We start from the raw sequence: 556573 nt of genomic DNA, 5'->3' as shown, positions 1-556573 counted from the left end.
TGCAGAAGAAATATTGACACTAAGAATACTAAAATATAAGGACTGCAGATTCTGTACATTCTCTAGTTCAGGGGTTCTCAAACTGGGGTCGGGACCCCTCAGGGGGTCACAAGGTTATTACATGGGGCGTCATGAGCTGTCACCTTCCACCCCAAACCCTGCTTTGCCTCCAGCATTTATAATGGTGTTAAATATATAAAAAAGTGTTTTTAATGCATAAGGGGGGGTTGCAATCAGAGGCTTGCTGTGTGAAAGGGGTCACCAGTACAAAAGTCTGAGAACCCCTGCTCTAGTTCATCCCAAGCTCTCATGCATGCAGAAAAAATTAATGGAAATCACATGCCTACATGTTTTATATTTTTTCTACAGGAGAAAGTGAAAAATGGACGTTTCTCTCTTTCTCCATACCAGAATACATAGTTATCTCAAGCGGGGTACCCCAGAAATGGGTACTCCCAAAATTAGTGAGCATTTTTAAAAATATGATTCCTAACCCATTGGGCTCTGAGGGTATGTCTACATTGCGATAAAAAACCTCTGGCACCGAGTCTCAGAGCCCAGAACAGCTGAGTGGGGCTAAAAATTGCTATGTAGACACTCAGGCTCTGCCTGGAGCCTGGGTTCTGAGACCGTCTCGATCACAGGGTCCCAGAGCCCAAGCTCCAGCCTGAGCCTGAACCACTGCACTGCAGTGTTATAGCCTCACAGCTGGAGCCCCAGGAGCCCAAGTCAGCTGACCCAGACCAGCTGCGGCCATGCAGTAGCACTTCTATTGCAGTGTAGGCATATCCTGAGGGCACCGTCCTACACCCCTTGAATTTTGCTATTGATTTTAATAGAAGCAGGATTGAACCTTTCGTTCCCCCCCTCTGCAAATAAGTCTAGGTATATTAGTTTACCGCAGGGGGCTAGGGCAAGGATTAGTTCATAACATTTGCACCATACTTGGAAGAGGCAGCGTGCTAAGTATTATGGTTATGTGACAGTGATTATCAGCCTGATCCAACGCCTGGTGAAGTCACTGCAGATTCTCACTGACTTCAGTGGGAGTGGGATTAGGTGGCAAAAGCTCAACTCTTATTGATACTCAACCTTGGACATTAGAACCTGCCTTATTGACAGAGGACACATTGTCCAGGTACTTTATTCACTGCCCTTCCATCCTCTGCTCCAGTGCAGGACTCGCTCTGTTTTCCTCATTTTTACTTCAGGGGGTGATTTGAGTTATTCTGACTAATTTCAATGATCTGTAGAGGGCTTGTTGCGTTAACACCCAGGTGCTTATTTACAGTTAGTTACATTATCCACCTATAACTAGGAGAGGAAAAAAATGAAAGAAAAGCTAAACCAATTAATCAACCCTTGCATCATGCCCCAAAGTACGTCAGAGTTATGCTCTGGTGAACTGCTCACTGTTGTATCACAAATAAAATTACTGTTCTTTGCAGAAAGCACCACGTAATATTTAACTTCCAGCAGAATGGTCACCAGAGTGGAGCAAATGGTGCTTTAGTTAATACCGTATTTGAAGGGCTCTGTGTCCAGCAGTGAAGCTGCCCCTTCATATTACTCTCCTGTGTTAGAGCCTTGGTGGGAATTAAACCCAAATCCTACAGGCCCGGAAGTGAAAATGCTGCCAGCTGAGCCGTATAGATAATAACCTAGACTCAAAGTAATTCAGTTATTTAATATAGTAATGATCCACCAGGGGTCGTTAGAGGGCAATTTATGCTAGGCAGTTTCTGGTAAAGTGGAATTCAGGACATATGCAATTAAGGGGACGGCCTGGGGACAGGGAGCCCAGAGAAGCTATAAATTCCCTACACCTACTTACCACATGAAGCTCTTGGCTGGAACTTTGTGGAAGCTTCTAAGTGGAAGAAAGCTGTGGTGTCAGCCTTCTCTCTTGTATTTCTTTCCTTAACTGGCTTGGTCGGGGGTCCTTACATTTGCCTGTAGGTTGAGCCAAGGTTAAGTCAACTTTGAGTTATTTTTAATGTCCAGCTTGGAATTGGCTTTCAGATAATTTATGGCTGTGTGTAGTTCTTCCTAGAAGAAACTGTGTTAGCCATAGGGAAGCTGCTCCCAGAAACCTTAGAGGTAACTGATATGAAACCCTAGCAGCCCAGTGATAGTGTTCTCGCTGCCATGTGAGAGGTGCCAGCTTTAACCACTGGCACTGGACTAAGACTGGATTCCTGGCACAGAGCCTCTTGTGCTCTGGATGGGTAGGGGTGAGAATGCTGCAGAGCCGGTGTGTTCCTCTAGAAAGGGGAGGGGAGTTTCCTTCCCCCAAAGCGTGTGATCACAATACAAGGTGATAAATTGTAGAAACCTTGTTTGGAGCCACAGGACAGCCAGGGAGAAAATATAATACTGGCGTTACTGGCTATCTCTTTGTGGTGGTGTATAGCAACTGCTAATTTGGTGTAATGTTACAGCTTGCACACACTGCCGTTTTAGCTTGATCTACCTGTTGTGGCACTAATTCCCTTTGCAGCATTCCCTCTGTTGTTACAAGATGGTGGTCTTGCTTCGCTACACGTGCCTGATTCGAGGAGTACATTTTATTTTTTTATGAATCAGGAGATGTTAATCATTTAGACAGAACATTCAAAAGAGGATTGCTCAAACTGATCCTTTTAGCAAGAGTCCACTGTACTGTGACAATATGAAATAGCTATTGAAATTGGTGGAGCCAGATTTTTAAAACAGCTCACTCGTTTTGCCCCCAAAATAGGGTCTAGATACTCAAAAGAGCTCAGCACACCAGTTACTGAGCGCTTTGAAAATCTGCTCATAAATGCGTGCTGAGCACTTCTGAACAGCTGTCCCCAACTGTGGACAATGATCTCTTTTGAAATTCAGGCCTCATTATGTGTGGTATAAATATACCATTAAGATAGCTTGACAGTCATTGCTTTAGAGAATGTGTATTACCCAAATCTTAGCAGCAATTCTTGGTTGATTGTGTTAAAGAAAAAATCCTACCTAGGCAGGCCTAGCAGAATTTTTCTTATAAAGATATTTCCATTAGGTTTTGAACCTGTAACTTTATTATAGATACAGATCCAGAGTTAATCCAGGACTATACAAACAGGCACTAGAATACATACTGGTGTATTAACCCCAGTGGTAAAAAGTCCCACCATAGAGTCTGTGATAATGCAAGGCACCTGCAACTGTCTCGGGACCCCTCATGTGTCTGGAGAAGCCCCAAATGGAGTAGATTGGGGCAGCTGAAAGTACATGGATCAGGGCCATCCACATAGCAGAACATAAAGCTGCCCTCCTCCAGCAAAAGTCATCCATGTCACTTTTTCCATTGCTGTCAATGAAGGCAGATGACATCTGACACGTGTCCAGTGCAGTGTTATTTTTGAACTGAGACCAATGTTAGGGCCTAATTCTGAGCTTCTTTCTCAGGCAGAACTCCCACTGAAGTTAATGAGCGCTGTGGCTCAGCAAAGTGTTCTGGATCAGACCATGTGTGTAATTTGTTACCAGCCTACAAGCACAGCAGGCTTCTATTTTAGCTTAGGTAACTTTTGCAAGGAGCAGTAATATTAACCATAGTCACAGAGGCTGCCAGCAGATCATCAAATAATGGAACTGACTTATCAAAGTACAGTATTTTCTAAGAAAAAGAAAAGGGAGGGGGGAGAGGAAGCTTTAGTCTCACAGCCAGATTTACTGAGCTGTAGGAAACCCTATTGAGACGGCTTGTTATAATCCCAATTTAGTCACACAGGATGCATGTTCTGTGACAATTAATGGGAGTAACAGGCCTGTGCATCATCAGAGAATAGTGCTAAAGTACCATGGGCTCCCATTCAAGGTAAATTTCCCTATCCGATCAAAGGAAGGAATTATTCAGATGAGTGCGTGTTACAGGCTCTGTTCCTTCTCAGGGCCCTATGCTCCCACCCACCATGAAGTGCAGAGGGCAGCAGAGATGAATAGATGAGGCAACAAAGCTGCCAGGAGGGGGAAGAGTGGTGGTAGCTCTGCCTTCCTAGAAGCCTGCAGTGGTCCCTTCCAGCGTACTGTGTGTGCTCAGTACTCACAGGGTATGTCTACACTGCAGTGTAAATCCAGGGTTTGAACTCAGGCTCAAGCCTACCTCCCTCTTGTGTCTACACACAAATCATGCTGATCCAGGGCTTGGACCCAGGGTCCCAAATCTCCACGAGGGTGGAGGATCTGAGACTCAATGAAGCTGGGACCCAGGGTTCAAGCTCTATTATTTTGCAGGGTAGACACAACCCTACTGGACTCGCGTTCTGGGAATCTGCCAAAAGTATTCCACAATCTCACGGGCCTACTTTCTTTGTCCTCCAGACAGTCAAGTTTGGTGGACAGTTGAGTTTCCCCACACTGCATCAAGTAGAGAGGCCACATTTTGGGAGGGCGCTCGGATGTCTGGGATATGAGTGGTTGGACTTGGGCCCACGTAATACAGCATAGAGCCACAGGTTGGGACCCAGCATTCAACAATTCCTAACCTGGGATTACAAATGGAGAGGCTCAAGCCCTAGGTTAACAAACACAGGGTCTGGTAACACTGGGCTTACATTGCAATGTAGACATATCCTGAGGCTCAGTATAAGGGAGGCATATCGGGATGGGAGGAGGAAGGAAAAAAGCTGCTCTTTGTAGCAGGCTCCCCAGTGGAACTAGGGGAAATACTTCTGGTGTTTTGTGCTGTCCCCTCCCAGCAGTGGAGGAGTAGGTCTCAGGCTCACTGGGGAGCCAATGGCAGCATGGTTCCTCAAGAAGGGAACATGTATTGCTCCACTGCAGAGTAGTACAGAGGTTGTGTTGCCAGAGCTGCAAACTCCTGCAAAGACTCTTCCAATAGGAGGGATGGTGATTTGCTTCCAGCTCACTGGTTAAAGGAAGATAATACCATTTTCCTGGACTCCGGTTGCTCTTATTGGCACTGCTGTAATTCTGGACTAACTCCACTGACATCATTCTGTATTCACTTATGTGTGAGTGAGAACAGAATTTGGTCCACTAGCCATATTCTTTACCCAGCGGCTCCCCAGCGTTATTGGTTCACATCTGACCTTCTTAAAAGCTTGGTGTGCAGTAACTGGGTAGAACATCAAGCTCATTTACCTGCAGTGATACACATTGCAGAGTTTGGGAATCCTTGAGTCCACTTAATGGGAACATTGTGGAAATGCTAATAATTCTGGTGAATACTCAGCAGAAAACAAATCTGAGCACTTTGCAAATTTGAGACCCAAACATGCTGCGGAGTATGTCATAAAGAGGATATGTATGAGATTTTATGGGATTTCAAATGTCCCTGCACCCCCATGAAGTTCTCTTGGCAGCCCTGACAGAAAGTATTGTTGATAGTGTACTGGCCACTGGAAAGTGTAGGCAGTTCATATTACTGGGAGCATGGGAATGTTGGTATGAATGAAATATATCCCCCTGAGTAACTTGCCTTATGCTGTATGACCTGCCTGAACCTGTCAGCAATCAGTACTATAGAGTGGTAGAGTGTAAAATGTCACGTATTACGATCACAAACCCTCTTCGTGTTGGAATACACACTCCATCTCTGTCACCTTGCCCTGTGATAGAAGCTAAACAAATATGTACATGGTTTTTTAGAAATAATGTTTATATATATGCACGTATATTAATATTGAAATTGATACACAAGTTTGAAGTATACATATTGAAATGCGCTTTATATGCATGCTTTGGTTATATTTTATAATGAAATTGAAGAGGAACAATTATAAGGCAAAAAGGTCTGAAGAAGTTAAGCAATAATTGTATAAAATATAAAGTAATACAATTAGAGATAACTTTATCGTACTACTAAGATGAGTTAAGAAAATTTTAACTTACTGCTACACAAGTTGCATGTAAAATACCTGCAAAGGAGCCATCCCCTATAAGACAGGAGAAGATCTAACTAGCTTTTCTCCTTTTTACTTCTTAAAGATAAGAAATTATATTTTTTTCCTTTATGTAATTTAAACCTTCTAGAATGTAAGGGGAGGAATATTTTGCCTTCTCCAACTGGTTAACATGCTGGTTTGCCTTGAAAAAGTACAGTAACCTTTTTCAGCTGTATTTTTCACTTGTATTTTTAATGAATTACAATAAAAGAAGAGCTCTTTCTCTGATTTTCCTTTTTATGTGCAGGGTAGTTGTAACCATGTCTGTCCCAAGATATTAAACAGACAAGATGGGTGAGGTAATATCTTTTATTGGACCAACTTCTTCTTCAGAGCTTCTGTGTGGCTCGAAAGCTTGTCTCTCTCACCAAAAGATGTTGGTTCAATAAAAGATGTTACCTCACCCACTTTTCATTTTTATAAGTGATTAAGAACAGGGAAGTAAAGAAGTTTCTTTTAAGGTCCCTGTGAAGCCTACATAGTATTATTTCCTATATGGCTTTTAAGCAAGGGTTTATATTACATAATACTTGGATAAAATTGGAATCCCTTTCAATGGATTTTGAAACATTTAAATAAGAATGTTTTTTTAAAGATTGTGTTTTCATAAGAGTTACAAATAAAATATATTAAATTAATATATTTGGTTTTAAATATTACATAATAGAATACACTCATTGATTATTACTAAAATGTATGTTTACCTATTGAAATATGAGGCTAAAAGGGAAATTGCTTAAACTGCAGTCTTAAGATTCTGAGATACATTTTGTGTAAACTTGGGCATCCCAAAGAAACAACTAAGCATCTTCAGGAAATTTGAAACTAGATCTTAAATATACAAGTAATTAAAGCAAAAATATGTTTTGTTTTTTTTAACTGCCAACCCTCAAAATTCAACTTGGAATCTGAGAGCTGGGCAGGGTTATTTCCTCTTGCACCACATCTCCAATAGTTAAGGTTCTGCAGGGCAAATTCTGTCCCAAGTGACGTGTTCAAACCCTCCGGTATAATTGGTTGGAATTTAGTAAACAATAACACTGACTTTGCACTAAAAAAGACTTGAACCCCCTCACAGTGGTGCTAGCTCTGTAAGGCTAAGAGAGAAGAAAGCTGTACAATATGATGGAATGCAGGTGGAGAAAAGTTCTGTTGAGTAAGTATGACCCATTTTCATACTAAAGCATTTTTAAGTTGTTCGGCAAGAGAGAGTGTTCTCAATCCTCTGGAATACTAAAAGCCACTTCACTCAATTTAAACTTCTAAAATGTATATAAAAACATGACTAGTTGAGACAAGATGATTTGACACCAGGTTCTTTAAATTAGTCAGACAGCAAAAATACTGGTCAGACAGGCTCATCTGTTGCTTGGCCTTTAGTAGCACAGGCCACAGAGCACATCAGGTATTACAACTGTAAATGGTTATGGGTGTGCTCACCTGTTATGGTGCTGTGGAACATATGTGGGATAGATATTCTCATTAGCCAACAGTGTATTGCTGTAAGACTTCTGTTTCTCTGACAGGTATATCTTTAAGGGAAGAATCCACTGACTCCAGAGGGAAAGACCATCCAAGGTGATGGTGAAGGACAGCTTGAGCTTATACTTAGAGCTTCATTCACTGTGACTCTTGCAGTCAAGGCAAACACCAATATGATAAGTATCTGCAACCCTTTCATTACAAGGATATAATTCTGAAGCATCTTTTAACTGGAATTGCAGTATCACATCTGACTCACTATCTAAAGCCCTGGGGCCAGAATATGCATTCATTTACACAACTGGAACTTCAGTGCCATTGCTCAGTTACTGAGGACAGTTGGTTCTGTCCACAAACAAATGTTGAGTGTCATTCATAAATGGTGGATGGAATATTACAAAAAATCCAGAGAGCCCAGTCAAAGGAGAGCTACATGTATCTGGGTCTGTGTATGTTAGATATCAGTAACTCAGACAGGAGCTCTTCCCATTCTAGGTTGGAAAATTAAAGACCTTACTCAAAGTTATAGAGTCATACTGAAACAGCATGAGACCAGAGCTGGCTTAGATCAGAAAGTGTTACAAGGTAGGTCAGATTTTACCTGCTGCTTTATGGTCGTTATCACAAGCCCCTCTAGCTATTGCCCCATTGCCTCCTGTTTCTGCTTGCATCAGGTTCTCATTCATGTTATGCTTCAAGGCAACCTGGAAGCTGTAACACTGATAGGAAGTGTGTAACAAGCAACATTTCCAAACACCCTCCCCTCCTCATTTTGCCCAGCGCTAAATATGCATTGACCGTGATTGTGCCAAGATACACCGCTGCCACTTTTCATCCAAATCATGCACACAGAAATGCTTTTTAACACACACGCCATGATTAAATGATAGAGCCCCACCTTGGAGCCACCATTCAGCAAAGGTAAGCACTACTGAGCTTGCTATGATCCTGCAACCCCGACTCTTATATAAGTAGGGTCTGCAGGGTCAGGCCCTAATGGGCTGTGGATAGTAGCCTATTATTAAAATCCATCAAAGTCTTGTGAAATTTTTACTTCCAATTTTGGGAACTAATATTACTTCATTTTCATTCATTTGTAAAATGCTACTATGAAAACTATATTGTATTATTTTTAACAAGGATAATTGCAATTTGATACAAGATCCTTGTTTTTAAAAAATCATACAAACATTGATTTATATGTTAAAAATTGTTACTATAAAGTTAAGGTTGCAAACCAAGCACTCATAAGTCAGGAATGCCAGAATTAAGATTCCACCTTTTATGCACTATGAGGCACAAACCCTGTAGAAAAAATGTGATTATGTAATTAAAGACTGTACCATAAAGCAGTGGTTCTCAAAGCCGGTCCGCCGCTTGTTCAGAGAAAGCCCCTGGCGGACTGGGCCAGTTTGCTTACCTGCCACATCCACAAGTTCAGCCGATTGCAGTTCCCACTGGCCACAGTTCGCTGCTCCAGGCCCATGGGGGCTGCAGGAAGGGCGGCCAGCACATCCCTTGGCCTGCGCCGCTTCCTGCAGCCCCCATTGGCCTGAAGCGGTGAACTGCAGCCAGCAGGAACCGCGATCGACCGAACCTGTGGACACGGCAGGTAAACAAACTGGCCCGGCCCACTAAGGGCTTTCCCTGAACAAGCAGCAGACCAGCTTTGAGAACCACTGCCATAATGCATACTTACCAGGGGGCTGAATTAAGGTTACATGGACAACCTTAACTGAGGCATTTCCTAACTTTTGAGTACTTGAATTTGCAATCTTACTAACATTATTTTAACATTTTTTTGGTATGCAATTTCCTAGGTCTATTGAGAAAGAAAACAAAACCCCCATGCAACTCTAACAACCCCATCACATATCATCAACAGGTTTTGAAACCTGGACCTTCAGCATTGATCACGACTACTAGAGCTAAGAAACTAACAACAATGGAGGGCAGCAAGAGGAACCTGCCTTTAGAGGAGGATGAGGGGGACAATGAAACAGTGGGTCAATATGGAGGAGTGTACTACTACTTTAAGGGACAGACTGGAACCTGCAACCAGAACAGTCTGGCTGTGATCAAGGAGGCCTCCTGCCCAGCCCAGGGGCTACTTAAGCCAGGGCCGCTCGGGGTGGGGGGAGGCAAGAGGTGCAATTTGCCCCAGGCCCCGCAGGGGCCCCCACGAGAGTTTTTCGGAGGCCCTGGAGTGGGGTCCTTCACTCGCTCCGGGGGTTCCAGAAAACTCTCACGGGGCCCAGGCCCCCGGAGCTTCTTCCGCTCCAGGTCGTTGTCAGCAATTCGGCGGCGGGGGGTCCTTCCGCTCTGGGACCCGCCGCCAAAGTGCCCTGAAGACCCGCAGCGGGGGGTCCTTCCAGCACTTCAGCAGCGGGTCCCGGGGCGGGTCTTCGGCGGCAATTCGGAGGCAGGGGGTCCTTCTGCCCTGGGGCTCACCGCTGAAGTGCCAGGTCTTCGGCGGCCATTCGGCGGCGGGGGCTCCCTGCCGCCGCAGACCCCAGGCCCCCTGAATCCTCTGGGCGGCCCTGACTTAAGCAGGAAGAGGAAATTAAGCAGTAGAGAGAGGGTTAGCAGCTATATTGGTCTCTTTTTCAGGCTCTAGGGGACTAGCCTGACAAGCTTAGAGTGTTTGTTTGCTGACTCTAAGTTTAGGAGCTCTGAAGTGGGGGCCCTGAGGTAAGGGTCTAAAGAACCTTGTTAAGGTTGCTCTGTCCCTGAGATATTCTTAAAGGGGGATACATTGGTTTTGGCTTCCCCTTGTTTGGATCCTTTATAATCATATATTCCTGAATAGCTGCATTTTTACAGACAGCATAACCAAGGACTTAAATTTGGTAAATTAAAAACAGCCTGTCTGAGAGCTGGCTCTGCCACTGTAGAGATTTGGGTTCCAGTTGCTGCTTGTGTAACTGTTCAGTAATGCCTTTTTGAATGATGAGTGCTATGAAAAGTACAACACTTATTAACAGTAGTGAGACTTATGACCTTCTGATTCCCAGCAGGTGTGGCATGCTGAAGTGAGATGCTATGGGGCATGCTAAGTGATGATAGAACATTCAAGGATTTTAGTGGTCAGCCTCTAGCAAATTCTACTGAGCAAAACGTAGGGGTGTGACAAGTTTTGATAGCTTATAATTTGTCTAACTATCAACAGATTTTTCATGGGGAAAGTAAAAGTGACCTCCCTGACCCCAGGATTATCCTGCTGCCAAACTTCAAGTTCATGCAAACTATGAAGGCACTGAAAATATTTTAGGAAACCTAAATATAGGGGTGGCTACTAATTGCCCTTAGAAGCTTTTATTTTTGACAGAATTAGGGTGTGGGGAGGGGAAGTGATTAGAATACAATGAACTAAACAAAGCAAAATTTTGAGATAAAGCAGTACAGATTTAGGGCCTGAGCCTTAGGGTGACCAGATGTCCAGATTTTATAGGGACAGTCCTGATTTTTGGGGTCTTTTTCTTATATAGGCTCCTATTACCCCCCACCCCCATCCCGGTTTTTCACATTTGCTGTCTGGCCACCCTACTGAGCCTGCAAACATTTAAGCACATGCATATTTTTCTTGTTTGTATAATTATGTGTGAACATTGACTAAGTTTGAATGGACTACTCATGAATCAAGTCATGCATGCACTTAAGTGTTTAGATCAGTCTCTGAAGACCCTATCTTGCTCCCATGGAAGTCAATGGGAGTTTTGCCATTGACTTCAGTCAGAGCAGGATTGAGCTGTTCTCATTTATATTTTAACAGCAATTGATTTCCACTCTTATCTTTTTAAAATAAGCATTAGATTATCTGATTCCCAGAATCTGAAACTTGTTCCTGCAAACAGTTCAATACATCTTTGTGGATTAAATTGTAGAATTATAGGTAAGGAGCAACACCTGTAGCTCACAAGCATCTGACCCAGCATTTGGACATGGAAAACGGGATTAACCTGTCAAGTCCTAGTAATAGTTATAGAAGTTGTTATTATAAATTGATATTTTTCTAGCTTCCACAATATACACTTTCCAACCTGGAAAGAAGGAATGCTTCTTGTCCTAAAGATCACACAGTCTCTAAGGCACCTGAAGGGAACATAAAAGTAACTAGAATTGATTCACCCAAATTTTTGTAAAATTAAAAGTTCTAGAGCTTCCGTCTTAACCAGCTTCCAGTTACCGTTGTGATTATAAAACCAGTTTTATATATGGGGATAGTCCTGCTTTTTGCTGAGTTAGGGCTCTTTCTTACTCCCAATGGAGTAGATGGCAAAACTTCCATTGTCTTCAAGGGTGTAGGATCAAGGCTTTATTGTGCAAGAGGCAGGGGAGGCAAGGGAGGGTATAATCATACAAACAGGTAGAATCTCTCCTCTGTGCATAAGAGTATGCTGGGAGGAATGGTCTTCTAGAGTACTATGAGGTCAATAGAAGAATTACCATTGACTTTAAGGAACATGTTCTGATGAAGGTCTAGTCTGTTGGAAGAGGTATGAAGGAATGTAGGGAGTGATGAGCAAATACAAGAGTGACTGGTTCCTGTGATAGCATTAAGTTGAAGGGTGAGATTTTTGAAGTGTCCTCGCAGCCAGTGAAGTGAAGGAAAGATTGGGGAGATATGAATAGAGTACAGTGTAGATAGCATTACAAGTATCAAGGCACAAGTGAATGGCCCAAAGAGGGCCCGATTCTGCAATCTTTAATATTTCTTCACGAGTAGTGCCAGTTAGGATAGTGGGATTACTTCTGCAGGTAAATGCTACGCAGTGTGAATGTAAGGTTGCAAAGTTAGGACCTAAGAGAGACAATTAGGAGGGGAAATAAAAGATTTCTGTCTTGGCCACACTTACATTGAGATTAGCTTTCATCCAAGAGGAAGTGAAGGCAAGACAGAATTATGAGACATGGGCAAGAGAAAGCACCATTACTAAATTGTGAGTAGGAAAAATGTCACTCAGCAGGAAAGTATATAGGGGAAAGTGTACAGGATTCAAAAAAGCACCCGCTGCAAGAAGTTGGCCAGGATTGTCTTCCATTAAAGACAAACACAGTAAGTAGGAGAAGAAATACTGCAGTGCTGAGTCAGAAAAACGACCTATACCAAGTTGATAAAGAGTGATCCAAAGTTCCAAAAGTAGCTGATAAGTCAGGAAAGACATGAAAAGAAAAGAGACCTTTGGATTTAACCACAAGCCAATCATTAATTCCTTTAAAAGGGGCTATCTGAGTAAAATGACCTGAGCAAAGACTGAATTGGGAAGGATGAAAAATCTAAAAACTTGAGAACACACAAAATAAACTTAGATTCTAGAAATGAACTGGAGAAAGGAAATTGATTGGTAACTGGGACAGAAAGCAAGAACAAGAAAAGGATTTTTTGAAGCTAGTGGGAAGAATAGCCTTTTGGAAGCGGAAAAGATAGAGCCTGAGAAAAGATAATTATTGATTGAGTGTGATATAGAATTAGATGAGATGCCGAATGCAGTTTAGCAGTTGGTATAGGGCAGGACAAAAGATCAGCTCATGACAGCTAAAAATGACTAAACCTTGGTCCAAGCAATATTGGATCTTATTTAGCTGTTGCAAAGCTGAATGTCATTTGCTCTAGTCTATAGTGATCACTAAGGCCTCAGTTCAGCACAGTACTTAAAGTATGTGAAGGGAGCAATCCCATTGGCCCTTTCTTCACTAGGAAAAAGGTGTGATGTTGAAGTCCTAGTGCTGACAAGGCAAATTGTAGCTTTAACACAGTATCTGGTGGAGGTAAATCATGTTACCTAGATTAGCTAGCACATCTTACAATTACAACTGACTTGTCTATGCTAGGATTTTAACATATGAGATGTATTTTTAAAAAATGTTTGTTCACTTTTTTCCTAGTGTTGACATGGCCATTGACTTCAAGGGACTACTCATGTGGTTAAGTGCTCTGCTGAATTGGGGCCTAGGTCATGTTCAGTATCATAGAATCATAGGACTGGAAGGGACCTAGAGAGGTCATCTAGTCCAGTCCCCTGGATTCAAGGCAGGACTAAATATTATGAGTATCACATCAGCAAACTCATTTCTTCATAACCATGTCCCAACAAGGTAACATTTTATAGTGTGGATGAGGCTTAGGAGAGACATGAGGGCATAGAGTGGAGGGAACATGTATTAGGTTATGCCCAGGTAAATAAGAGGCACTGTCAAGGGATTAAGAGTGAGGGAAGGATGAAGATTCATACTAATTTTACAAAATAACATGGGGAAAAACCATTTTTACCATATCTGATCTTTTCTTCTGGAAGGCAAAAACAAATTAATTTAAAATTTAACTTGTCTTGTGTAAAGTTGAAGAGTGAGGAACTGCAAAAGAATGTCATCAGGTCAGGTGAGAATTATAGGTGACGAGGCTAAAAGGAGAGCTGGAGGGAAAAACTTTGAGGGAACGGTTCTATGTTAGAGAATGCAGTTCTGTTGAAATCAAAAAGCTTTGTGAAATTGTGTTGATTTTTCCAAAACTTTGTTTCCATCAGAGAAAGTTCTAATGGTGTCAAAACTTCCTGACACTCTTGGAATGAAACATTTCCATTTTTCCCTTTGAAACAACTTTTTGTTTTGAAATCATTTACTTTTGTATTGCTTATAGTCTGATGTAAAGTAGAAATCAAAACGACGTTTCAGTGTTGTCAAAATGAAAACTTTAGCTCAATCCAAAATAGTTTTTTCCCCCCCCAGAATTTTCTTTTGCAGAGCATTTCAGACTTTCGGGGGGTTGTTCCTAATTAGAACAAAAACAAATATATTTGAAATCTCAGAATCCTTTATTATCCGTGACAGCTCTAATTAAGAGCACTGGTATTAGTTGATCAGGTAGAGGCTAGAATGAGAGACTTATGGAAAGTGTATGAAATTGCAAAAAGGAGCAGCCTGACTACAGAGCAGAGGGTCCTCTTCTTCCCGGACTCCCCCGCCCCCCATCAAAATATTTGGCCAGGACATACTAGTTGAAGTGAAACAAAGCAATGTATTGTCAATCAAGCTGTGTGGAAGATACCATCCAGAGCAACAACAGGGATTGAATAACATTGATCACAGGGGCTGCCTTCCACCTTGGGACAGCACCAAGCCCCCGAAACCCTAGTGACTAAGGAGAGGGTGCTGTGACTGCTTGGGCTAAAGGGATGTGCCCTGGGACTGGCAGGGAAGGTTGGAACGAACTCGTCTGCACCCTCCTCTCCCCGGTTAATTTTGCTCCCCCTCCGCAGCCCGGCTGCACAAAGGGAAGGAGCCGGGGGCCGCTTTGCCCGCCGGCCCTGCGGCAGCCAATAGGGAGGGAGCGGGAGGCGGGGGGCTGGAGGAGCCGCTATAAAGGGCGGGGGGAGCGGCTCGGTCCCTCGCCGGGTGCTGCGCAAGGGCTGGGCTCGTTCCTGCTGCCCGCTCCGGAGCGATGCTGCGAGTGCGGTGCCTGCGCGGAGGGAGCAGGGGGGCCGAGGCGGCGCATTACATCGGGTCCTGGGTGGGTACCGAGCCCGCCCCTGCTGCCGTGCGGAGCCCGGGGACCGCGGTGCAGGGTGTGAGCGGGGGATGCAGAGGCGGCTCCCTGGGTGGGCTGTGTGTGCAGACGGGGTGCTATGGGGGCGCTGCCCTGGGGATAGGTGCAGTTTATTGGGGGTGCAGAAAGGGGACACTTTGGGGTTATTGGGGTGCAGAAGGGGGCACTAGGGGTTACTTGGGGGTGCTCTGGGGGTTATTGGGGTGCAGAAGCAGGGCCGCCCAGAGGGGGGGGCAAGAGGGAAAATTTGGCCCAGGCCCCGAGCCCCACAGGGGCCCCAACCAGAGTTTTTCAGAGCCCCTGGAGCGGGGTCCTTCACTCGCGCCGGGGGGCCCCAGAAAACTCTTGCGGGGCCGGGCCCAGGAGCTTCTTCGCTCGCGGTCTTCGCTGGCGGGGGGTCCTTCAGCTCCAGGGCGGAAGGACCCCCCGCTGGCGAATTACCGCCGAAGACGGAGTGGGACCCGCCGCCGAAGTTCAGCTCGGTCTTCGGCGGTAATTCGGCAGCGGGGGGCCCTTCCGTTCCGGGACCCGCCGCCGAAGTGCCCCGAAGACCCACGACGGGAGCCCCCCTCCGCCTAATTACCGCCGAAGACCGGGCTGCACTTCGGCGGCGGGTCCCGCTTTGGTGGTAATTGGGCGGCGGGGGGGGGCCCCGCCGCGGGTCTTCGGGGCACTTCGGCGGCGGGTCCCGGAACGGAAGGGCCCCCCGCTGCCGAAGACCCCGGGCCCCCGGAATCCTCTGGGCGGCCCTGTGCAGAAGAGGGCACTGGGGGTTACTGGGGGTGCTCAGGTCATTATTGGCATGCAGAAGGGGCACTTTGGGGGCTGTGGTGGGGTGCAAAAGGGGGCTCTAGAGGTTACTGGGGTGCTCTGGGGGTTATTGGGGTGCAGAAGGGGTACTGGGGGTGCTCGGGGGGTTATTGGTGTGCAGAAGGGGCACTGGGGGTTACTGGGGGTGCTCAGGTGGTTATTGGGGTGCAGAAGGGGGCACTTGGGGTTACTGGGGCACTCTGGGGGTTATTGGTGGTGCAGAAGGGGGAACTTTGTGGACTCTGGTGGCGGTGCAGAAGGATGCACTAGGGGGTATGGAGCCATCCTGGGGCTATTGGGGGTGCAGAAGGGGGCTCTGGGCACCGGGCGGGCTATTGGGGGTGTTAGTGTGGTACACACAGTAGGAGCAGTGAGCGCTCCCCTTGAACCCAGTCGGTTCATGGTTCTTAGACCAGCCACATCCCTCTGGCTGGGAGGAAGCCTCCTTCCTTCCCTTAGGAGCTGGGCGGAGCCCCCCTGGTTATCACTGGGTCTCCCGGTCCTTGAGCAGAGAGCCCTGTTTCCGTTCGCTGCCTGCGGGGGCCGAGCTACTCGGGTTAGGGAGAGAAGACCCCCTGGACCAGAGCCTTACGCTGAGCTAACCTGGTCTGGAGCAGCCTGGCTTAACCAGCAGCAAGGCAATGACCCTGTCGCCCGATGGACCTGGGAGCCCAGTTCCCACCCTGCAAGGTGCCTTGGGCTGGGGAGGGAGGAGGGGTTGTGCTGATCCAGACCCCCCACCCTGTAATGTGTGAACATTAGCAGCCCCCCGCAGGCTCTGCCACACTTGGTGTGTTTGCTATGGCAGGAATAGTCTGACTGCTGGCTAGTGTTTCCCAGCAGCTGGTAAGTGAACAGCTGGGGCTCTGGGAATCCATTCAGGGGGCTAGTTTAACTAGTGGGGTTTCGGTGGCTAGGGAATTGCTTAGAGCACTGTGAGTGTGTGTGTGTGGGGGGGAGGCAGTGGAATCTAGGAGAGCCAGGTATTAGTGCAGCTACATTTTAGTATGCAGGATCCAGGCTAATGTGACTGACGTGTCTACGTAAATCTTTGGAGGGTGGGGAGCTAGTTTTTCAGGTTATAAATTTTGCTTTCTGTTTTCTAGCTACAATAGTCCACGTTTTGATGTGGCACTAACACAATTAATGGAATAGACTTAATTTGCTACAATTTCACTTGCAGCTTTGAAAAGCCTTATTTGTATTGTGCCCAAATCCCAGTACTTTACATTCCCAGTCGTCCCCAGTTCTGCAGTGCACACACAGTCCGAATTAGTGAAATAGGCACTATAGCAGCTGTTGCAAAGGTAACTGCCCCATTTATCGGTCCTATTCCTGCCTTTATGAACTAAATTAGCTGTAAATTAGCTTGACCATTAAACAGTTAACCATTGTCTAACATGGGTGTATTTTTCTTTAAAGGTGAAATGTCCTTTAAGATTACAGTGGAGTAGCTGTAATAAAAAGCCTTTTGGGTAAAGCGCGGTACACTGAAAATATTCTGTAAAATACACTGGGTACTTAATTCTCCTCTTCTTTTTGTGATAGAGTTGTATGTTAGAGCTGATTTTTTCCCCTCCCCCTTCCCCTTTAAGCTTGGAAGATCCTTTACAGGATGGGTGCAGCGAACTTTCCAGAGCACCCAGGCAGCTGCTGCCTCCCAGAATTCCTGTGCTGTTGATGACAATAAGGCCACTGCCCCTGTTCCAGAGGACTGCCCTGTCTGCTCATACAATGAATGGGACCCCCTGGAGGAAGTGATTGTGGGGAGAGCTGAAAATGCCCGTGTCCCTCCTTTTTCTGTGGAGGTTAAGGTAAAATTCTTATATTGGGAAAAAAACCAAAATGCCTTTTTACGTATAAAATTTCTTTTAGTTTGCCGGTACATGAGTGCATACAGAGTTTACAAAAATAAGTTTAAAAGCAGAGTTCAAAATACCTTAATACCACTGTTTAACCTAAGTGCTGCTACTAGAACAACTACATTTTTTTAACTCAAATTCTAGAGTGGATAAAAATTGTGACAATTATTAGCTTGATTATTATGTGTATTATTCAAGTCTCTTGTGCACAGTCTGGAAATGAACTAAGGTTGTAGAAAGTTCAAAAGCTACCTTTTTCTTCTCTTCTACTGAAGACCCTCATTTGCTCTTTGGCCAAAGGCATGTTGCTAAGAATAAACACCTGTATTGCCACTTGCTTGTTACCATAACCCAGTGTAATTAGGTTCTCATTTACTTCCTGATTCTGGACTAGTCAGGGCATCATACTGGAGTTATATGTACTGTCTTCAAAACAACCGTGTGATAAGGATTCAGGCAGCATCCAGAACTGCGTACATAAAAGTTCAGTATTTTTCAGGATTCTGGCTGTATGGGTTTGGGTTTCGATCCGACTTCTGTTCTGACATACTCCCTAGTAGAATTAGTAAGGCAGTTTCTGCAGTATAAATTAGGCCAGATGAAAGCATAGAGGGGGAAGATTCTTCTGGGCAGGTGCATCTGTCTTCTGCTCCTTCTGGCTGAGTGCACGGCTTATAGTCATAGCCAATCTGGCCACTGACACTCTAGGCTTTGAGACAGAGTATATAAAGTTCTAGCTGCAAGTTAGGAGGATTGTTTTATTTGACTAGAAAGCTCATCACTGGAAATCCCAGACAGTAGATACAACAATGTATGGAAATGTCTGTTTTCCAAGTGTATTTTGAATTAAGGTTTCAGAACAAACCTAATCCAACCCCTGTCTCTCAAATTTAGTTCTGGTTTCAGGTGCTTTATTTCAGCTTATTTTTTGGTGTACATGTTTAAAATCTTCCATTAATTACAAATGAACTGAAATGTTTTTAAAAGAGGAATTAAACTACTGCAGATGCCAAATTTCTAACAGGATTTCTGCTCACTTACTTATTCTAAAAGTGGAATGAAAAGGTTTTTAATCTTCCAGAAATGGAGTTTAGCGATTAGATCATAAGGTTTCAGTAGAACTGTAAAGAATGCTCCTCCCCCACCTCCAAACATAAGATTCATTTGCTGCCCCTGTCTCCTATCATGTGGACGCTTGAGGTAAAACCCTAACGCCACTGATTGGTTAATGGAAATGTTGCCATTGGCTTAAATGGGGCCTGGATTTCATCCATGGAGAGCAGCAGCTTCCAGCTCTTCAGCTTTGATATCCCATTTCTGGCCCTCCAAAAGATTACCAGTCTTCCAGGAAAAGAAGGAAATCAGGAACATGCTGTTGATAATGTAAAAGAAAAAGGGCATGAAGAAAAGTTTTGTTGCTGACTTCTGATATTATGGGCAAAATTCTATCCTCTCATCACTTGCCAAATCCCCTTACCTTCATTAAAACGACTGTATTTCTAAGCTGGTAAATATTAAAATACGTGCTATTGTTACTACTCCTTTTTTTTAACCCAGTTCTAGTGCTTGCTTGAGCATTTAGTTTTAGTTAACAATTTGCTCCCTGTGTCAGCTGCAATATCTATAGCACAGTGAGGTATGTCAAGTATAGAATTTCACCCTTAACTCAAAAATTTCACATCTTTGGTTAAAGTACTAAATTCTCTGGAGGAAGTGCAGACATACATACTGCATGTTGTTGGAAGCATTCATTGGCCTGATAGTCTGAAAAGCCTCATAGTTCCGTGTATTTAAACAAGTCCTCGTAGAACATAGGCAACTTTCATAACACTGCCACCTTCAATAAATTTACAGTATAGTGTAATAAGACTACTCTGCAAAGGGAAGACAGTGGGGCTTATAACCCACTTGGTAAAACTGCGAGAGTATCTGGAACACGTCTAGTGAGCGAATAGAACTCCAAGTAAGACACACTTACGCACATGTATTTTGCTTCTATAGTTTCTCTTTCCTCACTGCAGTTCAGCTGATATATTGTGTCTCAAATATTCATGCAAACTACTTATTTGAAATAGTTGTGCAGTAAACCATGGCTGCAGTCACTGTATCCTATTGCAGTTTGTGAGGCTTGCTTTTGGCACTCACGCCAGTCTTTTGGCTGTAATCTGTAAATGATGTGCATGGCATAAGAAGGAGGAAAGGATGAATAGAAGCATGGTACCACTACATGTCTGAGATGAATATAATTAGCGTTAGCACTGAATGAACATCTGGGTGGTATAAAGCATGTGGAAGGATCTCCATAAGCATCGGTGCCACATTTGGGACAGGGTTAGAAGCGTAATACGACAGATTTGCTAATTCACACTAATGACAGGGAGATCCTTTGTGAACTTAAAAAAAAAAACCAACCACCCTCACATCCTGAATGTGGTGGTGTGTGTGGTAATTCAGTTTTAAACTAATATTTGAACTATACAAGTATTTTGTACTTCAGCATATGCTAGTAAATATTTTGTTGTATATTTTGTGAAAATAGTGAATTCTTAGTAAAGAGGCCTTGTTACAGCTCTCTGATATATCTTTATTAAGTAGAGAAGAAAGATTTCACTTTGTGCTAATTGTAAAATATTGTATTAACAAGCTTCTGCATTATTTTGACATGAATTTCTTTCCTCTTTTTGGAGTGTGTGTGTGTGTGTGTCTCTCTCTCTCAACAATCTTCATTGCTAGTTTGAACATATAACTGGAGAACATTACCTTTCATATCTAGTTACGTATTTGATGTATCATAGTAAATTATATTCCTTTTTTTACTCAATATGAATATTTAAAATAGACTTTCACCAGTAATGTACTTCCCCATTTATTGCTTCTCAGGTAAGTAAGTAAATATAAATTTCTCCAGCTGGAGTCATTAGTGAACTCACAATACCACATTTAGAAACCACAGTTCACTACATAGGAAGTGATGTGAAATGTTGGCTCTGACAGCACTAAATCTGGTAGGAGCAAGATGCTTAGAAAGGCTAGAGCTGCTCTTTAAACAGGTTCTGACTGTGTGAAGAAAATATAGGGCAGTTTAATAGAGTTTTGGTAAGCTACAATAAGAAACATTTTTAACGTTATAGCAATGACTCTTTCAGGCTCTACTGAAGTATCCTAGCGTATATGTAGGTAGCTAGAAGTAAGAAGGTATAGCTGCTTCATCTGCATGTCTGTCACCTGTCTTGCAATATGGTTAGCATAAGTATTACTCTCCCATTTCAAACTTGGTAGCAGGGAAGGGAAATTTAAACTGGCAAGGCTGCTGATGGAAGGCAGAATCCTGGGTCCTATGTGCTTAAGATGGCCCGTCTCCCAGAAAGGATAAGATTGAAAACTTCATGGATGCGTTGTGTCCAATAGTGAACTCTTTGTCAGTACCAGGGTGAGTGTGAAAGAGAGGAGATGCAGAGGAGCTCAGGAGGCGGAAGCTATTCAAGTTCCTCTGATATGGTTATTGAGATTGTCCTGCCTGTGAACCATGCTTCTTGGGCTGTATTGTGGGAAGCATAAAGATCAGTGTAGCTCACAGGAAACCATGTCTGACTGGACTTGAAGGCAGGAGTGGCTCTAGCTGTGTTTCTGACTAGAGCAGAAAACGTGTTTGGAATCATAGACTATCAGGGTTGGAAGGGACCTCAGGAGGTCATCTAGTCCAGCCCCCTGCTCAAAGCAGGACCAATCCCCAACTAAATCATCCCAGCCAGGGCTCTGTCAAGCCTGACCTTAAAAACCTCTAAGGAAGGAGATTCCACCACCTCCCTAGGTGACCCATTCCAGTGCTTCACCACCCTCCTAGTGAAAAAGTTTTTCCTAATATCCAACCTAAACCTCCCCCACTGCAACTTGAGACCATTCTCCTTGTTTGTGGGCCCCCGCCACATAGCGGGTGAGCCAACCCACCCTGCCTCCCAAAACCCACACTCAGCTGGCCAATCAGTGGAGGAGGAAGAAGGAAAGAGGCTGGGGAAGGAAGTGGAGAAGCTGGGAAAAAATGGCTGGCCAATCAGAGCAGAGGGAGAAAAAGCACAGTGGTGTGTGATGGCATCCTCTGGAAGTTGGCGCCCATGACAGCTGCCCTGATCACACATCCCTAGAACGGGCACTTCCTGATGGTATCAGAGGACTCAGTGTTGTGGCCAGCTTTGGGAGAAGGCAGAGGACTATGCAGAAGTGTGCAAAGTGCACCTAAACATTCTAAAAGCACTTGGTCAATTTCTCAGGTACAACAGAACACACAGAGCACAAGTCAGGGGGTGGTGGGCAAAGACCGTCTAAAGCTCTTTGCTCGTCTCTGATTCTGGTGCTGCCCTGCTGGCTGTTCTCCCTGTGCAATCAGAGCAGCCCTCAGACTGCTCTAAGTTTTCATAGGAGACTGAAATCTCAGCCCAGAGTCTCTGTGGTATAGGGACATCCCTGCCATGCACCCTTTCCCCCAGCTATGCTGAGAGCAGGGATGGTGTGTGGGGGATCATTTTTACACTAGGGTGATCTTTCCTAGGCTGGTTAAGCCAGTTTTGCAACCAGATTATGCTATCAGTGTGGTGATCCCCGATCATAGATCTGTTCTGTTATTTCTTGGGAAGGGAAAGGGAGGGAGGGAAACAGAGTGAGACCGAATGTATAGCAGGGGAAAAGGGGCAAAGGGCTCGTCTTCATTGTGCCCAGATATATTCTTGGTGGCTCTGGAAATAACTTGCCTGTATCCTGTATAACAAACTTGTCTTGTTAACTGAACTGGATTCCATTGGAATGCTGAGCACTTCACATGATCAACACGTGTCTTCTGAACAGCTGGTAAAGTCTGAGAAGTGATCAGATTACCCAGACCTTGCCTGGAAAAGAAAATAGCTTTGCTCACAAAAGGAAGCAAGAGGAGCTGCTTGAACCAGTGGGCAGGGTGAGGCCTCTGTCCCTTCCCTATCCGGGAACTGGGTGGTGTGTTTGGACACATACAATTTTAAAACTTCCTTGTGAGTGGCTGGATTTTTCCTTCACTGCCATAGGTCCATTGCAGGAGTAAGTAGTCAGGCAGAGCGTTCTTGGCTAAAGTCAGTCTGGCAAGCCTCCAATGGGCACCATGGCCTATTCCCCGCAGTGTGGTCACAGCCCCGTCTCAAGGCTGTACCCCGCCCGCTGTGGCCCTGCTGCTCCTTGGGGGAGGCAGTGGTAGGGACTGTTGAGGAGGGCTCACTGTCACTCCTGGTCAGGTAGACTGGGGATCCTCTATCCCATGAATATCGTTCCCTGTGTGCAGGGGAGCTGGAGCCTCTTGCTGAGGAGGGAGGTCCCAGCTCCCACCTACTCCTCTCCTGACACCACTCCAGAAGAGCCACAATGGGTTGGCAGCTGTGAGGGCCCCATACATACAGTCCCTTACTGCATAGTCAGAGTCCTCTCTAAATAGTGGGTTTCAGAGTTAACAGCCTTGTTAGATCAATAGAGCTGTTCACACCCCTCATAGCTGTTGTTTCAGGCTGTCTTCAGATTGAGGCAGACACCACTGCACCCGTGATCCTCTGGTCATGTTTTCTAGCTTTTCTTTACCATCATGAGGGCTAGAAACACAATCCTTCTAAAATGAAAGCTGAGACTTCAAAATCATCACAGGCTCAGGGGCTCCAGGCACATGGCTATAGTGTCTGTCTTAATCTGGGTCTGACAAGTGGAAGTGAATTAACCTTCTGCTTCTTCCCCAAAGTATGGGCATAAATCCCCTTCTGCCCCACTGGAGGAGCCGACTATCAGCCCTCAGGATCCTTTCGGAATCCCCGACATCAACAGAACTAGTCTATGACAGTATTGAAGTGAGAGACTATGAGATGGGGTGGCTGAATGGAATAAAAGAAAATTTAAAGTAAAAATTTCTTTGGGGTGAACAGAGTAGAGGGGAGCACAGTAAGTCAGTTGAACAACTAACAAAACCTGTACTACTGGCATTTCCCCTCCAGGTCATTCTATGACTGTTTGTCTGTTGGGCCTTCTTAAACTGTAAACTCTTCAGGGTGAAGTTACATGTCTTGTGTGTTTGCACAGTGTCGAGCATAATGAGGCCCCTGTCTTGGCATGGGCATTTGGGCAATGCTGGAGAATAAATGTTAAGTAATAATAAAAAAGCAATTTAGAAGGATGTCTGCTCTTAGTCACTTCATTTTGTACTCACGTAGGGTTCAGACACACAACTGCCACTGCAGCTTTTCAAATCAGCTCTTTGGTTTTTGCACATGTACAGAGTGCCCCTGTCTGTAGCAGACACAAGTGTTTGCATATGTGAAAGAAAAGTGAACCCCAGTACTATATTCTCTTTCTTTCAGTGGAGTGAATATTTTTTTCAAAACCCTCAGTCTTGGTGCTGTCTGAATGCTCCTCCTCTGAGAGAATCTTCAATTTCAGACGTGGTTGAGAGATGTGTTTGTAAAATGAAAAATGGTAACAGATGGTGTGGATGAAAGCGTCATGACGGAACTCAGATTGCCGTAACACACAGATGGAGTTATTTATTCTTTGGTATCGGGCTTTAGTCAGGACAACCACTGAGGTTGGCCAGTGCGGTGCTAGCCCACTGGGGGCTCTAAGCAGGACTATTTCCCCCCTAAAACAGGCAAGTTCTTATAATAAAAAGCAAGTAGTGAGTCCCTTGATCTGCTTGGGCCCGAAGCAATTGCTTAGTCTGCTTATGCCTAGCGCTGGCTCTGGAGGTCACTCTGAGGGGAACACTTTCTTAGTAGAGGGAAGTATTTCTCTACTTAGGTTACTGGTCTCCTTTTATGGTGACAAGTAATAAGGTCACATGGAGCAGACACATCTGTATAAAGAGCTGTAAGATGAATGGATGAAATAGCTCGAAAATTCTCTCTGAAAGATAAATGCTGAACTTGCAGGTTGTGAAGAAATTTGTGCTCTTGTCACATTCCAGGCCACTCTTATTCTCAGGTCTCTTTCTGCTATTTGTAGATCTCTCAATCTTGGCAGCAGACAGTACATGCAGACTGTAACTGGTGTTGGAGCAATTTATCTTCTGGATGTCTGAACCTTCTCAATATGTACTACTGAAATTGAACTCCAGCCACAGATGTAACTGTTGGCTGAGCCGCGCACCTCACGGACCATTCAGAGGCAGATTGCCAAAAAGTGGTCTTCACTGAAGCACATGTCTTTTCAAGAACTGACATGTGCAAATGGCAGGCCATAGAACATAGATGCACAAACCACATCAGTTGTACATGCAAATAGTATTTAAAATATTACACATGTGTTAAGCGCTGCCAACTCGTGCCCTAGTGGCATTATCTGCAGTCATGAGCCTTCTACTCCCCTGTCTCGAGTCCCTAGATGCTAGTGGGTCCCATAAACCACTGACAATTATTTCTGTGCCTCCTCTGAAGTATTGCAGAAATAGCTGCAAAGCATTTTGAGGCACAGATGAGGGATACAAGTTGGCAAATGTGGAGTCAATAGAGGAACAAGGTTGAGAAACCTTTCACAAGAACAGTAATGTGTAAATACCACCATCAGCTGCACTGTATAAAGCAGAGGTGGGCAAACTATGGCCCGCGGGCCACATCCAGCCCACGGGACCGTCCTGCCTGGCCCTTGAGCTCCTGGCCGGGGAGGCTAGTCCCTGGTGCCTCTCCCACTGCCCCCCTCCCCCGCAGCCATGCCACCGCGGTGGGGTTGCGCGCTCCTGCTGAGCAGCGTGGCAGCGTGTCTGGGTCCGGCCGGGCAGTGCGGCTGCCAGACATGATGCTCTGAGTGGCATGGTAAGGGAGCCGGGGGTTGGATAAGGGGTGGGGGGGTCCCAAGGGACAGTCAGGGGACTGGGAGCAGGAGGGGTTGGATAAGGGGTGGGGTCCCGGGGGAAGTTAGGGGTGGGAGGTCCCAGGAGGGGGGGTTAGGGGACAAGGAGCGGCGGGGCGTTGGATGGGTTGGGGTTCTGAGGGGGGCAGTCGGGGGGCAGGAAGTGGGAGGGGTCGGATAGGAGGCGGGGACCAGGTTGTTTGGGGAGGCACAGCCTTCCCTACCCAGCCCTCCATACAGTTTTGCAACGGGCCAGAAAAGTTTGTCCACCCCTGGTATAAAGTATAACCAAATATCGCAGCGTTATTATGGCCACTTCTCTGTCGTCTCTTATTTTCAGGCCAACACATATGAAAAGAACTGGGAATTCTATCAGAAGTTTGGAGGACACAGCTTCCCCAGAGATCACTTAAAAAAGGCTATTGCTGAAATTGAGGAAATGTGCAATATTCTGAAAATGGAAGGAGTAATTGTCAAGAGGCCTGAGCCAATTGACTGGTCAGTCAAATATAAAACACCTGACTTTGAGTCTACAGGTAAATAGCATTCCCCAGCTGAGGTACTTACAATGTATCTGTTGGGTACCTAGTCCAAGCAGGTAGATCCTTTCCATTTTACTGTGGGATGGGCTAGCAGGCTTTTGAGAGATCCCCGGGGAAAAATAATCAGGAGTTGCTCTTCCAATTTTTACAGTTTTTAAAAAAATTCTTTGTGGCTGTTTGAAAGCCCACACAGATGGGGCAACAGTAAAAAAAATGATGGCCCACAGTGTCATCCAATGGAGAAAGTGAACACACTGAAAGATTAGAGAAATGTTACTCTAATCTTTCAATTCTAGTAATTTTAGGTGCGGTAACAGTCAATTTTTTAAAAAGTGTTTTTTTTTATATTTTTAAACGATCTTGTCGTTTTTCAAATGATAGACATTCTTGCTTGTAGCATGCAGAGTGGTTGTGTCATTCCCAGAGCAGTAAGGTAATATCTTTTATCCAACTAACTTCTGTTGAGGAGAGACATGCTTTCAAGCCACACAGAGCTCTGCTTCAGGTCTGGGAAAGGATTGTTTAGCGTAAGTATTTAGCACGTATTCTAAGGGATCATTCAAGGTAGAGTGGCCCATTAACACCTTTGCAGTCATATGACAAAAAGAGGGGGTTGGTGGGTTGCAGATTGTTGTACTCCTGTTCTTTTTAATAGATTTATGGTTTATTACTTGTGGCACCTTAAAGACTAACAAATTTATTTTAGCATGAGCTTTCGTGAGCTACAGCTCACTTCTTCAGATGCATCGAATGGAACACACAGACAGGAGATATTTATACATACAGAGAACATGAAAAGGTGGAAGTATGCATAACAACAGGAAAAGTCTAATCAATTGAGATGAGCTATCATCAGCAGTAGGAAAAACAACTTTTTGAAGTGATAATTAAGATGGCCCATAGAAGGTGTGAGGAGAACTTAACATAGGGAAATAGATTCAATTAGTGTAATGACCCAACCATTCCCAGTCTCTGTTAAGGCTTTGGAGACTGTTTCAGGATGCATAGAGAAACTGCTGAACTCGAATTAATATGCAAATTATGCACAATTATGCACAATTAACAATAGATACAATTAACTCTGGCCTTAACAGAGACTGGGAATGGTTGGGTCATTACGAAGAAGTGGGTATTCACCCACGAAAGCTCATGCTGCAAAACGTCTGTTAGTCTATAAGGTGCCACAGGATTCTTTGCTGCTTCTACACTAATTGAATCTATTTCCCTATGGGCTTGGCTACACTTACAAATTTGCAGTGCTGCAGCAGGGTGTGAAAACACACCCTCTGCAGCGCTGCAAATTGCGGCGCTGCAAAGCGCCAGTGTAGTCAGAGCCCCAGCGCTGGGAGCCGCGCTCCCAGCGCTGTCCGTTATTCCCCACAGGGATGTGGAGTACGGACAGCGCTGGGAGAGTTTTCTCCCAGCGCTGGTGCTTTGACTACACTTAGCACTTCAAAGCGCTGCCGCGGCAGCGCTTTGAAGTGTAAGTGTAGCCAAAGCCTATGTTAAGTTCTCCTCACACCTTCTATGGGCCATCTTAATTATCACTTCAAAAAGTTGTTTTTCCTACTGCTGATAGCTCATCTCAATTGATTAGACTTTTCCTGTTGTTATGCATACTTCCACCTTTTCATGTTCTCTGTATGTATAAATATCTCCTGTCTGTGTGTTCCATTCGATGCATCCGAAGAAGTGAGCTGTAGCTCACGAAAGCTCATGCTAAAATAAATTTGTTAGTCTTTAAGGTGCCACAAGTACTCCTGTTCTTTTTACGGATACAGACTAACACGGCTGCTACTCTGAAACCTGTCATAAATCTATTGTCTTTGTTCAGTCCATGATTTTAGTGTCCAGCAAAGTTATGAATTTAAGCTCCAGGCTTGTCTTTTGAAAGTGTTATGCCAGTTTCCTTTGAGTATGAGGACTAATAGGTCAGACAGAGAGTGGTCGCTTTGTGAAAAGTGTTCATCCACAGTCTTTTATCATTTTCCTGTGTGAGTTCATTCAAGAGTGCAGTGATTGTGTTAATTGTAGTCATGCATCCCTAGGCTGGAATAACTGTCCAAATAGCCAAATCAGGTCTAATGTGTTTTTTTTTCTTTCTTGTAGGTATGTATGCTGCCATGCCAAGAGACATCTTGTTGGTAGTTGGAAATGAAATTATCGAAGCACCAATGGCTTGGCGTGCTCGTTTCTTTGAATACAGAGCATACAGGCCAGTCATCAAAGACTACTTCCACCGGGGTGCCAAGTGGACGACTGCACCCAAACCCACAATGGCTGATGAACTCTATGACCAGGTATCACTCTCACCTTGTCTCCATAACATCAGGGGATATTTTCACAGAATTTTCTGTGGGCTAGTTTCAGCCTCCAGTTTAGGTTTGGGAAACTTTACAAAACTATTAACATATTTCTTTTAATGTTGAAATAAAAAGAAATCAGTGTTGGTTTGGGTTGTGTATGAGCGGAGGTTTGGTAGGGCTGAAATGGGGCTTAAATGTTCTCATGCAGTGTTCCTAGCCCAAACTCCGTAGCAAGAGCTGCCCTAAGTGAGAACTAGAGGTGAAACTGACCGTGGTTATAGCTATATAAATGAACCAGTGTATTTTTATTATCCAAAGGGAGAGAAATGTAAAAAACAGCAAAAGTGGTGAAAAGTAATCTAGACTTCTAAAATCTGCAGACCTGATTGAAATCACAACAATATGGCATGATATAAGTAAAGAACCAGGCTAACACTTACCAGCTAGAATAATCCATTGTCTTCAATAAGAGAAAATACTCTTTGGCCCCTTCTCTGTTCATTAAGGTGAAAGATGTTCAAAATTAAAAAGCTTATCGAAATAGTCTTTGCTGAAGAAATTGGTTGGTACTTTTGAAATAATTTGCTTTTTGAGTTTTGTATAATGACTTAAATCTCACACTCAAGGGATTCTGTCTTAATTTAGGATGTAATTAAGCCCTCCTTTACTGCAGTTACAATACAGCAGAAGTCAGTGGAAAGTGTCCGTATTAGCAGATTTGGTTAAGGGCTATAACTCTCTAAATCATCAGTAAGAAAAGACCATTGAAGGCATGTTGCTACAGCTGTCTTTTTATTTTTTTAAATGAACTTGAGGTATTTTGAGTAGCCTCATCTTCCAATTCTGACTTTCTTCCTGTAGTTTTGAGGGATAGAGGCCAAATGGTTATATGATTTGCTCATCTGTAAAAAGAGGACAACATAACCCCTACCTTGCAGAGATGTTGTGAAGATTATTTATAAATTGCTTTAAAAATTAAAAAGCAGAGGCACCAGCTAATGTAGCGTGCAGCTGCTTTCCTTCAAAGTTCTGCAATGACTCTTTCTACCTTTAAACCCCACCAAGGCCAATTTCTAGTCAGTTTTACATACTGGCTCTCACAGTGTTGGTAGCTATTTAAAGCCCTGAATATTCTGGAGCTGACTACAGAAGAGAAATCTTTTACCTTATGCCTCATTGTAGTAGGTATGGTTGTGGGGTGGAGCTTTCTCAGTGCTGGTGGCCTGCCAGAGCAGGGTTAGACAGCCCTTACAGCATATTTCAAGGCATATTTATTCCACTTCTTTTGTTCCTTGCGGTATATTCTGTCTTTCAGCAAAGGCATTGGCCCTTTGATGCCCACTCTGGGTAATTTCACATCATTTGTTTTAAATTGTACCATATCTCTTTGATGCTTTAAGTGTTATAAAAATCTTGGAAGGTCTGACCTTCTAGGTTAAAGTACTGTGTGTTTGGGGCTGGGGAGTTGTGGCGTCTCCATTCTAAAATGTGACAAAAGCACAAAGTGCAGCTTCGTTAGACTTTTAAGCCTGCAAGATATTTACACGCACAGTGTGTGCAACAATTTGTTAGGCTGACAGTTACACAAGAGTTTTTTGTTAACTGAGCCACATCCTATGCCAAAGTTTGGTAATGTCAGTCCAGAGATAACCACCGTCAAGGGCAGTCCATTTTTTGTACACAACAACTGACTGTATTTCTTGATTTAAAGCACCACCTGTTCCTGAATGCACTTGATATGCTGCTGATTACCCCAGCTACTTGAACCTGTATGCCAATGAGCTTCACTCCTGCTTACTTGGTTTTCACTCCAAAAACAAGAAAACCACATTAACTTCAAGGAACATGCCAGATACCAATATAAACGCAGCTATTTCCTGAACTCCAACATACTTATGGCATCAAAGCTTTCCCACTAGTAATTCAACCAGGCTAAATTTGTTATGTATGCTTTGTTTTCTCTCTTACAACCAGGATTACCCCATCCACTCCGTACAAGACCGACATAAACTGGCTGCTCAGGGAAAATTTGTGACAACTGAATTTGAGCCGTGCTTTGATGCTGCTGACTTCATTAGAGCTGGAAGAGATATTTTTGTGCAGAGAAGCCAGGTAGACAGTCTACTTCCTATAATTTCTCGATATTTTAGTTACTGAATTTCTCTAAATGTAAATCAGTATAGTTGACAGTGAAAGTTATCATACATAAACCTGATGTCTGACATGCAAGATGAGAACGCAGCATAGCTGACACGCTAGGTTGTTAGTGAGTGCACAAACTGTTTTTATAACTATATTAAATAATTAGCATTTTTTAAGTAAGCAAGACCAAGTGTTCGGTATGTTGTAGCTTATAAAGCTAAATCTACAATCGGTCACATTTCCAGGTTACTAACTATTCAGGCATTGAGTGGATGCGGAGACATCTTGCACCAGAATATAGAGTTCATACTTTGTCCTTTAAAGATCCTAATCCTATGCATATTGATGCCACGCTTAACATCATTGGGCCTGGTCTTGTGCTGTCCAACCCAGATCGTCCGTGCCACCAGGTAAGACAGTAACAGAGTGTGGGGGAGGAAAAGAAGCAAAACTAGATTGCAGTCAGCTTGCCTGGAGTAAATGGCTGCTGTGCAATTGCTGATTCATAACTGTGTGGTTCTTTTTCAGTCATGTAAATTCTTGTGCTCCAGCTGCTCGAGGCCCTCAGTCAATCTGAGAGCAGGGATTTGCATAGTGATTGGGTGGCTGTGAAGTATGTCTTTAAATCTGAATTCTGATTGGCTCTGCCATTGGAACGCCACCTCTGAGCACAACAAAAATGATCCGGTTCAGCTCCTCACTCCCTGCACCGCTCCTTCTTCCCCCGTTAGAAAGGACATGTGGGATACACGTAACGTCACCCTTTTATTATGTGGGTAGACTGTAAATATATGAAAGTGGCCCCTTGCATATTAGCAGCATAGAATCTTAAGGCAAATATATAAAATAGCTATTCAACTTCTGTAGCATTTGCACGTTACTTGTGTCATCTTCTGGGTCCAGAGAGAGAGAGAGAGGCTAAGGACCACTTAGCTCTTCAGCTGAGTAGTTTTTCTTTGTATTTATTCTAAAAGCCGTCTTGTCTGTCAACTGTTACCGAAGCTGTACCAGTAAGAAGAGAGCTCAGAAACCTCTTCCCCATTCAGCTGTGAAATAACTCTGAGAAATACTTTGAAGGGAAAGAGCCAGGACAAATGTAGAAACCCAGCACATACTTTGTTATGGGATTGGAGGTTAATACTCTAACCAGTGCAAGGTGCAGAGGGAAGGAGGCCACACTTCAGTTTAATAACATGCGTATTCGTAATGTGCTAGTACCTGGGGACTGCAGTGGGAACTCCATTGTGCCAGGTACTGTATAGGCACATAACAAAGGGAAGACTGCCCCTGTCCCAAAGAGTTATAATCTAGAATGCTCTGTAAACTCAGTAACAACAAGGATGTGTTGCCAATATATGAAGGCCCTCACCTACCCACCCCACCCCACCCCCAAAGTCTCCTGCAGCTTAGACTGCCAAGCCTGTGTGCTAGAGATGAATGTGCACCCAAAGATTGGAAGGTGAAGGAGCAGGAGTTTTTTTACTCATGATGCTGACCACAAGAGGAGGCAGCGCTGCTTGGTCAGCTTATGTAAGTACACTTGCTGGGAATGTCTGTCCTTTGTTTCTGAAAACTCTGCTGAGTATATCGATGGTATAACACAGTCCCATGTAGTACAGAAGCAGAGCTCCTTTTTAGCATGGAGATCCTACCAAAGCACCCTCCAGGATGCACCGTTCTATGTCCTGGACTAATAAATATCCATCAATCTCAAGAGTTTTCTTTAGCCAAATTGTCCCATTTGTATTGGGAAGGCATTGTGTAGTTAGAGTAAATATTATGTAGTAAAAATAAACTATTCCCTAGGATGCCCATAGACTGGTGCTGTTTGTTAAATAAGCTGCACCAGGAACCAATTTATTCCTGCTCTGTTTTCTGTGGAGCATGGTTCATAGGAAGAATAGCAGTATATTCTTCTGCAAAATTCCATGTCCTTAAATATAAGTCTCATTGATATAACTAGTCCTTTGTGCAGTAACACACAAAAGAAACACTACTAAAATTATGCAATGAAATACCATTCACCGTTCATTAATCCATTTTAATCTGTGGGACCTAATTGTTTTTACATGAAATCTCTTCTCTCAAACTGTGTATCTGTAGTATGCAAAATCCACAAAAACGAATGCTGGTACTTTAGTGATGAAACTTTGAAAGAATTCGTAATTGTGATTACATGAAAAGTGGATGTGTAGAAGGAACTTGAATGAGGAGAGGGTCGTGACTTGGTAAACTGGGGTGAGGGAGGGTGTGCTATGACAAAGAGCCTGGACAAAATGCACAGAGTTGGGGGGAGGCAGTGATAAGATACTGAGTGTTTAAATTGAATATCTTTCAGATTGAATTCTTCAAGAAAGCAGGCTGGACAGTGATTTCTCCTCCACTGCCACTTATCCCAGATGGTATGTTGAGTTCACTCTGCTGCTGCTTCTTTTTAAAGACACATTGGTTTTCAGTGTGTGAGCCAAAAATGATGCAAAATGTATAACTGCAGTATTGAGAGAACCATTTTAATGCTTTTAGACCACCCATTATGGATGTCTTCAAAATGGCTCTCCATGAACGTCTTAATGCTAGATGAAAAACGAGTGATGGTGGATGCCAATGAGACTCCAATTCAGAAGATGTTTGAAAATCTAGGTATGTCCTGATTTTGTTTACACACTAAGGTTGAAATGGATTATCTTAAGATGTCAGTTATGTTTGTACCTATGAATGAAGGCTGCACTCTTAACAGGCACTGAACCTTTAAAAGAAAGAACTCTCTTAACTGCTGAATTAACGAGTGAGAACTGGTCATTTAATTACTTATGGTACACCACTTACTTACATGAATATGGTTAAAGAGATTTTTGTAAAAAACATGACCACACAACTGACATTAATGCATTTCGATAGCCTTATGTATCCTTTCTAGCCAAACTCCATTAAAAATTTTAGAGTTTTAGTTTGAAACGTTCTGTATACTTTGAATTCTTTTCAGACAAGCTGAGAATAATTGACAAAGGTATTTCAGCTCCGTTAGCTGTCACATCTGAAGAAGTGAGGTTTTTTACCCACGAAAGTTTATGCCCAAATAAATCTGCTAGTCACCGGACTCCTTGCTGTTTTACAGGAGTGACAGTTTCTGGGAATAACTCTTTGGCAGGGCAAAGTTCATTCCTTCAACTCCTGGCATGTGGAAGAGAGGAGAACTCAAACTGATTACCTACAAGAATTTTATTGCATACTTCATATTAGGAAGGAGATGGGGAACAGCCTGTGAAAATTTGCTACCAGAGAAGAGATGGATTCAATGAATCCAAGTACTTCAGTCACGTTAGAAAAAGGGTATGCAGAAACTTAAATCTTAGCAGTAGGCACTGTAGACACATTCTATGCTTATGAGAAGATGGCTGGCAAGTAATCCATGGAATCATAGGACTGGAAGAGACCTCGAGAGGTCATCTAGTCCAGTCCCCTGCACTCATGGCAGGACTAAGTATTGTCTAGACTAGTGTTTCCCAAACTTGGGACGCCGGTTGTGTAGGAAAAGCCCCTGGCAAGCCGGGCTGGTTTGTTTATCTGCCACGTCTGCAGGTCTGGCCAATCGCGGCTCCCAGTGGCCGCGGTTCGCCGCTCCAGGCCAATGGGAGCTGCTGGAAGCGGTGCGGGCCAAGGAATGTGCTGGCCACTTTGCTAGCATATGAAATTATGCTAGCAAAGATCATATGAGCAGGACTCAGTATGAGAATCAGGAAAGGTTTTTTACCCACCTTACCTTGTTGTTTTTGCGGATACAGACTAACATGGCTACCCCCTGATACTTAATAGGAAACAGCTGATTGCTGCAGGCGGGAGGTGCAGGGAGGTGGGGACTGCTGGTGGGCAGGAGGCACTGGGGGACGGTGAAGGGGAGCTGATAGGGGGACTGCTGGCCCACCCTGGTTCCGAGCCCCCACGGTCAAACAACATTTAAAGTTGCGCGATGTTTGCTTATAATGAGTATGTTCTCTAGTAGATCAGTGACATAACAACGAAACAACATTAACCGGGACGACGTTAAGCGAGGAGTTACTGTATAGTGCTTTGAAAATGTAAAGCTCTTTTGGTGCCAGTCAAGGATACATCCTTCAGACTTGAGCTTCACTAACTGAGTTGCTGGACTCAGAACAAATAATTTCCAGTTCACAAACTCGTTAATAGTCACTTTATAGTGGTGCAGTGAAAAAACTCAACCTAACCGGCTCTTCTGAGCAGCCAGTACTCCAGAGTGCTGCACACTCATGAGCTAATGGAGTCCCTGGTGCACACTGTAGAAGTTTTCTGTTCTCTGATCTCAGTCTGCCCTTTGGTGTTTTGTGTGAGCAGAACCATAGCTCAGACATGAGGGATGGAATGAAGCTTGACTTGTTCCCAGGAAATGAGTTTAACTGCCTCTTTCTCTTGAGGTGGACGAAGGAAATGTGTTGTAAGCTCTGAGCACATTTTGAATATCAGATTTTTAGGAAGTCACTATTTTAAAAGAGCATAGTCTGTATCTACTAAACTCCAATTGCTCGTGCCGAGACACCGGTAGAAAACAGCCCTAAACGTATACTGGCTTTTCTGATTCTTCACATTCCTACAACAAAGGCTGATTTTTTGTTTTTTGACTGGGACATTATAACACACATCACACGTCTCAGCTCCCAGCGCTGTATATGCCTGAGGGTGTGGCTGGAATAAACAGACTATGTTCCTTGCTTTCTGTACTTTGGCTAGGAGTTGAGTCAGTACTAAGCAGAGGAATTCTTAACAAATGGGTATGAAATATTTCGTACGAGCCACGTGCAGCCGTGTGCAACCTCTGAGCATTGTTTAAAATTCTAACCAGTGCCTAACGTGTCAATCTTTTTTTTTTCTTTTCTTCTTACATTCTCCAATGGATATTTTTCACTTACAGGCATTTCTACAATTAAAGTGAATATTCGCCATGCCAATTCCTTGGGAGGTGGTTTCCATTGCTGGACATGTGACATTCGCCGCCGTGGTACCTTACAGTCTTATTTAGACTAGTCTTCAGCAGATGAGCAACCATGGTTCAGCTTGTATGAAATAAGCCTAGGCAATGAACAAATTTACTTCCACTTTTCTGCTAAAACAAATGCATGAGCTGTAGTGCTTAAGCAGTGGTGTCCCTTACAGTGGTCTGAACAGATACTCCACTCTTCATTTTTTTTAATTAATAAGTAAAAAGTGATTTTATTAAATACATAGTAGGCAGATGCATTTGAAATTACTCCCATCAGCACCACAGGTCTTCTGGCTGGCTTTTTGAAAGATTTTCCTCTGTTTGTGAAGCCACTTCAGCATGGCTTCAAAAGTAAAAACTTGACAATACATCTAAGGCTCTTGCTAGAATAGCTTGACCACTAATATTAGACGTCTACCTCTATCTAATATTCTATCAAAAAGGCAGCTAGAAATGTTAGACCTGAGTTTAACATTCATTTTTCTTTCCATTCAGTGTTTGTGTGTGTGTGTGTGCGTGTGTGTATATATCATATTTTTTAATACTATTAAAACAGATTTAACCACCCAAAGCTTACATGGAGCCAGATAATTACATCATTATGTATAACACTCTTTAGATTAGTTGGATTATACAAGCATTAAAGGAAATTCTTCAGAATTATATTAATCCCCTCAGTTATACTTTGAAAAAATCTGGTTTTTTTTACTTATTTCCCTTGTTCCAAAAGTTTCTACTACGTTTTCCTCTTCTAGAGTATTTTATCCAAACGTATAATGCTTCACTGACCACTTTTATATTGCTGTAACTGGTTCTGTTACTTAACTCTTCACGTGTGCAATGTGATACCTGAGATGCTTTGTCTGCAAGTTTCATCTTGTGACTGTTTACATAAAATTTATGGTTTCTTAATAAACTAAAGCTGATAAGCAAATGCTGGATCTGTAATGAGAGCACACATGATGCTGAGAAACAGTTTTAATGTTGATTACTGGACATGTATTTTTTATGCTAATAAACTTTTTTGCATTCATGAGATGAGTAAATATGATGTGCTTATTCCCTAGCCAAGACAGGATAGGTTTCTGTATGTATGATAAACTCACAGCTGATCTGAGCTATGAAGCAAAGCCAATTTATTAAGAACTGTATTGCAACTTGTACCTTACACAGACAATGCGTTTTGTCCTCTCCTTCACAGCTGTAGTCATGTTTCTTTATCAGGGAGTTTACTAAATTAATAGTATCATCTAGCACAGGATAAGAGGAAAGTAGGCAAAGTTAAATGAGACTATTTTTCTTGGCAAGCTAGTGCTGCTTAGAAATGTGCTCCAGTGACAGGGATCTCTGGATTCTCCTGTGGCTTGACCCTACTCGTTTGGTAGCCCCCGAGAGTTTTGCTATTGACTTCAATAGAAGCAGGATTGGACTTTTAGTCTATTGAGGTAGGTGAGTGGAGGGAGAGGGTAATAACCACTCATCTTTAAAATCACTCTGCGTGGCCCAGTACTGAAATTACACAACTGCATTGTACATTCTCTACAGAGCTTCATATGATCATAAGATATGGCTGAGGACACCGTAAGCTCCAGGTGAATGAAGGTGGGGCAGCTGTACATGTGTATGTCTTACGCCTGCAACACTGCGTGAACAACTGTACGTGTTCACATTACAACGTACTATAGGCATGAGTATTGCCACCTACTTGATCAGAGACTATTCTCCAACACAGCCCACTGATGAGCCAGCAGTGCCTCTTTCTGAATACACCCAATACCTATTCATCTCCATCCCATCCCATACAATCTCACCTTCTTAATATGGATCTCCCATCAGTCCCTTGATCTACAGACAATTAAGGATGTGCTTGAAGCTGTGGCTTTGCTAAATGGATTGCAGGAACTCCGTGTGTCCCCAGTTTCCCCTCTTTTGGCTTTCTGATTGTCCCCTAAATCAGTAGAGTTTGGCTTATTGACACATAGAGCATTCCATGGAATTTTGGAATTGATCAGATGTGACATTTAGAAGTTACTGCACTGCAGACAGAGAAACCGAAATGGTGTTGAGTGTAAAGCCAATGAGGAAAGACCTAAAAAAATTAACCTTTGTGTTCATTTTGCAAATTTGTTTTACTTTCTAGCCATGGGAGGGAAAGCTCTGGACTAACTTTCACCTTCTGCGTTCGTCTGGACTGTAATAACTGTGTTTCACATAGTCCCTTGCTTGCAGGCTGTTTCTCTGTAGACATGATATATCGCCATGAAACCTCATGCTCCTCTTTGGCCCTAGCCAGATAAGCAACCTTAACTAAGCTTTGCTGAGTTTTAAAGAAATAGCAGGGCACATATTTCCCTGAAGACAAATACGTGAGCGCTAATGCTGATTCAATCCTGTCTCTAGGGTAGGCTTGTAAAAGCTCCTTATTGATTTTTCTGCTCAAATGAGGAAGCTGAAACGACTCACACTTCAGGAGTGAAAGTGCTGTCTGGGTTTTTCGGGCTTCCTTTCTTAATATTAAAAATGTTTTCACCATGCTTTCACTTTTTGACCTTGGCAAAAGCATATTTCAAGATTTCTGATGCAATGGGTTGGCCTTTGGCTTTGATTGCCTACATCTAGTTTGAAGGGCAACTTCAGGAATTAGACAGGTTTTCTTTTCCTTTTTTAAATCAGGAATGTCGTAGCCTTTGCGCCACGCCTTGTTTTTGGTCAAGAAAGAGAATGTACAGATTGGCTTTTCATGAAACACAGATTTCTGCTTTCCTGGGTCCTTTTAGACAAGTTGAACAGCATGTAAATATTTAGGAGTCACTATATGCTATAAAAGGGAACAGTTATCTGTCCCAATTTGTAGTTCCCATGATTATGTTTGCTAGGGTCTTTATGTAATAGGGTAAATGCCCACACCCAATTAACAGATATTATTTAAGCACTAATGTTAGATGCAAAATTTCTAACTTTGCCAGACATTGCAACTTTTTTCAGCTATGAATCCTGCATCCTCTGTATTCATATATTACCAGCTTCCCATATGACACCAGGCTTCCTACCTTCTGAGCCATCAGTATATTTCAGTGGAAGTGTGAGGCTGTTCCCTGGCAGGTGCACTATAGGGGTCCTAACCCTGGTGGTTCCCGCAGGTTTTAGGATCGCCTCACCTACGCTCCTCTCAGCCAGGAGATGGAAGAAAGTGGAGTTCTACCTACATATCGTCAGGAGCTTTCCCTTCAATCCTGGCAGTGATGTCAGGGTGAAGAGTGGAGATCCACGTGCAGAGGGGTCATTGCCATCTACTTCAAGAGGAATATGGTTTGGTGGCATAAACATGAAACAGAGCCCCCTGGCCACTTCTCAGTCCTAATCCCTTCTTTGACCCTGGCTTCCAGTGTTGCCTTGAACTAGTCACTTAATGTGTCTGTCCCCTCATGTGCAAAATGGCAATAACACTAACCTACCCCAGAGGCTGTGGTGAGGATTAAATAATGAATGCTGTGCAGTGCTCTCTAGTCTACAAGTGCCCCGTGTTGTTTGGAAGCACTGTGGAAACCTGTGAGAATTCAGGAACATATTATGGGTCAGAGGAAGACAAGATTGAGAACTCTTGCTCTACACAGTCTATTTTGTAACTTATACCATTATGTTTCCCCACCAAATGACCTTGTTTCTAAATCTCTTTAGAAATGTAAAGAGTGTAAACGGAGAGAGAGAGAGGAGGTAATGTCTTTTATTGCACCAGCTTCTGTTGGTGAGAGAGACACACTGTTGAGCTGCACAGAGCTGCTCTTCAGGTCAGAGTGCTGCATAGCTGGAAAGCCTGTGTCTCTTTCACAGACAGAAGCTGGTCCAATAAAAGATATTACCTCACCCACCTTGTCTCTCTAATAGCCTGAGACCAACACAGCTACAACAACACTGCAAACACTGGTATAAATACACATTTCTGTATCACACTGTTACCAGTGTAAAACCACATTTATTCTCTCAATAATTTTAAAGGTGCTGGAACTAAGGGTGGCTGCTGGGGGTGCTTCCACCCCCGCCCCCTCCTCAGGCTTGAAGTAGTAATAACAACCCAAATACACAGTTTCCATCTTCAGCACCTCCACTATAAAAATTGTTCCAACACCACGGAATCATTTCCTTCCTTCAATAAATGTCTATATCAGATACAGAACCTTGCTCTGTAGATCTCCCTAGCATAAATCTTTGTAGAAAGAGAGTTTTAATGGAGCGGGGTGGAGGGGAAACCACTGACGACACATTATAGAGCTCTGGCAACTATTCTAGACTAGTCAGTTCAGTTTTTCAAGTGTGCAGGATCTCTCCATGAAGGGCCGGTAAAAAATTTTTGAGCCAAAAATGAGAATTAGCACTTCAGGTTACTTAAAAAACAAAGAAAATCAACTGATTCCTTGGAGGCTGAAACAGTAATGCAGAAAATGAAAGAGAGAGAGTGAGAGAGCAAACTGACTGAAGAGGCATAATGTACCTTATTGTTATGGCAGATGTCACCAGGTGGCACCGTTACAAATAATCTTCCAAGTTCTTTTTCTTGATGTGCAAGCAAGTGTTTATTCTTGAGAAATCAAGCTGCGTTGCTTTACATTTTGATTGTTCAAGGGACTTTGCTCCCAGGTTTGGTGTCTGATTACAGTTATTTCTTGAGGCAGAGTTGTCCCTGAGACCTGGGCACTGGCATTGGGTTGAGGTTGCTAAAAGAAAAGAATGCCTGGATGCTGTTTGACCCACCTCTGTTCCAGGACTAATGGATATAGTATAATAAAACAAGTTTCACTTTGATTATCCCCAGATTCCATATAATTGATTTGTCCTCCATTGGGAAGCTGACGTGCAAGGCTACTGCTACTGCTCAACAGAGGGGCAACATAGGTGTCAAAACTGGACAGTGATGTCAGAAGGAAGAGCAACAGTATTAAGGAACATGGGATGGGAAGTTAATTAGATGGAAGAGTTTCAACACAGACTAGTTTTGTGCTTTTATCTTCTACTTTACTATTTGGCTTTTAATGCATTGCGTAACACACGTTCTCCACTTTTCTCCCCCAAATTAAACTGTATGAGGGGTGTTAAGGAAGAAACTAATCCACTTACTCTGGTTAAAGGAAGGATCATAGTTACCTGCCCCAAGTACAGGGATTTATAGCATAGCAGGGGTGGGCTGGGCTGAGCCAGCCAGCTCAGCTGCAGAGAATCAATTAATCCAGAGTCAGTGTTTTTCTCCTACTTTTACTCTGGAACTTGTCTGAAGCAAGCTTCACTTTAACCCTTTCCCTTAGACTTTGGCTGTAGGAAGCTTGTTGTATTTGTGCTGGTGCTTAAAGAAGTTGGATATTCTTCACACTTGGATAATACTGGTGGTATACACCCCAAAGGTGTAAAAACACCTTAATCTCCACCAAAGAGAGCACATGGAGCGAAGGTAATCTCTTCAGGGCAGAGATCCTCACTTACTACATGTTTGAGAGGGGATCTCTAGGCACTAATGTAATACAGTTATGACGAATGGGTAACAGTTGAAAAGGCTGGATTGTCTGGCGTATGCTCAGTGTGCTGGTGTATTAGCAGAAGGTAGATAATGCATTCTCTCTTACAGATAGTTTTAGGCTGAGCAGTAGTAGAGGAAGTTTGCCTTTTGATTTAGGTGCCCTTGTGGGTATGTTTTTCCTGTTTGGTTTAGATATTGTTCCTCAATTTTATGTCTTTGGGCATGGTTACTATTTAGTCCCCAAACTCCAAAATGCTGTCTAGGTGCTTACAATGGATACTTGAGTAGCTAAGTGCACACATGTGAACCCAGCCATCCTAACCTAGGTGCCCAAGTTGAAAACTGGGCCCGTTATGGAAATAAATTCCTCTCTTGTTTTACACTGTGCTGGTGAGGAGTGACCCAGTGGGGTGCACAAGACATTTCTCTACATTGAGAGAGAGCATCACTGTATTGCATTGTCTGTCCTAGTCTCTCCCAGGCCAGTAGAATCTTTTGGAGCAGATGAGAATCTTTCAGTGTGTTTATAGAAAGAACCTGGTATATTCTGCTAACCCATTTCTAGCAGAACCCCGGTTCTGTTGCACTCATTACTTCTCAAAAGTATCTTCATTTGGGACAATCTTTTCCTGCTTTGTCTGTGACAGAAAATGACTAGGACTCAATCTGATGGACAGGAAAAGCCTTTATGAAACTAATGATGTGTATTTACTGGACCCATTCATTATAAAGTGGTCTGTGGCTTATTGGTTAATAATGTTGGATATGTGGCTGGATGACATCATTTTCAAACTGACCTCTTAGTGAAAATACCAGTAACTCATCAGTGTGACAAATCCCGTTGCCACAGTAGAACCAGCTCAGTCTGGTGAAGTAAGTACCCACTGTATAACAGGTAAACTGTTTCCCTGCTGTCTCAATATCTAGCAGTGATAGCGAGATGGATGGAAGCTGTTTAGGATTAAGGTAATTCTTTCTGGTGAGGAGACGCAGTTGGAGGAACTTGCAGGAATCATGGCTGCTTTCTGTTGTGGGGACCTGCCTGTCTGTTAGCTAAGTGGTTCATAATCTCAAGATTTTATTAAACTCCCTTCTATTCCTTCAGATTCCTGGATAGCAGCAGTGGCTAAAAAGCCATCTCTAGTTGGCCAAGTGGTTGCTTTTCTTTTCAGATGTAGTCCTTACTTACAATTAGCCACCTGCAACCTCAGAGATAAAGAAGGAAGGGCAGAGGATTGCATGCCCTGGGGCTAACTTTGAAGGCCCCATGGTAGCTTCAGACAGTGCAGAAAGCACGGCTCCCTCCTTGAGCAAGCACCTTACACTTGTGCTCTGGACAGGTTGCCAGTCCACTTCCAATTGTCAAATGAAACTCAATGTACAGGTTAGTGTCTCTTTAAGAGGGATTTAGGTGCCTAGCGGGATTGTCAATGGGAGTTAGGCACAGAGGTGCCTTTGAAAATCCCACTAGTCACCTTCCTGCATCTTTAGATGCCTAGCTACCTTTTAAAGTCTAGTCCTAGTGTCCGAGTTATTTCAGAATTCACAGTGCCCCAGAATGTCCCTATAACCCACGGGGATTGCTTCGGGTGAATTGAGCATTTTCGGCATTTTTAGTGGCGGGCACTCACCTCTGGCATTTACTGTTGAGTAAAATATGCTATGAGGGGTATGAATCAGATAATCAGACCCTGGTTACAGTTTCAGCTGAATGACTCAATATTTCTGAGGAGAATCGGTAACAAAATAAGATTCTGATGGTATTGGGGTTAGTTGTATCAATTATGTCAGTTAAGTCAGAGATGAGTGACAGTTTGCTGTTAATTAAACTCAGAAAGTGAATAAACTCTGTATAACAATTTGGCAAAGGGCTTGAGATTGGGTTATGGCACTGCCTGAAGGAAGGAAGAAAATGTGTTCGTTTCCAGTTAAGGAGCTTTAGAGTTAAAGCTTTGGGAAGCTTTGGCTTGTGGCTTTGAATACAGTTAGGACATGTGAGTCAAACATGGTCTAGGGTTTTTCAAGGACTAAGGCAACAATGAGAAGCCTTCTAGGAATCCAGAAGGGAATTTGGAACAGTGCAAGTAGCTGCCATCCATCTTAGAAAAGAAATGCACTGAAAAAGCTAAACCATGGCATTGTACACTGTTCCAGGGAGCCCAGGATTTAGACTTAGGCTGTGAGTTCTTTGCTTTAAACAAAGCAAAAAGACTTAAGAGGATTTCTAGCTATGGGTTGTAATGGTTGTATGTGGTAATTGGTAAAGTGCTGGGATGCAATTTAGAAGTGTAACCTGCATTATTCTATATGGGCGAACCTAACGTTATTCTGTAAAATGACGATAAATAATAGAAAGTAAGGTTTGTTGTTTAAGAGAAATTCCCAAACAACTTCTCAATAAGTGATTGGGTAGTTCAGGCAAACTTTGGGGGAAACAAACAGGCACTGCAGCAAAAGTTTAAGGTCAAGTTATAGGCCATGATTTGCATGGTCCTCCACCTTGCTGGATGTTAAATGCTATCGAATCAGAAGGCACAAAGCAGTGGAGAATCAAGCCCATAATGTTTCTTCTTGAGCCCACCACTTTGAGAGCACAACTATAACCTACATCTCATTGTGTATATTCTTTCCTCCCATACCCATGCACAAAAAACATATTTTTCAGGCTATTTCAGATGGCAAGAAACCAAGTGGTTTCTGTGCATGAGAGTACAAATGACTTGCTCTGTAATGTTCTGCCTCTGAACTGAACCTCTGAACGATAGCTGGCCCGCAGCAGCAGGGAAATGCCTCGATATTTAAAGGTGCAGATGCAGAATGCCAACTCCCTTCACTTGCATAGCTGCCTACACCACACTTGGAGCTATCTGCTCATGGTAGGTTTGGAATCTCCTGGTACAGAGTTATTACCCATCCCTAGTGCCTTTGGGAACTAGTTCAGTTACTGCAGGGAAGAGAGGTGTATATACTCCCTTTTTTATTAATATTGGTGTTAGCTCTTCTTTGAAGCTTAGGTGCCGCAAGCCTGGGAGGCGGGAGAAGTGAAGCGGCCACGGCATGCTCGGGGAGGAGGCGGAGCAGGGGTGAGCTGGGGCGGGGTGTTCCTCTGCATGCCCATCCCCCCCCTTACTTGCTGCAGGCGGCCCTCCCCGTGCTCCCCTGCCCCAGCGCCCTCCGCCTAAATGCTGGCGGCGACCGGGGCGGCCGAAGATCTGGCCGCCACGGTCGCTGACGAAGAAAATAGCATCCCCCAAATGCCAGCATCCTCGGCGACCGCCTAGGTCGCCTAAATGGTTGCACTGGCCCTGGACCTAACCCAACTTTTGGCTTATGTCCAATGGGATCATGGCCTACCGAGGTCTGGATATTCGCACATCGGTCCGTACACAGCCTCAGAAACTAATGTAGAGACACAAGCTGGAGACAGGTGGGGCTCTTGACCTCTAAAGTGGATGAAGCTGGGGTAGGGCAGAGAAAGGTTTTATAATGGGAATGCTGACAAATGCACAGTGACAGCAACACTAGAGGGCGCTGTGGTGATACCATTAACTTTCTCCAAAAATATCTGCCCTGATTTTGTTTTTGTCTTGCTCCTTTGACATTTTAATCTGATTAAATGAAAATGTCCAAATGTCAGTTGGAACATCGGCCCCCCATGGTGGTCTCCCCTTGTCTGGGTCACTACACTTCAGGTGTGGTGAGTAAGAGACATCCTTGACTGCTGGAGAAGAGGTGGGAGCCTTTTTATGCCGGCTCTAAAAGGCATATTTCTTCAGATGGGCGCTGAAAATCACTGCTGTGGTGCACTACGCTGTAGTCAGGCAGAGGTGTCCTGTAATTTAAGCTTCATGTAGGATGCTATAGTGATCTACCCATATAGGGCCAAATTCAGCTTTGACATGTACCTCGTGAACACCACACTGGCTTGGGGTGTAAGTCAGCAAAGAATTTGTCCCCTAGGCCTTTAGCTTTATACACATGGCCAACAACCTGATTTATCAGGCCACTACCCTCTTCTCTTTCAAAACCCTCCACAGGATTCATTCCTACCTTCGTGTTTACAAGAAATTAATCTTGACATGCAATATAGCTATATTATGACTGAGACTACGAGTGAAGGATTTACGGAGCTGTTTCCACCCCACCCCATCACATCACATTTCAAGGGTCTATGTTTCAGTTAAGGAAAATGCAATTCTTACTCGCAGAACTACAAAAGCAATTGACAATGACCAAGAGTGTAGAGGAAATGTAGGATATAAGAGGGAGAGAGAAGAAATTCCAGTTAATTAGGGCAGAACGCAGTGTAAATCCCCTTGGAGTTGAAATTCCCCATGATTCACAACTTATTTGTTTTGCCAACTGAAAGCTCAGTTTGATGGAACATCAACTGGTGCAGTTTTCAAAAGCAAATGTAGACTAAACAAGATCCCTCCTTTTTGTGCCAGTCTGCATTATGGCCCTGATTCAGCAAGGTGCTTAAAAAATTAACCATCTCAGCTGATGGGCTTTTATAAATGTATCAGGAGCAGGGTTTGGTCCTGCCTATGGTGCAATACTGAGCTATTTTAGAAGGAGCTGGGGTCTTGTAATCAGGTCTCTGGACACAGCTGATTTCATAGTGAAGATGGGGGAGGGGAGGCTTTAGTTATTTTGTACTTTGTTCAACAAGCAGAAATCTCATTAACAAATGTCTGTCAATGCTGTGACAGACCTTCAATGCCTGATGTTCTTTTAAGCTAACAATCAATAACAAATCCTTAATATCACATTAAAAGCACCATCTATTGTCACTTAAAATGTCAATATTTGACTAGATACTACTTGGTGATAAGCATTAATCTATCACAGACTTTCCCCATCCCCTGGTCAGGAAATAACTGCAGGATCTCAGATCCCCCTCTAGTAACTGTTAGCAAATGTGGACTCCCTTCCCCCATCCTTTTTTTAAAAGTTCTAATGATTTGTAAAATAGAAACAAACTTGGAATAAAAGTAATTCATGCAGATACGGCTAGCTTATCACTTAGAGCTGAAAGGGGATGTTTGACTTTTCAATGGTGACTGTTGTACCATGCTATATGAGGGTGTATATGCCGGCCTCAAAGACCAAATACTACACTCCCTACCAGCACATGCTCAGTTGCATAACTCTAACTGAATTCTGCAAGATAGTTTGCAAAATATTCCGGGGAGGAAGCCTGTTCTCTTTATTTGTTCTCCAAAGCACACTTCTGGTCACGGCTCAATGTTCTTCTTTTAATCGGTAGAACTGAAAGAGTGAATGATGGAGAATTCTAAAACTCTGATTTAGATATGCCAGAATGTCATGTGATGCAGTTGTTCCTCTGTCTGAAATTTTTCTTAAGGTACTCTCCGATATACTCAAAAAATGGAGGGGGAGAGAGAGACCTCTCTTCGGACCAAACCATCAGGAAGAGGTAACCCATTGGCAGTTCCATCTCAAACCTACAGGAAGCGAGGGCGAGTTGGCCAGAGAGGGCGAGAGAGAGGCCATGTGACCTGCAACTCTTCTCCTCAGACCCAAAAAAGGTGAGTTCAAGAGGAGGCAGACACTTTGCAGAACAAACACCTTGTCATCTCCTGCCCTGCTCTTTCCCCAGACCCTTGCCACAAGAGTAGACCAGGGTGGAACATCAAGGTGACTAATCTGAAAAGTCCAGCTTAGACTCTGTGACAGTATATGGAGTTTGATACAGATACATATGGATGTTTTTTGTGAGCAACCATTTGCTTGTAACACGAACCTGTGCCTTCCCCTTTTTTACCCCCATCTGGGACTGAAATTCCAAGGGTTGTTAACACAGAACAACCAGTGTTGACCAATGAGCGGTTGTTACTATTGAAAGACTTTGCCTTGGCAGTACAATGGGTATGCTAAAGACAGGGCCGGCTCTAGGTTTTTTGCCGCCCTAAGCAAAAAAATTTTTGGCTGCCCCCTCCCCAGCCCTGGGCTCTCCCCCACCTGCACCCTGCTGCCACCCTAGCCCTGGGCTCTCCCCCCCACACACCCCATGCTGCCCCAGCTCTGGGGTCCCCCCTTCCCTCCCACCAGTGCCCCCTCACCCACACACCCCCTGCCGCCCCAGCCCTGGGATCTTCCCCCCGCCCCTGCACCCTCCTTCTACCCCAGCCCTGGGTCACTGGTAACTTGCTCCCAGGGCGGGTCATTCAGCAGGAATTTTGGATGTGCACAGAACACAGACAGGATTGGCTCCCATATGGTTACAGAACTGCAGTAAAGTGGAACAATTTTCAGCTTGTGTGATTGGAGGATATCTGGATGCATATTATAAGACTGTCCTCCATAAATGAGGAAAAGTTGAGGTGCCTTTATTATTCTTTTGTTCCACCCTTTCTTTCTATGGGGAATTTGCCAATGCAATATCACTGTCTTCCTTTCAAACAAATAAAACTTAAAAAAAAAGGCAATGGCTGTTGAAAATAGCAATTCTAGTCCTAAAAACCACTGGGAAGCATTTCTTGCTCAATTTTATCTACTTTTTCTACAGCAAGTTACAGTGGATCAGTATATTTGATTTGGGAGAAATAAAGTAACAGCTGCCCAAACTGATCTTGAGCACTCCTGAATTTTGAGGTGTTCAAATCTGGAAGGCAGGTGCTAGATTCCCTTTCTGAATATTAGCTAAATTTGGAAAGGAAAAGACAATTTCTACTTCCATGGCTCAGAAGTAGAAATCCTCCTACGTGCCTGGTACTGTATTTAAAGCTGCCCAGGTCCAGTAGAGCCTCCCCTCCCTTACTTTTCATTTTAAACTCTAGTGGGATCCACATACCTCCCTTGCTAGGCTTCAGATAGAGAGGGGCACTGTCCATTTAGTCCACCCAATTCCTTCTCTGGGGGCTGCAAGGTGAGGTCACACCAGTATCCCTAATCCAGTCTGGGGATGTCTTCTGAAGGGGATATCTGGGCCAAAGCCTTCTACTCCTTGGGCACACGTGTTCCCCATTCACAGTGCCACCCCACTCCAGCAGTGAGCTCTCCATTCACAGCAAGCTGCAGCATGAGGTTTCAGCTACCATACTCCCTCCCACTCCCTTTCCTGTTGATAGTGGCCAAGGGAATGCTGGTAAATGTAGTTCTTTCCCTGCTCCAGGGCTGGCTCTATAGGCAGGGAGCTAACCAAGGAACTACAGCTCCCAGGGCCCCCTGCTGGTTCTCAGCTCCCAGGCTGTATCCCTGCCAGCTGCTGCCCCTGCAAATGGGCTGCCCCAAGCACCTGCTTGCTTTGCTGGTGCCTAGAGCCTACCCTGGCTAAAGAGTGCAGCCAAAGCTGCAAGAAATCAGTTTTTCCAGCCTGGATTCCAGGTGGGTGGTAACCACACAATAGGTCACCTGATGTGCGGGGGTGGGAGGGAGACTTTGAGGCTACATAGGTGACTGGAAGATATAAAAGAATAAGACCTGCTCTTAGTAGCTAGCCCTCCTACCAAAGCAATGAGACCAGATGGGGTAGGAGGGAGGGAGGAAGGAAGAGAGGAGGCTCCTGGGACCCTGAAAAGACACTGATCAAATCCCAAATTGAAAGCTGAGGCAGGGTTTTTGCATGCAGTTATTTTTGCATGGATCTGTAACTCTCTTGTGGTTTGTCTGTGAGTAAAGTGTGTTTTGGTGTAGATATCCCTAAACCGGAGTATCTCTGCAGGGAGCTCTGTTCAACCACTGGGTTCAGAACTGGTCCTGAGCCCCAGAGCCCCATTCCCTAGAAATGGTACCAGACAGAGAGTCTGCATCTCGGGAGTGGGCCTGGGAGGCCAGAAACTGGGACAGTGCCTGGACACTACTCAGACTCAGTGGGCTTAGAAGATTGCAGGATCCAGGGTTTGGATCTAAACACAGCCGCTAGTGACTGCCCAGCAGGGGGAGTTTGACTAGGATCTGACTTTAAAACAAAACAAAAAAAGAAAAGAAAAGAAAAAAGGAGGTTGGAGAACACCCTGAGGTGCCTTTGAAAATCCCAGCTGTAGTTTGGAGGCTGGTGATCCTTTGGGGGAGGGGATTACTTCACTCCTAGTGCTGTTATAACCATTGCAAACTTTGTGGCTCAGGAGAGGGGCCTAGGCAGTCCTAAGGTTCAGGAGTTGTGCTGGGGGTTCATTTGCATGAGCTTGTCTCCTCCCTCCACTGATCTGCCGTTCACTGCTGCAGTGGACTCTTCTTTGTCCGTGTGGTAGGCTGGCCTTGCGCCAGATGACTTGCTTATCAGGCATTGGGTATCTAACTGCCCAGGGTTTGGTTTATATGGTTCCTGACCTACTGGGCATACCTTAAAAGGACAGTGAAAGATAGCTATTGTCCCTCCAATTTGAGCAAAGATGAGAGTGAGGGTCTCAGTTGCAAGACCTGGCATTTTTCTGCAGACTACAGCCTGTTAAAACGACACATCAGCACTACACACACGCCTGTTGCAGAGTGACTTTTCTGAAGGCCCAAAATGTCATCATGCTTCCAGTGCCTTCCTTCCAAACCTGTTTATAAAGCACGATTCATCAGAGGAGATCAAAGCGCTTCAGAATGATGGGAAAATATTATCATTTTACAAAAAGGGAAATTGAGGCACAAAAGGCTAAGGGGCAGATTTTTAAAGGCACTTAGTTAAGAGACTTGCCCAAGTTCACCCAGGAAGTCTGTGCCACCGCCAGGAAAAGAATCCAGATTGTCTGGGTCCCAGCCTTATGCCTTAAACCACAAAACCATCCTTTCTCCCCTGAAAATATGGTAAATTGACACTGGGCATGAAGGGCCAGGTAGCCTGGAATACAATGATTATCTGTCAATTTTCAAAATTATACACCATATTTTCATTGTAAAGCTAAATAGCTAATTGCACTGTGCTATTTACAAATATCAGCATATTCCAGTTGCTGCGCTGTGCCTTTTTACCCAAAGACAAGTATGGTACAGCACAAAATCAGATTTCTTTTCTAAACAAGAAGAAATTCATGAATGCCAAAGCCAACTAAATGCTTTAGAAATCAAGGCTGGTCGCACAGCAAATACTTAAACCCTACAGACATAGTGATTTCTGCTGGAGCTTAATATTTATCCCTTGAGTTCAGCTTGCAACACTTTTATAATCAACGAACAGGTTTACATTAGGTATCAGGAGACAGTGTGTTCCTGCTGCAGCTTATCTTGGGAGGGGGGAGAAAAAAATCAAATCTTGGTTAGTGTTGACTAATGGCATTAAAGTTATAGCTGGATGTAGACTAACCTGTTCTGATACATGTGTGTACTTACGGTAACAGCTTGCTCCCAAAAGGTGAGGGCCTCTTAGATAAATGGGGAATCTGATCAGGACCTGGAATTAAAGGCCAGGGGTCCAAATCTCATGCATGTGTCTATCTAGTGGGCTGATCTTGCTCTTCTTCTACTACCGTGTGTTGCAGGAGCTTTCTCCTTGGTCTGGAGTGCTGTTAATGTCGTTGACCAGCCAGCACTGCACGGCATTGGGGAAGCTTGAAGCAATTTCTTCCCTCTCAGCCTTGAAGCTCAATGTTCTTCCCCGAGCTAGCTCTGATCTAGTTAGCTTGAGTAGCAATAGGCGTGAAGCTGCAGCAGCGTATGCGACACACAGGCTAGCCACTCGACTATGTACCCTGGTGGGGTTGTACAGCCTGTGCTGCTGCAGATTCCTTGCTATTGTTATTCAAGCTAGTTAGATCAAAGGTAGCTTGGGTCTGTCTATGTATGCTGCAATCACACCGCTGATTGCAGTGCAGACATACTTTGAAACCCCTGTACAGAGTAAGGTCACCCTCGTGATAGTGCACAGTTCCCATCAGGGCACTGTACCAACCCCAAATCATTTTAATGGAAACCTAGTCTTGTGAAGTCTTGCTGATTATGGTGGCGGATTGTAAGATTGGGGTTAAATCCAGTGACGTGACTGCCTGTCTAAAAAGAAGCTGTTTAGAAATTCATCACTGGAAAGAATTTGAAAAGTCAAACGCAAAGCAAAATAAAAGAATCGTTTGCCCCCTTCTCTGCTCCTTTGGCATGGATAATGACAGCTTCAGCAAAATGCAGGAGGTTTTTCTGCTTGGTTTTTTTTTTAGATTAGAAATCAAATCCCTCTCTGCACTTCTAGAGCCCCTTCCAGCTGAGGCTCTGCAAGTGCTTTCCAATGCCCCGTGAGGTGAATATTACCATTCCCAATCTACAGAATGGGAACTGTACCCCCAAAGAGACGCTGATTTGCCCAAGGTAACACAGGAAGCTTGGGGCAGAGCTGGGAATGGAATCAGTCTCCTGATGGCCAGTCCTGTGCCTTGCCACAAGGGGGTGTCCTTCCATGCTGATTGGTTTTTGTTTTGTTTTTCTGGAGGATTTTGGCAATCTTGGAGGATCTGGAATGTGTCACTGCAGCAAGAGGTAGAAGCAGCTGGGACTAAGGTCTCAATCTGCAGATTTATAGCACATGGCAGGCCCTTCAAAGACTGCCTCAGTCCTCCAGAAAAAGAGAATTTGGATCTGATATTCAGTACTGGCATCCACAGTGAGGTGGGGAAGCATTGTCATCCCTGTTCTACAGATGGGGAAAAAATGACACCCAGAGAGTAATGTGACTTGCCCGTGGTCCCCCAGGAAGTCTGTGACAAAGCCAAAAATAAAGCCCCTGGCTCCTAAACTAGTCCTCTAATAAATTATAACAAGTCCTTCCTGCATTTCTGCACAATTGAAAATAGATTTCTAGTATTCAATTGAAATGTTGCCAAATTTTCAAAGTGGGAGCCTAGTGTCTTTGCCTGCCCATAGTGAAGTATGGAGTTCATGCTGAGGAAGTATGTTGCACAGTTTAATTATGTGGTGTTTGGCAAAAGTGTTTCCTTTTTTATTGGCTTTTAATTAAAAGGTGGCAAATCCAAAATCAGTACAAGGAAATAGATTTTTTTTAACGTAATCCATAATTAAACTGTGGAACTCATTGCCATAGGGTGTCTCTGAGGCAAAGATGTTCACAAGATTCAAAAGAGGGATTGGATATCGATATGGGTAGCAAGCATGCCCAGAGTTCTAATACTGTATGCCAGCACATTTCGGAACCTAGATTAAACCTCATGCTTCAGGGTTTACATTAATCTCTAAATAAAGTGATAAGGATAGGATCTAATGTGGGGAACAGATTCTCCCACATCTGCATAATGCAAGGTTTTCTGTGCCTTCCTCTGAAGCATCTGGTACTGCCTATTGCTGGAAACAGGACGCTGAACTAGCTGGGCCATGGGTCTGACCCTCTATGGCAATTCCTACGTTCCTACCAATGTTTATGGAAGAATTCTATGACTGCTAAACATCATACTGGAGGGAGAGGAGGGGATCACATGGCTGCTATACGAGGTCGGATCACTTCTGTTGGGCTAAGGTTGTTAATGGCAGATAGTTTTTGCAATCGTCTATTCATCCCTAGGGCAGGCTGGCAAACAAGAATTCTGTTTCACAGAAAAGAACATTTATTTCTGTTCCAAAGCAGAATGAACCCAAGGCCTTTCAAACTGGGGGGAGAGAGCACAAGATGCCCGGAATAGCCAATAGCCCAGTAGCTAGGGCACTCGTCTGAGATGTAGGAAATCCTGGTTCAAGTCCCTGATTTGGATCAGGGACTCGAAACTGGCCTTCCCACATGCCAGGAGAGTACTCTGACCCCTGGGCTACTGGCTGTCCTGGGGTGGATTTGTCTTTCAGATTTTGACCAGGAATTTCATCCTGAACCTGGGAATCCTCCCCAACGAAAGTTTTGTCAGAACGGATACATTTCTACCGGAAGCTGAGTTTTCTACCACTCGACATTTCCTGACACTTCAACCCCCACCCCGCAAAAAACCCCAAAATTAAAAAACAAACTTTAGTTGAAAAGTTCCCAACCAGCTCTAGTTCTCACCTTCTGTTTGTGGATTTCTTCCTCAGGAGACATTTCAGTAGTTTTAATACAGAGAGACCTACTCCTAGACTTTTCTGGGCCCTGTGCAAAGTCATAAGAACAGCCACACTGGGTCAGACCAAAGGTCCGTCTAGCCCAGTATCCTGTCTTCTGACAGTGGACAATGCCAGGTACCCCAAAGGGAATGAACAGAACAGGTAATCATCAAATGATCCATCCCGTCGCCCATTCCCAGCTTCTGGCAAACGGTGTCCCTAGCCTCTATCACCGTCCATCCTGGCTAATAGCCATTGATGGACCAAGTCAGATGTATGGCGCTTCAGACAGATTTCTGTAGCTTGTGCAGCACATCTGAGGGTATGGCTACACTTGCGAGTTGCAGCGCTGGTGGAGGCTTTCCAGCGCTGCAATTAGTAAGTGTCCACACCTGCAGGGCACATCCAGCGTTGCAACTCCCTGGCTGCAGCGCTGGCCGTACACCTGGCTCAGCATGGGGAATAAAGATTGCAGCGCTGGTGCTGCAGCGCTGGTCATCAAATGTGGCCACACACCAGCGCTGTTATTGGCCTCCAGGGTATTAGCAGATATCCCAGAATGCTTTTATAAATTACTCTTTGTTTTGTTATGCAGCCTCTCTTTGTTTTGTTGTGAACTTGGAGCTCCGTAGCTCCGTTGATCCCGGAGCTGCTTATCTACAAACACAGCTCCTGTTTGCTGTGATCAATCTGTGAACAATCAAATGAGATAATGAGGCAGGCAGGGAGTGAGTGTTTGCTTGACAGAAACGGGGCAGAGGGGAGAGAGGGAGTCCGTTGGCTGCAGGCTGTTTGCAGTTAAGAGTTAAGGGTAAGGGATCGGGAACATGTTCTGATTTTTCAAGGCAGGAAGGTAACACACAGTGTTGGCTCCAAAAATCCACTCTCTCTCGCCCGCTCCCTGTCACACTACGCCCCACCCCACCCCCCTCTTTTGAAAAGCACGTTGCTGCCACTTGAACGCTGGGATAGCTGCCCATAATGCACTGCTCCCAACAGTGCTGCAAATGTGGCCACACACCAGCGCTGGTAGCTGTGAGTGTGGCCACACACCAGCGCTGGCCCTGCACAGCTGGACGACCAGCGCTGCAACTACCAGCGCTGCAGATTTGTAAGTGTAGCCATACCCTGAGTGTGAGCAAGGTAGAAGGTGAGGGTTTGGCAACTGAGCAGACTGGTTTCATGCATCAGTTAGAAAGAATAAAATGCAATTCAACCCCATTATGTGGCTCATTGCATCAGTATCTTACACAGTAACAAGACGTGAAATGAATCAGCCCAACTTGGTTTTAATTCCACTTTCTTTAATAACAACAGGAGAGCTCTGTCCCCTTCCTTACCTGTCTCCTTGCATCACAGCAGTCTGGTGCTTAGTGCATGGGATTAGCAATTTGGGAACCTGGGGTCTATTCCCACTCCCAGTTCAAATTTGCTGCATGGCATTGGGCAAGTTACTTAACCTCTTGTCTCTGTTTATAAAATGTACTATTGATCCTTCCCTGTCTCTCGGGAGTGCTATGGGGCTTATTCCATGAACACTAAGCAGTTGTTTTGAGATCAGTGCTCCAGGGTAATGATGAAACTCTTCATAGGTAGATCTCAAAGCTCTTTGCAAAGTTGTCCATCTGTATTCCCAGGGAAGTGACTTTCCCTAGATCAAACAAAAAATCAATGTCGTAGCGAGTGATAGCTCTCAGATCTTTTAACCTATAGGGAGCACCCACTGGATTATGTAGCAAAATCAAAGAGCTCTTCCAAAGAGGTCAGAGAGGGAAAATCCAGTCCATTTACCTGCTAGTGCTGCCTGTTAGGTAGTACAGTACACTTTCCTAAGCAGGCAGTTATTCACTTTCCCCTACTATGTGATAAACCTGATGATATTCTCATGTGTGAAACAGGGAATTCACCTGCAGCTTATTTTTGGCCTCTGCCACCCAGTGTTACAAGCAATACATTTCACAATTGGACATTATTAAGGCAGACCGACCCAGTGCCACGAATGGATAGGCTTAGTTTTCTAAGAAACACTGAAATGGTCCAGGATGCTGTACATAATTATTCTGTTAAAAATAACCAGGCGTCTTTATGGCCAATACACCCATTAATTGTGTCATCCTTATAATTACCCTTTTGTTCCCTGCACTCAGTGTAAAGGTGCCGTTCAAATATCAAAACATTACCATGAACCAAATAACGAAGCCAAATCTAATTAATTTTCTTGCACAGCAGAAAAGCTGAAAAGTTTGCAGACTGATTCATCAAGTGAGAATCTTGCACTGCAAATGACCTTTAAAGAGAAACCAAATAAACACAACAACAGAAACAAAGCAATTTGGAATGTCAGGCTGGCTGGCTGCCTCCTTTGTTTTTAGAATGAATGAATGCGGTAGGGAATTTGTGATCAAGAGGGAAGACCTTCCTCCACCCCTCCCACCCCACAGCCACCTAGCGCTTTATAAGGAGTGGAAGAAAACAGAGAGAATATGCCAAAGGAGTGAATTGCAGTAAACAGCAAGTATGAATGTCTGGACAAGGACTAATTTATAAGGTATTATCATCATTTAAATATATTATTTATAATAATTTTGTGGAGATGTCCTCTTTTTTCACTCCCGACCCAACCCCTCTTTGCAGGCTCTGCATCAGGCTGATCTGTCTGGCCAAAACGGGCTGAATTAACACCATCCTCTCTCAAGCATCTGAGCTAGAGCTCGGGGGCTGGGGACTCATGCTAAAATGTTTTGATGAATATTCAGTTCAATTGGCTTCAGCATGCAAATTTCACAAGTGTAAATCCTCCCCAAAAGTGACTGGATGTGCAAATATTTGAGGAAGGTGAATTTAAAATACAATTTCTATGAGCATCTGCAGCAGCAATCTGACTGTAAGACTTATATCACCTAGTCTGGGAATGGAAAGTGGGGGTCATCCAATCATAACTTCATACAATAATTGAGAATAACTAATTTACGTGTGTTCTAAACTGTTGGCTGGCTGGCTGATCCCAGAGGTGAAACTTGTTCATTACCAATTATTTGCTCAACTCCTACTGTTAACACTACTGCTGGGTCAGCTGATGAGGGTGCTGATGATAGTATCAAGTATTTCGCTCTCGTAGAACACTTTTAATTGCTTAAATGCTTTATGTAGCATTGTGTGCTGTGACTATGAAGATGAGGTCCTCTGTGACAAGCTGCTGTGCTCCGTTGCAACTGCATGTTATTTTTCTTAAAATAGATACACTTGTATATATTGTGCTTGACTTTTATTTCGGGAGGTAAAACACTATTGTTAAGTGGGGAAGAAAGAAGTGGGTATGTTCCCGTAACCCACACTCGCGAATGTGTGTTACAAGTTCCTGTCTGAGCCTGATCCGTAGAGGATGTGAATCTTTTACAGCCCAGCTTCCGAGTCTTGGCTCTTCATTTCAAGCTGTGGCAGCTCATGCTTTTAGCTGTAGAAGTCACCGCTTCAATCTCTGGTGTGTTGGCCAAGATGGCGGCCATCACAGTCATTCACACTGGTTTTGTTGACGCTCCTGCATAGGTCAATAACCATGTGGCTGTAAAGTTGACCTTTTGATTTAGCTTCCACTGCCACATACTCTACCCAACCCTTAATATCAACTGAACTTGTGGCAGAGGTCATACTTTCCATGCTCCGTGCCTCTGCTTTTCTTTCCTGTATAACCTGTGTGACTGGGCCACTTACAAAAGAGAACAGTGCCTCCAAAATTGTAGCTCCATGTCCCTGCTTGTTGCCAACCTGAAATACAGCGATATGGTTGAATTAAACAAAGGGCCCTCTCTTTTCCTGAAAGGTCAAGAGTAGCTGTGGAGATAACAAGAACTAACTTGCAGTATTAGTGTCGGTAGTGAAACAAAAGGCTTCAGCACTTGAGCCAGTCTAATTCCAGACTTGCCAATCCCCACGTAGTCTGCAGGGAGACCTACAGAATCTGACAATGTCTCAGAAGGGGGATTGAGGGGCAGTGAGAGAAGTGGCTAAGGTACTACCTGTGGGTTAGGCTAGTGGATAGCTCTTTCTTGGGCCACTGGGGACTCGTCTTCAATGCAAAGTCAACTTGAGTTGTAACTCAAGTGTTGCTCCTAACTTGAGTCCTGTCCACCCTCACAAACCCTTAATTCCACTACAGTCATGCTATTAACTTCAGTTAGCTGGCCTGAGAGGGCACATAGGCTAAAACTCAAGTGAACGCAACTAGTCAGCTGCTAATATGACCACTCTGTAGTGTGGAGGCAGGCTAGGGTCACTTGAGTGCCAATAGTCCTCCAATGCCTTCCCACAATTCCCCTTATGTGCCCAGAAAGGACTGATGAAATTCTAACGCAATTCACAGGGAAAGAATTCACAGTGCTGCTTTGGTTACTGCAGGGTAAAGAACCATGGAAGGTACCCCGCAGAAATCTTCCACCAATACACAAGTGAGTGCAGAGCTCACATAAGCACAGCAGCTCAAGGGTGGTTTCACAGTGTGGCTGCTTTCCATGGAACTAGGCTAACGCGGGAGGAGTAACACAAATGCAAGTAATTCGCGTTAACTCTGCAGTGGAGAGAGAGCCTGTGACGATTTATTCCTCCAAAAGATTTGTCCGCTGGTGACTAACTGGAAAATGCAAAAATGAAGACCCATGCACATGGCTGATAGCTAAAACTATTTGAGTGCCAGTGCTGGTCTGTCTGCAGTTCACACTACACCCCGGTTGTTCTACATCAGGTTGGGATGGAAGGATGATCAAATAGAGGAGAATTTTCAGTAGAGTTAGCACATTTTTCCCATTCTTGCTTCCCTTTAATTCTCTCCTTTTTTCCTGAAAGCAAGAGACAAACTGAACTTAACTAGGTAATTAAGATTATGAAGAGGTGTGACTGGAGTCCCAGTGGGGGCGAGCTGAGGTCATTCAGTTAGGGTGAACTGCAAAGAATGGGGCAGATAATCCCCAAAGCTGGTGGATATTTTCAATACTTATATTTACCAAGCCAGCATAAAACAGTTTCTTTATTACCTCACTGGTTGCCAGCAACACAGTTCCCTTGAAGTAACCCAGCCTCAGGCCTCCATCCAGGTACCCAAGTCAAATATGATGAAGATTTTTGAAAATCTTATTTCATCATATAAAAGAATGTGTCCAAACCTTTGAGATTGGTAGAAACTTTTATCTCCCAGGTTAATCAATATTCCAGATCTTACCCAAATACACACTGCGGCCAATTCTTATTAACTAAACTAAAATTTATTAAAAAGGAAGAGAGAGAGTATGGTTAAAAGATCAATATACATACAGACATGAGTTCAATTCTTGAGGTTCAGATACACAGCAGAGATGGTGAGCTTTGTAGTTGCAAAGAGTTCTTTCAGAAATATTCCATAGGTTAGAGTCCAATGTTTATATTTCAGGGCTGTCCAGTCAGAACTGGGATCTCAGTCCTTGTGGCTTAGGCTTCCCCTCCATGAAAGCTCAAGCAGATCTGAGATAAAACAGGATCAGGACCCAAGGATTTTTTATACAATTTCAGGTCGTCTTTGACAAGTTGGAGTTCCTCAGGGAACAATAAGTAATGAGGGCGTCTTTGGAGTGGGCCGATCACTGATACTCAGCTATATGAATTAACATAAGACAATTGCCTGTTCCTCCACCATTCACTGACGATTTGCTATACATTTCAAAGAGAGATGAATACAGAAAGATCCCATGTTTACAATTAATTTAAATGCTAGGATGTTCTTTTCATCTCTGAATTTATCAGAATACAGCATAGACAGGGACTGTTGATTACATTTTTGACCACTACCCATATATATGTAAATACACAAAAACACAAACATTATCTCCCCACATGTCTTTAAGGGTTGAATTTCAGTCATTTATTTTGCAGGATGTTTAACTCTTTCTGGCCACGCATCACAAGAGGATATTGGAAATTGATCGGCACCTCCACTTACATTGTCCCATAGCTTGAACAAGTGCTCACTGGGTGAAGCTAATGAGAGCTGCTCAAATAGGCTGGTAGGAGCAATGTAAGAACCTAGAAAGAGGAACTCAGTCATTCAGAAGGTACCACCCTTCAGACTGTGTAGCTGGCCTACTGCAGGAGGTTGAGTCAGATACTGTAGCTGGATTGAAAGGCTGGCTATTGCTGTCCTCCCTCTCCCTCCCTTTTTCAGATATGGAAAACTCCCACATACTGACTCCGTTTTCCCTGTAACCCTGCTTTGTAGGCAAGGGCTGTGAATGCAGCTCTGATGACATCTGGGAGCAGAAATGATTAAAGGAGTGCCCAGGGGTAAAGCAGTCAGGGGAGTCCCAGCTGTTGCTAAGGTGGAACGCTGTTTGTGGGAAGTTACAAGGTCTCTGCTTCCTTCACCTCCAAAGCAGCCAGCGCGGTGCAGTGAGGGGACTTCTGCAGCCCAGCGGCTGCCGGAGCCCACTCCTCGTCTCATCTGCAAGTTTATCATGGTATTTTGGTTGGTTGGTTGCCTGCCTCTGAGGTACAGTGATACTCTGAAGCTTCAGGCATATAGCTGGCTCCAGGAGGCAGGACACCAGGTCAGATGGATCATTCATCTTAACTAAGTTGTCAAATCCTGTGTTCCTTATGAATGGTACAGAGCACAGAACCCAGGTTCCAACACATTGTGTGCACATGACTAGCTGAGATGGTGCACGCTCACCTTGAATTTGTGTAGGGCGATGGGCTGAGTAGCCTGCCTGCCCGGGGACAGAGGCAGCAGGTTTGATGAGAAGCAATTAACATCTTCAAAGTGTTGTGCAGTTAACTAAGCCTTGCTTCACCCTGGTGAGATAACTGAGCACCACTAGCCCCATTGTACGGATGGGGAAACCAAAGGTACAGAGAAGTTAAATTATCTACCCAAAGTCACACAGAGTCAGCGGCAAAGACAGTGCTAGAATTCAGGAGTTCCTTTCTCCCAAGATCACCTCATAATCCTTAGATTTGCTTCCTCTATGGATTTTTTTTTCTTCTTGTAACCTTACACTTCGTTTTTTTCTTCCTGGATTTCGTTAATTATTTGAAGAGTTTGACTGCATTTCTTTGAAACACATGCATAACTAATTTTAAAAATTACATCCTACTGTTAAGTAAACACCATTTGCAGTATTAAGACTGCTTCATTAAAGTGATTTACAAGTGTCTCTTTCATAATCCAGATTGACACTTTCAGCAACCAATCATCTTGTAAAGTTTAACCTTAAAACCCTAAAGAATGGTTTAAAATGAAACGAAACTGCCAGGAAATTGAAATTGCTCATGAAAACAAACTTGGTTAATGAAAGTAAGAACATCTAATCTATCGTGAGATCTTGGGCAAGGCACCTAAGCTCTCTTGGCTTCAGAGAGCCTGCATGGCACAGGCAGGAGGAATTAAACCTGGATCTCCTGACTCTTACTCCTGTGCTTTAAAGGGACACTCTCAATGTGACTATTTTGAAATTAACTGTTTTTTTTAATACTCCATGTTTTGAGCAAGCACTATATCAATAGTATGTTCTGGCAATTAAAAAGAACAACAACCCTATGTAAGGATTTTATTGCTTCCCTGTAAATGTTTATAAGGATCTGTTCAGTGAGAGACAAATTGATAAAAGCAACTAATTACACAGAGGAAACAATGGCCTTAATTTTCAAAAGTGACAAGTGATCTTGAATGCCTTCAGTTTTGGGTGCCCAACCTGAGACACTCAAAAAGAGACCTGATTTTCAGAAAGCGTGGTGCAGACAACCTCTGAAAATCACTCCCCTCTTTAGGTGTCTCTTGTTAGGCATCCAATATCACTAGTCACCTCTGAAATTTTAGGGCCCTGACTATTCACAATGTGCTGCCAAATGCACAAATAAACAGACTGTTTCTCCATTCAGTCTTTTGCGAACTGCTTTCAGTTAGTTGTGTTGGCTGTTACTTAACAGCAGGTACAACATTTTCACACCGAAATGTGACATTTCAAGTTGACAGTGTCCTTTGACAACAAGGCTGTCTTTCCTCCATATAAAGAAATAAATATCTTGCTTATGAAAGTTCACTTATTCCACCACCTTTTGACAGAGTCCAAATCTGTTGACTATCAGATTGTGCTGCAAAGCCCCTTCTATATATCCAGGCTTTTGTGGAGGGGAGTGGGTTAAAGAGGGATTGTCTTTCTTAGGTCTGATCCTGCAAACACTTTTGCATGTGCATAAACTTGCTCCAGTGCACAGTCCCATTACTCACTTGAGTAAAATTAAGCATGTGCATAACTCTTGCAGGATTGGGACCTTAGTGTTTCTGGAGTCTGGGCATCACCTTATTGCCAGAAGGTGAATATTGGATTTTTTTTTTTTTGCCTGAGATTGTGAGGTAGGGTGACTAGATGTCCTAATTTTATAGGGACAGTCCCAATATTTGGGGTTTTTTCTTATATAGGTGCCAATTGCCTCCCACCCTCATCCTGATTTTTCACACTTGCTTATCCGGTCACTCTATTGTGAGGGCTCAGTGCTGTTGGGCAGGCTAATTTTTTATAAATTGATCACAGATAAGAATAGAGGGTCGTTTCCCACTCTCTTCCCCCCCCCAAGTTACTTTAATCTAACAAAAATATTTACCAACCCAGGCAATAAGTTGAATGTAAGTTGACTTTATTATCTTCAGTGACGTGAAATGATCGGTTGCTGGGTGACCTTGCTTCTGATTTTATGATCTAGACTAGCTCTTAGAGGCTGAGCAGAGGGGTGTGGCTACAGTATTGAATTAGCACTGAGTTGTCAAGTTTTTCTTGAAGTGATCAGAGGTTCAGTGTCAGTGCTGTGATAGTACCAGAGGAGCAATAATCTGATAAAAGGCATTTTCCATTTGTTTTGAGAAACATCTTACTTGCAGATCAAGGTTGAGGGAGATAAATACCTGACAACAGGAGCTGTCAAGTCCTGAGAAAGAAAAGGTCGGGCTTCTGTGCCCCTTAGTGAACCTGTGAAAACCGGATCTGAAATCTTGGATTAGACCAAGTGAACATAAAAAGCTTGTGTGCTACTTACTGAAATGCTTTCCCAGACTGGAACACCATAGTCTGGATGGCATGGTTCGGTTTTGTGCAGAGGGTTATTTGAAGTGTTTTCAGTGGAAATCAAAGCTTTTCAACTAAGAAGACATGGAAGAAAAAAGAGGAGTGGGTACTTTTGAAAGCAGCCCTGTCTCTAACGGTCCTTGGTGCAAGGTGAGGAAAATAACTTATTTTGTTTAATTAAAGAAAATATTTTATCCTTGTGGTGTTTACAGGTGACTTCAGCAGACCAATATCTTTTAAATTAAACTGCACACACAACCTCTGTACCAGCCATTCTAAACAACTGGAAAAAAAATTCCTTGGAGCAAGGCTGTGCTAAACTTTAGAAATACAAATTAAATGGTGAAGTTTCTTAAACTGGAAGCTTCAAATATCTGAGTAACTATGTTTTTGTGCTACAGAAATGAATGAAACTGTTTTTCACAGGTATCCAAACTCCAGAAAGCGCTCATAATTTTAGCAAAGCTGCTGTTCGGCATTTGCAGGTCAACTATGTTAAGTGAAATCCCAGAGAGTATAAAGTAACATATGTATTAACTAATGCAAACAAGTTGACTACTTAACTTCATGTCTGAGGACAAACTTCTAATATTCTACCAAAGTTCCCTAGACACAACTAACTTTACTGATGAAAACAGCTATGCTTCTTGTCAAATCTTGTACAAAGACATTTTGAGATTGTGTTGTGTTTGGTTGTATTTGTAATTTGATAGCATGTAACAACATTGTCCTCAGTTCACATATAACCACAGTAGTAATGTTGACATCCTGCTTTGCTGCCCTGGTTTTTTTTTTTGTTAAGTATAAAGGCTTGTTTCCTGTGTTTGAAATTTGACAGATTTCCAATTTGGACAGGTGAATGTGTTTATATTAATCTCATCCTGCTACATGAGATTCAAAGATTAAGGCTTCAGGCGCTGGGCATTCAATCTTGATTTTTGGTTTCCTGTAAAATATTGATTTTGTTCTTGTTGTCATCATCCTTTAAGATTCTTCAGGGGGCTAAATATCCTTGGAGTGACTCGTCGTTGTGCAGGGGAAAATATTAGCATGTATATTGACTTGTTAGGAAGTCACAGCCCAATGCATGCACTGGGTATGAGATGGTGGGGATAGGTAGTATCGCTGCTATTTTTTGAGAAAATATTAAGTAGTGTTACACTCATTCTTGCATAGTCCTATATCTAGTTTTGACTCCAGTTCAAAATGGCATCAAGGTCCTTTTCCTAGTAGTAGTATCAGAGATTTTGAGAGAATGTATCTGGGAAGCTTGGACCCCAAAGAGTATTTGGGTATTTGATGCTGCCTTCAAAATGTTCGTATTGAAACCAGAAGCTGACATTTTAAAAGGAAAGGTTTCACTTCTACACTTGGTCAAATAGTTTAACAGTATTTACATACATTCATTCCCATTCTGAACAGCTGTTTGATTTGATCATCGTGTGTGTGTGTGTGTGTCTATGTCTATGTCTATGCACTCTTCAGGTTTTTGTTCTCATGAGTTTTTAAGGAATGACTGCTTTCCAGGAGAATCCCCATATTTACATGCGAACGAGTATCCCGTTGTTGCCATTTACTGCTCATTATTCTTTACTTTCCTGTTTAAACAGCTTGATATCCAAAAAGGGAGAAGAAACAAAACTCTGTGATTGAGGAGACCAGTCACAAACTACACATCGAGAATGGGGACTAATCAAAGCGAGCAACATTCAAACACACAGCTGAAAATTGTTCATCCAAACTATTTGGCAAGCAGTTACAGATAAAAATATGATCACAGAAAGCAGGATCAGTTTGCAAACAGAAAAAAGTCTGTATTCAGTGGATAACTTATTCACCAGCACTCCTGATATCGAAAGAAAAGCTTAGGGTTAGAAATGAATTAACTCTTTTGAAGACAACGTAATAAGTCATTCTGTACCTGTCCCCCTTTCTCAGTACTGCAAATTGTTACTAGTTAGAGATCTACTTGTTTGTAACCTAAAATCAAGTAGTTGGAGATGTCTACTAAATTTGCACCCACAATTCATTATGGTTGCAAAAATGAATACATGTATTTATAGGCACAAAATTGCACCCTGGAAACTGGAGGATGGGTTATAGCCCAGTTGAAAACATGCCCCTTTATCTGCCAATGTGCTCATCACTGTATAAGATGCTCCCAAAGATGCTCTCAGGAGCTTACAGTCTAAAACACTGATTGGACAAGATGCACTGGGAAACATTGCATATTCCCCCCTCCTCCCAGTTTGTATACCGTTAGTGCAGGGAGCCCATTTTTATTCCTGTTTGTGGCCCTTGAGGGGTAATTTGAATGACAAAGCCCTGGCACACTGGACTGGAAAGTTGTTTCATGGTATGGAGGAGCTATTGATTCTGGCATTACAAGGCAGATGAAAGAAGATGATCATCTGACATGAAGGTTGAGAAGTTTAAGATGGGCCTGGGAAAACCAGTGAAATGATTCTATGGAGGGGAGTTCTGTAGTCTGATCAGGCAAGGGTAGTAGATCACACACTTTAATATTGCCAGTGGATACATTTCATGGAGCTAGATATGATCAGAGAGGTAGAGATCATGATGTTTTCATGAACTGGCCTTTTGGCTTTGGAGATAGGCATTCAAATCCTGTTTCAACTCACAAGTGAAAATCAGTGTGTTTGGTCTCATACTGGTCCTTATTTGTGCTTATTGTAAGACCATCAGATAATCAGGTAAACTGTCAATCTCTGCTCCAGAGAGGTTTAGGGGAAGAGTTTTTTTTGCAAGCTTGAATTGGTGTGATTTGGAACGCATGCATGGAGAAGCGTACACAATATCTGGCTCAAGCCAGTGTTGTTAGTACCTCGATTTCATAAATACTAAATGCGCTTTCAGATTTTTAAATAAAAAGATACTGGCCATTTATTAACTCACTGAAATATCTGATTTTTAGGAACAGCAGATTACAAAACAAACTGGATTTTCAGTCTACTCAAGGGTGAACAGCAAACTTGTTTTCACGCATAGCTAACTTGCTTGTTACATCTCATTGCAGGGTGTTTGGGCCATAGTTCACTTAATTTTTTTTTCACCTTTAAATACTTCAAATGCACATTAATTCTTTGGGGCAAATGTATTAGCAAGTGTTAATTTGACACAAGTACACAATGGTCTTGGCAACATAGCTGCAGGCTGGAAAGATTAGCTTGCTAAACACCTTGCACATGCTCTTGAGGAAACTCTTCAAACATGAGCTCTGACGCTTAATTAAATACTTACATGTTGCTGTTCTGTCTCAGCTCAGATGGAAGCAATAGCACCTACTGTGTTAGCTGCTTCACAGAATATCTTCCATATGAAACCGGTATAGTAGAAAAAACTTTGTAGTGGAAATGGCTGTTCTCCCTCCCTGTTGTTGTTAATTGAGAATAAATGTGCATAGTAACGTTACAGAGTGGTAGTCGTGTTAGTCTGTATCAGCAAAAACAACGAGGAGTCCTTGTGGCACCTTAGAGACTAGCAAATTTATTTGGGCATAAGCTTTCGTGGGCTAAAACCCACTTCATCAGATGCATGGAGTGGAAAATATAGTAGGATATAAATACCCAGCATATGAAAAGACGGGAACTGCCTTACCAAGTGGGGGGTCAGTGCTAACGAGCCAATTCAATTAAGGTGAAAGTGGGCTATTCTCAAACTCATTAGCACTACAAAAGTGATTTTTCCTCCATTCTTGTCAACTGTTGAGAATTGCCAGCTCCACTGGAGAAGGTTGGTCATATAAAGGACTCTGGTCTTGCAACTAGGGCGTGCATTGAGCTGATACAGGTTGTGCCATCAAGAAGCCACCTGAGAGAGGAGCTGGCTTGTTCTCCAGAATCAAAAAGCTCACTCTTTTCAATGAAAGCCTCTAGCTGTTCAGGTTGTTGAGAGAGCCTTGAAAGCATACACTGAATATAATAATAATAATTAATAATAATAATGTAACTGGTTCAGCGACATCTGCCTATATTTGTAGAACCTGAGGTCTGAACTGCCCCATTCATCTAGTGGCTGTGAACTCAACTACCCAATGTTGAGACGAAATAGTTAATACATTACATGTCTCAGGAGAATCATATTGTGAAGATCTACATGCTATGCTGTGAGTGACAGCTCATTTCAGCCCCAGGGGTGAGGACGCTTAGGACAGTACTGCCACCTCTCTCTCTCACACTCACACACACACACACACACATCACCTGCCCAATCAAGAAGGAGCCAAACCCAACGAGCCTATCAGAGTCCATCAGGTCATCTAAGGTCCTGCTCCTCCCCTCCCAAAGAGGAGCCAAGTTCAAGTTCAAAAAGCCAAACTCCAAGAGCCCAGCAGGGCCCCTGGGTGCATTTAAAGCTGGAGGAGGAGCTGAGCCAGTGGCCCTGGAACACTTTTTATAGTTGGGGGGAGGGGGTTCTGAAAGCCAGCTAAGGAAGCTGTAAACCAGCTGTGTTCAAAAGCAATGTGAAAAGGCGCGATTCCCACTCAAACCACACGGGTGCAGCACAGCTCCCAGATTCTCAAGAATGGCAAAATAATGTTAGTTTTGTTCTGACAGCACCAGCAAACTTTTTTCACAGTAAAACCTGGGGGTGCTGCACCCCTGCACCCCTAGTTCCCAGGCCTATGAGCTGAGCCCAGACAGCAGGTGTGATTATATTTTGAAATCTCCACAATCTGCTGAGGATGGTCTCATGGGTGCGGCTTATTTTGTAGGTGGAGTTTGGAAAAGTACCATACTTCTCTCCTCCGCATCCCAGTTTTTGCCACTATATAAAACAAGTTTAAACTGGAAGTTACAGTATCATCTGCAGCATAGCCACTTGCCTTTCCTAACTCATCAGCGGCCACAGCACAGATGTTCCTTATGGTCCTTTCAGTCATTCATGTAATAGCTTTAATTTTAAAATGAGAGCAAGTGAAACCGCATCCCTTCTGAAGAGAGACAGCTCCTCCCTTCAAACAGTTGGGAGATAAGTGTGGCATGACACATTCAGGCAGAAACACTGAAGCCCTGCACCAGGAGTCTAACTTTACAGCTCAGGAGGGAAAACTCTCTTGTGCTTAGCTCTTGCCCTGAATCCTCTGTGGAAGGACAGACAACATCCAATGTACGCCTGTGCATTAGACATACATAGCCATATGCAGAGAAGATGGTGGAGTCTGGCCAAGTGTCTACTCCAGGGGTGGGCAACATCAGAGAATAGAAATTGTATGGTGGGCCATGAATGCTCACAAAATTGGGGTTAGGGTATGGGATGGGGTTAGGGCTCTGGGGATGAGGAGTTTGGGGTGTAGGAGGGTGCTCTGGGCTGGGACCGAGGGGTTTGGAGAACGGGAGGGGGATCAGGGCTAGGGCTGGGGCAGGGGGTTGGGGCATGGGGAGAGGCTCAGGGGTGCAGGCTCTGAGCAGCGCTTTCCTCAAGCGGCTCCCAGAAGCAGTGGTAGGTATGTCCCTTCTCCCGCTCCTATGTGTGGAGTGGCCCCCGACCCTGCTAGCGCCAGAGCGGGGCCTTGCAGCTGCTTCTGGGAGTCACATGATGTGGCCCCTGACCTGATGCCCTGGCTGGAGCGCCAGAGCGGCCCCCAACCCGGTGCCCCGGTTGGAGCACTGGAGCAGGGCCGAGCTGCATGGTGCGGCGCCGGAGCAGCCCCTGACGCCCTGGCTGGAGCGCGGGAGCAGGGCAAGCCCCAGATCCCGCTCCCCAGTGGGAGCTCGCGGGCCAGCTTAAAATGGCTCACGGGCCGTAGTTTGCCCACCCCAGTCTACTCTAAAGGTAGAATTCAGCTCCAGATATATGGAAGCTAGTTCTTTAGACTGCGAGAGAAGGGAGCAAAATATATATTGCCCAGAACATGCCTGCCTCTGTGCGGGGCCCTAGCAAAGCTCTTCCTTGTGTGCCTAGCTTGATGCAAGTGAGTGCTTCCGCTGAAGTCAATGGACCTACTCATGTGCTTACATTCTTTGCTAGACCGGGGTCTGGTTCTATCCACCCAGAAGCAATAGTGACAGCCCTGATGTAATCTCATCCGTGCTGAGGCCACTTTAAATTACCTTAGTAGGAGAGCTATAAAATTTGGATTTGAACTTTCCCGAAGCTTTGGTGAGTCTGGATCCTGAGCTCTGGGTCGGGCCCATCTCTCCAGGCTGTGCATCCCTCGGAGCGTTTACCTGCACTGTCGTGTATGCCATAAAATCTTCCCCACACACTAGTATTTGACAAACACATAAGCCCAGGCCCTATCCAGAGGTCTATATTCTGGTACAGTTCTCAGAGACAGCCAAGGGATTTTTGCCTGAGCAAGAAATGCAGGATTGGGCCCCCTATCAAGAAAGCACTACCACAGAATGAGATGTTTTTTACCTGGGTAATGCATCTTCTGAGCAGGTGGAGACAATGCTCTCTATCTTCTCCCCTGTATTTCATCTCTGAAGTCAAACAGGAGCAGCACTCTGAAAGCCAGGCACAAGTTGTCTCAGATCGAGCACCCAAAATGCGTGGCCACGTGCCTCAGTTTCCTTGTCTGTACAATAGGCATAATGAAGCCTGCCTGCTTTGTAAAGCTCTTTGAGATCTACAGGTGAAAAGTGCTATATTAGAGTTGAGGGTTCTTAATATTAGCTTTTAATGTGAACTTTAGCTGTATTAGCCCTTCTGTGTCATGAGATCTTCTTTCCGCACCCTTTGAAATCTCTCTCTCTCCAGCAGCCTTTGGGGAAAAGGGCTTAGCAGTAAAATAAGAGACTTAAAAAGAGCATTCTTATAAATTCAAAATATGCAACTACGTGACCTCATCCAATTAAAAACATTACAGCAGAAACCGTGCACTTAAAGTCGGACCACGTTACGCACAACCATGGAGAGCTATTAATCTCACAGGCAAGACAGGGCTGTCAAAATGAATGATAGAACCTAGTGTAAATAACTCTTCCTGCTTGTCAAGGTCTTTCTTACAGTATCTGCATTTGTCTTATCCCTTGTAATTCCACCACATTCACTACAGGAGGGGCTTCTGCACTGCTGACTGTCGACATCCGGCTGGGAGACTCACATGAAAGTCTTGCCTAATCAGCAACTAGGCTAGGAGGGTCCAAAAGTAGCTGGTTTCATTCCCTTTCTTGATAGCAGCCACTGTTTTTTCTCCTTGAAAATAAGCAAGGAACCCTTTTACAATTACTCTTGTTTCATAAAGCCAGGCAGGGAGTCACAGCTAAAACGTTCATCACTTTATGATGGGTGTTTATGCAAAGCATAGAAAGGAATAGAAGCTTCATTTATAACAAGGTGGTCTGTATCTGAGCAGTATGTCTTCCCCTGCTTCAATATCCCAGAGATGTGACTTGAGACAGAAATAGTCATTACTAAACCAAATGCTCCTAATAGCTTCAGATAAAACCCAGACTGCAATTAATCTCCTGCACAGTCATATTTCTGCCATTGGCTACTGTGTTCACTAATTTGTACCTGCCAAATTTTAGTAAAAATAGATGAGAAATAAGCCAAGAACATGTTAAACTGAACTTTTTAAAAGACTAAAGCTCCATGGAGTCACAATCTATCTCGCTGACTTCCAGTCTTGGCTGACTTGGTCAGTAATCTCTCCACAGACACCTGTTGAACAGGCCAGCAATGTAATTTAAGATCTGACCGTGCTGGCAGTCCATCATGCCAGTCTCTTTCTTTTCTTACTTTCTTACTTAAATAGTGCCTTCATCCTCTGCGGGTGCAGACTGGCACATTACCTGATATGGTTTTGGAGGATCAGGATATTTCTGTAGTGGCAATAGAGCCTAACAGAAGTGAGAAAAGACTAGAGCTAAGTAACAGATCAACCGAAGAGCGAGGGAACAAGTGAGGGGTATGGCAAGGGGAGGGGGAGGAAGAAATATGGTGAGAATCCAGCTGAAAAGATCTGTTCAGATTCTCTCTCTCTCTCTCTCTCTGCATTGAGTGTATGAAGTGGTTGAATTGCTGCCAAGCCTGTCATAATTTTTTTTAATTAAAAATCAAAGTCTTCAGGGAGTAAATCCTTCTTTCTGACCATAGGTAGGCCCAGAGCCTCAAAGATACATCAGTGTTGCAGCACCTAACGCAAACAGACTGATGCCTAGTGCAAGCCTCAGCCCGGAGGGAGGCAGCCAGGTTCCTACAATGCCTGAGGACAGTTCAGAACCTAAGGCAGGGATTTTTCAGAAGCCAGCAAGCTGAGCAGGGAGCCACCTAAACTAGCCAGGAACGAAAGGCTGAGGGGGAGGAGGGGGCGCTCAGGTGCCTAAGCAGCTGACCTAGTACATTTGGATGATGGGGCACTTATGGGCTTAGACAGCAGCTAAAATGTTGGAGGCAGCTAAATATTGTTTGTGGACCTGAGCCATAGTTCTGGGAAAGGGTTACCTGGCTTGTGGAGGTGGTGGGGATAGTACTAACACATGGGTGTTTGTCATTTGGGGTAGAGATGAAGGCTCGCAGCCATAACTGCTAGAAAAAGGAATTAGGATCATTCAGTCTAGGCTCTAGTTACATATACAGAGAATTACCCATCCACCTGCAAGTAGGAATGTTTATATCCATGTCTGGTTAGATCTGTGCCCGTGGTTTCCCAGCTGGCTCTGGATTACCTGTAATTGTTTGTGTATTCAGATCTTTCAGATGTTTGATCATAATTTAGGGGGGTTAATATAATTTTATTTTAAATTTATCCCCTGTAGTAAAACTGTGTCTTACTGAAATTCAGCTCAAATTGAGCACCTAACTCGTCCGAGCACCTCTGAAAACCCCACCCCAAAATCCCATCCAATAACCTTTTGAGGTTGGAAATTTGTGCTTCATGAAACTTGTTGCTTGGTGTAACTCTGCAATAATCCGGTTCTCATGTTTAAGATAAACTGATCACCCAGAGGGAGCTGGACTGCTGCCGTGTTTGAGCTGTGGGATGTTGCTGTCATCACTTAAGGGAAAAACATTTCAAAAATGCAAGATTCCTGTTGACCCAAACCAATAAACTGACGTATTCTGAACTGGCCTTGCAAGATATGGGGAACTTCTAAACATCCAGCTATCAGCCTGCCCATTCCATTCCACTCTACAGTAGCACACAAGTCTTGCCGCAAGGATATGGGCACCAGGGTATCACAGCTCTTCTGTTTTGGGGGGAATCCTGACTGTGCAGCATCTGTGAATGGTATGGCTGTGTATTGCCGAAGATGTGTAAAGTAGCACAAGCAGCACATTTAGCAGAAAATAGAGCATAAAACAGTCTGATGACTTCAGCACTCAGTGGTGGTTTCACAGTCAAAGACGGCCACAGGATGTCCCGATTATCGCTTGCTATTGCACCAGTCTTGATTGCTGTAGTTAGACAAAGAGTTCTACTTGATTCTTTGTAACGTTCCAAGCAAAACCTAGGAATAGCCCTGAACTGGAACCCCAAATCTGAACATTCTCAAGTCTGCATCTGAATTTGGCAATTAAGGGATGGCTAGCAAAATTGAACTCCAAATCTGAAAATCCCTGGATTATTGGGTAGAGGCTTTTCAGAATCGAGACTGGAAGTCAGATCAAAATTTTGTGATTAGGTCCTAGATGCTAATGGGCCAAAATGGAACCTTGAATGGAACACCCTGAGCTCTGGGATGTGTGGGATTCAGAATCTGAATGTCAGCCTAGATCTCTGTCTTGTGACATAAACATAGTTTTGCCTAGACACTAGTTAATGGCTGGAATCTTAACTGCTGAAAAGTCAGTACATTCTGAGTTATGGTTTCCATAGTGGTCTTAACTTGGCACCATATATGTGTCCGTTTATGCACCTATATTCTATGTAGATGTAAAATATATGGTATAAAATAACTTCTGTGTTTGCAGATGGATTTAAGTTTAATGCTCACTTGCAGTATGGCTAAGTAATGGTTGCTGTGGAACTCATAACTCTGAATTTTCTAACTCTTGCATGATTAAAACGCCGACCTTAATTTTGCATTAACCTTTTTTCTTATTTCCTTGTTTTTATAGAATGAGTAAAGAGTAAAGCCATGTATTTCACTAGGTTGCATGTGTATTTCAATGCATCAGCATTTTGAATAGTCAATCCTCAAAAAGATTCACATTTTTTTAAAATGGTGTGCTGAACAGCACACGAGTCTGAGAGAGACATGTCCGAGAGCCATGTGAGACACTTGGGCTTACAATGGGATTCTTGGAACTGAGTCCCCACTGCATAGTTCCCATGGTCAATGCTCCTTTTTATTTTACTTGAGCTTTGTTCATGGGGCCAGAACTTAATCCTCAAGGAGCAGCCCCATCTCTGAAGGGTGAAGCTCAGGCTCCCCTTATTCAAAACAAAACTCCCAAACCCAATCCTACAGTAATCTACACTAATAGCCCCAACTTCCATTGTGACACTGCAGGAATCTGTGACTTTAGAAAGGGAAGAGAACAGACTCCTAGGGCTGTGGGAGAAGACTGTCCCTTGATAGGACAATCAATCCATTAGGCTACCATCATTGTCCGATTTTTGTAGCTGGGGATCTCAGGAGCCTTTTCCACCTCCAGGGTAATGGTGGTGTCCACTGGCAAAGGTTATAGATTTATACTATCTAGATTGTAAGTGCCTCAAAGTAGCGACTGCCTTTTTATTGAGTTCATAGAGTGCCCAGCACAATGGGACCCTGATCAGAGTCCCTGTGTACTACCACAGCATGAATAATAATGGTAAAGGCAGACAGTCAAACTGTCTACTAGAGACTCATTTTGAAAATCTCAAAAAGAATCTGGTGGGTTTTGGCACTACTAGCACTCAGCACTTCTGTAATAAGCAGGGGCGGCTCCAGACACCAGCGCTCCAAGCGCGTGCCTGGGGTGGCAAGCCGCAGTGGGCGCTCTGCCGGTCGCCATGAGGGTGGCAGGCAGGTTGCCTTCAGCGGCATGCCTGCGAAGGGTCTGCTGGTCCCGCGGCTTAAGCGGACCTCCCGCAGGCATGCCGCCAAATCTGCGGGACAGGGGACCTCCCGCAGGCAAGCTGCCAAAGGCAGCCTGCCTGCCATGCTTGGGGCGGCAAAATACCTAGAGCCGCCCCTGGTAATAAGACCCATAGAAAAGGTTTTATGGGCGTTTCAAGGTCTGTACTACGCTGATAGCCATTTTCCCCAGGTCTTAACTAACCCAGGTGTTTGAGTTTATTCCGAAACCCCAGTCTTCAAGAAAATAACATAAAATAATATTGAAATGGGAACCACAAGCTACAAAAACATACCCCTGGCTGGGAAGTAAAATGAATAAGTAGCTGTTAAATGCAAAGTGAAAGGGTATAAAAGGACAGTGGCAGACTTTGCTTTTTAGTCTAAAGTGTTCTATAAATAAAATTTAGGTTGCTAGGTATTGACAAAACTGGTCACCCGTAATTTAAGCCATGTCCTAGGCAAAGGAATAAGCGGCCCATAGATCTGACTGATGTGGATGGAAACAGAGAGTAATTTGGGGACGTAATGATATAATGTCATGCTTGTAACTGCAGAGCCTGCTAGCTGCATGTCAGTTCATGCTGTCAGTTCAATAGCACTTTCCTCCAATAACCATGTGTGGTGATTAAAGTTGATTATCTGACACTGTTTACTTTACGGTCATGATAATTAAAGCTAGAGTGTCCTCAATGTTGTAATTAATGCGCCTCTGCACCTAATTCATTGTGAGAGCATAGATTAATGATGGTAAATGGTCAACAAGATTTTATCATGAGATGACTTTCTGCATGACAAGCTGCCTCAGACAATTACAGGAAGCGATTGTTAAGTTTAGGCTATTGTCATGGTGTAATGTGCATGTTCACTCATAGCCTTGTGTGTTGGAGTAAAACTAATCTAAAAGGCTCAATAAAGACTTGGTTATGGCCCCTAAGGGCACTACACAGATCTGGGAGCCAGCCTTCCAGCCCAGGAGGAAGGACTTGTGTAGCAGAGCTCCCACGTGTGCTAGAAATAGCTGTGTAGACATTGCCTGAGCCACACCAGTAAGAGGGAAGCAAATACAATGCCCAGGCACCAGTGGCTGCAGGCGTTATTGCCCTGATAGTAACTTTGGGGAAAAATCAAGTGCTCACACAACACCCGTCAAAGTCAATAGAAGCTGGGCTCGTTCAGCTTTTCTGGAAATCAGAGCGATGGTGCCTTTGTAAGGCAAAAGGCTGTCAGAAGCTCAGCTGTGCAGTGAGGCTTGCTGTACCATAGAAATGGTGTAACCCAGGGGTAGGCAACTTATGGCACGCGTGCCGAAGGCGGCACACGAGCTGATTTTCAGTGGCACTCACACTGCCCGGGTCCTGGCCACCAGTCCAGGGGGCTCTGCATTTTAATTTAATTTTAAGTGAAGCTTCTTAAACATTTTAAAAACCTTATTTACTTTACATATAACGATAGTTTAGTTATATATTACAGATTTATAGAAAGAGACCTTCTAAAAACGTTAAAATGTATTACTGGCACGCGAAACCTTAAATTAGAGTGAATAAACGAAGACTCGGCACAGCACTTCTGAAAGGTTGCAGACCCCTGGTGTAACCGATACTTTCCCCACACTCTTTGGGGCCAGATAACAATGTTGGCAGCTAACCACCTTGCTCCTGTGCTCCTGAGTGCAGTCGCCAGTGTTATAGTGGCCTCCTGGCTCTGTGTTCTGGGAAGGAAAGTTCTCGCTGCACTCTCCTTTCTCTTGAGCGCCTCGAGGAGCCACCATATTGTAACCCTAAGGGTACGCCTGCACTGCAATAAAAGACCCATGGCATGGCTATGGCTGGCCCAGGTCAGCTGACTCAGGCTTGCGGGGCTCAGGCTTGCGGGGTATAAAATTGCCACATAGATGTTTGGTCTCAGGCTGGAGTCTAAGCTCTGAGACCCTACGAGGGGGGTGGGTCTCAGAGTCCAGGCTCCAGCCCAAGCCTGAACGACGACATACAAAGACTGGTCTTTAAACTTGATCCAGCACGAAAACCCGACGAATAACCAATAAAACCAGTTCAAAATGCTTCCACGAAACTGTAGCTCTGACAACAGTCTGAGCTTAGAAGCAAGAAGGTATTTTTTCCAGAGTCTTTGATTCTTCAGGACCGCATGGGTAATCTTGACTTTCAAGCTAAACAGGTCCATGCTAGCTAGAAAATAACATGTCCTACTGCACAAACAGCAATGATCAATGTTACAAATGCAGTTACATTTTCCAAAACACACCTGACACTCAAATCTTTTATTAGTTCTTGCAAAATATAATTTCATCATCCTCTTACTTACAATAGCTTCCTTGTGTACATAAGTACTTGACCGGGCTTACTGAAACTGCGTCACATATTGCTGCAAGACTACTTGATTAACTGAGATGATGAAAATGTACAGTGCCTTGTGTCAGGCAATAGGAATTAATATACAGTAGTACAGTCCAAAAAAGTCTGATTTAGAGTGGAAGTTTAGTCTCTTTTCCTTGAATTTTGATGTGTGAGTAAACAAGGATTAATAGCGGAATCCCAGTTCTATTCTCTGTTCTGCCACAGAGTTGCTGTGTATGAGCTAAGATGTGAAAAAATTATCTAAGTTATTTTGGGCAGGCCACTTTCTCTCTATCCTGTTTTCCCCATTGGACAATGAGATTGCTGACCTACCTCACGGGGTTATTGTGAAGTTTAAATTTTTTGAGATCATTAGATAGAAGCTGTAGCAGTCAAGTGGTGGTGGTGGTGGTGGTAGTATCATGCAAGTATACATCAAACACGTTTTAATGCCAGCAGGTAATTGAACAAGCTGAAGGATTGGAGGACCCTTTTGCTGAAGAATTTACAGGTTATATCCTGAGAATCCTGATGGAAATCAGCCCTGGAAACTGGGACTGGACATCAGTCATATTCTGGTTAAGACCGTCAATAAGGATTGGGGCATCTCAATTTGGGTTGATCACACAGGCAAGAAGAAATGTTTTCCCATTGCCTCTACTGGCAGCAGAGAGCCATGTACTAGCTTGGTTCTCTTTGTGGCATACACGGGCCATAAGTCCTCTAGTATTCTTATTTCCAGAAGCTTTAGGCATTGAACTGGTTTCATTGCTCTTGGGGCAATATGCAGACCAAATGTCATGCCGCCAATGTCGCAGCAATCTGTTCCAGAGCAAACTTAGGAAAGGTTTGTAGTTTGGATACCGAGGAAACAGTTTGCTAAACCCTGTTTCACCAGCAGGACCCCTCTGTTACCTGCTTGTCATTATGTCCATGTGGAACAGCTGGGCAGCTATTAACTAACTTAGCAGTTTTAGATTTCACCTGGGAGAATAACTCCTCTATGTTCCCCATTAAAGTCACTTTGCTTGTGTTACAGATAACACATGGCTAATTGATGTCCATCTATGGAGTGCCATGCAGTTGAACTAAAAAGGCGCCCATATCTTCGAGAGGCACGGGCAGTATATTTTGCCAAAAAATGTGACATTATTTTTTAAATCTTTTTTTTCAGAATTCCCAAATAAAATAATTTTGGTGAGGGAGATAAAACACTCACTTTTTAACCTCTCTCCCTCCATTTATTTCCCCCCTGGGAAAGGAAGGGACTGGTGGAGTTTTGTTTTGTTTTTTAAGTGAGTGGGATTTTTCTCACCGAAACAAAATGAGAATTTTTAAGTTTGAAATTTTCTTTGAAAATGATTTTTTTGACAAAATGGAAAATTTCTTGCAAAAATTTTGATTTTGGTTGGGGAAAAAAACCTCATTTTTTTTTAATCGACCAAATGGCTGGATGAAAATATTTTGACCAGTTCTAGTTGCAAGAGATTGAAATGGCAAGCATAGGTGCTTGAACTAAGGGTACTGGGGGTGCTGCCACCCCCCCTGGCTTGAAGTGGTTTCCATTATATACATGGTTTACAGCTTGGTTCAATGGCTCTTAGCACTGCCCCTCCCCCCCACCCCTCTGGCCCTATAAAAATTGTTCCAGCACCCCTATTGGCAAGGGCAGGCTGAGGACCCAAGCTAGCAACTCCAGAGGCACTGTATCCTAGGGCTTTAAATACCTGAACTTGCAAACCTGCATTCCACATCTGCTTACCTTTGAGAGAGATCTAGCATGGAGGCGGAGCTTTACCTTGAGAGAAGTTTGTGTTGATTGATAAGTGAGAGACCATTTCAGAGTCTCTCAGGGCTCCTGGAATCATCCTTATTTAAGAAGTACGTTTTAAAGAAGTGAGTCTTTGGGCAGCACTGGAACTTTCATTTCCATGATCCCAAATGTTCTGTGTGTGTGTGTGTGTAATATGACAGATTTATCTGCCTGTCCTCACACTCGTTATTGCAGTGGATACATCATACTATTTCCAGGTACTACAGGTGTTAACCTGGAGAGGACCTCAGAACACAATGGCCTGGATGGACCCACGTTGTCGAAGTGCATAGAAGTATGGCAACATAAGTCTAGTTGCGCAGAACCTGTGTGTGTTCACGTTCTTCTCATAACCACTACTCCAGGCAGAAGAGCATTATTTCTCTCTGAACTTCCAGCCTTTGATCCTACCACTGGCAATGCCACAAAAGAACAGAGGGAAGGGTTTGACTGACAGGCTTCATGTAGCAAACTAGCAATAGGCCAGTGTTATAAAGACCAGGCACTGATGATTAACTACTCAGCTAACTTCACTTCCGTTCATGCAGGTAGTGAGTAAATTAGATCTGTTATTTGCCTATGACAGTTGCAGGTGAAAGTTTTTGGGAACAGTTTGAAAAAGAATTGGAGTATCCCCGGTGTCTGCTTATACCTCTGGCAGGATTGATTAAGGAATGGTTTTTGCCAGTGGTGGTCGCAAGTGCATTTCAGACTGGAGTTTCTTACCTATTTTAAATATATTCTAGTTATTCCCTGGTGTGCTCTGCCAGTGACATGTACAATAGAACACTGGGCCAGTATCAACCCAGGGAATGGGCCGTTAATTCAAGGTCTCTTTACAAATGTATGAGAGAGCCTTCTTTGCTCAACAGCAGCACTGACCCATTAACTTTGTCCCGGGTCCTGGCTGCTGATGAATCGGGTATGATGTATGCCCTGTTACCTCTACTTTGTACTGGGATCCTAGCAACGATCATACAGGGTTATGAATAAGTAGCTGAGAACTGGCCACAAAGACACAGTGAAATGGAAGGAAAAGAAGGAGCAGAAAACCCACTTTTTTGGCACCAAATCTGTTCAAGAGAGGGCATATCTGAGCTATTGAGCACCTTTTCCCAACTTCTGAGAATCGACTCCATGTGTTTTGAGTCTTGCGCAGATTTGGATGGGGAGGAGGATGTGGCTGAGGGGGAGTTGCTCTCTGGGGTGTCATTCCCTAGTGAAAGGATTTTCTTGTCACACCAGTGTTGATCCTACAAGTTTTATTTGCATGGACTCAGCCTCTGGCCCTTCAGACCTCCCAAAGGAGCTGTGTTGGCATGGGGATGAGATGAGCCAGCATCATAGGCAATTCAAAGTCTGTGCAATGTTTCCCTTGTGGAGCAAAGAACATTCACAGGTTGGGAGTCCCTCATTCTCTCCCTGCTAGGCTGGCTTCATCACTACCGCCTCAGCTCCCCCATTGTAGATACCTCAAATTTCCAGTGTTTTTTCAAAGTACCTTGCCTTCCCCTTTTCATAGTCATGCCCCTCCCAAGAGGACAATTTCTGGCCCTATATCTGCATGTTACTGTAGATTTCTTGCCCATGACCTGAAAAATTTTAAACACTCATGGAGGTAATAACGCAATGTTTGTTATGGAAACTGGGAATATGCTGTCTGCTTGGCTTCCAACTTGCTTTCCTAAATAACAGCATAGTTGTCTTATGTCTGCCAATAATTTGCTAAAGGGATGAGATAGTGAATCTGTCATTTACATACTAACTTTTTTGGCTGAGTAAAAAATTCTGATGTGAGATGTAGAGCAGCTGGCGACCAACAAACATTAATTACTGGGATCTCTCTGGTTTCAGGCTTGGATGTGCCTAGAGGTTTATGCCATGGATGTTTTAATTAAAAAGGCTGCATTGGGAAAGTAGACTCAGTGGTGACCCAGACAAGCTCGTCATTGTGCAGTATGTGGTTTGTACTGCAATACACTCTCTCACTAGAAGGCGGTTTTAATGTCCGTGCTGCTAGTTACCAAACATACTTATTTTTTATGGTAACTGGCATTATTTGCACATCAACTCTTTGTATTACTAAATCTGACATGGGCAGTAAAATTGGTTTTGATACGTTTATGACCCTGAGGCTCTACAGACTAGCTTGAGCAGTGGTTTTACTTCTAGCCACTTTGAGTGCACTGACGTAAAACTCAAAATCTGCTCGTGCTCTACAGCGCGGCTGACTCCTCGTTTGCTTTGGCCTTGTTGGAAGAGCATAAAAACAATGTTTCTTAAAAAAACAAAAAACAAAACCATCCCACTTTATTTTGGAGATTCTCCATCGAAGTTTGGTTTTTTTCCTTATAATTGATACAAATAGGGCATAACTCGGGGCCAGATCTTCAAGAGCGCTCAGCCGCTAACTAGGCACCTGAAAATCTGACCCTCTCATTCATAAGTGCTCCAGCCACTTCACTGGGGTGCAGAAATGGAGTAGAGCTCTTTTGCAAACCTGATGCTAAGAATCTATCTGAGCACAGTGCGTTTGGGTACTGTTTGGGAGATCAAACATTCTCACATTATTGTGTCACCACTAGTTCTCAAGGTTTTCTAATTTCTCATCTCAAAAAATTAATCTCTCTTTAATTAAAACAGCAACTGTTTCCAACTGCTTTGTTCTGTTTTTTGTCACCTGTTCTCTCTTCTCCTTCTCGTGTGTGACTGTTTATCTTCTTTACCTCCGCTTGAAGCAATTTATTCTTCCATTCAGTCATTTTCTCCTACCCCTGATGTCTTTATTTCCCTGACAGATTGCTTTATGAATGTCATATATTGAAGGAACTCTGTCATCTGCAGTCTCCTGTGTTGCGAAGTGTGTTGTACCAAATCAGCACAAGGCAATTTAGTATAGGAAAACTGGATGGTAACTGCCAATCTCCACATCCTTTCAATATGTTTATTGTCTATAGTTGCTATTACTAAACACTAAGGCTTTTTTGTTTTGTTTAAATTAACGTAAGCTTAGGTTGCCAAATTAACTCATTTAAAGTGCATGGTGACTACGTAAAAATGGTACTTTCCTCACCAGATCTGCTCCTAATGTCTATTCGGAGTCCTAGCATTTTAGTGACAAAAGTAAGTTTTCATAGAATCATAAAAGATTAGGGTTGGAAGAGACCTCAGGAGGTCATCTAGTCCAATCCCCTGTTCAAAGCAGGACTAACACCAACTAAATCATCCCAGCCCGGGCTTTGTCAAGCCAGGCCTTAAAAACCTCTATGGATGGAGATTCCACCACCTCCCTAGGTAACCCATTCCAGTGCTTCATCATCCTTCTAGTGAAATTGTTTTTCCTAATATCCAACCTAGACCTCCCCCATTGCAACTTGAGACCATTACTCCTTGTTCTGTCATCTGCCACCGCTGAGAAAAGCCTAGCTCCATCCTCTTTGGAACCCCCCTTCAGATAGTTGAAGGCTTCTATCAAATCCCCGCCTCATTCTTCTCTTCTGCAGACTAAATAACCCCAGTTCCCTCAGCCTCTCCTCATAAGTCATGTGCCCCAGCCCCCCAATCATTTTCATTGCTCTCCGCTGGACTCTCTCCAATTTGTCCACATCCCTTCTTTAGTGTGGGGACCAAAACTGGACACAGTACTCCAGGTGTGGCCTCACCAGGGCCAAATAGAATTTTACTGCTTTTTATTCCTGTTAGCTATGCAGGATTGTATTTTGACATTACAGTTGCCTTGATTTGTATATCTTTATCGCATACACACTACTGCTACATAATCTTGTTTTGTACATCTTTAGTTGGAACCAAATTTATTCAGCCTTTGATCCCTTATACAAGATTCACACGCCGATCACATTTTTGATCAGTGTATACAGAAGATGCACATTATTATAATTTGACACATGCAAGAGCTCAAACAAGGCTGAATGGATATTGCTGAAACTTGTCCAGAAAAATTCACCTCTGGGCAGAGACCAAGCATGGAAAATTTCAGTCAAAAAAGAATATGCTTGAGACAAATACGAGTAATTGAATAAGTGAGGTTATAATGGAAACTGCCTTCCAACCCTTAGCTGGAGTAGTCACTATTGCTATAGTTCATACTGTGCTTTGTGAGAGGAGAGGGGTTTGCCAGTAGCCCCAAAGCTGTAAATATTTTTGTCCAGAAGTTGGAGTGTAAAACTTACATTTTCTCCAGGATCCATGCCAAACGACTACTCTTGGACTCTTTCAGGCATTCCAGCGCATCTGGTGAATGGTTACTCTAGTCTAGCCATCCTATCGGGTTTTGGGGAACCAAATAGTTTGCACATTAAAGCAAGGCTCATGTTATGCAGAGGGAGTGTCTAATGCATTTCAGTAGAGTTACTAACCAGGATACAGTGGTTTTATACCTAGGATAGCCTTATAAAGGAGCATTGCATGTATATTTAAAGGCAGAGTTGTAGATAAATTATATACCATTTGATCTCTTCTTTAGAGATTACTCAAGGGTTGGGGTGAAAGGAAGATATATTTTTTTCAGCACTGAGTGAATTAGGCCATAACTACACGTGCAGTGCTGCAGTGGAGCAGCTATACCTACACAGCTAAGCTGCTGGAGTGCGTGGTGAAGATGCTCTGCTGATGGGAGAGAGCTCTCCCACCTCCATGAGCAGCAGAAACTATGTTGGCAGGAGAAGCTCTCCTGCCAACATAGTGCTGTGCACATGAGCACTTATGCCTGTGAAACTTATTTTGCTCAGGAAGGTGGTTTCTTCACCCCACCCCTCGAGTGACATAAATTATGCTGGCATAAGATGTAGTATAGACATAGCCTTAGTTAATTCATTAATTTCAGGTTTTCTTTTCCATTTAAGGCCAGGGCTACATCTAAAACTTAGGTCTCTGGGAGTGGCAGTGAAGCTGACCTAACCCCCAGGGTAAACCCTGCTAGGTCAACAGAAGAACACCGCCTCTGGAGGGGGTGGATTTACTACAACAATTGGGGGAAAAAACCCTTCCATCACAGTAGCAAGTATCTAAGGCCTGGGCTACACTAGCGGGGTGGGGGTTCGAACTAAGATACGCAACTTCAGCTACTCTATTCGTGTAGCTATTCATGAAGTCGAAGTATCTTAGTTCGACTTACATGGTCATCCTTACGACAGCGAGTCGACCGCCGTGGCTCTCCCCGTCCACTGTGCTGCGAGGTGGAGTACGGTCGTTGATTCGGGGATAGATTTATCACATCTAGACGAGACACGATAAATCAATCCTCGATCCATTGAACACTACACGCCGATCCAGCGGGTAGTATATTCGTACCCTAAGCTACTGAGGTGTAGCTGCAGCTGTGCCACTGTAGCACTTGTGTTGTAAACATACCCTAAGTGATGACCCGTTATACTCCATAAACTAACCAGACTGTAAGATGTAGTAAGCCGCTTCTCAGATAAGCATTGAACTACTTCCAGTAGAAAAGAGCTTGCAGTGTTTTCTGGACAGGCAGCCCATGTTCATACAGGATTCCATTGCGTAACCTTTGTTGCTCCAATTGACTAGTGCAGCAATCCCTTCGGCCTCGTGTATACTGCCTACTTGTTCACGTGTCTACACGCAAATTTGTCTCCAGTTGATGTCATCAACATGTTACAGAAACACAGTAAAATCACCTCCCTGTAAGGTGTGGCGCCATGGTCGACCTCCTGAGGTTGACACAGTGCAAGTGTAGATACTGCATCACCAGTGTCGACCCTAACAGTGCTCCAGAAGCTGTCCCACAATCCCCCATTACCTACGTCAGTGACCGCTCTGGTCACAATTGTAAACTCCACTGCCCAGGGGTCACAGAGAATGGAAGCCTCCCCACCCCTTAAAACATCCATGTTTTTGAAATGTCTTTTCCTGAGTGCTCACCTTGATGAGCACAGCTAGCCGCTCTCCCTTGTTGCGTGCTATGGCCTAACTGACTGTGCCGGCTTCACGCACCAGGCATGCTCCTGCTTGGAGTAGCCAGGAGGTATTAGCTGTCCTGGGCCTGTGGGGAGAAGAGGCTGTGCAAGCACAGTTATGGACCAGCTGTAGAAACATGGACATCTGTGAACAGATTGCACAGGGATGCCAGCAAGGAGGGATCAGCAGCGGTGACACAGAAAAGCAAAGGAACTGCGGCAGGTGTACCCCAAGGCCAGGGAGGCCAACAATTGATCTGGTTCTGAGCCGCAGACCAGCTGCTTTTACAAGCATGCCATACTTGGCAGAGACCCCACCCTGGAGACCACCATGGATGCCTTGAAGGAAACAAAGATCCCTACCCTGAACAGTGAGGAGGAGGAGTCGGGAGACATAGCAAGGGCTTCAGCCATGCTGCTAGCTAGGATCTGTTCAAGACTCCTCCACAGTCTAGCTAGTCCTGATAGGCGAGCCTGGAGGAGCCTGATGACGGGGAAGGGAACTTGGGTAAGTGTGTTTAAATTTAAAGATGGCACCAGGCCCATCCCCAAGTGGCCATGACATGGGTATCCACTTTTCATTGTTTTACTCCTATGAGAAGAGGAAGCGGTAAAACAAACAGAGGTAGAGTTGGCATCTGCTTTTCATTCCCCTGTTGGGTTGGGGGGCATACAGAGCACTTTGTTTATGTATGTTGGGATGTCCCTTGCATCCTCCTGAGAGATCTCGAGGAAACTTTTATGGAGGTACTCTACAATCCTCTCCCAAATGTCTCTAGGGATGGCTGCTTTATTTCTTCCTCTCTGCAATGAGTTCGTCTGGCACCATTGAAATGAACCAGCTCGTGGCATACAGGTCTGGGAGAGCTCAGGATGCCCGTAGCAGCTGTGCTCTCTGTGCCTTTTTCCTCAGGAGTGGACACAACAAGGAGCTATAAATATTGGGATTTCTTTTCTCAATGACATCCAATCTAGTAAGTAAAAACCACCAGCATCCCTTCAATCTATCAAAAGCACATTCAACGGTCATCCTGCACATGCTGAGTGCTGAGCCAGAAGTGCTGTCAAGATGGCCAGCATATGGCTTCATCAGCAAGGGATGGGCTAGGTCCTCCAGAATCGCTATTGTCATTTCGTCACTGCCAATGGTATTCCCCAAGTCAGGAAAGACTGTCCCTGCTTGCCACTTTCTGGACAGCCCTGTGTTCTTAATTATGTGAGTGTCATGCATCTTCCCTGACCAGCCCATATTGATATTGGTGAAGTGACCCCAGTGAACCACCACACTTGCATAACCATAGAAAAATAGCCCTTTCTGTTAAGGTACTTGGTGGCAAGGTACCAAAATAGGGGTATGTGTGTCCTCTGTCACCCTGCTGCAATTCAGGAACTCCATTGCTGGAAGTCCATCCACTATGTCCTGCATGTTGCTCAAAGTCACAGTGTTGCATAGCTGGAGACAATTAATAGCCCTACACACTTGAATGACGACAGCCCCCACTGGGGATTTTCTGTTGGTTTCTGTAGTGTAGTGGTTATCACATTTGCCTAAAACATGAAAAGACCCTGGTTTGAAATCAGGCAGAAACACATACCATGGCTTTTGCCAAGATGGTCAAGGACACAACCCCATGCTCCTGTTGTCCCAAATCCTCCAACTGCCAGAAGCTGAGAATGGATGACAGGAAATGGATCACTCAAAATTTCCCTGTTCTGTTAATTTCTCTGAAGCATCTGGTACTGGCCATTGTCAGAAGACGGGATACCAGGCTAGATGGGCCATTGGTCTGACCCAGTGTGGCCATTGTTACGCTCATATGGATTTTCCAGCTACCAAATGATTTCCTGCTGACTGGTGGCAATCCAGTGTTTCAAACTTCCAGATTGCGATCACTACTTGCTTCTCCACTATCAATGCAGTTCTCATTCTGGTGTCCATGCACTGGAGGGCTGCGGTGAGCTTGACACACAGATCCAGGATTCTAGCCTTTCCAATACAAAAGTTATGCAGCCACTGCTCGTCGTCACAACCCTGCATTATGATACAATCCCACCAGTCAGTCCTCATTTCTCGCATCTGCAGCTACTATGTGAATGCCACCAACAGTCTTTAAATTGCTGAGGGACATAGTGAAAAACAAATTGTCCTCCAAGAAATCATCATCCATTTCAAATTTTATCAAAATTCATTGATAGATAAAGTAGATATGGGAAAAAGAAGATTCTCTCTGAACATAGACATTTTTGTTCAGATATGACAAAATATACACATCTGGCTACACAAATACCTTTACCCTTCACTAATTGTTCATTATTAACAGACGGGAGACCAGGGCTGAGAAAAAAACGATAATTGCACTTGTAAAATTAGTATTTCTATGAGTAAGTCTATCAGTCTCCTAAGGCAGTGTTTTGTTGGCCAGCTGCTACTGGTAAAATTCTGACTGTGCCTTCATAATTTATTTAAATAAATAAATAATCTCACTGCTGATAAAATCGGGGAAAAATGTGAGGTCGGAGACGGCAGTGTCATGAAGCAATCCTGCCAAACTCATACTCGTATGTTAGTGTGTTCTTTCTTCTTTTGATCTGTATATATGTACAATTGTGTATTTTAGTGTGCATGCCACTTTCTGCTTCACATGCTATCCATGCTTCACATGATTGAGTTTGCAGGTGATCAATCATTTTATGGACTTGGGTCGAGTGGATCTTGAGGAGGATAAATTTGTGTTGGCTTCCCTCCATCAGTTTTGGGAACCTTCACAGTAAATAGAGAGTGCTGACAAAAGGATAAACAGAGGGTTTTGAGAGAAGTGAAAGAAGATATACATCTATATCAAAATACTCTGAGTACTTGGTGAGCAAGTTAATTCAAACTATGAGCCTATAAATCATATATGCAATTAAAGCCTATAATATTTATTATATTTGCTTGAATATAGGCTAGTTTTTCTCACTTTCTCAATGCCTGTCTAGAGATTATCAGTTTTTTTTCTGGTAAATTATTTCTTTCTCTTTCGTGCATATAGCTTGTTTTCACTCTGTATGTCCGAGGTGTTTACTCGAGATTAATTAGTGGTCCTGGGGGAGACAGAGGATAGAGAAGCAAATGCAAAGAGAGATGGCTGCCTAGAAAAAAGACTGCTTGGCGGGTTTGGAGCACACAAGATAATATTTTATTATAGGTAGTATGCCATGTAAAAATTCTTATATAGACTTATAAATCACATATATGCATAATACATTGTGTTTTTATAGTACGGCAAAGGAAAAATCCCAACAATTCATTGTTTCATAGCAAAAATTAAATCACAATAAACATTTGTAAATATATTTTAATTATAGTCTGGATAAACTCTGTATTTCCCTAAGAAAATTAATCAAACATTTTTTCCTTTATTCTTATGAAAAGAAGGATAATTTTCCATTTTCATGGTGTAAAAAAAAACCAAGTATATATCCTCTCTTGTTTTCCTGTGAGAACATAGACAACATAGCACTAACTTTCACGGAAATATCCTGGTAAAATAACACAGATTTTTGGCATATATATATTAATACAAATATTATTTGTTGTATAGATATATAAATCTCAATATTTATAATATAAAATTATTTTTTTTACTGGTTTCAATAAAAATTTGTAAGGATTGGGAATCCTCTCTGAAAGGGATAAAACTGCATGTATTAAAACTAGCTTCTGCAGCCCTGCGGAGAGCCTTTCTGGCCCACTTTGAATTGGGCAACGTTATGTGTGTGTGTCACCACCACAAGCATTTCTGCTGCAGGAGGGGGGAGGGGAGCATTCTAATGTAATATCCGCCCCTTTTGTCTCCCCGTCCCCGCAGGAGGCCCTTGAAGTATAGAACAAAATAAATTCCCTCAACCCTAGCAATTTTCTCCACAGCAGATTAGCAGGCTGCAGACCTATGTTCTCTGGCTTTCTTCGGGCTTGTGCAAGCACACTGAGTTGCATAACATTTTGGATGACTATATTCTGAAGACATGACTCTGTCATTTTGCTGTGCCCACAAAGTGAAATCTGAAAGATGTAACAGAAGGCCAGATTCATCCCTGTTGGCTTCTGTGGAGTTGCGTTTGATTACAGGAGTGCTCAGCAAATCCCACTGCAGGGAGTTTTTTATTCTCGGTCCACTAGACCAGCCAGTTTCTCATGCTGTTGAGCTGACTTTCCAAGTGAAAAACAGACACGCTGGCTGTTCAGCAGAGGAGTCTTCTCTTCCCAGCAGCAGTAAGCAGGCTGGGAGGGAACTTGTGACGGCTCAAGGGCCATCAGGGGCACCCTGGGCAACACTCCTGATCCTTCACCCCTCCAGTACCATTGATCTAACCCAAAATCGAGGGGCATGTGTCTGTGTCTGTCTTTCACAGATGGTCAAAGGCCAGCTGTGGGTGAACATAAGGGAGACCATGAATACATCTTCCAAAGTCCGCTCCATAAGAAAAGAGCTAGAAAAGTCTGAGATTCTCCCTTAAATTTTGAGGTTCACCAAACAAAGAGGAACCTCTGGCCATAGGTTTCATGGGCTTCAAATGCCAGCTCCACATCCAGCAGATCTCTTATGGGGTCTCTGGATATATATACCCCTATTTTTGTGTCCACTCCTCCTCCCCCTCCCCCATAAATATAGCTGTTTCTTTCTTTAGAAAAAGATTCTAGCTTTTATCTTGATCGCAAAACCAAACAAACAAAAAAATAAAATCTTTAAAACCAGCACAGTTAAGAAAATAAACAGAGAGAGAAATTTTTTCCTGGTACAATGCTGGTCAGGTTCGCAGTAGGTTTGAAATTCCTCTGAACTGTTGGCTTATACAGGTATATCCTATATAAGAATCTGGCTACAGGTCTACATGGACTATAGCATAGCCACTCCTGTAACTCTAAAACAGTAGGACGTCCCTTTGTGGTCGTTGTACTATTACACTGGCACTTTGCTTTTTCCGCCCTTCATTAAATATTACTTTGACATTTCAAGGTTTTAGTGATGGGTTAACTTCAAAAGATGTGTAGTTTCAAATAACTACCAGATGGTTCTGCTCTTTAGAGCTTATTCAGTTATTATCAGACTGATTAAGCAATTGGAAATAGGTTGATTATATCTTTTTTGATAGCTATTTTGTGAAAGCAACTCAGGAATTCTTAGTATATAGCTGAGCTGTAGCTATACTTCTGTAATGGATGCATTATCCTATGCTAAAAATACAATCAAAAGTTCAAAATGGGGCAAGTACCTTTTAAAACATTTATTTGATTAGACACATGTCTATAAGTTACAAAGGATGAGCTTGTGTTTAAAGGACTAAGTAGAATTGGATTCAATTACTTCCTATGCCAAAGATGGGGGGAGGGATATCTCAGTGGTTTGAGCATTGGCCTGCTAAACCCAGGGTTGTGAGCTCAGTCCTTGAGGGGGCCACTGAGGGATCTGGGGCAAAAATCAGTACTTGGTCCTGCTAGTGAAGGCAGGGGGCTGGACTCAATGACCTTTCAAGGTCCTTTCCAGCTCTAGGAGATTGGTATATCTCCAATTATTTATTATTATTACCTCCTAGATGACCTAGGACAAGTCACTTCATTTATATGGGCTTCATTTCCCTATTATGAATTGTAAATTAATCAATGTTTCTGATGTGTTCTGCTCTGACTGGGGGGGGGGCGCATATAGGTACCTAGATGGGTAAATGGCTTTCTAGTTCATTTTTACTTGTATATGCTCTTCACAAGTAACCCTTTCCTATGACTTGTAGAAAAGGAATATAGCAACAGCTTGATCTACTTTTCTAGAAGAACCCCAGGATTTCTATAATATTCATTTTGAAACTTTTCTATCAAATTGGCTAATAAGGGCCTGGATGGCACAGGCATATTGTAACTGTAATGTGCATAATTTAGTAGAGCACTTAACATTCTTTTAATTATATGGCTGCTGCTCGTCTGTTTTTGTACAGGTTGTTTTTTTTTCCCCCACAGCTCAACTACATAGTTGTTCCTTTTAGCCACAGTCACCTAAGGTCAAGCTGTACCCTGCTAGGGAGATGAATTGCAAACAAGTCTGGCTAAACCATGTGACTTCAATTTGTCCCTGTTATTAATCCTCCCAAGTTCTGGGTCTGGAGTCTGGCAGTGCACAGAACAGTAAACTTTATGCCTCAGGAGTTCATGTTCTCCCCAACTGGAGGATGAGCGTCTGGTTAACCCCTGCTATCTCTTCGGAGAATACAATACAGAAGTTACATAAGATTTATTTGCACAATGCAGGGGCCCATGCAGCCTTCTGTAGAAGACAGACTGACTCTTTTCTGCAAACCATAATTTAAGCTGATTGAATTCCAGTACTTGCAATGAAAAGTTCTTCATTTTACTCTTACTAATTGTGACAGGAATAATATCTATTAATATTGGCATGGGCCTGATCTTGCTCTCTTTAAGTCTATGGGAATTTTGCCGATGTACTTGCAAATTTTTCTTTGGTAGGCAACTGGTCTGGTTCTTCCAGGAGCAGGGGGAGTCGGGTACTGTCTGAAATCTATCAACTATCTGAAGAATGTTTATTCTTAGCTCTGCTTCTAGTTAATTTGCTTCCTCTCCCTCTTATATTTTCACAACACTCAGCTTCTGTATTGGCCTGCTGTGTGTAAACGACACTGGATGGAAGCAGGGTATAGCAAATTCAGAAAACCCGGTTGGAACCAAAAGAAATGTAGATTAAAAACAAACTCTGGCCTCAGTTCTGCAATCTGATCCGTGCAGGCAGATCCCTACACCAATGTGAAACCCCCACTGACTACAGGTGGACTTCATGTGGACATAAAGGCCTGCCATGCAGCTTCCCACTGAAATCAATGAGGGCAGGACTCGGAGTCTGCCTGTGTAGATCAGATGTGACCAGGATCTAGGGTGACCAGATGTCCTGATTTTATAGGGACAGTCCTGATTTTTGGGTCTTTTTCTTATATAGGCTCCTATTCCCCACCCCCCAATCCTGATTTTTTACACTTCCTGTCTGGTCACCTTAGCAGGCTCAGATAAGGCCTCCCATGGGAAAATGCAATATGAGGATTAATGTATAGATGCTACGCACTAACATTGTCATTTAATACTTCATAATTGCATAGTATCAATATAAGGAAACTGGATAAAGAGAGTCATTTACACCGAGGGTGACAAAACCGACTCATCATCACAGATTCTATTCTTGGTACTGCAGGTCTTTCATTATGTTGTTTTACAAACACTTTTGAAGAGGGGAAGTTTTAAATAGATCTGCTTCCTGATAGGGCAGGGCTGTGTGCCTTTGCTATAGTAAAGTCACCATGAATGATTTCATACATAACAAAGCCACTTGGGTGGACAAAGTACAGCTGTGAAACAAACTTACTTAAAAAAACCTAGTAAGATTTCTTCTTTTATAGCAAATGTAAAACTGATTCCAAAAACGGTCTGGAAATGCTGGATTTACAGCAGCAAATAAATACGCTGAAAGATGCCTGTCAGTTATTTTTGAAGGAAGGGACTGGGACGAGGTCTAGAAATAGGATTTATTTTACTTTTTTCCCTGAAAACAGGAAGCTCCAGTGAATATTTCTGCTTAAATTTTTTCTTCGCAGTACTGGTAGTTGTCTCTCCGATTGTATGTAACTCAGTGTCTATGAGCATGCATCTCTTAGCAGATCAAGAGTGTTAACTTCACACATTTTGTTATTGAGAACTGCAAAAATAACTGGTTCTATTGCCTTAAAAGCCTGAATTGACTTTGAAACCCCCTAATGTTACATTATTTGACTATTCTATCTCTCTTGTTGCAATCTTTTTTCTCATTAGAACATTTATAAATAGATTACTTATGAAAAAGACGGCAAAATAACATGTTAATAAGATCAGCCCTAGTCCATAGCAGATAAATATTTTAAAATATCTATTCCCCCCCCTTTCATTACTGCAGATATGTAGTCTAGCTGCCATTTATTTGTGTATGTATCTGTAAGAGTACAAATCTCATCCTGGGAGGATGACACTCCTGTATCCATTTACATATGTGACTTTTCCTCTGCTCACTTTACAGAGAAGATGTGTTTCAAACCAGTCACTCATATTAAATGTGAACAAATGAAATGCTTAGTGAAACTGGCAGCAATAAAAAAAACCCAAAGTCAAGAAATTCAGAAGTTATTGTTTGCATGGAAACATTAGCTTGGCTGCATTGGACATCCTGCATAATTATGGTAGACATTTAATAACACAAACAGTAGCATATTAAGTTACACAGAGAGAAAACCAGGAATAAATACTACCACACCAGCGCAGTGTGGACAAGCTAAGGTTGCACTAGAAACCTTAACTCTTGCATTTTCTGTCCTTCAGTCAGTGCAACATGAATTTTACATTAACTCCTTCTGCATTTATCTTTCTTTAAAGATAAGAGGAAACCCACAGGTATGCACTTTAGGAGGCAGAACTACGTTTCCTGTAAGTTTCACACTGATACCTCTCTGAAGCACATGCTTCTTTAACTGCATTAATACAGATGCACATCAACATGTGTGTACTTAATAGACACTGGTGCAGTATTTACAAAAACCACTGCAGCAGAGGCAGATTTAGGTTTCCCAGGGCCCTGGGCCAGAGACAGTGGGGGGGGGGAGCCCTTCCACCTGTGGCCCGCCCCCATTCTTGCCCCTTTTCTCTGGCAATGCCCACTGCCCCACCTCTTTCTGCCCCTTCCCTGGGACCCCGCCCCTGTTCCACCCGGGGTCCCCTCCCATTCTGCTGCCCCACAATCCATTTGCTCCTTTCTGCACCCCTCCACAGCAGCCCCAAGACCGGAGATGATCTGTCCCCACGCGACGGCCCCGGGGCCCTAGTGAGAAATGAGAGCTTCTCCAGTCCGAGGGCTGGAGCTGGGGTCTGGGTGTTGCAATTCTGCAGAGGACCAGGGTCGGAGCACTGGGGCTTCTCCCACCACTCCTGGCACTTCTGCCGGAGAGCAAGGTGAGGCACGGGCTTCCCCTGCTGTCCCGCGGCTTCTGGTGGGGACAGAGTCAGGGGCACGGGGGGGGGGGCTTCCGCTGTCCCACTGCTTCTGCCAAGGATGGGATCAGGGGGTGGTGCCACCACTTGGGGGGGCTTCCCCCATCCTGTGGCTTTTGCTGGGAATGGGGTGTGTGGGGGCTTCCCCTGTCCCACCCTCTGGGTGGAAACTGTGGGGCCCCCAGTTGGCCGGGGCTCCATGGGCCCCCCCCCCAGTGGCTAATCCACCACTGCACCCCAGGACTTCTAAGAAATCAGCCAGAAGGCAATTTGCCAACCTAGGCCCCAATCCAGCAAAGTGTTAAGTATGTGCCTAATCTTAAGCATGTGAATAGGTTCATTGATTTCAATAGGACTGTTTAAGTGTTTTAAATAAAGCACATACTTAAGTGCTTTGCTGTAGGAATTTAGTCTCCATTAGGGCAACTGAGGCAGGGATTACCCCTAAGGTTGCCACCTTTCTAACCAGACCCTGCTCTGCCTCTTCCCACCAAGGCCCCACCCCACCCCTTGCTCCTCCTTCCTCCTCACCCTGTTGCTCACTGGATCATCTCCACCTCCCCTCCCCCCAGCTGGGCTCCCTATGATCCGGTGCTGAGACGGGAGCTGCTGCAGCCTGACAAGGAGCCTGCCAGCAGGTAGGAGGTAGCCCTGGCTGAGCAGGGGCTGGCATGGATTAATGACCTGGCACCTCCCCTTGCCCCCTGGTCACTGGACTTTTGGTGTCCAGTCAGTACATTTGACCAGATACTGCCAGGTCCCCTTTTCGACCAGATTTTCCAGTCGAAAACCAGGCACCTGGCAACTCTAAATGGCACCCAGATACAGAAGCCAAAAACCGGACTGTCTGTGTAAAACCCGGATGGGTGGCAATCCTAATTGCCTCTGGAACTCCACCTGCCACCCTGTAAATGTCCGAGGCAACTGGATTTAATGTGTGAGAGAATAAAGGGACTGGGTGGAGGCAAGAGGATCTGTCTGCTTGGGTTCAGAACTGTGCTCATTGTTTCATTCATAAAGAGAGAAAACGAATGCAGTTTAAGCTGAACAAGTGGAACTCATTCAATGTTGTGTGCAGTTCATGTAGCTGAGTTGCTTTCACCCAAATGCCCCAGCGTTCCATTTCACTGGTGTCCTGTTAATAACTGTCGCTCCAGGGAACACTGGCCTCCTGACTCCAGTTCCACTGTTCATGATAGGTCAGTAAGTAGGAAATAACTATCTGAAAGTGATGTCTGGCTTACAATATAAGGCCCTGGTTCTCCAAGGAGTTCTGTATGAGTGGACCTTGCACCCTCATGGAGACCTGCTGAAGTCAGTGGAGCTCTGCAGGGTCCACCTGAGCAGAGCTCTTTGCACAACTGGATCTAAGTTTTCTACTGCATGTTTGGTCCTGCATTTTTTTCAGTCATTCATAACTTCAGGCCAGATCATCTTCTCCCATGGAATAAACTGGGGGGAGAGGAGGGGCAGGAGAATTCTGTAGGGCTTCTTGTGGAGTTTCCTGCTAAGCACTCCCTGAAGGAGGAGAGGTCTGAGGAGGGCATCTGAGTTTCCAGGAGTCAAAGCTTCTCAGCCATGGGGAATCCTGACAATCCATGCAGAAGAAACCCACCCCCAGATCCCCCTGGCAGATCCTGATGGCAGAGACAGCTCTCATCTTTGTGCAGCTCTGCTGTTCAGCTCCAGCACAGCCATTAGCTGAGCCCCGGTAGGTGCAGACACAGCTTTTATAAATGTAAAACAGATTCCAAAGGAGGCTTTTAAAGCACTATTACCTCCCTCCTTGATTTCCTTGCAGAAATGTAGGAACTGAGCAGGGAATGGTATTGTGAATACAGCCAGTCCCTTGCTCCACAACTTGCTGCCCTAACTCTGCCCCCCAATCAACTCTCCTGCCCCCCCTGGAGCTCCTTCCCTATGGAGGCACAGCAGAGGCCCTTCCATGGAGTCCTCAGAAGGGGAGGGGCAGTAAGGGAGAACAGTCCCTTAGAAACAGCACAATCCCCTTCCAGACAAGGAGAGATTGACTACAAAAGGTCCCCTACTTGTGTCTACCTTGTCACCTGTGGGTGATCGCTATAACACAGTACAAGTTGTTGCCCCAGGGGATCTCTCATGCTGCCTTTTCCCTAGGAGTGCCTAATAATTTTACAAATAATCACTTTGTATTTATGTGAGTGTCAATAGGCCCCAGCTGAGTCTGTAGGCACTGTACATACGCATAATAAGAGACAAGCTCTGGCCCAAAGAGATTACAATCTAGACAAGAGGTGAAACACAGGCAGACAGATGTGAAGTGACTTGTCTGTGTGACAGCAAGTCAGCGTCGAGATGGGAAGAGAACACGCTTCCTGATTCTCAGGAGCCTTGATCATTAGATCATGCTGCTTCCTAGGAGAAAAAAAAAAAAGAGGCTAATGTGTGCCTAATTACACGAGATGACTCAGCTTTTCAAATTGGCTTTTATAGTTTAACACCACAAAAGCCATAATGTAAACACATCTCAAGTCAGAACAGATCCCCTAGGCCTCAACTGAGAGTTACAGGCAAACCATATTTTCCAAACAACTTTCTAAAAAGGGATATTATAATAATCAAGTATTTGAATGTGAATTAATGTCCAAAACCAAATAGAAAAGACAAGTGTTTGTCCACCAGTGAGAGAGGAGGGTGAAGAAAGCACCTACTGTAGGCTAGAGATATTATAGTTATACACAGTGGTGCAGAGCCCACCACATCTCAGTTGCTTAGAAATTCACACACCACAGTTCATCTGCAACAAAGAGACATTTAAATATAATTTCCAAAGCTGTCTTCATACCTAACTTGTTTTCCATCGGCACTTACATTGCTCTCTTCCACTTTAATAAACAGGAATCACAAGATTCATAGAAATGTCTCTCAGAAATTTTAAAAAAGGGTCAAAGAATCCCAAACACGCCACTCTTTTATGTAAATAGAATATTGCATCCTTGTGCTAAGGCATGAGAACCCCAAAGTGAAACTGATTAGAAACTAATAAGTAAACGAAAGTGACTAGTCCAAATTCATTGTCCACACTGAAGAAAATGCAAAAACTAAATAAGCAGTTACAGAATAAAAAGTAAATTAGATTTTTAAAATAATTTCAGTTTTAATAATTATTGTTTGTAACATGCATAAGGAAATATTTTAAAAGCTACTGGGTGATAACCTGATTCCATTGAAGTCAATGGCACAGCGTATTGACTTAAATGGGAGCAAGAATTTTACCCATTATTTTTATCTTGGTCCATGGTGCTGTAAGTGTTCCAGAATCCCACATTGATGCCTATCCAGCCCTGCTTTGGATCCATCATCCCTGTTGCCTACTTTGATTTTCTCCAGTAAACACAGCTGAGTTTTTAACCCCAAAAATATTCAGATGTTTACATTTCTCAACTTTGTTTCCTGATGCATTTATAAACATGGGTACAACATCCCCTAGAAAACTGGGAACTAATACAAAATGGGTGGGATTATTTGGTGTTTAAGGCTTTAAAAAGAGTAAAAAAAATAGAGCTGATTAGGAAAAAATAGCTTTTTTTTAAAATGGAAAACACTTTTATGAAGCAATGTCCTTCTGTTTAACCAACTCTAAAAATGTGTAAATTAGGGAGGACTTGATCCTGCAAATTGCTGGGAACCCCCGTGAGATGATGAGCACCCTCCACTCTGTTAATGTTCATGAGAGTAAGGGTATGTCTAGACTACCCACCATATTGGCGGGTAGCGTCTCATCTAGACGCGATATATCGATCCCCGAACGCGCTCCCGTCGACTCCGGAACTCCACCAGTGCGAACGGCGGTAGCGGAGTCGACGGGGAGCCGCAGACGTCAATCCCGTGCCGTGAGGACGAGAGGTAAATCGATCTAAGATACTTCGACTTCAGCTACGCTATTCACGGATCTGAAGTTGTGTATCTTAGATCGATTCCCCCCGCAGTGTAGACCAGCCCTACACTTGCAGAAGCAAGTCCTGAGGTCTCAATCCTGCACTGGGATCTGCCAGTGCAGACCTTTGCACCTGTTTGGAGTCATGTCTGGCCTCATAGATCCCTGTGCACAAGTGGAGTTTCACTGACTACTGAAGAAAATCCTGATGCAAGATGGGAGCTAATCATGGTGCAAGGTCATTTACATCTCACGAAGTCAGTTTTCAGCGACAATTTCTTCCTCCCACAACACTAGAAGATTTAAGTGGCAATCAGTGCAGTGTGCCAGCATGGGAATGATGTGCTATCAAAAGTTGATAGAAATGAGGATTCTAGCCATGTGTGTGAGAGAGAGGTCTTTATCAGGGTATGTAATGTTGCATGTAACTCTCTTAGAGATGCTTATCTTTGAACTACTATACTAACTTATGCTTATCTTAGAGATGCTTATCTTTGAACTACTGCTATAGGTTAGTATCTTTTTTTTAATTTATATGTGCACAGCACATTTTGTACCTGTTGAAGAAAATGTACATTTCTTCCCCTCTCTCTTTCCATCCCTCTCTCCAATTTTTTTTAATAGTCCTTTATGGACAAAGTTGGTATATTTCAACTACACTGTAAGCCTGTTGTCTGTATATACATAGCTATAATAGGTATTTCCTAGTACAGTGTTTCTAAACAGTCCTTACATGCCTATTTATATATATATATATATATAAAGCCTAATACTGATAAAAAACCTGCATACAGATGCAGTGAGGAGTGGGGTTTGGTTTTCTTGCTTTTTGTTTGGTTGAGGGTTTTTTTTGGGGGGGGGATGTTTGTGGGGGGGGCGGGGGTTGGGTTTTTTTTATTTGTTTTGTTTTGGGTTTTTTTGGTAAAGAGAAATCTTTACCACACAATTAGGGTTATAGTTTCTATTGGAAGATGACTCCAGCTATTTGAAGTCTCTTACCAGCTTATGGGTAACGTCCTCTTGGGTTGTGGCAAAAGGCTGAGGAAAAAAATCATTTTTAAAAAGAGAAGTGGAAATCTTGTGCAGGAATGAGGCCTGATGCTATATCCTTCCATTGAAGACTATGAAAACTTAGGGTATGCAGGAAAATCAAGTTTGGGTTCCTTGTTACTGAGTTATATATTGCCTAAAAGTCCTGCTAAATCTAGAGAGCTGGATTGTCTCTCTTGTGCTAGGGGTTGGTGGAGCCGGTGGAAATGTTATGCGTTATATGCAAATATGGCAGGTTCACGTCCTCCTGTCACAGAAGTGGTGAAAATCCTCTCAAAGGAAAACCCTCAGGCAAAGCCAGGAATTCCCCAGTGTTTGTCTCATACAGCTTCCTGGAAAGCCTTACCTTGATGGACAGGGGAGTGCCGGTATCGGGGGGCTCCCCCTTTGGGGAGATCCAGAGCAACATGTGAGCTGGTTGTTGTGGTTTACTGTGGAATTGTTTCACTTTTTGGGTGTCTCGTTTGGGCAATTATTTTAAGTACATTTATCATATTAACATGTGGGGCCCTCTCCAGCATTCCTGATGTACTCAGCCCTTCTCGTGAAGTCAGCCCAGCATGGCTGCACATGGCAACACACCGCTGAGAGTTACTCCTGTAGTGGGTGGGGGTGCTGGTCCTCCCAACATTAACTTCAATGGCTCTTTGGTATGGAATTGTCTTGTGAGCCCCAATGGTGCAGGTAGATGCTAACATATCTGCTCTTAATTTCTGAGCCCTAGCCCTGAAGAGGGCTTAAGGAGGCTCAGGGCAGGAAGAAGCATGCGACAGACCTATGCTTTGTAACTCATGCAACCCCCATCCAATTTGCATCTGCTTTTGCCCTGTCTGCCAGTGCAAGTGGATGTGAGCATCAGGCCCGGGAAGAGTTCTGCCCCCCAAACTCCTGATGAACAGTATCTTCCTCCCTTGGGACTGCTTATGAAATAAACGAGTCAGGGTTGGCAAGATCTGGCCCTATAGGAGATGGGTTATATATTTAAGCATAGAACACAATCTAATATTCAGTAGCTCAATAGCTATTTTGTTATTGCGGGGGAACGAAAATCAGAGATTGGCTCCAGGCTACTGAAAGGCAGTGGTGCAGATCATTGCAGCGGGTCATAGTATTGTGTCCCGCTGCCTGCAAATCTGGCTTTATTGGCAAAAAATTAGAGGTTAGTGTATAGCCTGTCAGCACCACACCAGGAGATTATTCTTTGTGACTGTGTGGCGTAACAAGCCCTGCAAGAGCTTCTTGCGTAACTGTTTTATGTACGAGTTCAACCTGCTCTGGGTAGGATTCATTTAGGCAGTTGACTCTTGCCAGCTGTTTTCTCCCCCACCTGTACTTTGTCCCCAGTGAAAGCTGACTAACTCTACAGGGATTTCCTATCCCTCTGGAAAGCAAGCACTGCTGTGCTGGGAGAAGGCCTTGTTAAGGACATTATTCTGAGCATTTTAATAAGGATGTTATGTACTAGCACTTCTTAAAAATGCCCAGCAGGCTTCTTCCAAGTAAACCAATAGAAATATATAGCCATCTCTTTTTTTAAACTGGCTAGTCCCTTAGGGCCAGATTCCAAGTGCTCAGTGCCCAGCAACGCCCATTGTGACCTTTTTTATGGCCAGATTCTTAGGTGCTCAGCACCCAATGCATTGAGCTCTTGGAAAATCTGGCCACTTGGTGTCCAAATGGAAGCTGAGCTCTTTTAAAAATCTGCCCCTTCCTGGACAGCTGGAGGTCCTGTACCACCACGATGCAAATACTTAATGTGGAATTTCAAAATGCAGAGGGCACCACTGCCATGAGTATAGTCTTTATGTGTGATGATTAACCAAACCTTAACAAGTATATTCCATTCCCCATTTATTCTGTTTACGTTCTAGTTTCATAGTGAAACTAGATCGGTCAGTTTCACTGGTATTATTTATAAAGAGCTTTATTTTTTCAGCTTCTACTGACTTAGCACAGTGCCAAATGCTGTTCTTTGAACTTCCAGTACATCAGAGGAATATTTAACTCTCCATCTCTTGGCCTCCCTCCCCACATGCCACCAGAACCACCATCATGGTGTTTCTTTATACTGGGAAGAGGTGAGACCTAGAAATTGTGTTGGACCAGATCCGCTATTGGGTGCAGGGATACTGTTTTTCACTGTGCCACCTGCAGGTGCTGGCTATAGAACATTCATGTTTCTCTGAAGATGTAGTGCCAGGTTCCTATGCCACCCTCCTCCCTTCTGCCAGCACAGGGGGCATGGCCAGGAAGCACCTATGCAGTACTAGTTCCTAGCTCTGACTCTCCTTAAAGGGGGCTAGTAGGGTTGCCAATGGTCCTGTATTATAAGGGACATCCCTTATTTAAGTAAAATAGTATCTGTCCCATACTAAATCAGTAGAAGACACCTTTCCTCCCATATTTCAACCAGGGTAGTACCTCTGGTTGGCAACTTGACCTGGTGCACAGGGTTGCACTGCCACTCAGTTTTGGCCCAGCCACCCCTCCATCATACCTAAGTGGCCCCTGAACCTCTGGGTTTCTCCCATATTTTTGAATTACAGTGCTGGCAACCCTAGGGGCTAACAGATGTAGCCTCCTGATTCAAAAGGATCAGAGGATGGGGGGGATGTCAGAGCACCCGGCCTGTGAGGTCACTGCCATCCCCTTGCAGCAAAGCTTGTTAAATAAGAACTGTCGTCACTTAAAAGTTGCGTTCACTTAATTTTGCTTCCTCCTGGCAGCATACTCCTCTCTGCCAATAATCTCTTAAAATGAGAGAGAGAGAGAACGTGTGCATGTGTGTGTGAATTAAGCAGGTAACTGCGCTGTGAGGATGTTAAGTGTAAAAATACTTTGTAATGGAATAATTGTTTGAAACTTTACATTCTCAGAAGTCAGGAAGCTCACATTTGTTTCCCATGGCCACCATAAATTTCCCCTTTGTGTGTATGTATCACTTTCTATTACTGTTCCCAGCAATCATTTTTCTGTTTTAAAGGTATCCTTTAAAGAGCTGGCAACGGTATTTAGTTTAGTTGTGTAACCTATCATTACAGGTTGACCCATCAGATATATTATTCTGAATTTACTTTTTAAAAACCATGTCATGAAATCAGGGCCGGCGCAACCCATTAGGCGACCTAGGCAGTCTCCTAGGGCGCTAACATTTGGGGGGCAGTGACTGCGGCGACCGGACCTTCCGCAGCCTCTGTCAGGGGTGGCATTTCGGGGGCGGGACCTTCTGCCGCCTCTGTCGGGGGCGGCATTTCGGGGGCGGGACCTTCCGCTACCTAGGGTGGCAAAAAAGCTGGCGGTGCTCCTGCATGCAATTAAAAAGCAAATTGTCACTTATGTGAGCTTCTGTGGGAAGGTGAGATAAGTGCTCTGACATCAGAAAGGAATATGATATACCTTAATGTGCATGCACGGTATGTTAATTCCACTGGCTAAATTCCATAGCAACTTTCATATGTGCCCCACCAGCAGTAAATAAATGATTCAGGGGTCCCAGTAACTGTATTCCCTTCATCTGCTTACAAGGCCGTTAAAAGTTGTGTCTGGTCTAAAACCTTGAACAGCCCAGGGTTTTAACCTTGTTGTCAGCATATGGGTAATGTCCTGTTTCTACTGTGACTTTCCCTGTGTTTATAACAGGAACTACCGAGACAGATGCAGCACAAGGAACTCCTCACTGAGAACTAGAACTGCCAAGTCTGAACTATAAATAGGCTTGGAAGAATCAGACTTTTATCAGTAAATATCTATTTTTCTATTTACATCCACAAACCTATGAAAGACTATTTCCATTGATAACTGAAACTTAGATAGGCAACGTAGGAAAAATGCTGCTTGAGAACTTTAGAGTTTGATTAAGGATATTTACTTCGTATATTCTGACAATTTGTGTTTTAACAGTTAGGTCTTGAATCTGAACATCATTAAATAATTATTGGGTGACATCCCCCCCCAATCTCTGACCACTGTGAAAACCTAGTGATTAAAAATTGGAAAAAAATGCTTAAAATAAACATTTGATGTTATATGTTGAGATGATAAAGAAATAAAACTCCGATTCTGCCAAGCCTCACTATAAAGCAATATCAGAGCACCAAGAGCCCAGCTTTTGGAGGTGCTAGGTACTCCACTCTCATTGGCACCCTTGGGAGCCCAGCACCTCACTATATCGGGTCCTCTCTTTGGACCCCACCATGGGAGGAAGCAGTAGCTGCTTCTTTTCAGTGCCTCACACAGCTCAGCCCCTCACTTCTTGGTCACGCTGCAGCCAGTTTCTGCAGGCGCCTGTTTCTGCCTAAGCCTGGATTGAGGCATAATTTGCTGCTTTCTGTACCCAGCCCAGGGAGGCACTGCTGTGATTGGAGTTGCCCTAGCCTCAGTGGTTAAAGTATGCTGAAGCAGGAGAGGGAGCTCTCACCATGCCAACCAAACAGGAGAGGGATGTGTGCAGAAGCACTGCTTACCTCAGCCAGGGAGAGAGAAGGAAGCTGCCCTCTGCTCTGAGCAAAGGAGCAGGATCTATGCTCCCCCCTGAACCTCTGCATAACCTCCTGGGGATGAAGGAGTGAATGTGCTTGCTCCATGACCCTGGAAGATGGGAATTGCAAGCATGTGTAAATATTGGGGTGGGGCTGGGATGAGCCTTCCTAGCCAACACCGCCTGGGTTTTTTAAGAAACACCCAAACTTATTTTTAAGTCTGTCCACACTAAGGATGAAAACCACTTTTGAATTCTGTTCTTCCCAAACCACAGTGATGGGGAATTCTTGACGATAATTTTGGCTAACATTGCTGTATCTGAAAACCCTGAAAACCACTGGAGCATCAAACTGTGCTAACTACAACTATATTTAAAAAGACTTGCCACACACTATTCTGCTTAATGTGACAGACCCTTACTTGAGAACCAGTTTAGCTAGCCTGGTTTGGAGGAGTGGTGCCAATGTGGACAGAGATGTGGTTACCTCCTGCATCTCATCTATAATCAGAAGACTGACTTCACACACACCCTGAGAGAGCTATAAAAATGGAGATTCTCCCCATCACACTTTTTATATGATCTTGCACCTCCACCTAATCTGAACGTGTACTCTCCTTATCCCTCGCCCAACCTGTCCTCTTCTCTTGCAGTTCTTGTGTTGCTCTTCCAGTTGCTCGGCTCCATGTGCTGACAGCTGTGAGAGGAAATTAACAAGAATCATGATCTGTGAGTGCTCTGCCATGGTACTTGAGAGGTCAGGATTCTTGTAAATTTCTCTTTACAGCTGTCAGCACATGGAGAAAAGTGCAGTCCAGTGGCAGAGAGAGTAACTTCCCTGGCGGCAGCTATAGTATCTGGAATAAAATGTGAATAATCATATGAATCACAAATGGAGTTTACTAGCAAAGCGTGACTCCACTGAAAGAAATACCTGGAACTGAAACATTATTTGTTTGGTTTTTTTTTAATATGAACAATGCAAGCTCAATTGTCTCTGACTTATCTGTTTGATGGTAGGATACACCTCTCCTGGAACAATACCCATTTAATTAAATGGCACAGCTTCTGATAGTCAACGTGAGTAAGGATTGTGCCTTATTCCACAAGAAGTCCTAAAATCAATGGGACTATTTGAGTAAGAAGCTGTGAACTGTGAGTAAGCATATAAGAATCTGGCCCAAAGTTAGGCAATTCACCTCAGAATCCGGTCATTGGTTAATAAGTATTCACTTACGGCCTAATCCTGCCATTTTTACTCTCACATATGCACGTAGGGTGGGATTTTCAAATTGTCTAAGTGACATTGGTGCACAAGTCCCATTGAAAGTAAATGGGATTAGTGCTCCTATGTTCATAGTAAGTTACTACTCAGCATAAATAAGGTTGGAAGGATCTGGCCCTTAATCAGTAACTTCAGCAACTGACGAGGGACCACTGTCCCACAAGCACCAATCCCATCCTTAAAAGTAGTTTTGGAGAGCTTTGGAGTTTCTTAATGCTGACATGTTACCTACATCCATTTCTGTTGCCACCGAGTGTGTGTCTGATTCCTTTCTGTCCTGCTTTAATTTTGCATCTCTCCAAGCTGGGCCAATTTGCCTCAGGGCCCTGTTTGTAAAAATTGATTTACAATAATCAGGGTAACCCAACATAATGGTGTATATATAAAATTCCCTTTTATAAACATTAAAGGAACAGAACTAATGTGGCCAAAAATGGATAAATCAAAAGCAGCTGAATAACATATAAAATGTAACCCTAGCTTCCTAGGACAGAGGGTCTTAAATTGCGGTGCATGTAGCCCGCCTGGTGCCTGGGCCGCAGTCAGAGTAGTGAGGCTGGTTTACTGGGAGCGGGAGGGGAAAATCTTTGATATTTGGCTCCATAAATCAAAACATGCCCAGTCATGCAGAAAGGACAGGCCCGTGAGGGGCTCCGCATACTGAATTAAAGACAGGTTGGTATGGAGTCAATAGGAGGAGAGCTGGGGAAACTCACCAACAGGAACAGAAAATGAATCCTCCTTGATCATAAGTGGCTGCATGGAATCATGGAGCAATATAAACAAAGCTGCCTTTGAAACACTGTTGTAATTGTAGAAGTTGGTGGTGGGCAGGGGGGAGACAACATTGACTTTGGTCTTTCCCCTCCCCACAAAAGTTTGGCTGGCTGAAGGAGAGGGCTAGGGCTAGGCTAGGCCAGTGGCTCTCAACCCATGGCTCTCTTGCAGCCCAATCAGCACTCAGCTGCAGACCATGTGACCAGGGGCGGCTCTACGAATTCCGCCGCCCCAAGCAGGGTGGCGCGCTGCGCCGCTCGCGCTGCCAGGCGCCGGTCCCGCACCTTCGCAGGACCTCCCACAGATGTGCCGCTGGTCCCGCGCCTACAGTGGAGCTTCCACAGGCACATGTGGGAGGTCCACACGAGCCGCGGGACCAGCGCACCCGCCGCAGTCATGCCTGCGGGAGGTCCGGTCGTCCCGCGGCTCCGTTGGACCTCCCGCAGGCATGACTGCGGAAGGTCTGCTGGACCCACCTGCCGCCCTCCCGTTAAAATGCCGCTCCATGCGCGCGCTTGGTGCGCTGGGGTCTGGAGCCGGCCCTGCATGTGACATCCTCGGGGCCATACAGGTAGTATATATATTGTGTGGATGCAGTCCACAGAACACATACCATTGTGCCCACAAGGGTAAATAGGTTGAGAATCACTGGGCTAAGCAAAGAGAGCAGTCGGAGGCTGCTTTGGGCAGCAGCAGCCTCAAAACTCACCTCCTTGGTGCTGCTGATCAGCAATTGAGCTGAGTAGTTAGGTAGAAAGGAGGCATCTGCAGTGCAGCTTCCTATCTCTAGGGAATGCTCTGGCCAGCAGCTGGGCAGGCAGGAGGCTGTACCTGGGTCGTCTTTGTGGAACTGGCAGGGACAGGTATGTGGAGGTCTAGTTGCTGGCCTCCAGTAGCTGATCCTCCTGGGAGGGGAGGCAATCCGGAAGACAGAGGAAAGACAGCAGGACCTTGAATGTGGTGGGGGCTCCTCTTTGCTAGGCTGTTCCAGACCCTGGGGAGGCAGGAATTCACACCAGAATCAGGTCAGTGCACAGAGCTATTCTATCCACTCACTGGAAAGAGAGTTAATGAGAGTAAAACACAGTCTCAGGATGGTGAAAAGGAACCGTAGCTCCACTGGTGACATGGTCTCAACTGCCCCTTCAGCCTCTATCCCTCAACTCTAGCTTCAGCCACCTCCTTCCCTTTGGGTGGTGGCAAGTTCTTATATGTGGTGAAAGCTCATAGTGAGCACACCTTCACACTGCTCCCTGGGCCTATCTCCCTCCCCTGAATACTAGTTCCACTGAGGCCTGCTGTGTCTCAGCAAGTGCAGCCTGCACCTACGGTTGCCAACTCTGACTGAAGCTATTCCAGGAGATTTCCTGCCCCCCAACATGATGTAATGTCATTTTCTTAAAATAGCCTATTAAAATTTCCCAGATTGCTTTCAATAGTCACTGGGAAATTGATGCCGATTCTGTGAGACTTCAGGCCAATCCTGGAGGGTTGGCAAACCTAACTGCACCCCGGGCCAAGTGGTTTCCGGAGCCAACAAAGGCTGCAGAGTGGAGAGACCTGCTGCTCCTCCTCCTTCCCACCCCCTAACCGATCAGGGCTCCAAGTCAGGGTTGGTTTTCACAGCACTGGTGCTGGCCTGTGGCATGAGGGGTTCCACAAAAGGCAGAGAGGAGGAATGGGGACTTGGTCAGAGATGGACAAGGGGGACGTGGATGTAAGCTTTAGAGAGGCCCTGGGGCAGAGGAATAGTGGAGGATGCAGAACGGGATGGATGGGGGTGGGGCTTTGGAAGAGCACAGAGAAGAGGGATGACTGGGGGATTCCCAGGGGACAAAGGAGCAGAGAATGGGGTTGGCACAGCAGGAGGAGTGAGTCAGGAGCTTGGGGGAGTAAAGGGGGAGGGAAAACAAGTGCTGGAGGAGGGGTTTGGAGGAGTGAGAGGGGGAGAGAGGAATTCTGAGGAAAGGGTTCGGGGAGAAGCAGGAGAGACTGAAATCTGGAAAGAGGGCGAAATGTCTGAGGAAAGGGAGGGTTTGGGAGAAGAAGGACTCAGAAAATCTGGAGGCAAGAGAGAAAAGAAGGCAGAGAACTATGGAGAGTGAAGGGGTTTTGAAGGAGGGAAAAGAGGAGAAGAGATGGCACTGAGCAGAGACTGGGGTGAGTGAGGATGCTAGAGAAGAGAGGTAGGCGAGACTGATAAATTTGGTGGGGAGTAGAGGAGGTGGTGAGGGGAAAGAAGGGGTGACCTTGTCTAGCTGTGCTCACAGAATCAGGTGTCTCCATCCCAATGATCATTTTGTGGTTTGATGAGTGTACTGTGTAAACTATATTGCATCAAGAATCCATTCTAACTGCACCAATTAAACTGATGAAGGTAGTGCATACACCAACTATTTTTATGTTTTAGATATAGGACTCTAGGTACTAAAGTTTGAAAATTGCTGATCATCTCTCTCTTCTGTAGCCGCCTTGGATTCTCTAGCAGTAGAGAGAATTGTGTGAATCTTGCAGCAGCAACTAGTGAGCCTGCAGGCCAGACTTTCAAATCAGGGTGCTTTCAATGTTTAAGGCCCTAGAGGAGTTATGAGATGCAAAGATCTACAGTTTCTTTTATTGGGGGGTGGGGAGGGGGTGTTTTTAGGAGATCATTCTCTGAGCAGAGGGCAAAACCCAGTCTTCTCTGGCAGTTTCCACCACTGTTTCAGGTCACCTCCCACTCCCCTATTGTAGAATACTTCTACCCTGAGGTATGCAGGAATGCAACCTGAGGAACAGAGGTAGATCAGAGTAGGGTGGTATAGGGTAGTGTAATCTTTTGCAAATATCATGGGGGGGTGTCAATCTAAAGTAAATTTAGAGATGGCTAGGAAGCTGACAGAGAACAGGCAAGAAAAATCAAGACTTGATACATAGGTATCAAAACCCCCTGATTTTAATGTTTTGAAATGTAATTGTACTTTTAAATTTTAAGCCTACATGTATATTCTGTAAATGATTTGGAATGTGTTACAGCTCCCACTCATCCAGGGGTCAAACTGTTCACTTAATCATTTCAAGTTCCTCCATTGCCCTCTCTTGTACTCTGCAATCCATGATCACTCCCTCCCTCGTTAAATTCAACTTTGTTCTCTGTAAACAACCTGCCTCCTTCGCCTCTCATCCTTTAAAACTAGTGAACCTCTGAGTTCTCTCAACAGAACAATCTCTCCTGACTCCTCATTTACCGAGTCTATACAGACCTTATACTTTCCCCCAGTCCATTTGTCAGTGCCTACAATATATTTTCCTCTGCTCTTTTGCACTCTTCCATTCTCTCTTAAATAGCAAGGTCTATAGTTTCCTCAACTGCACTGCAGCAAGTAAACAAAAACAAGCCCCTCCCCTTCCAAAACAAAACCACTATGGCACAAGGTGAAATAGCTGTGCTATAACACGCTAGTTCATACAATTTTGAATTTTTTACCGAGATTGTTGCAGATTCTAAATCTTGAATAGCTTTGTATTTTAAAAAGCTTTGCAATTCAAAACAGAAATTCTTAATTTACACAAGAACAGCTTTAACAACTGTCATTGCTGGGTCTAGTACAATATCATAATACTCTGGGAACAGCAGGGAATGCTATTTCTAATATATCAGCGGCCGTTTTAAAAATAAAAACGGGAAACATGACATGGTCACAAGTAACAAGTGCCTGAAAACCAATGCCCAGGCCAATGTCTTCTGTTTAAAAAAAAATTTCCCCTCTTAATTGGATTTTCATTAGTGCAGCGCTGCCTCAGTAGTGTTTTTCCACTCACTTTTAAAAGATTAAGGGCTTAATCTACCTATATTTATCTGATTTGGACAGGCCGAGCTATCAATTCAGAAGCATTTTTCTGCTGGCAACTAAAAAAAGGGAAAGCAAAGATCTATTTTTCATGTGAAAAAAATCTAAGATTTTTAACTTTAAAGTGAATATAGTTAGAAAAATGACACCATGGATTTCTGCACTTATTCTCTCTGTTACTTCCAGAGCAGGAGCATGGAGACAGATCATCTGGCCCTAAGAGGTCATAGATCAATTGTGTGGAAGAAGCTTATGCTACCATTGCCAATGCTTGAACCTGATCTGTAAGGAAAAAAGAGAGAACTTCATTCTCCATAGATGTATGTCCAGCACCAATAAATAAATAACAGCTATTTAACAATGCAAGTAATGTGGTTATACTGGAAAGCCACACTTCTTCAAAGTGTTGGCCATCAGCTTTGTGCCTCGTAACCCATCTGTTTCTGTTATAAGCACATACACACAATCGTATGTTGTTACTTACATAAATATATGTTTTGATTGAATGAATATTTTTGCTGTTATGGTCACCACTTGGACACACATTTTGTTTTTCATTATAGCAGAGCTACCGCTCCACTATACTCACTAAATCTCCTACTATTTAAAGATGGCTGTCCTAAGTACTCTGAAATACACATGCTGATTTGGATTGTCTTGAAGTTTGCTGTGCCTCTTGGGGATACAGGATAGGGTTAGTGGTCCAAATTTGAGGTCATCTGAGCAAAGGATTCCTGAGCTACTACCTCCCTATAAACCCCCACTCATTGAAGAATTGGGTGATTTTGTCTAACTTTTTTTGTGCAGGTCTGGGGCTTGAACTATGGTGTTGGTCCTCCCCAAACGAATATCAACCTTCAGGATTTATCTCAGCTACTGCACAGCACTTTGGGGAATCAATGCTGAAAAAATTGAGGATTGGCAAGAGCTAACCTGACATGCCTGAGAGGGTGAAATGTTCATGTGCTAGGGCTCTGTTAACAGCTTGCAATCTGTTGTCACTATAAGTGCAGGGCTGAAGGGGACATGCTATGGTCATCGGACCTGAGCTGCACCCGTGCACTGTGAGTTGAAGCCCTGCCCGTGACAGTTTTCAGAGAATGTGTGTTGTGCACATTATTTGTTCTCTGCTTGCATTTGACAGGGATTTATTTTAAAATGAGACCAACCTTTCAGGTTTCAGAGAAATATTTTAAAGTGCTCTCAAATCAGGGCTGGCCTTACCATGAGGCGAACTGAGGCAGCCGCATCAGGTGCCAGACTGTGGAGGGGTGCCACTAGGACCCAGAGTGTAGAAAATTGTGTCTGCTGCTGGTGCATATGTATTCTCTCTGCTCTAGATGCACAGAGATGGTGAAGTGCTGTGCTGGAGGAAGGAGGGCACAAGAGACATAACAGGCAGCCAGGAGAAAAGGTGAGAGGGAATAACAGAAAGCAGCAGGAGCTGCAGGGAGAGAGAGGAGGAGGAGCCTCTTATGTACCTCTCTGGCACCCCCAGGAGCCTGGACTGATTAATACCAGCTTCTCAGGGAGCTTCCTGTTTCCTGCTGCTTTCCTGAACCCACTTGAGGACATCAGCCATACTGAACAAATGACTTTAATGGTGCGTTTTTTAACAACAACAGAACCTAGTCAACTGAAGTAGTAGGAGCCAGTTAGGCCCTTAAGATGCTGGTATCTTCCCTCGCTCAAGCCCTGCTACCAGCCTGCTTATTTGTCCCCTTCCGTTGAGTGTTGAGAGCCACTACAGCTGGTACAGAACAGCAGTCATGAGTGAAAGAAGAAAACGCCCCTCTGGGGCAGCATTCAGAAAAAGAAAGAAAGCAAAGGAACCTTTTCTATCTAAGTAGGAAGGAGCTCTACTGAGATACATAGACACAAATGTTCACAGTGAGCCTTCCGGCCCCAGGGAGGATGTGAGTGGTGAGGTGATGCCTCATCTTCCAGTTAGTCAGAGTGCAGGTGACCTGGCAGCTACTGCAGCATCCATATCTCCATCTCAAATGGATGTAAGCATGCACATTCCTGAAGAAAAGTGTAGATCAGAGAAGAGTGTGGTGGAGGCGCAAGAAACAGCTGCTGCTGCTGAGTTTAGTTTCTTAAGTCTAGATGATCCAGGACTGTGGACCCCAGGGGCGGCTCTGTTTTTTGCCGCTCCAAGCATGGCAGTCAGGCAGCCTTCGGCGGCGTTTCTGCGAGAGGTCCGCTGGTCCCGCGCCTTCAACATACCCACCGCTGAATTACCGCCAAAACTGTAGGACCGGTGAACCTCCCGCAGAAACGCCGCCCTCACAGTGACTGGGGTTGAGCAGTGAGAGGGATGAGCGGGAGGAGGGTTGGAGCAGAGCAGGAAAGAGTGATGTGGAAAAGAGGGGATTAGCATTGTGCAGTGGGGAATGTTGGGTGTGTGTGTTAAGCTCTGTCCTCCCAAACTGCCCCACACCAATACCCTGCCCCCCTCACATTTGTCCTCACTTCAGAACATGCCCCCACTGTCTCCATTTTGGTCCCAGCACTGTTCCTGCATCTTCTTCCCAGCTTCTCAGCCTGTGGGCCTACATCAGTGCCCACCCTTCTGTTGGAAGAAGGGATGGGTTGTGCTGGACAGACAGAGATGGGGGACAAGAAGATGATGCAGGAGCAGTACAGGGACTAACATGCAGCCACTGCCTTCTGTAGCCGGTTTCATCACTGCCAAGGAGTCAAAGGCACTGGAGGGGGAGAGCTGGGCTGTGGTACGGGGGGATGCTAAGAATTTATTATTAAAAAGAACAAGAAAATTAACTGCGCCTAAACTTGATTAACGCAGACTTAAGGATGCACCAAGGTGCCTTGTTCCTTTTAGAACATTGAATTCAGCTACACTCAAGCCTCTGAACACCAGGAAACAAAGAGTTAATGTAACACAAACTTAAACTTCTGGAAACCAGCAATACAGAATTAAGGGACATGCCCCTCCTGCAATGCAACCTTAACTCTGCCCCTGTTGGAGCTGGCAATAGACACTGGGAATGGTCGTGTAAGGGTGGTGCCATGACAAGCAGACCCGAAGAATGACAAAGAGAATATGCCATTGTTTGTGTTGTCTTCTAGAGATTTGAATTCCAGTATTTATCTGCATGCACTAGCTGCATTCATTGTATTAGGGTAGATGTACTGAATGGTGGAGGGATAAGATAAAGCAGCTTGGCAAAGCTGTCACTGATGTAAGGAGAGGTGCACATACACCTTGAAGGATCCAGCATGCTTCATTTCAGTGCTGAGTTCTGTCATTGTGTCAGTAATGATGCGCAATGGGTCTTCTTGCCATGGGGATTGTCAGCAGTCTGGTGGCAACACATGACTGATTTCTAGGGCTTGGTGCTGGGGAAGTAAAAGCAATGTCTCTGAAGGACTCCTCAAGGCCTAGGTGAAGAGGTGGTAACATATTACAAGTCTGGGATGACTTGTGTGGAGTAGGTTCGTTTGCTCCCGTTTGCTATACCTGACCTAAACCGACATTTTGCCTTAGAATATAAAGGTATGTCTTTGTCTGACAGTGCTAATCTGCTTGGTTCACAGTGTTCTGTAGTATCTGTAAGGGCAGAGTGCTCGTCTGTATATTATCGGTGTGTTGGGGTATCACTTGAAGAGGTCAGAGTTAAGGGTGTGTTGTGGGGGGTGATGCGTCTTTCAACTCCATATTTCCTGGTTTTCAGAAGTTTGTTTGTATTACCCTACTTCTCAGTTTCTTGTTTACAGAGGTTTGAGCGTAGCTGAGCTCAGTGCCCTTAACGCCGCATTGACAAAGTTTTGGGGGTAGCTGTAGGTTCTTTTTTCTGTGTCTGAAGTGTTCGTTGTTGGTTAAATAACTTTTAGGTAGTGGGTATTGGCTGTGCTGACACTTAATACTCTGCATTAGAGACAGTTGCTTTCAAGCGTTTGTAGTGTGTTCTAAAACTGTCTAGCATTTGTACTGTCACAATTCACACATTGGTACCAGATTAGTTGAACATCTGTGATCTTAAGAGAATTCTTAGAAGTTTGCATTACACTCAGATAACACTTCTTTTTTGTATTTAGTTACATCTATTATTTGATAAAGAGCATTTAAGCAGTTGACGTTGTCTATAACATAGAATAGTACAAACATCTAAAGTTACTGCAACATTTTAAAATATGCTTAAATGCATGACGTTGGTGCTCTTGCATTCATTGCCTACTTCATAGAGCCCTCCCACCACTAACAGATGTTCGCAGACAGAAGCTAACATTAAGATAAAGTTAAGGCTGAAAGTATATATTGTAAATATAGTCTAGTTAAAGGTATAAAACATTACAGGGATGTTGTAATTATCCCCAAACCAAGCATTACAAATCCAAGAAATTCAGAATTAAGGTTAAAAGAAATCCAAACATTTCAGGGGTATGGAAATTCATAGTTAAGGCATCCAAACAAGCTCAACTCTGCTCTATAGTGATGCCATGTGATGATTATACAATTATGATTAGTGCATACTAGTATCTAGGTTCTAGATTAGATTATTGTTCTTTAAAGATGCTATTCCTCTTCTCCCCCCGCCAATTCATTACCACTACAAGGCAGGGAAGGAGTGGAAGGGGCAGAGGGAAGCAAGTTGTGGTGGTCCTCAGAGGAAGTCTTGGGGGAAGAGAGCTCTTAGGAAGACAAATGCTATAGAAATGGAAGAACTGGGATAGAGAGTTTAGTCCCTGAGTTAACACCTATGCTTTAAGGGCTCCTTGTGTGCTCCTGACTCAGCTCCCGTGGCAGTGCTGTATTTGGTGTGCAGTGGAGCCTTTCAAATACTGATGCCCAAGAGAGCTTGTGGCCATAAAACCTTTGAGGAGCAGTGACAGTCAATTGAGCTAAGCAATGTAACAATGAGAACTCTTGACATGAGTCCATCTTCAGGCACTGACTCATTATAACCAATAGAACTGAAACATGCAAATTAGCTGTAGAGTTAAAGTGTAGATTGAGTTATTTCTACTGTCACCAGGGCTTCAGTTCGGTCAAGTCAATGACCTAAGCTACTGGCCCTCTCCTTGATCATAGTTACTAGTTACAATAGTCATTAACATGAGCTTTATTTTAAGGTAATTTTTTCAAATGTACCCTGTGCATGAGACTTCAGTGAGTTAATTATCTGGAAAGTTTGAAGAGTCTTAGTTCCTTACTGAGATTATTCAAGACATAAAAAGATATGACACGGTGCTACATTTCAAAAGGACCCATTTTTAAACTAACAACTAGCTTTAAATTCTCAGAAAATTCTGTATGCAGCATAAGTGCTGCAATTTGGGGAAGGATATGTCGTATTCTTCATACACAATATGGAGGCGGAATCCCTTCAAGTACAAAACCTCAACTTACCCACACTCCATAATGAAGGGAGCAGACCTGGGCCAGGTCTCGCTTATTTGGCAGATTAGTTTAAAGAATCCCCCCCGTTGCTACTTAAGGATTTTAGTGTGTTTTAATGAGACCTCTGAAATCTCAATTAACAAACAAAACTGTTTTTAAATCAAGGACTCTCAGCTTGACAAAATAAAACTGCACATTAGAGCAGGTGCAGAGAATAATGTATATAACAGAGCAGCTTCTGTAGGGGTGGTGGTGTGTTCACCACAATGCTCCTTGTGATTTACCTAGCACAGGGGTCGGCAACCTCTACCCTGGCGGTCTGGACCAGTTTGTTTACCTACCACCTCCGCAGGTTCGGCCGATCGCTGTTCCCACTGGCTGTGTTTCGCTGATCCAGGCCAATGGGAGCTGCTGGAAGCAGCATGGGCCGAGGGATGTACTGGGCGTGGCTTCCCGCTGCCCCCATTGGCCCGGAGCAGCGAACCGCCAGTGGGAGCTGCGATGGACAGTGGTTTTCAATCTGTGAGCCACGGACCCCAGAGGGGACACGGACTATGTCTAAGATTTCCAAAGCGGTCCATGCCATCATTTGAAAATGTTTAAGGGTCTGCAAATGAAAAAAGGTTGAAAAGCCCTGCCTTAGGTTAGGATCGTGAACCAAACAACCCCCCATTTGGGGTAGGTGAGTATCATCACCACCCCCACTTTACAGATGAGGAGATTGAGGCTCAGCTCGGTGACGCCTGGGGATGGGCAGACAGATGCAAATCTGGAAATGGAGCCAGTCCCAGGGCCGCCCAGAGGATTCCGGGGGCCCGGGATCTTCGGCAGTGGGGGGCCCTTCCGTTCCGGGACCCGCCGCCGAAGTGCCCCGAAGACCCGCGGCGGGGGCCCCCCCGCTGCCCAATTACCGCCGAAGCGGGACCCACTGCCGAAGTGCAGCCCGGTCTTCGGCGGTAATTCGGCGGAGGGGGGCTCCCGCCGCGGGTCTTTGGGGCACTTCGGTGGCGGGTCCCGGAACGGAAGGGCCCCCCGCTGCCGAATTACCGCCGAAGACCGAGCTGAACTTCGGCGGCGGGTCCCGCTCCGTCTTCGGCGGTAATTCGCCAGCGGGGGGTCCTTCCGCCCCGGAGAGGAAGGACCCTCCGCCGGCGAAGACCGGGAGCGAAGAAGCTCCTGGGCCCGGCCCCGCAAGAGTTTTCTGGGGCCCCCCGGAGCGAGTGAAGGACCCCGCTCCAGGGGCTCCGAAAAACTCTGGTTGGGGCCCCTGTGGGGCTCGGGGCCTGGGGCAAATTGCCCCTCTTGCCCCCACCCTCTGGGCGGCCCTGGCCAATCCTAGCTCCCAGCCACCACAGGTGCTGCAACCAATGGGCCAATGCCAGGGCCAGTATGGTGGGCTCCCCTTACTTTAGCCCTCAAAGGGGCTCGCGCCAGGTGGCGCCCCAGCTTCCCCGTGGAGACACCCCTGCTCGGTGCACTGGCGCTGGCGTGCAGAGCCGGGGGCCAGCCCCGAGCGCGCTGCGTGCGCTAGTGGGACCAGCCCGCGGTGGGTGCGCAGGGGCCCGGCGGCGACGGGAGCAGTTTGAAATTCGCTCCCTCGCGCGGGGCCGCCTGGCTCCGGCCGGGCCGCCGCAGATTGGCCCTCGCCGGCTCATTTGCATTGACGCCAATAAAGGCTGGAGGTCACCGCTGGCGGGTGCTTGTATTGGCTCCGTCGCGCCGCCGCCGCTGTCAAACACCGGGGCAGAATTGCAAGGGGAAGCCTCGCAAGCGGGCAGCTTTGGAGCGCAGGGGGGCAGGCAAGGCGGGTTGGGGGGAGTTTGCTGCTGAGAAGCATCAATAAGACCAGCATCCACAGGCACGGAGCAAGGAAAGGAGACGCCGCGGAGAGGCATCCCTCCTGCCCAGCCTCAGCTGCAGGGAGAGCGAATGCCTGGGAATTAAACCGCTCGCCATTTTAATGCATGCCGCGGAGATGGGACGCTAGGATAATTTTTTTTCTAATGTGTGTGCAACGTTTTGCATCTTTTCTGTGACCACAAAACATGGAGGAGGCCCTTTGATGCCTCCGCCAGCTGAGCCGGCTCCTCCTCTGGATCTCAGCAGCCCCCCTCCGAGTTATGCAGTATTTTTGTTAGGGTTGCTCTTATGGTTGCCCACCCCCCCCCCTTCCCCGAGTCAACCTCTGAGCTTGCTTCCCCCGTGCCTCCCACCCAGCCGCCCCTTGCCAGGCTGGTGCAGTGCAGCCGGGAGCGCTGGCTGGCTCGCCCCGCGGCATGGAGTGTTCTGCTGGCTAGAAGAACCCCCCTGTTCCCGAAGGGGGGACTCTGCCTTCCGAAGCCCTTGCCGAGAGGAGGCTAGCCCGTGAATGTCAATAGCCAGCCTGCGCGGCGGCGGCGGGGCCGGAGGAGGACGGAGAGGAACATGAATCGGACGGGAGCGTGATCGAGGAACACCCTCTAGCTCGGGAGAGGAGGGGGGGTTTGATTCCCCCCCCTCCAAAAAAAAAAAAGGCTCAAGGCAACGAACAGGATCGGGTCTTGATCTCGGTGAGCGGGATAAATCGACACGCAGCGCCCGGTGAGGGCTGTGGGAGACAAGGTGTGTGGGGGGAGACCTCCCCCCCCGGCCCCCAGGGTTAATTTGTAACACGTTGCAAACCCCAGTGGAAAATATTCGGTTCCGTGGGCTAGTGCGGAGAGGGAAATGGTCCAATGTTCAGGGCGCTGAGCGCTTAGTCCGAGGAGACGCTGGTGTGGCTGCCTCCCCCCCCGTCCCTTTGCCCGGGCTGACCGAAAATCCTACCGCGATTTGGAGATGGCTTCATTTGCAAGAGAGAACCGGTGAAAGCATGAACTCGGCCAGCTCCTGAACCCCCTCCCCGCCCCGCTGCTGATCTTGCGCGCCGCGGATCCCGGTTTCCTGGAGGAGGAAGAGAACACACGTTCCTGGGGGTGTAGAAAGGACCGATGACAATGCTCCCGAGCGTAGCGGAGAAGCAGGAAGGAGATTCAACCTGTTAAAAAACAAACAAAACAGTTATAATAATAATCAAAGGGACAAGACCCACTGGAAGGAGGGGAAATTTTTTTTAGAAATAGTCCCAAAGTGGTCACAAAGCATGGGCTGTGCTCCAAGCATCCACATCTCTGACAGCAGGGTGGTTTATCACAGTAGCAAAGAGTCTGAGGAGTCCAATTCCCCTCACCAGACCAACACAACCATGTCTCAGCAACAGCAAGGCAACTCTGTCCCGGGATTATTCATTAAATCCTCCAACACATCCACTTATAAGGTGAGGACTAATTCCTCTAAGAAAGACAAGAGGGAGAACAGCCAGAGCATGGAGCCAGACACCCAGACCAGCAGATCCAGCTTGAAGGTAAAAAAAGTGCTAGACATATAAGCACTATTTCTCTCAGAACAGGAGTTGGCTCCAGTGATTTGACCCAAGGAGGCTATCTGAGTGCGAAAGCTGATTGTGGGAAAGCTTTAATAGCAGTTAGTCAGTTTATAAACTAATCAGTCTCATGAAACTACTTTGTCGATGTTCCCAAACCTGTTTCTTCATTCCATGGGAAGAGTTTTTGGTGTAGTGGAAAAGGAGAGCTGTTTAAATGTCATTGTCAATCATTAGATCAAGGCAAGCAGATAGGCCCTCTGCATTCAGCAGCAGAGATTTCTATGGTGGGACAAGGCTTGTGTGAGCCTGCACTGCAACTAACATGTATTTACATCTGTTATTGACTTATCAAATATTGCTATTTGTGCTTGCCTTTTGGGGCGCAAAATACCAATGCCATATAGAACTATCTGGTAAATGGGCCGGTCACTTTAAACCCTTTCTTCCCATCAGAAAGCTGGAACAGGAATTTTTGGATAGGGTTCTGATTTACATTAACCACTTGTTGACTTTGCTTGCTTTTCTAGACAAGCTATTTTGTAGAGTATTAGTGTGTGTATATGTACATATAGCATAATCCCAGTGTGCCTCACAGAAAGGCACATACTGAAAGAATTTGTGATTTTTAAAATAAGTTAGGAGCACTGAAGAATTGCATTTATATTTACTTTCTGTGAGTGGCCTATATTTGTTAAGTTAATAATATAGTTTTTGTGGTTGAGTGTTTTCTCAGTTTTTTGAAGCATTCTGCATTTTGTAGAAATAAATAAGTACAAATGAAAAGACAAGTTATGGATGCACAGGAGCTATTATATAACATGGCTGATCCCTGGCTTACCGTGATATCTGTTAAGAGATACACATGCTGTAAATATAAGACATAGGTATGACCTACAGAAAGGAACTAACAAAGGGTCACAACATTTTGCAGCTTACAATACCTCTAATCATTTGTACAGTTTTCTGAACCTTTTGCAATCTGTATTAAGAACGTGTCTACGTTATTGATTGTGAACGACAACAAATTGTTTCTGTGGTGTGGGTGATTCTCTTAAATTACTTGCCCCCAAATATAACAATGTCACTTCATAGAGTTGAAAAAATGTGGGATGCAAGAAGAAACTATGTAGGTAATAGGATGAATAACTAGAGCAATTATTTGCCAGATTAATATTTGTATTTGTGTTCTAAATAAGACACAAGAAACTGAGCTATAAGACTGCATACACACCAAGGTATGCTGATGGAATCATGGAAACTACAATAAAGAAATACAGGTTATTTATGTTGTCATCAGATCTCTGAGATTTGTTTGGGTAGCTTTTATTTATTTTTTCTGATTTTCAAGTATATCCTTGAAGGATCTCACAGCATTTTAAACAAGAAAATCATATAACATTCGCGTGTAAAGATGCCTTAGTCTTCTATGTGTTTACTCTGTTAAATAATATATATTTTCAGAGAATCCAGGGAAGAAGAAAACAGTTTATTTATTTTTTTATTTTCAGGATGCTTGCTTGTTAGTGGGACAGGGACATCAGAGGTAACTCAGCTAGACATGCAGTTGATCTTAGTTCACGTTCATACTCTAATCTTGCCGGTAATTGTCTAGGTTTTTTTCACAAAAAGTCGTATTTCATAGCTGTGATGGTAGGTTCCCGCTGACAACACTGCTGCAAAATGATTGTTTTTCCTTAATGGGAGTGGGGTTTTTGCAAGATCAATGTAATACTAAATGTGATTTCACCTCTCCACCTCCTGGCTTTCTTGTTTAAAATCCTGTGCTATCCTTCAGATATGTAAAACAGCATAGAACTGTACTTTCTCTGCTGTTATTATTAGCCTGTATATTGTTATCACATTTACTATCCTTACTATGTTAGTTTACAACTATGTTGTCACTGAAATTGTGTTGTGTATAAAACTGAATTGTACTATTGGTGTGTCACCCACTCTCAGTGATACAGTAAAGTTCTTTTACAAAGAAATGGAGCACAGGAAAATTGAGACTAAGGGGCCCAGTCCTGCTTCCATTGAAGCCAGTGGGAGGTTGGGAGCAGGATTTGATGCAAGGTCATACAATGATACAACTTTGAAGTTAGTAGGACTCTGGTCCGAGGAGGAACTGTGGAAATGAGCTTGGTACCACAAATCATTAAACATTTGCAAAGGGCTGAGAACCTTCTCTGAAGTGCTTGGATACCTTCAGTGGCACTCAGCACTGTGCAGAACATGGTCAGCACCTCATGAGGTTGAGCCAATGATTATCATGTGATACAGTAGTTGGAACACCTCTGATTTGTGTGTATAGCACAGTTACCTGCCTGAGTGACATTTTTTCTCTGTCTCTCAGCAATATTCACACCTGGGCCAAACTCTCCTCTGTTACATATGGAAGTCAGGAAAGCCACAGTTACACATAAGAACAAAATTTGGCCCACTGTGTGTGCATCACCTGTTTTCACTAGCGTTTGTAGAAACGTTTCCTTGGACCAATATGTTAGTTATAATACGTAAGATTTTCAAGTAAAAAAGCACCATACAAAAAACCAACCAAATCCAAGATGTAAAAGAAGACTCTCTCGTTCTCTCTCTCCTGCTAGCTGATCCTGAGATTTATTCTGTATCTATTTTAGAGTGTTGTCCGATACCCATTATGATCGGATGGCAGGGAATCACTAAATGTAAAATATCTTCCCACTGTATTTTATGACTCCCATCATCCATGAAATATGTCTACAAAGATTAACATTTCTTTCTTAAGAAGGAAAAAAATCAAACCTTTTCCAAAGTAATCTTGCAGAAGAGTTTGTGTAGTGTATGTAGGCATACACGTATGTAGCAATATCTATATCTGGCATAAATGGCTGTGGTGATATCCATGTAACAAGCCAAGAAATCATATCATAAATAGCATTTGGTGTCCCCATTAATCAGTTCTCCCATGAGATGTTCTAACACTACTAATCTCTGAGCCGCTTCAAATGTGTCACATCTTCAAAAAATGAACCTGCCACAAAAATGTTTCCTTTTTGCCCCCCAAATATAGAATTTTCAATCCAAACTTACATTGGTCTTTGGGCAGGCTCTGCCATATTTAGCCCTGGAACAGTGACAAGTTTAAGGTCTGATTATCACACAACCCATCCAAACTAGCAAATGGAGCTTTATCGAATACTGATAAAGCACAGATTCCCAGGCTACCAATGGGACAGCACTTGCTTTTAGCCCCAAAAGGTCCCAAGATCTTGGACTTTAAGGCTCTGATACTTGTATGTATATTTTAAATGTACCAACTATATTTTTTTCTCTCCCTCAGAACTTTATATAATTGGACTCACGGTACTAAAATACCTGGCTTTACAGAAAGGAGGATTTTTAAAAAATCCATATGTTTTAAAAAAAAAAAACCCTGTCTAAAACATTAATATATTTGCTTAGTTAAAAATGTGGCATAAGCAGAGCAAATGTTGATATGGTGTAAATGTTTAATTGGCACTTGTGTAGAATGACTTGCATAGCTTGCTCATGGCATTGCTCTTTGTGAGCAATATGCTGTCCCAACATCATGTCAATGAACCCTTGTACTTCACCATGCTCTCATGCATTCACTCTGTATTTCATGCCACAGTTAATTTACTTGTGTAATATTTTCTTTTTCTTGTATGGCCCTTGACAAGGTGTATTTTCAACGATATACACACACCAAGGGGTGTGTTTGGGGAGTGGGCAGTAAACCAAAGGCTCTGATATTTTAAGGTAAAAGCAGGTCACGTTGTAAAAGGCTGTTTGATTTTATCTGCTGGTTGGGGACCAGCAGATGAAATCCAAGGCTTTAGAAACAGTAAGCATTCTTAGTTCAAAACCTGTTGAACTGTCCTTTCCTGGGTAGTTAACCAAAATGAAATAACATCTATAATAGTCTATAAATTAATGGCTCTGTAATACTACAATGTACACTGACTTTCTCATTTAATCAGATATAATCTGTACGTATTTAATCACACATGATGGAGACTACCATGCTCTCCTGCCCTGCTTGGGCTGGGCATTCCCTACCCTGGGAACACATGGTGGGCTCTCCCTCTCTTTGAAACTCCCACATGTAGTGTCCTCACTCCCACTGAGGCCATCCAACTCTCTTCTGATTCCTCTCTGCTCCTTCCAAAGCCAGTTCTCAATCATTCCCATGACAACCCTCCTCACCGTCATTTCCCTCCCACTTCCACTGACATCAGCCCTCCTGTATAGAGATCCTTGCTCCCACTGAGATGATCCTTCCCACGCTGAGACACTCTAACCTTTCTCGCTCCCTGCAGCTGCCAGACTCCCAGGCTGCCTTTTGATTCTGTTGTTGCAAAGGACAAACCCTTTCTTTGCCCGTGGACTGTAGATTCCCTTTGAGTTGATATGAAGCAAACTTAAATAACTAGGCCTTTGATGCGTTGAGAGGTATGTTCAATTTTACTTCAGCCTTGCATGCTGAAATCAAAGTGTTTCTTTAGATCGCTATGATTTGATTTGATTTTGGTTTGAATAGAAGGTAGAAGTGAATCAATTCAAAGAGCAGTCCTGAGGCCACTCACAATGTATAAATTGCTCTGCTGGGAGCATATCATGAGCTTTTTTTTTTTTTTTTTAAATCATTCAGACTAGCCAATGGAACTACTACTCCCAATCCTTGCATAGGTCTCAGTCCTGCTCTTGCTGAAGTCAGTAGGAGTTTGACATAGAATAGGAACATACAAGAATTGCATCTCTGAACTTCAGTGCAGCTTCTTGTGTGGCGGAGGCAAGCTGGATTTGGCCTCGAATGTTTGGAGTGGATAATGTTAACTCCATAATGATTCTTTTCAGCTTATACCTTACTGACAGAAGTGAAACACTCTTTTCTCTCTGCCTTCTGCAGCCATGTCCCTCATCCTCTCTGGCTGGAACTTTCTGTGTCAGTCTCCTGCCAGTTTCAGGCTTTGTGGAAAGCTTCTTAGCTCTTTCTCTCCTTACACCTGTGTGTGTTGATGTGGAAAGTCTTGAAAATAAATATTTATTTCCATTCTCTTTGCAGTATGTCATTTTGCTTAACACACTGTGCCTGTTGTTATCTTAAAATCTTAGTTAACAGAGGGATGTGTAAACATATTTGGATAAATCCACAGTAAGAAACATCCTCGTGATATAATACACTTGCTCACACTGTTTTTTAACCTTGCCCCAAACCCCAAATTCATCAGAAAGTTAATTATATAGTATCTTTCCCTCTCTCTCCCTCCCTCGCTCCCCAGTATTGGATGGTATGAAATTACAGTTCAAGGCACCGGTCTCCTTAGTATTTAAGGTGTCAACAGTTCAGTTTTTAAAATGTGAAGTGATAACACAAGTAGTAAATAATGATCATTGCTGTGAAACAGTCCTACCAGATGTAGATTCTTGCTCCTGGATCATGTTCAATGACAACACTATTGCACACTCTAAATAAGAAAAAGCTTATAAACAGTATGACTATGAAGGGCATATTGTTTCCAGCTTTTTATGTAACCAAATATTTTTTTTAAATGTCGCTCATAGCTCATTTGAAGCTATTCTATTTAGAAACCATTTTGCTTCCATATGTTGCTTATGTTTTTAATATCCATTCTTCTTGTTCAAGTAATTATCCATATTCAGAAACAAAGTCAGAACCTTACAGCATTACTGACTGCAATTTTTATGATATTCCGAACAGGAGTATAATAATAATACTTTACACTTCTAAAGTATTGTGCAGCTGGGGGCAGGGAGGAGAAGGGGCCGTTTCTTCAGTGCTAAGGACTATTTGCCTGAGTAAGGACTCTATAATTGGCCCCATTAACAACAATAAGTAAGTCCCTGGATCCTGCACTTTTCGGAAATAAACATGATGACTAGAGAAACATAAAGCCCTTATTTGCATCCAAAGAATAATGGAAGAAACCTAAAGCAAATATGATAGATGAGCAGATTGATTTCTAAACAGAATTATTTCATAGAAATTTTTCATAAGGCATCAGTCTGTATGTCCCTCTCACCCCATCCCACCTTTTTTGAAGGTGATCTAGTACTATGTACTTAATAGAGTCAAATTGCAAACATATTTGCTAAATATCGGTGGAGTTAAAAGGTTGATAGTAAAGTTTAGAAGAGTGTTCATTAAATGTGATTGCTTGTTATCTGTCCAACTTCGAATTTTCTGTATGAATTGCATTCAGTGCTTTATAGGCCAGATTCATCCATAACTTTAATGGAGTTTGACCGGGGATTAATTTGCCTCTATGACCTTCTGTATGTAACTCTCTCTGGTGTAAAATAATTAGATATCATGGTTTAACCATAACTGAAACTGGTGAGGGTGACAAGATGCATACTGAACTTGAAAGGCTGTGATTTTTTTTTTTCCATAAAGGCACCCAAAGAGGTTATACACCCAAATCCCCTTGACTTTCAGTGATATTTGGGCACCTAACTTCCTTAGGATCCTTTTGAAAATGCCCGCCTGAAAGCACAGTAAATTATGTTGATAGGGTCATTACAGTAGGGGATGAAATTAAACAGTGAAGTCTCTGATGTCTGCATTCTTCCAGCTCATCCCCTTCTGCTGTGGGCTGAACTGTTGACCCTGAATCAAACTCCCAGGCCCTTTTCTCCTCTTCCTTGTAAAATCTGTAAATATGTCACTTAACATTCCATAAAAGTTTAGTGTTTTATAAACCAGTAGTTGCAGCTTCCACATGTATGTATGCCTTTCTGGAGAAAGGAAGAGTGTTAGAAAGTGACTTTTTTAATTCATTGAAATTACATCATGCTCATTATTCTCCCATTTCAGTGTGGTTTACAAATTAATTTGAAATTCTTCTTTTTAAATAATGTTTTTAACATTGTCTGTCTGTGTATTGGTACCTTTTCAACATCTAAAAACTGACAATGTGATGAGCTGCCCTTAACAAAGCAAAATATTTTGGAACACATTTTTGTAGGATTATCAAGATTTAAAGGCAGCATTTGGGATAAAATGATGTTGCCAATTTAAAAAACAACAGAACCCCTGATCTTCCATGTGTGGACCCAAGGGATGCACTGGAAGATCTCAGTGTTGGACTGGGCCCAGAGGAAATATTAATTTGTTTTAGTTAATTACATTGTGGCCAATTTTTGTTTATTAGCTGCTACATCTTAAAGACCCTTTGTGGAGTTTTAGCTACTCAGCTCCTATTGGGCCTGATCCTGTTCCCACCAAAGCCAATGAGAGTTCTGTAACTGACGTCAATAGGGTCAGGCCCATTAATTTTAATGGCTGTCATTAGACCCTGAATTTGGATTTTGGTTTCTTGTGTACATGTGAGAAAGTTGAACTGCAAAAGATTCTTGTCCCCTAAATTGGATTTGTGCCCTTTTTTCATGTGTGAGAATTTGCTTGGTTTGTTCTTTAGAAATATCAGGAAGCTTTCTTTTCCCCTACTTTTATTGAAGGCGCTCCTGGGTGTCTTGGAGCATGGCTTGTTTAAGCTCATATTTTAGTGGAAGGGGGTAGAGGTACTGAATCTATAACACAGATTTTTTTTTCTTCAAAATGTCACTGATTGAAATTAAATGGGTGTTAACAAAAATAAATGAAGTTATTTTTTAAACACTCTGAGTAAAAATCTTTTCCCCATTCAGTTACTCAACTTTCACTTTCAGCTGTTGAGGGCCTATTTTTGCTTTTGCAGGTCACCTTTATTGCTGCAGGACCTGATAGTTGGAAGTGCTAAGCATTTCCTGTTAGCTGCAGAGCATTCTCCACTCCTGTTCACATAGTGGGAGCTGAGGACCAAAGCAGTGTTAATATTAGCTCTTGCATGATGAGCTTGGTTATAGGGTCCTCACACTGCCCCAGCACATGGGGCAAAAAATCTTAGGGTAGTGTGGCAGCATATAAGTTAATAAACCTCCTGGTCCTAGGACCTATCTGGGGGGTAGGATAGCTCAGTGGTTTGAGCCCTGGCCTGCTAAACCCAGGGTTGTGAGTTCAATCCTTGAGGGGGCCACTTAGGGATCTGGGGCAAAATCAGTATTTGGGCCTACTATTGAAGGCAGGGGGCTGGACTAGATGACCTTTCAGGGTCCCTTCCAGTTCTGTGAGATAGGTATGTCTCCATATATTATAAGTGTAAACTTCAAAGTTTATGGAGGTATGGGGAACAGTCCACAAGCCCACACCCTGCCTAGGTGCTCCTCTTCCCATGTGTACATGTGCATCAGAGGCAGCTTAATTTGACCCTTAAAAATTAGGGTGACACATTTTTGCTGACTTAATAGCAATCATCCAGTTGTTCAGATGTGTTTTCATTCCTGTATGAATTTATCAGTTTTACATTTCAAGTAAGTTTTTTGTTTTATTGGTATTTTGAGCTATATATAAATTGATAACTTTAAGCTGCTTTGATTTAAGTTGAGTTTTATTGTCTGTTCTTTGGTTAATAAGGAGGGGAATTTACTCTTTTAGTACAAACAAAATAATTATCACTTTCATTTTAAAGTTTCCTGGAAAACTTGCATTTTATGTACTTGGAAAGTTCAAATATTTTTCTTTATACATTAAACATTTTATAAAGTGGAATGAACCGATTTCTGATGGGTGTGGGAGGAACAAGGCAGCCTTGAAATCACTTCATTGTTTGTTAGATTTCCCAGTTTCCTAAATAAATTTGTACAAAGAAAACACAGAATCACTGGGCAAATATAAAAGAATGACATCCTCTACTTCCCATTGTTTTTAACTTCGAGTTAGCAGTGACCTTTAACTCCCTACTGGGATGCAGTGGAAACTTTATGAGGCCCTATTTTACTTGCCACTAGAAGACAATGTATTTTTAATGTTGCATATTTGCCATAACTTTCTATCTTTAACTTTGGGCTGTATCATGCTTAATAAAATTCCATCAGAGAAATAGACTTAAAAAGGACATTGCAACATAAACCTAGTTTATAAGAATTTTATTTGGGAAAAGCTATGCTTATGCTTTGTTTTTAAAAAGCAAAACAAAAGAACTCCAATTTGCCTTGGATATCCTCCTTCCTATATTAAGAAGCAGATATGGTAGTTGCCTCATCATTGAGAACACTTGTACCAAATACCAGATACTCTCCTTTTCTGACACTTCTCAGCAGTAGCACAGAGTTTACAAATGTATTGCTTTAGTTTCAAGTTTCTAAATCAGGGGTGGGCAAACTTTTGGGCCACATCTGGGTATGGAAATTGTATTGGGGTTGGGGTGCAGGAGGGGGTGCGGGCTCTGGGGTGGGGCCAGAAATGAGGAGTTCACGGTACGGGAGGGGGTACCAGGCTGGGGCAGGGAGTTGGGGTGCGGTCGGGGGGGGAGATGAGGTCTCTGGGGTGCAGGCTCTGCGGTGGGGCTGGGGATTAGGGATTTGGGGTATGGGAGGGTGCTCCAGGTTGGGACCAAGCGGTTCGGAGAGTGGGAGAGGGCTCAGGACTGTGGCAGGGGGTTGGGACATGGCGGGGGTGAGGGCTCTGGCTTGGGGTGCAGGCTCTGGGGTGGGACCAGAAATGAGGAGTTCAGGGTGTGTGTGGGGGGTCCAGGATGATGTATGGGGTTAGGGTGCGATGGGAGAGTTGGGGGCTCTGGGGTGGGGCGGGGGATGAGGGGTTTGGGGGTGCTAGAGGGTTCTCTGGGCTGGGATCGCAGGGTTCGGAGGGCAAGAGCAAGAGGGGAATCAGGGCTGGGGCAGGGGGTTGGGGCACAGGAGGGACTCAGGGGTGTAGGCTCCGGGCGGCTCTTACCTTAAGCAGCTCCCAGAAGCAGTAGCATGTTCCCTCCCCAGCTCCTATGCAGAGGTGTGGCCAGGCAGCTCTGCGCGCTTCCCCGTCCGCATGTGCTGTCCCTGCAGCTCCCATTGGCCACAGTTCCCAGCCAATGGGAGCTGTGGGGGCAGTGCGTGGAGCCCCCCGGCTTTCTGTAAACATAGGAGCTGGAGGTGGGACATGGCGCTGCTTCCAGGAGCTGCGCGGAGCTGTGCAGAGCAGCCCCGGTTCCTGGCTGGAGCACCGGAGCGGGACAAGCCCCAGACCCCCCTCCCCAGTGGGAGCTCGAGGGCCAGATTAAATCACTTGGCAAGCCAAATGTGGCCTGCGGGCCGTAGTTTGCCCACCCCTGTTCCAAATGCATAGTATAACATGCTTTATATATATATAATATGCATTCCCCTCAGGAACTTTGAGTTTGTATTCGTGTGTGTCTTTTTTTTTTTTTTCTAGACAACTGTCCATCTAAGCTTGTATGCAGTTTCCTTTCAGTATTTCTTTTGGACTTTTTTCCTCCCCAAAAAGTTGTGTTAGGCTGAGGACCATCACCCATGATACTTTGGTAACTTGAAGCAGAAATAACTTCCCTTTTACACTACCACAGTTTAACTGGCTGATAAAATTGCCCTTTTTCAAAAACAAGAAGTTCACCATAAATGAGCACAGTACTTAGAATAAACATGAGGGCCCAATTCTGCACTCACTGAAGTCCATCAAAGGTCTACCACTCACTTCTGTGATAGCAGCAGATTGGACCTGGGTTCTGAACAATGCCTGTTTATTTATTTGACTTTGCAAAACAAATAATACTTTTAAAATACTGAAGAGTTTTGTTACTGGACCACGTTCTCTCTGTAGCTACAATCCCACTGTCTACAGTAGAAGCCCATGGAAATCAGTGAGCTGTCTGGGTGGAGCCGAGGGCTGAACTTGGCCTGCTGTGTTTATATTTTGATGTTATATATGTTGTAGGAATTATATGTTAATAATAGTGCAAAATGCTACATTTGTGTACTTAAGATTGATAAAGATGAATTTGAAGACAAAATATTATATTATCAGTACAGGAGGAATAGAATTGTGGGGGAAGTGTAGTTTCTTACTATTATATTATGCTAGCAGAGGTATTCATCTGAGCAGTGGGTATATAAGAATGGATACATTGTTGTGACTTCAGGTCATAGGTTACATCCAAGAATTTATTGCAAATCCAGAGAAAATTGCCTTTCAAAGGCAAACTGTTAATTCCTAATAGACTAAAGGAATTTTACTTCTGGATGTTCAGATAGTCATAATCCTCAAGCTATACCTGTTTTTATTATTTGTCAAACAGTGTGTTACATTGCCCAGTGGTTTGTGATCATGTAAAAGACCATATTGTAACTCTCTCATTGTGGGGAGGCAGCATAATCTAGTTTACAGAATACAGGGTTAATATCAGGAGAGCTGGGTTTTGTTCCTGGTTCTGCCATTGACCTGCTGTGTCACCTTGGACAAGTCACTACATTGCTCTACTCATTGCTTAATATTAATTGTGGCTGTAAATACAGGATAAGGGCATTAATCTGTTTAGGAACTGAGGAAATGCCTGGCTGGATCAGACCCAGGGTCCACCTAGTCCAGTATTGTGTCCCCATGTTGGCCAGTACCACCTGCTTTATAGGAAAGTGCAAGAAATTGTATAGGTTAAAGGTTTGTTATTCCTTAATGTGGGCATATCAATTTAATTTTTCTTTATCACAGAGTTGAATGTAACATTGTCTAACAATTTTGGCATATAATATCATTTTATTAATAAAGCTCTATCCCTGTCAAGACACGGTGGGGTGCTGAATAGATATATGCAATACAAGAATAAAACAACACAGAATGGAATTTTTTTAGTGGAGGAATTATTTACAAATAGTTGTGTTATTTCTTGCAGTAATATCTACTGCTGGGGGAGGCGTGAGGATGAGTATATGACCCCAGTTCTGCAAACACTCTTGGCAGTGGCCAAGAATAACCTGTGATAGTTTTTAAAAGAAAATTAGTGGAACAAATTTGCTATCCTAGAAATCAGTTTACAGTTTAAAGAGGATCTTTAGGACCCAAAGGGCTAGACACTTACTTTATGTATAAGAAATATATACTATATATAAAGAAGCTGAGGGTAATGCTGACAGTCAGGGAGTCAAAAAAAAATAATAATTGGTGAACCTGTGAATGAAGACCAGAGGTCGGCAACCTTTGGCATGTGGCTCACCAGGGTAAGCACCCTGGCGGGCCGGGCCGGTTTGTTTACCTGCTGCGTCCATGGGTTCAGCCAATCGTGGTTCCCGCTGGCCGCGGTTCGCCATCCCAGGCCAATGGGGGCGGTGGGAAACGGTGCGGGCCGAGGGATGTGCTCGCTGCCACTTCCCGCTGCCCCCATTGGCCTGGAGCAGCAAACCACAGCCAGTGGGAGCCACGATCGGCCGAACCTGTGGACCTGACAGGTAAACAAACCGGCCCGGCCCGCCAGGGTGCTTACCCTGGTGAGCCGCGTGCCAAAGGTTGCCGACCCCTGATGTAGACTTTGCAAATGCAAATTGCTGCTTTTAAAATGCTGCTGTTGATTGCCCATATGTCTCTTTGGGTCCAAGACAAACTGGAAATGCGTAAAATAGAGTAAGTCGCTTTCATCTTACAGTGTCTGGGCCTAGTCTTGCTCCCACGTAAGTAATTTTCAAAACTCCCATTGGCTTCAGCGGTGCAGCATCAGGCCCCACTGAAGTCGATGAGAATTTTGTAAGTAACTATGTATGAACTTGGATCCTGCTATCTACTTCTTATGACTCTCTAACTTTTAATTTAATTAGCGCATTTCCCCCCTCCCTCAAGCCCCCGGTTTTCACACAATCTCATTTTCTCTGTGGAAATGATACTCTTTCTGCAGAGTTGCAGATAATAGGCGGCCCTGCTTATCTAGCCTCCTTAGTTTTGTTATCGTACTTCTTCACCCTCCAGCTGTACTATATAAATGATGAGACTATTCCTTGCCACTTTATGCTGTGAAACTGAAACCTGTCACTAAAACAGTCCGGTCAAATTCAGTGCTAATCAGTGGTGCAAGGAATGTGAATCACAGGACCCAACCCCGTAGGATCAGTCCTGCATTTCTCCCCCACTTCCTGATGAATCATTAGCATTTGGCCTTCGTCAAAGAATGGAACACTTTATTTTGGAGAGGCTATTTACTTTTTTATGAGCGATTTTCATTTTCATAAATATCACGGTTTGTTACAGCTTTTTGAAACCAGTGTATGTGTGCTAATGAATGCTAAAGGATTAGCTTGTTGGGAACTGAGCTTTCAGTTCATAAGCCGAAAAAGAGTGTGCTGCAGCCTTCTCACAGTATACTGCTGCTGGTCTTGGCATTGACCAGCAAGGACCAGCTTCTCCAGGGATAAGCAGAGATTTAGTTTTTATGGACCTTGTTAATAATAATAAAAAAGAAAGAACGAACTTTTAAAAACTGGCGGAGTGTCAAGAGAACATCACATTCTCCATGCAGAAGAAGTTTCAAATGACTTTTGGCATTAACTGAAGCTCTCTCTCTGTTTTGAAGTTGTCACATCCCTCTCACACCTGGCTTGGGTGGGAGAGGAAGGGCAGTGACTGCTCCTAAGGGCAGTCATGAGCTACAGCATATTCTGTAGCTAGCAAATATAAAATAGGCTTTTTCGTTTTAAAAGGGTTTGTGTTTTTTTGGTGTTGGTTCATAAGGCTAAATGTTTATGTATTGGCTCACGGTTTTTACTGAGCACCATAAATCTGCTATCACGGTTCATGTTTAGAATATTTGAAAGAAATGGGTTTTTTTTAAACCTTTGCTCTATAAAAGCACAAAATCTAGATGTTACAGGCTGAAAGCTGAAGGGAGGAAGCATTGTCTAGTGGTTAGAATAAGGTATGAGGAAGTATGGAAGGCTTGAGTCCTAATTCTGGATTTGCCACTCACTGGATTTGCAGTCACATGACGCCACTTTTTCAAAGGAGCTCAGGGCCAGACTTTCGAGTACTCATGATTGAGGCCAGACTAGCAGCACCCACTGTGACACCTACAGCTGGATGATCAAAAAAGCTCAACACCCCATGTGCTGATATCTGGCCATGTATTTCAGAGACTGGTATGGAACATACACTTTTCAGAATCTGGCCCTGATCTGTGAGCCGTTGGAAGAGCTAGCTTTGGCACAAGACTGAGAAGGTGTTGTGGGGAGTGGAATCTTTGTACGCTTCCCTATCCTAGGCCAGCCAAATGACCGTTTAACCCTGGCTGGAGGTTAGGGGAGCCTGAAGGCTTGTCTTAATTTGGTCTTAGCTGTTATGACTTCTAGGAGCTGTTGCAAGGTTCTGTCCCCACCCCTTTAGGGTCATGGTACACTTCCAGCTGGCTGCTATGCCTCACTGGAGTTCTGGGGCACAGTCCCTTGTGCTCAGGTGATGAAGTTCATTTCACCCGCATAAAGCCTGAGGCAATAGGTAAAATTGCCTTGACCATGGAAAGAAAATCAACTATTACCACAACATGGGGCCAAGGCCTGGGATTGCAGTGCAGCTCTCTCCCTCATTTACTACTATTACAGCCTTTCAGCTGCTACTCCAGCCCATCAGTGCTGGAAGATAGGTAGATTCAATTCTCTGCTCCCCTTTCATAGAATATTAGGACTAATGGGTCAGTGTATAGGTGGATCTCTCCTCTGATCTACTGAACTGCTCCATCATTGCTCTCTAAGCCAACCGGTGTGGATCAAACATTGGAGACCAGTGCAGGGCTTAAGTGATGCAGAAGGGTCACATGCAGTTTGGTCCTGTGTTGACATAGGGAATGATTTTGCAGAGTAGTCTCTATTGCCCCCAGGCAAGGGAGACAGCAGGAAGATCTGCATAGCAGTGTACCCTCAGGCTTAACCTTTTCCTGGGCCCACCCATGCCCAAGTCCACCAGTGGTGTTGCTCCATTGCAGTCAGTTCCCTTTACACAGCAGAGTCACACTAGCTTTGCTGCAGGGCTCCGTTCTAGCCAGGAGAGAGTGGCCTTAATTTGTGCTAAAATGTTAAGAAACCTCCTCAAATCTCCCTTGACTGATATGGAGATGATGTCAATCAGTTGTTTTTGGAAGTCTGTGTGTTTAATGGTTGGGCCATGTGGCCTCTTGCTACCTCTCCATGACTGACTTGCAGAATTTGCTCAGGAAAGCCTGATGCTTTCAGGTTGTGATCCCTTAAAAATTCTTCCCCAGCTGGCTTACATTACAGCTGACAGGGTCTAAGAAGTACCCTCGAAGTAGCCATGTTAGGACTCACTGTGCCGGTGACATCCCTATCCGTACAAATGCATTAAGAAGTTATGGTCTGTTAATCAAATCTGACCAAAAAGGGAATACACGCCCTTCCAAAAGCAGAACAGCCTCTTTGGCTGCAAAGGTTCAGCCTGACTGGCTCAAGACCCAGTCTCTTTTTCCATTGCAAACAAACCGTGCCATGTACACATGTGAAATATTATCTGAAGATCCCCAAGTGTTTAACTACATTCATTTAGCCTTGCACCTCTTTGTATGAGGGTACGTCTACACTACAAGACTATTTCGAATCTACTTAATTCGAATTTGTGGAATCGACCTTATGAAGTCGAATTTGTGTATCCACACTAAATACACTAATTCGACTGTCTGAGTCCACAGTAACGGGGCCAGCGTCGACTTTGGAAGCGGTGCACTGTGGGAAGCTATCCCACAGTTCCCGCAGTCCCCGCTGCCCATTGGAATGCTGGGTAGAGCCCCCAATGCCTGCTGGGGGGAGAAATGTGTCGAGGGTGGTTTTGGGTAACTGTCATCATTCAACTGTCACTCCCGCCCTCTCTCCTTGAAAGCGCCGGCGGGAAATCTGTTCGCGCCCTTCTCTGGTCGGTTACAGCTCGGACGCCACAGCACTGCGAGCATGGAGCCCGCTGCGATCATCGCTGCACTTATGGCCGTTGTCAACTCCTCGCACCTCATCGTCCACCTCTTCCACAGTCAGCTGCTGAGAAATCGGGCGAGGAGGCTCCGTCAGCGCGGTGAGGACAGGAAGTCACAGAGTGGCGCAGACCTCTCACAAAGCAGGGTACGCCGCGCAGTGGAGATCATGGTGGCAATGGGTCAAGTTCATGGTGTGGAACGGCGATTCTGGGCCCGGGAAACAAGCACGGACTGGTGGGACCGCATAGTGCTGCAGGTCTGGGATGAATCACAGTGGCTGCGAAACTTCAGGATGCGTAAGGGCACTTTCCTTGAACTCTGTGACTTGCTGTCCCCTGCCCTGAAGCGCCAGGACACCCGGATGCGAGCAGCCCTGAGTGTGCAGAAGCGAGTGGCCATAGCCCTCTGGAAACTTGCAACGCCAGACAGCTACCGGTCAGTAGCGAACCACTTTGGCGTGGGCAAATCTACCGTAGGGCTTGCTGTGATTCAAGTAGCCCACGCAATCGTTGAGCAACTGCTCTCAAAGGTAGTGACCCTGGGAAACGTCCAGGTCGTCGGAGATGGCTTCGGCGCGATGGGATTCCCAAACTGCAGTGGGGCTATAGATGGGACTCACATCCCTATCCTGGGACCGGCCCACCAGGCCAGCAAGTACATTAACCGAAAGGGCTACTTTTCTATGGTGCTGCAAGCACTGGTGGACCATAGGGGACGTTTTACCAACATCTACGTCGGGTGGCCGGGCAAGGTTCATGACGCGCGTGTGTTCAGGAACTCTGGTCTGTTTAAACGCCTCCAGGCAGGTAGTTTCTTCCCGGACCACAAAATAACGGTTGGGGATGTGCAGATGCCTACAGTGATCCTCGGGGACCCAGCCTACCCGCTAATGCCCTGGCTCATGAAGCCCTATACAGGCGCCTTGGACAGTGAGAAGGAACTCTTCAACTACCGGCTGAGCAAGTGCAGAATGGTGGTGGAGTGTGCTTTCGGACGTCTCAAGGGGAGATGGCGGAGCTTACTGACTCGCTCGGACCTCAGCGAAAAAAATATCCCCGTTGTTATTGCTGCTTGCTGTGTGCTCCACAATCTCTGTGAGAGCAAGGGGGAGACCTTTATGGCGGGATGGGAGGTTGAGGCAAATCGCCTGGCTGCTGATTACGCTCAGCCAGACAGCCGTGCCGATAGAAGATCCCAGCGGGAAGCGCTGTGCATCCGGGAGGCTTTGAAAGCTAGGTTCCTCGGAGAGCAGGGTAACCTATGACTCTCCAGTTGATTTACAGAGAAGCTGAACCTGAGCCTGTTTCAGTGACTGTTGACTTCGATCTGCGGTTACGTACCCCGTTCTCCAGGTTTCCCCCCTTCCAACACACGTTTTAAAATAAATTTAATGGAACACTGATTATTAACAAAGTTTTCTTTAATTATGAATTCCTGTTCAAGGGTTGAAACATGGACGCAGACTGTGGTGGGTACGGTGTGCACTGATGTACAGACCGCTTCTACACTAGAGGAATGACAGGCTCCTGCTCCTACAGCGGTCTCTGGGGGGAGGACGGTTGCAGGTGGGTGTGCAGGAAGGGGTGGGTTTGCAGGAAGGGGTGAGGGGTGCCGTCTTTGGGACGGCGTTTGGATGCAGGCTCTGGGCTGGGGGTTGGGGCGTAGGAAGGGGTGAGGGGTGTGTGGGAAGGGTGAGTATGTGTCTGTGGATGAGGGCTCTTGCTGGGGCTCAGGGCATCGGAGAGGCTCGTGGCTAGGGTGGAAGGGCATGGTAAGGGCAGCCTGCCTTGCCATTTGTGGATTGCAGGCGCTAGGACCCTGGGGCAGCATACACCTCACAGACTGACCCGGGGCAGCATACACCTCACAGACTGACCCTGGTGCCTAGTGACTGCAGTCTGTGTGTGTCCTGCTGTTGATCCTGCCCCCAAGTCTGTACCCTGGTAATGGAGGCTGTCCTATGCAATTAAAAAACCCCTTCCCCCCCGTCACACAAAGTCTTCTGACAAGGAAAACGTGACGGAAACAGTGAATAACAACAAACTACTCTTAATACTCAACTACACAGTGGGGGGATGAAACTTGGATTTGGGACTGGGTGATCCAGGAAGGGAAGCACTTCTCAAAATTTATGGCATGAGAGCTGTTTGGTACATGAGCGCTCTGCTGGGGTGGAGTGACAGTTTTCACGGCCCCTAGCGCCCCTCCTTCTTGTGATTTTGGGTGAGGGGGGGACAGGACTTTGTGGCGGGGGAGGGCGGTTGCAGATACAGTTCAGGGGGGCTCTCTGCTCCTGCCTGCGGTCCTGCAGAACATCTACAAGGCGCCGGAGCGTGTCCGTTTGCTCCCTCATTAGCCCAAGCAGCGTTTGAGTCACCTGCTGGTCTTCCTGCCGCCACCTGTCCTCCCGTTTGCTGTGTGAGCGCTGGTGCTGACATAGGGTCTCCCTCCACTGTCTCTGCTCGGCCGCCTCGGCTCTGGAGCAGGCCATCAGTTCCGAGAACATGTCGTCCCTAGTCTTTTTCTTTCGCCGCCTAATCTGCGCCAGCCTCTGTGAGGGGGAAGCCGGGGCAGTTTGTGAAAGAGCCGCAGCTGTGTGATGGGAAAAAGGAAGTGATTTCCTTGAAAAGATACATGTTTGCGAACACTGAACACAGTCTAGTCAGTTTCTGTGAACAAGACCATACAGGGCACCTAGTCTCACGAGCTCTCAGGACAAGTTCGAGATTTCGGAATACGCTTTCATTGGCTGCGGTCGTGCACAGGAGATCGGACAAGCGGGGCGGTACAGCTGAATCCGTGTAGCAGCCAGGCCTGGTAAGCACTACACTATAGGCTGCTTAACAGTTAATGGATAGCTGTGCCCTCCCGCTGAAGGCAATCTGGAAAGCCTAAAGTCTGACCCTGTTCCAGCCCCTCGCGGCTGTGCCCGGGAAAGATCACTGTATGCTTTTCCTCTGCGGCCTCCAACACGTGGCTGTTAAACGAAGGTCATTGCTATGCAAAGTAAAAGTCAAGCATTCACAATAGTAACAGTACACTAATTGCCCTAATTAGATGCAGCAGTCGCCGAACGAGATTACCCTGAGGCGGGTCACTCGGAGAGAGAGAGAGAGGATGCTGCTAGAATCCCTGCACAGACCAGGACCGTATGCTGCCATGCTGGTGGAGGCAATGATTCCGCTGTACATTAGGATGGCCTGGCGCGGAAGAGTGTGCTTCCACGGAGCACCAAATAAGGCACCTCTCCCCAGGAACCTCCTGCGAAGACTTTTCGAGCTGCTCTACGAGAGCTTCGTGGGAGTGTCCCAGGAGGATTTCTGTTCCATCCCTATATGTGTGGACCTTCTTTTTATATAGTTTTATATGGAAAAGTTTTTATATAGTTTTTATATATTTTTTATTCCTGTTTTTTAAAAAATAAATGTTTCCATGTTTATAGCACTTACCGACTGATCCTTCCCCTGATTCTGAGTCCGGGTTAACGGCCGGGGAGGGTTGGTAGGGGATCTCTGTGAGGGTGATGAAGAGATCCTGGCTGTTGGGGAAAGCGGTATTGTAAGCGCTGTCGCCTGCGTCGTCCTCCACAAACCCTTCCTCATCTTCCCCATCGGCGAACATCGCCGAGGAACTGCCCGTCGACACTATGCCATCCTCAGAGTCCACGGACACTGGTGGGGCAGTGGTGGCAGACCCACCTAGAATGGCATGCAGTGCCTCGTAGAAGCGGCATGTCTGGGGCTGGGCTCCGGAGCGTCCGTTTGCCGCTCTGACTTTTTGGTAGCCTTGTCTCAGGTCCTTGATTTTCACGCGGCACTGCGTTGTATCCCAGCTGTATCCTCTGAGTGCCATGGCTTTGGAGACCTTCTCGTAGGTCTTTGCATTCCGTTTGTTGGAGCGCAGCTCCGAAAGCACAGACTCATCGCCCCACACAGCGATCAGATCCAGGACTTCCCGGTCTGTCCATGCTGGGGACCTCTTTCTATTCTGGGATTGCATGGACTCCTCTGCTGGAGAGCTCTGCATCGTTGCAGGTGCTGCTGAGCTCGCCCCGATGTCCAACCAGGACATCAGATTCAAAGTGCCCAGACAGGAAAAGGAATTCAAATTTTCCCGGGTCGTTTCCTATGTGGCTGGTCAGAGAATCCAAGCTTGGACTGCTGTCCAGAGCGTCAACAGAGTGGTGCACTGTGGGATAGCTCCCGGAGCTACTAAGTTCGATTTGCATCCACACATAGCCTAATTCGAGATAGCCATGTCGAATTTAGCGCTACTCCCCTCGTCGGGGTGGAGTACCGAATTCGAACTAAAGAACCCTCTAGGTCGAATTAAACGGCTTCCTGGTGTGGACAGTTGAGCGGTTAATTCGAATTAACACTGCTAAATTCGATTTAAAGTCCTAGTGTAGACCAGGCCTGAGTTCCAGCACCCTGCAAGGTAGCTCTGTATTATTACTCACGTTTTACAGAGGTGAAAACAGGCACAGAAGGCCCAATTCACCCCATCCCTCTTGGTTTTTTGCATTGGCTCTGCCAGCATAAAGGGGCCATAAAGTCAGCAGATCCAGCCCTCAGAAAGTCCCCAAAGTACGAGCTGCCTCCAGCAAGTCCAGAGCTAGTATAAAGTCGCTAAGCTATCCCACATGGGGCGTCTAGGGGGTATTCCCAGCCTATAAGGCGTGGCCAGAGCACCATGTCTGCTATTGTGGGCTGCTTCAACAGCTGCTAGGGGCTGTGGCAGCCTGGGTCAAGTTAGGGAAGCATTTGCACTGAGATCAGCCCTAGTGTAGGGATGAATTGGTCCCAGTGTTAAGGGTGTGCTTATTTTGGAGTTCTTAAACTCAGGTTCATTGATTACCGCAACTCAATTTGACTGTTGCAAGTACTTGTGTCCTGGAACAAATGTTTGTGGAGTGTCCAGTATAGCAAGTACAAATGTTTGCCAGTTAGCTTGAATTAGCCAACAATTACTTTTAGTTTAAAAAACCCATCCATATACCCTCAGGCTTTATCCAGTCTAAACTCTTAGGTGTGATGTTAGCACATGCTAGCTAATATGTACTAACGAACGGACATGTTTTAAAGTCCAGGCAAGGCACACGGTCTTTAACGTGCTAAAAATGTGGGGGAAAAGGGAGGCTAAGTAATTTGCACTCTGTCGTACACGAGTGCTTGGCAGGGAGTGTAGGGCTGGGATGGTACGTTGCTGTTCTATCTGAAGCAGTTTTAAGGAGCATAGTTCCCCATCTTGCTCCATGAAGTCTTCTCTTTGCATCCGCTGTGTGTGATGCCTCAGAACACTTCTGCTTGGCTACTCTGTCTATGCCCCCGTTTGGCCCCAAGTTTATAGGTTTCTAAGAAAGTTCCCTAGGCAGGATCCCCAATCTCTCTCCAGATTAGTTGGATCATTCTGGAGGTCCATATATTTCATGAGGCCTTCACAATATTGATTATTTTCAAATGCACTTGCTACTTAACCATTGAATAACAGAGAAGAAGTATGAGGCCACCAGACATGTCGGAATATCCAGCAAGATTTCATAAGACACATTGTCAGCCAGTGCTATCTTTCATTGCACGGGCATTTAATTTCTGAGTTCATAGATACACAGTGCGCTCTGCTATGTGCCAGCTAGCAGATTTGTTCATGAAATAAAGCTGTGCATGTCCCGAGCCCACTTCTTTGCACAAAATTATCAAACAATGACTTAACTAACTTTGGCTTAATTAAGTTGACAAGTTTCACAGCTGATTTGAACAGTTCATTAATTGTGGGCTGCAGCTTCTTTGCTGCCAAGGCCTCACAATGCAATATAGCAAATCCACTAATGGGCAGGTGCAATTTCCACCTTTGGGCTTTGTGAGATCAGGATTATTGCTTTTCATTACTGAAGTCCTGTCGCTATTGAAACCTAAATATTTCCTCCAGCTTAGTTCTCCTTCTCTCCATCACAGATCTTGAAAATATCTTGGTCTTTAACTCAGTGAGAATTTCTTTGCCTTTGGAAAGTCAGTGGATTTTTCCAGCTGTGGAGAAATGTACACACCACTTCACAGATTAAGGATGTGGCCATATGTTGCTAAATCAAAGGGGGTGTTTGAAAGATCTGATGACAATGGCTGAGCTAACTGCAAGCACGATTTTATTGACTGTGGCTTCTGCCGTTGATATGGAGTCCACTGTGTGGGTGTATGCATGGCTTTTTTTCCAATTTTAATGATCCTACAAGTGCACTTTCTCGTTATTCAGGTTTTTTAAAGATACAACATAGTCTAGTTCCTTTTATTCCCCTTATAAATGAATTAATCCTTTTTTTAGTCTTCCTACCCTTCTCCAGTTTATCAACTTGTTTCTGAAACGTATCCGTCTTACCCTCGTCTCCTTTTATGCTCCTGTATGTTGGTCCGTTCGCCCTCCCCCCATTTTATTCTCTATGGTGCAAATTAAGCCTTGACAACTGTTGGTACCAGTCCCACAGAAGTCAGTAGGAGCTGCGCTCACTTACGCTAGGGCTGTATTTGGCTCTATGGTTCTAAAAGGCTTGATGAAATAGCCAATACTTCAAAAGAAGCACGAGACTTTTGCTGTGCTTCATAGGCTGTGCTGCCGAATGGCTCGGTCCTGAGAGGTCCCAGGTGCTCAGTATCTCTCAGAAAAGACTCAGCACCTCATAGGATCAGGCACCCAACTGTTGTCATATATGCCAATATCTGAATAATTAAGGCCTTAGTCTACTCGTTACAGTTTTGCAAGCGTAGCTGTATCAGTTAGGGGTTCGATTTCTTATGGATGTGGCTATGCTAGTAAAAACCCTCATGTAGGTGCAGTCTTACTGGTATAACTGTGTTTGTATTGGTATAGCTTATGCTAGCCTCAGGAACTGGCATAAGCACTTTCATATGGAGATAACTACACTAAAAGGCTATGCCAATTTAGGTAGAAGGGTGTAACTATCTCTGCAAAAGCCTCCTAGTGTAGACAAGGCCGTATTAAATCAAGTCCAACTCTGCACTAGACACCCACCGCTGCCACCATGTCATGGGTCTACCCTCATTTGAAACTGGGCGGTTTCAAAGTGAGGACCCGCATGTATTCTGCCACCATGTCCTATGGGATCTCACCCCCACTTTGAGCTTGTGGGTTCAAAGATGGGGACCTGCAGGTATTCTGCCACCACCCTAACCCTTAGGGTGGGGTTCCTTCTCGCTGCCACCACTCAATCAAGAAATGTGGATTGAGACACAGTCCTTCCCCAAAATCCTAGGGGATTCCAAGAGCCCCAAATCCATGGAGTTCTCACACCCAGGAGAAACAAACCATTCCCCCTGCTTCCTCCCCCCTCCCCTTTCCTAGGAGAGATACCGGGATCCAACTACAGAGGGATACCTCCCCCTCCCCTTTCCCTGAGAATCCACCCAAGGAAAGACCAACAAGTCCTTAATAGAAAAGAATTTATTAAGAGAACAAAAAGAAAGTACAGAATCTCTATGAGCCCAAGCTGGACACTCATAGGGTATAACCTTATCAATCTCTGGAGAGAATCCCCTCTCCCCCTTTTCTCAGTAAAAGCAATATCAGCAAACAGGAATAAAGCATTTCCTTTAGCAAACACACAATTGCAAATATAGAAATCAAATCATAAGACTAATTCGCCTTTCTAATTAATACTCACTATTAATTAGTAGAAACTACTCCAGGAGAACTTGGAGACATGACTGTCCTCTGTTAGATCCAAAAACAGTTCTCACAGACAAAGGCTTCCCTCCACAGAGATTTGAAAAAATCTCGTCTCTGATTGGTCCTCTGGTCAGGTGGTCACCAGGTACTACATGTTAACCCTTTACAGGTAAAACAGACCTTAACCCTTAACTATCTGTTTATGACACGCCCCCAAATCGCCAACAGTGGGAACTACTGGTGGTGATTTCCTCCTAGCACTGTAACATAAACAGATAAACAAAACACATGCACTATTACATATACTACTAAGTATGTAAACAACAAGATATTTGACTGGGAATGGTTGGGTCATTACACCAATTGAATCTATTTCCCTATGTTAAGTTCTCCTCACACCTTCTATGGGCCATCTTAATTATCACTTCAAAAAGTTTTTTTTCCTCCTGCTAACGATAGCTCATCTCAATTGATTAGACTCTGCCTGTTGGTATGCATACTTCCACCTTTTCATGTTCTCTGTATGTATAAATATCTCCTGTCTGTGTGTTCCATTCTATGCATCCGAAGAAGTGAGCTTTAGCTCACGAAAGCTCATGCTACAATAAATTTGTTAGTCTTTAAGGTGCCACAAGTACTCCTGTTTTTTTTTTTCTGCTCGGAAAGTAATGTCAGTTAGGGGTGTGGGTTTTTACAACTTTTTTAATACCAACCAAAGCCCTGGTGTAGATGCAGTTATATTGGCAAAAGAGCACTTTACTGGTATAGCTGATTTTGTTCAGGAAACTGATATAAAATACTGGCTCTTCTGCCAGTATAAGCTGTGTCTACACCACGAAGTTTTGCCGGTACAGTTATACCAGGATATCTTTTCTAGGGTAAGCTAGGCACAACTGTGTAGTTCTTGAATTAGGAAAAACAAAGGGTTTTGTTCTCGATCCCCCTTGAAGTGTTTTTGTGCCTTTCACTTTAGGAAATGTTGCTTTTCAAACTTTTCCATGCTAACATGACTCATCGTTCTGTGAAATAACATAAAAATATTAGAGCAAAGTTGACATCTCAATTGATGAGCTGCATCATTTTAAATATCCAATATAAAATTAATAATCAGATGAAACTTGTCTAAATCTTTATTTGAATATAGAGCAAATGATCAGTTATGAGAAAATCATCGTATAGGGCTCATAGGGGCTACGTTAATACAAATACTCAGTAGATATGGTTTTTTGACACTGTGTAGGTAACATGGAGTTGGAATACTTGGTTAACATTTTAAAATGGTACACTGGTTATGGTAGTGCTACTGCTCTCCTCTGTAACTATTGGCCTTTTGGCTGGTGCTGGTTCCTTCTCCTTGACCTTGGTACTTGGTTTGACTTCACTGGCAGCCATTCTGGTATGCGGTTCTGCTTTTGCAGTTCTTTTCTGGACCTGCTTCTCTGAGATGTAGCCTTTACAATTAAAATATCAGGCCACTGCTCTTTTTGTCTATGGTACCTCCCTTGTCCTGTTGTGCCAATATCTTTTACCCTGAACAACCATTTTTCTCCTCCTTTTCCTTTTTTTTTTTTTTTTCCAACATGGTAAATAGTTTCTTCCTGCTCTTTCACTCAGCCTGTCTCGATAACCTTCATCTCACCTTCCCTCAACTAAAATCTTTGTGTGTTTTGTTTTAAATGGAAGTGCTTCTCTTGGGCAAAGGGAACATCTTCAAACAGAACTCCATCAACTCTAGCTTCCTCCAGAGCAACTTGCTTAAAACAATATGCCCTTAATATGCCATGTTTTGTTTCTGAAGAATCATAGGCTTTAAACTAGGTTCGACAGGGACAGGTGAGCAAAGCCCACAGGTAAGTGGGGAACATGGAGACCTGGGAGATGCCTCGGAAATAGGAGGGAGCGTGGGCCATAATGGCAGAGAGAAAGGAGGGTCAGGGCAAAACTAGGAAGCAAGATCAAATCAGTATCTTAGATGCCTATATACAAATGTGAGAAGTACGGGTAATAAGCAGGAAGAACTGGAAGTGCTAATAAATAAATACAACTATGACATTGTTTGCATCACCAAAACTTGGTGGGATAATACACACGATTGGAATGTTGGTGCGGATGGGTATGGCTTGCTCAGGAAGGATAGACAGGGGAAAAAGGGAAGAGGTATTGCCTTATATATTAAAAATGTACACACTTGGACTGAGATGGAGATGGACATAGGAGATGGAAGTGTTGAGAGTCTCTGGGTTAGGCTAAAAGAGATAAAAACCAAGGGTAATGTCATGCTAGGAGTCTACTACAGGCCACCTAACCAGGTGGAAGAGGTGGATGAGGCTTTTTTTAAACTACTAACAAAATCATCCAAAGCCCAAGATTTAGTGGTGATGGGGGACTTCAGCTATCCAGATATATGTTGGGAAAATAATACAGCAGGGCACAGATCATCCAATAAGTCCTTGAACTGCATTGCAGACAACTTTTTATTTCAGAAGGTTGAAAAAGCTACTGGGCGGGAGCTGTTCTAGACTTGATTTTAACCAAATAGGGAGGAACTTGTTGAGAATTTGAAAGTAGAAGACAGCTTGGGTGAAAGTGATCATGAAATCATAGAGTTCACAATTCTAAGGAAGGGTAGAAGAGAGTACAGCAAAACAGAGACAATGGATTTCAGGAAGGCGGATTTTGGTAAGCTCAGAGAGCTGATAGGTAAGGTTCCATGGGAATCAAAACTGAGGGGAAAAACAACTGAGGAGAGTTGGCAGTATTTCAAAGAGACACTATTAAGGGCCCAAAAGCAAGCTATTCCGCTGGATAGGAAAGATAGAAAATGTGGCAAAAGACCAGCTAGGCTTAACCACGAGATCTTGCATGATCTTAAACATAAAAAGGAGTCATACAAAAAATGGACACTAGGACAGATTACAAAGGATGAATATAGGCAAACAACACAGGAATGCAGAGGTAAGATTAGAAAAGCAAAGGCACAAAATGAGCTCAAACTAGCTACAGGAATAAGGGAAACAAGAAGACTTTTTATCAATACATTAGAAGCAAGAGGAAGACCAAGGACAGGGTACGCCCACTGCTCAGTGAGGAGGGAGAAACAGTAACAGGAAACTTGGAAATGGCAGAGATGCTTAATGACTTCTTTGTTTCGGTCTTCACCGGTCTGAAGGAATGCCTAAAATAGTGAATGCTAATGGGAAGGAGATAGGTTTAGAAGATAAAATAAAAAAAGAACAAGTTAAAAATCACTTAGAAAAGTTAGATGCCTGCAAGTCACCAGGGCCTGATGAAATGCATCCTAGAATACTCAAGGAGCTAATAGAGGTGGTATTTGAGCTTCTAGCTATTATCTTTGGAAAATCATGGGAGACAGGAGAGATTCCAGAAGACTGGAAAAGGGCAAATATAGTGCCCGTCTATAAAAAGGGAAATAAAAACAACCCAGGAAACTACACACCAGTTAGTTTAATTTCTGTGCCAGGGAAGATAATGGAGCAAGTAATTAAGGAAATCATCTGTAAACACTTGGAAGGCAATAAGGTGATAGGGAATAGCCAGCATGGATTTGTAAAGAACAAATCATGTCAAACAAATCTGATAGCTTTCTTTGATAGGATAATGAGCCTTGTGGATAAGGGAGAAGCGGTGGATGTGGTATACCTAGATTTTAGTAAGACATTTGATACGGTCTCGCATGATATTCTTATCAATAAGCTAGGCAAATACAACTTAGATGGGGCTATTATAAGGTGGGTGCATAACTGGCTGGATAACTGTACTCAGAGAGTAGTTATTAATGGTTCCCAATCCTGCTGGAAAGGTATAACAAGTGGGGTTCCACAGGGGTCTGTTTTGGGACTGGCTCTGTTCAATATCTTCATCAACGACTTAGCTATTGGCATAGAAAGTACGCTTATTAAGTTTGTAGATAATACCAAACTGGGAGGGATTGCAACTGCTTTGGAGGATAGGGTCATAATTCAAATTGTCTGGACAAATTGGAGAAATGGTCTGAGGTAAACAGGATGAAGTTTAATAAAGACAAATGCAAAGTGTTCCACTTAGGAAGGAACAATCCAGTTTCACACATACAGAATGGGAAGAGACTGTCTAGGAAGGAGTACGGCAGAAAGGGATCTAGGGGTTATAGTGAACCACAAGCTAAATATGAGTCAACAGTATGATGCTGTTGCAAAAAAAGCAAACGTGATTCTGGGATGCATTAACAGGTGTGTTGTGAGCAAGACACGAGAAGTCATTCTTCCGCTCTACTCTGCGCTGGTTAGGCCTCAACTGGAGTATTGTGTCCAGTTCTGGGCACTGCATTTCAAGAAAGACGTGGAGAAATTGGAGAGGGTCCAGAGAAGAGCAACAAGAATGATTAAAGGTCTTGAGAACATGACCTACGAAGGAAGGCTGAAAGAATTGCGTTTGCTTAGTTTGGAAAAGAGAAGACTGAGCAGGGACACGATAGCAGTTTTCAGGTATCTAAAAGGGTGTCATAAGGAGGAGGGAGAAAACTTGTTCACCTTAGCCTCTAATGATAGAACAAGAAGCAAGGGGCTTAAACTGCAGCAAGGGAGGTTTAGGTTGGACATTAGGAAAAAGTTCCTAACTGTCAGGGTGGTTAAACACTGGAATAAATTGCCTAAGGAGGTTGTGGAATCTCCATCTCTGGAGATATTTAAGAGTAGGTTAGATAAATGTCTATCCGGGATGGTCTAGACAGTATTTGGTCCTGCCATGAGGGCAGGGGACTGGACTCGATGACCTCTTGAGGTCCCTTCCAGTCCTAGAATCTATGAATCTATAGCTGGTAAACATATCTTACATTTTAATTCTTTATTTAGTGCACACAGTGCATTTGATGCCAAGGTCAATAGCCTTCAAAACACTGTTGTTACAGATCAATCTAATACTAAAAAATATAAACAAAATCAAGTCTATTTCTATGTTTAGAGCTCTGCAAATCTGCAGATGTCTACTTTATATCTGCTGACCATTTTTGTGAATTGCGGATGGATGCGGATCCAAATTTTGTATCTAAAGCCCTGCAAATCTGTGGCTATCCATAGATCATTTTTGCGGATCGCGGATTGGATAAGAACACAAGAATGGCTGTAGTGGGTCAGACCAAAGGTCCATCTAGCCCAGTATCCTGACTACCGACAGTGGCCAATGCCAGGTGCCCCAGAGGGAGTGAACCCAACAGGCAATGATCAAGTGATCTCTCTCCTGCCATCCATCTCCACCCTCTGACAAACGGAGGCTAGGGACACCCTTCCTTACCCATTCTGGCTAATATCCATTAACTGACTTAATCTCCATGAATTTATCTAGTTCTCTTTTAAACACTGTTATAGTCCTAGCCTTCACAGCCTCCTCAGGCAAGGAGTTCCACAAGTTGACTCTGCACTGTGTGAAGAAGAACTTCCTTTTATTTGTTTTAAACCTGCTGCCCATTAATTTCATTTGGTGGCCCCTAGTTCTTATACTATGGGAACAAGTAAATATCTTTTCCTTATTTACTTTCTCTGCATCACTCATGATTTTATATACCTCTTTCGTCATCCCCCCGTAGTCTCCTCTTTTCCAAGCTGAAAAGTCCTTGCCTCTTTAATCTCTCCTCATATGGGACCCATTCCAAACCCCTAATCACTTTAGTTGTCCTTCTCTGAACCTTTTTTAATGCCAGTATATCTTTTTTGAGATGAGGAGACCACATCTGTACACAGTATTCAAGATGTGGGCGTACCATGGATTTATACAAGGGCAATAAGATACTCTGTCTTATTTTCTATCCCCTTTTTAATGATTCCTGTTTGCTTTTTTGACCACTGCTGCACACTGCGTGGACGTCTTCAGAGAACTATCCATGATGACTCCAAGATCTTTTTCCTGATTTGTTGTAGCTAAATTAGCCCACATCATATTGTATGTATAGTTGGAGTTATTTTTTCCAATGTGCATTACTTTGAAATTTAATATGGATAAATGTATTTGCCATTTTGTTGCCCAATCACTTAGTTTAGTGAGATCTTTTTGAAGTTCTTCAGTCTGCTTTGGTCTTAACTATCTTGAGCAATTTAGTATCATCTGCAAACTTTGCAACATCACTTTTTACCCTTTCTCCAGATCATTTATGAATAAGTTGAATAGGATTGGTCCTAGGACTGGCCCTTGGGGGACACCACTTGTTACCCCTCCATTCTGAGAATTTAACATTTATTCCTACCCTTTGTTCTCTGTCTTTTAACCAGTTCTCAATCCATGAAAGGACTTTCCCTGTTATCCCATGACAATTTAATTTACGTAAGAGCCTTTGGTGAGGAACCTTGTCAAAGGCTTTCTGGAAATCTAAGTACACTATGTCCACCGGATCCCCCTTGTCCACATGTTTGTTGACCCTTCAAAGAACTCTAATAGATTAGTAAGACACGATTTCCCTTTACAGGAACCATGTTGACTTTTGCCCAACAATTTATGTTCTTCTATGTGTCTCACAATTTTATTCTTTACTATTGTTTCAACTAATTTACCTGGTACTGATGTTAGACTTACTGGTCTGTAATTGCTGGGATCACCTTTTTAAATATTGGCATTACATTAGCTATCTTCCAGTCATTGAGTACAGAAGCCGATTTAAAGGACAGGTTTCAAACCATAGTTAATAGTTCCACAACTTCACATTTGAGTTCTTTCAGAACTCTTGGGTGAATGCCATCTGGTCCCGGTGACTTGTTACTGTTAAGTTTTATCAATTAATTCCAAAATCTCCTCTTGTGACACCTCAATCTGTGACAATTCCTCCGATTTGTCACCTACAAAAGCCGGCTCAGGTTTGGGAATCTCCCTAACATCCTCAGCCGTGAAGACTGAAGCAAAGAATCCATTTAGTTTCTCCGCAATGACTTTATCGTCTTTAAGTGCTCCTTCTGTATCTCGATCATCCAGGGGCCCCACTGGTTGTTTAGCAGGCTTCCTGCTTCTGATGTACTTAAAAAACATTTTGTTATTACCTTTTGAGTTTTTGGCTAGCTGTTCTTCAAACTCCTCTTTTGCTTTTCTTATTACATTTTTACACTTAATTAGGCAGTGTTTATGTTCTTTTCTATTTACCTCATTAGGATTTGACTTCCACTTTTTAAAAGATGGCTTTTTATCTCAGTGCTTCTTTTACGTGGTTGTTAAGCCACGGTGGCTCTTTTTAAGTTCTTTTACTGTGTTTTTTAATTTGGGGTATACATTTAAGTTGGGCCTCTATTATGGTGTCTTTGAAAAGCGTCCATGCAGCTTGCAGGGATTTCACTTTAGTCACTGTACCTTTTAATTTCTGTTTAACTAACTCCCTCATTTTTGCATAGTCCCCCTTTCTGAAATTAAATGCCACAGTGTTGGGCTGTTGAGGTATTCTTCCCACCACAGGGATGTTAAATGTTGTTATATTATGGCCACTATTTCCAAGCGGTCCTGTTATAGTTACCTCTTAAATAGGTGAAATCATGACATTTGCCATTTTTAAAATCCTATGACCGTGATATTGACCAAAATGGACGTGAATTTGGTAGGGCCCTATTTATGTATCCTCAATTGCAATTGTGTCAACCTTACTCACATTAAGTAATACACATTGATTTCATATGGGACTGCTCACAGAAAAAGTACTACTTAGGTTTGAGAATCAGGTCCTCAGAATATAATACTCTTCAGTACATTTGGGGTGTCTTGATAATCTAGACTCTCACTTTAAGGCACCAGAAATTAAAATTTCAATCAATCAATCCAAACAAATTCAAATAAGGAAACACACACACACACACGTGATCAGTGAGCCACACATACTTTTGCACCCGGGTGTCACCCTTCTCTTCTTTTCCCCCTCTTGTGTTGAGTCTGGTGATTTTTAATTTTAAATTCTCTTTTACCATCAGTAAATGGGGAAAGTACTAATTTAATTAATTAATCCAAAGGATGAGCAAGTCATCTTCACTGACCTAAATGACTTCTAATCGCACATACAACTGTTACATTCTCCTTATGGATAAATTAGAATGATTTTATAATATAGCTTAAAAGAAACAGAGGACATTAATTTCCTGGTAACATTATTGGGACAGGGTTTTGAGCTTTTTTACATTGTGTGTGTGTGTTCTGGTAGTTCCAACTTGTGCTAGACACAGTACAAACAGAGAGGAAAATATCCCTGGCCCAGTAAGGTGACAGTCTAAAATACGTGGGGTTTTCTTGTTAGCACTTTAGTGAAACAATATCTATTTACATCTTAGCACTGTTAACTGGTCACTTCTGATCAAAGCAGGAAAGAAAGAAGAGGGACAAGATCTGCACAAGCTGGATCTGCACAAGCTATTGCAAGTGGCTTTGTGGCCTCAAAAAAGATACCGTGACAGTTTTTTTTCTCAATCTGATCCCAGCTCTGGGATTCTCCACCCAGCAGTCACCACTGTCCTCCGTCCCCTCCAACAATGCTTTATACATGTATAAGAACAATATTTTGGAATAAATGTACAGTTAGTTCATTCTTGAACGTTTCTACAGACATCTGAAATCCTCAAGCTACTGGAATGTGAAATGGTTTCCAGACTTTTTCCTAGTATAGTCCTCCTTTCTTTTAAATACTACATTAATTATGCTTTGAGTAGTACTTGTTGGAGACAAGATTGAAAATCCCCTGTAGTCAGAATAAAAGGTAAAAAAAACCAACAACCCTGAGTAACTATCTAGTCAAAGAAAAAACTTCATTTAATTTAGACAAAGCTAGACATGAATTTGCAAACTAACAAATGGAAGCAGTCCTTGCACTATAACTTATCTTTCACTGAGCAGACAAGCTATAGGATGGCCTTGACTAACCATTATACATCACTCAACCGTTAACATTGTATTTTACATCTTATCTTTATGCCTGAGCAATGTGAACCCACAAAGCGCTAACAAAAAAATACCACTTTATAGCAGTAACGTTTCTATAGATGCAAAATGCAATCAATTTCAAGCTGTTTTAAGAGGAATTGGAAGGTTGTAAAGGAATGGCTAAGAGCACTAAAGACATTTTCTGTACTTCATATAATAGGCAGGTCTCCTGGTTTATCTGTGCAATGCTTGCTGTTGTAACAAATTTCCTTCTTCTGCTGTGCAATTTCTAATCCTAGTGTGGTAGTTTCCCCCAGCAGAGGAAGAGAAAAGTTTAGAAATAGCTAACCATGGCCCTAATCGACAAAGCTGTGATTTTAATCAGGGCAGCTAGAATCAAGCAATTGCTTTTTCTTAGAAGAGAAGTATTTTTTAAAAAACAAGGAAGTGCTGAGCCACTGACGTACCCTGAGTGTAAGGCAGCATCATGTGAGTGGCATGAAAACAGACAAGGGACTCTTGCTAGGATACTTGCATCATGTGAGTGGCATGAAAGCAGACTAGGGCATATGAGGACTGAATGCACCATGGAGACAGAGAGCAACCAGTTTCTAGTTGGAAGGTGTTTGCCCTGCAATTCATAGATCCCCCTGCCAGCTAATCTGTGGGAAAACATTGGTATGGGCGTCAGAGAGAACTGAACAATCTAATGCTCAAGGAAGATCCGGTGAGTAGATAAATGATGGAGAAAGGGGGGCTTGAAGGAAGGTGTACAAATGTCATGGGAAACAAAAAGTAAATGGCCAATAATTTAGATTCACTTTATTTGGGATGAACAGGAAGATCTCAAAATCACAGCAGAATGTAAGCAGAGAACAGAATATAGCAATAAAAATATTTAACAAAAAGAATGACAGGTGGATTAACAAAAGTCTCATCCACAAAACAAGTGACCAGATAAAAAGATTTCCAGTCTAAAGACACAAATATTTTATCGATATGTTGAAACATGTTCTTCTGTGCTAGTTTAGTATAGAGTTAGCAGCTTTTACCAATCCAGGCTCTAGTATGACTACAGGCTGAGCTGCAAAAAAACCAAGCGCTACTACAGCTGTAAACATTTTGTACTTCAACCCTTACACAGTATGGCACCAAAGCCCTGATTTACTCTAGTATTCCTGAAAGGAGAATCAGGCCCAGTAAAAAAGATCCCCACATACATTCTTCTCAGAAACCAAAAGGAGATGGTTAATGACACAACATACAATAAAAACAACAAGGAGTCCGGTGGCACCTTAAAGACTAGCAGGCATACAATACATACTGTTGAGCAGCGCCTAGAAGCTCCCTGTGAATAAGTGGAAGCTTGTAAACTGTGTTTTAATAATCAAATACATGACAATTCTGTATACGTGCATCAAAGAGGAGGAAGCCAGAGAGGTCATATAAAGAGGCAGAAAAGTGATTAAGTTGATGAAGAAGGGCCTTGATGAACATGGCCCTTTTTTATTTAAAAAAAAAAAAAGAGAGAGAGAGAGATTGAGAAGTGTGTGTTTGGGAAAAGGTGGTGGTGAGAGAGGTGTTTTAATCTCAGATTCTATTCTCTACCTGTATATATTTTATTCCATTTCTACCTGTTGGTCCCTGTAATAGACATAATTGCCAAAAAAATCTACCACATGTAAGAAATGAGGCTTTAGGTGTCATTAGCTCAGGTAATGTCTGCAAGATCCATAATATTCTGCAGAGAAAGGAAATTCTAAAATCTATAAAACAAAGATCAATATGGGAGGAGTGTATGAGCCATTATCATTTTGCCATGAAGAATTCAAAGCCATGTGCATATAATGGGAATTTGCCGTTTCCCATCAATGTTAAGAAGTTTGATCAAAAATATATACTCAATTATACTAGGTAGAGCAACAGGTATCCATACTGTAGCTGAAAGACAGATGAATGTTACAAATTAATACTCTAAGCTTTCTTTATGAAATCTGTCAGCATCAGTTGTCTAATACAACACCAAGAGTCATGTTTAATGTCACTGATGACAGTCTCGATTCATATTTAAATCAAGTAAATGTCACATACACAAATGGTAATTAAGGAACACAAGGTTTACACGCCATCTGATTATTTTTGTTTTACCCTATGCAAAAGATTTTCCTCAAAATACAGGTTCTTATTTTATTTCGGTAAAACAACACAAGAACAAATTACAGTCTGAAGGGTCAATAAGGAAAACTTAACATCCCTCCCCCCCAAGTTATGAAAAAACACTACAATTATGAAAACCAATGAAAAAAACTGTTCTAAAATGACAATACAGATAGAGCCTTGCACAGATATAAAATTTCTATCCATATTGGGGGAGGGGTAGCTTAGTGACTTGAGCATGGGCCTACTAAACCCAGGCTTGTGAGTTCAATCCTTGAGGGGGCCACTTAGGGATCTGGGACAAAATCAGTACTTGGTCCTGCTAGTGAAGGCAGGGGGGCTGGACTTGATGACCTTTCAGGGTCTCTTCCCAATCTATGAGAGAGGTATATTTCCATATAAATAAATCTGAAATTTCACAGCATTGTAATTGTAGGGGTCCTGACCCAAAAGAGGAGTTGGGGAGGGGGTCAGAAAGGTTATTGTAGGGGGATTGAGGTATTACTATCCTTACTTTTGCACTGCTGGTGGCTCTGCCTTCAGAGCTGGGCAGCTGGAGAGTGGTGGCTGCTGGCTGAGATCCCAGCTCTGAAGGCAGAGCCGCCCCCAGCAGCAGCGCAGAAGTAAGGATGGCCTGGTATACTCTTGCCACCCTTACTTCTGTGCTGCTGCCTGCAGAGTTGGGCCCTTAGTCAGCAACTGCTGCTCTCTGGCCACCCAGCTCTGAAGGCAGCAGCGCAGAAGTAATTGTGGCATGGGATGGTATTGACACCCTTACTTCTGTGCTGCTGCTGGTGGGGCGCCACCTTCAGAGCTGGGCACCTGACCAACAGCCACCACTCTCTGGCCACCCAGCTCTGAAGGCAGTGCAGAAATAAGGGTGGCCCCCCTAAAATAACCTTGCGACCCCCCCCCCTGCAACTTCTTTTTGGGTCAGAACCCGCAATTTGAGAAAAGCTGGCCTCTCCCGTGAAATCTGTATAGTATAGGGTAAAAGCACACAAAAGACCAGATTTCACAGTCCATGACACATTTTTCATGACCGTGAATTTGGTAGGGCCCTGTACATAAACCACTCTATTAACAGAGAACTGATAGCTCAAAGGTCTTCTAGGTAGATGAGTTTACCCCTTTATAGCTGGGAATTTGTGAAGTTGTGGCATTAAATCAGAGGGGAATGAAAAGCTCTACCAAAGCAAAACATTCTGACATCTGAAACTAAGGCCTTGTTTACACTACGTGGGTAAGTCTACCTAAGTTATGCAACTCCAGCTATGTGAATAATATAGCTGGCGTTGACGTATCTTAGGTCGACTTACTGCGGTATCTACACTGTGCTGGGTCAAAGGGAGACACTCTCCTGTCGACTTATCTTACTCTTCTCATTCCGGTGGAGTTGACAGGATAGCGGTCTGCGGTCAATTTAGTAGGTCTTCACTAGGCCCATTAAATTGACCCCCGCTGCATCAATTGCAGCAGCATTGATCCCCGGTAAGTGTAGACATGCCCTAAAGCTGGGGTGCTTTGGGGTTTTTTGTGTTCCTTTGGGAGACCCACACGTCTCCTGAGGCAGCATGAAAAGCTAAACAATGGCTGGGTTGAAGAAGTTGACCAATTTTCCTGAAAAACCAAAACCAGGGGAACAAAACTGTAAGACTGTGCTCTCTTGACACAGCTTTCCCATAATCCGCTACATCTCTTTGCGGGGCACAACATAATCCTCCTCATTCCTCAATGCAGTCAGACAGCTCTGTTAGTTAGTACATGTCGGGGGAGCCATTGCTTTGCTGATTCACTGTCCATTGGGGTGTATTGGGCATACAGCTCCTGCTTTCTTTGCCCCATTCCTGGAACCACAATCTGGGCAGGTCTAGTGCAACTGTAGAGGCATTGTTAGTCGCCATTATGGCTATGGTTCCTAGCCATAGTCTAGCCCTTAATATTGAAGTTTGTAACAAAATTGCAACCTCCCCTTATTTATGTTTTCTACTTTGATTTCTGCTCAAGTCATCATAGGATATTTCAGTATTATACTTCCTCCGTTAGGGTATGTAGTTCAGGAAATGCTCCCACAGTGGACGCCAGATTCACAGTAGGTAGCAAGGCAAGGCTGGTAAATCTAGGGAGAATGTTGTACCCCACAACATGGCAAAAATATATCTTGCTGTAGAGACACAAGTCTTATGAATCAATTGGTGCGTGTGTGTGTGTGTGTGTTTGGGATAGATGAAAGTCTTATTTCCATAACTAAAAATGTGATTTACTAATCCTAATCTTGTTTGACCATTCTTTGGCCAATTTTGAGCTAACTGCTACTGACTATATAACAAGCAAGATAGGCTGGTCTAAGAGGTACCTACTTCTCAAAAATCCTCTGAGCCAGAAGGAATACAAAGGAACATTTACAGATTTTCTGGGGAGCAGGTTGAAGTGAGGAGAACCTTAAAACTCAGGAGCAAGAGGAACTTGATAGCAATGAATGAAACAAAAAATTCTCTATGATGCTAAACTATTATTTTTGTTTAAAAAGGGAATCAATACAAATGAAGCACTGGTAAGGTTAAGAGAACCCCTATTCCAGTAATTCTGATGAGAGCAAGAGATGGAAGCATAGAGCTGAACTCATATATAATAGGAGTTCTTAAATTTTTGTAGAAATCTGAATGCTTCTGAGGCAGCTTTAGCAGCTAGGAAATAAACCACCTTTTAAATTCCTAGATTTTGGATCTAGAGTCTGATTCTAAAATCAGAAGTTCAAGAAGAAGATAAAGGAGAAGGTAGTTGATCCTGATGGTATAGTAGCCAATAATATGACTGCCACACTTACAAAGTAGATGTTTAACTACTCTTAAGAATCTTTCCCTTCCCAACTGAGTTTGCATCTGTTCTAAAGAATGTAGCCCCCAAAGATGTTGGGCAATTTCCTTAGTAAAAGTTGACCTTAAGATGCCCTAATGTCCTGGTACGATAAAAACTTTTGCAATGATTGATCCATGGGGATTAAGTTGGATTTGTAAGTGGCTGTTGTGAATTGAATGTTCTCTACTCAACCCAGTCAAATGCTGCACATGAAACAAATCGTTGAACCAAATGCCATTGCCACCAGGGAACCATTGGCGGTGGGAGAGATTTTTGCCTTCGATTTGGACACACTTTGGCTCCTCCATAATAGAAGTTGCATTTATAGTACCATCCATCTTCTCACGAACTTGTAGAAGTCTCCTCATGGATCTGAAGTCCATGTCTGCATTAGGAGGCAGAGACTGGTTAGCTGGGGAAGGAGTAGGCAAATCAGCACCAAAGCTGGTAAGGATGCACAACTTTCCCCTTCATGCTCCATGTATCTTGGCTAGAAAAGAAACCATGATTATGAGTGCAGTATAAGTACCTGAACAAAATGGAGTGTCCTGGAAGCAGCTGCAGTTTAGTGGGGAGTCTCTGGTAGTTCAGGTAGGTCACCAATGGCCAGAGTTAGTGTGGGAGCACAGCCCTCCCATATATTCCCCTAGATACATATAGAACCCTTGGAGTCATCTAGGTTTGGGGTGGGAATCCACTGAGGAGCTCAGCAACTTTTTGTGATGGAGTCTCTGTATATAGGCAAATATTTGGTCTTGCATGGTGGATACACAATGTATCATTAATGGTGTTGCAGCACATCCAGAGTATGTGGACATGCAGAGTTTGTGCACTCTAGAAAGCTTTATACCTTTTCTTCTAGACAGAGCCCTGTATCTTCTGATCTCTCTGATTGGTCCCATATGATTCTGTTGTATCTTAGTTAAGGCCTGGAGTTCTGTAGAGCTTTTTAACTTAGGCTGCCTGTCACTCACAGTTATGCATGCATCTGTTACACATGGGCTGCCTGCTTTTGTAATGAAAGCAGGTAGTCATTACCCCTAATGGTGGAGTAGTTTCCAAAAGTAACTTTGTAAAAATGACAGCATAGGGTTCCATATTTGTTCTCTCTCAATTACTTTCAGATCAAACTTGCTTAGTTTACAAGTCAAAAGTGATTTTTTTCCCTAACAGCCAATACTGCTCTCTCACATCAGGACCAAAATCAAGCTGCTTTCTGCCTGCATCTTACTTCATTTTCAGTAATAAAAATTCCAGCTCATGTACCATAGCTGTATTGGTTTTGCAGTGCTAACCATAGTAAAAGCTTTGTTTTTGTCACTAAATTTAGCAGACAGGTCTCAAAGACACACAACACAGCAGATGTATAGGAAAGTGCTCTTTTTATAGCGAGCCCCCCAGCTGATACCACACTGTTGAAACAAACAAGCATCTGCTGTACCTTCCGTCACTCTGCATTCTCTTCCCTGGCTAAAGGGTATAAGCCCATCCTTGCGAAGACTTGTGAGGCTTTATTCTAATCATTACCTTTGTGGTCTGTTGGTGACTTTTTCTGTTGGTGAGCCTACTATCATTACTAAAACAGCTTTCCTCTTCTTCCTTAGCTTCAGGAGCATAATTTGAACCTTTTTGCAGTTAACCAGTTTAGTATCAGCAGGATTTTTTGTCAGTAAGTTTTCAAGCAGAATTCACCATTGTAGCCAGCAAAGTTTTTGTTTAAAACTGGTGGCCTGATGTAGCCCATTCTTTATCATTATTTCCTTACTACGAGGACCTTGTACATTTTCTGTTGTAGCTTACTCATTAAAGTGAAGGCTTTCTTTAAAGAAAGAAAAATGCATCTGTGTAGTTCTATGTTTGTTACTTTGCAATCTGTCATCAGAATTAGCCTTCTGTCTTCCCAATCTCCTGTTGTTTATTTTCCTTCCTCTATGGACATTGTATCAAATGCCTCTTTGAACTGGGGAAATCATTTAAAAATCCAATCTGTAACACTCCTGTTAACATTAACATGTTTTCTTCTCTTTTCATCATTAACTTTCAAATGTGAATATTAACAAGACAAGTATTTTACTATAAAACACAGTCAGACATTGATTACTATTAAATACAATCATTTAGTATTTGAGACCCTGGTTATTTGAAGATTCAGTACAAAGTTAATCAGTAGTGTAAGGGGATGCGACTGCAATAAGTTGACAGAGTTGCATTTGCTTCAGTAGTGAGTTTTGCACTTTATATTACTAGTGCATTGATAGCAATGGTGTGTGGGAGTGCTAGTTCAGACAGGCCCTTTGCATTTTAACCAGTATGTTGCATAGCAGGTGTGCCCTGGAGATAGCATCCCCACTCCAGAACCAGATTGCCCAGCTGCAGTTAGAGAATGCCTCCCTCCAAATGCAGGTCCAGTCCACTCAGGGACCCTTGGACTCACCTATAGCAGCAGTATTGCAGCATGATCCAAAAATCCCCTTGCCAGAGTGGTTCGATGGCGACCACCCCAAGTTTTGAGAGTTTATTAACCAGCGCTGCTTGCTGTTCCTGATGCAGCCATCCTTGTACCCAGATGATCAGACGAAGGTCAGACTGGTTATCAGTCTGCTATCTGGAGGAGTCCCAGATGGAGCATCACCAATCCTGGAACAGGCTGACTCAATGCTTGGCTGCTTTGAGGACTTCATCCACTCCTTCTCATTAACATTTGATGACCTCAGCAGAATTAGCACTGCCAAAGCAACCCTACAGTTTCTCACCCAGGCTTCACAATCCGTCTCCACCTATGCAGTCCCATTCCAGTGTCTGGCTGCCCATATGGTGTCACCACTTGGAAGGCATGTGTTTCCATGTCTAGGTATTTACCGACCATAAAAACTTAGAACACCTGCTATCATCAAGGTCCCTCAACCAGCGCCAGATCTGATGGTCTGTGTTTTTCTTGAGTTAATGCTACATTATCGGCCTGGAAGCTGCAGTGGCAAGCCTGACATGCTCTCCCACCAGAGGGGGTGCTTTGATAGCCAGGAAGGACCACTGGAACCCTCCACTATCCTGAAGCCCCACCATTCCACCAGTGTGCTAATGACCAATTTGTGATTAAACAGATGTCACCTAATGCCGAGTGTGACCCAGGCTTCTCTGTCAGAAATTAGGTACTTCTGTTCAAAGACTGTGTTTATGCCCCCAAATCCTCACCCCGACTGTACCATGATTCACCTCTGGCTGGCCAGTTTGAATACTTGAAGGCCATAAAACGAATTGTGTGATATTTCTGGTGCCCCAGGTTGCACACCTCCATGAGATCATACATCGACTTATGCAAAGTATGTTGTCATATGATGGTCTCCCATATCAAGCCTTGATCCTCCTACCTACTCCTTCCTGATGACCACTCCAACCACCAGGTCTGACTGCCTAGAACCCAGAGTCTGACACATTGGTAGTAACAATGGTAGTAAATTTTGGAGAAGAAGGCTAGGCCATTGTTTCATTTCTCAGTGGCTCTGAATTGTGTATCTCTGAGCTTGCGATGTGGAAGTGTTGGGGTAGGATTACAGTAGATCTCCACATTTTTATTATGTCTTGTGTTCTCTAGTCAGTCTTTATTCAGTGTATTGCTAGTTCAAGATCAACTGGTTTTTGGACCATACAAAATCTCTAGACTGAAAACATGAAGATCTACCAATTATTCTTGGATCTCAGTAGAAGTCTAATCTAGTGTCTTTGATTTGTCTCAAGAGCATGAGAAAGTTCTGAGACCTTCTGACTTGCTGATTGTTGAGTCCCTGTATCTCACTTTTAGAGACAGGGTATTTGTATGTAATGGAAAGTCTGTGTGCAAAGTTGAAATCTGTTGTAGCCACACTAGCAAAAAAAAATGTACAATATATTCCATGAACAATTGTTTTATGATTCCTTTTTGTGCATGTCATGCTCCATGGTACCAGTGACTGGGCATGGTTTGGTGATGTGGCCTCTACATATGAAGGAAAGATCTATCAAGGAAAGAGTCAACAAGGCTCTTGATTAGGCCTATTGTGAGGGATCACTTATTGGTTACATTTCTTAACTTATTCCTCCTTTGATGGCCCTAGCTTAAGGGTTGTCTTCTAACATCTGCCTTTAGTGTGTCTCAATAACTTCTGTCTGTAATGGCGAGCATGGGGATCCACTAGGTAACTGAAATTAAGTGTGTGATGAAGGAGTTGATTGTTAATTTGGTGCAAGGGTAGAAGTTTCAGGAACAGGGGTATGTTCTCCATTTGAGACTACTGCTAGAGCCAGTAATACCTCCATGCTATTCTTTTGTAGTCTCCCTGAGTCTAAGAATCAGGGATTCTATATCTCTTCTTTTGTTGGGGGGATACAGTATCTTTTTCCCCCCAAAACTGGCCTTTAGTTTGGCCCCCAAGCACCCATCATCTGTCATATCTGAGCTCCCTCTACTCCATCTTTACTGGAGAGTAGGCACCAGTGTATTGTGTTGGAGGCAGCATATCAATTCATTAGTGAGATATGGTAACAGTCGCTTGAGGGATAAGCAACTCCTGAAGGATTATTTCAAACATTGTGTTTTTTTCCTACCCCATCTTCCCCTCCCCCCAGTCTATTTGTTCCATTAAGAACCCCATCACCTCTTTGCAAGGCTTATGTGTGACATCTACTAACACTGAACATTCTGCTTTATTATAACTACTATGTCCAACTACGTATGTGAGGAAAATAAATTGCAATAGACACTTATCTGTGTGAGGAACTTGCTCTGAGCTGACTTTGAAACCACTTCCCAACTGCTCTCTCTTGGATTCCGCTGTCTCTTTTAATTTGGAAGAAGAAGCATCACCCTTAGATTATTTTGCCCATGAAGTCTCTATTGGAGATGGTGTATCAATGTTTGCTGTTGATCCTGAACCCTGTCTGGCTCAATAGAGAATACAGAAGCATAAACAAAAATAAGTGAGATGCTGGCAGTTTGTGGTTTCCCCCCCTTGTGGTTTATAGGCTCAGGCGGTGAATCAAGGGGATTTTGTTGCCACAGCGATCTCCTAACCAATCAGAAGTGTGTAATTTCTTCGACTCAACTTGGCAATTTTTGCAAGTTCAGTGGAAGAAAATGATTTTCACTGATCTAACATTGCTAGTTTTCTCTTTTTAAGACCTCAGTTAAAAAGTCTCAATTTTTAGAGTTCTGAGGGAGATTTTTATTTCCCCTTGGACCAAATTGGTGCAGGTGCCAGGTATGATGTTTCTGGATGGATAGTGTGACTTTTTTCTTAAGAAGCCTGCACAAAGCAGATTCTGCCTTACAGTCTTCCTTTTAGAGACTCTGTTTCACACAGTCCCTTTCAGTTTACATTTGTTCCATGCTTTGCAGAAAAGACTGTTACTCTTAGTCTTATATGTTTTTGTTTATTCCCATATATTTCTGGCATCATTTAGTTAAAGCCTGGAGTTCAATGAAACTCTCTGGCTCAGGCTGTGTTGTACTGTTGTGTGCGCAATCATTCCATGACTCTCACTTGGATGATTGCCCCTCCCCTGAAAGGAAGTGGACATTGTCTGTAGGACTCTTCGGTGGTTAAAGAAACAGCCACCCGTTGCCCCCTCCCTAAATCTTTACAAAGTGCTTATGCTTGTAGAAGCTTCACAGGCTCCCACAGCTTATGAAGTAGAACAAAATCCTAATTTATAGGGTATACCATGATCTGGACCAGTTCACTCAAGGATTTGACTTTTACTGAATTAAACCTGCAGCCCTTAATGCTGATTCAGGAGATAAAATTGTCTATGTAAAGCTGCAGCAAACTGCCACTCTGGTGTTTCATACTGGTTTATGTATATGCTTGTGTGGATGCTTTAGAGCTGCCTTTCCAGGGGTACAGAGGTTGCCCTTAAAATGGTTTTAAGTGTCTTGGGGGAGTTAAGGCCATCTACAGCTGACTGACAGAAAGCTAACTGATGACTGCCATCTTCAGGATCTAACCTCATGGTGACTTCAAAGTTGCTTAAAACCTGACGTATAGAGTGAGTTGCGCTATAGAACAAGTTTTTCTTGATTGAACAGAGATGGATGCTAGGCATAAAAATAAACTGTTTTTTTTGTAAATGAAAGTTTCCTGCATGTCACGGGCATAAACATGATTTCTGATGCATTTAAAAAAAGTCAACATTCCGGACATGGAAAAACTAATTTCTGACCCTTTTAAAGTGGACAAACTTCTGTGGTTTGTGTATGGAGCTGATTAGCATGATCCCTCTACCCATGATTGCCGGTCTGTGTCAAGCACATGTGGAACTAAAGAAAAATGACATTCTGCAGCCAAGTCCAGCTTCTGATGAGTCACTTGGCTGGGTGTGGAGCCAAGATATGTACCCTTCAGCTATATGAAAACCACAGCCCTTTTGTGGCAAGTAGGGCCCTTTTCCTTTATGTACAGGGAGTGGAACAATTTAAGAGGGTTTGCGAGAGTGGTATGTTTTCTAGAAAAGTGAATTTGCTTTTCAAAAATGGGCCCTGAAGAAAAAGGATTCCTCTTTTAAAGAAACATCACTGAGAAAAAATAAGGAATCTTTAGGTAAATCCAGTCTGGTTAAGTATTGGTGTACACACAAAGGAGATGAGAAATGTCAGAACATATGGTTTAGCAAGGATTGATTGAAAACATTTAACTCGTATGAAAACAGGCAAAGTTGGAAAAGCCAAACTTAGTTGTTCCAAGATAAGAAACATGTTTCCTAGTCACTGACTTTTAAAACATATAAAACATCAATTTCAATATGGCCAAATTGATGAGGATTCATTCAGTTTGGGGATTCATTTTATTTGTTGCGGCTATATCTAAATAACACTATAGACGTTAAAATGATAAACTCCTGGACAAATCAGTAAGTCATCCTCAAAAATGACAATCTCCATCCATTTCAAAATTATATTTCTAATAATAAGCAAAGTAAGGAGTCATAATATGCCAACCCTTGGGTTTGAAACAAAGCCATTCTTAAATTTTCTGAGTTTGGAATAACACAAGCATCTTCTACTTAAAAAAAAATCTGCTTTTTCACAGTCCTTCAAGTTGTAAAATGGGTGAACCAATCTAATCTTGATGAAATATTTTTTTTCTGTCATAAAACAAGCATGGAAAGCTTCACTTGAGAGGAGTACCAGTACTTTTGCTAAAAATAACTGGTTCAAAATGGAGTTTTGAACAAAAATCCTTTCTTGGTCTTAATTATAGTCTAGCTCAGGGCTCGGCAACCTTTGGCATGTGGCATGTCAGGGAAATTCGCTGGTGGGCCGGGACAGTTTCTTTACCTGCAGCGTTCGCAGGTTCGGCTGATCGCAGCTCCCACTGGCTGTGGTTTGCCGTTCCAGGCCAATGGGGGCTGCAGGAAGTGGCGGCCAGCACATCCCTCAGGCCACGCCGCTTCCCGCAGCCGCCATTGGCCCGGAGTGGCAAACCGCAGCCAGCGGGAGCTGCGATTGACTGAACCTGCAGACGCTGCAGGTAAAGAAACTGTCCCGGCTCGCCAGCAGATTTCCCTGATGGGTCACATGCCAAAGGTTGCCGATCCCTGGTCTAGCTAGAGCAATATGATGCAGCAGTACTGAGATGTAATAATTGACTCTCGGCCCTTTCCTGTGCTCAGTCAAATCAGGGGGAGTTTTGACTTTGATCTCAGAGAACAGGAGTGGGACCATTGGAATAGAGCTTTTCAGGAGCGGCGCCAGGGTTTTTGGCGCCCTAGGCGGGGGTCCTTCCGCGCTCCTGGTCGTTAGCGGCAATTCTGCAGCGGGGGGGTCCTTCCGTGCTCCCGGTCTTCAGGGCACTTCGGCGGCGGGTCCCGGAGCGAGTGAAGGACCCGCCGCAGAATTGCCACCGAAGACCCAGAGCGCGGAAGGACCCCCCGCCACCGAATTGCCGCCAAGGGCAGCAAAATGCCGCCCCCCCAAATCCTGGCGCCCTAGGCGACCGCCTAGGTCGCCTAAATGGAAGCGCCAGCCCTGGAGCTTTTACTCTGCAGAGTAGGAGCTCAGTGCAGCAAGAGGTGCTTGTGAGGTGCCGATTGTCTTAACTAATTTGAAATCAGTGAAAGCAACAAAGAGTCCTGTGGCACCTATGACATGCATCCGACAAAGTGGGTATTCACCCACGAAAGCTCATGCTCCAAAACGTCTGTTAGTCTGTAAGGTGCCACAGGACTCTGCTGCTTTTACAGATCTAGATTAACACGGCTACCCCTCTGATACTTGAAATCAGTGGGAGCTGAAAGTGCTCAATGCCTCAAAGGCTTCAATGCCTGTTCTGTTCATTCCCTCTGAAGCACCTGGCATTGGCCACTGTTGGAAGACAGGATACTGAGCTAGATGGACCACTGGTCTGACCCAGTATGACTGTTCTTATGAGGTGATCAGCACCTATCAGGATCAGGCTGTCATTTATCAAATATGGTCCCTTAATTTTATAACTAATAACCAAGTCATGGGAATCAATATCTATCTACAGAGTGTAGTAGTATAGTCTTGGAGATCATTCCAAGTGTGCCCAGCACCAATTACCTTTAAAGTTTACGAAGATTAAATAATTAGGGAGAGCACAAATAATGTATTTTTATACAGGTTACTGAGGAGTTGTGACAATTTTATCCTTAGGATCTTTCATCTAGTTATCGTGTAGGTATATCCATAAACCAGACCTTTTTAAAATTGATTTTTTCCCCTTCTTATTGTGAAATAGCAATGCTAGTTTAAAGATTAATCCAGAAACAGAAGCTAATGCTACTTGGATGCAAATTACATTTTTAAATTGTAGTTCATTTTCCTGTTATTTCTATCAAAGATTTGTTTTTTCTTCTTGTTCCATATTTGTTTCTATTTTATACCCTTAAATATTTCTATACGAGCTTTTTAAACAAAAAGATCAGATAGGTTGAACTCTCTGCTTTCTTAAGGCACTGGAATGCGGCACAAATAGATTCTTACTCATCTTCTGAACTGTCACCAAAAAAGATTTAAGGGCTTTCAATGAGGGTTTAAGTGGCTGGATTTAACTCTGTCTTGTTCTCGCTTTTTTTATCCAGTTGATTCTGTAATATAGGGCTTTTTGGTGCTTCATAACAAACCCACAAACTCCCTCTTTCCTTTTAATAATAATTTTTTTTTGAAATTGCAAATATCAAAGTTTAGTCAACATAGTGTGCTGTTTGACCAGTAGACACTGGATGATATTCTAACTCTGACCTAAGAATTTCATGGAGGCAGCAGAACTATAGTTGTTATATGTGAACTAAAAATATCCAGTTTGCAATATCACTAATATGAAGAATCCTCTTTTTTTTTTTCCCTCCCAATATTTTGAACCAGTCTCCGTGATGAATGGGGGAGAGGAAGAGAGTCCAGGATTATAGGATGCCAGAGGAGAGGGTGGGAGACTGGGACTGGCTGAGCATGGGGCCTGGGAGCTGGGGTGGGGGGAGGGAAAGGGGGAATGAACTGAGATAGGATAAAGATATGAGGGTGGAGACCATAGGTGCCAACTTTTCCCGGCGCCAGTGGGTGCTCGCACCCCTGCCCCAGCTCCACCCTGCCCCACCCCTTCCCCATTGGACTCCTTCCCCAAATCCCCGCCCTGGCCTCTCCTCTTCCCCGACCGTGCTGCGTTCCCCCTGCTCCCCCCTCCCTCCCAGTGCTTCCCACTGCAAAACAGCTGTTTCGCAGCGGCAAGTGCTGGGAGCTAGGGGGCGAAGCAGGGACACGGCGCGCCCAAGGGAGGAGGTGGAGCGGAGGCAGAGGTGAGCTGGGGCAGGGTGGCGGAGTGGGGAGCTGCCGGTGGGTGCAGAGCGCCCACCAGTTTTTCCCAGTGGGTGCTCTAGCCCCAGAGCAATCATGGAGTCGGCGCCTGTGGTGGAGACTGGGGCTGGGAGGGCAAAAGGACTGGTACTGAGAGCCAGTAGGGCGAAGGGTAGGAGATGAGGGGCAGAAGTCTGTGCAGTGGATCTAAAAGTTCCAGCCCTTGCTGGTGAACCATATAGGTAACAAGATAATACCACAAGATGGAATTTCTGGGGTTTTTTTCAGTTTGCTTTTTAAAAAAAACCTATGAAATCTCACACAAATTAATTAAGAGAACATAAAAGGTTGCAAATTCGAGCTCTCAAAAGTTAGAAAGTGCCAGAATTAAGATTGCTGTGCAATGTTAATTTGGCCCCCTTGCGCATGTGCATTATCATAGTTTTTTGTTATATTACTTTTTTCCCATAGGACTGCTGTCTCATACAGTCCATAGGATGCACAGTGCTCACTTAATTAGCAGCTTTTCAATATTTTGCTTTTTTCTTGTTGTTCAGTGTATGCCCCCCACACCTTAATTTCTGCACTTTAGTCAAACCCTGCTCTGAATATAGAATTATTAATTTCCTCATAGGTTTTTCTGTGGTGTTCATCACTATAGTATCTGAGTGCTTCACAAGCATTAATTAATTTTCACAACACCCCTGTGAGGTGAAATTGTATTATTATGGGAAACTGAAGCACAGAGTGACTAAAGTAAAAAGTATCCACTAATTTTGGGTGTCCCACTTAAGCAGCTTAGGACCTGATTTTTCAGAGTACCTAGCAATGTATCACACGTTATATGCTCAAAGCAGAGCTCCCATTGACTTCAGCTGTGAATGCCCAGCACATCTGCAAATCAGAATGCCTGGTATCAAGTCAGGCACCCAAAAAATGAGGAACACACAGTTAGTGACTCTTGTGAAATTTTGGTTTAAGTGACTTGCCCACCATCATGTAAGAACTCTTGTTGCAGAGACAGGGATAAAATCTAGTTCTCCAGGGCAGCATTCCACAGCCTTGATATGAGACCATCTGTTCTTTTCCTTCAGTCCCCTGCCTCATTCACTACACACCTTCTAAGTTCTGCACAAATGAAGCTGGGGACCTAAACAACAGTCTCCTTCAGTATACAACCCTGATTCATCCCCAGAACACTGTCTGTTCTATGTGTTGAATGAGGCTGGGGGTCCTGTGGGGAAAAAATGTGATCATGTAATTAAAGACTGTATCAAAATGCATAGACACAAGGGGACCAAATTAAGGCTGCACAGGCAACTTAAATTCTGGCATTTCCTAACTTTTAAAAGGCATTTTGCGAACTTAATGTTCTTTTAACATAACATATTGTATATGTGTAACAGTATCTGCTTCTATAGGACATCTATTTACTATCATAAAATATCTATGGGAATGGTACAGAAGAGTTGGGTACAAGTCAAGAAGGATTTGACTAGTCTGCAAAATGCATACACATGTTCTACTTTGCTGTGTTGCCTCTGATTGATTGTGTTCTTTTAACACTCATATTAATGTAAGACCATGGTAAGTGTCCAATTCCATGTTATATTAAGGAATACTTTAATCTTAATGAGTAGTTCTCTTTATTAGTGTTTTAAAAAATGACTGTCCTGTAAATCTTTCCACATCTCTTCATGTTAACAAGTGTCTGGGAAAATGGGGGGCAGGGGAGGTGGGGAAGCAATGTTAAGTACTGTAGTAGGAGGAGAAATGCTAAATTAGATTATTTTGTTAAAGAGGAAGTTGCTACATACTGTACATTTCAGGAAATCCAAAACGGTACAAGGGTAGAGAAAAGAAAAGGAAAAAGTAATTTAAAGAAACCAAGTTCATGTCAGTTTTCACTAGGCTCTGCAGCCGGTATGCACCATATAATTACAAAAAGGTAATATTTTAAATCGGGGTCGGCAACCTTTCAGCAGTGGTGTGCCGAGTCTTCATGTATACACTCTAATTTAAGGCTTTGCATGCCGGTAATAAATTTTAACGTTTTTTAGAAGGTCTCTGTACAAGTCTATAATATATAACCAAACTACTGTTATATGTAAAGTAAACAAGGTTTTCAAAATGTTTCAGAAGCTTTATTTAAAATTAAATTAAAATGCAGATCTTATTAGTTTAGTGTGATCCTTGCCCTTGCTTTTCCTTGCTGAGTTTTCCAATGTCTGGTGCACGTATTTGGACACTTTAAGCTGCACACAGGCTTCTGAGTGATCAGTTGATAGCCGGCTGGCAGGTGGTCAGCGCCTGGAACCCCAGATCGGCAGCTGAGGTGAGTGGAGCTGGCGGCTGGTAGGACTGAGCAGGGCTGGAGGCCTGGACCCTGTCTGGCAGGGGGCCTGCGCTGGAACTCCAACCGGAAGCAAGGTGAGTGGGGCTGCGGCGGGGACCCTGGCTGAATGGGTCAGCCCGCCCAGCTCTGGGGTTTCGGGGGTGGGCTGAGTGTCTCCACCTGCCCCTGCTCTGGGGTTTCAGCCGCTGGCTCCTGCCAGCCGGGGTCTCAGCCCACTGCCAGCCTGAGGGAAGGAACCCCAGGGCAGCAGCGGACGCTGAGTGGGACCGGCTGGCAGGAGCCGGCGGTGAAAACCCCAGAGCGGTGGTGGGCTGAGCGGCTCAGCCTGTCGCCACTCTGGGGTTTCGGCTGCCGGCTCCTGCCAGCTGGGGTCACAGCCTGCTGCCAGTCTGGGGTTCCTTCCCCCAGGCCAGCAGCGGACGCTGAGTGGGATCGGCAGCGGGACCCAGGCTGGCAAGGGGCCAGCAGCGGGAACCCCAGAGTGGCAACGGGCTGAGCGGCTCACGTGTGCCGTAGGTTGCCGACCCCTGTTTTAAATAAGTGTCTAACCTAATTTCTATGATTTTGCTCATCTTTGCGTTGCACTTAATAAAGCCATCTGTACTACTACATGTTGCATTATATAAATGTGCATTTAGAGATATTTAGTGCTACTGTATTTTCAAAGTACATTAAAATTGCCTTTAAACAGAAAGTGATCTTTAAACATTACTAAGTCCCTTGTTTTCATTGCTTAAAATTACCAAAAGAAGTTGGCTTTGTACTCCACACTAATGGCCTGTACATTTTGCTGTCTGGTGCTAACTTTTTTTTTAATTGGAAGAATTAAAAATGCTGGTGTAGGATCTGACCCTTCAGTCCTTACTCAAGGTAAAAAAAAAAACTTCACGAGTTATACATTTCTAAAATCCTGAGTTTGTAATAGAAGGGCTGACAGACATTTTATATGTAGGCTGATAATTATAATACATGATACTATCATGGATCTGTGGACTGCTTTTATCAAAAGTATGTCCATCTGGTTAAGAAAATACCAACTGGATTTATTAAAAATATTATGACTCTATTCCAGATATCATCCAACTTAAATTGGCTAGCGATATTATGGAAAACTTAGCCATGACTCAGCCAGATAATCAGTTATTCTTCATATATACAGTATTTTCAGGAATGTGTCTCTCCCACCCCCTCTGCTGAAAGCTACAATATGTGAAGCACTGAACTATGGAACAGTAACAGAGAGCATTGCAGCACAGGATAAATGAAATGTCTTACATCATAGTTTATTTAGAGGGGATAAACTGACTAGCATGCTACAATGAGTAGTATCTTGTTTTTGGCTGGATCCACTGTTTGCCATGAACTTGTGAACTAACTACAGTGTCTTTCTTCTTAAAAAGTCAAATTCTGAAGTTTTCCGGGCTCATGCTCCAAGAGAAAAGAGCTGTTACACTTTCAAGACTTGTTAGGCTGAAAAGAATTTGAGGGCATTCCTGCTCTCATTGCAGTTTTGCCATATATTTAAATAGGAACAGCATTTGGCCCTTATCACTTGATGCCATATGTAGCAGGCCACGCTCCAGGATTCAGCTCATAGGCCCAGCCCTGTAAGGTCGTCCATTCGTGGTATTCAAATCAGCAGGGCTCTGAGCAAGCACAGGAGTTCATGCTAGTGGATCGCTTGTAGGATTGGGGCCATAGTGAACTCAAAGAACAGACTGAGTGGTGGAGTGGAGAAGGGTGGTTCTTTCACATTTCCCCCTCCTTGTTAATACCTCTCTTCAGATCACTTGAACGTTTTAGTGAAGACCTTACAGTCCGCCCAATGGGCAGGACAGCAACTCCATCGAAAAAATGGAGTAATAGTTGCTCTGTGGATTGGTCAGCATAGGAGCTGATGTCATTCTGCATGGTTGTCTTTTCAGCATAAATATGTGGAATTTCACCTCCTATCAGTTACTCCCTGCCATGGGGAGGAGAGTGATAGTTTCAGATAATACATTTTCATCTAGAAAATCTGAAGTGATGCAACTTAATGGGGCGGTGGGGAAGAGAGCAAGAGCATCATAATATGGCATTATAACAGTTCTTAACTTGACCCTTACTTTTTAACAAACTAATAATTTGCCTCTTACCTATGGATACAATACTTTTATTATCAGAGTTTTGGGAAAGAATTGAGAGCGAAGAAACTCAGAAAGAACTTTTAATTAAAAAAAAAAAGTGGTGTTAATGAAAGATGCGAGTTAGATGGTAAAGGAGACTGAAGTCCTCCTCTTATACACAGAATTGACATTACACTGGTAGCAATGCAAGCTTCCTTTCTACTGCCCATCAGTGTTCCTCAGCTCTGTTTTGGAGAGGCTAATCTCTAAGGGCCATAAAATAGTTCCACCTCCTTTCTCGTTCCATACCTGACCTCTCTGAGGAGATGGAGCGCAAGGGTGCCAGTTGTAATGGCACAGGATAGGACTGTTGTGTCTCTTTAAAACTTTGGCAGGCTGCGGGGGAAGGGGGTAATGTTGACAATGGTTGCTTCAGTATAATGGGAACGATGTCTGAGTACTCAGTCGAAAGACAAACACATTATCTGAAGACTAAAAATCCCTTTATTCTGACTGCCATAAAAATTCCGAATATTAAAATATAATTAATGAAAGATTTTAAACTTTATAAAAATCACTAGCATTATTGTGAGAGGGTTTTTCTGAGCTGGATCCAGGGGTGGAATTATCACATCTGTATTTTTCAGTCTTTCTTTTTAAAAATGGGTTGCTTTTTTCTGATAGTTGCCAGACTGTATAGTTAAGTAATTGACAGGATTGTGTCAGCGTTTCAGACTAAATTATTTTGATTTAGTGTAGTGGGGATGGGATATTTTCACACAGATTAGTCCCAAACACTTAAAAAAAAATAGCTTCAAAGGCCAGTCTTTTTTTACTGTTGACCTTTACCTTCTTAATCTCTAGGGAGAGGGAGGCTGGAAAAGCAGAGCTGACTTTTGCAGCTATGATAAACAGGCATTTATCAAGAGTAGTCTGCTCAGACGGTGGGTTGTGGAAGCACACAGCATCAGATTTCAGGTGACTAGAGCCCTTGCTGAGGGCTCTGTCCACCAGAAAATATTTGAGGTCTTTTAGGCTGTTGAAGCCCTAGAAGATTGCAGATCTTAGTGCCATAGGAGGCTAAATTATGTAGGGAAAACTGTCTAGTTGTAGAAGCCCAGAAGCCCTAATCCGTCAGACTGTCAACTCGCTCACATTCGGATGGTGACCCCCCTCAAATTCATTCGGTCAACAATTCGCTCTCCCAAAATTCCCTTATCACTTGCATTTGGAAAGTTGCTTGGGTTTACCAGATAAAGTGGGTGGGTAGAAATGGAGGGGGAAAAAAGCCTGGACAGACACAGGAAAGGAGGAGAGAGTGGGGAAATGTGGATATAAACAGGGCAGAAAATCAAAAAAGGCAAAATGCTGTGAAGGAAAGACAGAAAGTGTTCTAAAGAGAAGAAAAGTGAAAACATTAGTGTCAAAGTGGGTAAATCAGGGCACTGGGAAAGAATGATTTTTTTTTTTTAAAAATCAGGATACTGCAGGAAAAGTGAGGACTGGTAAGAGGAAAGGGAAGATAGGGGAAAATCTGTGTGTGTGTGTGTGTGTGAAAGAGAGAGAGTGAGAGAGAGAGAAAATATTCTATACACACTAATATTTTATAGACTGTGACCTCTAAAACATACACAACTAGATGAGGATTTGTCTGTTTCTAGAAATAAATCTGAATGTGCCTGGCTTTTGGTTAGGGAGGAGATCTCAGAACCTGTTTCCTTTGAATGCTACAGATCACACTCATTCTCTTTGGAGATTTGCCATGGTCAGCCCCTTTCCTCCATGTTGGCAGCTATGGAGACTCATTTTAAAATGGATTGAGACCTTAGGAAACATGCCTATAAACATGGGTGATATTTATTTTAATTCTTCTACATTTGCTTGAGTGGAATAATAGTAAAATAGACTCCTTGATTCAGAGATAAATTGTTCTGTTTCACCAAGGCTGAAAGTTATTCTAAGTTGAAGAACCGAATTATTTAATGAGAGCAGTTGGAAAAAAGTTCAAGAAATATTCCTGTGTAGGAATAAGGAATCTGTTTAAGAGGTGGATGGAATGAAACAGATTCAGTAATGTCAAATCAAGTACAGAATAAAAGTGCAATTGCATTGCAAGGTTCTAATCACATCATAAACTGCCCAAATGAAGTATCAGTGATTAATGTGAATAGTCTTGAGAAGAATTACAACCAAGTGATATATCAGCCTTCAAACATCTCATAAAAATGTATGGTCTGAGCAAAAATTCTACACTCCTGCCCTTTACCGTAGTGATTGATAATGGCGAAAAAAAACTAATGATGATTTACCTTCATGTCAAAAAAGTAACTAGCCCAAGGCAAGTGGAAAAGTAGGATTTTGCAAGGCTGCAGTATGTGCACAATTTTGGGTGAGGTTTTTTAGGAAGGTTTTTATTGTAGTTACAAGTGGCGGAGGCAGCATTTAATTTCTTTTGTTTTTGTTTGTCCTAAATCAGAATCCAGGAGCTCATGATTTCCATGGTAGCACTATGCTCTAGGAGGAGATACAAAAAAGTAATGTGTTGCCAGGAATGTTAAAGCAAGTGTCTTGGGCTGAATATTTTGACTAAATAAAGATTAGATTGTAAGTTTCTCAGGGGAAAGACTGTCTGTTCCATGTTTGTGCAGTGCTTAGCACAATAGTGTCTGGGCTATGGTTGGAGACCGTAGGCATTGCTACAGTACAAACGACTAATTAATAAAGTGGTGATGGAGTGGGTTGGTTGCCCTGTGAGATCTCAACTCCTCTTTTGTGGACCTCAGTGTTGGAATTTCCTTGACATAAGCTTCTAAATGAAATACCTTTGTTTTCCTTGAGAGATTCCACTTCACTGCTTATAATATCTAAGGCCTTGATCCTACAAAAGCTAAGCACGAGAGAGGGTGTTTACAGGCTCTGTGCCTGTAAGTTAATATTGACATGGTTGTCACTAACTTAAATAAAAATCTATACTGTATATCTGCATGTTTTTGACTATTTCGTTTTCTGGCACCTGTAAGGTTATACCTACCTTTTATTACAGTATTTTTGAACAACTATAATTAAAATATGTTAACCCAAGCACATGTTGGTTGGTAAAAATGAAAAATAAAGACCTATTTTGCTCAGCTGTGCAAAATACCCCCCAAACCAGACTTGTACAAGGAAGAACAATTTTGTAGTCCTGTTAGTACAGATTAATGCTCTGAGCTTGCAAACACTTAATAGGTGCTTAATTTGTGTAGCACATGTGTAGTCCTTTGTAGTTAATTGTGTGCTTAAAGTTAAGCATCTACTAAGTGTTTGCATGGTCGGTGCTAACTTATTTAACTGCAAAATTCTCTGATTTTATATTCCCTGCACTTTACTAAATCTCTCATTACATGTTATACAAAATGAAAGAGACTTAGGAGTTCTGTGGTAATGCAGCATTGATGGTCAGGTGAAAGTATCTTGACATAAACCCCATATTCTATGTGGGAATATAGGAGTTGCCATACTGGGTCAGACCCAAGGTCCATCTAGTCCAGTACCCTGACAGTGGCCAACACCAGAAGCTGCAGAGGGAGATTGTAAGAACCGTGCAATAGGAAGACATGGAATAATCTGCCTCCCACATTAGGTTTTATTCTGATATTTAATAGTTAGAGATTGCATTATGTCCTGAAGCATGAGGTTTAATATGCCTTCCATAAAATCCATCATTAATTATACCCCTGGATATTCCTGATAGTCATTTGAATCCCTTCTTGGAGCAGGTTGTTTTTGGCTTCAGCAGCTTCATGTGGCAATGAGTTCTACAGTCTAATCACACAGTGTCTTACAAGTATTTCCTTTTATTAGTTTTTAATTTAATTGCCCTTGCTCTTTTGTTATGAGGCAGAGAACAGAAATTCTCAGTCTTCTTTCTCTAGACCACACATGATTTTATATGCTTTTAACATGTCCCCTCATATTAATCACCTTTCTAAGGTGAACAATGCCAAACTTTTCAATATCTCTTCATACGAGAGTTTTTTTCAGGCCCTTGATCATTCTCATTGCCCTTCTTTGAAGCTCCCCCCCCCCAAGTGTGCAAAAAAATTTGAGATGAGGTGACAAGTATTGCATTCGCTATTCTAGGTGATGACCAAACCACTGACTTAAATAAATGCACAATAGTCTGCATATTACTTGTCATTCTATTTTTCTGCAATGTAACACTTTTTTACTTTTTTTGGAGGCAGCTGCACATCGAGCAGAGGTCTTCACTGAGTTATCTGCAGGGATCCCTTTTTTGAATCAATACAGTTATTTTAGATCCTTGTAAGGCATATGAATAATTGATTTTTTTCTCCCCAATGTGCTTTTGTGGTGATTTGGGGAATCTCTTGTTTGTTTTTACACTTTTAGCTATTTGAGATCCATTTTAGCCCATGTAATTTCCCTCTTATTTATTTCCTGATCTATAACCCGCTGAAGTAAATTGGAGTATTTCTATTCACTTTGGTGGTTTATGGATCAGGCCCTATATCCCTAGGTTAGTCGATACTACTTCAGTTACTGGATATTGCTCCAGTGGAGTCAAACCAGGGAGGAATTCTTTGGCCCACATACCTGAGACTATTTCAGAATAAGTTCTACTGCTACATGGATTTTTCTTTTTTACGAACAAAATCTTCTCCCTCCCTTCCCAAACTAGGATACTGGTGTAAAAACATAATGAGACTAATGCCCAGGTTGTGTGTGGGTAAACTTAACTGTATTTCTTAAGGATAGGCTTTTTCACTAGGTGCAGAGTTTGCCTCAAACTTTGGAAAAGGAAAAAGGGCAAGTCTAGGGTGTCTGTCTAAAAATTAAGAGACGTTTGGACACTTTAAAAGACAAAAGGCCTCCAAGTTGTTTGTTTTGGAATTATTGCAGGATTAGGTTAATGTGGGGAAAGCACTGCCAGAATGTAAAAAGCGACAAAGAGTCCTGTGGCACCAGACGTACTGTGGAATGCCAGGGAGTAGAGACTGAAAGCATGGCGGGGGCAACAACCTGTGACGCTTTGGAAGCAATGCTGCTGTGGTGTTCTGAGCTTCATACACACTGTTATGTTTCTTAGGGCTCCTTTTAACTGCATTAATACAAGCTAGTGGCGGTGTCTGAATGCTATTGCAACCTTTTCCCCCTTCCAGTGCAGCCTGTGATCATTGAAATAATTTAATTTCCAAGTTGGTATGTGTTATGCTATGCACTTCTGAATGTGGAATGCATTTTGATAGAAATAGGCACTAAATTCATGCTGAATGTGAACTCTAAAATCCATTATAATATGGACATCATAGCCCCTCGCTGAGAATTAAACCAGATAATTAGAGAGTGTATTGTGCCTAATCAAAATAGCCATTTGTTTTCTATCCCAAGAAAATTAGAGACTGTCACAAGTACAGCACTTCTCACTCGATGAGGAGTTGTAAAATATCACTTCCTGAAATGCTCCAGGAGTCTTCCTCTGATCTGTAATCAACATTTTAGGTTAAGGGAGATTAAGTGTTTGCTCTGGATAATTAGGCGGCCTAGCACCAGTGCAGAGTTCAAGAGACACATTCATGAGGCAGAAGAATTTATATATGATGACTTCATTTGTTCTGGACTTTCGGAAGAGAATCCTAAGGTCAAATCTATTTTGAGTCTGAGAAATCTCTTCTCTTTAAGTACCGGATCCTGCAGGGTGCTGAATGCCTCCTGCGGTGTGTCAAGTAACCTCAGCTCTAGCACCTCTTAGGGAGCCACTCAGCATCCTGATGGGTCGCTCCTGTGTCTGTTGCAGGAACTTTGTTTCTTCTTTCATTCTGTAGTCTGTGATTCTTGTTTTGTTTTCTCCTGCTGTACTTGTAGGACCATAACACCCTGATTGATGTATTGATAGGAGCAAAAGGGACGTGTTGCTTCCTACAAACTGATTTTCTCTGAGCTCCACTTCACACTTTTTCCTTTCTTGAACGAGAAGAAAACGTGTGGAGGGTGCCATTCAGTGTTTGAATCTTTTCTGCTTTTGAGATCTCCTTCAGAGGGACTAAATCCACAATGATGCTAGGACTGACTGCCTGGAGTAGTTCATTTATAAGTGAGAAAATGTCTTTTTGTTCATTTTGTGCCATAGCTTTGGAAGACAGGATGATGCACCAGATTACAAAAGGGAGACTATAGGTGCTGTTCCAAACACCAAGTTCTCACTAATTCTGGGGAAAGAAGGAAGTGGGGATAGGATGGGTATGGGCAAAGAGGAAGAAAACATTACTGTTCAAGCATACAATATGATCCCATTGGGGGAGGGTGGTGGGGTTTGTTGTCATTTTTTCCCACCCAAACACCAGCACTGGCATATCTTCTACATCCTGCAACAAGGTAATGTCAATACTGCTTATTTCGTATTATAATCCTGGCCCTATAAGTGACTGGGAGTTTTGCCATTGACTTCAATGGGAACAAGCTGGCCCTTAAGGGAGAATTTGGAAGAACCATATTTTGATTAACAGTCTAAAACACTTGAGTTGTGTATTTTTAGGCAATCAATCACAAGATCATAAATATGGACTCAAAAATAATATAGAGTCTAGGCTCATAACTTTTTTTTTTTAAGTTGTAGCTGGAGATTAGCATGTGGTGGTGGAAGCAGCTTTAAGTCAGAAAATTGTTTTAAGTTAGAAAATGTTGCCAGTTCTGTTGGAATTTTATTTATGCTTCTAGATGTTCTGATTGTCAAAAATGAGTATGCTGAACACAGACAAGGTAATAAAAGAAAATCTAAGAGCTGGAGATGAATAGAAAATACCAATAAAAATATTTGAAATGCTCTTTAAACAAACAAAAGCCAAATAAGCTGCATTGCCACATAGTACAGTGTCTTGCTGATCTCTTCAGTCCAAGGATATAATGATAAATTATGGACCGTCTGTGCCCAAAGGCCACTTCAAAGACACTCTATTCATGTTTAAAATGCTAGTGTATTTGCAGTCAACTCTGCTCCTCATCACTTTAGTTTTGGCGGAATTGCAAAGAATTGCCTGCAAACAGCCCTCATAAGATGTCACAGCAATCAGAATGTAGAGTGAAAACAGTAAGAAAAGAGAGTATTTTGGATGGAACATAAATGTGGGAAAATATATCTGATTACAGAGCACTCTTGGTTGCAGTACATTTTAAACGGCCACTACCACTGTGAGTTCTTTCCTACACTGTAAAAGCAGTTACTTAACTCATTCCATTAACTCCCTCTCTTCCCAGACAAACTAATGAACGTAAATGTCTTCCCAAAAATTATATGCCAACCAGGAACAGTCTCACTGGTTCTGGCTCAAACTACTGATGGCTTGGCCTTTGTGTTTTGAAAACCTGAAAGCTTTGACACGGTGCACACCATGAATTGATGCCAAGTTTTGACTAAACAATCTTATTAAAAAAACGCAAAGGTAACTGAAGCAAATCTTTTCTTTGAAGAAGCACTATCAGTTAAGTGCTCATTTCCTCTTTTAAGCCTAACATTAAAGGGGCAAAGACAGGTGGTCTGATAAGAGTGAGATAAGGCTTGTTGAGTCAGTTTACCAACTGATTTGGCAAAAAAGCCGTGCCTTGTTTCATGCAATTTTCACAGCTTGTATCGCTTGTATTTGTTGTACAAGATATCGGGTGTATAATTATCTAATGTAATCATGAAATGGTTTTGTATGCACATGGTAAATTGATATATTTACATATTTTCCATGAATTGTAATGTCACTAAGATAAGATCTCCTTACCTATATAAATTGCTCCTGCACTCTCATTCTAATGCTGTGTCTCAATCTAAGTGGATCTTTCTTTTAATGAAAGTGAACCTAAAAAAGCTGTAGCTGATTTTCCTGATGTGGCAGTCGTCTATATGTTGATATTATCATAAATTAGTTGTACTGCAGTAAAGCCTAGGAGTCCCAGTCATAGACCAGAACCCCAACGTGACAGAAGCTGTACAAACACATTACAAAAAGACTGTTGCTATGTAATGATATATGTATAATTTTTCAGTATTTTTGCTAACTTACAAATTTCTTACATTTTCTTAAGATAATAACATGGCCCTGCCCAAGCATTTGGCTTGAAGCTCCTGCACGTAGCATTAAAAACGAATTAAATTGTCTCAAGACTAGGTGGCACACACCTGTCTGCTGATGAGGTACAACAGTTACCTGTGTTCTCAATCCTGTGCTCCCATTTTCTGGGAGAATTTGTATTTTGAACTGGCCTTTGAAATCTGCTGCCAAACATTTCACATGTATCCCAGGGAGGACACACCTTCTCTGCATGTGGAGGTATAGTTTTGTGTGGACATTCCACGGACATCAGTGGAATGCTCATAGAGCAGAGGTGGGCAAACTATGGCCTGCGGGACAGTCCTGCCCGGCCCTTAAGCTCCTGGCTGGGAAAGCTAGCCCCTGGCCCCTCCCCTACTCCTCCCCCTCAGCCACGCCCCTGCTGCCTCCCCCTGTGCCCCATCACCCCTGACCCCTGCAGTCTTTGTATCTGCCTCTCCATCCAGGGCTTAATTTGTCCCTGGGCTTGCCGGGGCAGAGTAAGTCTGTTGTGAAAAGTGATATTTGTATGTTTGTTAATATCACTTTTCATGGCACACTTACTAGCTAGCAAGTCTTTAAAAAAAGCAACCAAAAAAAGCAAAAGAAACAATAAGAAAAATGACAGGAACGTTCAAAGCATCCTATTTGTGTTTCTGTTCTGTTTATGTCCAATAAAGAATAGAGACAACTGTACAATATTTTTATTTATTGAGTCTGCAAAAAAATCCCTAGATAGATAGATAGATTACAATGATTTGGACATGTGTCTGTGCATATTTGTTTTTCCTAAATTTAATTAAATATTTTAGGAAAAATTGTCAGAGCAGCCACCAGCAAGAGTTGGTGTTAGGGCAAATTTCATGGAAGGCGTTGGGTATCAGGACAGAGATCATGTACTGGATTCTATTAAATAGACAGGTTGTGTGGCAGTAGAGCACTGAGGTGATGTGTTCATGGAGACTGTGTTGCTAAGCAGGCTGGGCTGTTGCCTTTTGTGGTGGCTGGAGCCGTTTGGGGTATGTAGATTCATTCCTAGCTCTGTCTATGCATTGCAATAACCAGCTCTGGAAGTCATGAATGTGTGGATCAGCAGAGGGCTAGTTCTGGTTCTGATAGGTTGGGGGCTCAGTCCTTTGGCTAGCTGCGATGAAGTGGGTGTGTTCTGGTGCCTGTGAGTATCTGGCAGTCTAGTACCATTGAGGAATCCAAGGCTGTAGGCTCACTTAATCATAAGACAGAAGCCCATGGTAGTGAGGGATGTTATAGAAGAAGCACGTTCTCTGAAATGTTTACAATTTTCAACCAGAATCGCCATCGCCTTACCTGCGTTCAGCTTTAGCTGGGAGATGGTGCTGATTACATTTGATGTCAAGGAAATGTAGAGCTGGGTGTCACTTATGTCCTCATGGCTTGTTGGCCTGTTTTGACTCCACAGTTTCCCAATAGACTGAGTCAGGACTTCAGGTTTTGGCTAACAGTTAAAGATTTTCAGGAAGAATAGAGATCTACAGAATATTTGTGTGCGATTCTCTTCTTCGTCAGTAGCTCTGTGTTCCATAAAAGTGTCCTGACAGCGATGCTATCAGATTAGCAATATGTTCATCCCTGTATGTTTTAAATATGTACGTTTCTTGTTCATAACTACTGTAGGTCGTCTTTAGGGATATTTGCTATTTTGTACATTCTGGCATGGGTGAAAGCTGAGGTTTTGATTCCTGTAGCTTATCGTATATTTTGTCCTAAAATGAAATTTATTGAGGAGCACTGCCCTAGTCTTTTCCCTATAAAAGGGAGGCAGAGGACTCTGGCTAAAAATATTCTGAAGTGTGCAGGTATCTCAGCATATTCACACACTGGCATCTTTGTCAATGAACCAGATCTTTTGCTCAATGCTGTGAAAAGAGGTTGTGTCCTATGGAATGTTTGCTACATACTGTAAATCTATGCCGTCTGGTACTGGATACATTTAGGGTGGATGGGAGGGCTTTTGTACACACACCTACGTTTTCTTTGTGAAATAGGAGGAGACTTCACACCTTCTGAACTTTATAAACTGCTAGTTATTTTTAAGTTATAGCAAGTTTCTTTGATTTAAAAAAAAATCTTAATATCAGTAGATGACCCAAAACAAATACTTTAGTTTTAAAGACTCTGTACCTCCTGCATAGGAAACAAGTTATTCCTTTCCATAAAACTACTATCATCCCTGTTTTGTCTTAAAACAAAAACAAAGGGGGGGAAAAAAACCCTTACGAGTAGATTGAGTAAAAATATTAGCATAATTAGTGGTGTTTTGCATTTTAAAGTAGTTTTCACTGAGGCCATTTACAATACTATAAATATGGCAAATGAGGCGTACTCACTTTAAAGGGCTATTCTATCATGTTTATCAAATAAGTGTTCTGGTATTTACAATGCTGTATTCAGTAGGATAAAATCAGAAGCTGTTTTGTGTATTTTTCCCTCAAGGTTAAAGCTTTGAATCATGGGATAATGTGTGATAGCTCTAAGGCTTATTGAAACAGTTCAAGAATACCACGAAAGACTGTGATTTGTGCGATATTTACATGGAATTTAACATGGTGTTCTTTTGGCTTAGGAGCAAAGCTGAAGATATCAAGGAAACTTAAACTTCCCTGTGTTTTAGAACTGTAGCATAAATTATACTCCCCCCAAAAGAGCTATTTTTATAAGATGCTAGCTACTTTCACACCATTTTTCTCTGTACTGACTTTCCCTTAGACTTGCATATCACACAGGTGAAAGGAATTGAGGGAAATGCACTTCAAGTTAAAAACTTTCCATTCTTCAGCTAAAATTAATTCTTTAAGCAAAAAAAAAAAAGATGCAAGTGACTTATACTGTGGAAAGTTATAGTATTTAAATTGGAAAATCCTTTTCACATTTAAAATAATTGGCTATTTAAACAGAAATCATTATTTTAATGTTTTTAATGAAAGCTGTAGATGCTTACAGTCATTAATATATATTGATAAAATATAAGCTTCTTGGTTTTTTTAGTTCAAATGACCCATGATGAGCTATTAAGGTGAAGTTCTGCAATGAGAATTAAGCTTGTCCCCAAGCTAATTACTATTTCTTGTTTAATTGCTAGGTATATGGTCATACAAGTCTCTTCACACTTCCATTAGCAAGCAAGTTAGATTTGTACTATTTAGTTTCATAGCAATATTTGACAACTACATTTGTCGCCTATTCATTTGAACTGTGTTCTGCATAATGGTAATTTTCACAGTATTCCAGTGTGAATGTGATCTTATGTATCAGATGTGACTGATGGGGAGTATTTAAGGAGAGGGAGTTGTACTAGTAAGGTATAAGAATTTAATAAAAACAAAACTATCTCTCTCTTACATCCAAATTTATATCTGTTAATGTGACCAGTATTCACACAAGACCACTAAGGTATTCTGCAGCAGCATCCAGTTGTTACAGGTCTCGTATACAATGCCTTATACACTTAAGCACAGCTGTGCCATTGGCGTTATAACCAGCCAAATTTCCCATAAAGCAGTGGGATTTACATTTGTAAGAACATTCCATTTTAAATTCTAGGACTAGATTTGGCTCCACTACAGCTTCTTATGTTTCTTAATTTTTATCATTGCTTAAATGTTCATTGTCCTTTGCTCTTAAGATTAATACATTTATCTTGCCATTATTTCAGTTTTATTTGTTGCCTCTTTATTGTTTCTGCAGCTGATAAGTTTGCTAGTTCTAGATATTTTAGATACTTCTACATCTCCCATTACCATAGAACCTGAGCCCCTCATAATCTTAAAGGTATTTATCCTCACAACACCCCTGTGACGGGGAGTGCTATTATCCCCATTCTTCAGATGGGGAATAGAGATACTAAGTGACTGGCTAAGACTTACACTGAAAGTCTGGGGTAGAGCAGGACTTGATCCCTGGTTTTCCAACTCCTAGGCTAGTACCCTAATCACTGGGTGGGGCAACAGTCCTCTAATTACTGCTACATATTAGATCACACGTGTGTCACTAAATGCAAATTTCTTCCCAATAACACAACATGCTTTATAAAAATGAATATTTAGGATATATTCTGGCTGGATTTCCATAGCACTGGAGTCTACATATCTTGTATTTACCTCTTCACTATGTGGAGTGGGTACCTTAGGCAGACCCCATAATCCTCATCATTCCCATATCACTTTGGTTAATGGATGAAGAGCTAACTGGCAAATCCAGCCTTCTCCGTCACACAGTCAGGAAGTTTAATTTTGGAGCATTTTAATATTCCTTTCTGCCTTCCTCTTTGTTCTGTTAATTTTCTCTGTTAAAAATACACTCATAATAAAGTTGCTGTTCTCATTGGCATCCCTTCTTACCCATTCAAAGACTGTCCCAGGACATCTTTTGAGTGCTGGAGAGTTGTACTGGCTTACGGAGCACTGGAAACTGAAGTCCTTTATCCCTGTAAGAGGCACAACATGGCTGGCAGCATCGCAAACTTCCTCTCATTGTCAGGACAATGTGCCTCAACTCTGGCCAGAAGAAGGGACCACACCCAGGTGTGAGAGGGTCCTTTGGCCTCAGAGACTGTTCAGTCCTTGGCCTCTCAGCTGAAATTGCCAACAAGGTTCCAGTGATGTTGGGAGATTTCATAAGCCTGGTCTACACTAGGCGTTTAAACCGGTTTTAGGAGCGTAAAACCGATTTAACGCCACACCCATCCACACTAAGAGGCCCTTTATATCGGTATAAAGGGCTCTTTAAACCGGTTTCTGTACTCCTCCCTAACGAGAGGAGTAGTGCTAATATCGGTATTACCATATCGGATTGGGGTTAGTGTGGCCGCAGATCGACGGTATTGGCCTCCAGGCGGTATCCCACAGTGCACCACTGACCGCTCTGGACAGCAATCTGAACTCGGATGCAGTGGCCAGGTAGACAGGAAAAGCCCCGCGAACTTTTGAATATTTCCTGTTTGCCCAGCGTGGAGCTCCGATCAGCACGTGTGGTGATGCAGTTAAAAATCAAAATAAAGAAAGAGCTCTCGCATGGACGATGCGGACGTGATCGCTGTAAGGGCAGGCAAATCTGTTCTATCAGCGCTCCGTTACAGAAGACGAAATTCAAAATCATTTTTAAAAAATCTCCAGACAGATGCCATAGCAGGGACTCAGCGCACTGCTGCGTGACAAGCGTAACGGAAAGCCAAAGAATCAAATGGACGCTCATGGACTGGAGGACTCAAGCTATCCCACAGTTCCTGCAGTCTTTGAAAAGCATTTGCATTCTTGGCTGAGCTCCAAATGCTTCTAGGGTCAAAAACAGTGTCCGCGGTGGGTCAGGGCATAGCTAGGCAATTTACGCACCCCCCCACCCACCCCCAGAAGTGAAAGGGAAAACAATCCTCTCTTGACTCTTTTACATGTCACCCTATCTTTACTGAATGCTGCAGATAGACGCGATGGTGCAGCACTCAACACCAACATCCTTGCTCCCCCCACGCTATGGATGGCTGATGGTGCAATATGGCTGGTATCCGTCCTCATCATCAGCCTATTGGCACATGGGGCAGTGCAAAAGGACTGGTAACCAGGGCCGGCTTTAGGAAGTGCAGGGCCCAATTCGAACATTTTCGGTGGGGCCCCGGCAGAGATGACTAAAAAAAAAAACCATGTAAAAAAAAGCCTTTCATTTCTTAGCAACCGGTTCCCTGTAAAAAGTTCTGCTTTAAGGGATGTGCCACAGTATGTATTTTTTGTACCAATAGGGTTACCATACGTCCGTATTTTTAAAAATTCCTCCCGGATGGCGATTTAAGAACCAAAAAGCTGGACATGTCTGGCAAAATACGGATGTACGTTAACCCTACCTAAAGTTCTTTTTTTAAAAGATGGGCCTGAACTAGAAATGAGCTCCGTTTCACATGTGTGGGTCCCCGCCACTCCCTGGAGGTGTGCTAGGGTGACCAGATGTCCCGATTTTATAGGGACAGTCCCGATTTGGGGGTCTTTTTCTTATATAGGATCCTACTACCCCCCACCCCTGTTCCAATTTTTCACACTTGCTGTCTGGTCACCCTAGGGTGTGCACATGTGTGGGTCCCAGCTGTTCTCTGCCCCTCTCATTGAAGCAGGTGTGCAGGGTTACTGCCCTGGGAACTGCAGGGCACCAGTGGACATGGGGCTGGCTGGAGGCAGGGCAGGGGCTGGCTGGAGATAGGGTCTGGCTGCAAGCAGGGCAAGGGGTGTGGGGCTGGCTGGAGATAGGGGGATGTGGGGTGGGATGGCTGGCTTCAGGCAGGGCCGCAGGAGGGTGCGGCAAGGGTTGGCAGGCCTGGAGACAGAGGAGTGCGGGACTGGCTGGCTTCAGGCAGGGGCGTGTGGCAAGGGTTGTCTGGAGACAGGGCAGGGGGTGCGGGGCTGGTGCGGGCAGGGGCTGGCTGCAGGCAGGGGCTGGGTGCAGGCAGGGGGTGTGGGTACAGGGGGTACAGCCCACCCTGTACGGTAAGTGCCTCCTCCTCCTCCCTCCCCCACCGGGGTAGTAGCAGCAGCAGCCCGGGGCTCGGGGGCTATTTAAAGGGCCCAGGGTTCCCCTGCTTCCACCGCCCCGGCCCTTTAAATAGCCGAGGGAGCCCTGGGGAAGCGGCAGGGCTCGGGGGGCTATTTAAAGGACTGGGGCAGCAGAGGCAGCTGGAGCCCCCCACTACCCCAGGACTCTGGGGTTATTAAAGGGCCTGGGGCTCCCCTGCTTCTACCACCCCGGCCCTTTAAATAGCCACGGGAGCCCTGGGGAAGCGGCGGGGTTCCAGGGGCTATTTAAAGGGCCCGGGCAGTAGAAGCAAGGGGAGCCCCAGACTTTTTAAATAGCCCCCAGGGCTCCAGCAGTGGGGCTCTGGTGGCAATTTAAAGGGCCTGAGGCTCCAGTCCATGCTGGGAGCCCCAGGCCCTTTAAATTGCCCCCTGGGGAAGCTGGGCCACCCCGGTACAGCGCACTGGCAGGGCTTGGGTGCGGGGCCCTCTTAGGCGCGGGGCCCGATTCGGGGGAATTGGTTGAATTGGCCTAAAGCCGGCCCTGCTGGTAACCATGCTGACTAGCATCGGTAAGGTCAATCAAGGGCGCCTGGCCCTAATTTTTCCTGGTAGATGGTACAGTATGGCTGATAACCATCGTCATCATAGCAACAGGGGGCTGAGCTCCATCAGCCCCCACCCTTCATGTGTAAAGAAAAGATTCAATTGCCCCTGGACTAGCAGAGGGATGCTGGGCTCCTCTCCTACACACTCCTTACTGTCCTGTCTGGACTATCATAGCAGCTGGAGGCTGCCTTCCACTCATATCTCACGAACAAGTCACTGTGTCTTATTCCTGCATTCTTTATTACTTCATCACACAAGTGGGGGACAATGCTACGGTAGCCCAGGAAGGCTGAGGGAAGAACGGAATCAACAGGTGGGGTTGTTGCAGGAGCACCCCCTGTGAATAGCATACAGCTCATAATTTCTGCAGGATCTGACACAGAGCAGCTGTGCTCTCTGGTTCTATGATACAGTGGTTCTCTAGTACACTTGCCCATATTCTAGGCAGGACTGATTCTATTTTTAGATACCAAAAAGGAGGGATTGACTCAGGGAGTCATTCCCAATTTTGGCTTTTGCGCCCCTGGCTAAGAGCAGCCAGCGGCACTTATGACAGCAACAGATGGTGCAGTGCAAAAGGACTGGTAGCCACGATCATCTTATTACCAATTTATGGCATGGTAGATGGTACAATATGGCTGGTAACCATCTCTGCTATCATGCAAAAGCATGCTGCTGTGTAGCGCTGCTGAATCGCCTCTGTGAGCGGCATCTAGTACACATACGGTGACAGTCACAAAAGGCTAAACAGGCTCCATGATTGCCATGCTATGGCATCTGCCAGGGCAATCCAGGGGAAAAAAGGCACGAAATGCTTGTCTGCCGTTGCTTTCCCAGCGGAAAAATCTTTACTAAAGATAAAGCCTTCATGGAAAAAGGGAAGGTCCTTATAATGAAGAAACAGAATGTGTTTTTTTTCTTTTTCTTTTCTTGCTATTTATTTTTAACTATTAGCACAGAGCAGCTGTGATTCCGTTCTTCCCTCAGCCTTCCTGGGCTACCGTAGCATTGTCCCCCCACTTGTGTGATGAAGTAATAAAGAATGCAGGAATAAGACACAGTGACTTGTTAGTGAGATATGAGTGGAAGGCAGCCTCCAGCTGCTATGATAGTCCAGACAGGACAGTAAGGAGTGTGTAGGAAGGAGTGACTGACGACATTTACCCAGAACCACCCGCGACAATGATTTTGCCGCATCAGGCACTGGGATCTCAACCCGGAAATTCCAAGGGGCAGGGGAGGCTGCGGGAACTATGGGATAGCTACGGAATAGCTACCCACAGTGCAACGCTCCAGAAATCGATGCTAGCCTCGGACCGTGGACACACACCAACGATTTAATGTGTTTAGTGTGGCCGCGCACACTCGATTTTATACAATCTGTTTTGTTAAACCGGTTTATGTAAATTCGGAATAATCCCGTAGTGTAGACGTACCCATAATGGGAGCATGCATCTACTAAGAACTCAACTATGATCATTAACTTAACTAGAAAAGTTACTGTAACAGTCAGCTTCAGTCACTACCAGTTTGGGCTCAATATGAGCCAATGGTTGGCTTCATATCCATTGCCATTACCAGTCACCTTTTCTACCTCTTCTGTTTCAAGAGGCTGGGTGAGGTGCAATTTGGAGTAAATGATTTCTGAGATGTAAGATTCAGTACACTAGGCTGCAGAGAGAATTTAGCAATACTCTGAAGGGCAGTTCCTCGGCTGGTATAGATTTTCATAGTTCCTTTGACTTCAGTCAAAGATTATTGCTCCGGTTTTACTGCAGTTAGTTATATGGCATAATTTTATATTGAATTTTATAATGGATGATGTGAAGAAATTTGCATAATATACTGTGTTGTTGACAGGAAATGTTTTAATACAATAATATCAGGTTTATATATAAAATGCATTTGCTACCACTCTGCACCATGTCATGAAACCAAGGACTTCTGATACGTTGAGTGACTGATATATGGATGGAGGTTTCTCTTTCATCCTTTTTTACACCAAAATATTTCACTTGCCCTCTTAACACTTGTAATGTTGTTTCTCTCAGAGTTTGAATTCTTTCCTTTAAAAAACAATGTGATATTTCACAAATGTGGAAAACAAAGGTAATTTTGGAAATGTGTGTTTCTAACATGTAAAAATTGATGGCTGTTTATTCTTAGATTGAGTAAAAATCAAAGTACTGTTTCTGATCTCCTGGATCCCTTTTAAGAATGCTGTCTGAGCATGTTTTCAGTGGATTTAATATACATTTGCAACTGACAGCATGATAATCTTAGTGATTCAATAGTTTCGTTACAACCTTGTTGTTGTCCAAGTTATTTTTCAAATATTTTGAAAGGTTTTTAAAATCTTAAAATATTCCTCTAGTCTCTGTATATACATGGATGATCAAATGAGGCCTATTATGATTAAAAAACCCTAGAAGAATTAATGCTAGCTTATTACAACCTCCCTGCTTATGAGCTGCCAGTTGTTCAAAATGCTGCATCATTCTTTTTATCTTACAGTCATTTTACAACCTTGTTGTGGATAATCTTTATTGGCTGTCTTTGCCAGTGGATTGATTGTATGGTTTTACTGTTTGTTTTATATTGTTTTTTCTGGTTGCTTTTTCCCTTCAGTGATTTACTTTAGATTTAAAAGAGGGCAACTTAGCATCAAGCAACTCTGCTTTATTCACAGTGGGTTTTTTTTATGTCAGAGGAGGCTGCAGAAAACCCTAGAAATAGTCTTAGAAATTCTCAGCTGTGGTAAATTGTCACCGCTCCATTGACTTTAATAGGACTGTAACAATTTACACCAGCTGCAGATCTGCTCCTTGCGGAAGACAGAGCAGAATGCTCCTCTTCCACTAACCTTTGCAGCTTGAATTTTTGTTTAGCTCTTTAGAAGGAGATAAGATTTTCTAATGAAATAATAGTCTTGTTAACAACAGAAAAGCAAGCGATGAGAACAAGACATTTTATGAGGTAGACACAACGTGGCAAAAACCACTTACAGATAAACTGTTCTTCTCTGCTGTTCTACAATTGGGATATAGTGCTATAATAAAGTCTAAGGCCTAAAGTCCTGTGCTGTTCCTGTACTTAAAAAATATCCACCTCCCCCACTTTCTTGGGACCAAATAAGGGATGTAATGTAGTCTGTTGTGTTACCAGACTATTCTGATTTCTTCATATGACTGATGAAGCATTTTTGGAATCTTCTGCTTTGCTTTGGGCCCGTATGATAATTGTGATAACTTCAAACAATGGAGCATCAAATTTGGTATAATTTATCCAGTGAAAGGCCCTTGAGTATTGCAGTTTGATACTGAAGAGCTAATTTGAAACTAGGAATATCAGAACATGTACCGTCTCTCGTTCACAATGAGATTGTATACTGCAACAAATACTGTCACAGGAAGAAAATGCCGAGTACTAAAGGGCTCTTTAATCCACTGGAGAAAGGCATAACAGGAACCAATAGTTGGAAGCAGAAGCCAGCCAAATTCAAATTAGAAATTAAGCATATGTTTTTAACTGTGAGGGTGATTAACCATGGGAACAACTACCAAGGGAAGTGGTGGATTCTCTAACTATTGATGTCTTCATATCATGATATTTTTCTGAAAGATATGCTTTACCAAACCCAAGTTATGCTTTAGTCAAACACAAGTTATTGGGCTCAATACAGGCTAATTGGGTGAAATTTAATGGCCTGTGTTACACAGGAATTAGAGTAGGTGATCAAATGTTCACTTCTGGCCTTAAACTCTATGACTTCATGAAGGGTACAGCTTCTTTGTGCAGGAGGTGGAACTTTCTCAAGGGCCAGTCCAAAAGAACCGCACACCACTCATCGCCTTCCAATGTAAGAGCAAGGTGCTCTTCTCTGATCTGGCCTTTACTGATAAAAATTAGGGCTGTGATTAAGCGTGATTAATTGCGCAATTAATAATAGAATGCTATTTATTTAAATTTTTTGGATGTTTTCTACATTTTCAAATATATTGATTTTTAGTTACAACATAGAATACAAAGTCTACAGTGCTCACTTTGTATTTATTTTTGATTACAAGTATTTGCACTGTAAAAAAACGAGCATTTTTCAATTCATCTAATACAAATATTGTAGTGCAATCACTTTACAAATATATAATTATGTAAAAAAACTGTATTCAAAATAAAACAATGTAAAATTTTAGAGCCTGTAAGTCCACTCAGTCCTACTTCTTGTTCAGCCAATTGCTCAGACAAACAAGTTTGTTTACATTTGCAGGAGATAATGCTGCCAGCTTCTTGTTTACAATGTCACCTGAAAATGAGAACAGGTGTTCTCACGGCACTGTTGTAGCTGGTGTTGCAAGATATTTACATGCCCGATGTGCTAAAGATTCATGCTTCAACCACCATTCCAGGGGACATGTGTCCATGCTGATGATGGATTCTGCTCAATAACAATCCAAAGCAGTGTGGACCAACACATGTTGATTTTCATCATCTGAGTCAAATGCCACCAGCAGAAGATTGATTCATGTGCTAGATGAGGGTAGCAACAGTAGGTCATTAACAGTAAGCTCTAAATTTCGCTATTATTCTTTGCAATACAGAGATGGTAAACACCACAACGGTGGTACTTTCATCTTCTAATCATAATAAAAAGCTTGTTTGGTTTTAGTGTCAAAATTGTAAAATCTCACTTCTTCTGAAGAAGCCCTAAATTCCCAGCCTGACCAAGTTAAGCCTGGTTTAAGAGTTAAAATCACTATTTTTAAAAAGAAACTGCTCTTTTTCTATCATGGTCTAGGACATTGCTGAATGAAATCCAGCTAGATCATGCAAAAGACTTCAGTCTTGCACACAAGTCTTCAGGAAATTTGTGCAAGTATTCAGAATTATAAGAAACCACTTATCACATTGTAAGCTAATGTCACATATGGTTTTTATAGATTTCCCTCCAGTTATGTAATTGTATGCAAGTGACTGAAGAGAAGCAACACTATAGTACTAGATTCAGAGATTCAAATGGCCAGCCCAGCAACTAGGCAACAATGTAATGTTTGTTGACTCAGTAAAGCTGAGTACAGGAACCAACTCAAGTTTCTCATCCTGTAGAAACACTTGCATTCAAAAGGAGGAAAGGGTGCCACCTGCTAGAGAGAGGACATTATGAGATGGGAGTATAAAGAGGGTAAAAAATGGCAGCTTGCTGGAATGGAGGCTCTAGTCAGAACACATCTAGATTAGCCTTTCCTGGAATGGACATGGATGGAGGACACAGGCCGCTCCAAATGCCAGTGATTGTGCACACACCTCATCACCTCTAAATAAATAAATACAATTTTTAAAAAAATTAACCATGTCAAAATCAGTTATTTCAAAATATAGATTATGTTCAATAATCTACTCGATCCAACCAGGCCTTGTCTTCTGAGCTCTGCACTACTGAGGGACACGCCTTCTCCTTTAGAGCTCATAGAAAACCAAAGTAAGCAGAGCAGACAAAAAATTGCCATTATTTGCCAAACTAGGGAGGCTCAAATATTCAAAAGTGTCTGCCAATTTTGGAAGTCCAACTTGAGTCACCTAGGACATGTTTGTCAGAGGTGCTGAGCACCCACTTTGACTTCTTTTGGAAGCAGGGGCGCTTAGCCCTTCTGAAACTCAGGCCCCAGACCTTCCAAAAATAAAGGCACCCCAAACAGTGGACCCCTTTGAAAATTGGTATCCATGCTTTTCCCTGTATCAGCCATCAGGCCATTGATACACGTTAAACTAAAATTAATTGGATACAAGTGGCCCATTACAGACAGTTGGCAAGAAAAGAATAAATGGACACACATCTGACATCAGGAATCATAAAATTAAAAAAACAGTAGGAGAACACTTCAGTCTCTCTGGTCACTCAATAACAGATCTCAAAATGGCAATTCTTCAACAAAAAACTTCAAAAACAGACTCCAATGTGAAGCTGCAGAACTGGAATTAATTTGCAAGCTAGATACCATCAGATTAGGCCTTAATAAAGACTGGGAGTGGTTGGATCATTAAAATATTTAAACTGAATTTCCCCAATACTAATTTCTCCCTACTGTTACTCACAGCTTCTTGTCAACTGTCAGAAATGGGCCACTTTCTTACCACTTCAAAAGTTATTTTTCCTCCCTTGGTATTCTGCTGTTAATTGATTTATCTTGTTAGACTGACCTCGCACTTGGTAAAGCACCACCATCCTTTCATGTTATTTATACCTGCTCCTGTATTTTTTACTTCATACATCTGACGAAGTGGGTTCTAGCCCACGAAAGCTTATGCCCAAATACATTTGTTAGTCTCTAAGGTGCCACAAGCCTTGGTTTTTTGTTTTTTTTTAAACCTTTCTCAGTGTTTCTCTATGGTGCAGGACTGCAACTTCAAAGTCATGCTAATGCACACACTATCAGTGTAACAGACACTGGTATGCTGGCACCTGTTGCCAGCCTCAGACCTGTTTTGATTCAGGAGATTAGCAGGGTAATAATATGGGGTTCCTAACACATCTTTGCAAAGGATTGCTACTTGTAATATAACCTTGAAGTGTGAATCAATTTTTGGCTAAATAGTGTTTCAAAACTTCTTTCCAGGTTCCAACAATCCCTCAAACTAGATAATTAATTTTTGTCTAGATTGAATTTATACTCGTTTATTGGTTCGTGATATTTTTATTCCTCACAGATTTCAAAACAAAAAGGTTGTCGCTTAGTTATCTCTTCGGCGTGGTGGTCTCTCATCATTTTGCCATTCTGTAATCGATTATTGCATTTGTTATTTTTATTCACTAGTCTTTTATACAGACACTCAGGGCCACCCAGAGGATTCAGGGGGCCTGGGGTCTTCAGTGGCAGGGGGCCCCTGCCACGGAAGATGCTCCGGGGTCCCGGGCCCCGCGAGAGTTTTCCGGGGCCCCCAGAGCGAGTGAAGGACCCCGTTCCAGAGGCCCCGAAAAACTCTTGTGGGGGCCCCTGCGAGGCCCGGAGCCTGGGGCAAAATGCCCCACTTGCCCCCCTCCTCTCTGGGCGGCCCTGCAGACACTCTTGGAATATTTTACTCTCCAGGAGTGGAGAATATGAGTACTGTTTCTTTAAAAATATAGCAGGAAGGCAGGTCAGAGAGGGGTTGTGGAAAGTTCTAAATAGAAGCTGTACAGTGAAGCAGAGCAATGGGTTGCCGTAGGTTTAGGGATAATGGTATTATTCTGATAAAATCCCTTGCTCGGTGTGAAAGTTGTTTCCTGTGGTTCTTTGTCATTGTCCTGCGATATGGTGTCAGAAGCCAACTCCTTTTGAATCAGTATAAATAGGAGGAAAAGCAAATGCCAAATAGCGATCTTCTGCAAGACATTTTGTTTGGTAAGCCCAAGACTGGCATGAAAGGAAGGAGCTTTACCAGATTTTGCACAGCAATGATGCGTACTCCAGAGAGCAGCAAAATAACGGTCAGCTTATTAATTCATGTGTTGAGGAATGAGGCTGAAAAGATTTATAAATCATTTGTCTTAAGGGAAGAGAAGTCATCCTCCAGATCCGTGGCTCCCAGCTCTACCCCTTTTGCATTGCACCCACAGTGTAAAGGCAGAAGGAAAGCTGCTTTAACAGGGAATTTCCTTGCATAGGGAAATCCCTAGATGTATAAGGTCAGTATATACTATAGAAGTGGTGGGAGTCATCCACTCCCACCTCTGGCTTCCTGGGGAAGTGACGTGCCGGAGGTGGAGGTGGAGGGGAGAGATGGCCGGAGCATGCTACATTGTGGCAATCTTGGGCCAGTGGAACAATGCTCAGGGTGATACAAGTTAGAGCAGCCCTAGGGTTGCACTGGTCAAACTGGCTCCTCATTGCATCTTGATCAAGGGAGGGGGGGGAAGTTGGGGACTGTTCCCTCTTTCAGGCCTGCCAAGCAGATATGAGCCTATCTGAGGCTCTAACCCACAGTCTCTAATTTAACTGGTGCCAGCAATATTTTTGTCACTAGGTGCAGCTACTGGATGATGGCAAGTTCCACTCCACCCTGCAAGTACTATACCAACAACTTTTAGCCACAAGACCTTCTAGCATCGTTAGGGAAATCAGTATATATTTCCCAAAAGTGTGTTGCTTGAGAACACTTATTTTTTAGTAGTAAAATGATCATAGCCGCTCACATTATCCATCTGTTTCCTAGCTGTCTTTTTTCCCCTGCCACTCAGAATGTGGTCTTCTTGAGCCACACCCATTTTGTGTGGAAAAATTCTGCCTCTATCTCTTTTTTAAAAATTCCTAGTCAGAGGGATTGGGGAACGCAGGTAATTAATTGGATTAATGAAAGGTGCTGTCTTTAGATCATTGCTTTAGATTCAGCTCAGTTTAGGAGCATGTTACCGCCTGACTGGTGTAGCATATGTGCAATAAATCAGACCAGTTCCTATAAGGCAGGTCATCCACCCTCAGCATTAGCTTTGTTGAGTCTCCACATAGAGGTCCATGGCTGACTATATCTGGGAACTGAGCAACCCTCTCATCCATTGAGGTGGCCCCTATGGAACAGGGTTGCGGCACATTGCCACAGCAGTGCTGGGAAGCGCGCACTGCCAACACTGGGACTGTACTTGCTGTGTGGATAGATAGAAAATGTCAGTCTCTCTTCTGTCAAATCGGAAATGTAAATGAGTACTTAATTTCCTTTAAATGAACGGAATATATCCATGTCTCAACATTAGATTCTGATGGAACATCATCTGTGCACATCTATGAGGTCTATGTATTATTTGTAGTGTATGTAATCTATATATGGTCTAGTTTTTCCCCCTTGACTCTACTTTGGCACATCAAAAAAAAAAAACGCTCAAAAACTTGAAAGGCTACAGGAGCTGATAATTCTCCCTGGGAAGAAAGAAATCTGAATGGATCCCAGGAACAAAAGACCCTCCTCCCCAAAAAGTGGATGAGAGGGAAGAGGTGGGCATGACCACCCCCTCTTCTCCTCATCATCCCTCCAGCGGCAATGTCAACATTTCACCCCTCCCCCTGTTTCAAATTAGATTTCAATGAATCAAAGCTATAGAGAAGAATTGAGTCAGAGCCAAGGCCAGGCTCTGGCTTGAATCCACTAGCTAAAAATGAGCAAAGCTTTTGAGTCTGACTGGAATCTCTCTTAAAAAAACAAACAAACAAAAAACCTTCCCAAAAATTCTTTTTATTTTTTTAACCATCCCTTTCTTTATTTCCAGTTTTTCTAAGTTTCCTTTCTCTCCTTTTCATTCTGATACTTTTTTTCTTCTAGATGTTTTCAATCAGTTGTGGAAAGTGTTCCTTTTTGTGGTGTTTTCCTTGAGACAATCAGGGGCAATGTTCTTGTGGCAGTGCCAGGTCTAATACCACAGGAAGAACTGTGTCCGCTGGAAATACCACGTAAAGTTCAGAACCCGCAGTATTTTCTAAAAACAAAAAATGGTTTTGAAAGCAAGTCGAATACTGCAAGGTCAGCTCAAATTAATACTTTGCTTTGTCTTGTCTGTTTGTTTGTTTTTGATGGGTGCTGGGGAATCTCAGTTACATTTTAACCAGGTATTGCTGTTGTACCCTTCTATTTACAAACACTGCTGTATGTTAGTGGAAATGTAGTTTGTGCATCGTCTCATATTCCTTTAGTGATGTATAGTTCAACTAATAACTGATAGTCGAACTGAGTCAGTCGAACTTGAGCTTTTGTTGACACTGTGAGTTCTCATTTTTGCAACTTAGACATTCCAAAGGCATCTTATGTCTCTAGTCCTGCGTGTGAGGTAGTTGAACTGAAACAAACAGGGCTGCTCACATATGTAAGTGTTTGCAGGATCAGGGCCATTGAATATAATCAAGTATGCCAAGATTAAAATGGCTACAATAATCTTGAATGCTTTTCAGTGGGGTAATGAAGATGTACAGTAAATAAGAGAGTGCTTATTCCAAATCTGTGTATAGTGTGGCTGTTTTTTAACTTTCCTGGCTGCTGTGATCAGAATTCAGGAAAGACTGACTTTATACTTTTACCAATCCAGGGTATTTTGTTTTTGTTAAGACTATCAAAATGCCATAAACAAGCCTATTGAGAACTAGAAATGGATTTCACCCCATAAAAATCTTCTTTTTAAATCATAAATAGAATAGGTTGGAAGGCAAGTGGTAGAGTAATCAAGCTTTGGAAACAGTCTTATGTTTAAGGACCAGTTTTCTTTTTGCCCAATGATGGTAGCCAGCTAACGATATCAAGTAAATGATTTCCCAGTGACAATGAGTTAACAATGGCTGTTACACAAAGGATAACAGATGGCCCCTGGAGTGGATACACTCATGGGCCTCGGCTGACGTTGTAAACCATAAGAATGTGGCTCAAGTGGTTTGTGAACAGCATCAGAACTGCTGGCATGAGTTCTCTCCGTGGCCAGTGCTTGATATTGGGGAGACAGGGTACACAACTGAACTCTCAAACATGTAGCTTTGAATTCTCAACTTTAAAGTTAAGTTGAACCATTTAATTTTCACTGTAAATTTTACTACCTTTGCTGATGCCAACAACATGTTATTACTGGATTATATTTGATAGAGGTTTGAATTCTACTCTTGTTAAGTGGTCAAATACTGTCATATCCACGGATGTGGCATTATATTACAGCTTGGGAGAAATCTTTAAAGAAACAGTACCTCACTTTAGAATATGTATGACCCTCCCACCCCCTTCCACTGAAAAACACACTCATGAAGGGGACATTTTTACAATTTGCTGCATGCTGTTTTTAAGGCATCATTCTCTCAGGGGAGAGGTTTGTAGCCATGTTGAAAGAATAGAGGCCAGAATAACAATTGCATAGATGTCCCAAGACTCAGGGAAATCTGGATCCATCCCCGTAGTTGAGACATCTGTGCAGAGAACTAATCCCCTGCTCCTCTCCTTAAATTTGATAGGATGGCTCACTCAGGCTGGGCTGCCATTGGCTCTCTGGAATTTGCTGGTGGATCGCTAGCCCTCCCCAGGCACCTCAGTTATGGATTGGAAGCCATTGTTGCTCTTTCTGTCAATGGCCTCTGATGGGAGCTGCACCCAGAATAGTGCAGATTTCCCAGGGACCAGTGACTGTTCCCTGACTCTGACAGTCTAGCCCATCAGTCCCTCCCGAATCCCACAGGAGCCCACCGTGCTGTGTTCTCACAAAGGACCCTCTGCAGGCTTGGGGACTATGCTCACTAGCCATATCTGGCCAGTATTTGTGCTCATTTAGTCCTGTGCTCCTCGGCGGAAGGGACGATTAGTCTCTTTAATATTTTATTAAAACCCCATTTAGCTGTCATGTATTTTCTCCACATTTTCATTCCCATAATCACTGATTAGCAAGACGCGTGTACAAGCAGCTTCTTCCTTTCTAATTAGCTTATTCCTAATGGCTGTTGATTCACTGTCATAATCCAGTGTTATGTGACCTCACAGTCTGCTCTCGCTCTTTTGCCCAGCTGCTACATTGTGACCACTCCAGACAAAGCACACTAACAATGCTGTTCAAGTTGACCTTATGTCTGCAATAAGTAACCCCCTCCCCTCGTTCTTCCCAAGGCACAGAAAATAAGACATTCTCCTCTCCACCCTGCCCAGCCTGCAACCTGCCCTGAAGGTCAACAAAACAGGCTCTGCTGGACAAATTAAACAGAATGGCAGAGGTTTTCAAAATCCATATGCCATGGAGCAGAGACAGTCTGAATGTGTGAAAATAGGCCATTCATTTCTGATGCAGCTTTCTTCAGATACCCGGGGTTTATAGATAATTATTGCTGTATATGATTTTCTAAATAAATCCATAAACAGTGAAGCAAAGTTAGCTAAGTGAAATCAGGTTAGCACATGGCAATTTGTGAAAGTTCTAGGCAGCGAAAAAAGACCCAGTGTGCTAAGTCACGGCTTAGTCTGACTTCATAGTGGTTATTTACCACTGTTGCACCACAAGTACTTTGTGCCACCAGAGCAAAGCTCCCTTTGTCTCAGTGACTTGAATTGATGGCCTCCAGAACAAATGTGATACAGATTTGGAGAAAACTGGAAAGCTGTAGCATTCAGCCAGAATGGAATTTCATGTTTCACCTAAACAGAGTTCTCAATCTAGATCCATTTTCTATTATTAGCCTCAAATCTTTCAGGATTTCAGTGTAGTCCACAGCATTCAAGATACAAGCTGAAAAAGTTGTTGCTTGTGTTTAATTCTTCCATAACAAATCCAAGCATTCATATCTGTTAAGGAGGGGAAAAAAAACCCATTGCTTTGTTAGGTTGCAGAAAATATTTCGTATTGAAAATTTAGTTATAATGACAGTAGTAATTTTTCGTTCACATTATCCTGTGTTCATTCCTGTTAAAGAAAAAGACTGAAGAGTCAATTGAAGAGCTGTGAAACGTTTCTGTGAGTGTAGAGCCTGGGGACTGTACAAATATCAATAATAATGTATAGGCTGTTAAAAATGATTTATAACCTATTGAAAGTTTTGAGGTAGAGATGTAAGCACTACACCAGTTTGGGAGTATACACGAAATGGTATTGTGTGTTATTCCCAGAGGCAGAGATGTTTTGCTCTCAGGCAGAGGGATTATAAATAGAGGGACAAATCGCGTTGAAAGGAACAGAAAGGGAGGGCAGGTCTGTAGCTGTCCTGTCAGTGGCACTCTGTTGAAAATCAGGCAGGGGGAATCCCTGGTGATCTCTGTCTGGCTTTGCAAACCGTCAGGCCCCACCTGGGCACTTCTAGCCTTTGACCTGCCCTGTGACACTTCTCTTGTCGCATCTGACCTTCCCCAATTGCAGGCATCCCCTCTGCAATGTGGGGGGCGGGGGCATGGGGACAGGCATGGAGGGGAGTTAGGACTGCTCCTAGTGGTAATTTAATGCACCATGCTAAATAATCTCTGTGGGTGGATAACTAAAATGCATTGTAAGTCACAACAGGCTTCGAAGGGAGCGTGCCATGAAGGCCAGCTCCTCCTGATTCTTCAAGCTGACTACATCCTCCTCAGTATGTACTGGTGAGCTCCATAGCAGCAGCCATCGGGATTGGGGGCAAAGGTGACTGCCGATGTTATAGAATAACTTCAAGGACCATCTCGTGGCTAGTCAGAAACTCTTGGCAGTCCTGTGAGCGGAAAGCCTGCAGGCTACTCAGCTGGACTACCACCAGCTACCGGTCAAGCCTGGACCTTCATCCATCCTTCTGCTCAGCTCCCATCTGCCCCAGGTGGGTGCTGACTGCAGTAGGGCATAGGAGGAGTACAGGAACAATAGGGAGCAAAGAATGGAAATGAACTATGAGGAATGACTAAGTGAGGCAGAGAGCATGAGGGGGAGATAAGAAGGCGAGAGCAAGGGAGGGAAGATGAAAGGAGGAAGAAGATTGAAGCACGAGGCAGGAAAAGGGAGAAAAGGTCAGAGGCAGTGAGGAAAAGAGGAAACTAAAAAAGTATAGACCACAGTGAGAGGGAGGAGTCGTTCTGTTTTCCCTCCCTGGGCCTGCTGAAAAAGTCTTCTCTGACCCCCATCAAAACAGCTCCCAATGAACTGCCCTCCCTGAGGACAAGATACCTGCCTTGTCACTTTGACTATTCTACTCCGTCTCAGTAAGTGCCGGGGTGAAGGGTGCCGGGACAGTCAGCATTCCATGGTTGCATACTTCCTTTTTCGTTTTTAAAGAACCAACCCCTCACATCGTGACAGTGCTTTTGGATTTCTGACTCTGTCAGTTTCCTGTGTGCTACATTTAAAAAATGGTCCAATCCTTTGGATTAAAGTTTAGGTTGTTTGATTTTTCATAAAATGGAAATGATAAGTGTGGCGTAGGTTGTTGAAAAAAGATCCAGCGGGAAAGATCTACTGTGTCAAATATATAGTCTGTAGAGCATGACACTCAGTAAATAAGCACATACATACAAAAGGCCATGCTCATCCCTGCTATGACCCCCCTTGAGTGCACTGGAGCTAGGTGTGAACTGGATCCAAAGAACTTGCTTTTCAAATATTGAAACTGGTTTCCATGGCTTTAAAAGGTTTTGCAAGAGGTTTTAGAGTCCATAGGCATTAGAAAGTTCCCGATCTCTCTATATGCTTATGTCAAGCTCCTCCCATTTGTCTCTTGGCCTTGGGAAAAGTTCTGGAAGCATGGACTTTGCTGGGATTGCTTTTGGCTCATCTCCCTTACCCTGGCTAGCTCTGGAGAAAGTTCCCCGCCACCCTATATTTCAACACACTGGTTTCCCATTGTCAGTGGGGCTTGCAGGACCATGGCTCTGACTGACAACCTATCATCATTAACTTTTCAAAGCTGGGCCCCACAGCACATGCCTTTGTTTCCCATGGGCTTGTCTTGACCTCAGAATACACGGTTGTTCTTATTTCTGATACCCTATTAGCTCTGCTGCCTCCAGGGAAAGGACTCCACGTGCACGTCTTGAAAATGTGACCCTTCAAACACCAAACTTTCATGTTAGTTAGTTAGTTAAAGAGGTGTAACTACTGCTATGCTCAGTGCCTGGGCACTTGTGTGCCTTTTGCCAATTAAAACTACCACTGTGTTAACAAAAAAGTCTTTCAAAATAAAATTTAATAACAAACTGCCCCTTGCTTCCTGCTCATTAAAAATAATCTAATAGTCAATTAAAAGCTTGGCTAAACAATAACATAATCTATGTAAAACTGCGATGTGGTGCTCTGTCCATACTTTGCCAGAGACTATTAATTGGGTGTCTGTTTCTGACCAGTGAGGAAGTAGGAGAGTCCTGTATGGCATTATCTGGTGATACTAGGCCTGCTGTTTGTATCACACAATCAGACTTTCTGTAGATCCTAGAGACTTCAGTGTGTAACCTATGCTGCAGTAAAGGGAATTTCATCCTCTACTGTAAATTAGTTTCCGGCATTAAACTGGGAACACACCTTCTTTCTATAGGGACACAGTATTTGGACTGTATGCTGCTTATCTTGGGAACAGTTCCTTGTTTTAAATAGTAATAATAATAATTAATAATGCAAGAGGGTAAAGATAACCAGATTTGAGTCAACTTGATTAAAGTGAATAGAGATACGGAGTTATTGAGACCCAAGAAAGGGTGAAAAGGCAGCACAAACTGTACCTAAGCCTCTGAGTCATCTCTTCCTGCTGGCAAGGAATCTTTAACCCTTTAGCGGAATTAGCAGAAAATCAGTTTTCAAGTAGGGACAAAATCAAGAGGAAGGTAAGCCCTTAGGGTCTGTCTAGGTGGATTAGGTTGGGAGGGAAGCATTTAAAGGGATAAGAGGGAGGGTTCCCCTGTGGTAGATTGGATGCTGAGTGAAACTGCTCCAAAGGTAGAGGGGGAGAAAAGGAGCAATGGGTCTGGAGGACCTTGTTTTAATGGCTTGGGGTCAGAGTGCTGCTAGGACTAGAGGAGTTTAAAGCAACACAAACTACACCTCGACCCCGATATAACACTGTCCTCGGGAGCCAAAAAATCTTATCGCGTTATAGGTGAAACCGCGTTATATCGAACTTGCTTTGATCTGCCGGAGTGCACAGCCCCCCCCCCCCCGAGTGCTGCTTTACTGCGTTATATCCGAATTCATGTTATATCGGGTCGCGTTATATCAGGCTAGAGGTGTATACACACATAAGAGAGCAATGGCTTACATGAGAGTCATTAGTGGATTTGGAGAATCAAAAGAAATAATTTTATTTTTATTATTATTTGTGTTGCAGTAGCCTTTGGGGGCCCCTACCAACATCAGAGCCCCATTGTGCTAGGTGTTGCACATACCCATAGTAAGACACAGCTCCTTCCCTGAAGAGCTTACAACCTAGATATATACAAGACACATGAAGGGTATATGACATACAAGAAGAAGGTTGAGAAGTGAGTCTCAGAGATTTAGTACCTCTGTCAGAGTCACACTGGGAGTTTGTGATAGAGTCTGGAATTGAACCCACATGTAGTGCATCCCAGTTCAAGATTTTCTTGAAGTACAGTTTCTGAGGAACCAATAATTATGTCTGGAAAGGATTTCTCTCCCTTCCTTCCTAGCCTGAGGTGCTAAGAGCTGGCTGTGGTATTACGGGGTGTCTAAGATATCTTGTCTTCATGTAGCCATAATTTAAATATGCTATGCAAGGCATAACGTGCACAGAGGCTTTTTCACCCTTCTCTGAAATGTCAGGTATTGTCTACCAATGGAGACAGGATACCAGACTAGATGGAGCTCTGCTTGCTTGTGATATGATCGTGCGCACGTGTTCCAAATGTGAGGGTGCATGACAAAAAAAAATGTCCACAATCTTAATTGTCCATATTCTCCTCAGCAAATCACTGTTAAGTAGGTCCACTGCTTAAACTTATTGCACTAAAATGTTGATTATTAATTCATATGAATGTTTGTTTACATCTGTGCTTAGTAAAAACCAAATGTTTCAGTGCTTTTTTATGTTGTGAATAAATGAATGTCTTTGATGTGGTAACACTGTGATAAGGTTAATGTGATTATATTTATACAGTTGCAAAGAAAGAATTGCATGGATGGGTATCCTTGCCAAATGGATTGCTTCATTTTCTTAGTCATTTTATAGTCTGGGTAATAACGCTCAGAAAGACACAAGAAAATAACATTACAGGTAAACAGTGATTTTTTTCATAATTAAAGTAAATTAATAGAAAACACCTTTAAAATCCCAAATCACTAACTGAACTGGGAACTACGTGTAGGCTGAAGGTCAGAAATGTATTTGGATTTTAAAGTATTTGAAAATCAATTCCTTTTCCCCTTACCTGCCAAAAGTCCAAGTTCTCTTGCACAAGATCATAAATCCCTGAACCGGAGCAGAGAGCTGCACTGCCTTGTGTATCAGACACGTCCAAAGAGGGTTGCTAGATAAGCAACAGTGTTTAAAAAAAAAAACAAAAAAAAAAAGGACCACAATTTTTCAAAATTGGTGCCCATAGGAAAGCTACTAATTGCATATTTAGTTGCAAAGGGTACACATTTTAAAAGCATCTAAGTCAAGACTTTCCCTGGGACTTAGGCTGCTGGGTGAATTAGGTGCCTTTGAAAATGGAACTAAGGCACTTTTTTGAAAATTTTACCCATAAATAATTTGGTCTGATTTTTCAGAGGTGCTGACGTCTCACTGACGTCAATGAAAACCTGGGTACTTATCACCTTTGAAAATCAGCTCACTCTTAGGTGGGTACCTAAATATGGATTTTGGAGCCTAACTTTGGGCACTTGGGTTTGAAATATTATATAATACTTACTTGCTAGTAATAAAAAAGAAGCTTTCCTTGGTAAATGAAGGGCCCAAAGTCTTCAACTTCTGCAGAATCTAAATCCCATGCTGCAGCACAATGAAAAGTGACCAGATTCTTGTCCACTTTCACTGCAGCTGTTGAGTACCTGGAAGACAGTGAAATTTACAAGGATCACAACAATTTTAGTCTGTTATGTGGGTAAGCAGTAAATAGTAGGTGCACAACATGTTTGAAAATCAAGCTTTAACCGTGCACATTGGGTACCCAAAAACCAAGGGATCCAGAATTAAAGGTCATCTTCAAAAATGTGTCCCCTAATGCCTAACTGATAACTTCCCTAAGCGTCTAAGCTCACCTTTCAATATAGCCCTGAACTCTGCATTTGTTAGGGATAAAGAATTGGAAAAAGCAGAACTATAAAAATTCAGTGCTGTAAAAACTGTAGGTGATTTTTCCTTTCCCTACATTGTGCACATACAACTCTGAGACGATAGTGCCGGCTGACACTTGTCTCCGATTTTACTGAAAATCAAACTCCCCTCCGCCCCCTTCTGATTGCAAACTCTTTGCTTTTCTGTACAGAGTGCAAACATGTGAGAGAGGAGAGAAAATACAGTAACATGCTGTGCTTCAAGGTATGCACCTTTTCTAAGGAAAGCTGTCACTTTTTTTCAAGGCCCAAAACTTGCATGTAGACTTTTGAGACTGCCTTTCAGTCAGGGCATGGTTGTAATTATTTTTAACGTATTAAAGGCCTAAAGAGCCAAAGTCAATAACTTTTATGACCTGTTTAATGCCAAACATAAAACCAGAAGACTTGATTCTTCAATCACTCTTGCATTTGTTTTGCTTCTGAGTTAGGAATGGTAGAATAAGGAAGTTAAACTAAACATTAGTTTTGAAATTCTGACTTCTACATTTTTTTTATTTAATACTTTTTTAAATGTACAAATACTTTTTCATGAAGTCCATTAGGCTACCCCACTGGCTAATTATAGCAAAAGAACAAGCTGAAGACACACATTCATACAAAGGAAATCAAAATGTGCTTTTTTGCTTCTTTATGATATATAAAGAAGATCTGAAAGTTTTTCCCTTTTTTTAATATCGTCTCTCCCCAGACAAGAGGTATTTTTTCAAATTAGAAATTCATGTTTGGATTGCCATTGGGGACTCTATGCTAGAGTGGTTTTATCTATCCTAGAGATTTTTTTTTCTGAAACTTTTTTCCACTGATGCTATTATTGGTGCAGTTCCACTGGTGGTAAGAATGCTAGACAAACTTGACAGTGATTAGGCAGCTAGTGTGCTGAGACCACTGCCTATCATACTGACTGGTATCTTCCCATTGTTTTCTTATATCCCCATCTGTCTCTCTCCACCTCTTGTCTCTTGTCTTACACTTAGTTTAGAAGCTTTTGTGGGCAGGAATCATATTTTTATTTGTACGACGCCTACCTTAGTCGGGTCCTGGTGCATGACAGGTGCTGTTAGGTGCTACTGCAATACAAATCATAAATAATAATAATAATTAATAGCAGTGGTGTGTGAGTGGTGTGGATAAGGTGCTGGCGCTCAGAGGAAGTCTACAAGCTATGGTGATAAGAAAGCCAGTGGCTGCTGGCTCTAGGAGAGCTAGTGTTCCCAATGTTGATACCAATGATATGTTTGCACTATATTTTCAGAGTAAAGCCGACTCTGGAAAGGCATTAGATGATATGAGCACTAGTGGAATGATGACATCACAAGAGGAAGTGACAAAGCTGGACAACTAAGGGAGGGATTTTTAGATAGATTGTTTAAAACACTTTGGCTTTATTGTATTTTTGTTAACACCCATTTAACTTCAGTGACCAATTAACAGCTTGGAGAGCAAACTTCTTTGTTATCATTTTAATTACCCCGTCCTTTCAATGAAGGTTAAACATTCAATTAAACATGCTTTGAAACTTCCAGTAAAATGAGGGAAGGCCAGATTTGACATTCCTGATATTTGAAAAAAACCTACACTGGAAACAGGAATAAAGAGCACAATACCAATCTTGGAAAATCCTTTGCTGATTACCATTATGACAGAATCTTCTTCTGGATCTCCTCTGTTAACTGTCTCTTTAGGGCTTGATCTTGTGATCCTTACTTGTCGTTTCAGTGGGGCTACTTGGGTGAATAAGGATTGCAGGACTGTAGACTGCAGAATCATTGCAACAGGGACCAGGTTTTCTGTAGTTTGTATACTGCACCAGCACTTAACAAGAGTAATGAATGATAATAGTCACCTTGTACAGGTCATCTTTCCTGTATGTTTTTTACGTTGTACCAGGCCAGCCAATTTTCTCGTCAGTTCCTAGCTAGCTAGTAATGATTGGACAGTTTTTAATCATAATGCAATTACAAGTTTGCTTTCCACCCTTCTCCCCTCCACACAAACCATTGTTTAATTGAGTAAGTACTTTTTCAGGTCTACAGACTTAATTGATTTATTTCATGCAAGCTCCTTTTTAACTGTCTGCATTATTACTATGGCAACAAAAATATAAACAGTATAAATGAGTAATAATAATAAGGAATTGTTTCAGAGAGCATGTTTTGACTCTGTGTAAGTTTGTTGTTGAAACAAAAGAAAAGGATGGATTCCTTCTTTCACAGGACAGTGTCCAGGAAGAAAATATACTGCACTAGCAAGAGGATGGATCACCTCAGTGGCAGCCTTAGTCTCATGTATCCTGTGTAAAAGCATTGGGACCTTGCAAAGAACTATGCAAAATTTTGGAATAAAGACCCAGAAGTTATCAGAATTAGCCTGTTTTGAAGTCTGAGCTTCTTTGTCCAACAGGCAGCCTTTCACTGGGAATTGTTTGTCTTCTGTAAAATTTTTGCTGGAATTTAACTCCCTAATTCTGTTTACCTGATTCATTTCCCTCGCTGCTCTACTACCCTGAGAGATTCAGTGCGCCAGCAGCTTTTTCGAGCTCTCATCCTGAGGTTGTTACACTCCTCCAATCAAGACCAGAAACAATACAATGAGACTAATCACAGTCAAACCATACAGCTCAAACACTACAGGTGAACTCTCTAATACCCACACATTCACAATCAATCCACAGAGTAAGCACTTTGGGGCAGGGACTTTCATTTATATATTTTTACAGTGCCTCGCACAATGGGACCTCAACCTATTTGGCCTCTGCAATATAAATGTTAAATAATAAGAGTTTAAAAAAGAAAAGCTTATGGAGTGAAAATAACAATGTGCCCACGGACATATTCCATGAACAGAAAAGGATGCCAAATACATAAGGGCAGAACCTCTGCTGGTGTAAATCAGTACAGCTTGATTGACTTCAGTGCCTCTACACTAAGAACTGATCCCTAGAATAAGTTGTTTGCCTAGTTCCACCATACCTTGTCAGTAGTTTATGGGAAATGCTGGGGAAATCTATTGAGATGATATCCTGAACTGCAGAAGTAGTAGTACAATGGCTTGCAACTTATGGAACAATGGAACTTCGGTGGTAAATTGGTGTGGGATTTGGGCTTGACTTTTTGTCTTCTGTTGCTGTTTATGTTGTTTTAATCCCTTCTATGAGGGCCTTGAATTTTTGGATAGGCATTTCTTTGCTTCTCTAATACACCTACAGAGATGTGGGCAATGGAATTTATTCAAATAAGCACTGCTGGGAAAATTGTAACTCTTTAAGGAATAGAACATATAAGGGCCAGATTTTCAGCTGGTGTCAACTGGCTTAGTTCCATTCCAGAGGAGCAACGCTTTTTTTCCCCAGCTGAGGATCTGGCCCATAATGTAATACTGGCTCCGGATACTGGCCATTTGGATTAAGGTAATAACAGTAAATTGTAGATACACCAGAAGCTACTTTCTATCTGTAAAAGATGACATTGAGATTAAATTATCCAGAAATTCAAGATAACAAGACTCAAAAGCCACTTAAGATGGTGTTCTTGGGAGGCAAATATACAATTTTAAGAGCCTGGACATAACCCACTACCTTCCACCTTTAATAACTGGTTCCTTAGTACATGGTATAATGTTAAAATGGAAAAAAATAGCATATTCTTTCCAAATAAATGGTCTGTTTTTAACAGTATAGATTATAGTGCAAATTCATCATTGGTGGAAAGAGCGCATCTCTCATTGAAGTCTATGGGAGCGATGCCTGCTGATGCCAGGACTGAATGTAGCTCTTCAGTTTTGGATTATGCATTTGAACACCTGAAAAAGCTGCCAAGAGAAACAATCTATGTACCAAATCTCCTGAGTGAGGTTGAGGCTAATAAGCCCCTTCTCCATAGACTTTGATGTTCCATATATTCATGCACATGTATGTGCAGAAACTTGAGGTGATTTAAAAGATGCTTACCATGTTATCTTCCCCACACTCCTCCAACCAATACACTTTTGTTGAGTTAGGGCAGAATTCTGAGATGCCTTTATAAGAGAAGGAGCTGCTGGCAAAACATTGTCCAGGAAGGTCCCTCAACTTTAGATTTCACTTGGTAGGAAATAGCCAGCGTTTGCTGGCCTTTAGGATGTGCTAAAAGGCCCATGTATTTCAGCGGTTGAGAGGGATGGGGTTGTGGTATGTGAGATGGGAAGCTTTTATTTATTTATTTTAAAATTCAGTGTAGGGTCTCAATGGGATTTGGCACTTCTGTGGTATCTGAGATTGGGCAGTTTTGGTTATAAGACCGGACACTAGTTGTTTTGCTGGTGAGGTTTGGCCGCTGGTTTGCTATTGTTTTTATGGACTGTGATTTCAGTCCCATCTCCTATGGCATCTTGAGCCACTGGGTAGGAATTTTTGTTTGGTGGTTTTATTGTGTGTTCAAAGTGAAATAAGCAATGGTTTGTTTAAACAACAATTAAGAAAATACTTTTTTTCTGTATGGAATTTCACAGAGTGTGAATTTTAAAAACAACAAAGTGGGGATTATAGTAAACACAATCATGGCAATTTCCTTATTAATGCAACAGATTTGCTATTGCATGGAAAGCAAGAGAGAAAGGAGATGGCATATGAATTTGCTGTTATCAGAGTTGCTTTTGCTGTTAGCTTCCTAGTCCCATTAGGACACAAACTCTGATTCCCTTGACTTACTTGCAAGTAAACAAGATTTAATACACAGTTAATTACTTTTGTGCTACAATGTTAAGCCCACAGCTTTCCACCAAAAAAAGCATATTCTGTTTTCAGAATGGTTAAAGGCTTAGCTGATATTGTACAGTATGTGCACAAAGCTTTTAAAATGTTTAGTTGACTATGGGCCTAATTTGCTATTTAAGCTGTGTCATACTATGAGCCATTCCCCTATAACAAGCCAAGATAAAAGGAGAAGCAGTTTTCCATTCTAAGCAATCATTAGGCATTACACAACAATTTCCTTTTTGCTTTTTGGTCTGCCAGAGCCTCATTCAAGTTAAATAAGATAAGCGCAGCCAGTTTATTGTTTTCTTTTCAGATCTGAAGTAAGCTTTTTTTTTTCTTCTTTTGCAAATCTTTGCAAACTTCTTTAACAAGCTTATATTCTCTAGAGGTATCACTAAGGATTGGTTTTGACTTGTGTTTTATGCTCTCCTATCCATGTGGAATATAATTATACAGAAACCTTGTAGTCCTCAGATCTCTGCTGTCTCTAATACAGCACTTAGTTAATACGAGCCAAACTTACATTTCAATTCTCTTTTAAAGACTGTCTGTCAAAGCCAGTCCTACTGCCGTCTTAAAGGCAAGATGTATTCATATAAACCTGAGTTGATTTTACTAAATATGAATATGTAGTATGGTCCTTGTGGCACATAAGCATATACTTAACTTTAAATTCTGTTGACTTCAATGCGACTCAGGCATGCGCTTAAGTGCTGTCCTGAATAGGATGCAACCCTGGGTCAAGGCAGGATGTAATGCTGATTAAGGGTCTAATTTTTCAAAGTGGCAGCCCACAGCCGTGTGCAATTGAATGCCTAGTCTGTACGTACATTTATTACAGATATGCCTACAATTTGGGGATCTGCACACCCAAGTAGACTTTATATGCCTAACTGGCCATTTGTGCGTGCACGTGCTTACACATGCATTCACGATAAATGTCAACACAAATTAAGAAAACTATTGCATAGAGCCCAGGCTTCTTGAAAACCAGGCACTACATTGCTAACCCATAAAACCTGTAAAATGCATACATTCTTTAATTGTTTGTTTGTTAAACTATTGACTGAAACGGAAAATGAAGAGTCCTTTATACCCACCAAGAGTCCTTTATACCCAGTGAAAATATGAGCTCTCTTCATCTCTCCTTCCACCCCCAAATTAATCAGTCTCCTTCCTCTTATTGCATAGGATGATCCATATCCCTGTCTTGATTTTGTTCTTCCTTGGCTCCTCCTATGGTATCTTCCATACTGGGTCATGCAGGAGAACCTGGTCTCATTTAGATTCTTTGGTGATTGTTTCTTATGTATGTTAAGCCTTGGTGCTGTTGTTCTACTGCATGACAATCCAACATTCTGATCTTCCCATCTCAGGAAACCCTGGTGATTCAGTGTTTCCTTTGAAAACACTGGCTCAGATTTTCAAATTCAGGTGCTGAAAATTAAGTCCTTAAGTATGGATTCAGGGGCCTAACTCGAGTCACCAAAATGAGAATATTTTGATACCTACCTTTTTACCTTCTCTTAGTGCTTAATACAGCTCTGATTTAGATTCAGAGTCAATGTTTTTGACACAGTTCTACTAAATGGGCATAGTATTGCCAGCTTCAGATGTTTTAAAAATCATGAGTTAGGCCCCCAAAAAGTCACAGGATAGGCTTGAGGCTAATGAGTTTAAATAAAAACAACCCAATTATGGATTCTTTCTGTTTGCCTTCTGGGTTTTGAGCCTTTTATGATTCAAATTTTCAAGCTTTTTTCTGCAACCACGAGGGCTAGTAACTTATTTCCTTTTTTAAATGAAAACTGATAGTCTCATGTAACCCACGACTCCACAAGCTGGGGCTTTCAGAAGAAAAAGTCTAATGCCGTGGCAGTCGTTGGAAAATCTCTAAAATTGGTAATACTGATGAGGACTTGGGAAAGAAGATAGAACAACTGTGGGGAGAAAGTGGAATCAAGTTGTTAAAAAAAACAAAAACAAAAAAAAAACCACCCTGAATTTCCTCTAACCTTTATTTAGAAGGCCCTATCTGAGCATTTTACAGCATAGTACTTCCATGTTCTGAGTAGTGTAAAGAATTTCCTGGTGGTGGGGTCTAATATATTTCAGAGTTGAGAAGTCTATATAACAGTCCTGTTTTCAGAGACATCCTAAACCTAGAACGCTTAGAGATGTGTTGATTATTCAAAAATATTCTGCATTATTATTTTTAAATTATATCTCGCTCAGAATTTTTCATTGTTTACTCATATTGAGAACTCCCAGATACTGTCACGTTCTGGCATTGATTCCCTTGGGAGTTCCTCTCCAACCAGAGTTGAAGGCAGCAACTTAGGTTTCTTCATTCTACTGTGCCCTTACGTCTTGTCTCTCTCTTAGAATTAAATTTTAACGTACCATTTTACACAAGTTTTGGAATTTCCAGAGTCAAAATAACTGTGCTTAGTTGATGGTGACTTCAAGAAATACATCTCTTAGCTCGGGGTGGACAAACTTTTTGGCCCAAGGGCCACATCTGGGTATGGAAATTGTATGGCAGGCCATGAATGCTCACGAAATTGGGATTGTGGTACAGGAAGGGGTGAGGCCTCTGGCTGGCGGTGTAGGTTCTGGGGTGGGGTTGGGGATGAGGTGTTTGGTGTGCAGGAGGGTGCTCCAGGCTGGGACCAAGGAGTTTGGAGGGCGGGAGGGGGATCATGGCTGGGACAAGGGGTTAGGGCACGGGATGGAGTCAGGGTGGAGGCTCCAGGTGGCACTTACCTCAAGCAGCTCCCAGAAGCAGCAGCATGTGTTTCCTCTGGCTCCTGCACAGAAGCATGGCCAGGCGGTTCTGCATGCTGCCCCATCCGCAAGTGCTGCCCTTGCAGCTCCCATTGGCTGCAGTTCCTGGCCAACGGGAGCTTGGGGTGGGGAAAGTGTGTGGAGCCCCCTGGCTGCCCTAAACGTAGGAGTGGAGAAGGGACATGCTGCTGCTTCCGGGAGCTCGAGCAGCCCCTGACCCTGCTCCCAGCTGGAGCTCAAGGGCCAGATTAAATCGTCTGGAGGGCCAGATGTGGCCTGTGGGCCATAGTTTGCCCACCCCGTCTTAATGCTTCGTAAAAACGTTGTGCAATGTGCCATGATAGCCTTTACGGTGAATATAGTACATTTAACAAGCTAAGGACAGCATCGTATTCTTGACGATCCATTTGAAAAATAAACTTCATTTTTTCATTTGTAGTTATATTTACTTGCTATCTTTGCACTGTCATTCTATTAAGGCTTGACTAATGAGTATTGAATATTTGTGAAGAAAACACAGCTTTCCTTCTAAAGTGATTTTAGTGCTTGTTCTGTTCAAGGATACGAGACTGACAGCACTGGTAACAGAAGTCTTCTATTTATCAACAGAACAGGAACTACATAGGCCTCAGCCAGGCAAGCTTTTCAACACATTTCCCTGTCAACAAGCTTTGCACCCTTTCGGGAGAAGTAGCCTCTAAGGATGAGGGTAGTTTAGTCCACAAAACTATTGAATCTTAGGCATCTTGGTGTGGATTGCCAAGTGTGCCAGTTTTGATAAAGTATACAGGCCAGATTCTCATCTTGTGAAAATCGACGTAGCTCAGTGGCTGAGGATCTAGCCTTAAATGTATCCGTGAGGAAACTACTGAGACACACAGTCACCTAGATCTTTGAATGACCGGTAGCATGCCTGTCACAATAGACCTGAGTCAATCTCCCTGGGTATGCCCAAGCCCAAATGTGTCTACTTCAATTTTACAGACCCATAGCTCAGGCCCTGCAAGCCCGAGTCAGCTGACATGGGCCAGCTGCAGGTGGTTAATGCAGAATAGACATTCCCAAAGAGGTCAGTCTCTGTATCTCAGTGACAATCCTTTGCGCTATCAGCAGTTCCCAAACTGGGGGTCGGGACCCCAAAGTGGATCGGGACCCCATTTTAATGGGGTCACCAGGGCTGGTGTTAGACTTGCTGGAGCCTGGGACCAAAGCCTGAGCCCCACCGCCCGGGGCCAGAGCCCAGCGGCGTCAGCTCTGGGTGGCAGGGCTCAGGTTACAGGCTCCCCTCCTGGGGCTGAAGACTATGAGCTTTGGTTTTGCACCCCCTGCCCCTCCCACCTGGGGCGATGAGGCTCACGCTTTGGTCCTTCCCGCCAGGGCAGTGGGGCTCAGATTTTGGCCCCCCCGCCTGGAACAGTGGGACTCAGGTGGGCTCAGGCTTTGGTCTCCCCTCCAGAGGTCATGCAGTTATTTCTGTTGTCAAAAGAGGATCGCGGTGCAATGAAGTTTGAGAACCCCTGTTTCCTCCTTAAATAAACAGTTTTTTCATGATCTGCAATGGGTACCTACCTACCTATCATATAATTATTTGTTTTCAAAGTGCATCAATGATTTTCTTCTGAAACAAGTATGCCAAATGCATTTTACCTAGTTTAATAAATGATTTTGCATTTGATGCCATTGAGGTTAACTATTTTATGAATTTTACATTTTTACAGATCTTGGTATTTTCTCATTCATTTATCTGGGAGTTTATATCACACACACGTAGTATTCTCTAAGCACCTCACAAGTAGTTTATAACCATACCCTGCTGCATGGCAACTGGATTATGTGTGCACACAGGGCTATGTGTATGCAAAAATTCCAATGTGGACACACACATCAGGATATGTCTATGCCTAAGGGCTTGTCTACACTACCCGCCGGATCAGCGGGCAGCGATTGATCCAGTGGGGGGGGTCAATTTATCATGTCTAGTATAGATACAATAAATCGACCGCTGAGCACTCTCCCGTCGACTCTGGTACTCCACCAGAACAAGGAGCACAAGCGGAGTCAACGGGAGAGCATCAGCTGTCAATTTACCGCAAAGAAGACACCGTGGTAAGTAGATCTAAGTACATCGACTTCAGCTACACTATTCACGTAGCTGAAGTTGCGTATCTTAGATCGGCCCCACACTATAGTGTAGACAAGCCCTACATTTGGCACAGATTTGAAGATTTGGCCTATATGTTTTGAGGGATTAAAATTACTCTCCAGCCCTTAAGATTATTTGGATTCATTAACAATAATTTAATAAGCAAAAGCTTGTTAAATCCATGAATTGAATATAAAACATCTCAAGAAATGGGAATACATTTTTTCAAACACACGTGTGTGCAGTTGTCTTTCCTCATAGGAAATGGACACCTGCAGACCTGTCACTCATAGTACTCATCACAAGACAGACTTCCCAACCTTCCAGAACTTCTGCTTCTCTTTATAAGATGTCTTTGCCTTCTATATTTGGCTGTTTGAAATTTTGCTACCTAGGCAGCATTCTTGCACTGGAAGGAACAAAGTAGTCACTCTTAAAAATCAGTTTAGACCAAGAAGAATCTTATCAAGGATTGCATCAGGTCTCTCCTTAACACCCGTAAAAACGAGCGTGCATTATTTTGTGTGATCCTTTGATTATATTAACATTGTTACAGGGTTCATGATTGTTTGCTGATTATGAAATGTAAGCTTTGTTGTTTCATTTAATGGTTTTCCATTCACTCCTTTCCTTCTTCAGTTTTCTGAATTCCTCTCGTAATCTGGGGTAATTCTCCCCATTTAGCTAGATATTTCCATCCCCACCTTCAGATAACCTACAATTATCTCCAAATAGGCAGTTCTATCCACCCAGCCAGTAGAAATACACTGCATTGTTTTCAACATTTCCAAGCACTTCTGAAATGAAGTATTTCAAAGTATACATTCTTATTTTATGACCTCTTTGGCTATACGGTGATTATTAATCATTACAGAAGCAAGAAAGAGGAAATGACATCAGTAGATAAGATGAACTATGCAATAGCAGAAGCTTTATTCACATTGAATACACTATTCATTTACACAAAAAGATCATTTCTCAATTCAAAGAGGAATATTCTAATTTAAGGTCTAACTTCGGCCATATGTCAAAATCTCTATGGAAACAAAGCTTACTACTGTGTAGTGATCCCATAAGAAACACTTTCCCCTTTGTAGATGAGCTAGTAGTAGGTGCATCTAATCTTTGGAGCTTTAGATTTCTTTTTTCCAGACAAGCACTTTTTTTTTTAACATCAGAAAACATTCTTTTCTTTTTTAATTTGTTTTTACGATGATAAAGATGAGATTTTTGGTTTTGGCCAGTTTGCTAATCTAATGTAATTAAAAAAAAACAAAAAAAGACACACAATATTAATTTTCCTCCAGATTGCCGGCTGGCTTTATGAAATGTCATCTTAGATTCTCTTTGATTATTTAAATCCATTACGTGGACAAGCAATGAAACCTGTAAAGATTTCAGAATAATCAATTAAATACAATATTTGTATATAAAATTTTCAAAATGATAGAAGCGAGAATCACAAACATCTCTATATAATAAATTTGAAAAGAGGAATCCATAATAGCCTATTTGGAAATATGATGTGGGGAGATATAGCAATCTTGTTTGCAAAGTGTATCTCACTGCTTTGCTACTGTATAGAAAATTGGAAAATGCTTGACCATGTGCTTTTCATTTTGTATCGCATCTTCCAGCCAAGGATTTCAAAGTGCCTTAGAAACATTAAATCAGCCTCACAACACTGGTATATGTGGGTATGTGTGTGTTCCCACCATTTTACAGATATTAGTCAGGCGCAAAATGGTTGAGTGACATGCTCAAGGTCACAAAACAAGTAACTTTCAGATCCAGGAATAGAACATTGGCACTGTTCCCTCTGCTCCCACCACTGGATCGCAACGTCTGCAATACAAGTGCTCAAGAAAGGATGGTTGGGGTTTTTTTGTTTTAAAGTGGAAGGGAAAATTTGAAAGCCGTTTTCCAGGAACTTTCCTCCAATTATAGCTATCTCCACACCTTCAACTGAGATGCTTTTATAAGGGTTCAGTTTGCAGAAATGTAAAGAGGGGAGATGGGGGAAGAAAGGTTCCTCATAATAGTTCTGACAAGAAATATTAAAAATAAAAGAGAGTAAACCCTTATCAAGAGATTGGTCAACCCAGCCACCCACCCTTCCTTTGCTGTGCTGGCCTTTGTGCTGTCAAACAATAGGATTCAGCAGCTTCCCTCATATTTAAGGCGATACACTGCCTGCCTGTAGTCACCATGTGTAACTGCCATTGAAATAAATTAGAGTTTGGTGGTTGCTAAGTGACAATTGAAGGCCCTAAATAAATACACACATATAGATAAGAAATGTATGGTCATCTAAAATCCAGTAGTTTTAGAAAGCCATCAGATCAGAGCACAACTTCTTTCACTATCCATATACTAAAACACCAGGGCTTAAAGGCCTGAAAATAAAAGGACAATGCTAGCAAAGAATGGTGATAAGATGGCAGATACAAAAGTTTTTTGCAAAAAGCAAGACTTCTGATAAAACAGGTTAACTTATTAGACTGGTTGACACACCCACGTGAATATTGTTCTCTGGTAAATATTTTGGAGTTTCTCCAGGATAATCTGCTTATTATTGGAAAGTCAGCTAGCAATATGTTTTGGAAAGGAGGGTTTAGGGCACTCAGCGTGTCATGAGAGCATGCCCTTAATTTAGAGTGCTCTTTCTTTGTTATACTTAAAAAAAAAAAAATGAGGGCTAAATTCGTATTTGATGTAAACGGACAGAACTCAGTAGACTTTAGTGGAGCTATGTTAATTTATACCAGGGGTTCTCAAACGTCATTGCACTGCGACTCCCCTTCTGACAATAAAGTTATGACATGACCCCTGGGGTGTGTGTGTGTGGGGGAGGGGAGTTGGAGCCTGAGAGGGCGGGATAGGGACCGCAGGCCAAGCCCTGCCTCCCCAGGTGGCGGGAGAGGGTGCCCCAGCCCTCGGTCCCAGGAAGTCTAATGCTGGCCCTGGCGACCCCATTAAAATGGGGTCACGACGCACTTTAGGGTCCTGACCCACAGTTTGAGAACCACTGATTTACACCATCAGAGGAATTTGGCCTTGAGAACGTTATGTTTATACATACAGATGTCCATGTCTTACTTAAGATTTAGCTCCACCAGTGGAAATAATCTGGGCTTTTTGTTACATAGCCCACACAGACTTTATTACCCACCCTCAAATATGGGAGAATTCTTGCATTTTTAATAAAATTGGAAAAAGTTAAACACAACAACAACATGCCTGGCATTTCCAGCTTTATATATGAGGCCTGTGTTAAATTCAGGGATTTTTTAAAAGATCAGTGATGCTATTATTGCTGTTAAAAACTAACACGTGGGTATGACTGAGGGAAAATATGAAAACAGAGAGCCTGAATCTTCTCTCACTTACACTTCTAGGTCCGCTTCAGATCTGACCCAGCTCAGTAGTAGCCAAAACTTTTTTCTATTTGATGACTATTCAGTGCTCAATATAAAATGAGTTGGGGGTGCTTGTTCTGTTTCATAGTAAATTATTGTCCTGTACCATCAAACTTCTACCTTGGTTTGCATGAAATAGCACCCTTGTTAGCAGACTCAGCAGAGAAGCTAAGACCTTGTCTACACTACAGAGTATTGTCAACACAAGTTATGCCCAGACCAAAAAACCGGTATAATTACATCGCTTGTGCATGTTCACATAATGCTTCTGTCGGCAGGATGCATCCACAGTTGGTGCTGTAGCACAAGGGTCCCCACACACACAATTTTTGGTGGCCTCAGAATGTGGCCACCAACTCTGGCCGGTGGCCACTCTGACAATTTTTCCTAAAATACTTAATTAACTTTAGGAAAAACAAATAAATATACACAGATACATTGTAATCTATCTATATAGGAATTTTTTTCAGACTCAGTATTAAAAATAGCGTACAGTTGTCTCTGTTCTTTATTGGACCTAAACAGAATAGAAACACAAATAAGGTGCTTGTCATTTTTCTTATTGTTCCTTTTGCGTTTTTTGGTTGCTTTTTTAAAGACTTGCTAGCTAGTAAGTGTGCTGTGAAAAGTGATATTAACAAACATACAAATATCACTTTTCACCACAGACTTAGCCCCAGCATTAAGCCCTGGATGGGGAGGTAGATATAGAGACACCAGGGGCCAGGGGTGATGCGGGCACTGGGGGAGGCAGCACAGGGGCAGAGGTGATGGGGAGTGAAATTAGGGCCAGAACCTGTCACCATGCAGCCAGGGAATGGAGCCCAAAGCCCCACACCCAGGAGACAGAGCCCGAAGCCCCGTGGCTGAAGCCTGTCACCCAAGGGCTGATGCCCGATCCCACTGCCCCCGGGAAGGTGGGAAACTCACTGGCTGCCTGTTCCTCCAGCTTGTGTCTCTCCAGAGTGGGGCAGGGTCCAACCACTTCTGGTCACCCCTGAGGAGGGGCCGCTGCTTTGCACCTCCCACCCCCCATCACCACCCAGGAGGCTGTGGCTGCATGTGGGCACGGTGGTGGAATTTGAGAAATGCTGCTCTGGCATTGACAGTGAGAGCAGTGCACTGTGGGTAGTTATCCGAGAGGGACCGAGGGACCCACCACTGAAGAGCCCGACATGCCCCTTCACCTTGGCCGCCCCAAGCACCTGCTTGCTAAGCTGGTGCCTGGAGCTAGCCCTGATCGCAGTGCATCATGGGTGCAGGCTCAATGTCCCATGATGCATTTTTTTCAGTCCATCATTCCATGGGCTTCTGACTGTTTCGTGGCATTTTTCTGCAGCCCATGTTTACTGTGTGCCCGTCATCTCTGTCTGAAAGGATGGATCCCGCACTATTTTCTACTGTTGTGGCCATTGTTATGAACACATGGTAGCTGGTCGTGCAGTATATCATGAAATCCCAATCTGAACAGGAATCAGAGTTGCCTGATCTGCTGTGTGCCCTGGAAAGAAACAACACCAGATTACTTTTGGCATTCACGGAGCATCTGAACATGGTGGACTGTTGCTTTTGGGCTTGGGAAACAAGCACTGAGTGGTGGGATTGCATTGTTCTGCAGGTCTGAGATGACAAACGATGGACAACTGGTGCAGGAAAGTTTCCTACAATAGGGGAAGGAATAAAGCAGCTCTTACAAGGAACCTTCGGCATAGGATTTGCGAGTACCTGCAGAAAAGTTTCCTAGAAATCTCTCTGAAGGATTTGTGTGAAATCTCTGTGTGCATTAACACACTGATCCACTGCACCACTTAGCTGCACAGGGAAATGTGGAGCACACACAAACACAGCTAATCTTGTACATTTCTATCCCTTCACCCACTTCTGCAATATACAGAGCAAAGGACAACTCTGCCTCATAACTGAGCAGCATCAACTCAAAAAGATCACTTACCAGGGCTTTCCTCTCCTGCATCATGAGTGCCAGAGACTGGCTAGACCCCTTCGGAGTGGAAAAGAGGTCTTGACTTGCTGTGCCACCGGACAACCCTGCCATGTGCTCCACATCTTCCTCCAATTTGACCTCCTCATCCATAACTTTGTCCTCAGGGTTGAATCCACTGTCCGTCGTCTCCAGTCCTGCAGAAGTATCCATGCGGTTCTTGGCGGTGGAGGTGGGGTCGCTGCTGTGGATAGCGTCCAGCTCCTTATAGAAGCAGCAGGTCTTCGGTGCAGCACCAGAGCAACAGTTTGCCTCCCGTGTCTTCTGGTATGCCTACCTCAGGTCCTTTATCTTCGCACAGCACTCATGTGTCCTCCATTCATAGCCCTTCTCCAACATGCCATGAGAAATCTGATCATAGGTATCTAAGTTCCTACTGCTGGAGCAGAGCTGGGACTGCACAGCTGTCTCTCCCCACAGTGCCAGCAGATCCAACAACTCAGGTGTGCTCCAAGCAGAGTGTGTTTGCTGTGTGGAGCCGCCATGGTCAGCTGGGAAGATGCAATGTGAGCTGTCCACGCCGAGCAAACAGGAAATGAACTTAAAAAATTCCCAGGCCTTTAACGTGGGAGGGGTAGATTCCTGGGTGCAGGGCAGCAGAGTTCAAACTGTTGACCAGAGTGTTCAGGATGGGCATTGTGGGACACTTCCTGGAGCGACATAACCAAGCACGGTGTCTACACTGACACTTTGTTGATATAACTTTGCTGAAAAACTCTCCACCTCTTGTTGAGGTGGTTTTATTTTGTCAACAAAGCAGGACAGTTTTGTCGGCAGAAGGAGCATTTTAGGGTATGTCTACACTACAAGACTATTTCGAATCAACTTAATTCGAATTTGTGGAATCGACCGTATGAAGTCGAAGTTGTGTATCCACACTAAATACACTAATTTGACTGTGTGAGTCCACAGTAACGGGGCCAGCGTCGACTTTTGAAGCGGTGCACTGTGGGAAGCTATCCCACAGTTCCCGCACTCCCCGCTGCCCATTGGAATTCTGGGATTTCCCCCTAATGCATGCTGGGGGAAAAATGTGTCGAGGGTGGTTTTGGGTAACTGTCATCATTGAACTGTCAATCACGCCCTCTCTCCCTCCCCGAAAGCGCCTGCGGGCAATCTGTTCATGCACTTTTCTGCTCAGTGACAGCGCGGGCGCCACAGCACTGCGAGCACGGAGCCCGCTGCAGTTATGGCCGTTGTCAACTCCTCGCACCTTATCGTCCACCTCTTCCACAGTCAGCTGCTGAGAAATAGGGCTACTTTTCAATGGTGCTGTGAGCACTGGTGGACCATGGGGGACGTTTTACCAACATCAACGTCGGGTGGCCAGGCAAAGTTCATGACGCGTGTGTTTTCAGGAACTCTGCTCTGTTTAGATGCCTGCAGGAAGTTAGTTTCTTCCCAGACCACAAAATAACTCTTGGGGATGTGCAGATGCCTATAGTGATCGTCGGGGACCCAGCCTACCCGCTAATGCCCTGGCTCGTGAAGCCCTATGCAGGCGCCTTGCACAGCGACAAGGATCTCTTCAAGTACCAGCGAGCAGCGGGCAGCGTGACCTGTGACTGTTCAGTTTCTTTACAGAGAAGCTGAACCTGCCCCTGTTTCTTTACCAAGTTACTGTTGACTAGCATCTGCAGTTACATACCCCATCCACCCCACTTCCCCCACTTCCAACACACGTTTAAAAATAAAATACATGTTCCACTGTAACTTTACAAAGGTTTCTTTATTGATAACTTTGCGTTAAAGGGTTGAAACTGGGATGCGGACTGTGCTGGGTAGGGTGTGCGGTGATGTAAAGACTGCCTCTAAACTTGAGGAATGACAGGCTCCTGCTCCCAGAGCGGTCTGCAGTGCCGGACTGGTTGTTTCAACAGAGCCTGCCATCCCTCCTTTTTGGGACTCTGTGTGCGGGGGCTATGTGGCCTTTTGGCCGGGGAGGACGGATACAGATTCCTCTGCTGCGTGGCTCTGTGGTCCAGGACAGGGACCGTTGCATGAGATCTGTAACCCCCCTCCCCTGCTACAAAGTCACGTACCCCCCACCCACACAGAACCTGCAAACCACCTCCCATACCAACCAGGGTGCCTACTGACTGCACTGTGTGTGTGACCTGCTGCTGATCCTGCCCCCGTGTCTGTACCCTGGTAAAGGTGATTGTCCTGTCCAATTAACAACCCCCTTCCCCCCCTTCAAACACAGTCTCCTCTAAAAGAACATGACGGAAACAGTAATTAACAGAAAAGTATTTTTTATTATCAACTAGACAGTTAGGGGATGAAACTGGGACAGGGGCTTGGGTGAGGCGGGAAGGAAAGGACTTCTCAAAATTTAGGGTATGAGAGCTTTTGGGTACTTGAGCACTCTGCTGGGGTGCAGTGACAGTTTTCACGGCCCGTGGCGCCCCTCCTTCTGGTTATTTTGGGTGAGGGGGGTATGGGACTTTGTGGCGGGGGAGGGCGGTTGCAGATACACTGCAGGGGGGCTCTGTCCTCCTGCCTGCGGTCCTGCAGAACATGCACAAGGCGCCGGAGCATGTCCGTTTGCTCCCTCATTAGTCCAAGCAGCGTTTGAGTCGCCTGCTTGTCTTCCTCACGCCACCTCTCCTCCCGTTCGCTGTGTGAGCGCTGGTACAGAGAGAGGGTCTCCCTCCACTGGCTCTGCTGGTCCGCCTCGTCTCAGGAGCAGCCCATAAGTTCAGCGAACATCTCGTCCCGTGTCTTTTTCTTTCGCCGCCTAATCTTTGCCAGCCTCTGTGAGGGGGATGCTGTGGCGGGTCTGGAGACAGTCGAAGCTGTGTGATGGGAAAAAGGGAGTGAATTCCTTGCAAAGATACATTTTTGCGAACAATGAACACAGTCTAGTCTATGTCTGTGAACAAGAGCATGCACAGCACCTATCTCGTGCGCACTCCTGCTGCAGGCAATCCGGAAAGCATAAACTCTGCCCCTGTTCCACCCCATCGCAGTGTCCCCCGACCCTTGGAATTCCGGGTTGAGATCCCAGTGCCTGATGGTGCAAATTTCATTGTCGCGGGTGGTTCTGGGTACATGTAGTCACTCATTCCTTCCTCCGGGAAAGCAACGCCAGACAATCATTTCGAGCCCGTTTACCCTGGATTGCCCTGGCAGACGCCATAGCGTGGCAACCATGGAGCCTGTTTTGCCTCTTGTCACTGTCACCGTATGTGTACTAGATGCCGCGGACTGAGGCGATTCAGCAGCGCTACACAGCAGCATTCATTTGCTTTTGCATGACAGCACAGATGGTTATCAGCCATATTGTACCATCTACCATGCCATTGTAAATTGGCAAGGTGATGATGGTTACCAGCCGTATTGCATTATACCTTCTGCTGCTGTCATAGGTGCCCCTGGCCGAGATCAGCCGGGGGCGCAAAAGACAAAACTGGGAATGACTCCCCGAGTCAATCCCTCCTTTATGGTATCTAAAAATAGAATAATTCCTGCATAGAAGATGGGGCTAGTGTAGTAGAGATCCAGTGTTTCAGAGAACCAGAGAGCACAGCCGCTCCGTGTCAGATTATGCAGGAATGATGAGCTGCATGGCATTCACAGGGGGTGCTCCTGCAACAACCCCACCTGTTGCTTCCCTCCTCCCCCAGCCTTCCCGGGCTACCGTTGCAGTGTCCCCTGATTTGTGTGCTAAAGTAATAAAGAATGCAGGAATAAGAAACAGTGACTTGTTACTGAAATGAAATGAGGGGAAGGCAGCCTCCAGCTGCTATGATTGTCCAGACAGGACATTAAGCAGTGTGGGGAGAGGAAAACAGCATCCTGCTGCTATGACAGTCCAGGCAGTACAGAATCTTTTCTTTACACATGAAGGGCGGGGGCTGATGGAGCTCAGCCCCCTGTTGCTATGATGAAGACGGTTAGCAGGCTGTCTACTTATGGGCTGATGATGAGGACAGGTACCAGTCGTATTGCACTACACCATCTACAGCAAGGCTGATGATGATGACGACGGATATCAGTCTTATTGCACCATCAGCCACCCATGAGGCGGGGGGGGGGGGAAAGGATGCTACAGTACAGTGCCGCAGCATCGCGTCTACCAGCAGCATTCAGTACACATAGGGTGACATTTAAAAGAGTCAAGAGACGATTTTTTTTCCTTTTCCTTCTGGGGGTGTGGGAGCGGGGTACATTGACGAGCTATGCCCTGAACCGCCACGGACAATGTGTTTGACCGTACAGGTATTGGGAGATCAGCCAAGAATGCAAATGCTTTTCGGAGACTGCAGGAACTGTGGGATACCTTGCGTCCTCAGTCCCCCCTCCCTCCATGAGCGTCCATTTGATTCTTTGGCTTTCCGTTACGCTTGTCACGCAGCAGCGTGCTGAGTCTCTGCTACGCCGTCTGTCCGTAGATTTTTTAAAAATACTTTGGACCAGGCGTAACATTACAGTAATTCCCCTAATTAGATGCAGGAGTCGCCGAGTGAGATCACCCTGAGGAGGGTCACTGAAGGAGATAGAGAGCGCATGCTGCGTGAAAGCCAGCACAAACCAGGGCCCTATGCAGCCGTGCTCGGGGAGGCAATGCTCCCTGAGTACCTCATGAAAGCCTGGCGCGGAAAAGTGTGCTACCATGGAGCACCCAATAAGGCATCTCTCCCCAGGAACCTCCTGCGGAGGCTTTTCGATTACCTCCAGGAGAGCTTCATGGAGATCTCCCAGGAGGATTTCTGTTCTATCCCCATATATGTAGACCTCCTTTTCACATACTTCAGCTTCCTGTTATATTAAGAATAAAAGTTTACATGGTTAAAGCACTTACCGAGTGATCCTTCCCCTGATTCAGGGTCCGGGTTAATGGCCGGGGACGGTTGCTAGGGGATCTCCGTGACGGTGATGAAGAGATCCTGGCTGTCGGGGAAACCAGCGTTGTAAGCGCTGTCGCCTGCCTCGTCCTCCACAAACCCTTCCTCATCTTCCCCGTCCGTGAACATCGCCGAGGAACTGTCCGTCGACACTGTCCCATCGTCAGAGTCCATGGTCACTGGTGGGGCAGTGGTGGCAGGCTCCGTAGCGTCCGTTTGCCGCTTTGATTTTTTGGTAGCCTTGTCTGGGGTCCTTGATTTTCACGCGGCGCTGCGTTGCATCCCGCCTGTATCCTCTGTCTCTCATGGCTTTGGAGACCTTCTCGTAGGTCTTTGCATTCCGTTTTTTGGAGCGCAGCTCCGAAAGCACAGACTCCTCGCCCCACACACCGATCAGATCCAAGACTTCCCGGTCAGTCTATGCTGGGTCCCTCTTTCTATTCAGAGATTACATGAACTCCTCTGCTGGAGAGCTCTGCATTGCTGCCGGTGCTGCTGAGCTCGCCCCGATGTCCAACCACGAAATGAGATTCAAACTGTCCAGACAGGAAAAGGAATTCAAATTTTCCCGGGGCTTTTCCTGTGTGGCTGGTCAGAACATTGAAGCTCGGACTGCTGTCCAGAGCGTCAACAGAGTGGTGCACTGTGGGATAGCTCCCGGAGCTACTAAGTTCGATTTGCATCCACACCTAGCCTAATTCGACATAGCCATGTCGAATTTAGCGCTACTCCCCTCGTCGGGGAGGAGTACAGAATTCGAACTAAAGAGCCCTCTGTGTCGAATTAAATGGCTTCCTGGTGTGGACGGGTGCGCGGTTAATTCGATTTAACGCTGCTAAATTCGAATTAAAGTCCTAGTGTAGACCAGGCCTTAGTGTGTACACCTCTACTGTTTTGTTGACAAAACTGTGTAGTGTAGATGAGCCCTAAGACTTGAATGAGTATAGAAATTAAACTACCTCCAGAGCAGGTTGGCTGGTGTGAGGAAGCTTAAACATCTGCGATCTGCTTAGAACATACATTGTTGTCAGAGGTCTTCTAACTTGGCCCCCAAGCCAGCACATTTCCAAATACTTCTGTGAAGCTTCTCTGGTGCCCCCACTCTCCTTAATGTTGGTTGCTTCCCCTCATAGCTACATAGCACCTAGGGAGGAGAGCTAGCAAGACTGAATTGTGCTTGAACTATTATGTTTACTCCAGATCTGAATGCCAAACAGGTATCCAGATGCTCTGCAGGAGAGCAATCTTCCACAGCTTCCCCCACATCCTGCCCCAGCTTCCAAATTCAGATGGAGCCATGAACTCATAGTGTATCTTCCAATCCTGGTGTGTTGGATTGTAGAAGTGGGTGGGGGGCATAATCTTCCCTCCCTCTTAAACAGGCAAAACGTCTATTTTTGTCGGTGGTGTAACTCCATTGAAACTACAAATTAATGGAAATAGGATAATTCCAAGGGGGTGGGGGAGAGGGTAAGGGATGAGTGGCAATTTGTATTTATTTATTTATTTATGAGGGGGCAGGCATATGTTGGTCTTTGGGTGTTCTTATTGTCTAGCCATTTGTTGTCCTGTACCTGCTTGCCAGCATTAAGAAGAAGTAATTTTAGTGACTTCAATAGACTTTAATCAAAGATGCTTTGATCCCAAAATGTTTGCCTTGCCTTGCAGTGTTGACATGGCTATTGCACTGTCTTTCTCGCTAGATGTTATATTACAGGGGTCGGCAACCTTTCAGAAGTGGTGTGCCGAGTCTTCATTTATTCACTCTAATTTAAGGTTTTATGTGCCAGTAATACATTTTAACATTTTTAGAAGGTTTCTTTCTATAATATATAACTAAACTATTGTTTTATGTAAAGTAAATAAGGTTTTTAAAATGTTTAAGAAGCTTCATCTAAAATTAAATTAAAATGCAGAGCCCCCCGGACCGGTGGCCAGGACCCAGATAGTGAGTGTGCAACTGAAAATCAGCTTGCATGCCATCTTCGGCACACGTGCCATAGGTTGCCTACCCCTGTTATATTATATTTTCCCTCTCTCAGCGGAGGAAGAGTTTGGCCAGGAGATCTGAAGAGCATCTGGCTCTTTCCTGTTGTTCCCTTTTCTGTTATTAAAAGTAAGATGATTTTCTGGACTGTTCCAAATTTAGCTGCTGATTTTCATCTTAATTAAGTGTTTGTTCTCCTTAGACTGTGGCTATGAGCAGGCCCGTTGAAAGAAATTTAGGGCCCTGGTACATCGTGTTCACTGCCCCTACATTTCACCACAGTTACAGATGTTTGGGGGGGAGGTCCCTTTCCCCATTCTCGTCAGCACTGGCTAAAAGGAATACCTAGATGACAGGAGAGCCCTGAAGTTGTACTCATTGAATTCTTAGCCTTTTGGGAAAGGTCTCTAGGTGTTTGCTCTGAGATTCCCAAAGAGATCATAGCTTTCAGGTCTGTATCAGTTTGACAGATTAAATATTATAACAAATAATCAATCACTTCTTCTGCCTGTTTAAAAAGATCTAATTCTCTATATTTGTTGGGCAGATATAGCTCAATGGTAGCTCAGAAGGCAGAAGAAAGGACTAGATCCAGCAACCTCTTTACCGACCATTAGCATGTTTTGCAGGGTAAAGGAAGAGATAGGCGGATTCTGCCTTTGTTCAGAGGGGGGCACCTTTTATTGAAACATGACGCTTGGGAAGCAGGAATAAAGCTCTGTCTTTATGCTCAATTTTTACTCTGTACAGTTATGCGTTGTCTAAGCTGCTTTGACAAGTGCAGCTTGGCATTCCATTGGAACAAAAATTCTGTCCTACGCTCTGCCTGCCTAGCAGAACCTGGATTTGAGTCATCCCAACATCTAGTTAACAGGTTATTTTTTCAGGGCCTATCTGTCATTTGCCTACAGCTGAAAGATATTAAAGCAGATTTTACAAAACAAACATTGGAATCCAGAGATGAATGGTTCTGACCTGCTGCACTATCCCACAATCAAAGTGCTGGTCTTGTTTGATATTAAAATATTTTACTATCATATATTTTAAGATTGACACTATATGATGTGATCATATTGAAATGAAACCTACATTCCTGGCATTGCTATACCTGCACTGATTGGAATTTACAATTAAATCACTTTATATTCAAATGAAATGTATTTGTTTAAATTTAAATATTTGAGGGCTGGCCCCTCCAGCAGTATAAATCAGCATAGCTTCACTAATTTTAGTGGATCTGCTCCAGTTTACACCAGCTGAGAATCTAGCTTTATATCACTGAGACACAAATTTTCATGCAAAACACACCAGACATCACAGGATTCCAGTAGTTCCGGGCCATTTGTCTGCTGCTGCTAGGAAGTTGTTTACTCTTTGTATCACTCTCTGCTGACGTCTGCTCACTGAACAATGTCATCAAATTTCCTGTTTTTTGGCCTGTGGAAAGTAGCTCCCCCACCTTATGCGAAGGCTTTGCTGCATGGAGATCCATGGAGCCGGATGCACCCAGCAGACAGGATGTAAGGTTAAATGCAGCATAGCTAAGTAAATAAAGTAGGTGTTCAGATGTGAACTATAGTTGTCTGCTTACCATGAGGATAAAACTGACAGCTTTAAATAGGGTGACCAGATGTCCTGATTTTTATAGGGTCAGTCCTGATTTTTGGGTCTTTTTCTGATCTAGGCTCCTATTACCCCCTACCCCCGTCCCAATTTTTCCACACTTGCTGTCTGTTCACCCTAGCTTTAAACATTGAACTGGGTCATAAAAAACCCACATTTGTTTCATTGATTTTTTTTTTTAATCAGAAATATAAACTGCTTCTGTTTTTCTTTTATTAATGGAGTTTCTCTCTAAATCTTGTCAGCAGATTTCTTCCTAATATGATTTGGAATACATTACAGTTTGGTTTTATATAATGCCACCTATATCAAGGTATTACAAAAATATTGGTAGTACCATAGTTTTGTAGACAATGAGATTTTGTAGACAGTGGAACTGCCATACTGCAGTAATCAATATCTCATGCACTGACTTGAACAAGAGAGCCTGTCGTACTGAGAATGGGAACGCTGGAACATTTCTTGGGGTCTTATCCCCCTCTTCTTTTTTTTTGACCAATGCCATGAGATTATTAACTACTTCTTGGACAGCAACCAGGAATGAGCAAAACAGACTTTGTTTGGTTCAACGGGTTCTCCACAAGAGAATGTGGCGGCAACCCCACATCAGTAATATTAACAATATCATCGTATTAGCGTTCTGAAATTCATGGTGAAAGGAAGTACCTTTTGGAAAAATACCCCAATAGGCCCGACTGTACATCTGGTTCACGCTTCCCTGCCTCTGCTGCACATGTCTCTTGCTCAAACCAGCTCTTCCCCCACCCCCCTCACCGTTACTCTGCTCTCCCATATCCTGTTTTCTCCTTTCTCCAAAACAGCTTCTGTATTCTGCTCAGAGCAGCTCATCGCTTCATGAAAGCAGTTTTTGTGGAGAGTATTTTAAAGCCCTTTCTATAAAAAGAAAAAAAGACCAAAAAAATGTTTGAAATATGTGGAGTTGCCCTGAGTTGCAGTCAGAAAGTAATTGGAGTGCAGATGAGGATTAGGCCAATGCTCGTTTAAGTGGCATGTGGGAGTTGAACTGTCCTCAGCATTTTGAGACTGTTCCATTAGTCACGTTTGTTTTTTCTTGTTTTGCTTAATTCTTTGTTAAGGAATAGAAAGAGCAGCTCGTGTAAAACTAACATATTGGTTTTCTTCTCCTCTTCTCTGCCTACAGCTATGTTGCATTGACTCAATAGTGGTTTTAGTGAGTGGGATTTTCAGCATTAGCGAATTATGGACTGAGCCTGAAGCATGTTCTAAAATCCCATGAATACCTTTCCCAGATCTGAGGAGGAGCGCTGTGTAAGCTCAGAGGTCATCTCTTTCACCCACAGAAGATGGTACAATAAAAGATATTACCTCGCCCACACTGTCTCTCTAAAATCTTGTGGTGTTCACCTCACTGTAATGATGGACTAACCCTTTTATTTGGATGAGGCAGAGACAAAACACGTTGATTCCTTTGACTAGCCCCCTCCCAACAGAAGAAAATAAATTAACTGGCCCCTTCCGCTATAGGCTTCCTGGACTACTTGCACCCAATTTGGCAAGCATACAAGAATTTACTTGTCACAATATCGAAGTGATCACAGGGCATCCATAGGCCACAGAGAAACACATGGCCAAGTCAAATCAGAACAAAAATGGGAAAACTTTGTTGTTCCTTATTTTCCATTGCTTTTGACCTTCATCTGTGAATCTATGCACACGTAAATATGGTATTGTTTCATAACTATCATTCGGTAGGCTCTGTTCATTAAGGGCCTTATACAAAGCCCATTGATATCAAGGAGTATTCCATTGATTTCCATAAGCTGTGGATCAATCCCTACATGGAATGCTGTCTGATATAGGCTGCCTGGCTAAAGCTTGGTTCTTCAGAGAAATTCAACATACAGTGTAATTAATTAAAATTATAGTAGGATACCTTGCATAGGTCACAAGTGAAAATACACTGGATGATCTAACCCTTGTTCCTAGTGGATATTTGTACCACAGAACCTCACCTTTTGCCTCACATTTTGGAGAGATTGTGGTCTTTTTTCCTGCTACATATTTTTCGCTTCTTCCCTATGGCTCCTCCCATCAGATAATGGGATGGGGGTGATTCTTTTTTCCTGCGCTGGATAGCTCTCCCCTTTTCTCTGCTGTGATTCCCCATTTCTGTTCTTGTTCCACCTCTTCTGCTGTAGCTTGAGTATTTAAGTATTGCACTTTTGTATTTAAAAAAAAAAAGAACTTATGGCTAGATTTTGCCCCTGTATGTCAGCATGGAGGATAAAGCTCCTTCTTCACCCTACAAGGTCAAGAGTTGTGGGAAATTAGAGAGGCTATCAAAATTAAGAACCCAATAATAGTGGGGGATTTCAATTATCCCCATATTGACTGGGAACATTTCACTTCGGGACGAAATGCAGAGATAAATTTTCTCGATACTTTAAATGACTGCTTCATGGAGCAGCTGGTACGGGAACCCACAAGGGGAGAGGCGACTCTAGATTTAATCCTGAGTGGAGCGCAGGAGCTGGTCCAAGAGGTAACTATAGCAGGACCGCTTGGAAATAGTGACCATAATACAATAGCATTCAACATCCCTGTGGTGGGAAGAACATCTCAACTGCCCAACACTGTGGCCTTTAATTTCAAAAGGGGGAACTATACAAAAATGAGGGGGTTAGTTAGACAAAAGTTAAAAGGTACAGTGACTAAAGTGAAATCCCTGCAAGTTGCGTGGGCCCTTTTTAAAGACACCATAATAGAGGCCCAACTTCAATGTATACCCCAAATTAAGAAAAACAGTAAAAGAACTAAAAAAGAGCCACCGTGGCTTAACAACCATGTAAAAGAAGCAGTGAGAGATAAAAAGACTTCCTTTAAAAAGTGGAAGTCAAATCCTAGTGAGGCAAATAGAAAGGAGCACAAACACTGCCAACTTAAGTGCAAGAGTGTAATAAGAAAAGCCAAAGAGGAGTTTGAAGAACGGCTAGCCAAAAACTCCAAAGGTAATAACAAAATGTTTTTTAAGTACATCAGAAGCAGGAAGCCTGCTAAACAACCAGTGGGGCCCCTTGATGATCAAAATTCAAAAGGAGCGCTTAAAGATGATAAAGTCATTGCGGAGAAACTAAATGGATTCTTTGCTTCAGTCTTCACGGCTGAGGATGTTAGGGAGATTCCCAAACCTGAGCTGGCTTTTGTAGGTGACAAATCTGAGGAACTGTCACAGATTGAAGTATCACTAGAGGAGGTTTTGGAATTAATTGATAAACTCAACATTAACAAGTCACCGGGACCAGATGGCATTCACCCAAGAGTTCTGAAAGAACTCAAATGTGAAGTTGCGGAACTATTAACTAAGGTTTGTAACCTGTCCTTTAAATCGGCTTCGGTACCCAATGACTGGAAGTTAGCTAATGTAACGCCAATATTTTAAAAGGGCTCTAGGGGTGATCCTGGCAATTACAGACCGGTAAGTCTAACGTCGGTACCGGGCAAATTAGTTGAAACAATAGTAAAGAATAAAATTGTCAGACACATAGAAAAACATAAACTCTTGAGCAATAGTCAACATGGTTTCTGTAAAGGGAAATCGTGTCTTACTAATCTATTAGAGTTCTTTGAAGGGGTCAACAAACATGTGGACAAGGGGGATCCGGTGGACATAGTGTACTTAGATTTCCAGAAAGCCTTTGACAAGGTCCCTCACCAAAGGCTCTTGCGTAAATTAAGCTGTCATGGGATAAAAGGAAAGCTCCTTTCATGGATTGAGAACTGGTTGAAGGACAGGGAACAAAGGGTAGGAATTAATGGTAAATTCTCAGAATGAAGAGGGGTAACTAGTGGTGTTCCCCAAGGGTCAGTCCTAGGACCAATCCTATTCAATTTATTCATAAATGATCTGGAGAAAGGGGTAAACAGTGAGGTGGCAAAGTTTGCAGATGATACTAAACTACTCAAGATAGTTAAGACCAAAGCAGATTGTGAAGAACTTCAAAAAGATCTCACAAAACTAAGTGATTGGGCAACAAAATGGCAAATGAAATTTAATGTGGATAAATGTAAAGTAATGCACGTTGGAAAAAATAACCCCAACTATACATACAACATGATGGGGGCTAATTTAGCTACAACGAGTCAGGAAAAAGATCTTGGAGTTATCGTGGATAGTTCTCTGAAGATGTCCACGCAGTGTGCAGAGGCGGTCAAAAAAGCAAACAGGATGTTAGGAATCATTAAAAAGGGGATAGAGAATAAGACTGAGAATATATTATTGCCCTTATATAAATCCATGGTACGCCCACATCTCGAATACTGTGTACAGATGTGGTCTCCTCACCTCAAAAAAGATATTCTAGCACTAGAAAAGGTTCAGAAGAGAGCAACTAAAATGATTAGGGGTTTAGAGAGGGTCCCATATGAGGAAAGATTAAAGAGGCTAGGACTCTTCAGCTTGGAAAAGAGAAGACTAAGGGGGGACATGATAGAGGTATATAAAATCATGAGTGATGTTGAGAAAGTGGATAAGGAAAAGTTTTTTACTTATTCCCATAATACAAGAACTAGGGGTCACCAAATGAAATTAATAGGCAGCAGGTTTAAAACAAATAAAAGGAAGTTCTTCTTCACGCAGCGCACAGTCAACTTGTGGAACTCCTTACCTGAGGAGGTTGTGAAGGCTAGGACTATAACAATGTTTAAAAGGGGACTGGATAAATTCATGGTGGCTAAGTCCATAAATGTTAATATTCTTATGTTCTTATGTCTCCACTGCCTCCCCGTGAGTGAGGGGATGGGAAGTGGACTCAGCCAGAGCTATTTTACCTCACCTTCTACTGATCAGCAGAACCGGCTGTACAAAATGCTGAGCCCCACGAGGGCTGACACAGCATATTCCCCTCCTCCATTGGAAAAGAGGAGCTCTGGAAAAACTGTGCCTCAAGGATGTATTTGAGGTATAGTCCCTATGGGGACCCCATTGCCTAAATGCTCAATTTAGCTCTTACAATTAAATTTATTCAGAACCTGTCCTCATGGAAGAGATTTATATAGACACAAGTGCATACTAAAATTGTTAAAAAGAGGTGGTTTATTTTATTTCTGACATACATTCTAGATGTCCTCTATATACTGGAGCTGCCAAATAAAGCTTGAGGCTATAGTTGTTCAATCTTGTGCTAGACGACAGAGTAGAGAGTAAAATGAAGAATACCACCACCCCTGGTAATCAGCAGTCAAAGGAACGCAGTTGACAGAGTAGGCCTGTTTTTGCCCAACCTGGTAAAATATAGACTGGGGGAGTCATCTGTCAAGAAAATAGTCCATTCATATTGCAGTGTGAGAGGACAGGGAGAACTAAGTTAGAAAGAGTAAAAATATACTCACATCTCATGTATGTTAGAAATAATGGATCATGTCATAATGAAAAATGTAGAATAATGTACTTTTTAAAAATGGGTCTGTACTTTTTAGAGTTTGGTTTCCTATACACTCTGCCAAAAGCTTCTTCTGAGTTGGAGTACTTTACCTTGAATAGTGTTAATTATCTAAAAAGCTAGATGAGAATTTAGTTGTCAAATTCTGAGCAACAAAACACATTTTTTCATTAGTTTCAGACAGATTTATTTTTAGTTTTATAGTGCTTATTTTTTACAATGCTAATTCAACTTTAATTCTTAATTTAAAAAAATGTGAAACCATAAATCCTAAACTCACTAATCTAATATTCTACAAGAAGGATGGGCTGAAAATACAGAACAGAATCGGTGATCAAATTACTAATTGATCATAAAATGAGAAATTGTATTATACACTGTACATAGTGGACATATAAAAACATTGGTATGTTTTACTTTTTGTTTAAATGTAAAACTAACTTTTTGGTATATGAATAGAGACCCTATATGTCTATATTTATGGTATCAAAAATACTCTCAAACTTAGGATGTGATATTTTTTAATATAAAAAACAGTCTTAACTGGCATAAATTATATTAATTTAGGACCCATCTCTGCCCCCCTCACATTGCATAATACCTTATTCCATGGTAGTAGGATTGCATTCTTAATTAATTAGAAGGGTCTGTGAGATGGAAATACCTAACACACCAGGTATCCAAAATACATTTCATGTTTTAGTACTTCCAGTTACCTGAAAAAATTACCCATTTATGGCTTGTGATTCAGCATTCAAAACCAGTTTTATAGAATGGAGACGATAAACTCAGAGTGGTGGTGGGTCTTTTTCAACATTTTTTTATTTTGACTAAGCTAAGGAAAAGGAGGATGAACACACGGAGACAATGAGTGCACAAAGTGCTCTTGATAATCTCTCTGGTCCATGGCTGCTAAGCAGCTTTCCAAAAGAATGAAATTGTTGAACATGTGGCAAAACCACCGTAAAACATACTTGCTTCACCCAGAAAGTATTTCTGCACATACCCTTATTATATGGCCTGCTGATTTTGCTGATTTGTTTTGTTAAGAACATCCTGTAAGCAATTTATGTGTAATGTGGTGGTTGTTTGGTGCCACCCCTAATTTTTTCTACAATCTTACAGTAGGTAGTGTATTTAAACAAGCCATTCATTGCTTTTTAACAAATGTACATTACAGAGAATAACTGGATGAAATGATGCATTTCATAACATATTTTGAAGTCACCCAGAGTATGACATATTGGCTCTAATTAAACAGGAAAAATGAAAAAGTAATAAAAGTGCAGAGAACATCCAGATCCCAAACTCTCAGTCCATTTGTGCTCAGTGCAAATGTCTGTTGTTCCTAAAGTTTCAGGGCAGCTGTGTAGACTATACACATTATTAATTCTAATAGTTAGTCAAAATATCTGACTGATGCAATGTAGCACTACATGGAAAACAAAACCATTCAGCAGTCCACCATCTGTTTTGTCTTGGGTAAGAAGGACAAAGAGATCAAGAAAAAACTGCCAACATCAAAGGGGTCAGGACATTTCTCCTCTCTCAAAGAAACATAAAAGTGCATAAAACATATAAAATGAAATTTCCTGTGATTGGAAAAAAAACTTTCACAACCAAAACACAGTTTCTCTCCTCTGTCCGTGATAACTATTACAGGCTTATGTTTAAAACTCCTAGCAGCAGAAGAAAAAGAGATGAGCTGGTGAACCATCTAAGCAGAATAACTTTCCAAGAGTCTCATCTAGGTTATTCATCAACAGGTCTGTTGATACATTTTTCTTTTAATTCTTCAAAACAGCACAGGAGCTGGGCAGCCTCAACCCTTATTGGAACTGGTGATAGCCTCCTGAGTCTGTCTCAGTTTTTCTATTCCTTGACTTGTGACACTGCCCTTCTTCAAGAAAGAAAACTCTTTATTTATCCCTGATATCTGGCTAGTTCTTTCATGTTATAATTACCGTTTCCCGCAGGCTTCTTTTCCCATTAAACTGGCTTATAGGAATGCAGTAATATTTTTGCTAATGCACACTAATGGGCCTCCTTTTCTGCATCCAGCTGATGAAATGTCACATTAGGTTTTGCAGTATGTGAAATCAGGTCTAATTCTTCATTACCCAATAGAACTCCAATAGCTTGGATATTTTGTGAACAGAATTGCTCTAAGATACCATTGCTTTAAAACACAGAAACCAGTACAGCTGTTATCTTACTCAGCATTGCTAGAGATCTGAAAGTTTCTCCTTTTGTTGCAGGCAGATCTGAGCTGCTTTGATTCTCCTATGTTCAGTTGGGCAGATATAACTTCTGTCTTGCCCAAGGGAAGACACTGAGGCTTACAATGAAACATTTCCTGATAAAATTTCTGGTAAAAGCTCCCTGCCAAAGCTATCAGCAGTCTGGATCACTGTCTGGGAAGAAACACTTGGTGCAGGGGAGGAAGGAGGAAATGGTGCCTGTGAACTTGTTAATGGTGTCACCAGACGGGACTTTAAAGTCTATTTTCTCTTGTTTATTCTCATACTTTGGTGTCATTCTTTCCCACTTCCAGCAGTATTCTTAGATCCACTGCATCCTGACTTTGAAAAAATCAGCAAAGTGAGACAGTAATGATCAGTTTGGAAAAATATTTTCGATTGTCTCAAAACTGATTAAAAGTTCTTCCATCTTATCAGCATCTGTGCCTCAAAGGAGATGGTTGCTGGGCAGTTGCTCCCTGTCGCCGAAGCTAGACATGCATTATATGTGTTATATTAGCACCATTTTATGCTACTCTGTGTGCTGAAGCCTCTCTCTCACTAATGGCTTCTTCTCCTAATTTACCATTATTTGTGCTAATTTATTGTTAGGCTAAATGGTAATACGGAGTTCTGTGGGACATGATAGAATTGCATAGACTTTTCCTAGCACATTGTTAGACCTGCAGTGTGAACTCTGCAGAGTGTGAGTTCTTCACGATTTTTTAGCTATTGCATGGGCACAGAGCTTGCTTCCAATATCTCCTATTATGTAAAAACAGCATAAGACCCAACTTTACAAATTTAGTGAAAGTGGTCATGAATTTTTTTGTCAAAATGTTTGTCAGAAGATGCTGATTTGTCAAAACCGAAACTTTTCACAGGCACATTGGTTTTGACTAAACTTTTAGTTGGGAAGGTTTCTCAGATCCAGGAGGCAGTTCTGGTGAGAGAGAGAGAGAGAGCTTGAACTCAGAATGGCCAGTTGTTTAGGACACTCACTTGGGATGAGGGTTGTATTCCCTGCTCTGAATCAGGAAGAGTAAAGACATGAACGTGGTTCTACCTCCCAGGTAAGTGGCCTGACCACTGGGCCATTGGTTATTCTGGGGCAGATAGCTTTCTCTTTCTTGTTTTGCTGCCCCCCAAAATTCAAAAGGTCTCAGTTTCATCCTGATGTGGCATGAAAACAAATTCCAAAACCTTGAACTTTTTCACGGAACGGAATTCTTGTTTCTCAGCTAGCCCTGCAAATTAGTCATTTTCAGGCAAATGATTTTATGGACAAGATGTTGACAAAATTGTGCTGAAGGCAGTAGGTAGTAATAACTTTAAAAAGCTGCCTTGCTGCACAGTTTAGTCTAGGCAGTGACAAGTACAAATATTATGGCCCTCCCACAGGGACATAAAAGAAAAAGCCCATTTTATAAAAATGAACAGTGTGTAGGATTTAACCCAGCCAGTTTGCTTTGAAAAGAACTTCTGGATGGTTCAGGTGGACTCACAGCCTGGAAAAGCTGATAAAGTACCTGAAGGAACCATTTCAAAAGTATCTGTGTACATTACACAAACAGATCCTACATTTACCTGGCTATCCATATTAACCAATATTAACCCTGCACACAAACATGCTAGATATTTTGCACACCTATGTGCCTATGCAGTTTACGTGGTGTGACAGACCCAGGCCAGTGCGGTACAGGAGTCTGGTCGAGGGCAAATATACTGGTCACTGGGTGAGTAGTTTTCTGTTCCCTGAGTGACCAGAGCAGGGGCTGCACTAGAGTAATCAGGAACCTGATAGAACCAATTAAGGCAGCCAGGCTGATTAGAACACCTGCAGCCAATCAAGACAGGTTAATCAGGGCACCTGGGTTTAAAAAGGAGCTCACTCCAGTCAGGAAGGGGGGAGCCAGATGAGGGGAAGTGCGTGTGAGGAGCTGGGAGCAAGAGGCGCAAGGAGCTGAGAGTGTGAGTGTGCTGCTGGAGGACTGAGGAGTACAAGCGTTAGTTATCAGACACCAGGAGGAAGGTCCTGTGGTGAGGATAAAGAAGGTGTTTGGAGGAGGCCATGGGGAAGTAGCCCAGGGAATTGTAGCTGTCATGCAGCTGTTACAGGAGGCACTATAGACAGCTGTGATCCACAGGGCCATGGGCTGGAACCCGGAGTAGAGGGCGGGCCCGGGTTCCCCCCAAACCTCCCAACTCCTGATCAGACACAGGAGAAGTTGACCCAGACTGTGGGGAAGATCACTGAGGTGAGCAAATCTGCCAAATAAGCGCAGGACCCACCAAGGTAGAGGAGGAACTTTGTCACAGTGGATGCAAATGAAAATCTCTAAATTCAGTAATCCGTACAATCAGTTCATCCCACTAAAGATGCTCTACACTTTTTCCTGTGCAGGGCCTGTGGCAGGTTTCTGCACCCTCTTGTTTTATTTTATTTCCTCTAACATTTTTGAATGCAATCTTCCCACCTGCACCAAGAGTCTTTGTGAAGGTTCTGGTCCCACACTAGGGGCAGTCCAAAAGGTATAATGGGTGGTTATATAAGCATCTTATTGGTAGAGATACCTCCAGCTTATTTAGGCTGGAAAATTTACACCTCTCTTTCCTTCAAGTCTCAATGTGATGTTATATAATGGTGTAGCTGATAAGTTATATCAGTGGCATTCAGCATATCTATATTATTTATACATTTATTGCATGTATTTACCATGGAAAACGGAGCAGTAACACCTATAGGGGAAATCCTGGTCCTATTGCAGTCAATAGAAGTTTTGCTATTAATCAATGGTGCCAGGATTTCACCCATAATCTTTACTGATGTTTATTTGGTACTATTCAATCTTATTAGCTGAACTTGTCAGAGTCCCAGTATTTAGTGTTTTAAATTGCTGATGGCTTGTTTAGTAGAAGGAGAGGTCTAGAGGGAAACTAAGTCTGCTGAGAGCTGAGTTGCTATAGATACAAGTCCTTCTGTGAGGCTTCACAGGAGGATGGTAACATATTGGCCAGGTAGGCATTTCTGTTTATTAGAAAGAAACATGCTGCATAATGCATCAGCTTACATGAATAGCCACTACTTTTGCAGAGCCAGCAATTTTTTGGTACCAGAAGCATCTCTTGTATACAGAATGTACATAAAATAGTTACGAGTCAAAAGCTACATAGCTAAAGCATTTCTTCAACAAAGGGTTTTTTAGTTTAAAAGTGGAGTATGCCTACGACAAACTCAAATAGAGTAAAATTCTGTTTATAAGAGCAGTAGAAGAAAAATCCCAAGTTGCTTTAATGTATTGAACTATGCTGATTGCAATTCTAATTATAGTGAACCGTCACTTACAGTGCCGGAGGATTGACATAACTGACAAAGGGTATCATTATACTTTACTGAAGATTTAATCCCATTTATTCAGAGTGTAATATTTAACCAGCCCCATGGGCTGGCAGAAGCATTGTGTGCTACTGTATCAGACTTGCGTACAAGACCAGTGTCCAGTTTCAAACTCCCCTGTAGTCCACAGAAATGAACAAGCATCTGCATAAGGTGAAGTTAGTAACTCAGATCCAGATTTTTAAAGGTATTTGGGCATTGCTGCGCTCAACATTGTAATGCTGAACTGATGTAGGCCGCTAAATATCTTTAAAAATCTGACCTCATTCCCCTGGTTAGAGAATGAGCTTCTAGCCTTTAAAGGGAGAAGAGATCCCTGTCTATCTTCTTTCTAACAATGCCCCATCTGGATTTGCCTGTAGTAGACGATGGGGTGAAAAGAATAACACTGCTGCAAACGGGAAAGATCTGCCTATTTTTGAATGAAAAGACAACTCAGAAGTACACCTGTGGCTACTCCAGTACTAAGCCCAAATAATTCTCAACTCTTTATCATCATATGCTTCTTTAAGAAGTCGTAGTTCTAGAGGATAATAAATCTACTCTTTAAAATGTTCTTCATTTTCCAAAGTAAATAAGCAATTGTATGTTGTGCTTAGGACAGGAAAAGTAGGGTTTGATTAAACAAAAATACTGAATTTAAGTGTTTATTATCGCTATTTAACATTTGTATTGTGATAGTACCTAGAGGCCAATGAGATCTGGGCTCTGTTTGGTTAGGTGCTGTACGTGCACAATTGACAATTCCTGCCCTAAGGAGCTTACAGTTTAAAAGTCAAGACATAGGTGGATGAGACAAAGTGAGCCAGCGTGGGAGGTAACAATAATCATAGGTTTTGTGCTGTTCTCAGCCAGTCAGGACCAGTGATCTCAGCAAGCCACCTGCCTGGCTATTAGCAGATTACAGGTTTCAGCAGGCCTTTTCCAATTGGTCAGAAAATGAATTCTGTTCCAAAAGCTGTGGCGGTATGGTACCAGATAATATCATGTAGAAAACATTCAGGTATAGACATTGGCCCAGATGGTGCCCTCCCACGGTCAAAGCCTCAGGAGGTGACTTTTTATGAAGAAATTTTCAAAGATTTCCTCATGGAGATTTCCCATGAAGTATTGTCAGGGGTGTACAAATCCCCTGGCCACCAGTACCATCTGCTCAGAGGCCCATAAGCCCCACAAGAGCTCTGTTCCCAATAGTCCTCCAGCTGGGGCAGTTTGTGTTGCACCTGTTTTTTCTATATATGGACATACCTATGGTTTTTCTTTTACTATACTGTTTGCCTGCTTTTCAGATATGCCAAATACCCATTTACTTCAATGGGTACTCAGCAGCTTGGGAAATCAGGTTTGTCCCTTAAATAAGAAAAGCTTCTTAGTTTAGAACACACTAAAAAACAACAGCAAAAGAGCCTGGCTGACTCTCAGTCAGCTTTGACCACTGTGTGCTATTTCTGCATAGGAGCTACGTCTATCTCTCTTTCTTTTTCCTTGTCCATTTCTAATTATTGCACTATTGATGGATTAAGGCATGAAAAGTATACCTGGCATAGAAAAATTACTGTACATTTCCCTCATAGACTTGAAAATGTCTTTGTAGTCAGTGACGCCCATTAAAGTACAAGTGCTATGACAATGAATGCCATAGAAATGCATATAAAATCAATACATGAATACCTTAAAACTCACCAGGATAGTAGCAGAGGCCTTTTGTATCCTGGCATCTCTGTGATCACCCTCAAAACAGAGCTAGCAAGTGGACCCCAGTAGAAAGAAGAAATATAGTAGGTGAACATGAAACAAATTAGAGCTGCTTGTTGTACTCCAGGATCTTTAGGCGTCTGCAGAATTACAAGAGGGTAAGCAGTTTTAATAATAATAAACAATAGAACTACTGTGACATATTTAAATCTCCCAGAGTGCAGTGCAGTGCAACTTTTAAAATGCAAGCAGCAAGAATTTTCCTCTGAGCCAAAAGAATGTACTATTTGTACTGAGAGTCTACAGAAGCAGAAGGAAAGGGCAGTTCTCAATCTACCTGTAAAATTAATACACCTAAGGCAGTGGAAGGTGAATGAAAAGTGCTGTTTCAGTTAGACAAAAGTTGAGAAAACTATCATTGGATTTATTCTCCATTGTTCAGAATGCCATGGTCCCAAACATCTTTAATACGCTATATTTAAAGGTTTCTTGGTTGATCACCAGCCAAACTGAACACTAATCTCTCTTCAGTTTTCTATTCCTGTCCAGATAGTTGGGTATAGTTTCTCCTCGCCAGCAGATGGAGACAGGAGGACAGTATTTTGAAACTTTTTAGTGATGTCATCCTCCGTATATAAGGGGTTTTCTAGCTCCCAGAGCTCAGTTATACATGTCTTCACCTAGTGGGAGCTTTGAGCAGCTGTAGCCTTGTCAGATGCGGAGGAAAAAGAGAGAAGGAAGTAGGCCTCAGATGCCTATGGGAATTTCTACCCACACACCGTTATCCAGCTGCCTCTGAAGCATTATGTGACACAAGACAGCTGGAGAGCTCTTGGTCCAGCTTGCAAAGGAGAAAACAGAGAAGGGCTCTGAGTTCTAGGAGAATAAGAGAATAGAGTTCTCAGAGAGCTAGGAAGGTTTTCCAGCCACACACTGGTATGCAGCTCGTAAAATATGACCTCTTGATAAAGGTCAGCGACTATGATTTGCTCCTGCAAGCAGCTCCTATCCACCAAAGATGCCTAGACGCTATGGAGATCAGCACGATTATAAAATAGAACTAATCTAGCGCATTCCTAGCTGACATCCTTTCAACATGATCTAAATAAGGGGCTGACACTTCTTCCCATAAATGGCCTCTTTTCTCATTTAAAATAATTACATTTCTATGTAGTGTGCATTGTTTGTTCATGGTGCCATTACAGCTTTCTAGAGTCTTCAAAGATATTTCTTCAGAAGTTTTACCTGAAGTGTACTTGACTTTGCAGAACTCTGAAGAGCTAAAAGTGTCCTTAAGGCTGTTTTTGCATTGATAGTGACAGCTATTTTTGCAGCCTATGTATAGAAAACCATTATTATAGGGTTTTAAATTTTCTTCCAAAATACAAGCCAGGTCATTGAGCTGCTGTTTTCTCTTTAGCGCAGGATATAACTCCAAATGCATTTCAGCATGGCCTGACCACATAGAAATATGTGACCATAGTGTACTAAGAAGAGACGGGGAGAGAGAGAGAGAGAGCAACCTGTAAAGGCAAACACTTCTCAGTGGGATCCTGAATTGAGACCCCAAATGGGAGCAGTCTCAGACTTTTGGGTTGTTCAGATCCAGATCTGAATGTTGCGTGTCAGGCCTGTTTCTACTTTAAACACAACAATGTTAACTTGCTTAAGAAGTATCAGAGGGGTAGCCGTGTTAGTCTGGATCTGTAAAAGCAGCAAAGAGTCCTGTGGCACCTTATAGACTAACAGATGTATTGGAGCATGAGCTTTCGTGGGTGAATACCCACTTCGTCAGATGCTTGCCTAAAAAGGTGGCCCAAAAGAATGTCAGCTCTCTAGAAGTGTCATCTAGCTTTTGTTTTGTGTTTCTCTTGCCTTAAATTCGAAGTGTGAATGTTTAGTGGAGTGTAGTACACAGATCAGTAAAGGACTGCCAGGTTGGACAAATGTTGAAGCAAATCCAACATTTGATTTGAACGCTGCTTTTTGTGAGCATGCTATTTGCTGCTCACCATCCTTGCTGTTATATATAGAGAAAATCAATGTTATTCCTTAGGGCCAGCTTGTGGCTTTGGCTACACGCCCACATATAGTAGGGGAGAGTCAGAATTCCCACCACTGTTGTGTGGGCTACCTGAATCTTGAGTCCTGGAGCACAGGAGTAAGCAGCGCTGTGTGCCTGCTTAACCCTCCCTGGAACCGAAACGTGGGAAGGGGCAGGTCCATGGCTACACCCCCTCAATTTACCAGACTCCTGAGCTGAGTCAGTGCAGAGGGCGTCGAAATTTGTGCTATAGGTCAGCAGCATATTAACATCTCCATTCCAAGCAAGGGGGAAACAGGGAGGGAACTGTGCTTCCCCAGGACATTTTATGCACCACCCTCTTGGGCAAGGCTGAGGCTAAAAGCAGTCTAGCCCTTAGAGTTTGAAAGCACAGTGATACAACCATCTTCTTTCTCAGAGTTTCTATGGAGTTTAAGAATATGGCTAAGGTGAATTATAACTCAAAGGTGGGGTTTCCATTTGAATAACCTCTCAAATAAAGGCTTGTGGTGGAAAGGGAGGTGCAGTTGATCAGACAAGTGCCTGTCAGATTTTCACTTAGATTTATGAATGGATGATGATTTTTTTCTGGCTTGTTTTTGGTTTATACAATCCTATGTCTGTGTCCTGTACATTAGGAATGAGTATTCCCTGGGAGGGAGGGGGGCGATACATTAGCATGAAAGAGGCCTAGTGACCTTGCTACAGCACAAATACCTAGTTACAATAGAAACATTTTGGTGCTGCTGTGCATAGACTCATAAATATCATCTGTGAGATCTATGGATAAAGAGTGCTGCAGAGGTGCTGAGTGTTCTATTGTTCATTTTATTTTATGAACTATTCTGCTTCACAAGGAATTGGCTTTCTAGAAACCTTCTAGCCTGCTTTGTGAAACAGTTCTTACCTTTAAATAATCAACTTTGACTGTCTTTATGAAGCAGGTCTGGTCAGCACCTAGCATAATGGGCCATTGATCCATGACCAGGGCCCTAAGTGCTACCACATTACAAATAAGAAGTCAGTTTGGATAGCATAATTCACTTTTCCTGACAAAAATGGAATGATTCATTTCTATTAGCTCCAAGCTTGCAGTGCTATAAAGAGAGAGTTCCTGAATCCACACAGAGGAAATGTATAAGGAACAAATTGAGCATTCTCAGTTTCCCCAAAGTGCACAAGAAGCAGGGACCCTGATTTACCATTGCACGACTCCAGCTTTGGGCTAGTGTAACACTGCTGATCTCATTGGAGTGACACTTCTGTTAAACTGGAGTAGTGCAGCCAGGAATCAGTCACTGAATATTTAAAAACAAAAAAAAAACCTTAATAGTTAGAATGCATAAAATGCTTTACATTTGGAAGGTGATGTACAAGCACTGACTTACTAAAGACATTCAATTGGACTGTCCACAATTTATTAATAAATATCTGTTAAATAGGCTTCTCAAATCATGTATGGCCAAATTCTTGCCTCAGATCCATGCACATGACTCCCACTGAGTATTCCCTCTTGGGACAGTCAAAAAAGCTCTGTTTCTGACACATCTTCATGTTTGCCATATCACTTAGGCCTGGGCTACACTAGCGGGGGTGGGGGGAAGGATTTCAAACTAAGATACGCAACTTCAGCTATGCTATTCGCGTAGCTGAAGTTGAAGTATCTTAGTTCGACTTGCCTGGCCGTCCTCACGGCGGCGAGTCAACTGCCGCAGCTCCCTCGTAGACTCCGCTTAATCCTCCTGCCAAGATGGAGTACGGGCGTCGATTAGCGGATCGATTTATCGCTTCCAGACTAGATGCAATAAATCGATCCTTGATACATCAAACACTACCTGCCAATCCGGCAGATAGTATAGATGTACCCTTAGTGTTAATGATGTACTACCGTGTCCATCTGAGGCCAGAATTTGGCCCTCCAGATCTATACAAAACTAAAAGAGTCTCTGAATTGTACATAACATTTAAAAAACGGAGTAAGTGAACAGCACTTAAAATTAAATCAGTGCTTGTTTACACATGAAAATTAATCCGGAATAAGGTATGTATTATTTTAAAGTGGATTAACTAATCCTGATTAACTCCATGTGTGGATGCTCTTATTCCAAAATAAGAGTGCCTTATTCTAAATTAGCTTACTCCACGCTGAGCGTCCACACACACAATTAATCAGGAATAGTTAATTGGGAATAACTCCTCATCTAGGCCTGTATTCTTCAGTTGGCTCATGCATCACCCTGCCTACATTCTCTTTTATGTTGCGAAACAGTAGTGTCAGAATGTCCTTACACATTCAAGTTCAATGGGAATTTTGCAAGGAATGTGTAAATGTGCAGAGTTCAAGATATGACCAGTATACATAGGTTTCAAAAGATGAGAAGGAAATATTATACAGGAAGAAAAATGGATTAAAATCCAGTAGTCAGAAGCTACAGCTGGTCCTGATCATGGAGAACTGCTTGCCTGAAAGTGTTAGCCACAGGGAGTATAATGCCTTTTCCACTTCCAGGTAAAATCCATATGCTGGTGTGCCCTATGTAGTATGGATCTTAGCTGTCTCAGGAGCTCCCTAATATACTGTCTTGTCAGTTGAGATCCAGGAGGGTTACTCATGCAAACAGACCCATGATGTTGGCTGAGATTTTTCAGGGGACGGCTCTTGACTTTGGAATTCATTTCACCCTCTTGATTTGATAGATCCTGGATCAGTTGACTGTCAGGGTATGATCTGAAGTCTGTCTGTTCACTTGGGCTAGTGCTTGATGGGATGGGTATATCTAGGCTTACTAAAGCTAGTTTAAAAAAATGTGTAAAGAAGAGTTAATGTAAAATTAATCCAGTTTTTTTATTGAAAAATCAAAATTTGGAACATTTGAACCAACCCTAATGCTTACAGCTTAATTTTGGGATTGAGTCTGTTTAAATTTAGCTAAAATTAGTCAATTCTTATTTGTGATGATTAATAATGTACATATACACAGAGGCAATATTCAAGAGTATATTTCAAAATTAAATTAAAATGTATTTATACAATTTTAAAATATCAGTAAAATTATTAATATTGCTGGCAATAGACTATTATGACTATAAAGAAGAAATGTTAGACGTGATGAATTAGTTTTGATATTGCAAGCCCACTGACTTAATATACAGTCATTTTGGATACATTTTAAAACTCTCCACTAGTAACCCTGTACATGCAGTTAGGTAAATTTACTCACAGTATTGCTGTGTTTGTGTATGAGGTAGTATAGCCTATTGTGCCCCGTTAATAAACTGTATTTCAATTTTGCCGAAGCAAGTCTGGTAATAAAACAATACATGGATGATGCAGTACTTATATGCATAACACACTTGCTTTTAAGCATTGGAACAACGTCATCTAGGAAAGATTACTTGTTAGTTGGGCATATTATTCAATTAATATATTATGGTTTAGTGGTAAAATACCACTCGTATCACTATCAGACATTTTCATGGGAACAGACATTAGGCTTGAGACTTGTAGTAAAGCTTATATGAACAGACAGTTACTTAGTGCTAAACTGTTATTAGGAATATCCTTATTGTTGGCTGAATCCTAAATCCTAGGTTCCCTGTACATCTGTAATCTGCCCATCCGTAATCCATTTAATAAAAGTGGCTGCACAATTGATAATATAGAGCAAGTGTGTCTCACTTCTTTATTCAAATAAGTAGACTATAAAATTCTCAATAATGGTAATCATCTAGGACCAAACCCTAGGGCTGCCCATGTGTCCTCATGAAAGCTGTGACCTTTGAGGAGGAGGGAGATGAGCAGCAGTCTGGAGACTCCTGCGGAGATGCGTACAGCTCCCCCATGGGAGGAGAGATTACTGGTGAGCCTATGTACTACACAAGACTCTGTGGGGGCAAAAAGTAACTTCCATTGGCTGTGCAGCCCCAGCTGTTGGTGGAGCGTCTGAAAGGAAGTGGAGGAGTAGATCAGGGGTAGGCAACCTATGACATGCGCGCCAAAGGTGGCACACAAGCTGATTTTCAGTGGCACTCACACTGCCTGGCTCCTGGCCACCGGTCCGTGGGCTCTGCAATTTAATTTAATTTTAAATGAAGCTTCTTAAACAATTTTAAAAACGTATTTACTTTACATACAACAATAGTTTAATTATATATTATAGACTTATAGAAAGAGACCTTCTAAAAACATTAAAATGTATTACTGGCATGCGAAACCTTAAATTAGAGTGAATAAATGAAGACTTGGCACTCCACTTCTGAAAGGTTGCTGACCCCTGGAGTAGATGCAGATTGTGGAGGATTCATTTGTATGAGCACTCTTTCTCCCTACTACTCCGCTGCTCCATAACTCCCTCTGCAGCAGGCCAGCCTTTCTCCTGAACAGGTTGGTCTCGAGCAGAGGCAGCAGCCATGCCTCTAAGGGCCATGGGTATATTGGGCTAACCAGGGACCTGAATTAAAGCATCACACAAAAACTTCAGGAAATATTTAGAAAAAATCAGCCTACAGAAGTAATGTATTTGCTTCTCTTTAACATGAATACTGTTCGGTATTTAATAGCCAAAGGCTTTTTTTCCAGCTGACTCTGCCTCTTTTGAGGGTTAGCTCTGCCCTCCAATTAGTAATGGCAACAGAGGCATTTTAGACTAAGCCAAGATATGAGAAATCTGGTAAATAGGAAACCTACGGCATGTAGGCACTTTTGATGTGTCCTACATTCTAACCAAGTAGTATATCACCATAACTAGCACATAGAGTGAGCCTGCCATTTCTGCTCTTTGTTCTTTACTATAAGTATTCCATGAGCAAGTTCATATAAGGTTTTTCTCTCTGTAGGAATGAAAAAACATGAGTAGGTCTTTCCTGTAGATTCTGCTCTGGCTGAGTTGTGAAGGATGACTCATAGTAAGATGAAATCTGAAATGTTTTAATAGGTTACATCAGATCACCGTCTCGTTGGTTGAACTTTAATCAGAGCAGTCACAGTTGTTTGGGCCAGTCTGTTTTAAGCTTATTTCAGTTGTGTTTGTTCACGAAACATTCACTTATCTGGGTAGGCCACTTGGAGCTAGGGTTAGGCTTCCTATGGGTAGGGCTTCCCACCCTAGGGTTATGGTTCCTATGTGTAGGGCACTTGGAGCTAGGGTTAGGGTTCCTAAGGATAGGGCACTTGGAGCTAGGGGTAGGCTTCTTATAGGTAGGGCTTCCCGCCCTAGGGTTAGGATTCCTAAAGGTTGGTCACTTGGAACTAGGGTTAGGGTTCCTATAGGTAGGGCACTTGGAGCTAGGTTTAGGGTTCCTATGGATAGGGCTTCCTGCCCTAGGGTTAGGGTTCCTAAGTGTAGGGCACTTGGAGGTAGGGTTAGGGTTCCTATGGGTATGGCGCCCCTCCCTAGGATTATGGTTCCTATGGGTAGGGCACTTGGAGCTAGGGTTAGGGTTCCTAAGGGTAGGGCACTTGGAGCTAGGGGTAGGCTTCTTATAGGTAGGGCTTCCCGCCCTAGGGTTAGGATTCCTAAAGGTTGGTCACTTGGAACTAGGGTTAGGGTTCCTATAGGTAGGGCACTTGGAGCTAGGTTTAGGGTTCCTATGGGTATGGCACTTGGAGCTAGGGTTAGGGTTCCTATGGGTAGGGCACCCCGCCCTACATTTAGGCTTTCTAAGGGTAGGGCATTTGGAGCTAGAATTTGGGTTCCTATGGGTCGGGCTTTGTGCCCTATGGTTAGGGTTTCTAAGGGTAGGGCACTTGTAGCTAGGGTTAGGGTTCCTATTGGTAGGGAACTTGGAGCTAGGCTTAGGGTTTCTATGGGTAGAGCACCCCGCTCTAGGTATAGGGTTCCTAAGGGTAGGGCACTTGGAGCTAGGGTTAGGGTTCCTATAGGTAGTATACTTGGAGCTAGGTTTAGGGTTCCTATGGGTATGGCACTTGGAGCTAGGGTTAGGGTTCCTATTGGTAGGGCACTTGGAGCCAGGGTTAGGGTTTCTAAGGGTTGGGCACTTGGAGCTAGGTTAGGGCTCCTATGGGTAGGGCACTTGGAGCTAGTGTTAGGGTTCCTAGAGTTGGGGCACTTGGAGCTAGAGTTAGGGTTCCTGTATTTAGGGCACTTGGAGCTAGCCTATGGGCAGTGATAAGCTGCCAAAACATTAACAACCGGTTCCCTCCTCCTCACCCCATGAGGGGGTCTTGCCCCCACCCGGGACTCCTACCCCATCCAACCCCCCACGTTCCTTGACAGCACCCGCCCCGGACCCCTGTCCCCTCCACCCACCTTCCCTGTCCCCTGACTGCCCCCTGCTGCCCCATCCAACCCCTGCTCCTTCCTGACTGCCCCCCCGGGACCCTTGCCCCCATTCAATCCCCCTGTTCCGTGCTGTCTGACCGCCCCGACACTAATCCCCCCCCAACTCCCCTGCCCTCTATCCAACACCTCCTCCATGCTCTCTACCCCCTTACCACACTGCCTGGAAATGGGGGCCGGGCTGGGCCGCTCCTCCTGGGCTGGGACCGGAGCCGGGGCCGGAGTCCGGGCACCCAGCTGGCGGGGGCCGGGCCAGAGCCGCGCCGCCCGGGTATGGGGTCAGGGGCCAGGCCGGAGCCGTGCGGCGCCTGCAGCCCTCCTCACATTCCCGCACCCCTGCCCCAGCTCACCTGCGGGAAGCCACTGCTTCCTTCTCAGCTCTCCCAGGCTTTCCGCGCGAACAGCTGATTCGCGGGAAGCCGGGGATGGGGAGGAGAAGCCTCGGGAGCGTTCAGGGGAGGAGGCAGAGGCAGAATGAGGTGAGCTGGGGCCAGGGGAAGGGCAGAGCTGGGGCTTTTGTTAAATTTAAAAGCCCTTTTCGAACCACTTGTCCCTCACGGGACAACTGATTCTAAAAGGGCTTCTAAATTTAACAGCCGGTTCCCACGAACCGGTGGGAACCGGCTCCAGCTCACCACTGCTTATCTCTGAATTATTTTACCAGCAGTTTCAGTGACATAACAATTTAAAGTCCAAATCTTGCAAACCCTCTGTAGTAAGCATAGTGCTTAGTAAGGCACAGAGCCCTCAGTCTAGTTCCCACTAAAGTCAATTGAAAGACTCCCACCGGTTTTAATGGGAATCAGATCACGATTTATTCCCCTTGACTTCACTTTGACTCCTCTTGTGCCCAGCCAGTTTGCCTATGTAGTGGGGACAGTCTAATCCATCTAGGTGTTTACATAGCTCCTGTTACCATAGTATGTGAACACCCAGAACCACCAGCCTCTCAGATTGGGGTGAGTAAAATGTAGGGCTCTGGTGGAGAGGGCTGCACCTTTGGAAGGATGATGCACAGTCAGAACTCAGCAATATTGGCCCCTCCTCACTCTACATCCAGGTTGGGCCCTGGCTCAAAGCTACAGTCTGGTCTCTAGGAGTGTATTTTAAAATACTTAAATTCATAACCAGTTCACGTTGGGTATTCCGGACTCAGCTCTTGTCACATCCATAGACGCTTCGCTGCTCGTGAGACACTGCTCTACAGCCAAAATGCTTCTGAAATAAATGTAGTCAAACTTTACTAATTCTGGGTCACTGAGAACGAAAATGATGCTTAACATTGTTGATTGGCTCTAGTTTTCAAGTTATGCTATTGGGTCAGTATATACGACCCTTGACTTGGGAATAGCGGAGGATAAGTGAGTTATAAAGGGAAGGGATCTCAATTTAAACCAGAAATGACTAAAATACATCTTTGACTGGATCTATGAATAAATCTGACTGGGTTTGGACAGTACTTGCTTTTTAGGCAAAACAATGAATGATGCAATCTGAAGCTGGTATTGCGTCATACATGATATGAATTGCATCATGTTATTCCTAGAAGCCATGGATGATGCAATCATAACGAAGCTTACATCACTCTGCTGAACAAATTGCCCTATATCAGCTCTAGAAATCATACAGTGTCGTGCTCTCTTATTTGTCAGTGTTTGATTTTGCAAAAGGACACATTTCTGTTTAGCCAAAGTGAGCAGAGATGCCTCGTATTTGTGTGAACAGTGCAGATAACTTCTGCTATGTTTGTGGTGAAGTGACTTTTGCATCACGAAAGCGCAGTATAACCACTATGGTTAAGAAAGCCTATCACCTTTATTTTGGCTGCAAAATTGGAGAGCAGGACAAGAGGTGGGCCCCACACATATGCTGCAACACTTGTGCAACAAATCTTCGCCAGTGGTTGAACAGGAAAAGAAAATCTATGCCTTTTGCAGTGCCAATGATTTGGAGAGAGCCAACAGATCATACCAGCAATTGTTACTTCTGCATGGTGCCTCCAGTTGGGAAAGGTGTGTCAAAGAAGAAAAAGTGGACTGTGCATTATCCAAACATTCCATCAGCTATACGCCCAGTACCCCACGGAGAAGGACTGCCGGTTCCTGATGCACCAGAATCATTCTCACTTGAGTCAGACGAGGAAGAGGATGAAACTTCTGGTCCTGAACCATCAATGTCACAGGACCCACATTTTCTCCCATCCTCCTCCTCTGAACCACACCTCATAACACAAGGTGAACTGAATGACCTTGTCAGGGATTTGGAACTACCCAAGAGTAAGGCAGAGCTGTTGGGCTCCAGACTACAGCAGTGGAATCTCCTGGCAGGTGATGTTAGAGTTTCCATGTTCTGTGACCGTCAAAAGGATCTTGTCCCATTCTTCTTCATGGAAGGTGATCTTGTAGCCTGCAACAACATCGATGGTGTGATGGCAGCCCTCAACATCGTTCACGATCCAGATGAGTGGAGACTGTTCATTGATTCATCGAAGACGAGTCTTAAAGCTGTTTTACTGCATAATGGCAATGTTTTGCCATCAATTCCAGTTGGTCATGCAGTCCATACGAAGGAAACCTATGACAACATGAAACAACTTTTGAGGTGCATAAACTATGACCAACATCAGTGGCAGCTTTGTGGCAATTTGAAGGTTGTTGCTCTCTTGCTTGGTCTGCAGACTGGATACACAAAGTACTGCTGTTTTCTCTGCGAATGGGATAGTCGTGCAAGAGATTCCCACTACATCAAGAAAGATTGGCCACTCCGACAGTCATTGGAGCCTGGGAGGAAAAGTGTTCAGCATCCACCACTTGTTGAATCAAGGAAGATTTTGTTACCACCCTTACACATCAAGCTGGGTCTGATGAAGAACTTTGTCAAGGCCATTGACAAAACACAAGCAGCTTTCAAGTACCTCCGTGGAAAATTTCCAAGGTTAAGTGAAGCTAAGATAAAGGAAAGTGTCTTTGTTGGTCCTCAGATTCGTGAACTTCTTCGAGATGATGCATTTGACCATGCACTGCGTGGCAAGGAAAAGACGGCATGGAAAGCCTTCCAGTTAGTGGCAATACATTTTCTCGGAAACAACAAGGCAGACAACTACAGGTTGTTGGTGGAAAACCTCCTCAAGGCATACAAAAGCCTTGGTTGCAACATGTCACTAAAGATACATTTTTTGCACTCATCTAGATTTTTTTCCACCGAACTGCGGAGCAGTGAGCGACAAGCACGGCGAGCGATTTCACCAGGACATTGCAACAATGGAGAAACGCTATCAGGGCAAATGGAGCCCATCAATGCTTGCAGACTATTGCTGGACAGTGACAAGAGATGCTCCATTTAATGAATACAAGAGACAAGCCAAGAAGCGCCTATTCAAGTAGACACTGAATAGGACTAAACTATGTACATAATAGTTTTTTGCCTTTTGTTTCATAATAAATTTTAGTTATATAACCCTTTTGCTGATTTTTAAAGTGTTACATAAACAGGACAGGTGAAATATCATGTAAAGCAACCATAAACACATGAAAAGACCTAGGTTTACAATTTATGATTAAAACTCTACTATCTACACAATATACATAGACATAAAATGTAAAAACTTACATAACTTAGAAACAGTAGCCAATCAGTTGTTTTAATTGTCATATTTGAATTCAGCACATCAAAATACATAATAAATAGCACATTTTATCTCTGAAGCAGACAACTTCTCAAATTGTAGACCAGTGAGATTAACGTATGTGGGTCCTTAGCAATATGTGGACAATTCCAAGGACTGCAGGTAGCCTTATAATATCTTTGTTCTCCTTATATGATCTTGTAAAAAATGTTTGTCCCTTCCTTGACACAGCTATTAGGATCATTAATCATAATTGTTAGTATAAAAATGTTCTGATCGCTCTTTTTAAAGCAGGATGAATGTAAAGGAAGAAATGACAAAACATACAGCTGGATAAAGGTGCATTTGTGCAATTGTTATACATGTAGGCTTGAGGGAAAGGGGGTTAATTATAGTTTTAGTTGTATTTTTAAAGTTTATTTAATCCAACCAGACTTCAGAGTTTCTGCTTTAGTGCCGCATTAAATCCTTGTTGAGGCCTTTACAGTGTCATGGTTGACACAGTACTTAACCAAAACTTTGATTTCTTGAGATTGCCAGCTGCATAAGTAGTACTGAAATGATTAATCAGGTTATTTGAACAGATTTCAATCAGATTAAGAATTAACCAGACTGCACCAAAACTTTCCAGCTGAGATGCAGAAGAGGGTTTTTCTTCCACCTGGGACAGAAAGTTAACATCTAACAAGATAGTTTATCACATGCAGGCGGTGTCTGTAAGTGGAGCTTAAATGTCACGTTGGCAAAAAAGTGTTTTGTAGACTCAGCTAACTCCCTGTTGGACAACTCTTGCTTGGTTTATTGCAGTGACTAGTCCCATTGTTCTCATGAAACTATCTATGTGAGGAGAGTGAACAGGAATTCGTTCCATGCGTACCCATTTCAAAACTACGGTGAAATAGGACATAACTGATCATGGTTGATAGTGTCTACTAAAGGAAAGTTCTGGTCTGAAATAGTCAGGAGTTTCAAGTGAAATTGAGGTGATGGATTGAGAGATCTGTACGGGGAAAACTGTGCAGGGCCTTCCAACACAGTTCTGACAGTGCCTGGCTCCAGCCATCGCTATTAGGACCCAATCCTGCTAAGTGCAGAGCACCTCCTGAGAGATGCTGGGCTTCTGTAACTCCTACAGATGTCAACAGATGTTGAAGTTGCTTGATTCCATGCAGGATCAGACCGTTGATCTTTTAATGCTTCTATGAGCAAATGAAAGCAATAGCTGGCAGCAGTAATTGTATCTTACTGTTTAATATTAGACTTGGCACTGGTTCTAAATACCTGTAAACTTTGGGAAAGTTCAGCTCTGGGTCTGAACCTTACAGCTCAAAGCCATTGTTAGTTAAAATTGAAAACACTTTCTGCTGGCAGCCTGAATGCACAAAAATAAATCTTTCAAAATGTAATGTAAAGTATGGTTATGCTCAGAAAAGTGATTGTAAAAATGGCAACTCTTACTCTCTAGATATTCTCCCTGTATGTCCTCCAGGCATTTCTGCTGACTTTACTGATTAAAACCAAGTTGGTACTGCTGTTAGCACCACAAAGCCAATAAAACCATGGCAGAGAAAAATGGATTTGCACCTGCCTCATGCATCATCAACTAAATTACCAGCTAATTTCTTAGTGCAAAATCCTTACGTGGTGATGAGGTGAGAGGCAGAACAAAGCAGCTTGATTTTTTACATCCCATGAAGAATTTTCAGTGTTTGCAATGAGAAGAATCACCTTTGGGGAGTGTTTAAAATGAATAAATCTGATCTGGAAGCTATTGAGAAAGTAAATCTGGAACCCTCTCCATGTTGATTTTACAGTCACTGTTAGAGCCACACTTTAATAACGACGGCATAAAGTGTTCCTGGATTGTTTTCTCAGATGTTACACTGGCATTTTCCTCGCCTCATATTTCTTTCTCATTTAAATGTATATTGGTGATTTCCAAATTGATAAACAAATAAAAGCTCACATGAAGTGCCTTAAGGGCTATGCAACGGAGCAATAAGGTCATAGAGAGAAAAGAGCATGTAATTTTAAAAGGTTTTCATGTGGTATATGGGATGTAATGATGGTTCTTTAAAATTACTTATTGGAAAAATTCTAGACAGCAAAGGATTAAATCTGATCTTAAAGTGTGGTTTTACTCTGAAAAAACAACAATGTAAAAATGCCACCTCTGTACTCAACAGATCTGTTCCTTGTGTGTATATGATCCCGAGTCCTCTTTACTACATTGCCAAAAATAAGTTTCTTCTGCTTTTTTACCCCAGTTAGCCCTGCAGCGTCTGCACAGCTAAGTGAGAACCAGCTGGATTTTAGTTGCCCTTTTTACATCAAGAGAATTATTTACTAATTGTTTGTGTTCTGTCTCTCAGGGTACATCAACACCCCCCTCCACCCCACCCCCCCGCAAAAACAACAACAACAAACAAACAAAAAAACCAACCCTGTGGCAGTAAGTCTCAGAGCCTGGGTTAACTGACTCGGGCTTGCACTGCAGAGCTAAAAATAGCTGTGTAGACGCTTGAGCTCAGGCTGGAGACCAGGCTCTGAAACCAGGGGGGAGAGAAGAGGTCGCGTCTTGCAGACCAGGCTCCAGCCTGAGCTTGAACATCTACACTGCTGTTTTTAATCCCTCAGGGAGAGCCCGGGTCAGTTGGCCCAGGCTCTGAGACTTGCTGCTGCTACGTTTTGGTTTTGCTGTGTAGATGCACCCTCAGAGACCAAAAATACAAAAGGCCAGATTTTTAAAGGTATTTAGGCCCTTAAAGATGCAGATAGGTGCATAAGTGCGTCTGAAAATCCCGCTAGGCACCTATGTGCATCTTTAGGCACCTAAATACCTTTGAAAATCTAGCCCAAAGCCACTTAAGAGCCATTCCATTTACTCCTGTTCCCATCTTCAGGCAATATGCCTAATAGTCTGTGGTATTAAAGACAGTTAGTTGGTGGAGCTAGTAAGAGCAGCAGACGTACCTGGTCGTCGTTACTTGTAATGGTGTAAGAGAAGGAAAGATCCTAGCTTGACTCTCGGATCCCAAGCTAAGTTTGCACTTAGAAAAAGACTCTCTTCATGTGTAATTCGTGCACGCTCGATATGGACACACAATGAACATGGCACACCACAATGACATTTTACAATCACTTTTCAGAGTAGAAGTGCATTTTAAACAAAATGCCTTTAAATGCTTATCTCAGAGTTCTGCAGTCTTCAGGTTCTGAGGGTTCTCATGGTCTCCATCAGCATGGCCTTGGGAAATAATGCATCAGAGCATACTTTGGGAAATGAAGTGTGCATGTTTATTTGTACAGCTTTCAAGCACTCATCATTATGTAGCGAAATCCATTACTGATAAGGTTTCTAAAGCAGAGTGTGACAGGGCACACCGCTAGTCTGGCACCTCCTCCTGGCTACTCTGGGGATTAGCTCATCAGGTTGATGCCCCTTTGCCACAGTCGTACACCATCACACCAGCTCTCTCTCAAGTCTGCAGCTCCTCTTTCATCCCAGGAAGCACAGCGTCCTCTTCGTGACTCAGCCCTCTGGGACGGTCACTCAGCATTTTCCCCCCTTCTGGGATATATCAAAGTCTTTCCTTCAGCAGCCTTATGCAGTATTCCCATTCACTGCCTCAACCCAGCAGTTCTGGGCTTTACTCTCCCAGCCCTCATTGCTCCTTCCCTGGACTGCTTCCTACCACTCATTTCCCCCCACTTTCTCTGGCTGTACTAGCTCCAAACCCTGCTCCCTCTACCCAAGGAGTGATTGCTCTTTCCCAGCAGCCCTTGTCTGTTGCCAGCTTCCTGGCTTTATAGGCCCTGCCTATTCCTGCTCAGCTGAGCCTGCTTTCTATCAATTCTCTGCCTTCTGTGCAGTTAATTGGCCTGCCTGGTCGTCTTAACCCCTTCCAGTCCTGTGTGGGGTGGACACCCCTCACGTAGTTCCATACTTTTACCTTTCTTTTCTGAATTAAATGCTTATTTACATTTTTAAAAGAAAGCTATTTCTGAACATTTGCCTGTGTTGTGGAACCGCTTAAGTGATACTGCGAATACAGAAAAATAACGGGCTGTCTAGCATACTCACAGGACTAATACATAGCGTTATGTTTGAAATGACAATAAGAAAGTGACTGTAACCCGCTTGTTGATTTGTAACCTTGTTGTTGCATTGAATAGGAATTTTTAAAAGCAACACAAAACCCTCATAGATAGACAGGCTGATAATGATAGCAATATATTTGTGACCGAGTGGTAAATAGGAGAGCTCTTCTTTTAGAGAGCTGCTTTTCCTCCCTCCGTGAGCAGGTATGTATTTATAAAATTCTCTTCTGTTTTGTAGGCAGCAGTGACAGATGTGCAGTTTGGCCCTATGAGACTCCACCAAGATCAACTTCAGGTAACACTTTAGGAAATACTGAAATTAAGGTGAAGTTTCATGATCATCACACTGCATTTGTCCTGTAATTTACAGTATGCACATTGATGTTCAAATAAATATTTCACAGCTCAAACTAAAGACCAAATTTTCAGCAGGGCAATGTTTGTGATTGGATCCATTGTGTGTGCACAACCCTTCCCCAGGGCATTTTGGCATGCCAGACAACAAGCATGTTATCTAACAGATACAGCACTTTGTAAGTTTTCCCATCCGAAAATAAATCCCCACCCTATTTCCAGCCTCTCTCCCTTCTCCCCTGCGTCTCTCAACGTATTGAACATGATATCTACAACTATTTGTCCTAGTTTCTGTTCTCCACGTCTACCTGTATTCCAGTCCAATCTGGTTCTCACCCACTACACTTCACTCTACTGAAACTGCTCTGAACAAGGTTGCTCTTTAATGATCCAAATGGACAAATCTCAGATCCTCTGCTCCATCCTCATCCTCTTTGAGCTTTCGGCAGCTCTTGACACTGTTGAGCATAGCCTCTTTCCTGAAGCCTCATCCTCTCTCAGCTTGTGCAACTCCATCCTCCCTTGGTTCTGCTCCTACCGCTCTGGTTGTTCCATCAGTACCTCTCTTGGTGAATCCACCTCTTCATCCCCTCACTCTTTCCAGGAGTTATCCCATAGTGGTCCATCAATGCTCCACTCATCTTCTCCCTCTGCACCCCATCTCTAAGTAATATCCATTCACATGGTATCAGCTTATACTTAATAATATGGCAAAGGCTGAACTCGTCTTCCCAAATCCTTCCTACTCCCTAGTTTCTCTGTCAGCGTTGACAACACCACAGTTCTCCTTGTAACTCAGGCCTATAACCTGGTGTCATCCTGGAGTCCACTACCTCTCTTGCTGCACAGATTCATTCATAGATTCATTCGTAGCTCATAAGGCCAGAAAGGACCATTGTGATCATCTAATCTGACCTCTTGCATAACGCAGGCCTCTTATAGGACTTCCCTGTATTAATTCCTCTTTGAATGAGATCATTGCTTTTAGAAAAAGAATCCAATCTTGATTGAAAAATTTCCAGTGATGGGCAGTCCACCACAGCCTTGGTTAATTACCCTCATTTTAAAAATGTACACCTTATTTCAAGGTTGAATTTTTTTAGCTTCAATTTACAGCCATTGGATCCTGTTGTATTTTTATCTTCAAGACTGAAGAGCCCTCCATTATTAAATTTCTGTTTCCTGTGTAGGTGCATACAGACTTTGATCAAGTCCCCCATAACCGTATCTTGGATAAGTCAACATGTTCTTCCATCCTTTAATCGTTGCTATGGCTCTTCTCTAAAACTCTCCAGTATTCCTTGAACTATGATACCAGAACTGGACACATTATTCCAGTACTGGTCACACCAGTGCCAAATACAGAGGTAGAAGTAGAGAGGTTACATTACTCGATATTCCCCTGTTTTTATACATCCAGTGGATCACAATAGCTGTTTTGGCCACGTCATTGCAATGGGAGCTCATGTTCAATTGATTAGCCATATAGCCATCATGGAGTCTGAAAAAGACTTGTGGGTCACCACTTCCCAGGATAGAGTCCCCCATCCTGTAAGTATTACCTGCATTCTTAGTTCCTAGATGTATAGATGTACATTTAGCTGTAATAAAAGACATATTATTTGCTTGGGTCCCTCTTACTAAGTGATCCAGATCGCTCGGTATCAGTGACCTGTCCTCTTCATTATTCACCACTCCCTCAATCTTTGTATATCTGCAGTTTTTATGAGTAATGATGTTATAGTTTCTTCCAGAGTCATTGATAAATATGTTAGAGTGTGGGGCCAAAAAGTGCTTCCTTTGAGACCCCACTAGAAATACATGCTCTCGATAATTATTCTCCATTTCTGATAACATTTTGAGACCTATCGTTAGCTAGTTTTTAAGTCATTTAAGGTGTGTCATCGTAATTTCTTAATTAAAATGCTGTGTGGTCTGAAATCAAATGACTTACAGAAGATATTACATCAACACTATTACCTTTATCAATCCAATTAATAATCTCACCAAAAAAAGATATCCAGTTAGTTTGACATGATCTGTTTTCCATAAACTCATACTAATTGGCAATAATTATATTACCCTCCTTTAATTCTTTATTGATCAAGTCCTATATCAGCTGTTCTATTATTTTTCACAGGATCAGTGTCAGGCTGACAGAAATACTGGCCAGGTTGTCCCATTGACTTCTTTTAAATATTGGCACTACGTTAACTTTCTTCCAGTCCCCTGCAACTTCCTCACTGTTCCAAGCCTTATTGCAAATCTGCATTAATGGTCCAGAGAGCTCTTCAGCCATCTCTTTTAAAACACTTGGATGCAAGTTAGCTGGACCTGCAGATTTTAAAATGTCTAATGTTCAGTAGCTGCTGTTTAGCATTCTCCCTAGTTACAGTTGGACTGGAGAGTATTTCGTGGTCATATGACTGAATACATCATCCTGCTTTTGCCCCAAGCAAGAGCAGAAATATTTCTTGCACACATCCATCTTTTCTGCATTATTGTTGACAATTCTACCATTTCCATTTAGTGATGGTTCAGTAAATCAAGCCTCATAATGTCCATGGGAGGTAGCTAAGTAGTATTATCCCCATTTTACAGATAGAGATACTGAGGTACAGAGAGGTTAAATGACTTCAAATCTATGGCAGAGCCAGGAATACAACCCAGATCTGCTGATTGCTGTTTTGTGCTTTTGCTACAAAATGATCCTTCCTTTCTTAAGATTGTTATAAATTAACTTCACTAAAAATAGCCCAAACTATTACATGTTTTTACAGAGAGTTTAGCATAAACTACTATTCGTTGCTATAAAAGGAATCTGAGCTAAATGAACACAAAGTCCTTCACTCTTACAAAAATATGCACTACATGTAAATGTTAAGATTTATTGATAGACATTCCACCAACCAGGTCCAAAGTGTAGCTACCACTGGAATTCTTAAAATAGCCCAGAAGTATAAAGTTCAGCAGGATGTGGTGTGAGTTACAGAAGCTATACATTATTGTTTGACCACAGTATACATATCTTACTGTAGTTTGATTAAATTACTGAACGTTTTGGTGTTGTGTGACAGTGGCCAAATTCTGAAAGTGACTTTATTGCCCCTCTTCCAAAAATGGACACACACACTGTATTATCTGAAAAAGCAGCATTAATTAAAGGCCCATATTCTATCTGCAAACAGCCCAAATCAAGCCTCTTCCTCACTCCCTGCACAATGTCATCCTGATGCAAAGCCTATTGCGGTCAATCGCAATTTTTCTGTAGACTTTAATGACCTTTGGATCCGGCCCTCTTCAACGTCTATAGCACCTTCCATCGTGGTTCTCCGAACACCATACAAACATGAAGGAATTAAGCCTCCCCCCACCCCTATGAAGTGGGTAAGCATTATTATTCCCATTTCAAAGAAAAAAGAAACTGAAGCACACAGACACTAAGCTTGCCAAAAGTTACAGCGTGAGTTTGTGACCAAGCCAGCTCTAGGTCCCAGAATTCCTGACTCTAAGATTTTTATTTTAACCACAGCACACTCCCTCTGGAATAAATTGCAAGGCAGACTCTGCCTAGGAGTCATAGCTGGGGCAAGCTGCATGCACAGGAATACCGCCCTTGACCTCAGAACCCCATGAGCTCATCAGGACTCCCATAGTTCTTGCTAGTCACAATATTTCAGGGGAGTCAGGATGAGATGGAAGGCCCAGCACGTTTTCCATCATGCCACTGCAGCATCTGTGCAGATTTCCCCACAAATTCTTTAGTCTGTGATTCCAGCAGTGTTAGCAAGTGGACATCCTGTACAAAGGCCCAGTCCAGCAAAGCCCTTAAGCATGTGCCTGGGACTGCTCACATGCTTGCAGTGACACCCCTTTTAAGTGCTTTGCTGGAACGGGGTCAAAGCTGGCAAAATGAATGAAAGTTACTTGTATGTCTATACAAGGACATATCACAGACTATTTCTATGATAAACCATATGTTTATTGTTATTACACACACTGTATTCTAGTTTTAATAGTGTTCCCATTAAAATATTCCTTGGCTCTATCAAAAACAGTCTTATTAAATACTGTATGTAAATCTTGTAAGTGGACTTCACTAAAGTTTTCATAAAGTGGCTTACGACTTGTAGAAATAACAGCTGTACTGTATATTTAAAGATCTTTTAAACATGATTCACTCTGTTTCTTTGACTCAGGTACTTTTAGTGTTTGCCAAAGAAGATAACCAGAGTAATGGGTTCTGTTGGGCCTGTGAGAAAGCTGGGTTTCGGTGTAATATTGCCAGGACACCTGAATCTGCACTAGAATGTTTTCTGGATAAACAGCATGAAATTATCATTATCGACCATAGACATTCCAGATATTTTGATGCAGAAGCTCTGTGCAGGTAAGTTCCATAACAATGGAATTTAAAAACTAGTATTTTTATTATAAAGGAATAGATGGAAACTCAGAATGTGATTATAGGCAGGAAGAATGTATAAAGTTATAGTGAATCTGTTGCCACAAATTTGTCATTTAGCTTTTTGATAAAAATCTAGAAATGTGCAAAAAGCAATGAGACCTGAGGGGTGTACACAATTGCTTTGTCATTTGCAAAGTAATAAACAACTGCTGAGACTTTATTGCCAAAGTGAGGCTGAAGTGCTGGAGTTTCAACACTTAGACCCACAGTTGCATACCTAATTTGCAAACAGAAATCTGGGAATTCCATACATAAATTCATTTAATTAGCCATTTATATGCATAGGTGCTGAAACTAGGGGTGCTGCCACACCCCTTGGCTTGAAGTAGTTTCCATTATATACCAGGTTTAAAGTTTGATTCAATGGCTCTCAGCACCCCCTCTCTAAAAATTGTCCCAGCACCTCTGTTTGTATGCTCAATTTCTTGAAATTTCCCATGTAACTACATATGCAAAGGAGGCAACATTTTGTGTGCACAGTTGCACACCTACAGTGTTTGTTTGTAAATCTGGCCTGAAATACATAATCTTTCTTAAAAGCCTTGTACGTATTACAAATTTACTCCAAAACAACCCCCACAAACTACTATAGCACATGAATAAGGGGGAAAATAGTCTTTCATAGCTCTTCAAGGACTGAAAATGCAGCAGTGTCTTGTTTCACAGACTTTCTAGAGAAATACTCCCTATGTCTAGACTAAATAACTGATAGGGATGGGGGTGCTGGGGTCAGAGTTCTGACTGCGGGTGAGTGTGGTGGGGTCAGGGCACTGGGACAAAGGCTTTACTCCTTGTTAAAATAAAGGAATTAGTTTAAGATCTGTCAGGAGAAGGCAGGAGAGCATTGATGTTCTCCTGGTTAAATTTTTACCACTCAATTCTTGAGCAGAGTAAAATGCTTGTTAACTGATCGAGGACAAGTCTGGAACATGCATAACTTCCATGTTATGGCTTCTTTTGGAATGGAGTATTGTGAATGTAGTGTCAATATGGGCTTTGTCATTTGTGAGGGGATGATATTTGCTATTCCCTCACCGGGCTTGGCTAAAATCTAGACTAATCTACAATTTGCATGTTGTTCTTTCCACTGACACTCATAAACTGTTAAACATAGTCTTCTTTTGTAATTACCAAACAAGCTGGAGACTCAGTTTTTATTTGGTTTTGGTTTTTTAGAATTAAGCATTTAAGAAAGGGATTTTCTAAAGTCAGGGTAGGGTTTATTAAAGGTGAACTACAGAAATGTTAAGTGATCATGTTTCTTTATTTTAAGGTCTATCAGAACAACTAAAGCCTCAGAAAATACAGTCATAATTGGTGTAGTACGAAGGTAAATTGCAAATATCATTATTTTCCAATGTAAACAATCAAATGAATGTGAATCTAATCATTGCAAAGGCAAATACTAGAATAATAGCTCTAAATTAGAACACTTTATTGTGTTGGTGACACTATACTTTTACTGTGCTGTGTTCACCATCCTCTGCTGTAGGAGGGGTGTAGCCTTGCCTTTTGATTTCTGCATTGTACCAGATATTTTCCCCCCATCACTGAAGCTTTTAAGAACATGATTTGACCAAAAAACATAGCACTGTGTGCCAAGCTGGGGAGCCTTCTCAAGGCTGGATGTTTTAGCACTCATGGAAGACCCTCCTTGAAGCTGTCAGTATCCCTCGATACAGAACTGCACTGTAGGCCTGTCATCTGTCATCCCTTCTCCATGCCCTCTTTGAGTGGATGCTTTGTTCACGGCTGTCTAAGGAGACCGTTTGTCCCAGTTTGCTAGGATTGCCCCTGTATCGAAGTCCTGTCCTGCTAGTCTTGCTTGTTCTCCTGAAACTAGTTTTGTTGCTGTTTCAGTGAAAGCCTCTGGGAGACACCTTTACCCACCCCCTGTTCTAGTCTCTCCAACTCCTTCTCTCTCCACTACAGATCCAGCTCTGTTAATATTCCTTACCTTTCTGCTGAAGTCAGGCCCAATGGCTGCCTCTGTCCTGGCCTAATGAGTTACCCCCACTCAGTCAGTCTTGATCTTGGCTACCTCCTCCTCTTTTTCTCTTGTTTGATTCTGCTGCACTGTGTTTGGCATACAATCTTAGCAGAAAGAAGCATTGGCCAAAAGAAAAATAAGCTGGCAGGTGGCACTTTAGGCCAGGGCAAAGGAAGCTGCTGGCAGATCTTATGACTGTGACAACTAGGTCACATCCACAGCCATGGCAGCCCTTAAAGCTGGATTGGCTTTTATGAGAGTGATTTAAAGAAAGAAAATAAAACAAGAAAATAAGGGAGGGAGAGAGGAAACAGCAGTTCAAGAGCTTCTTGTCCTTCACCAAAAAGAAAGGGAGAAAAAATATGGCACACCCTTGGTACTGCAGGCCAGCTGCTCATTAGTAAGGTAGGACCAGTTTGAACCTGGCTTGCTAAATCATAGCCATGGTAGGAAGTTACTCAAGGGGTTTTTCTGCAGTTACTTTTTCTTTTTTTAAAAAAGCTCACGTTGTGAATGCTGTGATAAGGATAAATGCTCTTCAAGAGAAGATCTCATTAACTTGAGCTCTCCAGCCTTTCAGACCACTCAATGTCCCAGCCTGGTGTAAAAGGCTAAGAAATAAATTTGCATTGTCCTGGAGGTATGTCTACAATGCAGTAAGAGGTGTGGCTGCAGCTCGGGTGGGCATACCCGTGCTAGCTTTAATCTGGGAAGCCCAGCTAAAACTAGCAGGGACAATGCGGCAGCCTGGACTCTTGCATGAGCTATCAATGCAGGTACGTATCCAGGGTGTGGGACGGGCTTATACAGACCACGCTGAAGCCTGTGCTGCCATGTCTTCACTGCTATTTTTAGCCATGCTAGCTAGATGAAAGCAAGCGTGGGTATGCTTTCCCAAGCTACAGCACACCTCCCATTGCAGCGTAGACATGCCACAGGACCAATTTTCTGCTGAATAGTGCATTATACCACTGTGTCTTCACTGACCAAAAATAAAGTTATCCCACCAGAAGAACTTGGCAAGTCAAGGCACTTTTAGCTCAAGGTAAACAAAGTGAGCCAACCGCAGGCAGAGGGTATAGTGCTGACCTCACCTAGCAACCTGACAGTAAACGCAAATGTCTTGTGTCCATTTAGGATTTTACTGGTAGCTAACGATCATGTGTCAATTATCTTACTGTAGAAAAACCACTTTTGTGTCAATGAAGACAAAGCCCGTGTTAGCTAACACTTTGCAGAGGTTCTTCTGTTGTGCATAGGATCATTTCTCTCAAAGCAGGTTCCAACAGTTCATTTAGTTTTCTTGCCAGTACCTTTCTCTTATTTCTTTGTACTCCTGGGAGGCAGCATTATCAAGTCGTTAGAACAGGCAGGGCTGGTGCAAGGATATTTCGCGCCCTAGGCTAAACTTTCACCTTGCGCCCTCCGCCCTGCAGCCGCCCCCCTGCAGCAGTTCCCCACCCCACCTGCGGCAGCTCCCCACCCCAGCTCACCTCCACTCCGCCTTCTCCCCTGAGCATGATGGTGCCGCTCCACTTCTCCCGCCTCCCAGGCTTGCATGGCTCTTCTCTGAAACCTCTCCAATTTATCAACATCCTTCTTGAATTGTGGGCACCAGAACTAGGCACATTATTCCAGAAGCTCTCTCACTGGGAGCTAAGATACCTAGATCTGTTCTCTGGGCTGCCACTGACTCTCTGTCTGACCTTGGGCAAGTCCCTTAATTTAGCTATGCTGTTTCCCCATCTATAAAATAGAGATAATCATACCCACTTAGAGTTCCCTGAGGTTTTCAAATCAGAAGAACTATTTAAATGCAAGCTATTACGTCATCTGCTTCACCAGCCTCCATTACCTCTGATATACTTTTTAACCACACCTAAAACAATTGCCATTCCTCCAACTTCCTGTATCCCAAGATATACACATTTTTTAAATATTGAAAGATATGGCCAAGATTTTCAAAAATAATGAGTGATTTTGGTGCCTCTTTTTATGGGTGTCCACCTTGTCACACCTTAAAGAGTTCTGATATTCAGAAAGTGCTGAGCACCCGACGTTGGAAAACCAGGCCCCACTGAATGTCCCAAGTTAGATATCAAGATTTGAGGCACCCAAAATCACTAGTCACTTTTGAAACTAGTTGACTATGTCAACTTTCAAGTTCACCATATTTTCCATTAGCCAAGGATAGCAACAACAGTAAAGAGTCGAGCATAGAAAAACATGGACTAGTCAAGCAATTTCTGAAGTCTGTTGGCTTGAAGCATTGAGTTTTGTGTTGCAAAAAAGTTAGGGAGGCTACTTGGAAATGGTAATTTTGACGTAACATTTACTGAAAATTAAACTTAACATTCAAGATGATTATCAAAGCACAAGAAGTGTGTTTGATTTACAATAACAAAACTGTAATGCTTGGCTACATAGTGTGCGTTTTAGGCCTCAGGCCTGCTAAAGATTCTTTTGTGGCACCAAGACTGAATCAGCAAAAGAGGCATTTCTGACTTTGTCATTCTGTTTTGAAAGACATAGTGATCGGGAGGAGTCATCAATATTGCCACTGATTGCAGCAGGCTTCACAAGGGTACGTATGTATTGTCAACCCCTGGATTGTTCTGTAATGTGTGAACTATGATGTAATATGAGAAGCTGTGTTGTGGTTTGGATTTCAGTGGTCCGGTTTGTCAGTAGTCCAGTCTGCAAAGCCTCACCTTCTGTAGTCCATTGTTCTATATTGTCTCCTTCTGAGCTAGCATATCCCAATGGAAACAGAAACATGACTACTTCAGAGATCATCCTAACTATCAGAGACTCTTTGTATGCTTATTTTAAAAGAAATTTAAAAGCATTAAACTTCTTTTCATAAGTATATATGGGCCAGACTGACCCATTAGTAGCCATACTGTAGCAGAGCTGGGAAGTAGCTTGTAGTGAACAATAGAACATCCTATGGGGAATTTATGCTATCAAATACAAATTCTCACCTGTAAACGGGCTTCAGACATTATCAGGTGCTATTATCTATTGTCTAGAGTCATCTGGAATGCATTACACTGAATCTGTTCCCTGGCAACTATCCCAATTAAGCAGGCTTGGTGCTTATTACTGTGTGTCAGTTAGGTGGATTCTTTAGTACATTAAGCTGACAATGGAACAAAAAGTGCATGATTTATAGTGAGACGAATGGTGCATGTTCACTAGTTTGTTTACTACTCTGTCATAGCGCATTTGCATCCCTCTCCTTATTTGTAGTTAGACCTCAGTGCTGCAAATGCTAAAGGATGGGAGTAATTTTATTCATCTGAGTAGATCCAGTGACTTCAGAGGGACTACTCAGATGAGTAAAGTTATGCAGAATGCTTAAGTATTTTCAGAATTAGGGGCTTGACAGCCTTGGCATTATCTAGAGCCCATTCCTGCAATTCTTACTCCTAATCAACTCCCCTTGAAGTCCATGGCACTTTAGCATGTATGAAGATCCAAAGGGCTTGTCTACACTTGGAAGTTGTTTTTGATTAAAGTAGGGGATGTATTTCCGCTGTTCCTGAATAACTCCATGCATGGATAGCCTTATTCTGGAACAAGAGTTCCTTGTACCTGTTTAGTTTAACCCACTTTGGTTAAGTTAAATAGGAAGATGGCACTTTTACTACAGAATATGTGTCCACACATAGAGTTATCTGGGAACAGTTAATCAGGAACAGATTAATGAACAGGAAAATGAATATACAGTAGACAAGGGCTAATATTTTGTCATGTAATAGTCCAAAAAAAAGCATCGTTTGTTTCTGTCCATGAAATTTTGACCTAGAAAGCTATACACCATGTAAAATTAGTGTTGAAATTTGACTTTTTTGATTAACAATACGATTTAATTGTTGTTTAAACTAAACAGCACAAAGACAAATCATTTTAACATAAATTAGTTTGATCCTATTTATTGACGTTGTTGATAGTCACGTTGACACAGCATGCTCCTTTTATCTTGTTGTTACACTTTATTTTCTATTGCTTTTTTCAAAATGTAACACCTGAAGGAAATGCACCAGCCTGATGAAGTTTCTAGAGCTCTTTACTTGTGGAAGTGTTCATTGTATGCATTCCTGATGTCATTCATAATTTATTTTTTCTTTGAAACAGCATATCTTTATTGACAGAAAAGTCAACTGCTGAAATACTTCTAACTTTTCGTTTGCAGAGATATGTAGAAAATTCCAATATCACGGCCTGTTACAATGAGCTAATTCAGCTGGAATTTGGAGAAGTGCGGGCACAATTTAAACTAAGGTAATTTTACCAATTTCAAGAAAACATCAACAATAAAAAAGGCCAAATTTATTCTCATCCAAAAAAGAATATTTCTTCTTTCTGTATGGATGATCACTATAGAAAGTTAGTTTGCCAAATTAGTATGTCCCTATTAATCCTAAAGCACAAACTCCTGCCAGAATTTGTGTTTTGTCTGTTGTATGATAGTTTATATATACCTTAAGAGACAAGTAAATTAAATCTAATCTATTGGGGTTTTTTTCTGTCTACAAGGGCTTGTAATTCAATATTTACAGCACTCGAGAAAAGTCAAGAAGCCATTGAGATCACAAGTGAAGATCATGTAATACAGGTTTGTTCTCGTTATTTTTATTAGCATAAAATATTGTTCTGTGGATTCACTAAATTTTATTTCATCCACAATTATATGTACTCTTTCTTTAAAAGAAGTTCAAGCATCTGACCTAATAGTTCTGGACAGATGAGTCAAATTCAGCTCTCATGTACAATTTCCTCAGTTTAAAATATCCTGTATAAACCAAGTCCATTAAAAAAAATAAGTAATATTTGAGGTTATGTTGCAGATCTGGCCCTCAGTCTTTTTGTGATGCTTATTTCATATGTTGCTGATAACTGCTGGTGAACACAGCCATGGTTTTATAAACTTTCTTTTCCTAAAGTGTTGCAAATTAATTTAATTTTTCTTTAAAACCTAGCTGCAAGCGAAGCTAATTCCAAGTGTAGACAAGGCCCCTGCGTGTAAGTTTTAGTCAAGTTTTAGCAAATGTCCACAAATGACTAGAATAAAATCACAAAACTCATTTCCTTGAAGCTCATTGTCCTTGAAGACTTGAATCCATCCCTCTGTACACACTGGGGCTCAAACCAGTTTAAGGAACAGAATTTACACTAAATTTGAACACAACCCAGTTAACCTAGTTTCTGTAATGGTATGGCCAGCTAACGTGGATGAAGCCAAATCATATTGTAACTCTGTTTAAACAAGATTAGAATACTTTTTTTAAAATGTGGTATTGAAGTTGTTTGTTCTATCTACACTCACGTGCTAAACTGATTTAGAGAGTGACTTGGTTGGAACCATATTTTTGAATATGGTTCCCCAGTTCCCAAACTAAAGTCAGCACAGACAACACCTAGCTCTCCGCTCTTGAAAGGCTAACACACTAATCCAGTCTGTATGGGTGAACTTTATTGCAAGTCAGTCAGAGGTGGCTAAACTTACTGACCGTCTGAGCCACATATGACAGTCTTCAGAAGTTCGAGAGCCGGGGTGCATCTGCTGGAGCTCGGGGCTTCTACCACACTCCTGTTGAAGCTATGAGCCCCGGCAGGCGTGCCCCGCAGGCCTGAAGCCCCAAGACACTCTCCCCCCCCGCCCGCCCGCTGGTCAGAAAGCACCCTGTGGAGCTGCAGGGAGAGCTGCTGCTTTTTCCTTTCTCCATGGAGCTAAAGCAGCGGCCCCGCCCTGCAGCTCCCAGCTATTTTCCGCTGCCTCTCCACACAGAGCTAACTAACCTGGGAGCTGCAGGGAGGCAGCTGCTGAGGGTAAGAGGGGGTGGGTGCCTGGGGAGACATGACTCAAGCTGTTGGATGGGGCCAAACCTTTAAATTGTGCCACCACTACCACCCCATCATCAAGCACCAGTTGTCACTGGCAAAAGCCCCTAGCCCCAGCACCCTACTGCAGGGCAGAAGCCCCAAGCTCCCCTCCCCCCGCAGCCTGGTAGGCAGAGAATTGGAGCGGGGGGGCTCCACGAGCTGCACTTTAACTGTAAAAAGAGCCACATGTGGCTCGTGAGCTGCTGTTTGGCCACCCCTGTTATAAGTGAACAGTTTAAATTTAACCCCCCGTTCATTACAATATGGATATGAGTTGAGTCCTCTTGGCACAGAGCTTGATCCATGGAAGTCACACAAAACGATTGTGCATCATCTTCTGCTTCAGAGTTACAGAGGCCAGAATTTGGCCCCAGGCTGTCTGAAAACACCTTTTTTTGGCCAAACGCTGTCCTCCACAGAAGTCCCTAAACACACCAGTTCTGCAGCCTCTTTATTGCTCCACCGCAGTGCAAAGAGGAGAATTTTGGGGCCGAGGAAAGACCAGTAGATCTCTATGCCACAGAGGTGCTGTGGGGATAAATACATTAAAGACTGTGAGGCATTCAAGTACTATGGTCATGGGAGCCACATAAGTACCTAAGATTAGAGTGAGTGATTGATCACAGGTCTAAACCCCTGTGTAGGCAGCATGTAGGGACCCCATAGAATTGGAGTGGCAGTGCAACCCTTAGTTTACGGATAACGATTCCTGCCTCCCAGCACTCTTAGATTCCCCTTCACACAGCCCATTTTCTTGAGCTTTGTGGGGGGCCCAGAGACGACCCCCCCTCCCCAGTCCTTGACTGTTTCATACAGAAAAAACAGAATTTAGCAACATTACCGTTTAATACTCCTCGGCCCTACAAAATCCCTCCATCCTGTTTGTGACTTTCACAACACTGAGATTAGCTTCGGTTTGAAGACTGAAAGAATTCATTTTTCAAGAGTATTTGTTGTCTGTAATAACTCCTTAGAAATGCAAAAGTATGTTGTATTTCATAACAAAATATATTTCCCTCTATCTCTGCTCATGTGTGCGTACAGGCTTGTTTTGTAAGAGCACCAGGCTTCTGGAATGGATTTTTGTTTTGTTGTACTAAAAAAATATTGAAGTGTATATTTTTATGAATAATACATACAAAGACTTTTATCTCAGCTTAGTAAACATACCATTAGGTTTAACAAGGTAGATCAAAATGCAGGTCTGTCTTGACTTTCTTCCTTTAAGTATTGTGTTTAATGAGCTTTGGTTTTATTTCACAGTATGTAAATCCTGCATTTGAAACAGCGATGGGCTATCAAATAGGTGAATTAATAGGAAAGGAATTAACTGAAGTGCCTATAAATGAAAAAAAAGCTGATTTCCTAGATACTATTAATTCCTGCATAAAGATAGGAAAGGTAAGTAGCAGTATATCATTTATCATTCCATGATATTATGACACGCTACCTGTATGAGTGATAATTATCCATGCGTAAAATACAACATAGACTTTACAGGCATGTAACATGTGTTGTTTGCTTACTCATACAAGTAATCCCATTGAAGTCAATGAGACTAATTGTGACGAGCAGGATTTGGCACGTAACATACTAACCTGGGGTCCAATTCTCTTCCCACTGAAGTCAATCGCATTCATCTTATTGACTTCAGTGGGAGCAGATTTAGCCTAGTCCTCTCAACTGCGATAATTACGGGCTCAATCATGCAAGGTACAGAGGAGAGGCATGTACTCCTCAACTCCCATTGGTACTTTGCTGCTCCTCACTGTAGTTTCTATTTTATCCGCATTGAAAACCAATCTTGTGGGATCTCACTCTCATTGTTGTAACTCCAAACACTGTAAATTATGGGTCTGAGGATGTGGACAACCTTACTGATGCTAAAGAAATGAATCCCACATCATTCAAATCTTCTCATCCAATTTGTGTGTGTGTGTGCATGTACATATGTGCCCATGCGCCCCTTCATTGTATCCCATTTTTGGTATGCTTAATAATGGTGAAAAACAATTACAAGAAATCTCTGAGAACAATAAATATTCTATGTTGGTGGGAAAATTCTTATCAGTGGTAAAAAAATTTTTGACATTGTCAAAACATAAAGCTGTGTAATTTATAGTGTGAGAACGTGATAAGATGGAGTAATACATTTCTAGAATGGGAATTGAGCTGAGTTTAAAGAGGTTTGGGTCTCATCAAGAATTACATTTTCCTTTTTGTAAAGGTTACTTTCAGTTAAGTTGCATGGAAAAGTAAGAGAGTAAAACACACTCCTGTGTTGTTTCTATGTAGCATGTGTTACATGTATGTGTATTACTCACTTTACATATGTAGGACATATGCTGCATGCACCAAAAGGTACGGAAATCTAAAAGGGAGGTGGAGAATAAGGAAAATAAGGTAGCTTGATATGGAAGAACAAGTTGTCCAGTGGCAAGTAGATGAGAACAGAACCACACTCCAGTTTCAACATGATGCATTGTAGCTGATTAGCAAACTCAGAATTTAGAAGCCTCAGGAGAGAGGCATGTAGTTGCTATCACCCTAAAGAGAAATGTCAGTTTTCAACTGCCAGGCCCTTTTCTCCAACAAGAGGTAGTTCTCTAATGACTAAGGAACTCTCTAGTGGATTTCCATTAGAAATACTTATTGCATCAAGGAAGTGCAGGGGAGTCAGATGGTTTCAAAGTGCGGATATGGAGGTTGATAACGGAGGTTTTGCTGACTGCCGCATAGCACTGTGGTGTTCCTTTGACTCTATTATTGTTGTGGCATTATGTGAGTGTGCATCCTAGTATGTCTCAGAGCTGACATTTGCATCTTGACAGCAAAGCGTAAATGCCTTCTGAGGTCAGTGAAAAGATATGTCATGGTACCCTATCTAAGGAGACACTGATTGTGGTGGTAACATGAGGAATTTTCTGAATCAGCTGCATTTGCAAAGATGTGCCATGGCATATCCACAAGGCTGAGTCAGGGTAGCTAACTGGGTCACGCTGGCTGTCTGCTGGGAAACACCACGTTATTGACAGTGTGGTGAGATGTTAAAATTAATTACTAGTGTTATGTACATCTAGGTATTGATGCATCAAGGCACCAACGCAAAGATGTGATTAGTCACACTGTGTACATCAAGGTAGTAACATGAGTATTCGTCTAGAAAGGCAATGATGTGTCTCTGTGCAGATGGAATGTGCATCTGAACATGAACCTCGTGTCTGGATATTGACTGGAGTGCTGGAACAGATCCAAGAGACATCCAAGGGCTAAAATGATGGTGCTTCACAGTTCTGTTGCCTCTGTGAAGGTGCATCCAAATAAAGACACATGGTACAGGTCTGATACCATTATGTGGTGTTCATTAAGTTAAGAATACAGACCAGTTAGTTCTATTGGGCCTCATGACTATAGCATCTAGTATTCACTATATCCAATGATCACATTTTCAATTATTTTTAAGTAATAACAAAAATGTTTCTAACAGAAATGTATTTTTAGACTACTCATGGTGTGTGTAAAAAACAAAACAAAACAAAACCCTAATACTGAGTAATATTTTTCCTCTAAGTATGGAGCTGTCAAGATTTTCGTGTTTTAGTATTCTGATTTCAGGACACCCTCCTGTGAATTTTAGTGAGATATTAAACTTTAACCCTACATTTCTGGAAGGTCTTAAACTCTCCTCAATGTAGATCTGTGTTTGTTTCATATGTCTTCTTATTTTCCATTGGGACACTTAACATTTTGTAATCTACATAGATTGTAAAAATGTAGAATTTTACCTATTAACATAAAAGGAGTTCTTCCATGAAACATTTGCAGATGGAATTTTACTGTGTGGTTCAACGTTTGAAAGATCACAATACTTTGAAAGTGTTTTATACTGAATTGTTCCAGGAGAATTTGAAACTAACTTGCCTCTGGAAGGAATAACATTCTCCAAAAAGTTTTGGTTGTGTCAAGATAAATCTGATTTGACTTATCTGTCTCCCTCCATGTTTGTGATTTCTTTGTACATATGAAAAAAGACTGCTTCCAGTTAGCAACCAACTATATGGGCACTGTAACTTGATTACACCAGCTTATAACATACCAAGCAATTTCTCTAGCCCAGACAAAAACCTGTGCTGTGATGTTTTCTGATCATCCAGCACATAGCAGGAGTTCTTATCTCGTGATGAGACTAACCCTTCCCAGTTTGAGACTACGTAGTATCATAACAAACATAGTAACAAACCAGAATTTGTGATAGAGCTGCGCTAAGGATTTGGGGGAAATGTTTCTAGTTGTACAGTGGGATCCAAGATGGATCTATGCCTGTTCATCCACACCTGTAGTATTTTAACTCCTGTGTTGAGAAACATTAATCTGTGGCTAAGTTTAGCATCTTCAAAGAGCATTTAATTGACATTTTACACAGTAAAGCAAGGGACTGTTTTAGCGAATGGACTTGGACAATCCATGTAGTATACAGAGATCAGGAAGAATATTGTAGAGCCAAGCAAAAAGATGTCTTTGGTTAATGTCTGCTGGCTGTACTCACAAGAGACCAGCACTACCAAAAGGCATTTTCCTTCTGTTCTAATTTAAGAAATTAAGACACAACACTTGCATATTCTTAACTCATTGAATGAATCAAATTAGATCCACTGAGGTGAAATGTGAACTAGCTGATCACATCTGACTAGAAGTTTTGCTGAATCTGATCCCTATGATCTGGGACAAAAAATATCTTTATTTGAGATAGTTTTCACTTTTCATAAAGTGACGACAAATCTACACCACGGTTAGAGTGTCTCCCACCAATATAGTGTCGGTGCAGACAGCACTTAGGTTGATGTAACTTATGTTGCTCAGGGGGGATGTCTTTTTCACATCCCTGAGCGACGTAAGTTACATTGACTTAAGCGGTAGTGTAGACCAGCCCTCATGAAATACCTATTGATAATTCAGACAAGGCTCCCAATTTCTCTCACTGCTTGGGAGTTACTCTGCAGAGAAATATAAATCCTGCACACTATAGGGGAAGTTCTTTAGTTATCTAAGGCAAGTGAGTAGTTTGTAAGGGTGCACACTGTGTGCAATTTTATACGAAAAATGAACCAAACTCAGTGGCCCTTCCCTGGACTCAGATTACATTGTGGAAGATTTTGTGCTCAGCATTGGTGTTTACAGTGAGCTTTGGTGTCTTACTGTATATATGAATCCATGGGATGATGGGTAATAAAGCATTGCCTTCCAAAGGCATCATTAGAGCATTAGATTATTATATCAAGGATGTTATTGATTCTTTCTTTTCTACTTACATCAGACGTTCTTAGTCTTCATTTTAACACCAGAACATTAGGCCACGCTGAAGTGACTGTGGCACCATATTTCTAGGACAGTAATTCACTCATAAGGATGAGCTCAGTTGAAGGCATGTGTCGAGAGGTACATATTCTCTATTTAGCTGGCCGACAGAGGTTCTTGGAGAAGGTTCGATGGAGTTCTTAAAATATGTTTATGTAATATCCTTGTAAGAACTTTACATAATGGTTGGTGTTTGGCTTAGACCAGAACTGAATTGTTCTGACCCTTCTCCTCCACACGTTGCCTTTCAAGGTTTTCTTGTTGTTTTTTTTACAACTGTGAATTTTTGCCTATTGAATGTGAAGCAAAATCCATTAGTGACTGCTTCTATCCTGACATGATGGGAAGGCACTTGCAGCTCTAGAATTATTCAATCCGTACATTATGACTTCATCCCTTTATGCATATTCTGACCTTATTATCTGGGTTTAGAGATTGATTACTCATCTCTCCCTTATCCTGGTTGTCAGGGAACTATTGCTATGTATCATTTTAATTCCAAGAGCATAGAACTGTGTAATGTTTGCTTAGTCCTCATTTTTATTCCTCATGCAACATATGGGAGAAGATATTATGCTTGATTCCCAGTTTGTTGTGCACAGTTCTTTTCTCAGACCGATACATGGAAAAACCTTTCAGGGTTTTTATTTTTTTTATTATTCCTCTCCTTCCTCCCCCCCACTGCTTGGCATTATGCAGTCCTTATGAATGCTGGATTCTTTGCTTGTTGGTTCTCCTTCCCCAGTGCAAATTACATTAGAATGTAGGGCAAATTCTACCCTCAGTTATGCCTGTGCAGTCTTGGCCCATCTGTCTATTGGTTTCTCTACAATATAAGGATAAATGTAGGTGTGTATATACCTTATTCTGTACTATGTGCATGTGCACATGGCTACACATATGCATAGAAAACCTGATCAATTAAAAGACTCCCTGTGACTTCAATGGGCTTTGGATAACGCCCATATACAGTAAGCAGTCAATTTGTTGTTCATCATTGGACGCTCTTGGACCCAGATTTTCCAGACTCTTTTTTTTTTCTTTAAATTTATGTTACGATGGGCAAACTTGTGGGCATGACTTTGAATCCACTCAAATATCATGGGTCTACAGACTCCTTCATACTGAATGTTATTGGCTTTGCATTATGCTATGGAGAAAAGAACAAAAAGAGGAGTGTGGGAGAGAAGTCAGGTGAACAGTGGAACAGAAAGCAGACAGAATGGGGAGAGGGTTGTGGGAGAAGACTGAAGAAAGCTATGGAGAGAGAAAAAGAATTCTACTGGAAAAATATGGGATGTACATCATCTGTTTGTGCCAGCCTCACTTGTGGAGTTTTTTCTATTCCCCAATACATAGAACAGCCTCTGCTTTAAGTAGAAGTTGTTGAGTTAGATATATGAAAATAATAATAGGAATAACTGGATGAAATCTGCCAAATATTATACAGGAGATCAGATAATGGTCTCTTCTGGCTTTAGAATCAATGAATAAAAAAAGGTTTTTTTTAACAGGATGTCCTTTAAAAATACACCTCTACCCCGATATAATGCTGTCCTGGGGAGCCAAAAAATCTTACGGTGTTATAGGTGAAACTGCGTTATATCGAACTTGCTTTGATCCACCGGAGTACGCAGCCCTGCTGCCCCGGAGCGCTGCTTTACCGCATTATATCCGAATTTGTGTTATATCGGGTCATGTTATATCGCGGTAGAGGTGTATAGGTTTAAAACAGGAGTGGAAATAGTCAGTTTCTGAAAATTACATCCAGGGCTGACCAAAAATTTTACATCTAAGCTATTTTTTGACAGAAAATTTGGTTTTCAATTAACTGCAACCTTCACTAGAAGTTTCTGCCTTCCATAGAAAATTTTGACTATTTAAAAAAAAAATCCTGAAAACCAAAAGCTTTCCATTTTTTGGATTTTTGACAAAAAGTTAATGTTTGGCAGAAAAAAAAACCAGGTGTTTTCTGACAAACTCTACTCACCCGATAGCCTGAAACCCAAGAGTGTGGATCTATTATAACTACAGAGCTAACTTCAGAGACCAAGAAGTAGACATGTTTCAACCCCTCCAGAGTTGGACTCCGCTGGAGCCCATCAACCAATGCTCCCCAATTGGCTGGTCAGTGTGCTATTATATATACAAAACATTTCTCATGTTTTCTGTCTCTGAAATTCAGCTTCAAAATTGTGTGAAATTATTTTGGAGTTTAAATTCTTAAATTTCTTTCTATAAATAACATATTGGGGCAGAGGGAGCGGCTGTCTGCGTTTTCTGGAGAGGTGGATAATTTCTCCAATGAGCTAAAAGAAGGGGACGCTTGTAAGTGGAGTGAGAATCCACAGCCCTAGTTGCATCTTCAATTCTTCTTTCATATTTCTTCTTTCTGAGTCCACGTTTCTCTGACACATGCATTGCCTCTAAGACCCCTAAGAATGAATGTCTAGGTCTGGGATTGCAAAGCAGATTAAAATGAAAATATCAAATTTAGATTTTTTTTATTTTTTCCTGACTCTCTTGGCAGTAATAAATGAAGAGGAATTTGTAGAAAATAGCCTTAGATTTGTTGATTACTTAATTGAATGTAATTACCCTTGGACTACTCTTGCAGGAATGGCAAGGAATGTATTACACCAAAAAGAAAAATGGAGATAGCATACAACAAAATGTGAAGATAATACCTGTCATCGGACAGGGAGGGTAAGTGCAAAAGTTAATATGTATTTGAGGTCTGATACAATGCTCAATGAAGTCAGAGACTCCCACTGGCTTCAGTAGGCCTTGCATCAGTCTCTATTGCTTTCTAAGTGAAATCCATCCCTGCAGAGCTGGGAGCCTGCAGTGGGACCGATCCACACTTAAGTCCTTAGGGTAAAATCCGCTTGACTCACATAATGCTCAGCTAATTACACTGTATGCAAGGGAAGTGAAATCCAACCCCCAATGCAGAGCCAGGGTTTGGGCCAGGCTCCCCTGTGGCTGTTATTCCAGCCTGTAGGCTGGAGTGGTGAGTGCTCCATTATGCCTTGTGTTGAGGCCACTGGAGGGAGCCACGTGAATCTAGAGCCTATTTCCCTCCCATCATCTCCATCCATGCTGGCCTATGCAAGGCTGGAATACAGACTGGTTCTGTGGTGCAGCTACTTGATCTGTGTAGGTCCTTGACACTTACATCCCAGGTGATCTTCATCCAAAGGGAGCTAGTATTCCTTACTCAGGCAAAATTCCCGTTTTCCCAGCACTTCCAGTCAGCCATTGACTGGGATGTTTAGAGCAGAATGGTAAAGTCTGATTATTAGAACATTTATGGTAAGTCCCCCTATGCAATTTCAGTAAAGAAAGGGGGACTGGCATATATTGTAGCAGTCCCTAAACTCTCTGAGAATTTTCTAAACATGCACCTTACCTTACACCTTAGTTCCTCCTATCCCACTGAAGCATCAGGCAGTCCAGTTCCTCCATTGATTATCATCACGTGCTAGTTGTGATGCTTCTTCCCAGGTGATGCCAGTGGAAAACATGCAGAGTTATTAAAATAATATGGGCCTGATGATATAAGAGTACACTTTCCTCCAGGAACCCCCACTTTTGTATGTCCCTTCTTTCTCAGCAGGGGAGGCTCCAGGCACCAGTGCAGCAAGCGCGTGCCTGGGGCAGCAAGGCGTCGGGGGCTGCCTGCTGGTCGCTGTGAGGGTGGCAGGGCGTTTCTGCGGGAGTTCCACCAGTCCCGCGGTTTCGGCGGCAATTCGGCAGCGGGTATGAGGAACGCACGGGACTGGCGGACCTCCCGCAGAACCGCCGCCGAATCCGCGTGACCGGCGGACCTCCCGCAGAACCGCCGCCAAAGGCTGCCTGACTTCCGTGCTTGGGGCGGCAAAAAACATAGAGCCGCCCCTGCTTCTCAGGTTGATCTATCTTACCATGAAGGAAAGGTTGTATGCAACTTCTTTGCTAGCCAACAAACATTATAGGTTAATTAAATGAGCGGGGGAAACTCCACTCTTTATAGGCAGAAGAAGTGGGATGTTTTAAATTGCTGGCATCCCTTAGTAGTAATTCATGCTCTCTATTCTCCATCAGTGGAGCAAAAGCATCTGGCAGCTTGTAATACAAAGCAGAGGACATGGACCCCTACTCCTGTATACATTACCTGAGTACAAAGCAAACGCGGCTGGCACACTGAGTGTCATGGCAATCCGGAGGCATTTAGGATGGTACTAGCCTCGGTGACTGCTCTGCCCCTAAACCCTGTAGTCTGTGTCTCTGGACCTACATCATTGCAGATGCACCAGCCACACCATACACCTAAACTTCCCCCAGCAGCAGCAGAGAATGAGCCCACATAGTATGGCTATACAGCACATACATCCCTCCCTTCCTCCCTCCTGCCCTCCAGTGCAGCTGCACTGCATTGGTTCCAGGCCCCCACAGAGTAGAATTTGTCCTGGATGGATTTATTGCTAGTATGGATCTTGTAAATTTAAAATGCAGCTAGATGTGAATCAGAGCTGGGAATCAGAACGACAATAACACATTGTTTTTTGCCTACAGAAAGATTAGACACTATGTGTCAATTAGTAGACTGTGCAATGACAACAATAAGGTAAGAAAAAAGGTGATTTGTCCATTTTAGTTTAAGCAGAAAATATCACAGTGTGATCAGGAAATTGATTAACTGGATTTCTTATATTGATTTGTAGGCAGAAAGAATATGTGAACGTGTTCAGGCTGAATCTCAGACGGGTACGTTATTGCATTTTTGTAACAAGAAGCATGGGATGCGTGCAGGAAAAGATTAGATAGGTCGCTAAGATCAGACTCAAACGTGGGTTACACAGCGCAGTGAAAACAATATTTTGATAGCAATAAAACGGTATTCCTGGGGGAGACAAAATAAATGCAAGTTATCTATGCCAGGCAAATTTGTTTCAGAAGTGACATAAATCAAACAAACCTTGAAAATGTGATGTGTCTGTGTTAGAACCATGAGTGGGTACCACTTTTGGCTCTATTTCACATTCCAGTCGTAGGTAGTGTAGTTGATGCAATCTCTGTGACTAGATTAGAAATGTCAAGGACACCATCTAGATGGAATTTACGTCATGGCTCATATAATTCATGGCATGCACCTTTTGCTGCTTTATTAAAAATCTGTTGCTTTTGCTATTTTGGGATATTGCACGTGGATGGATACGATGATGAATGCACATAATTTAGGGCTTGGTCCTGCTCCCATTGAAGTACATGGCAAAACTCGCCTTGCCTTCTATGGGCCTTAGAGTTTCAGAGTTTACAAGGTGGTTTCAACCCCAAATCAATCTGTTTATATTCTGAACAATTATGATTAGGAAACTCCCAGTTGGTTTTTTATTTAATTTAAATTTAAACCCAGATAACTGCCTCCTCCCTTTAAAAAAAAAAATACTGACATATTCTAGCAGGATTTGCCCCAAACATTACAGCTTCCAGTAGAGCCACTTCAGGATCTGTGGCCAGTGCTGCAGTAGACAGCAGTACATTTTTACAAGGGGTCTCGTATAGCAAGCGTGCCTCTAGGCAGGGCCGGCTCCAGACCCCAGCGCGCCAAGCACGCGCTTGGGGCGGCGTGCCGCGGGAGGGCAGCAGGCGGCTCCGGTGGACCTCCCGCAGGCATGTCTGCGGAGGGTCCGCTGGTCCCGCGGCTCCGGTGGACCTCCCGTAGGCACCTTCCACCGGAGCCGCGGGACCAGCGGACCCTCCGCAGGCACGTCTGCAGGAGGTCCACCGGAGCCGTGGGACCGGCGACCGCCAGAGCGCCCCCCGCGGCGTGCCGGCGACCGCCAGAGCGCCCCTTGGGGCGGCGCAATTGCTAGAGCCACCCCTGCCTCTAGGCTCCTTCCCACCTGAAGCAGGCGATGTGTGCGCCCAAGTTATGTTATTCCGCCTTCTGTTACAAACAGAAAAGCAGAGGAATCAAATCCACATTCCTCATGTGCCTGTGGTGGAAGCCATCTTCCATTGGAGGGTGTGGGGGAACAATGAGGTAGCTTAGGGAGTGAATCAGAAGAAAGCAATACCCTAGCACGCCAGGGAGTTCTGTACAAGCAGCAACCATGGATTTTGCTGTCTAACTCTACCAGGGCCGCCCAGAGGATTCCGGGGGCCCAGGGTCTTCGGCAGCGGGGGGCCCTTCCGTTCTGGGACCCGCTGCCGAAGTGCCCCGAAGACCCGCGGCGGGGGCCCCCCCACCGCCGAATTACCGCCGAAGCGGGACCCGCCGCCGAAGTGCAGCCCGGTCTTTGGCAGTAATTCGCCAGCGGGGGGCCCCCACCGCGGGTCTTCGGGGCACTTCCGCGGTGGGTCCCGGAACGGAAGGGCCCCCCGCCGCCGAATTACTGCCGAAGACCGAGCTGAACTTCGGCGGCGGGTCCCGCTTCGGTGGTAATTCGCCAGTGGGGGGTCCTTCCGCTCCGGAGCAGAAGAAGCTCCTGGGCCCGGCCCCGCAAGAGTTTTCCGGCCCCCCCGGAGCAAGTGAGGGACCCCGCTCCAGGGGCCCCGTAAAACTCTCGTGGGGGCCCCTGTGGGGCCCAGGGCCTGGGGCAAATTGCCCCTCTTGCCCCCCCCCCCGGGCAGCCCTGAACTCTACTCTCTCCTGTCTGGCAGTCTTAAGACACACATACCCCATCAGTGCTGAGATTTGCCCCTCCAGTATTGGCACTTTAGAGGACTTAAAATAAAACCTTTGTTCCTCCTCTCCTCTCTGCTAAGCCCTTGGGCTCTGCTCATAATTCAGCTCCCCTTTTGATCTTCCCACCCTAAACTAGTTCCTTTGAAGGGATGAAGGAGTATGTACACCCACACTTAGGCCTTGGCTACACTTGCAAGTTACAGCACAATAAAGCCGCCACAGCACTGTACCTCACTCCCCGTCCACACTGGCAAGGCACGTACAGCGCTGTGTCTCCGCAGCTACAGCGCTGCTGGTACTCCACCTCCCCGAGAGAAATAAAGTTTATTGTGCCACTGCTGCTGTGCTGTGGCGCCTGTGTAAACGGGGAGTAACATTATTACACACTGATTGACCTCCAGAAACTCCCCATAATCCTTTTAACGGAAGCGTCCTCTCTTGTTTTGTTGTGAACTCCAGATGCGGAAATGCCGTTTCAAAGCTCCGTTTTGGGGGCTACTTATCAAAAAAACAAACACAGCTACTGTTTACTTTGAATGAGTGAGAGGCAGGCAGCGGGGCTCCGTTTGGAGTGCCGACAGCTAATGTTTGCTTGAAGGGAGAGGCGGCGTGAGGAGGGCCGGGGAGGTTCGGGTCCGTTTCGGCGAGCGGCTGCTGATCTGGTCTATGAGGAAAAAAAAGAAACAGCTGCTGTTTGCTTTCAGTGAGTGAGAGAGAGGTAGGGGTGGGAGGGGGGGTCTGAACTTACAAGACAGGGTGCTGACACACTCTCAGCACTCCAAAAACCCACTCTTTCTCCCCCCACACTCCCTGTCACATTCCACCCTGCCATTTGAAAAGCACGTTGCAGCCACTTAAATGCTGGGATAGCTGCCCATAATCCAGCGCTCCCAATGCAGCTGCAAATGCTGCAAACGTGGCCATGGCAGTGCGCTGGCAGCTGGCAGTGTGGACAGACTGCAGCGCTTTCCCTACTCAGCTGTACGAAGGCGGATTTAACTCACAGCGCTGTACATCTGCAAATGTAGCCATACCCTTAGCGTCCTAGGCTGCAACTCTCTGTCTGCTCCTTCTTGTTGTACTCAGTAGTAATGCCCCAGCCCCTGCCTTTGGCAATCTCAGCTCATTGACAAACACTTATCTGGTATGAGTCAATTAAAACTAAAAAACAAGCAATGGGCCAAACCCTGTCCTCTGTTATCCTTGTGTAACCACTTTCTGTGCTAATTGTGGGCCTAAGTGAGCTCAGAAATTGCCCTATTGACTTAAGTCACTGTATCTGCCTTTTAGTTCCCCCATCTGTAAAACAGGGAGAACAGACTCCCTCCCATAAGCTGTTCTGAGGATTAAGTAGATAATGTCTATACATATGTCAAGGTTGGCTTACTAAATATTATTATTAATTGTACAGTCCAACAACTCTTGCATGAAGCCATTTAATGGTGATTTTCTAAGATGTGAAATATTCAGACAACAGAGAACTCTTGTCTACTGAAGTTTCTATCTTGCCTTAGAGCCAAATGCTGTCTGCCTCTGGCCCTGAACACATCTAGTGCAGGGGTAGCCTCAAAGACAACGCAGACTCCGCCCAGAGTTTGAGGGGTTGGTAGGGGTGGGACAGGGAAGTGGTCAGCGGCTTCACCACTGTGTAGACCAGGGATGGGCAAACTATGGCCCGCGGGATTACCCCTGGTGGTGCTGCGGGCCCGGCGCTGCTCTCAGAAGCAGCCCCCGGGCCGGGAGGCAAAGGGCTCCATGTGCGCACGCAGAGCCCTCTGGCCCCCCCCCTCCCCCAGGGGCCGCAGCACTTCCTGGAGTGGCGTGGGGACAGGGCAGGCATGCAGGGAGCCTGCCCTGGCCCTGGTGTGCGCCACTGCCACCCCGGAGCCACTTTAGGTAAGCGGCACCGGGCTGGAGCTCAAACCCCTCCTGCCCCCCCGCCCCCCAACTTCCTGCCCTAAGCCCTCTGCCTGTACCTCGCACCCCTCCTGCACCCAACTCCCTGCCCTGAGCCCCTTTCTGCACTCCTGTGCATTCCAACCACCTGCCCTGAGCTCCCTGCTGCACCCTGCACCCCGTGCACCCCAACTCCCTGCCCTGAGCCCCTTTCTGCACTCCTGTGCATTCCAACCACCTGCCCTGAGCTCCCTGCTGCACCCTGCACCCCAACTCCCTGCCCTGAGCCCCATCCTGCACTCAGCACCCCTCCTCTTCCCCAACCCCCTTCCCTGAGCCCCCTCTTACACTCTGCACCCCTTCTCTGCCCCAGTCCCTTGTCCTGAGCCCCTTCCTCCACATCCCGCACTCCACCCGCCCTGCCCCGGCCCTGCATACAATTTCCTCACCCAGATGTGGCCCTCACCCCAAAAAGTTTGCCCACCCCTGGTGTAGACCCATAGGACCTGAGGAAGAGCTCTGTGTAGCTAGAAAGCTTGTCTCTCTCACCAACAGAAGTTAGTCCAGTAGAACATATTACCTCACCCACCTTGTCTCTGTAGATCCATAAGGGGTGTTCAGGGGCCCCTCTGACCTGTACATCTCTGTTACTGGCAGCGCTGTGACTGAACCGCCACTCTGCACCAATGCCGTGGGTTGAGAGATGACTCTAAATGCTCTTAGCCCTGGTCTACACTAGGGGGGAGATCAATCTAAGTTACGCAACCTCAGCTATGTGAATAACGTAGTTGAAGTCAATGTACTTAGATCGACTTACCATGGTGTCTTCACCGCGGTGAGTCGACTGCTGCTGCTTCCCCATCGACTCTGCTTGCACCTCTCACAGTGCTGGAGTACAGGAGTCGACGGGAGAGGGCTCAGGGGTTGATTTATCGTGTCTAGACTAGATGCGATAAATCAATCCCCGCTAGATCGATCACTACCCGCCAATCCGGCGGGTAGTGTAGACATACCCAAAGATCCTCTACACAAAGGCCATTTACTCTTGTGTCTTTGCTTGAGGCAAGAGCAGCATCTAAAGAGTATGACGTGGGAGCATCCATGGCAAGGCCAGTGTGAATACAGTTCTAAGAAGCTGTTTTCCAACCAACTGTAGCATTATCCACATTGCTCCGCTGCTATCAAGCTTTTACCTATGTTTAGTTTCCTTTAACATATAATCTGGGAAGAGCCTTTGTTGCAGTCATTGTATAACACTGATGTCTCTACAGATATTCAGACTTGCCGACACAAAGATAGGAGGAAAGGATCGCTTGATGTCAGATCCACAACCTCACGAGGAAGTGATGGTATGTTAGATAAGTGGATGTTTATATATTTTTCACATGGCTTTTAAAAACTCTCAAGACATGAATATTTCATATTTATGCAACTACCCCATGTGTTTTGCCTCTGAGCAATATTTTTATCCTATTTTTTTTTTGAAAACTTTAGAAATGAAAGGCCGTATTCTGCCACCCTTACTAACATTGGGTAGCACTTACTGTCATGAGTAATCCCATGGAATTCAATAGAGCTACTCACAAAGTAAGTTACTCTTCCTCATTAGTAAAGATAGCAGATTCTGGGCCCCCCACAAGCACTGGGGTTTGTTGTAGTTTCCCTAATCTACTCGTCCCATTAAAGTCAAAGTTAAGTTTCTTCTTAGTTTTTGTTTGTTTTATTTGCACTATGTTGTGTCATACATCAGGGAGTTACACTTCATCATGGCATATCAGTCTTCACCTTAGTAGGTAGTTCACATACTGCAGGGTTTTGCTGGTGTTTATAAAGCTTCTGTTAAAACATGTATCAGTACATTCCAGGTAATGGTCAAAGTCTGGTGAAAATTTGAAGTAACAGATTTACTTCTAATTTTCACCAGACTTTGACCATTGCTACAAAAATAGCCTGGATTCTGATGCTGAAGATGTGCTCAGCATCAGCACACAGAATAGCACAGAAGTAGCCACATCTTACTAGGTTACAGAACAGGAAGTAGCCTAGTTTGGTCTTTGCTGCCAAAAATTGCTAATTAACACACAAGATTTCCAGTCCCTGATTAATGACATCGGTTGTTATAGGCCAGAACCTCAGTTGGCATAGCTCATCATCACTGAATTAAGTTCAAAGAACCTACGCTGATTTACACCAGCTGATGATCTGACTCATTGTGTCTTGTCATGTCTTACACCCTTGTAGTATTACAGGCTCCTCTTCTCCCGACTAAAAACAACGTATATGTGACGCTAGTGGCTAAATATTTTATAAACCATTTAAAATATAAAAACAGCAACTATGTTGCCAGGCCATTATGGCTGCTTATCTCTGTTCTGTGTTGTTGGTGATTCAGCGTGCATCTATGTGGGCATCCTTATCAACATAGCAGGACAAGTGTGCATATGCCTGCTGTTATAGGTGGTCCTAAAGGTCATGGCAAATGAGGAATTCTTGGCTAACTCTGGATGTCATGCATTGTCATTTTAATCAGAGTGCTAATTTTGCTTTGTTTTTTTGCACAGGCAGTTCACAGAGGCGACACTCCTCCATGGCCAGGATACATTCCATGACTATTGAAGCACCCATCACCAAGGTAATGCACCGCACTGTTAGTGTTCATGAAGTCAGACAATCGGAATTTACCTGGATTTTTTTCTGAAATACTGTGGCAGAAACCCTCTGCACAGCACCTGACCTGAGTAGCTGGGCCACATGCAATGGCTGTAGAAGCTTATGTTGGCCCTTACACCACGTCTTCCCTTTCTCCCATCTCCCACAGTGAGCGACTGGAAGGATCCAGGAAGTGGCAAATGCTCTGTTCCCAACCCACCCTCGCCCCCAATACTGTCCCTGCCTGTCCCTTCCACCTGCCACATAGGAGTGTGCACCCTCTGCATCGCTCTCCACATTCAGCCCCCTCTTTAGCACAATCACACTGGTTCTGTTGCCTGGAGGCGCTCTGCCCATGCAAAGGAAGGGACTGGATTTCCCCTTCATACATATTCATTGTAATGCATAGGGGCTGACTTTTATTTTTCCCCAGAGGTGCTCTGCCCTGAGGTCCTGCCCCCACTCCACCCCTTCTCCCGAGACCCTGCCCTCAGTCTGCCTCGTCCTGCCTTGGCTCTGCTCCCTCTCCAGCGGCCCCACTCTCGCTCCGCCTCTTCCCAACCCTGCTCCAACCCCTCCCTGAGGTCCCCACCTGCCTGCCGCACGCTGCTCACTGCCCTCCCTCAGCTCCTTCCCCAGCCCCCAAACAGCTGATTGACGCCGAGCACCCACTATTTTTTTTCTGTGGGCGTTCAAGCCCTGGAGCACCCACAGAGTCAGTGCCTGTGTTGTAATGTATCTGAAGAAATCATTCAAGAGACCAACAAATATCAGTTGCTTAATAAAGTGACCTTTTGATACAGGTAGTAGGGGATTGTACTGAGTCTGTTTGGAGATACTTTGGGCGAGTGTCTTAAGACAAGAAGTTGCCAAATAAGAATGGCCTCTTTAAAGCCTCGATCCTGCTCCCACAGTTAGTAAAAGACTTCATTGTTTCACTATTGATCCCCTAGAGATTTCACAGTAGTTCTACACAATCTGAATTAAATACTGCTATGGTTAATAGCGATGACTTCTCATGTTAGTCACTGAGAATCTCTCTTTTCTTCAATCGCTTCTAAATTTCAAGAGTTTCTTATATTAACCTAGGTAATCAATATTATCAATGCTGCACAAGAAAGCAGTCCCATGCCTGTCGCAGAAGCTTTAGATCGAGTGTTGGAGATTCTAAGAACCACTGAGTTATACTCTCCGCAACTTGGGACAAAAGATGAAGATCCACATACAAGTGATCTCGTTGGAGGATTAATGACAGTGAGTACATATGATGGCAAACGATTGCTGACATAAATGCTGGGGCCTGGATTCTCCTTGCATTTACTCCAGTTTACATCAGTGTAGCTTCAGTGGAACTCCATTGATTTAAATGGATTCACTCCTGATTTTTACATTGTTACAAGTGAAAGGAGGATCAGGCACCTTGATTTTTTTTTTTTTTATGGAATACTCAAGTATACGTATTAAAGTTCTGTGCATAGGTTGGGAGCCCAAATTGCATCATATGATGCACGCATGTGAGGCAGGGGAGATTGTGCAGGAGGTGGAGGTGGGCAGGCTTCTGTGGGAGGCAGAGGGTGGGTGTGGGTGCCTACAGGATTCTCAGGGGTGGGGGGGTTGTGAGGGAGGTAGGGAAGGGGTGCTGGCTGCCTGCAGGAAGTTAGGAGGCAGGGGTGCCCCCCAGTTCGCTCTCACTCCCTGTTGGGGCCAGATGGCAAGCGCCCAGCCAACCCTGCATCTTCCCTGCCAAGCCCAATGAGATAGGAGGCTGCTCCCACTGTTGCTTCCCACCAGCAAGCCTGGCTCTCCTGCAGGGCACGCGCTCAGAGGCCTCTCCAAGCCCAGCTCCCCTGCGGCCTGCCTGACCTGAACAGACTACATCAGTGTAGCACGTGCCAGCAGAATCTATATGGGGCATTAAAGCACCACCCATTAGCGCACTCTGCACTTCATACCACTGTAGACCAGTCTGCAGCCCCATGGAAAATTGTTTCTCCCAGAAATCTGCCCCCCCCCAAGGCAGTTGTCTACTTTACCTACAGCTTGAGGGGCCTTTGCATCTTGGTCCTGCTTTGAGCAGGGGGTTGGACTAGATGACCTCCTGAGGTCTCTTCCAACCCTAATCTTCTATGATTCTATGATCTACTCTTTGAATTGGCACATATCAGTAATTCATTGCTCACTTCATTCCATCTGAACCAACCTCTGTAAACGTGTGTTCTGATCCCACACAACCCCCAACGTCAGTCCATGATCCATGGCATAAGGAGTCACAGAAAGTTAGGGTACCATAATATACAAAATCCTCACTGGATATAGAACAAAAACTTCTACAAAGCAAAGGGAGAGTCAGAGAAGGGATGTCTCAGAGGATTAATGTATCGTCTATATTTATTTTTAAAATGATCTACAAGAAACATTTATTCAGCAAAGGATCAGTTGAAGATTGAATTAAATTATTCCATCTCATGTACAAACGGCTGTAGCAGGGTGGACCCTGCTCCGGGGGTTTAAGGGGTTAAAAGTGGCCTGACAGAGCTGGGCTGATTGGGGAAGTGGTTGCAGCTGGGGGCCACGCCCCAAACTGAAGCCCTGGGGCTTATAAGAAGCAGGGAAGCCAGAGCCCAGACAGTCTCTCTCTGGCTTCAGAGAGGGATGGGCCTGGCTGCTTAGGGCCTGAGGCTAGGTACCTGAGTGAAGCAGGGCTAGGGGACAGGCTGAGGAGCTAGGGAAGCTCCAGCCTGGAAAGCCCCAGGCTGCGGCCTAGAAAAGGGCCAAAGGTACTGGGAGTTGCAGAGGGCAGCCCAGGGGTAGGACAAGGCAGCAGGTCCAAACCCCTATTGCCTGTGATGAGTGGGCTGATACTGCAGTCTGCCCCAGGGTGTGGGGCTAGACCATGACTGTCAGTGGCCACTACTGAGGCAAAGTGGGGATAGTAGGGTGGGGGTTCCCCTGGGAGGGGGAGACCCAATTATAGAAAGGGGCACCGGGTCCAGGGAGGGACACGGGGGCCTGCGAACAGGGGGATCACCAGCCTGCCGAGGGCGCTCCAGGGCTGGACTGCGGGAAATTCCGAGGCCAACCAGCAGGAGGCACGGCAGGGGTGAGTACCGCCCGTTTACAGTGGCACCTGACCAGGGACAAGAATCGCCCCTGATACAAAGGGCTAGGGCGAGAACTGTGGGACAGTCGCCCAGAGGACGACGGCCGTAGATAAGGAATGGAGACAGAGACTCTTATTAAACTCCTGGCCGAAAGCCAGCAGCAGCAGCAGCAGCAGCTCGTGGAGCAGCTGGGGGCCCACCAGCAGCAGCTACTTCAGGCCTTGGGGGTCCAGCATCTGGAGCAACAGACCCAATGTCTCCAGCAGCTCGCCACTCTGTGGCCGAGCCCCGGTGGCGGCACACCAGGGGGGGCCACTTCACCTGCACCCCCTGCGCCACCCGTGCGTCTGACCAAGATGGGGCCCGAGGATGACCCTGAGGCCTATCTGGTAACCTTTGAAAGGGTGGCGGCAGTTGCCGGGTGGGCACCAGACCAGTGGGTGATCCTTCTCGCCCCCTACCTGACGGGGGCCGCTCAGAGGGCCTATCGGGGCCTCCCCGACGATGAGGCCCGGATTTACGCCCGAGTGAAGGCGGCCATCCTGGATGCCTTTGAGGTCACCCCGGAGGCCTTTCGGCGACGGTTTCGGGGAAAGTTTTATCCTCCGAGCGTCCGGCCCCGGGCGGTGGCCCAGGAGTTAAGGGATGCAGCGACCCGATGGCTACAGCCGGAGCATAGAGCCTCCGCTGACATTATGGAGCAGATAGTCCTTGAACAGTTTGTCCACATCCTCCCGACTCCTGGGAGGGCGTGGGTATTGCGGCACCGCCCGAAAACGCTGAGCACGGCCGTTAGGCTCATGGAGGACTTTCTCGAGGCCGAGGCCCCTATAGGACCGGCCGCCCGGGCCCCGAATCCGGGACCGGGCACTCAGAGCCTAGCTGATCCCGAAATGGGGGAGAGACGGGACAGAGACTATTATTGGAGGGCCTGTCGAGCCCGGCTCGCCAAGCAGCAGGCGCGGCTGCTTCAGCGGCGGCAGAGGAGGCCGCTGCCAAGGCCAAGGAACTGTTGGGCCTGTGGGGAACCGGGGCACTTGAAGCGGGAGTGCCCCCACGGAACTCGCAGGGCCCAGCCAAGCCCAGAAAGAAGGGCTGAGGCCCACAAAACTGGGGCCGGGGCAGGGGGGAGGCCTCGAGCGTGCTTCCACGGCCACCCCGAGGGCCACACCATAAGACAATACCCCCTGCGGCAGAAAGGGGGCGTGCCTGTAACGGAGGCTCGGTCTGGGACCCCCCGCCAGGAAGGGGTAGTCCGGACCGAGGCCCCTAAACAGAAAGGGGCTGGGGCAAAACGGCCCTGCCGTAACCAGGGGACCCAAACTGAGGGGAGAACCCACCAGGGAGGTCTATGGTGGGGACCCGGAGCCAGGGGGAAGTCAGCAGGCTGCTCCACACCATGGAGGGCCTGCGGCGAGAAAGAGACTCCCTGCGGGCCCAGCTGAGACGAATGCTGGGCCGGTAGAACACCTCGCCTGCCCCCCCCCGGAGGGGTTCTTGAGGGGGAGGGTGTGTAGCAGGGTGGACCCTGCTCCGGGGGTTTAAGGGGTTAAAAGTGGCCTGACAGAGCTGGGCTGATTGGGGAAGTGGTTGCAGCTGGGGGCCACGCCCCAAACTGAAGCCCTGGGGCTTATAAGAAGCAGGGAAGCCAGAGCCCAGACAGTCTCTCTCTGGCTTCAGAGAGGGATGGGCCTGGCTGCTTAGGGCCTGAGGCTAGGTACCTGAGTGAAGCAGGGCTAGGGGACAGGCTGAGGAGCTAGGGAAGCTCCAGCCTGGAAAGCCCCAGGCTGCGGCCTAGAAAAGGGCCAAAGGTACTGGGAGTTGCAGAGGGCAGCCCAGGGGTAGGACAAGGCAGCAGGTCCAAACCCCTATTGCCTGTGATGAGTGGGCTGATACTGCAGTCTGCCCCAGGGTGTGGGGCTAGACCATGACTGTCAGTGGCCACTACTGAGGCAAAGTGGGGATAGTAGGGTGGGGGTTCCCCTGGGAGGGGGAGACCCAATTATAGAAAGGGGCACCGGGTCCAGGGAGGGACACGGGGGGCCTGCGAACAGGGGGATCACCAGCCTGCCGAGGGCGCTCCAGGGCTGGACTGCGGGAAATTCCGAGGCCAACCAGCAGGAGGCACGGCAGGGGTGAGTACCGCCCGTTTACAACGGCATTATATTGATAATCTGGCAGCACAAGCAGAGGATGCACTGCTCGTGGTGAACAAGGAACCGTCTACGAAATGACGTGGCTTATCAGTGGTAAATGGCAGACACCAACAAACACTCTCATGAGGAATAAACAAGGCCACCTACTAACAACTGAAAAAGAACAAGAAATGCGCTGGACAGAGCCTTTCAAAGAACTGCTGAACAAGGAGCCACCTAAAGAGGAAGCAAACATCCAGGAGGCAGAAGAAGATCTTGATATCAACACAGACACCCCAGCTAAGGAAGAGATCATTCAAGCCATCAAATCCTTAAAAAATGGGACAGCTCCTGGCAAGGATAGCTTGAATGCAGAATTGTTCAAGGTAAATCCTAAATTAGCAGCATCTATCCTGGCCCCTCTATTTACATCAGTCTGGGAAAGGAAAAAAGTGCCAGATGAGTGGACCAATGGGGTTATAGTGAAGATACCCAAGAAAGAAACTCTCGGTGATTGTAATAACTGGCGTGGTATCACACCTTTATCTGTGCCAAGCAAAGTATTGTGTAAGATCATAGTCCAGTGTATATTAGAGGCAGTTGATAGTGTTCTCAGAAAAGAGCAAGCTGGTTTTCGGAAAGGGCATGGATGCACAGACCAAATCTTCACTCTACTAAACATAATAGAACAGTGCTTAGAATGGCAACGGCAATGCTACATAAATTTCATAGACTTTGAGAAGGCTTTTGATAGCATTCACAGGACCAGCCTATGGCACATTCTGCGGGCATATGGAATTCCATTCCATATAATAAATGTCATCAAAAGCTTCTATTTCAACTTTACATGCAGTGTTGATCACAGTGAGCTCAGTTTTGAAGTCAAAACAGGAGTATGTGAGGGGTGTGTCATATCTGCAATCCTCTTCAGCATGGTCATCGACTGGGTAATGCGGCGTACAACAGAAGACATGCCAAGAGGCATTAAATGGACACTCTCTTCTCATCCCTTGAAGACCTGGACTTCGCTCTCCTATCACATACCCAACACGATATACAAGAAAAAACAACTCGACTCAACATATTCAGCCAGCAAATCGGACTGAAAATCAACCGCAATAAGACAGATATCATAACCTTTCATATTGCCTCACCATCACCAGTCCGGATAGAGGATTATGTTCTCACCCATGTAGAAACATTCACATACTTGGGCAGCACCATCAGCCAGGATGGTGGAACAAGCCAGGGCATCCAAAACAAAATCAATAAAGCCAGGAACACCTTCAGGAGTTTAAATACAGTCTGGAAATCAAAATACAATACCAAAACCAAACTCAAGATTTATCAGAGCTGCGTACTTCTAACACTACTTCATAGTGCAGAATGCTGGGGAATGAGAAAGTATGACATGGCCGAACTGTTTGCATTGCATACAACCTGCCTCAGAAAAATCCTCCGTATCTTTTGGCCCAGAACAATCTCAAACCAAGATCTATTGACACAGTGCAGCCAAGAGAATCTGAGCACCATCATTGCCAGGAGGCATTGGAGATGGATCGGCCATGTGCTTCGAATGGAAACTGATTCCATCACCAGAGTAGCAATAAGATGGACACCTGAAGGCAAGCAAAAATGAGGCCGCCCAAAAACAGCATGGCAAAGAGCTGTGGAAGCTGAGCTGAAAAACCCAGGGCACAGCTGGGGAACCACTGAAAAACTTGCCAGAAACAGATAGGAGTGGAGGAGCTTTGTCACTTCCCTAAATGCTAGAGGTGTAATAGGAACATCATGATGACGATCTCATGTACAGGAGTGTCTCTGTGTGTCATGTAGGCTATTATTATTTGAATTTTATTAAACTCAATATGGGAAGGGCATTCAGAATCAGAACATAGATTTGCCAGCTGTAATCGGATCTGGTATCTCAACTGTAACAAAATCTAGTCCTTTATTCTCGAGGACACACTGAGTCTGGTGTCTTGAATATTTGTGTCACAGCAGTGCTATTGAAGAAATGTTTAACTTGCTTTAACAGCAGGACAGCCTTCCCCATAAGTCACAAAACTCCAGACTAATTTACTTACAAATCTTAAAATAGAAACTAGATGTAATAATTCTTATAAGTGCAGACATTACACAGGTCAAATATGGCATCCAGATTTACTTCTGTTGTACACTAGGCATATAATGTTATTAGTAAGTTAGAAAGGTGTGTTTATAAAGGGATTTTTTTAACAACTAGTTTATACATACAGGGCCAACATTAATTCACTGCATCTAAAAGATGTTGGGCTAAATCCTGCTTGCATCTGTGAAGCAAGCAGGAATTGGTGCAATATTGTTAAACTGATGAGTTTAAGGGTAAGTATCAAATACATAATTCTGTTTATTTTAACCACTAAGGGCAAGATTGTGCCTTTAGGCACCAGCCCAGAATTAAACCAGGGAAGCACTGACTCTCAGGTATATATTTCTGAGGCACATTTCCTTCCCGCTTTCTCCTTGCCCACAGTAAAATGTTGCTGGCCTGAACTAGCTGCAAGTCACAAGAGCCATTGTACTGGGCTACCAGGAGAGGTGGGTCAAGCCAACACTCCACCTATTCCCTAATACTGCTCACCCACTTGCTCTACAGGGAGTGAATGGACACATCCAGACCCAAGGTCCAGATAGCATACAAAGATGGAAGCAGAATTCTTGCTGTGGGCATATTGTCTGAAACCACAATACTAGGCTTAAGAAATTACTGCTCAGATAGAACCTAGTTAATTTTGTGACCTGCATCTTGCTATCTCCCTTCCATTATGATCTACCGAGAAGGTGAAGTATTTCTATGGGCATATCTAAAACATTTGGATATAAGCAAAGACAGACAAAGTAAGATAAGAGAGCTTCTAAGGATGAAACAAGACTAGTCAAGCTTATGCAGAATCATTGCACTATTAGTTAGTGCCATGTTAGATAACTTATACAGTACTTTACATTTGAAATAGAGAGTACATGAGAACTTTTTTGATTATCAATTTTTATTTAACAGGATGGTTTACGAAGATTATCGGGAAATGAATACATATTGTCAGCAAAACGTAAGTTTTCTCTCTGCAGTTTTTGGAAAGCAAAAAATTATGATCTAACAGATTTAAGAAACATAGTAAATGTTTTGATCAAATGTTCCAAGGACTTTTTATTTTTTTATTTATACACAATTTTCTACTGCATTACAAACAGCAGCAGAGGAATTGCTAAGAAAGTTTAAGGTTTTACAGAGAAGAGAAGCCACAGTGTTTAGTAAAATTATTGCAGTAAATTAATTGTATTCCCCAAATATATTCCTTAACAGAAACTCATCAGGTTCCTGGCAGTTTGATCTCCCCTATCTCCCTTAATGACATCCCACCACGGATAGCACAAGCAATGGAAAATGAAGAATACTGGGACTTTGATATCTTTGAACTGGAGGCTGCAACCCATAAAAGGTTAGTAAGGCAAAAGAATTGTAAGTTAAAGCTACCAAGAATTAGCTGCTGCTTCATCATCATCAGTCAGTATTTTAATTTCTATCTCTCTACTTTTCAAACTGGGATCCCTTTTTTTTCAAAAGGAGAACATGTGTAACTTCCTCATTTGCGCATGTTCCTTGCCTTCTTGCTTGCTTCCCATACTTCTAAATACCTTCTGCACTATCACAAATTTATTTTCTGCTGATTTCTACAGAGAAATATTGGCTGCATCTGAAGCCCTCATAGATCTTTTGATGTGGCATTGAAAAAAGGCAACGTCATTTTGGAAGCCTTCCCTTTCTTTTCACATTACTAGAAAATCTTGATAGAGCTTGCTGTTGGATTCTGGGGATCCAAATTATATCCATTTTGAACTACAAACTACGTGCAGTGTGAATTTACTGTGTTTACAGAAAGTATTGATAGATCACACCTTATTTCTGCTCCTTGTAGCCAGAGTGTATTTATTTCTAAAAACAATGACTTCAACTGAGAGTAGGAGAAGGGCCCCAATTCTATAAACTCAACGGACTACACTTTTGTTCATACTACCAGATACAGACTCCTTATCTATCATTGCAAAGCTGTAGATCAGGAGTTGTAACAGACTCTAATATACTTCAGTAGCAGGAAATGCAATAATTAACCTTATAACTCCATTATAAATCCCTGTTTTTACTCGTTAATACCTGTTAAAATTTCCCTGTGAGGCTGAAATTTTCTATGCTTTATCTTGGCCTAAAGGTGAAATATACTTTTGGAAATCTATTACGTCTGTTCAGTGTTTGTTCTGATATCATTTGAGAGTCCACAAGATTCTAATTTAGGGGCTAGATCCTGCAAAGTACTGATTATCTTACTTTTGTGTCAAAGTCCTTGATCTTAACCCAGGTTTATTTGAGATCTTTTCTGCATAAGCACCAAAAAAAACCAAAAAAACCCCAAGAAACAACAAACACATGCATTTGGAAAAAATCTGATGTTTTATTATTCCTTAACATGACATTGTAACTTAAGATTTTATTGCAAATGGAGAAACTTATGTCCTGAATGTTATGCCTTTTCTTTGCCTCGTGTTCCCATAAGTAAAGAGGTTACAGATACAAATACTTTTAAACAAATGGTATTCAGTCCATGTGAATTATTGTGTTAAATGTGAATTTTGCAGTTAATGAAGCGTTAATTATATCACCGTCAATACATATAGGCTAACTAGGTAGTTTCTGTGTTTCTACTGGGAAGAGGCAAAAGGTGATAGATTGTTGCAGCTTTCTCTAATTAAAAGAATTATAATTTACATCGCTCACATGTTCTTTCTTGTCCTTTCTACGTTTAAATAAAAGCTAACCATTTGTTAAGAAAATTCAAGTGAGCGTTCTGTGAATCATTCACAGCTGTGAATAAGTTATTCATGCTCTTTTCAAGTCCAAGTAGTCATATGGAAGTGGTGCCAAGACAAAAAGCTCATTAAATCTAAACTCAGTGCTGTGAGAGTGACAGTTCCCTGATACAGAAGCACAGTGAGCTCTCTGCCTACTAATGCTACATAGTAATAACTCTCTCCTAGCTGCCACACATGTGAGGGTAGTTTGATTTGAAGGCCAGATGTTCTAGCATGTTATGGTGATACTATTTAAGTAGATGAACATTTTCAAACATACCTACCAAAAGGGTAAGATGGGCAAGGTACCGTATATATTTGTTCGAATTTTTTTAGTAAAAAAGGGAAGCACCAGAGAAGGGGGGCGGCTTGTGAATGGGTATAGAGAGGGAGAGGTGGGACACAGCCCCTCCCCCCAACGGAGGGAGCAAGGAGAGGCAGCACAGCCAGCAGAGCCAGAAGGGAAGAGGCGGGGCCAGAGTCTCTCCGCTTCTGGCAGCGCTGCTCTCCCCCCAGCCTCTGAAGCAGCTGCAGCTCCGGGGCTGGCAGGCTGCAGCCGTGCCTCTCGGCCCCGCCCCCCAGAGCAGGCTATGGTCACACCGCCCAGGCGCTGGAGCACAATGCGGCCACGCTGCCCGGCCCAGCCCACTGGAACATGCCGCGTCCGTGCCAGGGGTGGCTCTAGGGATTTTGCCGCCCCAAGCACGGCAGGCAGGCTGCCTCAGGCTGCCTCCACCAAAGCCGCGGGACCAGCGGACCCTCCGCAGGCAAGCCGCCGAGGGCAGCCTGCCTGCCGCCCTCGCGGCACCGGCACAGCGCCCCCCCACGGCTTGCCGCCCCAAGCACGCGCTTGGCGTGCTGGGGCCTGGAGCCACCCCTGGTCCGTGCCGCCCGGTCTGGCCCACCGGAGCAGGCTGCGGCTGTGCTGCCCAACCTGCCGGAGCAGCTCCAGCCGGGTCAGAGACATCCTCCCCTGGGCCTCCCCAGATAAGGTGGGATGGGGAGAGTGTGGGGGTCCTGGTCTAAAGGTAGGGTCATGTGGGGGGTGGTCCCAGGGGTTACTCCCCTGACTCCCAACTTTTCCCTCCCCAAAAAATTTCCCCACCAATTGCTGTCCCGGCCCGTCAGGGTAAGCAGCTGGCGCGCCAGGACACTTTGTTTACTTAGGTTTACCTCTGTGCCTGCAGACACTCGAGCTAAACAAAGTTTGCTGACTCCTGAATTATGGGGTCGGCTTATGAACGGGTTATACAAATTTTCCATTTTTACTTATGCATCTTGGGGAGGTCGGCTTATAAACGAACCAGCTTATGATCGAGTATATATGGTAATCTCTTTTATTGGCTCAACCAACTTCTGTTGGTGAGAGAGACAAGCTTTTGAGCCATACACAGCTCTTCTTCAGGTCTGGGAAAGATGCTCCCAGCATCACAGCAAAATGCAAGGGGTTTGGATGGGAGGCTAGAAACTGGGGCAAACTCCCTGGAGGGAGCATTGAGTGCTGGGGGGCAGTCTTTGGGGAGAGGGGGGTCCTGGGTGCATGGGGAGAAGTTTCTGGGTGGGGGACTGGATGCTGGAGGGGCAGTCCCTGGGAAGGGGGTGTTCTGCCCTGGTCAGGGCACCTGTCTCTGCAGGACTGTGCCGGCCCAATGTTGGGGGGGGTCTGGACGCTGAGGGGACAGTCCCAGTGGGGTTGCGTGATTGGGGGAATTCCCTGGCTGGGGGAAGGAGTCTGGGGAGGGGCTGGGGGACAGTCCCTGGGTTCATGGGGAGATGGATGCACAAGGGAGCTGGGTGCACAGGGGCAGTCCCTGGCGGGGGGGAGGGGCATCCCCGCTTGGCAGGCAGGCTCCGCAGCTGTGCTCTCCAGGCCACACCACCGCCCAGCCACATTACCAACAGCAGCGCAGAAGTGAGGGTGGCAATACGCCATGCCACCCTTATAATAGACTAATTCATTTTAACAGGTAATGTTTTGACTGACTTTGCTAATTTAAAATGCTTGTGAAAGACATTTGCCAGTGTTGAAATGAAAGGTGCTATATTGCTTTGAATCATATTACTGCCATATAATACAGTCAGACCCCGCCATAACGCGAAATCGCATATAACGCGATCGCAGGTTGGCTCCCCTTTAAGGTACAGTATAATACAGTATGGTACTGTACCAATGGTCCCCAACACCATGGCAGGGGAGAGAAGCGGCAGCCCCGCACCTGCTGGGGACAGAGAATTCCGATGCTGCTGCCGCCGGTGCTCTCTGTCCCCAGCAGACGGGGAGCTGTGGCGCCTCTTGTAGCCGGAGGGAAGCCGCGGCCCCACACCTGCCGGGGACAGAGAGCACCGGCGCCCGCAGCCCCGGAGTTCTCTGTCCCTGGCAGGCAGGGGGGCCGCAGCTCCTCTCCCCCGCTGGGCACTAGGCACCAGGGGCACTAGGCGGTGCACCTCAATGCACCGCTTTGGGGACCACTGAAAACCTCACTGATTTGATTCCTTTTTGATTTCAGGTCATTAAAGAGCTCCTGTTAGAGCCATATTGGCCTCTTACTGTTCTTCCTTTCAAGTTGTGCCTTTAATATTGTGTCCTTGGGATACTGCCAGTTCTCTTGAACTCCTTTATCCCTTAGATTTTCTTCCATAGGACCTTACCTGCCAGTTCTCGGAGTTTATTGAAGTCTGCTACTGTCTGTATTCTGCTTCTCTCATTCCTTCCTTTGCTTAGAATCATGAAATCTATCATTTCATAGTCACTGTTACCCAAAGTGCCTTCCACCTTGAAATTCGCAACCAATACCTCTCCGTTGGTCGGATTCAAGTCTCAAATGTCTCCCCCCCAGTTACTTCCTCCACTTTCTGAAATCAAAAATTTGTCCCTGATACATTCCAAGAACTTATCGGAAATTTCATGTTTTGCCATATTATTTTTCCAACAGATTTCTGGGTAGTTAACGGCCCTCATTACTATCAGGTCTTGTTTTCGCTCTTTCAAGGCCTCATCCACCTCCTCTTCTTGATTTGGTCGTCTATAATAGGCCCCTATCATGACATCACCCCTATGTTGTTTCCCCTTTTATCTTTACCTAGAGAAGTTCAGCTGGTTTGCCTCTCACCTTCTTCTGGACCTCAGAACATAATGCAACACCTCCTCCCTTCATTCCCTGTCAGGTCTTCCTGAATAGGCTATACCCCTCTATACCAATATTTCCTCTCTTGGATTGAAAATACTGCTTGCTCTCTGCTTTGGGATTAGACGTTATTCCAGGCTGCTTAATTGTCCTGTGATTTTTGTTCTCTAGTACAATGTCGGGCTTGATTCCTGCATTCCAGCTGTTGCTTCCTGAGCTGGCATGAGCAAGGAGTGCTGGAGAGAACGTGCTGACACTCTGACCTTGTCTACACTGTGGTGTTAGTTTTAATCTCTACATGTCCCCCCCTCACCCAGTGTCCCACCTTTGCACTACCACTGCTGCAACTCCCCCAACATTGGCAAGAGTGGGAGCGCTAATATAAGCAAGGTACCATTGACTGGTGTGCTCTAGCACTCCCTCTGGTGGAGCTGTAACACTGATACAGCAACAGTGGGATATTTGAAGAACAATGTGAATATAGAAGGGAGCGAGTAGTGCCTCTTCTCCCTGAGCAGCAAGCACTGCGTCACCTCCAATCTCTCTCTACTGCAGGAAGGTTGATGAGCCATGGAATCTTGAGGGTAGGCTGGCGGGGGACACAGAGCCCTGAGAGAGACAGAAGACTCCCTAGAACAAAAATTGTAAATGGATTTACTGGGAGGATAGAACCTGTTCAGTATTTTAATAATTCTCAGGAACTTCCAGAAGTATCAGTCCCAAACATTGTGGTTAGGTGGAAGCATTCTACAAATCTTGAGTATATTTTTATGAACAGTTGAACTGTTATACTTAATCTGACATATCAACAGTTTAGAAATGCTTTTTCTGCTAGTCTCATTTGCTCTGTCTAGTTTTCCTTCTAACTCATTTGTTTTAAAACTTTGTTTCTTTTTCTCTCCAGGCCTTTGGTTTATCTTGGTCTCAAAATGTTTGCTCGCTTTGGAATCTGTGAATTCCTAAACTGTTCAGAATCAACTCTGAGGTCGTGGTTACAAGTTATTGAAGCCAACTACCATTCCTCCAACTCCTATCATAATTCTACTCATTCTGCAGATGTCCTGCATGCCACTGCCTATTTCTTATCCAAAGAAAGGGTAAAGGTAAGTGTACAGTTATAAGAAATACAGTAGAGGTGGAAAATACGCGAGTAGTGGGAACATTAGCAGAAATCAACCCTAATAACTGATATATAAGGCCAGAACTTCAGCTGATGTAAATCAACATAGTACTTGTGAAGTCAAGGGAGCTTTGCTGATTTACACAAGCTGAGGAGCTGACCTGTAGTATATTAGATAAGAAATTGTGTCTGGTGGTAGTTTCCAGCACCACAGAGCTGGGCTGTACTTGGAAGGAGGTAGAGAGAGCCTCCTTTTAAAAAAAAACAATCCATTACAGTCACCCCAGCAGTGTGAAAGTCAAATGGGTGAGCAACATTTTCTCATTGGAAATACACTCTCCAATAGATCTTTAAAATAAAAGCCCATATAAGGCTGCTTTGCACCACACCATCAGAACAAAGCAGCCTTGTTCCCTGTCTGTCCTTTCCCAGGAGACTCACCCCCATGTAGAGGATACTCAGGTGTCATGGAGAAAGCATAGCAGCTCCAACGCCAAACCTGGCCCTTTGCTATTGCCAACATCAGTGGTGTGGTGGCAAAAAAGGAAGCATGTCTGGGGTTTCCTTATGCCCTGTGACCATATTGGTCCATTGGGGCCTGTGATGGGGTGGGTACCTCTCACAGGCCCTGACAGGGTTTATGTGGGCCTTAGAGGAGCCTGGCTGCACATGGAGGGAAAGCCAGGCTTAATTGAACATGAAGATCAGCTCGGCAGGAGCTGGTGACTATGAAGCCAAGACGTTTACAGCAGAAAGGGGCTGTGGGGAGAGAGTCTGCAGTCACTCTTGGGGGGAATAGAAGAGGTAGGCAGCAGTACAAGGAGGCAGCAAGAAGTGTGAGGGAGAAGACCTTGACTTCCAGCTATAGGATCCCTGGGCTAGAACCCAGAGTAGAGGGTGGGCCTGGATTCCCCTACTAGCCACTGAACAAGATGAGGTGAAACCCCCTGAAGTAATGTGTGTAAGGACTGTGGAGCCCAGAGACAGGCGGAAGACCTGCTGTAAGGTCACTGGACTGCATCTGGGTTGGACTCTTCGTTACACCAGAAGTGGTGGACTAAAGTGTAACCTGGCTGCAGGGCCAAGTTGCTGGAAGAGAGACCACCACAATGACAGAGCAACTATCAGCAGGGGTCACCTTACAGGGAGACAGCCGCTGTGCCATGTCCAGCCAATGGAAGTGAGCCTGCGGTGAGGGAATCCTTTATAGTTACAGGACCGTTGGCTGCTCTAAAATATACTGGGGGAACAGACTGACATACAGCTGGCCTGGGATCTGGGGAGTGCAAAGGTAAACTAAAGCCACACTTACACGCACGTGCCCTGTAGCATTGGGTGCTTCTCTGCCACAGCTTTGGACCAAACTTCCTATCCTGAATTGGCCTCCCTGAGGCTATTGCTAGTGGTGGAACCCTGCTCAAAGGGACATCATTTGTGATTGTAAACAAGTTTCTAACCTCTCATTAAAGCTGGGGTGTGTATTATAACCTGGAGCTGCAGCTCATTATCCTACTCTCCAGAGGCCGACTCTCAGGCAATATACACCAAGGAAGAGAGAGAATTTCACTGGAAGTTTTCAATCCTCAAGTTGCCAAGGGTTTGGTTGCCGTCCCGTGACTATCTGTGACAAACAGATGTGATCTGGAATCATTCCAATGCCAAAGAAGTGCGACCGCCCTTCCCTTTTTGAAAAAGTTTATTCATCTGCAGGATGCACAGGAAGAGAAAATTTGTAATAAAACAAAAGCAAAGGAGATACCGCAGGTATCTGAGCAGTTACCAGTTTTGTTAACTCCAATTCAAGCTTAACCGAGTAGAATGCCAGCTTCTGACACCCATACTCACACTGAGTAATAACTTACTCCTTGAATAGACCTATTGAGATCATTGGGACTATGTGGCAAGCCAGGTGCTACTCAGTGTGAATAAGGGTTGCCACTTTACTGCAGTATTTCTGAGCCAGATTCTTGATTGAGCATTAAGAAAAATCATATCTGGGCCACAAAATAATGAAACAGTGTTTGTAGAACTGTGTTTTCTTTGGTGTGCAGTAGGGTTTAGTATGACATCAATGTGATATCAATGTATGATGGACTGTAAATTCATCCAAAGCTGGACAGAGCATAGCGATCTCATCAAACCAAGGGAATAAGCCTGAGACACATTGCTGTTGCCCCAAAGAGTCTATAGGGGACAGTACATAGATAAGGAAAGCATCCTGGATTTCCACCTGGACTGCGTCAGCCATGGCTATACTGTTCTCGTTCTCTGTGTATGTCCAGGTATCATGAAAGGAGTATTGCAAGCAGGTACTGGTTTGTTGAGCTGAAATTTTGATGATCCAAATAAAGCTGGAGTTTACAAGTTGTTCCTGATGGCCCCAATGTGGTTGGTTTGTTGGTTTCCACAGACTGCTGATGCAAGTACCAATTAACTTCTACAATTGGTGTGTGTCGTCGAAGGGCCCGTTAACACTAGCAATGCAAGTGGACCTGCTACAATTGAGGGCTTGTCTATACGGACCTACGGTGCAGACTAAGGGGGTATCAGTTGCAGCGCACTAGAGTGTTGTGCTGTAACTACCCCACGTAGACCCTGCTAGCACCTAGTTCATGCTAACGTAGTCCTGTTTGAAACAGGACTATGCTAACACAACCTAGGTACCTTTTCATTTGCACTAGCCATGTCAACGCAGGGCAGTTTACAGCACAAAACTTTATTGCACACTGCAGCTCTCGCTCCTGTAGCCTGCACAGCAGGGCCATATACACAAGCCCCGAGTTAACACAATAGAAGCACATTTAATGGAGTGCGTATTTCTTCGGGAAGGTGTGGCTTTTTTATGGAGGGCTGTTGTATATTGGTGGATAATTCAATGCATTGCTTTGGTGGCTAATTTTTGGGACCAAATCCCGAAGACTGTATTCAGGCTGAACTTCCATTGAAGTAAGAGAACTACAGGATTTTCTCCATAAATTGAAAGCTCAAGCCATTGGTTGTGTGGGAAGATCCAATGGCGGGGAAGGGGATAGGAGGGAAGGACTCCATCTCCCCCATCAGCTGGCTGGAATAGCCCCACAGATCATTTATGCCCCTTATGCAGGGGCTTGGGGGTCATTGGATCTGCATACGTTTAGATCCCGTGATCCCTTCCCTGAACCATCCCCACGACCTCATTTCATGCCAATCTGTTTGCAACTGGCATGGAGAACCCCTGTTGTGGCTCTCCTGGGGTGAAGATGCACCCCGTCACAGCCGTTCCATCTGCCATTCCTTACTCCCCCTCCTCCCTAGTCCAGCTGCAGGGCTTACGTCGTTCTGAGACCCTTACGTGGGGCCCTTTGCACTTGGGTGAATTTCAGCCTGAGTGAATTGTAGATATTCACACTTCCCATAAATGCCCAAAATGAGATCAAGTGAGTGCTGTACCATATAAAAGAGGGCAGTGCTGAGAAGATGCAGATTTCCTGCTCTCTGCTAACTACTGCCTACGCTACTAAAGGCCTTCTAAGGCTGAAACAAAAGCTGCACAATTTTAGACATAAAGCACAGTGGATGGTGCATCCCAAGAAGCTTGCAGATGAAAAGAGGCCCATACCCCCCAACCTTACCGCAGGAAAAAGATCAGAACATATTAACTCCAGAAAATGCAGCCCCAGAGCCAGTGAGGAGCATTGAGGCTCCACCAGAAAATAAGGAATGCCTTGCACCTGGGCCATGGGTCGGGCTGAAAGCATCATTGAGAATGTAATTATCTCCAGTCGTCAAAATGTAACAGAGATAACTACTGCACTGGGTAGGGTGCTACTTAGGCTGCTGGCCAGCCATGGTGCCGAGATTGCTCTTAGACAGGAAAGTACATCTTCACTCATCCTGCAGAACCAATCTTCCACAGCTGATCGGAACTCAGCAAAAATTGGCCTATTGTACATGATTTTTTTTTTTTTGGCCAAAAATGGGCCTGTTTTCTGTCAAAACTGAGCCATTTTTTGAGCAGCAACAGACCTTTTTCCAGGTCAGAATACTCATTTTGTAGTGAAGGTGGTTTCTGTCACGGCAGAACGCGGAAACTCAGTTTTACAAGTTTGATGCATTTTGTCCAAATTGTGAATAAAGTAAAATTTAGAGGGCACAAAATGTCCAAAAATGTCATGCAAAGTTCCATGAAGCTTACAATGAACTTTCCATGGCTCTATAGAACATCTAACCCTAAGCAGTCTGCAGAATCCTGCCTTTTGCCTCTAAGCAGCTCAGTTTAACCTTTAAGGACCAGTGCAGGATTTCTAATGATTCTTCCAGGAAACCTAAATGTCCCTGACTTCTCTTTTCAGCAAACTCTGGATCCCATAGATGAGGTTGCTGCTCTCATTGCTGCCACTGTCCATGATGTGGATCACCCAGGAAGAACAAACTCCTTCCTGTGCAATGCAGGGAGTGAACTAGCGATCCTGTACAATGACACCGCGGTGCTAGAGAGCCATCATGCAGCGCTGGCTTTCCAGCTCACCACACGGGATGATAAATGCAATATCTTTAAAAACATGGAGAGGTGAGTTGAAAATATGGGACATTTATCAGTCCATTAACCACAATATTCTTATTCTACATATCTTACAGCAGCATAAAGAAATGCAAGCAAACACACCAGAGGAAAATCGCAGCTTCTGGAGGGGTGGAGTTAGCCCCGTGGTAGGTTTGCTCATGAAACAATACCTACCGCGCTCTCTCATACTGCAGAGAATGCCAACATCTAAATGATATTGCTGATGATGATGATTTGTATTGCTACAGAAACTAGGAGCCGTAGGCGTGGGCCAAGACTCTGCACAAACACAGAACAAGGAGCTTACAGTGTAACTCTCGATATGAACACTTCCGCTGTTTTTATAGCATTAAAATAAGGGCGAATCTGATTGTTTGTAAATTGGTGTCAGTTCCACTTTGAAAAATCCATTTTATATCATTCGACCTCTAAGGCCAAGCAATGGTTGGCCTGTGCACGCAACTGGGTGGAAAGGGGAGCCCCTTCCCCTCAGCACACCGGACTAGTTGGCAGGTGTAATATGGCTGGCTGATGACTAAAGGGAGAGGCTGCTGCATTTTGGGGTGGGAGCATGGCCATAGCTCCACTCTCCCTGCTCACCCAGCTGTGTTAGCAAGAGAGTGATGGCGGAAGCTTGGCTGGAGCAAGACCCTCTGCTAAGTGTGCTGCCCAGAGCACCGTGGGAGGCATGTGCAGACATAGTGTCTCCTGGCAGCACTGCTGAGGAGTTGGCATCTCCTCTCCCACCCAGCACGTGCAGCCCTTAGAGAGACAAAATTGTGCCCCTAAGGTATAATTCACTGCACACCACTGTACAAAAGGAATGCATCTGTATAGCATAGATTCAGCTTACCAGCCCCTTCTCTCTGTCTCTCCCTTCCCCTACCCATCTCTGGAACACCAGTGCTCTGTAGTGTGGGGTAGCCGTGTTAGTCTGTATCCACAAAAACAACAAGGAGTCCGGTGGCACCTTAACAACTAACAGATTTATTTGGACATAAGCTTTCCTGGGTAAAAAACCTCACTTCTTCAGATGCATGGAAGAAGTGAAGTTTTTTTCACCCAAATAAATCTGTTAGTCACCAGACTCCTTGTTGGTTTAGTGCTCTATAGTATTTTTTTCAGAGGGATTCAGTTAGTTTAAGCAAGCAGCCCTCAGTGAATGAGCCCTCATGTCTAATTGTTTCCTTCTTTAAACAGGAATGAATATCGAACCCTTCGTCAAGCCATTATTGACATGGTCCTAGCAACAGAAATGACAAAGCACTTTGAGCATGTCAACAAATTTGTCAACAGCATTAATAAACCCTTGGCAGCACTAGAAGAAAATGGGGTAAGCAAAACAACAAATTCTCCCTTAATTAACAAGCAGACAAAAGGGGATTGAGGCACTCGAGCTACTGGTAACGGGCTGTACCTAGACAGTATGGTGATTGGCCCACTGGAAATACAGAGAGAGTCTTTCACCTCTAAGTCACTGGTTTGAATGCACATATGTCTAGACCGGTCATCACAGTTTTGCAAGTTAATGGGACTAATTTGGACATCACTTACGCTGCAATGTGGTGATGTTTTCCCAGAGCCAGCAGTATGTTTGGGACCCATTAACTCATCAGAGTACTTACGGGAAACAGATTTTCTTGTTAAAAATGGGATGATTCCAGAAAAACTGAATGGGTGGTAATCCAAGCACCTTTTGGCTACTAACATTTGATGACTGCGTAGTAACCTTAGTGACAGCGGTTCTCAACCGGGGGTCTGCACCCTCCTGGGGCTCCACAAGCCCTTTCAGCCTCACCACTGAAACCCGGTGCCCCGAGCCCTGCCGCTGAAACCTGGTGCCCTGAGCCCCGGCGCTGAAGCCGGCACCCCCTCCTTCCCCAGCCGGGAGAGGCGCGGGGCCGAAACTGGTGACCCCTGCCCTAGCCAGGAGCAGCGTGGGGCTGTAGGCGGATCCCTCCCAAGTCCCTAAAGCCGGGAGCAACGTGGGGCTGAAGCCAGCAACCCTCCCTTCCCCAAGTTAGGAGTAGCAGGGGGCTGAAGCCGGGAGCCCCAGGGCCACCCCCCTCCCCCCACACTGAAGCTAGGAGCTGCGCTGGGAGCCCCCCTGCCCATACACAGCCCCTAGCTACCCTGTGCCTGCACTCTGAGCTACCCCCTTGCCCGCACACAGCCCCTAGCTACCCCCTCCCTGCACTCTGAGCAGTTTTCAAACTTTTTGAACTGAGCCCCCCCTTTGAGTTATATTTTTTGATTGCGTCCCCCCGCAGCCCAGACAGGCTGGGTGGCCTCCTGAGTGAATCAGCAGGTGGAGGTGGTGCTACCTCCCTGGACAGAGCTGGCTTGAGCCCTGCCAGCCCTTGCTCCCCCCGCCCCCCCAAATAGAAGTAAAATTATGTCTCTGCCCAAGGGTCCCCCCCTACCCGGCCCAGAGCCCCACGATCTCCCCCTCCCCACCCCGACGGGGCCCTGGCGTTTTTATAGCATGTTGGGGCAGGGCTCAGCAAGAACAAGCTTGGAACCCTGCTCTATGAGATATAGTGGGGGTCTCTCTCCAGCACCCAGAGGCGATGACAAGTGTCCCTTCTGGAAACCCATCATCACAGTTGGCAGTGACTGGTATCACTGTTGGGCTTTCCTGCAAAGGGGCCAAGGACCAGGGCCGGATTCCCCATTAGGCACAGAAGGCATGTGCCTAGGGGCGCTGGCATTCTAGGGGCGCCTAATCATTTAAATGTTGCTGCTCCTGGGTCCCAGCAGGGGGCGGAGCCTGCTGAGGGGGAGACGGCCCTGTGCAGCCCTTCTGGAGCGCTCCTCACTCAGCCCGGCGGACAGAGTCACCTTCCAGTGGGGCCGGTGAGCGCGGCTGGAGGGCATGACTTGGGAGAGTGGGTCTCTGGGGGCGCTTGCGGGGGGGCTCTGGGCAGTGGGTGTCTGTGAGGGGCACTGGGAAGTTGTAGTGGGGCTGTGTGAGGGTGCTGGGCAGTTGAGGGTCTGTGGGCAGCGGGGCAGTTAAAAGTGGCGGGGTACCCCTGCTGCCCATGGACGTTAGGAGCTCCGAGACGCTGTGGGCGGTGGGGGCCCCCAGAGCTCCGAGTTGCCGTGGGCAGCAAGGTAACCCCACAGCTCCCGTTGGTGGCATCCTGCAGCTCGGAGCTGCCGCAGGCGGTGGGGTGGGGCTGGGCTCGGAGCCCCTGCACCTAGGGGCGCCCAAGGTGTAAATCTGGCCCTGCCCAGGACTGAGTGGGAACAGAGACTGAATTACATTCTTAGAGTTGGACGCTCAGAGTCAGGATATGAGCCCATCGTGGAGCAGTGTGGGGATGTGTATACTGAGCTGACCACGTGGCACGTGCTCTGCCAATAAAAGACAGCAGTTTTCAGTGCTGTCAGTCTGGCAGCAGCTGTGAGTCTTTTAAAGATTTTTTTTTTTTTTAAGAAAGTGGGCAGAAGATCTGATTGTGGCATTCAGTATCATATGGGCACAATCAGTAGCCAACTGGAATCCTGTGGACTCTACAAAATTGCCAGTTAGGAAATCGTTCTTTAAAAAACAAACACAAACAAACCAGTTTGAATAACAGCTGCAGCTAGCAGTTCTGTTGCCAGTGTAAGTGGAGTGCAATTTTGCTGGAATGGTTTTTGCAAAGAGAAGAGTTTCAAAGACTGTTCTATCAAAGTTTATACCCCAACAGCACTGCGGGCAAAGCCCCATTACAGTAGCTGAAATGATTTTAGAAGTGTTTTCCTGATGATGTCAGAGCAGTTTTTGTAAAGCTGTAGCTGTGAACTCTGTGTTGAATGATGGGGGCAGTGCTTCTGTGGCATAAGAGATTAGGGGAGGCGCAGGTCTGGTATTCACCCATATGCTGCCTGAACAGTCATGCTCTCTCTCAAGATGTTTGGAGCAAGGGGGAAGAGAGCAAGCTTTTGTCCAGTGGGAGTTATCGCTGCTCTTGGCATCCTAATGAGGCAAATGGAACTGGGTGAATTTTTAGTGTGAAGCCAAAGTCTCCTTAGGATACTGCTGTCCTGAATAAAGCAGGAAAAATGCTGGTAAATCGGTATTGTTCCCAGCCACCTTACTCCGATCAATGGTGGGCGTGATCCATTTCCCACTGAAGTCATAGAAAGACTCCTGTTGATTTCAGTGGGCATTGGATAAGGCCTTGTGTACTTAACAAGTTGACTGTCCATGAGCCATGGTGTATCAGGATGCCTGTCTCCTGCTACCAGACCCAAGAGAAGAACAAAACTAGCTCACAGATGTATCTCAAGGGGGCCAAGTTCACATATTTTTGTGTGTTTAGTTTGATCATTTCAGTAACTAAATATTTTGTAATATGGCTGCTTCTATAGATATATCACACACACACAAAGTGCATTAGAAGAACATTATTAAGGTTGCAAAGTCAAGCATTCAAAAGTTAGGAACTGCCAGAATGCCATGACATGTACAACCTGAATTCACACATGCTACCCTTTTACGCTGTGATACGGTTTTTATTTACATGATCACATACTGGTGTGGTGTTGGGTTTTTTTTTCATCCAGTGTTCCTCCACCACTTGGCTCCTGGTCCGAGACTCTTTGCTCAGCCAGTCCCAATTCTCCCCTCCCCGTGCATCCCGTCTCCTCATAAGATTTATCGTCCCTCTCTGCCCACTTCTTTTCACTCACTCACTGGTTCTCAGTCCCAGGGCTTGGCTACACTTGCGAGTTAGAGCGCATTAAAGCAACCCTGGGCGCCCTAGCTCACTACCCGTCCACACTGGCAAGGCACGTAGAGCGCTCTGACTCCAGGGCTAGAGTGCTCCTGGTATGTCACCTCAACGAGAAGATTAATAGTTGGTGTGCATTGGCTGAAACACCCGGGCATCAGTGTGAACGAGGTGTTGCATTACTGTGCTCTGATCGGCCTCCAGAAACGTCCCATAATCCCCTTAAGTCAAGTGGCCACTCTTGTCATTGTTTTGGAATCACTGCAGGCATGCCGATATGCCCTTTGAAAGCTCCATTTCTGACAGCCAGCATGCTTATCTGCTCCGAGACAAAGCAACCATTACTGTGGAATACTGTGTGTGAGAAAGAGCGAGAGAGAGAGAGGCGGGTGGGAGAGGGAGGTCTGTTGCTGTCTGAACTTACAAGACAGCATGCTGACATGCTCTCAGCCCCCCAAAACCCACCCTCTCTCCCCCCACATACACACAACACACTCCCTGTCACATTCCACCCCACTCCCCCCATTTGAAAAGCACGTTGCAGCCACTTGCATGCTGGGATAGCTACCACAATGCACTGCTCTCTGTGGCCATTGCAAGAGCTGCAAATGTGGCCATGCCAGTGCGCTGTCAGCTGTTAGTGTGGACAGACTACAGTGCTTTCCCTGCTGTGCTCTACATCTGCAAGTGCAGCCATGCCCCCAGTCTCCTTGCCCAACCAGTTCCAATGTCCTCTGCCCTCCCGTAGCTCCCAGTCCCACTCTCCTCGTTAAGCGAGTCCCAGTCTCCCCCATGAACTCCCCGTCCCAGTTCCCCTCTCCGTCAACCTGCAGTCCCCAAGCACAAACACCCTGGATCTTGTCCCAGCATAACCCTCCTACCCCATCCCAGATCTGGCTCTTGTCCACTCTGCATTTGAATCATGCAGCTTTCTCCTCCGCACGGCCCAGCAGCGGTGAGGAGTGGGGGTGTCATTGATAGCAGTGGAGGGGCAGCTCCCTGCTGTCAGTTCTGGACTTGGACTTGGCATGGCCCAGAGCAGCCAGGAACTTCAATTACAAGGAATGACTGCTCAGCCCCAGGCTGGAGCAAGATCAGAGTAGATGGAATCTTTAAGCAATTAAGCTGTGAAGAGCTAGCAAGTCTCTACTGAGCTTGTGTGAACTGTGATTTTTTTTCAAATGCTTACAACTTGGCCAAATTTGGGTGGATCTTCACAGAGACAGCAAAGGCATATCCTTGACTCAAAGGCCACCTGCCGAATTTCAAATCCCTGCTCCAAAGCGTGAGGGCACTAGAGCTTCTCAAACAAAAGGTTTCCAGAATTTTTGAATATTAGCAAAACCAACATTTTTCCTTTACCTTGTTTTTAGAAATGGCTAAAATTTTACAAAACATTTCAGCCTGAAGTATACACCAGCTAGGGAATATTTTAGACCAAACGATTAAAGTTTGGCAAAGTTACAAGCAACTGAAAACACAGGGTCTTACAATAGATAGTGTCAGGCAATCTTAATAATGGGCAGCAGTACCAGCCCAGGCTAAAATTATATTTTTAAACTATCAAATGGTCTCTCTTTCATTTTGCCGTTTTTGTAATTTTAGTAATTTATGTTTTGCACACTGTTTTTGATAAATTATATTTTACTTAAGAACTACAGTAAGAAATAATCAAACTCTCTTTAATTGTTTTATTGGGAAAATGCTGATAGATATTTTAATGGACATATATGGCCAGTAAAACCGATAGAGAATTTTTAGGCTAAAAACCAGTCTATTGAATTCCAGGAATTTAATGAACGTGTAAAAATAACTTCCATAGACTTTACGGCCAGAAGGGGCCATGGCGATCATATAGTGTGAGTTCTTGCACATTGCAGGCCAGAGAAACTCGCCCACTCACTGCTGTAATAGACCCAGAACCTCTCAGAGTTATAGAAGTCAAAACAGTCAAAACCTTTGATAAAAGAAGCATCAAGCTGCAAAACACACTTCTGCAAATTGTTGTACAGCACAGACTTGATACTGAATATTATTTTGTTTCTCCAATAAAAGGGGTTGTTAACATGTTTTGGGTAATTGCAGGGTATTTTTGGATAATAAAGGTAATTATAGTAAGTGCTTGGAACATAGGGATCCTTTGGACACTACAAATAAAAAGATAAAGAATTTTTAAAATAATAACACAACCCCCAAGTGGATGTTAAATAAACACCTGTGAAATATAAGCCAGGCCCTTTAGCTGTTAGGCTACACAACGTCCAGGTGTTAAATTAGCTTAGCATCCATGAATGCAACAGAAATGTAATGAGGTTAAGGGCTAGTCTGAGGCTTTCAAGCTGCTCTGAGAAAGGGAAGTGTAGCGCACAGCTGCACGGTCCCGGGAGCAGACCAATGTACAAATGGACTCAACTGTCACAATTTCTCCTGGGCTGCTGCTCCTTTGCTCTGAGAAGGAGTAAAGTACTTCACAGCTTGCTCCTTCCTGTGAGCAGGGGCGGCTCCAGGCACCAGCACGCCAAGCGCGTGCCTGGGGCGGCAAGCCACGGGGGGCGCTCTGCCGGTTGCCGCAAGGGCGGCAAGCAGGTTGCCTTCGGCAGCATGCCTGCGGAGGGTCCGCTGGTCCCGCGGCTTCGGCGGACCTCCCGCAGGCATGCCGCCGAATCCCCGGGACCGGGGACCTCCCGCAGGCAAGCCGCCGAAGGCAGCCTGCCTGCCGTGCTTGGGGTGGCAAAATACCTAGAGCCACCCCTGCCTGTGAGCCTCGCCCGCCCGGCAGCAGGGAGGGCAGAACTAGAGCCCCGCTTCACTCACTGCTTCTGCAGCAACAGTCACAGTCTGAGCCGGGAAGAAAGTTCTCTGGGTTGGAGGTAGGGGCTGACAATATCACACTCATCTGTGAGATCAAATGGCAGCAGTGACAAGCCCTACACACGTACAGGTTAGACTGGACTCAAACCAAGTCTAAATGCTGCCCTGGCTTACATCCTGCACAGCCCCATTGATTTCAGGGGCAAAACCTGTGCCAAAGGGCAGGGCCGGCTGTATGACCTACGGGGCCCAATTGGAATACTCGGCAGCGGTCCGGGGCTTCGACAGCACTTCGGCGGCGGGGGGTCCACTCCGGGTTTTCTGTGGCACCGATGAACCCTCTGCCACCGAAATGCCACCGAAGACCCCTGGAGTTGGACCCCCCCACCACCGAAATGCCGCTGAAGACCCCCGGAGCGGGGCCCCCTTAGGCAAGGGGCCCGATTCCTGGAAATCGGGTGAATCAGCTTAAAGCCGGCCCTGCCAAAGGGTCTGGTTTCATTCCTAGCAGTGTGACCTGCATGTACATTTTCTGGAGAAAAATAGGGCTTAATTTGCTGTTTGACTTAAATAATCAAATCCAAGTGTTTCCCTCATTTGAGCTGTGCATTTCTCCAAACTTGCAGACTCCTGTAAAAATGTTTGCGATGTCTGAGTGCGTAAAACCACTCATTTGCAGGGCTTGTTATTGGCAGGACACTCCACTCCAGCAGATCTTCCCTCGAGTTTGGTCCTGTATTTGGTAGCAATGGCAGCGTGCTTCTCTGAGCTTGGCTTTGGATCACAGCTGTGAGTCGATGGAGTGTTTGTTGGCAAGCTGCCATCTGTTTGTTCCATATGGGACAGTTCCCCCTGTTTAGTCCTTGCCGTATGTATTTGTTCAATGGGCCATGATGGGAAGTTGTTAGGTTTGCTCCTTGTCTTCTTTTGTGTCATAAACTGACAAAATCCATCCCAGCTCCAGCATCCTTTATCCTCCTATTTCCCTTCATGAGGTCACCTAAGGCCTGGTCTACACTAGGACTTTAATTCGAATTTAGCAGCGTTAATTCGAACTAACCGCTCAACCGTCCACACCAGGAAGCCATTTAATTCGAACTAGAGGGCTCTTTAGTTCGAATTTGGTACTCCACCCCGACAGGTGGAGTAACGCTAAATTCGACATGGCTAGCTCGAATTAGGCTAGGTGTGGATGCAAATCGAACTTAGTAGCTCCGGGAGCTATCCCACAGTGCACCACTCTGTTGACGCTCTGGACAGCAGTCCGAGCTTGGATTCTCTGACCAGCCACACAGGAAATGACCCGGGAAAATTTGAATTCATTTTCCTGTCTGGGCACTTTGAATCTGACGTCCTGGCTGGACATCGGGGCGAGCTCCGCAGCACCTGCAACGATGCAGAGCTCTCCAGCAGAGGAGTCCGGCCAATCCAAGAATAGAAAGTCCCCAGCATGGACAGACCGGGAAGTCCTGGATCTGATCGGTGTGTGGGGCGAGGAGTCTGTGCTGTCGGAGCTGCGCTCCAGCAAGCGGAATGCAAAGACCTTCGAGAAGGTCTCCAAAGCAATGATAGAGAAAGGATACAGCCGGGATGCAATGCAGTGCCGCGTGAAAATCAAGGACCTGAGACAAGGCTACCAAAAAGTCAGAGCGGCAAACGGACGCTCCGGAGCCCAGCCCCAGACATGCCGCTTCTACGAGGCACTGCATGCCATTCTAGGTGGGTCTGCCACCACTGCCCCACCAGTGACCGTGGACTCAGTGGATGGCATAGTGAACCTGGACAGTTCCTCCTCGATGTTCGCCGATGGGGGAGATGAGGAAGGGTCTGTGGAGGACGGCGCAGGCGACAACGAACACAAAACCGCTTTCCCTGACAGCCAGGATCTCTTCATCACCCTCACAGAGATCCCCTACCAACCCTCCCCGGCCGTTAACCCGGACTCTGAATCAGGGGAAGGATCAGGCGGTAAGTGCTAGAAACATGTAAACATTTATTTTGTATAAAACAGGTATAAAAAAATAGAAATACTATATATAAAATTTTCAATGAAAAACTATATGAAAAATAGGTCCACACATATAGGGATTGAACAATAATCCTCCAGGGACAATTCAAGAAAGGTCTCATTTAGGTCCTCGAAAAGCCTCCGCAGGAGGTTCCTGGGGAGAGGTGCCTTGTTGGGTGCTCCGTGGAAGCACACTCTTCCGTGCCAGGACATCCTTATGTAGATGGGAATCATCGCCTCCACAAGCATGGCCGCATATGGTCCTGGTCTCTGCAGGGCTTCCCTTAGCATCCGCTCTTTGTGACTCCGAGGGACCCGCATCATGGTGATCTCGTTCATGAAATGCTGCATCTAATTAGGGCAATTAGTGTATTGTTACAGTTGTGAATGGTTGACTTTTACTTTGCATAACAATGACCCTCGCTTAACAGCCACGTGTTGTAGGCCACATAGGAAAAGCATACATTGATCTTTCCCGTGCACTGGCGGGAGTGTCTGGAAAAGGGTCAGAGTATATGATTTCCAGATTGCCTTTAGCGGGAGGGCACAGCTATCCATTAACTGATAAGCAGAATGTACTGTAAGGCTTACCAGGACTGTCTGCTAGACGGATTCAGCTGTCTCTCCCCATTGTCCGCTCTCCTGTGCAATGCCGCAGCCAATGAGAGCGTATTCCGAAATCTCGATCTTGGCCCGAGATCTCGTGAGACTTGTTGCCCTGTATGGTCTTGTTCAGAGAAACTGACTAGACTGTGTTCACTGTTCGCAAACATGTATCTGTTCAAGGAAATCACTTACTTTTCCCATCACACAGCTTCGGCTCTTTCCCGGACTGCCCCGGCATCCCCCTCGCAGAGGTTGGCGCAGATTAGGCGGCGAAAGAAAAAGACTCGGGACGAGATGTTCGCGGAACTGATGGCCTGCTCCAGAGCCGAGGCGGCAGAGCAGACACAGTGGAGGGAGACCCTATGTCAACAGCATCGCACACACATCGAACGGGAGGATAGGTGGCGGCAGGAAGACCAGCAGGCGACTCAAACGCTGCTTGGGCTAATGAGGGAGCAAACGGACACGCTCCGGCGCCTTGTTGATGTTCTGCAGGACCGCAGGCAGGAGGACAGAGCCCCCCTGCAGTGTATCTGCAACCGCCCTCCCCCGCCAAGAAGTCCTGCCCCCCCTCACCCAAAAGTACAAGACGGAGGGGCGGTAGGGGCCGTGAGAACTGTCACTGCACCACTGCATAGCGCTAATGTACCACACACCTCTCACGCTATACATTTGTAGAAGTGCTTCCCTTACAGGCTCACCCAGTCCCAAATCCAAGTTTCATCCCCCCACTGTGTATTAGATTATTAAAAGCTGTTTGCTGTTATTCACTGTTTCGGTCACGTCTTTCGTGTCAGAGGATTTTTTTTTGTATGGGGGGTGGGAGGGGATTTATAATTGCACGATATAGCCTACATTACCAGGGTACAGACTTGGGGGCATGATCAACTGCAGGGCACACACACACTGCAGTCAGTAGGCACCAGGGTCACTCTGTGTGGTGTATGCTGCCCCGTGTCATTCTGTGATGTGTATGCTTGTCCAGGGTCCTAGCGCCTGCCACCCCCTTAATGTTAAGGCACGCTGCCCTTACCATGCACTTCCACCGTAGCAACGAGCCTCTCCGCTGCCCTGAGCCCCAGCAAGAGCCCTCATCCACGGACAGATACTCACCCTTCCCCCACACCCCTCACCCCTTCCTACGCCCAAACCCGCAGCCCACTGCCGTCATCCAAACCCCTATCCAAAGAAGGCACCACTCGCCCCTTCCTGCAAACCCACCCCTTCCTGCAATCCCTCCCCTTGATGCACAACCACTTGCAACCGTCCCCCACCCCAGAGACCTATGTAGGAGCAGGAGGATGTCATTCCTCTATGGAACAAGCGGTCTGTACATCAGTGCACACCGTGCCCAGCACAGTATGCGTCCATGTTTCAGCAACTGAACAGAAATGCGAAGTAAAACAAAGATTTATTAATAATGAGTGTAACAATTAATTTGATTTAAAACGTGCTTTGGAAGTGGGGGAAACTTGGAGAACGGGGTATGTAACCGCAGATCGAAATCGACACATACAGACACAGGCCCAGGGTCAGTTTCTCTTGAAAGCAAGTGGAGAGTCATAGGTTACCCTGCTCTCCGAGGAAACTAGCTTTCAAAGCCTCCCGGATACACAGCGCTTCCCGCTGGGATATTCTCTCGGCACGGGTGTCTGGCTGAGCGTAAACTGCAGCCAGGCGATTTGCCTCAACCTCCCATCCGGACAAAAAGGTCTCGCCCTTGCTCTCACAGAGATTGTGGAGCACACAGCAAGCAGCAATAACTACGGGGATATTCTTTTCGCTGATGTCCGAGCGAGTCAGTAAGCTCCGCCATCTCCCCTTGAGACGTCCGAAAGCACACTCCACCACCATTCTGCACTTGCTCAGCCGGTAGTTGAAGAGTTCCTTCTCTCTGTCCAAGGCGCCTGTATAGGGCTTCATGAGCCAGGGCATTAGCGGGTAGGCTGGGTCCCCGAGGATCACTGTAGGCATCTGCACATCCCCAACCGTTACTTTGTGGTCCGGGAAGAAAGTACCTGCCTGGAGGCGTCTAAACAGACCAGAGTTCCTGAACACACGCGCGTCATGAACCTTGCCCGCCCACCCAACGAAGATGTTGGTAAAACGTCCCCTATGGTCTACCAGTGCTTGCAGCACCATAGAAAAGTAGCCCTTTCGGTTAATGTACTCGCTGGCCTGGTGGGCTGGTGCCAGGATAGGGATGTGAGTCCCATCTATAGCCCCACCGCAGTTTGGGAATCCCATCGCGGCGAAGCCATCTATGATGTCCTGGACGTTTCCGAGAGTCACTACCTTTGAGAGAAGTTGCTCAACGATTGCGTGGGCTACTTCAATCACAGCAACCCCCACGGTAGGTTTGCCCACGCCAAAGTGGTTCGCTACTGACCGGTAGCTGTCTGGCGTTGCAAGTTTCCAGAGGGCTATGGCCACTCGCTTCTGCACACTCAGGGCTGCTCGCATCCGGGTGTCCTGGCGCTTCAGGGCAGGGGACAGCAAGTCACAGTTCAAGGAAAGTGCCCTTACGCATCCTGAAGTTTCGCAGCCACTGTGATTCATCCCAGACCTGCAGCACTATGCGGTCCCACCAGTCCGTGCTTGTTTCCCGGGCCCAGAATCGCCGTTCCACACCATGAACTTGACCCATTGCCACCATGATCTCCACGGCGCGGCGTACCCTGCTTTGTGACAGGTCTGTGCCACTCTGTGAATTCCTGTCCTCACCGCGCTGCCGGAGCCTCCTCGCCCAATTTCTCAGCAGCTGACTGTGGAAGAGGTGGACGATAAGGTGCGAGGAGTTGACAACGGCCATAAGTGCAGCGATGATCGCAGCGGGCTCCATGCTCGCAGTGCTGTGGCGTATGCGCTGTAACTGACAAGAGAAGGGCGCGAACAGATTTCCCGCCGGAGCTTTCAGGGAGGGAGGGCGTGATTGACGGTTCAATGATGACAGTTACCCAAAACCACCCTCGACACATTTTTCCCCCCAGCAGGCATTGGGGGCTCTACCCAGCATTCCAATGGGCAGCGGGGACTGTGGGAACTGTGGGATAGCTTCCCACAGTGCACCGCTTCCAAAGTCGACGCCAGCCCCGTTACTGTGGACTCAGAAATTCGAATTAGTGTATTTACTGTGGATACACAAATTCGACTTCATAAGGTCGAATCCACAAATTCGACTTAAGTAGATTCGAAATAGTCTTGTAGTGTAGACAAGGCCTAAGCTTGTGACAGGAAGCCTAGATCTGGCCAGTAGAGACCACCCCTGTGCTCTCAGCAGGACGCTGGAACTAAGCTCTGAGTAGAACCATAGCTTTGGTTTGGACAGGTTCCAGTTCATAGAAGCAGAAATCCTTTCTCAGCTCCTGGAGATGTAGTTATTGATCTCTGCTGTCATTTACGGAATGATCTCTAATCATTTTCAGCAGTTAAACATTTTTTTTAAAGCGCCAGTGTCTAATTTGCTTTTGTTGTGGTTTATCAGTGTGGCCCTGCAGGAAGAATTCCCTGTAATTAACAATGTGCACTAGGAAAAGATCAGAACAGTGGGAAATTCAGATTCCACCCTGGCTGACCTCAATCCGGTGTTTACTTTTGTGCAGTGGAGCGTGGAATTCTGCCTTGTTGGTACCTCTTCTACAAATAGATGTAGGAGCTGGCTGCATTATTAGTGTTGCAATTGTCACGATTACCGTAATGCTAGAAGGCCCAGGAGTGCACCAGAACCCCATTGTGCTAGGCACTGTGCAGACATAGAACAAAAGATGGTCCCTGCTCCAGAGAGCTCACAATCGAAATACAAGGTAAGAGATAGCAGATGGATGCAGACAGACAGGGAAGTACAAGGAAGCGATATTGGTCAGCATGATAAGCTATGGTCTTAGCACACTAGCAGCCTAACCATTGTCAAGTTTTTGTAGGCATCTGAGAAAAGGAGAAAATTAAGAAGGGATGTGAAGGCAGATGTGCTACCGTGCTTCACATCTGCATTTCTCACAAAGGGCCTCATGCAGCTCCAACTGAGGTCAATGGCAGTTTTTCCACTCACTTCAGCAGGGGTTGGAGTGGGCTCAGAGTACAGATAGGTCAGTGAAGGAACAGCTGAAGTGACTACTCCATATTCAGTAGCCACACTTTGTGTTTAAAGACCAGTGGAGATCAAACGAGGGCAAGGTACAAAATTGGGGAAACAGAACAAAAGCTTGTTTCCTGGGAGACGTGTTGGACAAGTGAATCTGACTCGGGCCTGGGAACTAAGATAGCTGGGTTCTATTCTCAGTTCTGCTACTGACCTGCTGTGTCACCTTGGGCAAGTCACTTCACCTTTCCGAGCCTTAATTTCCCCAGCTATCAATGGGAAATACTGTGACTTCCCTTCCTTTGTGAAGCACTTGGAGATTTATGCATGGGAAGTGATAGCTAAATGTTAAATATTATGATTATTATTGATGGCACACATTTTAATCCATTATCCAGAGCTAATCCAGGGTACATCTACACTGCAAAAAATAAAAAAGACCCACAGCAGTGAGTCTCAGAGCCTGAGTTAACTGACAAGGACTAGCTTTACAGGGCTAAAAATAGCAGTGTAGATTCAGGCTCCAGACAAAGCCTGAATGTCTACACTGCTATTTTTAGCCCAGCAGTGCCAGCCCAAGTCAGTTGACCTGGGCTCTGAGACTCACTGCTGCGGGTATTTTTTTGAAGTGTATTCATACCATCAGGCAACATTCTGTTAGGTGGAGTTTTAGGCATCTCAGCCTTGATTCCCTACCCCTAGAAACAATTTTAATCAGAGCTCCATAGTAAAGGTAGCTTCGGCCCCAGCTCATAAAAGGCCAACCCAGTCTTGCCACTCCCAACTGTGTGAACTGTCCCACATAGTGCAGGCTGGGGTCCAAATATAGCCATATATTCTAAACAAGTGTCCCTTTGCCACTCTCCGTAACTGCATAGGATAAAGCTCATCAAACGCAGGTGTTTTTAATGAATTTATCTGATAGTGATGAAATAAAAAAAACAGTTAATTTGCATTATAAGCCAAGCAAGTCAGGCACTGTAGGGAGGGGGCGGATGGAAAACCAGGTGCATGGGATGGGAAGAGGGAGCTGGCCCTGGGAGCAGTACAGCTGTCACAGTAGTTTGTACTCATGATAATGAGACCTGCTAGCACTGACCGGACATGCATCGAGTCCCAGCCTTTTCCTGAACAGGAATGGAGTGTTTGCGCCACTGCTAACATGTAACTCAGTATATTTTGTGGGGTTTTTTCAATTATCATCTTAATCCTGCAATGGAAAATTATATACATCTATCTGTGTAGTTACATGGCCTTTGTACTATCTGCACATTAATGAATTTATCCTCACAGCACTCCTGAGATGGGAATGGAGCCACAGAGAGACTCAGTGACTTACCCAAGCTCACACTAGGTCTGTGACAGCGCCAGGAATGGAATCTAGAGCTCCAGAGTCCCAATCCAGTGCCTTAACCACACAACCATCCTTCCTCTTGATTTGATGCATTTGAGCACCTGGAATTGTCTTCAGTGAAGCATGCAAGGAATGCAGGACTGGGTCCCTGCGGGATACACTGGAAACATTCCCGAAGTAGAAAATGTTTTAATGTCTGTTTACAGAAAATGCTGATTTGTTGTTTTTAATTTTGAAATGTTGCAGAGTAATAATGGTGATGGAGATTCAGTCAAAAACGTTCTCACGTCTCCTGAAAATCGCATACTTATCAAACGTATGTTGATAAAGTGCGCTGACATTTCCAATCCATGCAGACCCCTGGAGCAGTGCATTGAATGGGCCGGTCGCATCTCTGAGGAGTACTTTGCACAGGTAAGATAGCTGGAGAAGACTAAAAATTCTACCTGAGCACTTCTTTTGATAGGATGGGAGGAATCAGCAAACGGACTCTGCTTATATCCAACCAAGATCTTAAGGCTACACTATTAATTTGTTTATATTTTATATTAGTTGCTCATCATCAATATACATGTGAACATATGGAAGCTGGCTGCACTGCAGTGTAATCTGAAAAAAATTAAGTTTCTAGAGTGTTCAATTTGCAATTTGTTTTGCCTAAAAATGCACTCCATTCACGGCCTGTGGAGGAAAAGGGCCTTATGTATAGCTCTCTCGCATGGATATGATGATAGAGTACTAGTGTTAGTGAGGGAGAACATAAGGAGACAGCAAGGAATAAAGTCATGTTGGAGCAAGCCCCTAGGGGGCTGAGGTTTTGGTGGGGATTGCTTGGTCTTCTACCATTACAGATCATGGCCAAATTCTGAATTTAGGCCTGTATTCCTCAGAAGTAAAAGAAATGTTTTGTAAGATATTTTCCTGCCCTCTGGTAAGTTTGAAACTTCATTTCTGGTGGAGACAGGCAATTATGGAGCATCTTTAGCTCCAAAACAGTCATAGCTTTAAAAAAAAGTTTCAAAGTGCCACAAAACTAACTTTGTTTGTAGATCTGGAAGGTGGTAAATGTGTCACTTTGTGGGAGCCAATAGGGAGCATTGTTCAGTGTTCTGATGCTCCTGAACATATACATGATTAGCTCAAGTCTGTTCACACTATGTCACTCCTTTTATTAAGCATCTGAATGCACCAGTTGGTGGCCAAAAGTCTGCTGCTAGTGGGAGTTCACTGGTATAATGTGTCAGCCAAATAATCACAAAATCGTTTCTTTGCAGACTGATGAAGAAAAGAGACAGAGTTTACCTGTGGTGATGCCTGTTTTTGACAGAAATACTTGTAGCATCCCCAAATCCCAAATATCCTTCATTGATTACTTCATCACGGATATGTTTGATGCATGGGATGGTAAGCAAGCTTCTATAATATATTTTGTATCATAAGCCTTTGAGGGTACTATGAGATAAAAGTGCTGCATTGTGACTCCAAATGGGGAAAAAAATGGAAATTTGCTACATTTCACGTAAACCCGATAGCTTAATTCATGCTAACATGTATTTTAACATTCCTATGAATAATTCTTATGACTTCATTTAATAGGTGAACTTCAGGCAAAATTTAGTTTCTTCTTAGTTATTAAATGACTAGCTAGCTTTCCATATAGGAACAAAGCATGTTAAGTGAGCTCACTTTGTTACCATACTATGCATATTCACCTGGGCCACATATTTTTTTAATTTTTTTTAACAATTTTCTAATGCTTGAAAATGCTATAGAAAAAACAGGTTGAATTCCTTTTGAGAACGGCTTACAGTATATCAACCATTTCTTCTCCATTGCTGTCATTAGTGATTACAAGTAGGCAGAATTGTGACACACTCATAAATGGCAAATCAGCTGTGCACGTAACTGGAATTTTATCAAGCATAATAGTTACAGTCACAGTATCTATGTCCTTGATAGAAAACTGGTGCCTTCCTGATTGCAATACAATTGCTAAATATACTTATAGTATTCTTGTAACTCTCCTGGGAAGATGTAGAAGACAAGAACCATTTCAAGTATCAGTATAACAGATTTAAACCATCCCACTTAATACAGTTCCTCCTGTATTTCAAATTATATTTAAGCAAGTAGAATCATGGAACCATTTCGGTTCTGCTGGCTAACTACGTTGTGTCCTTTCTTTCCTAGCATTTGCAGACCTACCAAATTTGATGCAGCATCTGGACAATAACTTTAAATATTGGAAAGGTCTAGATGACAAGAAGCTACGGAGCCTTCGACCACCACCTGAATAGCAATTAGGCCACAGCGTGTAACTTACCTGTCCAGATGCATTTATACTCAAGCTCACTTTTGTTCATGTGATTTCAAATTAGTTTTGATCCCTTCAGTATTACAGTAAGGCTAACCCATGTGCTTGTGGACCTTTCACATTCAAGAGAACATGAGGTCAGCAGCTGACTCCTGCAAACTGCCGTGTATGGACTCAAATGAAGTGAACTTATCAAGCTGAATTACACTGGATTGCTGCAGTACCTGTACTGAAGAGGGTCTATTAGTGAACATAATTTTGCATTATCTTCATACCAGTATGTGAAGCTTGAAGATATCCTCCTGAAAAGGGGTGTCCTATAGAAGATTTTGCTTAGTCCTCAAATCTGCAAGTGAAGGAGAAGTATCTGTTAATAGTGACTCACAGCTTTTATGAGAAAGCTCCTTGCTTTTTATAAGCACTTAAGAACAGTTACATATACCAGTCGGACATTTAAAATGCAACTCTTCATGAAGGAGTTTTTGATCTATGAAAAATAGATGTACTCTATTTTTTCACATCACAGAAGGTGCAATCATTCACTTCTGAGCACTACTGAAAGTGAGTTCTCTTAAAGAAATTTAGTAGCAAATGTAAAAAATAACACAAGAATTTTTTGAAGTTGATCGTTAGCATCTATTATTAAAATATGTTTTATTTATTTTGTTAGATGTTCAATATTTTCTATGAATTTATAAATACTTAAAAGCCAAAGCCAACTTTAGATGCATTACAAATTTACATGATTCATACTCATCAATATACATTTAATTGATGTACAGACCTTTTATTTTCATAATGCAAATACAAAATACTATACAATGACACATTTTTATTGCACTGTAAGGATAGATGTGTATGTTTAAATATTGTCTGATTTTATGTTAATTAAAATAAGTTTTATTAAAAGGTCTCACTGGAGAGTAGTAAAATAAACAAGAAATGCATACTGTATAAGCACCAGAACTCCAGCAGTTCTCTCTCACTCCCTGCTGGTGACCACAAGATCTTCCCAAGGTTGCTACTCTTGGTAAAAAATAATAATAATAAGTTGGGATGTTCATTTTATTTTTCTTCCCTGTAATTTTCTAATTAAATTCCCTATCAAAAGTCTGCCTTATTTTATACAGTATTTCTACAAAGCATTCCACCGCATAGATTAGGGGGTGTAAAACAAAATATTTAATGAATTTCAACATTTTATAGCCAATGTATTTTCCTCTTCAGTGGAAAAAAAAAAAAAGAAAATCTTTAATTCCAGAAGTTTGTAAAGGTTGTATACCTTCACCATTTGAATGAAACATTCACAGCAAACACCAGAAAATAATAAAATGTATATTTTAAGAAGTGTCAAAGTTCTAGCAATTTTATTTGAAACATTTTCTTTTTTTTCTTTTTTTTTTAATTTGCACACTATCAGATAGATATGTGAAATTAAACAATTTCTTTTAAAAGTATCACTTGCTGGGTTTTTATTTGTGCTTTGTTTTGTCTTTGGCTTGCCAGCTAGAGTCAGAACTTGCCATCGAGAACTGAGAGTCTGAGCTGTGCCCGTCACAGCTTTCTGAGAACACATGTTGTGCACATTAGTTGCTCTGCCCCTATAGAGGACGGCTCGTCCCCTGTTCTGGGTGCTCACTTGGGCAATCGAAGACCCAGGTTCAGTTCTGCTAGGGTTTGTTTTGAAGGGCTGAAGGTGACGTGGAGCTGTCTGCTGAGATGCTATGAGCAATAGAGCTAGTATGATATCGGTGTGTTGTAGTGTAGCTATTATCTGTGAAAGCAAGGGTGAGGTGTTGAATATGCCAAGGAGACAGCAGGACTTGCAGCAATTTATGCCCAGGCAGACAGCCAAGCTTTGGTACCGGAGGCTGTGACTTACATCAATACAGTCTGCAGTGGGCACGTAGCCCAAACCGGTGTTCAGTCGGCGGAGGGTGGCAGGGTGCCTTTTGATCCTGATGCTGGATATAGGATATATTGCTGAATGGCTGTTGCTGTTGATGGTTGGTTTAAGATGCTGTAGTTGCCTATTTCAGGTGAGGAAGGGTAACAGGTGGGTAGAATTGGCCTGAAACACTCCATTAGCAGGTGTTCATCTGGCAGGAAAGGGTTGATCAGGTTCTGATGACTCAGCCAGCTCCTACCCTGCCAGAGGTAATGGAGGCAGGAGTGGTGCTGGAGAGCGTGGGCTGAGCAGTCCAGAGGGTGGCATCCTGGGAGCAGCCAGCCCTGAGCGGGAGGGATTTGAGCTGAATTTCGTTACATTACTGATGACTTTGTGTTTTAGTTACTACAGTCACTGCCCAGGGAGGGGGTGAGATTTGACCCTGCCGGTGGGCTCTATTTTGGAACAGGTTGGGAAAGGCTCCTGCTCACATATGCTTTTGAGGTGGGATATTTTGAGCTGCAGAGAAGTATAAAGGGGGATCTGGCTCAGTGTTCCAATCACATCATACACCCCTTTGTGTCTTGCCGTGCCCCCGCCCTCATCGAACACAAAGGTCCTGGTCTTTGCCTTTAAGGCCCTTTGCCAGTTAGCTCCATCCTACCTAAGACATATTAACTTATTGAACCATTGTTCTTGATGTCCCACATTGTCCTGTGCCATCCCACATGCATGAGGAAAACCCACATCAACATTGATAGCACCTCCACCTTGTTCTCTGTTAAATCCCACCTTAAAACCTGCCTTTGCTGTGATGCCTACAGGTCACTACCCTCGGGCACTGGCTAGGCCAGGGAATAGCTGTGACTTCTTCGAGTGATTGCTCCTATGCATTCCAGTTAGGTGTGCGCGCCGTGCGTGCACGGCTCTTCGGAAGATTTTTACCCTAGCAACTCCGGCGGGCCGGCTGGGCGCCCCCTGGAGTGGCGCCGCTATAGCGCAGGATATATACCCCAGCCGGCCCGTCCGCTCCTCAGTTCCTTCTTTCCGCCCGTGACGGCCGTTGGAACAGTGGAGCACAGCTCAGCTGACCTCCACTTCCCTAGCTACTTGTAGTTTTCTCTCGTTCTGTTTATAGTTGTAGTTAACTCTGTTTGTTTGTAGAATAGTATAGTGTATTTATTTTACAGGGGTTGGGGTTTATCCCCTTCCCCTCACCCGGGGCCGGGTCCGATGCCCGGTCCACAGGGTTTTCTAATGCTCGGCCGGCCACAAGCCGCTGCTGACAAGAGATCTTCTCCTAAGTGCCTCGAGGGATCTTACCTCACAGATAAGTGCGGCATTTGTGAGGCCCTTAATCAGTGAACAAAGGGGAGCGGGGCTTTCGTTTTAAACAGCTCCTGAGGGAGGCAGCTCTTGCTCCTCCGCTCTCGGCGCCGAGCGCTAGTTAGTTTTCACGGCGCGCTCCCTCGGCACCGGACCGCCGGTGCTGCCAAGGCCTCCTGGCACCACCGTCGCTGACTCCGACGTACCCTCGGCATGGACCTCTCTCCTGGAGGATGAAGAGTTACTCCGGCCAGGCAAGAGCCGTCGAGTCCGGTGCTGGAAAGCTCCCCGGTACGCACCGTGGTCGAGCTCGCCCGGAAGCTGCGTCCGAGCCGCCTGCTCCGCAGCCGACCACTATGCTCAGTCGGATCGCCCGGCACCGATGTCTGCCGCGGCACCGACAATATCCGCACCTTTCACTCCGGCCAGGCAAGAGCCGTCGAGTCCGGTGCTGGAAAGCTCCCCGGTACGGACCGTGGTCGAGCTCGCTCTGAAGCTGCGTCCGAGCCGCCTGCTCCGCAGCCGAGCGCTATGCTCCGTCGGATCGCCCGGAACCGATGTCGGCCGCGGCACCGACAATATCCGCACTGTTAACTCCGGCCAGGCAAGAGCCGTCGAGTCAGGTGCCGGAAAGCTCCCCGGTACGCACCGTGGTCGAGCTCGCCCAGAAGCTGCGTCCGAGCCGCCTGCTCCGCAGTCGAGCGCGATGTTCAGTCGGATCGCCCGGCACCGATGTCTGCCACGGCACCGACAGTATCCACACCGTTAGCTCCGGCCAGGCAAGAGCCGTCGAGTCCGGTGCTGGTAAGCTCCCCGGTACGGACCGTGGTCGAGCTCGCCCTGAAGCTGCGTCCGAGCCGCCTGCTCCGCAGCCGAGCGCTATGCTCCGTCGGATCGCCCGGCACCGATGTCTACCGCGGCACCGACAATGCCCGCACCATTAACTCCGGCCAGGCAAAAGCCGTCGAGTCCGGTGCTGGAACACTCCCCGGTATGGACCGTGGTCAAGCTCACTATGAAGCTGCATCCGGTGTGCCAGCTATGGTCGAGCTCACTATTCCCTCCACACCGGAGACAGTGTCCACGGCGAGGGGGCTGATTGCAACGACAGCATCTACGCTGCCTCAACCCCCGGCACCACCGGTGGGGGTTACATAGTCGATGGGCAAGCCTGCCTTGATCAGACCACCCTACCTCGGCACCGCACAGCGGCACCGTTCAGGGTTGCGGTCCCGCAGATGTTCTTGGTCCCGTCACCGATCTAGGTCTCGGCGCCATTCTCCCTGTTGGTACCAGTAGTGCTCGTGGCACCGGTCAGCATCCCGTTCGCCGGTCCGGGACACTCAGCTCCGGTCAAGCCTCAGGCACCGCCCGGCACAGCTTCGGTGGCAGGTCCCGTTCTCGGTACCGGTCTGTCTACCGGTACCGATCCCCGGTGCCGCATCGAGCGACGTCAGTTACAGACGGAGACTCTACCAAGAGCTTTCAGCTCCTCCAGGGCCATCCAGCCACGCATCAGTGTCGTCCCGTGCGGACACTTCATATGCGTAGCACTCTGTTTTCCGATGTGCCCTCCAGAGTCTTCGAGGAGACCTATCAGTGGTCATTCTGGACGCCGTGGGTGTACTACCACGCCAGAGGCGTACCGGTGATCCCATCTCGCTCCGTTCCCTCCGAGCTCTGGGTGCCAGAGGTGACAATTAGTCGTCCCCGTCCGACCGGTACAGAGCAACCCCCGGTTCGGCACCGGGCTCCCAGATCCCACCGGATCAGGAGGTCGTCCAGGAGCTCGAGCCCACACAGGACCCGCTTGTCCCGGGCCTTTCTTCTTCCTCCTCCCCAGATGAGGCGGGGGCAGGAACATACCCCTCCGGCCCTCCTCTAATCGAAATGCGACCAGCCCCTAAATCCAAAGAGGCTGGGCGTGTGGTCTTACTGGGCCATAAGATGTACCCGGAGGGGGCCCTGCAACTTCGTGTAGCGAACCAGCAAGCCCTGCTTATCCGCTACTGTGGGTGGCGGTGGGCAAATTTACAGAGTCGGTTCTTCGGAACTCCCGTCAAGAGTTCGATGCCCTCCTGCAGCAAAGGACGGAGCTGGAGAGAGCTTCCCTCCAGGCCTCGTTGGACGCAGCTGACTCCGCTGCCATGACTCTGGCCTCGGGTGTTGCCACGCGGCGTGTTTCAGGACTCCAGTTATCGAGCCTTCCCTCACAGCTGTGGCACGCTATACAGATCTTGCCCTTCAGTGGCACAGGCCTGTTCTCTGACAACACTGGCCCTAGGCTGCAGAACCTAAAGGGCAGCAGGGTCACTTTGCTCTCTCTCTCTCTCGGCATGCACACGCCGGTAATTCAGCGCTGACGCTTCCGTCCCCAACCTCCGCTCTTACCCTGCGCCTTGACAAGGTCAGGACATGGCCAGCGGGCGTGGCTTACACGGTCGTGGCCATCAATCCGCACCCCAAAGGAGCCAGAATTAGGGTCCTTCTGACCACCAGTGGGGCAAAAGCCTACCCATCCTCGCCCCTCCTAAGGACCCCTCTCACGAGCGATTCCTCTGGCAAGAGGTGCGGACGCTCCTCCTCATCGGAGCTATACAGGAGGTACCTAAGGGCGAAACCTATTCCCCTAAGCGAAGGGAGGTCTCAGACCTATCCTAGGCCTGCAGGAACTCAACAAGTCACGATGCAGATGAGTTCCGCATGGTACCCAGGGCGACCGTCATCCCATCCTGGGATCCCGGAGACTGGTACGCCGCCCTCAATATGAAGGGCGCGTGTTTTTCACGTTGCCATTTCTCTTCCACACAGAAGGTACCCTCGGTTTGGGGCCTACCATCGTTATTCCCAGTATACGGCCCTCCCGGTTGGCCTCTATACAGCCCAGGGGTATTCAAGGTGCATGGCTGTAATCGCCGCCTTTCTTCGCCACCGTCTGATACACGTTCTCCGTGTCTAGATGAGTGGCTCATTCGAAGAACCCCCGGGCCCAAAGTACCAGTCATGTGGGCATCGACACGAACCTTTTCCTGTGTCTAGGCCTGATGATCAATAGTAAAATCCACTCTGATTCCCATATAGGGAAGGGAATTCATTGGGGCCGTCCTGGACTCCAGACTCGCCAGAGCCTGCTTTCCTCAGCCTTGGTTTCAGGCGAGGGTAACAATTGTACAAGGTCTACGGACCTTCCCGCCAACTTGGGCTCGCTCTTGCCTCGGTTTCCTGAGTCACATGGCTATCTACACGTTTGCAACTAAACATACCAGGCTTTGCCTCTGTTCACTTCAATCGTGGCTCACCTGGGGGTGCCACCCGGGCAGAGATGGCATACTCGTGGTCGTCTCGTTTCCACCGAGCAGCCTAGGCTCCCTCGACCGGGAGTCGGCATCCTCCCCGGTGTATCCGGGGATGCTGTTTCACTCACCCCTCGGGGTCCCTCGTGACAGACAGCCCATCTCTCGGCTGGGTGCGCACCTGGTGTAGTTTCGCACTCACGGCCTTCGGTCAGCGCAAGAGCTGGCCTTACACATCAATGTCCGAGAGCTGAGAGCAGTCTGCCTTGTGTACCAGGCGATTCAGCTGGCGGATCGTCTCAGCAGATCCTTCCTGTCTCACAAGTGGTGGTTTCCTCCCGTCTTTATCTATTCCATTTTCCAGAAGTGGGTCTTCCCCCGCATAGCCCTCCTCGCTTTCGCGAGAACGGAAAGAGGGAGAGAAATTCTCCTCGTTCCAAGGCCTCTCCCCAGGCTCGGTCTTGGAGGATTTTCCTGAGGCCATGGATCAGCCATCTGCCGTACGCTGTCCACTGTCCCCGCTGGTTCACAAGGTCCTGCTCAAACTCCGCAGGGACAGAGCGCCCCTGATCGGGTTCGCTCCAGTGTAACCTGGGCAGCACTGGCACACCATGTTGCTACACCTCTCGGTAGCAACCCTCTTGGCACAGACCCCATGACGCGGAATCACGACAACCTTCACCACCCGGTCTTGTAATCCCTGCACCTCACAGCAGGACTCCTGCGTGGCTAAACCGATCCGAGTTACGTTGTTCGGCCTCGGTTCTACGGGATTCTCCGGGGTGGTAGAAAATTCGTCCATTCGATTAAAGTATCTGGCCGAGTGGAAGCGTTTCTCATGCTGCTCCGAAACGCGCAATGTTTCTCCCGCCGAGATCCCGCTCCGTTCCATCTGGTTCCTCAGGGCTTGGAGCGTTTATGCACCCCCCCCCAAGTGGGGCCCCGCCATAAACCTGGCTCTTCAATCTGGTTCTACCCAGTTTTATGACTGCCCTATTCGAGCCAATGTCAACATGCTCATTGATATAACTGTCCTGCAAGGCAGTTTCCTGTAGTCTTTCCTGCGGCCACACGAGTCTCCGAGCTTCAGACTCTCACAATAGGCCCAAGGGATACTGTGTTCCTCAAGGACAAGGGCAGTTATTACCACGTCCGACCTGCCTCCCCAAGGAGGTGTCGGCCTTTTATATCCACCAGGATATCTTCCTTCCGGTCTTATTTCCGAAGCCACTCTCTGTGCAAGGAGAGCAACGGTTGCCCTCCTTCGACATCTGCAGGGCGTCCGCAATCTATATCTAGCGGACAGAGCTCTCTCGTAACGCCCCCACAACCTTCATCGTACCGGCATATCGGACGAAGGGCATACCTGTCTCTTCCTAGAGGATTTCATCTTCAATGACGTTGTGCATCTGCACCTCTTCTGTTTCGGCCCATGTGTCATAGAGCCACCTTGCTGCACATTCCGCCAGGGCTCACGCTTCTCAGCTGCCTTCCTGGCTCGCATTCCCTTTCGGGGGATGTGTTGTACACCTACCTGGTCCTCGGTCCACACCTTTGCCTCATTGGTCCGGGAGTCCAGAGCTGTTGCAGCCTCTGGCTTAGCGGTTGCGTTCTGCAACATCTAACTCCGACCCCACCGCCTACGTAAGGCTTGGGAATCACCTAACTGGAATGCATAGGAGCAATCACTCGAAGAAGAAAAGACGGTTACTCACCGTAGTAACTGTTGTTCTTCGAGATGTGTTGCTCCTATCCATTCCAGACCCGCCCTCCTTCCCCACTGTCGGAGTAGCCAGCAAGAAGGAACTGAGGAGCGGACAGGCCGGCTGGGGTATATATCCTGCGCTATAGCGGCGCCACTCCAGGGGGCGCCCAGCCGGCCCGCCGGAGTTGCTAGGGTAAAAATCTTCCGAAGAGCCGTGCACGCGCGGCGCGCACACCTAACTGGAATGGATAGGAGCAACACATCTCGAAGAACAACAGTTACTATGGTGAGTAACCGTCTTTTCTGCTTTGCTGCTAAACTCTGCATCATTGTCACATCTTCCTCCTAGCCTACCTCTGCCTATGCGTGTTGTCCACCAGTTGCATGTGTAGATTGTGAGCTGTCTGGTGCAGGGATTGTCTTCTTTGTTACATGCTTGTACAGTGCCTACTACCAGGAGGGCCCTGAATCTGGACAAGGGTTCCTAGATGCTAATAATAATAGTGTTGGGTGATTCCAGTCCTTGTAAAATTTGCAGATAATTCCATAATCTGTTACGCAGTTTAAGGGACAGGGATGCTTCATGCAGAGGGATCAGGAGTTCTGCGTCTTATTTTGTCAGGAACCAAGACATCTGCAACCCCCGTTCACCATCCACTTTTGCATAAAGGGCCTGGAAGGGGAGGTGGCCATTCAGCTGCCAGATAGTTAGTTTGTTTTCCTGGTAATATTGCATCTTCTTTTTCGTATAAAGGTTTATTTTTATTCTGTTGTGATTTGCTGTCAAATGCTGGCCAAGGCCCTCCCATTACAAAGGGCCTCAATGTAGGTGATTCAGCAAAAAGGTTCATGCTGACTACATTAGCAAAAAGATTGATCATGGCTTCATCAGATTGTCTACAGTGGAAAGAATACAATGTGGATGAAGTAATTGCAGTGTAATAACAAGAACCACACATGGGTCAACAGCATCTTAACATCTAAGGGTCAGTATTTCTTCATAAGCATAGTTAAGGCACTGAGTTGTATTAATATTTGGTAGAAGTGATTTGCTTTCCTGTTATAAATGTATGATGCATCATCACGGAAACCATCTGATCGATATATTTAATTCCCTGAAGTTCACACTTAGTCATTAACACCATTACCATCGTGTATGGAGCCATGCTAACCGGCCTCCCAGACCAGATAGATATATAGTCATATTTAATCTGACATAAAACGATCCTTCACAATCACTTAATGTGCAGCCACTGAATGCAGCTCTGTTCGCTTCTTTTCCCATCTAAGACTTATTGTCACCTGGAGTAGATTACAGCTAAATGTGACGCACAGCCACCACTGTGTCTGACCCTCCCCTAAAACATCTTCCCCACCCCAGTAGGCACCCACTGAATATAGTCTCCTTTCCTCGCCAGCCTTGGCAGCTCATGCCTTCCCTCCATCAACCCCAAAAGATTCTCTCTCCCTCTGTTTCTGCAGGACCCTCTCCTCTTTCCTCCTTAGCCTGACAGCCATCTCAGTCCTAAAGACCAGATTTCCAAAGCTCCCTTCAGTGCTGGGGGATGCAGCTAGAGTGCTGCTGCACACCAGCAATCCCTAGCTTCTGGAATGATCTCTTGGGGCCATATGTAGCTGGGCAAAATTTAGTGCCGTCCTAAGGCTGCTCTAAAGTTGTGCCAGGAGCCTCAGAATCAAAGAGATGCAAAGATAGCACAAAGCTGAATTTATCTACCATGCCCCACACCTCCTTTCGGAACTTGTGGCAAGAACAACTCAGCCAGACCCAAAAATCGGGGCCTATGAATTGAGACTATTTCTATCTCTTTCGGCCCATTGCTACAAGCTCTCTGCCGCTTCCCCCTTCAGCTTCCACCCAGGGATTTTCTCCCTTGCCTGCAGCTAAGTGATCAGGAAAGCCCAGGACCAGAGGAGGGGCCCTTAGGTATATTAGAAAAGAATAGATGACCCTAACTGATTCTCTTGCAGTTTTGTAAATGCAGGACAGAAGACAGTGATTGGTTAGCTCTGGAGGTGCATGGAGGAAAGTGGTGGTGGTGGATTTTTTGTTTGTTTGTTTAATAAAAAAAACCCTTGAGTTCAAAGGGGCCATGGGGCCAATTTTATTTTATTTTTTAAAAGAGTTGGGGTAAAATCAGCATCTTCCTAACCTCAGCCTCTGTCTTTTTGGCATCTCCTTGTAGTGCTTCACTTTCCCCACTATCTCCATTTCTTTCTGGTTCTGCAGTTTAAGCCACATAATGCCAAACTGCTTTCACAAAGGGAGAAAACAAATCCAGACGACTTTAACTTCAGTTCCACACTAACAAACCGTATGTTCCTATCAGAAAACTAAAGACAAACCTACTATCCTGTAAGCCTCTGCATCACCCAGGAACAAACTGTTAGTGTTCACAGAAAAGACTTCTGAGAGTGACATCACGTGTTTGCTGCTGGGGAAGTGGCTCGAGGCTCAGAGGATGTTTGAAACATACATTGTGCAAAGCGTTTTCTGACAAATGTCTGGGTTTTATTCCTTATTGGAATAAAAAGACTGGATTTTGTGCTGGGGAGACTCCAGGCTGCCATGCAGTTGGAAGTCCTCCATGTGGAATCTCCGGCAGCGGGTGATAACTTCCAGCTGCACTCAACTGGGCTAGATTGAACCAGTGACCTACAGGTGAAAAGCTCCACATCCCAATGCCAGTTCCTCAGCCATCCAGTTGCCCCTTTTCTTTCTTTGGTGGCTTTCCCAGATTATACGGCAGCATTGCAAACTCCCTGGCTTCTGGACCCCTTTTAGGCTGTGACTCCACCATTCTCTTTCCTGAGTACTTTGCCATTGATGCCTGCACTGATGCTTCTCCACTGGTGGCAGGAATGATGCTGGTGTGGCAAGGCTCCAGCTGATTGTTGGTGTTTTTATCTGCCACGAGCTTGTATCTACTTTGGAATAAATTCAAGAACTCATTTGAAATTATTCCCAAATGTGGCCAGGCCTGCTCTGAGCAAGTTTAAATAATGCAGCGTCTGTCTACATTGAATTTTTACCCATGGTTTAGCACATGTTAATTAACACAACTAAATTCTAATGTAGGCAGAACAATGAAGGGTTCTTTTTATGTCTTCAAGGTTTCATGTCTTCAAACAGGATATAGCCTGACCCTTGGGAAAATTTCTTCCTGACCCCATCAAAAAGAGTCTGGTATATGCCCTGAAGCAGGCAGGTTTTTTTTATCACTTCCAGGTTTTCAAACAAGCTATTTAGCTTTGTTTGTTGATTTTTGGGGGGGGGAAATATTGAGAAAAAATGTTTTAACCATTTTTTACCTTAGGTGTGGGGGACAGGAATACTTTAGTAATGAAAAAATTATTGTAACTTTGTTTAAACAGTTCAATAGCTAAAACAGCTGGGATTGAATGCTGAAATTTAGCATGGAGATAACCTTAACTGAGGAGGGGATACCTTTAAGTATTCTGTTTACAAAGAGGTTTTAGTTGGTTTTTGTGTGTGTGTGTGTGTTGTTTAAGTTATGCTCTATCTCAAACAGCAGATGTGGACATGCTGCAAGATTCATTTGGTGAAATTCTCTGGCCTGTGTGGTGCAGGAGATGATAGTGTTCCCTTCTGGCCTTAAATTTTATGAGCAAATGAGACTGTAATAATGTACCTGTGAGTATAGATGTCAGGAACAGAAGCAGCTCAACCTAGACAGTATTTCTATGAAGTACAGTACATCAGAAGAACTGGCTTTTGATGTTACTTTCAGAGAAAGAGAAAAATCCATTTGTCCGAATAGAAAGTTTCCTGTGAAATATCACTGCAGATTGAAATTTTGCTCACCACAAAATCACTGGCAGTATCAGTGTGAATGTACTGTCCTGTGTTATGACAAAAATCTGACAAGCCAAATTCAGAAAGCTCTCCCCACTATATCATCACAGGCAGAACGGAAAAAACCCTGAATGTATTTTAAAATAAGCTGTTTAATAGCAAATTTCTTTAAACCACATCAGAGTATATGTCTAACTGTGTTTAGTTAGTTAAACATCAGTGACATATTTAATGCTGGCTCAGTAAATCTTAACAATGTGATATTTGTGTTGCCCTTGCTGAAACTAGAGGCTGTAGTGTTCCTAGATGAGGGGCTGAAAAAGTTGGATCAACCTTAGAAGTACACGTACAACCCCCAGCTTCCCTAAGCAAAATACCTTTCCAATTATATCAGACCATATTCTGAGCTCAGTCACTTGGGGGGTAACTCCACTGATTTTAACATAGATACTCCATGTTTACAGCGATTTTAGCTGAGCTCAGAGTCTGATTCAATGAGCATTGTTACTTACCAACAGATCCATCTCTTCAATCTTTTTGGCTTCCTAGGGTGAATCTGCCACTAGATGGGTCCCTGACACACAGACTCTACATTTACATAGCTCTGTCCTGAGCCTGCAAATGTCAAGGCTGAGTAAAGTTCAGACCCATCCCGCACATTCCAATTAACTCCTCTGTCTTAAGATTTGCATTCCCAGATTTCAGAATTAGTGTTTGTCGAATCAGTCCCACTGGGAACTCATTAAATGTGTCTTGCATAATCCTGGTCTCAGAACTGTGGGAGACTTTCTAGAGAAGAAAGGCCACAAAGGAATTGTGAAGTCTGGTCTAGCTGAAATTATGCAGATTTTCTAAGACAATGGCTTCCCCTTCAAAGACGAAGTACCTGGGACGTGTAGCTTTACTTGACTGTCAGTTGCCTCTGTGGTATGTCTACACTAGCAACTAGTGGACCTTTTTTAACCATTGGTGCAGCTCCTCTGATGATAGCAATGGAGTGAGACCAAGCATAGACAGGGCACAAGTGTATTTACCACTGTTGGTCAAGATCTGAATCCCAAGTCAGTTACACAGTTTCATTCAAGACATACTGGCATCATAAAGAAGGCAACCGATCAAAGAGACACAACTCAGCCTCAGAAATAGGGTGTGTGATGCCTTTTTCACACATGGCAACAGCTAAAAAGTCTACATTTATTGCTAGATAAAATAGATAGATCTATATGGGGGATGCTCCTTTTGCCTGATGAGCATATTTATGTATCAAATCGAGGGTTAATATGGAGATGGCTACAGAGCAAGAGAGCAGGTTGCAGCTATCATGATGCTAGGTCTAGAAAATGGTGGTTGTAAAATTCTGGTAGACGTGAGCCAGAAACATGTTTTCTTTAAGACTGATGGATTGTAAGGAAGTTACACTGCATCTGAGAACCCTTTCTCATGTGTCAATGTGAGTGAGCTCTCTGAGCAGGCTCAGAAGATTGGGGCTTAGTGGAATTGGCATAAAATCATTGTAGGCCCTACACTTCCATGTATGGGAATGGGAGAGATGTGACCTTTTCCCCCATGTTCGTGAGGGGGTGTTGTTGAAGAACAAAGTTCAAGCTCTGAGGGATCAGAGTGGAAAAAGCTGTAGCTCATAAATCAGACTTAAGCTTCGGTGAAGTCAGGCCACTGAAGTTACATTAAGGGTCTGCAGACAAAATGGACAGATTTTATCTGAAAGCAGCGTCGTCACCGGTCAATACTGTGGCCTCTTTCTCTTCTTTAAAGCTTTAATATCAGAGCAGTCAAAGCCCCTGACCTCCCCCTTCAAATTGCCTCAAGTTAATAATAGAACAGCCAATAGTTAGCACAGGCTTGAAAGAGCCTTTGCCTCCCATCCCACATGCTAGGCTATTGAAGTGTTTACTGTATCAGGTTTCAGCAGCATTTGGAGCAACAGTCATTTTCCAGAAGGCTGATGACCAGCTCTCCTTTTCTGCAGGTCCAATTTGCTTATACCAGGGACCAGGGCAATCGGCACCAGGGTCTGAGAACCTAAGTTAGCCTAGCTCACTGAAGTTACTCTGGCCACACTGGTGCTGCACACGCCTCTGTGTGTCAGTAGGACTTCAGGGGGTATATCCCATAGTTCTTTGTGCTCAGTAAGCTGACCTGCCCTATGATTTTTTCCCAGTGAACTGTGGGAGCACTTGTCTGTCCCTCTGGGCACACAGGGAATTGTGGGAAGACACTGAAGGACTATCAGCACTCAAGTGATTTAGCCTGCATCCTCGTTCCCAAGTGGGCAAGTTACTAGCCCAACTGAAAGCAGAACTGGGGTTCTAACCCATACTCCCACCCGGGCCAGCTAGTGAAGACATACCCCCAAGGCTCCGTCTGTTCAGATTTATCTAAGCACTATGTCCTTCTCCCTTTCACTGTTTGCTTCAGTTGGCTCTGCATTTCCCAGCGGATTTCAAAGTGAAACTTACTGTGTTCATGAATTTCTCTTTGTAGTGGAGATGGTGGCAGAATAAAACAGCATAGGCGAACTGGGAAGAGCAGCTCTGCTACTAACCCCCACTAAAAGAAAGTTTTACAAATCCAGACTATAAATAGACAAACACAATGCTTATGGGACATATTTATTTGAACAAGAGTTTAATTACATAGGAAATCATGAAATATTTCTGACTCTGCACCAGCACAATATATGAATGGATTTACTACTGCAGTCTACTTGCAGTTCAGCATCGGAACAAAGATTTAAAGTGACCCTCTGCAATTTTATGACCAAAAAAATACTGTAAATATAATAAGGGAATTAGTCTCTAGAGATCTAAAAGTATCTTGAAAAGAAAAATGTGTGGGTGTATTCACATAAGAAAAATTACCCAACGTTTAAAAAAAAATCAAAATGGTCTTTAGCACCCAGTCCACCTGAAACTGTCAGCAGTCTTGGAGGCTGTAGTTACTGGTTTTGGAGCAATGAAAAGCTTGGCCTGCCAGGGAAATGAAGATCAGGAACTCCACCAGCTCTGCTTCAAACACTTTTGAGAATGACTTTACTGCTTCAAACACTCTTGATTCTCAAAGTTCTCTGACTCTCATTCATCTATGTGCCAGTGCTGAGCCCTGTCCACGGAGTGAGTGCGGAGGCAATGCAATTGCCAGAGGCCAAAAAGTTATCTGCTTAAATCTTTGCAGGCTCCAGCCCTAAGTATAAAAAGGAAAAGAAGAACAAAAGGGCCAAGAGGCAAAGTGCAAGGGACACCCAGAAGATGGTGACATTTGGGGGAAAGAAGGAACATTCGTGCAAAGAGTAAATAAGAGTCAAAACAATGAGAGAGGCCAGATCCTCAGCTGGTGTAAATAGACATAACTCCCTTCTCCAGACTTCACTGCCCATCTATCAGCTGAGCCTCTGGGCCCTGTCAAAATCACTTCTCAAGAAAATGTATCTTTGAAACTAATGTAGGCCCTAGAAATAAGAGTCTGGATTTGTCTAGCTCATACTCCCCTCTCTGCTTGAGCCTGCATTATACTTGATGAACTGTCTGTGTGACTGCTCTTTGGCTTGCTCCAAATTCTAAAGTTAGCTGCCTCTTCCTTTGCAGTGAGAAATTGCCTGCTGTGTTCTGCTGTACATCAACTTTTCTAATTACTGGCTCTGGTGTGTTTGAACAGTAGCAATTTGTTACGTGGGCTCTGGCAGCCTCCCACAGAATGTGATAAAGGGAGGAAGGAGTGAGGTCTAAGCAGATGCTTATCAGAAACCTAGTGACGGTGCCACCATTGAGAATCAGCATGAAATGTATAATTATCCTGTCTTGGGGAATGTTTTACTTTAGTTATGGGGCTGTCCGGACTCCTTTCTCTGAAAATGCATGTGAGCAGCAGTTGTAATGTTCCTTCCCACAACAGGATCTCATTAACTCATTGTGCAGGAGGTCAGACTAGATGATCATAATGGTCCCTTCTGACTTTAAAGTCTATGAACTACTGTTAAGCCCCTGTGAGGTTTGTGGACAAAGGGCTAAAACACCAGAAGAATCACACGAGAAAATTATGGCTGCCAAAAAGGTAGGCTCTTCTGACAAAATCTAAGCTCCTGTATGAAGTTTAATCAAATGCTCAGGGTAAACTGTTCTACCTTTGCCCTGGTGTTGCAGCCTGGCTAGATAAACTGCAGCAGCAGCAGCAAAGGTGAGAACTAGAACTATCTAGCTACCCAGCTTCATCTACTGCCATCCATCACTGTCCATCCCACCCAGCTCTGTTCATTTAGGGCAAAAATTTCAAACCTGGGTACCTAAAACGAGGCTCCTAGGCCAACATTTTCAAAGGTGGCTAGTGATGTTGGGTGCCCAACCTGAAACACCTCAAAAGATCCTGATTTGCAGAGGGTGGGTCCATAGCACTCTCTCTGACAAGCAAGGCCCATGTAGTTCAAGCTGGGTGCCTATAATTGTAGCATCCAAAATCACTAGGTACTTTTTGAAAAATGTGCCCTAAATCCATATTTGTCTCCTGTAGCCTGTTTATTTTGCACTTGCATAAAGTTAAACACGGGTGTTTTGGGGGTTTGTAGGATCAGGGCCTGAGGAAACTAGACCAAGGGCCTAGCTCCCTTGGAAGTTAATCTCAGCCGTGTGGGGTCAGAACCTTTGAAAAAGGCTTGAGACACTCAAGTTTAAAAATCTTGGCAGCGGCGTCTGCATTTATAGTGATTTATAACTAAGCCCGGGAAAGATGCACTTTGTAAAATTACAACTGTCTGTGTTTCAAACAAACAAACAAACCAGCTTCCCCGAAAACCAGCAACAGGGATCGTGGCTAAGGAGCCAACCAGAACACTGCCCTGCACCCTGTATCGGCCCTCGGCGGGTTTAGGGACAAATTCCCCACAGGTCCTAGTGCTCCGGCAAACAACGGGCTCTTGCAAGGGGCTTGAATAGGCCGCGCCCCATCTCCCCTCCCCTCCCGAGTGTCAGTCACAGCTCGGCGGGCCAGGCCGTGGCACGCAGGGGTGGGGAATGGCTCACATCGAGTCAAGGCTCTGGTGCACCCCCCCGGGCAGCCGCCGCGTGCGGCTCCCACCGGGGCTCCGCCGCTGCTGGAGGGAGGCGGCTACGCGAAGGCCGGGCCGGGCCCCAGCGCGCTAGGCCCGGCGGGCGGAAGCAGGAAGTCGCTGCAGCGTGCGGCGCCTTTGCAGCCGTGCGAGAGCGAGCGGAGCCGGCCGCTGTAAGTGCCCCCGCGCGCCAGCGTCTCCCCAGCCGCCGGCCGGGCTCGGGCTCGGGCTCTGGCCCGGCACGGGAGCCTCGAGGGCGGCGCCCGTGGCGATGGCTCCGGACCCCCGCGGGGGTCGCGCTGCAGCTGATCCCTGGGCCTCCCGCTCCGCGCAGCCCCGCGGGCAGCTGCACAACGGCCTCGCCTCTGCCCCAGGCTCCCGCCTCTCGGCGCCGGCCCGAGGCCCGGCGGGATCCAGGTAGCGGGAGGCCGCCCCGGAGCTAGACCCCGGTGGGGGTGAACGGGTGGCCCCACCTCTGCGCGGGGATTTAGTTCTGGCCTAGCACGTGCTGGGCTCTAGGTCGCTGGTATTTTACCCAGCGGCCCCTTCGCTGGTTGAGCCAGGAGCCCCCCCCCGGCTGCCTGGCGCCGCGCCCGGACCGCGCCAGCTTCTTGCCTTGGGTGGTAGCCCTGGGAGGGGAGTGTTTCAGCCTGGCCCGCACGTGGCTGCACATCGTTCAGTAGGATGCTTATAACTCGCTTGTGTTGCGTTACAGCAGAGGTCTGGGCAATACTGCATAATGTGGGCCCTTGAAATGGTTAATTTGAAGGTGTAGATAATTCCTAAGGAGATGGGAAATCTGCCTCGATTGTGGCAATTCTGTGTGCCGCTTTCATGGGGTCTTGTCCTTTTTTTGTACCTGCTCGTAGTTTCACAGTGACACACAGGCCTTGTCTTTGCTAGGGTATTTTCCCTAGAATTTCCTGTCATTGGACACTGGACATAGTAAAGGTGGGCGCACTGGTGTAGCAGCTCAGAATCCTGGGGGTCTCCTGGACTGTGACTCCTGGAGAGACAAGCATGGAGTCTCAGTGAAAAGTGCGAATCTGTGTTACTGTTCGAGACAGTCTGGCTTTAGATTACAAAGGCCGACACTCTCTTGAGTTAAGGTTTGAATTAAGTTATGCACACAACCAGAAATGTGTGTGGGATTTTTTTAAATGTTGAAATAAGCAATGAAAAGACTCCGTGGGCTCCGCTTCACCACAAGTCTGATAATGCCAGTGTATGGCTATCTAGCATGCAGAGGTGCGTGTATATTCTAATATGTAGTTCTATCTGTGCTGTTAAAGGTGCATGTTTAAGGAATTGTGTGTTCCAGCCAAAGAGTGTAATTTTAGTAAGTGCTTAAGTGACTTAGGTGCCTAATTCCTATTTTCGGAAGTCAGTTGGGAACCTGAGTCTCATTGACTTTCAGTAAGATTTAGGCTCCTAAGTCACAGAAAATGTTACCTTATGTCACATGAGCATCTGTCTTAACTCTGCAGAGTTGGCATGATCTCATTCCAGGTGATGGCCTACCCATAACAACAGCAACATGGACATAAACTGATCATAGGAAACATTTTGTGCTAATTTTAGTAGAAAATTAATAGTGCAGTAAGGCACATAGAGGATCATCCCAGTAATTACTGCCTTATCTTGGAACAGGGAAAAATAAACTTGGCCAGGATTTTTTTTTTAACTTCTTTCTATCAAAGACCAACATAAAAAGTGTGTGTTTTCCTTAGGTGTGACTGAAACTGCCCAGAAATAAAATGACCTTAAAGATGGTGGTGATGAGAAGCAGCCTTGAATCTTCTGCTGAGCAACTTCGGTCACCTGGGGAAGGTTCACAGGAAAATAATGTCAGACGCACAGCAACGCAGTAAAAATTCTGGGCTCTCCCCATTGATGTTGCAATGGAAATGCCATAAGGGCGAATATCCTCTGTGCAGATGCCCCTGTGCTGGTGCAGAGCCAGCACCATCAGCTTTGTGCTGCCTCCGCAGCAACCCTGGGCAAAGGGATGTTCCAAGGCGGAAGTGAATTATGGACAGATTAGAGGAAGGAAGAAGCATGGATGGGGCCTGCACCCCAGCAATTCTGCACCTTGCGATCTACCACCATAGAAGAAGAGTTAGAAAAAGAACCATGCTTTGTAAGTAAAATTAATTGTGCTTAAAGGTTTGGCCTTTTAATAGCAATAAAACTGCATTTAGCTAGCCCTCAAGGCAGATGGTGACTACTGCTCAGTCTCTAGCACCCTCTTGTGTGGTAAAGGGGCTGTGTGTGATTGTTAAGTTTGCTGTGTAGTAAGCCTTAGAATACCTTCTTATTTGTAACTGTCTGTCTTCATTGTATACATTCATTCTAGGTGCATCAATTGATGGGATCTGCCAGCATGACTTGTAAACACACTGGAGAAATCCCTTCCGTCACTTCAGTGCCTCTGCACTGCTTCCAACAGTGACTTCACTGGGCCCCTTGCCACTAGCATAGAAGCTTCTCTGACCTCAGTGTTTTCTCAAATTGGAAAGGTAAGCACTGCAGGAGCCAATCAGTCTTCATGTTGTCTACGGGGTTCTTGCTGTTAGGGGTGCATTGGCCTGAAAAGCACTTGTAGACCAAAGCTGTGTCAAGGGAAAGCTCAGACTGTCCATGCAGCCATCACTGCACTATCTCAGGTATTACAGTTCACACTAAAACTAAGTCTTGTGTCTACATAGGTTTTTGTGAAACTCTCACACTATATGACTAGCTCCATTCCAGCTCCACTTGTAGGAATGCGGTGCGCTAGTATAAACTGGCCAGTGGTGTCTTCACCACCGTAACCATGGCCATAACTCGTACAGCATGTGTTGGTGATGCACTGGGAGAAACACCTGAGCCCTATGTACACTCTTTGTAGCACCACTGGAGCTACGCTAGTGTTAATGCAACTGTAAGAGGGCAAAAACTTCTGTGTAGACAGGGCCTCTCCAATGACCTTGAAACCAGTGAAAATTATGTGGTCAGCTCTTAGTGGAATGCAGACTGTGGGTTAAAGCTGAATATTAAATAAGAGTTTGTTCCATTACTGTGGTGCCTTCTGCACATTTTATGTCTGTTTTAATATGCATCTCCAAAGCATAATACTGTAATATGGTTATCAGTGCTAAACATTATTGATCAAGTGCCTAAAATAGGGTGAGTATAAAAATGCCTATGGGCTTCAAACCTATTAATCCTTTAATAGAAAAAAGGAGGGTTAAGCAACAGCTCCCAAGGGGAGTGAGTAAGCCAAGTGAGTTACGGCACTGGACTCTGATGCAGGAGAGCTGGATTCAATTCCTGGATCTCCTATGAGGAGTTTCTTACTGATATTCACCTGGAGGACTAAGAAAGTAGAGCCCGTGAAGTCAAGTTGGCTCTACTGATACTATCCTCCTAAATCAAACGGTAGACGAACAGGGCCTGTCTTTGAGATGGAGTCAGGACCTACTTAAGCTACCAACAGTCACTGTTCACTTTATTTTGGAAATTCTTATGGCAGTTAAAGGGATGCTGCCAAGTTAAAAATCAAGTATTGTAAAGAAAAATGTCCTTGTTATGTGTCTGTAAGAACTAATTAGCTTGTTAAAATGGAAGGAATTTTAAAATTCCATTTACCTTTCAACCCCTTTCACTGGTGGCATTGTGTTTTAAGCCTGTCACATCGCATGTTGTTAAATTCACGCTATTGGCCTTTTGTATCTTGTGTAACCTGGATTTGTTTGCTTGTAGCATCCTAGAGCCCTTCATTCCAGGCTCCTCTTCTGACTGGATGGTGATAGAAATGGGATGGAAAAAAAGATTGTTAACCATTTGCAAGCTGTAATTGTGTTTCCTTAGTATCCCTTGCTTAGTGACTGTCTCTTGGACTTGTCAGCTCTGCAGCTGGTAGATTAATGCTGCATGTCCACAAAATGCAGTCTTTTAAAACAGCGTCATTTGATGCCCTCAAGTGGTGACACTGTGTACTGGTGCTTTGAATTAGCAGTGGACAATTGAGATGAAATAGCAACAGTTACTGTAGATTGACTGGTACTAAATATTTGGTACCACTGGTGGAAAAAATACCTAGTGCCTTAGTGTTTGATCAGGGAGGAAGGAGACTCTTGCCGTTAAGGCACTGTTCTGAGATTCATGGGATCTGGATTCAATCCCCTGCTCTGCCATAGACTCCCTGTCTGACCCTGGGTAACTCATTTATCATTATTATTTGTATTATTGTACAAAGGACCTCTGTGTATCTCGGTTTTCCCATCTGCAAAATGGGGTTGGTCTTTCCTTACCATGGACGGTAGTTTGAGGGTAAATTTGTTAATGTGTGTGAAGTACTCACATATTACAATGATGAGGAGGCACTATTAAAAAAAATAGATTTTTAGAAAAGAGATTCCCTTCCATCCGTTGGTTATACATATGCTTTCTCAGTAACCTGATCCCATATTGTCGTGGGGGAGGGATAGCTCAGTGGTTTGAGCATTGGCCTGCTAAACCCAGGGTTGTGAGTTCAATCCTTGAGGAGGCCACTTAGGGATCTGGGGCAAAAATTGGTCCTGCTAGTGAAGGCAAGGGGCTGGACTCGATGACCTTTCGAGGACCCTTCCAGTTCTAGGAGATTGGTATATCTCCAATTATTACCTTAATTACCTTCACATCCTTGTCAGTCTAGAGTAATAGAATAAAATATCCCTGTGAAGAACAATGAAGAGAAATCTAAAAAGTAAAACTTTTGACATTCTCTAAAATCCTAACACAGATTTAGCCCAAACACCAGCACAGAAAGAGTCATGTGCTCAACAGAACATTTATTGCATTTAAAGAGCGAATGAATCCAGCGTGCTCTTTAGCAATTACAGGAAGCTTGTAATCTAGTCAATTAAAGAATAAAGGAGTAGCTTGGGTATTATCCCTGCTTCTCAGCCTCCTGCCAGGGTTTGTGGCCTTACCATCATTTTCCTGCTTACAAAATGGGTTTTTTCCTCCCCTCTTACTCTGCAGAGACCCCCTCATGAACCAAAAGGGGAAGCTCAGTATACAGTGACACAGCCACAAAGGGCCACCATCAGTGTTGTCTTAGTCTTTTGCAGCAGCTGTGCTTGCCCAGAGGGGCTGTACCTCTTGCCCCTGGTAAACAGCACCAGCACAGGTGTCTCTGGGCTTCCCTGGAAGAAGTTCCCAGTCCAGGGACATTCTGGGGGAGGCCAGAGGTGGGAAGAGCTGGGGTGGTCATACGCTCTGGCAATTCCTTCCTGCTACATTACTGCGAATGCAAGTTAAAGGAGCCTTTGGGGTTGAGCCTAGCCTATGCTGGGGGGCTGCAACATCCCCTAAACAGGAAGGGCACAAGCCACCTTCCTTCAGTGCTGCCCTTGTGTGAGGAGGAATTTGGTTTTGTGCTGTCAAATGCACAAAGTAAACTGAGGATGTAAAGAAAATACCGACGGAGCTCAGGAGATATTAGCCTTGGGTGGTGGTGTAACAGAAGTGAGCAAGTCATTTTCAGAGAGAAGCATGGCTTGTTTTAAATTTCCTGGTGTCTCTTTACATGGGCTACTCCGACAATGAGCCAAACTTTCATTAGCCAGTCCAGAAGGGAGACTTGGTTTTGCTTTATTCAGATAATCTTCCTGCCCAAAGGAATGGCTCGGGCACTTAAATCAATAATTAAGCAAATGTTCTAACTGTACCATTCTTCTATCAAATAAACCCGTATGGCAGTGTTATTAGTCTGCTGTGGGGTTGCCATGGTTAACAAGTAAAAACCCATTCTAGCTCCAGTAGGAACCTCATCCGTTATCTTCAAATGCAGGTTTCAGTCTGTAGGGGGGCAGGACCTCATTATCTTGTGTAAAGATGCACTGAACTTTCTCTTCTACAGTGGGCACATGTGCAAAAACTCTGGGCTGATGTAACTTCCTACGGCTCAATAGATCTTGTAATGGAAATGGTGTCTTAAATACAGAGGGGTGTGTTTAAAGATTACTCATAGTGACAGCTGATTTTAAAAAACTCAGGTTGCTTGTGCCTCTTCTTCTGCTTAATAAATATTTAAGCAAGCCACAAGCTTTAGATTCCCTAGAAAGATGCTTGGGCTACAGCCAGCCAGTAACGTTTTTATTAAGCAAAACTCGGCAAGCTCATTTCCTCTGTTTGTAACCTGGTAGCTAATTGTTGTGTATTTGTTCTTTTTTAGATGTTTCTGTGGCTGCCTTTGCCAGTCATGTGCCATCCCCTATAGTGAACACAGAATCCTATTGTGCTCAGCACCCAATTCAGTAGTAAACCACCAGGCTTGCTCCATCCGTCAGAGTCATAAAGCAAGCAACACGATGACCTTGGTACGGTACTTCCACAGGCCCCCATTGCCAGAGCAATCTGAGCCCCTCACAGTGATGTATCCCCACTGCATCCTGGGGAGGTGGGGAAGTGCTATGGACTCTGATGACTGCTTACCAGCTGGACTATGTTCTGGACCAGGTTCTTGGTCACTGTGAACTAAAGAATACGTGGATGGTGCAAGAATATAGATATGGATGAAAGACTCTTTAGGATGTAACGCTGTTAGTGGTGAGTGGCATCATTCGAGCCTAGGTCAAGGAGAACACCTGTGTCTGGATGGAAGCCAGCAGTCATTTAATAAGCCTATTTTGGGAAAGGTTCTTCCTCCTCTGCCTTAAATGACATGGTTAATGCTGCCTCCTCAGAAGGTTACTCAGTCATCTTAATACTTCTCCTATGTCGTCTTGTTTTTGTTTTTCTTCCAGATTTTGAGTAGTTTTTCCTTCAACATGGGAGAAGATGTCTGATTCTAGAGGACTCTTTAATTTGGCAGATAGGGGCATAACAAGGTCCAATGGCTGGAAGTTGAAGCTGGACAAATTCAAACTGGAAATGATGCCCATATTTTTAAGGAAGGGTAATTAGCTATTGGAACAACTTACCAAGGGATGTGATGGAGACCCCATCACTTGAAGTCTTTAAATCAAGATTTAAGGGACCGATTCTCAGCTGGTGTAAATTGTCATAGCTCTGACGTCAGTGGAGCTAGGACAGTTTGCACCAGCTAAGAATCTGGACCTTGACGTCTTTCTAAAATACTTGCTCTTGGCCAACTGCAAGTTATTTGACTCAGTGCCAGAATTACTGGGTGAAACTCTCCGGCCTGTGTTATACAGGAAGTCAGATTAGATGATCGCAATGGTCCCTTCTGACCTTAGAATCTGTGGATTGTTGCTAGGATCAACTCTAAAAGGTGATGCTGTACCTTGATAGATTGCTATTGCCAGACATCTTCAGAGAGGAGCTAGCAGCAGTCATTGCTTTCATCTTAAATTGTCAGCACGCACCTGAATTGTTTCTCTTATTCCTGTAATGCTGGTATCTGGTTTTTCAAGGCCTGTGTTTATTCCTATGGAATGTGTATTTTGCAGACTTGGTTCATTCTTGAAGCATCCTTTGGTATGTAAAGATGTACCAATTATTTTGTAATATGAATACTAAATAAATGTGCATTACTGCATTTAGCTAATTATTCTTGATTTAATGTAAATAGCTTTGTTGCACTTGGGAAGCTACCTAAAGCTGGAATCCTTCCAGGCTTGACAGCTGGAATATAGCAAGCCTTCCAGTACCTTAGTGTGCCTGATATTATTCCTAAGTGAAGTCCAAACAAATAAATTGCAACTGAAATCAAATGTTGGGTCAAAGTACTTCAAACCTGGGTTGAGGAGCCCTCACGCCAAGAGCACAGCATCAAAGACAAGCTCCTCAATTCTGTTCTCCCTTGCTGCAGTCGTGAGGTGTGTATGAATAGATTTGAGAGTGGCAGTACAGTTGGCATCTAAGGGTGTGAGCGTGGCTAAGTAGCGCATGCTAAAAATGATGCCTGCAGCTTTTATTTGCAGGCAGCATAGTGCCATGAAGAGCCTAGTCTGCAGTTTTGCTGAAAAACTGAATGAGAAGCATGGGCATTTTATAAAATGTCTTTAATGACTGAGCGTATAATGCATAGTTGATTATTTCACAAGGCCTCACTTAGTGGCAAAAGCTGATGATTCACGTGAGAGTGAGGCGTATTTGATTATCTAGTTTCATAGACTTCATGCAGCTGCGAAATACCTGACTTTAAGATTAGCTTTATGGTATTTGTGTAAATTATGAGCATGTTTGGCTTCATCTGACAACTGTGTGGTGATTAAGCTCTTTGCTTTTCTGGTCATCTTTGTACAGCTCTTTGTCAAACATAAACAAGAATAGAAATCACTTGCTTTTGTGTAAGAAATGATCGTCAAAAGATACTGGAGTTACTTGTGCATAAAAGCAATGCAGACTGCCATCCTCACTCTGGGTACCTCTATTTGAGCTGGGAGGTATGATTCCAAGCATGCATAGATATAGTGGGGGTAGCATGGATGGTGCCTCAGGCTAGCCACCTCACAACATACCCAGGGCATCTGGGTGGGTATGTACTTGGGTGCCAAGCCTGAGTCACCCCCTGTGCTACCCCAGCTACATGCCTACATTTTAGTGAGTTAGCATGGGTAGGAGTACTTGTGGCACCTTAGAGACTAACAAATTTATTTGGGCATAAGCTTTCGTAGGCTACAGCCCACTTCATCAGATGCATAGAATGGAACCTCTCTGGTCACGCAATAACAGACTTAAAGGTGGCAGTCGTGCAACAGAAAAGCCTCAAAAACAGACTCCAAGGAGAAACTGCTGAACTTGAATTAATATGCAAACTAGATACCATCATTTTAGGCTTGAATAGAGACTGGGAATGGCTGAGCCATTACACACATCGAATCTATTTCCCCATGTTAAGTATCCTCACACCTTCTTGTCATCACTACAAGTTTTTTTTTCTCCTACTGATAATTGCTCATCTTAATTAGCCTCTTAGAGTTGGTAGGGCAACTCCTACCTTTTCATGGTGTGTGTGTGTATCTCCTTATTATATGTTCCATTCTATGCCTCCGATGAAGTGGGCTGTAGCCCAGGAAAGTTTATGCTCAAATAAATGTGTTAGTCTCTAAGGTGCCACAAGTACTCCTGTTCTTTTTGCTGATACAGACTAACACGGCTGCTACTCTGAAGCCTGGGTAGGGAATCTCACCTCCCAACTCAAATGTCCCCTCTGTGTCAAACCTCAGCTGATGCGATCACCTCTGGAAAGGACAAGGAAGGTAAATCTCCATACCTGTTTGGACCTGGCCCTCTCTGGAGATTGCTGACAATGGAGCTAAGTGTGATGACTCTTGTGATCTGAATTCCTCTCCACTAAGAACAGGGCTGACCCTCCTGACTAATTTCCCATTGATCAAACTGCTTGTCACTGTTAGCTTGGGCTAGATTCAAACCAGTGCCCTAAAAGGAAGAGACTTTCCTTTCCCAGGATGTCAATCCCTGGAGCTATTTCCTCTCTTTCTGTGAACATACCCTTATAAACTTGTGAAATGTCTACACTGCAGGTAGGAGTGAGCTCCCAGCTCAGCTAGAAATATTCCTGCAACCTCTACCTGAGAGCATGAGCTCCAGCCCAAGCCACAGTGTCCACGCTGCTTTTTTTAGTGTGCTAGCATGAGCCTGTCCACCTCCAGCAAGGTGAGAAACTTTCTGAGCTTATGAAGCCTCTGAATGACACAGGACAGATATAGCAGTCTGCGGGCTTGATCCTGCAAGCCTTCAGCTGATGGTGCCTTCCACTGGAGTTCTGCATGCAGTACTGGGCCTTTAACTATTGGCTGAAGCATAAACAGTGTGTACTTAAAAGGGAGAAAGTGATTGTGGTATAGGGCTTTTGTCAATTTTGTTACACAGATGTGCCATGCTCAGCAGCTGCCACTCAAGCCATAGATCATAAAAGAGTAATAGATGTGGGCATCGCAATGCCATTACGTATCCTTAGGACCCCAGGCTTTTCTAAAGCAAAACAGGGGTGCACATAGTGCTGGAAGTGACTGTTGAATGTATAAAGGTGCTGTGCAATATCCAGATTAAAAAAAGACAGTTTCCAGTTGTCGTAGTCCAGCAGGATGCCAATCCTCTTGGGGGGAATTGTAATCCTAATGTCTGGCGTTGTCCCACTGTGCAAAAATTCATATTTGTGCCTGCAAATTAAAATAGGAAGAAATGAACAATTGTCTGCCCCCTGCTGCTTGTAGAGGGAAGCTGCTTCCCACAGTGTATGTACAGCCCCGCAACACCATCCCATTCTGCCCTGCCCCACAATGTATGGACCGTCCCTCCTTGCATACCGTGTATGTACTGCCCTGCTCCACCCACAATGTACAGACTCTCTCACCCCACCCACAGCATGAACAGTCTCTTTAAAACTGCAGACATATATAGTTGTCAGCTTCAGTCTTACAATCTTTACACAGGCCCAGATTCTCCCCATCTGGGAAAAATCAAGGTAGGGGGCTTTGACCGCCAATGTTTTTCCCCATCCCTGCTAAATGTGCAGGGGTTTGGCCTCAAATGAGCGGGTGACCTAAGGTGCAATAGGCATCTGTACATCTTCAGAAGCCACCCCCATCATATAGGAGTTATGCTGTACCAGCCACCTCCCCTTCCAGCTGCACAGCAGAATCCACTGGAAGTTAATCTTGCTTAGAGCTGCTTTATCCCCGGCTCAGATCTGCAGTTGGATAGCTGCAGGCTCTGGCAAGGAGCATGGTCTAAAGAACAACTGTTGTGCTACTCCACCCCCTCTAGATCCAGCCCTATTATCCCTTGAGCCCAAGTCCTGTGGAAAGTGCTCCAGGGGACGTAGATGCTGCTGAACCATCTTCCCTGCTCCTTTGGGGGTACTGACACTGCTTGCTCCTGTTAGCAGATGGAGGAATTTAGCCCATTGAGCAAAGATTGTCTAATTTAGTGGAGGGGTTGATGGCATCCAAAGTAACTAGCTCCGGTTGTAAAGCTATATTTTCTAAATTGCATCTCTGGCTACTTGTCTCAAAAGAACTCCTAATTCAACAAGAATGGTGCTGCTGAGAAAACCCACTGGGTTCTAGCTATGCATATTCATTTACTAGATGATGAGCTCTTTAGTCATGACTCCTGAGATACAGCTAAGCGTCACAAGCAAACAGCGTTCTGATTTCAGGGCTTGCTGAGTCAGGTGTTTGTAATGGAGTCAGACCTTTTCTCCTCCATTAAGTCACATTCAAATAAAGGAGACTTCCTTTAACAGTTGCTCAGACACTCGCATACCAGAGCGCTGCAACCAGAAACACAGGCCTTTTAACAGTGTCGAGATTGAGAACACGCAGCCTTTGTTCCTGTGGGAGCACTTTGGAGTGAAAATGGGAACCATTTTTCAGTAGCAGCAGTGAAGTGATCTGGCATTTCACAAGGGACAGCTTCTTCCCTCACCACCCGCTCCTCCTAGCCCGTTCTCGAAGGCAGCCTGCTTTCCCTAAGTGTTCCCAGAAGAAGGGCCTGGAAGTGACTCAGAAAGAGCCTTGCCCATGTCAGTTTATCTTTCCCCCTAAAGTCCTTATTCATGAGATTCCCCCAGAGTCACTAACTGCACGTCTTAGCCACATTTAGCAGGGAAATCAAACTAGCCTTCTTGCAGGGGCAGAAGAGGTAATAAGTTGGGTAGGTCTGGCCTGGGAGTGAGCAGCAGCCCTTTCTGTGTGAGAGGCGAGCTCAGATATTAACAGGGCGGTTACCTAGTCGGGGTCCAAATCGAGCTCTTGATCCACTGAATGGTGGTGAGCGTGGGGACTGCCTCAGTGGTGGTGCCCTGGGTGAGGCACACAGGGGGAATGCCTCAGGGAGTGCTCTTAATGCTCGCTGCAAACCAGTGCAGTGTGTGCTGCATCTCCCACCTGCCCCTGGGTGCTCATAGGGAAGCAGGGGTCTTGGGAATGATTTATGGACCCTGTTTATGACTTATGAATTCTGGTTGCTATGGCAAAGTAGTTACTGTGAAAACTGCTATATCATGAATGCCCCTCTGTTGCTGTGTATCCATCACTTTGCATCACATGTCCACCAGACCCTAATGGTGGGTCATTAGAACCCAGCTACCATCCAGTCAGGATGAAGCAACTTGGGGCAGTGGATTTGCTAAGGAGGTTGCCTGGAGCTGGCAGAAGATGCTTCATCCTCTTGTCTGAAGGGAGGGGGGGAGTGGAGAGAGTGGAAATTCTCCAAGCACGACAAAGAGAGAGAGAGGTCACAAAGAAGGAGATGATAAAAGGACTTGCAGGGAGAAGACTCAGAGAGGCGCACACAGGAAGTTTCGGGCAGAAGAGGGGAACGTGGCTGGTCAGAATAGGCAAGCTGGGGGCAGAATGCTCCATGTTTCGGAGCCCAAGCCATGAACTGCAACAGAAGGACCTTGGATGGCACCAACCCAAAGAATGCTCTGGACCGGTGAGTAAAATGAGGCAGGGAAATGTGTGTAAGGTTTATTATTTTTGTATAGATCTGCCCGTTTCTCATGCTATTAAGGAGCAAAAATGCTGTAGATTCCTGTGCAAAGAGTCTGTATATTATATGCTATGCCTATCGTGTGCCACCTTGAAGAGGTAAACCAGAAAAGCTCACACGGTTGGGTGGATTCTGGGAGACTGCGTGTTTACTCTGTGGGGTGAGGAGGTGTCGGGGGTGGATCCCATGGCTGCAACTCTCATGAGGATGTGCTAGATAGAGGATCTCCACCCTGGGAGCATGCCTAGGGACCTCAAGAAACGGACAGTGCCTGGGCTCTGCTGAGACTCCCATACATGGGGAGCCAGCGGCTGGATCCACTTATAGCAGTTTGGTGAGTGGCCCAAAGGAGGCACTAGACTACAGCTGTGACAGCCTCCTTGGGGCCATGTTATACCCCTGGAAGTGCTACCCTGGCAATGGCCCTTGTGCTCAGGAGCACTCAGTTTTCTCTCTGTGTCCTGACCTGCAGGCTTAGCTGAGGAGCAAGAAAGACGCTTTGCATCTAGTTATCGCCATTAAGTGTCTCGGCAGGGGGAAAGGAACCAAATAAATTATGTACTTCTGGGTTTAGCCAATACCTGCATCATTTACAGTCTAAATGGATCCATTACCTGGGCTGTTTCCAGTTGGGGGTTTGAATGACCTAAAAGGGGGTCTGAGACTAACTTTTACAACGCTGGTTTTGTTTGGATTTAAATGTGGGATGGCCCACTTCATGGAGAGGTGGCTGCTGCTGACTAGAACCATTAAGCAGCTTAAAAGACCTTTGTATAATGTTTCCAATATATCTTTCCATTACCAGTTCACAGAGCCAAAGATGGACGTTCACAACCACACTGTTCAATGGCTGGGCTTAGGCTTTTTGTAATCTGCCCATTGCTGGATGCCACATACAGCTCTCTTTGCTGTGGCTCCTGAAGGATCTGGAGTGATGCAGCCTAGAGTGTTTACCTTGCTGGTGTGACAATATGCCTCATGCACCAGGATGAGCTGTTTGCACCCAGGTACCCGTGTCTGTGAGTATTTTCAAAAGCCACGCCGACCCTGTATTCCATATTTTCATCAACTTCCACCTCCCAGTAATGTTTCCCTTGGAATGGTATCATGCTTCCCAGGATAGCAATACATCTGGGGAAGGAAAATCAGAGCATGTGATTTTAGATGCATACCATTTAACATGCTTAAATCTTCTGCACAAACATTAAATATTTACCAATAAAAGTGGATCCAGCTGACTTGTCAACAAAGTGGGTTAGCTCCTCAGCGAGCATAAACTGACACAGCTCTCCTGAAGTCAGTGGAACTGTTCCAGTTTACACCGGCTGAGGCTCTGGCCCAGCGAATACAAAGGAAGTATTTACTCATCCTGTTAAACCTTTAAAAAGTCATTAGATGTATGTCTATGCATTTTGTAGCATACAATAAAAGTGTGTGCTGAGATCTTACAGGAAGAGAGAGAATGGCACCATATATTTTTTGGTTGTAGGCCAAATAGTAATTTGCTAGAAACGGAGTCCCAAGATACAGGTTGTACACACCGTTGTTATACCATAATGAACATGATGGGGTTTAACATACCATAGCTAAAAGGCTAGATAAATCAGGCTTGTGTGAGAGACTGTTTTAGCAATAAGCTTCAGTTTCTGTTCACTGTGCATTTTCATTTCCAGCAGCACATACAGCAAGCAGCATAGAGCCAAACAAATGTGCTTTAGTGGGGTCTTGATCTTGTATTCATTGACGTCAATAGCAAAAGTCCTATTGACTGCAGTGGTGCAGGATCAGGCTTTATAAGAGCCACAGTTCCATCAGGGTGTTTTTTAGCTAAAAATTCCACAGGCTGGTTATTGTAGTAAAGGTAAAATCCACAGAAACCCAGGGTCTAATCCTCTGGTATGGCACAGCCACCTTGTGCCACGCTGCCAGCAGAATCGAGTCCTACATCTGCTTAACTGGCCCAGAGCAGTCATGATCCACTTGTGGTCTGGAAGCAAGATTGGGACCCTTCCAATATGCTCCTTGCTGTCAGTGTAGCAGGGAAAAGGGGACATGGCCAAGCTAACCCTTAGCTATAAATGTGTGTTTCTCCCATGCAGCCAGGGCTTTACTGTTACCTTCCAATTCACCCACACACACACACGCATCCCAAAGTGTTAGAAGTAATGGGGCTACTTACTGAATAGGATAAGACTCAGTGTGAGTCAGAGTGGCAGACTCTAACCCCGTATTTGTATGCAGAGCAGGATGGGTGTCAAAACTGCTTCTGAATTTGTTCCCTCTCAAACTTGTCTTTATATCTCATTGGCTCATGGGGCCTTTAGACAGAGGCTGAATTCATTTGTTTAGTGCCTTTAGCAATTTGTATGTTACTTAAACTTCTCAACTACACTTAATCAAGGGCAGTGAGTCCTAAAGGGCTAGCCAGCTGTATTCAGTCTTCCTCTGGAAAGATCAATGCTGTGGCCCCCTTCATGTCAATGTCACAGAGCAGAGCTGGTGATAAATCACACAAATAAGTTTTAATTGCAGATTTACAGGCTCGGTTTTTATTTTATGGAAGTAAATTACAAAGGCAAAGGACTTAGCTGGCAAAAGTACAGAACTCAACTGCCTCTAGGTATGATTAAAATCCCGGCATGCTGGGAGCTTAATGCATGAAGAGCGGCATAAGCAGCAAGAGACGATTCCTAGGCCATGCAGCACCTAAGCAGCAACCACTTAAAGCAATTCTGTAGTTCATTAGAAGCCCAAGTAAATGTCTCAAGACCAGAGAAAGACACTTGAAATTTGACTTCAGAGAAGAATTCTTGCTCCTGCATTTTGTATGAGTTTGGGGGGTGGGGAGGGGAGAAGAAGGGGAGGACATGCCAAAACAGATGTGCAAGCCTCTGGGAACAAAGGATTGCCATAGTAATTCAGATGGAGAAGCCAGCATGGCAAGCCCGTCTCTGATTTAGAGGGTTAGGAAATGCGTCATTTGGTTTCAGATTACATAACCTTTCAGAAAAAAGTTTGCTGCAGAATTTCCTTGTAGCACTAGTGATTTTGGCACAGGAACCGTTTTCAGTATCCTGGCATAATAGAGGGTTCAGAGAGTTCACAGCAATTTCAAAAATTCAGTCTCGGAGTTCCGAATTATTAGTGTGCCAGCACCAGCGATTTATGTGCATCATAAAAGAGCCCCTAGGATGATGTCTGAACTCCCATTCAGAATCATCGGATGGACTTTAATGGAGAGAATCGTCTAGTTCCTGGTTCTTTTACCATTGTGCCATCTAGTCACACACTCATCTATTGGCAAAAAGGCCTGATGTTTTCCATAAAAGTTCTAAGTTTTATGCTTTCTCCACCTCCAGTACTAATGCAGTATCCATACTGCTTCTGTGATATTTACCTGGCAGTGCCTGGAAATGGACTGTGTATGGCTGTAGCAAATGCATGCTTCACCTGAGCAATGGTGGGTTGGTTCTTTTAACTATAAAAAGGCCTAATTTTTGGCTCAAAATCAAAACACTGAGGTTCAAATCCTCTGGGCTAACTACTGTTCTGCACATGGAAGAACGGTGCTAGGATGTGGGGGCCCTCACATAGGCACAGGGCAAGGCACATGGGAATTCCCATACTGGGCCAGACCAGTGGTCCATATAGTCTAATATCCTGCCTCTGAGAGTGGCCAGTGACACATCCTTCAGATTTGGCCTAGCACTCCAGACTCCTGGTTGGGCCATGTTGAAATGCTGAGACTAGTGTAATTTAAATGAATGCAGCTAGATTCCAGTTTTTAAAACTCACTTCAGAATTGTTAATAAAAATAGTTATTTTTGCTTCAGTTTAAGCAAATGGGTAACAGTTGGAGCCTGAATCCCATTTTCAGAAGTGACCTAGGCCCAGATCTTCAAATGGATTTAGGTGGGCAACTCAACTGAAACAAAGGGAGACAGGCACCTAACTCCTATTGAAAATTTCTAACCTGCTTAAGCACATTTGTCAGTCCTGCTGGGCACCTATCTTCATCTGTAGTTGCCTAAATACCTTTGTAAATCTGACCCTTAGGCTACTAAATTGCACCAATGTTCAATTAATCTTAGGTTCCTAAGGGCCAGATTTTAAAATGTTTAGGCACCTAAAGGTGTTGAAATCAGTGAGAGTTAGACACCTACGTGCTTTTGAAAATTCTACTAGGGGCCTCTCTGCATCTTTAGACATCTTAATACCTTTAAAAATCTGGCCCTTATGCATCTGAATACCTGTGAGGATCTGGGCCTTAGTACCTAAGTCACTGTTGAAAACGGGATTTAGGCTCCTATGTCAATTGGGCATTTTTGAAAATTTTAGCCATGGTTAATTGTTGGTAAGAAGCAGGTTAGGTGTTTTCCTTTCAATAGCAACAGATAAAAACAGCCCCAAATATCACCATCCATGAATAGCAAGAATAAGAACTCATAGACACATCCCTGTGTTCCATTATGTGTGAGGCGGCATTGCCATGGCAACTTTGGCAGCGTTTAGTAATAGGAGAGGGAGGGAAGGAACTCCCACTACCTCTTGAAGCCTATGAAGTGTGCAAATGTTGGATCACTATATTAAAAAAAAATCTAGTAATTATGCTAATTTTCAAATCCCACTGCTGCCGGATTAAGAGCGTATGGTTTTGAGCGGTTTTTGTGACATTCATCTTTGGGCTTTGAGCTCTGTGCAGAATTAAAAGGGAAATGAGTTTCAAAGGCAAGAGATCAGTCTATGTGCGCAAGTGTCATGCAATGAGAAGGACGATATAATTTATATAACACAAGCTGAAGCAATCACAGAGGAACTTCTAATGATGCTACAAAATGAGCAGCAAGCCAAAAAATATGAAGTTCAATAAAAATGTCCCTCTGAATGGCTGGGGTAGTTTTACAAAGCGACAGAGCCTGGAAGCCGTTTAAAGGAGTTCTGCGCTGAAAAGGGACTAAGTCAAAAATGAGGGCTTTTTGCGAATGTCTGAGGGTCAGAGTCTCAGTTCCCAAGCTATGCTCAGCCTATGCATGGTGTAGAGGCAAAGGTGGCTCTTTACACTACCTATCGCCCCTATTCTGGGCATGCAGGAGCGCTAACACTGAAGGGAGTTTCAAACAATCACCTTTGCGCTGAGATTGAGGGCATGTCTACACATAAGTGATCTCTCTCCTTCCATCCATCTCCACCCTCTGACAAACAGAGCTGTACCAATGCAGCTGCAGCACATGTGGTGAAGATGCTGTATGTTGACGGGAGAGCATTCTCCTGCCGACTTAGCACTGTGCACACAAGCGCTTATGTCATCATGGGGGTGGTTTATTCACACCCCTGAGTGACATAAGTTATGCCAACATAAATTGAATCAATAATGAAATTTTTTGAAATTTTCAGCAAATCGAAAAATCAGACGAAATTGCCTTTCGGGTCGAACAAAATATTTTATTTTGACAAAATCAGAAAGATTTTTTAAAATTTTGACCCTTTGTAACTGTTATTGATTTTTTAAATACAACTAAAGGAGATTTTGAAACTCAAAGTTGTTTCTAACTGGAAAAAAAATCAGTGTTTTGTTGTGAAAATATCTAAACTAAATGGTTTGATTTTTATTTGTATTTACTATGACAATTCTGTGTAATCCACATTAATTTACTAAATGCTTCAGTGTTGCTGAATCTGCATTTTATGCTTGAAAAAAAGTTGTGTGATAAGTTTCATCCACTGCTGGCTCTTATCAAGCTCATGGTGTGAATCACATCAGTATAATGGCCTACCACATTCCAAAGTGACTAGTGATTTTGGTGGCACAATTTGAAATGCCATAAAGGACCTGATTTTCAAAGAGCAGGTGCTCAGCACTGAAAAATCTGGCCCCTCTAAGGTGCCTTGCGTTTGGAACCCAAAAATGAAGGCATCTATTGGCACTTTTGAAAAATGCTGTACATTATAAACACAGCGCTAAAAGACCAATATGCTGCCCTGAGGCTTTCATTTGGCATGGTAGAAGTTAATCTCTGCCTAGATTGAACATAAAGAGGGATATCAAGTCAGTAAGCCCTTTGAAGAGAATTTAAAATTATTGCACGTAAACAAAAAACCAGCTATGAAAAAAGTACATCTGCTGTGAGTGCTAAATTCCTATGTGTACCTTGTAAAACCGTTATCACGGAAGGACAAATCACATTCTAGGTTTTCTATTTCACTGCAAGCAATTGTTAATCCATCTTCTAGAACAGACAGCAAAGGATGGGCAGTGTCCTCATTAAGATAAAAGTAAGTGCCTACAAGAGAGCAGAATGGTTGTAATTTATTTGTCTCAGCACCTCAAAATTGCATTAAGTAATGTATACATAAACTAACACTGGGCTGGAGAGCAGTGGCTGGATCCAGATTAGGGTTAATTAGGGAACTGGAAATGGGTCAGAGGCTGATCTTGTGAGTTTCCTCCATTACGGGCCAAAAGTCACCCTGATACAGAAAACAGGCCTCATCTGGCCTAGGACCAAAAGCCAAGAGTTGGGTTGAGAACCAAGTATTAAGATGTTACACCCTCTCAGAAATATTATGGGGTGGGTTTTGACGTTCCAGTTTTGGCTCATCTCTATCATAATCCAAAAGGTATTTTAAAAAAATAATGACTTGGGAAAGGGGTTTGAATTATCCACTATGGCCTCCATCCTCAACTGCTGCCTGTAAGTACTGGTTGCAGAAGCTGCAATGAAGCCATTTGCAGCTCCCCAATCCAGGGGTCTTTTCGGCCCCTAGTGTAGGATTGCTCCAAACTAGTCCTGACTGAGCGTGGCCCCCACGGGTCAGCGTGCCAGCAGGGGATCACCAGAGCACAATGCACTTGCTGTCTTATTCCTTGGAATGTGGAGCTAGATGGTGCACTGCACCACCTAGGGATTCCCCTATGCAAGGAGAATCTCCTGCTGGGGAAATCCCCAGACAGCACAAAGAGGCCAAAGCAGGGCTCAGGAAGTCACCGTAGGGTCAAGAACTTTTTGCACTAGACTCTTACGCTAGGTAGCAGGTAAGACCTGCTGGGTCACTGCCACTGACACACCAACAAAAATGAGCAAAACCAAAGCTGCCCATCCAGCAGAAGCAAAAGGCTGCTTTTTTGTATTTATGTTAATGCTGTTATAACCGGCAGAGAAAGAGAGAAACGTGGGGCCCAGTTCATTTTTGCAGTGCAGCTACTGTACATTGGTTCCACTGTGTGAAATGACTATCAAGCAATGGTAGGTGCTTCCCAGGGAACTCCTCCTATCTAGAGGGGAGAGGTTCACTGGCAATTGTGGAGAAGGCTTAGCTGGCTACAGGAACACTCAGGGCAAGGGATATGCCAGGATATTTTAGGGAGTATGGAGGGATGGTGAAGGCTGCTGAGCTTCAGTTATTCCTAACTGGCACCATGGCACCTAGAGTTTATAGTAGGGTTGCCAATTTTGGTTGGATATTTTCCTGGAGGTTTTATCACATGACATAATCTTTAATTAAAGATTAATCTTTAATTCCTGGACACAGTTTATAGGCAACTGGATGTAAGTTAGAGCAGTCCTCAGGCTGCTCTAACTTGACCGGGGGCCAAAGCAGCTTTTGGCCAACCCAGCAAAGGGGAAGCGCATGAGTAGCGTAAAACAACCTTTGTCCCTGTCTTCCATGAGACAGCCCCCAATCCTGGCACTGGTGCAGCAGGGATGCTTTGTGTCCAGGGCATGCTGGAGAAGAGCAACATGTGCTGCAGGGGTAATAATGAAAGTGGGTGTTTCATCCCCAGCAAAAGCACTTTTTGATGATAACCCAGGGCATCCATTTTCACTGCTGATGACATTGCTTGCATCCCAGTTTTGTGTTTCCCGTTTCCAGTAATATCAGGAGTTTGCATAATGTAGACTTTGTGAAGGTAAATCTCTTGGCACTAATCCCACGGGAAATCAGCATAATCAAAATGCAGTTACTTCAATGCAAATACAATACAAACAACAGCATGGCAATTATTGGCATGTGTTACTGAAAGCAAACACATGCAGGGCCAACAGACATCAAGTGGCTGTTCGTAATTTCAAATACCTAGATTGATTTATGCAGGTTGAAATGTCACACACTTGATAATAACATGATTACAATTATAGAGTAAAGGGAACCAGACCACATAATCATCCTCATGGCCAACAATAGAAATTCTGTGCAGGAGGGATTTGCGTAACTATTATGAAAAGTGCTGATTGATTGATTCTTCCATAATTCCCAGAAGCGCCATCTTTATGAGGCAGTAATTCTAGGAGTGAAGAAAAATTACCAACTAGCCCTCCTGGTTTGTCTGCATGTCAACATTTGACATGGTGTAGGTTCATGGCAAATACCCACGGTCACTGGGTTGATTTAGTCTTTCAGTAGCATTTTGAAACATCAGTAATTTTTAAGCAACAAATATAATCCACAAATATCATTTTGAAATGTAGAGTTAAAATGAGATATTTACTATTACAAGAAATTCAGTTCACAAGAAATACCAGAAGTGTGACTAGATGCAAGAGATTTAGAGCCTGATCCATAGCCTGTTGAAATCAGTGGCAATCTTTCCATTGATTTCAGTGGGCTTTGGATCAGGCTTTTAAAGTTGATTAGAGATTTATCACAGCACCTGTGGTGTGGATAGAGACAGGTTCACTTATCTCGCTTGGGCCACCCATGTTTACTGCTCTTACAGAGATAATATAACTTTGTCCTGGCTCCAGTTGAATTAGAGCTTCACAATTAGGAATTCCAACAATAGATCTGTAGAAAATAAATAAATGGAAAATTAAAAGATGCAGAATAAAGGTAAATTCTTTTGAAGCTATTTTCCAAACAACACAATTAAATGATTAGCTTCTCTTTAAACCTAGAACCATTTACAGTATTTTACTCTTTCCAGCTTAGCTGCCACCAGAGTGAATATAGGAGGGGGAAATGCCTGTTTATTCAGATTTTAAAGTTACTGCACTTCACCCACATTCTAATTCCTTATAAATTCACTTTGCATAAACATTTGTGCAATCAAGTTTACTAACGTCACAGAAAGTGACTCCTCTCTTATATGGAAAGCAAATTTTAAGTCTGTTTTCTGTATGTGTTCACACCAAAATACTAATAGGAGTGGAACTTATCCAGTCAGGAAACAGGGAACACGCTCATGATTCTCCAATGCTTGTGCTGTGCATCATCCACTCGTATATTTCAGGGTATATTGTCTCATCTTTTTAACCTAAAAGTGCTTTGAAATATACTGCATGTCATATGACAGGATTGTTTCATATCCCCAAACTGCGTGATAGATGACTGACTCACTCTGTAATGATATCTCCATTCTCTCCATTTGTTAGTTTGGACAATTCAACCGTGTAGGAGTCAACAGGATTCATGTTTCCAGATTCCCAGCACACCAGTGCTGCATTTTCACAGCTTCGGCTCTCTTTTCTTTTAATGATAGGCGGTGAAGGAGCTAAAATGTAGATAAAATAGATTCTAAGCCATTTTGTTATGGGATTATCTATAAACATGCTTTGTAAATAACATTCCTGGGTTGTTGTTTAATTTCCACAGAATTGATATTTGATATTAAATGTTAAAATCATTCATGACCTCCCCAATGTACAGAAAACTCTTGGGTAGATAAATGCCAGTGCTAGTCAGAAGCGTTCTTTGACCTGTTAAAGTTACGATAGCAACCACAAAACAAATTGATCAGAACGAAATGCGAATCCTTGCTGGTCCAGCACTCCTGTTCTTTTTCATGTGGGTTTATCCTTGCCATTGTCCTTTATCTTCACTGCATGGATTATTAATTTAAAACAATAGAGCATCAGCCAGCTATCCTAAGGCCCTAAGAGAAATCCCGGGAGAGGACTTCTCACTCTAAATTGCTCTTGGGGAACTAGATGCCAATGTGTTAGGAAAGAGAACAGCAAACCAGGGACTAAGAACATAAGAAAGGCCGTACCGGGTCAGACCAAAGGTCCATCTAGCCCAGTATCTGTCTACTGACAGTGGCCAATGCCAGGTGCCCCAGAGGGAGTGAACCTAACAGGCAATGATCAAGTGATCTCTCTCCTGCCATCCATCTCCACCCTCTGACGAACAGAGGCTAGGGACACCATTCTTTACCCATCCTGGCTAATAGCCATTTATGGACTTAGCCACCATGAATTTATCCAGTTCCCTTTTAAACATTGTTATAGTCCTAGCCTTCACAACCTCCTCAGGTAAGGAGTTCCACAAGTTGACTGTGCGCTTGATTCTGATGCATTTCAGATTTTATGAGGCATTCCATAGACTCTACTTAAATTGCCTCTAGTCTGACAGCACTGCCTATTCAAAAGTGCTCCTTGCACTCACGTTTGCTTTTTAAAAAAAGTTAAAATTAAACCTGAGCACTCCTGAATGATCTGGATCTGAACTTTGTGGCTCTGTCTAATCACGAATCAAAATCTACTTTACTGCCCTGCAATTACAAAGTGCGGCCGGGTAGACAAAATAGCAAAAACTTTACAAACCGTGAAGAGAGAGTAGCATTGTCCATTGCTCAGATATAGGAACCAGCAGAGCTGGGTTCCATTTCTAGCTTAGCCAATACCTTGTTTTGTGTCCTTGAATGCCCATTCTTTATTAGTCTAGTATAAATCAGGAGTAACGCCACTGAATCCAATGGAGTTACACAGCACTAAAAGCACCAAGCCAGCAGAATCACTTTGAATAAAGTATTATTATAAAATCCAGAGAGTTATCATTAACTTCAATACTAAAGTCACTTACTCATATTATAGTCATTAAGTACATTTACCTGTCACATAAACTGCTCTTTCACTCACTGGGCTGACGCCGGCGGTGTTTAAAGCACTGACCCAAAATTCATATTGTGTATTTGGCACCAGTTTAGTTACTGTGCAGTAGGCTTCTTTCACTTTTAGCATGAGCTCTGAAATGAAAAACACCAGGTATTCATGCAGTTCCTTTACACAGACATTCATCCTTCTGACCCATGAAAACATTGCTTTTTATTGTGCCTCTGAGCTGTGTGTCACACCATTCTTCGGTCTTGTCCGTTTGACTAGCTCTGAGATCACATTGCTAACTCAGTCATGGCACAGTTGCTGGTGCCTTCATCCATCTATATGGGTACATAAAAGCATCATCTTCTGTAGTATTAATACTACCCAAACTAAACAAAAATAAATGATGGTTACTCACCTGTCAGTGGAGTTTCTTCAGGATGGACTGTGCACATTCCCAAGCACTGTCAATTTATCCCAACAGCGGAAATGTGCAGAGGCCATTCAAAGAATGTTGTTTTCATTATTTGGATCTTGTAAAGTTTACATGGGTTTGGCTTTCCTTTCTAAACAGCCCATTCCTTTCTAGACAGCCCTGTCTCAGGCCTCCATCTATGCTGGAAAATTGACTGTGCTCTGGAACTGTTTTCAACAAGCGGTCTTACAAACAGGATTAGCTAAAGCAATTTTGTAACTGGGGTGGCTGGGCAGGAGGGGAGAGTTGCAGCCTATTTTTGGCATTGAGCTAAACTGCAAAATGATTGTGGGTTTTTAAGTTGCCACGTAGATAATCTGGTGAGCTGTGCTCTAAAATACCTCAGGTTAGATCAGCTACCCATCCCCGGAGCACTAGCAGCAGCAGGTACCACTGTATTCACTGAAACCCTTTTTGAGACTGCTGTTGAAGATGGTTTCAGAAGCCAGTCGCTTTCTGAACTGGAGCCTACATGTGTCCCTTCTTACCAGCCTGCTCCTCACTAGGTGTGTCATCACTGACTTGTTTATAATATAGCTGGTAGAATTCGACAGTGTCATCTGAGAATAGGCCCCAGCATACTCTCACAGAGGTGCCAGTCGCTGAGTTGGGAGCTTGGGGATTTATCACTGGAGCAGAAGGAGCTGAAATGAAGACAGATATTTCAGTTTATGAACACATGTCAGTGATGGAGAGGAACATTAAATGGCATGAGGGTACTTTCCCTCAGTGGAAGCATGGTATGTTACTATCAGAGAAAAACCAAAAAGGTACCTAGTGTGCATTGACATAGTCCTATTGCAAACAGTACGATACTAATGTGGGAACCTTTCAGAGCACATCAGCAGGGTCTACCCGGAGCTGTTAGAGTGCAACACTTAGCGTGCTCTATTTACACACACACACACGCACACACACTCTACACATTGCTGCACAGCATAGACCAGCCCCATGTTAGCACAGAGCCCTGACTCTGATTAGAGTCTACACACACTGGGCCTGATTCTACCCTCACGAACATTGGTGTGCATCATGAGTAACACCATTAAAGTCAGTGTGTAAAACTAGTGGGAATGAGAACCAGGCCTCTTAGTGTTTGGTCCAAACTCACCCACTTCTGGGGATTTGCTTTAAATCAACAAAAACATAAACCTCAGCCTACAGCAGCTCCCTAAACTTGGTTGTCCTGAGAGCTGCAGGCCCTGTGCATATAAGTTAATTTTACTCTTTGTGAAAAAGGGAGGGAAAACTGGAAGCTGTCTCATACCACACAGGATGCAGAGCTAACAGGATGAAGGATGCTGCAGCAGAGAAGTCTACAGTGATCTGCACTATTGCCTACCTGTTCTATCAACCAGGCAAGGTACAAACAAACTTCAACAGGACTTTATTTTTAAAGTGGAAACCTCTTTACCAAGCTGCTGCTGCACCTTCTGTAACTCTCACTCTGCCTCCTCAATTCCTCCCTTCTCCTTCCTGTTTCCTGTCCTTTCAGACTCCCAACAGCCAGTGCTCCCAGTGCTAATAATTACAAGGAACATCTAAACACTATACTACCAACAGATAAAGCTTTTAGTTCCAGTATTTAGGAGCCTCTGGAGGTAATGTTGAATGCACAAACGTGAGCGAACATGTTAAATACTTGACTTGCATAATGCTCAAGGGCAAACAGCTTACATGACAAACATTTCAATACAACATTTAAAGGTGACCAGCAAAAAGAAAAAAAAAGTGCCATGCCTTTTCTGACTCTTTATGATACATAAAGAAGGCCTGAAAGATCTTATTTTCAATGGGGATTTTTTTTTAATAATTAGAAAGTCAAACCTTATGTACCCTGTTTTCCTTTGTGGACTCCAGGGATGACTGGAGAACTACAGGGTAACATCAGGAGAGCAAGCAACTGAAATCTGATTAATTGAGAGAAGTGGTTCAAACTGCTTTAAACTTTTGTTTTTGTTTTTTATTAATCTCCATTTAGTACAATTTGCTGGAAGGGTAGACAAGTTTGTTACAAAGTCAGCACCACTGCTACTTCAAGGAAAAGCTGAGAAAACTCTGAACCCACTTCTCTGAGTCTTCCAATAAAGTCACCCAGCAAAACTAGGGAAGACCATACTTGACAGTGTTGATAATTCTAAGGTTAAAAAACAAGCAGGAAAAAAAAATCTATGACAATAACTTCCACGCGTCTTTTATCCATCATAAATATACAAACAAACAAAATATATAAGCACACAAGCTAACTTTTTGTCCTTGCAAGTACCCTTTAAAAGAAATAATTATTCCTGGAGGAATTCTGCACCAAAAAATTAAAAATTCTGTGCACAATATTTTAAAATTTGCAAAATTCTGCATATTTTTGTCAAAATAATGCAATATAATCCAGCTAGTTTCAATTATTTTGGTAATTTATTTAGACTACAATACAATGGATAGAGAATGGGAGTGGGGCGCATTGGAGGAAATCACAACCCCCCCCCATCTAATATTAATGTAGCTAGTATTGACCCTTTTCTTCTAATTATTAGTCAACAAATATATGCAGCCATCTGCTCAATGTTACATCATAGGCAACTGAAGAGCAAATAAGGGCTGGAGACTCAAACTCACAATTTATATTGGCTACTGACCATCTCCGAAAAGGTCAGTAGAAAACAGTTCATGGAGCACGTTTTGATAGGAATTTTTTTCAGTCCAAAAATTTAGACCTGTTCTGATCACTAAAGCAGCATAAGGCCATACTGTCCTTTACAATAAAGCTCCTTTACACCACTCTGACAATGTAAAGGAGCCTTGAAATTTTTACACCTGTTTTATACTCCTGGGGAACAATGGGAAAAATTCACTATGCAGGCAGGCTACTACATTCTCCTCTGCCTGAGGGAACAGCGTCTGCCCCATGCCTACCTCTTCAGAAACACCCCAAAGCCCTGCCCCTCCACACTGAGCATGCTGCAACAGCAAGCAAGAGGGACAGAGTGTCTCTCTCTCTCACACACACACATGACTACCCAGCCCTACCCCCTGCACCCAGGTGGTGATTTATGTATCTACTGGCTGCTCTGGGTGCCCAAACCAACCTGTCTGCACTGCCAGGGAATAGGCACATGACTGCTCTTGTGGTTTCCCTTTGCTTCCCCATCAGAAGTCATTTTTCTGTGGGTAAGCAAAGAAATCTGCGGGGGCCATGAATTCTATGCATGCACAGTGATGCAGAATTCCCCCAGGATTAAATAATAGGCTTCCATTCAACATAACCTTGATAATGAGTTTTAAATAGGATTGAAATAAGGATCAAATAGAATGAGTACCTGCGATGGTATTAATGGAATCCATTAGTTGTTGAACATCAGAGAAATCTATGACTCTGTCTTCAAAGTCTGGCAGTGTTGAAAGCGCTAAATCCATATCTTTTTTTAAAAATTCTCCCAGCCTGTAAGTGTAAAAGAGCCTAATTGCTATAAGATGATAGTACCATCCTCTCTGAGAGATCCTTCAGGCTACAACATCAGTGTTAATAAGAAGAGAGCGCTCTTTATTTTACCATTCAATAAAGAAGCTGCCTTATCTGATACACTAAAAAGAGAGCAAAGTCCTTTCTTAAACAATGTCTAGATGGTTGCACAAGACGTACCTTGGCTTCCATTTGTCACTTGCTCACATCATGTATTCAGAAATGTATTCTCAGACCTGCATAAGATTAGTGCTCACATTTTGTTATATCCAAATTGGGCGAAAGTCTGCTGCTAGTTCTTACAATCCATCCCCTTGTCACTCTTGGTCTTGCACTGGTTTGGCTGGCATGCTAGATAGGGTGGTCCCATTAAGCAGGTGACTGAGAACATTTTCCCCTAAATCTCTAATTTTGAAGGAAGCAAGCTGTTGCCTCCAAAAACTGCATTCTTGTTTATTATTCATATTACAGTAACCAGGTCAGGGCCTCAGTGGACTAGGTGCTATACGGTTGTTAAAAAGACAAAGCCGACACTTTTTTCTTCTACTTGTTTTTATGATGGACTGAAGTGAATAAAAACATACATTTTGCAATTGATTTGGCATATCCCAGGGCTCTTTCCTGACCATTACTATATTTCATGTTATCAGTTTTGAGCACCCCCTGGCTGCATTTACTAAACCTCCTTATTAATGTATAAATAAGCTTGTTACTAATCTGTGTATTTAGAGAGCCCAGTTTAGGCAGATTTTGTATCCAGAGCATTTCTTTAAGACTTGAGCAATCCTATTTTTCAGTCACTGCAATCAGTTTTCTATCACTAAAGCAAAGTGACACTGATTTAGTTATGCTCTGTCTTATATATGTGCTTTATTCAATTAGTTCAGAATCAGTTTCAAGCTGTTAAACTTGTTTTGGAGACTTTTCCAGCAGCAGTTTAAACTAGAATGATGAAAGACTCGCAGAGCTCTAATTCCTAGCTTCAGTAACATTCGGAGCACCCCATCAAAGATAGAACGTTGTCACAAAATCAGTAAATACTTGAGATGCCCAACGTTAGCGTTTTTCAGAAGATTATTTTGGATGAGAAGGAGTGAAAAGCAAAACAAAATACTGTTGATATTACCTGTCCACCACGGGTACTGCAGCCTATAAAAAGAGAGAGAGAAAAAGATAGAAAGTCTTCCACGTACACAGGAGCAATTTAGCTTATTAACCCAAAAGCAGACTATACAAGACCAGCTTTGTCTGACTGATTTTGTTCTAAATGCTGCCATGTAGCGCTAAAGAGCTTGTTTTCTCATAACACTTCTGATACCAAGAACGAAGCTCAGGCTTACTCTTATTTTCAGCTGACCAGATCCTGAGCTAATTTGCAATAGGATTGCATGGGATGTAAATCATCACCAAGCAACCTCTGTCCCCACACCTAGCTTCTACTAAATCAAGAGTGCAAAGACTTGCTATCATGCCCACAGGTTGGCTCTAGCAGGAACAAGCAGCATCTCTGAGGTGAAAGGACAATCTGTGGAGAGATCTGGATGTTCTTTGCAGATATGAAGGGAAGATACGTTTGTTGAATGATCTGTCTCCTTTTCCCGTAGAAATTACAATGCCCCCCACTCCCTGTGATGGACACTTATTTGATGGAGACTGAGCACCACCCATTAATATAAGACAAAGCTGCCCAAATTTTGCCTAACTTAGGGCAGGCTCGTGATTTTTCAGGAGTCTGAGGGCCACTCTGATTTGAATTCAGGGAGGCAGGCTGTGGCCATTCTCATCTATAATATAGAGATGCAGCCCATGGAGAGTCCAGGTCACAGCATGTGCTGCTCCATCTCAATCTGAGCAGCATGCCTGAACCTGTTGGCTGCATGAGCTTGTGATCAACATCTATTTCCTCCCCTCCGTGCTACATGAGGGGAGCATTCTGACCTCAGAAGAGATTGAAAAAATGGCTACATGGGCTAATGCAAAACTGCTTTGGGCTATTCCCAATGAGGCAGCAGAAAAGGGGAATGTCAGAGCATGAAAAGCACCTCAATAGGCCAAATCAAAATGATCAAAATAGAAAAGATCCATGAGGTGGGGTAGGATAGCTCCGTGGTTTGAGCATTAGCCTGCAAAACCCAGGGTTGTGAGCTCAATGCTTGAGGGCAGGATTTGGGGATTTAGTTGGGGATTGGTCCCCCTTTAAGCAGGGAGTTGGACTAGATGACCTCCTGAGGTCCCTTCCAACCCTGATATTCTAGGTTAGACTTCAAGTGATATATGGTGTTATGTTATGTTTTGCAATGTCCAGTTCTGAAGTTGCTGCTGCTGTGCTACAGAATTGCTCCCCAGTCCTTCCCCCACAACCCACACACACCAATCATGGGACAGTTCACGTTAGAATGATCACTCATCAACTTTGAAAATTCCTGTTATTTTCCCAGAGGAGGGGCACCTGTCAAAGAAAAATATTTCTCTAAGTTGCTTCAATGGCAGGTTTCATTAATCATTTTGCAGGAGTCCCTCGTGTGTGCAGTTGGGGCCTCCTATTTAACTGCATATTTGAACTTCCTGGCAAAACGAGCAAAACAAAGTGATGGGAAACAACATCCTACCGATGCATTAATCTGCTTCTGCGAGCCCAAACTAGAGCTAGAAATTTAAGACTGTATGCAGCAATGAACACTGCTAAGCACTTCAAATGTTTCTTACATGGTTAGACCTGGAGAACAAACAGTATTTTCTCCAAGTCAGAATGGCACTCATGAATCATTGAGTTTACCAATGACAAACCTCTGCTGATGAATGTTAGTAATGTTGAACTTCTTATGACTGAGTTAATACCATGTGCAAAGCACCTGGAGCACTGATATCATCATAAACCTAGCAGGTAGAGTGCATGACCAGCTTTGAATGTTCTATGGAAAGTCCATCACTCATGATCTTAATGCTGGATCTTTCTACTCTTGACTGGGCAGAATTGTGAGGAAATAGACCATGTTTAAGGGGTCTTGCCAGTTTAATTACTTTACCTTTATAAAATCAGCTTTCTCCTTGTCCTTGCACAGCTCTTGAATTGTTTCCATCAGCTCCTTACAGGTGTCAAGATTTTCTCCACAACTGACCAGTTGCCCATACAAGGCTTCTAGCTTCTGTTTCTTCTCTTCCCCAAGGCCTTCTACCTTTTCTTCATATCTCTGAGTTAGGGTTTGCATCACTTCATTGTAATGCATCTCGAAGTTCTGCTCTTGGCGCCCAAAATTTTCCTGGAAGGCATTTGGGTTTTATTTTATTCATCAAAGCCCACTGAGGTCAGTAAGAAGGAAAATCTTACTAATATCAAACCAAAGTGATTGTTACAACGAAGACAATCTTGTTACATATAAATAGTTACTAGACTCTGTAATATTATCATTAGATTATAAATAATGACCATATTTTATAACCATTTATTAAGCTCCCTCACCCCCCCACAAAGGCACTGGGGATGCTAGACATTCATGCCAGATATAATACAAACATAGCAAGGTGTAATAAAAACAATAGTGTGAGGAATAAAACCAGCCTCTAAACTAAAAACTAGAAACACGAATAGGTGCACATTCCAGTTACAATAAGTAGGTATTTCCACCTATATATTTGCAGTGGGGGTAACCATAGCACCCCACTGGGGATTCATGCATTCACTCTAGGGGAGCTGAGCAGCTAATGCTTATATCCTCACGCTCCTGAAGTGGGGGTCCAGTGGGAGGGAAGATTTAAGTGCAAATCTGGGCTTCCTGGCCAGCAGCTTTTTACTGTTCAGGCAGCATGGCCTGGCTGTAGCCACTGTCCACTACCTTGTGCTACTGCAACCTCCTTCCACTCAGATTTTCCACTATCGGGGCCAGGCACCCTGGGATGATCTGGAATAAGCTAAGATTGAATCTAGTCCTTGATATACTGCAGTGCATGGTATCATGTTACATTTTGTGCACGGTAACCATGGCCGCTATTGCTGTAATTACTCATCCTGTATAAAAGTGAACACTGCAGTCTTGTCAAAGCAGCTGTGTACTCAGCTGGTCCCACATTGCGGAGTTAATCAACGAGCAAATTGCTTACCTCTACAGTAATGAAAATTTCCTCCAAGTGACTGGCAAAGTTTTCCATTTCAGTAACCTGTTCTTCTAATTTACACATGTTTTTCTGAATCTCCTCCTACCAAACAGAGCATCATTATTAATAGGCTTGACCACTATTTAACAGATATGCAGAATAATGGAAGAGACCACGTGGATTATTCTTACCTTTGCACTTTCCACTGCATTGGAAAGCTGGGTCACCTCATGCTCCTTATGATCGCCAAACAATTTGTCAAAGGCTCTAATTGGAATCTTGCAAGTAGCACAATAAATATCAGCAGCTTCCTCTTCACTGTTTGGTTGAATACTCTGCTCATCTTGCCTGTCATCACTCCTAAGCTCTTCTTTGGAACTTGCATGATTATGCAACTCATCATATGCTTTCGCATTGTGTAGGTGTTGAGATTCATCTTGAGAATCCTTGCCAGGAAATTCCTGTTCCTCTGTGCTTTCCATGTGTTCTTTATGCTGAGAGCTGTTTACTGGTGAACTGCTCTTTGGTGCATTATATATGGAGCCATATGATCCTGCTGCTACATCTTCCTTGAGAGCTGGTGTCTCTTTGCTCGCTAAAATCCCAGCTGTAGCTATATTCCCACCAAGAAGCTCCTGATCTATTTCTTTATCCTCATCAAGTCCATATAGTTTTGTTAGTTCATCAACTTCCTTTTCCAAGTCATATGCACTTCGGTCAGAACTGCGAAAATCTTCCCCTGGCCCTGTTGACACTTCACTGGTTTCGCCTAGAGCCCCATCTCCTCTTCCAGCTGGCTCTTCAGGAAAGATTTCTAATCTTCCCTTTGATTCATAAAGATCCATGTGATAAAAAGTTAAGCCTTCAGGCTCATTTTCATTAGATTCTGGAAACATCGTGGATGCTGATGGATCAGTGGCTGGATCTAAAGCTGCTGTATCACTACTGAAAACAAATTCATTCTCCATTGCAGTGGCAGGGCTGAATGCCAGCAGTACTGTATCCCCAATAAGGCCTTCCAGATGACCAAATGAAATGTGTTTTAGTCCTTCAGGATAAAAAGAAAAGAATTAGTCGTGTGTTTGCTTTAAAATGCACAGACAGAAGAGGTTGTGTTTAGGACTGCCGTTGATCTGGACCTAGGCCGTGCCTGGAAAATACCAGAGTTAGTAGATGGATTTCCCAACAGGGCTCTACTTTTGTCAATGGATCTGCCATGGCTCACCCAAAACACACCTAAGGCCTCTTGTGTGCATGGGGACAGAAAGATAAAACGGAGATTGATGTTCTGCAGAAGTGGCTAGTGGAAACCAGAGTTTCCACCAGAACAGGGGGAAGAACAGCCTAGTCAAGGTGACATGCAGGAGTGACACAATACAAACATCTTAAAAAGCAGTTTTGTCACATCTTTCTGTTATTATATTGGATAATGGTAAAGTGTCAGTTGCCAGGTGGGGCCAATACCAGGGACTAAACTGGGGGACCTCCCGAGCGAAAAGTGTAACTCTACAGTTAGTGCTAATGAACCAAGGTAGCAAGCAGAGAACTGCAACACATGCTCAGTAGACTTCTGAGAATTTAACAACTAAATGCCCATCTGCACTGGGCATGCTCCAGCCTGGGGCTGAGAGAAATTTCCCTGCAATTGAAGCTGTGGGCTGCTGTGAAGCATGCCAGCTCTATGCCCCTGAACTGAGCGCAGGGAGGGAGCCTGTCTCTCCTTGCTCTCGGTGACCCCGTGCTGGGCCCAGGCAGCCCACCGGAGAAAACTGCCTGAATCAAATGCAGAGAGGACAAAAGAGGATGAAGGAAGGAGTAGATTTGTACAAAGAGACTGGGATTGGCTGGGCAAGGAGACTGGACTGGGAGCCATGGAGGGAAGCCACGGGGGGACTACGAGCCAGTAGTTGGGAGTGGGAGGGGGAAACTGAGTTCAGATGAGGTGCCTGAGGAGACTGGGACTAGCTAGGCAAGAAGACTGAGACTGAGAATCTGTGGGGCAAGGGGCAAGAACTGAAGGGGAAGAAAAGACAGGCCTACTAAGGAGTCAAAGTGCAATGGGAAAACTGGGCCTGGCTGGGCAAAGAGACTGGGCCAAAGAGCTGGAGGTTACACACTGAAATTGGACAAGGAGCCTGGGGATCGACCTTGGAACTGGGAGCCAGTGCAGATAAAGAATGTGAGCAGGTGGTGGGACGACTGGAGGCCAGGGTGGTGAAGAGAGACGGATTGTGTGAAGAACCAGGAGGGGAGAACTGGGATGAGAAGCCTGTGGAGTGGAACTGTCTAGGTAGAGGAAAGACAGGCCTGGGACTACTGAAGGAGACTGAGTAGAAGGGAGTTGTGTTTGGAGAAAATGGGCAAAGAGTGTCTCACCCACCTCTAGTGCTGGTCCACCCAGAGGATGACTTCTGAGTGCTTGACTTTGCAACCTTCATAAATGTTCTTTTAACATAGGAGTTTTTTTGAGGGGTTGGGAGAATTGCATGTAATTTAAGTATAATTTTCTAAATACATATGTATAGATTCCTTCATATGTATGTAACTATTTCTGTATCTATAGACATACAGAGGCATGGAGACAACCAATTACTGAAGGTGGAATTTACATGTCGTTCATCATGGCATAAAGCATCCTGTTTTACTGAAGTAATGCACTCCACCTCACACACTCCTATTGTGTTTTGCCAAAGTCCTCTCATCTTTTATTGAACAGTTCCCACCCCCGGTCTTCTAGCAAGCCTGGAATTGAGATCATAATAAGAATTTATGTCAATATTCAGAGAACATTTGGTGTGCTCTGTCAGGTTTGAAAATTCACTCTACCGCCATGCAGCTCATCAGCACTAATAAGATCATGGCCATGGAGAGCATAAATACATTTGTTTTTGTTTCCAGCAGTTTATTGCTATGGTGAAAGAGTTCATAGAAATACTTCAGGAGTTAGTTCAACCATTTCCATTGCATGTTAATGAACATATATCACAGTTACATCTAATCACACCTCAATTGGGCATTTTAAGGCTTCTAAAATGACAATGTGAGTTTCTTCCTCTCACAGAAAGAATCAAAACTGTCAGTCATCATCAAGCTTATTGAAGCCATTTTAGAAGCTGTAACCTTTGGGAGGTTTCCAAATTGCCATTTAAAGCTCTTACAGTTTCCATTAGCTCCTATCCCTTCAAATTTTTTTCTGTTATTTTATTGATTTCCTGGCAGTTAATTGGCTAACAATGTTTTATTAAGACTTTTTTTCTGTACTTTTGTGAGAGATTAAATTTTTCCTTTTAAAACATGTATCATGGAATAACAGCCAATTTCCAGCAATATGATTAGTTCACGGGGATCTTGGCTTAATAGACGTCAAATATTACTACCACTTTAGAGGTGAACTGGTGAGAATTTTTGTGGAAAAGATTCCATTCTCCAGAGTTACGTTGGTACTGAGAACACAGTCTAACTTCTGCTTTTATATACAAACACAGTAATTGAAGATATGAAAGTTGAACTTAGACTTAACACATTTTACTGTACCTAAAAATATGAATAAAAGACAGACCATATTATATATGACACAGGCAATAAAATAAATCACATTTATATCTTGGGTGTCATGCCATATTAACAATAGTCTTGAAATATATTGAAAAAAAGTCTAACTCCTGCAAAGATTTTTCATAATTTAACAACCAAACATTCCGTTTTACTATAAATTATCTGCTACTAAAGCCAAAACTGAACTATCAAGTATTTTGCCTAGAATGTTGTAATTCAATTACATACATTCAAACCAGTATAATTAAAAGTGTCTGGAACTCTCCTGCCAAAAAACTTTCTGGATTATGTGGTTTGCTCAATTTACAAACATAGATACAATTACAATGCAGTATGTTTAAAGTCCTGGAGGTTCAACAATACAAAACACATAAGAAAAGATGAACTATTACTACCTAAACACTTGCCTTCTTATCTTAAGAATCCATACATTCTTCTTATAACCGAGATGAACCAAACTTCACAGCTATTTTTCCTAGCAAAAATTTATTCACATGAAGGTAATTCCCTGCCAGCTTCCTGTGACTGGAGCTGGAAGATGTATTAAAGTAATTCTAGACCGTTTCTCAAATGACATGTCAGCTATGAGCAAGATTGACAAATATAGATCTGTCCCAGCTGTCATTCAGCTGCACACTACATAAGTGTCACCAGGAAGAATGTCATACACTGAAAAAATGACTCCAAAAGTTTTGTGGGGTTCCCAGGCTTGAAGTACTTTAAACAATTATGCAATGCTCCCTTAAAAATAGAGAACTCTGCTGATATTATTAAAAGTCTCCGCGGTGTCTGTCAGTGAACCTAGACATGTTTTACAAAGTAGTGAGTCAAGAGTAAGTAACATTTCTTATACCTTATGTAGGGAGCATATATTCTCTCTCTCTCTCTCTCACACACACACACACGCATGCACTGACCTAGTTAAGTTTAAATATCTGTTAGCTTCTTTATAAAAGTTTAAATGGCACAGGCCTGCTCCCACTTCAGTCAGTACAAGTACTGCCGTTTATTTCAATGGGAAGCCAAGATCAGATCCTAGAAAACATTATGGTACAAGTAATTAATTTGTATATATATTTAAATACATTTATTTCTATTAATACTGTACCAAAACATACTGTACCAATACATACAGACTATCTGGAGGCTGAATATGGCAGAGAAAACAGCTGCTGGCTAGGTAAGTGGAGTGCACTGGCTTATCTGATCAAAGAACAGCCCCTATATTATTATTAATAATAATTATTAGAAATTATTTAGATTGCAGTAGCCCTTGTGACTTATGTGTCCAAACAAATCAATTGAAACTGAAATAGGTAATATGCTCTAGCTTGCAGACGAGCTACAGCGCAAGCATTAATTGTAGAAGTTCTTGAATGCCTTACAAATTATTCACCCATTTCCTCTCTTGTATAAGCCTGGAATGACTGGCATAGTTTTGTTTAAAAGGACGGTGCAGTTATTGCAGCCTCAGAAATATCTATTTTGTGTTTCACTGGCCACACAGGCCCAGCAAGGAAAATTCTCCACTTTATTTTTGAGTTTCTTCCTCTCATTTTTTCTCACTCCTGCTGTTTGTCCACCAAGTGATGAATTATGAACTAACTACCAATGTGGCCAGGCTCATTCTGCATAGACTCCTGGCATCTCCTCTGTTATTTTTGAAGTCAGAGAGGAAATATTTCCACATGAATGGTGTAGCCTTAGTTGCAGCCATTCTCGGAATTTTGACAAGACTGTCTGTATTAATTTTCAAATTAGAACCAAATTTTGCTCTCAATTATCTTGTGTAAATCTGGAATAATTCCTCCCCTCCCCCCAGAATTATCCTGGTGCAAAACTGGCACTCATGGTGCATGCCCTTATTTTAGAAGGCCACAACAGAATGTTTGCTGAAATTCACCAGTGTACAGCAGGGCTCTGTGCTACCTAAGTCCTACTTAACCTTTTAAAAAAAGGAGCTGTAAGTGGGAGTTAAGCCTTGTGCTTACCCTCTGCACAGAGCTGCATTTCAGCTGCAGTGTCTCTGTTTCATGTTATGCATGCTTCAGGTTACTCAATTTGGAGGAAAATGTGGTGTTTTGTTTATGAGGTAAATGTATCCATTTGAAAGTAGACAAGTTCTTTACTTGCTCTTCTCACGTGATCCCTTCACTGTTTTGTGTCCGGCACTTTCCTAGTGTCCCCGTAAATTTCTCTATAATTTATGCTTCCTTTTTAAATTATGAAGGCTGAGACAATCTTCAGAATTTGAACGGATGCAGTGCTGTTTGGGTCTACAGAGCGGTAGATAGGGACACTAGCTTCAAGAGGGGTGTGGGTTTCCTCCTTTTACATCAAAGGGGTATTAATGCTGTATGCTAACGATGACAATTTAAATATCAACATTGTTAACTCTTTTGCTGCTGATTTTGGCAGAAACTTTTAGCGGCTCTGGGACTGGGGGCAAAGTACTATCAGCCTTTCCATCATTCTGACCCCAGCCCAGTATTATCTTTCATCCCCAAATTGCCATTTCTAGTAGCAGCATCCTCTTAACACCATGCTGAGACATTCAGGTTGAGAGAAAATAGTGCTGAATTGTGACTACATCATTGTAATCTCCCATCCATCAAATGAACCTGCCCAACCTGCCTTAATTTGTAAGAGCTGATAACTTCACAACAGTGGTGTATGACTGCCACTGAAGAGCATAACCTAAACATTGTCACATGTGAGCAATTGTACTCACCTAACTAGTCCCATTATTTCCAGAATCAGGTTCTAGACTTGCTATACACTTCTACACAGCTCTATATTTACTCTTCTATATCTACAAGACAATGCCTTTTGAATTAGTGATTTTTATTAGTAAAGTACCAGTTCTCCATGCAATTATATTTATCACATATCCTGGGTAAAGTGTATTGATCTCTCTCCATTACTGACTTCACAATTGCTATTGATTTTACTTGGAAAGCAATCAGGCCCCGCTCCTCAATGGTATCTAGATGCCTAACTACCACTGAAATCAATGAGGGAGACAAGGTGAGTCAAGTAGTATCTTTTACTGGACTGTCTTCTGTTGGTGGAAGAGACAAGATTTCAGGTTTAGGATTATTCTTTAGGATTAGCTCAAAAACCTGTCTATTCCACCACCAGGATATTACCTGGCCCATCTAGTATCTCATATCTTGGGCCAACATGGCTACAACTAGGGTGACCAGACAGCAAATGTGAAAAAGCAGGACAGGGGGTGAGGGGTAATAGGAGCCTGTATAAGAAAAAGACCCAAAAATCGGGACTGTCCCTATAATATCAGGACATCTGGTCACCCCAGCTACAACAACATTAAAAGCAAGGGGAATTAGGTATCTAAATATATTTGAGGATCTGGGTCTCAAATACTAAAGTGATGGGCAAACAGATTAGATAGTTTCTGCTGAAAGGCCTACTACTTGTGTTCAGGGCCGGCTCTACAGTTTTTGCCGCCCCAAGCAGGTGCCGAATTGCCGCACCTGGGGGGGCAGTCAGTGGGCTCTTAGGGCGGCAGGCGCATTTCCGTGGCTGCGGCAGTTCGGCGGCAGCTTCTATGGGTACGTCTACACTACGGGATTATTCCGAATTTACATAAACCGGTTTAGCAAAACAGATTGTATAAAATCGAGTGTGCGTGGCCACACTAAACACATTAAATCGGTGGTGTGCGTCCACGGTCCGAGGCTAGCGTCGACTTCTGGAGCGTTGCACTGTGGGTAGCTATTCCGTAGCTATCCCATAGTTCCCGCAGCCTCCCCGCCCCTTGGAATTTCCGGGTTGAGATCCCAGTGCCTGATGGGGCAAAAATCATTGTCGCGGGTGGTTCTGGGTAAATGTCGTCAGTCACTCCTTCCGCTGGGAAAGCAACGGCAGACAAGCATTTCGTGCCTTTTTTCCCTGGATTGCCCTGACAGATGCCATAGCATGGCAATCATGGAGCCTGTTTTGCCTTTTGTGACTGTCACCGTATGTGTACTAGATGCCGCTCACAGATGCGATTCAGCAGCGCTACACAGCAGCATGCTTTTGCTTTTGCATGACAGCAGAGATGGTTACCAGCCATATTGCACCATCTACCATACCATAAATTGGTAATAAGATGATCGTGGCTACCAGTCCTTTTGCACTGCAGCATTTGCTGCTGTCATAAGTGCCCCTGGCTGAGACCAGCCAGGGGCGCAAAAGCCAAAATTGGGAATGACTCCCTGAGTCAATCCCTCCTTTTTGGTATCTAAAAATAGAATCAGTCCTGCCTAGAATATGGGCAAGTGTACTAGAGAACCACTGTATATCATAACCAGAGAGCACAGCTGCTCTGTGTCAGATCCTGCAGAAATTATGAGCTGTATGCTATTCACAGGGGGTGCTCCTGCAACAACCCCACCTGTTCATTCTGTTCTTCCCCCAGCCTTCCTGGGCTACCATAGCATTGTCCCCCCACTTGTGTGATGACACAGTGACTTGTTAGTGAGAAATGAGTGGAAGGCAGCCTCCAGCTGCTATGATAGTCCAGACAGGACATTAAGCAGTGTGTAGGAGAGGAGCCCAGCATCCCACTGCTAGTCCAGGGGCAACTGAATCTTTTCTTTACACATGAAGGGTGGGGTCTGATGGAGCTCAGCCCCCTGTTGCTATGATGAAGACGGTTACCAGCCATATTGCACCATCTACCAGGAAAAATTAGGGGCAGGCACCCTTGATCGACCTAACTGATGCTAGTCGGCATGGTTACCAGTCCTTTTGCACTGCCCCATGTGCCAATAGGCTGATGATGACAATGGATATCAGTCTTATTGCACCATCAGCCACCCATGGCAGGGGGGAGCAAGGATGTTGGTGTTGAGTGCTGCAGCATCGTGTCTATCTGCAGCATTCAGTAAAGATAGGGTGACATGTAAAAGAGTCAAGAGAGGATTGTTTTCCCTTTCACTTCTGGGGGTGGGGGAGGGTGCGTAAATTGCCGAGCTATGCCCTGACCCACCGCAGACACTGTGTTTGACCCTAGAAGCATTTGGAGCTCAGCCAAGAATGCAAATACTTTTCGGAGACTGCAAGAACTGTGGGATAGCTTGAGTCCTCCAGGCCATGAGCGTCCATTTGATTCTTTGGCTTTCCGTTACGCTTGTCACGCTGCAGTGAGCTGAGTCCCTGCTATGGCGTCTGTCTGGAGATTTTTTAAAAATGATTTTGAATTTCGTCTTCTGTAACGGAGCGCTGATAGAACAGATTTGCCTGCCCTTACAGCGATCACGTCCACATGGTCCATGCTGGAGCTCTTTCTTTATTTTGATTTTTAACTGCCTCGCCACCCGTGCTGATCGGAGCTCCACGCTGGGCAAACAGGAAATATTCAAAAGTTCGTGGGGCTTTTCCTATCTACCTGGCCACTGCATCCGAGTTCAGATTGCTGTCCAGAGCGGTCAGTGGTGCACTGTGGGATACCACCCGGAGGCCAATACCGTCGATCTGCGGCCACACTAACCCTAATCCGATATGGTAATACCGATATTAGCGCTACTCCTCTCGTTAGGGAGGAGTACAGAAACCGGTTTAAAGAGCCCTTTATATCGATATAAAGGGCCTCTTAGTGTGGACTGGTGTGGCGTTAAATCGGTTTTACGCTCCTTAAAGCGGTTTAAACACGTAGTGTAGACCAGGCCTATGTTTAGCTGAAGCCGCCCCCGACAGATAAACATAGAAGCTGTTGCCGAATTGCCGCTGCTGCAGAAACGCGCTTGCCACACTAAGGGCACACGGACTGCCCCCTCCCCCCCCACGCGCCCGAGGCGGCAATTCGGCACGCTGCTTGGGGGCAAAACAGGGGGGACTGCTGCCCCTTGCAGAATGCCGCCCCAAGCACCAGCTTGGAATGCTGGTGCCTTGGAGCCGGCCCTGCTTGTGTCACAGGGAAAGCTGGTAGAATACTACAGAGGAAGACAGTGAGATGACCATTCAAGGAGAAGCTGAAGCAGTGGATGAGAGATGGCTGTGTTTCAGCTATGGTCAAACTAATGCTAAGATAGTGTGATTGTGGAAGTGACTATGCATTTCATGATTCTTGACTGAGCATAATTTCTCAGTGTTACGTTGATATAATTCTCTGTGGCATACTCCATCCCCTAGGCACCATCCCCTGCTGAGCCACCTCTCTGGCCATGTTTGCTGAAGCCCCTGCAGTCAGGTTCCTGGGCCCTGGTGCACAATGCATCCTTAGGGCTTATCACTTTCCTGCCTGTGCTGTACCCAGGGGACAGGAGGTGGCTGGGTTGTATCAGAAGCCAGCAGTAGCCTGGAAGTGTTAGCTGCCTTTCCACACTGTGTGGGCAGGAAGGGACAAGCTGCTTCCAGCCACAAGGGAGGGAGAGAGTAGAGATGAGCTCTGCAAAGACATGGATCAGGCCATCCTTACACACACGCACACACACCCCACCCTCACCCCCCGCCTGCAGCTGGAAGCAGCTCCTGTCCCTTCCCTCCTGCATAGAGCTGAAAGGCTGTTGCTGGCCACATTCTGATGTGAACCCTGACAGAAATCTGGGCGGGGGCATGTGACCCTATGTGCTCCCCCCTCCCCCCGCACACATGTTGCCCTGGGAAGACGCAGTGCCAGGTACCAGGAGAGGCGGGTCCGTCCCATGGGCCCAGCCAGGCATGGAGAACGGAGAGTGCCAGGCAGGGAGGTTCGGGTTGATTGGTCACTATCCTGTGTGAGAGAGGAGTAGGGGTGTGTGTGTGTGAGGGGGGGTAGGTATGTGTGTGTGTCACCCCTCCTCTTGTGAACCCTAAAGCCTTACAGATAAGCAGGTAAATAAAAAGAATCCAACTACACAGTATTTCTTTTTGACAGGGGCTCAGTCAACTTGATGTTAATTTGAACTTTTCTACTGCACAGCTCTGACTGATTGCCGTTGAACGCTTTTGAATATGAGTAATTTTACCCACTGTCCCGTAGGTAGCATAGGGAAGTATGGTCACCCTAATTATTCAGATCAACTGCCTTTGTGATTCTGGTTTAAATCAGGGAATGTTAACTACATTTAAGAGGGAGAGAGGTGTGCATGTCTGCGTGTTTACTTTTTTTTCAAGTGCGACCAATTATCCCAGCCTGGCGGCCCCTCCTTTTAAAGGCACAGGCTGACTACGCCTCCCAGGAGCGTCTGTTTTTCAATGGGCTCCACTTCCTGGGGCAACTCTTTGGCTCCGCCCCCAGGCCAAGGAACCAATCAAAAGCAGAGGCTCTGGTGACGTATATCCCTCCCGCATACTTGCCCCCCCCTCCCCGGGCTGCCCTTTAGGAAATGTCACTTTCTGTTTCGCTCCGGGCGATTCCCAGTAGCGGGGGGCGGAACGTTGGGGCCAGCTGGCGGGGCAGCGAGAGGCGCCCGCGGGCGGCGGGTCGGGCAGCCTGGCCGGGCTCTGAGCCGCCTGCCCCGGGCTGGGCCATGGAGGCCGAGCCGCAGCCCGACAGCCTGGAGGGCTGGGTGGCCATCCGGGAGAACGCGTTCGCCGAGCCCGAGCCGCACAAGCTGCGCTTCCTCGTGGGCTGGAACGAGATCGAGAGCAAGTTCGCGGTGACCTGCCACAACCGCACCCTGCAGGAGCAGCAGCGCGGGGCGGCCGGCCCGGCAGCCGGGGAAGGGGCCGAGGAGACGCCGGCCCCCGAGCAGCAGCAGAGCTGGGCCGGCCTGTTCTCGGCGCAGGCCCTGCTGGGCGTGCACCGGCAGCTGGCGGCGCTGAGCGAGCGGCTGGAGCCCTGCTTCCCCCCGCTGCCCCCGGTGCTGCCCGGCCAGAGCAGCGGCAGCCTGTGGACGCTGCTCTTCCCCAGCGGGCCGGTGCTGGAGGAGGCCGAGCTGGAGGCGCTGTGCCGCGGGCTGGAGCGCTACCTGGGCTGGGCGCTGGAGCTGTGCGGCCGCAGGGTGGTGCTGGACTCGCTCTTCGCCCAGGACCAGCAGCAGGAGGCCGAGTACTTCGAGAACCTGCACGAGTTCCGCAGGAAGGCCCTGAAGGGGCACCTGGTCCGGGCCAAGGAGGCCCTGCGGAGGGTACAGGCGCCTGGGTTGGGTGTTTGGGGGTGGGGGCGATGGGACCCAGGTACCCTGAGGGGCTGGTGCTGAGACCCCGTAGGGCAGGTGCCCAGGAGGTGTGGGGATGGTCTCCATGCCAGCGGTGTGGCCTTGGGGAGGTGGCACTTTGTGCCGAGTGCCCCTCCCAGCTCCGAAGGCGCCAGCATTACCATTAATAACCCAGCCACAGGCCCGTGGGTGAAGCCTGAACACATGGGAAACCCAGACTCCTCCGCAGGCCTTTAGTGAGGCCTCCAGCCCAAAAGTGGTGGTTTTGGTAGGGTTAGTACAAGCCACTTCTACTTTGGTTAGATGGACCTTTGGTCTGACCCAGTATGGCCGTTCTTATGTTCGCTTTAATTTGTATTTCAGGCTAAAACTGACCAATAGCCAAAACTGCCATTTTGGGTGGGGAACATGTGAAATTCGATGGCTTTTGCATGGTCACCATGAAATAGAGCCATGTGCCCTGAAAGGGATTGAGTGATTTCAGCAATGCTTGGCAGGCTTAGCCTGATTTTGAACATAATTTTGCACTTCTCTAGACCAATATCCTAATGCACACAGGGCTCTGAGCTCTACTTCTTTTTACATAGCACTTTTCAGCCCCAAAGAGCTTTTCAAAGTTGATATACAAACTATACAGATGGGTCACTTATACCTTGTTTCACTGGAGACTAAAATACAGTAGCTGTCTCCATGAGGCAAGGATCAGTAATACCACGGGTGGAACCTGTTCATGTGCCCTTTTGGGCTCCTAGTAGAATGTTATATTTCTGCATGAATGGGTGATGTCACTATAAGAGCATCTGCTGAAGGAGATTCATGTATTTCTGATTATCTAATGGGACAGTGAAAGCACCACACTGTTCTTTTGGGATGCCTCATTTGGACCCCAACCCTTCAAATTTGGACATAGTGTTAATTTACTCCTATCCCATAGCTCTATTGATTCAACCACACTCTCCAGAAGATGCCATTTTTTCTAGATTGTGCTTCATCAGTCAATATATACATTGTTTTAGTAAATATTTAAATTATGGTGACTTCTTAATTGAATCAGTAATGCATCCTCTTCCACCCTGTCATCTAGTCTGATGCTAGAACGATGTTTTGGAGCGTGTGTAAATATGTGGATGTGACCCTGTGGAATATTGGACTAGTGTTAAGCTTTGTGTTTACATGAGTAAACACTTGTATATCCAAAAATAGCTAAGCCACCAAGCTCAGGTATTCTGAATATGTCAGTCATTCCAAAGGCCATGTCTATAAGAATATGGAATGAAAGTGAGTTTCAAGTGTCCTATAAAAAGTATTGTGCAAGATACTCAAAGTTTTTTATATATATTTTTAAACATGCCTCAACTAAGAATATCCACCACCTGTGCCCATAGAATGTCTACCAAAAATAAGAGCACAAACTAATGTGAACTAATCACTGCATAATCTTAAAACTACATCCCCACCAAAAAGTCTGTGAACATCTAATGTATGTATAATAGTGACTGGTACATGCACACAACTGAAGATTTTATAGTTTGTATCTAAGTGGCCTTGTGCCTGTGCCAAATATCTGATTTATGGATGCCTAAGTGTGAGATTTTGGCCTAGTTGTATCACCATTAGTTTATACACCAAGTTCTTATTTCTTATACATATAAAAGCACCTTCTGAAAAACTGCCAACTATGATTCATGAACAGACAATTAAAACAAACAAAAAAAGATACTTATTTACTTCAAGGCACTACTATTGAAAGTCTGTTCCTTAGTATGTTAGAGTCACAGCTATATTTTCAGCAGTGTTAAGAAATCACTTTTTAAAAAATGGTTCCTAGTAACCTAGGTGCAGATAAGATATAACTCTTAAAACAGCCTTTAAAAACAATTGTCAAGACTAATTATGCTGCATCCACACAACCATCTTTGCCGTAACTAAATTCTGCTTCCTAACAGCAATAAGACGTGGGTTTTTTTAGGACACTTAATATACTTTTTAGGTGGTTTAAACAGTCAGCTTTTGGCCTTGTGTTTCACACAACCCGATGCATCATTGTTTATCTACACAATAATCAAATTTTTCCAGAATGACACACAATGTTTATGCATACTCCTCACATGAGATGCTATTTACATTTTAATAAGTAAAAAGGACTGTAACTGGATCACCAGAATCAACCTATCCGCCTCCTGACCCAACTAAAGCACAGCTGAGTCTTTCCGTTAAGTTGGAGTGAACACTGCATAAATCTGTGTTCCTGATCCATGCAACAGCCTTGGACTTTGGCAGGCCTTTAGCATGCTTTGGGAACATAATTAAACCATGGCTCAGTTCCACCTCTACTGCAATCTGGGACAATAATTTAGCTATGTCAGGGGATGCCTTAAACAGCACTATTGTCTCTAGTGGCCTTGCAAATTAATGCAACTGTAAGGTGGGTTGTTTATATGCATTTTAGAGGTAAGGACATTGAGGTTCTGTTGTTCTCCCCCAGGTAACAAGGGACGCCTAGAGCAAAGCCATCGATAAAACTGCCTTTTCCTGACTTGTCTTAAATACAAGATCATCCTTCTGGTGTTTATAACCAAGTCCTTCCATTAATGGTGGTAGTGCCAGTGTAGATGGAACTAGAGGCAAGAGTAAATATATCCTGCTTCTATCTACTGCGCCAATCAGAAGTGTAATACCTTCCTTTCCAGCGTACAATGGGCCCAACAAAGACGCATGGAAATATATAGAAACTTCATCTATTTTTGTTCCAAAGTGGAGTTCCTGCAATTATAGCAATGCCAACTGAACCGTTAGAGCTAACAGTCAGCCAGACTCTATTAAAAGAAAATTAGGTCTTCTAACTGCAGGGTTTTACAAAACTTAAGAGGAATTAAAATGTTCTCATGAGTAGTCTTTAATATTCACTGATTATTTCCTCCCAATTATAAACGTTCACCAGCAGTGACATGAAACTCCATCGCCCCCACCTTGTACGTGAGAATCAGGAATGAAGCTAACCACTGTGCATTCAGTCCAACTTTATTGTTCGTTGGCTTGGACAATGGAAAAAAAACAGATCATTAAATTGCTGCAAGTCACTCGTGGGGGACCATCTTAGTTACAACAGCCTCGTGGGGCAGCCCTATGATCCCCGGCGCTGCCTGGAATCTCAGCAGGACTGTGTGGCATTGCCCCTAACAGGCCCCTCCTGTGTCAGCACCTGTGAGGCGTGCAGTGGGGCAATTCTCTCCTATCTGAAACTGAGGCTTTTAGGGCCCTTTGAAGCTTCTCCACCCCTTTTACCCAGAATAAAGTAGCCAGAACAGGGTGAGGATTTTCACCTCTTTCAATAGCAACGTGGTCAGGTCCACATTTCCCATTTATTTTTCCTCTCTGCATAGAAGATTTCGTTTCCCTGTCACATTCCTGAGTATCTCCTCTTTTTTTTTTTTCCCTCCTTTCCACACTTTGAGGCTTGGTATCACAACTAGCATCCTTCTAGGTAAGGATGATGGTTCCCTGTGGAGCCCTTCTCAGCTTAATTGCACACAGACTGGGCTGTTGTCAGTTTTTCTCTGGCAACACACAAAATTGTTAAAAAGTTTGGTTGTCTTTTGCCCAAACATCCCAAAATAAGAAAAATAAATGGGGGTTACATTGTGTCATGCAAATGTCATGATTTTGTGACGAGCGACTAATATGCACTGATCTATTGGCATTCTATTACATTTGCAACTTTGAAAAAAACATAATTTATATTGCAGTAGCACTTAAAGGCCTTAAATGAGACTGGGCTGCACATTACAGACATGTAGGAAGAGGAAGTCCCTCCCTAAAAGAATTTAAAATCAAAATACATATTATTGGCATAGTTAAGATTAAGTTAAAGGTTCATACATGCCATTCTGATACTGCATCTTTAGGAATATAACTATAATATGCTCCGGAAGTTATCAAGAATAAAAGCCTGTGTCTGAATTTCTATTTTTAAATGAAAATTTGTATCTTTGTGTCCGGAGTCAGATCTCCGGATACAAAATCAACTTCTCGTTAGTAGGCTTTTAGTAGGCTTGGGGGAGGAGGAGAAGATGCAAGAATGAGATTTTAAGGAATACCTTCTTTGTCCTTAGTGTCCAGGGTGTCTCATCTACTTACTGTGCAAGCCATCCATATTTATAATAGGCAATGACAAAATCATTGTGAACATTTAGAATTTTTTTACAATAAAAAGTAAATGTCCTAGGCACCATTGTGTAGTCATTCTTCTAATGTAATGTTCAGCAATTAGTACCATTACGAGTTTGTTATTGGTGATATTTCCTGCTGGGTATAATTGCTGAATGCCTGGAGTACATCTCTTGTAAGTGGAAATCTTGACTATTTCATCTAATGATAAATGACAGGTTCTTTCCACTCACATATGTCAAGGGTGACCCCCCCCCCCCCACACACACACACGCTCTGAGGTATAACAGTGGTGCTCTTTCTGTCCATTCTCCCGAGAAATGTGCACGTACTGCGGCTAATGCTAACTTACAAACCTTTTATCCATTAGGTTCTACAGAAGCATAAAAATGCTGACACAATGGTGGCTTTAATGAAGGTTTATGAAGAAGAAGATGAAGCTTATCAGGAATTAGTTACCATGGCAACACAATTCTACCAATATTTACTGCAGCCGTTTAGAGATATGCGAGAATTGGCAACATTATACAGACTGGAAATCCTGGTAGGTTTTCCTTTGAGAGATCAAACTCCCTGGCATGTGATATACTCCATATGCCCCTAGTGCAATTTAGATTCTGAATTACGTAAATATGTCCAAGATTTATATTTACTGGCTTTATTCCCCAAGTTCATCAACTTGTGAGTAACATGATAAAAACCTGAAACATTCAAAGTTAAAGCTGACTTGTTGTCAATAGCCTGTATAAGATCCATGTGGTAAGGGCTTGAATAGCATCTCATCCACTGGCTTCCGCTTAATGCTCTGGTTAGTTTCCCCCACGGTGGGTGTGATGGTGTATTTTTTTTTTTTTTTAAAGCAAAAAGCTTTCAGCTCTGTGGCATTTTTCCTGGTATTCTGAGTTTACAGGGACTTCAGCAACAAAAGAACAGCAGTTGTATTAACTTTCAAAAGGACGTGTGCTCTTTATTCACTTTTGAAAATTCCAACTAATGTCAGTATTTTGTGGTTTTGTATCTGATGTACCCTGCAATTGTATTATACTTTGAAGGAAAGCAGTCATGCATTGCTTTAATTTTTTATTTTAATACACTGTTAAAGAAGTGTTAAAATAATGTCTTAGGTGAAACTAACAGAAGCAAAGTGGTGCTGAGTTAGGGCTACAACATCATGATTAATTCACCATATTGGGCCTGCAAATTGAAAGTCTAAGATCAATGCACAAGGTCTTTACAGTTTCCAATGTGCTGCTTCATTTATGGTGAGAGAAGTGAAGACTGCAGTTAATGGACAAAACTCTGAAAAATTTTTTTGTTCTGTTTATTTTAAAATCTTAAATGGAATATTAGACTAGATTTCAATTGTTTTTAAAGTATTTTCAGGTTCTACACTCACACTTTTCCCCTGCCAATTTTTGTGGATTTTACAAATGCACTTTTCTGCTTCTTAAATCTTTGTGTACCCTGTTACAGTGTGAAAGATCCTCACAAACAGATAAGAGAGTAAAGTGCTGTCAAATGCATGAAGTAAACGTGGAAAAAAAATAGAGACTTTCACTGTAACTGAAATAAAACAGAATAAGCTTGAGCTACTCTTGGTCACATAAACATTTTCAGACAAGTATTTTTTTTTAAGATGAAGGTTAACATTACTTTAAGAAATAAATTAATCCAATGTGTTTCTAACTAGCAATGCTCAAGCTATTGTTATGGAGCAAAAGTGGCTCTTTGACAATGAGAACAAAAATAAGGTAGCTTCGATTAATGAGTAATGACTCACTGCACTACAGTAGCTGTAGAGGTCACGACAGCCGTCATGGCCTGCCTTGGCATGATTTCCACGGTATTGTACAGGCTGAGTTCCAACGCTCGTGATGGACGTTTGGTTGAAGAATAACGTGTCTCTTTGTAGAAATCCTTACAGATTGGTAGGCTGGGCCCTAAGAGAATAGAAGCCTTGCAAAAAGAAGCTGAAGACTGGACTGAGCAAGCTGAAGAAGCCGTGTGCTCCATTCAGGACATCACTGTGAGCTACTTCAAAGAAACTGTAACGGCGCTAGCAGGTAACGAGGGAGAACTTACTGAAGAGTTGACTTTAAGGCACATATGCCCTAGTGTGGCTGAGCTGTGCTCAGTACAAGACAGGAGATAGGAAGAGAACACCCTTGAACCACTTTGGAGCCCCTCCCACCTGCAAATCCTGGGGCCGGCACGAGCCAGTCTCCAGCATAAGTAATAAAAGTGTCTGCACGATAACTTGCACAAATTTGACTACATTGGTTTAAACCTCACCATTGGTTAAAGCAGCGCAAGTTTGTTTGTAGACAGGGCCTGATATTTATGGCTGACAAGCTTCTCAGCCATCTCTGACAAATATTTACTCTAATTTTTTTTGATGCAGCCTGTTAAGGATTTCATCCTGCTAATTAAATCAGAGGGTTTTTTTAATGCTGTATCTAATCATGTGCATGGTGGAACTTGTGACCAAAACGTTAGACCATAAGAACGGCCATACCGGGTCAGACCAAAGGTCCATCTAGCCCAGTATCTGTCTACCGACAGTGGCCAATGCCAGGTGCCCCTGAGGGAGTGAACCTAACAGACAATGATCAAGTGATCTCTCTCCTGCCATCCATCTCCATCCTCTGACGAACAGAGGCTAGGGACACCATTCTTACCCATCCTGGCTAATAGCCATTTATGGACTTAGCCACCATGAATTTATCCAGTCCCCTTTTAAACGCTGTTATAGTCCTAGCCTTCACAACCTCCTCAGGTGAGGAGTTCCACAAGTTGACTGTGCGTTGCGTGAAGAAGAACTTCCTTTTATTTGTTTTAAACCTGCTGCCTATTAATTTCATTTGGTGACCCCTAGTTTTTGTATTATGGGAATAAGTAACTTTTCCTTATCCACTTTCTCCACATCATTCATGATTTTATAGACCTCTATCATATCCCCCCCAGTCTCCTCTTTTCCAAGCTGAAGAGTCCTAGCCTCTTTAATTTTTCCTCATATGGGACCCTCTCCAAACCCCTAATCATTTTAGTTGCCCTTTTCTGAACCTTTTCTAGTGCCAGTAGAACTTTATTTATTATACAGTGATTTCAGCTTTTCTAGTCCTATAAATTCAAAACAGCATGGTCGATACATAAGCAATTCCCTCAAAATATTTAATACCATGGAGAGTTCATGTGCTCCCCTTTCAGTAGGACCTGAAGAAAGTTATTCGTGCCACAGCATTTATGATGCTTTGTTGCAACCCTTTAATCTGGCAGCAATGCACAAACAGATGGAACAAGATCGGAAGAGATTTGGCCAAGCCACCTGGGCGTCTGCTTCTCCAAGACTAGAAAACCTGAAGTACATGTTAGCAAAAGAGACTCTTCAGCACATGAGAGCAAGAGAACTGTGTCTGAATCACAAGAGAACTGACATCCGGAAAAATGTAAGACCCTAGCAAAGAGTGACTTGAATTCTTTTCTGTTACTCCAGTGTAAGGACCTCATCCAAAGCCCATTGTAGTCAGTGGGAGATGTGCAGGGTCAAAAGGCCCATTTCCGCAGAGTGGTGAAGTGCTATGCTGAATGGTAGAACTGTCTAAAAAATTTGTGATTGAAAAATTTATTTGTTTAAAAAAAAACAACCCAACCAAGGTTGCCTCAGACAATTTTGTGGGGGGAACCTCCCCCTTCCCCAACTTATTTGATGAATGTTTAGTTTTTTTGTTAGCTTTTTTTAAAATTTGAAACAAAAAAGGCTCACCTGCCCCTTTTGATATTTTCAAAACTTCTTGTTTTGACATTGTGGAGAAATGCACACTTTCTCTCTCTCTTAAATTACTACTCCCCCACCAAGTGTGCATGGGATCGGGGAAGAGGAGTGCTTAGAAAACAATTACAAATTAAAGTGTGGTTTTTACCTTTTTAAAAGAACTCTTCACTTTTCAATGTTAACACTGAGAAGTGAGGTATTTTCAGAGAGGAATCATTTACAGTAATTTGGGATATATTAATAGCACTGCATCAGAAATGGGAAATTTTGTGCCTTGAATAATATAAAAATTCAAAATGATACTGTCTCTAACTACTACTACAAATCTCTGATTTTTATTTTATTTTCCAAGTGTAATATACTACACTGTCTCCAGTTGTTCTTAAGACCAGTGCATTTGTGTTTTATAAAAGGTCCTTTATAATAGATTTCTGCATAGTGCTGTTAGCGGGGGGACGGGAAATTATGAACGGCAAAATATTCTATTAATTTTAAAAAATATTTGTGATGCAGAGTCATGCACACTGGGTGGTATTTTTATTGGACAGAGCTTTTCATCAGTAAAATCCACAACAAACCACTGGAAATAATTAAGTACTATTGTATTATCTCTGATCAGTGTGTGGAGCACTAATTCATAGCACTTGTTTGGCCATTTTTGTTGCATTTCATTTTGGAAATAACAGACTTTGGGTTTCAGTCCTTGATCTTGATTCTGTCTTGTAAAATCAAATGCTGCACATGCATGTCCAAACAAGCAATGCAACACAGGCCCTTGTGACTGGAGATCATGTACAGACCTTTAAAATTCAAAGCTTTGTTTTTTAAGGACTTGATCGAAAGACTCACCTTGACTTTGATACGTTTTTTCAGGAGGCCCTAAGAGATTTTTTTTCTTTAAATGAACAGTTAACAGGAACTCCTGGTTAATGAGGTTCTACCTAACCCCTTTCAGTTTCTGCTTCAGAAAATCAACCATGTCTGTCTAAAGCATTTGTTGTGTCCATCACTCTGGCTGCTAAGCATGTGTCATTGTGGTCAGAATTTTCTCATGTGACTGTGCCCAGTCATGTCCCCTAGATCTACACACAGAGCAGCTGTGTTTAGTAGGCATTAGAGTTAAAGAAGGAACTTGTGATGTCATCATTTCTCTAGCTCTCCAGTTGCCATAGAGAGTTGTCCTGGGAAGACACGATTTTAATTACTAATGGAGATAAAACAAGATGGGGGGAAAAACTGTTTAGGTGGGTGGGATTTTTTTATGTATATAATAAGATTCCAGGATTGTCACTGGGTCCCTCTGAAACCTAAAATGTCTCTTGAGTCAGTGTGAAGCAATGGAAACAGCTACAAGCATGGCTGAGAGCTCTTTTAGTTCAGAATATACCAGATTTAATCACCACTGGGATTTGTGGTTTGTTACTGTCCAGTTTTTAAGTTCTCAGCCATTTTCAACTTTCTTTTATACACGATTTGACCAATTCTACCCATGCAACAGCACAGGCTTTCAGCTATTAGTTTATTTATATATTGCACACCATTCTTTCAGGTGGTCTTCATTCATTCATAAATAAGTGCCAAAAAAAGGGTCCAGAGCTATGTCTCATGTCTCTCTTTTGCTGGCCACCTTTAGAAACAACCATCTGTTCTCAGTTGAAATGACTAAGTAGTCAGTCTGTTGTTTTTACTCCTGCTGTTTCCATCTGTGTCGTATAAAGCTAACCTTGGAGTGTGTCTGTGTGTGTATTCTCTCCCTGATTCTTTGTTTTTTTTCTCTTGTTCGGAAATGTGCAGATGGAAAACCTTGATGAACAAGAGGAGAATATAGCTCTAGTAGAGAAGCTGGAAATAGAGTATTATGAAACCCAACTGGAACTGTATGATGTACAATTTGAGATACTTAAACATGAAGAAATGCTGCTTATTACACAACTGGACACTTTAAGGAGACAGATAAAAGGTAAGAAAGAAAATCACCATTTAAAGAAAAGCAGAAAGCCAAACATTCTAACACAGAGGTGCACACATCCTATGAAAAAGTAGATCACCCTTACTCGGCTCTTGATGCCAAGGGAGCATTACTGGATTTTCTTGGTGCTGAAGCAACTTTTGATTTGTTGCCTTACTAAGCAAACTTGGTAACACTTTTTGATAAATAGACATTAAGGGCCATATTGACAACTTACCTTCTTAACTGCCTCTCTGATACGTGCGTGCATCTCTTTTGCACGTATAAAACAAGTAACTGTATGTACATGTGTGTCTCTGATCCTGCAGTTACCTGATTTGTGCATACAAACTGATGTGCTTGTGACACAGTTGAGGAGACCCATTAACAATTGGGTCCTAGTGAAAGTGTCGAACTGCAGCAGAATTACGGTAATGCTCCAAAACACACAATATTAAAACCAAACATCTGCTACTGCATCCTGAAGTACTGATGCGTTCTTGTTGTTTTTCTAAACGACTGTATATGTTTGACACACAATGTTCGACATTTCTCATGTTCATATCAATCCATGTTAAGTAGTCTCCATTATTTGTAAGTGCAGCGTCCAGTGAAACAATGTTGTCCATTGTTATTTAATAGTAGAATTAACTGCTTAGTGTTTGTCTCATGACACTTGTTAGTTTGCCACGAGACTCCAGTCGGTGAATGAAAAGTTGTACACGTTATCCCAAAAAAGAAGATATTTAAAATAGAAAACTAAGTGATGGGAAGAGTGGGAGCATAAGCTTGATCTTGCAAACATGAGTAACTTTACTCACAGGAGTCAAGTGATGTATGTGCGTAAGTGTTTGCAGGATCAAGCTGAATATATGCAAGTGTAATCCGCTTTGTTTAAAATTGTTCTGTCTAACAAATTACTTATTGGCTTCAATGGCTTTTAAGGTGTCATTAGCTCTCAAAGTATTTAAACATTTAAGGAACTCTGGAGTTCTCTCTTCTTTTTTTTTTAAATGCCGACTGCCTTTCTAGAGAAACAGGAGGAAGTTGTTTACTATGATACCTGTGAAAATCCTGAGGAGCTCCAGGTCATTGAGCAGACAGTGGGACAACATTGTGCTTGCTCATCAGAAATCACTAAGCTGAGGCTGAAGACTCAGCGGCTGGAGGCTAAACGTGGGACTATCTGTGCGAGACGAGCCTACCTCAGGAACAAAAAAGTAAATGTGCTCCTGAAGCTGTGCAGTTTCTTTAGCTCATGCCACAAATCCTGCTTGCTGAGGAATAGATGGGAAGCGTTGGGAGGAGTATACAGGACAGTATGTGACTAGGTACTGGTCCTTGTCAGGAGGAGGGGGTTTGAGACAGCTTCATGCTCCACTCATCCTGGGTCAGCTCTGGGACAGTCTCCCATGATACGTTAGAGTTGCTCTAACTTACACTGACTGCTGATGACCCCAAGGGATTGATAGACGCCTGGGGTTAGTAGAGTGCAGTGAAGTCCCGGCCAGATCCCTTGCCAGCAGATGGAAGGAGTATGGGCTAAGAGCAGTAAGATTGGCTCTGTGCCACCAGAGGATCCACCTACATGGGGGAGAATCCTCCCTTGGCTGGCTATGCCAGGTTTAGGGCTGCTTGTTCCCTAGCAGTATTGCAGAAAGCAGCTGAAGGGCAGCAGAGAATCTGGCCCAGACTGTAGAAGGCTGCAGGTACAAACAACAAATGCAGTGCCATGGTTCCTTCTTTACCTTTGAGGGCGATGGTCATTCAGAAGGGCGTTGCTGCTGCAAATCTGTCCAGCCTTTTCATTTCGGTGGGTTTTTTGTTCACTCACTGTTTCATATTTGTGTTAGTTGCAGTGAGAGCAGCACAGTGGAAAGACAATGAGATCGCAATTGGCCCTGGCAGCCCACAAAGCTTGCTGGGATGCATTTGGTTCATCTACGCCCATGTAACCATACCAAACTAAATTCAGAAAACAGAGTTTGGCCTATCTGTCCAGCTTCCTACCTCCCTCTAGACTGAGCTTTCCTAGAAGAGCTAGAAGAATCTCATTGGGGATACATCTGGAGAACAGTCAGTCATTCTGTCTCTTGTGACCACTTCCTTGGCAGAGAATGTATTTTGCTTCTGTTTTCATTCACTTAATTGCTCTCTTTCTGTTGTTTAACATTGAAGCCAAACCCCAGCTGATTTGTGAATGCCTAACCAACCGCATGGATAAAATCCTCCATGTGGACAGTGACAAATAAATGACTGAATGGTGACTCGGGCAGAAAATAATGAACCTATGTCTTCTCTGACCTGTTCCTGTTGAAGAGTATTGTACTGTTAAATGTTCCCCATGCTATATGTGCAGGATTCATCTGTAATTTTATATATAAAGAAATATCGGGAGGGGGAGCATCAAGTGGAGGGGAATAGAGGGAGTTTCCATGTAACTTATAGTGCCCACTTTCTTTCCTGCGTCTCCTCCCTCACATTTCCACCATCCTTCTGACTGAGGCCAGGTGGATACAGTTTCTTCAGTGCTTGTCAGTGCTGTTTTTGAATGGATTGCAGGGGAGAGAAGCAATGTCAGATGCCTCCTCCCATGAAAGGCTGAACATGCTTCCTCTGTAGCATTCCTAAGCCCAGTCTGCCAGCCTAGAGTAGTGAAAGACTGAGACCCTGATCCAAAGTCCACTGAAGTCAGTGCTGATTCCTACAGACTTCCATTTTTAGGGCTTGATGCATTGTCTCTTGAACTTGGGACTCCTACATGGCAGGACAAGGCAAGGCCCTATGTAATAGACATTTCAACTGCTTTAATAGCACAGATTTCACAGACGCACTTTTAAAGTGAACTAACTAAGGTTTGCATGCATTATGCCGTTCCCTCAGGATCAGTGCGAAGAGAGCCACCGGTTTAGACTACAGCAGGCACAGGAAAACACAAAACGCTTCCATCAGCATCACAGCATCCAGCTAGTGAGTACAAAAAAGGAACATGTCTTGCAGAGACCGTGTAGCTGCACGTTTGCATGCACGTCAGTTGACTTGCTTATCTTTAAATGCAGAAAAGAGACAAGGTGAAAGAGGAAGAGAAGAAGAAAAAAGCTTGGATAAGCCAGGAACGCCAGAAAACCCTGGAGAGGCTAAAAACATTCAAGGAGGCAAGTACTGTAAATAGCGCACTCACGTTTTAAAAAGAGACGTATGACTATGAAGACGCCATGTAAGTAACAGGATTAATGTGAGTGGCGAGGGGAGGGAAAGAGTCCTTCCACTTAAATATTGTTTAGTCCCTAGTCCTTTACAACAGTCTTTAAATATCATTGAGATGCTTTTGGAACACTACTGTGGACTCGAGTACTTTACCTCAGAAAGGGTCAGAATAGTATTGCAGTGGCTTTTGCTTACTATGAACAGAATTTAAGGCAACAGCTTTTCCTTTCCTCCTCCCACCCCCTAAGAAAACCTCCACAATCACTTATCTGCATCTTTGCTTAAGGAATAGCCTTATAATTGCCTTCAGATGCTTGGCATATGGGGAGGGTTAAGCTGCCCTCAGGAGGCATGTGTCATTCCCACACATGCCAATGGGCACTTGGCAGACAGAGTGGAGACCTGATCCTTAGCGAAGACGGTAAAGTTGATACAGTTGTAGAGAATTCAGGTGTTAAGCAAAGAAGAAATGTGGCACTTACGCATCTCAGTATCTGGCTTTCATGTTCTGCTGCGCACATATGCCTGATTTGTGGGTATGCACTGGGCACACAAAAGTGGGCATGTGAGTTTGAAAATCTGGACCAAAATGTCTTGCGTATTTTGTGATGGTAACCACAGTTGGCATAGGACACGTCTGAAGCTATAAATGTTTGCTGTTACCTATACCTCTATTCTGTTCGATGACTAGTATGCAGAAGCACAGTAAACTGTTTTAAAACTGAGTTGTGTTTTCAGGACTTCTAAACCCCTGGCTTTCAGTGTTTAAATGGACAATCTGAGAGAAGAACATGTCTGTAGGATAGCAGTGGATGGTCTTTAGCATTTCTGACCATTGACTTCTGAGTGAAATCATTAAGAATTAATCCATCATGATCCATGCTAAGTGAGGTGAAGAATAGAACGTATACATATATATGTACACACACATAGTCTTGCAGTTAAGAGGGAATTGTTTTTACTTAAGAAAGGTGATCAGTAGAGTTTTCCTTTTTTTGTAAGAACCTGAAATCTCATCTTCTCACCTTCCAGAGGAACCATGTCACATTGTTACCCTTTTCAGTAGTTTGCCTCTGGTTACATAAAACCTAGCAAAGAGAAGATAGTCTTACCCATTTTGCAAATCAAATTGTTAAATTAGACTACGTGGAGCCTATTCCTTTCCACCACTTGTGGGAGGCTAGGCTGGAAATCAGGCTCTGTGTCTAATTTAAGTCTCACTCCTTTTAAAACTGTGAGCACGTCTGCTTATTTTTACAGGAAAGACAAAACCTCTTGTTTGTGACACCCACGTTAGTTTCCATAGCAAGGACTTTTGCTATCGAAGTGGTTATTTTAGTCCACTTGTATAAGTTAGCACCAGGTTGAGAGAGAAGGGCCAGAGAACCTGTGACGAGCACTAGTGTTATAAAACAGTGGCTCTCAACCTTTCCAGAGTACTGTACTCCTTCCAGGAGTCTGATTTGTCTCGCGTACCCCCAAGATACACCTCACTTAAAAACGACTTGCTCTCACAATCAGACATACAAGTACAAAGGTGTCACAGCACACTAGTACTGAAAAATGGCTGACTGTCTCATGTTTACCATACAATTATAAAATAAATCAATTGGAATATAAATATTGAACTTACATTTCAGTGTATAGTATATAGAGCAGTATAAACAAGTCATTGTCTGGATGAAATTTTAGTTTGTACTGATTTCACTAGTGCCTTTTATGTAGCCTGTTGTAAAACTAGGCAAATATCTAGATGAGTTGAGTACTCCCTGGAAGACCTCTGCGTTCCCCCAGAGGTACATGTATCTCTGGTTGAGAACCACAGTTGTAAAGGGACACAACATCATTAAGTCAAGAGAGTAGACCCACCCTGACTGGTCCCATCTGCCAAGGCTTCCCATCTCAGTTGCAACAATGTTTGTTCCCTAGTCACCTCCCTGCTTTATCCCAAAGTGTGACAAATAAAAAAAACAAGGTGTTTCTCTTTCATAGCTTGTGTGTCTGATATTGGCTCCTGTGTGCAGTCTTTTCCTTGGCATATATTGTTTTTTCCAATACGATGGGGATGTTAACTCCTGGCTTCTCATTTTCTTTGCAGAAGTGTCCAGCTGAGTTTGTGCTAAAAACATCTCGGTCGCAGCCTCGCAGCCCCAAGCAGCCGCAAAGTATTTCCCGTCAGACTCCAGCGCTGTCCCCTCAGCCTGTATCAATAACTAGTCCATCCCCAAAGCAGCTGAAAAGCACTCGGCCAGCACAAGCCAGAGGTTTAAAAGCAGCATGTGGGAATACTCCTGCAGACATCCCTGTCCAGATTTTTGTTCCTGCTGGTGACCCAAAGCAACAGAAGCACAATGAGGGGCTGATTATGCCACCACCACCACCACCACCACCACCACTGCCAGTCTGCCAGCCTCTGCCCTTAAAGGCATCAGTGACAACCAAAGATCAGCTGCTTCCCCTCAACAGCGGAGGCTCTACGGAAAGTGCTGCCACACGGAGACTAGATGACTCATCCAAAAGATCTGTAAATAATTATACAGGTAACTACACTAATGCTGACTGATCTTTTCCTCCTCCTTTGGGATTCTGACCCCTTGCCCACCCTCTTGAAGTAATGAGTATTGTCGCAGGAAGCAGAGGTTCTCCACAGCTACTCTCTCTGCTGTGGGCTAGGAAAATCTTCCATAATTCTGCTCCCAGAGACAAGGGCCATTAGCATTGACCTCTCAATGAACCAGCTGTCAATATATGCTTTTCTCCTGCACTTGTCCACACAGGCCAAGATTTTTCAGCAGTGACTAGTGATTTTGAGGCACCTCAAAGGGACCTGACTTTCAGAGGATGGGTGATCAGCGCTTTCTGGAAATCACTGTCAAAAGTTGGGCCCCCAAGATTACTGGTTACTTGAAAATGATGTTGGCTTTAGTCTCTGCTAGAATGACAGTTCCGCTCTTGCTTCTCATGCCAGGGGTATAACTATTAACAGCTTTTAAAAATTAATGTGAACAATTCTTATTGCCAGTTCTGCAGGTCAGATATAATGATCCAAATTCAGCACCTGCGCCTGCTCTTCTTACGAACCCAACTCCCATTGACTTCTGGGGAGTGGTTCTGGATGTACAGTGGCACTTTTAGCATCGTATATTGGGCAGAACCCTTTTCTCCCGAACAAACTCTTGCCATAATCTTGGGAGAAGGATGTGTGACACACTCAGGCAGACTGCAGCATTGGGCAGCTTTGTACTCCCAGTAATCCTGCACTTTAATGTTGACTGTTTATGCAGTGTGAATGTTTACTGTACTCTGATGTTACCCAAACTCTGAGCTTATGGGGTTCCATGTTTGTGTGACCAGATGAGATTTGCTTGGCTTCCAAGTAAGCGCTTACTGTAAGTGGTTCTGCACATACTCCACCCATGGTCTGAAAGTCAAGTTGTTTGTTTTTCTAGATCGTTCATTGGTCACAGGAAAAGTTCCTGCAGCCAAGTTCTGCTCTGTGTGACAACATTGTCCCCCTTGATGGGGTTGCACAGGTGTAGCCACAGGTTGACTTTTGCCATTGGAACTTAACTAACAGTTCTTACATATGTATGAGAACAGAACTCAGCAAACCTCCCATAACTGTGTTGGCCACTTCTTGCGAACAGGCTTACTTTTGTAACTAAAGTAAGTAGATATGATATTCTGAGTACTGCCAGGAAACAGATGTAAGTAGGAAGACAGCAATCCTACAATGACGCTTTACAGAGCAGCACTGCATTTTGAGCGAAGCGATTCCTTAAATGTGGTGCCCACCTTTCATTTTTTAAAATATTCACAATCATCTGTCCAACCATTGTAATCACTCAGTTCGCCCCCGGCAGGACTGCCTGTTCAGTGTCTTCAGTTCTTCCAAGGTGCTGTGAAAAGTAGTCTTATCGCAGGTCCATAGACCAGTAGGGTAAGACTTCAATCACTAAGGTCATGGGATAAATGCTTCCCATGGATGCATGCATGTGGTTGGCATCAAGAACTGCATGCAAGAGCAGAATTTTTATCTTTTTCTATAAGAACTGCTTTGCTAAAGTTCATTCACAATAATAATATGCTACTATTTTTGCATAAACAAAGCCTTGGGTTTTCCAGCTTTAACCACTCAGAACTATACACTTCCAAAAATTAAAATTCAGAAAAGCTGTAGCTTTGAAGTTTAATCTTGTATTTCTTTAAAGAAAAAAGCCAGCATTTTAATTGCTGTAATAGAATCCAAATGAACAACATCAGGGCATTCTGATATGGTCACACTAAAATATCCTGTAGCAACTAGTTTATGAAGCTCCACTTAGCTATTCAAAACCTTTGCATGTAAAATATGCCTGCATGGATGCTTAATATGGAAGGCTTTCATATTCAGATTTTGGAAGAGTACAGTATTCTGATAGATTTGTATGCAGCACATATCATATTTGGACTCGCACAAATTAGCTCTCAATATTATCATACTTCCCTCTTAAAATGCTAACAGTTAAATGAGCATCTGTCTTAACATTATCAGTCTAAAAGGCCTTTGTAATCAGGCAGTGTGTCTTCATCTGCAGACTTAGTTTAAATTTGACTTAGAAAGGTGTATACTAAGTGAAATTAGTTTTTGCTGAGTCCTTACCTGGCATCTGCAGTTCAGTGTCCCAGAGGACTGCACAGAGTTCAGTATTGTATTACATTCTCAGTACAGTGTGTGAAGTATTAGTCACACAGCCTTCATTGTAGTGTACATGAAGAAGTACTCCCGACGGTGAGCAGCTCAGCAGAGGGCTTGGGTCTATTGATGTGCGGAGACTGCCTCTCTTGAGTGCTAGACAAGGTGACCTCCTCCTTGCTGATTGAGTCTCAGGTCATCAACAAAGAGTCCAACAAAAGAAGAGAAACATGAGCTGATGCCAGAGTACTGAGAAAACAGAAGAGAAGCATGTAGCCAGAAACTTGCACAGTGTGATTCTTAAGTTCAGAAACTAACACTCAGCATTTAAACCATTTTTTTCACTCAGCTCTGAGTTATTTTCAAAATTAACACACAAAAGATCCCCCTGCTTGCTTAGATCCTGATCCAACTCCCACTGGGGTCAATGGCGATACTCCCACGGCCTTCACAAGTGCAGGAGAATCTAGCCCTTATGCTGTAACCTTCATCTTTTCTTTTTATCTTCCTTGAGGAAGAACGCAATTGACAGTCACAGCAGGCATCTAACCAAATAGAGGGAAAGCTAGATTGGTTCTAATACAGTGCATGCTATCTTTCTTGTGTTCAGCAATATTACTTTTAAAACATGTAGACATGTAAAACTGTAATGAAAAATGTGTCCTCCTTTGTAATTTTATAATATATAGAGATATACCTATCTCCTAGAACTGGAAGGGACCTTGAAAGGTCATCAGGTTCAGTCCCCTGCCTTCACTAGCAGGACCAAGTACTGAGTTTTGCCCCAGATCCCTAAGTGGCCCTCTCAAGGATTGAACTCACAACTTTGGGTTTAGCAGGCCCATGCGCAAACCACTGAGCTATATAATTACTTCTCAGGCACAGCACAAGAGCTTGTGTACTGATGAAGGGGGCTGGATTTTGAACTCGAGCTTTAGTTGCCCAATTCCAAACATTGTGAGCGACATGGTTGAAGCCCATGACAATCTATGCCTGAACTGATAGTAATTTTCCCTTTATTTTCTTTTTTCTCTAGCAGAGATTCATGTAAACACTCTTACAGGGTTTCATATCCCCCACACTAGCTATTTTTCCCCTTATGAGAATAATAATTTGATTTGATCTGTCATAGGATCCATGGATGAAGTTTTGGCTTCTTTAAGACGTGGTGAAGTTCTTCTTCGTAAAGTGGAACAGCCCAGTTTGTCACCTTCAAATGACTCTATAAAAGACAGCATCCTCTCTGCTATACGGCAAGGAGTTAAGCTAAGGAAAGTGAATCAAGATCCCAAGAAAGATATCAGTAAAGGATCCGACAGTGAACTGGAGAGAAGCATAAAGGCAGCCATCCAGAGAATAAAAAAAGTGTCTGCTGACTCTGAAGAGGATGAAAATAGCGATCACAATAATGGAGAATGGGACAGTTAACCGATTTAGAGCAAGAGATGTATTGACTGGAACGTTGTGTCTTCATCATTTTGCACACTTCAGAAGCTGAGTTCTGTCTTTGGAAAAATGAATGCGTACACGTGCACAGGAGAATTAATCCCGTGATAGTTCAAAAGCTCCTATATATTATTTTAAACAGTCCTGTTGATTCTTTGCAGAGGTTAAGTGTTTTTTGTTGATACAGACAAAGCATAGATTTAAAATATATTCTCACGTCTTAACAAGAGATTCCAGTTTACTCAGGCAGACTGAGAATTCTTCAGTATAGCTACAGAGAGCTTAATCCAGGAACACAATCTCCAAATTACTTTGTGGTGCTGACTACTGCATAGTCAATAAGAAAGCTACCACAACCTTTTTTTAATAATAAAAATTAACAGAAAATCTACTTCAGACTCAAAAAAAAAAAATTCCTGGCATTGAAAAGGCAAAAACAAATCCAGAGAGATTATTTTAACGCAATTTGAAATTCTTCACATTATCTCCAGAGCCTGTTTTCCTTGAACTCTATATTGTCCATAATACAGATTATTCTCAACATTTGTGAATAAGGGCTTTGCTACTGATTAGTAAATAACAATTTACCATGACATTGTAAGGCCTGCGCTAGAGAAGAGCTCCAGACTCACGGTTAAGCCTGTGAGTCTATCATGGAAGTCACGGATTCCGTGACTTTCTGGGACCTCTGTGACTTCTGCAGCGGCATGTGCAGCTGGTCATGGGGCCATCTAAGCAACTCCGGTGACCCCCGGGCCAGCCGCACCGGCTGCCAATGGGAGCTGCAGAGCAGGCGCTTGGGGCGGGGACAGCGCACGGAGCCCCCCTGGCCGTGCCTCCGCCTAGGGGCCGCAGGGACATACCGGCTGCTTCCGGGACCTGAGCGGAGCCGGGTAGGGAGTCTGCCAGCCTCTCCCCCCCAGCACCCCAGTTTTAGTCAGGGGTATATGGTACAAGTCATTGACAGATCACGGGCTGTGAGTTTTTGTTTACTGCCAGTGACGTGTCCCTGACTTTTACTAAAAATACCTGTGACTAAAATGTAACCTCATGGTTGTAAAGAGAGAAATAAGCACTACTGTATTAAATTACTGAAAGTTTGTTTCAGAGCTAAGAAAATAATGTGCTTTCAAACTTACATGACTGTGTTTCTTTTTAACGTTTAAGATGTTTTGAAGCATGTTTTTAATACTCCAGCAGTCATAATGAATTGTTGGCATAGGAGAGGATGCCAAAATATTTTATGTACTGCATTTTCTGGGATCCAGAAGTGTAACACAGTGCTGTTGCACTTCTGTGTAGGGAAAATGAGACTTTTTATATCTGTCCTTATAATTTTATAGTAGTTGATACAGCCTTATAACAAGTGGCAAGTATTTACATTATGCCTGGAACCCAACTATTAAAAAAAAAATACAACTAAACTATATTTATAGACCTTATTTTATCTTGGGTTGATGGTGATATGTACAAATGAATCAAGTTTTGTTCTTGTGGCTTATATTGGCCCTTGATTAAAAACAAAACCTTACACTACAGATGGGATGTCGTTTATTCTCATTTTTAAAACTATCAATAGTTTGGTGTAAGTTATTGATTCCTTATTTCCTTCAATGCAAAGCTTTAAGCCTGGCGCCTCAAAAATCTTGACAAGTGCCTTCTTGCTGTCTCAAAGATTTTTGTATTGTAATTTGGCAGCAAATGTGGACGGATAGTAGAGCCTTAACTCCTTGTTCTTCTGCCGTGGAGATTGGTGATGTAGCTCTGAACGAGAGCCACCGGACACCACATTAATGGAAGCTGTTGACGATTCAGCAAAGCAAAACAAATGCGAGTAGGGGAGTGGGAGCTTCAGCAAGAATGTTGAGGGGGGAGAAAGCTAAAGCTAAAGCAGTTCGACGTTTCACAGATCTCTTGCATTTTTCAAAAAGTTCTTAGTCTAGGTGGTTTTTGAAAAACAACTTACAAAATTCTTTCCCTTTTTAAAATAAAGTTAAAAGCATTTGAATTATATTCCCATTATGCAGTAGAAGGTTCTAAATCTGGGTTCCCTCTCTTCTTTGATAGAAGATTTGTTAAGGTCTGAAGTCTTGGTACCTTTATACAGCCAATCTCTGGAGCCTTGTTGTGGCTGTGGGTGGGTACATTTTCATCAGGGCTGAGGCATCATGCGACTGCAAGAGAGGCTGGCTTTGTGAAAGCTAGGCCTGTATATACTATGCAGCAAACTACAGCAGCTTGGGGCAGGGGGAGGGAAAACTGTACTAAAGGCAACTGGTAATGACTCTTCAGCTGATGAAAATATTGGCATGTGACATGTCTGCAGATGAGTTGATTTAAAAAAAAAAATATTACAAGGGGAGGGAATAGCTCAGTGGGTTGAGCATTGGCCTGCTAAACCTGGGGCTGCACATTCAATCCTTGAGGGGACCATTTAGGGATCTGGAGCAAAAATCTGTCTAGGGATTGGTCCTGCTTTGAGCAGCAGATTGGACTAGATGATCTTCTGAGGTCCCTTCCAACCCTGAGATTCTAAGGTACCAGCTTCAGCTTAATCTCTTGTTTTTAAACAAAGAATATCAGAGGCATTGTTAGGAGCAACAGAATCTCCCCACTCTGGAGAGGTTCTTTCACCAAAACAACTCACTTACACACTTTGGGTTATAGATTTAGCTGGTTTTAACTGACGTAATACCACTTGATTTCAATGGTGCTACCTTATTTTCAGGTAGCTGAGAATCTGGTCCTTTGCTTTTCTTATTAATCTAACAACTGTGAAAGTTACTCCAGGCAGTGGTTAACAGTCATATACTCTTGTCATTCCTTCTCCCTTTCACTTTGTTATAGCAAGCACAAGCTTAACTTACATAAAGGGAGGTGCATCACTAAAGCTTGTGTCCTGCCCTAGGGTCTGGTGCTGCTTTAGAACTTGCATCTCTAATATTGCACTGCCCTTTATTTTGTTCCTTATGGGAAGCAGAGGAAGCTATATCTGTATTTGTTAGTCTCTAAGGTGCCACAAGTACTCTTGTTCTTTGTGTGGATACAGACTAACATGGCTGCTACTCTGAAACCTTTTATAATGCTATACCTGTATCCACACTAGTTGGATTTAGCAGTATAACTATGCTGGTACAATTTGTGTGTGTGTAGACATGACCTAGGTATCATTGAAGCTCAATGGGGTTTAGGCACCAAAGTCAATTTTAGACACTTTTGAAAGTTTTTCCCCTTGAGTCACAAAGGCGGACTTTATTCACTAATTGCAGTTAACAATAGTACCAGCTCTTCCATTCTGAAGTCATAGAACGTAGTACCCAAAACTCACTGCCCACTTGGGGTTAAGTTTCCACTTAGTGGACATTCATAGCTGGGAGTGAAAGAAAACTCAGTTCCTTTTTTATAGTGGGCACAGCTGGAAGACCATAGCTTACATTGATAGTAATGCTCCATTGTTTGTTTGTCAAGTTTGCGGGCATGTGAGGATGTGTATGTCTAAAATAAAAATGAGTCTTATGTTAAAAAGCCAAGCATTTTAAGTTTTACAGGCCAAATCCTGATCCGAGTTATGCAAATGTAAATCATGAATAATTCCGCTGGCATCAAAATAAGCAAAGACAAAAGCAGCAGTAGAACTGGCAAGGGAACTCTAATGGAACATTAGATGGGTCAGTAGAATTGCTGCTGATTTAGGCTGCTACCATGATAGCTAAGTACTGCTCAAATTTATGAAGTGCACACGTAAGATATTTCTCTTTCTCCCATCCAGTGAGCAGATGGTATCCATGGTGTGTGTTACAAAAAGGCTAGAGTGAAGAAATGGGCTTAGCAATTTTGTCTAAAAGGGCCGAGGTTCTTGATCTCTTCCAGGAGTGAGTTCCAGTTTCACTAACGTGTACAGAGAGATCCAGTGGCTGCTGACACAAGTTTTACTCTTGAGGTTGGTTGGTTAGTCTGTGGAACACAGCTGGCCTGGAAGGCCACAATCACAGAGTCAGGCAGGCCCTTGCACCTATCTGATGTACAAGATGAGGATCATGGTGTTCTGAACCATTTAGCACCACCAGCTGCATTGGAAACACCATCATTTATATCCACCTTTATCTGACAACAGCAATGCAATATTAGACCTGGGACAAGTTTTCCAGTCACAGTCTATTTGCCGAAATATGCAACAAAACAAATGGGGCGTTGGGGAGGACTTAGTTCAAAGTTTTGTAAATGGTGCCTCACTGGTTAGGGCTCTCACTGAGGATGTCAGAAACCTGGATTCAAGTCCCTCCTCCCATCATCTGTAAAAGGGAGGGGAACTTGGATCTCCCACATTCCAGGAGAAGACTGTAGCCACTGGCCTATGGGATAGCCTCATGTGGGGGGGAGGGGTGTGTCTCCTGTTGAAGCTATTCCCCTTTGTATAAATAATCACTGAAGCACAGACTTGGATCTCCCACACCCATGGTGAGTGTTCTGATCACCAGGCTATCACGGGATTCTCAGAATCTTTCCTGGCACAATGACTGTTCATTGTCATTCATAGTGGTCATTCATTCATCTGAGCAGTCACTTCTCATACAATTCTCTCACGTACGGACCGGGCCTTACGTTGCAGTCCCCTGTGACTTATCTCCAGACCCTGCAATTCCCTTCTTTCTGGTGGCAATAACAGTAGTAGTCAACCAGCGCCTTAAAAGAGATTGTGACTGCTTTGCAATCTACTGCTGACAAGTGCGATATATAAGAGCTAGGTGTTATTTCAGTGAAAACAGATTGTAAATAATAAAACAGACTATCTAGCTTTTCTCTATGGCTTACCAGTCCCTGGATCAGGGAAAGCCCTACTACTTAGAGTCCTTCTGCAGGCTCTGAGTCAGCCCTTCTCGCCACTCAGGGAAAGGCTTTTAATGCTTTAGTGTTCTTTTGAGCACTAACCTCTCCATCTTTAGCAACATAAACATGCTCCCTATCAGAGACCAAAGCCGGGGTCCTGACACTAACAGCATGACACATTGTCTTTCAAGTGTGGCTTGGGGGGTTCTTATCTATTGTAGTGTTTCCTGTTACCATTGATCTGCTTCAATAGGGTGCTGTAGGAAGACCAATCATACAGGAAATTCTACTAACCCAAGACACAAAAGCTTCCCCTTGCTGGCCGCGTCACACTCAATGGTTATACCTCAGTAGTGATAACTACTATCCAGTGTCAGTCACACTAAGGACCATCACAAACCTCTGCACACCTGCTCCAAGTGAATTTCTTAGGCTGCCTTTGCTAACAAGCACATGCATAGCAGTGTCAACGAAAAGAAACAAAACATTCCACAACACGCACAGTTCTCCTGCCGGGGAGTGGCTGGTAGAGCGAATGGCCCACAGTTGACAGATGTTAGTCACATTGTTTAATGCGCTATGGGATGGTGTGCTGATACTACAGCAATGGCATAAGAACCTGTATAGAACAGCTTTTTAAGCCTGGTGGTTTCATGGTTATATGGCACATAAACTGAATGATTCAGTTCAATTACAGCACAATCATGTGTTGAAGACCATATTTCTGACATGCTTAATCAGCTCCTCCTATCCCATTATTATAGAAAATATTGCCATTAGCATAAATGTGTTTTAACCTCTTCTTTGTGCAACATCCTAGGTACAGCTGGGAAAAGCACTCTGCGGGTGTGACTGGCTAGCACCAATATGCGGTTCCCAATGCATCTAACCAGCTGTTCCACAGCCAGCTGCTGTAGGGGCTTGTGCAGACTAAAAGTTAATAGTCTGTCACCCTTATGTGTGGCCTGTTATTGCACAGTCTACTAGGAGCAGCGTGAACTCAGTGTTAACCCAAAGACCTCTGAAGTGCCAGTAGAAATTTAAGTATAATCTCTTGCATGTTTCCGCTTAACTGCTGGCACCACTTGCTGAGCAGAGCCAGAAAACGCTATGGCTCAATATATCCTGCTTTTTCATCATTTCATTGGGTACAAACAAAAGCACTCACCACCCTTCCCAAGGTGGCAGCAGTAACGCTGGGTTTGTGCTGCTCTGCTAGCAACAGCCGCAGCATTGTTTAAGTTGCTTCCTCTTAAAGTAGGGCTATGTTTGTCAACAGCAGAGCTAGGTGTCCTAACCTTTGCCTGCCTACATACACTTTACATACACTTGCTCTCCCTGTCTCCCCCTATACACACCTTTTTCCCCTTTCAATGCTCCCCTCTTCATTTGCTTTTTGTCTGCTTCTAGGATTTTCATGGCCTACTTCTCCCCTTGCTCCCTGTATTCCCACCCATGCTGTGAGAGTTCTGTGCCTGCAAACACTCCCCAGCAGCACTTTGCTCCGCCCTGGTAGGTACATGGTGTAGCAAGATGTTGTGAATTAAGCAGCGTGGCTGAGTGGGAGCAGCATGAAGAAAGACATGTGGGTGGGGTGCGAGTGTATGAGATCATCCCGTATTTACAGTCTTTGGACACAATGTGCACATTCAAACCAGGAGGGTCTGCTATGCCTGTTTGCTGTAGGGTCTGTCACACTTGCTTTAAAAACTGCACCTTTAAAAGGCATCGTGCGCCAGGAGTTCATGCCAGAACAATGTCAGAGTCTTACATGCTTGTGTTAGTAAGGGAGATTCCCTCAGCTGTAATGGTAGGAAATAACGCTGCTATTTAAAATGCACATGGGGCAGCCTGACCGCCGTTCCCCCTACAGACAGACAGTTTGTGGGTTGACCGTCAGCAATTGTACCCAGTAACAGCAGCCAGAGTAAGAAAGATATCGGCCAATTACGGTGTAGTCCTGAGCATTCTTTGGCAATCTTTTCTAATACACAGGTTCTGACAGAAAATGCTATTGCAAAGCATCATCTACCTAAATATAGCTGAGGCAGACATAACACATCAAAGCAAACATGATTATATTCCAAGGCTCAGCTGTCATTTTCATTTGCTGATCACCTGTTGGCAAGAAGATTCCCATATGAAAACGTGCTAACACCAATTTGCTATTAAGACTGATACTATCGCTTGGAAAAGGCTATCAAATAGCCTTAGCACCTGATTTGTGTGTTAAAGCCAACAGACTGCACTAGGAACTGCAGGTGGGCAATGTGCCCTTAGGAATCTCAGGTGAGCACCCAAAAATGGATTCATCCTACACTTCAAAAAAAAAAAAAAAAAACAGGGTGAAATTTTCCAAGAGGTCTGACCCATTAAACTCTTGCTCAACAATGGGGTCAATAACTATGTCATCTGACAGTTTTTGGTCGATTGTGATGCTCAGTGGCATGATTTTTCGCTTTTGCTGTATTGCAAGGCTAATGGACAAGCTGCAAAGCGTTCGAATGGATGGATGCCTTGTTGATGAACAGTGCTGTTGGAGCAGATTAATATTAATTTCCAGAGCTTCTGTGTGACAGTATTTTGCAATTTACCACCCATGTATCACAACCAGGGCTAGTAAATGAATCCTTTCGCATGAACTGTGCATTTGCATTAGATTTTTTTAACACCAGGAAAACCCAACCACACAGCACTAAAGAGTTAATACTGTACACAGAAATATCTGGTTTACCAGGCAATGAGGTTAAAAAGGCCAATTTATGTTTCCGCAGCCGCCCTGGTTGCTTGCGATCCCTCTAATTAGGAGTGGGCAGTACAGTGCTTAGCTGACTATTTTTGGGGATTGGGGGGTGGGAAATGGCTTAAAGTTAATATATTCAAAGACTGTTTGGTTTGACTAAGATAATGTCACTTTGAAATCTGAATGCTTTGCTCACAACAGCTTTAGCTGTCACACTGTGTATTGTAGCAGTACCTGGTACAGCAGCACCAGCCCAGATATGGCTTTGTCACCATTTCCGTAATTAGCTCCCATTTTCAGGAGGTTATAAAAGTCCACCATAAATATAGCCATAGTTCAATCAACGGGAGTAACTGACAGGTTGGATACAAATGTTTTTGTGCACAATGTAATTGACTCAGGTTGCACTTTTTGTGGGGGGGAGCCTGCATGCCAACAAATAAAAGTGATGCAGCCCACAATCCTGCAAACACAATTACCCGAGTAACTTTACTTCTGTGAGTAGGCCCATTGACTTTAAAGGGCCTGCTCATGAACTGCCAGCAAGCATGAACATCAATGTTTGCAGGGACAAAGCCTAAGCTATACCATTTAAAAGTTGACATCAAATGTGCTTGTGTAATATACGTGCACAATGTATATTGTTTCTGCTATTAGTGGCCAGGCAACATAGAAGGTAACAGGCTACTACTGTCACCAGATAATTCTTACCCCTTTAGCTCAAGTGGTAGAGGTTTGTGCTTTGGCGCAGACGGTCTTAGGTTCAGATCTACTGCTAATCCAGGCAATGTTCTTATGCTTGCACTGCCATGATATTCTCAGTAACTGTCTGACCAGAGAGCCCAAATTACCTGTAGATTATTGATACTATAGTGCACGCTTATACCTAGAGCCTCTAACTGGGAAGATCTGTGCCATGCCAATGCCCTCAGCCAGCTAACCAGTTTCACTTAAAAAAAACATGCACTTGGCCATGTGTCACCAAAGAAAACCAAAGCCATCTCTAATCAAACTACAGCCTCTTTCTTTCCCCTGGGTGGGCGCTGCAAGACAGTGCATGTAGGATTACCAGGTGTCTGGTCGAAAAGGGACCCTGGCAGTGTCCTGGTAGCACAGCTGACCGGACACTAAAAGGCCATTGGCCACAGTAACCAGCCTCTGCCACAGGACATGGTGGCGGTGGGGGGGGAGGGCAGCACCTGGAGCCACATAGAGGAGCTGCTCTCTGCTCAGCTGCTGATGCCTGACAGAGAGCAGTGGCTGGCTTCTGGACCAGGCTCCAAGAGGTAGGCGCTGCCTCCCGGGAGTAAGGCGGGGTGTGGGGAATCCTGGCCATCCTCCCGTCTGCCCCTTACTGCAGGGAACCGACCCTGTTCCACCCTGGTCCCTTGCACTGGGGATTGACCCCGCACTGTGTCTCAAATCGACAGGCTTCATATCCTCCCAGCCTGGCTCTGCAGGCAGCAGGTGAATCCCGGGGAGGAGTGGGGGGGGGCGTGCAGAGTGCGTGACGGCGGTTTGGGGAGCGGTGTGAGCGAGGGGAAGGGCGTCGGGGAAGTGGCAGGGCAAGGGTGTTCGGTTTTCAGCATTTAGCACGTTGGTAACCGTACCTACCAATTAGAACAGTCAGTGATTTGTTTATTTTCGTCTCTGGTCAACTGACTAAACAGCACAAGCACTGACGTAGCAGAGACTAATTAATAACTGTGACATTATTGACAGGCACTGTGACCATATAAATCATTGTTGCAACTAGGGTTCTATGGTTGCACCAGGTCTTGTAAAAAGCAGGCCAAGCGGGGTAGCTATGGGAAGGTTGTAGTTTGCTGGTTATGATTACGCTCTGTGTATCATTTTTGTATTCAGCATTATGAATATTGGCTATGTACTTGTTTGATTCTAAGTAGCCTCAGTCAGGGGTGGCTCTACGAATTCCGCCGCCCCAAGCAGGGTGGCGTGCTGCGCTGCTCGCGCTGCCGGGCGCCGGTCCCGCGCCTCCGCGGGACCTCCCGCAGACGAGCCGCTGGTCCTGTGCCTACGGTGGAGCTTCCGCAGTCATGCCTGCGGGAGGTCCACATGAGCCGCGGGACCAGCGTACCCGCCGCAGTCATGCCCGCGAGAGGTCCGGTCGTCCCGCGGCTCTGTTGGACCTCCCGCAGGCATGACTGCGGAAGGTCCGCAGGACCCGCCTGCCGCCCTGCCGGCAAAAGGCCGCCCCAAGCGCACGCTTGGCGCGCTGGGGTCTGGAGCCGGCCCTGGCCTCAGTGAAGCATTTGGTCAGCTTTTTGAGAAAGGACAATTCAGTAAGTGCCCAATCAAGAAACACCTAGCTGACACTAGACTTTGGAACATGCCAATCCACTTCTGACTTTTCCTGAGAACATTCAGACTAACGTAAACAATGGTGTAGGCCTTCAAAAAGCTGAATCATTCATAGACGTGAGTTGCCTAGGGACCCCAGCTTGTGGCTGTGATTTGCACAAGAAAGAGGATATAAAAGGCCCTGAAAGCCCCTCCATTTTTTCTTCAGGTGGCTCAAGAGAGAGCCTCTCCACCCCAAAGAGATGCCTGAAAGAAACTGGAACAAAGGACACTAACTACAGGGGTGTGAGTGATTGCTGGAAGGAGTCTAGTCTATCAAAGACGCTTATTGGAACATCTCTGAGGGTGAGATTTACCTGCATTTAGTTTCCTACTGTATTAGGCTTAGACATGCGTGTTTTGTTTTATTTTGCTTGGTAATTCACTTTGTTCTGTCTGTTATTACTTGGAACCACTTAAACCCTACATTTTATATTTAATAACATCACTTTTTAATTGACCCAGAGCAAATAATTATTACCTGGGGGATCAAACAGCTGTGCATCTCTCTCTTTCTCTCTCTCTCTCTCTCAGTGTTATATAGGACAAACAACCTATGAGTTTATCCTGTATAAGCTTTATACAGAGTAAAACAGATTTATTTGGGGTTTGGATCCCACTGGGAACTGGGTATTTGGGTGCTGGAGACAGGACCACTTCTTAAGATGTTTTCAGTTAAGCCTGCAGCTTTTGGGGGATGTGGTTCAGACCTGGTTCTGTGTTTGTAGCAGGCTAGTGTGTCTGGCACAACCAGGCAAAGTACTGAAGTCCCACGCTGCCAGGGAAAATGGGCTCAGAGGTAGTCTCAGCACATCAGGTTGCCGTCCCAAGGGAGTTTCTGTGACCTAACCCGGCACAATATCATCTACCAGCGCTTGCTGGGATTGAGGTATGTGTTACAATATGTACAAAGGCTGCTACTTTTCCACGAGTTGCCATATACAATGGAGTCTGGAGGCAAAACTAAATCTCGGTACTAAAATAGCCATTTGCCTTTTGGCTGGCATTAAACCGAAGAGAAACTGCATTAAAATAACTGTAAGGGGTTGACAGCATTCAAGTTTGCATTTGGCTCTTGTAGCTTGGGTGTCGTGGTAATGTCAAGCCTCCAACTAAGCTTTGAAAGGAAGGGGTTTATTTTAGTGGAAATATGTATATAAATATATAGGAAAGCAAAGCAGGAACTAGTAGGTGCGGCTTGCAACCTCTGTTAGCAATGACTGGTGTTTGTGGGTTAACATGCTGCACTGTGCACACATGCAACTTCTCCCCCATCTGCCTGTAGGTTACTTGCATGCAAATTGCCTCATTTGCATGTTTGTCAATGGGAAAGGGAAGTGGGTGCAATAATGTATTTCCCAACATCGCAGAGTCAGGCGCTCCCCCACACAAGCGATTATGAACGCGGTACGGCTCAAAGGGGTGGAGGTCGGGTAGGAAGCCAGAGCTGGTAATCCAGTAAGGGTTTGCTCACCCTGCAGGGGCGGCTCTAGGCACCAGCAAAGCAAGCACCTGCTTGGGGCAGCCCATTTGCAGGGGTGGCATGGGAGTTGAGAACCAACAGGGGGCTCTGGGAGCTGTAGTTCCTTGGTTAGCTCCCTGCCTATAGAGCCAGCCCTGGAGCAGGGAAAGAACTACATTTCCCAGCATTCCCTTGGCCACTGCCAACTGGAAAGAAAGGAGGGGGACCTCATGTGGCAGCATGCTGTGAGTGGAGAGTTGCACTGTGAATGGTAGGGAACCATATTTTAACATTCAAAAAAAAGGACACTCCAGGGGGAGGGAAGCCCCACCCTGCCACCATCCACTCCCTCCGACTGTCCCCCCACAGAAACCCCAACCCATCCAACCCCCCCCCCGCTCCCCGTCCCCTGATCACCCCCTCCCAGGACCCCTGCCCCTAACTGCCCCCCAGGACCCCACCCCCTATCTAAGCGCTGCTGGTTCTTGTCCCCTGATTGCCCCCTCCTGGGACTCCTGCCCCTAACTGCCCCTTGGGACCCCACCCCCTATCTAAGCCTCCCTTTTCCTTGTCCAACTGCCCCCTCCTGAGACTGCCTCCAACTTCCCCCAGGACCCTACCCCCTACCTGTCCCCTGACAAACCCCTGGGACTCCCATGCCTATCCAACCGCTGCCTGTCCCCTGACTGCCCCCCCGAACCTCTGACCCATCTAACCCCCCCTTCTCCCTGCCACCCCGAACCTCCGCCCCATCCAACCCCCCCTGCTCCCTGTTCCTTGACTGCCCCTCCGGAACCCCCTACCCCTTCTCCAACCCCCAGCCCCCTTACCGTGCCACTCAGACCAGCGTGTCTGGCTCCACGCCACGCCAGACACCCTGCGGCATACATGCTGCCGTGCTCCCCCGTGGAGCCCACAGCCCCCCACATCCACACACCCAGCACCTGCCTTCCAGATTTGAACACCTCAAAATTCAGGAGTGCTCAGGCTCAGTTTGGGCAGCTGTTACTTCATTTCTCCCAAATCAAATATGCTGATCCACTGTAACTTGCTGTAGAAAAAGTAGGATAAAATTGAGCAAGAAATGCAGTGGTTATTAGGACTGGAATTGCTATTTTCAACAACCATTGTCTTTTTTTTTGTTTGTTTGTTTAAAACGAAGACAGTGATATTGCATTGGCAAATTCCCCATAGAAAGAAAGAGTGGAACAAAAGAGGCACCTCAACTTTTCCTCATTTATGGAGGACAGTCTTATAATATGCATCCAGATATCCTCCAATCACACAAGCTGAAAATTGTTCCACTTTACTGCAGCTCTGTAACCATATGGGAACCAATCCTGTCTGTGTTTTGTGCACATCCAAAATTCCTGCTGAATGACCCGTCCTGGGAGCGAGTTACCCAGGGCTGCGGCGGAGGGAGGGTGCAGGTGAGCCGGGGGAGAGCCCAGGGCTGGGGAGGCAGGAGGTGGGGGGGGGCACTGGTGGAGGGGAAAGGGGGAGCCCAGGGCTGGGGCTGCAGCGGGGTGCGGGGAGGGCACTGGTGAGGGGGAAAGGGGGAAGCCCAGCGCTGGGGCGGCGGGGGGGGGGCGGGAGAGCCCAGGACTGGGGCAGCAGGGAGGTGCAGGGGGGAGCCCAGGGCTGGGACAGGGGGCAGCCAAAATTTTTTTTGCTTGGGGGCGGCAAAAAACCTAGAGCTGGCCCTGTCACCCCGGGCACCAAAAATGCCTAGTTATGGCTCTGCTTGTAGGCCTGTTGCAGACGCGGCCTTAGTTCTTACTGAAGCCAACACAGAGAGGGCAGTCAGCATCTTGACCGATCAGTAGCTCTCAGGTTCCCTACGTGAAAGGCTATTTAGTGCTTATTACAAGCGATTGATTAATAGGCCTGGAAGAGACAGAAGTACCCACACAATAGGTCTAGCATGGACAGTGGCAGCCACACTGCCCTGCAGATATACCTCAATCCTGAGCTAGAGGGTACCAGCTGTAATGAAGAGTTATGCTCCATCTTCTTTCAGTTTCTGGCCTCTGTGCTGAGATTACCAGCAAAGCAAGGGCATCAGGTAGGTGCCAGCCCCCATCAAGCAGAACTGGACTGAGAGCACTGACTCCTTTCAGAGAGATCATTGACCATCTATGTGCGTTTCGAAGATGAATAAACTTGGCTGAATTTGAACTGGTGAGCTGGAGGTGAAAGGTTCTGTGTCCCTGATCAATCCCCTATGCCCATCCCTGTTCTGTATTATATCCTCTTTCGAATTTTCTTCTATCACCTCAATTCATATTTTTTCTTTTTTTAAACGCAATGTGTGTGTTAAAGAACAGAAGCAACAGAGACAAAGATGATCAAAATGAATTTATTCAATAGAGTGATACAAATAAAAAAGGGATTGTGTTTGGTTTGGTTTTTTGTTTTTAGTCCTGCACTATAAATAGGAGATGAATAGATAAGCACACCCATGTTTGAGAAAAAGGACACTTAAGATTTCGTATTCTCTAGCTTGAGGAGCACTTTTTTTGTTCCAAATGTTTTCTTTTTTTAAAACAGAGGGAACAACTATACACTGGGTATCATGCTAATATAGTGTTCAGAAGAAGGTGCATATTATTTCAACTAAATCCATAGTTACTGAGAAAGGTGAAGAGTATTACAGCAATCTTTTTTTAAATAACACTGCAAACATTGGTAGCAAGTACAAATTTACCACAGTATGTGAAGACGCCCTAGGGCAAACACATGAAAGAAGTTTATTCAGCGAGTGAAGAGAGGATGTTTGCTCATTCCAGGCATTAACGTAGCCCAGCTACATGTCTATGAAAGCACATTGCAAACGCTTGGCCATAGCAAACTAGAGACCTAGTGATGGAAACTGAAAAACGTACAGAAACTATGGATACCCCACGTGGCCACGTCATCCTCTATCCCCACATAAGTCCCTTCTTTCCAACTGGCCCTGTGTCAGACCTTCCTCCAACATCTTACTTGGAGGTATCATCTTCCAGAAAGTCCTGGTGGCCTGTTATCTCTGCTGGAATCCTGGTGGCTGAACCACTCCCAATCTGGTGCCTGCAGCATGCTGTTAGGAATGGTTACTGCCCTCCCCTCCCAAAAAAACTAAAGCACTTGATAAACAGCCCTCCTGCTCTGTAGCAAAATGACATGAAGCCACTTCTACCTGTTGCTGCCAGGTTGGATTCTTTTTGTTTTTTCTGGCTGGCTCAGACAAGGCACTCAATGTGTGGATACGCAATCTGAGAAAATACATCCAAATGGCTTCTACTTGCCAGCCCAATCAACCTGGGGGTAGGCTCAACAGATCAGGGAACTAGAACCACTACCATGTGACGAGCCACAACTAACCACACTCAAAATTTGATAAAAGGGCAACATGAAAAAAGAATCAGCAGCAAAATTCATTGTCATCCTAGTAAAAAGAGAAAGGATGATTATAATGTTTTGACTACATTTTGTAAATTGGCTCCCATTCCAAACATTTTGTGAGCTCAAAAACCAGGGAAATTGCAACAAGAGAACATTTAGCTATACATATTGCACTCCAGCTCCACTTGACACCTTTGCACTCTGCACAAACATAATTGTGCGCAGGCTATGAACTAGTGCTCTAGGGTGCAAATAGTTGCTGGACAAAGGTATTCACAGACCAGTTTTCTCTGCTATTCCAGTGTAAGGTTATTTTTTTATGTTGTTAATTAGTAGGAAACTGTCTACTGAGCTGTTGACTATACCACAAACAATTTTGCTTTAAGAACAAAATTTGCAGGTTTTCCATCATGTCCCTCCCCTCTCCCCTTGTCCCCCCCCCAATTAGTTGGGCAGGATAATTAAAACCCACTTTAAACTGGTGCGGAGGGAACAAAACCAGACCCGGAAGCTGTATGCCATAGCTCCATGTAGATGTAACCAATACAAATGGTTGGATGGGGAAACCAATTTGTTCTGCTCCTAAAAACATAGTTACAGGTTTACACCTGGAACCACGCTAACCAATATTCATTTGGGAATGAGTCACTGCCATTTCCCAGGTCTCTACTCCCTAGGCCAAGGTGGCTGTAGAAAAGGCTTGATAAGCTGCTAGCACCTACATTTTTCTTCACCTGCAAAGAAAACCTTCACCATCTATTTCCTACAGCGAAAGCTCAGTTAAATTAGCATTAAAAATGGTGACGAGTACACACAGAGAAACCCTGCAATACAACAAAATTCACACTACATCATCCTGGCTGTGTTTAAAGAAGAGCTTTTCATGTGAAATGGGGTGTATGATGTGTCAGGTCTTGCCTATATCTAAGGGGCCATGTTGTTATTTTTGTAGTCCTTATGAAAGGTCTTTGACTGAAAGCCAGCAGAAAGCCCAGTCTATTTAGCCACAGAACTGGTACAGCACGGGCAGCAGTATAGTACAAGCTGCCCTATGCTACCACACCAGGGCACTTCAATACCGGTTTAAAGAGATGAGGAGAGTTATTCAGCCTTTAAGGCTCATTCAAGCCTTCATCTCGCTGGAGTGACTACCAACAAAAGTGTCAATGTATTGCAATTATGAAATGAAGCGCTGTCTGCTAGGCACTGGCCAGGTGATTTTGCAGAAGCCTTAAAAAAGTTGTCATCTGTCCCTCAGTTTTAGGCACTGGGCGCCTGAGCCGGAACTGACCGAGTCGCCTAGGGGCCAAAGGCTCATTTCCCACATTATCACTGAGTTGTCCAGTCCCCCTGCTGGCCATTTCTAGTGTAGCGGGTGTACGATGCAGTGTGGATATTGCGTCTCATTTTTGTTCAGTTCTGTACAAATGAAACACACACAAAATAGCTGTCTATATAACAAGGCCTTGCACTAGACTTACCTAGGAAGAAAAACTTAATCTTTCATTTGGCTTTTGGTGCTATTCAAATGAGACTATTATTTATTTTGAGTAGTGGCAATAATCTACCCTCAGCGGCACACTGGGACTTAGCAATGGAAGATGGAGAGGTTGAGAGCCAGCATACATTTTAAAAGTATTGAAATGTTCTCATGGTGTCTAACAATAACTTGTGTAAACATGATACCAAATCATTTCCCCCCTCCTCAATAATTTACTCCATCCCCTACCAAGTTCCATTTCTGAGCTACTGTAAAAGGACAGCGACTTGAAACCATGGAGGAGAACGCAGTAGTTCACACATATCTGTTCTGCTAAGGTGACATGCTGCTTAGTTTTATAGGTTGCCAAATAGTCTAGAATGCTAACATCTTCCTAACGCAACAACAGTGCTCTATGAGGCATGGAAAGAGCCTTTGAGGAATGTAAATGGAAAGTTGAGAAAGTGGACCCTAATCACAGATACAACTGGCAGAGCTGATGGAATCCTAGCAACCAACGTTACCATGGATACAACAGTGCAGTGATGGTAGCCTACAGTAACATCTCTGCAACACATACTGAATTGTATTATATCCAATCACCTACTCAAAATAAAGACAGCTTGAAATGGTTTGACAGAATTGAGCTTCCAGACAACTCTGAGAATAAGCCAAAAGGCATTCGGTTAGCTCATACAGTCTTCACACACATCACTAGTCTTTATTTTCCTCTGTGTGTCTGTGTGCAGATAAGAGATCATACACGTATAAACAAATGTAGTAGGTATGTAAGAAGCTGCACACATTTTTCATGTTCTGTTTTAAAGGCCAGCAAACTGTGTAGGTGTTCTGTAATTCTGCATGCATGCAGAAACTGTTGGGGAACAAGTTGAGGCCATTCAGCCAATGTAGGCAAGTGGGAAATATCCTCAAGAAAACTATTTAGAGCTTATTAAAAATGTACTGCAATTATTTCTATTAACTCAAAAAAATTAATCGCAATTAATTGCACTGTTAAAGAATAGAATACCAATTGAAATGTATTAAATATATTTGGATGTTTTTCTACATTTTCAAATATATTGATTTCAATTACAACAGAATTGACTTTATAGTGCTCACTTTATATTATTTGCACTGTAAAAATGATAAACAAAATAAATAGTATTTTTCAGTTCACCTAATACAAGTACTGTAGTGCAATCTCTTAGTCGTGAAAGTGCAACTTAAAAATGTAGATTTTCTTTTGTTATATAACTGCACTCAAAAACATAACAATGTAAAACTTTAGAGCCTACAAGTCCACTTAGTCCTACTTCTTATTCAGCCAATTGCTAAAACAACTAAGTTTGTTTACATTTACAGGAGATAATGCTGCCTGCTTCTTATTTAAGTCACCTGAAAGTGAGACCAGGCGTTCGTTCTCATGGCACTTTTGTAGCTGGCGTTGAAAGGTATTTATGTGCCACATATGCTAAACATTTGTATGCCCCTTTCTGCTTCGGCCACCATTCCAGAGGACATGCTTCCATGCTGATGATGCTCGTTAAAAAAATAATTCATTAATTAAATTTGTGACTGAACTCCTTGGCGGAGAATTGTATGTCTCCTGTTCTGTTTTATCCGCCTTCTGACATATATTTCATGTTATAGCAGTCTCAGATGATGACCCCGCACATGTTCGTTTTAAGAACACTTTCACAGCAGATTTGACAAAACGCAAAGAAGGAACCAATGTGAGATTTCAAAATAGAGCTACAGCACTCAACCCAAGATTTAAGAATCTGAAGTGCCTTCCAAAATCTGAGAGGGACAAGGTGTAGAGCATGCTTTCAAAAGTCTTAAAAAAGCAACACTCCAGTGTGGAAACTACAGAACCCAAATCACCAAAAAAGAAAATCAACCTTCTCCTGAAGGCATCTGACTCAGATGATGAAAATTAACATGCGATGGTCAGCTCTGCTTTGGATCACTATCAAGCAGAACCTGTCATCAGCATGGACAACTGTCCTCTAGAATGGTGGTTGAAGCATGAAGGGCCATATGAATCTTTAGTGCATCTGGCACATTAATATTGTGCAACGTCGGCTAAAACAATGCTATGCAAACACCAGTTCTCACTTTCAGGTGACATTGTAAACAAGAAGCAGGCAGATTATCCCCTGCAAATTGTAACCAAACTTGTTTGTCTGAGAGATTGGCTGAATAAGCAGTAGGATTGAGTGGACTTTTAGGCGCTAAAGTTTTACATTGTTATATTTTTGAATGCATTTTTTTTACATAATTCTACATTTGTAAGTTACACTTTCACGAGAAAGAGATTGCACTATAGTACTTGTATTAGGTGAATTGAAAATTCCTATTTATTTAGTTTTTTACAGTGCAAATATTTGTAATAAAAAATAAATATAAAGTGAGCACTGTACGCTTTGTATTCTGTGTTGTAATTGAAATCAATATATTTGAAAATGTAGAAAACACCCAAAATATTTAAATAAATAGTATTCTATTATTTTTTAACAATGCGATTAATCATGATTACTTTTTTTAATTGCTTGACAGCCCTAATTATTTCTCTTTAATCTCACACACACTGATATAAAAAACTAAAGCAAGAAAAATTATACAGAGCCATAGTTTGAAAATGCAAGGAGATGTTTTGTTACCTCCCAGAGAGATTGAGGCACAGGAGCTATAGACGACTTCCCTCTGCTACAGTAAATCATAGCTCAACTACAGTAAACAGTGGTTTATAGGAGCCAACCCATGGTACAATACAACCTTGTTTCATTCCCTTTGTTTGTGGCACCTGTGGTAATTCTTACTCAGTGCCTGACACTAATCCCAATGAAGAAAGATTTTTGTTCATTTCTACAGAAGTTGGATTGAACCCCCTGTGTAGACAAACCAGGAAGGGGAGAGGTCAGATTACACAGGACAAGGAGGTTGTAATTATTTCAAATTTTGTTCACACATAGCAGTCCACTTCCCTGGGAACCTCACCTCAATGTGGTGGGAAGGCTTGTGTGTTCCAGTGATGCTGGCAGGAGTTTTAACTCCTCATAGCGGGCCACCCAAAATGGACAGGTCAAAGGACAGGGAGCAGATGAAGAGCAGTCCACTGGTTCTCCAGGTTAAGGGTTGAGCAATAGGTCAATCATCTATCCTCATAAAACAGTTAAGTGATAAAAAAAACTCAGCAAGGTAGACATCCTGGCAAGCAGCATGCCATAGTAATGGACTCTGTCAGCAGAAATAATGAGTCTGGGTGAAAGCCATCAGGAAGCAAAGACTGTAAGAAGTTCTTTACTAAAGATAAAACAAACTAAAAGTAGGTTTTTAAAACATTAGAACAATGGCTGCAACAACAAAAGCTGTGCAAGTGATGAACGATATAGACAAATATAATCTCGTTGTCTTTTGAGTATGTAAGTGTTGATGCCCAGGAGCTGATAAAAAGTAATATGAAAATGAAAATAAAGTCATAATATATTCATAGGCAAGATGGCTACCACTCAGATGGAGTAGCATTAATCATTACTTCCAAAGCTAAAAAATCACTTATAAGCGGGGACTCAATGTATAGGTTCCATATGTAATACATGAAAATGAAAATTATACAATGCTGTGCACCAACAGACAACTATGATGAGACCACAGATCAATTCTACAGTTGCCTACAAACGCTGATTGGCTATATTGCCAAGCATGACATTTGCCTAGTAATTGGGGACTTGAACACCAAGGTTAGGAGTGACAAAAATGGAGTAGAGAAAACAGTGGGCAAACACAGCTTTGGTTCCCAGAATAAGAATGGCGAAAGACACATAGAACTGTTCCAGTGTTAAGACTCCTAATTGGTAGAACACTATTCCTGCACAAACATGTCCATAAAAGTAACTTGGAGTTCTACAGATGGAGTCAGCAGGAACCAGACTACGGACTGGAAGGAAGCTTCCAGGAGGTCAGAGTATGTCAGAGGAGCTGACATCAGAAGTGATCATAATGTATGGCAAGACTGAAGATTCAAACTTAAGAAAAACAAAACCCTATAAAAGAAAAGTGATAGATAGCAAGTCTAAAGGGAAAAAGAATTGAAGACAATTGGCAGTTTTTCAAAGAAACATTATTAAGGGCACAAGAGCAAACTACCCCACTGTGTAGGAAAGATAGGAAGTATGGCAAGAGACCACCCTGGCTTAACCAGATCTTCAATGATCTAAAAATCAAAAAAGAGTCCTACAAAGCAAGAGCAGCTTGCCTTCAAGAACCTCCGCGACCTGCCTAAACCAACATTTCGAATGAGAAATTACTATGTGTAACAGTTTCTGTAGTATCTTAAGCTTATATTGCATTTTTATTTATTTTATTTGCTGGACAATCTGCTTTGATCTGTTTGCTATCACTTATAATCACTTAAAATCTATCTTTTGTAGCTAATAAACTTGTTTTTGTTTTCTCTAAAACCAGTTTGTGGAATTCAAACTGTGCGGGGTGGTGGGGAAAAGCTGTGCAGATCTTCTTCCACGTTGGGCGGGGAGCGAATTTCAATGAGCTTATGCTGTATAGTTCTCTGTGCAGTGCAAGACTATACAATTTTGGGTTTACACTCCAGAGGGGGTGTGCACTTTAGAGTTGGACAATACCTTAGCTGAGTCTTCCCACGCAGAGCTTATTTCAGTATCTGTGTCCTTTTGCAGCTGGCGGTGGCCCTACCTGTGTATGGGCTGGAGGAGGTTTGAGAGACTGGCTCAGCAGGACAGTATAAGGAAGGCCAGACTTGTGGAACAGGCAGACCCCAGTACAACAGGGGCCACCCCCGGGGTGGGGGGTAACCCATCACACCCATCTTAACTAACTTCTCTTTTCCCTAGAAAGGATCATTATTACCCTCTTTGATGCCATCTAAAAAACTGTGAAAAAGGTGTTTTTTCCTTCTCAAAATTCTGTCCAGCTAAAGGGAAAGGAAACAAGGGATGTTATTAAAATGAAAGCCTCTCTTAATACTTTACATTTCAAATCTTTAACTGTTTTTCCTTCTTTTCTGTGTCTTTAATAAAAGATTGAAAGTATTTTTAATGATGTGTTTCCCATGGTCCTAAGCGGGCTGAGGTCTCTATATGCCAACCTCAAACCTTTTTAAAAATTGTTTAATGCTTGACAGTGATTGGCCCAATATATTCCATTTTAATTAATTCAACAGATTTCAGTGATCAGAATAGTAACACTCCTTTTGGTGACAGGGAATGTCTTCTGCAGTATCATTTAAAGCAGAATAAAGGAAGCAGTTGAGGCAACGCTAAGGGTGGATTTCAACCCAGAAGATCACGTCAACTAGATTTTCATTCTAAGAATAGTTATCAATGAGAGAATGACAAAAACCATTCATCATCAGATTTTAAGAAAGCATCTGACAGCCTCCATTGTGATTCACCCTGGCACACCTTGAAGTGTTATGATATGCCTATAAAAATAATGTCACAGAAGGATGTATTCTGTCACCTCTTCTGTTTGGCATTGCCATTGAGTTCATTATGAGAAAAAGTGTAGACTGATACAACACAAACTTTGCATGGTTTAACAACAGTGTATTAGACAAGCTAGTTTTTTGTGATGACATAGCATTTCTAAGTGTCAGTTCAACCAACATGCAAGCAAACGCTGAAAGACTATCCAGCATTTCAAAAAATATGTGGTTAATAATCAGTTATGAAAATAAATTAATGGCAACCCCAGGAATACATGAGATGGGTCAATTCACATACCTTGGCAGTAACATGCAAGCCAACAGGGAGATCCAGAAGGAAATAATGTCATGAACTGCTAAGGTGGCAGCTGCATTCGCCTGCTTATACAAAATTTGCTCTTCAAAGATATACAACTTAAAGATCAAACTACAAATCTTCAACTCAAATGTTATTTCCATCATATCATATGGATGTGATAGCTGGAAATCCACCAAAGGCACAGCCAGACATCTGAACGCCTTTGAAAGCAAATGCCTCAGGAAAAATGGAATGAATTTATAATAACTTCTGAGATTCATTAGTGAGTTCAACAACGTCTTATCTCCAGAGTTATCCAGAAAAGAAAATGGAATTATCTGGAAAATGTGTAAGGAATGAAGCCAAAGCATCTGCCGTGGGCCATGCCAATGGGCAACTGGAGGCACATGTAAAAAGAATCCCACTATAGAACAGTATTAAGAGAAAATGTATGGGCTTAACTTAGAGGACATTCAAAGAGCAGCCCAGGACAGACAGGAATGGCTGAGATTTGTTTGTGTCCGCAGCGCAGGCTGGCACAGGAAAGATCCAGATAGTGGTGATAACATTTTTAAAACCAGACACAGACTCTTCTTGTTCTACTCCTCTCATGGTACTGCTCTGCTATCTACCCCAATAAAGGAGAACTAACAACTTAAAATGCCTTGTTCAAAAATTTTAAGTAACACTTAACTTTCAAACGCCTGAACAGCAAATATAACTTTTCTTGTCTGCATAGTAAACACTGGCATTTTTATCTGTTTGAATAATCAAAGTGGTGCTTTCCGTGCCTTCTTGGTTGCAAAGATTTGAATTGCTTCCTGAAGGTCCACAGTCTGGGCCAGCTCATGATCTATTGAGATGGTTGCAAGGCCGACCAGACTCTCCTGTGTCATTGTGGAGCGTAGATGTGTTTTTATTAACTTCAGCTTGGAGACGCTGCATTCTCCACTGGCAACTGTTACAGGAAGTGTTAGAAGTATGCACAGAGCAACAAAAGCATTTGGAAAGAGGGTGGTCATCTTATTTGTGCACATATATTCCAGAACAGTCTTTGGAGTTGATCCTGCTGAAATGTATCTTGAAAGGGCTTTCAGTTCATCACCTAAATCACTCGCATCAATAGTGTGCATGTCATCATGTGTCAACAGTGTCTCTAATGCCCTGCATTGCTGGTGTAGGTCTTCTTCAGGTATAGTGAGGAGTTTTGGAATATCATACAACATCCCAAATATATTGCTGTGTTCCTTGAGCTGCATGAAACATTCTTCAACTGACTGTGTAGCACAATCTAGCACCTGGTTAAAGAATTCAACTTTGAACTGTTGTTTGGGGTCTCTTATGGGATTATCCTGTGCCTCGTAATGAAAATGTCTTCTTCGGTGACTCTTGTATTCTTGAATGGGTGGGAAAATAGCTTCAGTGTGAAGTTCCTCTGCCAACTTCTGTGCACTTTTCAGAACATTTTGAAATCTCTCATCTGACCGGTAAGACTGTAGGTATGACTTTGCTTTGTCTAGTTGTTCCATTGCTCCAAATATATCAAGGTCAACACCTTGGAGTCTCTTGCTTACAACTGATTATTTCCATTTCTCTCTGTCACTGTTGGCCCACGAACAGTCCCTGTCAGAGCATTATCCTCCATAATGGCAACTATGGCATCATCTATCTTCCCAATTTGGTGTTTGATAGGCTTTATTGCCTCCACTCAACTTTCGCATCATGTGGAACTCAGTGTTTTCAGTGTCAGAGAGGATGTTCCCAGATGTTCCTTCAAAATTTGCCATCGATGAGTTGATGCAGAGAAAAATACATAGATGCTTTGAATTACATTAAAAAATTCAGCAGCCTCACTAGAAGCTGATGCTGCATCATTGACCACCAGTTCAATGAATGAGAACTGCATGGGACAAAAAAAGCTCGAGGGTTTAACTCTCAGATCTGTGTTTGCACCCCTCTGTTCTTTCTTCTCATGTTGGCACCATTATCATAGCCCTGACGTCTCATGTCAGCTATCGCAATTCCCGTATCTTCCAGCTTTTTAAGAAGCACATTTGTCATACCAGCTCCTGTAGTATCATCAATGTCAATACATTCTAGAAAATGCTCTCTCACAGTCACCATTGCAGGGACATTTTCACTAGGTTCTGTTGTTGTTACAAAACTCACCATTAAAGTCATTTGTTCCGTATGGCTGATGTCAGGTGTGCGGTCCTGAATAACAGAGTAATAGATTGCTGACTTTGGAGCTGCCACAATCTTCTGTTTGACTTTTGCTACCAGTAACTGTATGATCTCATTTTGAATTGTTTTTCCAAGGTAGTGGTGTGTGCAGGGGTGAAAGTAATTTAAAGGACTTACCGGTACTCTGGAGTCCTGAGAAGGGGGGCGTGGCCTCAACTGGAAGAGGCGAGGCTGGGCTGGGAGCTCCGGGGCCTTTAAATCACCCCCAGAGCTCCCAGCTGCAGATATGGCTGGGAGCCCTGGGGCTCAGTGGCAATTTAAAGGGCCCAGGGCTCCCACCAGTACCACAACGGAGCTCTGGGCCCTTTGAATCACCATGGGAGCCCTGCTGCCATTACCCCAGTGCGCCAGCAGTGGGGCTTCGGCGGTGCTTTAAAGGGCCCAGGGCTCCCCACAGCGGTGGGGCCCTGGGCTCTTTAAAGCGCTGCCTGAGCCCGGGGGCAGCAGCGGCAGGGCTGGGGTGGGGATTTGAAGGGTCCGGGGCTCCCCTCAGCAGTGGAGCCCCTGGCCCTTTAAAGCGCCAGCCGAGCTCCTCTGCGGTGGCAGGGCTCCCATGGTGATTTAAAGGGCCCAGGGCTCTGGCCTGCAGGGATCCCCGGGCCCTTTAAATTACCAGCCAGTCTGATCTGGCACAGCATACTGGCTCTTGCCGGTATGCCGTACCGGGCCATACTGGCTTACTTTCACCTTTGGGTGTGTGTACATTTCTTGGGTGGTGACTCTTCTTAGATGCTCCTGGAGTACAGCATCAAACTCAGCCATCAGCTCCACAATTTTAAGGTAATTTCCATTGTTTGGCACATACAGCTGATCTGAAGAGCCAGGCAGTGCTAGGTTTTGGGTAGCAAGCATTCTCACAAGGGCAATGAGCCTTTTCAGAACATTTTGCTAGTAAAGAGACTCTGATGCAATCTTCTCTTGATGCTGATAATCTATGGTGGCCTTTAACCTTAGTCTCATCTCAAGCTCTTTCTACCTATGGAATGCTCTCTGGTGATTTGCTGCCTTCTCATGGCATGCCAGATTGTTCCAGTCCTTTGTTCCTGTAGAACCCAATGTGGCTGGAACATTAGACTGGAGCATTTGCAACAAAAACAGTATGCAGCATTTTGGGTTTTTGAGTACATAAGCCACGGCCTCTCCACTTTGTCACCATTGCGGATTTTATGCCAGTTATGTGTTGGATGGAAACTTCTATTTTCATTGTCTTTGAGGAACATGAAGTTTTTCACTTGATGTGGCCCATACTGTACAAGGAAGTCCCTCAGGCTACTGCTCAAGTGGGTCCATAGTCCTGGATGATCTAGACTTAAGGAACTAAACTCAGCAGCACTGCTTCTTGCGCCTCCACCACACTCTTCTCTGATCTACACTTTTCTTCAGGAATGTGCATGGTTACAGCCACTTGAGATGGAGATATAGATGCTGCAGTAGCAGCCAGGTCACCGGCACTCTGACTAACTGGAAGATCAGGCATCTCCTCACCACTCACATCCTCGCTAGGGCCAGAAGGCTCACCGTGAACATTTGTTTCTATGTATCTCAGGAGAGCTCTGTGACATTATGAGTGTAATTTAATATCTCATTGAAAGGTGACAGGGCCAGAAAGAGCTAATTAACTCACAGACTGACCTGACCCATGGCCAAACTTTAGAAACTGGTTAGGAAGATATGTAAATGAATAGAGCTTTGAACTGCAAGCCTGTATTGTTAGAAATAGGGTAGATGTTTGCTCAGGTCTTGTGATGTAAGCAAACAAGTCTTGTCTATTGCTATAGTTTTGACTTAAAGATCAAAAAAGGAGTATTAACATTTAGGAAGACACTTGATATTATTGTCTATATGTCTCTTTGAAGGTTGTGGTAACCTGTATCTGACCTGTTTAATGGATAAATTATCCTGTGCTAATTGCCATGATGTTTAGGAGAAGGACAGTTAAGCCTATTGTTTTCTCAGGCCAAAGGGCTGCAGGAAGTGTATAAAAACCCTGGGAGAGGAACCTTCTTCATCTCAGATCTGCTTTGGTTTTCAAGAGGGGGAAACCTTAAGCCATAAGGATTGAGATTCCCAGTCACTGACTGGAGTCACCTTGAATATGGACATTGGACTATAACCTATGAACTATATCTAAAAGGATGTTTGGCAACTACAAACTCATCTCTGATATGTATCTGAACCTCAAGAATTGAATTCAAGTCCGTATGTATATTGATCTTTTAACCAACTCTCTCTCTCTCTCTCTCTTCTTTTTTAATACATTTTAGTTTAGTTAACAAGAATTGACTATAAGCGTGTATTTTGGGTAAGATCTAAGTTATCATTTGACCTGGGTCTGGGGCTTGGTCCTTTGGGCTCAGGAGAACCTTTTCTTTTATATGATGAAATAATTTTCAGAATTTATCATCATGTGTTTGACATGTGTGTCTGGATGGAGGTCTGAGGCTGGACACTTGAAGGGAACTGCGTTGTTTGGACTTCTGAGTAACCAGTGAGGTACTACAGAAGCTGTTCTATGCTGGTTTGGTAAATCTAAGTATTGGAATATTCACCAGCTTTTGGGGTTTGTCTGCCCCATTCTGTTCACAGTTCACCCTAACTGAGTGACCTCAGCTGGCTCCCATGGGCAGCATTGTCACACGCTCCTTTCTGCTTAGATAGAAAAGCTTCCTTTGCTTTCTTTCTTTTTCTGAATGCTGCCCCAGAGGGGCATTTTCTTCTTTCACTCATGACTGCTGTTCTGTGCCAGCTATAGTGGCTCTCAACACTCAATTGAAGGGGACAAATAAGCAGGTTGGTAGCAGGGCCTGAGTGAGGGAAGATATCAGCAGCTTAAGGGCATAAGTGACTCCTACTACTTTAGTTGACTGCCTGTTCTCCTCAAGTGGGTTCAGGGAAGCAGCAGGAAACAGGAAGCTCCCTGAGAAGCTGATGTTAATCAGTCCAGGCTCCTGGGGGTGCTAGAGAGGTAGAATCATAGAATATCAGGGTTGGAAGGGACCTCAGGAGGTCATCTAGTCCAACCCCCTGCTCAAAGCAGGACCAACCCCCAACTAAATCATCCCAGCCAGGGCTTTGTCAAGCCTGACCATAAAAACCTCTAAGGAAGGAGATTCCACCACCTCCCTAGGTAACCCATTCCAGTGCTTCACCACCTTCCTAGTGAAAAAGTTTTTCCTAATATCCAACTTAAACCTCCCCCACTGCAACTTGAGACCATTGCTCCTTGTTCTGTCATCTGCTACCACTGAGAACAGTCTAGATCCATCCTCTTTGGAACCCCCTTTCAGGTAGTTGGAAGCAGCTATCAAATTCCCCCTCATTCTTCTCTTCTGCAGACTAAACAATCCCAGTTCCCTCAGCCTCTCCTCATGAGTCATGTGTTCCAGCACCCTAATCATTTTTGCTGCCCTCCGCTGGACTCTCCAATTTTTCCACATCCTTCTTGTAGCGTGGGGCCCAAAACAGGACACAGTACTCCAGATGAGGCCTCACCAATGTCAAATAGAGGAGAAGGATCACATCCCTTGACCTGCTGGCAATGCCCCTACTTATACAGCTCAAAATGCCATTAGCCTTCTTGGCAACAAGGGCACACTGTCGACTCATATCCAGCTTCTCGTCCACTGTAACCCCTAGGTCCTTTTCTGCAGAACTGCTGCCTAGCCATTCAGTCCCTAGTCTGCAGCAGTGCATGGGATTCTTCCGTCCTAAGTGCAGGACTCTGCACTTGTCCTTGTTGAAACTCATCAGGTTTCTTGTGGCCCAACTCTCTAATTTGTCTAGGTCCCTCTGTATCCTATCCCTACCCTCCAGCGTATCTACTCCTCCTCCCAGTTTGGTGTCATCTGCACACTTGCCGAGAGTGCAGTCCAGGCCATCCTCCAGATCATTAATGAAGAGATTGAACAAAACCAGCCCCAGGACTGACCCTTCGGGTACTCCTCTTGAGGTACATAAGAGGCTCCTCCTCCTCTCTCTCTCTCCCTGCAGCTCCTGTTGCTTTCTGTTATTCCCTCTCACCTTTTCTCCTGCCCGCCTGTTATGTATGTCTCTTGTGCCCTCCTGCCTCCACCACAGCACTCCACCATCTCTGTGCATCTAGAGCAGAGAGAATACATATGCACCAGCAGCAGACACAATTTTCTACACTCTGGGTCCTAGTGATGCTCCCCCATAGTCTGGCATCTGAGGCAGCCGCCTAGGGTGACCAGACGTCCCGATTTTATCGGGACTGTCCCGATATTTGCTTGTTTGTCCCGCGTCCCGAACAATGTTCGGTCGGGACTCTGGACAAACAAACAATTTGGCCCTCCGCTTCCGTGCACAGGCGGAGCCCGGAGGGGCTCTTGCCCCCCGGCCCGACTCCGCCCCTTCCTTCCCCCATTGGATCCCTCACCAAATCCCTGCCCCCAGCCCCGCCCCCTCACTGCCCCATTGGATCCCAAGCCGAACCTGGGGAGGAGACGCCCCTGTGCAGCAGCCTGGGCACACGGGCCATGGCTGGCTGGGGCCGGGAGCGCTGCAGTGCAGCGCGGAGGCTGCTCCAGCCCTGCAGTCCACGGGGCAGCATGGTGGGTCCAGGGGCAGCGCGGAGCAGGCAGGGCCCGGGTGAGCGGCGTGGCCCGGGGGTGTGGGCTGCCCGCCGGAGACATGTGGTGGAGAGGGGCTGCGGGGGCGAGATCTGTCCCAGGCGGGGCGGCTGGCGCGAGGAGCCGGCCAGGGTCCCCCGAACCGATAAACTTCCCCGACGCTGCTGGGGAATCCTGCGCCTCTCCCGCTCGGCTGCGCTCCAGCATCTTGCCCTGCCGGGAAGGAGCTGCTGGAGTGCAGCTGAGCGGGAGAGGCGCGGGGCTCCCCGCCTACGGTGGGACGAATCTCATGTGCCCGGGGTGGGAGGCTCCGCGGGGAATGCAGTGCGCGCGGCTGGGGCGCTGTGTGCGATCCGGCGGCGCGGCTGGGTCCTGCTAATGCCCCCGGCCCCTGCAAAACTGTTTTTTTTTTTTTTTTGCTCTGCCGCCATTTTTTTTGCTCCCCCCCGTGTCCCGATATTTCATCCCTGTGATCTGGTCACCCTACAGCCGCCTCAGTTCACCTCATGGTAAGGCCAGCCCTGCTAATGGCTAATGTGCTATTTGTAATTCCCTAGATGTCCAAAATCCCTTAATACAGCATATATCAAACAAACCCAATCCAGAATATATACAACAAACCAAACCCAATGATAATTTGGGAAAATGTGAGTCGTCATTGCTTCTTGATCACAATAAAGTTCAGATTTACTTTTTTCACAGTCTGCCAGGGTTAATCAAAAGTCATAAGGGAAAGAGAAAAAACCCAGTAATAGAATTAAAAAGATTTGATTTAATGTGTTCTGTGTTCCAAAGGTTGTGCCTGCTTATAAATTTGACTAATTACCTGTCAGGGAATTTTGTTGAGGACATTTAACTCCTGAGATCAGGTGCCTGTTGTATACCAATCATATAGGGAGACATAGAACTGAAGAGCTGCATGACATTTAACACCATGTGTTATTGAATACAAAGATATAGTGAATGACTACAAGGACCCGTGTGTTTATATGCAGAACCACTTTTTGTGTCAACAGAAGAACAAACCATAAAGCTACAGCTTGAACAGGACTGAGAGTACAATATGTGTAGCTGCCACTGCTATGCTGTAGGGCAGTGTTTCCTAAACTTGGGACGCCGCTTGTGTAGGGAAAGCCCCTGGCGGGCCGGGCCGGTTTGTTTACCTGCCGCGTCCACAGGTCCGGCCGATCGCGGCTCCCACTGGCCGCGGTTCGCTGCTCCAGGCCAATGGGAGCTGTTGGAAGCAGCGGCCAGTATGTCCCTTGGCCTGTGCTGCTTCCAGCAGCTCCCATTGGCCTCGAGCAGTGAACCGCAGTGAGCCGGACCTGCGGACGCGGCAGGTAAACAAACCGGCCCGGCCCGCCAGGGGCTTTCCCTACAGAAGCGGTGTCCCAAGTTTGGGAAACACTGACCTAGGGCAGCATTTCTCAAATGCAGCCACCAAGGGTTGTTGTACCAATATAATAAAAACCAGCAGGATTTTATTAAGAGGGATAAGGCAGAGATGCCACATTTATTGTAAATACCATAACAAAACAAAAGACAATGTTTTCCTACTTGTTTCTATTACTACTTATTCCTTATACACACACACATATATTTATCCACACAATCATTCATTCAGGTTTTGTATAGATGTTATAGTTACCAGCCTAGATGTTGCTCATGCCAAGTTACTGGCCAGGTATCTTGGTCATGAGGATGGAGCCGAGTTTGTGTCAGATGCATCTGATGCTCCTGGAGGCTGGCGGCAGAACCATAGACTCAAAGTCCTTATTCTTTAGAGTCCAGTTTTATAGGGATTTTTCCCTATGTTAGTTGATAGGAGTTGCTTCATTCTGCTGTTGCTAAATCAATCAGCAGATGGCTGGCTCCATTCTGTTAGATACTTGTTTTTCCTTCCTTTGAGGTGTGGTGGGTCATCTGGTTGATCCCACTTGACACCTTCTTCAGCCAACACTGAATTCTTCAGACTGGTAACTCCCTAACCATTCAGTCACATACATTTTTTATCTTAATCACATCTATTTCACGGTCTCTTTGCTTTTTGGGGTGTTACCAATTTATGTGAGACTCCCTGTCTTTTAACAATCAAAGATAAAGTGAGATGAAAACTTACAGAGGGTGGGGGTCTCTATCTATACACTATAACAGCTACTGTTTTGGCTTACTTAGAGTTAATTAATGTTTAACAAGTTTTATACAAAGTATTTCTTTGAGCAGGCTTCACACAGACACAGCTGGTGGCTTGCAGGTTAGAATCACAAATTTACTTTTAACATAAACCTTTAGTTATGAGGCATCAATTAACAATAAGTTATTTTTTATATAAACCATGTTTAATATAAACCTTTTTTAATATCCCTACAGGGTTTTTCATGCAGCCACAGCCTCAGGGGCAGTGATTGGAGTGGGGAGGTGGCAAAGCATTCACCCCTCCCCAGGGCCACCAGTAGGGGTTGAGCCCTGCCCCCCTGGAGCCACAAACACCAGAGGAGCCGGCAGCCAGTGTGAGTTCCCCCCTTTCCCAGGGGAAGTGGGGCTTGGGTTTCCAGCTTCTGCCCTAGGGCGTTGGATGGCAGGCTCTGGCCAGGGGGCTTCAGGTTCCAGCCACAGGGCTTCGAGCTCTGGCCCCGGGCTCACTCTCCCCCCCATCACCCATTGTCCCCACTGTCTCCCTACCCACCTCTCCATTCAGTGCTTAACTTATCCCCCGGCTTGCCATGGCAGAGTAAGTCTGCTGTGAAAAGCAATATTAACAAACCTACAAATATCAGTTTTCACAGGCGCAGACTTACTAGCTAGCAAGTCTAAAAAAAACAAACAAAAAAACTAGCAACCAAACAAACAACAAAAAAGACAGGAACATGCAAAGCACCTTATTTTGGTTCTATTCTGTTTATGCCCAGTAAAGAATAGAGACAACTGTACATTATTTTTATTATTGAGTCTGAAAAAAACCCTACATAAAAATAAAATTATGATTTACATGTATCTGTGCATATTTGTTTTTCCTAAAGTTAATTATTAGAGGAAAAATTGTCAGAGTAGCCACCAGCAAGAGTTGGTGGCTGCAGTCTAAGGCCACCAAAATTTTTCTTGTCAGACCCTCGGCTCTAGGGCCCTGATCCAAAGCCCATTGAAGTCAATGGACAGATGTCCAGGCCCTAGACCTGCACAACAGAGAAGCACCAGAAGAAATGGACAGAGAATTTATGCATCTATTTTATCCCATTGCTTCCAGCCCACACAGGTAAGTGAATGGGGGTCATTTGATCTGATACTTCTCCTAAAAAGCTATTGAAATTTCTTTAATTTTAAGAAGAATGTGTTCTGCAGAACCTATAAACACAAACATTAGACATTAAAGCCAGAGGGAAAAAGACAGGAGAACCAACCAAATATAGGAATTCTTGCTCTAAAATTCACATGACAAGGTTAAGTGTAGTGCTCCTGGCCTGTGATGATTTGCAACGTGTTCCCTGCAATGCATTATGTGATTAACATTACGGGGGTTGTCTTGGAAAGCTATCCAGGCTTTTTGTAATTTCCCATAACTAAGATCTTTACTTCCTGAAAAGGCCGCACAGCTGTACTACTCTGATAAGTGCTAAGTAACAAAATCAAAATGCACCTTTGAGGCAGCTGTATTGGGCTGTGGTAGAGCTGGCGTAGGAGTCTTCTAAAGGCAAATTTCAATGTTGCTAACTGAAACCCAATTTGGCTGGGTGGTTTGCAGATGATTCCTCCTGAAGCACGTATACATTTTTCCTCTATTAATCTTATATTTGAAGTATACCTGGTCCACAACCATGGGCTAAACCCAATTTCCTGCCTTTGCTTTCAAAGATCAGATATATGCATCTACCATTTCCATATGTTATTTTTTGCATATGCTTACATAGTGGTCTAATTTATGTAGCTGATATCCTCAAAGAGGCTCTGGGTTGTAATGACTATTATAGGAAGGATGTTTCACATTGCTGAATACTAGGGGCTTGTAAATAAATATTAAAAATTACAAGCAAAGTACTTTTTAGGAGTGAAAAAATAGATATGCACACACATTTCTCTGCATATCATAGATACGGCCAAACCCAGGCTGTACTGAAGTCAACAACAAAGCTTCAGTGGACTTCACCAGGATCAGTATTTAGGTTAGACAGAATACAGGATGTCTGTTATGACACTTTTGTTTCCAAATGAGGAGAGAAAGGGGAACTCATAATGAAGTTATTGATTCTCAGGTCTCATAACAAATGAAGATAAAGCTAAGAGATTCACCACTGTATATATTCTTTTTTATCCCATTGTCTTCAGCAGACATGCCTTTAGATGACAGAACATTAAAACTGCTTGGAATACATGGGAATAGAATAACGTTAAATTTTATAGAACAACTGTCACCAATGATGTGTGTTAAACAGAAAAGGGCACAGGATATATGTACACATCTCTCTCCCTCTCTTTCACACACACACACACACACACACACACCCACCCACCAGTGGAAAGGGCAAGGAATTAGGCTCTTGCTTTTCCATTTTTTTTTTTTTTTTTTTTTAAATAGACCATTATAAATTATCCACAGATAAACCACACATATTGTAGCCTCCTTTGGAACTTCTGATTACACTTAAAAATATATTGCAGCTTCCCCCATTTTTAGTCTAAATGGTCACCAGAAATCCTGGAGTGGGGATATTTTATATTGTACAACTGGATAAAAATGGACTAATAAAGAGAAAAATAAGAAACTACAGAAATACAAACCAAGCTGATAATTCCACTGAAGTGTTCTAATAGAAAACCATTAGAATACAAAGATTAAGATATTAAGCATGTGAGTTTCAAGATGAAATTTCCTTGATTATATTGTTCATGTGGTGTTTCTACCAAGTTAGAATGTTTGTTTTGTAATGTGTTTATATCCCAGATTCCAAAAAGCTGTTGTATCATTTTCATAAGCACCAATTTTTCTATCTGTGGTGAATGTGGTTGTCTGCTGGCCAATGGCAATTTCCACAAGTTATGCATATGCAAAATATCAAGCTATATGTAACCATTGGAATGAGAGAATTTCATCCTCACCAGGAGAGAAATACCATAATGAATAAACTGTAGTGTGGAAATCCTTGCACCTTTTCTATTTGACATTTCCCACATTGTGGGGTTTGGGTTTCAGTGAATGAGGCTGGTTTAGGCTAATTGTATAATTTTAATTTTGTGATGGGGCCTATTTAGGGGTAATTGTTAGAACCCTGCACGGATACAAACTTTGTATCCGCTTCCCATTCACAAAAATGATCTGTAGATATCTGCATCCATATCTGAGGATGAGGATATCCATGGATATAAAGCTGATATCCACAGACTTGCAGGGATCTAGGTACAAAATTTGTATCTGCATCTGATCCACAATCTGCAAAAATGGTCCGGGGATATCTGCATTCATGCAGATATCTAAGGATATAAAGTGGATATCCACAGATTTCCAGGGCTCTACTAATTGTATGATTTTAAATTTTTGATTGTGGGAGCTTAGTAAATCTAATATTTCAATAACTTTTGCTAAGAATTCAGAATTACTGAAGAGTGGAAAAGATGTGTTTGTTTCATTTTGCTACCTTATCTATGAATCACTTGTGATTTTGTTGTTTAGAAACTGTAGGATAGAATTTGATTAGCTATATGTCAGAGTTATGGACAATTACAAGTGTAGAGGTTTATGCATAGGTCATAAAAAGATACACAGGACAATTTGAGAGCTTGTAACTTGTAATAAAAAGCTACATTGAACTTTATATATTTAAAAACTCTTACAAACTCATTAATTCTAGTTGGGAAGACTATGTTGGTACAAGAACATTTTAAAAGTGAAGCAGAGTTGGTGCAAATGAGATCAAATGTAGAAAGTATCAGTATGTATGTACTAAAGGTATACAGAGACATGTTTCTCCAATTGGGGTTATCCCCAAACCAATGATGCTTAGAGTCAGTAAAGACCCTGTCAGGTGAAACTGACAGATTCAGAAAAGACTATGTCAAAACAGGGGACTATTAACAATTGTAAAATATTTATCCAGAATAGTTCTAATTTCAAAATAGAAAGTTATTGAGTCCTTGTCTGCATCTTCAAAGAGAAATTAAGAGCTTCTCTGCCTGCCACCAGGGGATGCTCTATCAGTTGTGAGCATTACATGTAGCTTTTTTTTTTGCTAGTGGGAATCCATGGAAAATAAGAACCTGAAGACAGTTCTTAAAAGTCTTCCTCTAAAGAAAGGCCTTTTCTCATACTGAGCAATAAGCACAGCTGAAGGTCCCAACCCTGCAAGCACCTACATATGGGTTTAGCTTTAAGCATATGTGTATGTGTCTGTAGGATCAGGGCCATATAGAAAGATTTCTAGGTGCTGTTTTTCAAGTTTAACGCATACATTAGGACCCAGTCCTGTGTACATGTATACACTTCCTTAATTTTACTGATTTCAGTGGGACTAGTCAAGGTAGTAAAATTAAGCAAGAATGTAAGAGTTTGCAGAATCAGGGTCTTACACCTTCATCTGCTATAGAGTACTTTATAGCCATAATTCGCCAGTGGTGCAACTCCACTGGAGGTAACAATGGTAGAAGCTGCCGTGTAGATCGGTGTTTTTACCACCATGTCATCTTATGGAGCAGAAACTTACCACCATGTAATTCCTTGCAGAGACGCACAGATGCATAAATCCAAATTAAGCTCTTATTTTCAACAGAAAAACTTCCCTGAGTTTAAATTCTTAATGATAAGATTATGCAATTGAGATAAAGGATGCTCATTATTGTAAGTTAATGATAGACAGATTTTTTTTTTACTTAAACTATATATTTTTACATAAAGCAAATGTATATGATACAATAAAATCAGATAAAAACCACAAAGTTATAAGTTCATAAAGAAAAATCAATTTTAATATATAAAAAACGGCATTGACTGCTACTAGGAGAGAGTCCAAATGTTCACATTTACCATTTACCTTTGATTTTAAAAAGTACTTGTTCACAGTAGACAGAATGACGAGGTCAGAGACATTTTTACAACAAACTGTAGTAAACACTTCATCTCAATTAATCATATATTAAATTGGGATTAAAATACACATTTAAAGCATTGCAGTGTTTTCCCACAGTTGTATATCAATAGAATTGTCAGTCAGTCACTAAACCTTACTTGAAACAGTAAAAACAGGTTGTGTGTTTATCTTTATTACTAAAGACTCATCATAGTTCTAAATATTTTGGTATAGTAGACCACACTAAAAACACTCCCATAATTGTTAACTACAAGTAAGGAATATATTTAAATTTGAGTTAAAAATGATGTGCTCTATCATATAGATGAGTTTTATAGTAGATTATGTATTTGTCACTATTAGGCAAATATAATAAAATCTAAATGCTGCAAGATACTTTTTAAAAAATTGAGCATATCTCCACTTTCAGCCCACATCAGCTGATCAATGTGCTGCACATTTAGCAGACCTGTTCACAATTCTTTTTCAGTATCAGTCTTCTTGGCTGGTATATGGCTAAAATAATTATTGCTGACCAGTGGTAAAAACAGAAAATACAACAGCAGATAGATTTTCTCGTGAGTGCCTAGGTTTTATGTGCCATCAGAATTTGTTAATTAACTAAGTGACCAGAAGGGGAAAAACAATATTTCAAAACATGCAGATAAATGTTTTGGATGTATAGGTACCGCCATCTGAAAGTATTCTTAGTTTAAACAGTTTTTCAAAAACTAGTGCTAACACAAAACACTGTAGAAAGTCAAATTGTTTAGACAGCTCAAAAAATCCCAATTACATAAGCAAATATTTCTTAATCTAGCAGCATCAGTCCTGTTCCTCAGCCTGCAAGAGAACACAGGGTTTTGGGGAAACACATTCTTAAAATTCTGCAATACATTCCTCACTGTATATTTCACTCAAGGTATGTTGTTACTGAATACAGAGTACGATATTTAAGACATGCAAACTTTTCACATAACTGTCAAATTTATATCCTAAAAGGAATACAAAATATGGACAAAAGCCTCAAGTTGCAAGACTCCGCAAATGTGCAATTCATTTCTGTATCAGTTAATGGTGGGTTCTCTCCATTTTAAGGTGGATTTGGATCAATAGCCTGTGACTTGCTATTGCTGTGATTGATACTTGTTTTAATTGATTGTTTAACACAATTCAAAAAGAGAAAGTTACATTGCGGTAGTTGTGTGTGTTACAGCCTCTACATCATGCCTATAAGAAGATTCTAGAACAGCCCCACCTACTAGGAAGCAGAGGCAAAAATAATTGCCAACACAACTAGTATAAGCAAAGCCTGGCAAGCTGGACCTAAATTTCGCTGCATGATTTCTGTTGTAGCAGACTACAAATTTAGTAGCAGCTTCATTTAAATTTTTTATCTGCAGTTTTTTACTAACTGTGAAAATGTACTATTCAATCAGCACAGTACCCCCCCCCCCCGTGTTATTTTTGTGTGGATATTAAATTCAGTTTATTTTACTCTGTCCTCACATTTAGTTTTTTGATATGCCAAAGATTTTTGTATTTTAACTCATAGCTGCATCACAGAAACAGGGGCAAAGTTGGAGGTTTTGGCAATTGAGTAGAGATAACTGGGACTTTGGGCCCATAAGTAGGTATGGAAGACTTGTCTGGTATTGTGGGAAGATCACATTAGTTGACATTTCTGCTAAGACCGTCAGCAATGGAACAGTTAATGTTAACATTTAAATTGTCATCTTTAGAATTCAGCAATAACAACTCAGTGAGACGAACGGGGCAGTTCAGCCCCCGGAGAGCTTTTGTTTCAGGCTGTCTGCAGACTCAGGAAGACAATATGGCATCAGTTTATAAATCATTCCTGGTTTCAAGACTTTTGCAACCATAAGGGCTAGAAACAGTTTAAAGGGAAAAAAAGAGCTTGAATTCTGAAGCACAATTCTGTAGCCAAGGGAAAAAATCCACGGCTGTGAATCATGGAACACACAGGGCTCTGAGAATAAGGAGGCAGGTTCCACCAGTTTTCCCTGAATAGTGAAGACAGTAAAACAGTCATGAGGGCAAAAAGCCAGGAAAGCAGGGTGGATGGACAGAATGTGTACAATGAAAAGAATTACTAGTAAACAATTTTACATTGCTGTGCAGTCCTCCTTCCATCCAGTAAGATTCCGTAAGTGCAACTTGTAAAGCAGTGTGAAAAAGCAGACATGGTCTTACCTTGACTATCAGCCAAGAGTGTTGGGGGCAAAGGCATATTTAGGCCTGACAGATGCCTGCTGTGGATTTTAAGAGTCTGTTCTGATAACATTTAACGGTGTAAGCATAAATAGAACTGTGTATGTGTAAGAAATTGCAGAATAATCATGTTTAGTGCTGTGCATGTGTAAGAAACTGCAGAGCAATCATGTTTGTGAGAATAAGAAAAGATAGAATAATTAAAAAACTAGAAAAGATTGGTGTGAACTAACACTAAGCCTGTACTGATGGGGGTGGAGAGATCATATGGAATGATGAGATTGTCCTGATGAGCTTCCTACTCATAATTGATCACTACTCCGTGTTTTGCCTTAATAAATATTTGTTAAACCCATCTGCTGAGTGAGTGAACCTCAATCCAACAGAGACTGCTGACCAAGATCAGCTTTGGCATCAGCTGGTATTGAGCAATAAAGGAATGAGTGTAAGGCAAGCAGCTGCCACAATACAGTACAGCAGTTAATGCTTAGGTTCTCTCTCTTCATAAATAATGGCAATATTTCACAGACACACAACAGTGAAGAACTGTAGAAACTCTTCATATCGCCTTTAATCCACTGAGCACTGGTGGCTTTAGAAGCTTCATTCCAAATTTTAGACATGGAATCAAAAATAATTTTTTTTTAAACACAATCAAAAGGCATTACCCAGGCCACATAAAACACAGCAACCCTCTATCTCCAGACTGTTTTCTGGGCATAGGAATAGCTTGAGTAAGAGGATTAGGAAAAATAGGAAATTTTGAATGATAAGGAAAGTGAGAGATAAAATCTGACATCCTTACAGACAAGGCAGTTCTATTCCAGCGAACTCACGGATTCATCACTTGGCAAAGGAGATACCAATTAAAAAGGCTGCTATGGCAGAAAACAAAAGAAAGACTCTTTCCCCAGGTCTCAAAGGAAGCCAATATAGCATTTTTAAATAGAGGGCCATTCCTGATGATGAAATATCATTCTGAAAGTCAAGTCTACAAATCAAATGCTCCATAAACAAAAACCTAACAAGAAAGGGGTCTGATGCAAAGTTACTCTCCACAGGACCTCCGGAAGTGGAAATGACAGCCATTCGCACTCAGAGTGCTGAGCACAAGACGCTATTAACAAGACACTCCAAATACAAGATCAAGTGATTGAGGTAGAAGGTTTCCTGCCATTAGCCACTTTAGGGGAGAAACCTACATCCACAAACTGAACCTTTACATCTTCTGAGCTAAGAGTGAGTACAAGCTTACATGAGGAAATCCATATATGTCTCCAATGTAGACCTAACGCAAAGTGAGAACTAACCGATATCAGATGGGTGCTGAAAATTCATGTTTGTAAACCACTGTTAATAAGCAAAAACAAATCTGCAGACTGAGGTATGGAGGCTGAAATTAGTGCTTTCAGGATTGTTTGGTCTCTGATCCTTCTTTGGTCACCTTGGGATCTTCCTGGAACAAATCAGAGCCCTAGAGGGGCAGGGGTACAAACATCTATTCGGTTTGAGCAGGATTCACCCCTTGAGTCAAACATGTTTGACCTTCCATGGCTATCCCCATATACAGCTCATCAATCAAAAAGTGCATCACTGAGATGGACTCTGCTATTCACGGAGGGGCCTGAGTTCTGCAGATATCAAAATCAGGAGAGATGGGCCAACACTAATGGCACAGCCTTGGTAAAAAAAAAATACAGCATTAAGTAGCACTTTCTTATAAACATAAGCATAAAAAGGAGAGGTCATGGAATCAGCAGAGATCACCATCTTAGAGACCTCACATATTTCCACTGCAACTTTATAGAATACACTATACTCAGTGGGCATAACTGAGATATGACTAGGCCTCTATCAAACAGACCCCATTCCCAAGGTGCAAACGTCTTGAAAAAAACATGAGGGAAGGCTGCATTGTTGTGATCAGGGAGTCTCTCCAAAATATCCACCTTGCATCCTAACAGGAAATATTTTCCAGCAGAGGGTAGCCTCCAGATTTAGGGGGCTCTGAATAAGAATCACTGGTCAGGTTCCCCCTGCGGGAAGTCACCCTCACATATCATGAAGTGTTCGTTCTGCAGGAGCAGTGTCACAGAATCATTCTTCCCCCAAACAAACTTGAGCATAGGGACAAAGGACTGGAAGGGATGCTTAGAAGTTGGACTGAGCTGAGAATCAGGGAGAGCAGGAGTGGCTGAGTGTGTGTGAAAGGAAGCCAGAATGCAAGACTGACTGGCCAACGTATTCCTGTCTGCGGCAGGCACTGAAAGGACACCAGATAATGGGTTAAGGACCACGGACAAGTCTCTTATGGTGACCAAACAGGCTTAATAGCCAAGGAGGGACCTTCATGGCAGGAAGGCCACTGAGAGCTCTCCAGGTTGTTTAGGCAGCATGGCAGAAATGAAACAGCAGAAAATGGAGGGAAAACCTGATCCTGAAGAACAGGAAAGGGCGAAACCAACTACAGCTTGAGGGAAAGTTCAGCAGTTGTTACTGCAGAAATAGAAGGTTTGGATTCTCAGGGCCCAGTACCTACAGAAGCATGAAGGTGGGCTAGAGTAAGCATGAATGCTAGATCCTTAGTACTGCCTGAGAATTGCCTACAAAAAGAATGCTTGGTTTCCCAAGGTCCTGCACTCAGTTTGTTGGAAGAAGGGAAGAGAGGAGAGGTTTTTGTGCCACACCAAGTCCCTGAGGAGCTAATAAGGTTCACATATCTGGCACTGCAAGTTGATTGATGGGCTGCAACAGAGCTTCAATTATAAAATATTTTGCAATCATATCATTTTTCATGCTAGGAACTCAATGTGCTTTATCAACATGGATTTACCCTCCCAGCAGCCCTGTGACATAGGTTCATATCAGCCACTCTTAATGAAAGAACCTGTCCGGTAGGGATCAAGATTCAAGGAAGAAATGCATGTAGGTATCCAAGAGACAGAGGTATTAACTTCCTGTGGACTGGGAGCCTGCAACATTTATAATCTCCTCTAATTTCTAAAAGAAGACAGAGTGGCAAAGGTGAGAGAAAACCAATTTGCATATTCCTTACAGGTAACAAGTAGGGCCCTGAATCCCAGGACCCAGTATTTATATTTTGTTACAGGAAAAAGGGAGCGCAGAAATTAATTAGACAGGGCTGTCAATCCTGTGGAGGATGGAGGCAGCCAGAATGTCTGAGCCTGCAAATTGTGTGCTGAGCTCCTCCAAAGCCTCAACCACATAAGAACTGAATACACCTGCCAAAGAAGGAAGGAACATGAACACTGGGGTCCTGACTATAGGAGAGAGAACAGAGATTGTTCAAAGGGTATCTGCCTTGTTCCCCTGGTTGCTTGGAAGTGTGCAGCACGAGTAGCAGGTCCAGAAATAAATGCTTTTCTTTCTAGACTCTGCATCCACACCTTCCCTCTTATCCTTATTTCTTCTTTATGAGGCCTCGTCTACATCAGAAAATTATACTGGTTTTACTTGTCAGTTTTAAAACTAATTTATTTAAACCAGTGTAACCCTGTGTGTGGACCCTCTTATTTCAGTTTAAGAGTGGCTTTTTTCATTTATTTTAATCTGATTCCTAAGTGGTTTAAGTTAAACTGAAATAACTGGATGAACCCAAAATAAATCTGGATTAAACCAAAAAAAGTTTTTGCACAGCCCTTTGCACCTATTTAACGACATACTTTTAAAAATCACACCTTAAGTTAAACCAATACAACTCTCTCATGCTGACAAGCCCTAAGACTCGCTAGTAGGGAAAAAGAGAGAAAGAAAAACAGAAGATTGAGTAAGGCTCTCAGTAAGAAGGAGGTAAAAACATTAATGGGAAATAGAGTAGGGAGCCTGGCAATTTATACTGTTTGTGACAAACAATTGTTTTACTTCCTTGCTTCCCAGTTGGTGCCGCTAACCTTGAGAGTATGACAGGAGTAGAGAAGTAGGTCAGCTGCCATTTTGATGATTCGTTATTCAAAGTGAACTATATTATATGCAAACTGAATATTGAAATTATTTGTTCAGAAAATACACTCTGTTTCCTTTGTCATTTTCAATTTTGAGTAGTTGGAGCACATTATCTAACCCCACATTATGCAACACTTGGATATTCTGCACTGGTGAAAGCTTATTTTCACATGCTTACATTCTATATTATGTTTCCAAGTACCTGGTTGTTGTTTTTTTTATTAATACTGGCACTCTACAACAAAGACGATCATATGCTGAAATAGCCCAGCTTCCTACTATCAGTTGTATAAAAGGATTACAAAGCACATATACAAAAAAGGCAAGGCTAGATAGACAATACTTCAGTGGTAGATGCAATCTAGAATTAAAGAACTATTGCAGATAGAGTATCTCTACAGACTTCCAGCATCTGGATTATTATATCTGTGTGCAAAGGTATTCAATGTACTCTTCACTTACATTATTTAAATGACCAAAACCCCTTTGATTATAGATTTATTAAGAATTAGAAATCTAATTTGTAATATGTAAAATGAATGTTGTGACATGGCCACTCTATTCCATCCTGTTGGAACACATTAATTTCACACTTCAGTAGCCTTTGCCAGATTAAAAAAAAAAGAGGCAATACCATCAATGTATAGGACATAAACAGAACTTCTTGCCCAAATTCGATTTGCATGGGATTTCAGAATAACTTCAGAGCAGGCTATTCCCTAACAGTTCTTAAAAAAAATAAAAATCCCCTGAAGGTAGTTATGGAGACAAAAGCAGAGTTAGACTGAATTCTGAACCAGTGTTGCTGTTTATGTCACCACCTGTAGTGAAGTAAGCTTGCTTCTTATTCTCATGGTCCTGGCATCCCAAGCATTCTCTTGCTTTACTCAGAATGTGTTTAGAGCTGCTGAATAATCAAATACAAGTTCCAATGTGTTTCTGCAATGCCTTTCTTCTTGTCATTCTAAATGGGCAATTTGGTTTCTAATATGTCATGAGATCGGAACGTATACTTCAAAGAAAACGGTTTTGCTTTCATGCTACCTCAGCCCTGGATGTCTCTTGAACAGAAACTTGCATTTGTACAAAACCATCCCCAGCGGTTCTGTGAAATGAACTAATGTTTTTTTTAAGATTAACTTCTCTGAAATCACTTCAGTGGATGTTCACAGCAGTTATTAAGTTATACAGATAATTAGAGGACCTAGACCTATATGTGAAACAGTAACTCATCCCTATTGCTGTATATCTGGTCCCAGGAAGAGAGTGTGGTTTTTTTCAAAGATGTAAAGATTAACTTAATTATATGAATTTAAACACTAGGGCTGAGGAGAAAGATGCTCTTGTTAAATGAGACAAGTTCTCATCAGCTGTTGTACGATTTATTTGAAGTACAAGAGCTGAGATTGACTGCAACTTTGCAGATTATGTGCTGTATGTGCACATACATGGTAAACCCTACATTGGAGGTCACACAAGTATAAAATCAGTTGGTTTCTTTCTGTGAATTACGCTTTATTGATTTGTTCCTAAGGATCTTAATATCTACTTAGCGGGATTCACTACACTTGTGTAGCTCAACTCAGACATATTTTACCCAACTGATTTACACATGGCAGAAGCCCCCTCTAATCTTAACTCCACTCCACAAAAGAAATAAAATTGTGTGTTGCTAGGAGTACTGATAGTCAGGACTAGAAAATACTTGTTTTCTGTTTCTATGGTTGCAACAGCCCTTAAGAAAGATATAAATTTCCCTGCAACAACTAACTGCATAATCATATAAGGTAGATCTAGTTCCAGATTCCTGAGACAGAATCCTCCACCTCTTCACAAACTCAGAGCAGCCATATAAATAATTTCTCTTCTCAACAGAATTCAGTGAGCAGCACAACTGGTTTGAAAAAACATAGCAAATTTTCAGCCTGTATGTACAGAAACAATGCCAACAAGTGGAACATTCTAGTCAAATTTTGTAAAATACACATTTGGGATCAACAAAACACCAAACATTCAGACCCTAGATTACAAAAATCTGTTGCCGTCTAGTTGTCAACTCCCAGTTTAGACAGTCCTTGTCGGAAGTCATGTAGTTCATCTATCTTCCCATCTAGTACATCTAAAAAATTCTTTAATTCAGTTTTAAGGCTGTTCTGTCTCTGTTTGCTCTCTTCAACATCTGTCCTTAGTGTTCTGACTTTCTCCTCCAGGTCTCTGTTCTTTTTCTCAGCAGCCTTAAAAAAAGAATAGAAAAGAAAAAATAACATGAATCTTAGAGAAGATGGATGATGTTACAGTGTTACGCAGACTTTAAATGTTTTGCTTTGGCTTCCTTTTAGTCTGCCTAATGCAAAGACCTCTGGAAGCAATTTTGACATGATAGGGCTATTTTTTTTTAATCTGACTAATGCAAGGAAGGATACAGATTAAGTGGAAAAGATGCTTTGCATTAGATTTTGTCATTTGGTTGATATCTTTAAATTCAGCTGGATTTAAATTGTGCACTGTGCATACATTGCGACAGTTGCAAAATTAGTCTCTGTGCCACAAAATTATCTATGGTGGTTTAGCTTTGAAAAATAAGCTTTTACAAAACATTGCCTGAGTAATAATGTCGCTTTATTAGGTTCTACTGGATTTCTTTTAAACGCCTTGGCTGAATATTTAAGCATATAGTCAGTGAAAACAACTTAATGCTCTTCCACACTGCAATTTGCTCCATTAATGTATTCTTTCTTTTAGAAACCAGTGTTCATAGAATCATAGAATATCAGGGTTGGAAGGAACCTCGGGAGATCATCTAGTCCAACCCCCTGCTCAAAGCAGGGCCAATCCCAATTAAATCATCCCAGCCAGGGCTTTGTCAAGCCTGACCTTAAAAACCTCTAAGGAAGGAGATTCCACCACTTCACCACCCTCCTAGTGAAAAAGTTTTTCCTAATATCCAACCTAAACCTCCCCCACTGCAACTTGAGACCATTACTCCTTGTTCTGTCATCTGCTACCACTGAGAACAGTCTAGATACATCCTCTTTGGAACCCCCTTTCAGGTAGTTGAAAGCAGCTATCAAATCCCCCCTCATTCTTCTCTTCTGCAGACTAAACAGCCTCTCCTCATAAGTCATGTGCTCCAGCCCCCTAATCATTTTTGTTGCCCTCCGCTGGACTCTCTCCAATTTTTCCACATCTTCCTTGTAGTGTGGGGCCCAAAACAGGACACAGTACTCCAGATGAGGCCTCACCAATGTCAAATAGAGGGGAATGATCACATCCCTCGATCTGCTGGCAATGCCCCTACTTATACAGCCCAAAATGCCGTTAATCTTCTTGGCAACAAGGGCACACTGTTGACTCATATCCAGCTTCTCGTCCACTGTAACCCCTAGGTCCTTTTCTGCAGAACTGCTGCCTAGCCGTTCGGTCCCTAGTCTGTAGCAGTGCACGGGATTCTTCCATCCTAAGTGCAGGACTCTGCACTTGTCCTTGTTGAACCTTGTCAGATTTCTTTTGGCCCAATCCTCTAATTTGTCTAGGTCCCTCTGTATCCTATCCCTACCCTCCAGCGTATCTACCACTCCTCCCAGTTTAGTGTCATCCGCAAACTTGCTGAGGGTGCAGTCCATGCCATCCTCCAGATCATTAATGAAGAGATTGAATAAAACCGGCCCCAGGACCGACCATTGGGGCACTCTGCTTGATACCAGCTGCCAACTAGACATGGGGCCATTGATCGCTACCCATTGAGCCCGACAATCTAGCCAGCTTTCTTATCCACCTTATAGTCCATTCATCCAGCTCATATTTCTTTAACTTGCCGGCAAGAATACTGTGGGAGACCGTATCAAAAGCTTTGCTAAAGTCAAGGAATAACATGTGCACTGCTTTCCCCTCATCCACAGAGCCAATTATCTTGTCATAGAAGGCAATTAGGTTAGTCAGGCATGACTTGCCCTTCGTGAATCCATGCTGACTTTTCCTGATCACTTTCCTCTCCTCTAAGTGCTTCAGAATTGATTCCTTAAGGACCTGCTCCATGATTTTTCAAGGGACTGAGGTGAGGCTGACTGGCCTGTAGTTCCCCAGATCCTCCTCCTTCCCTTTTTTTGAAGATGGGCACTACATTAGCCTTTTTCCAGTCATCTGAGACCTTCCCTGATCGCCATGAGTTTTCAAAGATAATGGCAAATGGATCTGCAATCACATCCGCCAACTCCTTTAGCACCCTCGGATGCAGCGCATCTGGTCCCATGGACTTGTGCTCGTCCAGCTTTTCTAAATAGTCCTGAACCACTTCTTTCTCCCAAGAGGGCTGGTCACCTCTTCCCCATACTGTACTACCTAGTGCAGTAGTCTGGGAGCTGACCTTGTTCGTGAAGACAGAGGCAAAAAAAGCATTGAGTACATTAGCTTTTTCCACAACCTCTGTCACTAAGTTGCCTCCCCCATTCAGTAAGGGTCCCACACTTTCCCTGACCTTCTTCTTGTTGCTAACATACCTGTAGAAACCCTTCTTGTTACTCTTAACATCTCTGGCTAGCTACAACTCCAAGTGTGATTTGGCCTTCCTAATTTCACTCCTGCATGCCTGAGCAATATTTTTATACTCCTTCCTGGTCATTTGTCCAATTTTCCATTTCTTGTAAGCTTCTTTTTTGCGTTTAAGATCAGCAAGGATTTCACTGTTAAGCCAAGCTGGTCGCCTGCCATATTTACTATTCTTTCTATACATTGGGATGTTTTGTTCCTGCAACCTCAATAAGGATTTTTTAAAATACAGCCAGCTGTCCTGGACTCTTTCCCCCCTCATGTTATTCTCCCAGGGGATCCTGCCCATCAGTCCCCTGAGGGAGTCAAAGTCTGCTTTTCTGAAGTCCAGGGTCCATATTCTGCTGCTCTCCTTTCTTCCCTGTGTCAGGATCCTGAACTCGACCATCTCATGGTCACTGCCTCCAAGGTTCCCATCCATTTTTGCTTCCCCTACTTATTCTTCCCTGTTTGTGAGCATCAGGTCAAGAAGAGCTCTGCCCCTAGTTGGGTCCTCCAGCACTTGCACCAGGAAATTGTCCCCTACGCTTTCCAAAAACTTCCTGGATTGTCTGTGCACTGCTGTATTGCTCTCCCAGCAGATATCCAGGTGACTGAAGTCTCCCATGAGAACCAGGACCTGTGATCTAGTAACTTCTGTTAGTTGGCAGAAGAAAGCCTCATTCTCTTATTTCCTTCTGCTTTTCCGCATTTCAGGACAGTGTAAATATCTAAACTTAAGTCTTCTTAAAACTTTAAATAATGAGCTTTACCATGTAGAAATGGCCTATGTTAATCTCTTATTCCCACAGCACACATTTCCCTCCCACCTCTTCAATAGTCTTTCAACTATTCTCACCTAGATGACCTTGTTTCATTTATTCTTTGTTCATGTGTTATGTTTATGGTGGTTTAAGCTTGTGAAAGTGCCAAACTGACAGTCCCAGAGTCCAAAGACCTTTATTTATACTAGGGTGACCAGACAGCAAGAGTGGAAAATCGGGATGGGGGAGGGGGATAATAGGAACCTATATAAGAAAAAGACCCAAAAATCGGGACATCTGGTCACCCTAATTTATACCCAGAAGAGTTATAGCACAGGTAGGGAACACACACCTTACCAAGGTGCCTCAGCCATAAGTAATCATTTCCAAGTGAGAGCGTGGTTCAGTTTCCATGCCCTTGCAGTTCTTGATTTTGCTGCTCAGGATGCTAATTATGATGGTGACTTGGACTCAAATGAAAGCACTCACTTATATAGCACAGGCAAAAACAACCATCAACTTGTAATACCTTCTTGGTCACTACCAGCCTAAACCAAACCTATACCAGTTACCTAGATGCTTCCTATCTCAAACCCTGGAACCAGAAAGTGCTTCTGGCTCTTACTTTTTCCGTTACCCCTTGGCCATTGTTCCCTTTGTTGTGAGCTCTGCTAAGCTTGCCTCCATCACAACTTAACTGACACCAAGAGGGATGAGTATCCTTCCATACAAGCACAACCTATTTAAGAAAGGCCAAAACACAAAAAAGTCTCAGCTGAAGTACTAGTTCAGTGCATAAGCCATTTCTCCAGTTAAATATTCAAGACAACAACAGATTTGATTTTTTTTTAAACATTTCTCTACATTCTGTACAGGGCTGAGCACTGAGGTGACTGGTGAATCAAAAATTAGTATCACTGAACAGATTAGACACACAAAAAATGAACTACAGAGTGAGATTTCACTATTAAAAAGATTTCTACACTCTTTGTTCAAACAAGAACAAAACTGATTTCCTCTTTCACTCTTTGCTTGTCCGTATTTACAGGGTGTCAAATGTTGAAAAATAATTAATTGCTGAAAACATGGCCACATGCTTTTTAGTTTTACTGTCCCAAATATTCATAAAAACTGGACACAGTATGTTTAACCAGGGAGCCGTACCACTGTCTCTGAGCTCCGCAAAGAAGCTGGAGGCATTGAAGAATATGGAGAGACGGGAAGAGGGAGAAACTCTTTAGCCAAATCAGTTCTAAAACCAGTCTTACACTCACCCCTCCCTGGAGATCAGGGGTCTCAAACTCCCAGCCCGTGGGCCATCTGCGGCCCAAGAACCTCCCCAATGTGGCCTGCAGGGCTCCAGCAGTTTTGGGGCCAGGTCTTCTCCCTTGGCCCCACCTGCCGCCCCCGGGTGCTCCCCCCACCCTACACATCCCCCAGGCGATTTACAATGGCCCAGGACTCCGCTCACCACTGGCAGCACAGGCGAGCTGAGCGGCATCTGCCTGCTCACTCCATGTGTCCGCCGGCCCTTCTCTGCGGCCCCGGGGCAGGGCTGTGCCTCCCCACATTGCCCCCGCCCCAAGCGCCGCTGCGGCCAACGGGAAGCTGTGGGGGCAGTGCGTGGGGGCAGCAGTGCGCCAGAGACCCCCCCGGCCTGCCCCGCCTTGCCTGGGAGCCCCAGGTAAGTGCCGCACCCCTGACTCCCTCCCAGAGCCTGCACCTCCAGCCCCTCCCCACATACCCCCTCCTGCCCCCAAACTCCCTCCCAGAGCCTGCACTCTCTCCCCCCTCCTAGAGCCTGCAACCCCACCCCCTCCTCCTGCACCCCCACCCCTGGCCCCAGCCCAGAGCCTGCACCCAGCACCCAAACTCCATCCCAGAGCCTGCACCCCAACCTCCTACCCCAGACCGCCTCCCCCACCTAAACTCCATCCCAGAGCCTTAGGCAGGTGGGGGTAGAGTTTTGGGGGCGGAGTTCTGGGCGGCATGAGTGACATTATTGGCCCGCTGGGAGGATTTGAGGACTGGCACCGGCCCTAAGGTAAACTGAGTTTGAGACCCCTGCTTTAGATCCTCACATCTAGGCCATGTCTAGATCTTGCCACCTCTTCCTGTGTAATACCTCTAAGATCTGACTTCTCTTCTCCCTCAAAACAGCTACATTTTTCATCCACTTCTCATCTACTGCAACCCTCTCTCCAGCTTTGACCTGTCCCATCTCACCTCACTTATATCCATTCAAAACTGTTGCGAAAATCATTTCCCCGGATTGTTGCTTTGACCACATTACCCCTCTCTTTGCATCCCCTCGTAGGCTCTCCCATCCCTGCTGCATAAACACAAATTACTAGTCTTTGCTTTTAAGGTCCTACACGGCTGATCACTGCCCTATCTCTTACATGCTACTGAGATGTCGAATCTGCTCCACCAGTGATGCCAGTCTTCATCACCCATTTGTTTAAGTTTTGAACACACCTGAGAGCTCCCCATAAACACTCACCAAGATCACTTCATCCTACTTCAAATCCCTCCTTAAAACCTTCCCTGGCCATTTCCTTTGCCAAAACGATAATGGTTAGACAGCTGATGTACTGTTACCTCTGTTTATCAGAGTGATCTGTATTGTCTCACTGTTTTCCCCCATCTGTTTGTTGCATCCTTGATTTAGTCGTATGTGGAACACATGATTTGGTTCAAGAGATAACGATCGCTAAATCACTGGGTAATGGTCACCATAATATAATTAAATTTAACATCCTTGTACGGGGTGCAGGAAGTAAGGGTTCTGGGGGTACAGTAGCTTGAAGTGGTTTCCATCATATACAAGTGTTGTTCAATGGCTTTCAGCATCCCCACTATAAAAACTGCTCCAATGCCACTGTCCTTGTAGGGCAAAAAAAAAAAAAAAACCCAAAAATCCCACTACAGTAACATTTAACTTAAAAAAGGGGACTACACAAAAATTAGGACGCTTGTTGGACATAAATTAAAGGAAGCTGTCACATGGTTTAAATGCCTGCAAGCAGCATGGGTGCTATTTACAAACACTATATTAGAGACTCAGATTCAATGCATACCCCAAATCAAAAAAGACAATAAGAGGACCAAAAGAAAGTCACCATGATTCAAAGCAGAGTAATGGAGGCTATCAGAGGCAAAAAGGCATCCTTTAAAATTTGGAAGTCAAATCCTAGTGAGGGCAATAGGAAGGTGCTCAAACTGGCAGGCGAAGTGTAAGAGTACCAAAAGGCAGGCCAAGAAAGCATTGGAGAAGCAATTTGAAAAAGATGCAAAAACTAACAGTAAGAATTTAAGTACATCAGAAGCAGGAAGCCTCATGAACAGTCACTGGTGCCTCTAGATAACCAAAGTGTTAATGGAGAACTCAAGGAAAACAAGGCCACTGCAGAGAAGCTAAATGAATTCTTTGCATCAATCTTTGCTGCAGAGGATGTAGTGGAGATACCCACATCAGAGCATCCAACTAAGTGGGTATTCACCCACAAAAGCTCATGCTCCAATACACTTGTTAGTCTATAAGGTGCCACAGAACTCTTTGTCGCTTTTACAGATCCAGACTAACACGGCTACCCCTCTGATTTTTGCCACATCAGAGCGATCCTTCTTGGCAATAGATCTGAAGAACTGCCCCACACTGATGTGTCAGTAGAAGAAATTTTAAAACAAACTGATAAATTAAACAGTAATAAGTCACCAGGACCAGATGGTATTCACCCAAGAGTTCTGAAGGAACTCACATATGAAATTGCAGAACTACTAACTGTAGTACATAACTTATCACTGAAGAAAGCCTCTATACCAGATGCCAGGAAGGTAGATAATGTAACACCAATTTTTAAAAAGTGCTCCAGAGGCAATCCTGCCAATTACAGGCTAGGGAGTCTAACTTCAGTTCCAGGCAAATTGGTTGAAACTACAGCAACAGGGGCGGCTCCAGAGCCCAGCACGCCAAGCGTGTGCTTGGGGCGGCACGCCGCGGGGGGCGCTCTGCCGGTCGCGGAGAGGGCGGCTGGCGGCTCCAGTGGACCTCCCGCAGACGTACCTGCGGAGGGTCCGCTGGTCCCGCGGCTCCTGCAGGAAGTCCACCGGAGCCGCGGGACCAGCGGACCCTCCGCAGGCACGTCTGCGGGAGGTCCACCAGAGCCGCGGGACCGGCAGAGCGCCCCCCGCGGCGTGCTGCCATGCTTGGGGTGGCAAAATGGCTAGAGCTGCCCCTGTACAGCAAAGAACAGAATTATTACACACACAAATAAACATGATTTGTTAGGGAAGAGTCAACACAGCTTTTGTAAAGGGAAGATATGCCTCACCAATGTAATATATTTCTTTGAGAGAATCAACAAGCGTGTGGACAAGGGTGATCCAGTGGATGTCGTGTACTTGAATTTTCAGAAAGCCTTTGATAAGGTCCTTCACCTAAAAGCTCTTAAAGGAAACTAACCAGTCATGGGATAAGAGGGAAGATTCTTTCATGGATCAGTAACTGGTTAAAAGCTAGGAAACAAAGGGTAGGAATAATGGTCAGTTTTCACAATGGAGAGAAGCAAACAACGGGGTCCCTCAATGATCTGTACTGGGATCTGTGCTGGTCAACATAATCATTAATGGTCTGGAAAAGGGAATAAACAGTTATGTGGCAAAGTTCACAGACGACATAAAATTATTCAAGATAGTTAAGTCATGGGTGGCGGGTGAGCCCCATTTGGGAGGGGGGGGTTAACCCGCTGGCCATGCCTCTTCCACCGGAGGCCCCATACCTCCGCACACCGGAGCCCCAACCCCCCCCATAACAGGAGGAGTCCTGAGGCCCCCCTCCCCGCAACCAGAAGAGCTGGGGATAGCCCACCCCAACCACCATCCAAGGCCAGCCCCAGTGCTGGGCCAGGCCGTTCGCAGCCCCAGGCCGAGCTGCCTCCCGCCCGAGTGCCAGGCAGAGGCAGTGACCTCTCTCCCTGTCTAAGCTGGCGGCCCCAGTTCCTGCTGCTTCCTCGCAGCATCCCGCCTCACTCCCCCGCTCCTGAGGAGAAGTAACGCGGCGAGCAGCAGGGATCTGGAGTGCACGTAGGTAGGTGGCGCAGTGGGGGGGTGGCCTCAGGGAAAGGGCAGGGGCACCACGGTCCACATGTCCCTCAGGGGGGTGGTTGCACCAGGGAAGGCAAAGCCTTCCTTGGTCTATTATACCCACTGCCCAAGAGTTAAGTCCAAAGCAGACTGTGAAGAGCTACAGGAGGATTTCACAAAACTGGGTGAGTGGGCAACAAAGTGGTAGATGAAACTCAACAGTGATAAGTGAAAAGTAATGCACATTGGAAAAAAAAATCTCAACTACACATAAATAAAGATGGATTCTAAATTACCTGTTACCACTTAAGAAAGATCTTGGAGTCACTGTGGATTGTTCTCTGAAAATTTCTGCTCAATGAGCAGCAATTGTCAAAAAAGGCTAGGATCTAATAGGAAATGGATAGAAAAGATGACAGAAAATATCATAATGCCATTTCATAAATCCATGGTGAGTCCACATCTTGAATACTGTGTCCAGTTCCGTTTGCCCCATCTCAAAAAGAATATAGTGTAACTGAAAAAGTTTCAGAGAAGGGCAACAAAGATGATGAAGGGTATGGAGTGGCTTCCACATAAGAAAGACTAAAAAGATTAGGGTTGTTCAGCTTAGAAAAGAGATGACTAGGAGGCGATATTATAGGAAGTCTATAAAATGAATGATGGGGGCGAGGGAGTGAATAGAGAAGTGTTATTCACTCCTTTCCCACAATGCAAAAACCAACATCACCTGATAAAATTAACAGGCAGCAGATTTAATACAAACAAGGAGGAAGTAGTTTTTCCACACAATGCACAATTAACCTGTGGAAATCATTGCCATGGAATGTTGTGACGGCCAAAAGTATAACTAGGTTCAAAAAAGAAATAGGAGGATAAGTCCATCAATGGCCAATAGCCAAGATGGTCAGGGATGCAACCCCATGCGTGGGCAACCCTAAACCTCTGACTTCCTGAGGCGGGGAGGGGATGATGAGGAAGACAACTGCCCCGCTCTGTAAACTCTCCCTGAAACTTTGGTACTTGCCACAGCTGGAGACAGAATACTGGCCTAGATGGACCATTGGTATGACCCAGTATGGCAACTCTTATACACCAGTTGTTTGAATTCACACTTTTATTGTACAGGGTAGGGACTGTCTCTTTGTTCTGTGTTAGTACGGTACATACCACACTGAGGCCGGATCCATGATGGGGATCCCCCAGGTCCAAATTCTTGAATGCATCATTTTGATATATACAGAGTTCGAAAGCTTTAAAACCAACCAGATTCAAATACTTTGATGATGGGGGGAGGCTATATAAATATCTACATAAAAATACAGAATGTATTGTGTTGAAAAAGACTACCCACCATATAAATACCTTTTGTATGAACTTCTCCCCAATGTTACGTAACTAGTTTTTTTTTTTTAAACAAATAACTTTTCTTCTTTTCGTGTTCTTATATAATAATTAGCTTTAGCTGCCATCATGATGTTAGTATAACTGACTTGACTACTCAAAATGGCCATTTGGAAGGAGATTGGTGAATGCTTACCAGCTCTTGTATGTGAAGCAGTCACTTCTAGTAGCACTGCATATGAGGCAATGCAAGGCAAGAGCAGCATAAATGCTGGAAATACAATATCCTGGAGTCTGCCAGGTGTCAGTTGCAACATGATCCCAGAGTAGCAACTTCTTCAGATAACCAGGCAGAGGCAGAAGTTATCTATAATTACTTCTAATTCTGGGGCAGCCACAGTACATTTTGCATGTAATCAGCATTCACTTTTATGAATTGGGGTCTCTTTATCAGTTAAGTTACAAACAGGTAAAAATATATAAACATGAGAAATATAAAACAAATGTCCTTTCCACTATGTGATCAATGTATTTGCTGAACTGTACCTGTAATTTCTGAGATACAGATTCACATTCTGTCATTAGCTGGGGTATAATTTCACCCTGCTTTCGAAGATCCTCCAATTCCTATAAATAAAAAAAAGGGGGAAAATTATAACAAACTTCAGTCTAAAAAAAAAATAATTTGAAGCTGTGAAATTACTTTGCACAAGTATATTGTATGCCACACAACACTGGGATTTAAAATAACTGAAAATAATGTTTTGGCTTTATGTTAATTTAATAAATTAAATATAATAATATTCATTTTTGCACCACATTTAATCATTTATTGACTACATAGTTTCTACACCTGAGCATAATCTTATCTCCAGCTAGTTATATTTATGAATTCTCACTACACAGACACACATTCAATGAGACAGAGATCTAAAACGCAATAATGCTAAAAGAGACCTAGCAGACAGCAAATTAGATATGAGTGTGCAATGATATATGGCAGTAAAAAAGATCACTGGAATTTTGAGCTGTATATGTAAAAACATCACAGAGCACAGAGATAACAGGCCTGAGCATATACATCTAGAGCTCTGAGCAACACCACCTGGGATGCTGTATTCAACTCTGAGCGCAACAGTACCAGAATAATATGGACAAACAGAAGGGAGTTAGAAATGAGCAACAAGACAAGTAGGTGGCTGGAGAGATGGATTTAAGAGAAAAGTTAAACAGAGTTTGTTGCTCTGCTTACAGCAAAGGCAGTGGTGACGTGGGGAACAGATTTGAAGAAGGTAAATACCAAGGGCCAAATCATCCCCCCTCCCTCATTTAAAGCTGCAGAAACAGACTTTCTGGGTGAAAACATCCACAAGGATCTGCTCCTGGAGACTTTCCTTAGAGTCCAGGAGGAGGCAGGCTGCAATCTGTGGAGCAGGCTACAGGATCTGCCTCCAAACATGTATTTTATTTCCTCAGATATTCTAAAAAGATTAATAAAGATAAAATGTGTCCAGCCTTGGCGGTCCTCAGTCTAAGCTGATACAGGATAGCCAAGCCATATCACACATCACAAGTAGAGTTGGGGGATGTGTGACATCTTCCTTTCCAGGTACTGGTGATCTCACAGCAGAATAAGAGCATATAGGAATACGTACCCTATGCTCTACCATAAAATTGTGCAACAAAAAACATTTCCTCAATATCTCCAGATTCTGTTCCTCCAGGTACAATACCATTTCTCACATTTCAGTTCCCACCCAACTTTTAAAAGAATCTGGTCTATTCCAGAGTGGTTTTTTATTTCCTTCCAAAATTTTTGCCAAAAATACCACCCCACCCAGAAACTGAGCTTTCTTCATGAGTGATTCTATTATTCAGGACATCTCCAATATTTTGTGTGTTCTTCTCCAACTCTGTGACCATTACTTTACAGCATTAATGTAAAGGGTCCAATTGCTTGTTAGCATAGACTGTTTCTGTCCACCACGTTGAAATCAATTAAAAGCCGTTTCTAATGCAAAAAAGCTGTTAACTGTGACACAGAGGCTCTACTATATGGTGTCAGCAAGTCTGGTCAGGCCTGACAATCACTACACCTCCCACAGCGGGGTCATGATATTGATTTAAAAGGTGAGATGTAATAGATTGTTTGAAATCTAACAGCACAACGGTTATTAAAGTCACCGTGAAAGCTCTGTAACAACTCTGTAGATGAAATTATGTATACTCTTGGATATTATGTCCTGGAAACTGTAAACAAAGATGACAAAACAGGTTTTTTTTTAATATAAAGGACAATGAAAATATGGCAGCAGATTCCCCGTCAGGAAAGAGGACTCTGACCTGGCAGCGAGTGGCTAGCCCTGCTGCAGCTTTGTAAGGGTGGAGGAGTGACCCTATGAGCATCCCAGGGCCAAAGGACAAGGATTTGTGTTGGTATCAGGTGATGAGTTTCAGTTGGCCTGACCAATTCAGTGCTCCCCAACTATGGTTATAATTTGTATCTAAAATATGTCAAGTAACATGTCATTGGAAAACTAATAACTCACTGATCATTAATATACTTGTGTGATGGATGTGTGCAGTGTGTATTAAGAGTTATGGATATATGTTGGAATGATTACAAAAATATGTTTAAGCCAGGCATGTCAAGGGAGTTGGTAAACAAGTCTGTCCTAGACAAAGGAACGTTTGCTTCTCTGACCAGCCCCATCACCAGACAAACACAATGAAGGTCCAATTTACATATTAGGTAAACAAAGCTATCAAGGTAACAAATAGGGGTGGAGACAGTATGGCATCTACACCCAGCCCCAGGAAAGCTTGGTCCAGGATTTATTTTTCAAAGAATACGCTGCAAAGATGTACTGGTTTATAAAGACAAGGGATCTGAACCTCACATGATAACCAACCGAATCAACTGATTGTAAACAATGTCACTGTACTATAAAAGTTTATTAAGTGAGTTATTTTATAAAAGCCTAAGATTCTCTGGTGATTAATATCATCGTAAAATGTATGTATTAACACTATATAAGGAATTATGGCTACTTATTGATATTAGGCTTTACAGTATGTCCAAATGAAGGGAGAAACAGGTCTTTCCCAGACAGGAGGCAACATAGCAGCTATTTACCTGTCTCCTATGTAAATTAAGCATGGTGGAATCAAAACAATGGAAGTCTTATACACATGCCAGGGAGTAACAAGCCCCACAGCATGAGGTCATCCTGCCTCTTTAAACACGATTGTTGAACTTTGGAAGTTATAAGCAAAGACAGAAGCCATCTTTAGCATCCATCACTAGGTGGACACAAGGGAACAGAACTCTTGCGAGCTGAGAACGATGGGTCCTTCTACCAAAGACGGGTTGAAGTCTCTGGGAACTGAATATGAGTGAGAAACCTGCTTAGGCAAAGATCTTTCACCAAGAGAGACAAGGGAAGCCAACTTCTTGTACTTCTGTAAAACGTCCTCACTGAAGGAAAGTCAGCCTTGGCTGAAAAGAAGGAAGACTGGTGACAGAAATGATATTGAACAAAGCCTGTACTTTGCTAGTTTAAGTTTTCAGAGTTTTAGGTGCATATTTTCACTTTTTTTTATTTGCTTGTGATCCTTTCCAAATTTATCCCTTTTACTTGGCATCAGTTAAACTTGTTAATAAATGCACTTTATTTTTTACCATAAATTAACTCAGTGCTGTGTTTGAAAGAAAGGTGAATTTACCACAGTTAATTTAATAAGCTGTAATGTGCTTTTGTCTCTTTAAAGGAGAAATAAACCTTATTATTTCTCTGAGCTGTCCAGGAGAGGGCTAGATACTTCAAGGTGCACACAGTTTGGGGGAAATTCGGGACTATAAGTGTGATGGGGTCACCTTGTTGGTTGAAAGCAAGGCTGGTGGAAGCCAGAGGGGGCTGCGGGGTGGTAGACAGGTTGGAGTCAGAGCTGCTAACCAGGGATGTCTAGCACACAGACACTTAGGGTGTCACCTGCATACTTGTAGGTTGGCCATGAGCATCTGAGGCTGGAAGCTACAGCAGCAAAGCACTGTGAGGCATCCAAGGGTTACAGGGCAAGTAGTGACAACTCCTTACTGATCTGGATTACACCCCAGAACTCTGTGACAGTAACCGCCTGTGTTTATTTTGAGAAGTGAACCCCCATACATCTTTAAGCATTCTGATGCCCTTGTATAGGTCTGTGGCTTATATTTCTTTTTCCCAAAGCCTCTGTGCCTCTTTCCATCCTTTCATTTCTCTCTCCTCCCTTTACTGTTCCTCAAATGGACAGAATTTCAGAGGTCTTCTTTCATGGCTGCATTTGTGAGCAGGCTCCACACTGGTTTGCCTTGCAAAGCCAAGAGCTGCTTATTTACAGTGGTTTAGAGCTAATCAGAAATCCACTAACATAAGAAACAGTCTGAAATCAGGCTGGGGGTGCAGTTCCTTCTCAAAAACAAATGGTAGCTAGGTCTGTAATATTCATGAGTCAATCCGTTTTCTGGCTGATTTGGTGTCTGGAGAATGTGAACCTGAAGGAAAATGCTATCACAAAGTAGGGGTTATTACATATGCTATTAGAGCAGAAAGGTTGGGAAAAAAGCATGACCTTTTCCTTTGAAACTTGGTGCTGAAAACTGCATTATATTTTTAACTGTGCATCAAAATCCATCTCCCTAACCTATCTCCTTGTACCATCTTAAAGCTCCTTAATAGCACTGCTCTTTAGGAGCACCAGCTGAGAAGTTATAATGGCACTAGGCAAGCTTCACTACACCTGCTGTCTGCATTTGCTCTTGAGTCGACACAGAACATTTGGTTTCTACGGGGGGGGGGGGGAGGAGGGAAGAGAACCTCAAAGATTCCATTATTTCCCGCCCCCTAGTCAGGGGCTGTAAGTTTCCAACATTTTTCGCCTTAGCAAAATGAATACCCTCTAAGCTAAAATGAGAGATTTAGGAATTGTGAATGAATGTCAGTAACATCCTCTAATCTTAATCTCCATCTTGGATTTAATTCTTAAAATCAGAAGGTGTGGGTGGCAAAATAGTAAAATATAAGATTCCACTGAAAGAGAGCGCCTCACCTGTCTTAACAAAGATACTACATTCTCTTGTAAGGGATGTCTTTTTACTGACAAGCACCTGAAAGTCAACAGCTCCCCTCCTCCCATACAGTAAAGCGGGGACTGAGAGCAGTGATTCTGAGATTCTATTTTCAACTCACTTGCTGTGTGACTTTAGGCAAGGCAATGAACCTCTCCAGCTCATTTCATCCGAGGATACTCCTACTTACCTGTCTCAGCAGGTGTTTAACCAATTAATGGTTTTAAGAGGCACTGAGATCCTCAGAAGCGTAAAGTATCATTTTTGTTAACAACAACTGTCAAACTCAAATGCCAAATCAGATTAAAAATTCAGAACCTACAGTGTTGTAAACAAGTGATTAGGGGACACGACTGGAGATCTAAAGAGTCTTACAGCAGCTAGAAAGAGCAGTAACTTTAAATGCTGGGCTCCCTTTGACTGTGGTGACACACTGTATGTGTTGCTTTGTGTAGTGAAAAACAGATAGGACCACTCTGACTTTAAAGAATTTGTGCCATTTCTAAGTTTTTTTTACTTACTAGTTCTTTGTCTTGAAGTTCTGATTCCAGTTCCTGGAGGCGCCTGTTCAGCTGTGCATTTCTTTCCTTCTCTTTATTTATTTCATTGCATTGTTCTTCCAGCTCTTCAATCTTTAAAAAAAAGATCATAGCAAACTCCAACTCTCTGCAAATCTAGGAGCAGATCCTCAGCTGGTGTAAACCGTTCCAGCTCCACTGGAATCAATGGAGGTACCACAATTCACATCAGCTGAGGATCTCCCCCGCCCAGAGCACACCAGTTAGTACAACAGATCAAAGTTACCACTGTTATATTTAAAATTAAGAAAAACAAAGTAACCCATTTACACACACACTAGGCAGACTCACAGGATGCATTTATTGTATCTTAGATAGTGCCTTATGTAATCACATGGGACTGTGCAAAGCACTGGAATGTCATAATAAGTCGTGAGGAGCAATGGATGGGATATATTTCCACTTCCATTTTTATGCAAGTATGAGCCAATAATCTATGGGGTTTTTTAAAAATATGGTCTGAGGAAGTAAGCTCTCTGGAGTTCCCAACATCATCTCCTCAAGGCCTGTCTATTATTCCAGCAGGAATAAGAGGGCTGGATACAGCATTAAAACTTAGCCAGACGGATTAGTACAGTGTGACAGATGATGCTTTGTTCTCTCAGACAGAGAATGAGCTTGCTGATTCTACACTTCTTCTAGCCACCTTTGGACTCAGACCTTGTGTGCTGCGCTGCTCCTAAGTCACCAGGCTCTCTCATTAATGTATTTTTAATTCTCAGTGTTGGGTTACTCTGGGACTGTACTTGGCATCATTTTAAGGCAGACCAATGTGCAAAACTGCCTAACCCAATTAACACAGGAGAAAGAATTTCCCAGCACCCCATACTGGTGCAGCACCAATGCCTATTGAGAAACCTACTTGAGAGAAGAAACAAAGAAGAATCTCTCTCTCTGCAGGAAGATCAATGACACTGTATGCAGACAGTGGGGCTATATGAACCACAGAAAGCATCTGACTGTTGGGCTATAGGTACCTTAACCACTGTGCCAGAATAAGGAAGCATTTTGTGAACCTGCTCATTTTTGACTACACTTAGAGAGAAGTGGCACATTTGCACCTGGTCATGTCAATGAAAGCAACTTTCCTATGCAACAGTACACAAAAGCAAAAACATTGAGTAAATAATTTATGTTGCATGCTATTCTATTTAACTGTAATCTACTATTTCGATCAGCTATTTCTCCCTTATACATAAAAGAAACCTTCACTGCTAGCCTTAACAATGAACTATTAACTCTTTGCTCTAGGAACCAGATTTATCTAACAACCTAATATTACTTTGATGCTAACAATTAGTGCCAGGCAATCTTGACACCCAGCATGGGTTAAGTGGTAGTCTAAATACAGAAAGCTTGTTGTGAAGCACTGATTTACTCTAGTGGAATTATCTCCACATTCTGACAGTGACCTCCCCAAACTGCACACAGATATAAAATCTCCATCTTGCAAAACAGAGTGAATTCCAATAGGCATTTTAGTGCCCTGACAGACAGGTAAGTCAGGTTACATCTGTCTATCAGTGGCACTCCCACAAGCTATAGCATTCTTCACCTGGAGCTAAATGGCATGCAAAAAGGAATGAAAGTCATACCTACCCCTGAAAACAATAGAAAATTTAAAAAATCACTTGCAACCTGCTCTATACATTGAATGCCCCAGAGATCTGTATAAGTGAAAGGCAAAAACAGCAGCAATAACAGGCCCCAGCTTTTTGGAAAGTAGCTTAAGATCAATAGGCTGAAATTATCACTACAAGCAGTATTCACGGAAACTGAATTCCACTGTATTCAGCAGACTTGTACCAGTGCGTGGGCCAATTACAAGCTTTTGATAGATAGCACCATATTATTTTAGTGACAGTACAAGCTACTATTCTAAGCCAGGGTTTTTAAAAATCTAAATTTACATCTCCCAAGTGTTCTCTCTTGTGGTTCACATTCGATCCCTGTACTACAGTGCTGTGAAATTACATGCTCGGTAAGGAAGGGAAAAAGGCTTTTGGCAACGATCTCCAACAGGCTTATGGAGTTGAAATACGCGGCTTTGAAGCTGGTGGGCCTGATTCTCAGCCTGGCTCCTCCTCCTCCCTTTTTGTGCTTACAGTATTGTGGGTACAACTCATGTCTTCACTTAGCTGTCTGATTTTGAGATTTAATTGGGATTATTGGGTTAAATCAGCCACCTTACCACAATGAGTGAGCTCAAGGCATCAATATACTATAGCTAAATAACTTATGAGAAGAGTACACTATGGCAATCATCTTCATTGGAGTTCTCTTTCCTCGCATCCTACCCAACAGCACGGACAGACAGTATTATAGCTCCACCAACCAGTGAGCATGGAATCTTGGGTGATATGCAAATCCCAGCCCACCTACTGGCTCCCAGTTCTTTGCCTCCTGCATGCTGGAAGCAAGGAGAAGTAGCCATCTCAGTCTCCTCTACTCCATTCTTCCTCTCTTTCTGCTTTCTAGCACAAGAAAATACAATGAAGCAGCAGAGAAGCCAGGATAGACAGAGAAGAACAACACACAAGTACAAAAGAGATGCCATTGCTGTCTCTGTTCTGCCTAGGCTGAGAGAAGAGGAGCATCGGAAAAGGTTTAGAAAGAACCATATTAAGGATTTTTAAAGCTTAATAATATTACAATAAATATACATTATTTCAAAATGATAATTCAACAAGAGTTTGGGTCTGGATTTTATAACTGGTGGGAATCTGAACTGTGTTTTTTGCTTCTGACCCTTGGTACTGCTGCTGACTGCCCTCCTCTGCTTTGTTCAGTGCTTGGCTGCAGAGTCCTCAGTAGCTTTTGGTTAGTATTTGGACAACCTAGTACTGCTGGTGATGTTTGTAAATATCATACAGCATGGGCTGTCTGTGAGGACATTGGCTTGGGGCAAGGAGAAATAGGAGAGGAGTCCCCAAGCCAGGGTTCTCTGGCATTTCAAATGGTGCTCTGGGGTTCATTTTATTCTACTTAACCCACTCACGTTACCTTGTTCCTGAGTTGATCATTCTCTTCCTTGCATTCTGAAAACTGTTTTTTCCAGTGCTCTACACTGGCAGCAGATTCTTGGAGTGCAGAGGTCAGCCTGGCATTGCTCTCCCTCAGAGTCTGCAGTTCTGTTTCCCATTTCTTTACATTGGAAGAACTGAAAACAACAGACTAGAGTTAGATTCACTAATGCTTTAGTTCCATTTAGCGCTCTGTGAGAACACCTGATTGCAACAATGGGTGGCAAGCTGAATTAGATACAGTATCCTAGCAGAATGACCACTGCACATTGACCCTCTGTCAGAGAATATCGGACCTGCTCAAGTGTATACGATCACTTATCTCTAATGAACAGTCCACAGACAATACAAGTCCTAAAGCTACTACATCTAGCATAATAGATGCTCTATTAATTCAAGTAGGAGGAGCTTGTGCTTTTGGAATCAAAAAGTACTATTGTCAGTGCCAGATGTGAGGTTTAGTTTAGATGTGTGGTGTTTGCAGTCATGGATTTTTACACCATTCTTTACTTCCTGTCCTAAGCTGTACTGAATTGTAGCTGTGAATTGTTAAACAGTGGCTGCATTTCAGGTGGTACCTACGCATAGAGTACATATCAGTTTATAAAGCATGTTTTGATCATCCAGGATGAAAGATAATACTATAGTATTTTATATAGTAGGCCAAGAAATATAGATATACTCTGTAGGTAAAATACTTTCACTTCTTTTGTTTGATTTTAAATATCTATAAAATATTACTGTTGAAGAACTAAACGACCCCGGACCTTCCAAGCTCCTGAAGTAAAGGGTGAGTGATGTGCCTTTTAAAGAGCTGAGGGACAATGGGTGGAGGAAACTGAAAGCTCCTAGTATCTCAGTTACTAGCCTGTAGAAGTGACTACAGCCACTAGGAATAAAAAAATTATCCCATTAAAAATTAAAAGGAGGGTTGAAGTACTTCACCTATCAGGAATGGTCTCGATAATACTTAGTCCTGCCATGAGTGCAGGGGACTGGACTAGATGACCTCTCAAGGTCCCTTCCAGTTCTATGATTCTATGATTCATACACACTGTATGCAACCTTGAATAGAACCAATCCTTTTCAACTTATTCATAAATGATCTGGAGAAAGGGGTAAACAGCAAGGTGGCAAACTTTACAGATGATACTAAACTACTCAAGATAATTAAGACCAAAGCAGACTGTGAAGAACTTCAAAAAGATCTCACAAAACTTAAGTGATTGGGCAACAAAGTAGCAAATGAAATTTAATGTGGATAAATGTTAAGTAATGCACATTGGAAACAATAACCCCAACTACACATATAATATGATTGGGGGCTAATTTAGTTACAACTAATCAGGAACGAGATCTTGGAGTCATCGTGGATAGTTCACGTCCACGCAGTGTGCAGCAGCAGTCAAAAAAGCGAACAGGATGTTAGGAATCATTAAAAAAGGGATAGAGAATAAGATGGAGAATATCTTATTGCCCTTATATAAATCCATGGTACGCCCACATCTTGAATACTGCGTAAAGATGTGGTCTCCTCATCTCAAAAAAGATATACTGGCATTAGAAAAAGTTCAGAGAAGGACAACTAAAATGATTAGGGGTTTGGAACAGCTCCCATAGGAGGAGAGATTAAAGAGGCTAGGACTTTTCAGCTTGGAAAAGAGGAGACTAAGGGGGGATATGACAGATATATAAAATCATGAGTGGTGTGGAGAAAGTGAATAAGGAAAAGTTATTTACTTGTTCCCATAATATAAGAACTAGGGGTCACCAAATGAAATTAATGGGCAGCAGGTTTAAAACAAATAAAAGGAAGTTCTTCTTCACACAGTGCACAGTCAACCTGTTGAACTCCTTGCCAGAGGCAGTTGTGAAGGCTAGGACTATAACAGGGTTTAAAAGAGAACTAGATAAATTCATGGAGGTTAAGTACATTAATGGCTATTAGCAAGGATGGGTAAGGAATGGTGTCCTTAGCCTCTGTTTGGCAGAGGGTGGAGATGGATGGCAGGAGAGAGATCACTTGATCATTACCTGTTAGGTTCACTCCCTCTGGGGCTCCTGGCATTGGCCACTGTCAGACAGGATACTAGGCTCAATGGACCTTTGATCTGACCCAGTATGGCCATTCTTATGTTCTTATATAACCTTTGAATCGTTATTGCAGAGATCAGCAACCTTCAGCACGCAGCGCAACAGGATAATCCACTGGCGGGCCGCGAGACATTTTGTTTAAGTTGACCGTCTGCAAGCATGGCCCACTGCAGCTCCCAGTGGCCGTGGTTTGCCGTTCCCGGCCAATGGGAGCTGCGGGAAGTGGCGGCCAGCACACCAATGGGAGCTGCGGGGGGCCATGCCTGCGGACGGTCAACATAAACAAAATGTCTTGCGGTCCGCCAGCAGATTACCCTGATGGGCCGCGTGCCAAAGATTACTGATCCCTGGCTTAATGTATCATATGGCTTATATTGCTTTTTTTTTTTTTTTTAATTTTTTTTTTAAAAGCAACTTGTGAACCTGATTTTTTTTTCCTTTTCACTCATGGGCATATTCGTATGCTAGAGATAGATGTGGCAAATAAGTTCCAAGAAGAGAATTACGGCATATTAATGTCACTGCTTAGAGCATTCCAACTTTTTATTTTACTATGGCTACAAATTACAGTGATTTGCCTTTTCAAATAATTTATTAAATCAAATGGTACAAAATGTGATTTCAAGGCACATAGGGCACATTTTTAAAGTGGTGCACAAAGTTTTTTTTAGAAAGCTACGTAAAGTTAAATTTTTTTCATTCATTTTTTATGATGAACTGATCTCTTTTGTGCTTTTACATACCCTCACCTGTTTTCACAGATAAAGTACACCCACTGAAACTAAAAGAAGAGAAAATTGGCTTCACACAATATCAGCAGTAATTGCTCCCCTATGGCCTAAATGTTATCGGCATTCTTAAATGTTATCTGCATCGCCACGTTGATGGTTGGCAATGTGATCTGGTATCACTAGCACAGAAGAGTTTACCTCATCATGCACCAAATCAGAAAGAAACAAAGTGTTAAATCTCCCAATTTGACAAAAGAAGTACCTACTAAAGTCAGCTCATTCAATCATCTAATATGTGGTTTTAAATTGATGCAATAACATCTGAATAATTTCTGCTAATACTATTAGCCTAGATATTATAAGCTATGACTATTTAATATTCAGTGGTCTAAATTGTATAAGCAAACCTTTGATGATTTATTAATGTAAAAGAAAAAATTTATACATTTTAAACCTTTAAAGAGGAGACATTTTAGCAGTACATCAGAACTCCTCCTAATCTGTCAGCAATTTAAAGTTCACATGTGAAAAAAAGCTTTTTTTTTTTTTTTTTAGGAACACAAGTAAATTAGAAATGAATGAAGAGGTTTGAGAGCCACATGCATTCACTCTGGTACGTGTATGCCCCTGTGATGAGCCACCTGCCCCACACTGGGCTCTAAAGGGTTAATAAAGCCCTAGGGAGGCTGCGCAAGAGGCAGCCAATCAGAGAAAGGCTGAAGGGAGCAGCCAAGCAGGGCCAAGCAGGACCATATAAAAAGGGAGCTATAGGGCAGAAAAGGGCAGTTCTCTGCTGGGAGCCCAGGGAAGAAGGACTGTGTCTCTGTAGGGCTGAGAGACCTGCCAGTACCGTGGACAGAGCAGTGCTTCTAGCAGGGACCAGAGGAGCAAGAAACATCTTCTGGTTGGTTGCTGGGGTTTTTAGGCTGAGGCCCTGAGGAAAGGGCAAAGAGGATGCTGGGGCCACAAGGAAGTGGCCAGACAAGTCACTGTAGTAGTCACTAAGGGAAGTGGCTGAATAGCAGACTGCAGGTCCCCGGTGGGCTGTGTCGCTGAAGAGGACACCACAGTCCTTGGAGAGATGTAGGTCCTAGAGCAGGAGTGACGCTGGTGAGGCACCACCCAAAGAGGGCACACTAACATACAGACCTAATTCCCATGACAGCCAGCAGGAAGTGCCAGAGTGGTGAGTGAACCCTGTTACAACCCCTTATTGCTATAGGAATAAGACACGACTGTATGTGCTATGCTTAAATAGGACATCGATTATTTTTATTTCCGTTTACAATAACGTGGGTAATAGGCAGGCAACACCACAGATCCCACTACCACTTTTTTTTTATCATCTTCCAATTTTTTTATACAAGTTGTTACTGTATCTACCTTGGTATTTGCCTTTTAACAAGTATAGTAATTATTAGGTCAGATAGCTGTTTCCTTATTGAGCCATCCCTGGATATGTATATGTAACCTCTCCCGAAGAGTTACTGCACAGGCATTCAGTGCAATTTAGATATTACAAGAGATTCACCTTTGGGCTAGAGCAATTTTCAGTTTGTCATTCTCACTTTTCAGATGTGCATCAGCAGAGTCACCATGAGATGCCTTCTCATCATCTGTTCCATTTATGCTGGATGCCCGAGTAAAAGATGGTGTTTCACGTCCAGATTCCTGCAGCACAATCCACAGATTAGTGATAACATAAAATCGTGGAAATGTAGGGCTAGAAGGGACCTTGAGCGTTTATCAAGTCTAGGCCCCTGTGCTGAGGCAGGACCACATAAACACAGACCATCCCTCACAGGTGTTTGTTCTTAAAAATCTGCAACGAGGGGGATTCCACAATCTCCTTGGAAGTCTATTCCAGACCTTAACTACCCTTATAGTTAGAAAGTTTGTCCTAGTAACTAACCTAAGTCTCCCTCGCTATAGAGTATGCCCATTACTTCTTGTCTTGCCTTTAGTGGACATGGAGAACAATTGATCTCTGAGTCTATCCTCTTTATAACAGCTCTTCACATATCTGAAGACTCATCATACCCCTCTTCAATCTTCTTTTTCAAGAGTAAGCATGCTCAGTGTGACCCAGAAACCTCTTGGTGCCAACTGGCAGAGTGTACAAGGATGTTTATAGAGTTTTACCAGGATCCCCTGTGGCAGATGTATGTATATTAAATTTACCAGAAGGTGGCATGTGAGGTATATACCAAGAACCAAGAGCCCACGGGTTGTCATAATAATTGTGAAATGTATGTGTGCATAATATTTAAGGAATTATGTATCGGTACAGAAAATTTTCATCGTAAGGTATGTGAGTTAAAGCATGTCACCAGAAGGTGATAAACAAGTTTCTGTCATGTAGGAGGGGAAAAACATGCTTATCTCTCTCTGGCTGCTCATGTGTCTATTCTGTATTGTCCGCTTTGCAGTGGAGGCCTATTTGCATTACTGAGCCTGATGCTAAGCAGAAGATTGCAGATTCAACAAGAGAGGAAAGCTGCAGGAAAAAACAAAAAAAAGCATGAGGATATCCCATTTACAAGTAAAGACAATGGATGTTTGGGGCATAACTGGGGGTACTGAGGTACATTCCGGATCCTTCACGAAGAAGACAAAACTGTCAGCATGTTCTGCCTTGTGAAAGGAGGATCATGGCCAACCTGGCTGGAAAATACTGCAAAGACTTTGGATGAGCTAAATTTAATTAGACAGAACAGTATCTTGGTAGTTAAGTCTAGGATTTAAAATGCACGTTATGATTTTATTTTACATGCAACTATTTGTTTCCAATATTTTACTTGCTACTTCTCAAATCTCCATACTTCGTTAAGTAAATTCTTACTAGTTTTCACTATAAACATTATTTAAGTGCTGTGTGTCAAATCAAGTGGTGACCTGAAGGGAAGCTAGTAAGCTGGTGTGGACTACTTCGTTGGGAGCAGAAAATCTGTGAATAGTAGACCAGCATCTGGTCACTCTAGGGGGACTCTCGGAGAGCTATAGGATTAGAGTGTGCCTAACCAGAAGAGAGAGAGCAGGGCCTGTGTTGCCCGTGGCCCCTGGAGTTGGAGAGCTGACCCCAGCAGGCACGGACAAGCCTGCCTCACGCTAAGGGCAGGTAGTAATGAGGAGCTTTGCAATCTTGGGAACCCCCGGGGAAATGTGACTCAGTTTTTAAAAAGCTTTTCCTCATATATCAGGCTCTCTAATCCATTTATTATTTTTGTTGCTCTCCTCTGGACTCTCTCCAATTTATCCACATCCTTCCTGAAGTGCGGTGCCCAGAACAGCACACCACACTCAAGCTGTGGCCTCACCAGTGTCGAGTAGAGTGGGACAATTACCTCCCAGGTCTTACAAATGATACTCCTGTTAATGTACCCTAGAATATTAGCCTTTTTTGCAACTGCATCACAGTTTTGACACATTCAATTTGTGACCTACTGTAACCCCCAGAATCCTTTTTAGCCGCACTACCACCTAGTCAGTTATTCCCCATTTTGAAGTTGTACATTTAATTTTTCCTTCCCAACTGTAGTCGTTGGCACTTCTCTTTACTGAATTTCATCTTGTTGATTTTATACACATTCTTCAATTTGTCAAGGTCATTTTCAATTCTAGACCCGTCCTCCAAAGTGCTTGCAACCCCTCTAGGCTTGATGTCATCTGCAAATTTTAGAAGCATACTCTCCACTCCATTATCCAAGTAACTAATGAAAATTCTGAATAGTATCAGACCCAGTGGGAACCCACTAGAAATGCCCTCCCAGTTTGACAGAAAACTTCTGATAACTACCTCTGAGTACGGTCTTTCAACCAGCTGTGCACCTTACACTAATTTTATCTAGACCACATTTCCCTAGTTTGCTTATGAGAATGTCAAAAGCCTTAAAAAATAAAGATAAACAACATCTACTTCTTCCCCCTATCTACTAGGCCAGTAACCCTGTCAAAGAAGGAAATTAGGTGGTTTGGCATGATTAGTTCTTGAAAAATCCATGCTGGCTATTCCTTATAACTCTATTATCCCTCTGGGTACTTACAAACTGATTGTTTCATAATTGGTTTCAGTATCTTTCCAGGTATCGAAGTTAGGATGACCGGTGTATAATTGTCCCCCACACAGCATCTTTGTTTCCCTTTTTAAACATATGCCTACTTCCCTACCACTCAAAAAAACTCAGTCACTGAAAGCATTTACTTTTGTGACATAACATCCTAGGTATGTGACACGAAATGCAATGGCAGATTGCCTGGCATGGCCTATTTGAGGTAATGCTGTTGTCTGGGATGCCACTGTTTGTGACCCAGACAAAGAAGTAAAAAAGTTTCTCTTCTTGTCAATCAAAATGCAGTCCTATCTTTATCTTCACATTGACTTTATCGGTACAAGTAAATATAGGCATCATAAGAGGTCACATTATATACCATGTCATGTTATATATTTGCACTAAGCAAGAACATTTCTGATTCCCTTTAAGTAATGACAGATAGCTTCCTACCTGAGCCTAGTGATACCACCAGTGTGCACAAGTTGTCATTGGGACTGGTGAGTAGTGACCCTGACTTCTGTGCTATTTGTCACCTTGTCCCATGTCAAGTCAGTGAGACCAGGAAATAAAAACCAGTCTCTTACAGCTCTCACATGCATCACATCTTTATAGCATACTCGACTATACACATATTGTAACAGTAGAGGTAATATTTAAAGAAGAACATTTAAAACACAGAACAGTAATAACTATCACAATGAAGTGCCCTGGGGGCAAAAGGCGGTCTCTTTTCAAAGAGAAAAAATATAATGATTTACAAAATTGTAGTTTGCAAAATTTTCCAGAAGAATATTTTTAAATCAGTTTAAGCTACTGGAGCAAAGAAACACTACTGGAAGTTGTGAAGTACAAACTTTCCTACTCCCCAGAGACTGACATCACACACTTTTTAGCAGTCGTCAGTTAGCTTCCTTTGCTCTACATTAGACTCAATGGCCACGATTTTTTTTGTTTTTATTTTTTAAAAGCATCTAATGTCAGGCTTCTAAGTCTGGTTTAGGGACCTAAACAAGGGGATTGATTTTCAGAAGAAATGAACACTAAGCAGTTCTCTCTGATGTCATAAAGGCTCTTCTGATTGTGCAGTTGAAGTAATCACTAAATAGAAGTTATTCTAACTTTCCTCCAAAGCAACACTTATGCAAAACACAATGAATGAGTTCCCATTAAACAAGGATTAATTCTCAGCTAGCTGTAGACTTGCTGAAATTATAATGAATTATTGTAAGGGACTGTGACAAAGCTTGTGATAAAACTTGATTTCATCATATTCTAACAAAAACAATTAACAGTGGGTACCAGTGGCATCTTTCTAAACTAAACTGCCCCAGAGGAGGAGTACTTGTGGCATCTTAGAGACTAACAAATTTATTTGCACATAAGCTTTTGTGGGCTAAAGCTGGTGTCCAGTTTGCAAATTGACATACAGACCTAAGGTCGCAATTCTTCAACAAAAACACTTCAAAAACAGACTCCAATGAGAAACTGCAGAACTGGAATTAATTTGCAAACTGGACACCATTAAATTAGGCTTGAGTAAAGACTGGGAGCGGATGAGTCATTACACAAACTAAAAACTATTTCCCCATGCTAATTTTCCCCCTACTGTTACTCACACTTTCTTGTCAACTGTTTGAAATGGGCCATCTTGATTATCACTACAAAAGTTTTTTTTCTCCTGCTGATAACAGTCCACCTTAATTGATTATTCTCATTATAGTTGGTATGGCAACACCCATTTTTTTCATGTTCTCTGTGTATATACATCTTCCTACTGTATTTTCCACTGCATGCATCCGATGAAGTGGGTTTTAGCCCACGAAAGCTTACGCTCAAATAAATTTGTTAGTCTCTAAGGTGTCACAAGTACTCCTTGTTCTTTTTGCTGATACAGACTAACACAGCTACCACTCTGAAACCTGTCCCAGACAGGTGTACTCCATGGACATACATTAAAAACTCCCTTTCCACCAGTCACCACGAGTAAGGGATGGTAAAGCCTTAGCTGTAGACAAACTATAGTCACCCAACATCTATGAATCACTTGGATAATGAAATACATGAGAACTCAAACTACGTTAGCTACATGATATCGTACAAACTGATCTCTAACACAGTCCCAACCACACACAAAAATGGGTTGGGCAACTGGCCCAAGCAAGTGTTACAAAAGATTCCATTTATTTATTGCTGAAATACTACAGTGAGGCAAGGTCCTCAGTGACCACCACAATGAAGAACTATCAGAGAATATATAGATGACCTTGTTATTTTAAAAAATTATTATAACTCAGTAACTTCCTGAAAAGACTATTATATTTAAATGAGAAAGAGAAGGAGAGAGAGCACACATGAAAAAGAAGTCCTCCAGCAATGTTAAAGACCAGTAGTTAACAATGATATTTAACAATCTTCTTTGCTGACACTTCAAACTAGCTGCCAGAAGCAGGTATATTCCACTGTTGAATCTAGTCTCAAATCATTTTTCCTCCATGTGCGTGTGTATATAACATTACAGAAAAGTGACTTACTTGGGAATGATTGCTTGAGGTCTCAATTTTCTCTTGAGATCTGTCTCTTGCTAGTTTGGCAGCTTCTTTTACATCCTGGAATTTCTCTGCAAACTGCCGAATGCATGAAGGATATTTATTAAAATAATTTAGGACACATTAATTGTTCAGAATAGTATCTTTATATGGTTTCTTTGTAGTCCACAAAACCCCATGACCATACAATCGCTTATGGGAATTTTTAAATTTTAGATATGAAACATTAAGTGTGTGCTTGATTTGAATTAGAAACAGATTCCCTTAGAAGGGATGGCAGTCACTGTTTTCAAAGCAGGGCAATATCTCCATAGTTTCTTTAGAAATTACTAATAAAAGTCTGTGGGGAAAAGTGAACGTGTTTTTTTTTAAATGTTCATCATCTATTAAAGTTTGAGGATAAAAGATGTAGGTTTAGATTAAGGGTTATCAAATGTCTTTTGTTCTGAAGGGAAAGGCAATTGAAGGAAAGAATATAAATGAGCTTGAGACACATTTGGGGGATTGAGGACAGGGTGTCATAAAGGAACAGGAAGGTGAAATTAAGGTAACTCCTGCGAATGTGGGAGCAAATGGCCTCTCTTAAAAGTCTCATTATCTTATGGCTGATAAAAATAAAGATATTAGACAATGTTTGAAGATATAAAAGCTTTGGATGTTTCTGTTCACATAACATCTTAATTCACATCCCCAGGGAAAAATGAAGTAAAGGTTCTATAGTTAAATCTAAAGATGGGATTTTCAAAACCAAGTTCCAGTAGGCTTTGTTCTTCTGAATTACCTTGGTGCTTTTGAAAGGCCCATCCTAAAGCCTTATAAATCAAAGGCCTCATTCTGCTCTTTTGGTCTTATATGCAAACCCCAATCATTAACACAACCATTTAATTTTGTGGGTCCTGCCCCAAAAAACAGTTGCAAGAGGTGGGGAAGGGAGGCATTTAAATAAAAAGTATTCAGTATGAGGGAGGGTGTCTGTAACACTTTGACTGTGTCTTTCACTTCTACCAAAGGCAGTTCAAACTTGCATGAATTTATTGTGGAGAAATTTCTAATATTGGAAAGAGAAGACAACATGAAACTTGCTCAACGGTCAGCCATATTTCCTTCCAGACAGGTATATTCCCCTCCCTAAATAGCATCCAAGATGTAGAAGCCACATTTTATTACTTCAGTGTAGCTCATTCTCCCTCCTTCCAATATTGATTTCTTTAAAATCATCTGAATAGATCAATTTATTAAGCACCTCTCCACTGAAACAACTGGGCATGGCAGAGCGATGGTTGAGAATATATATAATGAAAAACAACTATAAATAACTAAAAACACAACAAACATTCAAATGTGATAAAAACTACACTTACACTAAAATCCAGGAACAGAAGGGAAACTATATGCGAGAAAGGGACAAGGGAAGTGTTAGCAGGGGGGAAAAGGGTTGTCACAATAAAAATATATCTTGAAAAGAAAGATGTTTAAAGGAGGGGAGGGATGGACTGAGAGGGATTATAAAGAGGGAATACCAAAGGGAAAAAACTCAGTCATCTGTGAAGTACAATGGTGAAATCCCTAAAAAGCGTTGTCAAAACAAAAAGTACCCCTCAGGAAGAAGGTTAAAAGAGGCACAAATATGGCTGCAGACTACACCCCTGATAAAACCACATGATTCAACTCTTCAAAATTATATCAAGTCTATCCAAAGGCATTACAATGGTTAACATTCAGCACTTTTATCACACATTCCATCCCAAGATCTCAAAGTTCTTGCACACATTCATGAATTCAGTCACACGACAACTCTATCAGGTGGGTAAATACTGTCACCACAAATTTACAAGGATGGTAGCTGAAGCAGAGAGAGAGATGACTTGTTCAAGACCACACAGGGATTTGATATATGCTTCAGCAGCTGACACATTTACTGTGGGGTTCTTACACCTTTCTCTGGTAGTGTCCATTGTCAGAGACAAGATACTGGACTATCCTGAACAACATTACATTACATATACACATTCTTTTATTTATATATATATATATATATATATATATATATATATATATATATATGTATATGTGTGTGTATATATACATACATACACACACATATACACACACACACACACACACACAAACAAACATGGAGATTGCTGCTAGAACATTGGAAAATCATTAGTTTTATCAATTACCATAATTCAGCTCTTACGCAAGCCTAGAAAAAAAAAACTGCATCGGTAGTTAACACATGATATAAAACACACACACACACACACACACACACACACACACACACACACACAGAGTGAGTGGAAATTACCATTAAACATATGTCATCGTAGGATTCCATTGGATGGGCACGCATGTGCTTAAAGCCAAGGGGAATTTCAGATATAATATAGAAAGAGTTGTGAATATGATCTGTGAAGGTACATATGAAAACACTGAACTACAGAGTCCAGCCACCTTCAGGTGGAGTTGCATATGAAAAGAGTTTACTATTTGAGGGAACATACAGGTAGTATATATGTGATTCAACTATATCTGTAGACCTATAACACTCACTGAATTCAACTGCACTATGTTTTGTCCTTGAGTCATGAAACCCTGGCTTTTCTAGGTATTTTCTAGGTAAAATACATTTTATGTTGCAACTGTTGTTAGACCAAAACATCTATAAGAAGATTATTTCTAGCACACTGTGTCAAAAATAAGCTCCAGACTTGGGTATTTTTAAGTCAGCATACAGTTTATATTGTTGTACTGAGTCGCTCTCTTACAATAAATCTGTATCAAAATTCCTCTGAGTCTAAGTGCACTAGAAAAAAAGATGAAAAACTGGAAAAAAGTAATCTTTCAAAATTGATTTCTGAAACTATCCTCATAATGGACAGAGATGACCGCTCTGAAAAATAATGTGTGCTGTGAAGAGAACATTTCCCACAGTTCCATATAAAAACATGTGTGAACATATGAAGCACCCTCCCCACATTCTTTAAAATATAATCAACAATGATCTCAGTCTAGCTGTGTGATTTTTAGTCAAGGCTAAAGTTTACTAATAAATTTTATTTAAATAAATGTGCTTCTAGCAGCAAAGCCCAACAAAGGAATTGTCCGCCAACTTAAAGGGACATCTTCACTTTAAAAACAGTCACATTTCTGAATTATTTTTACTCACTACTGTGGCTAGAGTTAAAGGTTATTGTAACTGAAATTATAATGAAAAATATTCTCTATTTGTTCAGTTTGTTACTTTATGCATTTGTTAGCATTCTGTGCATAAACAGTTTTGCTGTTTCCTCTTTAGAAATGTCTTTTTTCTGCCTAATTTATACCTGTTGGATTCCACTAAACAATCTCTGCTTTTCACTGTTTGATAGGTGCACTTAGCTCTTGTGAGAAATGAAAGACTTACACCTGACTGTTCTTCTAACTATGTAGCCATTGTAGTTGCAGACTAAACTTCTGCACCATTTCCAGTGCCAATTGCTACATCAGCAACAGACAAGACATTTCTGAGGGAAGTTACAGAGTGTCTGTGGAACTTCTGTGGCATTGGTAATGCATGTATACCCAATCCATTGTCTGCTACAGAATCACAGGGATCCTGTTTTCTGAGCATTGTTAATATATTATGCCCCCTGACCACTGCCCATTGGTATTAAAACCTGTGTGTCACTTCTGTGATCTGGACAGGCCATGAGTCATTAAACCAGCATAACAGCTGGTTGCTTTTAATGTGTACTTTGTAATTAAAATGGTTAATTGTAAGCTTAGCAAGATCCTACTAAATATATTTTAAACAAAGAAATGTAAGTAGTGAGTGAGATTTTCTAGAGGGTGGAGATAATGTTTAGTTATTTAAAGTCTTTCAAAAAGTTGTCTCATTCCTCATCCACACTCTTCTTTTCCCCTACTGCCACTGCTGTAGCTATTTCAAATGAACTCTTTTGGGCTGACAAACCTATCCTAAATTAGCAAAGGAAGGGAGAAAGGGGAGGAGGTAGAAGGTAATCATTGCTGCAGGTTTGAAAGTACATTTCAGAGCCAGCCCCAGCTTCTGCAACCAGTTATGAATTATACATGACATCTCACAGCATTCCAGCAAACTGTGGGCACAGGCTGCATTAAAGGAAGGATTTGTTGCTACCAAATCTTGACAAGTGTTTTTGGTCTTGGGCAGTAGCAGCATACAAATGCTATATTTGGTTATGAATCTCCCCTGCTGATATTTAATGGGGAATTGAACATGCTAATAGGTGTCTCATAATATGAATTATTTGAAAGTCACTTGAATCTGTAGATAGTCATCCACAGAAATATGTATTTTCGTAGATGTTACGTTTTACATGTTTAGGTTTTACATTTCTGCTGTTATGTTTTATTCCTCCTAAGTACAAGTTGCGCCAGTGCCAGAGCTATAAAGCAGCTGCCCCCCCGGATCCCCCAACCAGTCTCATTTATATTTAATTGCCAGCTCATTTTGCAGGAAGCTCTTGGAAACTAGGCTGCATGAAATTTGCCATTTATGTTTTGTGAATGAGTTAAGATAATGGCCCACAATTAATGAGTGGCTCATTCTGGTGATTCTCTTTGCTCTACCAGTTCAGGCATGCCATGTCACGTCTCTATCATCAAATGGATTGGCAGAGAAGTTAGGAGAAACAGCAAAGAATTCAATTAAAAAAAGCTCTGGTGGGCAGAAGAAAGCCATTGCTAAAATATCACAACACACCTCACTATGGTTCTTTATGAAGATCACCAGCTTAGAAACTACCGGGCTGAAGGCAAACACCTATTGCCAATAAGCTTCTTAGGCAAACAATTAACCCCGAAGTAGTTACAAGAGAGCTGGTATGTCAGGAAACAGGAATTGAAGCAGCCCTACAATAACAACAACAAAGTTATGCAGATGGCAAGAATATCAGATTCCAAACAAAGTAGCTGGCAACTTACACCAAAGCAACAGCTACACTATCCACCCCAAGCTCATATGACATAATCCATGCCTGGAAACCTGTCTTACAGAAGGACAGGGCTGGCTCCATGGTTTTTTCAACCCCAAGTTGAAAAAAAAAAAAAGGAAGTTGCGATCGCGATCGGTGGCTGCTCCACCGCTCCACTTTCTTCTTCGGCAGAAATTTGCTGGCAGGTCCTTCCCTCCGAGAGGGACTGAGGGACCTGCCGCTGAATTGCCGGCAAAGAGCCCGATGTGCCGCCCTTTCCCCTTGGCCGCCCCAAGCACCTGCTTGGCTCAGCTGGTGCCTGGAGCTGGCCCTGCAGAAGGAACAAAAGATGGCTAAACAAAAGCAGAGAACAATGACTCTGTTTTATGACAGCTAACCTAAGTCGGTGGCCACTGATAGGGTTGCCAACTTCTAATCATATAAAACCGAACTCTTGCCCTGCCCCCTGCCCAGAGGCCCCGCCCCTGTTCACTCCACACACACACACACACACACACCCGTCGCTCACTCTCTCTCACTTTCACTGGGCTGGGGCAGGAGGTTGAGGTGCAGGAGGGGATGAGGGCTTTGGGTGGGAGTGCAGGCTTTGGGGTAGGGCCAGAAATTAGGGGTCCAGGGTGCAGGAGGAGGTGCGGGCTCTGGGATGCTGGAGCGGGCTGAAGTCTAGGTCAGGGGGCTGGGGTGCAGGAGAGGGTTCAGCGTGCAGGCTCCAGCTGGACGGTGCTAACCTCAGGCTGCTCCCGGAAGCAGCTGGCTTGACCAGCTCCTAGACAGAGGAGCCGGGGGCTACGTGCGCTTCCCTTGCCTGCAGGTGCCACCTCCGCAGCTACCTTTGGCCCCGATTCCCAGCCAGTGTGAGCTGCGGAGCCGGCGCTCAGGGCAGGGGCAGTGCTCGGAGCCCCCTGGCCACACCTGTGACTAGGAGCCAGACAGGCTGGCTGCTTCCGGGAGCCACGCGGAGCCAAGGCAGGCAAGGAGCTTGCTTTAGCCCCGCTGCACCGCCAACTGGTCTTTTAGTGGCCCGATCAGCCTTACTGACCAGAGCCGCCAGGGTCCCTGTTCAACTGGGCATTCCGGTCAAAAACTGGACGCCTGGCAACCCTAGACACTGATCCCTGTCATGTGACAGGTTTATTAAAAACCTTTGTAACTGTGGCCTATTGTCAGGAGATTGGGACCAAGAAATAAAAAACAGTTTCTTATCAGCGCTCTCCTGTCACCCCTTTATGACAAGGTCCACATGCAAAGAAGTGTACATGCAGGGAAGCCTGGGCATTTTAACATCTTGCAGTATGTTTCCTCCCACATCTTCCACTTTATATATCTGCTAGTGTCTCTCTCTTGGAAATATAACGCTAGTACTTTGCTGATCCCTTTGCTTACTTGCTTGCTTTAGAGTACCCCATTTTTGTCCTTAAAGCTGCTGCGGGACATCTGTTAGAGAGCAGTGTGGCGCGTAATATGCCTGACTTGTTCCCCAATTCGTAGAGCCTTTTTTTAAATTTATTTATTGTTGTCAGTCCTTCTAATGCTATTTTCACATTCTTAATTTCTCTGACTAAGTCTATATGGTTAGACACATTGCGTCTGCAAAATTTCTTCCTCTAACTCGTCCCAGTTTTCCCAATGTCTTTTTTTCCCTATAACTATGGCATGAGATAGTACGTCCCCTTATTACTGCTTTAAAGGCTTCCCATCTAGTTCCCCAGGTATATCCTGTGAGCTATTGTCCTTAATATAATTATCAATGTGGTTTTCAATTTCATTCACAAAGTCTGTGTCTTAACACTATATTACTAAACCTCCAGCTTTTTTTAATCCTGAACTGGACTTTATTTTCATGAAGACAGGAACAGGGTCAGAGATACTCCATTCTAATATTAAGGTTTCATGTTGGAAACCTTTTGATATTAAAATTAAATCTATTCTAGTATCTGTTTTTGGCAGTTTCAGAGAGAAAAAAGCAAAGTCCAAATCTCCATTGTGTCATGTCCTTTATGACCTAGTTCCAGCATTTGAGCTTCTTTAGCTGGATCTTGTCTCGTTGGTAGTTTATCCCACATTGTGGTCAGACAGCTATTGAAGTCACCTACCACTATTACCTTTGAATTCTGGACCATTGCAATCACTCCAAAATTATTTCCGAAGAAAGATATATTCCTCACTTGGTGCATAATTGTTACGTTTGCCCTCTGCACATCCAACAACAACCCCATCTGCCTTCTGGATAGGTTTTAATCCTTTTACATTCCCATTCTACTTAATACACACACCCCTCTCTTATGGGAGCTGAAAGATATTCCATGGTACACATTCCCTTTACGATTGAGTCTTCTGTTTTGAGATAAGTTTCCTGAAGCATTGCCACAGATATGTTCTCCGTTTTTTAAAGCAGGTAATATTTTTTCATTTTACTGGATGGTGTAGTCCTGTAACATTCCAGGAGAACCAGATTGTTACCAGGACACTTTTATAGTAACCCCAAGAGCAAAAACAATTTTGCATGAACATTTTTGCAAATGTGAAATATTTGCAAAAAATGCAATGGTGTGGAAAATGCATGAACTCAGTAAGACCAATTTAATACAAATAAGTTCATGTAGAATTCAGTCACCCAGTTGACTAAAAGTAAACACGTTACATCCAACAGGCTTTTCCTTTCCCTACAGTGGTCAGTCTTTGCTGTTTCAGACCCAAGAAGCAGCTTTTAAAATTTCAACTCTAGTACTTCTCAGACCAAAACATGCAAGAAGACAGAGGGAGATTAATGGAGACTGTTTGGAATGCCCAAGGACATGATATTTGGTGAACTGATAAAACAGTGCCAATAAGGGCTGAGTGTTAATGCTTAAAACATCAACTATGTGTTAGATAAGTACCTTCTTTTATTGTGCGAACCAACATTCTCATTGCTTGACTTGCATTTGCAAAGTATTAATTGGATCACTGCGAGAGCGTATTGTTTACACTACTAGTTATTCATTACCAGAGTTGGCAGGACATTTTACAAGCCTTCATTGTAAACAAGCCCTGTTCTGCAGACAAGTGACATGGGGGAGCTAGAACTACAATCCTCAGCCTTCTGTTCCAAAAGCACAGGCCTACACCAGCTGAGATAAAGAACTTTCCTTTATAGTCACTTGTAAAGTGCCCTTAACATCAAAGGGCCAGCCACTATGGGTCAAATTCACTCATCAACACCCAAGCCAGTCCACCGCTACACTACATCCAAGGCCATGTGTACTTCATAGGAAGGCAATTTTGGATTCTCGATAAGCCTGTTAGTTGGATGTCACTGCTAAAATGATAGAGACTTCACTGCAACATCGATGTAGAGTTAAGCATGCATAGGAAGCCTAACTTTGGCATTTTCTGACATTTTAGTGCTTCACTTTGTATCCTTCATGTTCTTTTAATGTAGTTTTTGTATAAAATTAGCACACAGTCTAGGAAAAGAGATGCCAAGAAACTGCTTACACTGTATTTGAGAACTTCTAAAAAACTAAGCTTCAAAATCTCATAGCCTTTTGTTTTTATAGAGTGGGACAAGTGATCAAATTAAAATGTATCCTGGTATCAAGTGAACTTTGTAACCTTCACTGAGACTCTATAAGCAACCACTGGATAGTTAAGAGTTTAACAACTTGCATGTAGAGAAGAAGAGATAGTTAATGAGCTGCCGAGAAATTCAGTTTGTGAGACTCCTACCAGATTGGTACCGACAGTCAGCAGTTCCCTAATTCACAAGAACCACAACTGCTGTTTCAGAAATAAAATGAGCCCAGTTACCTTTGTTAGCTGCTGTTCGGAGGAAAAACCCAAACCAAACACAGTGTTTGCTCTGCTGTCCGCCCACTGACCAAACTTCTGCGATGTTTTCGTAAAGGTCATATTAGGTGTGATTGTGCTGTTTATAATCACCTGTTTTAAAAAAGTTTAAAAAATAATTAGATACAGAAGCAACATCTGAAATCCATATTCTAGCAACAACATTATTCAGAATGATTAGCAGGTTCCCAGTCTAAATTTGGAGTTTGCAGTAGGCATGAAGGATTTTACCTACTTATGAAATATTTTAATACCTTGACTGTCACTTGATTCAGATGCTCAATAACTTTTTATTTAAAAAAAAATGCCACTGTGGTCCCACAGCTTACTACTCCTGCACTATTTCATTGACATTAGAATTCTATCATAATCAAAGAGGAAGTAGATTACTTTAGCAAGGTGAAAATGAGTGAAAATGTTTTTCATCTGTAGATGGGAGAATCCAAATCCACTACTATTAAAAGAGAGCTCACAGAGCATCAGGAAAATGCTTTCTTTGAGGAGCTGAAATACTGATTGAATGCTGGCCTGGCAATGTTGAGAGTTACAGGAAAAATCTTTGGACATAAAAATAATTCACACAAGGAAAAAATATAAAATTAGTCCCTGCAATTTCTATAGGAATGTTACAGATTCTAGACAGAGATGTCTTTTTTTCTGTTCTCCTCTCTTGCTAACTTCAGTTTGTTTGGATTTTTTCTGCAATCTTCCAATTTCCAGGGAGACCTTTTGACCCACGTATTTTGCCATATTTTGTTTTATCATCTTCTTTGTAAATGGCTATATTTGTAAATAAATGTATTTATTAGATGCTCCCATAAAACTTTCAGTAAGCATTATAATAAATCACCAGTCAAAAATACTTCTACATACACTATTAACAGCTTCCAATACCTTGCGTGAGAGCCAGGTGCATCCAAGGCCAAGAGTTCTGGGATGAAGGGCAGTGTCTTTGTTAGGAACTCACAGACGCACTTGCATTTTTAGTATTTCATAGGCACTAGGAACTTAATTATTCTCTGCTTAGCACCTTGGGTAGCCATTTACCTACTTAGCACACGTATAAATGACCACACAAGGAGCTAGGCAGGGGGAAGTCAGGCACTAGAGCTGGGAAGGATGTACTTTGTAGGGATTGTTTCTCTCTCTCTCTCACACACACACACACAATTTTGATTTCATTTTTCTCTCTCCTTTCCCACCTTGTTTTTCTCCTCCCCACCTTTTCTGGGCTCTTCTCTCTCCCATTGTCTTTCCGTTTTCCCTCCTGTTCCCTGTCCTTCCTTGTCCCCTTCTTCTCAATGACTCCCTTGCTCTTTTTTCCCCTCCATCTGCAAGCACGCTCACTGCTCCATTGGTTCTTCTCTCATCCCTGCTTTGTCCTGGCTGCCTCTGTCACTGCAATGGAACCGCTCCTGCAGCATTTGATCCCCACTGCTGAAGCATCTGTGCAGAGTAGGCCACAGAACGCCAATCAGAAAAGCATTCTCCACAGGTAGGCAAAGCAAGGAACTGCCGTCTTATCAGCGCTCTGCTCCCCACTACGTCACTTCAGACAGACATGGCAAGCTGATCCAGAGATCCTGCGGGAGTTAACTCCAGAGAAGTGGGTCTGACATGCATCCGACGAAGTGGGTATTCACCCACCAAAGCTCGTGCTCCAAAACGTCTGTTAGTCTATAAGGTGCCACAGGACTCTTTGCTGCTTTTACAGATCCAGACTAACACAGCTACCCCTCTGATACTTAACTCCAGAGAAGGGAGCCCCAAATGAGCAGCACAGCCATGCTTAATTGCAGGACTGTCCCAGGTGATCTGGGAGACTTCTGAACTGTAGCATCAATACTGTAGATAATCATATCTTCAAGAGCCAGATTCTGCCTCTCTTGCTCATTTTGATTAGTACCTTACTCCACAAGTAGTACCACTGCAATGGGGCGTCTCATGAAATAAGGTACTATTGGACAAGAGGAAAGCTATCAGAATCAGCCCTCAAAGGGGGATCTGGTAAAGAATGTACTGGAGCTGGCATAAAATACCATCTTACTACACAGGTTTAGATATATATCAGTTCATTAGCACAGATCTTAATCATGTGGTTGCAAAAAGAAAATATAGTTATGTCTAAAGACTTTTTCCTTGTTGAAAATGTATCTGTATACCATGGTCTATTAGTAGAAGAGGCGCTTTCTTTAGCAACATGTACCATTGTGTCCAATATGCAAATTATGCGCTAATTAAGCTATATCTGCAGGACAGTTTAATTAACACCATCAGGAAGTATCCTGGCAACACTATCTACCATGTATTTCAAGCAGAATTTTTTTCTAAACTGTAATTTACATTGAGCAAAAAGTGTTTTATGCAATTCACAATATGATTCCTCCTCCTCCCCTCCTTTCTTAAGTTTTATGACCTTGCCATTAGTGCTCCTATTTTTTTTTCTCATAATCCATTCAGCTTTACTCTTTCCCTCTTTCTACTATTTCCTCTTCTGAATAATACCATAGTGCTTTGTGATACGCATAGATATATTTATTACCTTATTTCATGGCATGCAATTTGCGACAAAATTAATTTTAAAATATCAGTGCACAGCAATACAGATCCAAATGGCAACCAAACACAAATGTCCTTGATGAGATTCTCCTGAGTTTTGACAAATGTACTAAAATAGACCAAGGGGCGGGGGATGCTACTCTTCTGAGGCTTTTTGTTTTGTTTTAAAAGAATCAGAATGGCAGAGGCAGTGGCTGATATACATAGTATGTAACTGATCTTTCACACAACATTTTTTTGAATGACTGACTCGGAGGTCCAAATATAAACAGAGATTCCAGATATCACTTTATATGATATCACTTCTCTATCACAGAAGTAGCAAAGGAAACAGAAGCTGCAATTCAAAAGAAAATCCAAGTGTAACGAGAGATATTCAAGCCTTTACATCTCAATGCAAAGAAAATAAAACCCTAAAGATTTTAGTTAAGTGATCTACATAACTAATTGTCAATGCAATAGGAATATGACATCTTGATGAGATGATACTGAATAGGACCATCTGAAAGCCATGAAAACCACCATTTATAAACTCATGGGAAATACACCTCTACCCCAATATAACGCCACCCGACATAACACGAATTTGGATAACACGCTGTAAAGCAGCGCTCCGGTGGGGCGGGGCTGCATGCTCTGGCGGATCAAATCAAGTTCGATATAACGTGGTTTCACCTATAACACTACGATTTTTTGGATCCCGAAGACAGCGTTATATCGAGGTAGAGGTGGACTTTTTTTTTTTTAAATAAAACATTTATGCTAAGTGGTTAAACCAACTGCAAATGAAATCAAGTTTTTTCAGTTATAGAATTTACTTCAGAATTTAGAAATGCTCAACATTTCCAGGGCTTTCAAGTGATTAAAACTATTCTTTGAATCCGAATCTGCACCTTAAACTGGACTCCCACCGGAAAATATTAATAAAATGGCAGCCACCACTGACAGACAATGGCCCCACTCACTGGACAGAAACTGAAAGAGCAATAAAATATTTCAAAAAGCTACTTTGAAAAGGTCCTTTGATAAATATTTACGTTTCCTAGAACTATAAAGCTAGATGTATCGTGTATGATAATGTATAATACGCTATAAAGGGACTAAGACAGTATGAGTTGTAGACAAGTAAAAACACCTGCTTGGGAAAGGAAGTGAAAAACATTAGGTGCTATCTGTTAAACATGGCAAAGGTTAGCTTTTTTGGCAGCCAAAATGCAAGGAAATGTTGCACACCGATCAGAAATCTTCAAGAAACTGACAGGTCATCTATTTATAATAAGCTGCAATTAAGAAACTACTAGGGAGCTGGCTCTAACTGTTACACCCTAGTCTGCCAATCAATTACTTAACTAAGATTTCCTTTTGTGCACAGGAAAGTAAGAGAATAAAAGGTGTAAGAGACTAAACTAGAGATGCACTAAATTGGTTCAGTGAAGTTAGGGGGCCATTTTAACCATATCTACAATATTTTACAACCTGACTGTTCTGCCTACCAATCTCCATCTAGTCAGGGACAAACAGGGGAAGGATTCTGATAGAAAAACAATCAGGAAAAGTCCACTTTTGAAGAGACTGCTATGTTAAAGCATCTAAGAATATTCAGCCTACAAGTTCACTCGATTATCTGAACATTCTTCCATCTGTTTTTTTGAAAGCAGAGATGCTATTACCTGTAATGAACTATCTAGTGTGCTATGGATATGAAGGGAGTATACTTAAAACACACACACACACACACACACACACACACACACGGAAGCAGGCACAAGGCCTTATTATGTATTCACAAATACTCCTAACAGCTCCATCTCAGTGTCCCTGCATTACTAGTTTGCTTAGAGCAAGAGTGGTTGTGTCCAAACTGTTCTGCCACTACACTAATAGCACGCAATGCACAGCTGGGACCAACATTTTCTATATTCATTATTTATCTCTATTGGAAAAACAGATTTAAAAGACAGTTAATTTTATCGGGTTTTGAAATAAAAGTGGGAACTGGAATTTGAATGTTACATGCAGGAGGGAAATTGTGTTTACTTAAGATGTTGCTCACTAAAATAACCTCATGAGATAGCCAGCTTGTTTTTAATATGGTTCACAAAGGAGCAGCAGTCATGTAATAGTGCTCCAACATTACTTGGTATCGTGCAATACAATATATCATAGGACACAATTTAGAACAGCAGACAATCCTGAACTATCACTTTTTATTCTTTTTGCATTGAACAGGTTTGTTAGGAGAAGAGAGTCAAAAATCTCTTAAATCCAAATATTGCAGCTAACAGCTGCAGTATCATTTAGTTAAACAAAAAGCTAACAAGTAAAAAAAAAAACCCCACAACCCTGGAAAATCCTGTCATTTAATATTTAGAGATGAAAAACACTTCTAATTTCTATGTTTCTGTAGCCTATAAATATTTGAAGACTGTAAACACTAAGAATAGAAAGGACAGAGAAACAAAAGGTTGTAAGAAAGAATAAAAGCTGCACATTAAAAAGAGAAATTTAGGATGAATATCATGAAAAATCTTTCTGACCGTTAGCTCCATTAGTCTGTGGAATAGTCTCTGAAGGGAAGTGATGGAAACACTGTTGCTTGGGACTCAAAGCTAAATTATACACTAGATTAGCAAATTCACTTCAATAAAAAATTCTGCAATGGACAGAATAATCTGACAGGATTTTTCAATCTGTAACTTCCTGGACCTGTTGTTCTAATTCTGTAAGAAAAGATGACCCAGCAAATCCAACAGACACATGTAATAATTTTGGATTTGGGCTGCACTAATATAATACAAGCACTAGATGCAATTATGACCGTGCCAGAAACTTGAATAATCTTTCGACCTTTAATCCAGAATTGAAGGTTCAATGGTCATACAGCTCTTGGCAGAATAATCTAATCAAATATGATCAAGACCAGAGATAGTGAGTTTTCCTTAGAAACAGGGCAGAGGAGAAAGTAATGTAATAAGCACCTTAAAGAATAATAAACTCATTTATCACACAAACTAAGATCTGTATATGTAGTAAAAGAAAGTATAGATGACAGTAAAAAACGATTCTAAGTGTATCATAGAATAACAGGGTTGGAAGGGACCTCAAGAGGTCATCTAGTCCAATCCCCTGCTCAAAGCAGGACCAATCCCCAACTAAATCATCTCAGCCAGGGCTTTGTCAAGCCTGACCTTAAAAACCTCTAAGGAAGGAGATTCCACCACCTCCCTAGGTAACCCATTCCAGTGCTTCACCACCCTCCTAGTGAAATTTTTTTTCTTAATATCCAACCTAAACCTCCTCCACTGCAACTTAAGACCATTACTCCTTGTTCTGTCATCTGCTACCACTGAGAACAGTCTAGATCCATCCTCTTTGGAACCCCCTTTCAGGTAACTGAAAACAGCTATCAAATACCCACTCGTTCTTCTCTTCTGCAGATTAAATAATCCCAGTTCCCTCAGCCTCTCCTCATAAATCATGTGCTCCAGCCCCCTAATCATTTTTGCTGCCCTCCGCTGGACTCACTCCAAATTTTCCACATCCTTCTTGTAGTGTGGGGCCCAAAACTGGACACAATACTCCAGATGAGGCCTCACTAATGTCAAATTGAGAGGAACGATCACATCCCTCGATCTGCTGGCAATGACTCTACTTATACAGCCCAAAATGCCATTAATCTTCTTGGCAACAAGGGCGCACTATCGACTCATATCCAGCTTCTCGTCCACTGTAACCCCTAGGTCCTTTTCTGCAGAACTGCTGCCTAGCCATTCGGTCCCTAGTCTGTAGCAGTGCATGGGATTCTTCTATCCTAAGTGCAGGACTCTGCACTTGTCCTTGTTGAACCTCGTCAGATTTCTTTTGGCCCAATCCTCTAATTTGTCTAGGTCCCTCTGTATCCTATCCCTACCCTCCAGCGTATCTACCACTCCTCCCAGTTTAGTGTCATCCGCAAACTTGCTGAGGGTGCAGTCCATGCCATCCTCCAGATCATTAATGAAGAGATTGAATAAAACCACCGACCATTGGGGCACTCCACTTAATACTGGCTCCCAACTAGACATGGAGTCATTGATCACTACCCACTGAGCCTGATGATCTAGCCAACTTTCTATCCACTTTATAGTGCATTCATCCAGCCCACACTTCTTTAACTTGCCAGCAAGAATACTGTGGGAGTCCGTAGCAAATGCTTTGCTAAAGTCAAGGAATAACATGTCCACTGCTATCCCCTCATCTACAGAGATAGTTATCTCCCCATAGAAGGCGATTAGGTTAGTTAGGCATGACTTGCCCTTGGTGAATCCATGCTGCCTGTTCCTGATCACTTTCCTCTCCTCGAAATGCTTCAAAATTGATTCCTTGAGGACCTGGTCCATGATTTTTCCAGGGACTGAGGTGAGGCTGACTGGCCTGTAGTTCCCCGGATGCTCCTTCTTCCCTTTTTTTTAAGATAGGCACTACATTAGCCTTTTTCCAGTCATTCAGGACCTCCCCCAATTGCCATGAGTTTTCAAAGATAATGGCCAACGGCTCTGCAATCACATCTGCCAACTCCTTTAGCACCCTCAGATGCAGTGCATCCGGCCCCATGGACTTGAGCTTGTCCGACTTTTCTAAATAGTCCTGAACCACTTCTTTCTCCACAGAGGGCTGGTCACCTCCTCCCCATAATGTGCTGCCCAGTGCAGTAGTCTGGGAGCTGACCTTGTTTGTGAAGACAGAGGGGAAAAAAGCATTGAGTACATTAGCTTTTTCCACATCCTCTGTCACTATCGACAGTTATTGTATTGATAGTATATATAGTGTATTGATCGTTATTGTTCCTGAAACGTCTATATAAAACAATTTATAATAATTGCACCTCCTTCAGCAAAAGAGAAAACCCTAATGGATACCCTGCATAATAAAAATAATTAAAAAAACATGATGCAACCCATCTCAGTGCAAGCTTAGTGCTACAATGCCCAGATAGCAAGTTCTCAAAGTCATATTTGACTCTAGATACTTGAACAGAATGGCCTGAAAAAGGGAATGTTTGTTGGATAAAAGTTAACATAAATATGCTGGAAACTATGAAGACACATATACAACAGATGACATCCAAGCCTTCATTCAGAGAGGCTCAGCCAAATAAGTAAATAATATAGGCTCTACAAGAAAGCATAAACACGTAGAAAAAGAGAGAGAAACTATGGGTGATGTAATTTGTCAAAATGCTTGTGAGATGCATAGAGACATTTTTTAAAGTTGTAGGACTTTGGCATCTAAGAAGTCTGAGGGCTTGGCTACACTTACAAGTTGCAGCGCTGGTGGAGGCTTTCCAGCGCTGCAATTACACCCCGTCCACACTTGCAGGGCACAACCAGCGCCGCAACTCCCTGGCTGCAGCGCTGGCTGAAAACCCATCCCGGCAGGGGTATAAGGAGTGCAGCGCTGGTGATCCAGCGCTGCTCAGCAGGTGTGGACACTCACCAGCGCTTTAAGTGTCCTCCAGGGAATAAGGAGTTATCCCAGAATTCCTGTTCAGCCACTCTGCTCATCAGTTTGCACTCTACTGCTCTTGCCTCAGGTGACCCGCCCTTTAAATGCCCCGGGAATTTTAAAAATCTCCTTCCTGTTTGCTGCAGCCAGGTGTGTGTGGAGTGCAATCAGTTAATCTTTCCAGGTGACCATGCCTCCACGTGGCAAACGAGCCCCAGCATGGAGCAATGGCGAGCTGATGGACCTCATCAGGGTTTGGGGGGAGGAATCTGTGCAGGCACAGCTGCGCTCCGGCCATAGGAATTACGATATCTTTGAGCAGATATCAAGGGCCATGCTGGATAGGGGCCATGATCGGGACGCACTACAATGCAGGGTGAAAGTTAAAGAGCTGCGGAGTGCCTATTACAAAGCCCGCGAGGGGAATCACCGATCCGGAGCTGCCCCCACAACCTGCCGTTTTTACAGGGAGATGGACGAGATACTTGGGGGTGACCCCACTGCCAATCCCAGGATAACGATGGACACTTCTGAGCAGGCTGGGGGACAGGAGGCGGAGGCGGGGGGGGAGGAAACCGCGAGTGAAGCTACTGGGATGGGGGAAGACACCCCAGAGTGGGCATGCAGCCAGGAGCTCTTCTCAAGCCAGGAGGAAAGTACCCAATCGCAGCAGCCAGCAGTTGCAGAAGGACAAGCAGAGGAGCGGGTTAACGGTAAGCGGCTTTTATTTTCTGGGTGGAAATGTTTCTGGAGAGGAAGAGGGGTTATGGCTGCATGCATGCCAGCCTCTAGATGTGGAATAGCCCGTTGATGTGGTCTATCACGTCGCGGTAATCTGCTTCAGTTATCTCAGCAAAAGTTTCATCCAGAGCGTGGGCAATATGCCTGCGCAGGTTTATAGGCAGAGCCACTGTGTCCCTTGTCCCAGTGACGGTGACGCGTCCGCGCCACTGTGCTGCCAGTGGTGGGGGGACCATTTCTGAACACAGGCAAGCCGCGTAGGGTCCCGGGCGGAATCCACATTGCTCTAAAAGAGCCTCCCGCTGTTCCCTAGTGACTCGCAGCAGGGAGACATCTTCCAGGATTAACTCCTGTGAAAAATGTTGGGAGACTCTTTAGTGAAGAGATAGGGAGAAAAGATCACCCCTGCAGCTGCATCTTCACTCAACCCCTCTAGCACTCCAGATTACCCGAAGCAACCAGCTCCCCTCTATCACTCAAGCCCCACTTCTCCCTCTATAAGCACCCCTCACTCACCATTTCGTGGCTTCTGTTGTGTTATGCGTTTGGGAAAAGAATGCTAAAGTGAGAACTCCCTCAGTGTAACAATTCATGTCTGGAGATAGTGGATACAATGCTGCCCGTGTTAAATGTTGTCATTTCTGTGTTTCTACAGTGACCTTGACTACTGGACTGCCCAGATGTTCAACATCACAGAGGCTTCAAAATTTGAGAAAAAATCCCCGAAAGAGCAAAGAGGACATGCTGAAAACTGTTCATCACTCTGCTCGAGAGAGTAAAGAATTGAAGGAGTGGAGAGAGAAGGAAAGCAGGATCCGCAAGAGAAATGCAGTGGCCAAGAGGAAAAGCACGGAGCGGCTGCTAAGCATCCTGTCACGCCAAGCGGACTCTATAGAGTCACTCGTTGCCATGCAAGCAGAGCACTACCGTGCTACTCCCCCACCCCCCCCGTCCCAAAGCTTTTTGCCTTGTGCCCCAATGTCAGCTCAAACCGCCTTTCCCCAGCATTCAGGTTCTTACCACCACCAGCTGCCTCCAACACCTGTACGTTCACCAACCAGCCCTGATACCTACCACCACCCTTACCCTCTGCACTCAACCCCCATCACCATGCAGTATATGCACCCTGAAGTGCAGGATTCATTAAACAGCACTCCAGACAGGACATATGCAAACTTGTGACTGTACAGTTCACCAACCCACACCCCTGCCCTCTTGTGTTCATGAAATGTTGTGTGTCTGTCTGTCTGTCTGTCAAGGAAGTTTTTTTCTTTTCAATAAAACAATTCTTGGCTTTGAAAACAGTCTTTATTATAGCAGATAGTTAAAGATAACTTAGCCCAGTAAAGAAAGAGGCACTGCAAATCATATTATTATTAGGGATAATAGAATAACAGTGTAAGCAGTGCAATTCACTCCCATGCAAGGCAGCAAACATTACTGTTGGCTTTCAGCCTCAAATTCTTCCCTCAAGGCATCCCTAATCCTTGTAGCCCTGTGCTGGGCCTCTCTATTAGCCCTGCTCTCTGGCTGTGCATATTCAGCCTCCAGGACTTGAACCTCGGTGGTCCATGCCTGACTGAATGTTTCACCCTTCCCTTCACAAATATTATGGAGGGTACAGCAAGCGCATATAACCGCGGGGATGCTGCTTTCCCCCAAGTCTAGCTTCCCATACAGACATCTCCAGCGGGCTTTTAAACGCCCAAAAGCACACTCCACAGTCATTCTGCACCGGCTCAGCCTGTAGTTGAACCGGTCCTTGCTCCTGTCAAGCTTCCCTGTATAGGGTTTCATGAGCCAAGGCAGTAACGGGTACGCGGGGTCTCCAAGGATCACAGTGGGCATTTCGACATCCCCTACTGTGATCTTCCTGTCTGGGAAAAAAGTCCCTGCCTGCATCTTCCTGAACAGGCCACTGTTCCGAAAGATGCGTGCATCATGCACCTTTCCAGGCCAGCCTGTGTAAATGTCAATGAAACGCCCGCGGTGATCCACAAGCGCCTGGAGAACCATAGAGAAATACCCCTTACGATTAACGTACTCTGATGCCAGGTGGGGGGGGCCAGAATAGGAATATGCGTCCCATCTATCGCCCCTCCACAGTTAGGGAAACCCATGTGTGCAAAGCCATCCACAATGTCCTGCACGCTCCCCAGAGTCACGGTCTTTCTTAGCAGGATGCGATTAATTGCCTTGCAAACTTGCATCAAAACGATTCCCACGGTCGACTTTCCCACACCAAACTGGTTCCCGACCGACCGGTAGCTGTCTGGAGTTGCCAGCTTCCAGATTGCAATAGCCACCCGCTTTTCCACCGTCAGGGCAGCTCTCAATCTTGTGTCCTTGCGCCGCAGAGTGGGGGCGAGCTCAGCACACAGTCCCATGAAAGTGGCTTTTCTCATACGAAAGTTCTGCAGCCACTGCTCGTCATCCCAGACTTACATGACGATGTGATCCCACCACTCAGTGCTTGTTTCCCGAGCCCAAAAGCGGCGTTCAACGGTGCTGAGCATTTCCGTGAATGCCACAAGCACTTTGGTGTCACACGCGGCAGGAGAATCGATATCGATATCATCGTCAGACTCCTCACTGTCACTTTGGAGCTGAAGGAATAGCTCGACTGCCAAATGTGTTGTGCTGGCGACACTCATCAGCACAGTCCTCAGCAGCTCGGGCTCCATTTGCCACAGAAATCGCGATTCACACAGAGAGTAAAACAGAAAGACACTCACAATGGCGCCAAACGCTGCCGGAAAGAGTGAATGCTGGGATGTGAAGCACACAGGAAGCGGAATGACCCGCACACTTCCTTCCCCTTCCCACAATACTCAGCGCCAAAATGGGACGAGGTGCTCTGTGGGATAGCTGCCCACAATGCACCTCTCAATACAGCGCTGGAAAGTGCTGCAAGTGTGGCCACACTGCAGCGCTGGTAGCTGTCAGTGTGGCCACACTGCAGCGCTGGCCCTACACAGCTGCATGACCAGCGCTGTAACTCCCAGCGCTGCAACTTGTAAGTGTAGCCAAGCCCTGAGGTTTGAGGTCTGTGTGACAGAACTGCATTGGGCAGAAAGTGGCTCTCTTGATTCATAGATGTATTGCTCATGTATAACTTGCAGAACAGGTTCAAAAATGCCACCGTACTTTCCAAAAGCGAGGCTAAAGGAAAAAAATAAAGAGATTTGAGAGTTGCTCATTACATTGTCATCATTTCACGAAGTCATGGATAGAGCAGGGGATTTAAAAACAGCACAAATGTCAGTTAGCTGAATATCAACAGACTGGAGCTAAGGGATCTTTGGGATTTAGTTTTCTTTAGGTTGGCATGGTGCTGAACATATGCCCTGTAGCATCAGCCACTGCTTGCCAGATGAGCACTCCCCATTGTACCTATCTAAACAAGGAAGGAGTAAAGATCTCAGAGGCTCAACTCCCAAAGGAAGAGGAAAAAGAACCCAGCAGGACCTGGGCAGAGTGATAGGCACACCGATAGGGTGGGGCAACTCGCAAGCAGGGCATATTCCAATATAATATTTCCTATACACAAGAACCTTCCGCAAGAATATCTGCCAGGTCTGAATATCATCCAATTCACCTGCTCCACCCAAGGGCTTGTCTACATGTGGAAACTCAATGGAATAACTGCTGCAAAGTAGCTAGTCCTTTAGCCAGTATATTTTGGAAGTCGATTAAACTAAACTGGAAAAAGGCACTAAGAGTACTCACACACAGGAGTTAACACAGAATACCTATTGCATTTTAAATTCATATGCTTAGTCTGGAATAATTTCCTCACATGGACTGTAGGCCTGGCTTGACATGAGTAATTGGACATGGGGAGCGGGGAAGGCTTATTTTTTGGGAGACAGGATTAGGCAGCTGAATGGATCAGCAGGCCGAAAATAGAATGTCTGTAAAAGATACGATAAGAGGAAACACCCAGGGAACAATTTACAATGGCTAAGATAACAATGGCTAAGATAAGCCTGGAACATAAATTGAGGTAAAGAGTAAGTTGTGCATGGACAGAGCCTGCTGTACAGGTTCTTACAAAGAGACCAACCCAATCCAAAAATATGTGATGCAATGTATGGCAAATGCAATGTAGTGTAAATGTATATAAAGGGAGAGGTCTGCTGTGTAACTTTGGATGTTTGGTACGCCCTGTTCCCGCCCCCTATGCTTGAGCCTGACCAACTCAGCGTAGCTTTCCTGTATGCCAAATAAAAGGAACTGCGGTGATGAGACTGGAGTCAAACTGAGCTCCTGCAGAACCAAGTGGAAGAGGTCTCAGAGGAACCCTAACATGGACACGCCCTAAATAACGAAGCCACGGTAACTGACCATTAAGTATTTCATTAAAGTTACCTAAACAAGCTACTAATAATTTATCAATTTCTCTCTCAAAGGTGTGAAGCTGAATGTGTGTGTCCCACCTCAACTGAAATTTCATTTCCCCAGCCCTCTAGGCTGCAAGTCTGCAATCGGGGCAAGTCTCAAGACTTGTCTAGATGGTGGGGTAACGTACTCTACAGCGCTTTACTTCACCAATTAGACAAACACTCAGTCTGAAAACCAAATGAAAAAGGGAAAGAAATAGCCATTACTCTGGATGCAGGTAGGTTCTGTGTCATAAAGAAATGAAAACCAGAAGTACTTGCTACCCTGTATGTGAAGATTAGGCAGGAATTAATACGTAGGGAAATGTTCAGTAATTTCCTTCTGCATTTTCCCTGTCTGTCCTATATTTCTGCAGTTTGTATTACCATTTTAGAAAGATGTTACATCATATTTAACTGGTTTGGCAGCTTCAAGACCTACATACACTGTCTTTTCCCTAGGAGTTTCACCAGTAAACCACTAGGAAGAAGAATATGGTGCTAGGCTCTCCACACGAGAAGGATCTTAGAAGGTATTCATGCACAAACAAATTAAAGGGGAAAATGTGGGGGAAGGAGTGTATCACTTGCCCATGGTATTGGCAAAGTGTTCCAAAAATTCAAACTTCAAAGTGAGGAACATTGCCTATCTCAGCATGGCACCTAAGCCTAGAACGCTTTCAGTCTTTTCAAATAAAAAACAAAGTCATAGCAAACAAATTCATTTTGGCACATGCATATTGATTGCCACCAATAAGCAGCTTATCTACAGCTATGCAATGCTGGATCATCTCCTTGCCAGTCTTACAAAGCCAGTCATATTGAATATCTAGAGTATTCTTCCTTGTCTATAGTCCACCAAAATATATATTTAAAAAAAGCTTTGTTAATCAAGACTGCTATAAAAAGAAACAAAGAGCACAGGAGTAGAGCAAAGAAACACAATCCAATAGCAACTAAGGAGTCAGAAATTGAGAACAGTACTCTGGCTCAAGCAGTGAGCCTGTGATGCAGGCGGATTAATTATAGTTATAATCGCTACCAGTGAATGTGATCAAGTTTTCTTTTCACCCTTTCTGCAAAGTCTTTGTGGGAGAAGCTTCTAAAAATTGTGAGTGCTGCTACACACTGAGAAATACAATCTGACACACCCATTCACTGGAAATTGAATGTAGCAGCTGTGTGCATGCATTAGTCTTGATTCAGCTGCACAACCTGCGATGTACCACTTGCTTTAATTTGGATGAGTTGAAGATAAAGGATGTATTAGATAGAGATAGGTCATAATTCAAAGAAGAGCTTTGTAATTCCTCTCTCTTCATGTTCCTCTTTGCTCCTCTACATCACTTACACATGACTGAGGGGCTCAGAGCATTGGTGGGACAATACTTGAGACCAGATCTGATTTTATCACCAGATAATTAGTTACAGGTGCTGAACAAGAGACCCACATTTTATCCCCATGTATCTGGCAAGGCTGGTTATTTGGGAGACTTCTGTTGTACGTGCAACTAACGCAGCAAGTTTGGTATTTCAATACTGATTATTCTTCACATCCCTTTGCCTTATGGATCTACCTTGCATCCAGACAAAACAGTCAAGTTGAGTGATGGGAGTGTGTTTTTTAAACCCCAAGTTAAAACAAATCAAACAAAACCCACATATGATTTACATTTGGAAATGGCTCCTAACCCATTTTATGAATAGATGTAAAAGTACTAACAAAAAAAGACTAAGCAGTCTTCCGCTGAGAAAACAATTCCATGATGAAGTCCTTACTGAGAAACACGTCTAAATGCAATGAAAAAATGTTCCCGGTTTATGTGAATTCTACTAGGTAATTTTACAGCTACACCTATTCCAAATGTAATATCTTTCAAGGTAATTCACATCTCCACTGTTTTTGGTAGGGTTTTTTTGCGGGTAGGGAGGGTGTCATCCAATCTAAATCTCCAGTGTCTGCTTTGACATCTGACTAAATTTTTTTCCCTTGAAGGCACAGTGCACACATCCAGCCACCCACACTATTCAAAAGCCCGAGTACTGTTTCATGTAGGAAGTCTACAGCCTGTCTTTCCAAGCACTTTTAATCATTGATATGAACTGTTACTTATAGATTTAATGTAAGATTTTTATAAGGAATATAAGCAAAGTTTCCTGTATTGTTTCAACTAGCTGAGAAGGGAGCCTTCTAATTTGTCTGTGGGCTGTACAAAGTGGATACTTAGGGCTAAATCTGTAAAGGGATTTAAGGTGCCAAAATCCAAAATTTAGAACCTCAAAACCCTCACTCCGCTGCCACCAAATCCTGTAGGTGCCTACATTCCCCCCCAAAAGCCCCCAAGACACCTACATGTCTGCTGGTGGGCACAGGCAAAGCCTAAACTTGTGAGATTCACAAAGCAGGAGTTTCCCAGCCGAATGGATCAGGCCCTGCACAAAACACAGCCGTATATTCTATAGCTCAGTGCTTAGATCAGTCATGCAGAATGTGGGCCACCCAGGTTCCAATCCCCACTCTGCCCTAGAGTAGCAGGGAGTGTGAGGGAGTGTCCTAATCACCAAGCTATGGGGTATTTAGGGTGGGGGCTCTCTCAAGCTCTCCTGTTGAAGCTGTTCCACTTGTATAAAATAGACTATTCACTGAACTAGAATGAGTCCATGATACAGTGGCTGGGGCACCCACTGGGATGTGGGAGAATCACATTCAAGTCTGTGCTCCTTCTTTGCAAAAAAGGCCTGATCCGGCGTAGATGCCCAACTCCGGGAGAGGGTTTGTGACTGTGAATCCCAGGTGGAGACAGGCACCTAAATCCCTTTGAAGGGCAGGGCTTAGGCCACACCCCTCTCTTCAGCATTTCCCACTGGCTAGCTCAGCACACAGTCTTTTGTGGATCCCATTCTTAGGCGCCTAACTGTTCCTATGCATTGTATAGGGAGCCTGGGTGAGCAACTCGGGACCATGGATTCCACTAGTTGGCAGGGCACCTAGAGTTCAGCATTGCAACACTGAGCCTAACTTTCCTTTGTGGAGCTAACCCTTTAAGGATTTCCTGGTGACTGGAAATAAGTACATGAAAACACTATAATTATATGTCACAAAAATAGTTCATGGTTACATAACACCCACATTTTCTGTGTCTAATAAAAGCACATTGTCTTTTGTGCAGCCACCATATTACAGACAAACATATGTATGAAGTCTTACAAAATGTCTAACATTTTCTAAACCCCTGTAACTACATTACAGCAGCCTCAGGATAAAGGCCTCATTTTGCTGTTCTAAACATTCCTATCTTGGGACAGACATGGCCAAGTACGTACTAGAGAGAGTCCAATCTGCACAGGCTCTCCCTACTTGGTTGTTTATGGTCATAAACTTTTCATACGGATCACATGGGCTGGAACTGGAGAGGGGAAGCAGGTATAATTAGGGGACATGAGCTAATTTAGTAATCCCTGTATAGTTAAGCCTGCTCCAGTGCAGCAATATATTCACATCTCCACTGCACATATAAAAAAAGAAAAATTCTCTTTTGAGCTCTTACATTTAATTTATGTTTCTATTTCTTCCCCTTTTCCCACCCCCAAGCTCATGACACCCTTCTTCCCTCAGAGGAAGATTAACTGGAAGTCCTTTTGAAGCGATTCGGTGCCACTCTTTGAATCCACAATAGAGCGATCAATACAACTTACTCTCTGCCCCCCAAAGGATGAACTTGTAACCACATTCTACTAAAAAGACTCTCTGTGTTGCAAAAGTCATACTGTTGGGTAGATAATTGATATCTGATAGAGGAAGGAACATGGACAAGTTATTTACAGGTGATGAGAATGTCTCCTGGCCATTTTCCTTGGAAGCATCTGGTCTGGCCACAGTTAGATGGAAGGCTCACTGGTCTGATCCAGCCTGGCAATTTCTACATCCACACAGCCAAAGGCGTATGCCTCTGTGTATACACATATACATCTATGGGATTGTGTAAAATAATGTGTGTGTGCTCCATGGAAGAAAATCATTTCTATTCTACTTGTTTTTCCTCTTTTAAAAAATAATATGCCAACAACATTGGCCAGACTATTGCATCAAATTACGTTTGCTGCACAAATTTTAAGGAGCGAATGTTATAATAGTTTATTTATAAATTGCATCTGGCACTGTTGACTTGATTAGAATGGCTGAAACATTAACTCTCAGACTGTTTTAGTGGTTGTGTGGGGATTTCTGAACATTAGACACCTCCAGCCGTACAGCCGGGGGAAAAAGAGAAACTAACTGTAAAAAGCTGTTCCATTGGACAAGCAATCCTTAGAGCTTTAAAAAGCATCACAGCTTACGTCAATTATTCTTTATTACTTTCGGTGGCTGAACTAAAAAAATGGGTTAAAGCAAAAATGCCCTGTTTGAAGGGAGGAAGGCTTATGTAATAAAGCATTTGCTGATTCATCAAGGAAACCTCTGGGAATAAACTGCAAGGTATCCGGCTTTTATTCCTGTTAGAAAAGAAGGGCTGGAGAGGAGCACGCAGAATCCATACATGACAACAAGTGTTCCCATAGTCAATGAATTCTGGTGAACAGAAGCGGGGCACTTTAACCACTAGTGCTACATGACACTCATCTTCATCAGTTCACACCCCTGCAAGCTTTGGCGTCATTAGATTTCAAAGCAAAAGCCCCAGCAGATTGTGCCTGGTTTCATGACCCCGGCAACAGCCTCTAAGCTGTTTGTGATTTTTCACCTGATGCCACATACCGGCTCATGCTCACCAAAGACCTGAGCAGGATTTTTCGAAAGATCCACTAACCTCACTGAACCCGGCCTGCGTTTAGGAGAGTAACAAAAATCAGACATCAGGGCGCTTTGCCTAGTTTCAGGTTTCATTATCATAACATCACACAGTTTAGCTAACCACCTGGTTAGAGGTGATTATGAATTGTCATTAGTTTTTCCATAAGTATAGGTGTTCCCACCAATTAAAATGTGATCTCCAGCTTGAGCAAAAGAACAATTTTCTTACTAATTGGAAAATGGTACGGTTAAAATGTGTCTGTAGGGCACATGCTTTGTGACCAACAAACTGTATCTGAAAAGCGGTTTTTGCAGCATTAATCTGCTGGAGGCAATTCTGGGTGGTCTTTTTACAAAGCCAGTGAGAAGCAGCTGGGCTGTCCCACAGGAACACAGACACAAGCCGCACAGGATCATAATCAAAGGTGGAGCTGGCCCAGCTCACTTTTACCACCATACAGCTGCTGTCAACAATTTGTCACCTATGTCTGACTAGGTTTACAAGCTTGCTTTTGAAGAATTCATATCCTGCGAGTCAAAGGAGGGATGTGAGATCTTGCACTTGGATTTTAATAGTGTGAAAAGAAATTACAGTACAAATGATCAAGCCATTCAAATCACAAAGCTCCACATGATGACATTTTATTCTGAAATACAACCCATCTTGCACAGATGTTGGAACTCCTAGTTAATACATACATAGTGTCAAAGGACCCATCAAGTTTCCTGAAGCCAAAACAGGACACAACAGATCCCACTTCATTTCATTTCCCAGTTCTAACCAATTTTCTGTTCCCTTCACAGCCTCAGGTCTTGTCTATGCCAAAAATGTTCTTCAAAATTTCCCCTTCATTCCCCACACCAGTTCAGCTCAACCAGCATTTGCAGTTCCGGGAGCCCTCGTGTAGACAGGCTGCTGCAACTATTTCAAGCACCAACTGGTGGTACCAGCCAAGGACCTGTAATAGTTATTCTTAACTTTAACAGCTAGAGAGCACTCAAGTTATTTTAGGTTACCATACCATTTAATACTGTTGTACCACAAATACAGATAACCATAAGCTACTACTAACCCAATGCAGAACTAGAATAATAGATTTTAAGGCCAGAAGGGATCAATTCAATCATCTGATCTGACCTCCTGCATAACACAGGCTAAAGATTTTCACCCAGTGACTCCTGTGTCAAGTTTCTGGGTGAAATGTATCATATCTTTTAGCAAGACATCATATCTTGACGACCTTCTGTGATAGAGAAGCACCTTAAGACCTCATGTGACAGAGAATCGGGTACATCCCTTGAGAGGTTGTTCCAATGCTTAATTGCCCTCACTGCTGAAAATCTGGGCTTTATTTCCAGTTTCAATTTATCCAGTTTCAACTTCTAGCCATTGCCAACCTTGTTATGCCTTTGTATGCTAGATTACAGAGCCCCCTACTATCAGAAATCTTCTCCTGTGCAGGTACTCAGACTGTGATCTGGTCACCTCTGAACCTTCTCTTTGATAAAACCTCTTTTTAAACCTCTCACTTTTAAGGCAGGTTCTTAATAAGTTGCATCAGTCTTGTGATTCTTCTGAGCTCTTTCCAATTTTCAATATCCCTTTAAAAGAAGTGTGCACTACAGAACTATTTGTCAGTGTCTTCCAGTGACCTCACAAAGTGCATATTAGAACCAGTCTTCTGTAGATTTCATTCATTGTAACTTATTCCACTATTCCAATGTAATTAGAAAATAAGGCTAAAAAACCAGCAAGGTCCATTTTTGGATGGTGGTAACCAACTCTGCCTCAGATGTAGGACAAATACTCCCCTTAGCTCACTTTGTTCATCATGCAAAATGAAGGAGAACTTAATAACAAAACCAGCAACTGCCTCTCAGACTGAAACCCAATCCATTTTCATTATTTACAAAGGAAAAAAGATTGCAAGAAGCAACTCCAGATTTTCCAGACAGCTTTTACAAGTGCATTATTTAAACTGCCACTGCTACTAGGACACAGATCTTTATATTCAAGCATTTTTCTTTAACCTATGCTGTGACGTCTCAAGCTACGAGAGTCGAAGTTACAGCTGTCTCAAAGAGCAAAACTGCTTGTTCTGATGAGTCTGAGTAAGAACTGATTACAATGATAAGAAAAAGTGTGGGCTTCTAGCAGCTTAACATATCAGTTTCTAAACCCAAACAGTATTTACAGTGCATGCATCACTACATACATCAGAACACCTCAGCTAATATGCATGCATTCAATGGCTGATTCTCCAATATAAAAACAAAATGTTAATAACAGACACAGGGATGCATGATACACATTGGAGGACAGAACTGAGCTCTACATTTACACTTTATATAGTCTTTACAGTTCCAACCATGCTGTTTTCACCCCATGCTAATCTTTTCCTTAGTTAGTAATTCCTTTTGAAAACATATTAGAATCATAAAGCAGACAAAGTCCTGTGTCAATAACCATGTCAAAGTTGCAGTTTTCATATTTCATGGGTCATGAGAATAAGGTGATCAAAGATGTTCAACTTCCTAAACTGCACACCTCAACTACTCCAGCCCTGGGAGTTTCTGCTCAAGAGAATTGTGCTGAGGTTTCTCCATTGTGAACAAATCTGCATAGGAGTTTAGTAAAACCAGTCAACCTTCATTTGAACTTAGGTGTCCAGAGGAAAAAGCTATTGACCTTGACACTGAGCCATATCTTGATTCACCTTACAGTTAACTTTCAAAGAGGTTTATGCAATATAAAGAAGGCCTGAAGTGTTTTCTTTCTGCTGAATTTTTATTTCTGCTGAATTTTTTATGTTAAAAATGTAAGTGGTGTCAAGTTAATTCTTCCTTTTTTTTTGCTGGAGGTCTTTCTTGGAGGACTCAAACGTGGACTGGAATCTCTATCAAGCTCAGCTCCTACCCAAAGAGGTGGGAAGGAGTGCTGAAGAGAACATTCTCACCCACCAAAGTGTTTATTAAGGCATTTGAGTTGTTGGACCCAAAAAAAAAAGTTTTTAAAAAGTCAATCATTTTCTGCTCATGTGATCAGGTTTCACTGGCACAAGTTCTCTGAATGTCACAATCCTGTCACTAATGGATCTTCAGGGCAGGGACCATGTCATCCTCCACAATTGCAGAGTGCACTGCACAATAGGCCCCTGACCAGCACTCCAGTGCTACCATAATATAAACAGCCAACAACAACAAATAAATAATGACAGCAAATAAAATCCAGCTAGAAAAAACCTGAATTTCTAATTAAAAAAACCACAAGGAAACAGAAACCTCTCCATGCACATGCCCCCTCCCCATCTCTCTCTGAATATTTTTCCAGGCATTCTTTATACATTATAAAAACAAGCAAAAAAAGGCAAAGCACCACATTTTTCAGATCACTTTTAAAGACCCCTGAGCTGCTTTCTCCTTCTCTTCTGCATTTCATGACTATAAAATATCTGCTGGTCATTTAATTGTAATGCTAACAGAACAGGAAATTTAGGTTTGACAAAGGTGAATCTCCGATTACAAGCATATATGTTTTGTTTTTAGTAGATGACATGACCAAAAATGTAGACAAAGTGTGCAATCACTGTACAACATATAATTGCAGCTAACACACATTTCCCTTAGGGTCCATAAGTCAGCAGGAGCAAAAGCAGAGGTGGGAAGCCATTTGCCTCCCGGCAATCTGTTCACAATGGAGCTAAATGCTGTGAAATCTATAAAGGGCATGGAAAAGAAGGACTTTATGCATGTCAGTACTGTCATAGTCACAGCAGCAGGGAGTAGCAGGGGAGGAATCCATTAGCGATTCCCACAGATATGTTCAGCCATACTATAGATATCCCCAGCTAATTAATCTGTTAAATCAGGATATCACTACATGTTCACTTGGAATATGCTCACAAGAAATATAAATAATTGCAACCAAATCATGCATTATATTTGCTACAAATCAGATCCACCAACTCTCAGATATAAAGTTAATTGCTATGATGAATATGAAAGCATCTAGCGACGTATTTTCATAGCATGTGGTATGAAGTCTTTATTTGGTGCCAAAAAATGTAGCAGTATGGAATTGCTTCTCAATGTCACTCTAAATATTTTTCTTAAAAAGATTTAATACTGTTCTAATAAAGGAAATTAGGACAAAGAAAAAAAGATATAGAAGCCAAAACAAAATCTAGAGAAAGGTATGTTTCTCTCAGACCCCTGACAGCACTAACTGCAAATTCCTCAAATCTGAATGCACACCTTTTGGCAGAACATCCCAAAATGTAAAAAAAATAAAAATAAAAAAAAATAGCCTCCAGTCTTTCACAACCACTTCACTTTCATCCACAAAGAAAAATATGCAGCTGGTTTCCTTGAAAGTGGTAACTCTAGAGCTCAGTTTCCTAAATCCACCCCCTTTTCACTGTGTAAATATTCAACAAAGAAATGTATGTTCTGTGCAGAGGCGCTGAGCTATTGTATTAACTAGTAATGCAGACTGGTGCAAGGATTAGAAAGACAAACCCTGAAGGAATCCAAGCTGTCTTCAGCAGTAGAAACTTCCTTTTCAACATGTGATATTTTTACTAATCTCTCATATGACAGGATATGAAATTTGAAGGACAAGTATTTTGCAGAGAGGCTTATTCATTTTATTATATTCACTCTGAGGAATATACGCCAAGGACCTGACTCTGCCACCCTTATTCACACTGAGTTGCACTTTACTCCACGAATAGGCCCACTGACTTTGATCCGCAGGTCTGCCAGATAACAAAACCTTGTATCCTGGGACTCTTCCTTACTACATATAGTATTTTAACAAGGTTATCATCCACTTGGCCATTGCCAGTTAATTTTCAAGGGCACTTTTGTTTCCATGTGATATAAAACAACATACAGCATAAACTTGGGCTTTGCAAATGAATGGTCACTCCGTAGTTGAAATGAAAGCTTTCCTTACAGCACTGAAGGTTATCATTTCTGTAGCATATATTTACCAGAGCCAGTCTTGCAACATGCTGGTCTTTCCCCTCTGTGATCTTGCTTCATTGCTTTTCTCTCTGCCCCTCTGTCTAATCATTTTCATAGAAATATCTTCTTCAGTTTGTCACAGTCACAACATGAGATGTCAGGTTTCTCTGCCGGACCCGTTTCAAAATATCTGTTCAATCGCAAACTATCACTGGATTTTAATTCTCAGGGTAATTTTTTTTCCCCCAAGGACAGAATAGAATTGTTTCTCAAAAGATTAACTGGTGCAGGTATAACCCACACACCTCCTGGGTGTGGTGTTCTGACCCATATAGTGGCACCGAGACCACTTAGAGCAGTGGTCCCCAACCTTTTCTGGGTGGTGGGCGCTGGATGACGAGCCACCGAGGACCGTGGCCGGCGGACAAGCATCCGCCGAAATGCTGCTGAGAAGCAGCAACGTCAAGAGGCGTCGACACCGAAATGCCACCGAAAATCAGCAGCGTTTCGGCGGTGACACCTCTTGGTGATGCCGCTTTTCAGCGGATGCTTGTCCGCTGGCCAGTACGTGGGTGCACACAGATGCCCCGGTGGGCGCCATGGCGCCCGCGGGCACCGCGTTGGGGACTATTGACTTAGAGAGATTAATGAGTCTGCTCAAGGGGCCATATGGCTTTTAGCTCATGCAGTAAAGGCTCATGCATTTATCTCCAGACGTCCCAAGTTCAATCCCGCCCACCAACGACCGGGGTCTGTTGATGTTACAAGTATGGGCGCGTCTGGGATTTCAGCTGGGATGTACCTCCTCAGGCTAGGGGAAGAATGAAACCCACACCCCTCCTTGGTGTGGTGTTCTGTCCCACCTAGTGGTACCAAGACCACTTAGAGAGAGATTAATGAATCTGCAGTACACCCTTAGTTAACAGCCATATGGCTTTTAGTTCATGCAGTAGAGTCTCATGCACTAAACTCCAGAGGCCCAAGATTCAATCCCACCCACCGACAACTGGGGTCTATTGGTCTTACGCAGGGTCAACAGAGTGAAGTGCAATATTGGGTGGGGGGTAGACCTAGCCCTTGCTTATTATCACTGCCCCCATCTTTGGAGGGGGCTGAAAATAACAGTTTTAATTCTCAGATTCTCTATGGAAATGTTAGGTTCCTATTTTTCCAACCTCAATTTTCCTTATTTAACAAATATTTAGAACTTGAAGGTTTTACTGTTTTAAAACCAATCCAGGCAGTACCATGCATAACTCCAAAGGGTGATGGAGGTTATTGCTCTGTTTAGTTTGCATTCTTTCAGGTCTCTGTGTTTCTAAAGGTAGAATAATATAGGTTGATTTTAATGAGTCTGGCCTAAGCTTTCCCCCACACACTGCACAGTAACCACCCAGTTATTAGCTCATGTTTTTCCCCCAATTTAAGTCACACTCTGACTTTTGCCTAAAAGACTAGGGATTTTCATATGACAGAGCCAATGGTTGCCTCATTAAGTCTGGAACATTCCAGGCCCTATTTGTCAATATTACTTTCTTTAGCTTTCCGTTTCTTCCTGTTCAGACGGCCTCTGGTGAATGATGCCTTCAAGAATTATGATGAAATTACTTTCTTGAAAAAGTTACAAAGTCCCTTTCTTATTATGTAATTAAAAGACATGTTGCTCTATTCCTTTCCTTGGTAATGGTATCTTGTAAAAGATTCTGATGTTCACACTTGATATAAGTACTAACAGCCTATCTGGAAAGGGGAATATGTCAGCTGTTTTTTCTGTGAGAGGTTACAGCAAAGGCACTACCCTGGTCTCTGGTGGCTAAGGTTTGTCTGTGTGTCTTTGGATCCCTGATCTACCAGGTAGTTTAACTCATCTATGCCATCTTTATAGGTGATACATTACCTCTAGTAACCGTTCCGCTGGGAAGACAAATGCTGGTCAGACAGCCGGAGATACCTACTATTCACATTTTGTTCTCAAACCTGTTTTACTTCATGTTTTCTTAACTGCTTATGTTCTCTATAAATGTACAATACATTTCCATACAGAGAAAACTGCATAGCCCTCTACAGACACACAAAGTGCTCCCTAAACACTGGGTAATTATTAGGAAAATAATAACCCAGTGTTTATTAACAAACCACTCTTAACAAACCACTCTTGCAAGGAGCATGACCTGTCAGACTGTTGGCACGTCAGAAGGATAACAAATATTCATTAAGTTAGCATTATGCAGCGAGCCCCTGACTTTGTGAATGACAACAGCAGCAAAGGGGTTAGAGCGACCCTACATTCTTTTCCATATTTGCAATTCAACATGTAGCCCCAGAGGAACAATGAAGGCTTTAAAAAAAAAACGTAAAATGAAGTTTACACAACCAAGTAACAACCAAGGTTGAATGAATTGCACTGCACTCTAGAGAGTTTTCATAATATTTTATTGTTGCTACATAATGTCAGAGTGATGTGGTAAAACTGTACCAAATGCGCTGAAGTGGGATTTCAATGTGATTTTTATGCAAGTTTCTCAGCATGTCCTGCATTGACTTGTCTAAGCAAAGCAGTCGCCTATGAGGAGGGAAATCTTGCGGTTAAGGCATAAGATGGAGAATCATGAAATCTAAGTTCTTTTCATCACAGACTTCCTCACTCAACTAGTTTAGTCGATCCATACTTCAGTTTGCCCATCTTTAAAATGGGGATAACAGCACTGACCCACAGGGTAAATTATGAAGCTAGATTAACTGGTATTCGTAAATGTGCTGAGATTCCTGGATGGAAAAAAGTTGCTGTAACAGTGAAGCGTACTGCCTGAATCTGGCAGCATAATACCCGGGGCTTCCTTTTCCAGCCTATATTCCCAGCATGAAAGGACTACACAGAAGGAGTAATGAGGGACTCTCCAAGGAGGCCACTGTAAACATTCTGTTGCTCCTCAGCCAGGACAGGCCCACTATTCTGGAAAGAGGAAGGACAATCCAGAGGTTGGTGAACAATTCATTCTCTGCTGAACGTGTCTCAGGAGATTTTTAATTTCAAATGACTGGGATTCATTTGGTGCACCCTAATGCTGACAGGTTTTTTGCTCTCTTTTTGAATGTCTTTTGGCAGAATATACCAAGGCTCCTTTCAAAGCGCACTGAGCACCACAAGGGAGCACGCAAGCATCAAGTGATGTACGCCACCCCAAACAAAGCAACTGAAATGTTTATTTGCTTCTATTAAGGCCAAAATAAAACTGTAATTCATTATCTATTTTAAAGAGAGAAATATTTTAAATAAAATGGTCACTGAAGTGGTTCTGCTTTTAGCCAGACTAATATAAAAATGAGGGAGGAAAAAAGATTAACCTAGAATACAACCACAGGCTAATGAACTCTGCCTTGCTAACATTAGCCACTGAATTAAGTGGTAAACAGCAGCTGTTCCAGTTTCTCTCTTAACAGAGGAAACATGCAAGGGGCTAAATTCTGCCCTCAATGCACATCTGGAGCTTCCACTGAATCAATGTAGACATTCTTCCAAGGGCAGAATTTAGCCCTAACTAGTTATTATCGAAAACAATAAAAACTAATTAAAGGAGAGGGGCGGAAGAGAAGGGCTGCAGCACTGTGGAGTTTCTTCAGTTTTTTACTGTGCTAGAAGGAATGTTGCATGGGGTTGGGAATTACAATAGCAGACTATGTCTTGCAGACTGAAAAAACTGACCAGCAGTGCAATAGTCTATCAAGGTGCAGGCTGGAGGACATAATTACTCACTGAAGACATATTCTTTTATCCCAAGGGGTAGACAATCCTCTCTTCAAAACTAATAGCTCTAGTCTGAGCATGCACCTCTCCCATTGTACCCTTAAAAATGGCCACAAAAATTCAGATGTACCTTTAATAGACGATATTTTAAGACACAGCCAAATACTCGCCAAAATTTGACACTAAGAACTACTGGCCTGCCAAGATGTTAAGCTATTCTAATTGATCTAGTCTTGCCTCCACAAACATGACTGTGTTTAGAAAGCCACTTGTTATTACACACACACACACACACACACACTTCCATTTCTGCACTCGAAGTTTTAACAGTACAAATAAACCGAGTGGATTACATACAAATTAAGTGTTTATTCAATTATCTCTGTAGGCTGGCCCATCCATATCTATTACCAGTTAATGCTGAGCAGCATCATACGATGCTCTCCAATCAATAAACATGCTAGATGTATCTGTCAACCTCCTACCTTGGCTCCATCCACACTGATAATCCGATAGCTGTTTCTTGTGCTGTCATAGAAGTAGGAAACAGTTACAGCCTGCTTGCTTGCAGGAACCCAGTTCTTCTTGGTGCTGGGGTCAATTTGGAAGACATGTGCTCTGGTGGTGAAGATGGGCTGTTCTCTGGAATAGGGAGGGACAGGAGAAATGGATGCATGAGTTTGTGGAAGATGAAATGTTGCAGAAGTCCGCTTTTGATCAACCATGTTGAAAACAGCAGGCCTAACCTCACAGTTCAAATGAGATAACCCTGGAATTCTAAACAGAAAAGCAGTGCACTAAAATTACTATCTGAATCAGCACTCCAGCATTCTATACCTATTCTTAGCCTTACCATGTGACATTTAGCTCCCTGAACTCACTGACCTTGTTCTCTTCTTGGGCCACTAGTGCAAATTCATTTTAGTTCCCATGTTTCCATAACTGGACACTTAAAACATTAACACCTTTTTTCTGCAAATTAGCACCTTATTTCAATTAAATTACACTGACATATATCTTAGCCAAATCAATGTTTTTTCTAAAACCACACAGCTTTCCTTCCTCATACCACTCAGCCATATGAATCATTACTTAGAGTCAGAACTCACTGCAGAGTCTCCTTACAATTTTATCAAACCAAATGCCCAGTATCACTATCTACATACTAAAATCTCAGTCCTTCCGTTCATTCTGTTCTATGGAGGCGCATGAAAATTTAATCAGCTGCAAAGTAGCTAACCACCATGAAAAAAAAAGTTGTATTACATTTTAGTTCAACAAACTGTATTTATGGGTGAAGTATTTGGGGTCCCAACCCACAGCTTCATTTCCTAACTACAACACAGTCAATTCACAGACAATTTTACCCAACATGAGAATTCCACACAAAGAACAGGTTTGTTCTTAAGGATGACAGCATAAATAACATGAGAGCAGAGAAGCAGCAGGGTTGGAAGAACAATACATGTGATAAACATGAAGTTATTTGGTTTGAAGACTACAGTTAGGATTTATTATGGCAGTAATGTCAGTAAATATTCTATTTCCACTTCAAATTGTACTTCCATCCAAGTTAAATTTTAAACTGTAAAGCAAACTCTACTATATTTATATAATCTTTTATTCCCTGAGCCCGAGGGCTAACTGATTATATAAAATAGTGAACATTACATGACATCACCACTCAATATATCACATATAGAATATTATATAATTAAGATGTTATCTTGACGTAATTATGACAGGATGCAGAAATGTCAGTTTATTTCAGTACAATCCACCATACCAGCCTCAGAGAAATAGGATATTTACAACACACAAACTGAATAGGCTGCACCACGCTAACTAACGATGTCTAGGTAGAACGCCAGTAGGATTCTCTGATATTTGTTTTATAAATATTTTAAATTTAACCACCTCAAAACCATCAATCTGTGCACATATCTGGCCTGCATGTTTTCCATCATGTTCGGTCCTTTGTTCCTCCCAGCTGATTGTTACACCCACTTGTTGTGTTATCTTAGGCCATGGCTACACCTGGAGCTGGAAGAGTAATTTCCAGCTTGAGGAGACAGAACCACCACACTAAAAATAGAAATGTAGCTGCCAGGGTGAGAGAGGTAGGAGGGGCTAACAGCCCTGAGTACACAGCTAGCATCTCAGACAGGATCCTACTTGAGGCAGCTAGTCCCTCCCACTGCTGCAGCTACCTGTCTATTTTTAGTGCCCTAGCTCAATCAGAGCTAGTGAGGGTGTGTCCTGGATCTGGAAATTACACCTCCAGCTCAGAATGCTGACATACCTCTAGGCCGTAAGATCTTCAGGGCAGGGACTGTGGTCTGCTCTGTTGGCACAACATGTAGCACAAACCGGCCCTGATCCTGGTTGAGGTCTCTAGGTGCAAGATAATACATGATGATACAAATCCGGAGCTGTAAATTTACTGACATTGGGCATATCTGCTATTCTAATTGTAGAATTAACTTGGCAAAGGTGGTTTGCTGGTGAAAAGCCTAATGAGGCCTAAAAATGAAAACATGCAAGTGCAGTAGTAATGTTTTTTCCTTGCAAGACATATGCAAGGTTTTAAATTTTTCAGGAGCTCTTAAGTAAGTTTCTGGATGGATGGCATTGCCAAATTCAATACTCATGAGGAAGACACTTCAAATACAATGGGACTTTCTCATTATGTCAGTGAAGAAATATAAACTATTCCAGTTATTCCTTATCAGTAGCTGTCTGAGACTGATGTTATATGCAGTCCTAGGTATGTGAATTTGGCTCTCATTTCAAATGCTAATATTTGTGCAGCGCTTAGCTAGAAAAAAAGGGGCATTTCTCTATGCTATACATGGACTACTTCAATCATAAAATACTCAAGTTAAGAAGCCTAAAGCCCACTCACATGTCAAGTTTTTATTAAGCAAATACAAGTGAGTCTATTCGCTGCCATGCCAATAATTATCTTCATATTAAAACATATCAGATTGCCACCTGAGTAAGCAGCGAGAGTTTATCCATAATGAGGAAGTCAGAGAAATTTGCCCTTTAAAGTACTTGCTCTTGGGCTCTTAAAAAAATACTAAATAGCTCCACAGTCAGGGAACAGATATCTTCCCCCATCCTTGCTCTGTATTTTTTGTGGGCATAACAAACATAACATTGTCATCCTGAGTCTGCAGACTGACAGTTCCAGTACTGCTCTGGGGAGCAGTCAAAGTAGCAAGACTCAGTCTTCTTTTGCAGCTTGGGAGAGAAACCTTGCGCACAGGCAGACACTGGAGTTTTTTACTAAGAAGGTTAAACCCCCAAAACAGAGGCTAATACCCCCATCACCTCCAGTCTTGAGGTAGCCAGGAATCTCTGGGTGGGAGGGAAAGCCTAGAGAGAAAGCTCGTCCTCTAGCACCCAGGATGCTCTGTGTGTGTGGTGGCGGCGGCAGTGGCAGATTGAGTTTGGGAGAGGGCATTCCAATTTACTCCAAACACTTACACCAGCTGGCATCTACAAAAATAAATGGAGCTGCCAAAAAATGTTCAGGGACAGCAACCTGGTAAGAATCCAGCCACTGGGGTGACGGGTAAGGTCGCGCCTTTTCAAGTGGTATTGACTTCTGAGCAGTGAGACCCTCACTGCAGTTTAGTCCTCTGCATATCAAGGTGCCTGGTAATCCATGGAAGAGGGTGTGTATGCAACATTAAGTTAGGGCTGATGGTGTATAAAAGGGAGGATGTTGGGGTGAGGGGGAATGAAGAGATTGATTGGCCAATTTAGAAAACAGAATTAGGGGAAATATTCTGGGGAAAGACCTGGAAGAGACAGAAATAAAGGGGATGGGTACATAAGAACGGCCACACTGTCTCAGACCAATGGTCCGTCTAGTCTAGTATCCTGTCTCCAACAGCAGTCAATACCAGAGCTCCAGGGTGACTCTACAGAACAGGGCAATTCTGGAGTGATCCACCCCTATCTTCCACTACCGGCTTCTTGCAGAGATTAAGAACTGTGTTGGGCAAGGGGCTGCATGCCGACTCTCTTAGCTAATAACCACAGATGGACCAGTCCTCCATGAACTTAACTCGTTCTTTTTTAAACTCAGTTTTATTTTTGGCCTTCACAACATCCCACAGCAATGAGTTCCACAGATTGATTGTGTGTTGCATGAAAAAGTACTTCTTGTTTGCATTAATTTCATCAGGTGACCCCTAGTTTTAGTTTTGTGGGTAAAGCACATAGTGAAGGAAAAGAAAAAAAGAGGAGATATAGAGAAGTGCAAGAACTGACAAAGAGAAGAGGAAACAGACACTTAAAACAATGCATCTTCCCCAATGAATGTTTTAATTTCTAACTGGTACCCATCAAGTAAAAGCCACATTCACAACCAGCCAGTCAAATTTGGAGTACACCAAGAGGGCCAAATTCTGCTCTTACTTGCACCCATGACACAGCTTTCACTTCAAAAGGTGTAAGAGAATAATCCAGCCCCCATTATAAATTAACCCTTCCTCACAGATTTTTCATGCATATTTAATGTGTATTAGTCACATTTCAAGTGCAAATGCCCTGCAACTGACATAGAATAATAATGTGCAAAACCAAGAACTGTTTTATTTAAACATATTGTAGTTTATAGAGACATCATTTTACCAAACACCAGACTGAAATGAAATGTAGTTATTTTATGTGCCCTACAAAACGTTTCCAACAGCAGAGTGCAGCACTGGCACTCACTACTACATAGTATGAGCAAGACGTCTCTAAGATATATCATTTAGTGTTGATGCACCATCTTTGGTTCCTGATTATTAAAAATGGAATGGGTATGTTAAACCAAGATGTGCAGTCCCTCTAAACTCCAGCAGCGGCTGGTGACATCTGAAAGCATAGGAAATCTCCAGGTAGTATTGCTGTTTTCATTGGAGCGTAATCCTTCCCTTCTGCTGCTCTCCTTTTCATCTCACTGCAAGGTTTGCTCAGATAACATGGGGAGAGAGGCAAGCCCAGTCCACCTCTGCCAAACTTATTTCCATATCAAACGGGCAGAGCTTTCATTTCACAAGATACACCCCTATTAATAAGTAGCTAAAGCACTACAATAGTCTAATACTCTAGTTCACTCTTAATAGTCGTAGGAGTACCAAACACAAAGCTACACCATATCTTCACTCTCACCAGTTTAATTTTGCATAGCTTAATAGTTTTCAATTCCAAAGAATTTCGACACCACTACACATTTATTAAGTGTAAATTATTGAATACACTCCCAAGACTCAATATGCTAGGTTACTTACTTTCAAATTTCAATTTCCGTAGCACACATTGTAATGTAAATGAAACCTCATATACACCTCTACACCGATACAACGCTGTCCTCCGGAGCCAAAAAATCTTACTGCGTTATAGGTAAAACCGTGTTATATCGAACTTGCTTTGATCCGCCGGAGTGCGCAGTCCTACCCACCCCCCCAGAGCGCTGCTTTACCACGTTAAATCCGGGTCACGTTATATTGGGGTAAGAGGTGTATCTCCAAGATATAAAACAAGATGAAACAGAAGTTTCTAACATTGTGTTGTTGTTTAAAATAAAATCTCTCTCCAACTCCATGAAATCTGACAAGTTTACTTTCTGTATGATTTATTTACAGGCACAGCAACATTTACAAATACACAGATGATGGAATAAATACTCTAATTCATGTACACTAGTTATCTGGAATAACATAAGCCGGACCCATAATAATTGCGTTCAGAACAAAATTACAATATAACTAAACTAACCACACCTCAGGGAATTATGAACCAGGCATGCTGTGGGAGCAGAATCAGATCAAGTGAATACATTACCAAATCTGTGTTAAATAACTGGCATTTTTTAATACTTTCTGGACACAGACTTGACCACAGCTCTGGGCTCAACACGATCATAACTATCAAGTCCATCCCTGTCTTTGGAAATGTACCCTAGAAAGAATTCCAAAGATGGTTCTATCTTCAATCATAGAGAAGAAAACAGTTGTGAATACTGTAGAGCAATTCATGATAAACCGCTCGGCCAGAAAGTAGACATTCTTGTGCAATAGATAGCTGTGATCACTATAGCTGCACCCTTCATTCATGAACTATGAATGAACAAACAATTAAGTGAAAAAATAGCATGTGTATTGGTGGGGGGATTCTACAGTTATGGATGATTTATTTCATTGTCAGGATTGTTGCTGTTTATAAAAATTTGAATACGAGCAACAGCATTGCCATCTCTCATGATTCTATAGAGAATCCTCCTGTGATATTTGGTGTTTTTCTTAAAGCCCCTGCACATGAAATCATCTGGTTACATGAAAATGTCCACTTTCATTAAAAAAATACATTTCTAGCCATCATGGTCGTGGAGAAAAGCCTGAAGAACCAAAATGTTAAAACCTTAAAAGGGCAAAAAGATGCTAAAGTTATAAGAGTCTCGTGAACTTTAAATCACCATCATAGCTTTTATGGGCCTTCTGAATGCTTAGGGTTGGTAAGAACACAAGAATGGCCAACTGGGCCAGACCAATGATCCATCTAACCCGCCATCATGTCTTCTGACAGTGGCCAGTGCCAAATGTTTCACAAGAAATTAACAGAACAGAGCAATTATTGAGTGATCCATCCCGTTGTCCAGTCTCCGTTTCTGGCAGTCAGGATTTAGGAACACCCAGAGCATAGGTTTGCATCCCTGACCATTGGGGCTAGTTACCATTGATGGACCTATCGTCCATGAATTTATCTAATTTTTTTTAATCCAGTTGTATTTTTGGCCTTCATAACATCCCCTGGTAATAAGTTCCACGGGTTGCAGTGCACTGTGTGAAGATGTACTTCCTTATGGTTGTTCTAAACCTGCTGCCTATTAATTTCATTGTCTTATGTGAAGAGGTAAATAACACTTCCCTATACCATTCATGGTTTTATAGACCTCTATTATGCCTCCGCTTCGTAGTCTCGTCTCTCTCCACATGTGGATGCTGTTCCATATCCCTAATCATTTTACGTGCCTTTCTTTATACCTTTTCCAATTCTAATATTTTTTATTGAGATAGAGTAACCAGAACTGTATGCAGTGCTCAAGGTGTGGGCCTACCATGGATTTATATAGTGACATGATGATATTTTCTGTCTTCTTATCTATCCCTTTCCTAGTGGTAATACTGAAAGAGTACAAGCTGTGGTTTTATTCCATGCACAGAAGCTGAAAAAGCCCTGTTCCCACAACTGACTACACTGGTCTACAATTTTTGAGAAGTCGTCTGCTTCAGTGATGAAATGTCCTTTTTATTATGTATTTTGATGTGCTGAATTCAAATATGACAATTAAAACAACTGATTGGCTACTGTTTCTAAGTTATTTAAGTTTTTACATTTTATGTCTATGTATATTGTGTAGATAGTAGAGTTTTAATCATAAATTGTAAACCTAGGTCTTTTCATGTGTTGATGGTTGCTTTACATGATAATATTTCACCTGTCCTGTTTATGTAACACTTTAAAAATCAGCAAAAGGGTTATATAAATAAAATTTATTCTGAAACAAAAGGCAAAAAACTATTATGTACATAGTTTAGTCCTATTCAGTGTCTACTCGGCGCTTCTTGGCTTGTCTCTTGTATTCATTAAATGGAGCATCTCTTGTCACTGTCCAGCAATAATCCGCAAGCATTGATGGGCTCCATTTGCCCTGATAGTGTTTCTCCATTGTTGCAATGTCCTGGTGAAATCGCTCGCCGTGCTCGTCGCTCACTGCTCCGCAGGTTCAATGGAAAAAAATCTAGATGAGAATGCAAAAAATGTATCTTTAGTGACATGTTGCAACCAAGGCTTTTGTATGCCTTGAGGAGGTTTTCCACCAACAACCTGTAGTTGTCTGCCTTGTTGTTTCCAAGAAAATTTATTGCCACTAACCGGAAGGCTTTCCATGCCGTCTTTTCCTTGCCACACAGTGCATGGTCAAATGCATCATCTTGAAGAAGTTCACGAATCTGAGGACCAACAAAGACACCTTCCTTTATCTTAGCTTCACTTAACCTTGGAAATTTTCCACGGAGGTACTTGAAAGCTGCTTGTGTTTTGTCAATGGCCTTGACAAAGTTCTTCATCAGACCCAGCTTGATGTGTAAGGGTGGTAACAAAATCTTCCTTGATTCAACAAGTGGTGGATGCTGAACACTTTTCCTCCCAGGCTCCAATGACTGTCGGAATGGCCAATCTTTCTTGACGTAGTGGGAATCTCTTGCACAACTATCCCATTCACAGAGAAAACAGGAGTACTTTGTGTATCCAGTCTGCAGACCAAGCAAGAGAGCAACAACCTTCAAATCGCCACAAAGCTGCCACTGATGTTGGTCATAGTTTATGCACCTCAAAAGTTGTTTCATGTTGTCATAGGTTTCCTTCATATGGACTGCATGACCAACTGGAATTGATGGCAAAACATTGCCAGTATGCAGTAAAACAGCTTTAAGACTCGTCTTCGATGAATCAATGAACAGTCTCCACTCATCTGGATTGTGAACGATGTTGAGGGCTGCCATCACACCATCGATGTTGTTGCAGGCTACAAGATCACCTTCCAAGAAGAATGGGACAAGATCCTTTTGACGATCACGGAACATGGAAACCCTAACATCACCTGCCAGGAGATTCCACTGCTGTAGTCTGGAGCCCAACAGCTCTGCCTTACTCTTGGGTAGTTCCAAATCCCTGACAAGGTCATTCAGTTCACCTTGTGTTATGAGGTGTGGTTCAGAGGAGGAGGATGGGAGAAAATGTGGGTCCTGTGACATTGATGGTTCAGGACCAGAAGTTTCATCCTCTTCCTCGTCTGACTCAAGTGAGAATGATTCTGGTGCATCAGGAACCGGCAGTCCTTCTCCGTGGGGTACTGGGCGTATAGCTGATGGAATGTTTGGATAATGCACAGTCCACTTTTTCTTCTTTGACACACCTTTCCCAACTGGAGGCACCATGCAGAAGTAACAATTGCTGGTATGATCTGTTGGCTCTCTCCAAATCATTGGCACTGCAAAAGGCATAGATTTCCTTTTCCTGTTCAACCACTGGCGAAGATTTGTTGCACAAGTGTTGCAGCATATGTGCGGGGCCCACCTCTTGTCCTGATCTCCAATTTTGCAGCCAAAATAAAGGTGATAGGCTTTCTTAACCATAGTGGTTATACTGCGCTTTTGTGATGCAAAAGTCACTTCACCACAAACATAGCAGAAGTTATCTGCACTGTTCACACAAGTACGAGGCATCTCTGCTCACTTTGGCTAAACAGAAATGTGTCCCTTTGCAAAATCAAACACTGACAAATAAGAGAGCACGACACCGTATGATTTCTAGAGCTGATATAGGGCAATTTGTTCAGCAGAGTGATGTAAGCTTCGTTATGATTGCATCATCCATGACTTCTAGGAATAACATGATGCAATTCATATAATGTATGACGCAATACCAGCTTCAGATTGCATCATTCATTGTTTTGCCTAAAAAGCAAGTACTGTCCAAACCCAGTCATAGATTTATTCATAGATCCAGTCAAAGGTGTATTTTAGTCATTTCTGGTTCAAATTGAGATCCCTTCCCTTTATAACTCACTTATCATCCGCTATTCCCAAGTCAAGGGTCGTATATACTGACCCAATAGCATAACTTGAAAACTAGAGCCAATCAACAATTTTAAGCATCATTTTTGTTCTCAGTGACCCAGAATTAGTAACGTTTGACTACATTTATTTCAGAAGCATTTTGGCTGTAGAGCAGTGCTATGTGTGATCACAACAAATTGCTGTGCCCACAGGGAGCCACAATGCCTTGCCTGGCTGCAGGGAGTCACCTTCAGGTTCAGGCATTAAGGTATCATGCCCTTGATCATGCAAACACTTACAGTTTTGAGTAACTTTGCACACATGAGCTCAATAAGGCTACTCATGTTACTCGCAGGTTTGTTTGCAGGATCAGGACTCAGGTTCATAAAATACATAGCATGTCTAAAAGAGTTCCAGTCTAAAGTTTCCTATGGATCAGATAGGGTCAGTCAAATTTTTACAGCAAGTAAATTTTCACTTTAGTGGTCTATAGTCACTTGCTTTTTATCTGCACTGACACTGAAAACATTATCTGGCGCCTCATGTTGAGCTACGAGCCAGACTTTTATAAGGCCTAGCGCTCACTCGTGAACCAGATTCCCGTAATCATTGATGGTCAGGCTAAGAAGGAAAAAACACAAGCTTGCTAAATTTGTTAAGAAAGACAGTGACCCTTTAACACAGTACCCTGATCTTTTGACTAAGCAAGCAATGTCTTAACTGCAATAGACGGGACTACATATATAAATATAATGTACCAACAACAAAATAATGAGTAAGCAGTAGATATTAATTCTGAAGTTAAAATTTTTATGAAAAGTCAAAGTCTGGAAATGTACTGAAAAACAAGCTATATTTGGGTCAGAGAAAGGAAGCTAGTAGTAACAGAAACTGCAGACATCTTAAGAAACTAGGAGCATAATTGTGGGAATGGGCAATAAGAACCAGCACTGTGACCCATGTGTCATATTTGCCATCAGCTACAAGCTTCAGTTCCACATGCTTGGTAATGCATCTGCCTTTCTGCTGCGCACTGTACTAATAATTAATAGATACCAATCAAGCTTGGATATCTGAGGTTTCTTTGATTACTTAGTAAGCTCGAACCTGAATTGGTAATGCTCACTAGTTTCCCATCACTCTCTAGGTAGTTTTACATGATTTCTATTGATAAATATATACTATTAAAGTATTTAAAATAGTTATTTTCTATTTATATCATTTGCATTTGGTACAGAATTTGTAGGTATCCAGAGAACATGTAAGCTTGAGAATTTTGTAATACAGTACTTGCTGCTAGAGGCCATCTCCAGGCACATGATGATACTTATATTTGCTGACAATCCCAAAAGATTTGCAGTGGTGCACCATAGCAAGTACTAGATATGGAGGGTTTTCCATGAAAGAAAAATTAGATAGTAACACAAAGCCACCTGATACAATGTAAACCTTCCATTACTACTACCACTTTGTGCTTTACAAGGATTCCCTTTTGATACATATAACATAATAAACTTGATATCAATAATTATCTGGCTCCAGTACTACTACCCACTGATTTATTGATTGTATGATAAACGAAAAGAACAAATCAACTTCTATATATGTTGTGGCATCTGGAATGGCACACATTTATGACAGTCTACTATGAAGCAAAATTACTAAAAAGAAAAAAATTGTGTTTAAACATTGCAAACACATAACTAACTGTGGATATACAGAACTCCCATGAGGTAATAAGATTCGCACCATCACATTGTTTCTCACATGGCAAAGTGACAGCTGCAACTACAATTCCAGAAGCCTCAAAAAGAATTATTTCCTTACTTGTGATTTCTAGCAACTGCATTAAAGGGGCCCTCAAGCTAATAGCATATCAGGGATTCATGTGTGTAGCCCTGGCTGCAAAAAAATGAAATAAACACACACCACACTTTAAAACTCACATGGTAATTTTTTTTTTTTAGTAATGATTTCTGGCATCTGAATCAAGAATCAATTCTTCCATTTGCCATTCTGGTAAAACAGTTAATGTTGTGCTGAGGATTCTTTTAAATAAAATGCACAATACAAGGCACAACAGTTTTGTGTGTTATGCTCAATATAAAACTATAAAAGCATTATATAACAGAGTGTTCAAGAAAAGTTGTTTTCTAAAGGACATGCATGTAAAATGGGGGTCTCTTTTATACTGCTGAAAGAGAGTACTGGGTGGGCAAAGAGACTGCTTCAGTATTACATGGGATTCTGTAGTTTTGCGACTGAGACAATCGCAAAAATGAGTATATTACCCTCTTTTAGAACCAATTTATAAAAAGGAATTTGTCAGGGTTATTTGAGCACAAAGGTGCTACGTTTACAGACAGTCACTACTCAGACTGGAAGTACTGTACATATGGGTATGTTTACACTCCAACTGCGAGCATGCCTCCCAACTCGGCTAGACAGACATACGCTAGCTCTGCTTGACCTAGCATGCCAAAAATAGGAGTGTGGACGTTGTGTCTTGGGCAACAGGACGGGTTAGAAACTTGAGTATGGACCCAGAGGGTCAGGCGGACTTGTATTCAGGCAGTTAGCTCATGCCACCACCTGAGCTGCTAGTCTTAGCATGCTAGCTAAAACGCAGTTAGCATATGTCAGTTTAGCCGGGCTGCGAGGCATGCTCCCAGCTGCAGTGTAGATGTACCCCAAGTATCAGAGGGGTAGCCGTGTTAGTCTGGTTCTGTAGAAGCAGCAAAGAATCCTGTGGCACCTTATAGACTAACAGACGTTTTGCAGCAGAGCTTTCGTGGGTGAATACCCACTTCTTCAGATGCAAAGAAGAAGAAGAGCCACCTGGCTTTGCATCTGAAGAAGTGGGTATTCACCCACGAAAGCTCTGCTGCAAAACGTCTGTTAGTCTATAAGGTGCCACAGGATTCTTTGATGTACCCCAAGTGTCTTCCAGTAGCACTTGCTGGTGTGTACAAAATCACACCCTATAGCTCCAATCTGCAAGCCTCATTACTACCATTTCTTCCTTTTGTTGTTCTCCTAATAAGATTTAGAAGGATTCATGTTTACTTTTAAGTATTTTACACAGCCATTAAATGTTACTGTGAAAACTATCATAGAAAGTGTAAGGCTATAACTAATGCCCTCCTCACTCCCCATTCTTATGTAGAAGGATGTTTATGAAAAAATCAAGCCTCCTTTCCTATTCTGCAGCAGTACGTGGCAGGAAGAGAGGGAAGGTAAGTTCAATCAGATTTACTTTTGGGGAGAAATTTGAAGTTCATGCTAATGAAAGTGAGACTCACTGTGGACTGATTAGCTCAGCAGATAGGTATAGTATATTACAGCTCTTCACAGCTAGGTCACCAGCTTAAGTCAGTTCCTGGTCAGCTATAAAGGAAAGATATTGCGATCCAATAATGGTCTGATGGCCTATGTCAGGGTGGGCGAATTACAGCCCACGGGCCACATCTGGCCCACCAGCTGTTTTAATCCAGCCCTTGAGCTCCCACTGGGGAGTGGGGTCTGGGGCTTGCCCTGCTCCGGTGCTCCAGCCGAGCTCCCCTCTGGCTCCTATGCATAGGGGCAGGCAGGGGGCTCTGCTCCGCACGCTGCCCCCACACCAAGCACCACCCCCACAGCTCCCACTGGACGGAAACTGTGGCCTATGGGAGCTGCAGGGGTGGTGCCTGCAGACATAGCAGTGCGCAGCAGAGCCACCTGGCTGTACCTCTGCATAGGAGACGGAAGGGGGACATGCCGCTGCTTCCAACCCCATACCCCAGCCCCAGCCTTGATCCCCCCTCACCCTACAAACTCCTCAGTCCCAGCCCGGAGCACCATCCTATACCCCAACCCCCACAAGCCTGGACCCCCAGCCAGAGCCCTCAATCCCCCCTGCACCCACTCCACCTGCCCTAGCCCAGAGCCCCCTTCCACACACTGAACTCATTTCTGGCCCCACCCTGGAGTCCGCACCCCCAGCTAGAGCCCTCACCCCCTCCTGCACCCCAACACGAATTTCGTGAGCATTTACGGCCATTCAAACAATTTCTATACCCAGATGTGGCCCTCAGGCCAAAAGGTTTGCTCACCCCTGGCCTATGTGAAATTAACTTGTGTCCTCAATGCAGTGGCTAGTGGACAGGTGTCCATAACTCACAGCCCCACAAAATTCCCCACAATCATTAGGAAAAGCTTATTGGCTGCCTCAGCCAAGAGGGCAAGGATAGACTGGGCACATGAAGAATAACTACCTTTTCCCTCTAAGAAGTGGTCTTCCGTCTGGGGATAAGTATATTTGCAGATAGAATGAGGAATCTTGGACCACCCATACAGCATACGTTCTGTGGAGTTTGGGGGGTGGGGTGTTAGTTCTGTCAAATCACCTCCATTCACAAGCACCACATTCACTACAGAATCATTGTGTGTGTGTGTGTGTGTGTGTGTGTGTGTGTGTGTGTGTGTGTCCTTCCTCTAAGAAAATTAACGATGTATTAATTTAGCAATGTCATCGACTGCTATTGATCTTTTTAACGGTCACATCTTTAGGGACCACTATCCCAGAAAATTAGTGTAGGAAGAAAATATTTGTGCAAGATAAATCTTTTTCCAATTTTTGCAATCTGTGCTATATCTACAGAGAAAGTGAAAACAACAGAGATAAAGTACATCTTGACACAGCCGCTTTCTTATTCAAAAAGAATGTCGCTTTGTTTAGAGATTGATGAGCAAGGAAAAGTTTCCTGGTAAACATGTCATGTGTGTTTATTCCTTCCTCACTGAAGCTTCTGCGGTGTATTTTAAAGCAATATAGCAAGGAATATTTTTGAACATTGGACTTCACATTTTTTCACAGTACGCAAATAAACAGCACCTGTTGTTCAAAGAATATATTTTAGATGTTATTGGTAACTGTCACTAAAGCTAAAAAATAATTAGTTAACGTATGTGATACACAAATCCTTTAATTCAGAAATCTGCATGGCTAAGACCATGATTATAGGTTATATGGGTTCTAAAGTGATTTCCTAATTTCTTTTCTCGCTCTCTTTTTTTTTTTTTTTTTTTGGGGGGCATTCTGATAGCAACCAAAGGCCTGAATCAGGTACGGGACCCTATTATGCAAGGCTCTATACAAACACACAACTACACCATTTCTGCATCATCCCCGCCATACAACACCTTCCCTATCCAGTTCAGATGTCTGTATATAAGAAACTGCTGTCATTTGAAACTCAGATAATATATCAGAACTCCTGGTTAGCACCTTGCAAAATCAAAATTTAGCTGAAAAACCTTTTGTAGTACTTGGTCTAAATTTCAGAACACTTGCCCACTAGTCAAAGTACAAATTTATTATGAAGTATATAGATACAGGCATGGTAAATTCTTACACAAGTAATACCAACCTCGGCGTTCATTTCTTCACTCCGAAATACAATGATAAAACCTTGACTACCAGTTCTGGGACAAGATTTGCTGTGTCTGGCCCAGTCCTGCAAATTGTTGCTTGCAGTCAGAATGCTGCATGCATATGGAACCCACTGAAATCAGTAGGGCAGCACATGGCTGCAGTAATCCACCCATGCGTAACAAGCTCCAGGATTGAAGCTACAAGTATTAATTTACCAAGCTGTTAACACAGAACCATATGCAACCATGGTTAGCAGGACTTGTAGGGTTGATTGTCTCAATTCATGCGCTTGCCTTCTAGCAAAGGCTGTTGATCTGCTAAAGCAGTGTTCCTCAAACTGGGGTCGCCGCTTGTGTAGGGGAAGCCCTTGGCGGGCCAGACCTGCCCCATCCGCAAGTCTGGCCGATCGCGGCTCCCACTGGCCATGGTTCACCACTGCAGGACACTGCTGGAAGCGGCAACCAGTAAGTCCCTCGGGCCGCGACACTTCCAGCAGCTCCCATTGGCTTGGAACAGCAAACCAGTGGGAGCCTACCAGTGGGAGCCGCGATAGGCCAGACCTGCGGACAGGGCAGGTAAACAAACTGGGCCGGCCTGCCAGGGGCTTTCCCTACACAAGCAGCGACCCCAGTTTGAGAAACACTGTGCTAAAGTGATTCAGGAAAATGCCAGACTCCACCAACATGAAATCACCATTAAGGCACCAAATCTGACCCTGATGCTGGTCACCACTCCCCTCAATTTAAAAACTGCAGCAATTTATGTAATTTTTTTTTTAGAGAACAACAACATTTTTGTTGTTAATTATTAAAATCCTAGAAATGCAGTGTTCTGACCTCAGTGACTAGCTCTTATCTATGTTTGAACAGTGCCCAGCACGAGGCCCCATGCCCAATTCCTTGTCAACATATCCACCTTTATAATAATGAAGAGGTCAGCAAATAACAAACCTTTTGGCCAAATCATCCGTAAGTGTCTCTCTCCCTCTTTAAAATAATTGTTTGTGTTGTTTTTGTGAAAAATATGAATAGTCCAACCATATATTGCATAAAGCTCTGTTATCCAGCTCTGCACACTGACTGCCTTGCATGCCTGTTCAGCTGGTGAACAGCTGTTAAACAAAAGCCTCTAGTTTCTGTCCCAGGCTTCCTTGGCACTGTGGGCTCATGAAGAGCTAAGTGGTACAGCAGGTTCTATATCTTTGGCTACTTAAAACACCTTATATCAAACACTAAGTTGGACAAATATCCACACACGATATATTTTCATGACTCATTCGTACATATTTCACTCAGGCATGAGTGAGTGAGTGTGTACACAGATGCATGTTCTCATACTCACACACCCTCTGTTACCAGTAATAAGTTTTTTTAAAGATCAAAGCACTGACCCTAATACAGAGAAGAGGAGAGGACGACTACAACTCTTTATAATAAAAAAAACAAACACATGGCATTCTGCACACAGGCTGAAGTTTATCTAAAACTTTAATCATTGTTCAAAAGAACATTGAACATTTTTCAATCTTTGACTACAGTTAAGAAATGGTGCAAGCCTTTTCACTGGTTCTTATCGTACAGTGAAGAAATGAAGAAAGTCTTTTACCTCTGGAAACCTGGGTTGAAGGGCCCAGCTCTAAACTTACTGAAATCATTAGTGAAACTGCTACTTGCTTTCTAAGACAGCAAGATCAACCTATGCTGGGGTCGGCAACCTCTGGCACACGGCTTGCCAGGGTAAGCACCCTGGCAGGCCGGGCCAGTTTGTTTACCAGCTGCGTCAGCAGGTTCGGCGGACCGCGGCTCCCACTGGCCGTGGTTCGCCAACCCAGGCCAATGGCTTCCCGCTGCCCCCATTGGCCTGGGACGGCGAACCACGGCCAGTGGGAGCCGCAGTCTGCCAAACATGCCGAGGCAGCAGGTAAACAAACTGGCCCAGCCCATCAGGGTGCTTACCCTGGCGAGCCACATACCAGAGGTTGCTGACCCCTGACCTATGCCATAGGTCATGAATTAATTAGGTTTAATGGTCTCATCCTACTCCTCATGGATATTATGAATGCAACACACAATATGGTACCACAACTATCTGTTTACTGATAAAGATTAGAAAAGCAGGAAGTGTGTCAGGTCAGTATGGAGATATATTGGAAGGGATATGTGGGAAAACCTATGGCTGCTCCCTCCTGAAGTTCATAAATCCACAACAGAGCTCTTCACTGGAGAACAACAAAAGGGGTAGGAGTAGGGTTGCCAACCCTCCAGGACTGGCCGCGAGTATCCAGGAATTAAAGATTATTCTTTAATGAAAGATTATGTCACGTGATGAAATCTCCAGGAAGACATCCAACCGAAATTGGCAACCCTAGGTAGTAAAAGGAAGTGTGTCTTCCTTAACTTGATTATCTGACAGATTTGGGAGACTTGTTTTTTAAAAAATATCTGACATCACACCTTGAAGAGATTCAGCTGTCCAATGTCTAAACTGAATTGCATTTTAAACATATGTAATATTTTGAATTAAACATGAAAAAGCTCACTAGAATTAAGTGTAGGATTTTTTTTGAAGTCCCATAATGCAAAATGCAGCAGCAGAATGACAAACTTTTGAAAGCTATACACTTCACACCAGGAACAACAGCACACAAGCATTATGAAAGTAAACAGCTTGTTCCCAGCCCCAAACTGGCGCACACTAATTAAGTCAGCTCAGTCAGATTCCATCAGACTCTTCACACAAGTTACACAGTCTGCTGCCGGGATGTTTAACAATCAAAAGTGAAATGCACGTTTAAACCTGTGAGTAAGATTGCAAAATATTCTATGGCACAGAAGAAGAAGAACAGTCAAGGACATAGGATGGGTGGGACAAACGTGAAACACACCTTTAATATCATTTCAAAGCACTTAAATGTTGGTAATATCTCCATTGCACATGTGAGAAAAAAAAAAGACACAAATTGATGAAATTACCTGCTATGGGGAACACAGAGAATCAATGGCAAAGCTGGAAATACAACTCAGGTCTTCCAATTCCTTGGTAACACTTATAAGATTACAGGCCAGTTTTTAAACAAATGTTTCCCTAAACCAGGAAAATGTTTGTCTGTGTTAATTTAACACAGGCTAAAGCACCATTAGAATGTTCCCCACCCAAACAACTAAAAATCTTGACAAATAAGACTTTACTAATCAGCAGCTCTATTGATTGCTTTGAATAAACCATGCTGGAGTAAAGAAACTGATGAGGCAGAGGGGACGCGAGGGAGGTGAGTGGTTTACCTATGACTGGGCCAGGACACTAACATTTTTAAACAATCTCTTTTTCTTTGCTTCAAGTTTTCTTGTCAGGCTGCAGCTGCCTCCAGTGCTTCTCCACCAGGCTCTTCCCCTGGCCCAATTAAATTCTATTTGGCCTGGAAACTCAACCAATCTTCCATTTGAGTTTTATATAACAAAAAAGCCTAGCCCAGGAGGAGAGAGACTCAATCCTGAGCAAAGCAGGAGAGGAAGGAAAAAGAAAACTTAAGCAGAGGGAATGGGGAGTAGAAAGGAGGAAGGATGTAACGAACTCGGGAGGGGAATGGGAAGGGTCTGTGTCACAACCACCTAGGGAGAGAATGAAAAAAATGGGGCCTATTTTTAGCCTCAAGTTTTGTCTCCACAAACAAATACAAGCTCAATATTGAAAGTGCATTTTATAGCACACGGGCATTCAAGTAGATGATCTGTGAATGCAAACAGGTTCTTAGACATTTATGTGCTATAAAGTGTACCCATAATGGCACATCTGCACAATTGGTGCAAAATTGGAGGGCTTTTTTTCTGAAAAAAAAAAAAATCAAGGCCACAAGCAGAGAGGGAACACAATACACAGAAAAGGGGAATTAGGGGGGGAAACCTACTTTTTCATTATTTTAATTAAAGATTATTTGAAAGTCCCTATTTGTGACTTTTTCAGCTGCTGAAATTCAAGTGCATCTCCTGCATTGATCTATATCAGAGGTGGGCAAACTACGGCCCTTGGACCACATCCGGCCTGCGGGACCGTCCTTCCCGGCCCCTGAGCTCCCAGCCAGGGAGGCTAGCGACCCCCCCATCTCTCCCTCCTTCCCCCACCCCCGCAGAGCTACGCTGCTGCTTGGGCAGCGCTTTGGGCAGCGGAGCTGCGTGCTCTTGCGGAGCAGAGCAGCAGCGTGTCTGGCTCTGGCCGGCACAGCAGCCAGACATGCTGCTCTGCATACTCTGCTCGGTGTGGTAAGTGGGCTGGGGGACTACAGGGGGCAGTCAGGGGGCAGGGAGCAGAGGGTGGTTGAATGGGGTGGAGGTTCAGGGGGGCGGTCAGGAGATGGGGAATGGGGGGGGTTGAATAGGTGTGGGGTCCCAGGGGGCCTGTCAGGGGGTGGGGGTGTGGAGGGGGTCGGGGCAGTCAGGAGACTGAGAGCAGGGGGGTTGGATGGGGGTGGGGTGCCAGGGGGCGGTAAGGGGCGGGGGCGAGGAGGGAGAGATGGGAAGGGACAGTTAGGGGACAAGGAGCAGGTGGGTTGGATGGGTGGGGGATTCTGAGGGGGGGCAGTCAGAGGGCAAGAAGTGGGAAGGGGCAGATGAGGGCAGGGGACAGGCTGTTTGGGGAGAGACAGCCTTCCTTACCCAGCACCCCATCCAGTTTTGCAACCCCAGTGTGGCCCTTGGGCCAAAAAGTTTGCCCACCCCGATCTATATGCTTATTAATGATGGCAAAGAGGTTATCTACTTGAAAAGAAGTTCTGAACACAGTAATAGTGTTCATTAACTGCAGGGTCATATGACTGGTTCAAATAACCACAATCCAGAATTCTTTAGAATCCATTTTATAATACTATAATTGCTATTAACTAGCATGCTGAAGATATTAAACCCATGCAAAAACACACATTTACACAGCTCCATTTTTTTTTATTATCAGACAGTATTATTGTAACAGAGGGAGGAAAATTAGCATAGGAGCTCCATGCATGCATAGGAGCTGTAATAGCTCCAGCCGATACTGAGGTAGAGGCAAGAAATAATATAGAAAGAGAAAAGCCAGATGAGCTAAAGAGGAATGTACTGTTAAAGCAAGACATGGTAATTAAATGCATTTTGAGTTAGCAGCTGATTATTTTTTTTAAATCAGCAAGCACAGTTCTTCAGGATAAAAATCATCAGAGGGTGAAAATCATTGCAACATCTGATTTCACTGCATAGTGATTTCCTGCTTCAAACACATAGCTAAATGCAAACATCTTAATTCATATACTGGCTTCTTCACACTTAGCCTAGCAGGCTCTCTCTAACACAATTATTACTTTTTCAAGATGCTCTATGAATAGATTGTATAAGAAATTACATATATGAGTAAGAGGAGCTGAGCTGAATGGAAACTAAAGAAATCCTCTACAAGTATGATTCCCTGTAATAAAAAATAAGTACTGTCTGTGAGCAAAAAATGGTAAAATATTTTTATTACTTGGTGAACAAGCCTGTGGAACTGTTGTGTGTATTTTTGAGAATTCTTACAGACACAATATGTTTATAACCTTGAGAAAACAAATTACTGCTTTAAAAGCTCTAAAATCTGGTTCACTGGTACAGATCTGTGAAATCTTCACAAAGCCTTCCATTGACATGGGCGACAAACTCAAATGCCAGACAGCTGAGGAAGAAGGGATTAGGCTTTACGGTTGTCTTCCCTCTTTGTTAGCGCACATACAGAGTCCTCTACCCAGATTGTCATATATGGCAACTGAGGTCCTGTTAACACATAGGGGACTCCAAGGAGCATCTGCAATTCCATGGTAGGTGGGCAATCATGTTCATGCCTATTAGATGTGCTCACTCCTAAGAGAGTACAATCTCATTTGTGGCACTCTGATGTTTAAGGTTTCTATTGTCTGTTTCTATTGTCACATTTCACTGCAGTGTATTTTGTTTGTTAATTAGAAGTATAAAATCTTGACCTGATATGGCAAGAAAGTAAAAAGGAAGGAACCTAGCTTTTAATTGTAATTGATGCTGTGATGCTAAGACAACCCTAGCTAAACAGAATCCAGACAGCACCCTCTTTGCTACATTCCACAACTCTTTGGCTCAGCAGGCTGATTGCATGCACTAAATAAAAGCCATGATCTGTCAGGATTACTAATTTGTGGGATGAGGATAAATTATTTCCAATTCATGAACTCTCCACCTCGCAGGCTGCTCTGTAATGCTCTAGGTCTGGTTCTCTGCTGCAGCCAAGATCCATTCAGGACAGCAGAGGAGGGTTCGCAAGGGAGTCAGTTATAATTGCCTGAATCTCTGTCTGACTCAAGCAGACGATACCAGCTTCATGCCATTTGGGAATTGCACTATGCCAGGGAAATTCTCAGTTGAAAGACATCCAAATTCCAACTCTTTATATTGTTGGAGCAGCCCAAAGAAACCAGAACCGGGGAGAAAGTCTGGGCCTATGCTTCAGCATCGCAATAAACCTCACTTAACAAGTGAATAACAAGTAATTCCCCTTGGTAATATCCTCCCCAAACAAAACAAAAACAAAAAAAACCAGACAAATAGTAAATCACAAATCTATGAACTAGCTTCCTAGGTTCCCTAAACATAGCTCACTCACATCTCCTAAGGCAGTGGTCCCCAATGTGGTGCCCGCGGCGCCCGCCGGGGCATCTATCTGCGCCCGCATACTGGCCAACAGACAAGCATCTGCCAAAATGCCGCCGAGAAGCAGCGTCACCAAGAGGCATCACCGCCGAAATGCCGCTGATTTTCGGCAGCATTTCAGCGGCGACTCCTCTTGATGACGCTGCTTCTCGGCGGCATTTTGGCGGCAACGCCTCTTGACGTTGCTGTTTCTCGGCGGAATTTCGGCAGATGCTTGTCCGCCAGCCATGGTCCTCGGTGGCTCATCGCCCAGGGCCCACCAGACGAAAAAGGTTGGGGACCACTGTCCTAAGGTATAGGTACGACACATGTCCAAACAGGGTAACCAAGTCCATACACATTTTTAGGTGCTTATCCCTCATGGAATCTTTAGGATGCAGGCACAGATACAGGGGCTGAACAGCCGGAGACACACATCTAAAATCTCTGACAGCACTTGCCATTTCATCTCTGCTAAGGAGACCAGTAGAAGTTCAAAGTCCTTCCAGGGCCTTGCCATGGTTGTTAACTATGGTGGAAGTGCTGAGGTAGATAAGGTGCCAGTGACTGCCAGTATTCTTACTACAATGTTGTGTAGACCAGCTCAGTGCAAATTCAGACAATTTAAATACCTAGACCAGTGATGAGCTGCCAAAATATTAACAACAGGTTCCCTCCTCCTCACCTCATGAGGGGGTCGTGCCCTCCCCCGGGGGGGGGTGTCATGCCCCATCCAACCCCCCATGTTCCTTGACACCCCCCGGGACCCCTGACCCATCCCCCCCTTCCCTGTCCCCTGACTGCCCCTTGCCGCCCCATCCAACCCCTCCTCTCATCCTTGATGGCCCCCCAGGACTCCTGCCCCATCCAACCACCCCTTCTCTCTGTCCCTGACTGCCCCCACCACCTCATCCAACCCCTGCTCCTTCCTGACTGGCCCCCGGGACCCTTGCCCCCATTCAATCTCCCTGTTCCCTGCCCTCTGACCGCCCTGACCCCTACCACTCCCCCACCACCCACCGAACACCTCCTCCCTGCCCCCTTACCACTCCACGGGGCCCAACTCCCCGGGCCGGGCCGGCGCCATGGGGCCCGACTCCCCAGGCCGGGCCGGCGTCGTTTGGCCAGCACCAGGACTGGTGCCGCGGGTCCCGAGCTGGGCCAGGTTGGAGCCGCTCGGCCAGGACCAGCCTGAGCCGGGGGTGCTTGGCCAGGACCGGGCAGGAGCGCTCGGCTGGGGCCAGGGGGAGCCACTCAGGTGGAACCGGACTGGGCCACGTGCGCCTCCCCCCCACGGCTTACCTGCCTGCTCCTTGTTTCAGGCTTCCCGCGAACATTTGATTCGTGGGAAGCAGGGGAGGGGGAGGAGAAGGAGGGCGGAGCGTTCAGGGGAGAGGGGGAGGTGAGCTGGGGCTGGGGGCCGGGTGGACAGCTGCTCGAGCCTTTGTTAAATTTAAAAGCTTTTAAGAACCGGTTGTCCTGGAACAACCGGTTCTAAAAAGGCTTCTAAATTTAACAACCGGTTCCTGCAAACCGGTGCAAACCGGCTGGAGCTCACCACTGACCTAGACCCTTATCTGCACACTCACCATTACTACTACTGGTGGAGCTGAACAAGTGTTAGCAATGGTAGGAAACTTTTAAACAAAAAGGCTAGTATAGGCACAGCATACTATGCCTTGCCATCATTAAACACCAGGAATGTCCTTCTGGAGGCTTGCTGAGCCAATGGGATGAATGCTCAGTGCTAGGCAGGGAATGTTTGCAGGTTGTATGTACTGTTTGGTGTTTATTAAAAGGCCAAACAAAACCAAATTAAAGTTCAGAACAGAACCCCAAAATATTACTAACATTTATGAAGTCTGAAAAATTAATATGGAGGTGGGGGCATTAGAGAGGACAAATCCACTGATATTCCCCAAAGCAACGTGTTGACATTTGGAATTGTTTAGTTCCTTTGCATATTAAAAGTTAAAACATTAGATGATGTCATCTTTGTATAAGTGAATCTGAAAACTTGACGCTAATCAGTAAAACAATCAAAGTACTGCTATTGCAAAATAGCACAATCAAAGGCTCAACGATTTCAAATGTCATAAAACTAAACAGAGCCTTGAACAAAGATGTACTTTGGTGCATTAACCCATGCATGTGATTATTGATATACCTTTTCATATACTATTCAAATATTCTCTCTCAAGGCTTGCCTTCCACTTACATTTTAAAATATGACTAAATATCTCAACCAGCTCACAGTTTAAAGAACAAGCTGTATACCTCTTTTTGAATTACTGCCTAAAGCGCCAAATAAGGAATTCCATCAATCATAATTTAAAAGGCCATTATGTGGAATTCCTCTCTTTCGTGGTCCTGATGAGCAAACCGATGGTCAGAATGGATTTTTAGTGCACATAACGACCACTGAAAGCAGAACCAGGTTAGTTATGGTTCAGTCATGTGTAAATAGGGCTGCAACTAGCAGGATTCTTCTAGCACACCTTAACTAGAGGACAAAAATTCCTGAAAATAATGTACACAAAACCATACCAAAGGGGGAGGGGAGAGTAAAGCCCTGGGTATACTACGCATACAGCCATGCTTCTGTAGCCAACTCTCGGCACTCGCCAGACCTGGTTACAAAATGCCTGGTTATGTCCACAAAACAGCTTTTTTTTCCTCCCACACACTATTCCTGTGTCAAACCTATTTGTGCATCTGCATCTACCATGCTGCCAAACTGCACTTGCATCAGTGCTTTCTAGGAAAATCTGGGCAGCAATCCCCAAGTGCCTCAGCAGGTGAAAATGGGTGCCTCAGAGACAGAGACCAGCGGAACCAACAGTACATGAGGCAACATACTCTGGGGTGGTTTACCGCATGGAGAGCTGGGAGAAAGGAGAACCAGCCATAGACACAGTTAGGAGTTCCCATCCCTACAGTAAAATAGAGTAACTTACAACATTTCACTCTATTTACAGAAGATGGGTCTTTTTTTTCCCCCATTACATATTAAAAAAATATAACTTGAAACTTCGAGCTGCTAGACATTAGCTTATGCAAAGATGACCAACTTAAAAAATGTAAGACCATCTGGTACCATCAGATCTGCACTGCAGATTTCTGAAATGCAGATTTATTTATGAGTATAAAGGACTGGTAACAGCATTTGCACATAACTGTGGGTCCTCTGGCATTCTCCTGACCTCCAGAAAGGATGGGTTGTCAGATCTGCAAGATTTCCATGCCTATGCTGGTAGAGTCCCACTGTGACTTGACAGAAAAGTAGTGGAACAAAAGACATTCATTTGTATTATACAGACTAATGGAGTTAGGTGTATCGTGGAGAAAACTGAGAGCACAAGTTACAGTATTATTAGAAATCCATATTATCCATCAGAAATAAACTTGTGATTTTGAGTGCCCAACTTAGGCACCAAAAGGGTATGTCTACACTGTAGCTGGGAGGTGTGATTCCTGCATGGACAGACGCTTACTAGCTTACTCGAGCTAGTGCACTAAAAATAGCAACGTAGATATTATGGCACAAGCAGCTGCTTGGGCCTGCGTGAATCTGTCCAACCCACGGAATCACACCACTCAGCTACAGCGTAGACTTACCCAAAGGGACCTGACTTTCAGCAGTTTCTGAAAATCAGACTACTCTAAGGTGTCAAGTTGAGCAACAATATCACTAGTTGTTTTTCTTAAACCTTAGCCCTAGTTCTTCACAGTTAAATATGCTTCAAAAAATAGTTCAGCATGTACTAAAGATCAGTGTACTTCAAGTAAGAACAATAAGGGATCTATTCAGTGTTTAAAACCCAGACAAGGCACCTTGAAGGACTAAAACAAGCTTATATATAATCCTAGATAAATGATGCTACTGACGATGTGTTTCCAACTTGTAGATTTTCAGATTTGATTCATGCATGTAACAGGGAAGAATCTATTATTAAATGCTATTGTTCTACAGAGCACAGAGACCTGCTGATATTTCTTGGCTGTGAACTTTAAGTTGAAAACAAAGTTAGGATTTGTTTTATAAAATAGAAATGCATTAGTACAAATGAAATGCTGACACTTACCAATATTTAATATTTCGTCAAGTCCTTTTACATATATTCAGATTTTTTTTTCTTCGGGCTAGGGTGAAGGACATAGCTGTAGGAATTTTCTCCATTTCATTTACATATTGATTATAATAAGGACAGACAGATAGGCCAATGAAAACGTATACTATCAGCAACCAGCATTACTAGGACTTTGAATATTGTCACTTATAGACTGATAAACAGACTACACAGACTAATTGTCTTTTAGTGTGTTTGGACAGATGGCAAATTTTGCAGCCATATGGTAATTATTTCCATTCTGTTGAAAGTATATTAACACCTAAAAATGTTTAAAATGAGATGATCTAAAATAATTTTTCCATGAAACCCAGAATAAATGAAAAACTAAAGAGCTAAGATGAGCAAACCTTAAGCACACTAGAAATGAGTGTTTTCCCCCAGTTTAGTGTAGACTCCATGGCCTTAGGGCAACAAACTGTTATTGATCCAACTGGCTTTGTACACTGGGTCCTCAGCTGGAGTACAACAGTGGTGGTGCAGCCAGAGGACAATGCTGTCTCATTTTCACCACAGATGCCTTGCCTTTGATTTAGCTGCCATATTTACTACATGGTATTTATGCTGTAATGAAGTCTGCACATTTATTTTCTCTCCCTGAGAATTCTTTCTAATCCTTCTCCGATCCTGAACTGGATTTCAAACTCAACCAAATTATTTCAGTCCTGTTTCTATTTTTAAAAGCGCTAAGGGCCAAATCTTCAGCATTGATGTGCTGCTTCAACAGGGCAAAGGTAATGGAAAGCTGGCTTGTACAGCCAGCTGGAAATTCCTCTTGCATTGGGGTCTCCACTTCATCTGCCCCTGCCACCTCCAGCCAGGGGTGAAAAGTAACTGAAAGGACTTACCGGTACACCCGAGTCCTGAGCAGGGGCATGGCCTCAACCAGAAGAGGCGAGGCCTTTCAAGATTTAAAGTAAATCACCCCATTGCTACCAGCTGCAGAGGCAGCTGGGAGTCCTGGGGCTCAGGGGCGAATTAAAGGGCCCGGGGCTCCGGCCGCTGCAGAGCTCCAGGTCCTTTAAATCACCGCCAGAGCCCTGCCGCCACTACCCTGGGGCAGTGGCGGCAGGGCTCTGGTGGTGATTTAAGGGTCCCAGGACTCCGGCTGCTGCAGGGAGCCCCAGGCCCTTTAAAAGTGCCACTTGAGCTCCGGCAGCAGGGCTCTGGCAATGCTTTAAAGGGCCCGGGGCTCCCTGCGGCGGCTGGAGCCCCAGGCCCCTTAAATCACCACCGGAGCCCTGCCGCCACTGCCCCAGGGTAGTGGCTGCAGGGCTCTGGCGGTGATTTAAAGGGCCCGGGGCTCCCCGCAGTGGCCCTTTAAATCACCGCTGGAGAAGCGGTCCAGTCCGGCACAGTGTACCGGCTCTTGCTAGTACGCCGGACCATACCGTACCGGCTTACTTTCACTTCTGCCTCCAGCACAAAAGCCGAGCCAGAGGGTATGAGACTCTGTTCTAGCAACCCATGGCCAGTGAAACAGCCTCTAGTTGGGTGTTACTGCAGCATAAACTAAATCAGCCACTCAGTGGAATCAAGTTGGCACCTGATGCCTTCAGGTTCAGGGGGCCAGAAGGGTGGCAAAAAGCAACCTATGCCTGCCTCTCTTCAAGTGCTGCTCTGGCACACCTCCGGATCTGTACACAGGCGAACTGATAAGCCACAGAACTACTTCAGCATTAAGAGTTTTTCTTATCATATTACCAAAAGCAAAGTGTTCCTGGATAATACATCAGAGTGATATTCATTCCAAAGGAGATGGCCTGCATAAGACCTTATCTATTATGATTTTATTGCGGGGCTTATATAGTGCATAGGTCATTTTACATGCCTCGTACACTGGGATGAATTTAACCCCTAAACACAAGAGAGAGCTAAACAAACCGGGCCTGATTCTCCTCTCGCATCAGCTTTCCACAGCTGTATCTCAGTTCATTACAGTTACTTCTTATTTACACCAGTGTACATGGAGGCAGAGTCAAGTCTACAAATTCTTAACAGGGCTTGTTTTATGCTAAAATAGTATTGTATAACATGACTTTACAAGAGAATTTCCATGTAACATTTCAGAACAAACTTTTGCTTGCTTCATTCTCCTGAAACATTTGGAAATTCCATAAGTCCTGTGTAACAACAATTATTTGTTTGGAAAGTGCCGAGCATATACAAGAGTCATTGCTACTTAATCAACATGTGGCAGCAGATGTTTTTCTTTGTCAGGAGAGGCAAAGTTTATGCACCATTTCCCCCTATCTTCCGTGAGTAAATTCTATTGAACTACGAGCTAAAGTCTGTACTCATCATAGTCACTATAATCTAAAATTAGTGCCTAGTGTTAGAATGCAATTACACAGTTACTGAGGATGAAGCACCAATTGGTGAGAAATTCTTATTGTGCTTTTGCAAGTTCACACTTTGGCACCACAACACTTAAGAATTAAAGGAAGACAAGAAACATGGAAATGAATGGTCCTGTGCATTCAGACTTTTAGTTCTCTACTATTACAAACCATTACCGCCTTTTAGGTGGAATGCATTACTCTTGAAAGGTGTCAAGCGACAGACTCAATGGCCTCTCCCCCTCCCTGGATACATACAACATAGGCAGTAGCAGTGCCGGTTTCCCCACACCACCTTAATGATGTGCCTCAATCCTGTCCTTGAGAGACAAGCTGCCTCTACAAATATGACAGTTGTCAGTCTCTGTAGCCCATTCAGTCTGTGGCTTCTCTGCTGGAATTGCTAACAAAATGGCAGTTGTGATGTGGACACATCCATTAGGAAATTAACTAAGTCTTCATAATCACATTCTGTGCACACCACTGAAAAACTGACAGATGGTGGCAGTTATCAGTCATTACTAATCTGGGCCACATTTAAACCAGACCACCAAGGACCGAGAAACTCCATATCCCATCAACAATTCTCGGAGCTATCCGGGCACTAGCCTACCATAAATGTGTTAATTTATTTGCAATGGTCACTAGTAACACTTTAGGGGGCTACAGAGATTTTTTTTTTAAATGAAATGAAATAAGACTAAATATTTTTAAAACCTTCTCCTCGTAGCTCTCCTCTCTCAAGCTGCCCACTCTCCAAATCAGCAGGGATTTTGTGTCTATTTGTGGATCACCATCCCAGTGGCCTCAACTTTCCTTCATGTTGACAATACTGCAGATAACACTGAGCACCAAGTTCAGATTTCAGTTATACCAGCATCTATCAAGAATATATTCCAGTTAAATCAATGGAATTATGCGGTCATAACATTTGTGTAAAGTGAGAGGAGAATCAGGCCCCTGATGTTATTAGCAAAATGATCACATGCACAGCCTGTCACTTTGCTAATTTTGTAGTTAATATCTGGGTTTACTATCAATACTACGGGATGGCACTGGCAATGATCTAAATACCACTGGTATTAGATAGATAGGTTTTCAGTTATTTGGGCAAAAGACACAGCTTCCTTTGTGTTCTGTATAGCACAAAGCATATTGCCTGTATTTAACAACAGCATGAAAAATCTTTGTAATACAAATTTCTGCTATTAAAAATCCAGGCAGTCGTCCTCCTCCTCTGCTTTTCTGAGAACTGATCAATCATAACAACTGTCCTGAGCCCTCTTCTTCTTAGAACTGGCAATAAAAACACATTTTTTTTGCAATGTTTAATAGCCGTCATCTCTTCACATTCCCCAGGTTATTTCAGATACCATTGAATGGCATCTGAAAAAGGTTTTTGTAGATAATCACCACCAAAAAAGATAGGTGAGAGAAAAGTATGAGCTGTTTAATGAACAGAAAGAGAGATTTTATTCCTATGCCATACCTGCAACATTTTGATTCGCATTTTAAAATGTAGGGTTTTATTAAAAAGAACCCTGTCCAATAAAATAATGTCTTTGCAGAAATGTCTCAGGTGAAGCAGACACAGCCCAATGTTATCCCAACCCAGCTCATAACATAAGTCTTGGTTAAGCAAGTAAGAACTGCCCATAATATACATTGTCTCTAAACAAATACATTTAAAATGATGTGATTATGTACAGTAACATTTTTATCATATCTTTGTCAATTTCAAAATCAATCACCACCATCTGGTCTTTCTTCTAATAAGTGATAAGACTTAAGAAATTACTAGAAGTCAAGTTAAGAACACGGGGCTCACAAACAGCGAAACAACCCAGCATGGTTGACACTCACATATTGAGTTTCCATGGCAATTCAAATAGTATAAAAAAATAAAAGTAAAATATATGCTGAATTTATGACCTTAAGTAGACTTTTTTGGGAGAGTTTCAATACAGAATACTGTACTTGCAACCTAAAAAGTACAGATTAAATCTTTTTAAAACCATACTATCCTTCTCCATTAACGTTGTATTATTTCTTTTGATTTCAACATATAAAACATAAGAACTCCTGCCCCAGGCTCTCAGCGCTCTTGATAAATAATTTAAAATAGTCCAAGAGAGATAAGAACAGCAGAAGCAAAACAACCCCTTTCTCTGGACCAAAGAATCAAGCCCACACTTGTCCAACAGAAGATTTGAGTCTAAGTAAGTCCCAAAACTGTGTACTCAACTGACCAAAGGTGAGCATATGGCCTCAGAGGGGACCGATATAAAGTTTGCTACATTTTCTGGCTGTTTTCCTTCACCTACCAAATTCCAAACAGGTTCTCATCCACACTCCAGTTGCTTTCAGACACAAGCTCTGGGTTGCATGACGCAGAAAGTCACACCTAGTGTCATTAGCATATCGAAAATACCTCAATCCACACCTCCTCACTAACCCTCCCAATGGTCCACAGACACACTGAAGAGAAGGGGTGATAAGTTGGAATCTTGTGGGGGAGAACACTTAGGAGAGGTAAAGCAATTACCCCAAACTACCCTCTAGGATTTCTCTGCTAGAATAATAATAAAAGCACGGCAAGGCAGCCCTGCAGAAAGAGTCAAGTTGGAATAGGAAATCTTTTTAACACTTTGGACCCTGCTATACTAGTCTGTTTGCATCAGGAATGTCTTTGGGATCATTGTGTCTAGAACTTCACATGTATGAAACCGTATTTTAGACCAGGGGTCGGCAACCTTTTATAAGTGGTGTGCCGAGTCTTCATTTATTCACTCTAATTTAAGGTTTCGCTTGCCAGTAATACATTTTAACATTTTTTAGAAGGTCTCTTTCTATAAGTCTATAATTTATAACTAAACTATTGTTGTATGTAAAGTAAATAAAGGTCTTAAAATGTTTAAGAAGCTTCATTTAAATTTAAATTAAAATGCAGAGCCCCCCGGACGGTGGCCAGGACCCAGGCAGTGTGAGTGCCACTGAAAATCAGCTCGGCACGCGTGCCATAGGTTGCCCACCCCTGTTTTAGACCATCTGGTATACGAATTAATGGAGCCTATTCATTCATGACATCAAAAAACAACAGGCAACGCTTTTTAAGTAGAGATTTATCAATCCATCTTAAATTATTTGTATTAGTTATGTGTCTATTTTGCTTTGCTGACAAATAATTTAGAGGTCATGAAATAGAGCATCTTGACCTCTTTCCGTTACAGTCCTGTGTCACACACTGTCATTTATGCTGTGTTAATAGATATTTGAAAATGTGTTGCTAAGCGCTGCAATGTAACATTTACAATTCACAAGAGAAGTCTTTTATGGGTTACACAGAGTTTCTGTACTTCCTTCAGACAGAAAGATTTCAATTAAAATTTCAGGTGAAGGAGGTCTGGCGGGGAATGCAAAATGAACAAGACATTTTATTTCAGCTTCTTACTCTGGTACCCTAATATGAAGTTTAAAATATAAACTATTCCTCCAAAATAATTTGAAATTTTCTTCTCTAAGCCATGGAGAAAGGTTCCAAGATGTGATAAATCTAAAATACAGTCATGCAAGCTTACTGCATTAAGAGGGAAAAACTCATAACAGGTCCGCTCAGCAGAGGAAAGCAGCCAGTAGTAGCCATGATGGCATGGAAGAGGAGCTGCCAGACCTCAAGAGGTTTACTTACAACAATCGTTATGTAAGAAGTTAAAATACCCTGGTTCTGAACTAGTGAATGTTAAGAGCTCTTCTGATAGCACAATAGAAAGCTAGATAGTTTCCAGAAGAGGTTTGGGATGGCTGAGCACTGTATCAGACATCTGGAGAGCCATGAGCTGCTGTCTGATCAAGATCTTAATTCAGCATTTGAAAGCCGATATGTTATCTTTCCTACTGAATCAGTCTGAGGATCCTAGGAGTAGCTGCTCAGGTCTAACTTGGGGTTGGGGAATCTCCAAGGATCCAACATGAAGATATTTGTGTAGAAATGCCTCAGGCAGCATTCAAGGAGAATCCAGAGTATCCTGTCTATGAACCCAAGAGTGCACATGGGGATTTTAGGCTTAAACTTGGCTAAGCCCTGAGCTACTGATTCACCAGTAAGACACCCATCCTTCGAGCTTTTCAAAAAGATACAGCATGGAACTGCAGAACATTCACACATACCCAGACATTGCCCCAGGAACCTCGAGGACAGGAGAAAGTGGAACAGGCACAAGGAACCATGAAGAAACTTGGATTCCAAGGGGCAGAATCTTTCCCTGATCAGTCAACGTCTGTCTATGAAGGGCAAAGAATGGTTTTTGAAACTGAAGTAGTTGCAACATTTTTTTCTTTTGAAAGACTTTCCCAAACAAGGGCTCAATTCCTGAAGACTCAAGGAGCACCAAATCAGATCCTACTTCATTTTTATTTTGCTTATTTTTATATGAAGCTGGGACACAGGTTCAAGTTCAGATCTGACTTTCCCTGAATTTGGGGTGTGTCACATTCAATTTGGGGTCAAGCCCATTCTGTTTTTGGCTTGAAAGGGACAGTATCTACTTTTAGCACTTGTTAATATAGTCTGTTTGGAAATTTTTAGAAAATCCCTTTAAGTACATTTTCTAAAGGTTTTTCAGTTCCCTCACTGATGTTTACAAGGGTGTTTTCAATAAAGGAATAACTAACTCCCATGATGGGCTACACATGAGAAACAATGAATATGACAAGACCTATCAAATGCATGAAGTAAAGAAACTGGAAAAAATACAGAAAAATATTTTTCTGCTAACTTCTTTCAAGTCAAGTCACCTTAGGTGTGGCTTATAACTATGGATGGTACTAAATTTGGGACTAATATGAGTTTTATGTTGGCAGTGTCACTTTAACTGCAATAATCAACACTCATTGCTGGTGATTAAAGTGAAGCTTATCAGAGGGTACTAAACCTCCAGCTATGTAACAGCATAGAGTGCACTCATTTGATTAGGTGCTGTGTATGTCTTAATCAATTAAATCCCTTTGGTCCTTTCATTTACGGACAATAGAATTCCAATGGGTGAAGGAAGTGAAGGAATCATTACTACAAATACTGAATTCATAAAAGGCCCCCAGAAACACATTTTACATAGACCTACATCTTTCCCAAAGTGACCACTGGGATCACATCCCTCCCACCCCTAAAACATACTAGGTGATACCTTGCCTGTTCTGTAGCACCTCAGTGGACAAGTGAGAAATGTCTCAGCTTTCTTCTCGCCAGTGATTTGCCCTTAATGGAGTTGTGTAATTTTTAAATAAACTGCTAGGAGTTGTGGCACACTGCCCTACACCTCTCCTGGAAGGGCAGGCCACCAGTGGGGAGAGGTAAAGTGGATAAGATAGGGCTAGTGAGGAAGCAGAAAGGTCGAATGCTGAAAGCCCTCTGAAGCAGGGGCCATCCTAGTACTATTTCCTGTACACTGCAGCCCTTGTCCCTGACTGGGATCTTCAGATGTTCCTGTAGATTGCCACGGACTCGCAGGGGCGAAAGAAAATGCAGGCCTGTTATTTACCAGGCTGCACGTGGCAACAGACTATATTGGTAAGGGATGCAAGGAGAGTGTGGGTCACGATGCAAACTGCAGACACACACACACACACTAAACTTAATCAATTTAAAAGTTTTATTGGGGATAATTACAAGGGGTAAGGGAGCAGTGTATGATTAGCTAATAGAGTTAATGAAACTTAAAACACACAATGACTAAAATATCTACTAACAATATTTATAAACAAAGATGCAGCATTTAGTAATAACTGATACTTACAAATACAAACCAATGCATAACGACCGGCAAACGTAGAAGCTCTGTTTGAAACACGTGAGCTGAGAGAGAGGCTTCGAGGTGATCAGGCTCGGTTACAGGTATACACAGGATACACGGGTATACACAGGATTCGTTTTTCTTTCTCCTCTCCCTGCCTGCACATGGCAGGCAGGCCATAAAGTACCCACTATGACATCATAGAAGTGTCATAGGGGACGGGGCCCAAAACCTGTTTGTGTTTGTTTCTGATTGGCACAAGCGAAGTTAACACCATGTAGGGGAGCAGGTGCCTTAAAGTCTGGCTTCGCCCCCAAAAGGTGAGGAAATGCATATTGGTTTAGAATGCGTTCAACACTGAATGACAAAAGAAGAGGCCAGGGCAATATTGGTATGGGCAAGTTTTTCAGGATGCAGACAGGAACTCATCTCAACAGTTCCCACAACTGAAATTGTGTGTGTGACGTTGCACCCCATAATGCTTTATAGAAATATGCTTATGAATGTAAATATGACATAATTGAAATATGTTTTATGCTAGATATGCCATGTAACATATCTTTGCAAAGGTTATGTTCTACTGAATATATTCATCCTATTCATATGCATGGATCATTTTTACATCTGAAGTTATGAGTGTTGGCTCTATGCTTGTATTTAAAGTGTTTACTGTAGAAAGCACGTAAGGCAGATTTGCTCAACAGTGTGAGGGGGTTATTCAAGTAATTGGGAGTACTTGGCCAACAACAGACCTTGACAGACGCCAATCCACATCTGAGTTTTCCTGGGAACTTTCGGGCTAACATGTGGGCAATGGCTCAGCCTGTAGAGAACTGAGTCATGCATGGACATGTGACTTGCCCATGTGACTCAAAATCTTCATCTTTTAGTGGTGATTCTACATGGGGGGGAGAGGAGTTTCCACCCACAAGAGAGAGACCCCTCCATTTGGTCTTCAGCTGGCTCAAGAGATAGCCTCTCCACCCCCAAAGGATGCCTGAAAGAAACTGGAACAATGGACAGTAACTACAGGGGTGTGAATGACTGCTGGACCCAGACTAGAAGGAGGCTAATCTGTCAAAGAAGCTTATTGGAACATCTCTGAGGGTGAGATTTACCTGCATTCAGTTTCCTACTGTTTTAGGCCTAGACTTGCATGTTTTATTTTATTTTGCTTGGTAATTTACTTTGTTCTGTCTATTATTTGTAACCACTTAAATTCTACTTTTTATATTTAACAAAATCACTTTTTACTTATTAATTAACCCAGAGCAAGTATTAATTCCTGGGGGAGCAAACAGCTGTGCATATCTATCAGTGTTATAAAGGGCGAACAATTTATGAGTTTATCCTGTATAAGCTTTATACAGAGTAAAATGGATTTATTTAGGGTTTGGACCCCATTGGGAGCTAGGTATCTGAGTCCTAGAGACAGGAGCACTTTTTAAGCTGTTTTCAGTTAAGCCTGCAGCTTTTGGGGGACATGGTTCAGACCTGGATCTGTGTTTGTAGCAGGCAAGCGTGTCTGGCTCAAACAAGGCAAGGTACTGAACTTGTAAACTGCCAAGGAAAACGGGCTCAGAGGCAGACCCAGCACATCAGTTGGCAGTCCCAAAGGGGTATCTGTGACCTACCCCGTCACAATATGTAACATCATGCAGGATTTCTCCCCCATTTTCAGTTTCATAACTTAAAAATAATTCTGCGGTTCTTAATGAAGCAAAACTCCCACTGGCTTCACTAAGAGTTTTGCTCAGTTAAAGGCTGAAGAATCTCGGTCAAAATATTTTTTCTCCTTTTTCAAATGCTGATATAGATCTTTTGCAAAATCACAAAACAGGACACACACTCCTAGGTTAATGACTAGAGAGAGATCTTTAGCTATGTGTAACACATTCCTAGTGAGAGGCAGAACTACATATATCTGTATAAGAAAAAGAGAGCGGGACTAGGTAATGGAAATAACAAGCTGTTCAAGTTGTGTGTGTGTGTGTGGTTAGATTATAGTGTAACTTCCCAAAAGCAAAGATTCAATTTCATGGAACTTTAGTGAAATTGAACAAGAGCGTGTGGATTCTCCTTTGTTGGAAGAATACTTTTTCATAGAAAAAGGCTTAATACACTGACTATTCCCCACTATTACCACACTTCCCGTCCTTTCTCTGAAAATAAATCAATCAATAATAAGCATAGAAAACAAAAATACTCTCTACCTCCAAATAATAAACCTAGTGGTTTCCTTTTATTTAGACTACATGCTAGTTCTAAAGCATATAGCATTGAAAAAAGTATATTGCTCCACATGAGGCCATTTGATTCCACTTGCAGCTATACCGCTGTTTCACCACATTGCTCAAACAAGTATTTGTCCAATTAAAAAAAAGAAAAAGCAAATCTTAATCAGGGACATAACATTCCAATAGTCCACATCCAGGAATTCAGAACAAGACTAGGGATGGCCTATGAAAATATGTTGTACAAGACTGCTGTATATTTTCTAACCCGTTCCAAAAAGGCCTTTGCTGCCTGAATTACTAAAAAAGAGCCTGGTCTTGTCAGAATAGGTTGCAGAACCACAGTTACTATTGTTTGTCCTTTGTATTACAGCAACACCTAGCAGCCCGAGTCAGGAATCAGGGTCCCCTTGTGCTAGGTCACGTGCGTACATGAAAGCTGGGATTTTCCAGTGAGTTAGGCACTCAACTCTCAGTGAATTTCAAGGGGGATTGAGCCCTGTTGTACTAATTTGCATGGCATAAATGGACCCAAAGAGTCAAAGGTGTTAACATAACCCAGACACTGTCCAATGTTAAACAGTGTTAAACCTAGTTTGGAATACAGAGATCTCAGCTTGCCTAGGACCATAGCAAACACACCACTAAATATCCTTTCAACCTTTTATTAAAGATACAGAGAAGAAAGAAAAAGCAGTTAAAGTCTTTGAAATGTAAGATCCCATTTCCAGGAAGACAAAACAAAACATACAAAAGGGGAAAGAAAAGAACAGCTAAGATAGAAAATGCAATTTCTGTCTCTGCTGTTGACTCATTTGCAATCTCACAGCTGGAAAAACACAGGCACAGCACACGGTCTTATCAGCCACTCAGAGACCTGACAAACTCTGTACCTGCATCGTGCTGTTTAGGGCATTGCTTTTAGCTGCCACTGTCTGGTCACAGGTTTACAACAGTGTTGCAAAATATATAGTCTTTGACAGCTAAGCCAGACTCTTATCAGACAGAAGGAAAAAGGAGAGGGACTGGAAAGAGAAGAAATAAGGTGAGGAAGGAAAAGAACACATCGGGGGAGGGCGGAGAGCAAAGTCTCACATCCCAAGTGATGCTCAGGATTCAGCCAGAGCCGGTAAAGGTGGCAGCAGCATCTGGGTCCCTCTCTCTGCTCAGGACATCTCAGGATTAAGATGAAGAAGGTCGGGGGTCCCAAGAGACGGTGGGGGTGGCAGGAGCATTACCACTTTTAAAATGCAAAAATTGCATGCACCCCCCACACACACACAAGGACAGCCCATCGCAACCCCAACCACAAAGCAACTCCGCCACTCCCCCCCTTGAACAGCCACTTATAGTATCTAGAGAGATAACACATATAGACAAGATTGATAACATTGCACGTCTCCTCACTCTCGGGTGATTCAAACCCTCTCTCTCTCTCACACACACACGCGCGCACGCTTAGTGCGCTTGCATGTTAGTGGGCAGACGGCTGCTGTATTTCCAACTGTTTAGATCTGTTATCACAAACTGTGGAAGTGGGAACACTGCAGCATCTTTAGCCGGACACGGAAACTTTTAACATTAGATATCCTAGTGTATTGTGGTGATAATGCAAATCATTAGACTCATGGGAAAAAAAGCCAGCAGATTAAATTATTTTTCTGGCAACCAGCAAATCCATAAAAAACTGGACATGGCGGTCACATACCAGCCAGATGGTAACCCTAGATGGCAGCCATGATGGAGAAGCTTGTTCCTATAGCCAAATTGTCTCCCCAAAGTCTCTTCCTTTAAGGGACTGATGGGTGGAATAGCCCATCCCCTCATTATTAGGTCTACCAACGAAACCTAATTCCAGACACACCGATTTTGGTTCATTGATTTCTGATCTCACACTTCTCTCGTTTACCTGGCATGATTTTAACACAGTCCTTGAGTTATATCAATAGGCCTTTTGGTTTGGACTAATCCAGTCTGTTTCCCTTTTGTACCTTTTCCCACCAACTTTTGTTCTTATAGATTATTGTGATGTTTTATAACATTTGACTCACGTCTTACAGTTGAATTCACAATCTCACAATAGGTTACCTTTGTAGGCCCAATTATCACAACAGCCCCTAATTCCCTTAGGCTCCTTTGAAAACTCTGGACAAAATAAAAATAAAAACAACTGAAAACACAGTTCCTCTGTGAAAATGCTTACAGTCTTGTATTTTGACAAGTCACAACAAATGGCTGAAAGCAATCAGACTTAGACTGAGGGGGATTCAGAAGGGAAAAGGAGGATGAGTTAACAGCAAAATGAGCGATTTTGCATGGTAAGCAGTAGCCCCTTTTATGCCTGCCTTCATAGTCAGACAGTTTTTCCTCTGTTTTAAATCCACTCCCTCTTCTCCACGATAAAGCTGTCGTTGTTTTCCAGCTAAAGCTCCCCGTCCTGCCAGCTATAAGCATGAAAGGATAAAATTACCATCAAACCTGCAAATCCTACACACCTACACAGCAGAGCTGGTTCTCTCATCTGAGTCATCAAAGCAGACCAGCAACAGTGATGTCATCCACCATCCACCTCTTTTTAAAAAACACCAAGATTCCTAAATGTGGATTGTTACAAATATTTTGCTTCCTTTTAATCCTGATCCCAGTGGTAATACTAACCTTACAAAATAACTCTGAGTGATGCAGTGGGCACAGTGGTCCCTAACAGTTTCAACCTCAGTGATAAGGTCAGAGGTAAGCAGAAGGTTACTAGCATCACACGTGCTAAGCAGTGTGACTTTGCAGCAGGCAGCACTGAAGAAACAGCAGGTAGAGAAAAGCGAGTGTAAATCATAGAAAAGATCATCAGAAAAGATCAATTGCATCATCCAGTGTAATCATCTACAGTTTGCAGGAGTATTACACATAATCCCTACTCATGCCTTATCTAGCCTGTTCTGAATGAAATGCAGCAATGATGCTTCAATAACCTTCCTTGGTACTAACAGCCTGTGTTCCCTCAAGCACATTTACATCCTAACAAGCTAATTCCAAAATACAATTCAAGTCACACACTGTAGTTGCAGAAAGGACACCCATATCCACAAACATGACTAACAGTACGCCAGGGCGAAAAAGAGTTGGAGATTTGATCATTTATTTAGCGGCCTTCAGAAAGCCAAAGAACTTCCCACACAACAGCAGCTGTTTCAAAAATATGTATATTTCATAAATTTAATTTTATGGCTAAGGTTATTTATTCTAGGTATTACAATAATGTTTAGATCTGAACATAATATAAAATGATTTAAAAAATCCATAAACAGAAACAGACTAACGTCCTCTTATCCTGATTTCTCTCCACATAAATTGCTGCACTTTGCCCAACTTGGTCATAGAGAGACTATATTTTGAGAAATTAAAGTGACATTGTCAAAGCTTGACCTAGTTTAAAACTGTTTTCTGCTGAAAGGAGTGCTTTAATATTTTAAATGGCCACTTGTCTTCAGCATTTCATTCCGGGTTTCATTTTTGTCAGGAGCCCATCTCACTTCTATCCTTTTACACCTGGGGAGAGATTTGAGGGATATTCCATCTTTTGGAGAGGATATTTTATTTAGGAGCTACTTTCTGGTGTCAATCAAATGTACAGTGGTAATTAATTAGCTTGAAAAACTCAGTTGTGATCTCTTCTCTAAAATTAAATTATTTCTCAATTTCTCTCTTTTCTCTCTTCATTCTTTTTCTATGGCCTTGTCTACACTAGTGGAAATATTTGCTGAACTCCCCACCAATATAGTGGAATCAATGGCACCAGCGGTGGAAATTTTTTACTGAAATTCTCTACTGCAGACGCTGCCTACGGTTCTCTCTCTACTCTGCCCTCCCAGTGCCTCCGCCCCCACTTCTGTCTCTGAATAGCATGCAGTCACGCCCTTTCACTTGTTTCTGCTCATTTTCTGCGTTCTTGTTTCAACATCTTCCCGATGTCAGGTTTCTCTTTCACTTAGGGCTTATCTACACTGAGGATTTTTGCACTGGTATGGTAACATCAGTGTAGCTGCACAACTACAAACTGTTAATGTAGATGTACTGCACTGGTGCAAACAGTAGCCTGCAATGGAAAGAAGAATAAACCACACTAGTGCAAGTCAGTTTTCAGTTTGGTGCAGTGCATCTGCACTAGGGGTTTGCACAAATGCAGCTACCCTAAGGTAACTACACCAGTGCCAAAATCCCAAACGTAGACAAGCCCTTGCTAAGACTTTCCTGTTTCCCTACCAACTCTTTTTTTTAAAGCTATTTTAATGCTTCTATAATCCTGGGGTGAAATTCTGGGCCCTACTCAAGACAATGGGAGTTTTCCTATTCACTTTAATGGAGACAGGAATTTACTCCCTAGAGTTCTGCCCCTAGAGTTCTCTGGGTCTGATTCTCCATTGGTCTGCACTTTGCGTAAAGTTATTTATATCTGTGCAAAGTGTGTGTAAAATGCTCAATATCAGAATGGCAGCAGTTTAGACCCGCTTTGCACAGACACAAATGACTATGCAAGATGCAAGGCTATGGACCATCAGAGCCACTATCCACATAAGAGGTACAGTATAGGTAGTAAGGTCCCCACAGCACCCACCAGCATGCCTCAATTCTGGCCTAAAACCAACATCCCAAATCAGAGAGTAAATCAGCTTCAATATCCACTCTATCCTCAGTCCCTTTGTTGAGGCTGCCAATACCACCACCAGCTGGGATGACATTTGATGCAAACTGGGCTCATGAGAACTGACAGGCCCTGAACCAAAATCACCAGCTCACTTCCCATAGGCCAGAGAGCCATCAGATCACTCACTACCAACTTGGGCTGGATTTGAACACACAGTGATGTTCCTTCTCCACCAAAGGAAGTCTGGATGAGCCCCTTCATGCTGCTCTGTCAGTTAGCCAGAAAAGGCTGCTCAGGAGTGATGCAAGGTGCTCTTTCCAACATCAATGGATGGCCCAATCTACTTCTCAATGAAGTCAATAAAAAAACAAAAACAAAACACACACACAAAAAAGACTCCAATTGACTTTAGTTGGAGCTAAACTAGGGCCAAAGTGAATTTCCTCTGCAATACCCTACTAAAGTGGCACAGCAGCACCAATACAATTAAGATTGCTTCACTACATTAATTTAAAGGTCAACATTTCTAAGTCTCTAAAATCGACATGCTTGGTCAGATTCCTTTAAAATCTGGTGTGCCTCAGGAGGATGCTAGATCAGGTGAGTGTCCCAAACTTGGGGTCATTTGAGTTAGGGGTTGTGAAGAGAATAGTCATTTCTCAAAAAGTTTCTAGATGGGTTTTTTTTGTGTGCAGAGCGAGGGATCAAACTATTAGTGTGATGCAGGTCAAAGTTGTATCAATCTGTCTATTTTTATCCAAGGTAGTTCATGGCACCCACTAAATCTTTGGGGGACCCAAACTGAGAATGGTATTTAAGAACATGTTCACTTCTTCACTTGCACAGACGTGCAGTCTGGAGGGATTACAGTGTCCACGTACCAATTTAAAAAAACACATGAGAAGGTTTCTATGCAGCCCCTTTATGCTTCCCTGGGTAGTTCAGGGGAATATGTCAACTCATGTTGCTTGCTACAAGTTGTCTCTGTTATAATGTGTTATTTTTGGGGAGGTTTACTGTGTGAACACAGCAGAATAATCATCAGGCAGTGTAACCAAAATTTCTGTTATATCGGGTGGGTAAGAGCCAGAAACAGATGACTGTGTGTGCGGAGATGGGGTGAAAGGCCTGGGGGGGGCAGGAAGAGGGGTTGCAGCTGCGGAGGGGACAGGAAATGAGGACAGTTGGTAGGCAAGCCTTGGATTGCTTGTTTGAGAAAATCTGTATTTTATTAGCCTCCAGGTGGGAGGAAGGGGGCAAATGGTTCCTTCCTTACCTCACTGCAGATTAATGTGGTGTTTCCAAAGAGACGTGGTGGAAAGTTTTGGAACTCACAGCACAGGCACCTTGACTATTGAGGGAAAAGAAATGTGTTTAATGCCTAGGTTGCCAACATGTGGATTCTGTGGGACTCTTGAATCACAAGGTTGCAAAAGTTTGTGGGAGAGCAAGAAGTAGACCATGACATGGAGATTGCTCACTACAGGGCCGTTGGGGTGGAGAGTGGTAGCCAGCATGGGCATCATGTTTTGCCCACTCTGCAGTGCCTAACCAGCTGACTTAAGATGTTATGATCTACTGGACACTGTAGTGATTCACTTGGGTGGAAATGATTTTGGCCTTATTCCTGGCATACACCTTATACAGATTTGGACTACAGCAGAGATCTGTGTCCAGGAACTGATAGTTTTCTTGGATTTGGCTGAGTGTCTGAATAACTGCTACAGCAACAACATGAAAGCTATTAATAAGTGCTGGAAGAACATTAATCACTGGAGGGTTCTGGTCTGGCTGACCAGCAATTTTTACTGTATGGCATAGAAACAAGCTCTGATACCTCACTGTTTCTTGGAAGTCTACATCTATTGAATAAAGATCAGAGGATCTTTCTCTCAAACATAAAACTGTCAGCATTTTGGAACAGAAACCCTGTTTGTGATTTCTCTCACATGCTCTGCCACAAACTCCACCCTCCAACCATAAGAACGGCCATACTAGTCACACCAAAGCTCCATCCAGCCCAGTATCCTGTCTTCTGACAGGTTTCAGAGTAGCAGCGGTGTTAGTCTGTATCCGCAAAAAGAAAATGCCAGATGCTTCAGAGGAAATGATCACAACAGGCAATTATCGAGTGATCCATCCCCTGCTGCCCACATGCTGGCAGTCAGAGATGAGGAACACCTAGAGCATGGGGTTACACCCCTGACCAGCTCTTCACTAATAGCCATTGATGGATCTCTCCTCCATGAACTTATCTAGTTCTTTTTTGAACCCCATAGTTTTGGCCTTCACAACATCCCTGCCAATGAGTTCAGCAGGTTGACTGTGTGTCGTGTGAAGTAGTACTGCCTTCGGTTTGTTTTAAACCTGCTGACTATTAATTTCATTGGGTGACCCCTCATTCTTGTATTATGTGAAAGAGTAAACAACACTCTCTTATTCACTCTCTCCACAGCATTCATGATTTTATAGACCACTATCCTATGTCCCCTGAGTGGTCTCTTGTCCAAGCTGAAAAGTCCCAGTCTTTTTAATCTCTCCTCATACGGAAGCTGTTCCATACCCCTAATCATTTTTGTTGCCCTTTTCTGTACCTTTTCCATGTATATCTTTTTACAACCCATTCACTCTCACCCACAGGATTCCATCCAACACTACTAAAGGACAAAAAGGAAAGAAGAAGGCGGCAGCTGCCCATGCCACTTCCCTCCATTCTGCTGGCATTCTTTAATCAGTTAAAGAATAATTTAGGAGAAAGATGTAAAAGCATATTGCTAGCAGAGGGGAAGAAGGCAGATCACTTCACAGTGTTCTTAAATGTCATCACATAATGGGGGGAAAAAAACAGGACCAAATTGTACCCTCTTGCAGACGTACCAACAAGAGAGGGAGAGATGTCAAAAACTATATGAGCTTTGCCTGATGGAGTTTCCAGCTAGTTATCCTTTGAAGTGGGAGGGGGCTTTTGAGGAGCAGGAAAGGGGCAAGAGGTGCCATATCCCAACCTCACAAAACCAGGGGATCTTCAGGGAACCAGAATTTACATTAAGTCCCATTGATGGTAGACCCGTGTAGAGATTGGGAAATAACTGATCTTTTGGTTGTCTGGCCGTTTCAGAAAATAATTGTTTCAGGTTGACCCAAAACAAAAAAAATTCAAAATATATGGGTCGAAAAAATAAAGGGTCGAAAAAATAGTTTTAGGTTGAATAAACCATTTCATTTAGATTGAGGATTTTTATACTTATTTTAATAAAATTGAAGGAAATTTCAAATAAAGTTTTTTTCAAATCAAAGTCAAATGGTTTTATTTCAAAAATGTAGAAACAAAACATTTTGATTTTTTCAGAGCATTTTTAAAAGTATTTTTTCCTGGCCAAAACAATTTGGTGAAATTGACACAAAGTCACAAAATGTTTTGGTTGACCCAAATCTGCACATTTTGCACACAAAAAATTGGCTGAAAAATTTCACCCTGCTCTAGACATCAACCCTCTTACTCCTCCTACCTCCTCAGCCATGGTAGTATGGCTCTCTCCACTGGCCAGACATCCCAGGCCTTCTCTCCCAGATGAGTGCAGGCATGGAGCCCACATTAATACAGCTTCAAGCAGCATTACTTAGGCAGAGATATCTGCTTGAATATTAGTGGACTTTGAAGAGGAGCATGCTGTGAAGAGTAGCTCCTTCTTGAATAAATGCAACCTGGCCTCCATTCACCTCCATAGCCCCCTGATCTCAGTCCACAGAGAGTTTCAACAGAGGGACTGTCACAAGATTCCAGAGGTGGGGGAAGAAAGAAGAACTGGCACACTTCCTTCCCAGTTCACCCCTATGCAAAATCCAACTCCTCAGTCCGCAGAAGTGGGTATAACAAGTAGTTCCATATTAACTAAACTACATTAATTCACGCACCAAGATAATTCACCATTTATTTTCTATGTACATTTTTGCATTTAATTTGTATGGTGTTTCCTTGTAGTGTGTTTTAATATTTGGATGGTTAATTTTCATTTTGATACAAATGCTTTATTAAAAAGGGCTTTAAAATTATGTTTCATTGCTAATAAGTGTTTAGACTATCTGAATTTTAATCCAACAAATATGACCACCACCATCTTCAATGGCAAAGAATCGATGTACAACTGTAATCCAAACTGGGTATTTGCTTCTTCTCTACTAACAAGCAACATTTTGTAAGCGAGAGATCTGGAAAATTAAAGGGAACTGCAAGTGTATTGTGGAAATTAAAATGGTAAAAAGAGTCTTAGATTACAGAAAGGGGAAAATGCAGCTAATACCTTTTAAAATCATTTTAATAACTAAAATTGTGCCATCTTTACAATAGACTGTTATTTTTTTTAAACAAAAAAAGCTATGAGGTCAAATTGAAATAGGTATTCTTTGTTAGATTAGCAGATATAGTTTAGAAATCTGAGCAACAGATAAGCTAGCCATTTTCTTTGCTTTTTAGTTCTTTGCTGAGGTGTGAAAAGACATAACTCAAGAGGTATGTTTAGATTAAAAAAAAAGTCTTGGACATTGGAAGTCTGATATACAGGGTTTGGGGAATAGTTAAAGTTTATTGGCCAGACTGTTGAGATAAAAGTACCACAGCTGTAGGATTGCAAGGATGGGGAATTAGCCCTGGGGGAAAAAAACTATTTTTCTTCAATGTAAACAACATTAGGGCCAGATCCAAAGCCCATGGAAAGCAACAAGACTTGACTTTGCATTGACTTCCATGGGCTTCGGAGTCAAGTTGTCTTTGTTTAGGGAACATTTTATACAAGAGCAGCAGTCTCATGATTAGCTGAATATACATTTTTAGTAATTTTGTAAAATTTGAAAAAAGTATTGCAGTATAGTAAGCTGAACTGCATCACCCCATGCTTCTTTAGATCTCTCACTTCACAGGAGATTTACGCTAATGAGCTAACTAACTAGTTTTGCACAGTTCAGGTAGCTGTCAGTTTTCATACTGCTGTAGTGTTACTCAGTGCCAAACCCAGGGACGTACATATTAATAATGGCCAACCAGACAAAAACTATTTTAAGTGCTATGAGCCAACTTCTTCCCACAGTTTACACATGAGGAACTAGGGGAGGAGGAACCAGGTGGTGAGATGGGGCTAGTACCTTTGCAATCAATATATTGGGGGAGGGGACAATGTATGTTTCAGCCCCCCCAATGTTTTTTGCCCTCACCCTACCTCACAGAGGTGAAAGTGGGACCCAGCGGAAGGGCCGGAGTGGCCATGATTGCAGCGTAGGAGATCAGGCTGGCAGGAAGGGAGCCAGCAGTAACATGTCTGCTCTACCCACCTTCCAGCCACTCTGGCAAGACACTGGATCAGCAGATGGGCAGGAGCATGTGCACCGGCTGCCAAGGCGGGGGATAAGCCACTGGCACCTGATCAGAGGGGGAGGGGGGACACCAAGCAATTGGCAACAGCCACCAAAGAACTGCCGTAGGAACAGCAGTAGGAATTACCAGGATGCCCCATCCCAGCCTGCAGCCAGCTTCCTCCGCGCCCAAGTCCCGTCAAGTCTCAGTAGCTTCCTTCATTCCCCTTCCTATCCTTCCCCTCCCCCATTCACAGCAAGCTTCCACCTCCATCTGATCCTGACTAGGTCCATGTAAATTTATCAAAACCTGCCATGTTACTGGACCTAGCTGGAACAAGTAGTGTCCTAAGCACTTGAAGTCTGTTCTTGCACCACAGACAGAACTCAATAGTATTCTCAAACCAGACTGTCTATAACACTGATAAACAGCAAGGTAATACTTTGCACTTTTATATTGGAAAAATGTACATCTCAAAGCACTTTACAAAAATGGATAAGCATTAATATGTCCATTTTCCAGATAGCAAAACTGAGGCACAGAGCTGTTAAGCGATTTGCTAAAGGTCACTTAATATACAAGTGACAAAATTGGAATAAAATCAAAGTGTCTTCACTCCCAAGCCTGTGTTTATTTCACTAGACCTGCATTTCCTAAATTGTGGGTTGTGACCCCCTAGGGAGTCACAAGACCATCTCACTTTGACCCACAAAACCCCCTGTCCTGAGTGAAGCAAATACTGTTCCGCAGAGCTGAGTAGGCTCGGCTCCCCAGTCCAGGCATTAGAACCTGGCCCCTGGTGCATGGAGTTGCAGCACCACTCAGGGTTGGACTGGCCCTTCAGATGCGGGTGAGGGGGAACCACTGCACTATGTATGTCACAGCTGCTTTAGCATTATTTATAACGTGGCTCAATCCTGTCTACACTACAAAAGTGAACTGAAGTTTAACTGTGCCTGAGGCCATACTAAGATATAACTATATCCAAGACAGTGGGTTTTGATAATATAGATGGAATCTTCAGCCCACAAAAACCATGAAAATGTAGAACTGGGGGCTTGATTCACCTCTCACTTATATCGGTATAAGCCTGAAGTAACTTCATTGGCGTAAACTGAGTTGCATTAGTGCAAGAATGGGTGGAGAATCAGGCACACTGGTGGAGACACCTTGTATTTATATAGGCTTGCCTAACGCAAAATAGCCTAGGTAATACCATAAATACACAAGAAGTACAAATAGCAATCTGCAAGTGGATCAGTAGACTTCAAATCCTTTTGAACTTTTAAAGAATAGTTTTTCTGTGGAATATGGATTCCCTGTTTCCAGGTCAGACTGTCTTTCTTAAAAGATATTTTTCTAGTTTTTATTCAAGCTCTCATGCCAGAATAGCAAAAAATATTCTGCTAAAGTTAGTTAACAAGGATGACAATGAAAATATTGTTTGGCCACCCAATTAGTTTGGCCACTCAGTGGTTTGAGCATTGGCCTGCTAAACCCAGGGTTGTGAGTTCAATCCTTGAGGGGGCCACTTATGGATCTGGGGCAAAAATTGGTCCTGCTAGTGAAGGCAGGGGGCTGGACTCTTATGACCTTTCGAGGTCCCTTCCAGTTCTAGGAGATTGGTATGTCTTCAATTGAGATGAATGGGGCAGTTCTTCAGACCCATTTTTCTGTCCATCTATAGATGCAACGAGACAGCACTGCATCATTTCATATTCTGAAACTTACTTTTCTAATTTGAAAGGCAAGATGCTATCTTGTTTTTAAATGAATGTTTATTTAATGAAGAAACTGATGAGCCCATCAGAGAAGTTCTGGTGTAGCATACTGATCAATATCCATACTTACTTCCTCCTCCCACCTTCTTTCCAAAAGTTCTCTGCATCAAAATCAGGCACATTCATTGCATTTTTAAAATTGTTCATGTTTATATTATTTACCTTTAGCATAACTGTTGCAAATTATGCCACTTCAGTGATACTGTAATAAATTCTGTAGTGGGAGTTTGCATAGTTACAAAATGGCATAAGTAAACTGAGAAATTAAAGAATGATTCCTCACCACATGAGGGTGAGAAGAGGAAAGACGTAAGAGAACATACAGCAAATAAAATGATGTGTGGGTATGGAATCCCCCCAGCATACCACCTTCCAGTCTTGTTAAGACCATTTCAAGTCTAGGCATAGTTCACACTGAAAATATGCTTTTTTAAAAAAATGAAAGAAAATTCTTGTTTTCTAAGGTTTTAGTTTACAAATTCCTTAAAGCACAGTATTTACTTTTCCTATCTTGTAATTTGAACAAGAGGGTAGACAATATGTACTATTAGTTTCTCTGAAATAGCAAACTGAGTTGTCCAGTGGGGCATGTTCTCAGACCAAAATCTTGTGCATTTAAACAGAGAAAACTTTCATAAACAATTATCTAAATATAAGAAACAATAATATTTGGACAAGTTTATTGTGTGCTTTCTGTGACTCAGTACTCTGGCTGAATTACACCATAGAGTCACTGAAAATAAATCCTCTGCTTTTAAGTGAGTTTATACATATGAAGAGGAGATTACTCATTTCAAGATTAGAATCTTTCACATTATATTTTAGGCACCTGTTCGGTCATATTAGCCATTTAAATCATACCTGAGTGTTTATCTGCTACAAGGACATTTCTGCACACTTCAAGTTTTATTCTACAGCTAACAGCAAAACTAACATCTTCAAATTTTAAACAACTTTGCTCCCCTTCTTACATTTATACTTATTTTTTATTATCCATATTATTTCTACAAGATCCTATTTTATCACTTACAGCATGAAAATCAATTAAACTACATTTAAAAACATTAAACTGAATAATAGTACTTTTCACATCTGAGGATCTCAAAGCAATTCATGAAAGTGTTTTAATGAACTAAAACGCTTTTTTTAAAAATAGACTTAAAATGTAAAAAACAACAACAAAGAAAGGCTCATATCCTGAGACCAACAGGGCAACAACCGCACTGCAAATACATCTTAACTGGGAACTCTCATACAAAGGCCTCGAGAACCTTAACAAAAATAACTAACAAGATAGGAACCAAAAAGAAATCATGGCCCAAGCCAAGTCCTAGGACTAGTGTAAACGCCCCCGGACCGGATTAAATCCACCAGCCATCATCCACCAGCCAGAAATGAATCTTTGCTGCGCTACTTCGGCCGCAACCACCAAATCCCGAAGCCAGAGCGCACCAAGTACTGGGGACCGGCTCGCGCTCCACCCAGCCCCGCTCTCTGTCTCCCACTGCTGGGCTCCCTCCGGCGTTTCCCCAGCTGCGCCTTTCCCCGCTCGTTCAGCTCGCACCCGAGTCCCGTCCGCGGACACGCTCCCCTGCCCCCGCTCCACGCTCCTCTCCAGCCCCGCGGGTGCAGACAGCCGGGCTCTGTCCCCGGCGAGCCCCCTCCAGCCGCCCCGTGCCGGGGAGTGACTCAGCCCCCCTGCGGGAGAGGAGCCCGGCCCCGGAACAGCGCGGCCCCCGCTTAGCCGGGCAGGGTGGCGGCTCGGAGCCAGGCACAGGAGCCCTGGATACAAACTGCCCCACGCAGTGCAGCGCCCCGCGGGAGCCGGGGCTGGCCGCGCCCCGGGCTGCAAGTTCAACACGCCGAGCCCCAAGCGGCTCGCTAGAGACCCCCCCTCCCCGGGGGAGCGGCGGCGGGTGGGGACAGCCCGACCTGAGCCCCCGGGGCGGGAAGGGAAGGCAGCGGCCGCGGGCTCCCGCGGACACTCACCCCATGTCTCGGCACTTGTCCCCGGCGGCGCCCGCAGCCTGCAGCCCCGGCGCGCCCCCGGGGTTCTCGCCTCTGTCCCCGGCGGGCGCGGGGCGAGTCCCAACTTCGCACATGCGGCCGCCGGCTGTTGGCGCGCTCAGCCCCTGCGCATCCCGGGCCGGCCCCGGCGGCGGCGGCGGCAGCGACTCTCCCGAGAGCCGGGCGGGCAGCGGCTTCTCCCTGTGCCTGCTCGGCGGCTGCAGCCGTCCTGCTCCTCCTCCTCCCCTTACATAACCTCCTCCCCAGCGGCGGGGGCAGCGACCAGCCTCCCGCAGACACCGCGCCGGGCAGGGAGGCGGGAGCTGGGGGGTTCTCCCGGGAGCTCCCTCGCACCGCGGAGCTGCAGGAGGAGGAGGCGGCGGCGGCGAGTCCCCACCTGCTTCGCGCAGCCGCCTCCCGCAGGCCGGGCGGCGGGCAGAGCCACGCGCTGCTGCCCATGCTGCCTGCGCTCCCCCGACAGGGCGCCTTCCCCGGGGGGCAGGGCTCGGCTCCCCTCCCCTCCAGGCGCCCCCTGCCGCCCAACGTGCCCCCTTAGTGTCTGCCGGACGTGGGCTTGGACCGAAGGAACCGGGGGAAGTCCGAGTCCAGAGCGGAGATCGGCCTAGGCCAAGCCCTGGCCCCAGCACCCCAAGACTCCGGGAGAGATCCACTGTGCAGCGCTACCCACCAGCTCTGCCATATGAGCCAACCTCTGACCCCAGGGTTTGAAGCCTCCTCGAATGC

General features: G+C 43.6%; 5 protein-coding genes, 2 long non-coding RNA genes and 1 other non-coding gene across 14 annotated transcripts; 6 read left to right on the top strand and 2 right to left on the bottom strand.

Moving 5' to 3' along the window:
- Positions 1–14766: 14766 nt before the first annotated feature.
- Positions 14767–36495, top strand: GATM (glycine amidinotransferase). The gene is made up of 9 exons (XM_044979022.1): positions 14767–14916; positions 17358–17576; positions 25807–26002; positions 28118–28308; positions 30289–30426; positions 30702–30866; positions 32795–32858; positions 32980–33096; positions 35381–36495. The coding sequence occupies exons 1-9, from the start codon at positions 14848–14850 to the stop codon at positions 35491–35493; spliced, it is 1272 nt and encodes a 423-aa protein (XP_044834957.1). The 5' UTR covers positions 14767–14847; the 3' UTR covers positions 35494–36495.
- A 4227-nt stretch (positions 36496–40722) lies between these two features.
- LOC123343731 lies at positions 40723–65339 on the top strand. The gene is made up of 3 exons (XR_006572334.1): positions 40723–40889; positions 46324–46507; positions 63607–65339. It is a non-coding gene; the product is annotated as an uncharacterized LOC123343731 (long non-coding RNA).
- Positions 65340–114605: 49266 nt separating this feature from the next.
- Positions 114606–320658, top strand: PDE8A (phosphodiesterase 8A). 2 transcript variants are annotated; one of them, XM_044980092.1, is made up of 22 exons: positions 114606–116209; positions 253366–253422; positions 257681–257871; positions 259223–259279; positions 262466–262523; positions 264138–264226; positions 264482–264560; positions 267092–267229; positions 273801–273889; positions 275741–275792; positions 275890–275932; positions 281024–281101; positions 282314–282384; positions 283491–283655; positions 290678–290726; positions 290981–291116; positions 296551–296749; positions 301098–301315; positions 302510–302642; positions 317134–317301; positions 318162–318291; positions 319078–320658. In XM_044980092.1, the coding sequence occupies exons 1-22, from the start codon at positions 115949–115951 to the stop codon at positions 319182–319184; spliced, it is 2568 nt and encodes an 855-aa protein (XP_044836027.1). In that variant the 5' UTR covers positions 114606–115948; the 3' UTR covers positions 319185–320658. The 2 variants fall into 2 exon arrangements, with proteins under 2 accessions (XP_044836027.1, XP_044836028.1); XM_044980093.1 differs by lacking the exon at positions 114606–116209 and adding an exon at positions 233920–233937.
- A 7608-nt stretch (positions 320659–328266) lies between these two features.
- LOC123343555 lies at positions 328267–343976 on the top strand. 2 transcript variants are annotated; one of them, XR_006572272.1, is made up of 4 exons: positions 328267–328399; positions 338035–338444; positions 338661–338823; positions 342507–343976. It is a non-coding gene; the product is annotated as an uncharacterized LOC123343555 (long non-coding RNA). The 2 variants fall into 2 exon arrangements; XR_006572271.1 differs by lacking the exon at positions 328267–328399 and adding an exon at positions 336413–336477.
- Positions 339654–339784, top strand: LOC123344786. Its single transcript, XR_006572666.1, has one exon.
- A 2026-nt stretch (positions 343977–346002) lies between the features above and the next one.
- FSD2 (fibronectin type III and SPRY domain containing 2) lies at positions 346003–368569 on the bottom strand. The gene is made up of 12 exons (XM_044980166.1): positions 367793–368569; positions 367608–367703; positions 366536–366769; positions 364636–364658; positions 363367–363488; positions 360541–360696; positions 359589–359723; positions 358097–358250; positions 357411–357544; positions 354909–355041; positions 349715–349891; positions 346003–346422 (listed from the first exon to the last, which is right to left on the bottom strand). Exons 1-12 carry the CDS (start codon positions 368567–368569, stop codon positions 346170–346172), a joined length of 2394 nt encoding a protein of 797 aa, XP_044836101.1. The 3' UTR covers positions 346003–346169.
- On the top strand, positions 348330–399999 carry WHAMM (WASP homolog associated with actin, golgi membranes and microtubules). 2 transcript variants are annotated; one of them, XM_044980165.1, is made up of 10 exons: positions 348330–348703; positions 383784–383957; positions 385326–385476; positions 386690–386859; positions 388980–389145; positions 390166–390353; positions 392017–392103; positions 392193–392288; positions 394439–394880; positions 398148–399999. In XM_044980165.1, the coding sequence occupies exons 1-10, from the start codon at positions 348368–348370 to the stop codon at positions 398441–398443; spliced, it is 2106 nt and encodes a 701-aa protein (XP_044836100.1). In that variant the 5' UTR covers positions 348330–348367; the 3' UTR covers positions 398444–399999. The 2 variants fall into 2 exon arrangements, with proteins under 2 accessions (XP_044836100.1, XP_044836098.1); XM_044980163.1 differs by lacking the exon at positions 348330–348703 and adding an exon at positions 378467–379216.
- A 40771-nt stretch (positions 400000–440770) lies between these two features.
- Positions 440771–556315, bottom strand: HOMER2 (homer scaffold protein 2). 4 transcript variants are annotated; one of them, XM_044981122.1, is made up of 10 exons: positions 539822–539862; positions 538197–538310; positions 506357–506513; positions 479162–479293; positions 470397–470489; positions 465345–465484; positions 460969–461125; positions 457909–458019; positions 452827–452907; positions 440771–442797 (listed from the first exon to the last, which is right to left on the bottom strand). In XM_044981122.1, the coding sequence occupies exons 2-10, from the start codon at positions 538202–538204 to the stop codon at positions 442609–442611; spliced, it is 1068 nt and encodes a 355-aa protein (XP_044837057.1). In that variant the 5' UTR covers positions 538205–538310; positions 539822–539862; the 3' UTR covers positions 440771–442608. The 4 variants fall into 4 exon arrangements, with proteins under 4 accessions (XP_044837057.1, XP_044837055.1, XP_044837054.1 ...); XM_044981120.1 differs by lacking the exons at positions 538197–538310; positions 539822–539862 and adding an exon at positions 556227–556315; XM_044981119.1 differs by lacking the exons at positions 538197–538310; positions 539822–539862 and adding an exon at positions 555812–556175.
- Between the last annotated feature and the right edge of the window lie 258 nt (positions 556316–556573).

Source organism: Mauremys mutica, chromosome 11, assembly GCF_020497125.1.
Source record: "Mauremys mutica isolate MM-2020 ecotype Southern chromosome 11, ASM2049712v1, whole genome shotgun sequence".
Lineage (NCBI taxonomy): Eukaryota > Metazoa > Chordata > Testudines > Geoemydidae > Mauremys > Mauremys mutica.
This window is presented reverse-complemented; position numbering and strand designations above follow the sequence as displayed.

Bases quoted from the DNA above. Each gene is read 5' to 3' on its own strand.
- FSD2 (XM_044980166.1), bottom strand. From the start codon at position 368,569: ATGGAGAATGAATTTGTTTTCAGTAGTGATACAGCAGCTTTAGATCCA. The intron at 364,659-366,535 runs GTAAAGTAATTA...CTCTTTTTATAG, and splicing joins AGAAAGCTGATTTTATAAAG to GCTGCAGTACCCGTGGTGGA. The intron at 358,251-359,588 runs GTAAATGTACTT...TCTACATTTTAG, and splicing joins AAGAGCAGTTTATGTGACAG to CTCCTTCACCGCCTATCATT.
- WHAMM (XM_044980163.1), top strand. From the start codon at position 378,473: ATGTCACTTTCTGTTTCGCTCCGGGCGATTCCCAGTAGCGGGGGGCGG. The intron at 383,958-385,325 runs GTAGGTTTTCCT...GTCTCTTTGTAG, and splicing joins TATACAGACTGGAAATCCTG to AAATCCTTACAGATTGGTAG. The intron at 389,146-390,165 runs GTAAGAAAGAAA...CTGCCTTTCTAG, and splicing joins TTTAAGGAGACAGATAAAAG to AGAAACAGGAGGAAGTTGTT.
- PDE8A (XM_044980092.1), top strand. From the start codon at position 115,949: ATGGGCTGTGCTCCAAGCATCCACATCTCTGACAGCAGGGTGGTTTAT. The intron at 273,890-275,740 runs GTAAGTGCAAAA...TTTTGCCTACAG, and splicing joins CCTGTCATCGGACAGGGAGG to AAAGATTAGACACTATGTGT. The intron at 317,302-318,161 runs GTAAGATAGCTG...GTTTCTTTGCAG, and splicing joins CTGAGGAGTACTTTGCACAG to ACTGATGAAGAAAAGAGACA.
- GATM (XM_044979022.1), top strand. From the start codon at position 14,848: ATGCTGCGAGTGCGGTGCCTGCGCGGAGGGAGCAGGGGGGCCGAGGCG. The intron at 17,577-25,806 runs GTAAAATTCTTA...TCTTATTTTCAG, and splicing joins CTTTTTCTGTGGAGGTTAAG to GCCAACACATATGAAAAGAA. The intron at 30,427-30,701 runs GTAGACAGTCTA...TCACATTTCCAG, and splicing joins TTTTTGTGCAGAGAAGCCAG to GTTACTAACTATTCAGGCAT.
- HOMER2 (XM_044981119.1), bottom strand. From the start codon at position 555,924: ATGTGCGAAGTTGGGACTCGCCCCGCGCCCGCCGGGGACAGAGGCGAG. The intron at 458,020-460,968 runs GTAACGTGAGTG...TTTTTTTTAAAG, and splicing joins ATGATCAACTCAGGAACAAG to ATTGAAGAGCTGGAAGAACA. The intron at 442,798-452,826 runs GTACAGTTCAGC...TCTTTTTTTAAG, and splicing joins CTGTATCTCAGAAATTACAG to GCTGCTGAGAAAAAGAACAG.